Source organism: Macrosteles quadrilineatus, unplaced genomic scaffold (genome assembly GCF_028750875.1).
Source record: "Macrosteles quadrilineatus isolate MER2022 unplaced genomic scaffold, UCM_ALF_1.0 Scaffold_5__1_contigs__length_97177068, whole genome shotgun sequence".
Lineage (NCBI taxonomy): Eukaryota > Metazoa > Arthropoda > Insecta > Hemiptera > Cicadellidae > Macrosteles > Macrosteles quadrilineatus.
In genome coordinates, this window is record NW_026542598.1 from 80,097,260 (window position 1) to 80,612,506 (window position 515,247).

At 35.3% G+C, this 515,247-nt stretch overlaps 13 protein-coding genes and 1 long non-coding RNA gene across 40 annotated transcripts; 9 read left to right on the forward strand and 5 right to left on the reverse strand.

Annotated features, from left to right (window-relative positions):
- The first annotated feature begins 7,687 nt into the window (after positions 1-7,687).
- LOC128994355 (uncharacterized) lies at positions 7,688-68,537 on the forward strand. Of its 4 annotated transcripts, none has more exons than XM_054418876.1 (8): positions 7,688-7,824; positions 13,116-13,273; positions 14,850-14,925; positions 15,636-15,819; positions 17,232-17,402; positions 18,769-18,878; positions 25,160-25,659; positions 68,356-68,537. In XM_054418876.1, exons 1-8 carry the CDS (start codon positions 7,746-7,748, stop codon positions 68,389-68,391), a joined length of 1,314 nt encoding a protein of 437 aa, XP_054274851.1. In that variant the 5' UTR covers positions 7,688-7,745; the 3' UTR covers positions 68,392-68,537. The 4 variants fall into 4 exon arrangements, with proteins under 4 accessions (XP_054274851.1, XP_054274850.1, XP_054274853.1 ...); XM_054418875.1 differs by lacking the exon at positions 68,356-68,537 and adding an exon at positions 46,139-46,286; XM_054418878.1 differs by lacking the exon at positions 68,356-68,537 and adding an exon at positions 33,862-33,971.
- LOC128994352 (uncharacterized) lies at positions 25,691-28,453 on the reverse strand. Its single transcript, XM_054418872.1, has 2 exons — positions 28,353-28,453; positions 25,691-27,621 (listed from the first exon to the last, which is right to left on the reverse strand). The coding sequence occupies exons 1-2, from the start codon at positions 28,404-28,406 to the stop codon at positions 26,239-26,241; spliced, it is 1,437 nt and encodes a 478-aa protein (XP_054274847.1). The 5' UTR covers positions 28,407-28,453; the 3' UTR covers positions 25,691-26,238.
- Positions 45,789-75,036, reverse strand: LOC128994346 (peptide transporter family 1-like). The gene is made up of 16 exons (XM_054418852.1): positions 74,946-75,036; positions 73,472-73,524; positions 72,282-72,360; positions 70,111-70,252; positions 69,092-69,178; positions 68,438-68,709; positions 68,046-68,128; positions 67,333-67,497; positions 66,108-66,356; positions 65,014-65,271; positions 59,230-59,336; positions 48,217-48,342; positions 47,635-47,734; positions 46,715-46,840; positions 46,152-46,259; positions 45,789-45,918 (listed from the first exon to the last, which is right to left on the reverse strand). Exons 1-16 carry the CDS (start codon positions 74,980-74,982, stop codon positions 45,811-45,813), a joined length of 2,100 nt encoding a protein of 699 aa, XP_054274827.1. The 5' UTR covers positions 74,983-75,036; the 3' UTR covers positions 45,789-45,810.
- A 3,120-nt stretch (positions 75,037-78,156) lies between these two features.
- On the forward strand, positions 78,157-85,480 carry LOC128994361 (eukaryotic translation initiation factor 3 subunit G-like). Its single transcript, XM_054418887.1, has 4 exons — positions 78,157-78,271; positions 80,353-80,494; positions 83,882-84,095; positions 84,700-85,480. Exons 2-4 carry the CDS (start codon positions 80,354-80,356, stop codon positions 85,188-85,190), a joined length of 846 nt encoding a protein of 281 aa, XP_054274862.1. The 5' UTR covers positions 78,157-78,271; position 80,353; the 3' UTR covers positions 85,191-85,480.
- Positions 85,481-115,977: 30,497 nt separating this feature from the next.
- LOC128994350 (gamma-aminobutyric acid receptor subunit beta-like) lies at positions 115,978-227,344 on the forward strand. 11 transcript variants are annotated; one of them, XM_054418864.1, is made up of 9 exons: positions 115,978-116,132; positions 165,316-165,413; positions 178,592-178,659; positions 186,225-186,451; positions 191,591-191,673; positions 194,646-194,783; positions 219,364-219,648; positions 220,517-220,723; positions 221,459-227,344. In XM_054418864.1, the coding sequence occupies exons 1-9, from the start codon at positions 116,047-116,049 to the stop codon at positions 221,752-221,754; spliced, it is 1,488 nt and encodes a 495-aa protein (XP_054274839.1). In that variant the 5' UTR covers positions 115,978-116,046; the 3' UTR covers positions 221,755-227,344. The 11 variants fall into 11 exon arrangements, with proteins under 11 accessions (XP_054274839.1, XP_054274837.1, XP_054274840.1 ...); XM_054418862.1 differs by lacking the exon at positions 194,646-194,783 and adding an exon at positions 197,155-197,292; XM_054418865.1 differs by lacking the exon at positions 178,592-178,659 and adding an exon at positions 178,846-178,913.
- A 2,370-nt stretch (positions 227,345-229,714) lies between these two features.
- On the forward strand, positions 229,715-242,970 carry LOC128995720 (pickpocket protein 28-like). The gene is made up of 10 exons (XM_054420738.1): positions 229,715-229,875; positions 231,480-231,683; positions 232,271-232,403; positions 234,399-234,547; positions 237,685-237,883; positions 238,562-238,835; positions 240,181-240,240; positions 240,778-240,970; positions 241,898-241,989; positions 242,825-242,970. Exons 1-10 carry the CDS (start codon positions 229,715-229,717, stop codon positions 242,968-242,970), a joined length of 1,611 nt encoding a protein of 536 aa, XP_054276713.1.
- A 3,646-nt stretch (positions 242,971-246,616) lies between these two features.
- LOC128994341 (nuclear pore complex protein Nup205-like) lies at positions 246,617-318,744 on the forward strand. The gene is made up of 36 exons (XM_054418823.1): positions 246,617-246,737; positions 248,261-248,412; positions 248,578-248,746; positions 249,640-249,858; positions 250,374-250,554; positions 250,894-251,030; positions 251,934-252,116; positions 252,978-253,081; positions 264,614-264,736; positions 265,275-265,439; positions 266,776-266,966; positions 270,982-271,118; positions 271,892-272,121; positions 272,394-272,603; positions 275,838-276,020; positions 276,502-276,749; positions 277,181-277,367; positions 278,391-278,547; positions 279,634-279,879; positions 280,869-281,069; positions 281,527-281,663; positions 283,828-283,956; positions 285,236-285,418; positions 286,748-286,967; positions 293,787-293,959; positions 294,354-294,428; positions 295,420-295,611; positions 296,829-296,956; positions 298,896-299,037; positions 300,635-300,767; positions 303,395-303,603; positions 304,243-304,363; positions 304,768-304,910; positions 305,800-306,007; positions 308,377-308,504; positions 318,605-318,744. Exons 1-36 carry the CDS (start codon positions 246,731-246,733, stop codon positions 318,686-318,688), a joined length of 5,835 nt encoding a protein of 1,944 aa, XP_054274798.1. The 5' UTR covers positions 246,617-246,730; the 3' UTR covers positions 318,689-318,744.
- Positions 318,745-323,450: 4,706 nt separating this feature from the next.
- LOC128994367 (uncharacterized) lies at positions 323,451-363,969 on the reverse strand. The gene is made up of 3 exons (XR_008490889.1): positions 363,717-363,969; positions 326,526-326,826; positions 323,451-323,684 (listed from the first exon to the last, which is right to left on the reverse strand). It is a non-coding gene; the product is annotated as an uncharacterized LOC128994367 (long non-coding RNA).
- On the reverse strand, positions 339,736-341,544 carry LOC128994357 (zinc finger protein 93-like). The gene has a single exon (XM_054418881.1). It carries the CDS (start codon positions 341,368-341,370, stop codon positions 340,183-340,185), a length of 1,188 nt encoding a protein of 395 aa, XP_054274856.1. The 5' UTR covers positions 341,371-341,544; the 3' UTR covers positions 339,736-340,182.
- A 3,066-nt stretch (positions 363,970-367,035) lies between the features above and the next one.
- On the forward strand, positions 367,036-420,455 carry LOC128994364 (pyrimidodiazepine synthase-like). 4 transcript variants are annotated; one of them, XM_054418893.1, is made up of 7 exons: positions 367,038-367,213; positions 385,439-385,574; positions 405,132-405,237; positions 412,653-412,872; positions 414,567-414,696; positions 417,109-417,233; positions 419,768-420,455. In XM_054418893.1, the coding sequence occupies exons 3-7, from the start codon at positions 405,179-405,181 to the stop codon at positions 419,891-419,893; spliced, it is 660 nt and encodes a 219-aa protein (XP_054274868.1). In that variant the 5' UTR covers positions 367,038-367,213; positions 385,439-385,574; positions 405,132-405,178; the 3' UTR covers positions 419,894-420,455. The 4 variants fall into 4 exon arrangements, with proteins under 4 accessions (XP_054274867.1, XP_054274868.1, XP_054274866.1 ...); XM_054418891.1 differs by lacking the exons at positions 367,038-367,213; positions 385,439-385,574 and adding exons at positions 399,838-400,067; positions 418,290-418,426 and having other exon boundaries at positions 419,768-419,881; XM_054418892.1 differs by lacking the exon at positions 385,439-385,574 and having other exon boundaries at positions 367,036-367,213.
- Positions 385,586-388,652, forward strand: LOC128994347 (zinc finger protein 729-like). The gene has a single exon (XM_054418853.1). It carries the CDS (start codon positions 385,936-385,938, stop codon positions 387,913-387,915), a length of 1,980 nt encoding a protein of 659 aa, XP_054274828.1. The 5' UTR covers positions 385,586-385,935; the 3' UTR covers positions 387,916-388,652.
- Positions 420,456-422,894: 2,439 nt separating the features above from the next.
- Positions 422,895-436,202, reverse strand: LOC128994363 (E3 ubiquitin-protein ligase CCNB1IP1-like). The gene is made up of 5 exons (XM_054418889.1): positions 435,944-436,202; positions 431,675-431,906; positions 430,694-430,785; positions 429,684-429,819; positions 422,895-423,107 (listed from the first exon to the last, which is right to left on the reverse strand). The coding sequence occupies exons 1-5, from the start codon at positions 436,157-436,159 to the stop codon at positions 423,028-423,030; spliced, it is 756 nt and encodes a 251-aa protein (XP_054274864.1). The 5' UTR covers positions 436,160-436,202; the 3' UTR covers positions 422,895-423,027.
- A 474-nt stretch (positions 436,203-436,676) lies between these two features.
- LOC128994362 (pyrimidodiazepine synthase-like) lies at positions 436,677-445,921 on the forward strand. The gene is made up of 6 exons (XM_054418888.1): positions 436,677-436,960; positions 437,537-437,642; positions 440,933-441,152; positions 442,609-442,735; positions 443,737-443,852; positions 445,579-445,921. The coding sequence occupies exons 1-6, from the start codon at positions 436,849-436,851 to the stop codon at positions 445,705-445,707; spliced, it is 810 nt and encodes a 269-aa protein (XP_054274863.1). The 5' UTR covers positions 436,677-436,848; the 3' UTR covers positions 445,708-445,921.
- A 2,819-nt stretch (positions 445,922-448,740) lies between these two features.
- LOC128994342 (C-Jun-amino-terminal kinase-interacting protein 4-like) lies at positions 448,741-512,500 on the forward strand. 11 transcript variants are annotated; one of them, XM_054418824.1, is made up of 31 exons: positions 448,741-449,181; positions 455,507-455,627; positions 459,299-459,488; positions 460,113-460,269; positions 461,378-461,538; positions 463,580-463,671; positions 465,426-465,461; positions 466,964-466,999; positions 468,694-468,711; positions 469,398-469,455; positions 470,437-470,493; positions 472,055-472,202; positions 473,070-473,150; positions 473,737-473,843; positions 474,369-474,551; positions 482,882-483,005; positions 484,167-484,274; positions 485,041-485,205; positions 485,763-485,937; positions 486,493-486,732; positions 487,821-487,901; positions 488,299-488,391; positions 489,106-489,265; positions 489,935-490,025; positions 490,749-490,874; positions 491,546-491,717; positions 495,464-495,577; positions 496,943-497,134; positions 500,365-500,493; positions 501,629-501,685; positions 511,390-512,500. In XM_054418824.1, the coding sequence occupies exons 1-31, from the start codon at positions 448,879-448,881 to the stop codon at positions 511,503-511,505; spliced, it is 3,891 nt and encodes a 1,296-aa protein (XP_054274799.1). In that variant the 5' UTR covers positions 448,741-448,878; the 3' UTR covers positions 511,506-512,500. The 11 variants fall into 11 exon arrangements, with proteins under 11 accessions (XP_054274799.1, XP_054274800.1, XP_054274807.1 ...); XM_054418825.1 differs by having other exon boundaries at positions 466,967-466,999; XM_054418832.1 differs by lacking the exon at positions 501,629-501,685.
- The last annotated feature ends 2,747 nt before the right edge of the window (positions 512,501-515,247 follow it).

The window sequence follows — 515,247 nt, forward strand, 5'->3', positions numbered from 1 at the left end:
CGATAGATAATTTAAACGTAAGCTTAACTTAACGATATGGTCGAATATGGTCAAGTTTAGTATCATTTTTTTTTTAATTTCATGAACTTTTTGCTTGTGCAGAAAAAAAATTAAAATTCCGTCACACACAAAAAAGTTTATAATTGCAGTGGAGGTGCTACTAGGTGACTAATTATGGAAACAGCTGCTCAACAGTGGGCGAGAAAGGTTTCGGCCCCGGTCCGTCCGCAGGTAGACTAGGGTTCAGACGCCAAGTTAGTGTATACAGAGAATAATTTTGTTTGCGTGATTTATGTAGACCTATATAAATCTTTTAAATACTTCACTGCTATTTCAGTAACTTAATCTCTAAAATGACATTCTAACGGTCCTAATTGGTTGGCGTGTACGGTTGCCTTAAAAATGTTATATTGTAATGCAGGTATCTAAAAATCCCCCCCCCCCACACACACACAAAACGGATCGGCGCGCGGTCGGGCTGGCTTCAACAAAACTAGAGCTTTTTCTCTATCCTCCTAAAATTTAATCCTCCTACATTCTAGCTGTGTTAAATTTGCTACTATAGTTCGGCCGCTTAGAAAGCGACCTCCTCCAGCATTAGTTTAGCATTAGCGCGCAAGTCGTTTTCTAAGCGGCCGAACTATACAGTCAAAATCATAAGGGCATTTGTTATTATTATTCAGTTTGTTTACGTAAATATTTCCTCAAAATCTTCATAATAACGAATCTTGAACTTTTTACTTTATCACTGTAATTTGGTAACTTTCTATGTAGTTCTGTTTGTACATCAGATGTACTAGTATTAGGTATTGGTTTTTCTTGAATATTTTAGTCTCCTTTTGTGTTAGTCGTGTGTTCATCAGAGCCGGCCTTAGGTACAATGCCCACACATTGGGTATAAAATACAGAATAATTTAAAAAGTATTAAAATTTTACAATATTTATGTTAATTATAAAAAATTAAAAGGGGGAATTATTTTATCATCAATTTTTTGTTTGCACCATCCAAGGCCGGCTATGGTGTTTACAGTTGAAATCTATTTAAACTTCGATATCTATCTCCACTGATTTGACAGAATTTTTTAAAAAAAGAATCGGCTTTATTACCTTATATAACGTATCTATTAAATTTTGAAGTAATACAAATTTTATATAAAATTCTTTTCAACCCATTTTCAATGTCTTAAAAACAAATCATTTATTATGTTGAATAGTTGCTAAGGCTTAAAGTTAAAGAAAAACATTTATGAAAAACATGCAAAATTTAAATTTCCATGTTATTTATACATTACCTACATAGAATAATTAAACCGTTGCAGTTTGCTTGTTTATGAACACATTTGTATGAAATTTGGCAAATAAATTTATTTAGTAATAATCTATTAACATTTAACAAATAAAATTACCCTTCGTTGTAGCAACTCGCGTGATAACTCATTAAACTTAGGTTATTATTTAACTTCGGAATAAACATGACTATTTAAGGAGATATTTTGATGAAAATCCAATCGAGCAAATAGAAATTCACTTATTCCGCTGGTTTTCTGTGGCTGGGGTGATAAAACATTGATTAAGCAAATAAAATTATCCAACTATTGTAATACAGTGGAACAGTAAAGCGCTACTCATAAAACTCACACAGAAAAATAAAATAATACATTGTCGACTTAAGCGTACAGTGACACTAACGTCTTGAAACAAACATAAAAAATCGTTTTACAATAGGATGAAAAGTCTATAAGCTAATCGGCACAATAAATTCGGACACCTAGACTAAAATCTAAAACTACAAATAAAATTATTTGATCCAGAGGAATCATGGATCAGAGTTTCGGTAAAACATTACAGTATAATGGAACAAATTAGATATTATTCTAGTTAGTTGTTTTTAATCTTTATGTTTTCCAACATGTTTTGCTTACGTTTATAGTTTAAGGTTGTGTAAATAGATTATTTTCATACACGATATGTTTATAAAGTAAATAAAATAGCTTATTTAAATTTTTATCTTTTTGAAAAAGCAGTTTCATTTTGTTTCCCTTTCGTTAAGGTTACCTCTCCTCAGATTATACCTCAGATTTCTCCACAGATAATTGACTTGATTGCCTCAATCATATTCATAAATATTATACACTACGATGTATTTTACAATTGGAATAGCTCAAAGTTGTTGTGATGTGCATAGAAAAAATATAATGCATTCTTATTTGTTGCAAGTTCCTATCAACCATATACATTTTGCCATATAACTTGGTAATTTAGGGGGATGCCTCAATCACACTCATAATGATTATTCTACACATTGTATATTAACATTAGAATACCTCAAAGTTGATGTGATGGACTTAGGAAAAAGGTTGTGCACTTTTTCCTGATAAGAGTTCCTATCAACCATATACATTTTGCCATATAACTTGGTAATTTAGAGGACTGCCTCAATCATACTTATACAGATTATTCTACACATTGTATATTACCATTAGAATAGCTCAAAGTTGATGTGATGGGCTTAGGAAAAAGATTGTGCACTTTTCCTAACGCAAATTCTTATCAACCATATAGATTTTGCCTTATAGCTTCGTAATTCACTGGACTGCCTCAATCATATTTATACTGAGTATTCTACACATTGTATATTACCATTAGAATACCTCAAAGTTGATGTGATGGGCTTAGGAAAAAGATTGTGCACTTTTTCCTGATACGAGTTACTATCAACCATATAGATTTTGCCTTATAGCTTCGTAATTCACTGGACTGCCTCAATCATATTTATACTGAGCATTCTACACATTGTACATTACCATTAGAATACCTCAAAGTTGATGTGATGGGCTTAGGAAAAAGATTGTGCACTTTTTCCTGATACGAGTTACTATCAACCATATACATTTTGCCTTATAGCTTCGTAATTCACTGGACTGCCGCAATCATACTCATACTGATTATTCTAAACATTGTGTATTACCATTAGAATAGCTCAAAGTTGATGTGATGGGCTTGGGAAAAAGATTATGCACTTTTTATGTTCGGAGTTTTAATTGTTCGCGTTATGTTAAGCCTTAGCTACATATAATGTACAGTACGGTCTCAAATATGCCTTTTAAAATACGTCAAATAATTAGTTTTAACTTGTATACACGTTTTATCAATGTATTATTGACATTATATAAATATAAAAACATCATTTCGCATCGTATTGTCATTGATTTGTGTTTCCGACATCCCTGCAAAACACGTGTGTGGTGTCCGCAGGCGTTCCAACCCACATCTATTACAAACCGAAACTTTTCCTGACGCAAATTCCTATCAACCATATAGATTTTGCCTTATAGCTTCGTAATTCACTGGACTGCCGCAATCATATTTACCCTGAGTATTCTACACATTGTATATTACCATTAGATTACCTCAAAGTTGATGTGATGGGCTCAGGAAAAAGATTGTGCACTTTTCCTGATGCGAGTTCCTATCAACCATATACATTTTGCCATATAACTTCGTAATTTATTGGACTGCCGCAATCATACTCATACTGATTATTCTACACATTGTATATTAGCATTAGAATACCTCAAAGTTGATGTGATGGGCTTAGGAAAAAGATTGTGCACTTTTCCTGACGCAAATTCCTATCAACCATATAGATTTTGCCATATAACTTCGTAATTCACTGGACTGCCGCAATCATACTCATACTGATTATTCTATACATTGTATATTAGCATTAGAATACCTCAAAGTTGATGTGATGGGCTTAGGAAAAAGATTGTGCACTTTTCCTGATGCGAGTTCCTATCAACCATATAGATTTTGCCTTATAGCTTCGTAATTCACTGGACCGCCGCAATCATACTCATACTGATTATTCTATACATTGTATATTAGCATTAGAATACATCAAAGTTGATGTGATGGGCTTAGGAAAAAGATTGTGCACTTTTCCTGATGCGAGTTCCTATCAACCATATACATTTTGCCATATAACTTCGTAATTTACTGGACTGCCTCAATCATATTTATACTGAGTGTTCTACACATTGTAAATTACCATTATAATACCTCAAAGTTGATGTGATGGGCTTAGGAAAAAGATTGTGCACTTTTCCTGACGCAAATTCCTATCAACCATATAGATTTTGCCTTATAGCATCGTAATTCACTGGACTGCCTCAATCATATTTATACTGAGTATTCTACACATTGTACATTACCATTAGAATACCTCAAAGTTGATGTGATGGGCTTAGGAAAAAGATTGTGCACTTTTTCCTGATACGAGTTACTATCAACCATATACATTTTGCCTTATAGCTTCGTAATTCACTGGACTGCCTCAATCATATTTATACTGAGTATTCTACACATTGTATATTACCATTAGAATAGCTCAAAGTTGATGTGATGGCCTTGGGAAAAAAGATTATGCACTTTTTATGTTCGGAGTTTTAATTGATCGCGTTATGTTAAGCCATAGCTACGTATAATGTACAGTACGGTCTCAAATATGCCTTTTAAAATACGTCAATTAATTAGTTTTAACTTGTATACACGTTTTATCAATGTATAATTGATATTATATAAATATAAAAACATCATTTCGCACCGTATTGTCATTGAATTGTGTTTCCGACATCCCTGCAAAACACGTTTGTGGCGTCCGCAGGAGTACCAACCCACATCTATTACAAACCGAAAAAGCGCCGATGAAAAGAGCCGCTAACTTCACGACGGTAAGCGGCAGACGATGGTACTAACTAACTTGTCTGTCTAAATCAGAGGATCACACACTGCCTGTAAGGTCAAGTCTCCAGATCGTGGGGGATAATAATCCCCCGACGCGGGATAATTATCCCGAAAACAAGATTTTTAGACCATGAGCTGGATTAAAACTATATGTGGGATGAAACGGGATTTTCGGCTATGTCGATGTCTATTTTATTTTATTGTTTAGCTGGCTGCACTTTACTTTACGTCCTACACGTATTCGAATAAAAATAACGATTGTTCAATTGTTTCATTCGATATATCGTTTGGTTAGAGTTAGGTTAGGTTAACTTTACCTAACTAACCAAACGGTATATCGAATAAAACAATCGATTAATCTATCGATATTTTCATTCGAATGAGTGTAGGACCTTAAGTAAAGTGCAGCCCATTCGAACAATTAATTCACTAGTTAAACCATTCAAAAGCGGGATTAAACATGATTTCTCGACCCAGTAAAGGTCGATTCACACACATCAGTCCAGTCACAGTTCCGTTTCAGTCCAGTTGCAGTCCAGTTACAGTCCAGTCACAGTTGCATCCGCAATTTCTCAGTCAATTGTCCGTCAGTTGGTTTCAGTCAGTCTTCCGTCTCTAATATTTACAGTCAAAAAATTTAAATTTTAAACCTATATTCTATTAAATTATCATTGTCCATCTTGTTGATTGTTACAAACAGTACTCAAAATACAAACGCAACCATTTAAATAACAATAACACTATTTTCTAACCTCAAACAGTTCCGTCAGGCGTCCGAACAATCAAAAAGTATCGTTGGAAAGAAATCTGAAATTGACTGACGGATGCCGGTAGAGCGACTGACGGGACTGCAACGGATAAGTGTAGATAGCGCAATAGAAAATCCATTAAAGAATATTTTTGTTAACTGTGACGTGCCTGAAGTGACTTTACTGTGTCGTGCCGTAACTGATGTGTGTGAATCGACCTTAAGGTCGATTCACACACATCAGTCCAGTCACAGTTCCGTTACAGTCCAGTTGCAGTCCAGTTACAGTCCAGTCACAGTTGCATCCGCAATTTCTCAGTCAATTGTCCGTCAGTTGGTTTCAGTCAGTCTTCCGTCTCTAATATTTACAGTAATTTACAGTCAAAAAATTTAAATTTTAAACCTATATTCTATAAAATTATCATTGTCCATCTTGTTGATTGTTACAAACAGTACTCAAAAGACAAACGCAACCATTTAAATAACAATAACACTATTTTCTAACCTCAAACAGTTCCGTCAGGCGTCCGAACAATCAAAAAGTATCGTTGGAAAGAAATCTGAAATTGACTGACGGATGCCAGCAGAGTGACTGACGGGACTGCAACGGATGAGTGTAGATAGCGCAATAGAAAATCCATCAAAGAATATTTTTGATAACTGTGACGTGCCTGAAGTGACTTTACTGTGACGTGCCGTAACTGATGTGTGTGAATCGACCTTTAAGCGGGATTATTTTTTGGACGTGTGGCCTGTGGTTAGGTTACACTGGTTGGTTAGATGTCCCAGTCACTCAGTCAGTCAGTAGCATTGAGATATAGATTATAACTGGAGTCACTACTCTCTGGTTAAACGTTGGAGAAAAACGTGCCACTGTTTTGGCTGGTTTGTTTTTGGTGTTTCGTGTTGTTAGGTTGGCCGTGTGATCGGTTGGTAGGATGCTGTCAAATAATTCCAATTCATTCTAACCTAACCATACTATTTATTTGTTTTATGTTATCCGTTATTTCAAGGACTTGTATAAAAAACTTATTTAAGTTATTGCACGTTAAAACCTCTGTATTTAAAGTTATTTTGAAACATTATAAATTGTTTTTGTTTGATAGTAAATAAATACTAACTTATTTACCTCTTTTCAAGCTATGTGGTGAAAATAGGCTAGTCAAGTTTCCTGGTTTGGAGATTTAGGCCAATTAGCCCTATGGCATTTGATTAAATATCGACCATCGGTTTATGATCTTGTTAAAATGGGTTGCTCTTGCTCGTAAATTAAATAAATAAGTTAAACTTATATTGCAATCATAATGTTGAGTTGGCAGATTTTTGTTTACTAAGTTGGATGACGCCATCTTGATTTTATTTTATTTTATTTTATTTTATTTTATTTTATTTCCAACGGCAGCAGCCAATTTACAAAGATAAACATGATGGTTGAATACAACAAAATAGGTAAGCAAAATTTGATGATTTTGCCTCTAATTTGACAAGTCCCACCAACCCGATCACCTGGCCAACCTAACGAAACGAAACTCTGAAACAAAACCAGCAAAAACAGTGGTACGTTTTTAAAACAGAGTGGTTACTCCAGTTATTATTATAGCTCAGTGGTCAGTAGTCCCGTTGTCCGTTGTCCCCCCCCCCCCTGAGCGGGTACAGTTTCTTACCTGGGCTATGCTAATATTGATTGAAATTATCGAATTGAAAATATTGATTGATAATCAATATTTTTAAATATATCTATTATAAAATAAAACTATCATAACCTAACCTAACCAACCAAACTTTCTAATGGTTAAAAATAAAAAAAATCGCATGAAGGTTTACTAATTGAATCGATAGTTTCAATCGATATTAGCATAGCCCAGTTAAGAAACTGTACCCCACTGAGCTATATAGGAATAGTCCAATTATTATTATTATTATTAATCTATTTTATATAATATTGATAATAGCTTTTACAATCTATTTATCTCAATGGTTGTCCCTACAGTACGTCCAACATGGTCCAACCACTGGGTCCAACTATCATTGAAAATCTAAAACCAAAGACAATAGACCATTATTATTATAGACCATTATTGGTATTTCTTTTGTCTATGCTAAAACTAAAGAATGAAAAAAAACATAATAACAATAACATAAACAAACATGTGGGTGATTGACAATGACAATCTTAACTGTTTGAAGGTTATGTATGTTTAGAGTTTAGAGGTAAAATTTCAAGTTGGTAATCTTACCCTGATTTTCTAAAATGGATTCTCATTTTTGGAATCATTTGGATCTTACTACACCAGTTATTCTATCATGCCCTCTAAAATGCAGCAATGTGTGTAAGTTATTCGTAATAATCAGTAACTTAATAACTGGACAGCTTAAATAGGTTAGGCTATCTACTGCTACTCTTTAGAGTGTTTCCTTGGTTATTTTGGGAACGTGTCTGTGTTTATGTATTAACATCTTTTTAGCCATTAATAGTAATTCTTACCACAACGAATAAATCTATGAAATAAGTTAGACCTAGTTTGTGTTCTAGATTTAGTCTAGGCTTTAAGTTATCACTTTATCTCATTTAGGCCCCTATTGATGGGCTAAGTTAACAATCACAATTTGTTTCCTACCAACTTGAATCATTCTTAGCTTCTTCAACGAGAGTAAAACAAGCCACGGGGCTTCTTTCAAGGTTGAAGGTTTGATAAGTCTGATCTAAGGTGTTTTTAACTTAACTTGAACTTAAGTTAGGGCCTACATCTAGTTGGCAGATTCTAATAGGTCTAGGCCTACCATTTAAATCCCTAAAGAAGCAACGTTCACTGAAAGGTATACAGTTCCGCAGATCTCATTACAGGATTAAATATGAATATAGGATATATTTAAGTCATATCATAATTATTAGGATTTGGTACGGTATAATTGCATCGAATTGACTTTTAGCCTACCATTCATAGGCCCTAACTTGTGATAAAACAATAACAAAAACATCAATAAGTTGTTTCTTTTTGTCCTTGGGTTTAATTGGCCTAAGTTAAGTTATTTGTACGACTAAAAATTGAAGAAACTAAGCTATACATTTTTTAACCCCATTCGGCAGGGTTGCTACCCATCCTGATTCTGTCGAAACAGTCCCGATTTTGGTTATGTCCGTATTTAAGCCTACGTTAATCCGTGGGGAGGGAGGGTGATGTCCCGATTTTTCCCTAACCTAACTATGTGGCAAACCTGCTATGCGGTAACCATATCAATAAGTTTTGGTTATTGTTTGTTTTGTTCACTTTGATTAAATATATTTAGTTTTTTATTGAATAACTTATGATAAGTTAGTTCTTGTCAATCCACCTTCTTCTAAGTCTTCCTCTTGGTCTCCTTTCGTTCATGTGAAGTTCACTAATTTTTTTTAGGATTTTTTTTCGTTTTCAATTTTTTTAAAGAGAGCAAACCATCTCAATCTCAAATTCTCTACTCGCTCTCTCAAGTTGTCTTCAGATATTACTCTTCTCAACTCTTCATTCCTAATTATATTCAATCTTGTTTTCCCACTAATACCTCTTACAAACTTCCTTTCCGCCGCCTGAACCCTACTCCATTCCCCTCTGTTATATTCCAAGCATTATGTGAGTCGGTGGCTCAGTCGGTAGCGTCGCGGATTTCGGGCCCAAGGCAACAATGTCATGGGTTCGGATCCTGGTCACTGCCATTAAAACTTATCAGTACAGTTCACCTTTGTACTGTACCGGCTCACTCCTTGCTTTACTGTAAACGATCCACGCACGGGCGCTTAGTCTTTGTGGAAGGGAAATGCAAGGTTAAAAGAGTCCGCCAACCTCTTTATTTAAAAAAAGCTTCTGCACCCATAGGTAATTGTCGGTAGGCCAATATAAGTTTTATACATGGTAACTTTTGCATTCTTTGGTATATATTTAAATCCCAGACTAGATGTCTAACAGTTTGATAAAATCCCACACCTTTCTCCAGTCCAGCTAATTATCACTTAATACAATTATCACTAAATATTTTCCCTTCCTATGCAGTAACTCTACTGAATGCAAAATCTATCCTTAGTAAGCTTTTCTTAACACGTTCAGTGCGGCATACCTTCAAACAGGCGCTCGGAGCCCCGGCGCGCTAACTGATTCATCGATCGCTATTGGTATTGAAATATCTCAGTAAGACGAATCACAAAAGAGCAGTGGTGATTGTTCTGCGTTACCTCGAAAGTGGACTTAGTTCACTGAAACACCCAAAGGTAGCAGCACTGCCTGGATCAATAACCAGAGTCTTTGTAATTTGGCTCGAATAGAGAAAATCCCCAAAAACGGGACAAAAGCATTGCCAGACAGAATTTTACGGGAAATTTTAGTACCAACCTACACCAGAATAAAGCTCGCATTCTAAGCTACAGGCCAAACGATTACAACGTTCCCCGGCAATGGCTGAGCTCACATTGAAGCAAGGTTTGCATTGGTGAAGGACGACAATACCCGCCCCGCGCTAATGGCGCCGGTACCATGGGGCGGGAATTCCCGACCCTCGCAGTGAACGTGTTAAGAATTATGTGGCATTTTTCCCAATTCTTGAACTCTTCTGATCCAAATTTTGGAGGCCCCTTCTTGACCAACCTTTTTGTATAATCTTTTAAGGAGATCTCTTTACACTGACATATTAATTTTTCTTCAACAAACTTAACAACAGTTTCTTCCAGCCTACCTGGAAACTTGAGATGTTCACGGGGCAAATACTGACAAAATTTTAAGATGAATAGGCCCTTTGTTGGGAGTGTTGTCATGGTCCACTGCTGTGTAAAAATTCATTGGTAGTTGATTCAAAAGTTTTTGTATTCGCCAAGAAGAAACAGATTCCCAAGCACACAGATTGGAATCACTTCTACTTTAATTCAAACATATATAAAATCAAAGTGCACATTTGTCTGATTATTTACTCTCCGTCCAACTACCGAAATAGCTAGAAGGATGAAATTAGATAGGCCTAATTACTCACTATCCAGTATTCACTATTCAGGTTAAAGATATATAAGGATTTCATTAAAGGCCTATACCCAAGAAGCCCTTTGAGTTTTAACCAACTGCTCGTGCTTCACAACAGGAAGAGGAAGCAGAATAGAATAATACTGTTCTTTAAATATGCTGGATGAAATAGTTACATTCAAATCTAAAAACAAGAAAGAAAAAAAGAGAAAAATACCCCCGCCGCAGCAAACCTGCAGACTAAGCGAATTTCCATTTCCCTGAATGGATTTACACTAAAATGTCTCCTTAAAATTATCACATTTATTCCCTATTTAAATAGAATCAGTTTAAAACATACTTAGGTTTGCTGCAACAGGGAGGGTAAAAGTGTTTTTTATGTAAAATGTTAATAGTTAGTAAGAAATAAAAACATTTTCCAAATTTGGGCAAAATATGTTTATAAACAAGCAAACTACAACAGTTTACTTATTCTCCATAAGAATAACATGGGAATTTTAAATTTAAAATTTTTTGGAATTTTCTCCGTAACCATTAGGCGCATTATAACGCTTCAATATACTAAATTATTTGTTTTTTTAAGCTCTACAAAATAGTTTCGAAAGAAATTGCAAAATTTTATGTTTTTTGGGTCAAAAATGGGAAAAACCCTTTTTTACCCCATAACAGCCCCCATAAACCCCCGTTCCCATGGTCCGATCATGCTGGTTCGCGAACTCGTTCGAATAAACGTAGGTTTACACGTTTGTACCAAATTTCATCAAAATCGGATCATTTTTGCTCGAGTTATCGCGCTAACGGACACATATATATATATATATTATATATATATATATAAATATATATATATATATATAAATATATATATATATATATATATGAATTTGAACGGATGGTGTTTTTGACCTCTAGGGACCTCAAAACGAAAAAAAAAATCGGTCCCGGGTCCAGGTCTTACCGTGAGTACTACGGTAATAGCTTATTCCCTATATGGGAAATTCGCTAAAACATGATTTATTTTTCACAAAAAATTAACATTACTAAATAAAAGCATAAATCAACAATGGTTATAAAACCGTCTGTTGTGGTTTGCAGAACACAATATTCTTTTCGTAAAAATAATCTTTTACCATCCTTAAAAGTATAAAAATGCTACTTAAAAAAATCCAAATATTTTCAAGTAGGCCTACTCCGAGCATGAGAGGCAGACAATTGTTACTTAAGTTACATTCAACTAAATACAATTAATTTGAAATACATAAAACAAAGGAACAAACAAAAGGACAAAATCGTTACCAGTATCTAATTATATAACACTAGTCAAAGTTAAATTTGTTAATTAATACCCATCTATATTTCCAAGCGGCTTTTAAATATTTAGTAAGTATTCGCCAATTCCACCCATTTAAAAATAATTCATAATTTGTTGGACTTGTTGTTGGTTCCCCAAAAAAATATTTTCAGGCTATTCCTAGAGGATTGTGGCATTATCACATAGATAATAGGGGAGAGCGGGGCTATATCGTACACATAAGGGAAATTCGTAGTTACATCGCAAATTACGAAGTAAAAGTAATGTAAACACAATCAATATATAATTTAATTATTTGGCTACTGAATTTATATAAACATTTTGGAACTATTTCATTTTTTACATGTAAAAATTGGTAATAAAAAAAATTGACCTTGGACGAAATAGCCCCGGGGGGGGGGGGGGCTATTCCGTACAGTTCAAAAATTATTTGTTTAGGTTAGTAATATAATAGTACTGCAACAAATTATTGTACAAACACTTTTTATTAGCCTACTATATAAAGGTTGTAGTTAAGAAACAGTGTTTTACAATTCAAACATTTTAGAAGAAATTGCATTTAAAAAACCAACCTTCATGAACAACATGAAGTTTATGAAAAAATGTATAACATTTCATCCCAAAATTAAAAGAAAGAAGAAAAAGTCCACAAATGTAGTTCTCTGCAGCACTGCAAGCTGAATGGACCCACCCTGAACATGAGCAGCACCCTGTACCAGAGCTGTACGGTTTAGCCCCAATCTGTACCTCGTGGGAATTTATAAACATAAAAACTCAAATTCTATCACTTAACCAATCATCGCTAATAACCAAAAGAGAGCTTAAGGGATGTAGTTTATTATGACCTCACAGTTAATAGACTACGATAAATGCTACTTCACTAACTTTTTATTTAGTACTGGACGAAAATTAGAAGCAAGTGAGTAGAAACATGTTTTTTTACTGAAACATTGAAACTAGCACACATAGCAAAACCATGCAGATACTGTAAACCTGCGCATTCTGTTGCTAGATAGCAGCACTTGTCGGGATCACCTAGCTTGAATTCTAGGCCAAAAAAATGGGTGTACGGTTTAGGCCCGCTCTCCCCTATCCATTGGGGATTGGCGGGATTTGAACCCGTAACCTTGGGCACTGAAGACCCACCTCTACCACTAGACCAGTTGCTCCCTCTATTTGATACTTCAGATTATTATTGATAATTATATTTTCGTGACTGTTTTTTTACATCACACACTTTACAGTAAGGTGTTGGATAATAAGTAGCCAATAATTCACCTTACTAAGCTGTGTTTATACTAATAAATGCTCTATTCTATTGTTGTTGCAGATGGGACTGTCTCAAAATTCAAGTCATACATGATAAGTATTCAAAAAACTATGAACGACTTAAAGCAGCTAGATTCTGAAGCAGCTGCATTATCCAGGCTCATTTATCGAATGAAATATAAACTACGCCAGGAAAAGAGTTTCAAAACACTTCAAATGGTAAGAAAATAGGTTAAAGAATTACGTGTAGAGGTTTACAACTAAAATTTTAAATACAGTAAGTGGGTTCCAAGTATGTGCATATTAAAAATCCATAATCTTGCATGAAAACTATTTGCCAAGGCCGTTATCGATTTTGATCAAGTTATTGTGCTAACGTACACACACACACTCACACACACACATACACATATATATTATATATACAGTAGACTCCCTCTTATCCGGACACCTTTTAACCGGACATTGGTTTAACCGGACTACACTCGGTAGAAATGACATCTCTTTAACCGGACAATTTTTATCAGCACATCGGTTTAACCGGAATAGATCGACAGGAAGTGGGCGGTACTGAAACGACTGTTCTCGTGGAAAAGATTTGAGACCAGTGAATACGTGTCTAAATACAATGCTCTCCTAAATGTAAGTCAAATACTGTATACAGTATGCATTTAAACAGTCCGTTTTTACGAGTTTTTGGGGACGTCGGTTTAACCGGAAAAACCGCTATCCGAACTGGCCTCGGTCCCGTGGAGTCCGGATAAGAGGGAGTCTACTGTATATGAATTTGAACAAATGGTGTTTTTGGCCTCTGGAGACATCAAAACGAAAAAGTCAAATGGTTCCTGGTAGCCTACAGGTCTTACCATGAGACCTACGATAATATTCCCTATATGGGAAATTAGTTAAAAAGAGAAAGCAAAATCTGTAAATCTGTGTGTTTGATGAACTGTAATTGACTTTTCTTTCCCTACTAATCAAAGTATGTTTTAACTGTTAGTTTTATGTTCTTTTACAATTTTTCCCATTTACTATAAGCATGTATGTTTTATTATAACTTATAAGAAATGTGACACTATTCATGTATATATTTCTAATGTACTTGATGAATAAAGATAATTTGAATTGAATTGAATTGAATTGAATTGTCTTTACTAATGTAAAAAGAAGCAAAACAGGTGTTGTGTGTAATCCCTAACTCAATAATGCTGTCAACTTCCACCCAAGCCAAAACGGGTTTTTAGGGTAGGCCTCTCCTGCCAGCTAAGCCAAACATTGAGCTTAGTATGGATTGCACAAGTATGAAAATCAAATCCACGCACGTAGAAAGACCTCAATGCTACATTTGTAAGTGTAAAGCCTTAGCCAACTGAGCTACCATGCCACCGTTGCCCAAATGCGACAAGTGCTGCTAAAAGCACACTCGCGGGTGTAATTCAACGAACTAATGCACCGAGCTATACTCAGGCACAGATTATAAAGTGTTAAAAAATAAGTTTGAAAAAACTCTATGTAGCCTATTAAGAAAGATACACACACAGAGCATCTCAATCCATGCATACTTTCAACCTTAATTTAATATTAGCGTAAATTATGCACTTAAGCATGCTGCTCAAATTGAAATTAACTGCGCAATTAGTTGTAAGTCAAACAAAAATCACTATTTATGTATAAACTTTGTAAAAATCAGAATGAGGTGTTCACTTGAAACTTTTTAAAATTTGGGTCACAAGAATTTGAAATAGTGACCAGTAATTATTTTCAGTAACCTAATTATAAATGGTTTTGTTTTCAGATAAACCGATGCCTAACCAACTACTTGTCCATTCATTTACCATCCACGGTGAATTCAATAAAAGACACACTTCAAGGTATGTCTTTAGCTAAGATGACCGTTGAAGCAAATCTGAATACTTATAGTTATTAAATCTATTCTTGTTTTCATTAGTCTCTATACCTCCTCCATACAACTGTGTCTTTAAGTTAGTTGAGTGCTTTCTTTCCCTGAAATATGATAACAATTTTGGCTAGCTTTACTTCTACTAGTGTTTTTAACTCATACATCTTTCTTTGATTCCTCCTTATCCCAAAAATTGTGTTTGGGTATAGGGATGTACGTACAGAGTTACCAACAACTCCTGTGGTTCTGATTTTGATTAAATTTAGTTTTTCCTTACTATTATATCATGTGTTTTTACATTTTTTTTATGTTATTTAATTGACATTTTTCTACAAAACCCTATTTAAATTTTATTACATGGAAAAATCAGATTTACACAAAAATAGTTTAAATTATTTTGGTTAAAACTTATTATTTCATAAACGTTTTGTTGTTTTCAATCTGAATAAAATGGCAATGCTGTAAAAATTAGGATTCAATAGTTATTGCAGTTTTAGTGATTTTCCAAACAAAAACCCATAGTTAAGTTACGCCCTCTGTATACTTTTTTTGTTTGTTCATATAACAAGTATGATATTCCATCTTAATTTCAAGCTAATGGGAGAAAGTATGTGTGGTTTGCTGATACTGTTTATTAGGCCTCATAAAACTACGCCATTGAAGTTTGCTTTCCTCTGACAGATGACAAAGGTCCTTCCCGTCAGATGCTGGAGTGGATGTTGGTGAGATTGCTGAGTGTGGCTCATCTGTTTAACAGAGTTTACTCCCTCTGCACACAAGCTGCTGGTCATCTGTTTGTTCGTTTGAAGCTAGTTCACATGTACGAAATCACCTTCTTCACCGTTGCAGTGGTCAGTAGACTATGGTGAGTCCATTCAACTTGATATTGGACCGAAAGAAAACGTTCTCTTCCTTAGTTGAAAATACTGTCAGTGACAGTAAAATATTCGAATGTTTTGTGTATTTAGCGTAAAGTTTGGTGGCCCTTGTGCTTTATGCTACATCCTTATCCCCATCCAATACTAAATTTGTATTAAAAATTGTATCAGAAACGTTCAATTATTAATTATTAAAATGGGGATGCTACTATGTGCGTATTTTAACCCAAATAGGAGTGTAGGATGAGTGGCGCGATCTTGTAGTCTTGTTAGTGACTAAGGCTGGCAAATTCCTTAGAAACAGCTGTTAATTAGCCCAAACAGCTAATGGCAACTAAGGGACCTACAGTTTATAGTGGAATCCGAACCACATTCTTGCCTTGGTATTAAAGAATTGGTATGATTATCAGGATAGTACTGCAGATAGTCGCAGTACTCACGTTCATTACCACTTCATTTCAAGTCTATGTGATGAACTGAAGTGAGTGAAGTTCTGTTACGATTCAAGTCATTTAGGCAAGCCGGAATCGACAGCAGATGGACAGCCTCAAAAATTTAACCCAAAAGAGCAAACACTTACTATGTGTTTTATGAAATACGATAAGTTTTCTTTCAATACGTAATTTTGAAACGTATATGTCACTGGAGATGTAAATTACTGAAATTATTCATGCAGTCAAACCAGTTCTAATTAGCTGAGTGGTAAAAGTGTTCTCTTGGTAATCAGAAATCTGTTGGTTTGATGATGATAAAAGCTAGTTGCTTCTTGATGGGTCGAGACTAGAGCCAGTCGTACTTGATAATTTGACTTTTTTTAATTACTGTACATTCTTTTAGGCAAGGTATACAATTTTGAAATTTTTTCGGACTTCAATCATCTTTGATCTTTATTATTGTCTGGAGTTATTCTGGACTCGTGATACACAGTTGGACACATATACACTCATCACATGCAATCATTCTGGGGATCAAATATGACGTCCAGTCGTGGTTAGGCATTCGATCCATGTGCAGGACAAAATTCAAATGTTCCTACCCTGAAGAAGCAGACTTTTTTGAGTCCCGGGAAAAGTCAGACTTGATCACCAGGACGATTTGAGTGTAATGGGTGTATTTGTGTGTGTGTCTAGCTGTAAATAAGAATTTATCTAAAGAAACTTCAGTTATTAGTAACATAACGCAGACAATCCCACTCCATTCTACTTTCACCCTGCATTTATTTTCAGCTTAAAAATCACAGAAGTGTGTGCTACTGTCTTTAAGAATTGATTGATTGATTTTTATAGAATTGCTCAACTAAGCAGCCTAAATTTTTAATAGTAATTGAATTAACACAACACTTTTTTGTTTGACAAGTTCGGTTAAAGAAATAACTAAAACTACATGTTGGTTTCTGCAGGACTTTAGCCCAGTTTATAGTGCGCAAGTGCTGTGAGTGGTATAGCAGCCTGTATCAGTATCTAGACAAGCTACAGCTAAGTTCTCACCCTTGGCTGCCTGAGGGATCATTCCTACCTCTAGACTTGGCAGCAACTCTAGGCAATCCTGCGTACCTCAGTCTTAAGTCTGTGTAAGTACTGTGTGTCATATGAGAAAATATGTAACTGTAAATAAAATGAAAAATGTGGGGTAAGATTTTTGTTGTGTAGGACAAACAACATGCACAAATTGTGCGCCACAGTGGTTCAGTACCAAACCTTAACCATTTGCGCTCAGTTGAAAAATTCTACTGGTGACGTTGTTGGCGAAAACAGTACGCAGTCCCTGTCGCTACATGTTTCGCTTGTGTTGCTAGTAGCCTACACCTGGCCACCATTATCTGAGTGTGTTCTGGCGTTTCTATAAATGGTTTTGAAGCAATCTTTTTACTGTTTATATCTAAAGCGGCACCCATGATGATGGTTTCATCCTAACAGCTCTCAGTTATTTGAGTTAAAGTTGCTCACAAGCGCCTAGCAGACTTATCAAAGCCAAAACCTTTTGTTACAAACACATGTTTATATCCAATGCTGTTGGCTCTCCGTTGCATGGAGAATCGATGTGAAATTAATCCGAGCTGCAGTAGAAAATACCTGATAGTATTAGTTTCTATTAAATATCCAACTAGGCAGCAAGCTAGCCCCTATAGAGTGCAGGGTTTATGTCCCTTAGGTCCCGTTTTCGATCAATCACCCAAGGCGGCTTGAGCTATTGACAGTGCCGCATCCCTCTAGGCTAAGCCTAGCCTGAAATAATATGTAAAACAGTTCCAGCCATTTTTAGATAGGATGTCCTTGTAGCCCCTGTTAATGGTTGGTTTGTGAAATCATTAGAGAGGAGAGAATATAATTTAGCTTTAGGCTGGAATAGGAATGTTAAGAGATTTCGCCTTGAACTTATTCTCTGTAATCTTGATTTGTCTTGAGGTTATATTAATAGTGAAGAGAGAGGAAAAATACTTAGAACTTATTAGATACTTTGAGAAAAATCACAAAATAATGAAGAGTAAAAATGATTAATTACAAACAGTTGTATTTCTTTAACATCAACAGAACATTTTTTTAAAAACAATAATAACATACCACATGTTAATATTAAAAACCCCTCTCCTGAGTAACCCAAAACATGTCTTAGAGCCAGACCAAAGGCAAAACTATTTGAATATTAAAACGTTTATGTCTTTGAGGCAGACTAAAAGCAAAATAAATCACAGAATACTTAACAGTTTGTACTGAAGATGTTACTTCACCTTGCTACAAAAACTGTAGTCTGTTACAGTACAAGTTCTTTAATTTAGTGTTGTCAATTTTTTTTTTTTTTTTTCTAAGATTACTCAATAAAAGTTTTCCTTAACATACATTTATTTCAATTGCTATGTAAAAGTACATTAAGTCGCTTTTTGGAGAAAGGATAAGAGATTATCGGTGACAATTACATAATTGTGTTTCATGTTGCAGAAAAAGGCCAGATAAACTCCTGACAGAAATAGATCCTGCTGTTTCGGAAGCTGATAAGACTGAGATAAACGGAAACTTGACAGAAATACTTGATCTTGATGATATCGGAGGTAATTTAACATTTTGTTTTCATATTATGTCAAAAGTGACTTTGGTCGCTAAATATCCATCGCATTGTTAAAAGAAATAATAGTTGTGAATTGGGGATTTTGTCAGGATAGCAGGCTATCCCAATGAGTAACTAGTTTACATCAAAACCAGTACCAGTAACATCAAAAACTTTACACCATACACAAATTTAGAATGTTTCACTGTTATGGAGAAAAGTGTTGTCTTTGACAGTGGAGTATTCTAATTTTGGTGTATTGTGTAAAACTGGTTTCTCCCTGTGCCAGAGTGGATGAGAGTACCTCTTTCCTATTCTGATAGTCTGTCTTCCTAGCATAAATTCTTGAAAGCTTGTGAGGTGTTTATGTCGGGTAGGGCACCTATCGTAAACTTACCTCCGATTTGCTCGGACAGCTCGAGTAGTCCAGGGTCTCGCTGACAATCCTCGTCGCTCGCTTCCCACTTCTGGATCTTCGTAGATGTTAATGTCGCGCCGATCTGCTAGTACACAAGTACACACTGTGTACCTCGGCACGTCGACGCACCGTACACGAGTTGCTATTAAGGAATACACTAACTATAGTTACTCCTATAACTTGGTGTCAGCACAGCGACGCGCTGACAAGGCCAAGTCTAAGCTAACTACTAGGGCTGATAGATAAATAGGCGACGATTAGGAAATAAAATAAATAACCAGCTCCTAGGCTTAACGAAAGATCTCACTTCTCGAAATAAAACTAAAAATAATCTTCTCGGAATTAAAAGAAAACGACGCTAACTCGCGATAAGTAAATAAGGAAATAAAACAAAACGTAGAAGGCACCTAGGCCAATTCTTCTTGACTTTAAGGAAAATAAATAAAAACTCCTGATTACAATAAAACAAAACCACTTTGGATGACTAAAAGTCGGCGTATGTGACTGCGACACTACACTCGCAGCGTCGGTCGATAAACTACGTTATTCTATAATAAACTACGATAAACGTCCTAAAATAGCCTAATAAATAACGCAATTTCCCTCGCCAAAGTGGATACGGGGATGAATACAACGTATACGCTAGCTATATACAGTGTACTTACGTAACACGACACTTCCAGATTTACATCCGGGTTACTCTCGCCTTCGTCCGGATACCTTATTATTTGGTTCGCTCGCACGGCCTAAGGAGGGTTGGTTGGTGTGCGCGAACCTAACGCTCGACGCCGACTGTCTCAAGAACTATCCCCTGTCCGCTGGTCTCGGCTTCTCCCCACCACGTCTACGGCAGCGCTTCAAGGTGACAGCGGGCGAGTCTCGAACTAGGAGACATGACCAGCTGCAGTGGACATGTGTGACATTGTTGTCAAGCGCGCTCAAGCCTTCGCGGCCTTTAAATAATTAAAACGAACCCCCCAATAAAATGTGACCATTACACCCCCTTTTCACTTTGGCGACAAAAAAACAAACAAAAAAAGGTACCTGCCTACAGGTATCTTCGCTCGTACAAACGCTTCTTCTAGTGGGCGAGGCGACAAACCATCCCCGCACCCAACGCTCGGCCCTTCTTCTCTGGCGGGGAGAACGCTCTCCTCTCACGCCTACGTAAAAGAGAAGTGTTGGCCTGTTCGTCAAAGTTAGATTTCAATCTACGATTTGGCTGAGTTGTATCGCACGACCTCAGGAAACTGTTCCTACGCTTGACATGGATATCACTCGGCGACGTTCGATTATCCTTTCTACTTGCAACGAACATTTGGCGCTCGTTTTTAAGAACACCCATCCTCCTTCTCTGATCGCGACTATCACCGTCCGTATCCTTCCGACCGTTCAACCGAAATAGCTTGCCGCTACGAATAATGTATTTATCGAAACTCCCGGGATTAACATTCACCTTGGTCCAAAGTTTATCGTACCCTCTGTCTGTGCCACCAGATCGTTCATTCAACCTTTCTGGATCACTCCCGGGTGTTTTAGCGTTCGAGTTAACGCATACTTGAATGGGACACACCGCTGTCTCGATGGAGGTATACTCGGCGACACCTTCTGCCTGTTGCGATAACGCACCAGCCACATTGTTGGCGGTACCTGTCTGGTACTGAGCCTCAACACCGTGCCGTTCGTTCACTCCATCAGGCGCGTTCGGTCTCGTATTCTCTACCTCCACGTGGTATGTCACCAAGTTCAGTCGCTCTAAGCTATCGATCCCGAGAACTATGTCACTGGTAAGCGTGGGAAGATACAGAGCATGGAACTCTTCCATTCGTCCTTTCAATAGACCTTTGAAGTGATAGGACTTGTCCGACTTCGAATAACTACCGTTGGCGAGTCTCACTACCATAGGAGTCAAAACAGACATAATTCCAGACTGTTCCAAGTGACGTGCCACCGCCGTGCCGATCAACGTGACTACGGCACCTGTATCTATTAGCGCGGCGAACTCTCGCCCTGCTATCGTCACCGATACGTGCGGTCGTCTGTCGTTGGCCTGAACCTGAGCGTTGTCGGTTTCCGGGAATTGCTTAATTTTCTCTAACCAAGCGCACCAGTCCGGGGAGGTCTTCGTAGAAGGTACTACTGAGGATTCAGGCGACCTCATTTGGTATTTTCCTCGACACCGACAATCGTGGGTTCGGATACCCACCTTTTTACAATAGAAACACTTTAGAGTTCTGGGCATACGGCAGTCACGAAACATGTGACCTTTCTTGTCACAGTTCCAACATGTGATAGCAGATTTTTCTCTCATGTTATTCGGCCATCGCGGAACTGCAGTGTTTTCTCGGGGTGAACCTCCGCGCTCACGCTCCAAGTTACGTCGTGGTTTTGTAGATGACGAAGTCCTCGTAAAATTACCCGTCCGGGGGTTCGGAGAGTGTTCTCGTGACCTACGTGGTCTTGCCTCTGACCGGAAGCCTACGCGCTTCTCGGTTAATCGTCCCGTCACGCCAGTTGACGACTGACACTCGCCAATCGTCGAAACTCCGAAATTATCTCCCGATTTATTATCGCGTCCTCGTCTCGGGTGATAAGCCGTTTCAGGGACCAACGCTGCCGACGGAGGGGGAGGGGGGCGGAAAAGAGATTTTTCCCTAAAATAGCTCTCAACGTGTTCCGCTTGTCTGAGCATTTCGTCGACCGAGAAAAAATCGTGTCTCCTCATCGTCAACTTATATTCGGGTCTCATATTCGTATACAAAATATTCAATTGTTCGTGGAGACTGAGGGTTCCCTTGCGTCGCATGAGAGTAGTTAAAGCCACAACAAAGTTTCTAAACGCTTCGTTGTCACCTTGAGTCCGACGCCGAATTTCTTCGTCTAGATTTCGCTGGTATCCCGGTGGTAGGAATTGTAGTTCGAAACTCGATCTAAATGACTCATAATTATGCCAGGAGTCCTTATAGTTTCGATACCACAACAGTGCATTACTATGTAGTAGCTCGGGGAGTGCTCGTATAATATCGTTCTTATTAATTTCGTAGGCCTCCATAAGCTCTTCCAGGCGTTCCAAGAAAGAAACGGGGTCTTTAGTGCCGTCGAAACGAACGTTCCACTTTCGAACTAGATTGCACAACGCCGAGACGTCAACACCAACCTTACGAATTACGTTCAAATTTTCGTGACACGAAGGCAAACCACTACTGAATCCGTGATTCACGCTTGCCTGTGTAGCAATACCTAGTTGTTCGCTCGCGAACCCACCGTACGGTCGCTGACCGGTACCGGGCACCGTAGTTCGATTAATCGAATCTGTAGAGTGGGAGGTGTCGAAAGCATAGTTAACACTTGGTCTGGTTAGTGTACTATACACTAACCCCTCGGAATTTGTAAAACGATCTGATTGTAACATATTGACTGGATAATTACTAGCCTGATTGTTGGCCTGATTGTTATCAGCGCGCATTGTTAGGCTTGATAACGAACGACAAACGTCCTCAAAGTTGGTTCCTGGAGGCAAACCAACTATCTCCCGTACTCTGTCAAGTTCCGCACTTCGTATGTCACTGGCACCTGGTCGCGAGTCGACATATCCCGTGTCGTACCTGAGTGGAAGTGCAGTCGCACCGTCCACGCTATCATTCACGTCCTTACCGTACACTGCTCGGGGAATGCCATGTTTCCAAAATTTACAAAACGACTTGCGAAGTTCGTCGACTGTCCCCATATTAGGCAAACCGTATCGACTCATTTCGTAACGAAGTTCATCCTTGGTTAACGTGTGAATCCACCCAATTCGCGGGTCATCCTCTGAGGGACTCTTAGACGTCAACGTACGATCAGTCGTAGTAAGTAAATTTAAAGTCGTTGGTACCATTAACTGTGTCGTCGTTGTACCTACCTGAGGCTGAGTAGCCTCTGCGGTCGTAGCGGGAAAACTTAAAGTCGATGGCACAGTTGGTTGTGAAATAGTTTGCGCTACTTGAGCTTGTAAAGACCCGGCAGTTGTAGTCGTCGTAGTCGAGGTCGATTCAGTCACCGCTCTGACCGTTTTAGGCGTAGTTTTCGCGCTAACACTCGATCCTACCATTTTCGCTTTTTCTTATATTCCAAAGAAAAAACCACTACGATATCGATTTTACCGTTCGGGCGCCAATACGTGAAGCACGTATGAATATTACGATAATAACGAAACTTTCAATGTCCCTGTTCGGAGGCGCCACTTTGTGAGGTGTTTATGTCGGGTAGGGCACCTATCGTAAACTTACCTCCGATTTGCTCGGACAGCTCGAGTAGTCCAGGGTCTCGCTGACAATCCTCGTCGCTCGCTTCCCACTTCTGGATCTTCGTAGATGTTAATGTCGCGCCGATCTGCTAGTACACAAGTACACACTGTGTACCTCGGCACGTCGACGCACCGTACACGAGTTGCTATTAAGGAATACACTAACTATAGTTACTCCTATAACTTGGTGTCAGCACAGCGACGCGCTGACAAGGCCAAGTCTAAGCTAACTACTAGGGCTGATAGATAAATAGGCGACGATTAGGAAATAAAATAAATAACCAGCTCCTAGGCTTAACGAAAGATCTCACTTCTCGAAATAAAACTAAAAATAATCTTCTCGGAATTAAAAGAAAACGACGCTAACTCGCGATAAGTAAATAAGGAAATAAAACAAAACGTAGAAGGCACCTAGGCCAATTCTTCTTGACTTTAAGGAAAATAAATAAAAACTCCTGATTACAATAAAACAAAACCACTTTGGATGACTAAAAGTCGGCGTATGTGACTGCGACACTACACTCGCAGCGTCGGTCGATAAACTACGTTATTCTATAATAAACTACGATAAACGTCCTAGAATAGCCTAATAAATAACGCAATTTCCCTCGCCAAAGTGGATACGGGGATGAATACAACGTATACGCTAGCTATATACAGTGTACTTACGTAACACGACACTTCCAGATTTACATCCGGGTTACTCTCGCCTTCGTCCGGATACCTTATTATTTGGTTCGCTCGCACGGCCTAAGGAGGGTTGGTTGGTGTGCGCGAACCTAACGCTCGACGCCGACTGTCTCAAGAACTATCCCCTGTCCGCTGGTCTCGGCTTCTCCCCACCACGTCTACGGCAGCGCTTCAAGGTGACAGCGGGCGAGTCTCGAACTAGGAGACATGACCAGCTGCAGTGGACATGTGTGACATTGTTGTCAAGCGCGCTCAAGCCTTCGCGGCCTTTAAATAATTAAAACGAACCCCCCAATAAAATGTGACCATTACAAGCTAGGCTATTTTGCTCTAAGTTACATCCTAGTCCAGACCTTAAGACGGTAAACCCGAAACAGGAATGGTCTTCCATATCCTGTGCATAGAACAGCTCTGTATGAAGGATCGCCATGGTACATGGGTAGGAAAATTTACAATAACCTCCCAGATCAAATTAAAACTGAAGAAAATATGTCATCCTTTAAAAGAAAATTAAAATCTTATCTCATTCTCTTGTGTCCTTATTCCCTAGATGATTTTATAAAAACTTAGCTTTAGGTTTTATGGATTGATAAAAACAATGAATTTAGCATAAGGTATTATTAGATAGTAAAGTAGATTGACATGTCATATGTTTATATATGAAAATCACAATCTTGTAAACTTATGTGACGAATAAACATTTCATTTCATTTAGAGCTATTAAGTGGTATGATATTTTTTGTTATTTGTATATACATTTATCTGTACAATAAAGAAATAAATTAAAATATATAAAGTTGTCAATTTTCGTAGTGTAGTGGCTTGTACCCCAAAACTCTTTGATCTTTTTGCACACATATTTCAAGGTTAAATTGTTTTTGTTTTTTTTCAGAAACTGTGTCAAGAGAATCTAAAGATATCGACTGTACAATTGACGTAGAGATGCTTCCTTTACCGTTGCCCAAACCAAATAAGAGAAACAATACTAAAACAGCAAATGATACAATAGTGCCAAAGAAGCAACGGTTTGATACCAGTTCGACAATATCTCCGTTACCGGTTCAGAAAAATCATAAAGCCACAAAAACGAGAGACAGTAGCTGTATTCTAACCCCTAAAATAAGTGCATCGTATGAACATTCCATCAAGAACATTCAATCGTCCAAAGACTTGTTGAAATTTTTAGAAGTTGAATGTAATGTGAGACACTCTTCCACTAATGGAAAGATGGTTCAAAAAACGTATCTGAAGGATTGTGATAAGTTGCAATGGTCTATGATGGAGAAGTTTTTGAAGAAGCAAATTAAACTAATTTCTAAATGTGAAATTTCTGGGGATTTAGTTTTGCAAGAAAAACTTTTGAAAAGAGTCAGAAAACAAATTAAAAGTTTGGTAAGCTAAAATAGTTTATTTATAACCCATTCACCTCCCTTAGTCTTGACTGTAGCTTACAGTAATTATAGATAACCAGATGCCACATCAGCTATTTGAATACCATTTTTATTTTTTTAATGTCTTTGTAAATAGTAGTTCTAGGCTATATAAGCAAACAGTAATCATATTATGTAACTATTCAATCGTTTTTATATAGTAATTTTAAAACGCCGACTAAACTAGATTACATATTTAGTACATGTTTAATACAAATTTGTGTCAAATCTTACAATCTACAAAAGGCAGTAAAAACAATAAAAGACTAATCTAACAATGACTTTACCATGCAATTTATCATACGTTTGAATATAAGTTTTAACTGTTATTGTAAAACAAATATAAAGAAAACACACGATTTTAGTAAAGAACAGCACAATGAAGCAGTTCTAATCATTCAAAGATAGACAAGATAACCTACTAATAAACATACAACTCTATCAACCTCACTAAAATTGGCCGTTATATAACTTGCATTTGTAGTATGTTTGAGTTTGGGTTGTGTGAGGAGTCGATAGTTGTTTTTGTTTAGTGATGTGACTAAGCCAGTAACTGGTTGAAAGCGTGTGTAACCTCTGTGTTGGGAATGTGAAGAGTTACATTGGACCACAGATCTGTCACCACTACTACGTCCTGAATAAGGAAACCTTCCTCAAGCAAATAGTAGTAAAAGAATCCGTCTTGAGACCAATCTTCTACGCTGTCAGGACTCAAAAGCATGTTTTGCCAAAGTTTAATATCTGCAAAAGAGAAATAGTGTTTTCTTGTACGATCCTTGTTCGGAGGAGGAAAAAGGTTTCTATCATCATGTAGTGTTACAGGGCCTTGCAAAAGTTTCTTGACCAGCTCCTTGCAAGCGGGAACACTGCAAATTTCTCTCAACTTATCAACATCTTTGGAATCAATCCAGTAGTTTCCAATAGCTCCAGTGTTTAAGAAATTCAGTACAGAGTAAAAGTTGTAGATTCGTTTTCCGTCCACTCCGATGTAGCCATTGTAAGTACTTTGCACTTGGTTGAACATATTTGAATCAACATTGAGTGCTGGATTTCCCATGAGTTGTTCAACTTCGTTCTCGCTAAACCCGAAGAACTCAGTGTAAGTTTCATTTTGAAGAAATCTACGAATCTCATAACTGTGGAATGTCACGTAACCTATCAGTGGTATCGGGAAAACCCCAGTAACAAATGCGTACCCTAGATTGTGGTCGTTGCATGAAAGTAGGTTTTCCATCAGTTCGATATTGACATGAACTATTTTCTCCAGTTCAGCTTCATCCGCCACATTTCCTATCGCACTTCGGAAAATTGAGTCGTGGTTGTCTATCAACACAACGACTCTTCTGTCGTAGAAATGATTTTTCAAGTGCTCCGACAACACTAGCAAATCCATGTTTGTGTAGTACTCATCAATGTCGTCCTTGATGTAACTACTTCTGTCCAGAATGAAGTCTTTCGCTTCTTGATTCAACTTCTTGCTTTTCAAAAGGTAACTGTGCTGCTTGAAGCAATTCTGAACGACGCGCTTGCAAACCATTAAAGCGTCGTTGTAGCTCCTAATCGGGCGGTCACATTTGAAATCTAAACTCAGTACAGGATATTTGCCAAAGTGTTCGGTCATAAATTCAGTGTTTCTTGTGATCTTCAAGTTGTTTTTTATGAAGAGCTCGTAGTTGCTTGTGTCTGTGACTGCTCCGCCCTTTAGCCTCGTCATGTGAACCCCTTCCTGGTCTACTTGAACTTCAAAAAAGGTCTTGAGCATGTCCAAAATGGCAGACTTTCCATACAGCCGGGGAGCTGTTGCTACGGTAACACCATCAGCAACCACTCTTGGTATGAGGAGCGTCTTGTCTACAAAAGTATCGGACTCCAAAAGTCTTGCGAACTCGGAGGTTCCAAGGATCACTTCTGTAGATATCGGCAACTAAAACATTTAGGACTTAGCTAAACTATGGGGTTTTTTTTATTTCAATAATGTTTGCAATAAATCATATAGATAGTATATTATATGATATATTTAAAAGAACCTAAATGGTGTTAAATTATTTTTAAGCTAAAGTTGTCATATTAATGAAACAGAGCTTTATCTGTAAAAAAACTCGCTGATTTGTTACTCTTAGATATGAAATGTATTTAACCTTTGACTCTTCATAGAAGTACACATCCCACGTAAAAGTGGTTTTTAAAATGAGCTTAGTTAAATTAAAACCAACAGAGTGTGCTAATGTCAATTACTAATTTGTATTGAATACGTCAACGTAAAATTCACAACCCTTAAACATTTTGGCTTTTAAAATAAGGGTAGACTGACCTACCCTTCTTTGACTAAACAACCAAAATACACCTCAGTGTTGGTACAGAGAATTAAAATACAGAGGACACAAACTTTTGGTTCAACTGTGCTCTTTTAGCTCTGGTATGGTGAGGCGGAAATGTACTAGTTTTTAACAAGGAAGAGCCCAAAAAGTGATGGCCACATAGCATATTTGTACAGCAGTTGTAGCGCACAGGCTCTTCCTATACTAGTTGACTTGTTCTTCATATACAAGTGATTTAGCTGTGCTCCTGTTTTCAACATAATCACTACTTATCGTCAAATATCAATAAACATTACTGAATTCATTTTTAATTGAATAAAATAATGTGCTTGCTTACCAAATGTATTTGTACCAAGAAGAAAATAACACAAACAAATTCTTGCCGTTTCATTTCAACTGAAGGATTACAATTTGTAAATACTAGTCTAATGAAATGAAAATCAGCCCATCTTGAGATTAAAGAGCAATTGAGAGATTATTATCAAAATATTTTAGTTGTTAGTTTAAAACTTTCACGTTCTTCCATTAAAGAATATTAAATGGGGATCTTATCTTCATTTAAATAAGATATAGAGTATTTTGCAAATATAATTTATGTCAAAATAACAAAGTTTCCCATATCTTTGTATGGATGATAGCAACTTTATTCTACAGAAATATTCAACGGAAGCTAGATTTAGCTGATTTTCAAAATTTACCGTACTAAATGATTAATTGAGCGGTCTGATAATGTTTAATGGTTAACTTGTCAGCCCGTATATTAAAACACTTATCAATATTTTTTTCTTGCTGTTTTTAAGATAAGGTATTTTAGAGAGGATTCAAAATCTTTTGAGACAAGCGGTCCAAACCCATGTGTTTTTGCGGATTTGCCGGGAATCAAACTCGACCCTCCCACATTGACGTCCGAGTCTAACGACTTGGTTAGCAAAACACCCAGTATTAGTCTGATATTCTTACCACAAATACTTGAACAGACATGGTAAGGATCATAAACCTACACTAATGATGGTTACTGACCCAAAAATATACATTATTTAACATTGCTTAAATGGAACTAAAGAAACATATGTTAATGCTATTAGTGTAGGATTCGGGCCAGCAATGTCATTTGTTTATGTTTATGATCCATACCATGTCTGTTCAAGTAATCGTGATAAGAATACAAGACTAATACTAGAATGTGTTGCTAACCAAGTTCTGTTTAAGTATTCGTGATTCTTACTAATTCCTGTTATAACCAACTATGAGAATGTAACATTTTAAAGAAAAGCTCAATGTGGTGGAAAATATGGATTTGGTGTGATATTAGCTGTTATAATATATAAGTACTAGCTGTACCCGCGGGCTTTGCCCCGTTTAACTTCTTAATTTTCAAGATGAGCTCGTTCGCATGGCTCAATCACGTCCTGGTTGAAGTTCGTTCGCTACGCTCACTCACTTTTAGGTTGGAGCTCGTTCGCTGCGCTCACTTGCCTTCAGGTTAGCTCGTTCGCTGCGCTAACTCGCCTCCAGGTTGAAGTTCGTTCGCTACGCTCACTCACCTTTTGGTTGCAAATTAGCTGTTGTCATAAATTAAAAAAAAAACAATAGTGCTGCACCCTGTTGGTAATCCTTGTAACTTTAATTCTATTGCACATCATAGAACAGAACCAACTTGTTTAATTGAAACAGCTGTTAAGATTCATTAATTCCATTTAAATATTAGTACTCATAAGGTTAACGCGGGAAACTCCAGAGCCACTGGGGCGGAGCCCAAGAGTCCGATCAGAATAAAAACAACTTAGGTTTCCTATTTAATGCCTAAAGAATCAGTGTACAAAATTTCAGCCTCCTAGGTAAATGGGAAGTGGGAGAATTAGTGATGAGTGAGTGAGTGAGTCAGTCAGTCAGTCAGTCAGTCATTGAGGGCTTTGCCTTTTATATATATAGATTTATTTGCTTTTAGTATCACTAATGAATCAGTTTGGTTTGGAAAAGTGGGGGTTTGACCAGATTTATCTTAGAAGTTCATAGTTAAAATTCATGATACCGGTATGAGTGAAATCTCAAGTTAATTTTGCTAATATTGCATTAGAAAGCTTTAATTCGTCATCTAAAAGCATGGATCTTTTTCAAAGCCGCATTGAAGCCTTGTGAGAATTTCTAGTACAATCGGTTAATATACTGCTTGCTTGCCCATCAGAAAGTTGCCGGTTGATTGAGAGAAATGTTTGTAGCGTTTGATGGCTTAGAACTGGATCAGCTGTCCATGACCTTTTGCATGAATGGATTCTGGCCAAGAAAAAGCTGGTCTTATGGTTGGTACACTTCCTTTAAATTCATTATTAGCTGAAAGTATGTAAATCCACGTGTGACTTGCTGTCTTAAAGAAGTAGCTGATTAGAAATTAGTTGTTTAATCTGACTTTCTCACTTTTCTCTTGCTTGACTCTACCCATCTTCTCCAGTGCTCCTCCTGAACCCAAGGCATTGCCTGAGAGGTCTTTGGCATTTTCTAATAAGCCAGGAAAAAGCACAAATAGATTTGAATTCTGTCAATCTTAAGTCATGTTGGGCAGCCCTTAAGAAGTTCACTCGTTTATAATGAGTTGGTGGAAGAGTAAATTCCGGAGTTTATACTTGAAAATATTATATAATATATCAACTAAATGAACATTTTTCAGGGTAAAAACACAAATCACATTTCAGAGTTTACAAATACTTATTGTAAAAAGACAAATCAACACTGTAAAAACATTACATAATGCATTCTTCGTTGAACTTCCAGTCAAAAGATACAGCTTTCTGCTATTTAGGGGTTTTTGCCATCTGAAGTTAGTTTTACCTCCGGTTCTGGTTCTTATCTTGCAAAATCTCTGAAGCTGGAAAAAAAATTCTGTTTATAAAAATGAATCAGTCTGTATTTTGGCTAGTTTACCTGAGAGTGTTAAAAGTCCAGGAGGTAATAGAGACCCAATAAAGAATTAACAAAATATAAACCTCAACATTAAGCTGCCTCTACACGAAGCCAGTATGCAACCTGCCTCAGGTAACTTGAAACACACTATAGTCCGTGAGGCAGGCGAAGGACTCTAAGGGATTACAGCCCTCACACACACACAGACACACACACACACACACACACACACATGGGTCACTCGCCGTGGGGTAGGTAGGGCCCTGCTGGCGAGTGTGCGAGCGTTGGTGGAAGGGACGTTAATCCCTCAGAGTCCTTCGTCAACCTTACGGACTATAACTGGTAACTTGCCTGCATACTGGCCTCGTGTAAACACAGATTTATAGAGAAAATCTTCCTCTTGAATCTACTCTCTGTAGAAGTCCATCAGGACAAAATTATTCTCTGGACTCTCATTTTCTGTGATTTCTAGCTGAATTCTATCCCTTTTTAAACAAAGTCATTGGCCACTTGGCTTTCCTTAAAACAATACTATAGTGATCTGTAATCATGTATAATCCATTTTGTATATGTAAAGAAAAACTCATCTGCCTTAACCCTCAGAGTGTTATGTGTCATAAAAGCGACTCATAACATATCTGCTGTAGTGTTATGTGTCGCTTTTGCGACTCACAAACACTGTTTACGGCGACGGCTCTGGGACTGACTGAATTGGATTGAACTGGATCGAGTTAGGTATAGTTTTTTTAGTAGGTAGTGATATTGATGTAAATTATCAGCCAGATTCCTAGCTATGGTTAGGCTATGCATTCTTAGCTAAACACTATGTACCAAAATCTGTTTTTTGCCCATACTGTTTTACTGTTTACTGTTTACTGGAGTGGCCACTGGTACCCTAAGAGGTACTTGGCCTCGCCCACACACTGCCTCCAGATGTCTCTGTCTTTGGTGTCATTTTCACTCCTTCCCAGTCTTCTTACATCTTTATGCACTTGATCCTTCCACCTAAGTTTGGGACGGCCTCGTGGTCTCCTGCCTTCGGGGTTTCTATGAAGTACATTTCTCGTAGTGGAGTCTTCCTCTCTTCTCGAAATATGACCAAACCATCTCAATCTTCTGCTCTTGACTTCCGCTATGATGTCAGGGTCTTTATAGCGCTCTCTAATCTCGATGTTGTGTCTCATTCTCCATATTCCATCTTCGAGCGTCGGGCCATATATTTTCCTGAGAACCTTGTTTTCAAATGTTATAATTTTCTTTTCTATTTTTTTGCTCATTGCCCATGTTTCTGAGCCATACAGTAAAACCGGTCTTATTATTGTTTTATAAATACGTAATTTGGTGTTGTGGGATAATAATTTTGAGCTTAACAATCTATTGCATGCATGGAGGGACCTGTTAGCCGAATTTAACCTGTTTATTACTTCCAATTCTTCATTATTGTTGTCTGATAATAGGACTCCTAGATACTGAAAGCTATTTACTTTCTGAAAAGAGTGGCTCTCTATCTGTAAGATATCATCATCATCTTCATCATTTTCTTCTCTACCATCCCATCTTCCGCACTTCATGAATTTTGTTTTACTGTCATTAATTTGTAAGCCAAATTTTCCTGTTTCTTCTACTAATGTATTGTTTTTTGCCCATAACTTATTTATTTGCAAACCTACATCCTTATATTATTATATTTTTGGAATCCTCATAAAATTCTGAACCAAGTTAAAATATTTGTAGACCTATAAATTATAACAATTTATTGAGCGTAAATATAATTTTTTTCATTTATTTTTTAATTTTTGAGAAATAATAACCCCACAAAAATTGTTGAACATTTTTTGTAATGTTTTATATGTTACATTGAAGCCCATAATTTTCCAAACAAAATTATATATAAAACAGTATAGCCTACTTTACATTGTTAGCGAATTTCCCTATAGGGAAGTAGCTATTACCGTAGGTGGCACGATAAGACCTAGACCCTGGACCGATTTACTTTTTCATTTTGATGTCCCCAGAGGCCAAAAACACCATCTGTTCAAATTTTTATATATGTAATGTATATATATATACGTCCGTGAACGCGATAACTTGAGTAGTTTTTGTCCGATTTTGATGAAATTTTGTTAAAATGTGTAAAGCGGGATAAACTTGAATGAGTTCGCGAACCAGCATGATCGGACCATGGGAACGGGGCTTTACGGGGGGTTTTATGGGGTAAAAATTGGTTTTTCTCACTTTTGACCCTCAAAAATAAATTTTTTCCAATTTCTCTTTAGACCCTCTTAAAGAGCTTAAAAAAACAAATAATTTAGTATATAAAAGTATTTTTGTTCGGTTATTAGCAACGGAGAAAATTAAAAAAAATTGTAAATATAAAACTCCCATGTTATTCTTATGGAGAATATTGTCAAATGTTGTAGTTTGCTTGTTTATGGATATATTTTGATCAAACTTGGCAAATTTATTCATTTTGTACTAAGCTATCAATATTTTAATAAAAAACAGACTTTATTAGTTTCCTTGTAGCAGGAAACCTAGGTACTCGTTAAACATAATGTTATTAAAATATATTTAATTAAAAATCAATTCAGACAAATGGAAATTCGCTTAGTCGGCAGGTTTGCTGCGGCGGGGGTATTTTTAAGTTTCTAAGATACATTTTAATAAAACCCTGCGATTGCGCAATAAATGGGCGAACATTAAGACCAAAACTAGAGACACTTGGAGGGTTAATCGCTTGATCATCAATTATCTTAAACTCATTTGAAATCAAGAATTTCAAGTTTTAGTAATCAAACCTAATCTAATTTAGAATTAAATACAACTCAAACTCATAAAAGGTAAACAATTGAGTTTAAAAGTGCAAATGAGTTTAAAAACAAATTACCTGTGATTTAGATATATAAGAAGTCTGCTCCATGATCGTCCAGATGACTATTTCTGTGCAGGGTGGAGTAGTTATGGAACCGTGGTAGCGGAAAAACTTTTGATGCTCGTACGGAAGCAATCGCTCCAGGTTGATTGGCTCCGGGATGGTTGACATGTTTCCAAAACTTCTATATATAAGTTCATCTTCAAGTGCTGTTATTATTGGATTTAGGAATTTGTTTTCTCGCACAGAAGCCTGAAATTAGAATCAGGTTGGATCGGTGGTTAGTAAAAATAAATTAAGAGATGAAAGTATGTATGATTTTATCACTTGCCATCCCCACTGAAAGATTTAAATAATATGATTAGGTACCTATTTTATTAGTACAAATACAAAGTATAATACAGTAGAACCCCTCATATCCGGCCACCACGGGACCAAGCCCCTGGCCGGATAACGATTTGGCTGGATAAACCAACCTACTATGAAAATGACAATTCATACCTAATAATAATAGGTAATCAATATATGCAATCAAAAGTATCATTTAATTCTGTTCTGGGATCATCTATCTATCTATCTATATATTAATAGGCAAGCATGTTTCTTTAAAACCTTTTTTCTCAGCTCGTGTGCATCGTAGGGAAAATCTACGCATACTGTTAGAAAGCTATTTTCCTGTAGGTGTGCAGAATCCCTTTATAAATTAAAATAGGCTCAAAAATAAGCACAAAAAATGAATTTAAAATTTTGAAAAATTTAACATGGATATTATGAGTTGCCATGCTGGTGACGAAATAACAACGAAATATAAACAGAAAATCAAAACAAATGGAAGAAACTCCAATCACATGTTCTATTCAAAGTGTGGAATGAAAATAAAGAAGTCTGTACATTAAATATTTTTGGTCGAGTTTCGACCACTGGACGACCTTTTTTCTCAGCTCGTGTGTATCGTAGGGAAAATCTACGCATACCGTTAGAAAGCTATTTTCCTGTAGGTGTGCAGAATCCCTTTATAAATTAAAATAGGCTCAAAAATAAGCACAAAAAATGAATTTGAAATTTTAAAAAATTAACATGGGTCATATGGGTTGCTATGGTGATGACAAAATAACAACAAAATATAAACAGAAAATCAAAACAAATGGAAGACATTTCAATCACATGTTTTATTTACAGTGTGGGGTGAAAATAGAGAAGTTTGCACAAAACATACTTTTGGTCGATTTTTCGACCACGGGGCGTACTCTCGTCTATATATTAATAGGCAAGCATGTTTCATTAAAACCTTTTTTCTCAGCTCGTGTGTATCGTACGGAAAATCTACGCATACCGTTAGAAAGCTATTTTCCTGTAGGTGTGCAGAATCCCTTTATAAACTAAAATAGGCACAAAAATAAGCACAAAAAATGAATTTGAAATTAAAAAAAATTAACATGGGTTTTATGGGTTGCTATGGTGATGACGAAATAACAACAAAATATAAACAGAAAATCAAAACAAATGGAAGACATTCCAATCACATGTTTTATTTAACAGTGTGGGGTGAAAATAGAGAAGTTTGTACAAAACATACTTTTGGTCGATTTTTCGACCACGGTGCGTGCTCTCGTTTTTAGAAAAATTAACATGTCTGTAAAAAGGAAAAAAATATTTGTAGGTTAAAGTCATTACTGTAAGTAATGAATGTACAAATATTATGATTCCAGGTAACAACACATATTAAATGGAGGTAAAAATGACAATAAATTGTACTTAAAGATCATTAGGACTTAAATGGTACATGCATTTCTACTCATGTTGACAATTTTGTGAAATACAAAAATTAATGTACTCGTACTGTACTGTACTAAACCCACTTTGGAAATAATCAGCCAACTGATCAGAGGTTAGGCCTACTAGCTCAACTGAGTATATAGTGACTCAGCAAATAAATGTATAAACAAACAGATAAATAATGAGAACAATTTATTTTATGACTTGAGCAGTCACAAAGTGGACTAGTGCTTGTATCTAAACGTCTGTAAGGTGTGAGAAAAAAATTGTGATATTGGCTTCCTGGAAGGGGCCGGATAAACAGAGGACCGGTAAAACCAAGGCCGGATATGAGGGGTTCTACTGTATATACAATAGTAAAATTTAGAAAAATGTTTGCCAACAAACTTAATGATATTTCTCCGGTATTTCCCTTATATTTTGCTGTATATTTTTTTGAATGTGTTAAGAGGATCAAGAATATTGAATTTGAACAATAGTGTTTTGTTAATAATATCGTAGAAAAAAATAATTAAATATAGACTGTCAGTCGTGCTACGGTTACCATAGGTTCTGGCGCACAGCGTTGGGAGTGCCGTGTAGTTACGTAGCTCTAATGCCGTAACTACATGGCGCTCCCAGCGGTGTGCGCCAGAACCTATGGTAACCGCAACACAGCTGACGGTCTATATTTCATTCCATTTGTCTATGATAGTATACAGCTGTAAAAGAAAGCAGAAATGTAGACTAATAATCTAACATATAAACAAAATAGTGTTAAGACCTTCAACATAAAGGATAGGCTTAAATACCGGTAAGCAAAATAAAACATATAGCCTAGATTGTAAAGTGTAAAACTAAAACCAGAATGATTTATTTTAAACACTTAGAAATTTTGCAACATGCTCAGCGTTTAAATTTGCTTCCACTAAAAAGCATTGTTTTAACTCTGTTTTCTATATTCAAAGTCATAAACATGCATATTTTTAAGCTCAGAACTAAATTGATTTTTTAGCGATATAATGTCTATATTTTAATCAAGTTTTCTTCATCTTGTGAACCCAAAAGTTCAGATCCTCAGTATGGATGAACTAAACTAAACAAAATGGTTGATTTTAAGTGGAATTTACAAAGAATCTACTCATTCCGTCAACTTCCATCTGAGCTGTTCACCGTTTATGCATCGGCTTCTCTAATATAAAAATTAAAATGTATTTTCAAAGCAATACAGCCACTATGGTATAAGCAGTGCAAAGCATTGCCAGGCAAGATCAATAGTGCCAATTGAGTTTGCCATTTCACAAGTATCATTTTGCATACTTACACAAAACAAAATTGCTATAATTGCCAAACCATCGCTGTGGCAGAGTGCCGCGTTTTTATTTTCGTAGTTACTGTTGTAATGTATCAAATGCATTTCCAATGGATATCTGAAGAAATATGTCAAGTATCACTAAGGTACATCATGGACCAAGGACCCATCACTTAAATTTTGTTATTTGGCTTTTTAAAATTTGTTTGACTTCAGTGACTTTTATTGAATTAAATTTGTTACAAATGTTCTTAGATGTAGTAAAAAATGTTAAAACTCTTAAGGGTTTAACAACAAAACTTGTTTAGGTACCTTATCTCATATTAAATCTGGGAATAGTGAAACAAAAAGTCTAAGAAGGCACTTGTGCCTGGTGCAGGGGTTGAGATAAGCTGTATCATGGCAGAAAATAACAGTGTCTTACAAACATTTACATCTCCTCCGAATCCAAACTGGCTTAAACTGGTTAAACTGGCTCCAGACATGCACCATTCGCAAAGCACATATTAGCACAAATTTTTTGACGTTCGGCGATCTAGTTGTCTTGGAATTTGCTGATTAACGAGTAGACGTCTACACACATGTGGTGTTTTCCGAGCAACTGTTTGTTTCGGGAATAGCATAAAAATTCGTTCACTTTGATGTGTGCTAAAATACTGACAATGAACGGGAAAACACAAGCACGAGCATTTGCTGCTTGCCAAATAGACAAACACCTAACCACACTACTCGGGATTCGGTGCTTGGCGAATGGCGCATGTCTGGAGCCGGCTTTACCTGAGACTTGTGCTCATTCCATGTAATATTTACTTGAGAGAATTAGTAGAGCTTTTTCACTTGATCTGCCAAGCGCATTCTTAGAGTTGTTTGACTATAATAAACAACCTTCAAAACATTGTAATGTTAAATAAACAAGAAATTCTTTGTGATTACTGATAGTCATACATTAAAAGGATATCTTCTGTTTTAAGACATTAGATGTAAGGTAAAATTGCATCATATTAATAATAATAACCTCTGTGGTCATATCATTTTCATTTCAGCGATTAACATGATTTTAGGTAAAAGTTTTATCAAAACTATTTTTTAAAAAAAGGTAGTCTGTAAAGCCTTTTATTACTTTTTTAGTAAAAACAAAAACAGATTTACCGTTTATCCTTGATTGTGTGTTCGGAGCCCCAGTGGAAAGTCACTTCGTCCAATATAAATAAATCCCGCAGCCCTCCAGCCACAATGCTCGGCTCACACTCCTGGTTTACCTTCAACACAACTGATCATATTTTCTACATAAAGTCATCTGATATACTGGACAATTTCTAAAAAGCTGCTTATAATACTTTAAAAAAACTATTCCTCTAGGTTTTAACCTGGAATTTTTCTAGGTATCCGTTCAGGCTCGGTCTAGAGGAGGTCGTGGCATTATCACTTGGGTAAAAATTTATGGTTGGCGGGATTTGAACCCGGGATCATGGGGACCAAAGTCTCGCACTCTACAACTAGACCACCTTGCTCCTCACGAGTCTAGTATCAGTATCCCTCACCGATTCTAATACTAGACTCACTTAAGGTACGTTGTCACTGGTGCGGCTGGAACTGCAGTCGCTGGACGATCATCATTGGACGATTATTGTTCGGCAATAATCATTGCAGTAGGCATTGTCACTGGTGCGATTATTATACAATCGTTCGGTTGCTTCTTGACTGCTACAGAGTTGAAGTAGTGATAGTAATGGATGAGTTTAAATAAAGAAAGTACTATTCAGTTATTTTTTAGTTGAAGATCTAGAAGATGAAAAACTTTAGGAAATGATAAGTGTTCCACGACTTAGAATGCATAGTATAGTTTACAAAAGTAACAGAAGAGGGCTACTTCAGAATATTAAGAAACGAACAATTGCAAGCTGATGATAGAATGTTTTCAGACTTTCAAAATGTCAGTTTTAAGTTTTTGTCTAGTTTTATCAATGAGGATCTTTTCTAACTACATTACCTCTCCAATCACAGGAGATGAGAAGTTTGATCTTACGTTAAGGAAGGGTAGTTTATTTAAACTCGTTAAATTTGTCTACTAAGCTAATAAACAATTAAAATGCTACAGTATTTTTTCCAGAAGAAAACTTGTCCAGAATAAAAACAAAATAATACCCCAGTCAAAGCAAACCTGCGTACTCAGGGAGTTTCCAATGCATTTATGTGTGTCTTAATGCCACATAAATCCACTTACCAAGTACATACCATAATAATGCATCAACAGTTAACGTACGCTTAGGCCTACGCTAATTTTGATGCATTATTATGGTAAAGTGCAAAATCTATTGATATGTTCATACAAAAGACCATTAATTTTGTGATCCTTGTTGCAGCAAACCTGTGTACTAAGCTCCAATATTATTCTTACGGATAATAATTAAAATGTTATAAAATATATCGCTATAGGTATATACATTTTAATTATTCTCCATAAGAATTATATTGGGGGCTTAGTACACAGGTTTGCTGCAACAAGAATCACAAAATTAATGGTTTTTTGTATGAAAATATCAATAGATTTAGCACGTTTAATATCTCGGTAACAAATTTACCTAAAGTACTATAATTGAAAGCAGTAAATTGTTTTTTAATCTCAAATGCAATGGTGAAAACTAAAACTTGATTTAAACAAAGTTTATATATAGGTATAATATATAGGTATGTAGGTATACAATTAATTGTATTGTATTTTATTGTAAGGAGGTAACTTAACTCATAAGTGATTATGGCAATAATGTGTTATCACAATAAAAATCCGTGAATGCATCAAAAATCGTCCAACGACTGCGACTCTGACTGCTCCAGGAGCAGACCCGTACGATAGCCGTCTACGACTGCGGCTACAGTCGTGTCAGTGACAACGGTGCCATTGAAAACAATGCTAAGCAGTCACTCTACGATTATCGTTCAACAGCTGTCGTCCAAGGACTGCAGTTCCAGCCGCACCAGTGACAACGTACCTTTAAACCCCGCTTTAATCACCAGTGTAAGCAATTTACTTGAACATTTCGAACAGAATTATAATAATACCTGAATGACCGTTGTTACACACAGTCGTGTTTACGTTGTTGTAATTGATGAAACGTAACGGCTCGACCTTGGCTCGCCACAAGTTCTTGTAGACCAGGTTGATGGGTGATTGGTGGCGGCCAGTCATACACTGACCTCCCCATCCTGAACAAAACATACTACAAATTAATTATATCCTTTCATCACATCTTAGGGCACTAAAAGGTAACTTGCACTAACAGACTTATTTTATTTTATGGGGATCGTATAGTGAAAGCAAAAAAAGTGTTTATTCTTCAAAAAAGGGCGATTAGACATATAGCCAAGGTTCCTCCAGATACACATTGCCAAGAATATTTCAGTCGATTCAAAATTCTCACTTTATACAGCTCTTATATTTATTATATTTCTATGATGGTCAAGAGTAACTTGGATACGCTTATGGAGAGTCAGCCCCCTTACAAACATGATACAAGATACAAAAAAATAATAAAACCAATGCAACATAGACTAAAATTATTTCATTTATCCCCACAATATATGGGACCCAAAATTTATAATAAGCTGCCTTCAACAATAAAAGAAATTGATTGCATTTTGAAATTTAAAAAAAAAAACACTTAAGATATGGCTTCTGGAGAAGGCATTTTTTTCACTGGAAGATTTCCTAACAAATGTATAATTATTTTTAATATTATGATGAGGTTTGATGACAAATCACCTGTCAATCATTAATGTAATGTGATGATAATAAATAAATAAATAACCTTCAGCTATTCAAATTCAATTCATTCGTCACAGAAATTCACAAAATACAGTGACTAAGGTCCATGAATATGTGACATGTCAATACAAATCATGTATTACTAATGTACCTGTTGCTCGAAATTGAGCAATTTTCAAGTAGGCCCTACCGGTATTATACAGAAGTTATTTTAAAACTACAGTAATAACGGTCATAATTTTCGATGAGTTTAAAAGACCCGACTAAATACTTATGTAACTAATTGAAATACTCACGCTATTTAATAGCGCTTTGAAATATTAAACACTTCTTGTAAAAATATTTTTGAATTTTTATGACCCGATTATTACACTTATTTTTTAGTGTTTTCTACAAAAATGTTTCCCAACTTAAAGCTTTTACCAGTAAACATTTCTTGTGCATGTATTTATTTGATCTGACTTAAGGTAGGTTTACCACTGTGACAACATGAAGTGTCCATATTCTTCATGTGTTTTTTTTTTTTTTTTTTTTTTTTACTTCCAAAAAGGCATATAACTGGCAAAAATGATTCATCTCCCCAAGTGATTGTGTACCTGGATTCCTTACTGTGAGACCAGGCCTCCCACTACTCTTCCAATACGTGTAAGATTTCCAATTAATTGTCTCATCCTCCTGTTTTCAATATTTCTCCTTTAAACTCAAGAAATTGTCTGTTCTTCCAACAAAACTGATTGACTGTTTAGATTTGTCTATAACCTTTGAGAGCGTCTGGTGCCCTTAAGGGTAAGAGTTTTTGAACTCTAAGGCCTTTATGCAAAACTACGAATTGAGACGAATTATTTGACACCGCAAACGTTAAAATCGATCCAGAAATAACGGAGGAGTTTTGTTCACAAAAACAGCCCTCACGTATTAATATAAGAGATAAATAATTTACACAAAGAATGGATATTATAACAATTGTATGCTACACATTACTTCAGGAGAGATATGGAGTGTCGTGGCATTATCACATTCAACCCCAAAAAACTACTACCCAAAAATTAAATACTAAACATGTTTACCTAATACAAACTTTCAACTCGATATTTAACTTACTGCACTCAATTACCAAAGAGGAGGCTGAAACTTTGAACAGACATGACTACCTCACACACCCCATGACTCATTTGATTGCAAAACAGTGACTTTACCTTCTGTGTCTTTGGTTGCCAGTTGTCATTAAATTGAATTTTGAAGCATATTAAAATCAGTCAGCGTTGCTGTATATTTAATTTGTATTACTTTTAACTTACTCGTATGCAACTATATAGTCTTTCATTTTACAAATGCATTACATGCTTTAACAGTCAGCTCTGATTTCACTCTTACCCTCGTTTTTGGGATCTTCTGAATGCCTCCATTTCCTACAGGAAACTATTTGAATCTCGAGCTCTGGAAAAACGCTTAAATTAGTTACAAAAACAGAAACATTTTACTTATGTACCCATAATCCTGTACACAAGTATAATACAATCATTAACTCTGGAAGTTTATGATGCAAGTACACAGTATGATGCTTCAAAGTCATATAAAAAACAATAGAATCCACTGTATAGAATTGGTAATACTGTTAATACTGTTCTATGAAATGGCGACCATACAAAGTAGGTATTTTAAGGTAAGTATGAATGGAGATGAGTGCAGGATGAGTGGCGCGATCTTGTAGTCTTGTTATTGACTAAGGCCGACATTCCTTAGACACAGCTGTTAATTATTAGCCCATACAGTTAATGGCAACTAAGAGACCTACAGTTTATAGTGGAATCCGAACCACATTTTTGCCTTGGTATTTACGAATTGGTCTAATCATCAGGATAGTACTGTGGATAGTCGTAGTACTCACTCTTGTGGACGTTAATCCACACTGGGGAGTATTGGATCCACAGTGCATGTATTTATTTACTATATAAAGAAGTATACTATGACACACAGCACAAAATAAAAAATCTGTTTTAATTTACTATGGCTCTATCGCAAAAGTGGTCTTCTTAAAAGTTTCTTTGTACTGTATCTTGATTTAAATCTACCCTGTTGCTGGTCTGTTTCATCTTCAAGCTTCCTACTATATGGTCCCGTACAAACAAGGTTGGTTGTATTTGTCATGGTTCTTTGATTATTGATGGAAAGTGCAATATTTATTTCATGGTAAATATTTTTAGCTACAATTCTGACATATAGTAAGATCAAAATCCGAATCAACAGTTATTTAAACAGTCAGTTAATTACTGGATCCCAGTTTGGGTATAACCTGTGAATAACCATTTTGATCATTAACTAGATTTGGAAAAATTTTATTTTTTGGGATAGGTTTTGGAAATTATGTTTTCTGATGGAATTATTGAGTTTGTCTTAGAAATACATTTTGTACTGTTAGGTAAGGTAAACGCACCAGTAGCTGACAGTATAAGAAACTATACGCACTTAATAATCCGTGGTTTTGAATAAATAGGAACTAAAGAGATATTACGGATTTTATGTGATTCTAAATTTAGTGTAGTTTTCAAATTTGTCATACAAAAAGGGTTTTTTAAATATATTTTATAACATTTTTAAACTTAATTCAACCTTTGTACGTGTTCCAGTGGCTGACAGTGAAAAAAGTGCTTGTACCAGTAGCTGACAGTCAGTTGTCCCAGTAGCTGACACTGGAACTATACATGTACTAGCTGCTAAACCTAAGGGTTTTATAATTTATAAGACGAATAAAATCTAACTTAATAATTAAATTATAAAATCATGTAAAACGTTATTACTAAAATTTATTTTACATATTTAAAAATAAAAAATATTTACATTAAAAAATATATATATTAAAAAAAAGATAATTTGGCTTTTAAACTGATAAATACTTAACACAAAGTTAACAATTTATTATTGGTGGCAGGAATCTACATATCTTTGCAATTAGGGTAACGACCGGATGACTCTTTTTGGAGACGCCCAAAAGGAGTCAGAAGAAAATCTGAAATGTAAATAAAGGTTGATATGTGAATTAGTTCAAAGATTGTTAGAGTGAGTTTAATGCCACAAACCCGGACTCAAATGGGTGACCGAGTCAAAAATGGCAGCCAATCTATTTTTACCAAAATATATATAAATGAACGAACGGTGTTTTTGGCATCTAGGGACCTCAAAACGAAAAGTTATGATGGTTCCGGGCTTAGGTCTTACCATGAGACCTACGGTAATAGCTCTATTTCCAATAGGGAAATTCACTAAAAGTAGTTATGGGGTCTTATTTATTGATTATAATGACATTTTAAGGTGTGGTTGAGATCAGATAAATTATAAATAGCATGCAAATTTCGATGGGTAAAACCAATTTAATATTGTGCAAGTAGCAAATATCCCCTGTCAGCTATTGGAACTTGTATGGATTTTGTGTACCAATGCCTGACATTGATATAATTTTAAATCCAAAACCCCTAACGCCCCAATTTTTTCATGAAATTGTCAACAAAGGTATAATTGATCAAAATAATGAGCCTAATCATTAATACTATTTAAGAAATTTAGCGAAATGACAAAAAACCAAACTAACTTTCTTAACAATTTCATTAAGGGAATCGACTAAATGTGATGTGTACGGACAGGGTCGCTTTCAAACCACCACCATTCCGCAAGTATGGGCTAAATTTAACTGATTTTTTTGTAAACAAATCAAGAATAAACATATGTTCTTCTAACAATGCAATCATGTGTAAATATTTTTAAGAGACCACATTATAATGTAAAGAAACTCAAACTGTCAGCTACTGGAGCACTGTCAGCTACTGGTGCGTTTACCTTAGATGCTGTTGAATTTTCGTTACCTAAATCCCTTAGTTTTTTGTTCAGCTTTGTCCAAGACCCTCTTATCTCAATGCTGATGAAAATAAATCTTTTATATTACAAAGTTCAAAGTTTACCTGCTAGCAGTAGTGTCAACAGCCAGATGGTATTGTGCATGTTTTGTGTGCGATTGTAGCCACAACCGTGACTGACCGACTGCTCTCTCGGCTCTCTCCCAACTGGCTACCTGCCCTTCCAGGCTAATCTATTTTAGCTCTCCATTTAATATTTAGTTTAAATCTTGGCAAAGATGTGACACGCCTACGTTCATTCTTGCTTACTTTTACACCATTAATGAATTGAGTTTTTTATTTAAACAATTTTGATTTTATATTTGTCATATATTCGTCACAAAATACTTATATGTCCATATCCATCCTGATGTATTTACATATGGAAGGATATAAGAAATAGTGCCCTTTACCACTGAATAGAACAAAACAAATAGAACAAGATGGTGCTGACAACCGGATTTTGATAAAAATGTGACATAGTGCCCTTTACCTCCCATACACAGATATATGCCATTAATAAATTATTTTTTTTTTATCCAAACCATTTTTTTTTGTTATTTATTTGTCACAAAAACTCCTTTTGTTCTGATAATACATTTTCTTTATACACTATGAATATTTACAATGTGATAAACAAAGGTTTAGTGGGGAGAGGTAATTTTTTGTACTAGTAAATACATCTTTGTTCAAAGACGTTGTCTCTTTTACAACACAACCTCAGGAAAAAAAAATCTCACAAAAATAAAATATTTCATTCTTCCCCAAAATAATACTGTATTATGCTATGGAATTTATATTTGACTTCTGTGTAGAGTCAGTTAGCATGTCAGATGGGTAGATAGTACTGAAATAATTATGCATAAGGGAGGCTGTTGTTCCATTATGTATGAGGTTACTCATTAACAAACTTAAAACACCATGAAACAATGTCAACCCATTACAACTACAACATTATAACCAATGCAATAAACATAACAAATAAGTTTTCAAAAACTGTACTGTTCCGGTAGAACACAACAATTTCTGAAACTTTACATACATTAAGGTTGGTTTTGATCCTGACCATAATTTCTATGTTAATTTTGTGAAAGATGATTTTGTTTCTTACAAAAGGATTTTACAAATTTATTTTTACAGTATTTATTTTTTGCAAAGGAGTCTTTTTGTAGCTATTCTTGAAGAATATAAATTAAAAATACCCAAATTAAAGAATAATTAGAACCTATCCTGAGAAAAATGTGTTACGGTACAAGGAACTTTTAATGTAAAACATAACAAAAATATTATACACCTTAAACTGTTATCTCATTTATTCTCTATCTTTCTCATAATACATATATATCTTCTTGCTAGAAGAACGAACACCATCATAACAACGACCATCATAACTGCAAATGCTGCCAACATATACACCTGTAACATAAAATTCTAGATCATTCTATTGTAATTTTCCTTATGGTAAACCTCATTATTAAAACAAAAGGATTTCATTTTACTGTAATTATTGTAGTGAACTACAAAACTAAAATGAAGGAAACCAATCATCTAATGGAAATTTTTACTGGCTATCATTGCTAGTTCTTATCAGGAAAAAATTATCTTTCTTTAGTTTCTAATATTATTTGTGTTGCAGATTTTGCTCTTACCTGTGGTACACTCTTTGTTAGTTCTGAGACGACAATAATCAATAGATTTCCAAACGAGTCAGTCAAAAGCCACAAAGAGGAGATAACAGACTTCATACTTTGAGGAGCCTGAAAAATATACTTAAACTAGAAATAAGGTAATATTTTTATACATTGTTTGTACAGTAATAAGAATAGTGTATCATCAACACAATCCCCGAGACAATTCTTATTTATTTATTTGTTGTATTCACTGTCATAAAGCATAATAAAATGCCGGCACTCCAGTCCCATCTTCAAATTCTCTAAGAGCCCTCCACTTCTTTCTGGTTCTCCTTAGACAAATGCTGCTGGCCCTTGATGTTGCACAGATGTTTTTTACCCTTATTCAGTTCATCACCACACTTTATTGGTATAATAGCTCCAACACTTATAGTGCCAATCAAAAAATTATTTAATGTAAATAGAAGAATATATATAGTTGACAAAAAACTTTTGTCTTAAACCTGACTTCCCAAACAAGTTTAATTTAATACAGTACATCTACATTTATGTATGAAGTAATAAGCTTAAATGATTCTTACCTTAGAGTAAGAAAATTCAAGTCCCGTTATAGAGAACATGATTTCCGCAGCAGAAATGACGATAATCTGCGGAAGTTGCCAAAGAATGTGGACACTGTTGGGTGGAGTCAGGGTGAACAAGGCTGCCTAAAAGAGAAATAGTAACACCTTAAGTAATAAGTCCTTCTTGTGGCTATATGTAACTTACATTTTAAAATGTTGGAAAATGATTTTATGCGGGACCTTGTCCAGATACTAAGATTTAAATATTGGTTGTGGGTTGTTGGATCCCCTGTATTTAGTTTGGTTTGAGAGGATTTGTGGGTTTATTATATGAAATAAAGCTACCTCTGTCTTGCCTGGATTAGGGTTCCATTGCTTAAAATATGTTTTTGTGTGGTTTTATTTCAAATAACACCTACAGTCATGTCAATGGAAAATCGGATCAGCTGAAGGCATCCATCTAAATGTTCCGTAAGGGGGGCTGGAGGGTAGGGAATAACCGACAGTAAAAAGGGGGGTTCAGGGGACCACAACGTTTAAAATTGATGTACAAAATGGTTGATTTTACAAAATTTTACTTTATGTTTAGTAAATTTTTTTTGTATAACTTTTAAAATTTGTAAAAATGTTGTTAGGGTTTTATAGGGGGGGGGGGGGGCCCTTCCCATATTGAAGGACGCCCATGTGAATCAGTGAGTAAAGTTACCTTCCATCCATGCATCATAAGTGTTTAACCTTTGGATATTTTGATGAATTAGTAATAACCTTACAATCACATTTTTTGAGCTAGGGGGTTACAATATTTTAGGATGTAAGTTTTGATGCAAACAATACTTTCTGCATATTCTAGATGTATAGGGAAAGGAAAAATTAAAAAGACTCATGATAAATTAATATGTGTAAACACAAATCTCACACAAACCAATACAATATCTTACCTTGTCACCATTTTGTCCTATGAGTATCGTATAAACACCACCAACATCTAATGGTAGATTCGTTGCTACTTCTTTACCATTAACTTGTAAAGAATAGTCTCTGTTTACAGAAAAATCATGACAAGTGTATCAAAATCATACAAACTTCTTACACAGTTTTCATCCAGAAATTTAGCTTACTAGCATATCCTGTTAACATAAATTTAACATACTATAAACTTTAATATATAAATGTTCAAACGTTTTATTGTGAATAGTTGCCACTTGCCAGATCAGAGGAAGATTCCATTGCAAGAATTGTACGGCTCGTCGTTCGTCCCATCCAAAATCCTTATACGAATATTGATCAAGTGTTAAATAGAAATAACATTTTTAAATAATTCAATTAAAAAAGAATGTGTTTGTACAATTTCAATTGTTTACTGTCCTCACCAAAAACATATCAAACTGTAAATTAAAAGATCTTGACAAAAAATATCTAACTCACCCCAAGATTATATTCAATATGGTTAATATCTTTGTAACAGATGTGATTTTGGTTGGCAGTTTTTAAATTCCTTCTTAACTGACTGGCAAACTTACCCAGTAGGTTCGACTAAATATGTTTCTGTCGAATGAGTCTTTGTATACAAGGTTCCATCTACTTTAGAACTTTTTTGTTTGTTGAATAGTGAAAACGTTTCATCACTGAGGACATTGTAAACAACCCTGAAAATGGACACCACAATTAAAACCATTATTTATCATTTAATTAAACTTATAAGCTAGTACACAGTGATAAACCAAATAAGGTCTAAAAGTCTACTTTGATAATATTAACTACGTTAATTTACTTTATCTACGAACGTTTTTTAAAGTTGCCGTTTCAGTATTTCTTAGAATTGAAAAGTGTCTCATAAGAGCATTGTTTACTTTCTTAGCAGCATAGTTTTACTCATAACAACACTGGTAACGGACCAATGAGGTTCAAGGATCGAGAGAGAAGAGGTACAATTGTAATGATTCAAACTTCAACTAATCAGCTGTTCAGACCAATTTAATTGTTGAGTGGTGCATTAGTGTTTGGTACAATGTTTCGTTGCATCAATGTCATTGGTGAGAGAGGCTATAACCTCTCTTAGGAGTTATGAGTAGTGATTGTTAGTAATTAAAACACTATCGTAGGTTGTCAAATATATATACTGTTTTGTTCTAAGTATTCTTATATTAATTTTTAATTTTAATGCACTGATTTCACCACAATCTCCATTTAAATACCATTTCAGATAGTTAAATGTTTTCCTCATAGAGTGCATCAGTATCTTCAAATCCCAATGGTTTCAAGACTAGCTCTCTGATTGGTCACTGATATGTATCACATGACCAACTCCTTCCTTCAGTAGAGTAGTGGCACACTCTTGGGCAAGTCCTGTTGCTATGAGGACTTAACATGCCTTTTCTCCTACATTTTCAAATACCATAAACCTCTATACCAACATAAATATTTACCGCTGGCTTATAACTTATTATAAAGACAATTGAAGTGTTTTTTAACATCATATAGTGAGAAAAAGTGAACTTATCAACATTATAGCATTTCAGGATTCATCAAAGGGGGCCCCCAGTCTACGCATCAGTTTAATAACAAAAGGTTAGTGTATCCAATTCAAAATTACTAAAATACAGTCCACATTGCTTTCTAACTAACATAAACTCCCCACATTTTTGGTACTTCGAGCCGGACGGATAAACTCAGTGCGTTGGAAATATTTAAAGAATTGTTAAGATTTAATTTCATTGTGAAATACATTTTTTATTTTATCACAAACACATTTTTATAATTTGTGAACATTTATTAAATAAGCCAGTGTTGTTTTATTGATTTTTTTAAATCATAGGACATTGTATAGTGGGGAGGCAAATTTAGTAAAATATGTAAAATAACAAAGTTGGCTCACCCCGAAAGGTAACCGGTGAACACTATGCTAGATGATGTTGCATAGTAGTAGAGATGATATTTTGACCGGTGTTCACTCTGTATGAGTGGGACTCTCTTTTCTGGACGCCATTTTCCAAAATGGCGGATGTCACTGTTTGATCTTTGTATAACTCGAGCAAAAATGAACCGATTTTGATGAAATTTGCTATAAACGTTTAAACTTACATTCATTCGAACGGGTTCACGAACCAGCATGATCTGATCATGGGAGCGGGGGTTTATGGGGGTTTTATGGGGGGTTTTATGGGGTAAAGATGGGATTTTCTTATTCTTTGCCCCAAAGTACAAAATTTTCCTATTTTTCTCTAAACCATTTTAAAGAACTTAAAAAAACAAACAATTTAGTATATTAATGTATTTTTGTACCCTTATCGGTTACGGAGAAAATTCAAAAAAGTGTTAATTTAAAATTCCCATGTTATTCTTATGGAGGATATCGTCAACTCTTGTAGTTTGCTTGTTTATGGATATATTTTGATCATACTTGGTAAAATTATTTATTTATACTAAGATATTAATATTCTACTAACATTCACGCTTTATTAGCCTCCCTGTAACAGCAAACCTAGGTACTCGTTAAAAATTATGTTATTTAAATTGAATTAATTTAAAAACGAATCAGGCAATTGGAAATCCACTTAGTCTGCAGGTTCGCTGTGACGGGGGTATTTTATTCTTGACATTTCTTCCTATACCTAGTGGTTTAGGAGATATAAGCAGTTATAGTTGGGGTTTCCTCCATGTTAATTAGATTGATCCGTTTTAACTGTCAACCTAATCCTAATGTATTTCCTGTGCTATTTCGTTACACTTTTGACTTGACATATAATAACAAATCTAGATTATCAGGTACATCTCAGATTCGCCCGATGCGTTAAAATACTTGGTATGCGGCCTCATGTCTGCCAATTGAGCGGAGTGAGCATTGATATAAACAAATAACCTTATTTAAAAATACATTCTTTTATAAAAAAATATTATATATTACAAAATAAAAACATGAGTAAATGTTATTGATCAATAAACCTCATGAATTTAACCCATCGTTATAAGCAATTGCCATCTCTTTTTTCTTTACTTACCATTTGCTTCTCTTATTTATGCTTTTCACTCTGTCTATAGAAAATGGCTCAACATACAAGCCCTAAATTGTTCTTAATCTTGACAATTCTACGTAATAGCCTTGACAAGTCTACCTCAGCCTGATTTACAGTACATTCTTGACTGCAATGTACCGAAATCGATAGACAAGATTCATTGGATATTGCCTTTGAGAACGTTTTACACCATACTGGTGGATAGGCAACAAACAACCCGTTGTACAATGTTGGTCCAATTTATTTTTCAAAAAATAAATGTGTGGGTCAAATTGTACTAAAATGCATATTTGGAAATCTTTTAGTTAATTTTCTGTTTCGGTAAATTCGTACATGAAGCTACCGTACTTATGATAACATTACATATGCCTGTAGTAGTCCAAAGATTACTCTGAAGTATCACACGACAATCTTTTTAAATGAAGATGTGTTTGTTAAGGGCTTGGCATATAAACTACAACATGAATAAATCATATACATTAATAATAAACTACAAGAAAATTATTAAAACCGATATAAAATTAGTTTCTGTATTAGGCTACACCATTTAATTTGAGTTGTAGAGACTGCACTGTGTTAGTGTAAAACCTATAGAATTGGATTGTAGTAAATTAACCTGACATAAAAATGTCAACATGCGGCTCTGTTGGCTGTAACAATTCTTCTAATTACGTGAAAGTGGAAGGAATATCATATCAGAGGGGTATAAGCTTAGTTATTAGCATCGATGGATAAAACTATAACATTAGTTAGTTTTATATGTCGATGGTTATGACAGTACGAATACGATTCATTTTTAAATGAATTCAATTTAAATAACATTAGGTTTAACGAGTACCTAGGTTTGCTGTTACAGGGAGGCTAATAAAGCGTGAATGTTAGTAGAATATTAATATCTTAGTATAAATAAATAAGTTTACCAAGTATGATCAAAATATATCCATAAACAAGCAAACTACAAGAGTTGACGATATCCTCCATAAGAATAACATGGGAATTTTAAATTAACACTTTTCTGAATTTTCTCCGTAACCAGTAAGGGTACAAAAATACATTAATATACTAAATTGTTTGTTTTTTTAAGTTCTTTAAAATGGTTTAGAGAAAAATAGGAAAATTTTGTACTTTGGGGCAAAGAATAAGAAAATCCCATCTTTACCCCATAAAACCCCCCATAAAACCCCCATAAACCCCCGCTCCCATGATCAGATCATGCTGGTTCGTTAACCCGTTCGAATGAATGTAAGTTTAAACGTTTATACGAAATTTCATCAAAATCGGTTCATTTTTGCTCGAGTTATACAAAGATCAAACAGTGAAATCCGCCATTTTGGAAAATGGCGTCCAGAAAAGAGAGTCCCACTCATACAGAGTGAACACCGGTCAAAAAATCATCTCTACTACTATACAATATCATCTAGCATAGTGTTCACCGGTTACCTTTCGGGGTGAGCCAACTTTGGAATTTTGGCCATTCGCCTCCCCACTAGTACTATATATTTTCAAAATCAAACATATTTAAGTTTGATGATTTTTCATATTTCATTTCCAAACATGCACAAAAGTGAAAGTCTAGTTTCATGTCCAATTTAAATATTCATGATTATATCTCAGCCATTTCATGAGCCTTATCTCTAGCAGACATACCCCCCTTCCCCTCTCAGTATTCTGTTTGCATTCCAGGATATTCATTGTGTAGCCAGAAATAATTATCCTTCCTTTCCTTGTTCTGATTATCTACAAATGTTATTGATTCTCATCTATCACGAAAACAGCTGATTGCTTTGTACAGTAATATTGTCGATTGATCATTATTGTATTAAATGATACTTCTGGAACTTCTGGAAAGAAAATTAAAATGTAAATAATTTAGTGCTTATTAACATTGACATACTGAAGAAAGGACTGCTACATCTTAATGTGATTTTATATTGCAAATACTTTGCAAAATAAGTTATTGAAATTTCTAGTGAAGAAATAACTTTAATTTATAAATTCCAAGGTGGAGTTTATACAGACTTTTTGAGTTTTATTGTGTGTTTGACTATTCTATTCCAAAATGAGATTTTTATCTTTTGTCAAGCAAAGTCAACTTATTGAACAAAGACTTAGTAGTATTGACAAGCAAGTTACAACATTAAGTACTGTTCAAGCCCTTGAATCTTTAAATGATCAACAAATAAATAGAATAAAGTTACTTTCAACTGCAGCTTCTCAAAAACATGCTGAATTTGAAAAAATTGTTAATAAGTTGTTCTCTACAACTCCCCTACCTGAAGACATCGTAGATGAAAAGGTAACCGAACTTCAAGATAAAATATCTGACCTGTATATTAGTAGCTTATGTAGCACATTAATACCGTCTACACCTGCAGTATCTGAGCAATTGAATCAGTCCACCGCTAGTTCAACAGCACAGGCTGTGGCTGTACCTCCGACAATAAAATTGCCTTCATTGGATTTAGGTAAATTCTCTGGTCAACCAGACCAGTGGATGTCGTTTCATAGCATATTTGAAAATGCAGTTCATACTAATGAGTCACTCAGTAACATAGAAAAATTTACATATTTGCTATCCTGTCTCTCAGATGAGCCATTGAGTTTGGTGAAATCTTTGCCTCTTAACGCTGCGAACTATGCTATAGCATGGCAATCTCTGATAGATAGATACCACAATACAAGGTTGCTAATCACTCTTCATACTAACAATATCTTAGATTTGCCTCAACTTACTAGGCCTACTGTCAAACAATTGCGGAAATTTCTCTCAGTTTACAATGAAAACTACCAAGCCTTAAAAACTCTTGGTCATGATATTGCTAATGAAAGTTTGCTTTTGACAACGCATATTTTGCGTAAATTTGATTCTGCTCTCCGCACTAAGTTTGAACACTCACGTAATGACTCAAAAAAGGTCCCTACTATCAATGAATTAATTCATTTCTTGGAAAATAAATGTACACAAGAGGAGGCTGCGGAGTTAGCTTCTGTTTCGAACAAAACATTTTCACCAAATGAAAATAAGAGCAACCACCCAATCAAATCTAATTTTGCAAATAAGGCTAAAACTAATAGGGCTAATGTTGTATTGTTGTCGTCTAATGACAAAGATCGAATGCTTAAATGTATTTATTGCTCCGCTACTACTCACATAGTATTCAAATGTCCTAAATTTGGGGGCATTAATACTAAAGACAGGTTTGACTTCATTAAGAGTAAGGACTTATGTGTAAACTGTTTTGGTATGCACAAACCTAAAATGTGTAAATCTAAACAGACTTGTCTTACTTGCTCAAAACGACATCATACTCTCCTGCATTTTGACCAGGCTCAAACAACATTGAATGAAGCAAACACTGATCCCTGTACAAGTAATGTTAAGTCCCCTGATCATGTCAATCAATCGAATACTCTTATGGGTTTGGCTCGTACTCAGAATAATACTGTATTGCTTGCAACCGCTTTAGTGAAAGTTTCTACTCACAAAGGAAACGGTCTCGTTTTGCGTGCTGTTTTAGATAGCGCCTCACAAACCACACTTATTTCAGAAAGTTGTGCAAATATATTAAATGTAAAACGCTCTGCTGTTGGCGTCCCTGATATCAAAGGAATTTCTGTGGCTAACATAAAGCCTAAAGGTTTCACACATCTGAATATCTCTTCCCTCAGTGGGTCAAATTTGGCCTCTTCTCATCCTGTTCTTATTCTTGATCAGATTACAAGTAACCTGCCTCGAGTTCAACTCTCACCCTTCATCAAAGCTCAGCTGAAAAAATACATGCTAGCCGATCCAACCTTTGACTTGCCAGGTCCCATTGATTTATTGATAGGAGCGGATCTATTCCCTCAAACTTTACTTGAGCCGCCTGTAAGTATGGGAGAAAATTTACCCTTCATTATGAGAACAATTTTTGGCTTTGTTGTGCTTGGTGCCGCACCTATTGCTCCCTCCAATCAACCGCTTCAATTTAGTGGAATATCCACTCTTCTCTCAACTAACGACTTAGATCTTCATGCTACTCTTCAACGATTCTGGTCAATTGAAGAACCGCCTCAAACTTTGAAAATTTCGCCAACTGATGCAGAGTGTGAAAAACATTTCCTAAACTCACACTCACGTGACAATACCGGTAGATATATCTGTCGTTTACCGTTTAAGGAATCTCCTCAGAAATTGGGTCTTTCAGCACCTGTAGCTAAACGTATGTTTAACTCACTTGAAAATAAATTTGCTGCTCAACCAGACTTCAAGATGAAATATGTTGAATTCATGCAAGATTATGAGACTTCTGGTCATATGGAAATTTGTGAATCAATTCCGCCCTCAGACGAACCTCACTTCTTCCTGCCTCATCATGGTGTTTTTAAAGGAGACAAGCTAAGAGTGGTTTTTAACAGTTCGGTCCCAACTTCTACTGGAATCTCGCTTAACAGCTTACAACACCAAGGCCCAAAACTGCATAACGATCCCACTGATATAATTTTTCGCTTTCGACAACATAAATATGTCTTCACATGTGACATCAAACAAATGTTTAGGCAGATATTAATTCATGAAGATGATAGAAAATTTCAATTGATTTACTGGAGAGAAGAGCCCTCTCATCCGATCAAAGTGTATCAGTTAACCACGGTTACATACGGCATAAGTTCAAGTCCATATTTAGCCAATCGTGTTATCCAACAGCTAATGGCCGATGAAGGTGATAACCATCCGCTAGCAGCCAAAGCTCTGCAAGATCAAATCTATGTTGATGACGCTTTGTTAGGTTGTGACACTTTAAATGAAGCCCTTGACTTACAGCAAGATGTTATCGATTTACTACTCAAAGGAGGATTTCAGCTACGAAAATGGTCTTCTAATAATGAAAAACTTCTTGAAAATGTTCCGCTGGATCATCGTGAAACTCCCCTCATGCTTCGAAGCACTGATCAACCTTGTCACAGTGTCCTTGGCTTAAAATGGATACCACAAACAGACAAATTTTCTTATGCTATACCCAAACCCTTAGGAGTACATACAAAGAGAGCACTTCTTTCTTTTATTGCTCAGATTTATGACCCCATGGGGCTAATTTGTCCACTGGTTTTTTGGGCAAAGGCATTAATGCAGCACATTTGGTGTTTAGGGTTAGAATGGGATACTCAGCTTCCTGAGACACTTTCTGAGAAATGGTCTCAATTTATCAGTGAGCTCTCAGAAATTGACAATCTAAAAATACCTCGCTACCTTCCCATGGTAAACGCCAGTAACATACAATTACACGGCTTTTCAGACGCTAGTGAATCAGGCTATGCTTCATGTGTCTTTTTAAGGTTAGAAGATTCTGATCACAATGTTTCAACTCATTTGTTGATTGCAAAAACAAAGGTAGCTCCGCTTAAACGCACTACAATACCTAGGCTTGAACTATGCGGCGCTCATTTACTTGCCAAGTTGCTTCACTATTGCATCAATAAGTTTGATAAACAATACCATATTACAGCTATCAATGCGTGGTCAGATTCTATGATTGCTCTGTCATGGATCCACACCCCATCTTACAAGCTAAAACTATTTGTAGCAAATAGAGTAGCTCAGATACAAGAGCTTACTCCTTCATGCATATGGAGACACGTTTCCTCAGCAGAGAACCCTGCTGATTGCGCCTCTCGTGGCCTAACACCTTCCGCTTTAATGAATCATGAGCTCTGGTGGTCAGGACCTAAGTGGCTTAAATGGGACTCAATTACATGGCCACAAACTAAACTTTCCCCAGATCCTGAAGAATCTCTTAATGAACTGAAATGAGAGACATTCAACCTCATAACATCAACCGATGACTCTAAACTACATTTTTTAAGTAAATATTCCTCATGGTCTAAACTTGTAAACGTTATGGCTTATGTTCTTCGTTTTATTAAATGTCTAAAGCTAAAGGCAAAAATAACCACTCATTTAACCAAACAGGAATTTGAAAGTGCAACAAATCGCATATGTTGGTGTGTGCAAAAGGAATGCTTTGCAAATGAGATCAAATCGCTTCAAGCTAAGAAAACATGTTCTACCCAAATACAACGGCTTGCACCTTTCTTAGATGAAGAAGGAATCATACGAGTTGGTGGAAGACTGAAAAATTCACCACTTAAGTACAGTGCAAAACATCCCATTTTGCTTCCCAAGAACCATTTTGTAGTCCACCTGCTGATTGATTTCTTTCATAAAATATACCTACATGCAGGACCGCAACTACTTCAAGCAATGTTAATGCAAAACTACTGGATATTGTCTCAGAGAAGTGTTATACGCTCCAGAATATTTAAATGTATTCGATGTTTCAAAGCTAAGCCTAAAATGACAGCACCTTTAATGGGCGACTTACCTGCTGGACGTGTTACGGCTACTCGTTGTTTCAATGTTTCCGCTATGGATTATGCTGGACCTTTTACAGTAAAGGTTCACATCTTACGTCGACTGCAGCCAATTAAAGTCTATCTCTGTTTATTTATATGCTTTGCCACAAAGGCTGTACATTTGGAGATGGTCACAGATCTTTCAGCAGATGCATTCATTGCTTCCTTAACTAGGTTTACTGCCAGACGAGGCACTATATCAGATTTATATTCAGATTGTGCCACCAATTTCATTGGAACAGCCTCAACGCTTAAAAAATGCTTCCAAGACCTAATGATAAAACCTGAAACACAACGGTTTGCCCAGAACAACAAAATAACTTTCCATTTCATACCACCTCGAGCTCCACACCAAGGAGGCTTGTGGGAGCGGGCAATAAAAAGTGCCAAATACCACTTGAAGAGAGTCATAGGTACACAAATCCTTACCTATGAAGAGTTTCTAACACTGATTGCTCGTGTTGAATCAATGTTAAATTCAAGGCCTATTACACCACTCTCTGCAGACCCATCTGACCTTGAAGCATTAACTCCAGGACACTTCCTGACAGGAGGACCTCTGACGTCTCTAATAGAACCTCATCTCACGGATATCTCTGTAAATCGCCTGAAACGGTGGAAACTTGTGCACGCATTTGCTCAACACATATGGAATAGATGGCATAGAGAGTATCTGCAGACCCTCCAAGAACGATCTAAGTGGACTACTCCAGAAGAAAACCTCAAGATCGGAGACTTAGTAATCATTCATGAAGACAATACTCCACCTCTTGCTTGGATGCTTGGTCGAATCATCTCAACCTCTCCTGGTCAAGATGGCACTGTAAGAGTCGTTCAAATCAAGACGTCTACAAAAACCTTAACACGACCTGCAGTTAAGGTTTCCCGCCTTCCTATAAACTAACCTAACATAACTCTGGCTACCAACCCCCTTCCTTATTTTTATTCCTCATATTTCAATCATGCATGGTTCTTGTTTTTCTGTTGAACCGGATCGGTTCAAGGGGGCCGGTATGTCAAATATATATACTGTTTTGTTCTAAGTATTCTTATATTAATTTTTAATTTTAATGCACTGATTTCACCACAATCTCCATTTAAATACCATTTCAGATAGTTAAATGTTTTCCTCATAGAGTGCATCAGTATCTTCAAATCCCAATGGTTTCAAGACTAGCTCTCTGATTGGTCACTGATATGTATCACATGACCAACTCCTTCCTTCAGTAGAGTAGTGGCACACTCTTGGGCAAGTCCTGTTGCTATGAGGACTTAACATGCCTTTTCTCCTACATTTTCAAATACCATAAACCTCTATACCAACATAAATATTTACCGCTGGCTTATAACTTATTATAAAGACAATTGAAGTGTTTTTTAACATCATATAGTGAGAAAAAGTGAACTTATCAACATTATAGCATTTCAGGATTCATCAAAGGGGGCCCCCAGTCTACGCATCAGTTTAATAACAAAAGGTTAGTGTATCCAATTCAAAATTACTAAAATACAGTCCACATTGCTTTCTAACTAACATAAACTCCCCACATAGGTAAAGTAGTGTTAACGACATTCAAAAAAGTTTTTAAGGCACTCGCGTACGTTAAATTTTCTACTCGTGTCGTTAACTCTATCTTTACGCAACCGTTGCGTAAACTACTATTCCAGCATAGTTTGAGTTATAAGTTTCTCACATAAATACTCCAAATTTAGTTTTTCACACCAAGCAATGGCTGATTTCTCCGTCCTCTTGAGTAAGATATTATACAAAGTCAAAATTCTCTTTCTATCAAGCTTTGAAGGAAAATATTAATTTCCTTTAACTATTCTACATAGTTCATTCATTCTGAGATAATTTAATTATATTTTCTGCTTGCTTGTCGCTCATCTCAATTACATGCTGTTGCTATTTTAATTCTTGATGTGTGGTATGAAAACCAAAAAATAAAGCGCACACTCACACATACAGCTTGTAGTCAACATCTGCTCAATCACACATAAGCGGACAAGAAATTTAGATCAAAAGAGGCTTAATATTTGTTGTCAGATTTTATAATAGGACAACTAACAGGTCTACTTGCGGTATTTATTAGTTAAAAGCCAATGTCATATTGTTTATTGCATTACCTGATTTTGGATTCTGTATTGTCCGATTTTTCAAGATCATCAAATGTCTCATCCAGTCTGACTATTTGCAGACTATTTTGGGATTCAGTAACAATAAACGATACCGCCTGGAACATGAGAATAACAAGCAAGGTTCTATTACAGGATAAGATTGTTTAATAACATTGGAAGATTACATAACACCCATAACACTTAATAACATAAAAAATAGATATAAATCTCCTTTCGTAAGCATAAGTATAGTACAAATAGGTGACACTGCTTATTTGATGTTGTGATAGAAAATATTCCCAGCTGTTGTTGGACATTGTTATTTTATTTGTTTATGTTGAATGTTTGTAATCATTATTTCATTCTCTAGATTTAACTCTTACTTATGAATTCCATTACTTGAATTGTGTTAAATAAAGCCTACTCATTCAAGGCAAACAATCTTTATTCTTCAACAATTTATTTAACACAATATCTGCAATCATGGAAAAACATTTTGCTCCAGCAAAACTTTCAATAGATCCAAACTCTTCAACAGCAGCAATGGAATGGAATCACTGGCTCAGGACATTTACAAATTTTATTGAAGTGACAGAAGCAAATGAATCTGAGAAATTGAAACTTCTAATCAACTATGTGGTGCCTTCAGTATATACTTATATCAGTGAATGTTTGAATTTTAAAGATGCAATTGGTAATCTTCAAAATCTATATTGTAAGCCAGTGAACGAAGTATTTGCTCGCCATAAGTTATCTACTCGTCAGCAACAACCAGGAGAATCAGTTGACCAATATCTAGAAGCTTTAAAGATACTCAGCAAAGACTGCAATTTTAAAGCTACTTCTGCAGAAGAAAATAGAGATGACTGCATTAGAGATGCATTTGTAAATGGTCTGATTGCTCCACACATTCGCCAGAGACTGCTAGAGAACTTTAAGCTGCCTCTTCAAGATGCTTATGAACAGGCTTATGAAGATGCTTATAAATAGTTGTTTGGAAAGTGCACAACAACAAGCCCTCCTATATCAACCCAGCTCAAATCTCAATTCAGTTTTAAAACAAGAAAACTCAATCGTTCAAGACGATGATACAAATAATCCAACCATAGCCGCTACTTCTGGGAGTAATAATAGATGTTTCTTCTGTGGATTCAATAGACATCCAAGAAATGACTGTCCCGCAAGAAATTCTTACTGTAAAGGTTGTGGTAAAAAGGGTCACTTTGTTAAGGTATGTAAGTCTTCCTCTCAAATAGATAAATCAAGTTTTGGTCAAAACTCAAAAATTAAACATACAACTTCATCTGTCATAAGCCACATAAGTTGTTCTTCAAGTTATCCCCTAGGTCTTTCAAAAGCTATTGTCCCAGTTAATGTAAATGGTAAAGCAGCTCAACCCCTAATTGACACTGGTAGTACCACTAGTTTCCTGAGTAGTGACTTAGTAAATCAGCTGAAAATAAAAACCTATCCTTCTAAAATCAGTCAAGTATCAATGGCGGCTTCTGAGTTAACTTCTAAAACTAAAGGTGAATGCAAAGTTAATTTGAAGATTCTTGGTAACTCATACAAAAATGTGATTTTGTGCATTTTACCCAACCTCTGTTGTGATTTGATAATAGGTCATGATTTACTCAGTCGCCATTCTAAATTAGAACTCACATTAGGCGGACCCGAATCTCCTCTTGCTATAGTATCTGTAGCTGCTGCAAATGTACCACAAGCTTCACTATTTGAGCATATTTCACATGATTGTCACCCTATTTCTGTGAAATCTCGCCGTCATACAGTAACAGATTATCAGTTTATTTCAGAAGAAATTCGCTCACTATTGCATGAAGGGGTAATAGAACCAAGTATATCTCCATGGAGAGCTTAAGCTTTTGTTACCAGCTCCGAAAACCATAAGAAGCGTATGGTAATAGACTACTCTAACACTATAAACAGATTTACAAGTCTCGATGCTTATCCAATCCCAAATCTTGAAGAAATTGTCAATAAAGTTGCTAACTATGAAGTGTTTAGTGCCATTGATTTAAAAAGCGCTTACCATCAAATACCGATCAAGGCTGAAGATAAGCCTTTTACAGCTTTTGAAGCATGTGGTCAGCTGTATCAATTTACCAGAATTCCTTTTGGGGTGACAAATGGAGTTGCTGCATTCCAGAGAGTTATTGATGGCATAATCAGGGCAGAAAATCTCAATGACACATTTGCTTATTTAGATGACATAACAGTATGTGGTAAAACACAAGAGGAGCATGATAGGAACCTAAACAGGCTGATGAACGCTGCTAGCAAGTATAACTTGACTATTAATGAAAATAAATGTTCTTTTTCAATGAAATCTATTAGTCTCCTTGGATATACAATAAGCAACAAAACCATTAAGCCAGATTCTGATCGGCTTTTACCTCTAAAGAATTTCCCCTTGCCCACAAACACATCATCCCTAAGAAGGGCAGTAGGAATGTTTTCCCATTTCTCAAGATATGTCCCACGATTTTCTGAAAAGATTAAAGTTCTGACAACCAGCTCTTTCCCTTTATCCGCAACGGCTATAAAGGCATTTAATGAACTGAAACAAGAGATTGAAAATGCCTCAATGAGTCCCATAAATCCTGATCTACCCTTCACTGTTGAGACTGATGCATCTGACACTGTAATAGCAGCAACACTGACCCAGGAAGGAAAACCTGTAGCCTTTTTCTCAAGAGGTCTGTCTCATAGTGAACTAAAGCACAGTTCGGTTGAAAAGGAAGCATATGCAATCGTGGAGTCAGTACGAAAATGGAGACACTATTTGCTAGGCAGACATTTCAAACTAATAACAGACCAGAAGTCTGTCTCTTTCATGTTCAACTCTAAGATACCGGGGAAAATTAAGAATGACAAAATCATGAGGTGGAGACTAGAACTATCAAGCTATAGTTATGATATTGTTTATAGACCTGGTAAACTGAATGTAGCTGCTGACTCTCTATCACGAGTGTGCTCGATGAGCGACAAAATGAACAGACTTCATCAATATCATGAAAGAATGTGTCATCCTGGTGAAACTCGTATGTATCATTGGATAAGAAGCAAAAATTTACCATACTCCCTTGATGAGGTAAGAAGAATGACTGCTTCCTGTAAGGTATGTTCTGAAGTAAAACCAAGATTCTTCAAACATGATGGAAAATTAATAAAAGCAACATCACCGTTTGAACGTCTTAGCCTGGATTTTAAGGGTCCTCTTCCCTCTTCTACAAGAAATCGGTATATGCTAACAATCATTGATGAGTACTCACGATTTCCATTTGCGTACCCCTGTCCTGATATGTCCTCTTCGACTGTCATTTGCAAACTGAAACAGTTATTTTCATTGTTCGGTACTCCTAGCTACATTCACTCCGATCAGGGATCTTCTTTTCTTTCAAAAGAACTAAAGGAGTTTCTCGCTTTAAACGACATTGCTTCTAGTCGGACTACTGCTTACAACCCTCAGTGTAATGGCCAGGTTGAGAGATATAATGGTATAATCTGGAGAACAGTAGAACTTGCCCTTAACACGTTCACTGCTAATGACGCACTTGTGCGTCATAAGTATATTAGCAGATATATAATACATGATGTATATAATTACATAATATATTTTAATCCACAATTTATAGTATAAAATTTATTTAATTAAAGATATATTGTCACTCAATTAACATGATCATGTTAATGTTTATGTTTTTTAGCCATTTATAAAAGTATTACATATCATTAGCAGTGAATGTGTTAAGAACTATCAACTTGACGTGACAAAGTGGGAATTAATTCTGGATGAAGCTCTTCACTCTATCCGATCCTTGCTTTGTACTGCCACGAATTGTACGCCACATGAACGAATGTTTGGACATCCCAGAAGATCACAAAATGGTGTTTCCACACCAACCTGGTTGATGACTCCTGGAAAAGTGTTGATGAGACGTCCTATCAGAAACTCTAAGTATGAACCAATAGTGCAGGAGGTGACATTGCTGGAAGGAAACTCTGATTACGCTCATGTACGATTGCCAGATGGGCGTGAGACAACAGTGTCTACACGCAACTTAGCTCCTTGTGGAAAACAAGCTGAGAGAACAGATTTTGATGATGAATCAACACCGGAGAACCACACAATGGAACTTAATAGCGATGTAAACTTAGTAGACGAGACCCAGGATGTGTCTCATCCCGATGCAGAGGTGATAGAAGAATCTGCAACTCAAGAGCCTCTACAAACCTTAAGGACTGATGAAACACAATCACAGAGACGAAGCTCAAGACAGAAGAAACTACCTTCTCACCTTAAAGACTTTAAATTATATTAGCGGGGAAGAATGTGATAGAAAATATTCCCAGCTGTTGTTGGACATTGTTATTTTATTTGTTTATGTTGAATGTTTGTAATCATTATTTCATTCTCTAGATTTAACTCTTACTTATGAATTCCATTACTTGAATTGTGTTAAATAAAGCCTACTCATTCAAGGCAAACAATCTTTATTCTTCAACAGATGTGAAAATGTAAAAATATCTGCTAGTATAAGCACAAAGAGCACATTAAAATTAAATACCCCCGCCGCAGCAAACCTGCAGACTAAGCGAATTTCCATTTGCCTGATTGGATTTACACTAAAATGTCTCCTTAAAAATATCACATTTATCCCAATTTAAATAGAATCAGTTTAACACATACTTAGGTTTGCTGCAACAGGGAGGGTAAAAGTGTTTTTTATGTAAAATGTTAATAGTTAGTAAGAAATAAAAACATTTTCCAAATTTGGGCAAAATATTTTAATAAACAAGCAAACTACAACAGTTTACTTATTCTCCATAAGAATAACATGGGAATTTTAAATTTTCAATTTTTTGTAATTTTCTCCGGAACCATTAGGCGCATTATAACGCTTCACTATACTAAATTATTTGTTTTTTTAAGCTCTACAAAATAGTTTAGAAAGAAATTGCAAAATTTGATGTTTTTTTGGGTCAAAAATAAAAAAAACCCTTTTTTACCCCATAAAACCCCCCATAAACCCCCGTTCCCATGGTCCGATCATGCTGGTTCGCGAACTCGTTCGAATAAACGTAAGTTTACACATTTGTACCAAATTTCATCAAAATCGGATCATTTTTGCTCGAGTTATCGCGCTAACGGACACATATATATATATATATATAAATATATATACATATGAATTTGAATGGATGGTATTTTTGGCCTCTAGGGACATCAAAACTAAAATGTAAAAAAGTATTTCCAAGTTAGATTGTTGGTCAGAAGTTTTTATACAGCTGGATCCTACAATATGCTTCGAACTAAAAAAATTATTTACTAATTAAATATGTTGTAAAAATTCTAAACTTAATAAAATACACTTGAAATGAAATGAAAATGAGGCAAACTTAGGACCTCATGGTCCTATCTTACAGTTAACCTTTTACAAATATATATATATGTTTACACTTGCAACTATATAAGGAAATTGTCAACTGTATCAATCCTTTATTTTTTTCAACATATTATTTGCAGGTACTTAGAGTGAACAGCTTTCATGACTCTTTTGTTTAGTTATCACTGGGTTTTAGACAGTTATTTTTTTATAAATCTCTTTCTCCCATGTATAAAATTTTATAAAATAGATAATTTCATTGATAATTGATTCATTCTTTAAAGCAAATAAAAGTGTTGATTCCTAGCAGCAATAATTACTAAAAGTTCAACAATCCCAATCATCTGATTTCGAACCTTAAGTGCTTTCAAAGTAATCTTTGTACCTCAGCTTCAAATATATCCAGTATTCCGACCGTCGCAGGCAGTACTGTGGGACAGCCAGTGCCGACAAACGCAGCCGAGTACATTAGATTTTCCTTTCCAGTGACAGGGATGGACTTTTCCTCTAGGAGGCCCATGCTGCCTACTGACCAGGAGAATTTCTTGCCGCTGCCAGTGGCATCTATGTGCAACGGACAATTGTAACTGTTGTAAATACGCAGCTGAGCCTCGCCTGCTTGAGGTAGAACTGCGTAAGAATCCTGTAATTGTTTCAATAGACAGATACATTTTTTATTTGGCTGATAGAGTAATAGGGCTATTAATATTTTTTATTGTATTTTGATTATTAATTTTTACTTAAGAGGTTGCCGTGCTAAATTGGGAGTAGGCTTTAGTCTTGATAGAACTATAATACATCAGAATTGTGTAATAATATGTTTATGCATTTAAATACCAAGATAGCTGTAAAAAAGCTTTTAAAGAACTCCAAACACTCTCTGTAATATCCCTTTACGCCATAGAAATAACCATACATGGAGTTTCTGCCTCAATGGACTCAACACTTCAAACTTTATGTTTCCACCATGTCATCTCAGTATGTACAGTAAAACATCTTAAACGGAGCCCAGTTCTTCAATCATTTGCCAGACCATCAAGAGAGATGGTCAAGAGATGGCATTTGCATAAAGAATCCCATCAAAGACCCTCAAGAAATTAATTAGATGGCTGCTGGAGACATCATACTTCAAAGAAAGAGAATTTTTAACTGACCAAAGTTACTAATTAACTTCGACAACTTCCACACAAAACCTTGTACCATTTTTCTGTAGACTGCACTATTCTCAAGGAATAGGTATAGTAAAGGTCAATGTCTACTGTCTATTCTATTACCTACATTACTTTGGAATAGGTCTGAGTGACATAAAACCAACATGATATAAGTAATTTTCTTGACAAATAATTTTACACAAAAAAGTTACTTGTTTATAAATGTTAAAATATTATGTTGACTAAATATTTCACTAGCTAAAAAATTGAACTAGTCAAAACTAGTTATTTACATGTGCTTTATTCGCAAAAATACAACTTTAAATACCTGAACTTTGTACTCGACGTATGCTGACATAGCAAATGCAACTGCGGCGATTATTCCTCCCCAAAACAATCTCCTCAATGAGGTTTTCACCAGTCCCAACTTTCCCAAAACCGGATATAATATGAAGTCAAACAAAGGAATGAAGATCATGATCAGGATGGGGTTGACAGCTTGCATCTGATCCGGTTTGATCGTATAGTTCCAGATCTTGCCGTTCATGTGGACGGCTTGGAAAGTCCACCTGGAGCCCTGAACAAATATTGGTTTTCAAAATGGAATATTTTGAAGTACCTATTAATACATTGGTGAATCAAAGTTAATTTTAATAAATCAAAAGTTTGATTCATTAACACTTTGAATTCATGGTTTATCCGGTGTTTATTTAAGTTTATTTAAATAATTATATTTTTAAATTTTTTCTCTTATCATAAACACAGAAATACAATATATTTTTAATCATACTGTCTGGAAAACAGCAGGTTTTAATTCTCTAAATCGTCCAAAAAAACTTTGTTTTCGGCTAACTTAGGGAACAGAAAAAACATACTATAAAAAGGCTGTGCCTCACTTGTACAACACAATTGCATACCAAAAAGAGCCAATTTCGCTCCTAGTGGTGAAAACTACTATTTGCAAAGTTTAGAGTTGACAGAAACACAGTAAAAATAAAAGTATCGACCAAAAACCCAAGCGTAGTAGATATTAAATTTACTCTCCGGTTGCAGCACATGTCAAATGTTCAACCAATAGGTGTTTCAGATGTGTTTGTACAGTTATATTTAACATAAGAACATAGGAAGTTGTAAAGGAAAGCGTCCCTATATTAGTTTTGTGTCCGATATTTCTGCCATTTGAATATCAAATAGTTAAAAATACTATGATGTGATTCCTTAGATTGTCTAGACTGTGTAGCTAAATAGTTATAGTGCTTGTCTAATAATCAGAAGGTTGTTCGTCCTATTCTGAGAAAAGCCATTAGCTTTTTGATGGTTCAAAACAGGACCCAGCTGTTCACGATCATTGGGCTTTATTTATACATGATCCCAGCTAATGGAAACAGCTGATCTTATACTCCGTTTACAAGGTTTAGGCGGTTTTAGGGGAAGAAATCTATCCCCTCCACTTGATCATCCTACCATTTAAAAATACCTCAACAGCTGATGTTTGCATAAATGTCAATCAGCTGTTACATTCGAAATAAGCAAAACAGTAACAATTTTATTACCTGCTGGTCGTACAATGCCCAGAACAAGATCGTAGGTGAGAAGAGGTAGATGAGCTCTATGAGTATTTTGGTGTCTTCCACTAGCTGAGGATTGTACTTGTCTGCAGCATGGTCCAACCAATGTTCTTTCTTCTCGTTGCTTGAAATTTTACGCCTAATACCTCTCTAAATAAGAAAAATACAGTTTGACTCTTAAGTTAATATGTCAAATTTATTTGTTTACCTCTTACCACATGCTTACCACATACTTACATGCGACCATTGAATTGAATGTAGCATGTACTACCGATGTTTGTTGGGTAAAAATACAGAGCAATTATCATATTAAACTAATGGTGACACAGGTTTTGCTGAAATTCTTTATCACAATTGAAATAAAAGTAAATCTTGTTAAATATTAAAGAGGTTGTCAGCCACAAACACTTAATTTGCCCATGCACGTTAACTTCAGAATCTGTACCTTGAACGCATCAAGCAAAGTGGAGGGTGGGGGTGGAGTTAGCTGGGACAGTAGAAGAATGAAATATAGTAATATGATGAAGTAATATTATGATATAGTAATATAATGAAATATATTATTTAGTGGAAAAACCAAAACGTGACCCTATAATATCACTGCTTTGGTTTCACGATCCAACGAACCAACTGAACCAACGTCTCACTAAAATTACCAGTAATAAATTTAAATTGAGGAATGAATTCAGGGTACTTACTCCCACACATTTTGAGGCATCCACCATTATGTTTCCTTCAGGATTTTTCATGGTGTAAAGTGTTTTTCCGCAAACAAAAAACACTAAAATCAAATAATTAGAAATAATTATATTGGTTAAAATCTTTGATAAACAATAAAAAGTAACTTATATTTGTGTTATAAGATTATTTTAAATTTGTAATACTATTGTAAAGTAAATAGGCCTAAATTTGTTAAAAATTATAATAAAATCCATGTTTAATATTCAATACTGTAATTAAAATTAAATGTTCTGAAAAAATGTTTTTTTATTGCATGTGCCCTGTCAGCTGTTGACTGTCAAGCTACACGGAACGTCAAGTTAGACTATCGATTCACAAGAAGACAAGCCATATAGAGTAAAATACCCACCTAGTGCTGTAACCATCAAGGCAGCTGGAACTCCAAAAGCTAGCGGATAGCATGAGTCACTCCCTAAACACGGCATCACTCTCAACTCAGGGGTCAGGTATGTGGAGATTGTGCTTCCAGCGTTGATAGAGAAGTAGAACACACTGAAGAACGAAGCGAGCTGTCGTTCTTGTTGAGGAACGACAAACTGATCCCCTCCGAACGACGAGACGCAAGGCTTGATCCCACCGGTGCCGACTGCAATGAGGAAAAGACCGAGTAAGGAAAACGTCCTGTAACACGAAAAGATATTTTATAAGGTTAATGGCAGCCTTTTTTAGACTTTGCTTCTCTAAGTCTAAGTCTATCTTGCTGGTTCTGAATGTAGAATGATTCAAGCAAAGTAAGAGCGAGCTTCACTAGTACAAGAATGAACTGTAAGTGCCGATCAATTTTATTGGATGCACCGGAGTACAACCCACAACATCACTACCATAAATCTGTAGTACATAAACTATAGCACCGTTATAACTCCATCAATAAGCTAAAGATAAAATAGAAGAACTTCAAAAACTAAAAACGCCAAAGTGCAACACCTCTAGTTCACTGGGATTCTAAGAAATAGCTATCAATTCCAATTGATAATTGACTAATGAGTTTGATGGTTGTACTTACGTTGGATCAATCGATAACTCCATGCTGGATGCAGTTGCCAGAACAATGTTCCCAATTGCGTAGATTATTGACAGATATAGGATGGTCCTTGAAAATAACAAATATACAAGTAACTAAAAACTGTGATAACTTATTACCTCCTTACAAAACGTCATTACTCAAATAATTTAACAATATCAAATCAAATTTGAGATTTAAGTTGTATAGCTGAAACCCCTATAGGCCGTTCACCAAATTAAGGCGGTTTAAGGGGAAGGTTTCCTGGGTTCCCTCACCACTTTTTTTTGCTTAATGTATATATCATCTGATCAGCTGTTGACTGTTTCAAAATCTGGGTGAGGTGGAGGGGATTGAATCACTTCACCTCAAACCCCCTAAAATTTGTGAATGGAGCATAACAGAGTAGACAATTATGCCTCGTTCACACGGGGCGAGTTTACATGCTACTCGCCGGCATGTAAGAAACCGGCGAGTTGGCGAGGGCTTTTGTATTTGTTCACACGGAGCTTGTACACTAGCCAACTCGCCGGCAAGTCGGCGAGTGCGCTTGTAGTCGTTCACACAATGCTTTTTCCACTCGCTCAGTAGCTGGCTTGAACTAAATCCTCCGACATCTTTGAATAACATGTGCACAAGCACAAGCAACTGTGTTCACACTGGGCTACTTTACACGCCTACTCGCTCAAAAGCTGGCGAGTTGGCGTGTAAAGTAGTGGCACCGTCAACTTTTTCCAGAGCTTTTTACAAGCAGCTTTTGAGCAAGTACGTCGTTCACACTGAGCTATTTTACTAGCTGCGTGTAAAAATCCGGCTTGTAGCTTGTAAACTCGCCCCGTGTGAACGGGGCTTTAGAAGTCAAATTCAGAAATATTGCAAATTTTACTTTTGGTTTACTTTAAAGTTATAGCTTCTTAAAATGTGTTTAAAAGGAGTCTTTAAAGGTGAACCAAAATAAAATATAGTTTAAAGACAATCTAAAAACCAATTAACCTTCAAAAAGCTGCATTACTAAAGCTCACCTGAATTTCCCCCAGAAGCAATCGGCAATGATAGCTCCGAGGAATGGAAAGAAGTAGCAGAGCATAACAAAAGTGTGATAGACGACGGTGGCGTCATCCTCAGAGTAGTTGAGTTTGGACTGGAGATAAATCGCCAAAATTGCTGGAAAATATTCCAAAAATTGAATTATCATTATTGAGTTGATGACAATTACTTTGCAATATAAAATAATAAAATCACAATAAATGAATTTCATATGAGCCCTTTTAGTGAGTACTTAATAATTATATTTCATCACTAGGGCCTTAAAGTGACTCTTTTTGACCCTAGGTCAAGTTTTACGATCGAGGCAAAGCCGAGGTTGGCAAATAAGCGAGGGTTAAAAAGAAACTTTTTGCCCATGTGGTGAACTATATTTTTTGTCATATTGCAACATTAACTAACAAACTAAACCAGAAAACGAAATAACTTTTATGTAAAGATTATGTTTTAAATCGACTTTCAGCTTGTTTTCAATTCCGCTAATGCAAATAAGCAGCTGTTTAGTAAGTGATTCAATCATTTCATCTACTACGATTGCATTACAGTATATTATACCATCCATATGTCAAGCAATCGACAACAATAGGCTAAAACCTTACCGATAAATAATTGTGATCGATAAGATTGCCACAATTGAAATTTACAACAGCTGATTTTTACTCCCTAGGGACTAAAAATTATTTTTACTCTCTAATGCTACTTAAGACCCACAACTTATGCATTAAAAACAGCTGTTTTTGCTGCAGTATGACTAAAAACAATTTATTGTTGGTTTAATTAACAAGGCTAATTTTAACAATGAGTTAGAGAAATAAAGCTTGTTAAGAGAAATTGCTTGTTAAGTTTGACGATGTCTATTACAATATGTGTATACTAGCTGACCCAGCGAACTTCGTATCGCCTAAGTTATAGGTTTCCCCTAAGACAGACCGATGGAAAGAAAGTACCGTTACGTTTAATTTTCAAGATGATCTCGTTCGCATCGCTCAATCACGTCCTGGTTGAAGTTCGTTCGCTACGCTCACTCACCTTTGGGTTGGAGCTCGTTCGCTACGCTCACTCACCTTTAGGTTGGAGCTCGTTCGCTGCGCTCACTTGCCTTCAGGTTAGCTCGTTCGCTACGCTCACTCGCCTCCAGGTTGAAGTTCGTTCGCTACGCTCACTCACCTTTTGGTTGCAAATTAGCTGTTGTCATAAATGTAAAAGAAATAATAGTGCTGTACCCTGTTGGTAATCCTTGTAACTTTAATGCTATTTAATTGAAACAGCTGTTAAGATTCATTAATTCCATTTCTCATAAGGTTAACATGGGAAACTCCAGAGCCACTGGGGCGGAGCCCTTTTAAGAATTTCGAAACGGGAAATAGTTTACTTCCTATTCGCATACCTACAGAATTTACACACCAAATTTCATAACGATCGGTGAAGTCGTTCCGGAGGAGTTTGCAGACAAACACTGTGACACGAGAATTTTATATATTAGATTGTTGAAGGAATAAAGAATTTGTCTATTGTCTATTGTCTATTGTCTAAAGGCTGATGATTTCCTGTCACAAATTTAAATCCAACTTTGAAGAGTAAATCTAGCAAATCTTTAAATATGCTATAACACTGAGGTGACCAACGTATAAAAGTTGTAATCACGACTGATCATCCCAAAAACTCCTAATACAGCATGGCTTGTGTCAGTATAATAATTATTGAGCAATGATGGAATCTGAATTAGTCTGTACATTACATGAAACATGATGCAAAATAACTAGTTATAATTTGGTCATAATTTTAAATTCTGTTCTGTTCACCCATTTGGTGCTAAAACTGGTATTGAGACACAATGGAATAGACATAATGGAATACAATAGTGATGGGTAAAAGAGGTTAGATTGAGTTTTCTAACTATTCTTAATATTGTGACGAGGCATAGGTAAGACATAAATCTTATCTGAACCTTTACCGTTCTAAGACTACATTTTATATCCAAACCCAAGAAAATAGAGCTGTAACACCCTCTTTCATCAACAATCAATTGACACGTTATATTTTGTGTAGTGTGTGGCAGAGTCAACCCTTCTTTTATTCCTGCTTAGCTCTATGCACTATGTAAGTACGGTAATTGAAAACCTACCTTCAGGGGGTTAAGATCACTTACTTCTATTTCCATAAAAGCAGAATCGCTCACAAAATTCATTGCTGATAATGAAAAATACTTGTTTAGGATACTTCAGTGGCTAGAAAAACAAATTTCACAGGCTATTAGTACAATTTATTGGTTTTCATAAATTTTACAGATGTTAAATCACAGAAAAGTGTCAATAGAATACAAAATTTTACCGGACAAGAAAGCGAGCTAATAAAAACGTTTTAAAAAGGTTATACCTTTTGTATCGCCAATTATTGAGTGATGCAAATTTGTAGTTGAACTACTGTACTGTGGTTCGACCACAAACTATGGCCATGGTGGAAGCATGGAAGCAAATTCGACTACAAATTTGTATCACTTGGGGTAAAGAAGGAAACTTAACCTTATAATGTAAAGTGGTTCAGAGGCTAAGCACCAATGAAGAGGAGTGCCGTGTTGTGTTTTTAAAATATCATTTTGGTTGAGTTTAATTGTAAGAGGTAACTTTAAAGTAAATTACTCGCTGAGTATACGGTTTTTCTTGAAAAAATTTAATTTTAAATTTGAACAGTAAAATTATTTATGTAACTGAGCAGTTTGCTACATTCTGAAATGTTTACAGAACAGCTAGTTCCTTGAGTGCAGCAAAAATACTATGCACACAAAATTACACACTACAATGTTTAAATAATGTTGAAGAAGAGAAAAAACAAGTAATACAATTACAAATGTTATTTTAAAAATGAGATGAAGATGAAATTACATACCATCAGTAACTAGACAAGGGGACCTACACAACGACTTTAATCTTAAACAAAATAGATGAAAAATTGAAAATTTTTGTTTGAATGAAATTGTCAGGTAAGTATATCTTATCTCATGTGCTAGTAATGTGTGGAAATATATATTTGCTACTCTGAATTCAAAGGACTATTTTGTCATTTATAACACTAATATATATATAATTGATTGTTGTCTTGTTTAACACCTTATTAGGTAAAAATTGAAATGATCTATAAAACATTATTTAATGTAAAGCATGTAAGATGTAAAATTACTTCGTGCAATTCAGAAAAATTTTATTCTATGCATTTTATTGCTATAAGAACTTCTTTTTTGTTTAGCTTGAACATTGTGATCCAGTTATAATAATTCTTATAGTTTAGACTTTATATAGTATGATTCTCAATCAAAAAAGTATAGCTTAAATAGATTAATACCTTCTCATTCTTTTCTTCAACCTCCAAGTCATTGGCACCAGCTCCATTTAAAGCTAAAATAATAAAGGTTTATTAAGATAAACTCCTTTTAACCAGCTTATTTTAATGAGAAGAAAATGAATACTGGGTATAAGTAGGGAAGAGGAGTGAATAGTTATTGATGGCAAAGTAGGTTCAAGTAAGTTTGATATAAATAATATTTAACCACACTTGGGTTAGGAATACAAGAAGGAAAAAGGTATTGATAATTGAATACCACAATAACTTGCCCCAGAAAAGTGTTCCAGACAGAGCACAAAAAGTCCACAACACGATCAGTGTAATTTGAAATTCAACCTGTTTGTTGAAGAGGCTTCCTTAGAAGGAAATGGTAGAATAAACTATTCTTTTTCATTCAACCATTTCTACTACTTTGATTATACTAGTTCTTTTCTAAAGACTGGAGAAGTCTCTTCTAGGGGATACAATTTCAAATAATTTATTGTAAACTTTTTTTATTCTGTCAACTGCTTGGAACTCTTTTCTTGAGTAAATTAGTTACACTTTTTGATTACCATTTTACTTGTTGACTATCTTTATCAGGCCAAATGATTGAAAAGTCGGGTTCTCTCTTTTCCTGTTTCCAATAAATTCCTTCTTAAATCAAGCATAACAGTTTGCAACATGACAAATTTATCTAACTTTTTAAGGAATTAATAGATAGCTTTTAGGAAACGTAAATTTCTTTGAAACATTTGAAACTGACAAATCATATAACCATTGTACTCATCACTTCTTGACACTTGAGATAAAATTGTACATTTAGGGAAATCCTCAAGAACTATAATCAATCAGAGAGTCATTGCCCTACAAAGAGGTTACAAGCTATTAACTATTACATATGTAATCAAATAATTTTCAGTTGCTCAACGTTTCTCTAAATTACGTCTGAAATAAAGCCGACTTCTCCTTTTTAAAAATGTCTTCATATTTATATGAATAATCTCTTTTTGTTATGTTCTCTTTTAACATTGAAAATTAGGTGACAATCCATATACCTATTACATAGGTAATCAAATAATTTTCAGTTGCTCAACGTTTCTCTAAATTACGTCTTAAATAAAGCCGACTTCTCATTTTCAAGAATGTCTTCATATTTATATGAATAATCTCTTTTTGTTATTTTCTCTTTTAACATTGAAAATTATGTGACAATCCAAGGTACCAAGATTCGTAATATGTTATTCATATCATTTTTATTTGAGATGGGGACGCCACCTATGTGCATATTTTAACTCAAAGACTGAAGTGTAGAATGGAGTGTGATTCCTTGTGTAGCTTTGTAACACATTAATTACCATCTTAGTAGTTAACTTTGTAAGAAAATATGTTTACCCCAATTGTCACTTCATTTTACACATTGTTGTGCTTACAAGTTTCCTTATGTGAATAATTTGTGAATGAAACCCAGATGTGGGAGAAAACGTATACTTACATTTACCATCAGGGTTAGTACATACTTGCGATGACATGGTAAATAACTAACTTGAAGTTTACATGAGTAAAACTGATAGATAACATATCAGTGACAAGTCCTCTTCAGATACAACATTTAGATCTTTATTGTTATATTTATCTCTTCCTTAAGTTTACAGCCATTGATAATTCTTATTTTGATTTATTTCCTTTCGGTTTTACTGACGTAACACCAAATAACAGATCCTTTTGAAGTGTTGTCGTGTTGCAGGATTGCGGTGTAAAGTTATGCCAGTAAAAGATAACATCAGTTTTTAAAGTTCTTTTTCTATACAGTATTTTTGTTTTATATTTAATGTGCTGCTTTGTTTTGAATTTATAGTTTTCCCTGTTCAAATTGAAATGCCGTTATTGTTGGTGTATTTGTTTTTTGTTAAGAGTTTGATTGTACACACCACCAATTGCCTGAAATCTCCAATCCTTTTCACTACCTAGAAAATATATCTGCTTGTTTGTATGATACCTAAAAATCTCAATTTATTTTTGGTTATTCAAAAAAATACTTTGTTTCATACAAATTGGGTAGAAACACAAAATGAAAATGATTATGGCAATTAAGTACCTAATAGTTTACTCAACGGGGATGAAAATATTTGTAATTTTGACCAGCCCCATTCACTGAGCAGCCCTAATTGTTCTTCCAAAATTGCTATGCTATACACTACGGTACTTAGGTAGTATAAAGTGTTGTGTGAAAATAAAACTTTTAATTCTTAATTCAAGATGTTGATTTGAATATTCTTTGAGGACTGGCATCTTAATAAGATATACCGGTACAGTAAGCTCTAACTACCAAGCCATTAGAGTTTTTCTAGATATTAATTCAGAACGTGAGAGTGAAAAAACAATTTTTTTAATATCCTTGAACCTGATAATTCAAGTAATACTCTGGTAAGATTTCATGACATTTGGCATGAACATGTAAGGTTGTTATATACATTTTAATGATCATTTCTGCTAACCAGCATGATCGGATCATGGGACCTGGATGTAATGGGGTTTTGAAAAAAACCCTGTTATTTTCAAGATTTACCCTTAACAAATAATAATGCATGATTTTGATTTCAACAATGTGTAGAGCTTTAAAAACTAACTTTGTACACTGAAGAGTTATTTTAGATATTACGGAGATAATTACATAAAAAACAACAAATCTGAGGCACGAGCCTGGGATTTTTTTCACATTAGTTCAGGCTAGACCAACGGGTTGCGGCATTTACCACTGAAACAAAATCAGAGAACAAGAAATACCAATGGTATTCCCTTGCTCGCTAGATAAAGCCCATTGGTGATTTGGCAGGATTTGAACCAGGGACCTCAGAGACAGAAGTTCCACGCTCTAACCACTAGACCAGAGCTCGATCCTCGTTTACTATATACTATACTAACTTTTAAAAATACCCCAGCCTCAGCAAACCTACAGGCTGAGCGAGTTTCCATTTGCCTCATTGCATATATTTCACTTAAAAGTATTTAAATAACATGGGGTTTAACGAGTAAGTTACCTAGGTTTACTGCTACAGCGAGGGTAAAAGTGTATTTTTTTGGAAAATATGAATATAGCTTGATTAGTTTAAAGTTAAAAATACCACGTTTGTTCAAAATATATCCAAGCAAGCAAACTACAACAGTTGTTATTATATTCTCCAAAACATGTAAATTTTAAATTTAAAATGTTTGAATTTTTCCCAAAACCAACATACTAAAATCACCAACTTGGGAATTCGTATATCTAATTTGAGATTCAAAAATTAGAATAACCAATTTTTACCCTACAAAACTCTACTATCCTTACCCTACAATAATGTTCTACTGTAATTTATTAGTTTTTTTACATTTCTTTAAAGATCTAGAGAGAAATTGGGAAATTTTGTGTTTTGAGGGCCAAAAATGCAAAAAACCATTATTTACCCCATAAAACTCTGTTCCCATGGTCCGATCATGCTGTTTCGCAAACTTGTTTGAATAAACGTAGGTTTACACCTTTTACGGAATTTCTCACAAAATCGGATGATTAAATTATTGTTCGCGTGTTATCGTGCTAAGATACATACATATATAGCCTACAAGCCTACAGGGTGGAAAAAAGTCTCGAGACAGTTAAACATTTCAACAAATAATCAAGTTGGAGCTAAAAAGCTTGGCAAAGTAATTCAGTACGGTTTACAAAACTATTTTGTAACACATTATTCAGGGATGCTACCTCCTCATAGGGATGGCCCGATAGGTGTCAAAAGAACATTTTTTAAATAATTCTAAGTACATAAGACTGAAGGTTGATATGCATATAAAATTAAAGGTGCACAAAGATTTGTCCACCCTTTGGACTCCAAGAAATGAAATGGAGGGAGAAAGACCTGCCGTGACTCCGCCGTCCGCGTGTCCCTCCGTCGTGTGGTCCAATCAATTCTACCAAGATACGAGTGACCGGCGTGTGTAAATAATTTTTGTAAATACAGTAGTATTGAGTGGAAGATCCCTGAAGAAGCCACACAAAGGTGGAGAAAAAAGAGTAGGGCGAAAACGTCTCATAACAAGAACGTCAAGAACTCAGGCAACAAAAAAGGTAAATCTACTATAAAATTCAAATTTTTGAAACTATAGGTTATAACCCTCAAAGGATGTGTCATCCTTATGGTTCAGCCTACCATAACCATTAATAATCATTTTAATGTGATTGCTAGTTCCATTTGGTGCTGTGTAAGGATCGTGTTTTTCTTTACGATTTCAACCTTGTTATTTCAGTTCTTAAAAACCCATATTAGCCAAATAAAACTATAAACATAAGCAATAACTTATCCTCTAGTTATATAACCAAACAGTATAACAAAAAATCATTAAATTAATCCTAAAATAATAAAAATTTCAATCGAAACAAAATTTCATCGATACTATAGTGCCATGGGTCTCCAACATGAACTAGACACGAAAATAAACTCAAAATATTATCTAAGCTATTTTTTAAAAAAAATTTGTACAATAGGGTGAGGAGTCTATTGGTTTGACTATAATGATAATAAATCCATCAATGGACGTATTTAATCTATGAACATGGTTAATCAAACAATGACGCTTAAGCATTCCATCTGCACAAACGTACAGTATAAGCAAGGAAAAAAGTGTAATCTCTCATCTTTCTTCCTTTTTTTTTCTTCTTCTTTTCATTCTCACTCTTTCTGTCGCGTTCGCGTGTGATGATAATTGCTCATAACCTAAAACTTTAGATCTGTTTTTAGTTTTTCTTTCTGTCAAGCTTGACTTTTTTTACTTACACGCGTTAATCAGGTAAGTTTTAATCTTTTTATGCATCAATAGTGTGTATGTTTCAATAAATATATACTAGTAACCTTTTCTTTGTAAATTTGGGTCTACTCTACGGTCATATATATTTGACAGATGTCAGTCAAAACACGTAGGCTAGGCCTACAGTAGTTTTGCTTTCGCTTTGTTCGATATTGAATCCTATCCTTTCACAGTAGGAAAACATAGCCTATATTGCTCTATCTCAGTAGACTGTGATAGCCTATTTCATGTTTTGAAAAACTTTGGGTAACAGGCTAATTTTGGCTACCATACAAGCGATGTTACCTTAGGCCTACCAAACCTTAACTTAACACACTATAGACTAAGATTTAAATGTGATGAGGCTGCACTTTACTTTAGGTCCTACACTCATTCAAATGAAAATATCGACCGATATATCGATTAATCAATATTTTAATTCAAATGAGTGTAGGATCTAAAGTAAAGTGCAGCCTGTGATGACTAAAAGCCTAGGTAAGTTAAGGCTTATCAACAAATCTTCAGAACTAACCCTGGACAAGATAAAGGCGAAAATACATGAAAGATGATGTAGGAGAAAGGTTACCTTAATTCAAAAATGGCCTATCATATTAGTGCAGTAATAGAATTAAGTAAGCTTGATTAAGAAACTTTTCATTTACTCATTCAAACCTAACTTGGGTCTGCTCTGAAGGCCTAACTTATGTCTAACCTTATAAAAAAAAATTGCCTAGGCTATTAAATTGTAAAGCAAAGGTGTCATAGGCACATCCAATAATAGGCCTATGGCTGCGCAGTGCCGGATAGAGCCTACGATATATTATCAGATTGCAGCCAATCATGTACGGTAGCCTACCTTATTGGATAACATTAGGCTATTGAATACCAGTCGGTATTAAAATTATGCCTAGTCCTTATCTGATTCGACGCTTAGCTTAAGTATCTTAAATAGACCCTAGAACTTCAATACAAACTAGGTCCAATAGGGACCGAGCATTCTTATGATTCCAACTGGCTATTTTGAAACTCTAAATTAGGCTACTTAACCCTCAGAGTGTTAAGCGTCGCGTAATCGACGCACAACACACCCGCCGTGGAGTTATGCGTCGCTCTTGCGACACACAAACATCGTTTATGGCGAAGGCTCTGGGACTGACTGAATCAGATTGAACTGGATCGAGATTGGTATCGTTGTTTTCGGCAGATTCCAAGCTTTCTCCTGATGTCTGTTTCTAGACGCTTTTCATTTTAGTTCTGAAAATATTGTAGCAGACAGCTGACGTGCGTATTTGTAAACAACTTGGTTAACCTCACACCGATGACTGATGTGTTTTATTATGTTTATCATTGTTTTAGTGTTAAAAATAAAAAAGTAGTGATATACGTTTTTTTAACTAGTGCATTATAAGAAGATTTAAGTGATTTTGAAGGGCTGGTTGATGATCCTGAAGAAGTAGGTAGTGATATTGATGTACATTGTCGGCCAGATTCCTAGCTATGGATAGGCTATGCATTCTTTGCTAATGCTAAATGTACGGTACGAAATCTGTTTTTCACCCATAACTTATTTATTTGCAAATTTACTTACCTTATATTATTATATTTTTGTAATCCTTATAAAATTTAGAACAAAGTGGCTATTTTAAAATATTTGTAGACTTATAAATTATAAAAATTTATTGAGCGCAAACATAATTTTTTTTATTTATTTTATAATTTTTGAGAAATGTTATCCCCACAAAAATTGTTGAAAAATTTTTTTGTAATGTTTTTTGTATTGCATTGAAGCCCATAATTTCCCAAACAAAATGATATATAAAACTTTACACTGTTACTTTACATTGTTTTTAAGTTTCTAAGATACATTTTAATAAAACCCTGCAATTGCGCAATAAATGGGCAGACATTAATACCATTACTACAGTATGGACACTTGGAGGGTTAACTGAATCATTGCTTTTGGAAAGAAATTAACTTGAATGGCCTCTAAAATAATGTTATTCTAATGGTGGTTGTAGGCCTATCACTAGTAATATTCTAAAATTTTTAGGTACTTATTTGGCAAAAATTTTGATTATTTTCAGAATGCCAGTGGCAGAGGAGGTTAAGTCAAGTTGGGCCGATGAAGTGGAAGAAGAAGGAGGTGCTTTACCTCCACCTACTGAAACTATCCAGAATGGATATAAAATCATCACCGAGTACAAATACAATGATGATAACAAAAAGGTTTGCTCTTTTACACCAACTTTGTAGTAAACTTAGGTACGGTATTAATATTTTGTAATTAAGCCTATTTTAACTTACTGTACAGTCCAATATCATTAAAATTAATTGTTGTAGCCCTGGAACTGTAGGCTAATAGCCTATATAATATTTGGTTTTACATTACTTTTTATCGGTTCCAAAAGTAACCTTCGTCAACGTGTTACATGTTTCGGCAAGCTGCCATTGTCAATCACTTCATTACAGGAATATACAATAATTCCGCTTGAATAGTTTCGTTATCATTACACATTAGGCCTATACGACAAACAACATTTACACAAGACACGCATGACATATATAAATAATGGGTTTTATAGGCCTATTACGAGTATAGGTAACATTGCCGTTACCGACTGTCTGTTCCCGCTCTTGTACCGGCAATGTTGTAGGCCTATCAAACTAAAAGTATTTATTTATATAAAGTGTGTAAATATTGTTTGTCGTGTAATGTGTATTGAGAACGAAGCTATTCAAGCGGAATTATTGTATATTCCTGTAATGAAGTGTTTCACAACAGCAGCTCGCCGAAACATGTAACACGTTGACAAAGGTTACTTTTGGAACAAATAAAAGGTAATGCAAAACCAATTATTAGTCCAACATAACTTATTGGGTACCTACCCAATATTAGGCTATAGCATTTCAAATTTCTCAGAGATGTTGTACAGAATTTGTGTAGTTATAGAATGTATTGAACCCTTAGTCCCGTATATGACCCTTACTTAGTAACGAGCTATAGAACTTTTTTGTAGTTGAATTATATTTGAAGAGTTTTGTTTGTTTTTTTCATCCTAGGACACTAGGCACAATCCCGAAATTATTTTTTCACGTTACCCTACCTCAGGCCAGACCTAGAGGTTGCGGCATCTTATCTTCTTATCTAACAGGGATAGGCCGAGACCATAAAGAGTTTCATCCAAAAAGTCAAATTATAGCGCACCCCAGGCAGCTTGTTATTGATAGGCCCTACAGATTCAGACATCCGATGAAATTCTGTAGTCTTCCAATTAATTTCTCCTCAGGATGGTAACTGTCTCTTACCTAATTGCCAAGAGTTATCGGGGAGCTTTTCACAATCAAAAAGCAGGTGATCGGCTGTCTCCTCTGACCTACCACAATGCCTACAGATCGGTTCACCATCAAACAAGCCCATTTTGTTGTAAATGTTTCCTGAATCGCTCATGGCCAGTTATCAGTTCCGATGTTAATTTAATTCTCCGGCTGTTAGTCTCAAAAAGTCAGAGGCAAGCCGTTTGGTAGGCCTTAACACTGAGTAAGCTTGCTAACCCTAAGAAGGGGAGTTTCAACTCAACGTTTTCTGTGCCTTTCATTGGGCCATGAGACAAAAGAGGTGCACACGCTATTTCGTTCTATACTATACAGTTTAAAGGGTTGTGGGCCAATCATTGTTGCCGCTGAGGCAGCATTTGCCAATCTGTCTACGGCTTCATTTCCTTCAATGCCTGAGTGAGAGTGTCCAGGCACCCAGCAAAGCGTAAGATCATTCCTCCTACCCAATTCAGACACAGTTGCAAGACAATCCCACATGAGCCTTGAATTGAATTCACAAGAGTTTAGTGCTTTTTAAGGTTACTTGACTATCAGTGTAGAATGTAGATGTTAATTGTTTTTGGGTTGCGACATTATCACTTAGATAAAATCCATTGTTGATTTGGTGGGATTTGAACCCGGGACCTCACGGACCAAAGTCCCGCAATCTACCACTAAACCAGCTCGCTCCCGATATTTTCAGTTACAGAAATATTGTATATAAATATGCTTAACCCTTCCCGGACTCTAGGCGGATATATCCGCTAGCATTTTGTTCATAGCGAACAGTAGGCGGATATATTCGCCTATCTATTTTGGCTCCGCAGACAGTGGGCGGATATATCCGCCAATTATTACAACATCTATTGTTACCTATAGTTGATTATCTACAACATTAATTTTTGTAAAAAGATCCTTTTGTTCAATTAACTTAATTTATACTGTATTTTTAACTGATGTACCAGGAATGTTTTTCCTGAAGAAAAATAGTTTTGATAAACAAAACATTTTTTTAATGTAACAAAATAAGACAAAAAAATTGATAAATGGATAAAAAAATATTTTAGACAAACGTGCTGCATAGGTAAGCTAAATTATAGGCTAGATAGAAAAAAAGATAGGTTTTAGTTTCCATTCAAATAAAGTAATTTTGCTATCTGTTTACATACTATAGGCTGTCCGGAAAGGGTTAAGCCCCTTCTTGATGATTGCGAGAACAGGGTGACCCAACCTTCATGGCAATAAACTTGATGTTTCCACTTAGGATAATAAACTATTTACCCTTATATCCATACTACATGGTGAAGGTTAAATCGTGTATAGAATGAGAATGACCACACTTTTATGGAATAATTTTTGTACAGTAGTAAGATCTTTATTTATACATTCCAATACGGAAGTCAATACCTTTACTGGAGTATGGAATGAGATTCAGCAAATGAAGGATCAGCAATATTTCCACAGTAGTATTATTTATGACCAATTCATCCTGTGTACAATCATGTTGAAGGAAGTTGTCCCTTTGAGTTTGACCTCTTCATCTCCACAATAATAAACTTTTATCTTTATTTGTTTACAGAACACATTGATACTAGGGTACTTACTATCTCTCTGCTAATATTATACTGTTTACTTAGATGTAAATACAGATTCATAAGATCAAAGTTTTAAACATTCATTAAAGTTTAACTGAGTAGGCTGAATTTATCATCCATTGAAAGTCTCACCACAATTAATGATGTCCTGCGCACAATCTTAGAAGTAAGTTAGACATAACAGAGTATTTATTGTAGTGGATTATACAATGCAACACAATGATAAACATACCAGAAGATACATTTTTTATAATTTTAAAATAATTTATGTGTTAATCAAATAATTTCCTTCAACAAAGGTCTAAATTTGTGTGTGGCAGAAATGTAGGCTATTAGGCTACAGTTCATTTCTTTAAGTCCAGCTAATTGTTTTTCCACCCTAGGGATGGAATGAACGTATGTTAGTCCTGCATTTCATGTAGGCTACTAAATTTAAAAAGCAATTTTTGCTACATTACGACAAACTATACATATATGCTATACCAATTGAGTTTGACTATAATGGGTGACTTTTCAGATTCATTGCAGAAATCAGTCTTGGGGTAACTGAGTTGGGATGTAGCTTGCCAAAAATCACCTTATGTATCGCCAGTTCAACATTTAAAACATCCTAACAAAAAAATTCTAGTCAGGTGTAACCGTAGCCTACTTTGTTTTTGGCAATACAAGTCGCAGTAGTGTTTTAACTTTGGTCTGCCCGCAGGTGAAAATTGTCCGTCAGTACCGTATAGAGCGGCGAGTGGTGTCCAAGACGATCGCTCAACGCAAGGCTCTGAAGAAGTTTGGTGCTGCGGCCAACGACAAGCCAGGTCCTGACCCTGCGACTACGTTCTTCGGGGAAGACGTTTACATGCAGTTCATCACTAACAAGGAGGACCAGGACAAACCAGAGGAAGACCCAATGGATAAGTTGAAAAGTAAGTTCTTTCACACTAAAATTCAATGATGACACTCAAAAGTCTTTGTGTTTCAAGAACAAATTCTAGAATAAACTAAACTGCAAGACTAAAAATAAAATAATAGGCCAATACAGCTGCATGGTGAACATACATTGTATTTTATAAACAGAGTAAACAATGCTTTGGTTAATTAAATCTGCTGTTAACCTAAACTTATAAGTTAACTTTATCAAGGCTTATAACCTTATTTAGAACAAGCTAATCACGTTTTTTTAAACAGTAGGCCTAATTAGGTTATCCAAAATGGCCTTGCCCCCTTTATTTTCTATAACAGTTTCTACCAACTGTAGTTATTAATCAGTCGTTAAGTCTAAGAAAGGGTCACGTGTCATACCTGAAAAATCCATTATGTCTATGATTATGGGTAGTTAAGGTTGAATGAAGTAGGCCTTTAATACAGAATGATTCCGCTTCCTTTTTTTCTGACTTTTAAACTGTTAAAGAATGTTTCCATGGTTAGATGGTAAAATAATCAGCTTAATAAATCTTCCCTTGATATAAATGGAAATGATGAAATTCAAACGTAAAAACCTTAAAACTTCAATACAACTGTTGTTGACAGACATGGGAGAGAAGGGTGTGGTGAAATGCCGTAACTGCAACGGAGACCATTGGACCCTCAAGTGTCCGTTCAAGGACATGAACATCCAGGGAATGAAGGCAGACGACAAGAAGATGTCGACCCCTGCCGCACCTGCTGCGGCTGACGATAAGAAGCCAGTGACCAGCAAATACGTCATTCCTTCTATGAGAGACGGTGGGAACAAGAGCGGCCAGAGTATGAAGGGGAACAGAGACGACGCTTTGGCAATTAGAGTGTCGAACCTGTCGGACAGTACGCAGGACGCTGACTTGGAGGATCTCGTGAAGCCGTTCGGACCAATCAGCAAGCTGTACCTGGCTAAGGACAAGACTACCGGATTGTGCAAAGGCTTTGCGTACATCCACTTCAGGAACAGAGCCGACGCTGCGAAGGCCATCATGTCTCTCAACGGCCACGGATATGATCACCTCATCCTCAACGTTGACTGGTCCAAACAACAAGGGCAGTAGTGAGTGTTCCATCGAATTTGGCTGGTGAAATAAATATAATTGGGTTATATTTGGTTTCATTCTTCCTCTTTGTGAGCTATTGAGTTCAAATTAGCGATCTTTTTGTCAATACACCTTTATCTTTGTCTTCAATGTAGGCTATTCTTTCTCTTTGTGGCCCAGGTAGGTACTGGATTAAAATTAGCAAATTTGTGTCAATACAATCTTATCTTTTATTTCGGCTGGTCTAAGTTACAACAGTTTGAAAATTGAATAAACATCTGGAAAATAAATAAACATTATTGGTCTAATGATTTGTTTTTGTTCCTCCTCTTTATGAGCTACTGGGTTTAATAAGCAAACATAAAGTCATTAAAGAATTTCAAATTTTTCCTTGCGCTCGCCAAGTAAAAAAAAAGTTATGTTGAGAAGTACAGTTGGGAGTCAATTTTTGGAAGCAATTGGGGTTTGGGGATGCACATACTGTATAACAGATTTTTTCATATAATTTGTCATTGACAGTAAAAATAGAATACATTTTTTAACTTTGATTGATTCCTATTAAATTCGTTTCTTCAGATATTATTTACTGATTTTGATTCTCTCATGCCGTTGTAGTAAGACCTGTGAGCATAGCTTTCCTATCTCGTTTTGAATTTTGATGGTTGGACACAGGACCCAGGGTCTGACTTAGGGGAGGTACAAATGAGGCATTTAGTTCAAAATTCCTCCGTGAACAGCGCTGTAGTAGAGAGCACTTTGGCAATGAAGGTTTACTAATCGCAAAAATAGTTCTGTTCATAAAATAAAATTATAAATGCCTAAAATTCAATTTTATTAATTTTAAATTATAAAATTTAACTATCATAACCTAACCGAACTAACCAAACTTGCTGATAAAGAAATAATATAACAAAAGTTTATAGTAATCGGAAAAATAATTCTGTTTATAAAATAAAACTAGAAATTGCTCAATTAAAATTTTATAATGACTTAATAATAAAATTAAACTGTAATAACCAAACCAAACCAACCAAACTTGCTGAAAATAAAAAAAATCTTGAACTAAAAGTTAATGCTACCGGCGGGATTCGAACCTGGGACCTGCAGTATATCAGCCCGATACGCTATCCATTAGACCACCGAAGCCGATGGCTATCGACCGTTTTGTTACGGTAATGGCGTTCCCTCAGCTAATAAGAAGCCCACAGCTGTCTTCGTAGCCTCTTCTATACCTCCCCTGAGTAAATACCCAGGACCCAGCTGTTCCTAATCATTGGTAAATGATTCTGACTGATGAACCAGCTGATCTTAGTCAGTACACAGATCATCTCACAATATCTACACTCATCCTTCACTCATATTTGGGTTAAAATACACACTTAGGTGGCATCCCCATATATTAAATAATTAATTGATAATTGATCTTGCGGTCTGTGCTACACAGGTGGCGGTTGTGGCAAAATCAGTAATAGGCCTTTCGTTTAACGGATGTTTTGGATGGCTGGGCTTTGGATAATTGACGTTCTTCTATAGACCTCTGAATGTAATTTATATCACTGGCTAGAGATGATCATGAATGTTCCTGAAATCGCGGGAAATTATCACGGATGTTTTAACAGACCAACGTTTTAACATTATTAATCACTAGCTGTACCCGCGGGCTTCGCCCCGTTTAACTTCATAAGTATTCGCATGGCTCATTTATGCCCTGGTTGAAGTTCGTTCGCTACGCTCACTCACCTTTGGGTTGGAGCTCGTTCGCTGCGCTCACTTGCCTTCAGGTTAGCTCGTTCGCTACGCTAACTCGCCTCCAGGTTGAAGTTCGTTCGCTACGCTCACTCACCTTTTGGTTGAAAATTAGCTGTTGTCATAAATTAAAAAATTAAAATAATAGTGCTGCACCCTGTTGGTAATCCTTGTAACTTTTATGCTATTGAACATCATAGAACAGAACCAACTTGTTTAATTGAAACAGCTGTTAAGATTCATTAATTCCTTTTAAATATGAAAAATCATAAGATTAACATGGGGAACTACAGAACCAATGGGGCGGAGCCCGAAAGGGTTTTTGAGATAAGAATATGCTTTAATGTTAATCGGGAATGTGAGCTATCATCATGCCAAATTTCAGCCCAATCCGTCCAGTAGTTTATGCGTGATTGAGCAACACACACACAAACACACACACAAACATACACACAAACATACACACAAACTCACAAACTTTCAGATTTATAATATTAGTATAGTAAGATTAAAAAAATACTTGGATTAAGTCATATCCTCTCAAAACTATTATTTCATGCTAGGCCACTCTAGCTAGGCTTTTATTTTAAAGCATAACCAAGGCATGTAACAATAAAAAAACAACACCAAGGCTCTAAATAAAAATATAATTTTTTAATAATACAGGGAGCGGCAAAATGATATGACGGTTTTCTTTGCCGCCCTGTCGAGCGAATGAGTGGCGTAGGGTGGTGGGAATAGGGGCGTTACAAAGCCAACGTGTGGACATTTTTAGTAGCCATGGAGCCGTGGGATAGCTGAGAAACATGTATTTGTAGTAGAAGTGTTTTTAAAAGTGGAAATTCCTGTGTAGCTGTTCAGTACACGTTTCAATGTGAGTCAGAGAAGTTAAGTCCCAACTCGAAACACCATTTTGCTGTGGGTGGGTAACTTTAGATCTACTAGTTCAGCATTGAAACTAAAATCTGACTACGTGGTGTGAAACTAAAGAGAGTGAGGAAGACTGTATGTTGTGGTTGAAAGTGTGATTCGTCGCTCATAATGAAATTGTTGTTACATGTAAGAAAATCAATCACTACTTGTTCTGAAAAAGAGATGCACTTTGCATAACCACTGGGTTTCAACTGTTGCACAATTGCCATTTTGTATGAATGGAAATTCAGGTCGTACTGTAATACTCTTCTACCGAGCGGCCAGACAAGTACAGAGCTGCAGCTTAACGTTTAGGCCACTGAGGACTAACTTCCACAGCTTTTACTCTCTCAGCGTTCTCTGGCGTCCGGGCTGACCTTGGACTTGGACAGCCTGTTGGCTTCTTTTTAATGCTGAACTAGTAGTTCTGAAGTTACCTACTTACAGCAAAATGGTTTTTTGAGCTGGGACTTCTCCCCTTGGACCCACATTGAAACGTGTACTGAACAGCTACACAGGAATTTCCACTTTTAAAAACACTTCTACAACAAATACATGTTACTCAGCTATCCCACGGCTCCCTGGCTACTAAAAATTCTCACACGTTGGCTTTGTAACGCCCCTATTCCCACCACCCTACGCCACTCATTCGCTCGACAGGGCGGCAAAGAAAACCGTCAGATCATTTTGCCGCTCCCTGTATTATGTTATTTGATAGTTAATTTTTTTAGAAAGATATGCTATATGAGCAACTTATATATGGTAATTGGTTGAAGAGGGGCAGTATAAGAATATGGTACCAATTTATTTTTATATTTTTATTTTTATTAGTTGGTACAGTTGGAATCCTACTTTTTTTTAGTTGTAACAGGCCGTGCTCTGAATGTTTGCTCAGGGCCCCGCATCACCTTAAGTCCGCTCTGGCTACATCAAGTCTTCTCCTTCATTCCACACAAATTTTTTTTCCAGATTATTTTACGATTTTTTGTTGTAAAATGGGGTAGAATAAGGCAGAAGCTAGTCAGTTTTGCTCCATTTTACAACTAAAAATCGTAATATTTCAGCCATTTCTTATTTGATATTTTTGAACTTGATATTATGTGAAAGAGAATTAAAAATGCTAAATAAAAGTGTTCTTGGCATTTTTTCATAAAATTTGCCGTTTTTGAGTAATTTAAGTTTAAAAAATTAAAATGGCTGCCATTTTGTGGATCAATATGCTATTTTTTTCTAACATGGGTCTTTTCTACTTTAGCCTACATACCAAGTTTTATAAAGATGGGTTGAAATAATAAAAAAAATTAAATTGTTTATGTAAAAAATACAAAATGGCGAATATGGTTAACGAAGCAATTTAGGGAAAAATTTTATTTTCTTGATTTTCTCTATTTTGACCCATATAACCATTTCCGGGGTTTTGCTGTTTACTTACGGGACACCCTGTATATCTGAAAATTTAATAACCAGCTATTCTATTTTGTTCACACATTTTTCTAAACTTTTTTGCTCTTAAATATTTTGTAATACCGATGTCTGTGGAATCATAAAACACCCATTACTAATGATTGGAACTTAATTAAAATTTCTATCTTGACGGAAAAGTCGCTGCAGGCACTGAAGTTTTAACTGTTCCGCAGAACAGTTAGAATGTTTGTATGTTACTTGCGTGGCTAAACTTTTTAAAGTCCTAGAATACACATCCATCATTGGAATACCTGCAATACACCATTTATGTTGTTAAATAAGTCTTGCTTAGGAGATTCTTCTTAACACAAAAAATAACAGTGTTAAGTGTTGAAAATAAATTCAATCAGTGATGTGATGTGTGTACTGTCCACTTGATTGATGAAATTTGCTCAATTGGACTAGATTTCCAGCTTAGTAAAGGTTAACTACAATATTCAAAACTTGTCTGGAGTGATGAGATACACATCCTATACTATAATACGAGCTAAGTATGTTTGTTTGTCTGTAATATATATCTCAAAATCCAGCGGAAGGATTTTTACTAAATATTATAATCAGGTACTTATAGCCCTAAAACGTGATTGGTGACAGCCACTACCTCAGGAAAATTTGTATTTCACTACATTGTTCTAACAGTAATATATCACAAAGTGAACAAAATTTCCAAGTTTAAGATTTGGGAGTATATCTTTTTTGGGTCCCTCCGAACTCAAAAAAAGTGGATTTCGAAGTGATGTCTGTGTAGATGTGTACAGAGATAAAGATCACTTGTTAAATCCCATTTTTATGAATCTTGGTATGTGGATACCAATCCCTAGTACTTCCAGGATTTTTTTTAAGTTTTTTTGAAACTTTAATTTTGAAGGAAATCTTATATTAAAAAACTTGGTTTTTTCTTTCCAACGTTTGGCTCTTCTACCCGACCGATTTTCATGATTGAGGTCTCAAATTGAAGGTATGTACGCACAGATTTGCCATCAAACATTGGCATTTATTTATCTATAATCCAACTCGGCTTACACGTTAACGAAATTTGCTTCCAATGTATTTTTTATGGGAGTTTAATTTTTTTACGAGTTCGTTTGGCTCTTCTACCCGACCAATTTTTATGATTGAGGTCTCAAATTGAAGGTATGAAGGCCAAGTTTTCTCATAAAGCATCGGATAATATTTACCCACTGTATTACTCAACCAGAACATATAATTTGATTTATTTTCTAATTCTTACTTTAATTTTAGATGTACCTTCACCCGTTATAATATTATAATCCTATATATTTTAGTCTAAGAACCTTCAGTGAAATACTGGCTTTCATCTAAGCTATTATTTATTCAAATCGTTTCAAGCAAACGCAAGGTGATAAACCAACATAAATATTATTTTTCATAAGGTTTTTATATGATTAAAAATTAATAGCTCCAGTATTGGTAATGTTTTTCTATATATTTTTTTTATATAAATTTGATTATTTCTCGGATATTATATTTGTTTTAACGCTGAAGAGCAGCACGGGTCCTATAGACTCAAAATAATCTGTAAGTTATAGGCTTTAATTTTAGCTATCGCGTTTGAATCAGTTAAGCTCAAGATACTGTATTACTCAATCAAAAATCATAAATTTAATTATTTCTCGGATATTATATTTATTTCTGAGCTGCAGAGCAGCATGGGTCCTCTAGTCTTGTTTTAAAATAATCAGCTCAAACGATTTTGATTAAAATTTAGTATGTTATATTGTTACTGTATATTATATATTACAGTTAAAAAGTTATTACAACTTTTGGGATTTTTCCTATACCAAAGTTTTACTACCGCCGCTGACAAGCTAATAGGAGAAAGTATGTGTCAGATTGCGGATACCAATTACTTGTAACTGTTTTACTGTTGTGTTGGTAGGCCTGTTGTGTTTTATTTGTGTCAGCATTGCGGCTCTCATTGACTACGAGAAAACAACACTTTCACCCTGAGTTGCGTGGCCTACTACACGTTGCCAACCCTCAATTAATCGGTAGATTAGAATCGACGCTAACTCCTGACTTCCCAAAACATATAATATAAATTATAACATGCATATGCATAGCATATTTAAAATATAAAAAAATGGATTATTTACCATATTTCTTGAGCTCTTTGATGACTTTAACTTTCTTGACTTTAATTTAGCATTTGACACTTTTTTGGACGATACATAATCCAAACTTACTTTAATTTTTGATGGTAGTTGTATTAATACCCTCCTACTATAGTGGTCACAAATAAATTACCACACACTAAGTGGAAAAAATTGGACATATTATTGATAACACATTGTGAGTAAAATAAAATCTTAGGTAAAATATACCTTTTCGTTGGCCACTGTTGATTTTGGCTCAACGCACGCGACATAATAAATTAAATAAATACAATGTATACGTTTAACATTTTATCAATATTTAAATCCAGGATTTATTCATATTTCCACATTGTAAAGTGGCGAAATTACAAAATAAACATTTGTTATCCTCTCAAAGAAATCTACTTAGCAACCGCTTCTGCCCAAACGTAAACATTTAGTCCTTAAAATGTATTATTCAGCACTTGAATGTATCGAATCCATAATTTTTACGTCTACCGTCTATTTATCTAAATTTAATACACTGTACATGCTTATTATTTATATGGGAAATACGCCAAAAGTAGCATATTACTTTAAATCCTTATATTACGTACAGGCGATTTCTACGAAACACTACTCCTCCATTAATGATGGACGGATTTTTACAAATGTAATAAAAGTCTCGGGCTTCACCCCACAGACTATCAAAATCTCAATGTATTTGTTATGAAGAATAGATTTTGTTTACTTAAACATACATTAAGTATTAATTGCATGCCAAACAGCTGTTCATAGTAACACATGATACACACAAGAGCGTTCGTTTTCAGTTTCGATAACTGGAGAGGAGTGATTGATTACATTGTCTTTGAGTTGACTAATTTGAAGTCATCGGAAATTATGAATGTTTTTCGTTTTTAAATAACGCCTGTAATACTTCGCAACAGGTGCACTAGTTTAGTTTACAAAATTAGTCTTTTAAAATTACTCCTGTCCCGTTAAAACCCCTTACGCTCAAGCCAGCTGGTAAAGAAGAAGAACCTTGGCAATTGAGGTGAAACACTGCATCGGGAGCCCTGATTAAACCCACACTCGCGACCAGTGTTATTGCGAACTAAACCTCATTTATCACCACTTTATTCGATAATTTCCACTAGTTTTTCTAGATATAGACATAGATTAAACATTCGACCTTATAGATTTGTCGTAGATTTTGTTCAGTTGAACCATTAACTTAGATAGTGCGACTCAAACACAGGTAAACAAAAATAGGGAAAGTGGTAGATTACTCCCCAGTTTGCTAAAATCTGAAGGGTGTTGTTTATTCATGTTTCTTGTTAGTGTGTAGAGTGTGTGGATGTAAAAAAGGGTAATATCTTGTTTTATGGTAGATTTTAAGACTCTTTTACCTTTCTATTTTGTTTTAATGCCAAAAGACAAGTAATTATTAACGGATTTTGTGTAAAAGTACACATAGGCTTAAGTGTTTAATTATGTGTGTAATTATTGTGTTTTATGTTGTTTTATGTTTATGTATTTTATGTACACATTTTTGGTGTTTATCTGCACCAAAGGAAATTTCAAACATTTTTTTGTAAACGAACGGTACAACCACTGGTCTTGTTACTATCCATCGTGGGGGAGCGAGCTGGTCTTGTGGTTAGAGCACGTATCAATCCAAGAGGTCCCGGATTCAAATCCCGCCACATCACCGATGGATTTTATCTAAGTGATAATGCCGCAACCCCTAGATCTAGCCTGAAGTAATGTGAAAACAATCCCACGCTCGTGGCTAGCGCCCTAGGACAAAAACAAAACTATTCATCGTTAACATTCTGTTATACAGCATCATTAATTGATATCCCAATGAAAAATTTTATTTATAAGTCTGGCAACGATCTTGGAATCGAACCAGCGTTCTTCGGATTGAAAGGCCAGCTCTATAAAACCACTTGGATTACCAACCAGACAAGTTTAATTTCGTTAAAAATTGTCTTAAAATAATCAAGATAAACTAATCACCCTCTAGTCAAACTGGACATAACTTAGGCTACCTTCAGAATGTAAGTTAACATTAGTTTACTTCAGAAGGCTCTTAGGAATGGCAAATCTATGTACCTAATAATTTGTAATCTATAACCTATATAAAAGATTTAACGATAAAAATTAAGTAAAAGTAAATTATAATGAGTTTACGAAACCAACCCAAAAAATTGTCGTGTGAATACTACTACGTAATACTGCTACACACATCCTTTGAAAGCCGAAGACATTTTAACGTCAGTTCTAGTTCTAACCAATTTTAAAATCGTTCTAGTTTACTTTTTGTTGTTAACTCAGTTTAAAGCTATTTAACATACCTAGTAAAATTATTTAACCGTAAACAATAGATTGTCCATTCGCATACAATCAAACAGTAAACCATACACACAGAGTCATAACAGTGCCAAAGAGTAAAATCAATGCTAAAAGAAGTAATTGGTATTTTTATCTTTTGCAGAGTCAGATGTTTGTAAGAACACTCAAGTTATCCTTGCTATTATTGAGTTTTTTTACAGAAGATTTATCTAAACAATCTTGTAAACAAAATAACCAATCTAAAACAAAAAAATGTGTATTTGAATCAAAAAACTCTCTTGGAATGGCGAAAGTTAAGAGCTTCTTGTACTTTTTCTCACTCAGAACAGGTACTTTAGTGATAGCTTGTGGCATGGTGATCGTGGGTACTATGAACATGATGGCGCTCTTCGCAGATCTTCAATTGGACGACGAACCAGTTACCACTAAAACTCTTGACAACGTGTTCAACGCGTTGTACTTCATAGTTGGTTCGATTGTGCTCTACGGTGAGACGTCGAGAAAGAGAATTTTCATAAAAATCGGAGCGGTTTTTCTTTTGATTGTTTACGTTATGTCGTTGGCAGTTCATGTCAGCAATATGGTGTCCTTGGAGAACTATGGAGGCCTTCTCCTCACTCCGTTCATACTTGCCTTGCATGTTTATTTCGTTATTGTTTTGTGGAGTTATTCAAGTAAAGTTAACCGTGATGTTTCTGTAGACTAGATAGACTATTTCTTTGTTAGTTTTGTAACAACAATGAGTATAGGTAATATGACATTTAATAGGCTACATATTTTTTTAGACAGTGGGTGTACTATATAAGACATTAATACAATATAGGTACATTAATATTGTAAGTATTCCTGTATATATTATTTTTTAGGGAAGGAGGAACCGGTATCCTGTTCTAGGGACAAGGAAATTGCAAACAGTTTTAAATAGTTTAAATTATTTTTAAGCCCTTTAAACTTCGAAATTTCCTTCCAATAACTTTAAAGATTTACTTTTTGTCCCTGCACCCGTTATGGGGATTTTTCACTGAAGGAAAATAACGCACAACACTGGAACTACAGAAAAAGGTAAACACACTTTTAAAAATACGGTAAATTGTGTACCGTACTGTTGGCCTATTAATTTACTATGATATACGAGAGAATACTAAACATATTGTTTCAGATCTGTAAAGAAGTATTTTATTCCAAATATCATTATTTGAGAAACTACTCTGCGTCTATCACTTAAACAAATGTTTGATATTATGTCAAGCTGAGCTCGCATGTTTCCGGGACATATTTTTTAGACAGAAAATAAGTTTTCTGGAGATATATGCAGGGTGTCCTGTAAGTAAGTACAAACCATTTAGTAAGAGGGCTTTTAGGTCGAAATAAAACGTAAATCAAGAATAAAAGTTTTCGCAATGAAACCTTGCTTAGAGTAGGTACCTAGTTATATATCGATGGTTTGAGTTACGCAAAATTTTGTAAAGTTACATTAAGTTATCCTTAATGATTTTAAGAATATGATTATTAAAAACAAAAAGCAAAATGACAGGGATCTCACTAACTAGACATTTTTCGAGAAATATAATTTTTATTTTCGAATTTAATTTAGGCCTACCCATATAAAACCTATTTCTTACATGTTTTGTACTAAAAGACGGGACCTATTGATTTGAGAGCGATTCTATTGTACATCAAGAATTTAAATTAATTCAAAATTGATTAAAAAACCTAAGGGAAATCGCTGTTCATGGGATTTTTTTAAGAAAATTAATAAAATGTAGGTACCAATTTGCACCAACTACACTAATGTTATTCTATTATCATTCATGATTTATTTAGATAAATATATAATTTATAAATCAAAAGCAGAAACATGTAACATATAAAACAGTAAAAGACTGTACCAACAATCTATTTAACTCAGTTATTTTAAGACCATGGGAAGTTAATAAAGGTTTTATTTTTTTTCTCGCCCTATACAATTTCTCGTGAAATTACCTTAAACAATTAAATCGTATTTTGTTAACTTAAACTAGGATTTGAATATGCCTCTTTCTAAGTAGTGCCTGTCAATGGTAGTACCTACGAAATAAAAATGCAAAATAACATTCATAAACACAAACAGCACAAAACACGAAATCAACATTTTAATATATGAATATAATATTCAAAACACCTCCATTCAAATAAACCGTCTTATAAAGTAGACAATATTTCTCGCTCTATGCGTGTATTCCGCCGGTTAGCCACACCTCAGCTCTAATATTTTGCCGGTTTCATATATCTCGTTGATATTTCAGTATTAAAATAGCTCATGATATCATCTACTAGCTTGATACATTCAGTAACGCCAATTTAATTTATATGTTTTATATACGAGAAAGATATGAAAAGTGTAATATTTATACACTTTTCTACACATACAAAAGGTCACGAGAGGTTATAACATGTGTAAAGGGAGTTTAATTAATTAGATTTTAACATTATAAAAACATTATTAGTTTTTCAAAGTGTAGAACGATTAAATTTTAGTGTAAAAAGCTTTATTGTAATGCTTCGCTAGAGGAAAAATTTAGAAATCAAGTAGCCTAATTATTGTAAATTGCGAAAGAGTAAATAGGTCAAAAACCTGAACTTCCCATTGTCTTAAACTGTGTTAAAAGATTGTTGGTACAGTTTTCCACTTTACATTGTTAAATTTTTTTCGGCATTCGGTTTATATGAAAAAAAAAACAGCTGATGCAATTATAAAAATAAAAAATGGTAAAACACAAATTCCTGCACTGGGCAAATGTAGTACTGATTGAGAACAAGGGAAAGTAATTTTAGAGCAAGGTAAATCAGCTGATCGTTTTACCCTTGTTTTAAATTAGAACTTGGGAAACTATCACTTTCTTTGATATCAGCTGATATTAAAAATATTTACTTTCCATACGGAGTGGGTGATTCTTTTGCAGTACCAGCTCAACCTCAAGTTCTGCTGGATATGTTCCACGCAGAGGCTCAAGACATTGGCTTTTCGACACTGAAGTAGATGTTTCTTTAGTGTTTGTTACTGAGATTATTTTGAGATGGGACGCTACCTATGTGAGTATTTACCTAAATACGAGTGAAGGATTAATGTAGAATGGAGTGTTACGTCTTGTGTTGTGACATTACAAATAGCTTACATGTTAGTGTAGCTTAATTTAAATCGCCCTATTAGTTTGACTTGGTTGAAGATTTTACGCATTTGGAAGAAATCAGTAGTTTTCATTGGCGCACTCTATAGCTAGCTCAGTGCAACTACGTCAATTCTCTAAAAGTTGCGACAATTTTAACATGGGGATGGGTAAAATGTCTTGTGCTTAAAGACAAAGCTTGAAATAATCTGGAGGATAAAATTCAAGGTTAAAAGAGGCCACCAACCTAGAATCTCACATTTTGTTATTCAAACATTTTTCCGCATGCGTTTATAATATCCAACTCCCCACGCCACCTTCCCCTTGATCGGCACGCAAGTACAACATTTAACCTGTTATCGACGCTGTTATCAATTGATGTATGCCTTACAATGCTCGAGTTAATGAACTTACAAATTTGGACTGGTTGCCTAATAGCTTTATGTTCCCAACACTAATCGTGACGTGAGCTAATAGCTTATAATCGGTTTCCTAAAAATGTCTTGATTTGCATTTCCATTTTTGGACTCAACTAAATCAATTTGTATCTTTCCTTTGACACTTTTGGTAATGCAAATTAGGAGATTTCAACCCAAGCAATTGCAATTGCACCATAATACAGTAATTGTAATTTTCTTGACCTTTAAACAAATACTACTAGCTTGATGAGTTGTAACTAAAATGTATAGCGTTCCTTTATAAACTACTTTTGTTATGAAAATTTTTACTTATTATATATAACAATCTTTTGTGTAACTAGTGGGCGTAAAGGCACTTTGCTGGACACGAGAGAAGTGTAAAGTTTCACGAGTGCAGCAAAGGCAGTTTGCACTAATTAATCTTTCAAACACTGTACAACACGTTTTTAGGTTAGTTCAAATCCAAATATCGAACGAAATGGGAAACGCTTCGCCAGCTGATCGTAGTCGCAATATCTTTTTAAGTGTTGCCATAGACTAGTATGTTTGGTTTTATCTATGGTGTTGCCAACTTTTTTTCAAGCGTACACGTATTACGTGCCTAATAAAAGGAAGAGTCCGCACACTTGAAGGTATTAGAAGAAGCAGAGCAGAAAAATAATTACTCTTTACTCAGGAAAACTATATTTTCAGGATCGAATCCGAAACCTTCTACTGTAATCAGTCCGCATTTTATAAACTTTTAATTTTAATTTTCCTCAGTTTACCAAAGTCGTCTCAACTGAAACAAAAAAAAACATCAATTCAGTAAATTACGTAGAATCTCATAACCTCTCAAAAACATGTTACGTAATTAGTGAAAAACTGTTCCGTTGATCGGCAGCAGGCACCACCTTTCTATAGGTTCGTGTTCAGCTGACCTCATAAGCTATCATAAATCACTGTACTCTTTCCCCCCCACAACCCCCCCCCCCCCTACCCCCCAAACACTCACGGAAAACCCGCTGCATTTACATCCATTCATCAGATCGGGGCACACATGCACCAAAGTTACTTACGGATAATTTTAAATGCATTAAAATGTCGTTACAATCAGGCAACTCTGTAAGACCTGACTTGTTACGTGATTTTATTATTGGCCAAAACTTAAGTGTAGGGATCTCTACATCAAGTTTTATTCATTTGAGTAAACCTTCCTTTCCCCCTCTTTTTCTAGATGGGGTTTTCTAAACGCCGTTATTTTTACTTTTCTGAATGTTTAAAATAAGCCTGATGTTCTGATTTCAGTTTATAATTTCTATCTTGATCCTTGTCTATTTTGTGGTGTATATTTTGATCAACAATTACCTGATGTTATTAGTTCTGAAACGTAGCTAGCTCTCTCATTTATATCATTCTTCTGCAATGTTCTCTGTCGCATAACATTTTGTGTAGTTTGAAAATAATGGATTTGGATTAGTTTTTTTTTCTGATAGGTGGGGAATTAGAATTAACCAACGTTAAATTATCTTATAATTTGATAACATAGTTAATTGTGTCCATAACAATAGATTTGCCAATAGAACTCCTTTCTGCCCAAAACAACATTCATCAAGCTAACTCAATTTCTTTAATTTTTTTCCTTTCCCACCTTCACATACCAGGAAGCTGTTATAGCCCGGAATCGTTTACACTTACTTCAAGGTAGGCCTTATAAGGTCGCGGCATTGTGAAATAAAATCATTGGGGATTGGCGGGATATGAACCAGGGGACCTCGGCGACCGAAGCCCTGTGCTGTTATCCTGTTCGAGCTCACTCCCCATTAGGTAAACTCTATGTCCATCACGTCTCAGAAGGATTTGTACAGTTTCATTTACACCGAGAAGGAGGAAAAATCAGTAAAATGCGTTTAAACCCTCATTTCGCTCCCCAGCGATCAGTAAAGCCCGCGGCTTTTAAACGTTAAATGGTGACCTCAACCCTCAACGTGCGTTTGTTAAAAACCACTCAGGCCCTTCAACATTCACTTAGTTGGACTGTTTTGTTGCTAAGATCCAGATACAGGCGATTGTTTGAAAATATGAGTATGTTACTTTAACCATTGACTTGGATAGTAGTCAAAGCTTTAACTATAGATTTAGTACTGTTATACTGCATTTGATTGTGGATAGGACTAGACAATCCAATCCTATTTTAACGATGTAATCAGCTTTTGCATTAAAATTGACCTTGTTGAATTAAGCAACCTCCAGAGTGCAATGATATAAATTACAGATTTTTGTCGAATAAGTCAAGATTCAACCAAATGAAACTAAGTGACATTACAAACTATAACATCTTTTAACATTAACTACTTCAGTAACAAAATCCCAGGGCAAAAATATAATTGTAGAAAGTCGCTAACACACATCCTTATGGATTAACGGAAACAATTTTAATGTTAATTGCATACTTTGTTTCTAGGGCGTGTATTTATTCCTTTTATTCCTTTTACTTTCTGCCCTTATACATAGTATTTGGAGTTTGAGTTTTGAGTGGATATAATCCGTTTTGGGTCCCCTGAACCCAAAAAAGTGGTTATCGAAGTTATGTCTGAGTGTGTGTGTGTGCTACTTGGGTCATTCTCTCAAAATTGGACATTTCAGCATTTAGGTTTGAAGATATTTTAACTTGTTTGGACCCCAATGAATCTAACACCACTGGATTCAGAATTAAAATATTACCTAACATCGAAAATTCCCATTACTGCTCCTTTCACAAAATGATTTTAAAAGTTCCTGAAAATACTTATAGGGCTATAAAAGAGGTGTAAAGTAATGTTTCCAACACCCATGAATACCACTAGGAATTAACCAACACAAGTTTGTGTTTGTGTTTGCTCAAAAGAAACAGACAATGAAACGCTTGGGAAAAGATATAATGTTTCACACTAGCAACTAACTTATTTCACATATCCTATCCTGCACTACGATTATCCCACTAGTATAAAATGGTGTATCATGTATAGCACATGGTAACTTGCAACGCGAATAAGTGATTGTAGGATCGTGTGGACAACCAGCCATTTACGCCACGAGTAAATGAACTCGGGAGTTAGAACTGCACGACGAGGTCACTCACGCACTGCGGTCAAGGCTTTATGGGGGGAGTTATGGGGTTATGGGGGAAGTAATAGTCTATAGCAGTAGGTTTACCCAAGCTTTGTACAGGGTGGAGTGTTTGATAATATTTCTCCGCATTTTATTATTTTACTAACTAGTGTATCTTTTCTTTATGTCAGGTTCGATATAAATTCAAACACAAAAAATTAAAAATCTGATTAGACACTGTAGCCTTTATGTGTCACGGGTGATACAGCAAGGAAGCTAAGTATTGTTCTCGCCTAGTAGTTAGAAGATTGCCGGTTCAATCCTTTGTAAATCGACAGAAATCATTGCTGGACATCAGCACACTTTCTCAGATGCTTATAAACTACTTTTGTTTCAATTCTCAATCTGGCTAAATTTTTAAACTAGTGTGTTTGTACTTATATGGATAACCGAAGGTGAACGAAGAGTAACTGTAAATTTCTGTTTTGTATTATCTGTTTAGCCAACCAAGTCAGCTGTTAACAGAATAATATTAATAAATTTATAAATATGCAAACAAAGTACATACAATATATCAAGTCATTGATTCATGATATTAAGTTGTTGACAATTAAAATTTAATCTATTGTAGATTTTTTTGTTGCCATGGAGATCAATTATTGCCACAATTTTCAAATGAAACCTTGTTTATGAACATGTGGCATATACGGAGATGATGATATGTTTACGTATTTTTGACAGGCGTAGATCATTGGTTATAAAGTTGTTATATCGTTGTGTAGTATATCGTTGGTCCAGATATTTTCTAATACATCAAATAAAAATACACTTTCCCTTTTTATTTTACTTACAATCACGAACCCACAACATCGCTGCATCGGTTCTTAGCCACCAACTCCAACATTTCCAACATTTTGTGATGAACTTTTTGTTAATCTTAGTTAATGTAAGTTAAGTTGTTTTATGTGACACATAGATAAAAATTAAGGTTGATAAAAATAACTTCAATGGTATTTAAGGGGAGTCTGTACCTTTTTGGTAAAAAAAAAAGATTTTTTTATTTTTATCTTAAAAAATTCTTCAATTCTTTGTGTTTATTTATATATATAACACTTCATATTTTGCAAAAGTTTTTTTATAAAAAAAAAACAAATAAATAGTACTGCACGATATTTTTCAATGTTCTTAGGATGCGCGACCTAAGCCCTTTAGAACTTCAAGGGCGTTTTACCGAAAATAGTGTTTTGTAAAAGTTAGGTACGCATAACTTCAAAACTATAAGAGATAGCAATATGAAACTTCACACACATCTTCTTCACATCATGGTGAGTAGTGCTTGATACCTCTTTTAGTTTAAAATGATTTGGTTTAAGTCATTACCAAGGTAACATACAAAATAAATCAGGTAAAAAAATTGCATATTTTATTTATAAAAATAAAAAAATAAAAAACAAGAATATATTTAAGTTTTAACTAGCAAGCCGGGTACCCTATGGCATAGAGATCATGTAGTAAAAATTTCACTTTAAATGGTTTATAGGTTGCTGAGGAATGCGTACCTATATTGGTGCATATCTTCCCATTTAAATAGCATTAGGGCGTAAAAGGGACAGACTCCCCTTAAGAAACATTGCTTATCTTTATTCATACTGTATATTATATGTTTGCTTGCTTTATAGTGTGGTACAATTAGACATAAACCCAGACATCCAAAGTGAAAGCAGACTTTTGACTCCAAGTTGTGCAATACAGTCCAAATAATGTTCGGTAAAAAGTTACACCTATTAGAGCGTCGGGTTTGGGGGAGAGAGGGGAATAGTTGGGAAAATAGCACATTTTTGGTTTTTATTGAGTATGTCAGAAACTATGCATTTTAGCACAATGTACGTCTTATACAAAAATAATCTACGCACAATTCTAAACAGGAATGGTCCTTCCTCTTCATCTAATTCAATTGAGTTGGTGTCTGTGTCTGGACAGCTCTCACGACTAAAATACCAAACCGATACAGCCGAAATATTTTTGTTAACACAAAGATTGTCCACATACCTAGGAATGTCTCTTAGGCCTATTCACTTCCCTGAGTCCCCCCCCCCCTTGGATGCCCAAAGTTTTGAGGTGAAGTTTTCAAAAGTAAGTATTAATTGATCTCTATGGAAGCATAAGAAAATTCACAATGTATACCTTTGCATTGACATTTCAATGAACTTTATCTGGTGAAAAACTCCCACAATTTTTCAGATTTTCATACACTTTACATATACTTACCTAAATCAATGTTTAGGCCCAGAAAGTGCACAAATGCGTAACATTTATCTACGAATTACAATCTCCAATTCAAGAGTTATAAACTCACGCGACCACGAGACTTACGAGCTGCTTGCATCAAAACTCACATTCAACATACTCTTGACCTTACAACTTATCTGATGGTAGAGCTCGTTATATTGTTTATTTTAAGTAAATGCAACATGAATGTACAGCACTTTTATTTAGCCGTGGTTCTAACTACAGTAGTTGTTTTAGTTGTTTTATGTGACTTAGATTAAAATTATGGTTGAGAATAGTTATTTGTGCAACTAGTGAGAAAAGTGGGCAATTGACTCACTCGAGAGAAATCCTTACTCACGAGCCGTAGGCGAGTGAGGAATGATTTCTCGAGTGAGGCAATTGTACTTTGAACTCGAGTTGCACATTATACTTTTCCTACAGTTACCATAAAACAAATAAATTCGTGAAGAAACATAACCTTTTTTACACAGAAGTGAACTTTTAACATAACATTTAATGTGAAGTGACTGAAGTGACAAATACAACAGTACAACAGCTGACCAGCTGATTTACAGCCAGTGCCGCCAACGTATTTCGCGCGCATACGACGTTGCCTGCATGGTTCGCGCTCACTATTTCGTGCCTTCACGTTGCAAATCTGGAGTGAGACAAAGTAATTAGAGTGAGACAATGTTAACATTGTCTCACTGATGAGCGAATTGGCCACTTTGCTCTTTCAAATCAGTGAGAGAACATTTACATTGTTAGGTAACTGTAGGAAAAAATAACTTCAATGGTATTAAAGAAACAATGTTTATCTTTATTCATACTTTACAATGATATATTATATGTTAACTTGTCATAAACTTTTAATGGTACTTCCCAAACAGGTAAACAACTCTATTTGCAAGCTAGGTGGGAAATACCATTTGCAACTAGTTTCATTTTTATGTTTACACAGTTTTTATTGACCATATTGTATGAGAATGGAAGAAATGCATTTTCAGAGCTTATATATTTTTCTGATCAACGTATGTAAAGAATTACAGCACACAAGTACCCTTTCATTAATTTTAAGTACATGTATACAGGGTGTTTTTTTATCAAACAAACTCCAAATATATAGGGTATAGCAATTCACTTTTGAAGGATAAAATAAGTCAATAACTTGGCAAACCTGCTTCCTTTACTTCATTACCGATCAGCTGATATGTATTAATGCATTGTTGCATTATTGCCTACGTAGTTTTCGTACCTTAACTTTAATTTATGATCTTTAAACTTAAAAAGCCATTTTAATCGCAATTTGATCCACAGTACTCATACACACAAGAAATTTACAAAATGTGTTTGGAAAACGATAATCTTTTGGATTTGTATACATTAGTATAATACCAAATAGTATTAGCACATTAGTTAGTTATAAATTGATCTCTCGCAGTACTAAGCTACAACAGTACAATTTCTTGTTATCAAGTACATTCAAACCCCGCGAGTAGCGTTATCACACGCAGAATTGTTCTTAACACGATTTGCATAACAAAGTCACAAATTATCGTTTATCACTCGGCCCCAGACTAATTTTTCTCGAAAATTACATCTGCCCTACGACTGGGAGTTTTAAATTGTATTTTACTATAATTCTTATGCTCTGAATTAATTATTGATTTTTTTATGCTGAAAGAATTGTATTTCTTCAAAGCTTTGTTTGAAGATTCTGTATGTTATATTTTATATTTTAAAGAAGAGGTGGTTTCTTTTTTGTCTGATTGTTTTCGGCGAACGCAAATCTAGAAATCCAAATGGATTAAGATAAAAAAAGTAAATCATAAAGCCAACCAACATAATAAGTAGTTATATTATACAGACCACCTGACAATGACGTCACCGGATCAATAAGAAAACAAGCGTTTTTAAGGTTTGAAATTTTACCCAGCTTTATCCGGATGAAGAAATAGCTTGTCTTGGACAGTATAAAAGGATTACCTCCCGCTATCTCCGCGTCCCGCCACCTCCGTGTACCGCTACCTCCGAATTTCAGAGTGACCCCTATAATCCTCGGTTACTTCCTGCGTTAAGACTTTCCGTCCAAACCTAACCTAACCTAACTTAACTTAACCTAATCTGACGTAACCTAACCTAACCGACAGGTTAAATTTTCATTAAATCTTCCATCTACGGGGCTTCGCAGCCGTGGATGCAATGACAGCTAACAACGCAGGCAGTGACGGGATTATAAGGGTCACTCAAGAATTCGGAGGTGGCGGGACAGATTTGGGTTCGGAGATGGCGGAACGCGGAGATAGTGGGAGCACACGGTATAGAAGCTACTAAAAACACACACCATGAACACCATGACTACAAACAAAACACCATGAATATAAATCTTAATATTTTTGCGTACGAGTTTTAATTGGTGTATTTGTAAACATTCAATCCTAAATTTTCGCTCAGAAATATGATATATAAAAAATAAAGTGATTTATGAACAAATTTTTAAATTAATCAAATTCATTACAGTTTTAAAAGCTAGGAGTCTAACTTTTACAACCACGATGAAAACCCAAGTCGTACCAAATCATTCAAAACTCCACCCCTCGTGTTTGTGACAGAAATTTAAATAAAATTAATTAATCAGCTGATCAACAATCAACCAAATGTTACGTCATACACCAATCAAATAATCTGTTTGTAAACCCGAGTGCAGTGTTAATTCTGTACAAGTAGGAACTAGGAACAACGAAAGGTTTAAAAGTAAACGTAGTAAGTTTTTTTTATAAAAGTGGCCTATTTTAATTTTCCATTTCACGTAGGCCTTACACCATTTCATCTTCTCATAAGTGAAAAAAGGTTAAATTATCTTATTCATTCCATATTATAATGATGATTAACCGATAAACAGTTTACTTAATCCAAGTATGAGGTAAACAAATACACAAATTCTGTTAGTAAATCTAGAAAAGCTGTAAAATTGTTACAAAACCAGGAAAGAACACAGATTTCTAAAGGGGAAGGGTGATAAAAATGTTTACTCACAACGGGGTGTTAAGAGCCATAACTGTTCGGTCGATTAACGCCCTTAAGCAACACACGCTGGCTTTCAAAACTTACCCTTGCTGGGCCACACTTTAGGAGCGTACTGTTGTCGTCATACTACAGCGAAAACAGCTGTTTTTGGTACATACTTTGTTGGTCTAAAGTAGTTCTGCTACTTCCTAGAGGAAAATAATAAACTTAACTGTGCTAGCTAGTTTGTTGTTTGTGGCTCAACCACGCATTAATGGTTGTTTGGGCCTAACATTTCATGCTGATACAAGGCCACACTGGCTGATAACTCATATAGCCAGTTAATTGACCTAAGAGTGTTTATAGTTTTTATACAGTACTCCTAGCGATCTGCTATGGCGGCTTCCACAGTTTGAACATGATTTTGTTGTAACTTAATCAAAATTTTGTACATTTATTTGTTGATAACTATTTCATACAGCTGGTCTTTAGAACAAAAGTCTTCTCTGCGTTCCCTTCCCGTTGCAAAGCACGATTATGGCGGCTAGTAAAATACTTAAATACTTTTTGATGAAATGGCGACCATACAAAGTAGGTATTTTAAGCCATCTTTGTTTGAAACTAAACATATTCACAGCTAATCCACATGAAAGAAGCAATATTTAGTCAATCGATCGTGAAAGAAACAGAGATGAGAACATTGAAATAACTGAAATTATACTCGGTTCACAAAACCTAGGTGGTTTTAGCGGAAGAAATCTATCCCCTGTATGGCTTGATCCTACCATAAAAAAGTAAAGTAGGTGAGATGTGTCAAAACATCATTTAGTTGTATCGTACATTAAGCATAAAAAGTGGTGGAGGAACTTTCTCTCAAACCGCCTAAATTTTGTAAACAGACAGTATAGCTTTTCCAAGCTTGAAATATTACTATAGGTGAAAGAATAACCAAGCAAAGACTACCAAAATAACATATATTTTATACCTTGACTCTAGTGTACATCTGCAGTCTGCAGCCAATGAGGTGAACAGCGATTGGTTCATCAGACATCGCATATGTCACCCTTACTGCCTCCACTACACTTCTTATGGCGATTTGTTTCTTTTCACTCGGCATTGTACGTTGAAACTTCTGATTAACCGTGTAATCTAATCATAGAATATTGTTGTACAGTTACAAACAAGTTACATTAAGTCCCTTTTAAACATTTTATTGAATAGATTAAGATGGAGTAGATAAAATCATTTAAATTAAATATTCTTAAATTAACAAACAAATATTCAGTTTTTAGTATACATGTTCTACTTGTTCCTGTATGGAAATTTAACAACTCCTCTAACGTTCAAGGCGATCAAAATGATAATACTAGGATTGCTTTCATTGCAGTGAAAGCCAGTTGAGCGAAGCAATCATGTTTTATGGTTTTAAATAAAGCAATAAATAAAAAAAATATTCATATAATACAAAATACAAATGTACCCACACTCTGCACGCACAGCTAGCCTTTACTACTTCCTTCACCACTTGCTACGTCGTGGACCTGTTTCACTCCCTTCCCATAGCATTTTAGGATTGCCGATACATTAATTTAACTACCACAAAGGCACACTCTCACACTTCCCACACTCAGCACCTTTAGCCTTTACTACTTCCTTTACCACTTCCTCCTGGACCTGTTCCCCTTCCTTCTTAGAGTATTTTACGATTGCAGATACATTAATCTAACTGCCACTAACGGTTCCCAAACACTACACTGGTAGCCTTTACTACTTCCTTCATAGCTTCCTACGTCGTGGACCTGTTTTCCTCCCTACCCATAACATTTTAGTATTGCAGATACATTAATGTGGCCACAAACGGTCCCCACAATCCGCAATGCCTACCTTTACTACTTCCTTCACCACTTCCAACGTTGTGGACCTGTTTCCCTCCCTTCCCATAACATTTTAGTATTGCAGATAAATTAATGTAACTGCCACAAACGGTCCCCACACTCCGCACTGCCAGCCTTTACTACTTCCTTCACCACTTCCAACGTTGTGGACCTGTTTCCCTCCCTTCCCATAACATTTTGGTATTGCAGATACATTAATGTAACTGCCACAAACGTTTCCCACACTTCGCACTTCTCGCCTTAACTACTTCCTTCACCACTTCCAACGTTGTGGACCTGTTTCTCTCCCTTCCCATAACATTTTGGTATTGCAGATACATTAATGTAACTGCCACAAACGTTTCCCACACTTAGCACTTCTCGCCTTAACTACTTCCTTCACCACTCCCTACGTCGAGGACCTGTTTAAGTTTGCCATGTATGAGATGGATCCATGAATGTGATTCACCGACAAATTGTTTAAGATAAAATGTTATTTAACCTTAGCTACGTAAATCAAGTCTGTTAAATACTTTACCTAAGAAAGTATGTTTTATCTATGACTGTACCTTTTCGATCAGTGGTCGTTTCCAAATTGCGATTTAAATGTAAACCTAAGACTTTCTCTGTTTGATCAGTTGCCGATTTTTTTTTCCCTTTTGTACTGTGTTTAGGTTGTGGCTTGATTTAAAACATATGCTATGATTCTTTGTTTTGTTTACATTTATGTCGTTATTTTGTAACCATCATGGCAACCCAGTTGGCCAAATGTAGGTTACTTGATAGGTCAAATTGGCCAATGTTAAAATTTAATAAATTTGATTTACTTTATATAGGCATCATCAAAAATTGAAATTGGCTACGTCAAAACCATCCAAACATTTGAAAAAACAACCTCGGTAAGTTTGGCTAAAATATTAGTTAGCTCATAGACAGAGGGACTATCCACAGATTCTTTAATTAATACTTATTAAATTAACACAGTTTGTTCGGAAACTTGTTTTCTTTGACCGCTATTTATTTTCAATCCTAAACACTTTTCCGCCGTTAGATTTCCCGGTGACAACGCACGCTTCGCATGACTAGACGTAGTTTTGCCGTTGGCAGCAGCAAAAATAATCTGCGTTTATTTGTACTTCAAAGGCTTTGTTCGTAGCCTTATCGAAAGCCTTAACATCGACTTGTTAGTACAGTGTGTGAACATGCACACACTTCAACAACCTGGCCAAATAAAAACATAATGTTATTGCAAATGGTAGTTAATAGCGTTAAGTTTGTGGTATTTAGTTTAATTAAGGGCCTGCTAGAATTTTAAGGTAAGCCATTGATTTTTGAGTCTTAAATACTTTCTACGGTATGCGCAGATCCACAGTAGGTTCCATTTAAGTCTTTACTCACTTTAAGTCTTTTCTCTTTAGCTCTAAGGGTTTTATCTATACAGTATTTTAACCAAAAATTCCCTAGACTTTTAATTGCAGATCTGTTGATGTTTCAATGTTAGCCATAGTTAGAATGTTTGGTTGTTGTTATTTTCTTATTTTGCTGTTTGGAATTCTTATCTGCAGTTTATTGAATGTCATACAATCAAATTCCTGTTAAATTAAGTATTTCAAACCATATATTTTGTCTACCAGGTAGCTGAAAAGTAACTTGTACCCCCCCGTAATTTTTTAATTATTGGAGATATTTGAAATGGTTTGTGGCATTAATTAAACTTATGAAGTATTTCAGACGTAGCCATTTGGAAGTTGGCCTGTGGGGCAGAGCCCTTGCGACATTCGATCACACCAATATTTTTCGACAAATCTACACACTTAATTTTGTATGTATGCTTAATTTTGATGTGCCATATGCATAAATATTTAAAAATTAAAATACTTTAAATGACGACCACAAATTTACTACCACTTTACTAATTACTTTACTTATTTACTAATATTGACTGACCACTTTAGTACCTAACATAATAGAATGACGACAGCAGGTCCATATAGATGGGATATCGCAATATCCCATAATAAATGGTTAAACCAAAGAAACCAATTATACATTTTATTGGTTTTTAATCAGCAGTACTGTGATGTTGTATATCAAAAATAACTAAACTTATGCCTATTATCATTAAAACTTCAGTGAAAATTTAAGTACCTATACTGTCAGATTTTTACTACCGTATTAATTATTGAATTAGTTTTAAAAGGCAAAATTCCAGCTAATTCAGTTTAGTAGTTTACCCATGATGGTCAGAATAATTAATGAACGTGAACACGTTTGAATCAGTGAACCAGCTAAATAAATAGGGAAATAGATAACAAAAAGGTTATACGCCTTATGTTTGAATGCAGCTAGTATGATCACTAATTATGTATTATTTAGATTTGCAGGAGCCTTAGGGAAACCTACATATATCTTTAAATAAGTAATCATATAGACTCTAACATATTCCGTAACAGTACGGTAATCCTGATTTCTTTTTTGATTAATTCTTCTTCTTCAAATGCAAATTATAATGCAATTGGTACTATTTTTTCACCCAAAAGCAGAAATTAAAGCATCGAGGAATTCTTTTTGTTATCTTCAAATAATCTAGCTTTGTGATAAAAGGGATAGGTTATAATAGAAACATGCGGCAATTCTCCCTATAAAATCACATTTTTATCCATAATCCATATTTTTATTTGTGCTATAATATTGATTACCAGTTAAAGGTGATTAAACTATTTAGAACATGAATCAGTAGCTTAATCCATATACATTAACTTTACTTAAATAAATAATCCTAGTTTTTTAATAAGCCTCGACTAGTAAACGCCTTCATATTTCGTGCCGCAATGTAGATGCTGCATATACTTTGCCGACAACGCCGTGTCTCGGATATCATTGTATTAATTTAAAAAATACAAAATGCTCAAATTTACGGTTTTTGTTCTATTTATGGATACAGGGTGTCCCGGAATGGATTATTTGTGGTCCATTTTGTGAATTTTCCCAGCATCTAAATCAACGAATTTAAAATATAAAGATGGACCAAATATATGTTAGTCTACCCTTTTTATGTGGTTTTTACTTAACCCTCAATAACTTAGGATCCATATCGCATAATAACATGATATTTAGCTTGGCCGTTGAGTATATAAGACCACGTCAGTATTACATTTCCCATTTTAGCTATTACCATAAAAAAATGGGTGTTGGAAATTTCAACGACTTTTGAATATCTTCTTTTGGAAAGTTTCATCAAAACAAGTTTTATCAATTTTAAACTGAGAAAAACTCTAAATTAAATAACATTATGTTATCTAACTTAGTAGCATTGTCATCTAAATGGTTCTTAAGTTATTAAGGGTTTAGTAAAAATAACACACATGTAGACTGGTAAATAAAGACACACACAATAAACACACACACACTTTCTGCCCATGTCAACGTTGATAAATAAAACCAGTTTCTTCAGGTGCCATCCACAAATTAATCGACGAAAAGGGACCATTAATCTCCTATACACCCTAATATACAGTGTGTAAATTAAGTCTTGAAACAAATCTGTATTTTTTAAACCAAAATAGATAGAAATATTCTGTTTGTGGCGTTGATTGTTAACAAAGTTTCCGTAATATTTTACATCAAAACATGTTTTAACCCCCCTAACAGGGTAGGAGGTAAGGGGTGACTTACTTTTTTTCCAAATAGTGAAGGGGTTGTTAAAAGAAACACAATGACGCAAATCCGAGGTGAATATCTCACTCCTAGCCAAAATGGCGGGTATTCCAAAATGGGAGATTTTTCACATAAATTAAATTTTGGAATACCCACCATTTAGGCTAGGGATGAAATATCTACCTGGGGTTTGCGCCGTTGTATTTCTTTTAACAAACCCTTCAAAATGAGTTGTCACTAAATGCCCCCACCTTGTTATTAACAAAATAAGTCATCCCCACCCCCTCCCTGTTAAAGGGGTTAAAAAATATTGTTGATGTAACAAATTGCGGAGCCTATGTTAACAATAATTTCCACAAACAGAATATTTCTGTCTATTCCGGTTTTGAAAATACACATTTGTTTCAATATTTGTAAAATTGGTTCTTTTTCACATACAGTAGTCTAAATCAAATTATGGAAGGGATATCATTTTGGGGATATCATATAAATCATTTTGCCTAGGGGATATCTACATCGGCTTTGCTTCATTGTATTTCTTTTGACACATCCTTCAAAATGTCACTCAAAAGGGGCTGCTATTTGAAAAAATAAGTCGCCCCCACCCCTACCCTGTTAGGGGGGCTAAACAATATTTTTGATGCAAAACTACGGAAAATTTGTTAAGAATCAACGCCACAAACAGAATATTTCTATCTATTTTGGTTTAAAAAATACAGATTTGTTTCAAGACTTAATTTACACACTGTATATATAGCACAAACATAAATGTTTTAAATTAATCCCTTAATACATACATCTAATAGAATATTACCCGTTTTACAATAGTGTGTTCGTAACACATGTAAGACATGTCTTTCGAAACATATTTGAAGACATTTCAACACTTAGACGTAGGCTAGGTCCATTGTTACTTGTTTGCTAACATATAAAACCACCACATTACTTCACTTTTTTATCAGGTTATTTCAATGAGCTTATAGGCATTTTTAGAGCATAGTGGGCATGTTTGTACAACCTTTTAAAATTATTGTATTTAAATGAAGGTGAGGAATATTTCAGAGACAAAGTAACGCTTAGAGAAGTGTTCAAGCCGATCATTGAGAAATAACAATCACAGGCTGCGTTCTGAAGCGAATATTGCCCTTTGATTAAAAATATCTCCTTGTAGGCTTCAGGTTATATTTATCTTTCAACTTTAAAAAATGGTGAGAAATAAATGCTATTTATGTAATAGATTTGTCTTGTAATCTACAAAAGAAACATGATAAGGAAGTTTATTTGTTTTTGCTTTATTGTCCCTATAGGCCAAAAACCAAAATTGGGAACAAACGCGTAAACCTATGTTAATTCGAGTTCGCGAACCAGCATGATCGGACGATACGACGTTTTATTAGGAGGTAAAATAGGAGTAAATTGGGGTTTCCTCATTTTGATACCCAAAATATAAATTTTTCAATTTATTTCAAACTATTAAGTAGAGCTTAAAATAACTAATAATTTAGTACCGTATATGGAAGACTTGTTGCCTATGTTTAACGGTTTCAATGAAAATTCCAAAAAAGTGTACTGTATATTAAAAAATCCCTTTGTTAGTATTATGGACAATAAATAAACTGTTGTAGTTCGCTTTTAATCTAATTTGTCAAATTAGTTTAATTCATACTAAAATAACGACATTTGAATAAAACACATCTTATTACCATCCCTGTTGCAGCAAACCAAAATACTAATTATAATACATGTATTTTAAATAGGATATAAATCTGAAAATTTTTTGGGAACATAATTAGTTGTAGAAATCTAGCAAGGTAAATTCATTTTTTTTAGTCTGCAGATTTGCTGTGGAGGGGGTATTTAAGATCCTCCCCTTCGTTTTCAAAACTTTTGAGTAAAAATACAAAATAAAATGTTGATGAAGGTTACAATTAATTATTAAAAAATTCAACAAAACTGTTTTTTCTGTAAACACGTGATTATAACAATCGTTCCACTCCAGGAACATGTATTAATTATTTTGTAGACCTAATATTATTATAGTATTATTAATTACACCAGGATAAATTACGATGTTATATTATGGTTTTATAAACTGAGTGGGAGTAAGGCTGTTGATTGTGTAAATGTTTTGACTCTTCCATGCTCGAGGGCAACACAGGCAGTTCCCTGGAAGTTCATGTTAGCCTTAACAGATTTAGGGTTGTTCATTTATTTACCTACTAATTTCCAACCTTTAGTTATTGATCAATATTTTATTGAAATTTTGTTTTAACAGTTTCTTTACGATAAATCTACAGTCAAAACATTACTATGTTACCTGGGTATATAGGAATGTTACCCGCCTATGCCCACCTTAAAACCCGTTCCAATGTTCCGATCATGCTGATACACGATCTCTTTCGAATAAATGTTGGTTTACACGTTTATACCAAATTTCATCAAAATTAGGCTATTTATACAAAAACTACCTGAGAATAATAGATAGCCTCTTCAGCTATGATAAGAATAATAAATCATTCTTCAATATAATAAATAAATAAAAATAAAACCTCCTAATTTAAAAGCAAAAGCAAAATTAATGGAAACTAAATCGAGCTACATCAATTTTGATTTGTTTATGAATTTACAATACCCCGCCACACCAAACCTGCAGACTAAGCAAATTTCCATTTATCTGGTTGAATTTTCACTAATATTTGCGGTAAACATTGATTTTACCATGTTTGCCCGTAAAACATAACATTTTGCAATTTCTTCTTTTTAGAGCAAAATAATCTTTTGCAAAAAACGTAAATTTTAAAAAATCTTACCTATTTTTTTTTATAATAGATAATCTGTTATATTACACTTGCTTATGGGATATACTTTTCAAACAAAGCTAGTATCATTTTTATAAAACAAACTTTTTTAAATTCCCTGTAGCAGCAAGTAGCCTACTCATCTATCTATCTATCTATCTATATATTAATAGGCAAGCATGTTTCTTTAAAACCTTTTTTCTCAGCTTGTGTGCATCGTGGGGTAAATCTGCGCATACCGTTAGAAAGCAATTTTCCTGTAGGTGTGCAGAATCCCTTTATAAATTTAAATAGGCTCAAAGATAAGCACAAAAAATTAGTTTACAAATTTGAAAAAATTAACATGGATCTTATGCGTTGCTATGCTGGTGACGAAATAACAACGAAATATAAACAGAAAATCATAACAAATGGAAGAAACTCCAATCACATGTTTTATTTACAGTGTGGGGTGAAAATAGAGAAGTGAGTACATTACATATTTTTGGTCGAGTTTCGACCACTGGACGACCTCTCGTTAAAATTAATATTGAAATATAGAAAATATAGGAGACAATTTCAAGGAACTGATTTGTGTGAAATTAGTGAAACTTCAACCAGGTAAATGGAAATTTGTTTAGTCTGCAGGTTTGGTGTGGCGGGGTATTGTAAACTCATAAACAAATAAAAATTGATGTAGCTTAATTTAGTTTGAGTGAATGAATGAATGAAAATACTTATTTATTGAGGCGAACAATTAGGATCACATGGTCCTTTCTTACAGTTAACCTAGTTTCAGGGAATTAATTTTGCTTTTGACTTGAGTTTTTCTGAAAACCAATTTGCAATTGAGGATCAAATTAAATAAGGTCGTCAGAAGAAATGAGGATGTTTTCATTTTTATTTATTTGTTCCTAGCATTTATTTGTATTCAGTTCCAATACGTACATAATTTCCAAAAGTTATCAAAATATTAATAATCCTAATCTTACGATTACAATAGCTAGCCTACTTTTAAAAGGTAGGCTACTATTAGCACTGGCAAACTGTTATATTGCTATTCCAATACAAAACTTAAATGCAAGTTTTGCTTACTAGATATGTTATTATTGGCTGAAGGAGTTTCACTGTCTGTAGAGCTCTACAAACATTCACCATGACGTCATACGGTTCGTCCCCATTGTTTGTGAAGTGGTGTAGAATGTATACATCTAACCTGGTTATAGAAAATTGTGCTATGTTGTTTTTCTCTTTTTTGACAAATAACTTCAACATTATACTCACTAAGCAATTTTAAAGAACTAATCAATTTGAATATTTATTTAATTTAGATTTTATCAGCATTCTTTTATTTTGATTGTATACTTGTTATATCCTTATGATGTTGAAGTTTCAAAATTCTCAAAAACTTATATTTTTGTAATTATTAAAAACTTTGAATTTTAAAACTCTTGGATACGACTAAAAAAATACGAAAATGTCCAAAGCAAGATTTATAGTTTAAATATTTCGTCAACGGTTAAATAATTAAACATAAAATATCTCCAAATTGTTTTCCAAGGAAATCGACAAGTCATTAGCAACAGTTTTGCTTTTCTTTGGAGCTTTACAAACAGCCCAAGTATGACGTCAGAGATGTGACGCGTTGTTTAGAGCAATGGGTTACGATTTGTCCAATTAATGCTTAGTTTCTGGCTCTAGGTAGTGTTTTGGGGTAGTGTTTTTGTCGTTAATTTTATGTAAAAATTTTATAGATTATATTGTTTTATAATTTTTTACAAAAAAATTATTCAAGGTATAGGTACATTTTGAAAAAATAAAATTTGTTTTTGATTTTAATTTTTTCCAGGTTCAGCCACGACTCGACGCAACACGTGATGACCAAAAACAGGAACCAAAAGTAATAATTACACTAGATTATTAGTGTTTATGGATATTTTTGAGGGGGGTGGGTCCGGGCTGTCGATCAATAGAGCGGTAGGGCTGCGCAGTTTGCCGACAGCCGCTGCCGCCCAGTCGACTGCCGCCTCGGACCACCGTTGGATATGGAGGATCTCCCTTGTTGACGGCTTCATTATGGGCAGCGAGACATGCACCTGGGCCCTAGCCTGGCTGGCGGTCACCTCTTCGCTGCTCCACACCAACCACCACGCCAACGCCGCGTAAGTAGAACCCTGTGCGATAGTGCTACTAGGTCACCAATCCTGTGAGCTCAGCGACCCACCATCGGACGTCGGACGTGCTGCAGACGGCAATGTTCGTAGTGATAGAATACAGTGATAACCAATCTACCGAGTCTTCGTAGTTTAAAGTTTACCATAGCTACCAACCCGAAAAGTTTTCTCAGTGTATGTTATGTTCTAAGATATAATTTTACATACACATAAACCAACGTCAAAACAACACCCTACTGATTTAAGTACACACCACAAAATAAATGCAACAAATCGAGGTTTGTCTGCAAAACAAATAAATAGGTCAACCCTCCGCGGGGAAGTGTCAAAGGTCAAACCGCTCCTGGTGGCCTCACTCCCGGGCGACCTCACCTGGGACCTCGGTTCCTCAGGTGACTCGGCCTCGGTTCGTGAGGTGTGGTGGAGTACAGGCAGAGGTGTGGTGGGTGGGCACACCCAGTACCGCAGTGTCTTGCCTGACAACGCGCTCAACATTACGGATACATCGGGATGTTTTGTCTGGAATACAGGATAAATTGTGTTTTTGGAGATTTTACTAGATGACCCGATCACTTAGAACAAAATACAAATCCGAGGCGCATGCGCGACCGCCCTATAACTCAATATGTGTTACGGGCTTATTGTATTTTTGGAAAGCTATTTCGAAACGGGGTGGTTAATTATTTGGTGGAATTGAAAATGTTATTTTTATACTTTATCCTCGGACTGTACAATGTTTGGGGCTGCAGTTCTGTCTTGGTTCTACTGGGTTCAGCTGACGAGCCATCGCCCAGTTTGTCGATAGTTTATTTCACGGTAGACCCAGAAAACGGAATACCTTGTTTTCATCGTATCGCATTACTTTTCTCTTTTTGAAAGCCGTGACATCAACGTAACGTTTTTAGGCACTTAATAATTAAACGCTGTTTTCCAAAATATCTCTTGTACAAAATTAATTGTGCTGTCCATGATAAAAATGCACAAGTTATCAAGAATTGTACTTACACTAATACTCTTTTTCGTAAATTTGTTCCAACTAAAACACTGTCATAAACAACTTATTATGGTATTGACAACAATTTCCAAATAATGAATGTTTCCCAAAACACTCTAAGGCAATTAAATACAATTGTTATAAAATCTGCAAATTCGAACAATTTAAGGCATTTTAAATGTTTATTATATTATTTGTTGTTGAACACGTGGTAAATTCCTATTTCAAATATTTTTTTTTAGTATGACTCTCTCTTATACGCAACATACATGCCAAGATAAAATTAAATCTGACCAGGGTCGACTAAATTAAACATTCCATTTTTTATCATTTAAGGGCTAAAAACAACAATCTATATATTAATAGGCAAGCATGTTCCTTTAAAACCTTTTTTTCAGCTCGTGTGCAACGCAGGAAAAATCTACGGATATTGAAAGATATTTCCTGTAGATGTGCAGAATTCCCTTTACAAATCAAAATAAGCTAAAAAATATTCACAAAAAATTAATTTAAAATAAAAAATAAATAACATGGGCCTTATGCGTTGCCATACTGGTCATGAAATAACAATAAAATATAAACAGAAAATCAAAACAAATGGAAGAAGTTACAATCATTGTTTTATTTACAACGTAGGGCGAAAATAGACAAGCCTCTGTACATAACAATTTTTTGGTCAAGTTCTTGACCACTAGTTATTAATTTACAAAAACTAAACATTTTCACCGAAACTATGCAGTAGAGTACTAAACCAACTCTATCACTGTTTCCCCTAACATAGCAGAAACATTAAATTACTAAACAACAGACTAAAAGACAATCCTCCCCCCATTTCTGAACAAAAACACTTACAATATTATTTATTTTCATATCTGATTACTTATTCTTCCAAAGTGTAATTACGTTTCAAATACGATGGTTACCCTCACATAACAAATGATGTACACATACACATTGCTGTCTTTGTTGGAATTTGTTTTCAGATATTGTAACTAACATTGCAAAAGAAATGTTTGTGTCTTGGATTAAATATCCACGAAGACATTTCCCCAACACTTTTCTTACATATAATAATGAAAAGTTATTTCCACAAATTTATTTTAATAATTTTTCTAAACGTGTTATTTGATGAAATTATAGTAGAGGTCGTCCGTTGGTCGAAGACTCGATCAAAAATATCTAATGTACAGACTTCTCAATGTTCACCTCCACGCTCTAAATAAAACATGTGATTGGAATTTCTTTAACTTGTTTTGATTTTCTGTTTATATTACGTTGTTATTTCGTCCCCAGCATGGCAATAAGGCCAATGTTAATTTTTAAAATTTTAAATAATTTTTTTGTACTTTTTTAGTTTATTTTAATTTATGAAGGGATTCTGCACATACACAGGAAAATATCTTACCAACTGTATGCGTAGATTTTCCCTGTGATGCACTCGAGCTGAGAAAAAAGGTTTTAAATAAAACATTCTTGCCTATTATATAGATTAGCAAAACCGTGAGTATTCGAAATAAAATGTTGATTTATCCGAATAAAAAACTGTTACTAAAATAGATTAACTTGTTCGAAGAGTTGACATCGTGTGAGGCGTTAATTATATATCTCGATGTGTTATTTCGGTACCTTCCTCCTCTAATATTGAACAACCACATCCAGCAATAACTTAGGTTGTGTTCGAAAATAAATACTAAATTTAAGCCTTATCGCTTCGATTAAAACGTCAAATTCAACTGCTTTTTGTCTTCGAGCAATGTTTTGTAATAATTATAATACCTCGGGTATCTTAGTCTTATATCACACATTCAATCTTTTAAATTATCAAACAAAATTGATTTTTTTCAATGGATTCTTTACTCTTACCATTTAAAAAAACACACACACTTACCTACACTTACAGGATTACTTAGAACACCTAATACTTCTTAAACCTAATGTTATCTAAATAGGGAATAAATATGACATGTTTAAGGAAATATCAAAATAAAATTGAATCAGGCGAATGGAATTTCACTTAGTCTGCAGGTTTGCTGCACTGGGGGTATCTTTTTTGATTTTTGTTATTTTAGCAATGCTTTTGTGACCATGTAAATCGGTTAGACGTTTTGACAGAGGTTGTTAAAATGCGTGGAACGAACAATATTTAGTTGTGTGTGTTTTGATAGGGGGGGGGGGGGGGTAGAAATACTTCACATTTTAATTCTCTCAATAATAATGTTGTCATTCGTGGTTTTAAACATTGACAACAAAATATTAAAATCCTACATTTTGATTGAATAATATTTTACTGAAAACATAGATCCACAACTACTGTTAACACATAATACAAAACACAAAGGCTGTTAGGCGAGCTAAAACCGTTATTACGCTGCACTTGTAAGAAGACCAAGTAGTAAAAGATGGAGCAAGAAATTCCTTGAAAATAAACAGGAGATAAGAAACTTGATAAGAAGGAAGCTGAGGCGAGGGGTTGTTCAGTGACAGCTATTATCAAAGTCCTGAGAACAAAGAGACTTTGCCGTCGCGATTGTCTCAAAGCTAACCTCCTTTCCGGCATCCGGAGTGTTAAACATTCACTGTATGGGCTTCCTATTGTTGAGGTTATTTATATATCGTATTGATTACATTGTTTTACTGTATTTGTAAATCTTTATATTCAAACACATGTCAGTTCATATGTTTGAAACGTGTAAGATATGTTTTAGTGCTGCAGGTAAAGAGTATGTTGTGAAAAGTTACTATTGAATTATAAATTTAAATTAGTCTGTTTTGGTCCAGAACATACCTAACATGAAATTGGTTTTGTGTTGTAAAATTTTCCAAAAGTTCTTTATGCAATTTACGTTTGTAAATATTTTCAGAGGCTCGTTAAAAAACAATGTTAAAGTAAAGACTCTTGATTAAAAGTAAATAGTAGGCTTATTCGAGCCTTGAACCCAGAAACCATTCTTTGCGAGATTGTTTATATTTTATAAACAAGTATGCATGGCTCAAAAATATGACCAGGACTTGAACATCATAATGTTATATACATTCCATATTTATCTTGCTTTCGTTTTCACGTAGTATGGGGTTAAACGCATTGGGTAGCTTGTGTTACTGGCTAACACTAACTGTTTGCTTTGTCATGACCATGCATTAACCCCCATGATCAAGGACAGTTGGGTCCAGTTTTGATCCATTAAAAATCTAACGACTTTATCCAGGATCGAACCAGAATTTGTTTAATTATCAGGGAAACACTATAACCACTGTCACCCTTAAGTTATTTAGCTACGAGGACTTGGCCTTGAAGAACTACTCCCGATGTTCGTATACAGCTCACTATCTCCTTCATCTTTTTGTGTTCCTTAAGTGTCTTACAAGATCCAAGTTCATATGCAGCCACCATCTCCTTATCATCTTTTTGTGTTCTTCTAAGTATCTTACACTTACAAGATCAAAACCCATACGCAGCGTAAAAAACGCATTCTTCATTTTTTAAACTACTATTCCTTAAGATATGCAGCCTTCCAATTCCTTCGCTTTGCTCCTGAAAAAGTTCCATAAGGTTACATTTCATCGATAGGCTTTCGAAATACACTCTCTGAATCTAAAAAACAACAATTCTTCATGATAATCAACATAACTTTGAGTTAAAAATCCTTCCACCAGATCAAAACTAATCCATAGCTTTGAAAAAAGCCACACATGTGGGAAGCCAGGTATGCGGATATTCAAGACATAACAGTTTGTCTCGGTGGATTTACTACAGGAAACGAGCGTCGTAGAGCATCCATTACATTACGTTCGCTGGGAGGTAGCGAGAACACACGAACGTGTTGGGACATAAATCTAATCGGTAGTGAGCTGAGACGGAGCAAAACCTTCCCTCCTCAACCCTTAGACAATACATTGTGCCTCTGATACATGGGAAAATAGGCCAATACAGCTAGGTTACATACATAACGAATGATACAGGCATTGTGTGAATGAAAAACTATAGGGATTTTTTTATTCCTCAATGGTCTAGCCTGGAGTTTTTGTACAAATATTTTAGGTTCATGATAGAAGGGGTTGCTGAATTATAATTTGGATAAAATCCATTAGTGATTGGTGGGATTTGAACCTGGGACCTCAGGGACCGAAGTCTCACACTATACCACTAGCTCGTTCCCCGAAGTACAGAGATAATTATCGTATAGTGTATAGGCAACAATGTGTCAAATTTAGAATTGTCGTGTTAGACACACTGTTATGTTAAAAAAAAAAAAAAACTCACAATACTATTATCTCGGAACTTTTCAATCTTTATCTGAATCACTTAATCTTTTCTATATAGCAATGACGTACCTAGTGTTAGTATTGAGATTCAATGAATGTATAGTGAGTATAGAATTTAGTTAGATGACCTGTGTAGTGTAGCTTAGTGTATAAGATAAGCTGTTTTAGTCATTTGTCAAAAGCTCAATGATAGAGGATGGCTAACCATCAATAGGGTGTCATTTTCAAACGAATCAGTCTAGAACTCCATTAAATCAGCGTAGAATTAATTAGTTGACTATTTCAACACCAAATACGCAAAATTAGCACGTGATACGTTTGAAATACAACAACATAGTAATATTCTAGGCTTTTGTAGTTCAATGACGCTGAATTCAATTTTAACTCGAATAGTTATTTTCTTACAGTGTTATCTGACAAAGTGGTCTTCCTTGCACTGATTATAGTACAGAAATTTGCTAATCACTGCATCTACTTACTATTTCCGCACACCAGTATTCCAACCAAACAACACTAAACATAGTGCTTTTATTAGACACGAAATACGCGTATGCTTGAAAATAAGTTGGCAACACAAAGATATTAAGAGGCGGTTCACGAGTACGGGGTTTCGTGGCCCGCGGTTATCGTTGATCTCGACCAATTTTAACCGACGGTCAAAAAATGGGTTCACGACATAGAGCGTTAGCCGAGACCAAGCTTAGCCGAGAACAACGCTGGCCGTCGCTCAAGAGCAGGGATTAACTGGGAATTTTCGTTGGAAGGTTGGCAACAGCCACCTGCCGGGCCGCTGCTTGCGGTCGACGAGCCCTAAAACAATAGGATGACGTTGCGTGATAATGATTGGTTCATAAACTATTATTATTGTACAGGGTATTTACTGATATTGTATAAAAGGTTGTGGACTTGCACTTAAATTCATTTTATGCTAAAGTTTTAAGTTACTCAATTGATCATTGAATTTTGAATAATACACTATTACTGAATACATTGAATCGGGAAAATGCAATTATGTAAAAAAAAATGTTTCAACAAATCTTGGTCATGTTTGCAATAAAATTTGGTTACCAATTATGTTCAAAAATAAGACATACTTTATCAGGTTTGCAGTTTTATCCAAACGTTCAAATTATTTAATAAAATGGCTGCTCTTTTCAAAGATATATGATTATCTTTTATGTATCAGTAATTTGTATAAAAAATAAATTTGGAGGAACAACTGGCTATTATAGGAGCCGAGATGCCTTCATACGTAAACAGTAATAAACGTAAATATAAAATGGCAAACCTACAAAAACATTTTATGACACCAAGATCTTTTAAAGCTGTTCACAATTAATTGGGGCCACAAACAACAGGCCTAAGAACTAAACCCCTTGCATTTGCGCGCGTCAGACGGGTAGAACGCAGCCCTATAAGCATGAGAAAACAGGTGTGAGAAAACAGGTTATAATTTAAAAAAAATATTTTGTTATAATACAACGTTTTATATATTTAACTATAGAATTTATCTTTTACCTAAGAAAATTGAAGCAATTTATTGTAAATCCCGATATAACAAATATTAAGACATTATAGATGAAAAGGTATTTCTTTAACAAATGTTAAACCACAAACACAATAATATAAACATATAATTTAAAATATCCAAAATAAAATTTGGATACTTAAAATAAAATGACCTATGTTTATATTAATTTTATTGAGGGACAAAAATTGTACTAATTTTATACAATAAAAATTCTTAGACAAACCTAACAGTGTTTGATGGAACCATTTTTATTTTGATATTAATCAGCTGAAATAAAAGGGTTCAAAATTGCTAAAATGAATATAAAACATAAGATTCGATTGCAATTTAAATTTATATGAATATGTTAAGCTATTATAGGTCGGCCGCTTAGGCTGCGGCCACACGGGCGTTTTTTCACGCAAGAACGCAGCGTGAAAAAACGCGAGAAATATGAGCAGCATTAAATGTAATGAGGTATGCCACACGCAGTGTGTTTTCCCGCAGTAGCGGGCTCCCATTTGTTTCAATGCTACTCTAATTTTTCGCGTGTTTTCACGCTGCGTTTGTGCGTGAAAAAAACGCCCGTGTGGCCGCAGCCTTAAAAACGACCTGCGCGATAATGCTAAACCAATGCTGGAGGAGGTCGCTTTCTAACGGCCGAACTATAGTTATATTTTTACTTAGTAATAATTAATTAAAATGTCTCAACAGCTACTTTTGTACGATTTTTGCATGTTTTCAGCAATCAGTAGTAAAAAATTTAAAAAAATAAATATCATGTTGAGGGTAATGAAATTGTTCGGAATTTAATGGCGAATCCGAATATAACATTCTTTTTGCTAACAAAATAACAATAAACGAGCAAATGAGATAACCCCGACATGATGTCACCTTAACCCTGCCCCCTAGCAGGGTTAAGTTGAAGTCCAAAACCATTGTTATTTACGCCCGAGATTATCCAGTTTGCGCTAGACCATGACTCGTGAACCCGACATTTGGCCCGGGGTTTTCTCTAATTGAACCCGTGAAGCCGACTTTTTGCGCTCGGGTTTATCCCTGTCATAATTGGGTGAAGTTTATCTGTCTGCGCCCGAGCGTGGGTAACCTCGTACTCGTGAAGCCGATTTCTAAGCCGCGGCGCAAAAAACTGGCTATAACTGGATTTTGCGCTCGAACTAAGGATAACCCGTGACTCGTGAACCGCCTCTAAGACTACGATCAGCTGGTGCAGCGTTTCCCATTTTGTTCAATGTTTGGATTTAACCTAACCTAAAAACGTGTTGTACAGTGTTTGAAAGACTAATTATTGATATGCTTTATAGTAACTGTAGGAAAAATATAATGTGTAACGCGGGCTCAAACTGTCTTTGTTGCACTCGAGAAACTTCCACAAAGTGCGTTAACATTTCTCTAGTGTGCGGCAAAGTGCAACTAGTTACACAAATAACTATTTCGTGGGCTTTCTCTTCAAGTGGGCGAAGTGGCACTTATATATATATATAGTGTATAAAATATACATTAAGAAGGATATACTTCTTATATATAGTCATTTCAATTGTTTCAACCAATAAACTTATTTATTTAAAAGCACGTATATACAAAACATGATTTATTTCACGAACCACTTTAAGAGAAATTGTAAAGGTGACACTCCACCTACTCAAATCAGATATAGGTCGGGTATATCGTCTATACTCTGACACAGGAAATACTTCAAAGGAAATCATTTCCACGCGCTAGGACCTTTTACTTGAAGAGAAAATGGATTTGAAAGAATGAGGGGTTATTTTTGAGTTGGATTTTCTTCACACGAATGAAGATTTAGGTTAATGTCAAATTGTGACACAGGCGATTGACAAAGTACTCATCAAGTACCGAATGATTAGAGAAAATTTCTTTGCATAGGTCAACCGAACAACGTTTATTTTAGTGTCTTTTACTACATGATTACAATATCTAAATGCCTATATATATCGTATGCAAAGTTTATGGTAGTGTGCTCATTCATCTTCTTATGTTAACCAGTAAGTTTTGAGATGTCTATTCAATTAATAGTCCGTCTAATGATTTAACATTAACACACGTAGATTAATAAAAGTATCTGAGCCTATGGTATCAAACAACTTCTTGTTAAAAATATAATTAAGAAAATATCAAAGGCAGTGTTCGTATATTCTGCATCATGTTGTGAAATCAAACATCCGTTGCTAATTGAGCTAGATGACTTTGCTTTGCGTTAAGTTGAATAATTTACCCGTATAAGTAATGACGTTGGCCTACATACGTTTGCGTGTTGGGGATGGTCATACCCTTATATGTAGAGGAAGAGCCTGACCTATTCTCATTTGTACTAGCATTCTCGGGGTGCGAGTGATTAAATCTACTTTATTAATTGTCAAAAATAAAATGGCCAAGGAAACCCTGTGAAGTACCAATGTTCAAAGTTTTGCAAATACCAACATTTTTTCTTTTAAAATAATGCTTCTCCTTAACCAATGAGTAAAAATATTGATTTTTAGAATCCCTTTTTTATGATCCACTTGTAACCATTTTCTTTTCAAATAGTACTTGAGTAAAACCGTCTACATGATGTGATTCTGGCAAAATATATTTTCTCATTGATTTTCAAAACTTTATAACTGATGTGATTGAAAAGATTCCACGGTTACAGGACTGGCTGAAAAGTCGGTGACAAAAACAGGAATCAGTAGTGAAAACACTCTAACCGGGACTCAATTCACGTTGGTTTTCGGTAACTAAAAATTTAACATGAGAGTGGAGTGTACAGAATCCACAGGTAAAAAATACAAATCGTAAAATTCACCTTAAACATAACAAAATTAAGTTGACAGCGTACTCAAATTGTCACCAACTCTAAACACACATTATACACAAGTCACTTATTTTACAGAATAAGAACTTATTGGGAATCAAAAGTTACATATTGACGAAAATGTAAACACAAAGCATAACATTATTAAAGTTAATTCTTGTCCGAAGTCAATAAAGAGAGTTGACAGATCGTGTCTGAATCGAGCTAAAATGAAGCTTCTTCGCAGTTTGTACGGTTATTGGTCATCAGCTGGGATTGGCAAGTGGCGCAGTGCTGTGACAGATGACGTATTGGGCGCATATTGGCGCAATACGTTGATGCAATGACGGCTATCTCTGCTCTGATACGAGGGCTTCGGACAATACCTCGCAAGATGAATATACAGTATGTTTTCAAACTAGAATCGTGATGTAAGTTTAGCCTGTAGTTTAAGTACTTGTGTCGTTTGGTCGTTCTCATGGTAGAATAATTTAAGTGAATGATTGAATATACTCTCTTATACATGTATGCAGTAACAAACTAATATCATCAGGCCAAAAACGTAATTTGTTTATGTTTATGATCCATACCGGTATTTTTCTAGTATTCGTGACAGAAACCTTAGCCAAAACATATAATAACGTCACTCTCCCGAAGGTCCATACTAATTGCCGGAACAGCTGATTTGTACGGTTTTTCACAGTTTTAAATGTTAATAAAACATGTTTACTAATGGAAAAAACGTCATTTATTTTGTTAATGTGTATGATTTATACAGTTTCTGTTCTAATATTCGTTGAATTATGTATAGCCAGTTTTGTTGTTTACTACTGTATTGGTTTCGTATATAAAAAAAATTCAAATATGCTTTAGCCACAAATTCTATCAATCTGTTCCATCTATTTGTAAAAATACTGCTTGTATTCTAGCATGACAAGCACATATTGTAAAATTTATCTAAGGGAGAAAAACTGATTTGACATCAGATAAGTCAAAGATAGGATATATCACGTTTGAGCACTTTAAGGGTATTTCATAGAGCAATAGGATGTGTTTGTACTACTGGACAATTCAGTATTGTATATTACTAATTTTCTACTAAACAAAGCTTAATATTTTTAGTACCGAAAAGTTGCTAACTTTTCAAAAATGAAAAATTACATTGTTCTTACAAATACCCCCGCCGCAGCAATCCTGCAGACTAAGCGAATTTCCATTTACCTGATTGGATTTAAACTAAAATGTCTCCTTACAAATATCACATTTATTCCCTATTCAAAGAGAATTAGTTTAATGAGTACTTAGATTTGCTGCAACAGGGAGGGTAAAAAAGTGTTTTTTTTAATGTAAAATGTTTAAAGGTACTGTGGTTTAGTAAGAAATTTATGTATTTTTCAAATTTGATCAAAATATGTTCATAAACAAGCAAACTACAACAGTTGACTTATTCTCCATAAGAATAACATGAGAATTTTAAAATAACAATTTTTTTAAATTTTCTCCGTAACAATTAGGCGCAAAATAACGCTTCAATATACTAAATTATTTGTTTTTTAAGCTCTACAAAATGGTTTAAAAAGAAATTGTGAAATTTTGTGTTTTTAGGGTCAAAAATGGGAAAACCCTATTTTTACCCCATAAAACCCCCCATAAACCCCCGTTCCCATAGTCCGATCATGTTGGTTCGCGAACTCATTCAGGTTTATCCTGCCTTACACCTTCAAACCAAATTTTATCAAAATCGGACGAAAATTACTCAAGTTATCGTGCGGATGGACACACACACACACACACACACACATATATATATATATATATATATAGATAGATATATAAAAATTTGAACGAATGGTGTTTTTGGCCTCTGGGGACATCAAAATGAAAAAGTAAATCGGTCCCGGGCTTAGGTCTTACCATGAGACCTACGGTAATAGCTACTTCCCTATAGGGAAATTCGCTAAAAACCAACATGCACAGTAATAACATTTCCCATTATCATACAATGAATTTCAAGATTGGCCCTAAACATAAAAAGAAAATTAATAAACTAAAAAGAAAGGAACAAATTAACAATAACAGATGATTTTATATTTGCAAAAATTTTTACAAAACCACTTCGGTACCGTACTACTTATAACAAAAAAATCATTAAAGAATACTGAAGAGCCAAATATATTATGGTTGGGCTGCTTGTAATGCCTTTTGAAATATTTTTGATGTCGTTTTTATATCAAAAGAAGATCATCGATGCGTCAAAATTTAATTGGGTTGGCAAAACAAGAATAAATCAAGTTGAAAGTGAGGAGAAGAGATTGAGCAACAGAGTAAAAGAGCCTCTCTATAGGAGGGCCAGCAACAGCTGATCTGAACAGCTGATTTATCTCTTCTAAACAAGCCAAGCAGTTTTACAGTCTTCTTTGGATTATTACAAAGCGATATTTTCAATAAGTTTTGAGTATTGAAATCATCACTTTAAACGCACATTTTATATTTTATTCTGTAAAAATACTTGCTAATTGTTTTCATTAAATATAAAGGTTTGAGTTAAAATAGGTAGGTTGAGTCTAAAATTAAAAAATGTTGTATAATGTTTTTTTAGAAATCATAAAAAGCTTTAACACTATCAGTGCTTAAAAATACTGCACGAGTTAGTCAGAGCTACTAACCTTAAATATTCTTTAGCTGGCCTATAAGAATAAATCTATAAGGAATAAATACATAAAACTAAAAAATAAAATAAATAAATACAGCTAAGTAAAACTCCTACTGCCTCAAAAAAAATTAGTAACCTTGATGGACAGTTTTTCACTGTCTTTCATGTTACATGTTTTCTGCGTATACTTTACTGTAGCCTATGTGATATCTGTGTTCACATCTATACTTATTTAATACGCAAGCATGTTTTTTGTGACAATTACTCCTCCGAAACTACTGAACCGATTGACATGTTTTTGGTGTCTGGAAAGAGCGTAACGTGAAGCTGTGCAGGAAACTTTCTTTTTAGGGAAATAATCAGAGAGTGAGGCCCTGAGGCCCTTTAAAGTTTCGTATTTCTCCATAAGATTAACATGGGAAACAAAATTTGTAAAGCAACTCCAGCTGTTGTCAAAAATTAAAAGTGAGAAGAAAAACATATGTTAATTTTAAACAGTCAATAAGTTTGCTAATTTTACAGTTTGCTTCAAACATTATTACTGACTTGGTTGAAATGAAATATTTACTACTGTATTTGAATTCGGGTTGGCGTAAATATTACAATGGAAAAAAGCGAGATAGCCTGGATAAATTGATATATTCTTTTATGTACATCTTGAATATTTCCATAATCTTTGGATCGAATCCTTTAAAGTAATCAGAAATTATGAACGTTATTCCTTTTAAAATAACGCCTCTAATACTTAGAAATTGCTCGAATTCGAGCAACAGGGACACTAGTTAGATAAAATCCTTAAATAGCCAAAGTAAAACTTAAGTCTAGTACGTGGTAGGCACTATCATTGACTATTGGATACTGAAGAAGAAATCCCATCTATATGGACCAGCTGTCATCATTTTTTTATTAAAAAAAGAACGTAGTTCTGTGAGCCAGTCACAGAATGCGCAGTGTCTAAAATTCAAATTTATACCTTATTTTTTTGTTGCTGGTCAAGTTGATGGGTCATAACAGTTGATATAGCTCACAATAAGTCATTCCCTAAGTTTGACTAGGTAATAAAGTTTGCGTATTTACCTGAATTCAGTAATTTAGATCAGCACAATCTGTCGGTGGCTCACATCAACTACAACAATTTTGATAAAAAATCTGGCTACAAATGTACAAAAGGTATAACATACCATAACATGCCATAAAGGTGTGCAGAGTTTAGTTTTTCTAGTTTGGGCCGTTAACAAATTGACAGGGGGTCTCCAGACTTTTTATTCACGTGGGGATGGAATATCTAGCTGTATTGATAGTCAAAGGTACTAAACAAAAATCGAATCCCACCCTAATGATTTTCCCCGTTATAAAATGGTGGTGCTGTCCATACGGTTATTTTTGGATTGTTTTATTAAGTTTTTTGATAATTTAATCACTGGAAATAAATAGTAAAAAACAAACCCCCTCTAAGTCAAGTGGAAATAACCTTGAAATTGTAAGATTTTATAAACAATTATGTTTTGTACAAGGGAGAATTTTTTTTATCTTTTACTATCTCAACTTTTGTGGGCAAAATAGGGCAAATCGCTCATGTGTGTGCGAAAGAGGTCAGATAGAGGGGCGGGGTGGCATTTTCCTGTGGCGGGTTTGTTATAAAATGTCAGTCATACTTGTGGTAGCCCACTTCAATATCAGCTGATATAAATGTCACCACCACTTATTGCTTCGCACCAGTTCCTTCAGAAATATTCTATTGTTAAGATCTGATAATCGGACAAAGAACGTTCAATCTTCTCTCGAGCTCTCTGGTGTTGGTATACATGGGAAATGTATTTCAATACCGTGGGCTGGTGTTGGTATACATGGGAAATGCATTTCAATACCGTGGGCTGGTGTTGGTATACATGGGAAATGTATTTCAATACCGTGGGCTGGTGTTGGTATACATGGGAAATGTATTTCAATACCGTGGGCTGGTGTTGGTATACATGGGAAATGTATTTCAATACCGTGATATAGCGGAACTAATGTAACCGTTATAAATACCCCCGCCACAGCAAACCTGCAGACTGGGCGAATTTCCATTTACCCTGCTGGATTTCTACTTAAGTATTCCCTTAAAATTGTCAGATTTATTTCCTATTTAAATAACATTAATTTTAATGAGTACTTAGGTTTGCTGCAACAGGGAAAGTATTGAGGGGGTTTTATTATTGAAATGTTGATAGCTTAGAATGAAACAAACAAAATTGCCAAATTTGATTAAAATATATCCTTTTGAGCTTTTAAAAGAAATAACTAATTACTCACTTTCTACTCTTGTTATGTGATATACTATTATGCACACCTATACAATAGACAAACCAACACAAGTAGACCTCTAATTACATTGTAAATTTTGAAACTTGTGTTTCGTGTCTAGTTCATGTTGGTGACACTGATCACTAGAGTCAAAGAAATTTTGTTTCCATTATTTTAGGGTTAATTTGTTGAGTTGTGCTCTACTGTTTGGTTATATAACTATGGGACGAGTTATTGTTTATGATTAAATCGTTTTAATTGGTTAAACTAGGTTTTAAATGACTGCAATAACAAGAAACAAATTGTAAACAAAACACTACCTCTACAGTGCACCAGATGTAAATAAACATATAATTGTCTTCAGTTGATCCATGGCTGATAAATCTACTAGTGTGTTTTATCGATTCACATACTTTTTTATTTACTCACACCATTATTTTACCTACTCCAAGATTGTTTTTCGTCAAAGTTTCTCAGTTCACTTAGTCGTTTAGAAGTGATCGATATTCCGACTCGATATTACATGATCTTCGCTCGTTTCTCGCTCTTATAATCACAACCCAACAACCCCTTATTGGCCTTCAACCCCTCCAACCTTCTCATGTGCTCTCGGTAATCACTTAATTTCAAGGTACCAGATCTTGTCTGCACTTACAATTACAACCTTACATCTAGTTTACATGAAAGTTTTGCCCCAGCTGAAGCTTATCTCAATGAGTAATTTCATTTTGACATTCATGTTACGAGGACATTACATTAAAATCAATATCAACATTGTTAAAGTGACCCTTGGTCATGAACGTTGCTCTGGATTTTAGATTTGTTGATTGTACTCAGAATTAATTTTAATTGAGTTTGGCAATTTGGGGTTTCTAGCTTTGATGTGAAAATAGCCAAGCCTTTTAATAACGTTCTTGGCAAAAGAAACACAAAATTATCCTAAGCTTACTGTTTTAAAATAAACAATAAATAATCAACCGATCTCTATGACAATTTGTATGTATATTTAAGTACCATGTTAGAAAAAACTAATCTGATTCATCAGTTTCAACCTTAATTTCAAAAAAATGGCTGATTAAGAACACTTTTAACCATTTTACTTATCAAGCATTCTGTTAGTGATTTCTGAAAGGTGTGGGTGGCTCTTAGATGGTTCAACCATTGTAAAAATAAATAATTGAGAAGTCCAAGATAGAAGTTTTAAAATATTCAAGTTTTATTATAAAAGGTTGTTGGGTAATTTGATAATGACGAAAACCATCATTGTTAAAACATATGCTTATCATACATACATACATACATATCATACACATACATATCATATCATACATACATATCTAGAGATATTCAGTAAAATTGAAATATACTTCTTCAGCAGGGTAATCATACAATACATGTATCTTGTCACAATCACTTGAAATATAAGAATAATACCCCCGCCGCAGCAAACCTGCAGACTAAGCGAATTTCCATTTGACTGATTGGATTTACACTGAAATGTCTACTTAAAAATATAACATTTATTCCCGATTTAAATAGAATTAGTTTAACAAGTACTTAGGTTTGCTGCATCAGGGAGGGTAAATTTTTTTTTTTGTAAAATGTTAATAGTTAGTAAGAAATAAAAACATTTTCCAAATTTGATCAAAATATGTTCATAAACAAGCAAACTACAACAGTTTACTTATTCTCCATAAGAATAACATGGGAATTTTAAATTTACAATTCTTTGGAATTTTCTCTGTAACCGTTAGGCGCACAATATCGCTTCAATATACTAAATTATTTGTTTTTTTAAGCTCTACAAAATGGTTTGGAAATAAATTGCAAAATTTTAAGTTTTTTGGGTCAAAAATTGGAAAAACCTATTTTTACCTCATAAAACCCCCCGTAAACACCCGTTCCCATGGTCCGATCATGCTGGATTGCGAACTCGTTCGAACAAACGTAGGTTTACACGTTTGTACCAAATTTCATCAAAATCGGATCATTTTTGCTTGAGTTATCGTGCTGACGGACACATATATATATATATAAATATATATATATATATATATATATGAATTTGAACGGATGGTGTTTTTGGCCTCTAGGGACCTCAAAACGAAAAAAAAAATTGGTCCCGCGTCCAGGTCTTACCATGAGTACTACGGTAATAGCTTATTCCCTATATGGGAAATTCGCTAAAAGGAGGTTTTATCTGCAGCAGCTGGCTTTTAACACCAACTGCAGTAGTTAATCTTACCACTTTGCAGAATACAACAATTACACTACTCATGAATAAATTGTTAGATTGACGAAGAAGTGTGACTTAATATTAAATGTTTTATAATGAATATTTGAGGAAAATGTTGTAAACCTACCTATATTGTGTTGGTAAAAACACGTTTCAGTGACAAATAGTTTTCTTACCGACCTTATTGTACAATAACAGCTTTAAGAAAGAAAATATGTCCATCAATGCTGTAAAGTGTAAATAAATATGTAAAATCCATCTAGTGAGGGGAGATTCACCTAAAATGAATGTTTCTGAAGCCTACTAAAATGTGTTTGTTTACTTATTTTATTACACGTTTTAATGTTTCAAAACTGCATTATGCACAATGCTGTTCTCCAGTATAATCCGATGCAAAATAAATAAATTACAGTACATTAGGGTGAAATGTTTATCATCTATGGTGGTAGTCTTGCAATAACATCATCACGGAATAGAAAAAGAATTGAATATAAGCATGATTCCATGCATCCAATGATGAGCAAGAATTTTGTATTGGCTTTAATAATACAGATGGCTATAAACATAGATAAAATAGTCTATGACAAAACCATAGATAAAACCCCAACACAAGTAGACTTCTCATCCCATTGTAAATTTTGAAGCTCGTTTTTCATGTCTAGTTTATGTACGCCACACTGGGCGCTAGTGTCGACGAAATTTTGTTTTTATTATTTTAGGGTTAATTTCTTGGTTTGTGCTTTACTGTTTGGTTAAATAACTAGGGGACAATTTATGGTTTATGATTAGATTGTATTATTTGGTTAAACGAGGTTTTAAATGACTGTGTTAACGGGAAACAAATTGTAAACAAAACACGACCTCTACATAAACCGTACAGAACTAACAATAAAATTGTCTTCAGCTGTTCCATTAGGATGGATAAAACATACTCTGGTTAGTCTATGATAAAACCAAAACATACTCCCTTTTAGTATATTTCCCATCCTTATGGAACAGCTGAAGCCAATTTGACTTTTAGTTCTGTCCGGGGTACTGTAGAGTCCTGTTTTGTTTACAGTTCGTTTCTTGCTATTTCAGTAATTTAAAACCTCGTTTAACCAAATAAAACAATCTAATCATAAACGATAACTTGTCCACTAGCTATATAACCAAACTGTGAGGGACAAATCATGACAAACTAACCCTAAATTTAACAAATTGTAAACTAAACACGACATCTACATTATACCGGACAGAACTGACAATAAAATTGGCTTCAGCTTTTCCATAAGGATGGGAAATCTACAAAGGAGTGTGTTTAATGGTTTTATCTATGCTATGACTCAAGAAATCACAGAAGTAAAAAATATATATAGTATTCTTATATGTATACTGAAGATTTAAATAAAACAGGAGGTTTTAAAAACTGAGAATATCACATGTTAGCTGTGCAGATAAAAAGGCCTTTATGTGAAAAAACAGTCAAAATGAATAAACAAATTGAAAACTTTATTATTACCAAAATATTATAACAGTGAAAATATTGTTGAGGTTTAACTAACAAAGTGCATGACTCACTTGTGATTTACTAGCTACAGTAAGCACATTGCGGATTAACGGGATTAATGGAGTGATATATATTTTCCAAACCATTTAAGACGCATTCAAATCTCACCAGTGTCCAACCTGTTTTATGATTTACTTCGCGTTTTAAATGCTATATTTTTATGTTTTGAAACAATTATGTGTTTTCGACTTCAACAAGTTGATGCCCAATTATCACCTATACTCCGTTCACAACGTTTAGGGGGTTTTAGGAGAATTAAATCTATCCCCTCCCGCCTTTGACCTATATATTTAAGTGTCTCCGATGAGAACCTTCTCCATGTAAAAGAATGTTCTACACTAAAATCTATTAGACTTTTATTATTAGGTTATGAATTGGTACTTTAATACTTTATTATGAAATGGCAACCATACGAAAGTAGTATCAACTTCCTTTCCATTTTCCAATTCCATTCCATTTTGTTTTGTCATGAGAGCATGAAGCTCCCTGACTGCAAGCCCGGTACCTATAATTAAACATACCCGGGCCCCATGATGTAGGCCGAAGCTAATGCACCAACCTTTGGCACATCATGGGAGGATAACTTAAAGTCATCAGGCTCACCGGCTGCCGAAGCAAACCCTTCGGAGAGAGGGTTTCCCCTCAATCCTAACCAGGGATACCGGCTACTTGTTTAAGCGTCACTCCACTTGGGTTCCCCCAGGTACAAAACCCAGAAAAGAAAAAGAAAAGAAGTAGTATCAACTACCAGGCACAAGCAATGCAGTATACAGACCAAGGGGAGCGAGCTGGTCTAGTGGCTGGTTCCAGGGCCCCGGGTTCAAATCCCGCCAAATACCTAATGGATTTTATCCATGTGATAATGCTGCAACCCCTGTGTGAAAAACAATTTCGGGCTCGTGCTAAAAAAAACTATACAGACCAAATTGCGACACTTTAAAAACATAAACAAGCTTCACCAGCGTGAATGACACAAATAACCACAGTCTTAATATTATGAATGAAAAATTGGATAGGTCAATAGTGGAGTGGCGGATTGTTTTGACAGTCACTCGGTCAATATTGATCATTATCTCGGACCTGTAGGCCGTTTGAAGGACACAGATTGTTATCTTGTCAATCTTTTAGCGGCCAAGGTTCTGCCATTTCTTCCAGAAATTGACTCCAAAATTTATTTTTGCCATTACTTTGGTGCATTTAAATAAATTACGATCCAAAACGTTTTATTTGGAATATAGGGATGTGCTATTTATATTTAAAGTAAACCTCGAGTTTATTTTAAGCCTATCTATATACTATTTTGCATTGTTGTTATGGTCATGATGATACTAATGAAGTCGGGTTCGCTTTGGGGTTTAGTACAAAAAGGATTCGTATCCTTTTCAGTAAAATGGAGAAACATTTTGTTTTCCTTCCTGTATATTTTCATGCTCTAATGCTATACAGGTTGTCCTATTTACTGGGGATTTGTTCGTGAAGGTAGATTGAAAAATGTTCATTGTAGATATGTTCAAATCTACAAAAGTTTTCTTTCAAAACGTTAAAAGTAATTCCATAGCATTTATAGGCACTGGTTTTTATAAACCAAATAAAACTAGAAAATCTTTAATCTATTATCTAATATAATATATTAGTTAACAAAATTAAACATTGGTTTGGGAGGAAATACAGCGATTTTTTACAGATACATTAAATTTACTTGTCACAATATTTTGTCAATTTATTCTTCAACTAGCTGTACCCACGGGCTTTGCCCCGTTTAACTTCATAAGTATTCGCATGGCTCAATCACGTCCTGGTTGGAGTGAGTTCGCTACGCTTACTCACTTTTAGGTTGGAGCTCGTTCGCTGCGCTCACTTGCCTTCAGGTTAGCTCGTTCACTACGCTAACTCGCCTCCAGGTTGAAGTTCGTTCGCTACGCTCACTCACCTTTTGGTTGCAAATTAGCTGTTGTCATCAATTAAAAAAATGCCGGTAATAGTGCTGCACCCTGTTGGTAATCCTTGTAACTTTAATGCTATTGAACATCATAGAACAGAACCAACTTGTTTAATTGAAACAGCTGTTAAGATTCATTAATTCCTTTTAAATATGAAAAATCATAAGGTTAACATGGGAAACTCCAGAGCCACTGGGGCGGAGCCCGAAAGCCCGATCAGAATAAAAACTACTTAGTTGTCCTATTTAATGCCCAAAGAATCGGTGTACCGAATTTCAGCCTCCTAGGTAAATGGGAAGTGGGAGAATTAGTGATGAGTGAGTGAGTCAGTCAGTGAGTCAGTGAGGGCTTTGCCTTTTATATATATAGATAGATAAATTATCTAATTCATAGGGAGTTTGGACAACGGACCAAAACCAGTAGGATATTTGAGGTATTTTCATGGGCAGTTTCATGTTTTCAGTAAAAAATATAATTTACAGTACAGTTGATCGATTCTTGGATGTTTACTTTACTAAGTTGATGTAATAGTTCCTACACTTAAAACTCCTATCAAGTAGTTATTTAGCATATTCGACCCCGTGTGGTTTACAAATAAAAACACCTTAATTTAGAATGTTTCACTTTATAAAGGTGTCGTTACAGGAAAAGTTTCCAAGGATTCAAATAAACCACTTGGTCTCCGATAGGGCATCGATAACCGTTTTGTAAGACGCAGGACTATTAGGCCTTTCTCACGCGAGGGGTTGGTAGCGTGCAACCCCCTACTAGGCATTACTCTGTGCCTTGTGTCTGGCCCAGATTTGATACTCTGTGGAAATATCTCAACACATGCATTGTTATCCCCACCTAGACTTTTCCACAGACATGGGGAACGTCATTCCATGTCGTTTCCAAACTAATGTATTTGTCGTCAGAGGGAAATTTTTAATAATTGTTGAAAATCCATACTATTATATAAAAATCTAGTGGTGTCTGTCTGTATGTGTATTACTAATAGGCGCATAAACTACTGAACTGACTGGGCTTACATTTTACAAAAATATAGCTACCATATCAAGGACCATTATAGGGCTATTCACACTTCGATACTGACTGTGGGCTTTGCCCCTTTGGCTTTAAAAGTTCTGAGTTGAGGATTTTAAAAGTAAATATTGATTGGTCTCCATGGCTGCCATGAAAACACATACAATGTTTGCAGTTTGCTATGCCACCCAAATGTAAACAAGCTGAACTTTCAAACCACTTTAATTCACAATTCCACAGCTGGTTTATAAATAGGCATATAATATTCTCTACAATCATGTGACATGTTTATTTATTCTTATTTTTGATGGTTCATTGATTATTGATTTTATGAAATAAGTGAGATTGTATATCTGTTAATGTATCTAACCCTAATTAATTATTAAAAATTTTGCTAATGTGAATGATTGTATTGAAAGATTTTGGTGTAAAAAATAGTGAAATTATAAAGTTTACATTAACTTGAATCATTTTAACATTTTGAACACTTGTATTTGGAGTAGGGCTGCTGGTTTGAAAAGCTACTGGTATAACTTTTGACACTTTCTGTAGATTTCACATTCTATTCTAATAATGAATAACTTTTTACGAGCGTTACATGGTCATTACATGTATATATTCAACCAAGTTCCTCTTAACTTAACCGACCCTTGACATAAACATTGTTTGAATGACGTTACATTTCCTAATTCTAAGCTATATACAAATATTTAAATTTAAAAAGAACAATAAAAAACTTATATGCACTTGTCTTTAGTACATAAATAGTAGGAGTTATAAATAGTAGGGCTAATTATGTTTTTGTTTGTTCACATAGTATATAATGATATATTTTATAATCAATGCTTAGTGAGCAATGCTTTTTAGAAACAAGATCACATGTTTAATTTAATTCAACCCATAATATTAACCAGATGTTGTAAATTATTGTTTGTCTTTACTTTGTTTGATTTTATCATTTAAAAGTAAGTAAAAGCTTTTTTCATTTGTTTTATTATTTGAAAATGTTTTTTTATCTAATTAGTAAGTTAATAGTTTTTGATAGGTAAATTTATTGGAATATAATCTCATTTTACTCTTTTTTTCATGTCAGATTTCAAAAAGCACCATTTAAACATTCATCAACCCTGGACGAAGGACGGGTCCTCTGCTAGTAAATACTATATTTGGCTAAGATTACTCTGTGGAATTATCTCAATGCTACGTACAATGATATCTCCACGTAGAAATTTCACTATACACGTAGTGCACAGCCTAAAATACGATTTACTGTTTTAATGTTATGTTTGTCATTTAATCACTTTACAGAGACAACGACGTTATAGGAACATATGTGTAGCTAAATATTATGAATGTAAAGTGAGTAAAGAATAGAGTAGACCATGGTGGAAGGAAAAACATAGGTGTGCTATTCCTGCCATATGATGACGTCACCCAGATTGCAAACACCATTTCACCATTAAAAAAAAATTATAAAAACAATAACAATCAAATCAAAACAAGGATATACTTACATGGCAATACAATCAGGCAATTCTTTCTTTGCAATCTGGGTGACGTCAGCATATGACGGGAATAGCACACCTATATATTTTCCTTCCACTATGAGAGCGGACTATCTTTGTAGGTAGCTTTGTTATTGGCTAGATCAGCTGTTTCTGTAGCCATTACAATTGTGCGCTAAAATATCTGACTTTTTCCCAAGGTAAGCTTTTCTTGTTTTTAATACTGTGAGATAAGGACTGACTGGGTAGTTGGGTGGTTATAGTGCTCGACCAACAACCAAAGGTTACTGGATCGATCCTGAGAAAAGTCAATAGCTTTTTGATGGTTCAAAACTAGACCATGTCCCTGATCATTGGGCTTTAAATAAATTATCCTAGCTAATAAACGGCTGATGAGTCAAATCTACACTGATAATCTCACTTCATTCTACACTTATTATTTACTCAAGTTGGGTTAAAATACGTACATAGGTGGATAAAAAAATAGTAAAATAAACTTGTCTGATTCTAGGACACCACTTGTTTTAGACTAAAAGTTTTGATAAATTCTCTATCTTAGTATCTAAAAAAAATATTTCTTCCATCATAAAGGTATTCAAACTACAAACAAAATACAAATTCAGGAGATCTATATGTATGTAATTATACATCCAAAGTATTACTACGAGTATGTAGAGGTTTGAAGCCGAGGCTAGGGTAAATTTACTATTGCAAATAATTTTCCCCCAATGTTTATGTAATTCATTTGATTGGATAAACAATAAGTCAACATCAAGTATTGATATTCATTTCCCAACATCGATGGTTGGTTTAGCTAAAATGTTATGGTAGCATGAATTCAATCTTTTAAAAGTGTATTATTCAAATTTGTTTTTGTACACCGTCCTTGAAAATCACAGTCCGTATGAGGAAAACACGCCGCTTCCCCCGAACAAAGACGTCGTTCGTGTTATCCCCGTCTCTGGCTCGTCGCCACTGATTTGTTGATCTAATCATGGCCATCCAGAGCTGAGAGCACCGCTGGGAAGCTTGAAACTGAGACTGAATCAAAATCTCTCCGGGAGAATCGCCCAGTAATTGGCAAAGTTCGCAGTGGCAGGGAGCGGTCGATAGTGTACGATCCCCACCACACTACCATTACCAGCACTGCTACTTATTGCATTACCACCACCACTAATGCCACTGTTACCAATACTACCACACTACCATTACCAGCACTGCTACTAACACTAATACTATTACATTACCACTACTAGCAGACTACAATTACCAGCACTGCTTGCTACTGCCACTAATACCACTGTTACCAATACTACCACACTACCATTACCAGCACTGCTACTTATTGCATTGCCACTACCACTAATTCTGGTACCACTACTAACCACACTAGCTTACCAGCACTTCTACTACCACAAATACTACTACCACTAATACCACTGTTACCACTACTACCACACTATCATTACTAGCACTGCTACTGCCACCAATACTTCTACCACTAATGCCACTGTTACCACTACTAACCACACTACCATTACCAGCACTGCTACTGCCACAAATACTTCTACCACTAATACCACTGTTACCACTACTACCACACTATCATTACTAGCACTGCTACTACCACAAATACTATTGCATTACCACTACCACTAATGCCACTTTTACCACTACTAACGACACTAACATTACCAGCACTGCTACTGCCACAAATAGTACTACTACTAATATCACTGTTACCACTACTACCACACAATCATTACTAGCACTGCTACTACCACAAATACTATTGCATTACCACTACCACTAATGCCACTGTTACCACTACTACCACACTACCATTACCAGCACTGCTTGCTATTATCACTAATACCACTGTTACCACTACTACCACACTACCATTACTAGCACTGCTACTAACACTAATACTATTAAATCACTACCACCATTACCACTACTACTGGAATTACCACTATTAACCGACTACCAGCACTGCCACTACCACCACTATTGCTACACCACTACCACTACCATTTCCACTACCACACTACCACCATGTTTTTACATTACCACTACCAATAACACCACTGTTACCATCATTACCACTACTACCACACTACCATTACCAGCACTGCCACTACTACAACCACTACCACACCACAACTACCCATACCACTATTTGTACCAACACTATCATCACATTCACACAATACTATTATAATGACCACCACTCCTCTACTTTTTAGTTTAGTTTAACTACCACTAATTACCAAAGCCAAATCCAAAATCACCAATACTACCACTTTTACCACAACTAAAATTACCAAAACCACAAACAAAGTCACTTTTGATTAAACTGTAAACGTTAGGCCATTAAGCTCACTGCGGAAAAGAAAACGTTATCTGCAATTTCACTACTTCAGCCTCCAATACTACTATCTCTACAACCTGTTACTGCGACACTGAACCATCAGCGATTCTCACACTAACTGCTTGGTTGTTGGTTAGTGTTGTGCCATCAGTGAAATTATCAAGTTGGAATTAATGGCTTCACTTTTCATCCCGCCAACTTGTGGAACTGCCATGCAAAATGTATTGAGTTCGCCTTTGAGGAGCTTACCAAGAAGCAAATCATTAAATTGATTGCTTGTCAATTTACGAATACCTTTGAATTAGTCAATAGTGAAGTAACTTAATATTTCAGGTGGATTGTTTCAAAAATTAATTTGTAAAGTACTTAATAGTGAACTAGGGTAACTTCGTTGATTCTTTCATAATAATGCAATACATTTTTGTATTACAAGTTAAAAGAACACCTTTTGCCAAAGTATGATCTGATTCGCATGTATGGCGTGAGACTGGTATAGTGTTAAGAGCCCTGACCTTCTCTCATGGAGTCTTGAGTTCAATCCCCATCAATAACTACATTTAGCCATTCCATGATTATAGTGTTTCAATAAATATAAGCTGTACATAAGCTTTAGCCATGAACATAGTCGTAATAGTGCTTACCTTGATTTTTTTTTTACTGGTTCGATTCTAAACGAGGTTTTGGGGCCCAGATTCCTTTAATTGTTATTATGCTATTTAACAAAAGATCGACGTTTGGTATTAACAAGACCAGGGTTAGGACTGTTCCCTTATACAAATTTAAAAAAAATACCAAAGGCGTAGATGTATGCATATTACACAAAATACACCTACACTATATTTCCTTTAGTTGATGAGAGCTATTAAAACTTATAAACTTCCAACGAAAAGCTATAATTTCGTTGATGTCAATTATATGCATTATATGATGTGCTATGAATATTGTGTTACTTTTGCTAAACGACTGTTTGGTTATGTATCTAAATTAAGTCATATGTTTAAATTGTTTTTGTTGATAAAGAAATTTGGAATGTTGTTAGTTTTTTTAGGAAAGAATACTGTTCACATTGGCATATTTGTATGATGTGTGTGTTGTAAGATATTTGTAGGTCCTGTAAACCTACACCCCGAAACCGCAGCTACCCCGTGACCATTATTTTTTATACATAGGCTACATAACTTCTTTGTAAAAATGTTTTCTGTTTCTCGTGTGTATATTTTGACGACCTCCTTGGAGTGACAACCACACGTCTAGGGCTTGAAAATTACCCCTAAAGTGTTGCGGTAGCTATTCAGTATTCAGACTACCAAGGATTACGTTGGCAATCAGGTATTTAACCTCTAGAATAGTAACTGTTAAGTAATCTGGAAGGCAACACCTCAAAAATTGTATAGCCTAGTAATATTACATTATAATGAAATAAATTTTTCATGTACATCATACTATTGACAAAATACTTGTAACATACAACAAGTTAAATTAGATAGCCCGACAGCTTTTTACAGTTTTAAACATGAAACATAATTAATCAGTCGACAAACGAATGAAACAAAGAAAATTCCTTTCTTTCCAGACGTTTCTTTTGTGCAATAATACGTTAACAGGGGGAAAACGTAGACGAAAGACTGGGTTGCCTCAAGGGCCATTTTGCCATTTGAGTCAAATTGCACGCGAACCACAATCTTTCCGCGCGTTATAGCAATGATAACAGAGCTGCACTGGAAAAACTGTTCCACGGATTGTGCTGCTACTTTTATTGGATTACTGTTATTTTACATCCAGTTTGGATTCAAGATCTAACGATTATTTTGCTCAAAGCTATATCAAACTTAGATACCAGTACTTTACAGTAATATCTTTTTTCCTAGTCTATAGGTTGGTGGTTCAACCATTAGGCTTAAGTCAGTAGCTGCTTTGTGTTTGTATTGATACGCTAATGGTATTTTTAAATATTAAAAGACAACGATCCAATCCCTACTACTACTTGGATCTTTTGTTGATGGCATCATTAATTAATATCCTAACGGCGCGGCGTCTGGGTCCAGAAACAATCTCACATCGAATCGAAAAAGATATCTTTGATGGTTGTAAAATTTATCCAGCTGTCCTCGACATTGGAATTTTTATAAATGGTTTTGGTTTAAGTAGAAGCTGACTTAATTCAGTGTTTAAGCTATCTCATCTGTAAGTCATATTCACCTTTAGAAAACGTATCCGTAAAAAAATATCCGTAAAATCTAAAATAGGTAATCTACTCTTATGCCGCATTTTCATGTATTTAGCGAATTTTCCTATAGGGAAGAAGCTGAGAAGTAGCCTTGCACCATTCCAAGGCTATCAGAACCTTATGAATGAAATATTTGCTAACTTTTCTTACAAATTGTATGACATCCCAACAAACTCTTTAACGAAACCTAACCTAACCTGACCTAACCTAACCTAACCTGTAATGTTAAAACAATTCCAAACATTGAGAACTTGTTGAAATGGAGGATGAATGTAATTTTTGCAATGACATGGAGTGCGCATGTAGGAAAGTTTGAATTATCAAATGATCGAACGATTCCCGAAGGACTGCTCATTAGGAGAATCAGAATCAGTTCGCAGCGTCAGCACGAGTGATCGGCTCAGCACAATAGTTCGTTATGGCTGCATCCATTAATGATGTGGCTCTTCCTGTGCCTCTACCACAACTCAACATCCCGGGATACTAATCAAATTATTGAGCTGCTTTATGAAAAAATCCCCTTTAAAAGATATTGTTTGGAAAACAATTCAGCCATGTCGTTAGCGTTTAAGAGGGTTGCATACCTTGGAGTTAATGCATTGTTGTTATTATATTGCAATAATAATTAATTGGCATAATCAATTGAAAGCCGAATGACAAGATATATCTGAGCTCCGAAACAACATCACTTGGAATCGATCCACCAACCTTCAGATTTGCACAACTCATTAAATAAATCAATATTCTCACTTTAGATTTTTGATTCAATCAGTCACACGATGTCATAATAGACTAAATCTATACCCTTAAAAGTTTTCTTTTCTACAAAACTCTTAAAAATCCTTCATACACGAAACACATGATCAATCATATAATGCCACTAATGGGATTGTGTAATGCATCAACAGTCTACTATTACAACGTTAATTTGTGCCATAAAAATAAATTATGATGAATAAGGAGTCATTAAATCTAGCGTGAGCCACGACGCGCCTCAGTTGAGCGTTTTAATGTTGTACTACAAAACGCCACAAACGCTAACAGTACTCTTTCTGGTCACCATGTAAATGTGGATTTATGCAAGTAAATGTAAAAAAAACGATTTAATTGGTAGTTATAAAAAGCTATTGACAAGCCATTTAATATCCATGATTTCCTTAATAACAATATATATATTAACAGGCAAGCACGTTTCTTTAAAACCTTTTTTCTCTCAGCTCGTGTGCATCGTGGGGAAAATTTACGCATAGTGTTAGAAAGATATTTTCCTGTAGAAGTGCAGAATCCCGTTATAAATCAAAATAGGCTCAAAAATAAGCACAAAAAATGAATTTAACATTACAAAAAATTAACATGGGCCTTATCTTATGTTTTATTTACAGCGTGGGGTGAAAATAGAAAAGTCTGTACATAAGATATTTTTGGTCGAGTTTTCGACCACTGGACGATCTCTAGTTATTTTTATTGGTAACACACTTTGACATAAAAAACGTAATAGTTTCTCCACTATCTTTTCCACAAATCGCATTTTCATGAGTTTTTTCAACAATGCTCATTTTTAGTTTTCAATATAGTTTATTATTATACTCCGTTCACAAAATGTTGTGGTTTTAGGGGGATGAAATCTATCCCCTCCACGTCTTTATCCTACCATTTAAACATAGCTCAACAGCTGAGTTTTTAAAAACGTCAATCAGCTGCAAAATACATTAAGCAGGAAAAAAGTGGTGGGGGAATTTTCCCTCAAACCTCCAAAATATTGTAAGCGAACTATAGTTTAAAATGTCATTGAACCTTTGAGACCATGAATTAGTAAACCATAATACATTAGCTTCACTGTATAAAATCATCTTAATGAATAAGTTTTGTACTATGAAAGCGCCTTCACGTCTTGTGACGCAATACAGATGCTGTATCCATTTTGCCGGGCGCGCCGTGTCTCGGTTATTATTTTTAAGTCAAATGAATTCAAGTGCTAATTCTGATTACGGCATCGTGTTTAATCTATACTAAGTTTACAGGGTGTCCGGAATCCATTGGTTCCTTTTTTGGACGTGTTGCTTTAATCGAAAAATATATTTTTTATAGTAAAAATATAGATAATTGCGTAGGTTACTAGTATATAAATGTGTATATGTAATTTTAACTAAACTCATATAATCTTACTTAGCATTTATTCGAGCTCTTAAGTTGAAACTTGGTATGGAAGAATAACTTTAAGATCATTTCGTATTAGGGCAAGATTTCCTTATTTGTGTCCACGCAGTACAGTATAAATAATATCCATTTTGACGTTAAATAGTGTAAAATATACTTTTTCCTACAGTCACCCGACAAAGTTGGCTTCCTTGTACTGTTTATAGTACAGAAAGCTGCTAATTGCTGCATATTTATACTTTGCCGTACGGTTTATACTTTGCCGTACGGTTTATACTTTGCCGTACGGTTTATACTTTGCCGCACATCAGGATTCCAACGAAACAACACAAAACAGCGTGGTTCTATTATGCACGTAATCCGTGTACGCTTGGAAATAGGTTGGCAACACTTAAAATAATAATACTATGAGCAGCTGATTGACTATTATAACTACGATTTAACCTGTCATTTCGTGTTTATAGTTTCGGTATTTCTGAACTTTCTAGACTTTTCTTTTAAACGTTTTTAAAACATTCCTACGATCTTAATAAACAAGAAAATACCTTTAAAGCATTTTTTTTAGGTGCGGAAACAATTTCAAATTACAAAAACATACGGAACTATATTCTCAAAACGCGGAGCACATTTCTTGCCGAGGAAAAATAGCGGAGTGATACGGACCGCGGGTACTACTTTCTCTAGGGCACCATTTGTGTTGCCAGCTGAACCTAAAAACGTGTTGTATAGTGTTTGAAAGACTAATTATTTATATGCTTTATAGTGACTGTAGGAAACATATAATGTGTAACACGAGTGAAAAAGGCCTTTGCTGCACTCGAGATCATTCCGCACTCGCCTGCGGCTCGTGCGTAAACATTGCTCTCGTGTGCAGCAAAGTGCTACTTTCACCACTAGTTACACAAATAACTATTCGTTCTATTATGAAATCAAAAGTCGGTTTAACGTGTGTTTTATATTTGTTATTTTTTGGGATATGTATATATTTTACGGCACCCCAGGTTGCTTATTTTAATACAAAGATTAGTGAAGGATGAGTGTCGAATTACTGCAACGACAGCTTTTATATTGTTTTAGGTTTGTTTTTCAACATTTATTCTACTATTTGGTTGTAAAACCGTGCAAGTAAAGGCTGAATTGAAATAGCTTGTTAGTGGTTACGTTATAGTGATCGCCTAGTAACGAAAGGTTACCTCATGAGAAAAGTCTGTAGCTTTTTGATGGTTCGAAATTGGACCCAGCTGTTCTTGATCACTGGGCTTTTAATGATCTTGGATAATGAAACAGCTGATCTTGGTCAGTAAAAAGGCTACACAGGGCATCAAACCTTTCCTACACTCCTTCACTCATTTTTGTTAATATACGCAATTAGGTGACGTCAATTTTATATTTAGTCAAATATTATATCGGGATGGCTGTCAAATAAGAAATAGTAAACAACACAACTCTCTACATAGCCTAGACCAAAACGCCCCAAAAAACCATGTTCAGCTGATCCATAAGGGTGATAATTCTCTAGCTTGGTATGTTTCAATGATTAAATCTACAATTACAGTCGTGCATAGCAACAAGTGATTGATTATACTCTAGCAGGAGCAAAGTTGAAGGACATTCTCTTAGTAATGATGCGATTGGACAAGTGTCACCCCCGTTCTCGACACCCCCCCCCCCCAGACCTTACACCCCCTGTACTTGACTCTTGTTATGGTTTCCACCACACACAGTTTCAACTTCTCACACCCCTGTTCAGCTTTATATTCTCAACAGTTTTCCTTTGTTTGTACTTTGTGTTGCAGTATTATAATTGTTGGTTTTCTTTTGTGATCATTATTGGGGAAATAAAACTTACCCTGTTTGCCTAGGTTTTGAGGGAATAGTGCTTAACTATCGATGGTTTTTATCAGTTGAATTCAGTTTAAAAGGGTTATTTTATCAGAACGCTATAACTGGAAACTGTAAATTTAGTCAATTATGAATTTACTATTTTATGATTTACTTGGGGTTAGATTTGTCTAATTTAACTGAGTTGGGAAGTGGATGAATTGTATACGACTGATAATTTATGTATTATCCATCCGTAAGGCCCAGGTGAATGTTGTTTTTATATGGAAAAGAAGTTGAATATTTGTTAGTGAATCAGAGGTTTCGAGTAAGAATGCAACCACTTTTGCATTATCCTTACAACCATTTAATGGATAATTCGTCTTGAACAGTTGTAGCAGAATAATTGATTGATAAATGTCAAAATAAATTTTTAGGACTTTAAAGTGCAATTAAGCATGGTTGATAACTCCAGGCCTAACAGGCACCTCGATTGTTACTAAGGTACTAAGCCTCCAAACGTAATTTGTTAATAACACAAACAATTTAAAACCGTTTAATCTACTTGTTTAACAGTTTCTTGTCAAGGTTTGAGTATTATGAGTCTACAAATACCTCGTTAGTTCAAGTGAAAACACGCAGGGTGTTGCATGTTTCGGCGGAAAGCTCAGGAAATACATTAAATCTAGTTCGTTTCGTTGATTGTTTTGACAAACAACATTCACATACAGTTAATATGTGAAACATAGGATATAATTTTTAATACTAGCTGTAACCCGCGGGCTTTGCCCCGTTTAACTTCTTAATTTTCAAGATTATCTCGTTCGCATGGCTCAATCACGTCCTGGTTGAAGTTTGTTCGCTACGCTCACTCAACTTTAGGTTGGAGCTCGTTCGCTACGCTCACTCACCTTTAGGTTGGAGCTCGTTCGCTGCGCTCACTTGCCTTCAGGTTAGCTCGTTCGCTACGCTAACTCGCCTCCAGGTTGAAGTTCGTTCGCTACGCTCACTCACCTTTTGGTTGCAAATTAGCTGTTGTCATAAATGTAAAAGAAATAATAGTGCTGCACCCTGTTGGTAATCCTTGTAACTTTAATGCTATTGAACATCATAGAACAGAACCAACTTGTTTAATTGAAACAGCTGTTAAGATTCAATAATTCAATTTCTCATAAGGTTAACATGGGAAACTCCAGAGCCACTGGGGCGGAGCCCGAAAGGATTTTTGAAATAATAATATGCCTATATGTTAATCGGGAATGTGAGCTATCATCATGCCAAATTTCAGCCCAATCCGACCAGTATTTTTTGCGTTCACTTGTCACAAACATACATCCATACATCCATACATCCATCCATACATCCATACATCCAAACTTTCTCATTTATAATATTAGTAGGATTAATTATATGATAAGCATGTTATGTTAAATCGTTGGTTTTAATAATAATCATAGTGATATCCTAAATCACGGAAAAAGTCAGTAACCTTTTTGGTGGTTATAAGCTGAACGCAACACCTTTCGATATAAAGATCGTTGGGTAAATGAACAAATGCTCTTAAACAATTACTACACAGATTAACTTTAAATCGACTTAAATTACAACCAATGGTGCGTTACTCTCTTAAAGATTTAATAAACTTATTTATAGATTTCTTTTCTGTTCCAGCCCTTCGCAAACGATTACTGAACACAACTGTTCAGGAATATTTATTTATTTATTTAAACTGGCCCATATAAAAACGTTTTTGAACCGATAAAGCTATTCAGCACCGAACCTGATAATTTTAAAAGTCGATATAAGTGGTTTTATTGCAGTCTTTAAAACTTGAGGGAAAATGAAAAGCTACAAAGATGTTTACATATCATCACATGATAGTGTTGCAGGGTTGAGTAAAATACTCTTTACGTTGTTTGAAGTCACGTTTTCTATCAAACATTCTATAGTTAAATCGTTACAAAAGCAAACCCAATCACGTAAAGTCATTACTCAAAAATCCAAACACATCTGGATTCAAGAACAAGTGGTACTTAAAACAGTTGCAAAAAACGTTACTTTGAAAGTAGCAGTTTTTACCCCAGCTTCTCATTACCCGTGTTATCATAGTCTCGGCGCAGGCTTTGTTATCGCCCCCTTGGCGGAGGTTGAGATAAAACCGGCCGTAAACCTCTCAAGACGATAAATTGAATCCTTGAAGAGCTCCGCGTTGTTTTACAAGCACCAGAACTGCCAAGTCTTGAAATAACCGTTTGTAAACCCGCTGTTTAACACATTGTGTTGGAATCTGAGAGGTCCATTTTATCGTGACTTAACAGTTAGGTGTTTGAATAATTAAGTTGGATGGTAAAACAGCAACATTAAACATTACTTAGTTAGGCAACTACCACTTGTTAAATACCTAAATGATATTGTCACTTTTGATGATTAAATATATTCCTTCGTTGATCATCTTGAAAAATCAAATAGGCTACTGAGAGGTTAAAAAATCGTCATGAATAATCACATTATTATAACCTTACCATATTACTAGTGTTATATATGAGGCAAACATTTTATTGGTTCTTGCTCGGTATGATTTGTACTATAACGAAATAAACATAAAAATGTAAAAAGGATTAGGTTTCAACCTTAGTAAGCTATTTCACCTTGTTTGAACTCATTCAATAAGGGGAAATAAAAATTATCAATGCAGTGTTAAATCTCATTATTTTTGTGCAAACCCCTAATCAAATTCAAAGTATATTTGGTACAGTTTCTGTTTGGTAAAAATACAGGTAATAAAATTACCTACAGTCTAACAATCATTAAAAAATGAGTTTTCCTGCTAGAATACTAGCTAAATAAAATAAAACAAAATCACAAATTAATCAAACAACCCATAATGTAATGTCACAGAATAGATCATCAAACCGTGCATAAATAACTTAAATCAGTGTTCAATTACACTCAGCAACAATCACAACCGTTTGAGATATAGAGCTATTTTGTGGGTGGTTCTGTCAATTGTGGACGATCGGTGAAACCTGTAGAAACGTCTTAGATGTGTGTCCAGGTGCAGAAACTTAAAATCCATCGGCACACGTAATTCTAGTACTCCACTTGCCCAGCTCTTGCTTTTCTTTTCCTGAAACCTTCCAAGCTCATGCCTTTGAGGTTCGTTTATATTTATGACTAGCTGTGTACCCGTTCTACGCACGGGGATCTTATAATATTCAGTTGAAACCTTCTTATATAAAGAACAGCAGTTGGTTTGCATATTTTAAGATATGCTGGCCAAACTATTATACATAGCTTCATTTTATGTTGTTTTTTGTTGTTCCGGATCGGTATGACAATCAATAAAAGGTTAAATTACCTCTGTGTCTGCCGGTCGATCCTATAACGGTAGGCTTACTTTTATTTTTACTATCTGATCTCGTTTGCATGGCTCAATCACGTCCTGGTTGAAGTTCGTTCGCTACGCTCACTCACCTGTATGTTGGAGCTCGTTCGCTGCGCTCACTTTCCTTCAGGTTAGCTCGTTCGCTACGCTCACTTGCCTTCAGGTTAGCTCGTTCGCTACGCTCACTCGCCTCCAGGTTGCAAATTAGCTGTTGTCATAAATGTAAAAGAAATAATAGTGCTAGTGCTGCACCCTGTTGGTAATCCTTGTAACTTTAATGCTATTGAACATCACAGAACAGAACCAACTTGTTTAATTGAAACAGCTGTTAAGATTCAATAATTTCATTTCTCATAAGGTTAACATGGGCTTCCAGAAATTCCACGTCAAAAATCGACAAAAACTTGATTTTCAAGGGTTTACTGTTAAATATCTAACTGTCTCATATTCGATGAAATACGTCTAAAACCATCTCATATATTGTATAGTATTTGGAAAATAAGTTTCAGGCGGGACAGTGCTATAGTTATTGAGGAGTAGTTGTAATAAAGTGCGTATTTTAGCGTTACCAAGAGAATGACAGATAGACAGACAGACAGACAGACAGACAGACAGACAGAAATTGAGATAAGGTTTGATTCGGTTTCTCTGACCTATGAAATGTAAAAATAACCAAAAAGTTCATTATTCTAAGCAATGTACAGACAAAACTCTAATTTTATTTATATAGATAAACACAGTTTCTGTTCTAATATTCGTGAATAACCCTATACATTTTTACACAACCGTAGTCTATGATCCACCATGGAACCTTGGAACGTTCCTTGTCTTGCTGTGTATGACGTGTCCTGTGTCGTATAACTTATGTCGCCAGTGACGTCATTCGTTTATATTTATGATGAACACCGTTTCTGTTCTAATATTCGTGAATAACCCTATACATTTTTACACAACCGTAGTCTATGATCCACCATGGAACCTTGGAACGTTCCTTGTCTTGCTGTGTATGACGTGTCCTGTGCCGTATAACTTATGTCGCCAGTGACGTCATTCGTTTATATTTATTATAAACACCGTTTCTGTTCTAATATTCGTGAATAACCCTATACATTTTTACACAACCGTAGTCTATGACCCACCATGTTTTGCCTTGGAACGTTCCTTGTCTGCTGTGTATGACGTGTCCTGTGTCGTACAACTTATGTCGCCAGTGACGTCATTCGTTTATATTTATTATAAACACCGTTTCTGTTCTAATATTCGTGAATAACCCTATACATTTTTACACAACCGTGGTCTATGACCCACCATGTTTTGCCTTGGAACGTTCCTTGTCTTGCTGTGTATGACATGTCCTGTGTCGTACAACTTATGTCGCCAGTGACGTCATTCGTTTATATTTATTATAAACACCGTTTCTGTTCTAATATTCGTGAATAACCCTATACATTTTTACACAACCGTAGTCTATGACCCACCATGTTTTGCCTTAGAACGTTCCTTGTCTGCTGTGTATGACGTGTCCTGTGTCGTATAACTTATGTCGCCAGTGACGTCATTTGTTTGTATTTATGATAAACAACGTTTCTGTTATAATTTTCGTGAATAACCCTATACATTTTTACACAACCGTAGTCTATGACCCACCATGTTTTGCCTTAGAACGTTCCTTGTCTTGCTGTGTATGACGTGTCCTGTGTCGTATAACTTATGTCGCCAGTGACGTCATTTGTTTGTATTTATGATAAACACCGTTTCTGTTATAATTTTCGTGAATAACCCTATACATTTTTACACAACCGTAGTCTATGACCCACCATGTTTTGCCTTGGAACGTTCCTTGTCTTGCTGTGTATGACGTGTCCTGTGTCGTATAACTTATGTCACCAGTGACGTCATTCGTTTATTTTTATGATAAACGCCGTTTCTGTTCTAATATTCGTGAATAACCCTATACATTTTTACACAACCGTAGTCTATGACCCACCATGTTTTGCCTTGGAACGTTCCTTGTCTTGCTGTGTATGACGTGTCCTGTGTCGTATAACTTATGTCACTAGTGACATCATTCGTTTATATTTATGATAAACGCCGTTTCTGTTCTAATATTCGTGAATAACCCTATACATTTTTACCCAACCGTGGTCTATGACCCACCATGTTTTGCCTTGGAACGTTCCTTGTCTGCTGTGTATGACGTGTCCTGTGTCGTATAACTTATGTCGCCAGTGACGTCATTTGTGTGTGTTCATGATAAACGCCGTTTCTGTTCTAATATTCGTGAATAACCCTATACATTTTTACACAACCGTAGTCTATGACCCACCATGTTTTGCCTTGGAACGTTCCTTGTCTGCTGTGTATGACGTGTCCTGTGTCGTATAACTTATGTCGCCAGTGACGTCATCCGTTTATATTTATGATAAACACCGTTTCTGTTCTAATATTCGTGAATAACCCTATACATTTTTTACACAACCGTGGTCTATGACCCACCATGTTTTGCCTTGGAACGTTCCTTGTCTGCTGTGTATGACGTGTCCTGTGTCGTATAACTTATGTCGCCAGTGACGTCATTCGTTTGTGTTTATGATAAACACCGTTTCTGTTCTAATATTCGTGAATAACCCTATACATTTTTACACAACCGTGGTCTATGACCCACCATGTTTTGCCTTGGAACGTTCCTTGTCTTGCTGTGTATGACGTGTCCTGTGTCGTATAACTTATGTCTCTAGTGATGTCATCCGTTTATATTTATGATAAACACCGTTTCTGTTCTAATATTCGTGAATAACCCTATACATTTTTACACAACCGTAGTCTATGATCCATCACGTTTTTTGCCTTGGAACGTTCCTTGTCTTGCTGTGTATGACGTGTCCTGTGTCGTATAACTTATGTCACTAGTGACGTCATTCGTTTATATTTATGATAAACACCGTTTCTGTTCTAATATTCGTGAATAACCCTATACATTTTTACTCAACCGTAGTCTATGATCTACCATGTTTTGCCTTGGAACGTTCCTTGTCTTGCTGTGTATGACGTGTTCTGTGTCGTATAACTTATGTCACTAGTGACGTCATTTGTGTGTGTTCATGATAAACACCGTTTCTGTTCTAATATTCGTGAATAACCCTATACATTTTTACACAACCGTAGTCTATGATCCACCATGTTTTGCCTTGGAACGTTCCTTGTCTTGTGTATGACGTGTCCTGTGTCATATAACTTATGTCACTAGTGACATCATTTGTTTGTGTCATTATAAACGTAGTTTCTGTTCTAATATTCGTGAATAACCCTTTATATTTTTACACAACCGTAGTCTATGACCCACCATGTTTTGCCTTGGAACGTTCCTTGTCTTGCTGTGTATGACGTGTCCTGTGTCGTATAACTTATGTCGCCAGTGACGAATGAGAGTCGCAGTTTGTTTGGATTTATTGAGGGTTAACATGTCAATCTCGGGAGGGGTGGGGGGGGGGGGGTGCCCAGCCTAGTAGGGTGGGAAAGCTTATCGATTCTAGCTGCAGGCAAATAGCACACTGCCGGGCGCACCTCTCACCTCGCCCTATTTTGGGTTTCGTTCAGCAGCGTTTTTGAAAATGTTTTTTCTTTATAAGAATTATTTGCAAAATGCATGAAGTAAGACAGCTAGTTTAAATATTAGTTTGCAAAGTCAAAAATCGGACTGCAAATATTTATTTTTATGGGTTTCTTGAAAGTGTTGAAGTATACGTTAATGGGTTGGTTTAATTGTTAGGTTAACATTATTAGCCTATGTAATACTAAAAATGTAGTATTATAACTTATTATTCATCTGAACAAGTTAGGTATTCGTTAGTCAAGTAATAAAATAGTACTCCTTATAACAGCACCATGAATCCATTTGTAAAGATTATTTGGGCAAAGGTGGAGTTCTACAATAAGCATTATAACACAACTTACTCTAAGTAAAAACTCCAATCTGAAATGTATACAGCAATAGTGGAGCTGATATAGGAAATGGCACATCAAAGTGTATATTTTATTGGTTTTGTATTTAAATTTTCCCTTCTTAAAAAAGAAAAAAATAGTTGAAGCCTTTATGAGATTTTCCGCTACACAACAAATTACATTTTCCGATTTTCATTTATCTCTTCCTCATATCTTGAATTGTATTTGCATATCCAAAGAATGTTTATTTTATCAAAATGTTGTTCCTTCAGCTATCTGATTAAACAATACAGTATTTTGAAATGTGTTTATATATATTTTGTATTTATAATCAATAACTATTTTATACCATAACACATTCTGCAAATAATATGTATACTATTTTGAATTCCAAATTGAACGTATTCTACTATTCCCGGGTTTGAATACAAATATAATTTATTTGTAAATTCTAATTTTTAAAGGTTTACAAGGTGGAAAAGAACAGTGTCGCATCAGTTTTGCGTTTTCTGACCGTTACTTTGCTTAAGACAACAATCTGCAGCCTGCCTCAGGCTCGACACAATTACCCTCTGTTTAGCTACCCAGGGTGGCAATTACCGTGGAGATAAAAAACCTTCTTCTTCTCTTCTCAACTGAAATAACAATAACTGAAAATAACATTCAGATTTTACGTTCAACTATTTACAAGCTTCACCTGGATTGCAAACCTTTCCTCAGTTTAAAAACATAATTTACAATACATAAAAAGCAAAAATGTACACAGTTTGTAGTAAATTAGATTATGAGTAATTCCTTAGATATAGGTATTGTTCATTTAAACTTACTGGGATTTAAATAAAGAAAAAATAGGTCGTCCAAAAATAAACTCGACCAAAAATATGTAATGTGCAGACTTCTCTATTTTCACCGCACACTGTAAATAAAATATGTGATTGGAATTTCTTCCATTATTTGTTTAGGTTTTCCTGATTTTCCTTTCTGTTTATGTTTCGTTGTTATTTCGTCACCAGCATAGCAACCAGTAAGGCCAATGTTATTTTTAATTCATTTTTTGTTCTTATTTTTTGTCTATTTTAATTTATAAAGGAATTCTGCACATACAGGAAAATATCTTTCTAACAGTATGCATAGATTTTCCCTACGATGCACACGAACTGAGATAAAAGGTTATAAAGAAACATGCTTACATATTATATAGTCGTTTAAAACAAAACTTAACATTTTATCCACCAATCGGACTTTGGGGTTTTTATGTCCCACCTTCACATCCTAGAACGCTAGTTTCTAGCCCATAACTGTTTTACACATTACTTCAGGCTAGTATTAGAGGGTCACGGCATTATCACATGGTGAAATCCATTGGTGATACGCAGGTTTTGAACCCAGGATCTCGGACTCCGAAGTCCTGAGCTCTAGTACTAGACCAGCTTGCTCCCCTGGCTGGACTTTTGGGTTAGGAACATAGGACAGAACCTGAAAATAACTACAGAAATTTCAATTATTTTTCTTAGCAAATCCCAAAAGAATACTTGCAAATGTCATGATATGTTGATATACATCTTATATTCCTCGTAGCATAATTTTAAAACATTTCTACCAATACAAAAGTCGTATATCTATGTCAAATCGTTAGGCTTCAGTTGTATTTCAGTCTAGTGATCATTAAGGTTACGCGACCAGTTCCCACACTTCCACAACCTTAGGAGGTTCCCTACGGTTCCCCCGGGGACGACAGGTCCAAATTGAACCCCCCTTGCCCCCCTCCCACCCCCATACAGCATGTGACGTCACTCATACGTTATTCACCGCGACTTGAGTACCCTGCAACCTCCCTCTGCACGACATCCTGTAGGATTATAAAATTTTACATCATCAGACCAATCTTACAAGATTTAATTTACCGTAAAAAGCCACTTTTATCCAACATACTGTTATTTTATATGTTCAATAGCTTACAAATTTGCATAAATTTAATTGCATTACAATTCTGACCAAAATAGACAAAAGTAAACTAATTAAAGGTACCTTGATGTTCATACTTACCGTAACTGCCATTTCAATAACTTTTAGAAGAGGTAATTTTAATAGTATGATAATAATACGAGAATAACACTCGTAAGAAGACAGCCGAATAATTTCATTTCTGTGATCCACCAAATATTGTTAGAATATTTACACTGTGAACACAGGAATAGTTACGAAACACCTACCTAGGTTACATTTAAGATAAAAGGGCTTTAAGTTATTTTGACGTTTAAGATATTTGATTCGTTTCCATATAAGACATTTCTGGCTATCAGGTTTGCATAGGATGTGCGTTGTTTTCAACAATCGTAAAACTAAATTCAACAAAAATATCGTAAATATGCACTAGTGAATTCAATGATAATGCATAATCTTAGTAGGCAATGTAAAAGAACAAATCGTTAAACAACTTTTACAAACCATTTGTTTTTCCGTTAGTAATAATTTATTTTTGGTTGAAATACGAATTATTTAAGGTAGGTTCATTTTTTTTCAAAGATAGAAATTTCCCGGGGACCACTAGGTCAAGGGAATCCGGTACCTAAATATCGTTTGACTACAACAGCCTGCGATAGACGGTCTGTAGCCGATCATCAACACCTGCACTGCTGTAAAGTAGGTCACTAGTGTTACGTCGGAAAAGGAAAGTAATATTATAATACTGGTTTAAAAACAATATTTACCTAGCATGAAAATTGTGTAAACATTACTGTTGACTATTTGCTACATTCTAACTATTACATATCAACTGTACGATTTTCATATTTAAGTTATAATAGGTTACAAATATCGATGAGCAAACATATTTCTATGGTATACTCGCAATAATGTTGATCCTATTTATTTTGAAAGTAGCTTTTAGCAAATTTCGTTATAGGGTATAAATCATCATCGTATAAATCATGGTAAGACTAAAGCCCGGTACCTAATTACATATGTATATGTATATGTGTGTGTGTCCGTGAACGCAATAACTTGAGTAATTTTGTAAAAGTTTGTTGAAATTTGGTTTGAAGGTGTAAGGCGGGATAAACTCGAATGAGTTCGTGAACCAGCATGATCGGACTATGGAAACGGGGTTTCACGGGGAGTTTAATGGGATGAAAATGGATTTTTCTAATTTTTGACCATAAAAAACACAGAATTTCTCTCCAGACCAATTTAAAGAGCTTAAAAATACAAATAATTTAGTATAGTGAAGTGTTTTTGTACGGTTAAATTCAAAAAGTTGTAAATTAAAAATTCCCATGTTTTCTTATGGAGAATATTGACAAATGTTTCAGTTTGCTTGGTTATAGATGTATTTTGATCAAACTTGGTAAATGTATTTTGTCTTATACTAAGCTATTAATATTTTACCAAAAAACACACTTTATTAGTTTCCTTGTAGCAGCAAACCTAGGCACTCGTTTAACCTAATGTTATTTGAATAGATTTGATTGAAAATCAATTCAGACAAATGGAAATTCACTTAGTCGGCAGGTTTTCTGCGGCAGTATTTTTACATTCTATACTTATTTGCCAATGCTGTACTTAGCCATTACAAAATATACTACCCTCGTTAGTATTAATGACTTAAGCACCAATTAAACACATACTCCTGCACTACTAGTTTGAACAGAAGTAGTTTCAAACTCTTCGTGACATTTCCAACTAAGTAATTAACTTTCCCGTACAAGTACTCTCCACATGTGGATAATACTCGACCCGAGTTACAGAATCGCATAACCACTAATGAGTTGATGGAATCCGCATGAATAAAGGTCGTTCAATTATCAGCCAGTTAATGAGGCGGGCTCTCGGAATCACCGCTTTTAATTTTAATTTACACGAGGACGTATTAGTCTTATTACCAACTGAACACAAAAGCTTGTATACGCGATAAAATTTTTTTTATTATTCTATTACTAAAGAGATAACAAATGTTTTGTGTACCCAAGTAACCAAGTAAGTTTTCAGTTGAAATATATGCATAAAAGGGATTGGAACATATTCAATACACCAATAATAAATGCAATGCCTAAAGTCAAGATTTACGTAAAAAGTTCCAGATGGTATGGAAGGTGCGATTTGTGATAATTATCTTGTCGACGATGGGACTGGATAAGTTGATTAATATGTGTTACCCTATGTTTATTATCACGCATAATGGAAATTGGTATATTAAACAAGGTAAAGACCATATAATTATGTTAAACTAGTGGTCGTCCTGTGGTCGAAACTCGACCAAAAATAATTAATGTACAGACTTCTCTATTTTCTCCCCACACTGTAAAAAAAACATGTGATTGGAATTTCTTCCATTTGTTTTGATTTTCTGTTTACATTTTGTTGTTATTTCGTCACCATCATGGCAACCCATATGGTCCATGAAATTTTTTTGAAGTTTTCAAAATCATTTTTTGTTCTTATTTGTTAGCCTATTTTACTTTTTAAAAGCATTCTGCACATCTACAGGAAAATATATTTCCAACAGTATGCGTAGATTTTCCCTGCGATGCACACGAGCTGAGAAAAAAGGTTTTAAAGAAACATGCTTGCCTATTAATATATAGATAGTTCTATAGGCTGTTTTAATTCGAATAGAGTATAATAGTAATTATACGCTATTATATTTGTTACTTTGTCTCTGTTAGCAATGGAAGGGAACTCACACATTATAAAACTTTATTTTGTCTCTATTGTAAAATAAAATTGTAGCAAATATTTGGTAATTTCGGTAAAAGTGGAGCTTTATGGGTTGACTGGAAGCTTTGAAAATACAATAAAAATAAATGATTTTAAAAGTTATGTTTTAAAGCAGTTTGACCTCTGTTACTTTAAACGGTATATTGTTATGTTAACGTTTATCACGATTCAAATTTGGTAGGCAGCTGTGTAAAAGTACTAAAAAATAATCGTTTAAGGTACCTTCAGAGCATAATTTAAAATGGTTTGGTAAAAAGGTGATCTAAAAGTGATAAATATCATAAAACAATAAATATGTGTTGCTTTAAGAGGTTTATTCATTTTTTATGTGCAAATACAAACGAAAGTAATGTAAAAGGAAATCCCAACCCCAGAATGTTTTTAGTTCCTGTCGTCATCGTAAAACATTGAAGCAATGCCGGGCGTGTTAGGGAGTTGACAGAAGAGCGTGCGCTGCCATCATCGCCATTAGTGGACGGTTTTTATTTCGTTGTCAGTGGCTGGGGTGTTGTGCTAGGACACTCAGTTGAGTTTCATTCACGCGGTTATTGATTTTGTGGCCCTGGCACGCGGTTAGCGTGACACGCACACTTTGACCTACTGACCCGTGATGCAGACACGGGCACGCTTCAGTCACTGACTGGGTGTGTGCAGTATAGAAAATGCAATATATGTCCACAGACAACACATGAAATCCTGCCTTAAGAAGTACTGCAGTTGACCAGTCAATATCAATATTTGTTGTAGTTTTGTTTGGTTTACATAATGTGGTTGGATTTTCGCTGGAAATATTGTTCCAAATTGGAGATAGTACTAAAGTGATGATAATGACTTATTAAGAACACATATTTGCAATATTTTTAGGGAGATTATGGTAAAAATGTCAGCAAATGATAAATGTCTCTCGTTCGTTTTGTAATCTCTTAAATCAATAGATGTTGTATTTGTCATAAAATTACGTATTAGGACATAAAATTACATAAAAGATATTAGAATATTTCTTATTGCACTCATCAGTTGAAAAATATAATTTGACTCCCAAACGTGTTTTCTTAAAAGTGATGTATTTTTCACAGGCTTTGTTAGCATTTAGGAATTTGAAATTTCCATGATTATATTTTATAAAACGCATAAAGGAATAAATCTAGAGTCTAGAATAATTAAAAGAGCGTTGGATCCTGCAGACGATGTCAATAGAGGGCGTCATTAGTAGTAGCATGTTCCTTAGTCCTTTAAACGTCGCATCCTTTCACAGATCTTGTCGCGGTGTTTTCGCACATTAACTTATCTTTATACCGCTTGTTTGAGTAATATAGGCGGGTGATTTCAATTTATGGTACAATTTAAACTAAATAGGCGTCGGTTTTTCGAAACGAGGACATTGAGTAGTAGAACAATACTTCGTATACGTTTTTATAGGTCTGTAATAGAAACGTGTTCTACCAAAGTATATTCCGTGTCTGGCGATTAATTTTTTAGACTTCTTCCAGTATAAGCCTTTTTATCTAATACAAAACTGTCTGAAAATCTTACTGTAGGAAACCTAAATAAATGCAAAATATCAATATAAATCGTGATAGTTAGTTTATTGCAGACTTTCAATATAATAATTTTTTTTAGTAAATTAAATTGTTTGATAGGCCTCCTTAAAATAATTTTATCATTAAATTATAATTTAAATGATTGCTTAGTGAGGATACATGGACCTGTTGGACTTTTAATATTACGTATTTCATTGTAATTGGACAGAAGTCCCAAATGAAGCTCTGAAATAACAACACACACAAATACATGGCATATTGACAGCTACAATACATACGTCTTGGATGAAAATAACCTGTTATTTGAATTGCGTAAGCATTAATTACCAAATTTAGCACTGAAGAATAAGAAGTTCTCATTTTGATAATTAAATAAGTTACAAAACCATAAATAAGTTAATTTACATTAAATAATGTTCATTATTCGATATTGAGTGAACCTGTCACCTTAAATGGGACATTTTAAAAACCTGCAAGGTATTACTTTCGGGTTGCAGAAACATGTAAATCCTCCGGAACAAGACAGCTACATGGGTTTGAGGTGAGCTTTAGACGAGAACGCTGTTTAATAAGGGATCAACTCGGTCAGTCGCTGGCGCAGGCGAGGAGCTAGGGAAGCGTTACATTATGAATGTAGCCCAACAGGATACAAAGGTCCTTTAATTGTTTGCCTGCGGACAGTCCAGCAACACACGTCATTCGCCTACAACCTTTACGTCAACTTGGGAAAATAATCTATTCATTTCCTTTCGTTAACTAATACCTTAAAACCCTTTAATTTACAACAGACGGACAAATTGTAAAACGGCTGAATTGATACAAAATAACTGTATAAACTTTGGACCGCTAAAATATTACTTATTGATTAATTTTGTCTTAGTAAACAAAAATTACGTTTTACATCCCCATTTGACTTGAACAGATCGCTTAAAATTTTATGATTTAAGTTATTGTAACGTGTTTTAATTATCTTGGTTGTTGAACGTTTTGATTTCAGTTAGAATGGTGAAGTCACCTAAAAACAATCTTTGTTTAGCAGGTGTTAAAACTCAACCCTCTCAAAGTGCCTTAATATAGCCTACAATAAGACATTATTAACGCAATTTTTTTTCTATTAAAATTTTTAATCTGCAGTGGGGAATAACGTCTTAAAATACTTTCAAAATAAAAGAACTTTTGGGACCTATAGTTACTCAAAGTATGTACAAATACAGTACTGTATTTCAAATGATAAAATATTCTGCTTGGATTTGAAAATATATAGGTGCTCAACATTTTCAAAACTACATCATTTTATGTTAAATTATTTCTTATGGGAAATTATGTGAAATTTGTTCTAAACACCAAATAAATATTAATAGCTTGTCTTTCTAAATACACAATAAAGACAGTGGTATAGAGAAGGTCTATAGGTTGTGTATGGGATGTGTACAGTCAATGTGTATAGCAAAGAGTGTGTGGGGAGTTGATGTGGGGTAGAGTATAGTGGGGGGTGAAGAGAAATAAAGTTTTAGTGCCTAGGGACAGTGGTCGGCAGTAGCAGATAACCTATTGTGTATTGTTGTATTGTGTTGCTGATTTGCCGATGAACCAAGCATTGTTGAGCATGATTTGCAAGAAACTACATAGTAAACAATCATTAACCATAACGACATTAAAGGATTAAAATTGCGTTCTATGTTTGCCTGATGTGTAAAACTGAAAAATACAAGTATTTTAGAAATAGAATTGGGTACTTTTATCAGTTAGTTGTAAAAAAGGTTGAATTTACAACTTTAATTCGGCTAACCAACTGCTAAATGATGGTCAAGATTAATGTTGACTGGAAATCTTCTTGAATTGTGATTTAACACTTCACACTTTACAAAATTCTACTGAAGTGATATTATGGATGTATTTGTTAATAGAGTTTAGTGAATATGTCATATGTTTCCAGATGGATAACTGTTTAAAACTAAAAAGTTGTATCAATATGAAATTTTATGTATGCTCAATTTAGCACTTTTGAGCTCATAGATGGCTTTATAGCTATCAACAACTAGATTTTGGCTTAAGCTAGTTATACTGAATATTATTTTTGCTATGCCATTAGAAACATAAAAATTAAAAGCAATTTGTTGAGACTTTCTTATTATAATAAATATTGTAATTTTTAGATTTATATGCATTTTAATCATAGACATTGTATTGCGAGTGCAAAAAGAAGCATGCTGATAGCTTCTTTAGCTCAAGGATGAACGTTTGACGTGATTAACCTTTCTAAATACTCGCTTTTAGTCGGATTTGAACTTGAACCCATGGATCAAACATTCATTCTACCTTTAAAGAGGTCTTGTGTGCAACAGTTATATACTCTAAAATAAGCATCTTGAGTTCAGCTGCAGAAATAATATGCCTGTTATAGGAGAATGTTCACTTTTAAACTTTGCATTTCTTAGTAGAGTACATTACATATTTATTTTTTATGCACTATGAAGTTTCCTGAACTTGCTGCAGTTTATACATAATTCTTTAAAAACTAGTTTTAAATCACAGAATTAAATTTTAAATCGAATATAGAATATATTTTTAATAGCATTTAACCAAAGTTTAACGGATTAAATTGAAAGTGAACTCAAATTAATTGTATTAAAGGTTTTTTGCACGTACTAATACAAGACTAACAAATATCATAATGAAATTAGGTAATTAACACAGTAAATATATTTGAGAAAAAATAAGACTGTCGCTCAACTGTAACGTAATTTCTTAAAAATAAGTGTAATAATGCTTTACGTAATTTCCAATCTTTAAAAGCTTGGTTATGGTTTATCACAGAACATTATTTATACATTTATTACAAACTAAAGAATCAAATTATCAGAGTGCACGAAGTTGGTGCACTGCATTATACTACAAATAAAAAAATAGGTGTTTAAATACAGTACCTAAAATAATATTCTGATTGCAATACTTCCAATAACATGGATATGGTAAACTAAGCTATAAACTTAATCTCTTACTGTCTATCTAATAAACACATTAGTAATGGATATAAAAATGAACTACACATTTTAACCACGAGCTGTGAATCAACATTACGTTTTGAGCCTCTGTATCCACCTACATTAATAACAATGACCCCGCTAATGCAAACACACTTCTTAAATGTATGGAATATAATAAACAACCTAAACAACCTAGTTTTAACCAAGAGCAAATTCAACTTAAAAACAAAATTTCCAATTTCTTTATCTTCGTAACGTACATAATTAATTAGTTGGCTATTAATACTGAAGTAGACATTTCATATAGTTAAAGTAGAACAGGTGTGCTAAAATCATCATAGTTTTTCCCACTCTAGCAATAAAATAAGAGTAAACTTACCGAACTGCCAAATTAGTGTGCTTCTGTTAAAATTTAACTATTTTTCACACTTTTTCAATGTTGTAAATTGGAGTATAACTTTTTTATGTGACACCCCACAATTTTTTGCTCCCCCTTGAAAAATCTAAACCTCTGATGGAAGCACACAGTCGATTAAGCACACTATGACGTTATAGTGCTGCACAGCCTATGGTGAACCAAAGTTTGGGTCCGTGTCCTTAGCCGGACAATGTTCCGAAGACTTGGTCCTAGAAAAGCCTCAGTCCGGTTGGGTTTCAACTCCCCGGACTGAAACATCACGAAACTAACCAACCGGTGCAACGTCCAGTACTAAATAATAATTACTGCCTTACTACGATATTAAAGGTATCAGGGAGCTCAATAACGCCAAGTAATTTACTGTAGATAAATATAAATGCGATACTGTTGTTTATCTAATGGTTTATTCGGTACTTTGGTATTATACCAACCACACCTAATAATTATAACCTAACCTAACATAAGGGTTGAGTATGTTTTAGGTAAGGTTGGTTAGGTTAGGTTATGAAGATGTTGCTATAAAACTAATTATAATCTTGTTTGGAAGTCGATTTATCGGTGTGGTCGGTATAATACCAAAGTACCATTTATTCTGTTACAATATCCGGCCTAATTATAAGGACACGGACTCAACATTCACAATAGGCTGCCCAGAACTATACTCATGTGATTCTCTACAGATCACAAACTCCAAACTTCAGTATTCATAACCATCGCACAATTTTGCCTGCTTATTGCCTGGCTTTCAGTAGAGAGGCCGGCATGCTTGCCAACCTTTGTCCCCAATTTCCCGTATCTGTGGGAATGACTCGTCTCTATGTTGCAGGACTGGCGGGGGTAGTATGCTGGGGGACGTCAACATCTCCGCCATCTTGGACTCCTTCAGTGTCTCTTATGACAAACGAGTAAGGCCCAACTATGGCGGTAAGTACTCTGGCTTTCTAACGGAGCTTATAGCGTAGTGTAGGTGTGAGTGACCACTTTCCCAACGTACATTTCAAAAACATTTTACAAGTTGATGATATATAAATAATGCAAAGAAGTTGGTGAATGTTTTTCCAGATGAGATTTTTGAGTTTTCCATGTTAAGTCCGATTATTAAAGCTTTTTGTGAGCCATTACGAAATAGTTGCGAGATGGACTTAAATCGATGACAGTGATGTCATGGGTTCGAATCCTGGTGCCCGCAACTAAATCTTCTGTAAAGGATTACTTCTTCCTTTGTTGGATTAGTTCTCGGCCCGGGGCCTATGTAGAAGGACAACTGCAGGGGTAAGGAGGCGGTCAGCCTATTTTATTCAAAAACTTTTTTGATTCTGTCTACTTTTCATGGTATACGCGGGTAATTCCTGTGGCTAAAATAGTTTCTTGTGACATAAAAATGTTTTTTTAATTGAACTGAGCTGAATTGAGAAAAATTAAGTCATATGTACAACCCATCTTCACTGGGTGTACTATATGACCTGATTAGGGCCTCCTTTATAACAAATCGCCTCCAACCCAACTAGTTCAGTGCATGACAGGACTACTTGGAAGCACGTATGTAAATTCCGATTACTGTTAAGAGATTTGAGTGAAATATAGTTCGTCAGATAAAGCAAAACAAATTCAAACATTACAAAATTTAAAATAAAAAAAACCAAATGAATGTACAGTAATAGTCTTAATACAGGTTAGTAACAGTTACAACACATAAAAAACGTACCCAAATAACTCAAAACTACGGGAATTTATGCAACGACGAAAGGTTTTATAGTACATCATCGGTGATAAGCAGCTGTCAAAGATTTCTATCAGGCAATTTTCCTAAAATTGTTTGTGCTGGTAAATAAATATTTAAGTGGGAACAGCTGATCGTATGAACATAAACTATAGCCAGCTGTTTCACACAAGGTGATTTACAGTGTTGGGTATTGATTGCCGTAGCTCATCTAAGCATTAAAACGCTGACACCACTGAATCACGGAACACTATTAGGTAATAAGCCATGAATCTGCCTACTTATCCGCACGAAGAGTTATGATAGGCGTCGAGAAATTGTCTTTGAAATTGTCATTAGACTTGCTAGCTGATGTGTTCTGTGTAAATATAATTTCTAAATTATTGTTACAGTATGTTTTTATTCCGAAGGGTGTAAAAAACTGATAATACTGATCATTTAAACAATCAAAACAAAACACTACGACTAACAATAAACTATCAGTCATTTGATTTTCCTTCTTCTTTAGTCACTCACATACTTCTGATTTGACCCTTGTGTATTTTTAAATTAGATTTATCGCCTTAGATAAATTAAAACATCTAATGGCAAAAATAAGGTTGATATATTATCCTAGTGGAAACCGTATAGTCTTATATACTAGAAAATAACAAGTTATTTTTTCAGAAGAGGGCCACCACCTTTTAAACTGTGGAATAACCACATTTTAGGTTGGGTTGGGTTAGGTTAGGTTATTTTATAGCTTTACTCACACGTTTTTTTTTATTTATTGAACGGGAATAATCCCAAAAATCACCTAACCTAAACTGTGACTTTTCCACAGTATTGTGGCAGCCATCTTCTGAAAAAGACCCAAATGACGAATCGCCAGGACGAATCAAGAAGTAACTCGTCCAAACTGTTGAAAATGAATTGGCAATACGGATCAACTTTCATTATTAGACATCAGATACGAGAGTTAGCAGTTTAGAAGGCTCGGTATCTTGATGCTTAACATGAGATTTCCCATGGGCCTGGAGTAACAGTGATATGTTGAATTGGTTCATCTTGTACACTGAATCCCTCTGCGTTCCTACATGGAACACGCGCTTGATAAGCCCCTCTGATAAGCAAGTTCGAAAATTTAACGGACAAGATTGAGTTCAGTAAAATATTACATTTGATTGGTAGAATCGGTTCTAAAACTGATTTTGTAAATTTTACAATGTCATGCTATTTTTGTAAATTTGGTTCCAATCAAATTGAATACTAGTTGTACGGATTTTAGTGAAGGAAGTTCTTGAATGAGGAAGCTCTCCTAACCTGAAAGGACCATTATTTTTGTTTTCTAGGCCGTTTTTTGTCCAGCCTTCACATCCTAGAACACTAGGCTCACCGGAACCATTTTGCTCATTACTTCAGGCTATCCCTAGAGGGTTGTGGCATTATCACTTAGATAAAAAAAATGCGATTGGCAGGATTAGAACCCTGGTCCTCGGGCACCAAAGTCCAGCACTTAACGTGCTTAAAGAGCTTATGGCTGATTCCGAATCACAGGGTCACGGCATTATCATATTGTTAAAAGCCATTGGTGAATGATATAGCTTGAACCCCGCCCCTCAGGACAGGAGTTTTGCACTCTAACCACAGTCTTACGGATACCAAGGACTAAGGATGATTTTCCATAACGCTCCCTACTACTGTAAATTTCCAAACCCGTTTATTTGCTAGTCATTAAAACTAGATGAAATTCAGTTTTCTGCACATTCACACACACATTAATCCAGTCATGCAGTCACTGTTCCGTCACAGACCAGTCACAGATCAGTCTCAGTTGCATCCGCAATTCCTCAGTAAACTGTCCGTCAGCAGTCTTCCGTCACTTTATTTAAAGTGATCAATTTAAACAGTCGAGAATTGTTTTACTAAAACACATTATTCTATCAATTTTTACCTATATTCCATATTGATGATTATTACGATTGGTACTTAAAATATAAAAAACAATTATTTAAATAACGAAAACACTATTTTTATGTCAAACGCACACATCTCACGACCGTAAGAAGTCCGGACGATCACAAAATATTGGGAAGAAATCTTAAATTGACTGACAGACTGCACTGGATGAGTTACAGTAGTGCAAAAAACAATACATTAAAGAACACATTTTTTACTGAGACGTGACTTATGTGACTGAAGTGTGACGTGCCGGAACTGATATGTGTGAATAGATCATTAAGAATATAAAAAATCAAATCCACATTTTTTTCTGATGGCTTCGGTTTAGGACTGAGTTAAAAGTTTCCTTCTCATAATAATGTTAAACTTAAATCGTAAACTTATAATATCAATGAGTTCTGTATTAACTTTGGCACTAATTTCAATCCCTACCTGGTACAAAATTGTTTTAAAAGACTGACATAAATTATGTGACTCTTTAAAAATTTTAAAATATTGTGACAACATAAAAATAACCCTGGTGGTAGACGAGTTATTTGCGGCCAAAATCGGTCGCCTCTAAAATTCAGATTATGCAAACACACATTCCTTCGCGTACCAAACTGATTAATTTTACGTGTCAACATTTTAGTGCACAACGTAAACAATCGCTAGTAGTGGTAAAATGTTCGACAGTAAACATGCAAACTGTAAAAGCGTTGAGGGAAATATTGTGAGCGGCGAGCGGAGAGTTAAAGTTGCACAGTCGAGTTGCAGTGATGAGTTTCATCCGCTAATCGCCTCTCAGATTTCCTCTTCCGTTCTTCCCTCTTATTTTCCCTCCATTTTTATCTTTGCTCCACTCATTGGGCCAATCAGGTTTTCTGCATTGTTAAAAGTTTATTCTCCTTCACTTATTCCCCTTGTAAACTTATCTGTGTGCCGCTTTCCTTTTGCGTTTTCTTTGAGATGTAAAATTAGCGTTTAGTGAATTTGGATTTAATTTTTAATTTTGTCAAATGAAATCAACGTGGAATTAAATATGATTGCAGCAGATAGTATAATGAGTATTGCAAATATTTTGAAATATGGAACCGATATATTTTATATTGATTTTGTTATTAAATTGGAAATTTTAGCTTAGCTATGACTCACGAGCAATGAAAAATATTGCAAAGTTTGATTCAGCTCTTAACAGCCCACCAGTTGATACTTTTCTATAGGGAGAGCGAGTTGGTATAGTGGCAGAGCTCGGGGCTTCGGAACCCAAGGTCCCGGGTTCAAATCCCGCCAATCATCAATAGATTTTATCAATGTGATAATGCCGTGACCCTTTGAATAGCCTGGAGTAATGTGTAAAACAGTTCTTCACTAAAACCTAGCGTCCTAGGATGTAAAGGTGGGACATATAAAACCCTCGGGTTTGAACTTGGTTTCTCCTTCAAATCTGGATGCTGCGGGTTCGAAACCTGCACCTAGCTGCATTTTAGCGTTCGGACCATCAAATTCATGATACTCTTACAAAATATCAGCAAGAACTGTTAGGACCTTTCTCTTACAGAAAAAAATACCACCGGCGTTCTCACACGTAAAAAAACGTTCAAATATGTTGTACAACCAACTTCTCCATTCAACTCAGATTCAACACGTCCACGATTTCGACAACCCCTTCTTGTAGACACATTGAAGGGTGTGAGAATCAACAAGGCCTCTCGACTCTAGCACCAAGGTCTTGGACAGTCTCGTCGATAAAGACTTGACGAAAGACACTTACTGTCAACACGTTGAGCGTTGAGGCCGGTTGTATCGCTGTAGTTACCGCCGCACTCGATGTCACGTGAATAATAAATACAATAATGAGACTCAGCGCTGCCAACCGACCTTGCGTTGGGGACTCTAATGGTCTTTGTCGGTTTCCGTGCAAATGGTAATTCTGTCATTTGTAAAGGTAATCATTGCTCGATAAAAACTGTTTCCCAACATTCGCAGCGGATGTTTGTGTTTTGTGATTTCGTGACCGGCGACACGAGTACAATGATTTGATCGATTGGGAGTTCATAGTTCAGTACATGTTAGATTATAAAATGCATACACACTCATCGTAATCATTATTTAAAAATCTAATTTATGTTTGTATTATTTTTTAAAATAATTGAAGGAATGTATACAGATTTTATTTTAGCATAACAAATACATAATGATATATATGTGCATTACACCTTGGACTGTAACAAAATAATCGACAGAAAAACGACCCTTTTGAATTTGAGTCATAATCTAAGGCCAAATAAACTATTGAGCTGACTCGACTACGATCCAATGCACTGTGTCACTGAGTTGAGATTATGAACAGGTAAATCTCATTTCATCTAAATATAAATGTAAGATCAATGCAATAGAGGTGATATGCCTCATTTAGGTTTGTGTTACTACTGCAATCAGTAATTTCTTTAGTCACGACCACTATACTATTTAACCGACAGCAAAGACAGCTTGTTCAAATTTTGAACTGTTGACTTTGTGGTACTTATGTTACTCAGAATCTAAACAGCCCTTTGATTACTGGATCTCTATAAGCTACCCAACTCTTGAAGCTAAATGATAACCTATAATTTTCAACTTATATATTTTTATGTTTCTATATTTTATTTCCGAAATTTCGGGACCGAAAGCAATCACCTTCAGTATTTATATTGTGGATAAACCAATTGACCCACGGCGACGGTGCAAATTTACATTTAGATAGTGTCTACCACAAAACCAACTCTACCTGGGACGTTTCCAATGTACATCCGGGTAAAACGTGACGGGACAAAAAGTCCACTTCTACCCGAGTATTGAACTGTCCATGTTAACCTTACAAGTTTAAAATAAACTGAAAAATGGATTCATAAGTTTGGATGTTCTTTACTGGAGGGGTTTTTGGACTTACCGGTTTCCTGGTGTCAAAATCTGTTTAGTTTTGAAAATCGTTTTCATCAATCTTTCTACGAAAATTGTTCATATACGTACAGCTGAGCTTTACGAAAATCGTAGTTTTCTATTCTATAACATAACATTTTGCCTGTCCTAAATATTACTTTTGCCTGTTTCAAACAAATATTTGCCTGTACCAAACAAACTGTTACCTGTACTTAACATGTTTTTTGCCTGTGCCAAACAAACTGTTACCTGACCTAAATATCACCTTTGCCTATTGCAAAACAAACTGTTACCTGTCCTAAACATTACTTTTGCCTGTTCCAAAACAAACTTTTGCCTGTCCAAAACAAACTTTTTCCTTTCCTAAACAAATGAAGTTTTCCTTCAGCTCAACAGGAGGCAGTGTACATAATTTTACTACCAAAAATATGTGTCAGCTGACCATTAAATCAGTTGTGTAACTATAGTATGAAACTTGAAAGAGAATTACTAGACAATCAGGTATTGTTTTATTAATTAAAACCCAGAAGCTCTGTGTGATTATTTGCATTGTGATGAAAATTATCGTTCACTACCCGTCATAAAAGTTCAATCCCAAGGCAAAACATTTCCAGCTCAAGGGAAAGTGGTTACTCAATTTTACAGCATATCAGCTCAATTTTAATTAGATGCTGACAACTGAATTTGCAAAGCTAAATAATCCTGCCAAACGATTCTCAGGTATAGTCGTTTTGGCAATCGCTTTAAGAACTAGTTTAACATTTCCAGTTGTTTTGAAATTAAAGGTAAACAACTTTAAAAAGAATGTACAAAACTAATGCTATGCAATAGAGAATGTTGCTAGTATATTTTAGATTTACATATGTACAAATAAATTATAGTCATGATGGTATGTTTAATTGAAATGGTTTTATGGTATTTGGTGCTTGCGTTTCTGTTGATGCTGGATTTTTGTTAGGGCGTTTATTCGTTCGAGGTATGAATGGAGTCTTTGGTGCAGTGTGTTTGTGATTGTGGAAACATATTTTCCAGTTTTCAGAATGTTAGACATTTGCTTGGTTAAATTATTCAACAGTACAACACTTATCACATTTTTTACATCTTATTTAACCTACATAGATCCTTATGGTGTCAAATAAATTATTGAATAATGTATTCTGGACCTGCTTTTAAATCAAATTATGGTTCACCCAATGTTTTCAAACCTACACTATGACACACATAACAAACTACATAAAACACAAAATAATTAAAACACTGAGCTTAACTTGCACATACGTACCCCCAGGATTGGTTAAAATTCCAACTACTGTGTTCCAGTTTTAAATACTTTAACAATTAATGATAAAGTTAAATTAAGTGAAACTAATAATTTTTGTTCAATTGAATTCTACAAAGTGCCAATTAATAAATTAGTTAATGAGTCACTGAAATAAATTATAACACTTGATTTTTATATACAGTTTTCAAAACCATACGATTTTTGTAATACAAAAAGGACAAAAATATTTGAAATCATATTATTCTAAGATAGTTCGAAGGTTGTTTTAAAAAGTAAATTATTATATTTATATGCCTACGTTGGGAAAGGCTAAACTAATCTGTAAACGATCCTTAAATTTCTATTCACGAAAATAAATAGAAATATTTGATTTTTTTACAATTTTTGAAACCTAAAAAGTTATTTTATTGAGGGTGATTTTAAGTAACGAACTCCACATAATGATATCCACTTCATAACTCAATCCAACTGAAAATTGGAAACTGTTGACTATCAGAGGTAGTTTTAACTCTGCCTGGACAACGGTATCTTTATCATTCAAAACAAGGTTTAGGAAATTAGTTCGCTCAAACTCGGGGTTGACTGGCTTTTATTTGTGAAATAAACCCCTATATTTTCTATACGTGGATTGCAGAAATAATATAATAAGTTTGTTTGATATTTTAAAATAACTTTGTTTTAAAATATTTGTTGCTATCCTAAAACCACGTGGAAAGAGAAAGAGTTTGAAAAATATTGAAAGTTTGAAAAATCCCTTCTTAATAAAATAGGAAACCAAGGTTATTGTGGCTAGTAAATAAATGACACGTTGTAATTTATCTTGTTGATAAGGAAAATTATCTAATAAAAACTATTTTCTGATGTTATTGAAAGTTTTAAAAATGCCTTCTTAATAAAATAGGGAACCAATGTTATTGCGGATGGTAAAAAAATGACACGTTGTAGGTTATCTGGTTGGTAACGAAAATTATCTAATAAAAACTATTTTCTGCTGTTATTGAAAGTTTTAAAAATACCTTCTTAATAAAATAGAGAACCAATGTTATTGCGGCTAGTAAAAAAAAGACACGTTGTAGTTTATCTGGTTGGTAAGGAAAATTATCTAATAAAAACTATTTTATGTTGTTAAATTTTTTGGGTAGAGATATAGTCCATGTGTTATCTGGGCTCAATCGTACTAATTATTGTATTCGATTCAACTTTGTAACCATTTAATCTTGAACAGATTAGAAATGTTATTGATTACATGTTTGGAGTTGAAGATTTTTGTTTACTATCCTTTCTGGTATATAAAATAGGAACATTTTTTATCTTAATTGTATGCATAATTTACTAATTGAATACCCCTGTATTCTATAGACTTTTCCTAAAATAATCAACATTATTTTGAAAAAATTGATGAAAGCATTTTATTAACGATTGAAAATTTTGACAAAATATGAATGAACAAATGAACAAGTTGAAATATTGAAAACTTAACATATATCCAGAAAGCATTGCCTACTTGGTAACCAGTAGCTTGATTCCGTAAGTTGGACAACGTTTGAAGAATGCTAAGCAATCCGTGACTAGATTTTTGCTCAAAGGGAAACCAATACCACAGTTGAATAACACTTTGAACATACATATACAGTGCTTACATAGGTCCTCAGTTTGTGAGTCTATTATCAGTTTTAACTAGGAGTATGATAGCTGCCAAAATTGTTTCCAACTTACTTGGTCCTAAAGTGTCCCTTTTCGATACAAGTTCAAGCATTGGAAATTTGCGAGGGACAGTAAGAAATTTTGGTCAATGTGACGAACAAAACTTTTAGTTGCTGCACTATTATTTAAGCTCAAACTATTTAATTCACTTAAAGTACTCCCAGTATTAGATTTTTCTAGAATTTATTTAAAAATAGAGGCTGAATTTCTTTATAACATGTTTACATGTTAATTGTAATTTAATAACAGCTGATCCTTCTGTAGAATATTTTTAGCCACAGTCGTAGTAAACAAATCATTCTGAGGGATTAAATGTACAGTATACAGAATAAATGTTACAGAATATGTTACTGGACAAATATTACAAAAGAACGGTAAACAAATTATTCTCCCTTAAGATTCGTTCACAGATTTTTTCGATGTTGCATCTGCATCAAACATTTTTAGTGTTTATTACCGTTTCACTATAAAACACTGACATATACCCTTTATTGACATCTAGACAGATTTTACGTATTTGAATTTATTAATTCGTTGACGGAGTAATACGTTTAGCTTTCAACAGCTTTTACTTCATCACATAGGCCGAAAGTGACTTTGCGACACTCACTCATTTTCCAACCTCGGTTTTGCAACGGTTGTAAAACTTAAGCTCGTGTCGAAAAAAAAACCCTTTTAACTATCACATATGCTATAGGCCTACTTGGAACGAACAATTTTAATTGATTGTTTCTTGTCAGACAAAGCTATTTCAAATAAAACACCGAAACAAAAGTCAACAAATTTATCACCACGAACGATGTATTTAATATCGTGTTCAAAGTTGAAATTTTTCGATCCAGAACACTCTTTGTGTACCAAAGACTTACTGATTCAGTCTGATTTAGTATTCAGGCCTATGTGGGTTTACTTCCCGATTCAGACGTTTCCCTTGTCTTGGTAAACGTGTTACCACATTGTCATTCTAGTTCCTCTCGGTTGGGCTTCCATTTATTACACTCATTGTTCAGTCCTTTGTATTCTTCAGTCCAAAAACTGTGTACAATATCTTAAGTGTTTAACATGACAAGAATATATGGCCCAAGAGAATACATAATACTTGAACTAGTATTGAACTTAATTTAGAATAGCTTTTACCTAAAGAAGTATTCAAGTTTTATTTAGTATTACTATATTTATTACACATTTTGTCTTTCTTCGGGAAGCGGTTCTCTTACCTATTCAAAATTTAAGCTATTACCAGTATAACTTGTTGTTTACACTATGACCATTCGGGGGGTTCGGAATCTATTTTGATAGACTTAAAGCAGATACACAAGTTTCAGGACCAGATACACAAGTTTCAGCTGATATTTGGTCTCGTTGCCCACATTTTGTCCCCAGTTCACTCCGTGTATAAGTATCAGCTGATATTTGTTCTCGTTCCCCACATTTTGTCCCCAGTTCACCTCATGTATAAGTGTCAACTGATATTTGGTCTCGTCGTCCACATTTTGTTCCCAGTTCACTCTGTCTCTTAGTATCAGCTGATATTCGGTCTCGTTGCCCTCATTTTGGCCCCAGTTCACCCCATGTATTAGTATCAGCTGATTTTGTTCTCGTTGTCCACATTTAGTCCCCAGTTCACTCCGTGTTTTACTATCAGCTGATATTTGGTCTCGTTGCCCACATTTAGTTCCCACTTCACTCCGTGTATCAGCTGATATTTGTTCTCGTCGTCCACATTTTGTTCCCAATTCACTCCGTCTCTTAGTATCAGCTGATATTCGGTCTCGTTGCCCTCATTTTGGCCCCATTTCACTCCTTGTATAAGTATCAGCTGACATTTGGTCTCATCCCCTACATTTTGTCCCCAGTTCACTCCGTGTATTAGTATCAGCTGATATTCGGTCTCGTTGCCCACATTTTGTCCCCAGTTCACCCCCATGTATAAGATTCAGCTGATATTTGGTCTCGTTGCCCACATTTGGTCCCCAGTTCACTCCATGTATAAGTATCAGCTGATATTTGGTCTCGTTGTTCACGTTTTGTTCCCAGTTCACTCCGTCTCTTAGTATCAGCTGATATTTGGTCTCGTTGCCCACATTTTGTCCCCAGCCCGCCTCGTGTATGCCCGGTATGTTAGGGTGGGGCGATCGATCGGCCAGCGCGCAAGCTCCGCTAACCATTCACCATCCCAACCTTTGTTCTTGCCAAAGCACTATTCAAAATGCTCTCTATTTTTGTACCAAATTGAAAAGTACCCTGGTCGGATGGCGACGACTCGCCTGACTAACCTTTTATATAAAATAACATATCGACCTATACCGATTCCCAATTACTTTCAATAATTCTACTCGGGTTTCTTTCATACAGATAGAATTCGGTTAGCTGTAGGAATCCCATGTTTTTTCACCATGCGAAGTAATGTAACAAACTACAGTAAACAAAATGTTTTACATTGTTTAGAACAAACTAAGTTCAACGATTTAGTTTAGCATAATTCTCACCTTGAGGTATGTCTTGAAATTACCATATATGTAAAAATCGCATTGGAAGCTTTAAATACCTTATGACAAACACATTACATATGCTACTAGCATCTCAATTTTCAAACTACCATTATCACACACTTTACACTACAAAGATAAATTTAAATGAAACAAATGTGACAGTGTGGAGGTTCTATGAAAATTTGTGTTAATGATCATGTATATACTTCTGGTAGGTTGCAGGGTAAATAAAAGATTTCTGAGGTTGATTAAAGTAAATCTGATTTATAATGGCATGTATGGGAGATTTTGCCATGTTCTGGAGATAAAATTAAATGCTTCGCAGTTTATTGGATCTGATTTGTCTAAGATTTGTCTGATTTGTGTCTAGTAGACGGTGTGTGGTGAATGAATTTGAAGATTTTTGAAATGTTTGGAGATTTTTGTTCCCTAGGATTATTGTTTCCACAACTTTGGAAATCTTTTTTTACGGACATTTGTTTATTTTACCACTCTTTAAAACTAGATATACTCTCATTTCAGTATTAAATGATTGAGTAATGACTGATGTAAAACTAATGTGCTAAAGCTCTAGAGATTCTTAACCCCAATTCACTTTGAGATAATAACAGTAGTTTTTCTGTCCTTTCTCTATCATTGGGATTAGGTTTCATGAGATTAGTCGGTGTAATTGTCTTCTCTACACGATGAACAGTTTGTAGAGGTTCAAATGTTTAAGTAGTCCAAGATAACTATTGTTGACGACTACTATTTATTCACATTCTGTTTATTTTTTGAAGTTACGACTTTATTTAAAAGAACGTATTTGGATTAAACTACATTGTCCAGCGTGCAATACTGCTTCTTCAGACAGATTCAGTGGGTATCTTTGGAGCTCGTGTCCTTTCAAACAAAGAGTTACTTTGGTGGTGATTGGATTCAAAGAACTCACTAGTGGTACTGCTTTAACCATATTTATTTACTATAAAATTTTAATTAGGCCAATTTTGTTTCTTATAAATCTGCAACATAAGGGTTACTAATCTTATAGTTTCTTCTTTTACACGTACAAGGACACCGATTGTGTTTATCAACCAGCAAAATGTTCTGGAAGGTTGAAGGTTGTTTGAGCTATCAAGTCGTGACAATTCGTAACCAATTCTTCCAGACCTACTAAGGTTAGCATATCTTCCAGATAAAACAATGGTTTGTGTAGGGATGTCCATCTGGCTAATTCATTGGATGATGAGTGCTTTCACACGATTCTCACAGGGACTGATCATAATGTGCAAATAAGGCTAGGATTATACTACTGTAGGACGTATAATACTAGGACCAGCGTCCTAGTATAATCCTAGCCTTGTCATCGCTTTAACTTGGATTTTGAACAAAAATGGTGATGCGATGTGTTGGATGTGATTCTCGAAGTGATTAGTTATTGTGTAAAAATAGCGTTAGTAAAAGGTTGGATAGCATGTTTGGATATGATTCTCATAGGGATTGGTTATGGTGTGAAGTGGGGCAGCGATAATGTTGAATGCGAGATGTTTGGATATGATTTTCAAAGTGACTGTTTACAGTGTGTGAAGAGGGTAATCTGTTTATCATGGACTTCTATCAAAATCTCGAATGTAAGGTGGTTGGATGTATTTTCTCGTTGTGATTGACAAGTGTTTGTGAACTTTGTTATCCTTTTAATGTGGATCTCTATCAACACGTTGGTAAATGCGTTTACGTGTTTCTCTTAAGGGTATGTGAAGTTGTCGTTACATCGTGTGTTTTAGCAAAATGGATATTGGTATGAGACGACTTTTGTAGTATTTGCTAAATGTGTGTAGACTAACAGGAAAATGTATTACACTTAAAAAGTGATGTTTTGGTATTCTCAAGTGGTTGGTTGTGGTTCAAGTGTGTGAAGTGGGTGATGGATTAAATTAACGATGAATAGTGTTATTCTCATGATGATTGTGATCCCGGATGAGTCTCGTTGCGATTGGTTGAGTGATGTGCTGATTGCTGATTGCTGATTGCTGATACTGAGTAGCTATCTCAGCCAGACCCAGATGCAGAGTTTATGTTACAGGTACCCCAGTTGAGGTCGGTATCACTATGTACGTGCTATCGATCAGCTCCCTGTCAGAAGTCCAAATGGTACTTCCATCAACTTACTGTTTTTATTCGCATCTCTTGTTCAGAACTACTACTGTAATCGTATCCTCTAGCTGTTTTATTTGTTTACGAGTTTGTGTTCTCGATAAATGTACTCTCTATCTCTGGCCCGATGATTTGGCATGTATGTTGTTTGGGGTCCATTGCTGAAGGACCGATCTCTTGCAGGTCCGCCGGTCGAAGTGGGGGTCACCATGTACGTACTGAGCATCTCGTCCCTCTCAGAAGTCAAAATGGTACCTACATTCTCTCTATCTATCTTCTCTACAACATTTACTGTTATGTTCTGTTTTCTACTTTAAGTCCCACCGATTGGATTCCTTTCACGTGGGTTTTGGCCGAGATCTATCGAAATACACTTTGAACACACTTTGATGTTTTAACGCCACGTAATCCAGCAAGTATGTTAAATTATCACGTAACACACCTAAATTCCATCAGTAATTTAGGTAGACGAAACTGCAATAGCAGCACGAGCACTTCACCCCTAAGCCACAAGCACATCTCACTGGCAGTCTTTCCCGGCTTAAGGGTAGAAAGTGATACCCTCGATTGATGTTAACTTAGCAGATCGATTGTGTCGAAGCGATGAGCCAATGTAAAGACAAGCTGTAGGTGTTGAGAGGAATCCAGTTGGCCGAACCTCACCCCCGCATGCCTCTAGCTTCACACCTGTACAATGGAGTTCATAGACGTTGAACGTAAGCTTAACATCTAATCCGATATTCAACTTGTATTAAGGTTGCGTTCAGAAATGGACCCCAACTCGACAGCAAACCCCTCTTCATTTGCCGTCTAAAAACAAAATTACAGTTTGTTTCTAGTAGAATGGAGGTTAAGGTAGTTGGGACCACGAAGCATGGTTTCGCTGCTCGGCGACTTCATAGTGTTGTCTGTAGGCAATTTATTTATTTATTTTCCTTTTTTTGAATGAGCATTTTGTACAATTCGTATCGGTGTGTTAGCCGCCATTAGTGACGACTTTGCTTAGAACTTATTGTTTATATGCTAATGATGATGTATTTACAGGATGGAGCTACACAGATATTGATTTTTTGTATTTATTAAGTGTTTTACAGATTATTTTAGGTTCTAAGCTTTATAATGCGTGATATATATTAAATAAGTTATGTTAGTAACTAGAGTACAAACTATCATAATCTGTAATGTAAGCTATATAAAAAGATATAAATTTATTTAAAAAAAAACATTTAATAACTAATATCCTAATTTTTATAGGGCTGTAATTACAAAACTCTCAACTATAAAAGCTAAACCTATTTGAAAAGAAAAATGTTCATGTTCATCTTAGCCTACTTATAAAAAACTATTTATTTTACCAAAAACAGCAAAAATTGTTATTTTCTCACAGTATAACTAAGTAAAAAACCAAGCATGTAATCATTCCAAAAATAAACAGTAAAATGCCAAATAACATGCATCAAACTATCTTTAAATTGTATTTAACGTATTATAATCTAACTGGTGTAATTCCTAAACCTGACAAACCTTTGTAGCAAATCTGAACACTTGGAGTTTTAACATTTCTTAAACTAAAGCTGTGTAAATTGGTATACAATGTAAACATGTGTACATACGACTAACATGTAGTGCTCCTCGCTTACTCCTCGCTTCACCTTCCCGCAGATCTGGGTCGACCTCCGGCCAACCTCTCGAGGAGGTTGTCCGGAGGGTCCGAAGCAGTCGCTGACGCCCTCCCATGTTTCAGGGCCCCCAGTGGAAGTCGGAGTCACCATGTATGTCCTCAGCATCAGTTCGGTCTCCGAAGTGCTGATGGTACTAACTCACAACACTGGCGTCACTAGAACTTTGACTTTCAAGTGTTGTTTATTTGTTGGTCGTTGTCCGTGGTGTGCCCCACCTCCTTGTCCGAGCTTCGTCTCACGATTTTGTTGTTTGTTCGCTGCTTTCCTTCCATTCCTTCCTTCCTCTGGGGTGGAATGAGAGGCATTTTCAGGGAAATGCATGGGAGTATAGTTGTTGACAATTGGAACTTTAAACCTAAAAACTTTATATTTGACACATAAAACATGAAATATTGAAGTTTTATAGCATTGAAAAAAGTATAAATCGATAATACTTTATAACTATTGCAGTAAATATTAAACATAAATTTTAACACTAATGAAGCTTAATCCACAAGGCATTGATGTCGAAGTGAATATCAACTATACGAGTTCCTTTAGAGGTTAGATCCTTCCCTTGACTAATTTTGTTTTGGAATTTTGCAGCCCATTTCACATGTTGTTGTAAGGGAACCGTACGGCGTTCCACATCTGCATGGTCGAATAATTTTTGTGAAAATACCTCTTTGGAAAATCTCAGTGTGACAGAACAAAACTCTTCAGATTTTCTCGAAAGACGTATTTCCATTTCTACGTGTGTACTGATATTAATATTGTATATTTGTAGTTTTGTTGTCATTGTTGGGTGTATGTCTGTACATTCAGTTCCATAAGTCATGGAACCCACTAAGCCTCATGGTGAAGCACTCATTCTAAAGTTTAGTTCATGACTAGTACTGTATGTTCCACGTTCAGTGACAGTGGAACTGAATGTGGACAACATCACAGGTCGCTAACAACATCACCATGATCGTGATTCCAGCAGACGACACTGCGCCACTTCAGCTACCAACCTCTATTGTTGTGTATTGACTAATTCTGACGTAGTCAACTGTTAACCTGATTTGAACAAAACCTCATTTTGGAAATTTAACACTGTGTAACAAATTGTGTACACCATTCGTTCACGTGAGGTTTTGTTGATCGAATGAGTAGATTGCCACTAGGAGGCCGCTGGTGGTTCAGCATGCGGCATGGCAGGCATGAGCATGGGCATGGCATGATCTGTGACGTAGACGACAGCTTTGTAGTGTAGTTGTAGTTCTATTTAGATGTAACTAGTTTTAACACTATTATAGTTATTAAAATAGTTGCTTATAAGATTGCTTTAGTATTTAAGAGTGATAGGTAGGTAAGGTAAATATTTTTTAGGGGTTTGAATTGCTTTAGGGCATTTCAACTGCTATTTAGGATTGTTCTTTCAATAGATAATGTTTTGCTAAGGTGAAAATGTAGGGGAATAGGCATGAATTTAGTTGGATACGTTAAATTCAACAGTGAAATTCTAGCATCTTGTAGAATCGGTAGAGCTTAACATAAGCGCTTTGAATTAGTTTTATGAATTTTAAATATCAGTTAATGCCTATCTTTACATTTTATTACAAATTTGAATACATCTATGATAGGTATACAGTAACTTTCAGCTCAAAACATACGGTTGTACAACATTGAATTAGTTAACACTGCATATCTGATGGTGATAATAAAAATAAACTGTTTATAAACAAAAATATACTAATTTGATACTGGAAATCTCCTCAAAGTTGCATTGTTTGTACATCTAACAGTTTCAGTCGAAACTAAGTATAATCTATTTCTTTATCAAGTGGAACTATAATTAACGTGAAGTATGTCAATTTTATTATCACTCAAAATGTCCAATAGTTTTCACGGATTAAGTGGAGTGAATAAGTACTGGTAAAAAGAAAAAGTAAACTTACGTCGAAAAATAACAATGTGTCTCCAAAAACACTTACTCTATGCTGATAAAGAAATTAGGGAGAAAAGAATTAAAGTGACATTAAGAAATTGTGGGTTGAAACATGCAATGAAAGTAAGATGTTTATTGCGACACAGCCAACACATTATATTCCTTACTCGAAATATAATAAACCGAATCAAACCAGGATCAAGTGAGGAGAAAATTAGCTATTTCAGGTAACTGAGTCAATATACATGATTTATACTTACAACCAAACAAAGATGAAAAAAATTTCACCTAACAAATCTCACAGGGAATTAAATTATGATAAATATTTGAAAATAAAACATTAATTGAGATACAACCCTCACATTATTATCTTTGTTTACACTTTTACACCTTCAAAATTCTTGTAAAACCTTTCCAAATTACAGAATAAAGTCAGGTGAAGAAAATCAGCAGCTTCAGACAGACTAAAGATTAATAAGCAACCACTAAAAAAGTATTACAGGTTGCAACGCATATTTTACACTAACAACCAAAAAAGTAAGAAATTTCGACGTTACAAAACAATTCAGGGGTTTTAGTTTACGTAAATGTTCGAAAATAGTCTAAACCTCACATTTATTTTCCCACACAGTTTTCCTCTATAAATTCCAGTATAAAGTGAGGTGAAAAATCAGCCATTTTAGGCGACTGGCTCAAGATAATAATTAGTAAGCAGCCACCGGAGACTCTTCAGACGTCCATCGTTAGTCCACCCTTAGCGCCTTTACTTGAAATGTCGTCACAGAGCACCCCCCTCCACCCCTTCCTCCCTTCCACCCTAACCCCCTCTGGGTCTCTGGAGCATCAGTTAGGCGTCTCCGAGTGTGAGTGATTATTTAACATGAGGGATTGGTGTGATTCTTCAATATCATCTCCCTCTCTGAATCTTGTCAAAAATATTTATACACTTTTATTTTTTGCAAAGTAAAAAATCCTATTTTTAGATCCTGTAGGTGTTACAGCATATACTCATCAATGCGGACTTTGCTTAATCCGGAAAGCCGTTTGACAGTTTCTAAAGAATCATACAGCCAAGCTGTATCGCACAATTCATGGTTAAGTAGTTTAGTGTTTTTTATTTCCCTTTACTCTATTACAATGGTGGTTTATGTGATATATACTATGGTATATACAATAGCTTATCTTATTGTCTGGCAGTATCAAACGTTTGGGTAAACTACAGAAATCAGTAACTATGTCAGTAACTAGCGTAATATGTCAGGGACCCATTGGATTATGTTTATTTTTATTTTTTAAACGGTAGGCCTACACAATTAAAATACGAATGGAATGTCTACAAGTCAAGTTGAAGGTTTAAAACGCAACAACGAGAAAAACACTGAGGATCTTTCGTGATTGTGTTTGTTTAAAAGTTCGAGTATTCAACAGAAATTATTAGTAATTTACATCACCTCACATGTTCAGTTTCTCACTTCAAGTCCAATTGTATGATTGGCTTCAGCTCATGGTAATAGGGTATTTACTTCTATAAATGGTATCAGAATCAATATACAACAATAAGAACAATACTGAGGATGATTTACACTTTTCGGTCCCAAAACTTGGCGTATTTGACAGAAATCCAAAAATTAACAACAGCTTACTTTAACTACGTCAAAGTTATTCTAGAACTTACTCCAAATTCAACTTAGAGATGAGATGACTACTTCATTAATAGGTACTTTGGTATTATACCACACATGTCAAAACCTAACCTAACCTAACCTAAGGGGGCTATGTTTTAGGTTAGTTTAGGAAGATTTTGTGAATCTAATTAAAATCTTATTTGGAAGTCGGTGTGGTGTGGTTGGTATAGTACCAATGTAAACAATAATCAAAGGGTTAACACAACAATAAGAACGTTGAGGATGTATTACAGTACTTTGATTCTCAGGGGTAAAGGTATCGGTCGGGGAAGGCTGCTCCTGCCCACTGATGAGGGCCGCACTGCGTTCCTGGAGTTGAGCCAAACTCACCGAGGGTTCTTAATTTTCATTTTAAACTCTAAAATATATTTCACCCTTTATTTACCTTCTTTTATTCGAATACAACCTTTTCCCAAGAATATACAACACTTGTGTTTAAATAATCCCGAAGGGGAGAGAAGTTAAACGTTTGGTTTGGTGTATTCAATCCACAATTTGTATTTGTTACTAGTTAGTTGGTTAGGTTTGTGTACATAGAAGTATTGGACATAAAATTCCCATAGAAATTTATTAGCTGAGAATGAGAAACTTGAATCTAACCACCGATAGATTGTGGTGATGTACATTAGTGTATTTCTGTTGTATTCAAGAACTGGTTGGCCAAGTCAATCTTAAATTATGATTTACTTAATGTGTAAAAAAGATATATAAGAGTAGCACATGCTGTTCACAGCTTATTTAACTATGTTTTATTCTAATAGAAACGTGGCCACATGAGTTACATACTGTAGATGGGATGTCTATCATAGTATCCGAAAGTCAATGATATTTTTGAGTTTCTTGCTGAGTTGTTTTATGATTTAGTCGAAGGCTTGCCGGACTAAGGAATCAAAAAAGTGATGGCGCTGTTACGCTTCCTTGTGTCACCCCAAATAATTTATCAATAAAGTCCATTTTTGTAGTGAACCGGCTCAACCGTGACCCATGTAGACATGCTAACTCAACGTTTAGCAGAGAATGCTAACAAACAAAAAAACTGATTGGCAGTAAAAATGTACTTATATTTTACGTACCGATTTATTGTGTTATTGAATTGTTTACGTACAATCAATGCAACCTTGAGGAGAATTTTTGCAATCGAAACTAAGCTCAGAAGCTGTTAAGCTCTTATTTAACTATAGTTAAAACTATTTAATAGGAATTTGTAATCAAGAAATTGTTTATCAGCAAATTTGCATATATATATAAACTGTTTTGTCGACTCGACAAATAATTACTGATGGAAATTAGTGAATTAAATATTTAAAATAAAAGAAATACGCAGCTTTAGTAGGTCTTGAAAACATGGTAACAATCAATTAAAATAAAATGAGTTTATAGTATAGAAGTACTTATTTTCAAGTAAGCTTATAGTATTTTTTATTTCTGTACGATGAAGTACACATAGGAAAACCTATGCAGCTTTTGGAGTATAGGTAAGAGAAGTTTAGTTTTGTGAAAGGAAGGCCAAGCACATTTATTTTTAGCACATTTAATCCAAGCTAAACATATGTTTAAAGCTTATGTTAGAGCATGTGCATTTGACATTATAAAGGTAAACGTATTTTTAATAAGTTTCCAAATTTTGAATACTAGACTATTGGTGTAAAATTCGTTGAATAATATCAAAATACCTTAAAAAATTAGAGTTGATAATAATTAAACCAATGCTACAATATTAACTAACTACAAAAATGAGTTAAGTTTTCTTTTCAATTGATTTACACATTATCAGGAGAAAGTTTTGGAATATCCTTAATTCAGTACATTTCACTAAATTACCATAGCATTGATATGAGAATAAATTTAAACTAAACAAAATGACAACGAAAAGTACACAAGATTTTCATTCATAAAATAAATACATTTATTCTTATATTAAATTCTTGTCCATTCTTAAATATGTAAAATACTCATCACAAGACCTTATTTTGAATTCGTCCAGGTATGAGAAAGAACACTTTTTCAGTAGGTTATAATTCTGCTCAAGCTTAAAACAGAAATTCTACAAAAGATAAACAACAAGGACAACAAATACAACAAAATAATCAATAACAACTATACAACATGAAAATAAAAAAAAATTTGAATTTAAATGTTTCTGTGACTGTCAAAATAATAATGCCTTCTCTTGTATATTTACAAACTAATCATACTACTTAATTACATTTCCTATAATTATTTATACTTAACTAATGCTTAAGTAGCTCTTTACACTTTACCCCTCTAATTGTTTTCCTTCTTCAGGACTTCACGTTGGACTTCTACTTCCGACAGTTCTGGACGGATCCTCGACTGGCCTTCCGGAAGAGGCCGGGGGTGGAGACGTTGTCCGTAGGGTCGGAGTTCATCAAGAACATCTGGGTGCCGGACACGTTCTTCGTCAACGAGAAGCAGTCCTACTTCCACGTGGCGACCACGAGCAATGAGTTCATCAGAGTTCACCATTCGGGCAGCATCACCAGAAGCATACGGTGAGTTTGAATTCCTTGCAGTGAGAAAGACTTGACGCTAGGCTCTATCGGAATCGTTTTTCACTTCATGCTAGATATGGGGGTTGCAGCATTACCACTTGGGATAAAATAAATTAGAGGTTTGGTGGTATTTGAACCTCATGGACTGAATTCCTGCGCTTTACTACACCAGCTCACTAGTGTGAATGACTTAACAGCAAGTAGGCTTCTTCGGTTAATGTAGATTGCTAGGTCTTCGCCCTCTGGAGAGGTGAACTTTCTAAAGGACTGGTCGAATTATCGGATGCCTTTAGTCGATTCCGCACTCAATTCCAACTCAGTTGTTTTAGATTGCCTTGAAGATGGATAACTGTAACGCACTTGAAACATCGATCAGTATTTTCACCAGTTCAGCGACTTGGTCGTCTTGGAGAATTGGTTATATGACTTTCAAGATTTGATTTTGAATACTGATTACAGTATTCAAAATCATTAGTTCAAAACATTCGTTTTCACCAGAACTGTTATGTATCTTGCCATAACCATCTATCTATATATTAATAGGCAAGCATGTTTCTTTAAAACCTTTTTTCTCAGCTCGTGTGCATCGCAGGGGAAATCTACGCATACTGTTGGAAAGATATTTGCCTGTAGATGTGCAGAATCTCTTTATAAATTAAAATAGGCTAAAAAATAAGCACAAAAAACTAATTTGAAAACTTCAAAAAATTAACATGGACCAACTGGGTTGCCATGATGGTGACGAAATAACAACAAAATGTAAACAGAAAATCAAAACAAATGGAAGAAATCCCAATCACATGTTTTATTTACAGTGTGGGGAGAAAATAGAGAAGTCTGTACATTAATTATTTTTGGTCGAGTTTCGACCACAGGACGACCACTAGTTATAATTATTCATTGGGAAATGGGAGTTTGAAAATAAGATGCTCAGTCGTTGGAGGCTAACTTGAAAGAGGCGTTATTCCTGTTCTCTATGCTAGGACAAGTAGTGGGCTATTCATGGCATAGAGTAGACACAATACAAATGTGTATATATAACAAGAACAGTTTTTAAAAGAGTTTTATATTTTATTTGGTTTTCTTTGATTGTTGGATTCCTCATATGCATTACACGTGTAATGGACTAAATACCTTTGAGTGCTGATGCTTGAAATTTAGCAGGATTGTTGCTTATGGACCAATAAAATAAATACCCAAAGTTGTCGGGGAAAGTAATGCAGTATTTTACCATTATAACCCCCTCAAAAATGTAGTAACTCCCCTATACCAGCTCTAAAACTACTTTTATATTGCATAGGACTTTACATTTAGCAGGGTTTCTGCAACAACCAAAAATTAGTAGGTTTTATACTAAGAAATTATGCTAAAAGGCACCATATTCACCCCCCCCCCCCACCACAAATAGGGCCACTTCATGCGTAATGGACGAAGTCACTTTTAGACGATCAAGATCCGTCACATTTAGCATGATCGTTGGTCTATGGTCATAATAACTGAAATATTTTAGAAATGTGACATTTTGAAATTCCACCCCCCCCCCCCCCACCTTTAGGTATGGAAACCCCATAACCGTTTCTTAACCACTTCTTTAGTTCTTACCACCCATTTCCCTGCTTAGTATTCCTATAGGCATTTTACGAGCTTTTCTGTTTGAATCACCATAAAGCCATCACCTTTTCTTAGGATCCGTGACCTTTTCTATTGGTTAGAAATGTAAGTTAGAGCAATGTTAAGTTGTTCAGTGGATCATTTTATGTTCTTCAGTTGAATACATTTATTTTGGGATTGATAAACTATTATGTATATAAAAATCCTTTTGTTTTAAAGTGGGAGATAGGGGAGGAGTGAGAGGGATAGAGAGAGACCACATGACCTTTATACGGTCAGCCAACAGGGCCAATTGAATTATCCTTTAGACCAGCTTCCCCTACTTTGATCCAATGATAGATGCATTATGTACCAATGTGTCAGAACCGACCGAAGGAAATTTAGTTTGCCTTTATCGTATTAGCATATTTCTCGTGAAAGGAGGATGGTTTAGACTGCGGCAGAAGGAAAGGTTCGGTCTCTAAGAGCGTATCACAACTCAAATACCGCTAGTGTCTGCAGCTAATTTTAATTTTCTATTCAAGAGAAAGATCATTGGGCGAATTTAATCCTTAAATAAAAATATACTATCATTTGCAGCAAAATTGAAGATTTTTAAGCTTGTTCGATGAGCCAAGACATTAAAATCAGCGTAAGCTTTTAAGCCCCAAACAGTGTACTACGTTATATTAAAGCATATTTAAATACAACTAGGCTTAGGACTTTGAACTTGTTTGGAAAATGTTTAGTAAATTTATATTCTTACACGATTACGAATTCTTTCTTGATTTAAATTACTGTTTCGTGACACATTATCGTATTTTGTTCACCTGATTGGTATTTTAGTAAAAAAAATCCATACATCTAAAATCAAATGCATATAAGGTCATTTCATACAGTATGTAACGTGTTTCCTTATTATTATGCATCATCGTATGTATGTATGTGTCCTGTGATCACGTAAGCAATTTTTGATTTTTCTTATCCCGTTGTTTAAAGTTTACTTAAGTCTTTGTCAAACGGGCTTTCAACGATATATTAGCATCGAACAATCTAAATAGAATGATCTGTAAAACTTAGTAGTTTCCTTAAAGGCTATTTATTTAATCGAGAAATTTCAATCAAGTAAATAAGCAAAATTATTTGGAAATAGTAGGTGGCATATACAGTATATAATAGGTGGAGTGTTACTTTTTTGTAACAGATTTAAAAGACTTTCTGGTAGATTATTAGGGTAAAGCTGCAAAATTATGCGGTTTAAGGAAAATTTCCCTCACTAATTTTGCTTGAGATATATGTTGCAGCTCATTGACTTTTTTGCAAATCTCAGCTGTTGAGCTGTTGTATTAAAAGGTAGGATTAACTGGAGGGGATAGATTTCTTCCCCTTAAAGCTGAATTTTGTGAACTGAGTATAGTTTACTGTACAGTTTAACTAGACCATCGTTTTGAAAAAAAAGAGGGAGGAAGTGAGACAAGATGCTGAGCTGAGTGTGTTAGCTAGAGCGAGACAGGAAGCGGAAGGGGCTGAGGACAGGGAGACCATCTCCAACAGAGGCAATAGAATTATCTCAGAGAGGCCATGACTCAATAATGGACATTGGGCTTCAACATACGCACTATTGCATTTGACAGAGCATAAGACAACACTAGTGTATATAATGAAATGTCTACTTAAATTTACAAGTTCAACAAGGTCAATATATCATTATTTTATTTTATACTATTGTACATGCTTTAGACTTATCTTACCACTTTAACAGTCTCAAGAATGACTTGTATTGGAGCGATTTCTCAAGAACGGAGAAAATTATTACGAGTTAGGCTAAAGTCAATTGATTAGGGGGATTTGAACTTACAAATTCAGCAAATAAAAACATAACACTTAGTAGCGCCCTCTTCAGTCTGTACGAACAATGATCAAAACGTTTATGGACTTTAAACGATAATTGCATAAATATACCAAATAATCATCCACTATGATAGTGTCACAACATGATTTACTAGAAATTCAGCTCAACATTTAAAAGTACTTAATCGCCGTTTAAAATATTTGAACAAACTGAATTGTTTTTAAAAATAAACGAAGAACTCCTTAACATAGTCAATGGGAATGAAAATGACCTACCTAGACGCATGCCCTTAAGTTTCTAATTCGTTTCCAAAATGTGTTTTTTTATTTTTTTTATTTACCACACTAGAAATATTGTGTACTGTTTTCAATGCTGCCTTACCATACAAAAAATAGAGATTAGACATTATAACGCATCATCTAACAGTTAATCTATTTGGAAATCACTTGGTAATCACCACGACGACGCCAGAGCCTTCGGTTCTAATTTGCCGCAGACTGGAGAAGTGATATTCGCCTATAATTATCAATGACGGGTGGGTGATCACTCTATAACCGTGTTAAGTCACTTCACTGGGCCGCGATTAGCAATCGCGGCTAACTAACCATTACACCAGCCAAGCAAACTGTTCGTCTCGTTACCTACCAATTTCGTCTTCTTAATTTTGTGTTTTATTTATATTTGTTTTTTTAAGTATTTTTTTTATTAGTGGATACAGCAAAATAATAGTGGATGGAGAATCAAACAGAGTGGGGTAGGATATATTTCAAGCTACAGATGTGTTTGCTGAGGTAAAAACACGTGTCTCAGTTGGACTGGACATGAAATAAAGAGGGAAGATAAAGCTATGGTAAAACAAATATGAGAGGAACCCTAAGATGACATGAGACACCCAGGACGACGAAATAAGAGGTGGAAGGATGAAGTAATAAAGACTTGAGATTGATGAGAGCTAACAAAGAAGACGTAGATGATCGTAGTAGGTGGTGGATGAAGTTGTTGATGCAAAATATCTTCTTCAGCATCAATGGCTCTAGGAGTAAGAGTAAAAATAATACTAGTACTATTTTTTGACCATACAGCCTAGATAGTCCTAGACAGACAACTGTAACTGAAAAAAGTGTGAACATAAATTTTACGGCGCGGAACTATGTAGTTACCGCCATGTCTAGATAGATCGCAGCACTAATCTTCAAAACCTGATGCCATTCAGGGGGAAATATCCGAAATTTGAAACATGTATGCTTACAGGAAACGATAGTGAGACTTCAAACGTTGAAACCAAATAAAGTAACACTTACGGAGAATCAGGGTCGATAAAAATCAAATCTAAATCATTACCTGCCTGGCATTTATAGATAATTTTTGAGACTTCATGACCGTCAAAAATGCATAAAGGGTAAACATACATTTTGTTTTATAAACCGTTCATTTAGCTGCATGTTAAACAATTAGTCAAATAGGTTTTTGGCTGGATATAATAAGAATCATTATTTTGTATTTTTTCATAGAAATTGATATAGGGAAAACATCAGAGTATTTTAGACTTTAGAAATATAAGATGCATCAATGTATTTCTTATACCAACACGGATAACATGAAAGGCCCTAATCAAATATGACTATAATGGAATATGTATGGCACCATTTAAGTGCGGACAAATAAACTTTTATCCATGCAACTCTGTATTGCCACAGGTTGACGATCACGGCGTCATGTCCCATGAATCTGCAATACTTCCCAATGGACAGACAGCTCTGCCATATAGAAATAGAAAGCTGTGAGTATCTAATGTAGTTTAGATAATTTTAACTTATTTATTCAAACAACTTTGAGTATTTATTTAAAATGTTAAGTACAGAAAAAAACTCAAGTAAAGAATTACGAAATACAATTATCTTTTATGTGCAGCTATTAGTTTGGAAAATATAAGAAATAGTTTTAAATTCTAATTTTCATACCTAGAGAATCATGAACTTAAGTCATAATACTTTATTTTACTTCAATATTGGATTCGGACAACGTTCCGTATTTGATATATCATTATAGCTAACTATACATTTAGTTAGAAGATCTGTCTTCTTATAGGACTGTACCTTCCTAGCACTGCACCGCGCACTACCATATTCTCACTTCAAAACCTGATATAACATAGTTATAATAGGTTAATCGATTTGGCCCTAAAATAATCTTTTTGCAGTAGTCAGGATTTGCAGTAAATCCTGACTGTTAATTAGTAAATGTAGAAGTAAAATGTCGCTATAAACTTGATATGATCTTTCCAGAATGTTAAGACATATACAAACACAGTAAAGGTACTTTTTTACAAGCATTACTTTCGAATAACTTTGATTATTAAATTTAAATAACAAACAGCCAACAAGTATTTCACCAATTGTACACTGTAATATAACCAATGCTTACTTTAAGACTCATTCAGTAAAACACTATTGTTTGAATGAGTTTTGGACTTGATCAAAGCATTTCCATAGAGATTTTACCCATGTAAATGTCTTAACATTCTGATTGTACTGTTCAAATTTTCATTTAGAATTAAGAGAATAATTTCACCTATCATGTGTGTCATGCATCACTAATTGCGAGCGGTCTCTAATTCTCTGTAGAATTTTCTATCCATTCTATAACCAAAGAAAAAGAATATATGGATGCAGACAGTGTTATGCGTGGTTCCTTAAAATCATTGACGTCTATTGTATCATCTTCATTTATTTCTCTTTGGTATTTTTCAACCAAAGGATGAGTTTTTAAATATTGTTTACACATCAGCCATCTCTCTGTGCCTTTTGTATTTTCAATTTATTTATCTTTGGTATTTTCGAAATAATCATCCAGAGAATTCAAGAGACTGTTCGCCTCACTCATTTCCATGTGTTCCATTCATTCCTCACATCCTGTGGTACGTCTTAATTTCGGTCTCCTTCCGGAACAGCACCGAGGGTCGTGCCCGAGGAAGGCAGACAGGTTTGCACACGTCAGGACTTGACTGGACGTGCTCACACCACGTGGTCGTGGTGATAACGTGACCAACCGGCGCGCGACACGACTGTTTCCAAGTCCTCGCTCCCACCAATAGGCTTTTACCTTTTGTTTTGTTGCATTTTTCCCTCATGGCTTAAAAATATTAGCTCGAATTAGTGTGTTAAATTTGACTTTTATCTATTTTAGGTAAAAATAAAATCACAATACAATTTTTTCTTGCTTTGGTAGGTAATAAATGTTGGTTCAAAATTTTGAACTCAAATTAAATATTTACATTCAATAACGATTATTGCCTTTCTTGTTTCAAAAATTTTCAAATAAAAATCAGGCATATGCCAGTTAGTTTCCAAAATTTTTCAATGTGTTATGTGCACTTTTAAATGCAATAATAGCTTGTAAAGAAGATACATAAATAAACCAAACCATAAACAGGTTGCTATTGACTGAATATCTGTGTCTAAAACTATTTTTAACACAGAACAACATTTCCGTCAATTTGTTTTACTAATAACACCTAGGTTTAAATTATGACAAAAATAGATGTGTTAACTTAGGAAATCGTGTTTTCAAATGAAACAGGTTTTTAGATGTATTAGTGTATTAATTAATTGATATGCCTAATTAATTTTTTATAACCAAGAAATACCTTCAAAGCATTTTGGAATATCGTAGGTTTTTAGTATATATATTATACTCATTTAGCCTCAAATAACTAGATAATCTAAGCTAGCGTAGGGAATACAAACATTAAATTAAGTAATTTTACTGAAAAGCCATGAGCAGCATGATTGCGTAGCATGCTTTTTTGTTGCCACTTTTTGGTTTTGCACTTGAGTTTGCACGAGTTGTCTCTACTATTAAGTTGTTCCCAATAAAGGCCACTCCAATACCTGTTCGATTGTTTTGCTTTTTTGCTCTTTTGATGTTTTCTCATACTTGACTTCTTCGATGTTTGGCCGAACCAAGACATTTCAACCCCTGAAATGCGGGTGTGAATGGCCAAACCAATACACAATGTCCAGTTTTATTGATGGATAGAAAACCATGAAATCGTTTTTTCAAATACATTTCCTGAAAGAAGCTTTTTCTAAATTTGAAATATATATAGACTATATCCTAAGTACATTGTGACAAACTATATTTAAGAAATTGTGTGCCTTAGACATTTCGAAAACTTTGTAAAATTTGGACTAAACTAACTGACAGTTTGTAAGGACATTTTCCCCATTTGTTGAAATTTAAAAAAAATAATTTGAACGTTATAGTTCAATATAAAATTATTTTGATAAGATACAAAATTGTATACGTAAATACTCAATATGGCTTAACATAGCCATTATACTGTTTCAATTAAATTCATTGGTATCCCAATGAAGAGGGTAAACAATTTATAAGATGTATTTCCTAACAAAATCTAAAACAAACAACTTTCACCATGTATAAATAAATACACAGTATAGTCATGTCTCAATAATTTGAACAAATAAAAAAATGATTACGTTAAAAAAAAACTAAAAGATGTTAATTTACATTTTAAAACCAAATATACCTTGTCAAAAATCACATGACTAAGCTTTACCAAAAAATACACTTAAACTAATTACAAAACACAAAAAATATAAATTCCTGAGAACACAATTTTTCCTCTTTTCCTTTTATGTTCGCAATGTCTCCAGTCCCACGGAGTGGCCTACCCCTCCCGCAGGTCATAATGCCAGTTAAACTGTTGTCTGATTTGTCTGTCAAGTGCAGTTGGATACACTATGCGTGATATTCGATACAAGTGGAACTCCGGGTTCAAATCTGTGGGTATTAGCAACGAAGTGCAACTGCCCCAGTTCAGAGTCCTCGGGCACCGCCAGAGGCAGACCGAAATTAACCTTTCCACAGGTACTAGTCCACAGGTATAGGTATGTGCCTGTAAACCTGACACGGATACAGGTATAGGTATACCTGACACAGGCCACCCTCACGTCGCTGATGACGTCATCGATCAGGTGACTTCTGTGACAAAGGGGTGGAAACGTGGTGAATTGATTTGGATCACTTGGGGTTATTCTGTGGGGTAAGGTTTGTGTACATAATTTCTGAAAGTCTATGTATTTAAAATAATTAAGTTGGCGGGCATTCAAAAATCGATTCTAATACTTAACAAATTTTCTTTCATACCTAGAATTTATCTGTAAGTCACTTCAAAATGGGATGTTAAATGGGAGTAAGTTTTGGATTGTAAATTAATTGAAGCAATTGCATGGCTAGGTTTAACGTATGGTAATGATATGTGGTTGATATTTGAACATATTTTTTAAAGTATGGGCATCTAAAAAATGTTTTATTGATCAGGCATTATCAAATCGATACTATTTACTTTGAGTCCAATAGTTAGCGTGTTTAACTTTGGAAACGTACTCATTGAAGGAATTAAATCTTTCATGTGTATAGACCTATAATTTTTTTTTTTTTTTTTTTAGCTGCTCAGATTACATTACCATTACAATCCTTTTTTCTCTTTAAGTTTTTCCATTCTGCATGGTGGGGACTTTTTGGCTTACAATAAGCTGATATTCCAGTTTCTTATGATAGAAAATTTCCAATAGTCAATGGTATTACACATTTGGCTGCAATACACTTTGTCAGAAGCTAATCAATCTGAATCATTTCTTATTTATAGGACAATTATTTTAACATTAGAATAAAATATCTACTTTATGGTCTTGCGTTTATAGCTAAAGATGCCATGCAAGTAAATTACTCTAATTTTTTTGGATAATCATCGTGATATAAATTAACAAATAAATAAAACCAATTTTGGCTGTTTTCAAACCAAACGTAAACCCCAAGGGCTTTGATATCCAAGGTTTCAAACTATACAAGTTTAGTCATCCTAAAAGACATCCTGTTATCCCAACTGTCACGGGGGATTTTAATTCGCCCAATTCATGCCTACAAAATGACCTGTCAGTTATCAAACTCGACATGAATACAAATTTAGTTGTAAGTTATGGAAGTTGCCTGCATCGTATGACGTCATTTCCCGACTCAGTATCAGGAAATGCATGATGTTCATCACACCTCGCTCACACCCCCCGCCGAGGCGCCTCCTCGTGCCCCCCTCTAAATACCCCCCTCTAGATACCCCCCCCCCCTATTGTAGAGTCTTAGTTTGTACATCAGTACAATAATATTGTTTGGAATAATAAATTATACAAGAAAATATTACTGAGGTTTATACGTGAAAAAATCCATTGGTTCTCGCAATAATAAATACAACTCGTCAAATATAATTCGGACGGTATCTTAAAGTCATGCACAATTTTTACGTTGAAGCAGCGTTTCAAAAGGCTCGATAATCCAAAATGTCTAACTACATATAACATATATCCTATCTAGAAGTCCGGGAGTGAGTCAGAACTGAAGAACTGGAGTGGACTTAATAATATTTTATTAAAAAAACTGTGACTGAAAAGTAGTATTTTTACGATCAAGTCGGCTATCCTTTTTTTACAGCTCGAGATAAGGGTTAACGTAGTGTGATTCACGTTTTTCTCTTTCTCACAAACGCATGTAGTTCAATATCGCGATCTTCGAGGTAAAATCGTATAACTTGTAGTAGGCTGAGGTTCGGCTTCATAGCAGATTGCCATTTTTTGAGTAGTGATGGGACACTAGGTTATTACAATACTACTGGAAAGATGGTGATCTTCATCGAGGCTGGAACGTAAGCCAAAGTTACCTGTAATATGACTTGTAATAGGATTTTACCCAGAAGGCAACAGTATCGCGTTAAATGTGACCGTGGAAGCTTTACATGGGTAGACTACCGTATCTGTAGGCACAAACAACCGAATGAAAATATCAATTATTCTATTGTTTCATTCGATATATCGTATGGTGAGTTAGGTTAGGTTAACTTTACCGAATTAACCAAACGATATATTGAATAATCGATGTATCGATCGATATTTTCATTCGGCTATTTGTGCCAACAGAAACGGAAGTCTACCCCTTTACATTTAGCAGAAGATATTGTACTCTAGTTCAGGGTAGCTCTCGTGAAAAACACTATCATTGAAATTCACACTTATGTACTTTAAGTTCAAAATTATTCTATTTTCCTTAGAAAAAGTGTGCAAAAAACTTTAAAGCTCACCCCCCTCCCCCACAATTCACACGAGAAGGTGCCAGGCGGGCTCACCCTGTCACCATGCAGCCTCCACCTTTGCTATGTGCAGTTTGTGCAATGTATGTGTGTGTACCACAGTCGGGTACACTATGCGGGACATTCGCTATAAGTGGAACGAAGGCCCCAACTCTGTGGGGGTATCCAATGAGGTGTCACTACCCCAGTTTAAAGTCTTGGGCCATCGACAGAGAGCTATGGAGATTAGTCTGACCACAGGTACTGTATTTCCCATGATTTATGTACTATAATGTAGGATTAGTTCGTTTAGGATTGTCTGTCTTAAACAGTGAAGTGCCAATTTAGACATAAATCATGTGCTGCAATGTAGGGAGGTTTTTTAAGGTATATGTATAGTATTGTTGGTAGGATTGGGATGATCGTAGAGTAAGCTTTCTATGAACGTAGGTGTTATAGTTTTACCAAAGATGGTTCTAAACCTTAGTTTCTGTAGTGTCAGAGGTGTTGAAGGAAAGCTCCCTTGAATGTGCTAAGCTTAATTACGTTAGGTAGGACCTGTAGGTTAACTCTGCAGAGTACTAAAAAGTTAAAGGTTCACCAGAAGGTGTTTATCATATGGTCCAGCTCAATTTTATGAATTAACTTGTATATTATAGCTTCCCCGAAGGTATTTGGAGCTAAATTTGGAGGGTGATAGAATTTGATTTCCTTGAATGTCATAGTTGCTAAGCTCATGCATAGTTTTCTCGAATGTGATAGGTACTCGACTTATACATCTCCTAATTTTATGCTAAACTTATATTTTTACTGATGTGCCAAGTGTTAAATTAATATCTTCCCGAAGGTACTAAGCAAGTATTCCTGTAGGTGTAAGGGGTTGTTAATAGTTTTAAATTATACATTTTAGTAGGCTATTTTAGGTATAAAATGAGGTTTGAGATTTACTCCAAGTAAAGAAATCTATATGGCAAGTGAATAAAAATAAGATATGTGACCACACCTGCATTAACCTGCATATACCTGCATTTAATTGTTATTAAAAAATATGAATGATTGTTTACTCTATAGTAAGCTTTTAACAAACAAAACAATAACTATCTTGGTGTGAAAATAACTATCTAATAAGATGTGTTTACGGTATTTTATTTAATTTAAATTTTTAAAAATCACCATGAACCGGCAAATAAAATGATATCTGAAATAGTACGTCAGCTAACAATTATTGAGGAGTATTAGCGATTTCACCACTTCACTCAAATTAATACAATACAACATTGTATGTGCTAAGTGATAAAATAATAGACTATTCATTACTCACAGGTCAATGTTATGAAAAATGCATGATTAACAACAAATATGAAAAAGGTGGCGGAGATTTAGAAATTAATCTAGACGTACAAAAACCACTTATTTGTTTCCAAAAAGTTGTGAATTGTCAAAAAACTTTGCGAAATTCAATTGAACCACATTCATTCCGAATTCAGTTTTATTGTATCAGTTTTGTTGTCCCTGTACCTTTCCCACAGCATGTTGTGTGTTGTGGACATTACGAACCCCCAGTGTATTAGCGGCGGCATTTAACCCGGTGCTTTTTTACTGCCAAACCTTCCGAAAATGTCAAAGATAAATATTTTGTCCTAGATAGATTGTTAGTGTTAGAGCCAGACTTAATTTAATTTAATTTAATTTCTGAAATCCCAGAGACATTTTAATTTATCCTTTTTTCATTCCTGTTGCAACATCACCAACCATAACCACCTTCATTCAGGTTTCATTTAAACATTTAAATTTCCCGCCTATCCCTACTACAAGAAGAAGAAGTAGTGAAGGAAAAATCAGCAGCAAGATGGCCATCTACAGAGAAGTCAACCCAAACATGTGAGGTATCTTAATTTTACTCATTTTCCTATTTTTCCACCTTACAATTTCTATTTCCTAGTCTACATCCACTGCTTTCATTGGTCCTTCGAACCTGATCAATTAATTTTCAAAAATCCTATCATATTTTTCTAATAATAATCAATTTTCAACTTGCTCCTATTCTTTCAACATGTTCCTATCCTTTCATGTTAAGTCTGGCTAGTGTTCTAGGTTATTATTGCAAATAAAGCTTCTGAACATTTATTTAACATCAAGATCAAGTTCAATCAACTTTTTAAAGCATTTTATGGACTTTTATCAAGATTTAAAGAAGTGTTAATTTGTATTTATCAAATCAAACCGATTTTTCAAGCAAACATTTCCCTGCTACAGGCTGGAGGGATAAATCCCTCATTTATGGGATAGGAATCATCAACATTTCCCTACGGCGGGATAAATCCCTCGTTCCGGGATAAATCCCTCATTCTGGGATAAAAACTATCTTTTTATCCCTGCACCAGGTTTTTATGCTTTTTTCATTCCTCTTGTGAATAAAATAATTACAAATGAAGCTTTTCACTTAACAATAAGTTAACACCATTGATTTATTGCTATTTGTGACTTATTAGGCCTATCTATTCCAACAAGTGATCAAACAAAAATAAGGTCTAGGCCTGTTCACCTAATAGGCCTAAACTCAATAACTTAGCCTATTACAATCAATTTGCTCTTTGGCTAAACGATATATAGCCGAAACTGTCATTGTGGAAATATTATTGATTTTATTGGAATAATTATATATTTCATTGATATATTTTGTACCTACACACTTAGCCTAGGTTCACTATAACCATGGCTGATGCCAAAGTAAAGAAGGATATCGAAGTGCTTAAATATAAAAGGGACAATATTGTCCAAAAGATTGAATACCTTTATTCTAAAGCTAATGCTCTTACAATCAATGCAGAACCAGATGACGTGTCAGAATTTAAAGTTCGCTGTGAAAGGCTACAGGCTCATCATGACAGCTTCGAACGTTACCAAACTGACATAGCTAAATCTTATGTCCAACTGAAAGAAACTAGTGAGTTGCCAACCTTGATGGAACTTAATAAGGCCACAGATCATAAATATTTCTACATTTTATCGGTGAAAGAAAAATTGTTTTCCACCTCAGCAACCAATGAAAATCCAGCAAATGAAGCCAAACCTCTTGGTTCTGCAACAGCTAAGCTCCCAAAAATTAACCTGCCTAGCTTCGATGGCACTTTAAAAGAATGGCCACATTTTAAAGACATATATCTAGCTCTTGTCCATAACAACAGTAGCCTATCAGACATAGAAAAATTCCACTTTCTTCTAAATAGTACCAAAGGAGAGCCTAATACGTTGGTGAAAAGTTTGCCGTTGTGTTCAACCAACTATGCTCTAGTTTGGGGTCAGCTTAATGAAAGGTATGACAACAAAAGGTTACTAGCCTCACATTACATCGAGGAAATTCTAAGCATAAGCCCAATTCATGTTGAGTCTCTGAAACCTTTGCGCAACTTACTTGACACACTCAATGAAAATACTTTAGCCTTAAAAAACATGCAAATACCTGGGAATATGGGAGAGTTTATCATATTGCACATTGCTTTAAAAAGCCTCGACAAACATACTAGACAACTGTTTGAACGAAAACATTCCAATAAAGAGTACCCTTCATTCACTGATTTTATTGAGTTTCTGAAAGATCATTGCAAATCCTTGGAAGCCGCTGGGGATTCCCGCTCTAATTCCAAGTTTGGCCTACCCAAATCAACTTCAAAACCGTACACTGTCAAATCACCAGCTACTGTTGTTTCAAGCAAACGATCGTTTCATGTCAGTACGAACAATCAAGACAAGCTTCCACCAAGCTGCCTATATTGTAATAAAGAACACAAAGTATATTCTTGTCCATCTTATTTGCAGTTGTCTCCGACCAAACGATGGGAGTTTATTAAATCGAAAGAAGCTTGCTTTAACTGTCTTACTGATTCTCATATGTTAAGTAAATGCAGATCCAATCGTACATGCTTTAAGTGTAAACGGCATCACCACACTACACTTCATGTTAATCCAGGTGAAAACAATCCTTCAGCTGCAAAGCCTGACAACACTCCATCATCTGATCGTAATGAAGATATTAAGGAAATGTCATCTCTGCCACAGCCTACTTCCGCGCTAACATGTACTAGGCCTAATATCGCTTCTAATTCCAAAAAGGATTGCTTTGATTCTACAACAGTTCTTTTAGGCACTGCAGTTATTCGCCTTCAGGATTCCACAGGCAATTTTCAATCGGCCAGAGCTCTTGTTGACGCAGGAAGCCAAAGTTCATTCATCACTGAGGCATGTGCACAGCGACTTGGACTGCCACGGCGCCGGCACATTCAACCTATTTTAGGCCTATCTGAAACTTCAGTATTGAGTAACAAAGGCATAGTTTTATGTGTTCTGAAGCCTTCACACCAAGACACCCCCATTCTTGAAGCTAATGCTATAGTATTAAATCGTATTACTTCTCTACTTCCTTCAACCACACTTCATGAGAAAGTAAGATTGTTTTACCAGGGCTGGGACTTGGCTGATCCTGAATTTTATCTACCAAGCAAGATTGACTTCCTTATAGGTGCAGATCTATTCCCACAACTCTTTGATGGTGGGCGGCTTGATTCTCCTCACGGAATCCCAACAGCATTCCATACCATTTTCGGATGGTTACTTATTGGAGAAACTTCTGTCCCAGTTTCCCAGTTTCAAACTGTCTCTGCTAACTTAGCACTCTTAGATCATGAATCACTGGAATTCAATTTAAAAAGGTTCTGGGAAGTAGAAGAACCCCCAATGACTAAGTGTCTGGTTAGTCCTGAGGATGATCAATGTGAATCGATATTTACTTCAACAACTGAACGAGACTCATCTGGTCGTTTCATTGTCAATCTGCCATTCAAAAATGATTCACCAGACCTTGGCAACTCTTATAACCGAGCAAAAAACTGCTTGTTGTCCTTAGAAGGGAAATTCAAGCGAAACCCTGAATTTCAGTCAGCCTATTCTGCATTTATAACAGAGTATGAAACTCTAGGCCATATGACTAAAGTTACAAATCCTATGAAAGAGGCCTACTACATCCCGCACCATGGCATCTTCAAGAAAAATGCATCTGCCTCCAAGTTGCGTGTTGTATTTAACGCATCAGCTCCGACTACATCGGGCAAGTCACTAAATGATGAATTACTAATAGGCCCCAAGCTACAAACTGATATTTGTAAAATCTTGTCTTTATTCCGTCTTCATTCTTATGTCTTCACTACAGACATCGAAAAAATGTATCGTCAGATCCTTGTAAATCCAGAGCACAGAACTTATCAAGCAATCTTATGGCGAGATAATCCTGAAAACGAAATCTCAACCTATCTTCTCAACACTGTAAGTTATGGAGTCTGTAGTAGTCCTTTTTTAGCGCTACGCACGCTACGTCAGCTTGCCTCTGAACGTTCTGAACAATACCCATTGGCAAGTGATGTCGTCCTGAACTCCACGTTCGTAGATGATATTCTCACTGGAGGGGACTCCCTAGAGAAAACAAAAAAGGTTAAAACTGAACTTATTAGCCTTTTAGAATCAGGCGGGTTCCAATTGCGGAAATGGTCCAGTAACTCTCAGGAACTTTTGCAGGATGTTCCATCCCATCACCAGGAACTGATTTTTCGTGATGACAAGTTGGAAAACCCCTCTATAAAGGTGTTAGGCCTAAAATGGAATCCTATTTCTGATGTGTTTTCCTACGAGGTACATGTAGAACAGTTACCCACAACGAAGCGAAGTCTGCTATCTCAAGTATCAAAAGTTTATGATCCTCTTGGTCTAATCACTCCTGTGGTATTATGGGCTAAATGTTTAATTCAGAAGATTTGGACATTAGGCCTAGATTGGGACCAGACACTTCCAACTGATATTATTAATCAATCTGTCAAGTACTTTGAAAACCTCCCACAGCTCAGCCGACTCAATATTCCCCGACCAGTTCTGTCGCCAGGAAATAACGAAGCTCAACTCCACGGATTCTGTGATGCCTCAGAAGTAGGCTACGGCTGTGTCGTCTACCTTCGCATCGTTGACAGTAATGGCCAAGTTCATTCAAACTTGATAATGGCTAAATCTAAGGTTGCGCCTTTAAAGAAATTATCAATTCCCCGCTTAGAACTGTGCGGTGCAGCTTTATTAAGCAAAACTATGATCTACTGTCACGACATATTCAACTCTAAACTTGGAATAATTCCTTCATTTGCCTGGACTGATTCAGTTGTAGTTCTTCATTGGATTCGCTCTCCTCCACATCAGTTAAAGACATTTGTAGCTAACCGTGTAGCAGATATCCAGTCTCTCATTGTACCTGCGAAATGGCGACATACTCCAACATCTTCAAATCCTGCGGACTACGCTTCAAGAGGACTGCTTCCTAATGAGATTTTGGACACTTCCTTATGGTGGCAAGGACCGGACTGGCTACAAGAAGACCAATCTTCATGGCCTACTCAACCGTTACCTGCATTATCTTCAGAAGAGTCTTTACTCGAGTTTCGACCTAATACGTCATCTGTATGTGTCTCTGCTAAACAACCTACAAATCATATTATTGAATTGATTGAAAATAGCTCTGATTTTAGAAAGCTACAGTCATGCTTTGGATGGGTTTTACGATTTATAAATAATTGTCAGAAGAGTAAAGAAAAAACTTTCCTAACCTATCTTTCAGCAGCAGAACGCACAGCCTCTCTTAATTCACTAGTGAAAACCACTCAGTCTCATCACTTTCAAGATCAAATCAAGAAGATTTATTCACAACAAACTAGTCCTATGTTTCAGCGGCTAGATCCATTTCTTGATTCTAATGGAATTCTAAGAGTAGGTGGTCGTTTGAAGAATGCTCAGCTAGGCTATGATGCTAAACATCCCATGCTGCTTCCGAAAAACTCACCTTTGACGCATCTCCTCATTGATTACTTTCATGTAAAGTATCTGCATATTGGTCCAAGGACTCTCCAATCCCTTCTTTCCAGACAGTTTTGGATAATTTCTGCCCGACATGTAATCAGGCATCGCATATCTAAGTGCCTTGTTTGTACTAAGTTTAAGGCTAATTCACCTCATCCGTACATGGGCAATTTGCCGGAATCACGACTCAAACCAATACGGCCTTTTCTTGATGTAGGCGTGGACTTTGGTGGGCCATTCATGACAAAAACAGATAGGCTACGCAAACCTCAAATATTGAAGAGTTACGTCTGTTTGTTCGTCTGCTTCAGCACGAAAGCTATTCACCTTGAGCTGGTATCATCACTCTCCACTGAAGCCTTTTTGGCATGTCTAGATAGATTTGTGTCACGTAGAGGTCTCTGTGCAAACATCTACTCGGACCAAGGAACAAACTTCGTTGGAGCCGACAGGGAACTTCAAGATCTTTGTAACTTACTCTACAAGCCTCCCTCATCTGACGTGATTCAGTCAAAGGTTGCTAACCTTGGCATTAGTTGGCACTTTAATCCACCCGCAGCCCCTCACTTTGGTGGCTTATGGGAAAGCGGAATCAAATCCACCAAGTACCATCTTAAGAGGGTTATTGGAAATCAAATTTATACTTTCGAAGAGTTTTCAACACTTCTAACCAAAATCGAAGCGATTCTCAACTCAAGGCCACTATGCAGTCTCTCACCAGATCCAAATGAATTTCAAATCCTCACTCCAGGCCACTTTCTTATAGGCGAGCCGCTAGTTGCTCTACCACAGGCAGACTTCTCCACCACTCCTTCTAATCGGCTATCCAGATGGCAATTGATCCAACAAGCCCAAAAATCATTTTGGAATACCTGGAGTCGAGAATACTTGCACCAACTCCAGCAGAGGTACAAGTGGAATCTAAAACAACCTAACCTGAAGATTGACGATCTCGTCTTAATTAAAGACAAAAATTTGCCTCCTTTGAAATGGACCGCTGCTCGAGTCATTGCAACGCATCCTGGTAAAGACGGCATCGTCCGGGTCGTCTCCCTCAAAACTCCAACCGGACAGCTTCAGAGGCCAGTAGTTCAACTGTGTCCTCTACCGCTAGAATAACTTACGTTGTTCAAGAAGATTGAGAAGATATTTTATTTTGTGTTCTTAGAAGAAACAAACATCTTTAATTTTCAATTTTGAACTATTACTTAACTGCGTTTTTCTATTTTGAACAATTTTACGTTTTAATTTGTGAAAAAGGACTAAGGACTAGCCCTTTTTGGTGGGCGGAAATGTTAGAGCCAGACTTAATTTAATTTAATTTAATTTCTGAAATCCCAGAGACATTTTAATTTATCCTTTTTTCATTCCTGTTGCAACATCACCAACCATAACCACCTTCATTCAGGTTTCATTTAAACATTTAAATTTCCCGCCTATCCCTACTACAAGAAGAAGAAGTAGTGAAGGAAAAATCAGCAGCAAGATGGCCATCTACAGAGAAGTCAACCCAAACATGTGAGGTATCTTAATTTTACTCATTTTCCTATTTTTCCACCTTACAATTTCTATTTCCTAGTCTACATCCACTGCTTTCAGTTAGAGTAACCCTTTTTCAGAACTGAACAGTTATTACCGCCATAAACATTATGTTTGTATTACCTCTAAAGGTTAAATACTCGGGAATTGTTAGTTTGTAAAGCTGAAAAAATGCAATCTATTTAGCATAATAATGCACCTGGGTGATTAAATGCTTTTTAAAAATCATCTTTTGTTAGCGTGATACATTTAAACATACAATGGCTTAAGAATTACAATAACTGTAGTGACAAACACAAAAATGTAACTGTCTAAATCTTACCAGACGTATAAGTGACTCATTTGATTCTGAGTCTTGTCAAAACAATCTTTCATACAAGTGTTTTGATTACAATTTACATTTAGTACGTAACTACTCGTACAACTGGCTACGTTTCCATGCCATTTTGTGTTTTCTCGCACAAATACCTAATGTACGGTAAACCCTCATTAATCCGGAGCCAATTAATACGGACTTTGTCCAATCTGGACAAAATTCAGGACAACAGTCTGGACTTTGCTCTTTGGCAACAGTTTTTACTAATTACATAAACCTACAATATTGATACGTAGTTTACAGTGTTTTAGTATTTTTGCGATTTCCAAATTTTAGAATTGGATCTACACTGTTTATGGTTGTAAAATGTATATATACCATTGTACACAAGAGGTGTCGAAACGGTTCCGCAATCTTTCTTCGTATTACGTTTAGTTTATTTAATCCGGGCGGCAAAAAATATACTAATGGAAGTACTAATGGCACCATTGCATTGAGTGTTAAACCCAAATAACATGCATTAGATATGGGAAAAATAGGTGTTTTGTTATTTATACCAAAACTAAAAGAGATACGAAGTAAGTGTAAGGTACAAAGTTGTAAAAAATTACAAAACCTATTAAATGATGTGCCGCTTGACATATGTTGCCATTTAAAATCTTTGAACAATGGGCATTTAAAAATTTTCAAAATTCATTTTTTTTAATTTTCATTATTTAAAAAAAAACGTCACTTGTCGTATATCACAGTAAAGCTGATTACACAATAAGTAAGAAAATTCGAAAAGAGAAGGTCTAAGTGCATTGGTAGAAAGCACAGAGTATTAAAATATATAGATTTTTCCCAACAAAAAACTGCCGCCATTTTGAAACGAAAAAGATAATTAATCTCTGTTTTCGCCAAAATGTTTGTCTAATAATTACATTTAAAATTATGTATAATATGACACATGTTTACGTTTGAAAATTCCAAGATTCGAACTTGTGACCCTCTGTTTTTGGCACACCCTGTATTGAAAAAAATTTTAAAATATTTTTACGTTATTCCTTAGGGTCGACTTAACGGTAAATAATTTTATTTCATCCTATTACGTTAAGCCGTTTTCCCGTAATCAATTTGAGACACCTTACGTGGGACACCCTGTCTATATAACCATTATAGGTACATTACATACAACACAATATCTTAATTGAGCGAAGCGAGCGGAGCGAGCAAAGCTCACTTTCCCTCACTTTGTAACTTCTTTGTAAGAGCATCAGAATGTAATGGCTTGACCAATTGATATGAAATTTGGCCAACAGCTAAAGAATACTGAGCGCAATGTTTAGGTAAAGAATATTTGCAAATTTCCTTCTGGATTTTATTTTACGGGTCACGCAATTTCGCTTATTATTTTAATGTAAGTTGAAAGAAAAATTATATTGGGTTTATGACATATGGGTTTATCTCGTTTCATAAGATAAACATATGTTAATTGTTTTTAACTGTTTAACTGTTTTGTTTACATTTCAATGTTTACTTTCATCCTAGGTTAAAGTTGGAATGTTTATCAATGGAAGTAACAGTTTTGCTGTATTTGTTTTGATCATGCTTTAAAGGCCACGTCGTAATATTGGTCGTCGCACCAATAATTTAAATAATTTTGAAAGAGAGTGGCATCGTGAACAAGAAGAACCAGATGAAGCAGTGGCGGAAGAAGCTGATTATGATAGGCAGTTAGCTAATCAATTACAACATGAATTAGATGCACTAAAATTTTACACTTGCACTAACTGTCATCGCCAACAACTAACAGCTTCAAACCAATCACCGATTTGTTCGCGTTGTCGTTCAAATGCAACTAAATTCACGGCGTTAAATAATATGGATGTGTCAAGTGTCCCGAACGAATTAACTGACCTGACGATTGTAGAACAAATGTTGATTGCACGAGTACATCCCGCCATGCGCATTTACAAAGTACAAGCAAATGGTCAGGATGGCCAGTTTCATTACAATGTTAACATCATTAATGTTGAGCAAGATATTAATGAAATAGCATCTGTCTTACCTACACTGCCCGAAAACTTAAAAGTTATTATTGTCCAACGTCAAGGCGTCTTTGGCCATATCGATTTCCAAGTTCGACGTGAAAAACTACAGCAAGCACTTATTTGGCTGAAGGCAAATAACCCATTCTATTTTGACATAACCATTAGTGATGAAGCGCTACACCAACTACCAGTCAATGATTTTGTTCACATGAGAGTACCGTGTGAACGTGAAAACCAAGAAAGTCCTGATGAAATCGAAGAAGACCAGATCAAATTTGTTATTCTTTAGAACTTAAATAATATCGGGCAAACAAACGGTGAATCTGTTGAAAGGGGACATATTGTAGGTTGTTAGCTGCTTTGGCCATTGACAATCTTTAAATAATGCTTCGCTCATTTATGCGACTAAAGTGTAACGGCAGACCACCCTAGTCTATATTTCCTCAACCAAACATCTTTAAGGTGTTTTCTAATAATATTTGGTTATCAAAGTACCTGGTCAAATTCAGCCTATCCTATTAACACAGCAAGATATTCATTCCATTTCATACACATGGAGAAAATATTCCTTGTATAAATGTCAACAGTCTCCAGGGCATCAAGCGACTCGGCAATGTCAGCGAAGAGTTTCAAAGAAGTGATGAGTGATTTCCCACTGATTTCCCACTGATTGCTGATTGCTGATTGCACAAAGACTGAGTCAGCAGGTGCTTAGCGATTTACCAGACTCTGAACAAACTCATTCCCAGATGGCAAACTCGACTTTTCATTGTCAAGTCTTTGCAATTTTTATGTAGCAAAACTGTAATATTTCGAAACCATTTCTGCCACTACGATTTGTAGTTTGGAGTGTTTGAGTGTTCTGGTTGAAAATTAATGAATCGAAAATCTAGAACTTATTTAATGATAAATGTAAATTTTACTGACTACTCTATTAATTATAACACAAACAGAACTTTTTTATTGAGATCATAAACAGTCAAGAATGTATGTTATGTTAATCGTCGGGGAGAGCCGAATCATGAATTGGATTTTTTAAACTGGAAGGGTATAAAATAAATCAAAACATTAACCTATATCGAGTGCTCAGATATAATATAACAAACTCGTTTATGGAAAAGTGTACATATATTTTACCTTGTAATACATCGATTTATGAAATATAGCACACGTTTGGTATTTCAAGTTCTTAATTATTGTTGATGAATCTCATTTTTTGTAGTTGAATAAAAAATATGAATGTTTGTTTGCTCTCTAATAAGCTTTTAACGAAAACCTTCATTACAGTCAGAATAAAAAAGTAGATTCAAAAAGAATTTGGCAAATCTACTTCATACTAATCAATTAATTGTGTCTAACCACCACCGTGTTTATAATCATATATTACAAACATGTATTTATCAAAACTAAACTTTTTTTATTTGAAGGTCTTGTGCAGAAGGTCGTGACGTAGCCAGAATTTGATTTAGGCCTCAGAGCTCTGACCACCGGACTTCCAAGTTCCCATGTTATTCATATGGAGTAGATTTTTATTTTTATTTATGGTTTATCACTACCGTATACCATCTGTTAGAAATTTTCACTTAAAAATATGCCTCAAAATGTTTTTTGTTTATTATTTATTTAAGATCAAAATATTTCTAGATTAAGCTGTTTTTGGAAAACCATAAACTTTTAAAGGGTTGTGTGCTTGGCTAACTATGGTTTTTACTACTTATTTGACACTACACAGCTTATTTGTGTGTGTAATTTTCTTTTTTCTTTTAGAAATATGCATCTTGTATTTTTACTTTAAAAGTACCTACACCTTTTTTTGGCGTTTTGACGTCTCTTCATATAGAAAACGGCTCATGCCTTATTCATGTAATCGGATATTTAATCTATGGAAGGTATCTCAATGATTGTATCGAGTACGTCAACAGATTAATCAAAGTTTGGTACTTTCCTGTTAAATGGAACATTCATTATTATCGATGATTTTTTTCCTCGATATATCGATGTTTTTGTTTTCCGATCCATTACAAATTGACAACAACTAACTGATCTTGTTTAGGCTAAAATAGTCTATTATATGGATTAAGAAATTAAACTGTTCCTAAGCTAACCTAACATAACCAACCAAACTTGCTGTACCATTTAAAAATTCCGTTTGGGTTTGAATATAAAAGGTAAGTTATAAACACGGAATTTTTTAATGTTACAGCAAGTTTGGTTAGTTATGTTAGGTTATTTTTTTAGAACAGTTCCATTTCATTAATGTCTGTTGATACTGAACAATATTTTTCGTAGTTGTCAGCTGATATGTTTCAATTTGTTAATATCGATGTATGTATCGAGAAAAAACTCATCGATAATAATGAATGTTCCCTTTAACAGGAAAGTACCCAAAGTTTTTACAGCTGCATTTCTAATTTATTTAAAAAAATTGCGCGAGTGAAGAGCGGGCCAGACAGCTAGTAAAGATGAAAAAAACTGTCCACAACAAAATTTGTTCCTTATCTTAGATCTATGCAAACAAATCGAGTGTTCATCACAAACTGTCAAGATCTCACCTTTACATAATCCTGTAATCATGCGGAATGAGTAGGTAAGTTTAAATACGAGAAAAGTAAACAATACAATACTGAGACCGGTGAGAGGAGGGGGAAATGGAACCAGGTGACAAAGAACCACGGAGGGAAGGGGAGGTGGTTTTGAGGCTGCAAGCCTTTGATCACAGAAGTGAAACATAACAAAACAGAAGTCATAACCGAGATGGAGAAGTATTTGTTTTTCTTGCGTCTTGCGAAATTAAAAATCTAATAAATTATTACTGAGAAACTGCATCGTGCTGGTGACGTATTTACTGTGTCTGATTTTGGGGATTCAGTTACAAGTGGGGTTATAGGTCAATTTTCGTTGTTATTAAAATTCTTGAGTATTTCAGTTTATCTTTTATTGTGATGGTTAAATTAGCTGGACTATAAGGTTTGTGTCATGAAGCATTTTTTTTTTACAGTAGTTATGAGAATATGTGTTGCCGATGTTACAGTAGCCATCAAATTCAAATGGCTGTGATTAAAGTATTGCAACCTTCAATAAAGTAGCATGCAATAAATTATTGTAACATATTTCATTATTACCTTTGGAAATTAAAGTTTTAAATTCAAGTCCTATATTAGAAAAGCTGGAATAAATGCAAACATATTACATTACGCATTTTGAATTTCCAACCTTCTTAAAAGAGTTATTATAAAGAATTAATACTCGTAATTATTAAAAACACGTAAACTACTAATGTGCGTTTCTCATAGTAGTAAACCAACTATTCAGTACTCTTTTGCATAATATGAAATGAAATGAAATGAAATACGTTTATTTATCCCAATATATACAGAAAGATACAGATAAATAAAAACAGAGAGCAAGATAACTATAGTAGTACAATTATAATTAATTGTTAATGAATCTGCCATACTTATGGGATAGGCCTACATGGGCAGGTGCCTGTGCGTAGGCCTGGTTGTTATCAGTCTGCGAAATTAAGGGCAAAAACTGAATATGAGAGATTTTTTTCTTAATTGTTTAAAATAAAAACTGAAATGCGGTTGAGAATGTCGGCGACGACAACTAAAGCCAGTTCAATAAAAAAAGACATTTGGAGGGTGGGGGGGGGGGGTCAAAGGGTCAAGGATTTTTAGTCAGAGTCAAGTATGGTTTGGTCTAATCAAAGTCTCGGCCTCTTCTTTGGTAATGGAGTGCAGTAAAACAAGAATATGACTTGAATTTCTGTAATGAGGGTAAACTAAAAACGTGTTGAATATCATATTTTTGAATTAAATTTCGACAGAGGATCTGAGAAACATAAAAGCAGTTGGTAGTTAGAACTGATTTATGTAGCTGAGGAACAGATATTCTAACATTGTGGGAGTATCTTGTGAAGTGCTGATGTGTGACTGCTGTAAGAATCGTGTTTGAGTTTTTGAATGTGTGATTAAGAAGGAACTGGATGAAAAGATGTCTGACCGGTAGTATTCCCGTCTCACGGAATAGAGCATCAGTGGAGTACCTTTTATTTTTTCTAAAAGCAGCTTTCAAAATTGATCTTTGAATTACATTCAAGGGTTCCAAGGTGGTGTGATAGCATGCTCCCCAGCAAATAATTCCAAAAGAAATCAAAGATTGCACATAAGCGAAATAAGCTCGCTTTACGTCATCCTCATCTAAAATTTCACTCAATTGGTTAAAAGCATAGATACATTTACGAATCTTTTTCTTCAAGAAATCCACATGCTCTGTCCATTTCATTCGGTAGTCAAAATAAACACCCAAATATTTATAATAATCTACTCTTTCAATGTACTCACAATTACAAGATAAGCTGTTATGGTTGCCGCAACAATGAATCTTCAAATTGTCTAGATTATAATCAGTGCTGATACTGAGTGATATGGGAAGGAATTTAGTCTTGGTTACATTAAGTGAGAGCACATTTTGATCTAACCATTTCTTTAGAATTGTGAGATCACCAAGAGCTTTGGACCTAACATCCTCCCATGAACAACCTTTTATTAAAACTAAAGTGTCGTCAGCAAATAAAAACAGTTCACCATTTAGTTTGAGTTTAGAAATGTTGTTTATATAAATTAGAAAAAGTATAGGCCCCAGAGTACTTCCCTGAATAACCCCATACTCAATTGAATTTGCATCACTATTCACACCACAGATGGAAACCACTTGATGTCTGTCAGATAAATAGTTTTTGAACCATGTGAGAGCAGTGCCTCTGACACCGATCTGTTCCAATTTTGTTAGCAATAAATTTCTGTCAATTGAGTCGAATGCTTTTTTTAGATCTAAAAACATTAACATAGATCGATTGTTATTAATCATTGAATTATTTATAGATTTACAAACTTCAAATAGTGCATCAGAGATGTTTTTATCTTTTCTGAACCCAAATTGTGAATTAGATAGTATATTGTTACTTTGAAGGTACTCCACTAGCTGTTCCTTAACAATACGCTCCAAAACCTTGGAAAATACGCTTAACAATGAGATTGGCCTGAAGTTGTTTTTATCTTTTGGGTCACCTGATTTGAATAAAAGAATAACTTTTGCTGTCTTAAATTGAGCCGGGAATATACCAGTCAGTAGAGATAGATTGATTATGTGTAGCAGAGGAATGTAAATGAAGAGTGCGTTTTGTTTGAGTAAATCAGCCGAGACCTCGTCCAGACCAGGAGCTGAGCCACCATGCAGCCCAGAGATATGTCGTAGTACGTCTTGTGAAGAAACAGTTTTCAATGTAAAAGTAGAGTCCAGTCTGTAGTCAGAGTCAACAACCACCGGGGTCCCGCCCGCATCTATCTGATTTGCTAAATTTTCTCCAACAGAAGCAAAGAAGTTGTTAAAATCATTTGCAATCACATGTTTTGTAGCTTGCGTATGATCAGACGTGTTAGGAATGAACTTTTCAATTGGAAATGAGTTTTTCTTACTTGATCTGCCAGCAAGATCATTGATCAATCCCCAAAATAATTTGGGATTTTGACTGTGCTGGTTGAGTCTTTCCCTGTAAAAGTCTCTTTTGGCTCTCTTTAATAGACTGCCCAGGTTTTGTCTATAATTCCGGTAATAAGTTTGTAGATTATCATTAAATGGTTGACGGCGTGCAGATTTACTTAATTTATCTCTAGTACGTATTGATTTGACCAAACTGTCTGTAATCCATGGTTTAATTCTCTTACGTCTAGATGATCTTGTAGTTATTGTTTTTTTTGCATTTTTTATAGAAAATTCAAGGTTTTTGTAAAAGAGTTCGGAGCACAGATTGACATCTGGACAGATTAGGATAGGTCCCCAGTCGGTCTGAGAAAGATTTTGAGTGAGTAGGGTGTGATCAAGGTAAGTTTGAGGAGGTCCGGTTGCAGTGCGAATATTGAGTGTGTGTGCGTGAGTGTATACAGTGTCATGTATAGTGAGGGCGGTGGCATAGTGGTCGGTGAGGCTAGTGTGCAGTACAGCAGCGCGCACAGCAGTCATGTCACAGTACCGTACAAATATGTGATCAATGCAGGATGCAGTGTCCTGTGTAACTCTAGTCGGTCTGTCCACACACTGTACAAGGCCGGAGCCAAGTAGACTGTTTAAGTAGAGGTCAATTAGTATATCCTTGCTCAAAAGGTTTAAATTCATGTCACCCATAAAAATGCACATTTTGTTTCTATCTAAGTTCTGATAGTAAGTCTCAAGTTCACTAGTGAATTGTACTGGATTGCTGTCAAATGTTCTGTAAATTGCTAGTAAATTGAAGTTCTTGTTGCAGTACACAAAGTCCAGTGATAACCCATGAACGTCCCCCAGAGTGATTTGTCGTGCAGTCACTGATAGTGATTTGTTAGTAAACACAATGATACCATCATTGCGGTTACGTTGAGTCGTAGTCATGTGAGTGTCAAACCCGTCGATGTTCGCCCCCACCTCTCCTCTGCCAAGCCAGCATTCAGAAAAAATTATAACGTCTAGACTGGTATTAAAGGAATCTAAGTAAACTAAAAACTCATCAAAATTTTTGGAAAAGCTTCTAATGTTATTGTGAAATATTTTCAGGCTCTTTAAATGAGAATTAAAAAAATTAATGTATTGATCTGTGGAATGTAGCTCAAGACAATGGAAGTCGCCGTCGCCGTCATCATCACAGTTATTAAAAAATTGCATCGGCCAAGCCCCAGTCACCTGCCCAGTCAACCGTTGATACAACTATAACACTATACCACTAAAAACTAGCATGAGAATAAAATATTAAGTTGCTGTTTCAAAATAAAGAAGCCTTATCAAAAACAAAACAATACCTTCACTGTAATAAAATTTTACAAGTACAATGATAGATAACTTCAAAATTGAAAATATAGGAGAAAAATTGATTAAGGAGCAAAATTACTTTAGTATAACAACTTCCACAATAATTTCAAAGATTTCAAAAATTGTACTATGGACTAAATTTATCTTAGAACATTTATCATAATAATAATTAATTAATACTGCAAAATGGTTGGTATGATTACAGGATAAAAATTATTCAAAGGAGAAAAAATACTTTTAATGAAATTTTAATATTTTCAATCGGCCTAGTTAGATAGTTTATAAAATTCCAATCAAGAATACAATAGAAGATTATTACAAATAGGTACATACTTCGTAGGAAAAATATTTAACTTGGCTACAAATAACTGGAACTTTAGATGATAACTGCAATTAACATTAGAGGAAGAAAAATAATGAAATAAAATATTTCTCTTGTAATGTAAAAACAATTTTTTTTTTGCTATTAAAATATGAAATTATAAATTTCAAATGGATAAGTGTAACCATACCTGCAATGTTGGAACATAACTACGCTATACTACATTACTTAGCTATTAATGTGTATTTTGTATTATAAGCAATATTTGATTCGAGTAATTAGTTTATGCAGAAGCTCTTAAATAAACTTTTGGATAATTTCTATGCAAGAACATTAAATTATTACAATTTTAAGCTACAAAAGGTTTACGATTTAAATTTCACCGTTTTAAGTTTTAGTAAAAAAAAATTTAAAGAATTACATAATTCACTAAATTTAAATAATTGTGAATATACGTGTGTTGGCATGAGAGAACGGATCAATTAAAAGATAAAAATGTGTAACATAGAAAATTCATAATTATACTGATTTAATATATTTAGAACCTTTTATATTTTTGGATGCTGATAACAATGTCACAAGAATATAATGGTTATAGAAAAATGTAATTTAAAAAATTGTAAACTATCTATTGTAGAGGAGAAATAATGTTACAACATACATATTAGTTGATGGCGGAAACTGTAGAGGTGGAGAGTCACTGCTTGGTTTGCGTAGGCGAGGGCGTAGACTTGGTGTCATCATCGATCTCTAGATGGGTGTCATACACGTCCAGGTCAGTCATCTCAAACACCCTGGTGGCGGCGTCTTCAGGCGTCTTCTTCACCAGCACCTTGCCGTTGAAGTATCCGGCGGAGCTCAGCTTCTTCTCTCGCAGGAGACGTCTGGCGCGTCCCAGGAGTTTTTTATTGAAGCTCGTGAGATGATCGTTAACATACACTGGGCCTGGACGTAGTGCAGTAGATAACTCAGTGGTGTCAATTCCCTTCTTCTTCCTCGCTGCGATTAGCCACTTCTCCCTGACCGTGCGAGAAATGAACTGGACTATTATTGGTGGTTCACTAAGTTTGTCCGAATACAGTCTGAGTCTGTGGGCTACAGAGATGTCCTCAGGTGTGAAGGGAAGCTGGAGCACAGCAGCCAATCGCCCCAGTACCACCATGATGTCCTCTCGAGGTGTCACAGGTATCCCCTGTATCTCCAAATTAGCGTTGGTCATTGTCGCGTATTTGTTGCTGCAGGTCGCGGACCATGCCACACAGCTCAGAGTTAGACTTCTCTAAAGATTCGCACTTACTCTTCAATACTGCCTGTTCATCCTCCACGGTGTCGAGTCGTGCATTATTCTTCATGCACTCTTCCTTCAGTGCTCTGAGTTCAGTGCGAAACTCGCCAATAATTTCCGTCTTCATGGACTGAAGTAGTTGTGCGATATTTTTATTCGTGTCCGTAGCAACGTCGCTGTGCGTTGAGATGGATTCTCCGAGACACAGTTCACACTTCCATGTTCTATTGCGCACTTTACTAGAACTCCCGGCACCAGCACACGCGCCATGTCGCTGCACGTTGCATTCTGCACATTTAGCGATGATGGATTTGGAGTTTGACAAATCACCACCGCACTTATCACAATTTACAGGCATGTCCGATAACACGTCCGCCACAAAAATATAGTTAAATAAAAAAAGTAAAAAGTTTATACGAAGTATAGTAAAGTAATGAAGTTTAAATAAGTAGTCAGGCTAACTGGGCAGGCTAAAGCCGGCAATTAGATAAGGAAGCTCACTGAAGATAAGACAACCTTCCTCATCGGCGGACCGATAACAACTGCGAGTGTTAATTTACTTTTATTTCGAACCTCTTCAGTTACAGGATCAATGAAACAATCGGAATACTTACTTATTATTCAATTTGTTAGGGTATACTGTTTCAAGATTGCAGAACATTTGACGAACTGTAAGGAAAATTCTGATGCTGACAGTTTGATGACTTTGTATACAATTCTAAAAGATGTGTGTATTTACTTTACACAAGAGATTTAAATGAGCAAATTAATAAGGTTTAGTTGGTATCATGAGTACTTGAACTGGTAAAATAGCTTTCCATTTTTCTTTTTTTTTACACCAGGAAAACCATTTATATACAAAACATTCTATAAAGGAAAACTTTACCAAATTGTTCTCATAAATATCTGAATATGATTATAAAATTATTTTTCCAATTCACACACTTTACCTTTAAGGTAACATGGATGTATATACGAGTATTTTGTATTATTTTTCATAATAGATCAAAAGTTCCTGATAGATGCATTTCGTTTTAAACATTCGAAATCCTCACTACAAAGTGTATCCATTTTCTAACTTGGAGAGATAATGTATACATGTTTCATAAACCATATTTATTTCACATTACTGAGTAGTTGTTACAACTTAAATGGTTTAAATGTTTTTCCATGTTTTTACATCCTTTCACACATACAAGCGTAACTCATATCTTTCTTTGTAAATTAAAACTTACCAAAATAGTACCAACCTGTAAAAAGAGGAATTAATAAAATTTTTAAAAACACTTAATTTAAAAAAAAAATTTTAATCAGTTAAACAATTTTTTTTCTTAGTTATGTGTTATGACAGTCTGCGACTTGTACATTTAAGAAACAATAAGACATGTAAACAAATTAAAACTCCAAACTAATAATACAAACATTTAGCACTATAAATTAACTTCTACCAGGCAAGATGAACCACTTAAATTAAAGTTTTTTGTAAAGAAAAGTAGCCTAGTTTAATTGGCAACAAGTTATTATTTAGTTTACCTAAACATATATTAGAGGAAAGTAGTTTTGATGTAAAAAAACTGAAAGAATACCTACTTTCATTGCTTTATTCATTGTATGAATTTTGTAATTTAAGAAATGTAAAGTAAATTTAATGAAAAACGATTTCATTTTGTTTTACTTGTTCTACAAGCTTATGTTTTTTCCAAACATAATAATTTTGCTAAGGAAAAATACAACATTATATTTATTTTGACACTATTCTTTATGAACATTCTTTATTTTTTTACTATGGTATTTGCACTGTACATGAATAAAGAGAACTTGAATTAATTTTGTTTTATATTCTACTTGTGTGCAACTTACATGATTACACTCTGGGCTACAACTAGCTCGTATACAGTTGGATTTGAGTGGTACGATCGTATATGATACCGTAGCCACAATTACAGTAATTCACTTACACCGGACGAACACGAACAAATCAGGTTAACCCGACCTGGCCACAATTACCCAGTGTCATTTTGTTTTGGTAATCTATCAATTACGTGAGTTTGAATATTAATGAAGTAAAAGTGCTTGCCGACTGATTGCGAAGCTCCATAGTTATCAGTTGCGCTTGCCTACCAGAGTCTTTGCCTAGCTTTTAGTGGTGGGACCACTGAAACCACAGAAAAATTCTGAAATGCCCTATTGTTCAAATAAGTGGACTTATGGAAAGCGTTGATCCACCAGGTAACGTATTGTCATTAAACTAAATGTAATTGTTGGTTGGGAGACTTGAATGGTACAGTAGTTTCAACCACTAAACAAGCTGTATCCCCTTGTAGAAAGGGGTCTTCCTTAAAAATATTTTACTACGAATAAAGCTAGGAAATATTTGTTTTAACATATTTAGCAGTTTTATAGTCACTGCATTAGATAAGTATATTGTTGATAGCCATATTTACGTTGCATACTATAAATTGAACAGGCTTAGAGACACGTAGTTACCGGCACCAAGGAAGTATACTAAAATAAATAATTTTGTTAGGATTTAATCTGTTTAGCATGTATTTGTATTTTTTAAATATGTATTAAATAGTACACAGGTCATATTGTAAGTGAATCGTATAATAATTTTATTGAAATGGATATTCTATTGAGGCTACGTTCGATTATATTTTTTCTGAAACTGGCTATGAATCAAACAAAGGAACGAGACATTTATGGTATCTTTTATAGTGCATCCATGGTCAGAGTCCCACTTCAATTAGGTCACTCTTCAATCTAGCACTGGCTAAACTTATGAACTTAACTTTACAGAACTAGGTAGAACCCCCCACGTGCTTTATCTCAATACAATGCAATCCCTCCATCTTTTGGGGTTGTTCACAATAATGCTTACATTTTATTCAGGTATTGAATTTGGATAGTCTTTTTCGTATGTGTATCATAGTCGAAACATTAACCAGCCAATAGAAACTTTAACATATCTGTGAGATAGTCAAATCTGCAGAAAGCCTACAGAGCAGCCTCAATAGGCACTATATGTAATCCACAATGACGCCATGAGTTCCCTCTAAATTTCCAAGACCTATCCAACCCCCTAACCTCACTAACACTGCTCTAGGTAACTACTCCCGTCTGGCGTGCGAGATACAGTTCGTCAGGTCGATGGGCTACTACCTGATCCAGATCTACATCCCCTCTGGCCTGATCGTCATCATCTCCTGGGTCAGCTTCTGGCTGAACCGGAACGCCACCCCTGCCAGAGTGGCCCTTGGCGTCACCACTGTGTTGACCATGACCACCCTCATGTCATCCACCAACGCCGCGCTGCCTAAGATATCCTACGTCAAGTCCATCGACGTGTACCTGGGCACGTGTTTCGTCATGGTGTTCGCGTCACTGTTAGGTGAGTGGATTTTGCCAGGCAGTGGATACGGTTAGATGTGTAGCAGGGGAAGTTCTTTTCACCCCTGAAGCAAAAGAAAATTGCTGGGTCTAAGGAATTGGTGTGCTGTTTCATCATGTGTAAAAAACAGCTGGCATCTACGGAAATAATCGGTTACTTTCACTGAGCTAGAGATACAACTGAAAGTAGGAACCATCTCATTGCCTCATGGCTTTGTTACAACCCCACAATCATCTGCGATGTACTATATGGCCTGTTTACAATATTACTCATCCCTTTTCAAACATTATTTTTCTCGTCTTCTGTCCTCCCAAAAGTGGTGCAAAAGTGGTATCTTTTACTGCTTGTAAACGATTTTCCATGGAATTTTTAGCGACAGTGTAACTGACGTCAATCGTTTTGCAACAATAAAATGAGATTTCAGTCTATGAAATTGCAGTTTCATCAGAATCAAAAATGGAAAACATCAAGAAATATGAGTCAAAACTTGAATTTTAATAGCTTGAATTTAATAGTGAGGCTTGAATTTAAGTGAATTATTTAATAATTTATGTTTTCTGTGTTTGGCAAAATGCCTGTATTTCAGCGTCTTACTGGTTTATGATTGAGGTTGTTGCTATGGTCACCAATATCGTTCATATCAGGGTAAAATGTAAAATTGCCAAAAATGGCTCGCAAAAAGGGAATTTCTTGAAAAAAGCAAGCAATTCTGTAACAGTCCCTAAATATGGTGTAGAAACTAGATTTTAAAATTTTACAAAATTCATAGTTTCTTTTTAGATTTTAGTTATTGTTTAAGTTTATAAAACGGAATTTTGGAGCTTCCAACTAATCAACAGGTCTATCTTATACGAGAATGTTTTTGCAGAGTACGCAACAGTGGGGTACATGGCCAAGAGGATACAGATGCGGAAGAATAGGTTCCTGGCGATTCAGAAGATCGCAGAGAAAAATTCGAAACAAGGGTTGGAGGGGCCGCACCCCCCTGTGCCTGGAGACCCCTCAGATCACCCCACACTCCCCAAACAGACTGTGAGCGTCGCATCAACCCTGCGACACAACTCCAAAACATGCGCTGTAAGTTACACATATTTTGTTTTGGAAGTAAACAGATTCTTATATAACAGTAATGCAATCATTAACAACAGAAAAGTAAGGGGACTAGGGAAAAGTCCAACACCGCTCCTAGCCATCATGTACTACAACCTCAAGGTGGAGGAAGGCAATGTGCCCTGTGCTACAGGAATTACCGCACAATACTCGCCGTTCGGGCTCTTGTTTGCTCACCACAAGTATATTTCCCACAAAACATATTATGGACACTTGTCCCATAAGAGTGTTTCCTCTATACCTTACCTTCTCTGTGCATAAAACTCAGTTAAATTTATCTTGACTAGTGTAATAGAGACACCTAGTCTAAACTCAATCTCTAATCTTTCCTCTAATCTATCCCATGAAATACCTAAGGATTTATGTGGTATCACCTATATGTGGTATCCACTTTTATCATTGAATGTATCAGCTTTTGTTTCTTATTTTATACATCCGTTGTTCATATTTTTTAATCCTTGACGTGGGGAGCGAGCTGGTCAAGTGGTTGACGGGGCTTCGGAGTCTGAGGTCCCGGGTTCAACTGCCACCAATGACCAATGGATTTTATCTCCTTGATGACACGATCCTCTAGGACTAGCCTGAAGTAATGCGTAAAACAGTTCTAGGATGTAAAATGTAAAATGAAGGATGTAGGATGCAGGTGGGACATAAAAAACCCTCTTCTTGACGAAAGTTTTTCCATGATATTTGTCACTACTGTTCCAGGAGGTGCGGTTCAAAGTGCATGACCCCAAGGCCCACTTCAAGGGCGGGACGTTAGAGAACACCATCAACGGGAGAGCAGACGAGGAGGCCCCGGCACCGCAGCACCTCATACACCCGGGGAAAGACATCAACAAGCTGTACGGAGTCACTCCCAGCGATATAGACAAGTACTCGCGGATCGTGTTCCCCGTCTGTTTCGTGTGTTTTAACCTAATGTACTGGATCATCTATCTTCACATAAGTGACGTGGTCGCCGATGACCTGGTGCTTCTAGAAGAGGACAAATAAGCGACTGTCGTCGAACAAAGACTACGTTTTAAAGGTTTTACGGTCGAATTCAGCTCAACTTACACTCTCGACAAAGAGGATAATAATTTACGCACTTTGAGTTCAGTATTGTTTCTCGTTTGTGGATCGACTGTCGGTTTAAAAGGCTTTCTTATGATTTCACCACTTGTAAAATACCGATAGTTAGTCTATAGCTAGGTTTAGATCTAGATCTCAAACTAAACACTCGGGTTAGTAATTTGGTTTTGTATATTTTATATGACTTATATAACGTGTACATATTCCGATGGAAAGCGATACTGCAAAAGATACTGCATTCGATCTAGCAGTTGCTCAATATTTTTTTCTTTCGTGTAGAACTACGAGTTTCGGAGGTACGATGTACACTATAGAAACATGTCCATCCAGTAGAAAAGTAAAATTATTTTGTTACCGGAATCAAAGAGACGTTGTATATTTTCTGTCGAGTACAGACGGTTACTAAAATGCTGATGAGAGGTCTATTCGTGTTACAAAAGCTCAAATCAAATTATATAGTTTAAAAAGGTTTTATTCGGTAATCGTTAGACGATTGTGTAGTTACGTATCGTATTTTATCTGTGTTGAAGGTTATTTATAGCGTTACCACCTCATTTGAAACTCTCTGTGATTTAAAAAGTTTTATTGTAAAGATTACTATTCCGTTAGACGCGTTAGTAAATAGTTACCACAGATAGGGTTATTGAAATTATTATAGCCTACTTGATGGCGGTTTTATCTGTTCATAGTCTACGTATTAAATACAGTGTTGACCTGTTGTAAAATATTTTATCGTTCGAGATCGCTGTGTTGGAAGTTTTTATACTTTACTCTAATATTACATAATTATAACTTTAGTAATTAAAAAGTCTTAGTTTATACGTTAACAAATAAGATGTACAAAAGGTTAACTAACGTATAAATCGAAGCAGGATAGCGTCTAATCAAATATATAGATCACCCGATATCTTTTAACTTCGTCTTTATATACATATAAATAATAGCACAGAAAGAAGAATTACCGCAAAGGGTCACTGCACAGAATTCTTAACTCGCCTATATAAACAGTTCTCACAATATATATTATACAATATACATATATACATACTGTAATGTAATGTATTTATACGAACGTATTCTAAAGTAAAGACTAGTTTAAGTGTGCACGAACCGATGTCACCTTGTGCATACATGTATATACAGATGTACGTAGAGATATTTTTACATCAATGCAAATTAGGTTGGTAGCCGTGCACGGCTGCGCAGTGGCGGGGCTCAGTTACTGCGCAGCCCCCCTCCCCTCCTCCCTATGTTGTATTGGTAGGGACCACTGTTTTATACACTACTTTTTCAAACGTACCATCTTCTGGGGTTTATGGAGGCTTCAAATCGGGTCTTTTAATTTAATTGTACATTGCAAAACAGTTGCGCAAAGATCATTGTTGTAAAAAACACATTGTATTGGCTGAAGTAAAGTGTATGGTTAATTAAAACTATACTAAACTATGTCTATCTATGTTGATAACGCAGAAATAGCACTATCCACCGATAAATTCCATTTATTTTAAAACTTAACCATAAACCATTGTTTCTATTGATGTATCAATTTTATGACGATTGTAAGGGCTACCAATAAACTGTAAAAAGTGAAAACAATTAAGCTAGACCAATATTCTCAGGTATGTTAAAATTATGTGTTACTATGTAAGAATGTTATAAGTAATAATTACTTTAAATATGTTATCTATAGTGATCGAAAATATACTGCTATAGTTAAATCATTTATAAAACAACTTTAAAATTAAAGTACCTTGTGCCAGCTAGAAGGACAATACAAATGTTGACCTTAACAAAAATAGATACTAACTATTGTTTGATAGATTTGCCACACAACAAATGATTGAAGTTTACATAAGCCCCAACCTTATTTGAGTCACCATTTGTTTAGTAGTCATAGATTTGGTAAATACAAAATATTTTGTTCGCACTAAGTGCAATGTCAACAGATAGAAAAAACAGTCAATTTGTTGTTAATAAGCAAAGATAACATAGAAAACATGTTGTTACATTTAACCAAATCAAGGTTAAGCCACCTTTAACTTAATAACTTAAATTATAATGTATCATAATGTAACTGTTAGTACAGAAGAGAAACAACCATAGCATAGCCTCCTCTAATACAAGGCCGCGGCGTTGGTGTATGGCAACGTCGCAGCGGCCGGTGCCAAACATTGCGCAGAAACTTAGGCTTCAGCTGTTTCGGTAGGCCGGGGCTGCGGTGTTGCCACTTTTGTCACGCCACGGCCTTGTATTAAAAGAGACCATGGTAGACCATATTTATTTAAAATTTGCACAAACAACCATTCTATTAAATAGCAACCCGTCTGTGTCATTGCATTTCGTGCACTGTTTCATTATAAGTTTGTTGTAGTAATCAGCTGATCTAAGCTCAACAATAAGTTTGTAAGATATGTTGAAAAGCTGTGATTTTGTTAAGTACGGCTTACTAAGCTGTTTTCCTTACCCTCGTGGGATAGACTCACCTTCCGACCCCTAAAGTAAAATGTAACCTGATTTCAAATTCTCAAGTGTCCTAGTTGATTTTGAATGTTATTTACTAGTTAGCTAGATATAATTTACCCCAGCCCAGAGTCGGGTCAAATACTTAAATCGGTTGTGTTTAAATACTCTACAAACAAATTCTAAACGGATTGTATAATTATACAGTTCGATGTGTATAGGTTTATGTTCTAGCGTAAGTTAGGCGAGATTAGTTAAGTGGCGTACTTTCTTTATAATGTTGGACTTTTGTAGACGATTTGACGCCGGAGCAGCAAACCGATTCTGTAAATATGACATTGTTTTTAATAAATTATTCGAAAACAAAATGATATTTTTGTGCTTCCTCAACTTAGGGGAAAGTATAGATACGAACAGATAGGCTTAGGCCGTTAGATGAGGCATAGTTCGATCAACCGACTTATCTTTCTTTGGTTTAGTTAAGGCTCAAAGTATTTTAATCATCATGAAGTGTTACTGAGAGAGGGTGCTAGACGATAACGTTGTACTTGAGGGCAAACCTGGGTGTGTGTTGGTTAGATGAACTGACTCATTGTGTAAATTATTTTAGAAACTGCCTCCTTAATCTTGACTTATTGGTGTAGAATTAAATAAACAAAATAACTACAACATCTGTTACACAGTAAAATAGCTCAATTTGATTTCAGAAATCCAAGCTGTGCGAGAAAACGATTTTCATGGAAATTTTTTGTATAAAAATTAAAGATTTGCCATTTTCAAAAAAAGCTAAACGTTTGTCACGGATTTCTAATTACGTGTATTTTTATTTCAATGATTAAATTTAATTGTATGACTTTGATGCGCAAAGGAACCCCTGTGAAATATTAAGAGGGTTTTAATTGTTGTATCAAAAAGAACATTGCAACCCACATTTTAGGATATAAGTTGCCTAAATGAAGTAATATAAAACCAAAAACTTTGTGGCAATCGAACTTCTTTAGCTATAGAATTTTGTACACCATGATTCAAATTAACTATAAATAATTGATAAACAATTATTAATTTCTTATTTTTAAGCGTTCAACCTATAAAGCTATTAAACTACTATTGTTTTACTTACTACAGCTTAACAAGCCAATATTGTAATATTTAAATATTTTTTTATTCAAATAGATTGCCTTATTCTACTTCCATGTACATTAACCTAATCGCTGTAGGAACAGAGGAATTGTATATATACTTGAAGGGTTACAACTTTTTAAAATGTCAAATTAAAAGTGTTCCTCCATTACAACTGCTCATAATTATTACAATTAATTAAATAAATAAATGAAAACATATTAGTGAATTGACGAGTTAAAAATAATAATTTTTTCTTTATCTTGTCAATAAAAATAGTATTAATATTTTTTCTTCCATTTTAAGAAACTAAAATTTTTAAATAGTCAGACCTCATACTCTATGACTTTTACATAACCGATTTGTATGCATATGAAACATGATAAAATGTGGGCTACAGTCATACATTTTGTGCTGATATTCAAAGTCAATTACTATCAAGGTTACTTTGTTACAAAGTCAATATTATAACATTGACTATTGGATACTGAAGTATCCAATAGTTGTATTGATAATCAAAGATTATAAGATAAATTAATGAATTCAGAAAATATATAAATTGCAACCAACCAAACATAATTATTGTTTTGAAAGAGAGCTCACAGAAAGGTTAAATGACCAACAATCAAATAATACTGTAACAAATAAATTGTAAAACCAAATATTAAAATTGTCTTGTAATCATTAAAAGACTATGGCAAATTTCAGTGTTTATTTTAAACTAATAACAATTTTAACTACTTCTTTTCTTATGTGAACTTAAATCTAAAAACTCTAGCTGTTATAGTGTAAACAATTTATTTTTAGTTATTAAAAAGACACATATTTAATTTATTTATATAGTTTCTCGTGGCTCATCATGAAGCAGCTAAAAAAACTCATTTAGATCTGACTGGAAATTTAAAGTGTACAGTTTTTTTTTAATTAAAAACTTAAACCTGTTTTTTTCTGAGATATAGCCAACTTCCACTACATAAATCAGTAAATATGTTCATAATTTTGTTGATTAACTATTACACGAATTGAACAACACTTTACGACAGGTATAACAAAATCATTGGTGTTAGTTTTTATTTGTATACTTAAAAGATTACTTCAAATCAAATATATTTATGAGAAAAAAATTAATTAATTTTGAAAAATTAAAAGAAAAGAAAAATTAAACAACAAACAACAAAGAATAACAAGGAAAAATCAATTAAGTTTGTGTATTTTAGAATTTTACTAAGGAAATTATTTGGAATTAAATCACAGCTTAATAAACATTGAATAAAGATATACCGTAACCCAATCTAATTCGCACCACGGAAAAAAGATGTATGGAATTCGTTCATTTACAAAAGGCATAGTGTCAACATTAATAATTCATGAGCTTAAAACTAATAAACATTTTCTGAAACATGCATCACAAAGTTGAGTGAGCATTTGACTTCAGCTTTGAGGCTTGATTTCAATTTCAATCATAACCTAGTGATTCGAATCCAAACAACTAGGTACCAAAAATGTTACAACAGAAACTAAAGAGTACAAGAGATTTGAATTAACTGATATATACATAATAAGACATCTTTAAACAACTAAAATATGTAAAAAAAAACAAATTATGCAACCATACTGTAAATTACTTTTCCCTAAATTCTAAAAAAAAAAAATATGGAGGTGTCCATCGACGAACACACAGCTGGTTTTGTTTTCCAGCTGATCAGCCTGGAGTATTTGCTCAAGAGCGAACACGTCATCATTCCCATAATGCACTCGCCACACGCAATACTAACTATAGCTAGATTCTAAACAGAGCAGTAGCGTATCACGCTTTATAACATTAAGGTAATGTTACATTTTAGATTATGTAAACCTATTATAAGAAGTGCGTCATCAACAAAATGTGATTCTTTATGTATGTAAATATAGAATAAAACCTGTATTATTAAAATGTCCCGTGATTTTTACCTTAATGTTTTTGTAGATTTTTTGATTTTTTTATGTAGATATAGGGTTGTAGTTGTGAGGAAACCGATTATAAAAGGTGACGAAATTAAATCTATAAATAAAACTATTAAGGTTCACGAAATGTTTAAAAACCTGTAAGCCGTACACCTATCAACCACATGTGAATGAAAGGTCTTTATGCGAAACATTTCCGAAAATTATTAATTTTCCCAATAAATCTTCTCCTAAGAGCACGACCCCCCTTAATTAAAAAGTTGTATGTAATTAATTAAAAATATTGAATATGTGTCAGCTGTTACGTTTGTGCTTACTTAATAGTATACTTCATCACTAGGACGAAAGAGGCTCTTTTCTACCCGAGCTCATATTTCTCGGCCGAGGTCGGAAAATGAGCGAGGGTTTAAAAGACACATTTTGCTCGTGTGAAGATCTATATTTTTCGTCATGTTGCACCATTATTTAAGCAAACTAAGATACAAAACAAAAATACTTGTAAATATATATAGCCTCTCAAAACAATTTTTAACAGGTTTTCAATTTTGTTAATGCAAACAAGCAGTTGTTTAGTAAGCGATTCAATTATTTAGTCTGTTACGATTGTGTTAGTGTTAGTCTATTACGCTTTTTACTCCCTAGGGAAAATGAACACATACACTTTAGACCAACATTGTATTAAATACCCCCGCCGCAGCAAACCTGCCGACTAAGCGAATTTCCATTTGCCTGAATTTATTTTCAATTGAATGTAGCCTATTTAATTTACATTAGGTTTTATGAGTACCTAGGCATGGTGCTACAGGGAGGGTAAAAAAGTGTGTTTTTAGTAAAATATGAATAACTATGTATAAAATAAACAAATTTACCAAGTTTGATCGAAATATATTCAATAACTACAACATTTTACAATATTCTCCATAAAAATAACATGGGAATTTTAAAATAACATTTTTTTGAATTTTTTCCGTAACCAATAATTGTACAAAAACACTTTGATATACTAAATTATTTCTTTTTTTAAGCTCTTTAAAAACGCCCGGAGAGAAATTGGGAAATTTTGTGTTTAGAGGGTAAAAAATTAGAAAAACCAATTTTTACCCCATAAAACCCCCCGTAAAACCCTGTTCCCATGGTCCGATCATGCTGGTTCACGAACTCATTCAAGTTTATCCCGCCTTACACCTTCAAACCAAATTTCATCAAAATCGGACAAAAATTACTTAAGTTATCGTGTTTACGGACACACATATATATATATATGTGATATATATATATGTGATATATATATGATATATATACAATATATATAAATATATATATATATATACATATATAAAAATTTGAAGGAATGGTGTTTTTGGCCTCTAGGGACATCAAAATGAAAAAGTAAATCGGTCCCGGGCCTAGGTCTTACCATGCCACCTACGGTAATAGATACTTCCCTATAGGGAAATTCGCTAAAACTGCTGTTTTTTTTCCTGCAGTATGTCAAAAAATTTTTGTTCACTTACTTCTGAAGTTAAACTTTTGATTCTTGACTTAGATTTTCTATAATTAGATATCCTTATCATAATAAGCAATACGTACGATTGAGCTTTGTATCTATAAACTGCAACGGATGTGTAACTGCTTTCCAGTAGATTTAAAGAACCAAGCTATTCTCTTCTATTCTAACCCCTGTTTCGAAGCACAGGCGGAGGAACAACAGTAATAGTTGAATTATAGTTAAGATCGAAATAAAGTAATTTTTATGAGAATTGTAAAAGGTTGATATGATACTTTGCCACTAAAATATAATATTAGATCTGGCTACCAAAATGTTACAAGACAGGAAATTCTTCTCGTCCAGTTGAGGTATAGATTGTTTAGAAAAAATAGATTTCAGAATGAATGGTTTTCATGTGAACTTTGTACAAATCGTAAAATCGTCAATATACGTGATTCAATTAATTTGATACCACGGACGATTACTTCGTTACATTGGAAATGACAAGATAAATGTTAACAAAAACCATAATCTTTATTCCATTCATCAAACAACAACACATTAAACTATTATCTGTTTTAAAAAAAACAATTGAAAAAACATATGACTTTTTATTAATCAGGAAACAGTCTTTTGGCTAACTTATAGGGAAATATCTATTGAGGGGTTTTCTTTATAAATGATTAATCATCGTACGTCAATTATCCCCTAAAGTCGGTTAAACTCATCACACAGTAATTACCTTGGTGCATCGAACAAGAAGGTTGCAAATAAACGTAGTTGGCGAGACATCTCTGTGAATGCTGGATGGTAGGGAGCATTGTAATGACAAAAGGCAGGCTCAAGCGTTACATTTAGCCTCGCAGTGCCATGGCGACCAATGTCGGTGCGGCGCCGAAATGGCCACGTTCTTGGGAGACTCACGACTACAATTGTATATGTCTGAAACAAGCTTCGCATGACTTTACCCAGCAAGCTTCGCTACACGGCCTACGATATATCAGTGACACTAGCATATCCAGATTGGAAAGGTAATTTAGCTTTTTCTACTAGCTTGTATTTACACTACATGACGCTGATAGGATGTGTATTGTGAAGATGAGTGTTCAGTGAATTAGGCGATAGCTTTATTGAGATCAGCTGTTTTAATTTGGACCATCCACTTAAAGCTCAATAGCCGATAAAATCAAATACATTTTAAATACAAAAAATTATGTGTCCAAGCAAGCCTTTCAGTTATTTCTTAAAAATGCGAGGGTACAAAATTCTTCATTTATTTTAGCTTTAAGATTTCCCTAAAAAACGTCGTAATGAAAAAAACATTATTGTTTGATTGAAGTATCTTAACTTACCCTCTTATAACCCCGAAACAATTACAAGGTTTAATAGTCTCAGGTCCTTAAATAGCATTATTTACGTCCATCCCGACGGTGAAATATTAAAAGACTATTCATTGTACAGTATTTGGTCACTTAAAAACATGATTAAAAAACGAGTTAGAAATCGTTTCAGTGATAAGCTTTATATGAAAAGTATTTTCGTTTTCTAACCCTTTTTTTCAAATATTGTTGTGATGATGGTTCATTACACAGGCAAAAAGTGCATTTTCAACCCTTGCTCGATTTCCGACCTTGGCGATCGTAAAACTTAAATTCGTGTCGATAATAGTCATTTTACACCCTTGTGTAGTAATATACTATTTTCTGATTAGTCTTTGAGGTTTTGCGGGGTTTAAAATGGTCGTGGTAATTATGTAGTGCGTGTTAGTGCATTTGAACTAAAACACACACAGAATAAACTGAACGTTATAATAGCGGTTTAGTTAACCTTATTGTTATGCTAATTATGCAGTCGTCTTGATAACATTTAAGTAATTCTAAATGAGCGCATACAGATAAAGAACATACAGCTCTCTCTCTCTCTGTCTTAGTTATAGATCACCTTCGTATTATTTGAATAAAACATCTTATGTAAATTTTCTCAAAATTAAGACTATGAATCCAATACATAAACTTAAACACAAATAAAGGCGTGTGTCTATTGTCTATTGTTGTAGTATTATTAAAATATTTAACACCAAGTTTTTGAGTCCAAATTAAAAAAAACTCTAAACTATTTAATCTGCTCTTAACTCTTATTAAAATGTCTATACATCGAACTCGCTTTTTAATACATCAATCCGTTTAAAACAGGTCTTAAAATCAGTAAATAAAATAATCAATTCGGATTTAAATTTTTCAAATATCCAACCTAAGACAACAATCATTGAATTTGGAATACTAAAATATACATCAGTATCCCCATGGCCATTTTCCCACGTGTTATCTCATAAAACACCGTTTTTTATAAGAAATTTGATTTAAGTTCCACCATAGACTAAACAAACTCCCTAAAGGTTTTAGGGACAAGTTCTACTTGTCCCCTCTCAAAGTCGTGCCGAGGGTTGGGTTTTGGAAGGTGAATGCCACCCCTTGCTTTGCTGGATTCGTTTCACCTCAGAGTAATAATACATCTACTCTGAGGTTCCACTCACGGATCCGCAGTCTATGAGGACAGGACAATTCAAGGTTAAAAGAGGCCGCCAACCTTTTAAAAAATATTACTTTCTATCCATAGTCAAGGAACTCTTCTCCAGGTGGTTTTGGATGATCGCCTGTCTCGTAGCAGGCTCGTTCGCTGTACACTTCATCGTAAACATGTGCTACGATTGGGTGACCAGTCCTGTGATCCTCACCCTGTCTCCTCAAACCACTGATCTCAAGGACATCCCCTTCCCAGCCGTCACCATCTGCAACATCAACAAGGTCCGGAAAAGTGTGGCGCTAGACATACTTAACAGGTTTGTACGTTTTCTTATTGTTACGATTTGGATTAAAAAGCATAAATTACATTTTGACCATGTGGAAGAACAATGAAGTGTCGAAAAAGTTGTTTCTCATAATTAATTTAAAATGTCGGTCAACTGGCTTGTCAAGCAAGTGGCATGTCGGTAAAATGGCCCCTCAAATGCAAGGTTGAGTGAAACCTTTGAAATAAGATAGTTTATTTAACTAATTATTTAGATCTATCAGTAGTGGATGGCTTATTAAAATACTACATGCAAAATAGTTTGTACTATATTTCCGTTGGAGCTATTTAAATAAAGTTAGTTTCATTTGTCATTTTCTCAACTCTATGGGTTTGTGCGGTAAAAAGTAAAAACTTTCCGGTTTTTTGTAGTTCCTATCCTAGGTTAGCATTTAATAATACAGCAATGCATTCTTGACTTAGCCTTTAGAAGAGTTCGGATGAAAGATTCACAATACCATAAATACTATCACACATTTACAGCCATCTACTAACAAGTAATTTGGAGGATAAACTACTTATTGTAGACTCAATCCCGGATTATAACTAACAACTTTCCCGGGTTTGACCTGGTTGTAGGTCGACGATTTGGTCCGCATCTATTGAGCGAAAGCTGCTGAACGACTACTGCCATCGCCCCCAGGATCCACGGGACGTGTCCATCAACGAGAACGAGATACCCTGGGCAACAGTGCAGGAGTTCCTGTTTAAGGTGAAGATGGGTGCAAGGGGCTTTTAAGAGATTTTTAGTTTATGTATGACATTAGGATACAATATGGTAAAGCAATGATGAATGAAGGTGTTAGGTGGGGTGAATGAGATTAAAATTCTTTTTTATAGCCCCAGGATTGCGTTTTATGACAAATAACGGGAAAACACCTCGTCAGGCAACCCTTAACTAGTAGTGTCGTTTAAAACTTGCTATATATGCTTCGGCGGGTTTTAAAACTCCACCATTGGCAGGCCTACAAAAAGATCCACTTCTTGAGGTGTCGTTCGAATAATTCACATTATACAAAACAAGTTATACACATAACACAAAACACAAAAACGATTATAGATGCCTATCAATTGCAGGCGTGTACAATGCCGCTGGCGGGACTGGAAGGACTTTTAACAATATCTTCAAAAACGCAAAAGTTGAATAAGAACCTGGAGCCTTCCTTCCATAAAATCCCTGCCAAATCGTAAACAATTCTGTAGATATGTTTTTCACTCTCCAAAGACCGTGACTTAAGAAATTTATTTTCAAATTATATTTTCTGACCAACACTTTAAACTATTCACACGGCCAATCTTGTCAGCAAGAACCACTTACCGAAGTCACAGTACTCAAGTCTATGGATCTTAACGAGGCTATTCATTCGAAGAATCGATTTGACACGATATTATACGAAATTTTCCACGGCAGTTCAAACTGTTGCATCCGTTAATGAAGTTAACAACGGTACAATAACTACGACATTAGCGTAGTTAGTTACTCTCTGTAGTTCATAGAGTAAGCAGTTGTAAAATCAAATCTTTTTATGTCTTTTTACATCTTATGTAATCGACTAACATAAATGTATTACGATCAAATACTGTAATATGAATGCTTTGATTAAAAGTGAGTGTTCTTTCTAAAAATACAAATAATTTACGACTATATTTGTGGTTAAGAATTCGCAGGTTTAAGTGCTTTATTTTTAACCACTCATCGACGACTACTTTGACTTGTTTTGTTTGTGTATTGGCTGCTCTAGGTAATCTAAAACGTTGTACTTAAATATCTATAACTATTGTGGGTCAGTGTAAGTCGTGTTAAAGGTAAATCAATGGAGTGCACTTTTAAATGTACGTGCACTTTTATGTCTTCTTAGGACGTCTTCTTAGAGTCCAAAGTTGTAAGCCTGTTTTGATATTATTTTTAAGTCTGGTAACGTTTAATGTGCTGGTGTCGACAACATTTTCTCTCCTAGTAGAGGTTTTAAACTTGTACTTCACTATAACAAAATACTACTAGAGAATTAGCAATTGATTGTAAATAGATATTTATTTGTAGTTTAAATTTAAAAATTTGTATTTATTAGTTTTTTTTTAAACAGCAGGAAACGAACATAGTAGACAACAATACGTGCTCTACATAGACTTGCAATTTGTTTGTTGATATTACACATTTTTAACAAAATTTTAATTATTGATAAAATGTGTTTACTACTGCTTTTCCTCAAGTAGTACATGCAAAATGGTATCCTTGAATCGTTTATTACCCTATTTCTTAAGAGAGATAGAAACAATTAATAAGTCTACTCAGGGTCCTGGCACGTCAACCGAAGCTTATTGTGCATTAAATGGTCGCAATATTAGTCTACAGTAAGGTCCACGAGAGTCTGCAGTTGAGGGAGAAGCCTGTGTACCACGTGACTTCAAAGGAGCCAATGAGGATCGCGCGTTGATGCCATATCTTATATCAGCTGACTTGAAAATATTTTTTAGTATAATTTAATTAGTGTCGTCAGGCGATATGGCAACGTCACACTAGGCCTGTCTTGTGATAGGCTGACTCCAACTGCAGACTCTCGTGGACCCTAGTATAGATCAATTTACTCAAACGTCACATCAAAATAAGCTTTCACAATATTATAAGAAGTACACTTGTACTGGCACTACTTACTCAAAGTGAACTGACTAATCAGTAGTTTGTATGTGATAATGCATGTGTTCACAGGTTTCTCAAAACTGCAGCAAGATGATGGTGGCGTGTTTTTGGCGCGGAGAGAAGTTCAACTGCAACAAACTGTTTGCTCCTTCTCTGACTGACGATGGCTTCTGCTGTGCATTCAACGTCGTCAAGAAGGAATACTTGTTCAACAACGCGTAAGGCATATACATGAGTAAATTATTTAGTAACCAAACCATAGATCGTAAATAAAGTAGTATCCAATGGTGTAAAATCTGAGTCTGCTGTGTATGTTTGATATTCGGTGACGCAAGGGGATTTTATGTAGAATTTCTCAGAGCTGCAGCAAGAATATGGAGGCGTGTTTTTAGCACGGATAGATGTTTTACCACCTGTAATGGTTCTTAGGCCGGTATTACTCTATCATAGTTCTATGACATATATCTATTATCAAATGATGTCTTTGATAAGAGAATTTTACAATGTAATGGACCAAATATTATTATAGTTTTGAACTATGGTCGTTCTCCTTGAGAGAACATTTTATCATATATTTGATAATATAATATGTCATAGAAATATGATTGTGCAATACCGGCCTTACAGTTGAAGAAGAATCGTGTTTTGGTTTGGTCATTTTAATATTTCGTCTAGTTCATTACTGTAGCCATACGATCCTGACTAATGAAACAGCTGATCAAGTCAGTAACAAAGCTACTCACACTCCATTATAAACTCATCCTTAACTCTCTTTTTGGTTAAAACACGCACATAGGTGGCGTCCTCAATGGATGATAATTAACAATTATTGTACTCGTAAATTTTCCTCTTATACATCTTTGCTCACATGCCTTACTTGATAAGCTTATTACGCTTTCAAAATATTTGGCTCATGAAGATTCATCATACTATGTAGAAATGTAGGAAGTGTACCTTCAATGTGTGTACTAGTCTAATAGTGCAGTAAAAATAAGAGAAAAATTCCATAAACCTAAAAAAAATTAGCACAACCGGGGAATTTGGTACAGATGTTGGGTGTACCTTCCTTTTGAACATACTAAAAGTCCCCTAAAATTGAAGCTGTGCTACGGCCGCCATATTGGAAAATGGCGGCATATTTCTGTATTTTTCGCTATAGTGACTTTATTATTAGAGATACAGGAAAAAGCTAAATGTACAAAATGTAGGTCATCTAAAAATACACATTTTTTGTATTTACTATCTTTCTCTAAACCCAACGGTTTTTGAGTTATTTGTTATTAAGTATATTTAGTTTTTTATATTTATCAAAAATAGGTGAAACACATGGAAATTGACCGTTACTTTCAAGGATTATGATAATTTATCCCATTTAGTTAAATAGTGTGATAGGTACTATAAAATCTTAAAATTTAAGGTTATTTTATGAGTAAAACAACTCTGCCACAGCAAACCTGCAGACTCAGCAAATTTCCATTTGATTGGATGTTTTATTAATTGTATTGAAATAAAATTAGATTCAACAGGTACCTAGGTTTGCTGCTACAGGTAGATTATTATAGTGTGTTTTTTTTTTGTAAAATACCAATAACTTAGTATAAAATAATTAATCATCCAAGTTTGATCATAATAAATCTATAAACAAACAAACTGCAACGGTTAACTAATTCATAATAATAGCATGGAAGCTTAAGATTTACAATTTACAAATTTAAATATACAAATTTTGGTTGTGTTTACTAAAAATATGGCGATTATTCGTCACGATTCGAATACTAACCGAAGGAGTTTTCAAAAGGAGATGAAGCAAGTAATTTAAGTACTGTAAATATTAACTCGTACCAAGTAAATATTGTATGCAGTGAGGAAATCAACCATATTTTGTAAACTACGCAATAGTCATTTTAATATTTTATACTCATTTTTACCCATTTAATAAATTAACATTTTAATATTGTGATGGCACTACTACTATGATATCAACTAAGTGGGATGAATGATTGTCGTAAACCTTGAAAGTAACCGTCGATTGCGATGGGATTCACCGATTTTTGATAAATAAAACTAACTATACTATACCATACTTAATTAGTCACCAACATAAACTAGACACGAAAAACACCCTTCCAAATTTACAATGGGATGTCAAGTATAGTTAGTTAGTGTGGTGGTGCCATCAAAATACTAAAATGTTAACTATTAAATGGGTAAAAAATGAAGATAAAATATTAATATGACTATTGCGTACTTTACAAAATATGGTAGATTACCTTATTGCATACAATATTTTCGGTGCTTGGTACGAATTAATATAACTTAAATAACAGGCTCCATCTCCTTTTAAAAACCCATTTGGTTAATATTCTAATCTTTTTAGTAAACACAACCAAAATTTGTATATTCAAATTTGTTTATTGTAAATTTAAAACTCCCATGCTATTCACATGAATTAGTTAACTGTTGCAGTTTGCTTGTTTATAGATATATTTTGATCAAACCTGGAAAAATTAGTTATTTTATAGTAAGGTATTGCTATTTTACTAAAAAAAAAAAAACACAATAATAACCTACCTGTAGCAGCAAACCTAGGTACCTGTTGAACCTAATTTTATTTATATACATTTTTTAATAAAACATCCAATCAAATGGAAATTTGCTGAGTCTGCAGGTTTGCTGTGGCGGAGTTGTTTTACTTATAAAATAAGCTTAAATTTTTAGATTTTATAGTATCACACTATTTAAGTAAATAGGATAAATTATCATAATCCTTGAAAGTAACGGTCAATTTCCATGTGTTTCACCTATTTTTGATAAATATAAAAAACTAAATATACTTAATAACAAATAACTCAAAAACCGTTGGGTTTAGAGAAAGATGGTAAATACAAAAAATGTGTATTTTTAGATGACCTACATTTTGTACATTTAGCTTTTTCCTGTATCTCTAATAATAAAGTCACTATAGCGAAAAATACAGAAATATGCCGCCATTTTCCAATATGGCGGCCGTAGCACAGCTTCAATTTTAGGGGACTTTTAGTATGTTCAAAAGGAAGGTACACCCAACATCTGTACCAAATTCCCCGGTTGTGCTAATTTTTTTTGGGTCAAAACATATTTTTACTGTACTATAAACGGAACGGTGCCGTTTGACTCCGTTGATTGGACCATAAAGAGGGAAACCTTGAATACCAGAAAACATGTGGAGAATAATGAATTAGTTCCACAGCTGTTTCGGTAGACCGGGGCTGCGGTGTTGCCACTTTTGTCTCGCCGCGGTCTTGTATAGAGGAGGAAATGCCCTGCCTCATAAAATCAACAAATTGGTGCTGAATAAAGATGTTTCTCTGCATAGTGGCTGGACTGGACTCAACCACACAGTTCCGTTTGACTCTGTCGACTGGACCATGGAGAAAGGATATCCCGAAGGGACGCCGCCTTACACACTGCCTTGGAGACCATGGGGTCCTGGTAGTCATAAGGGACTTAAGGTCGTTCTGGATGCAGAACTAGACGAGTTCTTCTGCTCCACAGAGGTCAGCGTAGGGTTCAAGGTAATTTGGGTTGTACATTCCTTTCTATTATCCAGTCGACTATTGGATCCTGACGTAGGTATCACTATTTATTTATAGTCCAGTTATAGTTTTTTTCCTTCCAAACAAAATGTATCTGTATGGCTGATGAGCCGCTTACAGAGTGTGTTACATTTAAGTTATATTTTCCCTCCAACATTTTGTTACCATTACAGTTTATGTAAGATAAAGTAAGCTATAGTTGGCCAAATACATAGAGTCCATCCATTTTGCTTGTTGTATTCGACGAAAGTTAGAAATTTCCATTGGCAAACTCTGTCGGTGATAAATCAAATAAATTAAAATTCAACTAAGTTCACTTAGGCAAAAAAATCACTAACTTCGACATAAATTAAATGTATAGTTGTATCGAAAGTCAACAGTATCAAATCCAACAGCTTTGGATAAGAAACTCTCTCGATCTTGAAATTTATGATTATGAAGACGTTAGTTTCCACTTCAGTCTTTGCTGACCAAGTTATTAATTACCTAAGTGAAAGTTTTCGAAGTGTTTCAGTTTACGTATCACAATTTAGTAGACTTATCTTCAACTTGAAAGTAGCTTCCATGGTCAAAATAAAATTCCTGGCCAACAACTCACCACGAATACCTCCCGCATACCAAAATACGATTGACCACCCAATAATTCTTCCTTTTCAGTTGGCAGTGCACAACCCCAAGGAGACGCCCAAGATGAAGGCCTATGCCTCCACGGTGCAACCAGGACATGAGACGAGGGTGGTTGTGGAACCGGCCATCTGGACGTCCAGTAGAGAGCAGCTGCAGAACGTGCCTTTGGACAAGAGGAACTGCCTCTTCCACAACGAGAAAAGCCTCGCCTTCTACCGCACCTATTCCTTCCGCAACTGCATGCTGGAGTGTGAAACAAACAACACGCTGCAGTCATGTGGCTGTGTCTTCTTTTACATGTCCAGTAAGATTACTAGATAAAAGGGGTACTGGTGGTTTAGTCGGTTTAGATTTCTGTCCTCAGGCACGGGATAAAATCTCGCCAATAACAATGGTTTTCAGATGCATAATAGTTGTTTGGAAGGTCGGAGCACATTTTAAATTGTAGGTCCGACTGTCTAGGAAAAAGGAGATCTCTCAAAGTAGAAGTACTCTCTCTTTTAGTTAGGGTATATTCTATTTAAGATTTGTTTGCAACGTAAGTGCTGTTCACTTTTAAGGAAAGCTCCAAACCCTTAAATCATCTGTGGATTCAATTCAATCAATTATTTTGAGATGGCGACGCCATTATGTGCGTATTATTATAAGTGTGAAGGATGAGTTTGGGATGAGTGGCACGATTTTGTAGTCTTGTTAGTGACTAAGGCCGACATATTCTTTAGACACAGCTGTTAATTAATAGCCCAAACAGCTAAAGGCAAGGGACTATCAGTTTATAGTGGAATCCGAACCACATTTTTGCCTTGGTATTCTATGGGGGTTAAACTCTTGCTCATGGTCAAGAGTCACTTAAGTCTGGGACGTTAATCATTAGAATGCGTCCTTAAACTTTGATTGTCAATGAATAGAAGAACTTGCTCCACCAAAAGTTTTAATAAACAACAAATTAAAATGTCTGTTGAAAATCTGTAAACTGCCCCCCCCCCCCACCCGTTGGTTACCTTATTGCGTAAGGGGACAGTACAAACAATGGTCTGGAAATTATCCATGATAAACCAATCATTAATAATCATCGTTAGAATGTTGTTTGAAGAAAAATGGTGGGCAGATAAAAAATCTGCACTTCTTAAAGAAAGTTAGCATCTTTCGCTTTTTGAACGCGAGACATCTTCCACTGCTATTTTTATTTGACCAAAATGAGATTTCTTGGAAAATAAGGGTATTTTTTCCTCTTTATTCTGTGCCATGACACATTTTGTCAATACTATTATTTTTTGTTTGGTTTTAAAGTTGGTGTGGTTCTTGTGTCCTTGTTTTGTTCACAATTTGTTTGGATTTAAACGATGCGTATTTTTGGTGATCAAATAAATTATAAAACATAACGTTAAAACATTTAAAAGATTTTACGAGCAAGTTTTTAACATGGGCTGTTTCCTTTGTGTAAGTATGTAAGCTCTCCAGAAACTAGCACAGTATTTACATAACTTGGCATCCAAATCATGCAGCATTTACAAGATTGAATAGTGTTTCCATCTGTAAATCCAAGTAATCATATTTTTATTTTAGACTATCAAAGTTACAAAATAGCTCTGCAGCTTTTAATAATTATAAATAATTTATATCGAATACCTTTCATGTTTTTTTTTCAGGGGACGAGTCCGTAAAGGTGTGTGGCAGAAATGAATCGAAATGTGCTTTAAAAGCTCTAAGTAAGTACAAAGCACAATAAAATCACTTGAATTAAGGTTATAATGAACTATCAATTTACAAGGAAACCATTACTAGAAATAAATAAATAAAAGCAATGAACATGTTTTGATTTATGATTATCTAAATTATACTCTAATAACCAAATAATTATAGTGTCCCAGTTTTAGTGTCATTGGGATTATAAAGGTAGGTGTGTTTTGTTTTAGTTTAATTGTGTTTTTGTATATTGTTTTCTCGGTTATTGATCATATATAATTAATGTATGGGGAAATACTTTAGGTTGGTAAGTTTAGATTTAATTTTCAATTGAATTTCAGGCTTCCCGAATTGTCAGTAGAACTGAATTATCTTGTTTAAGTAGTACCACCCTCTATATACAGCTTGTTTAAGGTGTTAACCCACTATATACATCGATGGTTTCGTCTGTGGTTTCTGTCCACATGGGACTTTAATCCAGATTGTTATCAGATTTTACTATGATATTTTACTTTAAGTGTATCTCAAGTAAAGCTATTTTATACTTGAGTATATTTCAGACTCGATGGCTAGTGTGGACGACGGAGACCCGTACACTTCTTTAGAGGGAGAAAACTTTACCAAAGGCTGTGGCTGTATCCCAGGATGTTTCTCCTTGACCTACAGGAAGAGACTGTCTACCACCATACTAAATGATAAAGCATCATTCATCCCTAAGAATATAATGGGTGGCAAAAACTCCACTTACTTTAGGTGGGCTGTGAAAAGTCAGTAAGTTGATTATGGTGGACTGAACTCAACCATAAACAACTTTCATTTGATCCTTGGGTCTTTAATAAGACATAAAATAACCTCCACCAATACAAGGTCGCGGTGTTGGTGTTTGGTAACGTCGCACCGGCCAGCTTGTTTCCATGGTAATAACAAACGCGTGAACATTATAGCGCAGAAGTTCCATTATGAATTAGTGTAACAGCTGTTTGCCAGCTGTGCTCGGTAGGCCTGGGCTGCGGCGTTGCCACTTTTGTCTCACCGACAGCTGGAGCCGGATAGTGATTACAAAGCTACACGAGGCTTCTCACTCGATTTCACACCCATCCTTGACTAATTTGGGCTGAATTTTGTTCAGTTCCATATTGATTGGTATTTTTGTACTATGACAAAATAATTGGTAGATTTAGCATTTATGCTTGAGGATCAACTAAAGTCAATTATAAGACCAGGTCCGTCTGGGTTTCGTGAAGGAGTTTTTGTTGTTCACTGTGTTGTTCTTGTTTAACAATTCTTAAAACCAATTGAAAAAAACTATATGTCAATACACTAGCCTATATATCCTATATAATATAGCCTATATGAATAGCCTATATAATTTTGTCCTATGGTTCATTTTTTTAACCTATCAGTAAAATACATGTCATAAAATCCACACTAAAATACGAGAAATGATTTTAATTGACATTATAATTATTTTGGATGTTAATAAATTAATTCCATTTAAGTTTAAATTACATAAGTCTTAGTAATAGCTGAAATTAAATTGCTGTACTCACGATTGGTTCAATTTATAATGATTTTGAGTTACGCGGTTCTTTTTAACATTTTTTTCATTGAGAAGAGCAGCTTAACCATATTTAACTGATTTTTTTGTAAAGATTTTTGATCTTATCAAGTGTTTTCCAGCAAGAATATGGCCATCGTGAACGTATATTTTGCTGAAGCCCACTTCACGTCAATTCATCGAGCTCTCTTGTACACTGTAACAGATTTTTTAGGTGAGATTTGCAGTTTATCACCAATTTCATGTAGAATTTTAGAAATACTGTATATTTTTCAAAGATTTTATGTGGTGGCTACATATTAATGGATAAACGAGGGGGCCTGTGCAAATTGCACATTTTGATAGGGTTAAAACTTTACATCTGAGGCAAAACGAAGATAATTTTGTAGGAGAATATTTTAATTAGTTTCTATAATGTCGATACACTATAAGGTGTAATACAAAATGAGTTATGTCATTTAATTATTAGTTTAAAGTCAATTTAAACCCATTTAAGCAGGTGTGTTTGATAAAAGTCAATTCCCACTTCAATGACAATGTCTATTTAGTAGGCCTATTTAGTGATTTAGGAAATGTCGTTGACTAAAGATACTTATACCTTCATCGCTAGTACAAGTCGGACCTGCTGGTCTGAAACGTAACATCAACGTAGCGTAATTTTCATACAACCTTCTGTAGAGTGAGACAATAAAACTAATTGTTTTGTCCTTGGTGGATTGAATTTAAATTATAAAAATGTAAGCCTCATATTTGCTTTCGTTGGGGGAGGTATCTTCTTAATTGTGTGATTTAGTACAGACACTTACATAGTTATGTTATTTTGATTTAGTGTATAGTTCAATTTGTCTGGGATAAGTATATTGTTGATTTCTAAAAAACACGGATTCAATAAAATTCATTCCATTTGTTTATACTATCTTGATAAGATATAGATTGATATTCATGAAAAAAACCAACTCTACAAAGAAGTGGGGTATAGTATAACAACCCTAAGCTAATTTATAATCCTTAAATGCCTAACAATTTGATGGTCTGTTGGTCTGTAACAGCTAACACTGGAGGATTGCTCGGATTGTTCATGGGCTTCAGCTTCCTCACAGCCGTAGAAGCATTTTACTTCCTCACCCTAAGGATTTGGTGTTTCGTCGTCCGCAACCGCCAGATACCCGATGTGGAGCCTTCAATGCGTCCTTAGTCTCTTGTTATGTACATTTAAAAATAAAGAATTTGTTTTGTAAAAACTTGTCAATTGTAAACATGTACACATTATCAGTATTTCGAACATCCTGGTTGCTTTGGATATGGATACAACATAAGTGTCGAATCATTGACCATCTTGAGAAATGCATAGGCCCTACTCAGGTACGGTGTAGGAGAGCGAGCTGGTCTTGTGGCTGATCGCAAGACCCCCTCCCAGAGGTCCAGGTTCAAATCCCGCTAATTACCACCAGATCTTATCCTAATTTCTGAAACCTCTAGGCATAGCCTGAAGTAATGTAAAGTAACCCCGCTGCAGCAAACCTGCCAACTAAGCGAATATCCATTTGTCTGAATTTTTATTTTCAATTAAATCTATTTAAATGGCATTAGATTTAACGAGTACCTAGGTTTTCTGCAACAAGGAAACTAATAAAGTGTGTTTTTGGTAAAATATTAATAGCTTTGTATAAAAATAAAAAAAATTGCCAAGTTTGATAAAAATCTTACTATCATCGTCATCATCATCATACTTTTAATATTATGTGAAAGTTTGTGTGTTTGCTTGTGTGTTTGTTGAAAGTTTGTTTGTTTGAAGTTCAATCACGCATTAATTACTGGACGGATTGGGCTGAAATTTGGCATGATGATGGCTCACATTTCCGATTAACCCTATTCTTATCTCAAAAATCCTTTCGGGCTCCACCCCAGTGGCTCTGTTGTTCCCCATGTTAACCTTATGAGTATTCATATTTAAAAGGAATTTAAGTTGGTTCTATGATATGCAATAGCGTTAAAAAGTTATATTATTTACTAACAGGGTGCAGCACTGACTATTACTTTTTTTGCATTTATGACAACAGCTAATTTGAACTAAGCAGCAAAAAAAACTGTGATATGCAATGATAACTATCAAAGTAGGATTGTTTGCAGTGATTATAAATGCAATAAGCACTACTCATGGTTAACTAAAATTCGGTTTGGTATATACTTATAAATACCAACCCCGACCAAAGGACGGATACTCTGCTATAGCATCCCACGTATACTTGCTCAGGACATGCCACGGATATTGCGACAGGATATGCAAGATATCCCATATAGTAGTCCTATTGTCAACCTGGGATATCCCAGGATATCCGCAGGAATGCATAATGTCCCCGCATATCGGTGGGACATCCGAGGTAGTCCTCAGGACATTCTCAGGACATATGGGACTACTATGGGATGTCCCTGGGATAAAGTGTGCTGTCTGGGTAGTATATCCATAAACAAGCAAACTTAATACTTTAATAATTTTTAATGAAAATAGGCCTAGTAAAACTACAACATCTTACAGTTTTCTCAATATGAATAACATGGGAATTTGTAATTTAGATTTTTTGACTATAATCCAAAGTGGACTTTAATTTTTCATCATATATATAGCCTGCATATGCATAGCCAGTCTGAATGCATTTTATTTTCGTGGCATTTGACTACATCGACTCTTGGGTTGTGTTATCATAGACTAACACAGTTTAGTGTTTAATATGTGGCTATAATACCAGAGGACTAGTATTGTTTTTCATTTAATAGTTTCATTTGCAAAGGTAAAATAGTAAAAATGAGTATAATTGGCTAAATAGTATAGAAATTGTGTGACAAACGCGGAAGGATATCCAATCAAAGGAAGGACGAGTAGAAATTTAAATACTTTGGGCTTTGTTTGAAAAAATTCCGAGTAGGCCTACTTTCTAACAATTATTGCGTCGTTCTAAGAGACCAGTGGGTTTACCTTGGAGACTGCTATATTCCTCTTGTCTATGAGTTAGTTGTCTCCTTCACCGGTCACCACCTCCGGTGAAATTCATGCACCGGTATATATTAATCGTACGGTACGGTGCGTAATACCATTGATTGAGTCAATGTTAAAACCCTATAGCACCATAGCCTTCTCTAGTACACAGAATGTGCTTTGGAGGTGGCTATGATATGGCACCCTCTGATATACCGGTAGGTCATTTTCTTGGACACCAGTCTGCATCTACAGTATCTTTTACGTTTTAGCTTCGATGACTTCACCACAATCCGTACATAGGGAATAGTCATGGTTCATTTAAAGTATAAAAAAAATACTTTAATATACAGGATTTTTTTATCATTTAAAGTTCATCGAATACTAGATCGTCATAATTATTTGAATATAACAAGAATCGAAAATCCCTTGCATTACAATTTAGTGGAGCGGGAGCGGCTGCCCGAATGGAGCGAATTGAAATGAGTGTATGGACTCTCATGAAGTCAACTGGATTTGGGACTGAGACTCTAAGTTTGGCTCTGGACGACCTTCTAGTCGAAGGGGGAGGTGCAGCTGTCGCGCATGCGCACAAGCACTGCTCTGCTGTCACTGTTATTTGCACAGTTAACTTTTGGTTCCGTTCCACGGCCACCGTGTAACCGTTATAGCTGTTTGCAGGGTTAGGGGTTAAAAACCAAAAGTAGTAAAGTTCTCCAATCCAAACCATTGGCACTGGCACTAAATCCGTGAAGCATAGGTCTCTTTCTTTCTAGCTAGGGCTAGGCTAGAATTATATTGCTAACCATTTAATGGTGGATTTTATTATTATTTTCGTTTAGGCCTTTAATATTACTAATTTTAATTAGGACGTGTTGGTATACATTTTTACACCCTTTATTACTTTAAAGCTATCCGTTAATCTGCGTGAATGTTAAAAATGTAGGCCTAGGTCAAATAGAGGCCTAGCCAAAAACTAGGCTAGAAATTATGGCTAAGAGACATATCCGCATTCTTATCTAAAGTAAGAGTAGGTATAAATAGGCCTACCTACACAAATAAGATTTAAAATACCAACTAAAATACTAGGCTCGGTTATCGTTGGCTAAAAGGCGGCATTTAGCCTATTTAAAAGTTGTTGTGCTTTAGATGTATTACACGTACCACACTAGCTGTTATACCCATAGCCACTCTTCTACACATTGTTATTGTTAGTATTATGGAAAGCTTTGTCATTTATTATTCTAATCTCTCTAAAGAAGAAGGGGTGGTTGTAATTATGATAATTTCTAAATGGCTTTTAGTAAATATGATAATCTAAAATTATTTTAGTTCATCTAGAAAAGAGAGTGGTCACTGAGTCTATTATGGCGAAAATGTCCTAATTCTGGTCACCTTCGCAATATATTTTTAGTGAATACGCCGAAGAAAATAGTTTATTACAGGTTTTACATTCCATATTAAAAATTAATTGAAGTTAACATAACTCATCCACATCCTTGGTTTAAGTTACCGGTAGTGCAAACTTTAACTCGAAGTTCTAAGTTAGGTTGTGAAACGTGAAAGGAAACAAAAACAAAACTTACAACCCAAAATATCTGTCAAACTGAGTGAAATGAGTGAGGCGTGGCAACTCCGTTAACGGTTACAACGTTACAAGGTGTAGTGACCGGGAACGCGAAGTAACGCAATAGGTTCTCAAAACTGCTACTGCTACTTTGAAAATAACAACAGTGACAGCTTGTGCGCATGCGCGACATCTGCACCTCCCCCTCCGACTAGAAGGTCGTGGCTCTGGCTGAGCTGGACTGGACTGGAGTGGCTCAGCGGCTGTTGTTTACTTTTACTTTACGTGTGGAGCCGCGAAGAAGCCGGCGGATTATTGCCTTTTATAATTGTCTTACTTTGATTTTGACTTGTTATTTTGTGAGAGAACACTTGTTTTAATCCTTTTGTCAGTGAAACATCCCCTACTATCTCCATGGAAGGTAATTTTAGCCTTAGTTAGTTAGTCACCTGACAGACAATACCCTGTATTGGTGCTTGAGGTTAACCTGACTTATTTGAAATCAGGCGGTTTGACATGCACTGGTTACTTCTCAATGTTTATTACTTTTGAAACAGCTAACTAGCCTAACTACACTAATATGCTCATTAGTTTATTTATTCAGTTTAACAGAGTGGTAAATAAACAAAGATAACATCTTACTAGGCCTATGTCAATGTCTACTGGAGGTGTTTACACTAGCTCTTGATAGTATGATAGTAGACCTATGAAAGTTATTATACAATGACGAATCCAGACTTCTTTACCTAACCCTGTTATCGGGCTAACATAAAGCATCAACCTAGGTACAGATAAAAACAAAATAACTGGTAACTTACAGTACTTATGAAGTTACCCTAAGTTAGTTTTAACTTAGGTGTTCTTGCACAAAAACAGGGAAGCATTTCAGGGGGTTAACTTAGTCAGGAACCGATGAGAAGTGAGAACCTATTTGCGAAGGAGTGGGGGACGTGACGTCACTCTCTTCTCTTGAGGGAATATCAGTACCGCAACGATACGAAGAGAAGTCATCGGTGTTCGTTGCGTAGTGGTTAGTGTACTTACCCCTTACCCGACTGATATCCTTGAGGTATCCAGATCAAATCCCATCGGTGACATTAACTTTTGTCAAAGATTTTGCTTAGAATGTAATAAACTTACTTCTTAACTGTTCCCTACATAGAGTTTGAAGCATTTAGCCTATAATTTTATTTTATGAACAGAACTGTTTTTTTTTTTTTTTTTTTTTTTTTTTTTTTTTTTTTATTAGGCTAGTAGGGTAAACCTTTATTTATTTGAGTTTTATCTTGTATCTTTTTTATATCATCAAGTTTAGTTGGTTGGATTAGGTTATGACAGTTAAATTTTATAATTAAAATTTAAACAAATTTTGCAAATACCTACCATAAGTTAGGCCTATGTAGGATTAACTTAATTATTACTGTAACTTAAGTTAATGATAGGTAGGTAATAAATTCCTTTTTCCTTAGCTAACTTTGTTGTTGAATATGGTTCAGATTGATAGTAAAAAACAGGTTTCTTACCTTAGTTTGTTGTCAAGATTTAACCATAGATGAAACATACTCCCTTAGTAGATTTGTCATCCTTATGGAACAGCTGAAGCCAATTTTATTGTTAGTTTTGTACGTCCAACTGTAGAGGTTGTGTTTGGTTTACAATTTGTTTCAAGTCATTTCAGTTAAATTTAAAACCTCATTTAACCAAATTATACGATATAATCATAAACAATAACTGGTCTCCTAGTTATATAACCAAATAGTAAAGTACAACATGAAAATAACCCTAAAATAATAGAAACAAAATTTTGTCTACTCCAGCGATCAGTGTGGACGTACATGAACTAGACACAAAAAACAAGCTTTACAGTTTACTATGGGATGAGGAGTGAAACATGTTTAAAAAAACCTCTGTAGCCTATCTGATTACTTTTGTTATTTTGTTTAGCCACTCAAAATGAAGATTTATGGACTCTGTTTAAGTCGCTTCAGCATTTAGTGGAAAGAGCAGTTTGCAGTGAAGATGACTCCATTCTTGATCCACTGCAAAAAGCCTTGCAGAAACACAAGCAAAACTTCCTCACACTTTTAAAAAACCCAGTAAGTTATGCTATTGTTACTTAGTTTGATTTAACGAGGAATAAGCCTTAAAACTCTTCTTCATCCTTCTTTCAAAGCCAGACTTCTTCATCCTTTTCATTGACTAGGCCGATTCTTACCTAGAATTTTAGGTCAATGTTTTGTAACTTTTAATTATTTTCATAGCCCAAAGATGCCAAAGCGAGAGAAGAGCTGTCTCGGGCCACCACAGAAGGTATCCGTCTGGGTGGCTTGGCACAACAGTTGTTACCCCAGGAGCTGGTTGATGAGATCATCATCATCTCCGATATGTACAACCTGAACGAGTACATGGTCCTGTATCTCTTGACTACAGGTCAGTACAACGGAGGAATAGGCCTAAGTAACATATTTCCGTAGCCTTTAATTACAATAGTTCTCAAAGAGTGCATAGTATAACACATGATTAGGGGCCTACATAATTATTAGTAAAATCAAAATGTTTTATTTGGATTATTGCGAACATTTTCTGTCACAATTGGTAAAAAATCTGAAATCTGATCTTGTCCTCTAGGTGAGAAAATATGTCTACCCAAATCATAATACAGTAACTCCTCGATAACAAGACTGAGAATTATTAAATATGAGACTGGTTATCAAGGTTGACTTCTTATTGAGGTTTGCATTCAAAAAATGGGGAAATAAATTCAAAATGGATTTGAAAAAGACACGTGTCATCAAGGGTGACTTGATATTAAGGTTCTTTAAGTATTCCAATGTTAGATAAGTACCTAGGCCTACTCGAATAGGCCTACAGCCAAAGTTGGAAGATAATAAAAGAAAAACTATAAATAGAACTGTAGCCTATAGGCCTAGGCCAATAATCCAAATGAGAAACAAAAGTCCTGAATTAAATCCATGATTTGTAGACCTTAGATTTAATTTTTACGTTGCTGACACAGCTGGGAGCTGGCGTGTGAATTTTAGGGAATGATGAGTGAGGATGAATTGTGAGATGAGAGTCTTTTAATGACCGAGATCAGCTGGGTCAGTCTAAGGCAGGACCAATTGTTAAAAGCCCAACGATCAAGGATAAAATAGATGATAGGCAAATAAATTTCCACAATAATCCTTTTAACAAGGTAATCGAGAAAAAACTAACTTCAAATAAGTGCCAGTAGTGTAGAATTTATGAATACCATTAGGTTTTTTTATCCTATCTATGAATGTGTAGGCCTATAGTTTTTTAATGTGTCGTGTTGTTTGCAGCTCAATCACAGATGGTGTACCACCCTGGCCTAACCCGAGGGTTGGTCGCAGTGCTGTTGTACTACGATGGTCGCAAGGCATTGGTGTCGGCTCTGCGTATGCTGATGCAGGCGAGACACGGAGCATTGTGGACGGTCGATGCAGCTCCGGAAGTCACTCATTTCATCACTGCGTACACTCGGGACCTACTAGACAACGATCTGATAGTCAAGGTTCTTGGTGCGTGTTTAATTCTGCAACCAAACAGATATTATTTTTTTAGACGAGATAGACAAGTTAGTAGAATAGTGGACTATTATGTGAAAGAAGATGTACAGCAGAAACTGAAAAAAACATGATGGATAGGATGGATAGTGCTAGATATGAAGAAAAAATTTCTTTTGTGCTTCTCAAAATTTACTGTTTGGATATCGTTATGATTTTTAAGTTAAAATTCATTGTAGGGCCTATGTATCCTGTGCAAAGTTAATAAATAAATAAAATAATAAAATAAACAAGTACTAAATAAATAAATAAGTAATAAATAAGTAGAATAAGAATATTAGAGTAACTTTTACAGTTAGGGGTTACATTGTAGAATCGAGAGAATAGCAGCTAGCTTATCTTGAAAAAGTACAGGTAGGCCATATAAAATGCAGAAGACATGCAGAATTATTTTGCCCCCTGGGATACTTTGCAAAGTGTATAAAAAGTGAGTTTACCAAGTTTTAGGTTATAGCTGATGTATCTTCCAGGTGTTTTATCGTCGCTGGACCTGTCCAAGGAGATGGAGCTGCTGCAGAACAACCGAGCGCTGGGTGGTCCTCGTCATCATCATACCGTAGTCAACCTGTTCCAAGAGACCAGACAACTACTGGCAGACATTGTGTATCTGGTGTCGGCTCAGAGTGGCTTGCCCAAGGAGCCTACAGACTGGTCAGTCACAGTTTTACATTTAGAACTAGTAGTCATTCCCATATGCAAAAGGGTATGCTGGAGCTGTAAAGAGTGGGAGGGGTTAGTGGTTAAAGTGCTTGTCTGACAACCAAAAGGTTGGTAGTTCAGTCCTGAAAATGTTAATATTTTGGTTATTTCATCATCCTTGATCATTGGGTTTTTCATAAATGGTGCCTGGCTAAAGAAACAAGTCCGATCATTTAGACAGTGAAAAAGACACACACAGACCATTTCACCTGAGATTATTTGTACCTTTATTTTTCTCGACTTGTATCTAAATGTTTGATGATTTGTACTTGAATTTCTGTTGACTTGCAGCCTATTGGAGCATCTACGTGGATGGAAGCCGCAGACAGATGCCAGCGGAGGAGTGGATGGTGTTACGCTCTCACTACAGATGGCTCTACTGTATGTTCTGGATGTCGGAGTACTGCAGCGTAGGGAAGATGGTGAAGGTATTGTTCAATTTGTCTTTTAATAAACAAAAATTTTCCCGGAATGGGAGTTGAATGGATCTTTAAACTATCTAGATTTTTTAAAGATTTACTGCCTTCATCAAACACTTGAGCTGTGATAAAAAATGTCAGCCAATCAAACCTTGAATTGTAATATTTTATTGTGATTTAGTGGACAACAGATTAAGGCAAAATAGTGAACGTCTTCCAAAGGTCACAGAAAATCTGAGTTCACGGTAAAATCTTAAATACCTTCTGTGGTCTCGGCAAAATCGATAACGCCACCCACGGTCACGCAGTTACAACAAAATCAAGAACGTTTTTCCATGCTCACAGCCGAAAAATCACAGCGAAATTATCAACATCTTCCGTGTCATAGCAGAACATCTTCCGATCGCAAACATTTTCCGCAGTCATGGCAAAATCAAGAACATTTTCTGCAATCAAATCAAAATTGTTAACATCTCCTTCGGTCATGGTGATATCTCTAAGGAAAGGAACCTTATCCTGATGATAGGGCACTGTTTAACCCACCTTTATGAACAAAGTCTACTATATGCTGGGATGAGGCTGTACAATGTGCTGCCTGCAAGAGAGACTTTTATTCAATTGTAGATTATCGTAACACCCCATTAGTTTAGAATAGTTTTCATTCAATTTTGTTAATTTATATTATCTTCATGTTTACTTTTTTTATTGTTTACATTAAGATATTTTCATTCAGACAATGCTATTCTGTAGGTAGGTACCACCGTATGTAAAGAATCTTACGTGCAAATACAATCTAGGACTACTCGACCCAAACCGACCCAACCCAAAAATATCAGGGACCCAAAGACACTTAGTTGAAAATTCAGCTTGTCAAATCACTACAGTGATTAAAGTATTTTTTAATGTTTACAGAGCTGTTGGAGAAGATGCCCCTGATCAGCGACCCAAGGTTCATGCCTGCGTTGCTGAGAGAGTTGTCTCCGCGTGACAGTGAGCGTCCATGGCAGTGTGAGGGACTCAAGGCCTTGACACAACTTACACTAGCGGTCACGTTGACATCACTACGTGTCGCTCCTCCCAACATACAACCTCAGGGTATGAGTCATGCTAGTTTCAAAGATGGTTAACCCATTTCTATTCTAGAATTTTTTTGTAATTTTCTGAAAAATGCTAGACTTATTTCGTCCGAAAAGTGCTAGGCTTGCCACGGGGGCAAAGTCTAGTGTCCGAGGAAAAAATTGGTAAACATTTTTTATCACAAAATCCTAAGGACCGATATATTGGAGCTCGTTTGTATGAGGAATCGAAAGAAACCATCGGTGTTTCAAAACAACAACCGAGTCAACCGATATGCCCATTCAAACTCACACAACCGAAAGTAGCGCCGGCACGGTGACAAAATATCGTCGTTTAGCACTTTTCAGATGAAACACAAACTTTTAAATATACGATACAGAAAACATTAGGCCTACTATTTAAATAAAAAAAATTATATACTGTAGATATAAAGTGAACAAAAATGAAAAGAACAAAAAATACCTTCTATAACAAAGGAAAAAGGCAACATAGGCAGGGCCTGTCCGTAGACTGTTGCGGTAAAGTTAATTTTAATGGGAGGTAACAAAATTTATAGTATATATCTATCATCGCATAGCACTGAAAGGGTTAAGTAACAACCAAAGGTTATGTTAAGTGAATGGATATGTAGTTTACAACTGACTTATCCTTTTACCCACATGTAAATATTTGTGAATGGTTCGATGACGCCTACTAACTTACTACCTCAATTAACCTGTGTAGCAAAAGCAATATTTATAAAATATTGTTATTTCGTTTCATACAAGTATAATTTTTAAGACTGCAGACAGTTTGAGTAGGCTACATTAAGAATTGTAAAATAGATTGTTGTATACTGTTGCAGTTTTTCTTGGGTTTAACCATACTTTTATGTTGCAGGAGTATATGAAGAGGATGAAATTTTGATCGACAGTGCCATTAAGATGAAGGTGTTTCAATTTTTAAACAACTCATTCCTATTAAATGAAACTATTTACAAAGAGGTAAGTTGTATGTATTGTAAAATGAGTATTGAATATATAATAGGTTACACAGGGTTGCCACCAGCCATGAAAACCTTGAAAAGCGTGAATTATGCGTGAATTTTGGTGACCATGAAAAAGTGCGTGAATTATGCGTGAATTTCGTCATTGGACCATGAATTCTCAAAATCGTTATTAACAATTCAGCCAAAACCCCTAAATGTGCTGAATCAAATACTCCGTATTAAAACCATTCTCGAAATGAACACCGAGATAAAACGTCAAAGTGGGAGTGTCGAGATAAAAAGTTTTGTTGCCATGCCACGAACAGAAACGATTGCGTAGTTTATTCAAGGTCAAATCCGATCGTAACCGACATCAGCCGAGTAGTCTAGAGATGGGAATTATCGTTGTTTTCCGGCAACGGTTATAACGATAACGCAGCTGCCCAATAACGTGTTACGGCAACCTGTTATTTCAATAACGATTGCCAACTTGTTGCCGCTATAAACCGTTGTCCGCCGGTCGGTGTTGCGGCGTTCAGTTATCATTGTCGGTTGATCAGTTCAGTTTTCAGTTTTCGTTTTCAGTTGTAGTCGGGAGTCGGGCGTTGCCGCGTTGTCCAGACAGGATGCGTTATTCTAGTTCGTTTCAGAAGTTATCGTTGCTTGGTAGCGTTGCGGCAACGGCACTAGTGGCAATGCATGTTTTCGTTTTCGTTGTCCGCGCGGCTTTCCTGCAACATTGTGTAGATAGATATGCGTTATTATAATAACGAACTCGCGATAACGTTGCCGTGGCCGCAACACTGTTATTCATCCTGTTATGTTATAACGCCCATCTCTACCGAGTACCGATCTACCGATAAAATCGATGCTTTCGGAGCTAAAACATCGATCACATCGATGTTTGTTCCGAGTTTCTCGTCTGTTCTCTGCACTGTAACAGCCAATTAACCTAAAACCAATACAGTTCAGTTACGGAAAACATCAATATTTCATTACTTTTGTTGGCCTAAAAGACCGATGTAACAAACCAAATCATCGGTTCGGTAATCTACCATCGATGTAAACAAATAACTTCGAATATCGATAGAAAAGACATCGATGTTTCGAAAACATCGACAATCGGAATTGATGCTCGCTCTCATTCTCTACTCTACTCTAGTGTTTGTGTGGAAGGAAATTCAGAGTAACCATAACCTAAAAGTTTTAAACTGATCTGAATCTGAAACTTAGAAACGAGTCAAACGTTTGAAGTAGTGGTGGACACTGGACAGTAAGATTACTTGTAGCACTCGTGATTCCGTTTTGTGCTTCTTATAATTGATTACCCAACACTCAGTGGAACAAGTGTTCAGATTAAATATTTGTTATTACTGATATATTATACTTCCGATACTTTACAACGTTAAAATAAGAAGTACCTTGCCTTGCGTACTATTAATATTATAATATATTTAATTATATTAATTATAGTTGTAAAAAAAAATTAATTATATCTATATAATTATAATTATATTCTGGAAAGTAAACTCCAGTAAAAAACCAACAAGACAAAAATCTTTGAAGATATCAAAACATCATATGAAACTCTCCATAGTCAGTGACAGCCAGGGTAGAGGGGTGTCTCAAGTAATTCATTATATGAATAACAGCGATATATTAACTATGTGGTGGATGTAGCATTAAAGCAAAGAAGTGATGTCATAGCTATACTCGCAGGAACTAACAATACCCTTAACAACACAACAAAGGATATTTATAAAAACATAGAGAAAAAGTTGCAAGAATTTGACAAAGATAAACAAGTTTTACTTTGCACTATTCCGCAAAGACATGATGCTCCTAACAACAGTACAATTCATTTAGAAATCCAAAGGATTAATAATTACCTAAGTGAACTGGTTGCACGATTTAAAAATGTCCATCTGATCGATACTCAGGTACTGAGAAGGTCATTCTACACGTCTCACGGCCTACACTTAAATAATAAAGGGAAAAAAGAACTAGCCAGACTTATTATGAATCACATCAGAACTTCCAGTCAACCTCAGCATAGCAAGTCATCTGCAACTAATCTCCAAAGTAACCTGTTACAATTACAATCAATAAAACCTAGAGTACAGCTATTGGAAGCTGACATGAACACTGTGATCGAATTGTACTCAGGTGACAGCAAAAACGCTTTTGCTCATTGTATCTCCGCCGATTTTGATAGTGACAAACAGATGAGTCAAGGTGTCGCTACAGTCTTTAAAGAAAAGTTTGGCAAGCCAAGTCACTCAGATTACTGCGATTCAAACCTGACCTGTCAAAAATCCAAACAGGGAGCCACAATCTACAGCTTAGTAACAAAGCAAAAATACTACCAAAACTCGAAAAACTACCATAAATACAATGCTACGTACGATGCAGTTTTTGATCAGCTTGCCAAAGACTTTAAACGGAAAGAGCTAAAAAATCTTATATGCTCCCCTTTAGGATGTACACGGGACCGCATCTCACCACACCACTTCATCAACAATCTGTTGAAATTCAAACAGGAAACAGGGGCATCAATTACAATTGTTACCTACAATGAAAATGCTTCGGAGAAATTATATAATAAGTTATCGTATACAGACTTTGTGAAACACCTTAGGAAACTCATAGTGTCACTTCAATCAGCACGACAAAATGAAGATTCTGGAGGCAAAACAGGCATGCCTAGTGGCAACGGACGTCCCCTTTTGGCTGATAATGGACATTTACTGTCAATGGAAGAATATCCTCCTCTGCCGTCCTGTAACAACAATCCAAGTTCTGCGGTTGATAATTCACACACGATGACAACCAAGCAAGATGTAACTGTAGCTGTGACTTCACCCTGCAAATCCAACACCCTCTCCTCTCAACCTACAAAGGCAGCCGGTACTTCATCATCAACAGCCCCTCAACAACCTTCTGTGTCACTGTGTACCGAAAGTGTCAATGAAAGTGAAACCAGTGCTAGTGTTTTAGGAAATGTAAATTCTCATTTTTTAGGAGATACTCTAATAGGGGATCCTCCACTGCATTAGGCCCTGTCACAAATAATCCCAGATGTAGCTCCAATAAATTTAATTTAAATTTAATTCATGTAAATGTACAATCTTTAAGGAATAAGTTAAGTGAATTGGCTTTAGTATTAGAGGAATCCCATTGCAATATTGCATTATTGAATGAACATTGGCTTCTTAGAGATGAAATTAGGCTGTACATTCCCCAAGGTTATACTCTTGCAGATTCCTTTTGCAGAGAGGATGATCCCCATGGAGGCTCTTCAATAATTTTAAGTACAAATATTTCATATGATAGGATAGATATTTCACACCTTGTTCACACTGGCTCATTAGAAGCATCATGTACTTACATTAAGGATTTCAATTTAACTTTGATATCTCTGTACAGAACCCCCGATTCTGATTGTAATTTATTTTTTAATCAATTAGAGAGCCTTTTAACATTTGTTTTACAAAAAAAACCATCTTGTAAATTAATTTTAGGAGCAGATTTTAATGTTGATTTTTTAAAGAATGATAATCCGACAAAAATGCTTGTCAATGTCTTAAAATCGTTCAATTTATATTATATCTTTAAATACCCAACCAAAGGGAACAAATGTATTGACAATATTGCAACTAACATTGAGCCAAACTTATTTCAGTGTAAAGTTTTGAAAGAACAAATATCTGATCACCCTATTTTACATTTTGCATTTTCAAGTAGTTTATATGTGCCTGATATAGTCAAAGAAGTTTCTTTTAGATTGTTAACAAATGAAAGGATTAATATGTTTTTGTATAGTTTAAGTGTCATCAATTGGGAGTCGGTTTTTCAGATTGCTGATGTTAATGTTGCTTTTAAATGTTTCATTGACTGTATTCAGAATTGTTACAATTATCACTGTCCTAGACTATCTAAGAGAGTAAGAAAGGACTACAAAGTTAGTACAAAAAATAACCTGTGGTTTGATGAGTCACTTAAGAAAATGAAGGATACTCTGTTACTCCTCAAGGATTTGACTAAAATACCAGCTTATCAAAACAATGACATCCTAAAAAAATGTCTATCATCTTACAAAAACAAATATAAAACTAGAATTAAAACCGCTAAGATAGAATATAATGAGGAATTTATTAATAGTTCACAAAACAAATGTAAGGCTGCATGGAAAGTTGTTAAGTCAGAAAGTGGTTTATTTTTTAAAAGTGAAAAGTCGGATCCACCAATTACAGCTGACGAATTTAATGACTATTACTGATGTAGGAAAACAAATTTTAGACAAGTTCTCTAATGGAGGGGGAAGTGGGTTACATTTTTACGACTTTTTAGATAAGGAAAATGTTTCTAATACCAATTTTTCCTGGAATCCGGTAACATCAATTGAAATTTTAAAAGTTATAAGATCACTTAGTTCCTCTAACTCTGAAGATTTTTATGGCTTTTCTAACAAAATTGTCAAATATATAGCTCCATACATTCTAGAACCCTTAACTTATTTAGTTAATATTGCCTTATTAAATTCCACATTTCCAAGTTGTCTGAAAATATGCAAAACAGTGCCAATTTTCAAGAAAGGAGATATATCTTCTGTTTCCAATTATCGTCCCATTTCAATGGTTCCAGTTTTTTCAAAAATAATTGAAAATTGTGTTAAAATACAGCTTTTTGATTTTTTAACAAATAATAAAATTCTGAATAGCAATCAATTTGGCTTTCGACCCGGGTACTCCACAACTTTAGCTGTTGAATCCATAGTGTCAGATATTCTGGATACATTTGAATCTGGCAACTATCTGAGTCTGGCTCTTGTGGATCTCAGCAGGGCCTTTGACTCAGTTCTGCACACCATACTTTTGCAGAAATTGGATTTTTATGGTATAAAAAACCAGGAACTAAATTTTTTTAAAACCTACCTTTGTGGCAGACAACAATATGTAGCTTCCGGCAAACAAACATCAGCTTTTAAAGAGGTTCTTGCTGGGGTGCCGCAGGGGTCAGTACTTGGGCCAGTATTGTTTATATTATATATTAATGATTTGCCAAATGCTATGCCTTGTAAAACAGTTCTATATGCAGACGACACATCGTTTATTTGGCCTTCTGACAATCTTAACACAGCAATCCATGGAATTGATAACATGATCGATATTGGTAATAATTGGTTTAAGAGTAATTTTCTTGAAATTAATAGTGATAAGACAGAGAAAATATGTTTTACACTACGTAGAAACCAAATTGAAAATCCAGATTTTGTTAAATTGCTAGGTATTTTCTTAGATAAAAAATTAACTTGGGAAGAACATACCAACAATGTAATATCTAAGTTGTCACGAGTTTGCTTTTTATTGCGAAAACTAAAAAACTGTGTATCAAATCACACACTTCTTTCTGTTTACCATAGTCTATTTCATACGCACTTATTATATGGAAATATTCTCTGGGGAAATAGCTGTGGGGCCAGCAGGGTGTTTACTTGGCAAAGAAAAGCCCTGAGGATCATGTTTGATATACCAAATAAAGTCAACTGCAAACCTTTCTTTATAAATAATAATATAATGACACTTTCAAGTATTTATATTTTTAATAATTTAGTCTTTGTTAAACAAAACATTACAAATTTTACTAAATGCCACTCAATACATAACCACTCAACTAGACAATCAAACAACCTGTACATCCCACCAGTTAGACTTTCAAAATTCACAAAAAGCCATAAATATTTACAATTACAACTTTTTAATAAACTTCCCATTCCATTTAGAGAAATTGATAACATAAACCTTTTCAAATCAACATTATCAAGATGGCTAATTAGCAAAGCCTTTTTTTCTATAGACGATTTTTTAAACACAAATAATTACTCTGAACTCTTAACACTATTGGCCACTAGGAGGCAGCCTGCATGACCAAAAATCTTTTTATAAATTTCCTGAATATTTACAAATTGTTTAGTTTTGAAGCATTATTTACTTAAGTTTTGTATAAATTTGTGTAAAGCATTCAATCTTAGAATTTTAAATTTAAATATTTAGGCCTGTATGTACAGTTTATGCAACAAAATGTTCAATGTTTCATAGGATGATGTATAGATTTAAGCATGATGTCACATTTGTGTCCTGACTTCTGACGTTGTCTATTGTAATTTTATGTTGCTGAATGACAATAAAGATTATTATTATTATTATTATTATTATTATTGCCATAAAGGTCAAAATGGCTTGCGCCGGCTGGAACTTAATCGTCTTCTGTGTTTGTTTTGGTCAAATATGTCGTCATTTCAAACTACTGTCAGTGTTGAGTAAATGTGTTACAACGTGAGATTAAGTTTATTTATTTAGGCCTAAGTTGCAAGAAGTCAATGTTGTGCTGAAAAATTGTGATTTCGTTCTGAGGAAGGTAAATGTAAATGTTTTTTTGAAGCATATAACTAGGTGTTTTCAGTCAATACGAATCTAACTAATGAGATGTAAATTTGATTAAATAATTGTTTTAACTGTGATTTAAACCTGTGTAGGCAAATAATAATATATAAACTGATCCAATCTGTTACATCCTAAATGTCTATCTTTACTTATTTACTTAAATTTATTCTATAACTATTATCAGCTGGTTATAATGTTTACATGTTCACTTTGTTTTTAATATGTGTTGAATAAAGTTGGTTAAAATTGTACCTTGATAAATACATTTATTATTTGTTCTAAATACATACAGAACAATTTACATTTAACACTACTTCAAGAAATGTAAAACAAATAACAGACTCGTTCGAAGATCAAAATGAAATATTTCTACAACAAAATATGAACAATTCTGTTGGATCCCTCTATAAGGAAACTAATGTTATTGACATTTGTTCTATGAATACCTCAGAAGATAAATTTAGGAAAATTATGTTAAACATAAAAATAAATGGGAAACCTATTCCGTTTGAACTAGATACAGGAGCAGGAGTATCTTTGATGTCAAAAAGTAACTTTTCCAAGTTTTTTCCTAAACACAGACCTTTAATGAATCCAGACATAATCTTAAGAGATTTCAACAAAAATGAATTTGTTCCATTGGGTAAAACCATTGTTCAGGTTGGTTACGGTAACCAAACCAAATATCTTCCATTGTATATAGTCGATGGTAATAGAGATACGATATTTGGTAGGGAATGGCTGAGATCCATTAAAATAAATTGGTCAGACATACATAACGTTCACGGAGCTGACTTGGATAGAGTTAAACACTCAAATCCCAAAGTACACAATATTTTAATGGAATTTAAATCCATATTTGAACCAAGAGTTGGACGTTTCAAAGGGGGAGAAGCACTTCTTAACTTAAAGCCTGACACTACACCAGTTTTTAAAAAAGCTAGACCACTACCTTATGCTTTGTTACCAAAAGTTAGTGCAGAAATCGACAGACTAGAAAAAGAAGGTATAATTACAAAGGTGAATCAGAGTTCTTGGGCTACTCCAGTTGTACCGATTATGAAGGCAAATGGGAATATCAGACTGTGTGGAGACTACAAAGTAACCCTCAATCCCCATTTGGTAATACCAGAACACAACATGCCCCGCATTGATGATATTTTGGCCAGAATGGGTAATTCGACTAAATTTACAAAGATTGATATATCTGAAGCTTACCTACACATGCCAGTGAAAGAAGAATACAGAGAATTACTCACAATCAATACACATAAAGGTCTATATCGAGTAAATCGTCTACCATTCGGAATTGCAAGTGCACCTGCTATTTGGCAATCAGCAATGGAAAATATTCTACAAGGTATTGATGGTGTTGATGTTTTCTTTGACGATGTCAAAATAACAGCCCACAGTGATGAAGAACATTTGAAAAGACTCCGTGCTGTATTAAATCGGTTCAAAGACAACGATTTACACATTAATGTTTCTAAATCTCAATTCCTTGTACCAGAGATTGACTTTCTTGGTTACCATGTCTCGTCAAAGGGAATAAGTAAAAGTAAACATATTACTGAAGCAATAAGAAACCTGAAGAGACCAAGTAATGTGAAAGAAGTTAGACAAATCCTTGGTTTGATAAGTTACTATCGAAAGTTTATTCCAAACTTAAGTGAAAAGATGCAAGCCATTATTAATCTCACAAGAGCTAATGTACCTTTTAATTGGACTGAAGAATGTGAACATGATTTTCAATTGGTGAAGGAGGAAATGATGTCAGAGAATATACTATGCCATTTTGACCCACACTTACCACTCATTCTAGCAACAGATGCTAGTCAATCTGGAATTTCGGCAATTCTTTCTCATGTGTTTCCGGATGGAAACGAAAGACCTGTTGCATTTGCTTCCAAAACACTATCACAAACACAAAAACAGTACAGTGTCATACAAAAAGAAGCCCTGGCAATTTATTTTGGAGTTAAACACTTTTACCAATACCTTTATGGACGTCATTTCACCCTAGTTACAGACCACAAACCCCTGGTATCTATATTTGGACCGAAAAATGGAATACCACTTATGGCCGCAACAAGACTACAACATTATGCTATATTCCTTCAGGCATTTTCATTTGACATAAAGTATAAATCAACCAAAGACAATGTTAATGCTGATGCACTTTCAAGACTACCTAAAAATGTTGAAGAAGCTGCTGTTATTGACTCAGCCGATGTTCATGAAATAGAACAAATCTACACTTTACCTGTCACAGCTGAAGAAATAGCAAAAAAATACACAATCTGATCCAGATCTTAGAGATATTTATCAATCACTAATCAGAGGGGAGCCAATCCATCACCCGATGTCTTCTAACGAACAAGAATGGTCAATTCAGCTTGGATGCTTATTAAAAGGGAATCGTGTCGTGATTCCCAAACAACTTCGTGCAAGAATTTTGAAAGAACTTCATGAGGCTCATGTGGGTATAGTTCGCATGAAGGGACTAGCTCGTTCGTATGTTTGGTGGCCTAAAATTGATGCAGACATTGAGAATATGACCTTAAACTGTTTGGGATGTCAACGAGTACAGCATGAATCACCCAAAGCACCAGTTCACCATTGGGAATATCCTTCAAGGCCTATGCAAAGAATTCATGTTGATTTTGCTGGACCATTTTATGGCCATTATTTTCTCCTAATTGTGGATGCCTACAGTAAATGGCCAGAAATTGTAACACTTACAACCATAAATTCACATAAAACTATTGAGGCTTTGCGTAAATTCTTCGGCTCCTTTGGAATCCCTGACATATTAGTGTCAGACAACGGAAGGCAATTTGTTTCATTAGAGTTTGAAAAATTTCTTAAATCAAATGGAATTAGACACAAGAGATCAGCACCTTACCATCCTGCTACTAATGGTCAAGTAGAACGCTATGTGCAAGACTTGAAAGATACCATCAGAGCCATGCACTTTGAGGAAGGCTCTATCGAAATAAAACTGCAGAGATATTTAATGGCCTATCGAAGAGCTCCACATAGTACTACAGGACAATCTCCTTCACATCTCTTTATTGGACGTCAAATTCGATCAAGACTTGACTTATTGTATCCTGATTTGTCACAAAAAATGAACCAGAAGTTTGACACAGACTGTGACAGGCAAAAGTCCTTTAAAGCTCAAGACCGTGACAGGCAAAAGTCCTTTAAAGCTCAAGACCGTGACAGGCAAAAGTCCTTTAAAGCTCAAGACCCTGTCGCCTACCGCCTCTATGGAACCTGCAACAAATGGGGGTTTGGAAAGATCAACAAAAAAGAAGGACCAAGAAATTATGAAATAACCACAAGCAGTGGCCCAATCAGACGACATCAAGACCAAATTAGACGCTCAGGGAGGGACTTGTGTGAATTTTCATTAAGGAATGAGCAAAATCAAGTATTCATACCAACAAATTTTGGAGAAGTCAGAGAGGAACCAACCGAAAACCACGCAACAAATTATCACAACATTAATCCAGAGGCCAATGATCCCAACATACCAGATGATCCAGAGACCAGTAACAACATGTCAGATGTTCCAGTGGCACCAGAGACCAGTAACAACATGTCAGATGTTCCAGTGGCACCAGAGACCAGTAACAACATGTCAGATGTTCCAGTGGCACCAGCTTCCGCTATGACAGTGAGACGATCAAAACGGACACATAAACCCGTCGATAGACTTAACTTATGAAACTCACTAAGAAGGGGAGGTGTTACATCCTAAATGTCTATCTTTACTTATTTACTTAAATTTATTCTATAACTATTATCAGCTGGTTATAATGTTTACATGTTCACTTTGTTTTTAATATGTGTTGAATAAAGTTGGTTAAAATTGTACCTTGATAAATACATTTATTATTTGTTCTAAATACATACAGAACACAATCTGAAGAAACATCCTCCTAACTAAGTTTATTTTAACCTTTTCTGTAATGTAATTAATTATTTTTTTATTACTTAATGTAAGTTAGCCTATGTCTAAACTTACATACATTCCATAACTTTTGTTTCGTTCTTAGCTTTAACTAAATATTTATTTACATAATCTTACCTTTTTAGAGTGTTTTTATCAGTCAGTCGGTAACCTTTAATCTTCTCAATAAATAAAAGTTGGTTCAGGCCTAACTTAACCTAGATTCAGCTTTGGATTACAATGTAGGCTAGCCTACTGTGTTACAGTATAAAGTAATAAATTGCATGTGCGTTTTAGTAGGCCTAGATATGGCGCATTACTAAGTTAACCGTTTCTTGATCATGTTCTTAACATTTGTTTTTATAGTAGCGTATTATCTTAATTTGATGTTTAGACAGTAAAGTTCTAGGCCATTGCTGGATTAACTAAGTTAAACCTTTTATGTTTGGATGCAATGTTTTTTAGGTTAGGCCTAGACCTAACTACCAATCCGACTTATTTTTTTATTTATTATTTCTTCTAACGTTTGAATTTATCATTAGGCCTATGATGTTGTTAAATCAGATGTTTCAATTTTTTTAAATAATTACATCGTATTATCACACACAAGATTTTTATTAATATCCTTTTTCATCTGTGATTTTACTTTTTTTAGACTGGATAAATTATATTAAATTCTTATTTTTAACTCTAAAATAAACGCATGAAATGTGTTTTATTTGATAGTAGCACACAAAACTATATATTGTCGATAAATTAATGTACAATTCTGAACTAGGCAACACTCTTTTATGGTGAAATTGTGCGAGCATATACCCCATGAATTTTTCAAAACTACCAATGAAAACCTTGAATTATGCTTGAATTTTTTTATCTCACTTTGGTGGCAACCCTGTTACACACCTTAGTCCGTCTTCAGTCTTAAATTAGTCTAGGGATGACTAGTTTCGGATCAAAGACCCATTATCAAATCCTTGTCAACATCAAATTGGAGTTAGTCATAAATCTGACAGAAGTCTTCATCAACATGTAATTACAGTTCAGCACATAAAGATCACAATTTAAATACATTTAAAAGGCAATAGTCCGGCTACATTGATACACGGGACAAATTTAGGTAATTTATAATTGTTCCCCCTATTTTCAGGAGTTTTATCTGAGAAGGCTGCACAACCTACTGACAGACTTCATCATTCAGATGCCTCTCAAGCTGAAAGAACTCAGAAACAAAGCTGAAGACGCTGCTAAAACTTACAACGCTTATGTTCAAGTAAGTCAAATCACAAGGGATCACTGAATGGGGATTATTGGCCTTTTTTAGTACCTAAGCAAGTGGCATTTTGTGTGTAAAACATTCAAATGCTTCAGAAAAAAGCTTTCTGTCTAATTCCCTCAATCTTTTATGGACATCCAGGTATCAGACCCAACGCCTTCAAACCATGGTCCAAGACACAATTAATTACAGAGCGAAATTGTGCACAAACACACATATTGGAATCTTGAGCTTGTGCTTCGACTACATACTAACGTCTGTATAGATCAGCTAAGTATATCAGCTACAGAGCTGCAAATGGCGCCGTTCTGTTCACAAATGATGCCAGTAAGCTGCAAGGAGCCTCATTTGGTGTACATGCTAACTAAGAAGCAATAAGCACAAATGGCTCTTTCTTAAAAAGTGACTTGTATCAATATATGTTGGTGACAAAATGATACAGTAATACCAGAGTGTATTCGATTTAGTAATATTATAAATGCATAAATATTAAAACATTATCTATAAACTATTTTTGAAACTTTGATGTTTTCAGGAAGGACTAGACCCACCAACCAATCTGTCCCAGAGTTATGAGCAACTTCTTCTCTCCCTCTCCCGTCTCTACGGTACAGACCCTCTCAATCTACAACTGGAGCTGGACTTCTGGTGTACGGACGGAGCTCCACAGAACTACGCTTATCGCATGCCTCCCCGACAGGTGATAGTTTCACACCAGTTGAGGATGTTGTACAGAGAAGTTAGGTACAAAGGAAACTCGCTTATGGGACAACTGTGCGATTTCAGCTCTAGTATGTTGTGCCGGAAATATACTTGTGACAAGCCAGGAAGAGCCTTAGTGGCGAGCACTCTGAGGAAATTCCTATGGCACAGGGTCATCGTCCATTATGATTTTTTATCTTTGACAAACAGGGGGATGTTGGACTTTGTCCTAGACACCAGTGGCTAGTGCTAGACACCATCTAAGTGTACCTTTGTGTGTTTTCTCTGTACGTTACTTCTCTGTGGGTGCTGGAAAATAAAATATCCCTGCTGCAGCAAACCTGCGGACTTAGATTTCCATTTGGCTAGTTGGATTTTCACCAAAACATTTGCTGTAAAATATCACATTCATTCTTTATTTAAATTTTATTGGGTTTAACAAGTTCTTAGGTTTGCTGCTACAGGGAAAGTAATTAAGTGTGTTAAGAGTGAAATGTTATTAGTCTCATATGAAATAGGGATGGTTCGGTTGTTGGGTTTACCAGTCGAAACCAGAATTGACATCAAAAGTCCGTTTCAGTTTATCAGTTGTTGTGCAATAATTTTACCGCGATAGCAGTAGGTTAGGATCACATAAAAGGACTATTAGATTAATAATTTATTACTAGATTAATGCTGCAATTACATTACCATCAATGTGTTATCAAGATAATAATTCTGTCAAGTTTTTAGAGTACTCAAGGTTGGGTGGAGTAGCCCTAAGTACTCGTTAATATGAGTCAAGTAGTGGAGCTCAAGCGCTGTGCTGCTAACCAAGTCTTTATTTTGGGAAACGAGTGAAAGTCACTCAGAGCAAGGTTTAGACTGTGGGGAAAATTTCCTTTTTGAGAGAATGAAGGAGATCTTGTGTCTTTTTGTCATGTCTGGCATTGTCATGCAAAAACAAAATTTTGAGCTTTAACATTAGTTTTGGTTCATTTGAAACTGAATTCACCATTTCCGAATACTGTGCACTTCACTCAATTCATGATAAAAGTTAATGGCAATCAAAAACCAATTCCTCACACAATTGGCAGGATTTTCAATTCCAGCATACTTTTCAATCATTAATATTGCGATAACCTCAACACAATGACATTTACACTATGATTGCTGGATACTAATTAAGGAGGCAAACGAGTGTGTACCCAAAAGTGTGCGATCAGCGTTCACCTATGATCATCAGACGGAAACTTTCCTTACTCTCTGAAATAGCCCTTGTATTTTATTTGAAATATCATGAAGATTGTAATGCCCTTTTCCAATCATTTCATGTCATGTTTGTATTGCTTTAGGTGAGCTTGTACAAGTTTGTACGTCAGAGTGGAGAGTCTCTTCCGCCAACGTTGTTTGTTCCGTACATGAAAATGTTGGCATCCCTAGCATCATGTCCTGCAGCAGCTAAACAGGCTTACCAACTGCTGAAGACAAACCAGCCACCACAGTCCAATGTTGCCTGGGATCATTTCTTTAGCTCCCTAAACAGGTATGGAATCAACTTTAGGCAAATTTACATATACTAAAATCATTATTTTGTTGGGTTATAGGAATCTTATATGCTAAAAAACGTTTGCAAATCTTATGACAGCTAGCCTGACCATACTACTGGACCGAATTACACGTGGTTGGTACAAAATGAAAGATATTATCCTGTAGATTTGCAGAATCCCTTTATAAATTATAATAGGCTCAAAAATTAGCACAGAAAAATAATTTAAAATTTTAAAAATTAACATGGGTCTTATGGGTTGTAAATAAAATATAAAATATAGACAGAAAATCAAAACAAATGTAAGAAATTCCAATCACATGTTTTTTTTCAGCATGTGTTGAAAATAGAGAAGTTTGCACAATAAATACTTTTGGTTGAGTTTTCGACCACGGGGCGAGCTCTCGTACATTACAATTTCAATTAGCTTTTTTGTGAGTCTTAATGGGCTTCCTCAGATGATGAAAAGTGAATATTTTACATATTGTCTTTCAAATAGTGGTTTATATTAGATGGGGTTATGGTAACTTAACCAAAGTAAATTGCAGCGCTTACATTCTTTACCACCATGGCATCAATCTGATGTTAAAAGAGGGCTTAACTGTGGCTATTTTATGTTTATTATGCCAGTTTTAACTCTAACAGGTTGCGAAAAAGATCCTTTAGCTTGAAAATTTTCAACTCCCAGCCTAAATTAGTTTTGCCATTAATGTTTCGCTCAAATAGGTGCAAAGAGTTTTTAGCATAGAAAGAATTGTCAAACTAGGTAGGGCTGGTGGAACTAACTTTTTATACATAAAGCTTTGTTCAAGGAAAGGCTCTAGGCCAGGATTTTGAATTGTAGAATAAGGAGGATAGCAAAGCAGCAGCTAGCAAAAAAAAAAATTTCTGTATACTTGACAGTCCCTCGGGGGATGAAATATTGTGTGTACTCTTCTGTTTGTTATGGCCTACCTGTTTTTCTTCAAGGTAAGCTAGTACTGTCCTCCTTATTCTTCAATTTCTATACATAAAGTAGACTCCATCTTGGTATAAAACTACAAAAATACAGTATTGGTACTATACAAAATAATTGAGGGAGTTTAAACTAGTGATGTGTCAAAACCGAATCTCAAATCTCAAAACCATCAAAACTTAGGAAAAGTTTCGGTTTCGAGATTCGATCACCAAGTTTCGAGATTCAAAATTTTCGAAATTGAAGATTTTGACAGTTTTATTTTTGAAACTGCTGACATTTTTTTGTGCTATTGTAATTGTGTTTAACACTGTTTCCAAACAAGCTGGTAGCAACAGAGCAAACATCACCATTAACAGTAATTAAACAAGTTAATTTGATTCTGAACTTCAAAAGGTATCTTAAATACTATAACTGGTACAATTCAGTTTCACATCAATATTTACTGAACACAAAGAAATATTGACCCCTAATGTTCTAATTAATCTAATATTCATGTGTCTAATATTCATTGTTGGTGTTAGAAGTTTAATTAAATTTTTTGTTGGTTGTTTATGAACAATTATGTTGTACTAGTGGCTTGTAGGGACATAAGTCCCTAAAAAGCTCAAATGTAAAACAACTTTTTGCAATACCGGTATCTAAACAAACTCAGAATAACATTATCTATGTGTCAGAATAGGCATCCCTACACCATATCTTTTGTATAAAAACCAGTTTGTTGTTCTTCTTTGTTTGCTTTTGTTGATGTCATTTTCAATAAATAATTTGAATCACTCCAGTGGTTTAACATGAAAAGGCAGCAAACATATCATTGTTTGTGAATAAATACTGGTTTACTAAGGTAGCTTTGGTCTTGTGGTTAATGAGGATAAATAAAAGCTTCCCTGTTTGGAATTTTAAAAATTCATTGGAGGTTCGCCTTCAGATGAATTGAAAACGCCTGCAATTTCATCTGCAGTAGGCTTATTATACCTACGACGATCCATATTTATCCTGTCTACAAACCTAAGTTCTAATTCACTGTCACCTTGTACAACCATTTCTTCCGAAGCTCTTTTGTAAATTTGTGCAAATGGATTTTCTAATAGAATTTCAGCTAGTTTTGACAATATTTCAGGTTTTAAGTCACCATTTTCTCGACACCTTTGACGAATTTCTGTTGCTGTTGATGTGTCAATAATGTACAATTGGCCATACACGGGGTCTTCATCATGTTGAGGCAGCAAATCTGAGATTGAACGATAAATCTGTCCTTGAATTTTGAAATAGTATGGTCCTTTTCCTGGAATATCTTTCTTACTGGCTGAAAAATAAGCAAAAGCCATCGCACTGCTGCATTGTCGAATGAATTTATACAGTTGTGGGCTCTCTTTAAACAAACTTTTAAGTTCTACATTAGTTTTTGACTGAGGAAGGTTAATAAGTCCGTTTTGGCAACATGTCATAAAATGATTATTCGTTAGCTCTTCTCTAAAATGAAGAGCACTACATTGAATGCACTCTTGGTCCAATAATCCTGCATCATGGATCTTTACATTTCTCTCGTCTACCATGGGCCTCCTAAAAATGGGTTGTAACATATCTTGATTAAGTTCGTCATTATCTACTCTTGCTCTTCTACGCGCACTGTCATTCCTATGAACAGTTCCCCGCCTTTGTGGGCTTCCCCTGGCGTTCATATTAAAAATGAAAAGAATTTCCAGCAACCTACATACCAAAACATCTTGAATCCCTGTTGATTTTATAAAAGTATGATCGAATATGATTACTCTACGTTGTATATATTTACTGCACTAAAAAAATATTTACTTACGAAGGAATGCAAATACACCATTTTAGAACCAATAACATTTATAGGTTATTTTAACACAACCTTAACCTTAAAATGTGTAGAAATATAAAGAAAACAACATCATTTAAAATAAACTTGAACATATGATTTAGAAATAAAAACAAAACAGAAGTTAGATTTAATTTTGACTCTTTGATTATTTATACAGAATATATTCTATGTCGTTTATTCCTTTAACACGACAATAACGTAAAAGCAAGAAAAAATGAAACTTGAGTACCTATATGATTTAAAAATAAACAAAGAATGCAGACATTTTTCCGATTAATTTTCAAGATTTCAGTTTTATATAGTATACATTTCATAGCTAAAATACAAATCTATCTAATACAAATCTGTGGCACAGCTGTTTTAATTTCAAAAGATGTAAACAAATTAAACCCCATGTTGTTTTAATGGGAAAAGTTTTATTCTGTTGCGAATTTATGGTAAAAAAATAAGAAAAATGAATAGTTTTCCCTCAAAATTCACGTCAAGACCTTTAAAATAAGACCCCTCCCATCCTTCTACGGCCATCCAGTCACTCACAATTTCTTTACAAAAATTTGACTTACGAAATTATATATATAGATTGGGTTTTGTTTTAAGATTATCAGTCACATTCACATATTTATGTTATGTCACGGTCAGGAGTCCATCTCTTTCAGTTTTGATTGCATACTTAACATTTTAAGATTATGTGTATTTTTTGTAACCTTGACCTTTGTATCCAGCTAAGTAAAAAAGTTTCGCGTTTAGGTTTTGAGATTCGGGATTCGATTTTTTAAAGTTTCGGTTTCGGTTTTGAGATTCGAAATTTCTGGTTTTGACCATCACTAGTTTAAACGTCTATAATAGAACATAAACAGCACTTTGTAAAAAGGTTGTTACTTAACTGTTGACATTGCTATGGACAGGCTTGCAAATTCTGTATCCCTGATTCCTTAGGACAGATGTTGAATTCTACATTCCTGAATTTTATGTTCCTCATCATTACTGTCTGAACCAAAAATATCTGCACTTTAAGAATGCTAGCGTACTTATAGTTTATAGTTCTTCTTTGTGACCTTCCCCTTTCAAGAGTTTTATTTTGTATACTGTCACTAAAAAAACTGCAGATCACACAGCATACGTTCGGCAACGTTTTTAACAAATTAAGCATGTTCCACTGCTCTGCTGAATGATATTGTGTGTGTATTGTGTACATGTGTTCTTGTTGTCAGGTACTACACCAGTCTAAAGCAAGAGCTACCTCCCATGTCAGACACAGTGTATCGCCACCGTAACTACCCCAAGGTGATCACCCCCCTGGAGATTCATGGGCTGCAAGCAGTGTTGCTGGTCATCAGGACTGTTGCTGGTGGGTAGAGTCAAAGTGTTTATTGAGAAACACAAAAAGTTTGAGTTTTTACATGCAATTTATAATAAACATTGTTCTTGTCAAACAAGTCACAAACGAGTTTGCTTTAAGTTTACACGTAAAGAATTGTTTAAGAGTTTAGCCATTGTAATATTGTGCAATCCTGGATCTATTAAGTAAAATCCATTATAATTTATAAACTGCAAAAGCTTCACAAGACCTGTATTCAGCCAGTTTTGTGTATACTCCATTGCTATTCATAGTCTAAAATTTCCTCTTGGCAGTAGCTTTTCCCTTCACTTTCAACTGAACCTAATCTTATAAAATATACTATCGGTACTGGGTGAATTGTGTATGTGGCGAAAGTTACTGTTATTGTCTTCAAATTGGAAATTTATAGCTTTACAACCATATTTTAAAACATTCTCTTTTGTCAGTATTTCTTTTGAAACACTCCGTACAACCTTTTAGCCGTTCATCTAGTCAAGCAGACTACTTTACTTTAATAATACTTTTTTTACTGAAATGGCGACCATAAGAAGGTAGGTTTTTTGCCAAGTATGAATGGAGATGAGTGATAGATGGATAATAGGTACTGTGATATTTGGCTTATAAAAGTTAACAGTTTAGATTAGACGACAGTAGCTAGCTTACCTTGGAAATAGAACACATAGAAGACACATAGTAATATAGCTGTGTGTTAAAACAGCTGATGTCCTCTTTATTACGCAGTTGCTCCAGAAATACTATTAACATTTTCTGTGCAACTACAGAGCAAGACGAGATTTCAAGACAGGCCCTAGTGGACACCTCGGCTTGGACACCATTGCTAGGTCTGGTCACATGTTCGGTACACATCGGTCTCAAGGCAGAGTTGTTGTTGACCTTGGCTGCTTTGGGAAGGTCACCGGCCACTGCCGCAGTCTTGTGGCACAACCTGGAGGCCTCACAGATCCTGGCTACCATCCCGTCCACCAGCAGCTACCTGCCACGCGGTCTTCAGGTAATTCCAGTACAGTGAGGGAGTCAGTTCGTTTTGTAAACTAAGAATTTGCAGGCTCGCGGTTTGCATGTGATGCGCTATGGACTCAAGAGGCTAGCTACGAGTCCAAGACATCAGCATTTAGTTTTAGAACATAATAAAAAGTTTGCATTTGTAAAACAGTCACACATAGAATGCCTACTTGTAGTGTTAATAGCAATTCATATTATAGCCCTTTGACAGAAATAAATAAATATTGTCTTTGTTAGAGTATTTTTTGTTTTGCCACCCAGACCGAGCTTGAGGAGGTTGAGTCGCGCAATGAAGAGTTTCCTCTGACCCGAGCAATGCTAGTGCTTCTTGACGTGCTGACTGATGTCCCTATTCCCCGACTGCTCGGGTGCGGCACCCGGACACCTGGGTTCCATCCGTACCTCACCTTTGTGCTGCACAGTGTCTTTTTGCGGTTCCACACCCGCTCGTACAAGAGCGTGCAGGAGAAGGTAACTAAAATATGTTCAAGTTTTTGCAACATTTTGTGTAATATTGTTTTTATGCAAGCTATTTTAGAATTTTTTTAAAGATAAGTTTTTCTTGTTGATCTCTAATAGATTATCAAAATTTTAATGATTTTTGAGATAATTTTAATTCATTCATTCTACTATTATTGGGGACTATTTTTTTCTATATTGATCGCCCATTAAATGTTAATATGTACTTTAATAGCTGCTGTATTTTAACAAGAATCTGATATTTTGTAAAATATGTCTCTGGCAGTAACTTGGTTTCTGAACATTTACAAGCTTAAAGCCCCCCACACACTACCAGACCAGACCTCCAGACCAGACCGTCTGGTCTGGCGTCTGGCACTTGTCTTATCGTGTGTGGGGCTGTCTGCAGACCGATTTTCTCGGACCAGACTGTCTGCGTGTCTGATGGTTGAACCCTCAGACCACAGACGGTCTGAGGTTCCCCCACCACTATTTTTGTCTGGTCTGTGAGTGTGTAGCGCTGTCTGTCAGACGGCCGACCATCGTGACAGTCTTCATCCATTTGTTGGAGTTCTCACCACGGTCTCTCAATTACGAATGTTAGACCGTCTGGTCTGGGAGTGTGTAGAGCCGTCCAAGACGGTCTGGTTGCAGCCAGACGGTCTGGTCTGGAGGTCTGGTCTGGTAGTGTGTGGGGGGCTTGAACCATACACAGCTTATGACACAGAAACAATCCTTGGTTCGCCATGAGGCTGTCCAGACTATCTATAGTAGGAGTTAGGGATGGACGGGATTGAATTTTTAGGACGGGACGGGACGGGATTTTTATTTCCTTCCCGATTTTCGGGACGGGATTTTTTTCTGTGCATAAAAATAAAGTCTTGAGTATTGCAGTTACCAAAAAAGGCATATGAAATCAATCTTTACCGTTTGTGGCACTGATCTATAAAAACAAAAAAATGGGTAACAATTTTTCAGGTACCTATAGAAACTTGTGACTCGCGGTCACGGTGCGATCGTCGGTATGACTCACGGTCACGGCGCGATCGTCGGTATGACTCACGGTCACGGTGCGATCGTCGGTATGACTCCGCGGTCAAGTTGTCATCGTTGGTATGATTCCGCGGTCACGGGGTGATCGTCGGTATGACTCCGCGGTCACGGAGTGATTGTCGGTATGCCTCCGCGGTCACGGGGTGATCGTCGGTATGGCTCGCGGTCACGGCGGGATCGTCGGTATGACTCCGCGGTCACGGCACGATCGTCGGTATGACTCCCCGGTCACTGCGCGATCGTCGGTATGACTCCGCGGTCACGGCGCGATCGTCGGTATGACTCCCCGGTCACGGCGCGATCGTCGGTATGACTCCGCGGTCACGGCGCTATCGTCGGTATGACTCCGCGGTCACGGCGCGATCGTCGGTATGACTCCCCGGTCACGGCGGGATCGTCGGTATGACTCGCGGTCACGGCGCGATCGTCGGTATGACTCCCCGGTCACTGCGCGATCGTCGGTATGACTCCGCGGTCACGGCGCGATCGTCGGTATGACTCCCCGGTCACGGCGCGATCGTCGGTATGACTCCGCGGTCACGGCGCTATCGTCGGTATGACTCCGCGGTCACGGCGCGATCGTCGGTATGACTCCCCGGTCACGGCGGGATCGTCGGTATGACTCGCGGTTACGGCGCGATCGTCGGTATGACTCACGGTCACGGCGCGATCGTCGGTATGACTCACGGTCTCGGTGCGATCGTCGGTATGACTCCGCGGTCAAGTTGTCATCGTTGGTATGATTCCGCGGTCACGGGGTGATCGTCGGTATGACTCCGCGGTCACGGAGTGATTGTCGGTATGCCTCCGCGGTCACGGGGTGATCGTCGGTATGACTCCGCGGTCACGGCACGATCGTCGGTATGACTCCCCGGTCACTGCGCGATCGTCGGTATGACTCCGCGGTCACGGCGCGATCGTCGGTATGACTCCCCGGTCACGGCGCGATCGTCGGTATGACTCCGCGGTCACGGCGCTATCGTCGGTATGACTCCGCGGTCACGGCGCGATCGTCAATATGACTCCCCGGTCACTGCGCGATCGTCGGTATGACTCCGCGGTCACGGCGCGATCGTCGGTATGACTCCCCGGTCACGGCGCGATCGTCGGTATGACTCCGCGGTCACGGCGCTATCGTCGGTATGACTCCGCGGTCACGGCGCGATCGTCGGTATGACTCCCCGGTCACGGCGGGATCGTCGGTATGACTCGCGGTTACGGCGCGATCGTCGGTATGACTCCGCGGTCACGGCGCGATCGTCGGTATGACTCCCCGGTCACGGGGTGATCGTCGGTATGACTCGCGGTCACAGCGCGATCGTCGGTATGACTCCCCGGTCATTGCGCGATCGTCGGTATGACTCCGCGGTCACGGAGTGATTGTCGGTATGCCTCCTCGGTCACGGGGTGATCGTCGGTATGACTCGCGGTCACAGCGCGATCGTCGGTATGACTCCCCGGTCACTGCGCGATCGTCGGTATGACTCCGCGGTCACGGCGCAATCGTCGGTATGACTCCCCGGTCACGGCGGGATCGTCGGTATGACTCCGCGGTCACGGCGCGATCGTCGGTATGACTCCGCGGTCACGGCGCGCTCGTCGGTATGACTCCCCGGTCACGGCGGGATCGTCGGTATGACTCCGCGGTCACGGCACGATCGACGGTATGACTCCCCGGTCACGGCGCGATCGTCGGTATGACTCCGCGGTCACGGCGCGATCGTCGGTATGACTCCGCGGTCACGGCACGATCGTCGCTATGACTCCGCGGTCACGGCGCAATCGTCGAAACGACTTCGTCTCCTGCGTTCGCGGACCTATCGCTCGCAATAGCGGCGTCATCGGCACTCGCGAAGCGGCAAAATCGCCGGCGATCGGACTAAATCCCGTCCCGAAAAATTCCCGAATCAAATGTAATCCCGTCCCGATAATCGGGAATATTTTTTCCCCGAAAAATTCCCGAAATTTCGGGACCCGTCCATCCCTAGTAGGTGTGATTGTGAAAGCCTTATTATATACCATGGTTCAATTTAAGTTGATTAGGATTCACTCATAAAGCCTGTTAAGCCTCGTTCTACCCCTTCTACGCCTCAATCAGGTTAGGTTGCTTGCCTCAACTTAACCTAGAGAGTATAGTAGAGTAATACTATTTAACCAGTAAACTGTTGTCGCAACCTGATATCCCTCTGACAGTGGGAGGTGTGTCGCCTGTGTCTGCACCTGCTGGTCAAGCTGATATCCCAGTATGAGCCTGCACCTGAAGACTTCGTAGCCACCAAGGTGCAGTTGCAAGGCGGAGGAACCACGTCTGTCAGTCCACCACCTGGCTTTCACCTCATGTCTGAACTGTGCTCCAAGTCTCAACTGTTCCGACTTGTAAGTTGTTTTAACTTAACTACATTTTTGTAATTGTTTAACTTATGGCAATTAATTATAAATCAAGTAATTTTGTAAGTTGTACACATTTCCATGTTTGGAGTGGCAAGGTGCGTTGGATATAATGATGATTTATTTATTTAATAAATCATCATCATCCATGATCAGTTCAGATATTTTATTGAATAAATAAATAAATGGCTGTGGGGTATGTTCAGGATTTTGGCGTGATAGCGAAAAAGATGATGATGTCTACATGACTGCAGGAGATGTTCAGGGTTTTACCACAATCACAGCTTCTGCCTGCTTTAATAACAATTCCAATTACATTGTTTTTAGGGTTTTAAAACCTTTTTTAACCAATTCAGATAGTTTGAATTGGTAATTAGAGTTATACTATATATTGTGATTGGTTTGTACTGGTTTCAGTTTATAAATTGTAATATTTTCTTATAGTTGGTTTATTTTTGTTTGTCCCCAGGTAATGCAACTTATAGAGGAGGCGGCCCAGATGCTGGACACTTACACAGTGTTTGTAGGCAAGACGACATTAGAGGCTGCGGCACTACTGTGTCTGCAGCTGTTAGACTGCGGACTGCGACTGCAGCAACGCTACCTGCTGGCTCTCAGTCAGGCCTCTAGTTCACTGCTGTTGACACCTCTCAACAAACTGTTGTTGGGCATCAACTCCACCACTGGCAAGCCTGATCATCTGCTCAACATCGCCAAGTAAGTGTTGACAATCTGTGCAAAGTCACATGTGACTTGAGATGTAGCTGCATTAATTAATCTGTTGTTATCGACCTCTGACAAAAGTCTCCGTTCTTGGCCCTTTTCTTTTTGGACCTGTCTTTTAGTTCTTTCTTGACATTACTGACTAAGTTTTTCTCAACAATTATTTTCTTCACCACTTCCAGTTTCTATATATGTTATCTTCACTCTTCATTTCCTCACCCTTTACGTCAACCTTAGTTCCCATACTAGTTGATTTTTTTAATGTCCCTTGATATCTAAGTGGTATCTGGTAAAGTGTAAAAGGTCTTTCCCTTCCTCTTCCACCTGTTACATAGCGTTCAAAAAATCTTTGCTTTTAGGGATATCTAGTACCATTCTCAAATCAAATCATTCTCTGTATGTGTAGACATTATATGTGTGTACAGGTACGTGACCTACAACAGCTGGCTGCCGAGTCACGCTCTCTACACTGTGCGTATCTTCCTGGCTGTCACCATGTATCCGGTGCCTCAGTCACAGATAGTCTCTGTGCTCACGGCCACTCAAGCACTCACCACTCACGTAAGACACGGCTTTGTCGAGTGTTTGGAGGCTGATGACGAGGACCCTTCGGTGAGTAAAGTACTTATATCTGTAAATCAGTAGAGGGAACTGGTCTAGTGGTGAAGCATCTACTGCATTTTCCTATAATCCTCTACCATTTAAATGGGAAAATAACATCTGCAAATTAGTGGAACATGATTTCATCGTGCTCAAATCTTCTTCTGCCCCGACTATTGTTGACTCCAACAAGTTACTTAGCGTCTCTCACCTGGGACCTCGGGGTCCGAAGTCTTAAGTTCTGTTACAAGCGCAAGACTTCGGTCTCCGAGGTCCCGGGTTCAATTCCGCCAAATCACAATGGATTTTATCTAAGCGATAATGCCGCAACCCCTAGGTCTAGCCTGAAGCAATGTGAAAAAAATCCCGAGCTTGTTCCTAGCATCCTAGGACAAAAAAACTGTAAATCTGACATACAGGTTTCATGTAATGTACTACATGTTTAGCTACATCATTTTAAATAGAGTCCCGCTATTGATGACAAGACCTTGTTCGGATTACTGAATTGTGAGGATTGTGCATTGTGCAACAATGTATTTGAATTACAATGATAAAAAACTTTTTTCATTGCAATGTCCAAAATCGTCTCCCAAGATCATATTCTTACAACACGGCCTTAAAAGAGAACCATCAGGACGTTGTTAATGAATGGACACTCAGTCATAGGGGATTAGCATTTATTTCAAATTTCCTAGTTTCATAAAAAATTCAAGTACAATTCAAAGATTTTTTACTGGTCATGTTAACTCATTTAGAGAGTACCACTCCTTGTTTTCTCAGTTTTCTGGTCAGCTAAACATTAGTATTTCACAACACAGCTTGGTTTTTTTTTTTTATTTAATTACACACTTTTTCCCCCAACAGGTAGTTTGGATTAGCGAGACTCTAGAGTACCACTGGAGTAGAATGCATCGAAATAGACTAATGAATGCTATCATTTTCAACAAATATCTGTAGAATTGTACAGCGGTTAGTAAATCATTAGTTCTCGTAATCATTAATTTAATTAGTTCACCAGACAACTTGTTGTCACAGGATGATCAAGATAACTTGAGTGAAGCTACGAAAACTAAGGAGGCCATATTGAAACTGTTGCTGCAATGTCTGAACCACACACCACCCAACCTGGCTCACTACCTGCTGGGCTTTGATCTGGACAAGGATATCTCCCATACTAACTTCCAACAACCTGGTGAGTGTCTGAACACTAATCGTTATCACTAGAACGGATATATACGAACGTAAACACAACAGAGCGTGTATTTCAAAGTGAATATGAGTAAAGGTGAGTGAATGAGAAGATCGCTTTGCTATTGGCTAAGGTTGATTAAAATGCAAAATGAGTGAGATGCAAGATGGAGCACAATATTTAAATCTAGTGTCTAAGAAGTGCATGAATAATCCTCAGAAACTAGCAAGGCGTTAAATTTTTTTTTAATGTGTTTAAAAATAACACATAAAACATAACTTACTCTTACTCTTACTCCCATGGCCATCGATACCCAAGGTGGTATTTGTCCTCGCCAACTAAATGCCTCCATTTCTTCCGATCTTCAGCATCTTCCTCCGTGATTCTTATCTTCCTCATATCTTTGGACACTTCATCTTTCCACCTCTTTTTGGGACGCCCAGGAGGTCTTCTTCCAACAGGGGTTTCTTTCCAAACTTTCTTTATCAATGCATCATCTTCTCTCCTTAACACATGCCCGAGCCATCTTATTCGTCGACTTTTTGCTTCCGCAACAGCATCTGGTGCTTTATAAAGGTCTCTAATTTCTCTATTGTGTTTGATCCTCCATTCACCATTTTCTCTTGTTGGTCCAAAAACCTTTCTTAGCACTTTATTTTCAAAGGTGACGAGTTTTTTTTTTTTTCAGTACTTTTGTCCAGAGTCCATGTTTCAAAACCATAAAGCAGAATTGGACGAATCACAGTTTTGTAAATTTTTAGTTTTGTGTTGACAGAAAACAGCTTTGATGATAATAGTTAATAGTTTATTCAAGGCAAACATACTTCTATTGGCTGCATTTATTCGCCTTTGAATTTTGAATTGTCCAGTGTTATTTGCGCTTATTATTGTGCCAAGGTATTTAAAATTGTCTACTTTTCCAAAATTGTAACCTTCAATAGAGAGGCTTCTAGAATGGTCTTGATTTCGTCCAAAGTGCATGAATTTCGTCTTTTCTGCATTGATTTTAAGTCCTACTGTTTTAAAACATAAAACATTATAATGTGAAATTTCCTTGAACTGGCATTAATGAGTGTTTGGCTTGTTTAGGTATGCTGGGTTTCCCACTGACATGTCTTCACGCTGTCATGTCCCTACTCAACACTGGACTGAGAGCTCACTCCGATGTGACGGCTCCTTCAGTCAACCCTCGCCTCACAGAGCTCTGTTACCATCTTATCTACGCGCTGGCCGCTAACGTCAGGACGTCCGAGCCTACTCTGAGATTCCTACGGTCCTCGGGAGACTTTATACAACGTCACCTTGCCGCGTTGCCATTCAACTCATCGAACAAGGGTGAGTGAGGATATATTTCAATCTTTTTAGATACTTAAATAAACGGATTTAAACTCTTTTCCTTTTGAACTTCATTTTAAGGGCGGGTATCAGTATTGTGGCCCAGAATCAAAACTAAAGGAACATCTGTTTCTTAAAAAAAACTTTATTTTTTAAATTATAGAAATACAAAGCATAAAAAGTTAGACATGCCATTTGAGGATGTGAAAAAAACTAAAAGAAAGAATTAAAATATTTAATACACAATGACCAGAAAAGAAATCAATGCTAGTGAAAAGGGAGTGTGATTTAAAAAAAATTAAAGGTAACTCAATGAAAAAAGAAACGCCAGGCTGAAAAAATGTAGAAACATAAGACACTGACTAAAAAGGGTGTACTACAGCCCTAATATTTGTCCCTATTCTCCCAGAAAAGTCTGATATTCCAGTTAGGTTCCAGATGTTTCCAAACGCAGATTTTATGATTTATTACTAATTTTTATAACTCAAACTCAGTGAAAATGTTTTAATTTTTTCCTCTTTCCCAAGTATCATAGCTGTAAAGCTGTTGATTATATAAATAATAACTTGATTACGGTACTTTAAAGACATTGACATTCCAAAAATTAAATATGTTATATTGAGTGCAAAACCTATCCTATAATAATAAGTATCCCTTGGATGTAAAAATGTGTAGGCCCACATCTAGAATTTGTAAAACACGGTACACACTAAAGATTAGTCCCATTTGTTACAAAAAACCGCCAAAAGTCACACTAAAGGCTACACAAAATCTAGAATATTCTATTCACTGTCAGTATTTCAACCGAGGAAACTTTTATTTGCAAATAGTAATGTTTCTTTTTCAAGTTAGACTCTTTCTCATTTAGGTAAGCCTGGTATTCTAACCAAAGTCATTAAAAGTAAGGCCTTTGTGCTCTATATCCCTCCCTCAAGGTTAATTTAATGTATCTAAGCCCTGAATAGACCTCTAATCAGCTGTTTCCCCAGGTTGTGATCTGACCCAGACTGCGTGGCTGCTGAAGACTGTTGCTATAGAGCTGAAGGTGACAGCTGCCCATCAGCAGATGTCTCAGTTGACCAATCTAGTCAACGTACTGGTAGTGGACAAGGAAGTGCTTCGAGCTGACCGCCACCTTGGCAACGTCACCTCTGGAGTGCAACTTACTCACTCCTTCAAAAACGATTTAGGTGAGATTACACCTCTTGTAAAATCTAATAAGGCATTTCAGAATCGTCTGTGTGTCTAAATTCGCTCACATTTCTTCAAATACGACTTGTAAGTGAGAACATTCCTCAGGTGAGGAACTATTTAAAAAGTTAACACATATTACATCAATTGCATAACTATTCAAAAGTATCTTTATTTTAGTCAAGGTCATCACTGCTTTTAAATGTACATTTATCTTGGCTTGATATCACACCCTTGTCCACAAAAACACTACACATAACATCACAACAGCATCCTTTTGCAGATCCAACTTAAACTCTGTGGTTGAGAAGGGATTTGTGGTTAAGATTCTTTTTTGTGGTACTAAACTTTGATCAAAACACCACTACTCATCCATCCTAAGTTTCTTTATAACACTAAGTTAGCAGGAGTTTGTCTACTTATAGTTGAGCCTAATGTTGAATGGTCATGTTTCAGTGGATCTGTCAGCACCATACAAGCGTTTGATACTCCAGTTGCTGGGAGTTTTGTCTTTCAACATAGAACCTGTCCCCACCCCCACCTGGGAGTTCTTTGAACACAGCCAGATGGAGAGTCTGATGGCCAAGTGTGAGGTGAGGATAAAACATGCCTCAACTGTTAAAACAAACTTTAGTCACAAGTACCAGCAATATTGGGGAACAGTTGACAGATCGGTTTTGGGCAAGAAAAGAATTTTTGAGTTAAACTAAGGTAATACAGTACCCCCCCCCCCCACAGTATACCCTCTTATACCTTTTAACCGGACATCGGTTTAACTGGACTACACTCGGCGGAAATGACATCTCTTTAACCGGACTATTTCTATAAGCACATCGGTTTAACTGTACTAGATCGGCAGGTAGTGGGCGGTACTGAAACGACTGTTCTCCTGGGAAAGATTTGAGACCAGTGATCACGTGTCTAAATACAATGCTCTCCTAAATTTAAGTCAAATACTGTATACAGTATTCATTTAAACACAGTGGCGGTTCCAAGGGGGGGCTACAGGGGCTAAAGCCCCCCCCCCTTGGACCCTGGAAAAATAAATTTAAACGTACATTTCGTCCTTAACACGCAATGTCATAAAATAGACATCAATGTAGTTTTTATTAAACTTAATAAGCGATGGCAGGAATAGTATTAAGTTCCACATGGATAAACTTTGTGGACAATAGCACAACGAATAAAACGATATTAAGCTATGGAAAGTTGTACGCATCATCCAATTTTTACAGCAGTCAGCTGTTGACATGCTAGGGCAAAGGCGAGCGCGCGAGCGAGGACGGGGAAACAGCTGATTTCCTGATGTTCCATAGTTAGTTGTCAAATTGTCTGCTAGCCACTAACTTTACACAGGCATCAATCAGCAATCAGCGGTAGCATCAGTAGCCTATTACCATTGACTATATATAAACACTTAGTGTTAAAGTTTATATAGTCAATGCTTTTACTGAATTCGATACTATACATATTTTGCGACAGATCTATGAAACGGAGCAAAACGTAAAGTTAAAAACGTGCCTACATGCTAGCATGACATTCATTCAAAAGTATTAAAAGTATTAAAGTATATAACAGGTGAAATGGAAGGTTTTAGGACAATTGGGCCCAGTTCTAGCCGTTAGAAATGGCTTTTAAAGTCACCAAACGGCTTTTAGGAGATATGGTTTCGTAGTCTACAGTAAGCCTGTGTTTTGAAATTCATGAATGCAAGTTCGTTATAGTTTGATTTTTTAAATATATATTTTTAGGGAGGGTTTTGGACAGTTGGACTATAGACATTAATAATGGCTTTAGAATGTCAGTTAACAGATTTTAGGAGGATATGGCCGTAGCCTACAATATGTTTTGAGTTTTATGAATGCAATCGTCATAGTTAGTTTTAAAAATGTCTACTTATTCATGTAAAAAAAAAAAAATGGAAATCGGAGGTTTTGCACACAGTTCTAGATGTTAAAACTGGCTGTAGAAAGTCACCCAACGTCTTTTAGGAGGATACAGTGTGTTTTGAAATCCATTAATGCAATCGTCATAGTTTAATTTTTTAAATGTCTATTTGTTCATGACAAACAACAGGTGAAATGGGAGTTTACGGACAATTCGGCACGGTTTTAGGTGTTAAAATGGCTTTTAAAAGTCGCCAAACGGCTTTGAAAATTCCAAATTTTCCGGATCCCCCTGCTTTATTGGGGGGTGCTCCACGCCCCCCGGTAGCCCCCTTGACAAGGTCCTAGAACCGCCACTGTTTAAACAGTCCGTTTTAATGAGTTTTTGGGGACGTTGGTTTAACCTGAAAAACCATTATCCGGACTGTCCTTGAACCAGAGGAGATAAGAGGGAGTCTACTTACTGTATTAGAGGTTTGCAAGCAGCTTATTTTTTATAGCTGAAAGCATTTGTGGAAATTGAGCAGTAAACAATTCATGATTTTGCTGTGATTGTAACAGATATTCATGATTTTGCTGCAATCATGGGAGATGTTAATTTTCAGTAGGTACTATTTGGTATTACTATTTATTTGTGGGAGGGGGGGGGGGGGGGAGTTGGAGTATGTCTACTCTCAGGTACTTTGGCCTGTTGATCTTGTGTAGCACATCTCTAAGTTCAACAGCCCTCTGTGGGATACCTATTCCTCTTATCTCCTCTGGTTTAAGTAACACCTTTCCTAGAGATTTCAACCAACCACAGCTTTTCATATAGATGGGGTGTCTACTTTAGTATACAAGTATATCTGTACAATGTTGTCATCACTCACAGGTTGCCAGTCCAGGGGGTTTGAAGGTGATCAACATCAAGCGTCTTCATCGACTGCTGGTCAATGAACTGTCTGTAGTTCAGGGTAGCTCCACTGTGGCTCAGCGACAGCTCATTCTGCGAGAAATACAGGTAATAAACCATCTGAGCACATACTTGAGGTTTTTTACAACCACATTAGCATTCTATCAGATTTGTATTGGGTTCATAAATCATTAATCAATCAGTTAAAATATTTTAGGAAATTATTTGAGTCTTATATCAGTTCATATTGAGGAAGAAGGAAGATATATCAAAATATCGGATTGTAATGAAAGAAACGGAAAATTATTGATCGAAACATTTTTTTTTAACTTTTCTTGTTAGCTGTTATTTGTCACAAGCTTCCTGGAACTAATTGCTAGAAAGAGTAGCTGCGTATTCATTCCTTCTCCCTCGATGTATTCATAAGCCAAATGATTTTTTCTCCTAACAACTCATATTCAAACAAAAGGTTCCTGAAGTTCCTCTCACAGTTTTATTCTTTTTAAGTAGGGATGGACGAGATTGGACTTTTAGTTTGAGACGAGACGAGACGAGATTTTTTATTTCTCATAAAATTTCGAGACGAGATCGAGACGGGATTTCCCTTCTCATACACAACGGGAAATGCACGTTCAACATTTTTACCTGATTTTGTAACATTGTTAGATGACTGTTTAAATACAAGAATAATGATAATAGGCATGAATATTTACAATCTTTTATTAAAAAACATCAGCATAACATTTTTTTATTAATCACGCCTAACTTATTAAAAATGCCTACGATTAGGAAACATAGTGATATCAGTTAGGATAGAATTCAACTTATCCTAAAATAAAATAAATCATAAAATAAAAGCAATATTAATTTTTATAAAATAGTTACTTGTTTTGACTTTTTATAGTAATAAAACATTCCTCACACTGCTTACAATTAACAAAACTTCTCAAATGTTATTAAAGTAATACTGTATTATTAAAATAATTAAAGTAATATTTACATATTTTAAAGAATTAATTAAATAAGAACGCCTTCGCAAAGGAAACAAAACTACAACACGCTCCTGTATTGCGGGTATTGCATTGACTTTCTGCAGGCGTTTTTTTTTTTTTATTCTCGTCTCGATAAAAATCTCGGTTAAAAAGAAATCTTGTCTCATGTAACGAGATTTAAAATTTCCCGAAATTTCGAGACTTGACCATCCCTATTTTTAAGTAGAGTAGTCATGTCTACTGCTGCTGATAATAGAGTTATCTATTTTGGTGTTTTTTTCGTTCATGTTTTGCTTTGTGTTACAAGCTTTGACAATGAATCACTTGCAACACTTGTCAGCCAAATGACTGTGAATCTTAGAAATATTTTGAATAACACAAGTGTTTTGTTGCAGAACGTGTTGGCTCATGCAGTCAGACAGAACCAACAACACCACTTAGCGTCAGCCACCGTACAGTACCTGGATGCCTGGAGACAAGTCACCGAGGTGTTGTTCTCAGTGGCTCCTACTGAATCACTCCCCTTTCCTCTGCGCTTCAGCCTGTTACTGCAAACCATCTTTGAACTGCTCACCAAGGTATGGGAGATTGAACCACCTTATGTAGCTTGTGAATAAATACTTGCTTAACTTGTATATGTAACGTCTTGTACATCTGGCAGTAAAGTTGTTAAGTCAGTTGGTTTATATAAAACCACAGAAAGAACCGGTTATAGTAAATCTTTAATCATAAATTTAATTTGGATCATACCACATTTGGATGATTTAAAATTCATCTTACTGGATTTTTACCAAAAGTAGGGTTATTTTACAGAAAATATGCAGAGTCGAGCCTGATTTTACTATCGCGACCGCATAACGTGTCTGTGAAGTTTTTGTGTTTGAGAAATTCACACTTTTGTCATGATTGCGGAGGACCATGATGACTTTCCGTGACTTGGAGATGATAATAATGTCTACAAGACATGAAGATGTTGAAGATTTTGCCACGATCGCAAAAAATTTCAATGTCGGAGAATAAACATTCTGTTAGTGTCAGTAAAATATTACAATTATTTAGCATAGTATTTTATTTTGTGTTTACGTTAAGAGTTGACTCTATCAGGGTGTCCACATTCTGGAAAGTCAGGGATATTCATGGCAAGTCATGGAAAAACGTTCTGGTCATTGAAAGTCATGGAAATAGGCAACAAGTCATGGAAATCCCCAATGATAGATGGATTTGACATGACTTTTTAATACTCTAGCTGGTGGTAACCCCCCAACTATTAGTAGCATTTTTTAGGATCTTTCACAAATGTAAAAAAAATCAATGTATTACAGTTGTATTAGTTTATGAGTTTTGAGTTTGTATTAGTTCAATAGAATCTGTCCCTATTTTATTATCTTATAATTTAATTTAATATTTGTAGGATATTGTTAGAACAGTAGTATATACTAGAATTTAAAATGTTACAACTTTATTATTACAACTCAAATTGCAATACAAATATTGTTATAATGTTTTGAGTTGTCTTAAGTTAAGTCTTTTCTAAGTTGAGCTAAATTTCGTTAACACTGAAAACTCAGTAAAAAAAATAATAATAATAAAAAGTATATTGGAAGGAAAAAAGAAGGTGAAGAGAGAACTTGGCCAGCTATGGAGAGGGAGGAGGCTGGGTTTTCTTTTTTTCTTTCTTAATTTGAATACAATATTTTTGCAAAATTTATCACTCCATTGTTATCTGTTAATTCATATTTCAGTATTTACTGTGAAATAACAAATAACTTGTCTAGGCAGTACTATGTGTGTGTGTGTATGTTGTATTATAGTTTTTTAGTAAAGTTCGGGAGTCATGGAAATAAAATTTTATGTCTACAACCTGCTCTAGCCTGCTGTCTTAACAATTGTAATGTGTTGCATTGCAGGTACTGAACGCCACGGTGATGACTGAGCTAGCGATCCTGTCGTCCAACGCAGTGTTACTGCTGCTGGTCAACGTGCGTCACTGTCTCACACAACAGCTGGGCAAGCTACAGCTCAGTGGGGCAGAGGACGCAGGTGCCAAGCTGCGAGCCTTCCTACAGGCCAAGGAGAACATCCTGCGCGACATCAGCAGCTGCCTGCTCAAGTGGATATTGAGCTCAGGTACTATTTTTGTTTCTAATCAGTTTTTAACAATAGTAGAAATTTACGAGTTCAAAAATTTAAGGAAGTTTTTGAAAAATGTCCAATTTTTGAGCATCCCACCGATTAAATTTATTTTGGCATTTTCTTAGTACGGGATTTCCAATCAAACTTTCAGAAATTTTTCGTCGAACACAAGAGAGGATTGATAATAACGGCGATCCCATTGTCACAGATTACAGTCTAAAAAAGTACAACGAAGACTGTAAAATTTTTATATTTTTTTTGTTGAAAAAAAGACTTTGTTTGACACTATTGCCATTTACAAGAATTTTTACTCAATATTCTCTAAAAAAAAAGTAGGGATGGACGAGATTGAATTTTTAGTTCGAGACGAGACGAGACGAGATTTTTTATTTCTCATAAAATTTCGAGACGAGATCGAGACGGGATTTCCCTTCTCATACACAACGGGAAATGCACGTTCAAAATTTTTACCTGATTTTGTAACATTGTTAGATGACTGTTTAAATACAAAAATAATGATAATAGGCAAGAATATTTACAATCTTTTATTAAATACCCCCGCCGCAGCAAACCTGCCGACTAAGCGAATTTCCATTTGTCTGAATTGATTTTCAGTTAAACATATTTTAATAACATTAGGTTTAACGAGTACCTAGGTTTGCTGCTACATGGAAACTAATAAAGTGTGTTTTTGAGTAAAATATTGATAGCTTAGTACAAAATAAATAAATTTGCCAAGTTTGATCAAAATATATTCATAAACAAGCAAACTACAACATTTGACAATATTCTCCATAAGAATAACATGGGAATTTTAAATTTACAATTTTTTAAATTTTATCCGTTACTAATAATCGAACAAAAATACTTTTATATACTAAATTATTTGTTTTTTTAAGCTCTTTAAAAAGGTCTAAAGAGAAATTGGGAAATTTTGTGTTTTGAGGGTCAAAAGTGAGAAAAACCAATTTTTACCCCATAAAACCCCCCATAAAGCCCCGTTCCCATGGTCCGATCGTGCTGGTTCGCGAACTCATTCAAGTTCATCCCGCTTTACACCTTTAAACCAAATTTCATCAAAATCGGACAAAAATTACTCAAGTTATCGCGTTCACGGACGTATATATATATATATAAGTCTATATATATATACATATATAAAAATTTGAACGAATAGTGTTTTTGGCCTCTGGGGACATCAAAATGAAAAAGTAAATCGGTCCCGGGTCTAGGTCTTACCGTGCCACCTACGGTAATAGCTACTTCCCTATAGGGAAATTCGCTAAAAACATCAGCATAACATTTTTTTATTAATCACGCCTAACTTATTAAAAATGCCTACGATTAGGAAACATAGTGATATCAGTTAGTATAGAGTTGAACTTATCCTAAAATAAAATAAATCATAAAATAAAAGCAATATTAATTTTTATAAAATAGTTACTTGTTTTGACTTTTTATAGTAATAAAACATTCCTCACACTGCTTACACTTAAACTTCTCAAATTTAATTAAAGTAATATTATTAAAATAATTAAAGTAATATTTACATTTATAGAATTAATTAAATAAGAACGCCTTCGCAAAGGAAACGCAACTACAACACGCTACTGTGTTGCGGGTATTGCATTGACTTTCTGCAGGCGTTTTTAATTTTTTTTTTTTTTTTTTTTTTTTTTAATTCTCGTCTCGAAAAAAATCTCGGCCAAAAAGAAATCTCGTCTCGTGTAACGAGATTTAAAATTTCCCGAAAATTTCCCGAAATTTCGAGACTTGACCATCCCTAAAAAAGCTTACCTTGCTGTTTGCTGCCAAACCGAAAATCAGGAAGTAAATAAAAATCCTATCATGCTCTAAACGTAAAATGAAAAATATTGTCTATCCCAAATTAATATTTTAGTTCGTAATTATTGTGTTGTAATTGTGGTAATTGTAGTAGTCAGGACTTGTGGGTGTGATATGTTCACCCCTTAATTCCATGAAAATATAGGGGGTTCATAATACCTTTTAAAAGAAGTTTTGATTCCTTTGTCAAAATGCCAATTAAATCCCAATATCTCACTGAATGATAAATGCAGTTGCCTGTTTATATGAGGACATTTGTGTGAAATATTTAAGGTGTATTTTTACTGTAATTATTGACACTATTTATCAAACTATTTACTAATGTGTATGAAATAAATAAAGAACTTTTGATTTGATTATGATCCTACACTGGGACTGCAAGGGAGCCAGATTACCAAAAATGTCAGATTTCAAAAAGTTAATAATGATAAAATAATGTTTGAAGCACCATAATTTGCTGAAACAGGATATTTCCTATCAATTTAATAATACTTCTTTAAACCAGACTAGACCTTTATAATACTATATATATATATATGTTTAATAATTTAATATCACCAATCATCTTAAACATAAATCAAAAATTCACGTTCTATTGTCATAAAAAAGTTACTATGTTCAAGATGTATTATTTTTTGTGAAAATGTACTTTATTTTTATTGTGTTGGTTATCCATAATTGAAGTGAAACACATTAATGTTTCAATTATTACAATGTTTCAATTATTATAATGTTGTTAGTTTATAAGTCATGTTAATTTTGCAAAAGTAATTAAATTTTCCTCATCACGTTAATCAGTAAAATTATTTATCTTTCATTTATTATAACAAAGATGTATGAACCGTTACGTATAAGAGTAAAAAAATTTTTATGAACCTTTTTATTATAACACACCTTCTGGTACAAATGACAAGGTTTTCTCACAGGTTATCTAGTTTTAATTATTGTTCATTCTTATTAACTGTAGGCCTATGTAAAATTACAAGTGTTATTGATTTTTTATGATTCGCAATGAGGGAAATATTATTGTTTTAGTTCTCATTATGATTCATCTTTAGTACAGAATTTGTTATTGTAGCGGCTGCAGGATCCGCACAGTGGGTTGTTTTTGTTTGTTTTGTTTTTCTCGGAAAATAATAAATCTCATACTTTTTTTTACCTACAATTCGCATACAATTATTTTACTTTTACTTCATGGAGGATATTAATGTCTTTAGCGACAGCTACAGGCACATTGAGTGTACAACAATAGAATACTTAAATGACATAGGATTAGCTTTTAGCAAAGATAAAAGCTTTTTAAACATTTTCTACATGAATATTCGAAGTTACAATAAAAACTTTGAGTTACTTCTTATCTTGCTTCAATCGGTAGTTTTAAAGTTTGATATTATTGCGCTGGGGGAAACGTGGTATGGGGGTGTTGGGGAGGGGATGCATTTAGAGGGGTATAAAATGTTTCGCACTACTAAAGGGAAAAATCAAAATGATGGGGTTTTGATGTATGTGAGGGAGAGAGTGAATGTGTGTGAATGTAATGAACTGGAGCTGGGCGACGTGTACGGGTTGACCTTAGACTTTGTTTATCAAGATAAGCGGTGTAATCTGCTATCTGTGTACAGGACTCACGACAGTGACTTGGACAATTTTACTTACGCTCTCGAAAAATACTACGAAAACAAAAACAATCAAAAAACCTATTTTTTAATAGGTGACATCAATGCGAATCTGCTGGAAACTGACAACAAGACAGAGCGTTATTTGGATGTCTTGTATGAATATGGTTTTATGAATGGTATAAATGTACCGACTAGAGAGGTAGGCGATAGTAAGACATCCATTGACCACATTTTTATAAGTCACCACGACTTTACTGCACTAAGAAACTGCTGTTGCGAGGACTGAGATTACTGACCATTACAGTGTTTGTCTACAGATTAACTTCTCCAACAAAACAGAACATACATTACAGGAACTTCACACCTACATAGACAAAACGGAACTGAGTACACACATAAAAGAATGCGACTGGACAGACATTGTACAGGCAAATGACACAAATACATGTTCAAATATCATGATTTCAAAAATTCAAGATCTTGTTAGCATGTCAACAAAAACTATTAAAAAACCAAACTCTAAACTCAGGAAATTAAAGCCATGGATCACACATGACCTGGTTATTAAAATTAGAGAAAGAGATAAACTTAGTAAACAGATTAAAAAACAACCTTTTAATACAGTTTTGATTGATAATTTCAAAAGATTAAAAAATGAACTAAATAAAAATATTAGGGAAACCAAAAATAAATATTATAGGGAAAAAATTTTGGGGTACCGATAATCCGAAAAAGTTTTGGGGGGTTTTAAATGAATTGGAGGGTAGAAGCACTAAACATGACATTTTCCCACTTTCTCAATTCACATTAAACAAACCATACGCAAACACTGACGACGATATGAGACCACTGGTGGCCAACGAATTCAACGCCTATTTTACCCAAGTTGGTTCAAACATGGCAGCTAGAATTGATTCGAGTGGTCCACCCGTGGTACACGATTCTGACTATGCTGTTGACTCCGTCCTCACACTGCACACTGTTACTGAACATGAACTGTACGGCTACGTCACCAGACTGAGAGGAGGCTCAGCTCCAGGGTATGATTTTGTATCAGCTGATTTACTCAAGGAAAACTGGGAATCAATAAAACAACCACTTTTACACATCACTAACATGAGTATCCAGAGGGGAGTTTACCCCGACGCCTACAAAATCGCTAAGGTTGTTCCTCTATTCAAGTCAGGAGACTGCTCTAAGACTTCGAACTTTAGGCCGATCTCATTGCTGAGTGTATTTACCAAGGTTTTGGAAAAAATAATTAAAGACCAGTTAACTAATTACCTTAATCATTATAACATTTTAACTTCACGTCAATTTGGATTTAGGAAATCGAAGAATATCTCTGACGCCTTGTTTGAAGTTAACAAAGATATTAATTTAGCTGTCAATAAAGGAAACAAGGTCGTGCTGGTATTTTTTGATTTAGCTAAAGCCTTCGACTCTGTCGACAGATCAATACTATTAAAGAAAATGGAGTTAATTGGAATAAAAAACATTTCATTAGCATGGTTTAAATCATATTTTTTAGATAGAAAACAATTTGTAGTCATAAATGGAGTTCAGAGCAATTTAGCTGAAGTAGACTATGGTGTAGTTCAAGGAAGTACCCTTGGTCCTTTATTATTTCTAATATATATAAATAACCTAGTTAAAATCGACATTGAAGGGAAGTTTTATCTCTTCGCAGATGACACTCTAGTATTATTTGAAGGTAAAGACTGGGAAACAGTTTTCAACCTCGCAGAAAGAGGTATTTCAAAAATTAAAAAATGGTTTGATCAAAATGTTTTGACACTCAATGTAGATAAAACTAAATTCATGCCAATCGCTTTTAGTCATCGTGGTGATACACTCATCAATGAGTTGAAAATTCATTCTTGTGCTAATTTTGATTCGGATTGTGACTGTCCAGTGATAGATAGAGTGAAAAAATATAAATACCTTGGCATAATGATTGATTCTAAACTTTCATGGGCAGACCACGTGTCATATCTAAATAATAAACTAAGAAAATATATCTATGCTTTTAACCAGTTACAGCAGATTTTGGAGTTTGAAGAAATCAGAATTGCATATTTTGCTTACGTGCAGTCCCTACTTGACGGAGGAGCCTGGGGCTGTGCATATGGTTATATTTTAAAGCCATTAATTATCACCCAAAAAGCGATAATAAAAGCAGCCTTAGGCAGGAATCGGCGCTACCCTTCGGATGATCTCTTCAATGAAATGAACGTTCTTGACATCAGACAATTATTTATTCGAACCATGACTATTTACATATTCAAACACTCGAATGACATTTTTGAAAGAGTAACACACGAATACAGAACCAGACATGCACTAGGTGGAGGAATTTATTTACCGAGACTAAATAGAACTTACTCTACAACAAATTGCTACTATGTTGCTCACACTATCTACAACAATCTGCCCTACAACTTACGCGAAAACTATTTTGGAAAATACAAAAAACAAATTACCCTATGGCTACAAAGCATTGGGAGATCAACTGCTCAAAATTTACTGATCTCAACCTACAGACAATGAACAACCTACAGGCAACAAATTTACACTCACATCAGCTGATAGAGTGAAAGAACAATTGTATGCAAGCACGTATGTGAGCTGTTCCCGATTCTGCGCCACAGGGACAGAGCATTGACGGCCCTAGGGCTACCAGCCGCCTGTTGGTGTCGGAGTGAGTGCAGCAGTGTGAGTGTGCGTGTGCCTGTGTGTGTGTGTGTGGGTGTGAGTTTGTATGTGTGAGTTTGTATGGGTGCATGAACGAGGTCCTGATGCCAGCCATACAAGCACGAACGAGGTCTCACCACACAAACGAGGTCTCGCACTCGGGACCTCGGTTGTATCTGGCATGATTTTTGTTAAATATGGGCCTATGTGTGTGCGCGCGCGTGTTGGGTGTGCTTGGGAAATACAGTAGCAGGTTATCTTTTGGGGGTAGGGTAGGGGGGAGGTGGGGGGCACCATTCGCTCAGTCCTCCAGCGCAACTTTCAACTTTCAACTTTTAACTTGTTCAAATTTCCTTTTTTCATAATTTAAAAAAAATCTCTAATAATATAACGACTCTCTCCCACTCACAGGATTAAATTATCCTTTGTGGGGGATAATTTCGCTTGATTTTAAAAAGCTTTTATAGAAAATTAAATATAACCTAGAAAAATAAATAATATTGTAAATATTTTTGTACAGGGATCATAATATTATGTTATGTCTGTTTTTTGCGAAATAAATGATATTTTGATTTGATTTTGATTTGATTTGAATACTAAATTGAACGTAAAGCTATGAAAAGTCGCCATTGTGATTGTGCATTCACTGTTGCAGTGTCTTCACAGAAGCTGCGTGCCAACCTGTACGCAGCTCTGCTCAGCTTTCTGCAGTTGTCCCGTCAGCAGTGTGAGCCGATGCCTGCACGACCTGTGGAGATATCTGGTGGCAACTATGTCAGTCTACTCGACCAGCAAACTCTCTCCGTCAGCAAACATGCTTGTGTCCAGGTACTTAGAGTTATTTTATCAACCTCACTTAGTTTATAAAGACCATAAGGTTTCCTTTTTGTTAGGCGTATAAGTTATTGAAATCTAGTTTTGATACATTTTTGCCATCCCGTCTCAAAAACTTGAATTATATTAGATGTTTGTGTCCTTCAATGCATTTCTCCCCCGCGTGTCCGTTGCCACGTTGTCCGATTGACCTGACCACATACTAGTATACTACTAGTTGATACTAGTGACCACATGTGTGTAAATATTTTTTGTATACATAGACTGTAGTGTTAGTGATAAAAAGATCCCTAAAGATACAACACAAGGTGGAGAAATGTATAGGGTGACACAAAGATCTTACCTACAAGAACTCATTATTTTCAGTTAATATTAAATATCTTTCCAGGTTCTGTTGGGTTTCGGAGAGAGATTGTTGACTACCTTATGTCAAGACTTCTCGGGTGGTCATGACATCTGTAAGGTAAGTGAAGGCTTATGTTGTACAAGTGTTAGCACTTAGCAGCAAATGTAAAGATCTCAAAGACTCACATTTTGTCTGAAGTGATGTGTGGGATGTGATGGGACGCATAAGGTATCTAACATGAATCAGATGCTTGATTGAAATTACTGACCCTATTAGTTTGTTTTTGATTGCACGTTAGCTCCTGGAAAACTAACTTACAGGCTTTGCCTTAATTCATTATGGAATAGTCTTTGGTTATTATAATAGCAAATTTTAAGTATATTTTACCTTTGCTTCACAGAAATGATCCTGTGTTGTAGCAGGGTAAAAGAATGTTGTGTATTCATTAAAGTAGGCCTACACAACTTCAGAATAAAACATGTACAGCTGTTAAAATTACTTAGGGTTTTTTAGGTAATTTGTCTTCAGTCAGTGTCAAGTAAAAACTTATTGAATATATCCTGTATAAAACAGGATCATTGTCCTGCTAATTGTTACTGTTATAGTTCTTATAAATAATTTCTGTACCTATGTGAAAGAAGGTGAAGTAGGTACTGTAAGGCTAAGAGACTTCATGACGAATAACAAACTACTCATCTATAGGCCTAATAGTAGGGAAAATATTTCAATCCTATATAGGACACTACTGCACACCAAATATAATCGGCTATAGGAATGTATGTATGTACATTTATACTATTGAAATCGCCAACAAAAGGGGTCAGGCACTCACGCACGTACTCCTAAGTACTCAAAACTCATCACACCACATTCCCACTCATACAATCTAATCAGCTTAAGTTATTGGACGTAGTTAGAGGTGATTAAAGATTCCATCTCATTCTTATCTAATTAACCAGTCATTTACAGTTTTTTTAAGAGCCAACATTATCCTGAATCGTAAAACAAGTATCAAACAAAACGTCATATACTTAAAGCTTAGATAAAATTGTAAAAAAGACACTAACTTGTCATTATAATTTATCTGTGTGCTTATGTTTTGTGTCAGATGCTGGCCTTGTCCTGTCTTGACCTGATGATAGAGATGGATCCTAACGGCCACTGGGTGTCATTCTTGTCCTCCAGAGGCTACCTCAAGTTCCTCATCGATAGTCTGCTCGCCTCGGACCACGACCTCGTGGAGTTAGTCACCAACAACAGCGACACATTGCGACCGCTCTACGTCTATGAGAGCAAAATGGTGAGTGCTCTTGCCCACAAGCATAGACATCCCATCTGTATGCACCACTCGTAGTTAATTTCATATTCAAATAGATCATAGTTGAATGAACCACTGGACTGTGCTACATATGCATTTCTATTTCCTCAATATTTTTTGTTAATTTTACAGTTGATGTGACATAAAAGATGCATTGTTGTAAAATAGATTTTCTTGTCAATGTGGCTTGGCTTCCAGGACTATCTCTAAACCTCTTCCAACCTCATCACACCATGGGCCCTATTTTTTAAATGATCGAAAGTTGTGAGTCAATAGTCAACACTCAACTCAACCAACAACCGGATTTGGTATTTTTGAAATCCAACAGTTGGGAAGTGGTTTGGTAGTCCCTGATTGAGTGACTCGTTGGGAAATTAAAGCAGCGGCACCGCACAAAATACAGATGATGTAATTTAAAACCAATCACAGTGCAGTTACCTCTCGCTCTTCATTTATGATCCTTTTTTCAGCTTGCTCTAATCTGAATCTGTCATATTTCGAGAAACTGGGGTAAACTGCCGGCTCCGTGCGATGAGATTAAAGTTATGTCTAGTTATATCTTGGTGATTGCAAAAGTGCCTTGTTTGGATTCAAAAATTAATTTTAGGCGATACCTCATCTCAGGTACACCCGTATGGTAAATTATTTGCTTTCTTTGTCTCCATTTTAGGACAAATCACCTTTTTAGTTCCCTTCATCGGTTTGTTTCATGTTATTTTTAATTGTGTTTATGTTAAAGTTAAAGCTTCAATGGATGTTTGCCATTGCATCGAAAGCATACCGTAACTTAAATAAATGTTATCCCTTTATTAGGTGAATTATGGTATTAAAACTAACTAACTAAGATGTGTCTATTTACCAAAAGGTTTAATAAATCGTAATAACATTTATCTTATAGTAATTTTGATTAGTAGGCCAAGTCTGTTTCAAAATATTGCAAAAATCTTAAAAAGGATACAACCCTTGATTTGATAGTCTAGTATTGACATACCATAGTAAATATAAATACAATTTATTCTGCAGAAAAACAAATGGAATTGTTCGAAAATTCCATGAAAAAATTCCAGTTTAATGTGAACGCCTGAAGAGCTGTTGACGAAACTTGTCACGAATTAGCAGCAAATAGGAAAGTCAGAAGGTAAACATCAATATTTATTTATTATGTTTTTTATGCTAATTAATGGATTAAATGTCTACAGGCTCTGTTGTGTAGAGTAGCGTCAACTCACAGTGGTGCTGAGCTGCTACTAGAACAAAACTGTCTTTCTTGTCTGTCTTCTCTGCAAGTGTTGGATAGACACCCAGATATCACCCCTAGATTTGCACAGTAAGTCTTGTTAATACAATCAAAATAGGGCTGTTTGGAAGTTAATTTTTTTCAGGGAGAGGAGGTAAAAATGCTTTTACGCACATAGGTGGCCAGGCTGGTAGTGTGAGACTCTTAAGCCTGGTTTACACGGGTCGAGTATGTCAGACGAGTTATTCGGCCCAGTTACTAGGCCCAGTTGTTGATTTGTTCAACTCGCCCGGTACTTGACTGGACTGTCTACACGCATTCCTATTTCAAACAGGGACAGTGTAGGCACAGAGAAGTAATTTTTATTATTTATCTATGGTGAAGGGTGTGTCTTATACCGTAGCTTTCGTGTTAAATGTTGTTTGAGTTTAAAATGGCCCTTCAAGAGTTTAATACTGAATCCATACAGTAACTTAATGAAATCACTGAATTAGATTATTAGATATAAAACTGAACACCACTTAAATTCAGAAGTTGCTTAAAAGCTTTTTTGCAAATAACCTTAAAACGGTGAGGAAATAGAACAAAGTGAAAGGTAATATTCTAAACGATAATATATAAAGGCAGCCAAAAGTTGCCTCCAAATAAAAAACATGAAAACACCGTTTCCAATGTATATTTCTGATAGAACACATTTTTAGGAAGTGAGCTTTCTAACGACCCATTGATTAATAAAATCAGTCTAGTAGAACTGTAGATCTTAAGCTGTACACCAATTTTGAAAACTGAATTCTATAAGAGTAGATTTAGGAGACAATGCAACACAGTACTTTTCAACTTGTACTGTTCAAATAAACCATTGGGCATTGAGGGTGAGTAGGCCTACACTACTCACTGAACTAACCTCAATACTGATCGTTGTGTGTAATCGTCAATCGACTCACTCAGCGACCACAAAAAATAAAAATAAATAATTCTGTGGTCGCCGGACTCACTTGATAGCACTAAACAGATGTTTCGCGGGCAAATCGTGGTGGTGGGGGTAGCTACTGGGCCGAGCAACTCGGTTTTCAACTAAATCACTCGACTCGCTCTCAACTGACCTCTTTTTATCAACTCGCCCGTTGCTCGACTCGCCTGCATGTCTACACCATGCGAGTTAGAGAGCGAGTGGCAACTCGTACACTGACTCGCCCACCGTACTCGACCCGTGTAAACCAGGCTTTAAGCTTATCAGACTCACTAAAAACCCACTCTACTCTGTTGGACACAGACCTGGGATTGTCACATTACTTCAGGTCAGGTCAACGTGTGACCTAAGCCCTCAGGGTTCGCACCATTTCTGGCATTCAATTTCTTTATGGCCTAGACTGCGTCCTGGTCAAGCTCTAGCTTCTTGGCGCGGGGAGTACCCTGGACGAAATGTGACATACAGGTCCAATTGTCCTCACCCTCTGTCATCATCGGAATGACCGTGTCCACCGACATTAGTGTCGACCGTAGATCGCTGTTTAAGAGTTACAGTAAAACATACAGTATTAGGCATAGTTGACCTTTAAGATGATATATGTATTCCAGTTTATCCTCAAAACTAGTTATACCTACTTAAAAACTTGTATACTACAGCTAATAATATTTTTATTTTATTACGATTTTTAGTGAGGATAGCAGACTTACCTGAATGGGAAAGTCCCAAATTGATACAAGAAACACAAAGCATTAAAATATTTCACCAGCATTTTCAACTAAGGATAATGGAGTTGTTTGATGTCATAAAATCTTCCAAAAGTTCAGAGCTATTTAAGATGCGCTTAATTATAGAGGAACACAATTATTACATTTTCAGCTGGTTTAGCTCAATTAAGCCGCCGCGTTTACACGAAGCCAGTTGGCGGGTAGGTTACTTCCTCAGGTAACTTAGAGTCAAGTAACCTGCCCCGTAACCTGCTTGCTCTGGCCTCGTTTGAACGGGGCTTTACATTAAACAGTCTACTGAGAATTCGGACGATTGATAAGTTTCTGTTTCCAGAACAAGGTCAGCTAAGTCAATGGAGCTAGACTTTATCCCGTCACCAGCCACTCGCTACCTTCAGATATTCTCTCCTGCTCTGACATTGTGTCAGACGATTCTCTCTTCCCTCGGAGTTCACAACCAGTCAGCTGTAGCTCAGGTAATTTTTATCAGATGAGAAGAATATCAAACCTAACATATATGAAATGTGTAAGTAAGATGTAACTTGTTTTTCTGAATAAGGAATAAAATGTAATCAAGCAACCTTCATGTAATCAACAAACCTTTTTATAGTTAGTTGAAATTGTAAATTACTTTATCAACGAGGACCTGTGCACATATTGCACATTTAAACCAAGTTAAAACTTGTTTCCAAGACATAACAAATACAGTAATGCAATACCCTTCTACCTTTAGAGATTATGTTTGTTTAAGATAAATTATTAGGTAAAACACCTACTGGTACTAAATTTCAGTAAATTAATTTTTTTTCATTCTAGATCCATACCATAAATAGCGATATACCTACTGTAGGCCTACCTCTATCAGGTTACCATTATCACTAAAACATAACATGACTGTGGTGTGGTCCAAAATTCAACCGAAGCATCAGTACAAAATTCATATTTAAAACTACTATATAAAAGAAAGTTAGTTTGTGGAGGGAAAAAACAACTTGGCTTCAGAATTTGTTCAGGAGAAAGGAAGGATACACAACTCATCTGAATAGAGAGCCCCAGGAGGTTAATAGAACACAAAATCAAATCAATTTACTGACACAAATAAACGTTAAATTAGGTTGCTATGCTTATAGCAGTAACTGGTGTCTCGTCGATTACATAAATCTCTATGACAATGGGAAAAACATTTATACATAAAACAATACAATAACATCAACACATAAAAAAGTAACTCAATTTACTGAGATTTTGCCCCTTTCAGAGGCTTCATCAGAGGTACATTGCAGTTACGGTTCTAAATATCAGTTAAATTGTAACAGTAGAACCTCAATAGTTGGACACTTAGTGGGTGGAGTTATCGAAGTGTCAAACTATAGGGACTATATGGAATTTTTTATTAATTAGACTAATAAAAATGAAAGTTATATGAAGAAATTTCCGACAATTATATAAAGCCATAAAGCTAAACAGTATATTGAATTATCAGGAGCGTCTAAGTATCGAGTGTCGAACAATTTAAGGTTTACTCTACTTGAGTTAGTTGTGTCCTTCCTTCCTCCTTAACAAAGAAGAAAGTTAAAGGAGGATAGGCCATAGAACATGTAGAAAATACACTGTGTACACAATATTTCTTCCCCTGAGGGACTTTGTCATGTGTAGAGAAAGAGTTTACAAATTACAAAAAATCTTTTTTCTACAATTCAAAATCCTGGCCTAGAGCCTTTCCTTGAACAAAAAATAGGAAGTTACCCTTTTAGTTGCAGTTTGTCTCTCCGCTACGTCATAAGCATTAAAATGACATCTCAATAAGGTATCATTTATTGATGTCGGTGATCCCATCTTTTGAGCTGTTTTATATGTATATGTACGTAATAGAACATCCCAAACAGGTCTTTGACCTAGGGATTAATTGTTTCATCGTTAAATAATTCACAAGTGTGTAAGCTTTGTAAATCAATATATGAAATAATAAAGATTTTCTGAATTGATTATGTAGAAGGACTGGAAAAGGAATGTAAACAGTTATTTTGCTAACTGTCAAGCATATAGATTAATTGTACATTTTGACTGTCACAGGTGATACATTTTCTCATGAGTCACAGTGACACGGTGAACCAAGTGTTGCGTTGTGGCAGTCCCTTCCTGCAGCCCAACTTTCTGCATGAGTTGCAACAGCTGACTGCAGTCATTGCCAGAGCTACCAACCAGGGTGAGTGCAAAGTGCTGTAATGTTGTGTTGTTTTTACTCCTTACATAGGTACATACCGGGGTTTAACCTAAAGGTGTCAGGATAGGCTGGATAAAAGCACATTACTTTGCAGGACTACAGGTTTACCTGAAAGGGAAAAGTCCACTCTAGTACAAGAAAAACAAACTTTACACTACACAAGAAAGTTAAAATATTTCAATCTTACCACCCAATAATTAAGGAATTTTAATCCAAAGAGTGTTAAATATCTCTTTCGAGTCTAAGCTTTTCTTAATGAGCTCAAATTACAGAATCTTATTTTAAATAGTCACCCTCAGGTCTCAGAATCTCTTTAAAAAAATTGGTTGACCATTCTGTCGAGTGGCTGTGTTTTACTGCTGTATATTTTACTTTTGATTTTCAAATATTGCGTGAATGTTGATACAAATTTTTTTACTCACTAAGGTCACTCATACTTCAGACAGTACTTGTTAAATAAAATAAATAAATAACATCTTTACTAGCCTGCGTACATCAGATCAAAGATCTGTTTTACATTAAAACTTTTGTCAACTATAACTAATAAAAGTAAAGTAAAATACAAGTTCCTTAGAAAATAAAACTACATATCTTCAACATTCTTTTTTTAAGGCTTTGTAACTTTTTTGTTTCACTCCTGCTGGCAAGGCATTGTAAACAAGGGGTCCAAAGTAGGTAGGCATTTTTCCCATCTCGGTTCTGACCCGTGGTAACTGCAGCTGGCCTTCCTGACGAGTACTGTGCTCACAAACTTTAGATCGCTGTAGCAATTTATTTTTCAGATATCGAGGCTGGTTTGTCAACGGCGTCTTATGAACTATGATTGAAGTTTGAAGGTCAGAGATTTGCTTAATGGACAGCGTATTTGACTATGATCTAAATTCACTGATATGGTTGAATTTCTTCAAATTATAAACACACCATAGAGCATTATTCTGAAGTCTTGTCAGAATTCTGACAATGTCCTTTGTTAAACAATCAGAAAAAAAGGGAGGCAATAATGAATGGATGGATAAATCACTGCGTGTACAGGGTGGCACAAAGAAACCGGACGTTTTTTAAACAGCTGTTCCATTGTTGTCGCACGTGGTAGGAAGATTGAGGTTATGTCATTACCTTCAGTGAGGCTCGCCATTTTTGTTGAAATGGCTCAGTGGACCCTAGACCATCGCGTTTTCGCATATGATACTTTTGTCCAAAATGGTGAATCTGTCGTCAAAACCCAGCGGGAATTTCGTCAACATTTTAATATTGAACTCCATGGAACGGTTCCAAGCCGAAATACGCTATTAAGATGGGTTTCAGGGTTCCGAACAACTGGGAATATAACAAGGAAAAAACCCACCAGGCCTTGTTAGAACTTTGTGTACACCCGAAAACATCACCAGAGTGAGAGCAGCATTGGAGCATAAGGAGTGCAAGGGCCGTATTTTTTCGAGGAAAATGGTGTAACAGTGACAGTGAGCTCTCAACGCTATGTTCACATGTTGAACACATTTCTTTGTCAAGAACTTTGCAGACATCAAATAAACCGAAAAAGGGTTTATTTTTTACCGGACGGTGCTACAGCCCACACTTCAGACCAATCAATGAGAGTCTTGAGGCAAATGCTTCCTAACAAGGTGATTTCTCGCTTTGGTGACATATCGTGGCCGTCAACAAGGACAGCTGTGATTACTTCCTTTGGGGATTTCTTAAGGAGCGTGTTTATGCTCACAAACCACGCACTCTAGAGGTTTTGAAGTTGGCAATCACAGAAGAAATCAATGGCATTGAACAAGACCTCCTGACCCGAGTTTCAGATGATTTTCAGACCAGAATGAACATTCTAGAGAAGTACATGGTCGCCATATGCGTGATGTCATTTAAAAAAAAATGACTGGCAAAAAATGGCAAATGTTTACCTTACTATGTACAGTATTAAAACCATTTTATTCCTTTTAACTGCTGTGTACTACTTATTTAAAAAACGTCCGGTTCCTTTGTGTCACCCTGTACTATTTGAAGTTCAGCTGAAGATGGCAGTAAAGACCTGTGCAACGGTCTCAGCTAGCCAACAGCAACCTGACAGATACGACTCACCTGCTTAGAAAATTTAAGAGAATCGTTTAAAAAAATTGTTCTCACCAACACAGCTTATCCAGTTTGCAGCATCCTTCTCATGCCCCAAATTTCTAATATCCCTTCTAGCCTGGTCTCGCCATCTAGCTTTGAGCCTCCAGTTTGTAAGCCTTCAGGAACATAACTTGTGTGTCCTCTTCTTTTCTGCTGTGTAGCGTCTGGTTTTTAATCCCTCCAACTATACCTGCATTTATAGGTTTTGTATTTCATAATTACATTAGTAATAGTGTTGATATAGTTTATAAATATTAAGATATTGTTATTTAGTCTATTGTGCTGTTTTCATTGTTTGTTGCTTCTCCTCACACAGAGAATTGTGTTAATTTTTGACAAATCTTTAGTTTAATGTTATTTTATTTTGTTTAAATGTCAATATGCTGGTGCAGAAAAGTCAGGGGTTTTTCACCTAATACCATGCATGTATCGATTTTTGTTTAGTAACTCAAATTGATTTATTGATTGTTAGAGAAAGAAATACTCTTTTACAGAGGTAGTGCGCCAGATGACTGACGAGAGCATACAGAAAGGCCACCTGTTGGAGGGCAACCTCTACTTTGGAAAGACACAGAATCTGATGTTGGGACTGCTCAGTAGGTTCGTCCTATCAGAAGCCACTCTAAAGGACCTCACCAGCTCTGTAGACCCTGACCGCAACAACCCTCAAGCCAGGGCAGAGGTGGTGCTTACGTTCTTGCAGGTAACACATCTTTAATTCTACGCAAATTACATTTTATGAATTATTTGTTAGGTCCAGACCCTGGTATCAATACTATTTAATATAGTCTTTTGTCAGTCTAGTTGGTTGCCCTACGACAAATGGTATCTGGATCCAGTAATTAAGTAGCATTATGACTCGTTAGTTTGGAACTTGAGTAATAACCTTACAATGATGTTTTTTCAACACAATCTCAGAATCCTGGGAGATTGGTAGTAAGTAGACTCCGTCAAAAATCTGTGATTTACCAGAATCTTTGACTTGTACAATATTAATACACATCCAACAATATTATTAGATAAGATAAATGTAAAAGGTTTCAAGTCTAGGTGGACAGCAACAAGTAGTTCTCCACTGGACTTTTTTGAACTAGTCATGTCTGATCTATCTTTGCTGTTCACCACATAACGGAGATATATTGTGTATTATACATGCTTTTAAAGCTCTATATAGTTTAAACTAGTATTAGTATTGAAAGCTTAAGTTGAATTGTTGAAGGTGTAATGGTGTAATGTAATGTATATAACATTAAATTATTTAAAGAGGTTTTCCAACTATAATATGCTCAATAGCCTTGTATAACAAAACGCCTCTCCTGACTCAAACATTTTTTGTGTTCAGATTGCAGGGAACTTGGCCATGTACGCTCGTAACCTTGTGTCTAGCAGTGGCCTGGATAAGCCTCCCACATCAGCCATCTTAAAACCCTCTCTTCTGGAACCCAACGTTCTGGACAAGAAAGGTGGGATTAGAATTGAGAACATAAGCTAGAACTATGTATTCTATAACTTAAGCTATAGTGTCTACATCTAACTCGCTAACCAAGAATGAGTTTGATGATTGGAGATCAGCTAAACCAAATTTAAGGTAGTATTATATGACCCTTTTAATATAACCTTTTCCACTAGTATATCTTGGTCACGACGTCCCTCTCTGAATGTTCCACTATTATATCGCAGCCACCGCAACATCAGTGTTACTTTTTCCAAAACCAAGTTTTTGTATGTAGAACATGCATGTAATTGTCATAAACAATGCCTCAAACATTATCAATAGCATTAGAATTTAATCTTGATGTTTTTGGTTCTAATAAAAAAACAAAATAATGATTTAGTCAGCTGTGAACTATTATTTTTGGTGTTTCAGAAGTGTCCCAGAGCAGTCTAGGAGTTGTTGTACAACAGATGGTACAATGTGTCAGTCACTTCCACAGGGAGAAGGTATCGCTAGACCTGTTGGTGCGCAAGTACCAGTCCATCCCTGATCTTAACTCTACCACTGTCAAAGAGGTTAGTTGTGTCTTTCACAAATTTAACTTGTTAGTTTCTTGTAGACTAGGGATGGAGGAAGTGATAGAACTAGGTGACAATGCTTACAACTTTCTGTCTACTTACCAGTTGTTTTCTCTGTTAATGCATAAAATTATCTCATACCCTGGAAAGTAGTGGGTTGAATAGTTTTTGGCCACTTGGACGCATATAACTAGATCCAATTGAATCTCCATTTTAGCCTGATTATGTCTGCAGTGACTGGTTGAAATAATTACAATGGTGATCAATTATTGATCACCATTGTAACAGCTTTAAATATGGATTCACCATGTTGTAAAAGTTAACAGTATGGGTGTACAACTATGTGGTGAAAAAATGTTACTGAGAATTAGATTTGGAGAATAGCAATAGGTCAGGGCAAATAAATGAGAAATTGTTGTGAACCTTTACTAAGTATATGTGCTTAAATGAATAGCTTATTAAGACACTATTCACAATATTCAATTATTTACAGCACACTTTAAAGGTATTCAGGGTAAAATGTGTCACTTATAGGGTGAGTTTTTGGCCATCTGCATCATGGATATGACTCAGCATACAAAAATATTTTTAACCTGTGTGTCCAGCCAGATTTGGATTTTAATTTAATTTCATATTTGAAAATTCTTACATTTTATCATAAAATTATTAATGTTTGGTGTAATGACGATATGTGATGATTGATGATACAAAAATGTTAAAAATATATAGGCTAAAGGATACTGTATCGTGATTTTCATAAAAAAATACTGCAGTCACAAAATGCTCTATTTTACACAAAAATATTTGCATGTGGAGCAGTATTTGCTCTAACATGCAATTGTTACATTTAATGTACGAATTTCCAATTGTGTAATTGTGTTGATAGTTTCTACCAGAAGGGTACAACCGTTTGAGTTCACTGGATGAGTCCAAACAAGTTGTGAACCAGCTGATGCTCAAGGAGGTACAAGACAAGAAGTCAGAGTTGGAGATGTGCGAGTTCGTCATAGAGAACAGTCTCTACTTGTTGTGGGCTCATCTGGACGTCTACATGCTGCAGTCAATACCCACCAAGACACTGATGGGCATTAAAGGTAACAGATCTACTAGAAAAGTATTTACCTAGGGTGACAATTAAGTCCTAGGACGACTTTATAACTTTAAATTGAAAAGAGTTATCGCAACCAAATTTGGCATATCATTACTGGTAATAGCAAGCTAGTTTTTTTGTGTACATGGTGATCCGATGTCACGTATGGGGGACGGCCTACAGGGCGTAAGATGAAAATCTTTAAGGTAAGCATAGGGATATATGTACATTAAATAAAAGTTTCGTTTAAGCTAAAAATAATGCCGGAAGCCAGACCTCAAATGGAGAATCTAATAAAAAAAAGACAAAAAGCCCTGGTTAATCCCAGTTATTATGGATTTTGTGTTTTCTGTTGGCAATATGATGATAATCTGTTGTTCATAGATTCATTTAATTTGCAAGGCTATTATACGCAACCTCCTCAGGTGGGCCCACTAGAAGACGGAAGAAAACCATACATGTAAGCATAGGTCAATATGCACATCAAATTAAAGGTCTTGATTAGTAGAATACAATGCTGTAAATTTGAACTCAAAAGAACAACTGAGTAAAAATAGCAGCCTTTTAAAGATTCAAAATGGCAGATTCGAGAAATATTTGAAGGGTTGCCATTTTTGACTCGGTTGTCCATTTGTGGTCCGGTTTACGGCATTGTTTTTAGTTAAAGACATTTAATTTTATGTACATATCAACCTACGATCAAACTCAGAAGATCCAAACCCATCTACATCTTTCCATGAAGAAAATATTAAGGACGGTGACCAAGGGAAATACAAAGACAATTTTCAAACACAACCATTACTATATAGCAAACCTAATCATCATGTAAATAAACGGGCCATAATGCTCCTTTGGCATGACTTCATCATAGGCGACAGCAATGACGTAATGTTATTTTTAGCGAATTTCCCATATAGGGAATAAGCTACTGTATTACCGTAGTACTCATGGCAAGACCTGGACCCGGGATTTACATTTTCGTTTTGAGGTCCCTAGAGGCCAAAAACACCATCCGTTCAAATTCATATATATAGTCCTATAAAGAAGATGTCCAGCCAACCTGGAATTGCACATGAATTTTTCTGAGCGGGAAAACCTTGAATTGTATGTACCTTGTATGTAAGGGACAGGGAAATCTTTTGATTGCCAAAAAATCCCCCAATAATTGCAGTTTGTTCTCATTTTGCCTCGTCACGTCAAGAAAGAAATGGCGATCACTGGAAATAATCAAATAATAACTCCCACCTCTGTTCAGTGCTTTTATACACTCTCATAATTAATTAACTTAGTAGTCAACTAACTGTATCTGTTTATAACAAAGAACCATAACATATAACATATTACTGAAAATGCAATGATTTCTTAACCCATTGGCCTTGTATCACGGAACTGTTCCGTGATGAGTACAATGCCACTTAATTAATTATTATTATTATTATTTTTTGTTTATAATAATAATAAATAAGATTGATTGTTAAAAAAATACAATTAACTACATCTCATTGGCTTCGGATAGAAAAATTAAATTCATATTTTTCTAATTTTTTGTATTTTACAAAAACATAATGTTAAATATTTATATATTATATTAATCTATTTTTTATTTTTATGCAGGGAATTGTATTTTAAACATGTAAGGTGCAAAAATATATATATTATTGGCTTTTTAGGTTAATAAAATTGTCATGCTTTCAGAAAATATAAATGTTTTTGTATTTTTTTTAAATTTTTTAGGCAAAATTTTTTTTACTTTTTGTTATATTTAAATATAATAATTATTGAAGGAAAATTTATTTGAAGTAAATAAACATAACTTGCTATTTTGTAACTTCAAAAAGAAATGTTTTATAAATTTATAAATAAAGCCCTGCATTTTGGCTGGTTTTAAAAAATAAGGGTTTTCTAATTTGTAGTACTTTACAAAAACATATTTAGCCTAACATTTTAATTTATTTATCTATTTTTATTTTTTTAGTATTTTTACAAAGGGAATTGTATTCTAAATACATGTTAGGTGCAAAAAATAAATATATTGGCTTTTTAGGTAAATAAAATAGCCATGCTTTTAAAAAATATCGATTTTTTTATTTTTTTAGGCAAAAAATATTTTATTTATAGTTTTTATTATATTTCAAAGTTGTTATTATTGAAGGCAATTTTATTTTGAGTAAATAAACATAACTTGCTATCTTGTAACTTCAAAAATAAATGTTTTATGAATTTATAAAGACAACCCTGCATTTTGGCTAATGTTAATAGGCTAACTCAGTGACAGCAGGGCACCTAAATATTCATAGGCCAATTGGTTAAGGGTTTTTAGAATGTGGGTGTAGTTTTTTTGGCTCCTGAGCCTCAGTCTTTGGTTGGTTGCAGCACAAAAGCCTATGAATCCCAGAGAGAATAGTTGGGGAGTCTCTATGGAGGACCTTAACAAACTGAAGCAAGGACTTGTGTCAGTCTTCAATGATACCTTCTGCAAAAACCTCATCACTGTGTCACAGGTAACACTGATGAATCGCTACTATGTTGAAGCATGACCCTTTTAGTACATAGCTTATGTTAATTGTTTGGTTTTCTATTATTGATATTGTTTGGCTCACTAGAAACAAGGTTATGCTCTGAATAACTTAAATTTAACCCTCTAAGTCTCAATGATAAACACATCAACAATCTTGAGTAACATAAGGAACCTTGATAAGAAGTGTCATTTTCAAATACATTTAATTTTACTCTACTCCTAATCATACATTACAGTTGCAAACCTCTCAAGAAGCCAGCCTTCATTACAAGTGTTGCTTGATAGTCCCCATAAGAGACTTGTTATCGAGGTCCTACTGTAAGTGACCATAGCGAAACAAATAGTCTGCTCTGTTCTATGGGGAAAATACTGTCATTACTTCTGTAGGTCTTGGTGCAAGGTGGTCCTTCCAATCTGTATCTTCTTTCCTTCTTCACAGCCTACTCAGATATTTTCTGTTCCGCTCTTGCCACTCTACACACAATCATTCAACAATATTGTTTTGATTAAAGAACAGTCTGCTTTACTTAGTAGTAGTGCTTGTAGTAGTACTAGTGGTATGGACTACTTAGTAGTAGTTGTTTAACTATTAGGTCTAGTAGTAAGTTACAGGTTACAACTATAGCTTACCAAGGTTACATGTAAAGTGACTCGGACCATAGTGAGTAGCGTTCCAAGTGATAAGTGCATAGAGTAAGTACTTGTTCTATTGCTGTGGCTTTATAGGCCTACACTATATGTACAACATCCTTCCCTCCAAGGATTTTTTCAAAAAACTCAAATTTCTTCTCTTTATGTCAATAAAAATATCTTCTAAAATTCAAATAAAAATATCTTCTAAAACTTCAAAAAACTGCTTCCGAAATTTCAATAAAAATATTTTCCACTCTTCAATAAAAATAATTCTTGCAAAACATAACTAAAAATAAACATCTTCTTCTACCTCATTTCTGTTTTAATGTTTGTAACGTTCGGGCGTTTTTATGAGACGTCCTGAACGAGTAGTCTTCATTTGGGCTCTTTCCGGTGTAACATGGTCTCTGATAGGTTCATTTACTTCAACATGTTCTGTCGACTGGGAAAATGGAGTATCGTACATGAACAATGACTTTTTTGCTGTGTGGCTGCATTTAGGACTCGGACTTGGTTTTAGCATTTCTCGGTTTCTACGGTACAAACCTTCAGGTGTTTTAATAATGTAAGATCTTGAGGAAGGTTTTGACACAACTGTGCCCATCGCCCACTTGCTATTGGTTTGCTGTGGTTTAGTTTTTACCGCTACTCCTTGTCCAATTTCTAGATCAGGCAAATGTCTTGAACTCCTGTCATACTGGTACTTATACATCTGTTTTTTCTTGATCAACCTATCTCTCACTTGAGTCTGAACATATGGTTTGAAGAGCTCGCTTTTCATGGGAACTAAAGACCTTGTTCGACGTGACATTATCCGTTGAACGGGACTGCTGGCCACACCTTTACTTTCAGTGTTTCTCCACTCAAGAATGGCTAACCATATATCGATATCTTCTTCTTCTGCTTTGTCAAAAAGTCTCTTCAGTGTATTTTTTGCAATCTTGACAGTTGCTTCGGCTTTAGCATTACCTCTCGCATGATAGGGCGAAGATGTTACATGGGAAAATTCCCATTCTTTGGCAAACTTAGTCCAATCTTCACTTATAAAATTTTTTGCATTATCTGTAACCAGTGTTTTGGGGATTCCCCATCGGCTGAAGTTTTTCTTGGATATCTCAATCAATGTTGACGATGTTGTATCCTCTAGTTCGTCAAGTTCCCAAAAATCTGAATAGTAGTCAATTGTTACTAGGTAGTTTTTCCTTCTTAGCGTGAAAATGTCCATCGCTACACGCTGCCAGGGTAGATCAGGTACTTCATGTGTTTGCATTGGCATATGTGGTTGATTTGGAGAATTTAGTAGACAGGCTGAGCATTGTTCAATGTTTTGTTTAATATCTTCTGACATGCGGGGCCAGTATAGTGCTTCACGAGCTTTCCTTAGTGACGCATCCAGACCTGGATGACTTGAATGTATTCTCTTTAGCATCTCTTTTCTCATAGTGATAGGTACTACTAGCCTATTCCCTCTGAAGACAAGGCCGTCATGTGCCACAAGTTCATCACGGAAATTCCAATATTCCCTTAGCTGTGCGCTCACCTCTTCTTTACTCCTAGGCCACCCAGCAGTAATTACGGTTGTCAGGGCACGCAGAGTTACATCCTGTGCTGTAAGATCTTTCATCTGTTTAAGACGTTCTGGTGTGACATTCAAATGTTGTGTTGAATCTATGTTTTCTAGTGCTGTGAAACACCTGTCTTCTTTTGTGATTTGATATACCTGATAAGTCTCAATGTCTTCTTGGTTCTTGATTGAGTCATGAGATACTGCTGCTCTTGATAAAGTGTCAGCAATTGTCATCTCTGAACCTTTCTTATACTCTAGTGTGAAATTGAATTTTTGTAGTTTCAAAAGCATACATTGTAGTCGTCGCGGTGCAGTCAGCAGAGATTTTTTAAAAATTGAAACCAAAGGCTGATGGTCAGTTTGTATGGTTACATCTTTTTTCCCATTGATGTAGTATTGAAATCGTTTACAAGCAAAGAGAATAGCTAAGCATTCCTTCTCAATCTGAGCATATCTTCTTTCTACAGTTGACAATGTCCGGGACGCAAATGCAATGGGCTGACCTGACTGCAAGATCGCTGCACCAAGACCGGTACTACTGGCATCACATTGAATAGTTACTGGCTCCTTCACATCAAAATATTTAAGAACTGGAGTTGACGTGATGCATTTCTTAACATTTTCAAACAACAGATCATGTGTTTTATCCCAAATCCATGGAACATCTTTCCGAGTAAGTTGCCTTAACGGTTCACATATTTCCGAAAGAGATGGCACAAATTTAGCCATATAATTTACAAATCCAAGGAATCGTTGAATATCTTTAATATTCTCAGGTTTCTTCATGTCTAATATCGCCTTCACTTTGGTCATGTCAGTTTTAAGTCCATCTTGAGACAACACATGCCCCATAAAAGTTACTTCTTTTTCTCTCAGTCTCATCTTCTTCTTGTTGAGTTTTAAATTTGTTTCTCTAGCCCTAGCTAATAGTCTTTTTAACTTCTGGTCATGGTCCATTACAGCTTCCGTCTCAGAATCTCCACATCCGTAAACAAGGATGTCATCAGCGATAACCGCAATTCCTTCGAGATCACAAACAACCTCGTGTAGTCTTCTTTGAAATTCTTCAGGAGCTGGGGCAAGCCCAAATGGAAGTCTTTTCCAACGATATCTTCCTTGGGGAGTCCAAAAAGTAGTAAGCCTACTCGATTCGTCATCCAGCCTAACCTGCCAAAACCCATTTTTGGCATCCAAAACTGTAAAGACCTTTGCCCTTGCCAGTTCAGGCAATATATCATCTATGGTAGGCAATTGGTAATGTGGGCGCTGTAATGCACAATTTAAATTTCTAGGATCAAGGCAAATTCTCATTTTGTCATTTTTCATTACAACCACAATATTACTGATCCAATCTGTAGGATTTGTTTCTTTCACAATAATTCCCTGACTTTCTAGTTCATTAATTTTGTCCTTAAGTTTTTTTCTAAGTGGAATGGAGATCCTTCGTGGCGGATTCTTGACTGGCACTACACTCGGATCTACTTCTAGGTGATACACACCTGGAAGACAACCTAGACCGTTGAAGACATCTTCATATTCGGCAATGATATCTTCGGAATTACTAACTTGTTCAACTTTACATAGCTTAGCGTTAACTTGAATTATTCCGAGTTGTTCACATGCTTCTGCAGACAAGAGAGGTTTCTGGTAGGCCGATTCATTGACTATTTTAAAAGTTAATTTATGAAACTTATCATCATGAACAAGCTTAAGCTTTGCTTCACCAACGGGCTTAATGATTTTACCACTATAGCACTTCAACAAAGTGTCAGTTTCTCTGAGAACCATCCCATCAATCTTATTTAGGCCTACAGTAAGCTTCTCCAAATCATTCTTATGCATTATATTACAAGAGGCTCCAGTGTCGAGCTGACACTTCAAATAACAAACGTTATTACTACTATCTGTGCAAAAGGCAAGTTTAGTAAACCACTGTCCCTTACGACTAGTTGGATCATCCGATCTCGCTAAGTTAATACAATCTATTTTATATAGAGACTCTGAGCTACTCTCAACATCACTTTCAATCTGTTCTACAAGGTGAACATTACGGTTAGAGTATTTATCATATTTATTCTTATATTTTGAATTAGGCCTATTAGTAGAAAAGGTGTTCCTACAACATTTAGCAAAATGATTTGGTTTTTTGCAATTGTCACAGACTTTCCCAAAAGCAGGACAAACATCCCTTTTAAATTCATGAGGTTTGTCACAAAACAAACATTTTCTTCTGGATTGACTGGATTTATTAAAAGAATTTGGAAGGGTCCTACCTTGTGAGCGATGTCTTCCACTAGTACCTTGCATCTTATGAACCTCTTCTTTAAAATCAACCTTCTCCTTGAAGTTGAGATGCTTCAGTTGTTCATCCGTAGCTTCATGTGCTCTGCAGTGGTCAATAGCTGTAGCTAAGGTCAATTTTGGGTCGGACAACAATTTTTTCCTTAGTCCCAAGTCCTGTACTCCTAAAACTAGACGGTCTCGAATTAATTCCTGTTCCAAAGATTGGTACTGACAAGTTGAGCTGAGTTGTCTAAGTCTACAAATATATTGTTCAATTTTCTCATTCGGTTCCTGATTGGCAGAGCCAAAAACAAATCTTTCATAAATCACATTTTTTTCAGGTTCAAAATATTTATCAAAACCTGCAAGGATATCACTGACTTTAGCTTTTTGAGTTTTGTTTAAGTCAAGTGTTGTGAAAATTTTCAAACAGTCTTTACCAATAACTGACAATAGAGTAGCAACTTTAATACTCTCATCTTTTTCCTCTAGTCCTGTTGCAACACTATAATTTCCAAACTGAAGTTTAAAAAACTTCCAATTCTCTACAACATCTCCTTTGATCTCTACCGGCAAAGGCGGCGGTAGATGCATACTGACAGACGAGACAACTCGCTCTCCATCTGTAGACTTGCTATCAGAACCAGTCATCTTCAAATGACATAAAATAATTTAGACATGTACACATAAAATCAATGAAATTGCATAAAATATGGATAGTATCGAAAATAAAAGACATAGGCTATTATACAATAATTTTCTTCTCAGCTTGACCAAGTTAGGCCTAGGCCAAAGTAACTCAACCAATAGGCCTACAGTACGTAGACGCAACAGTGTCCAGCACTTGACTTATTGCCTGTCTAGGCCTACAAAATACTTCTCAGACAGTGTTAGTAGACTAACAGGTCATTGGCCTACGTTGGAACGCAGTTAGGTTTGGCTCATCCATAGACTAAGTTACCTAACTTTTTCTTTTTTCAAGTAGGCCTATGTAGAATACAGACTATTAAGTGAAAAATTGATGAAAATTTGCAACTTCAGTAGTTTCTAAATGATAGGCCTAGTCAGATACAATTTGAAATTCATGTAGGCTATAAAATATTGTTCACTCAAGATGGGTAGGCCTAGCCTAGAACATTGATAAAATAGGCTAATTTTAAAATATTATTTCCAACAATTACTTCAATAAAATCTTCACTCTTCAATTCAGCAGATTTATATAGTAGCCAAGCCATGTATTGTTATTAAATACTTACAGTAAATATGAGTTTTATAGATGTAATGAACAAATTGCACAATTGAACTTTCAGGTTTGTGCATGAACTTGCAACTTTCCTTCTCAAACCTGCAGCTTACAGCTTTGCAATTTACCACATTGCAACATCTTGGAAAATAAAATAAAATGCAAAACTTGTACTTGAATATGATTAATTGAAACGAAATATCTCCACTCTTGATAATGTGGGTTTTCTTCCGACTGTAATTCAAATTCTCAAAACTTGAAAATATATTGCAACTGCTCAAAACCTAGAGTTATATCGTCAATCAAACGTAGAGCTCTCATTTGACTCTAATGCTCATCAATAGTATTGATACATTTGATATTACATATTAAAAATGAAATACTTCACTCACGCACAATGAAAATAAAACTTCAAACTTCTTGATCTTGATCTAAAATCATCAACTCAATTTGTAAAAAAGGCATGGTAATCCGGTACCATAGCTGCCACCATGTTTAACTATTAGGTCTAGTAGTAAGTTACAGGTTACAACTATAGCTTACCAAGGTTACATGTAAAGTGACTCGGACCATAGTGAGTAGCGTTCCAAGTGATAAGTGCATAGAGTAAGTACTTGTTCTATTGCTGTGGCTTTATAGGCCTACACTATATGTACAACAGTAGTCCATACCATACTCCTGCTATCATAGATTGTTTTGTGAATGAAATTGAAAAACATTTTAATAGAATCAATAAAAATGTAAACTGCATTTTTATGGGAGACATTTATTTTGACTTGATTAGAAGAGATTGTATAACTGAAAAATATTTGGATTGTCTATTAGGAGGTGGGTTTGTACAATTTATTGATAAACCTACAAGAGTGTCTGGGGTATCGGAGAGCTGCTTGGATCACATTTTTGTGAAATATAATGACAAATGCAATATCAAATCAGCTGTAATTCAAACGACCATCACCGATCACTACAGTACTGGCCTTACTATCACTAAACCCACTACAACACAACCTGCTTACTCACAAGACACTATACCACACACGTACATAGACCATGCGTTACTATCATACCTACTGACACATTCTAACTGGGCCCCTGTTTTAAACTCAAACGACATTAATTTTTGCTCTAGCCATTTTAGTAATATAATTGTTAATTGTATAAATTCTTCAAAGAAATTAGTTGGTAACAAATCAACAAGGCTCAATAAACTCAAACCATGGATAACCGTTGACTTAATCAGACAGATCAGATTTAGAGATAAAATCAGCAAAAGAGTAAAAAGACAACCCTTTAATTTAGAATTGAAACATTTTTACCATAATTTAAAGAAAAATGTTAATACTAACTTAAAGCAAACAAAACGGAATTATTACCGATCAAAACTTAATGAAGCATCTAAGAATCCCAAGAAGCTATGGGGATTAATCAATGAACTGGCTGGCAGGGTGAATAAAAAAGAACCGTTTCCTATTGAAAAATTTGTTTCTAGCTCACAATCTCCGATTTCTTCATCATACAAACGAGTAGCAGATGAGTTCAATGAATTCTTTTCTGGAGTAGGTAAATCACTCGCTGACGCAATTGATTATAGTGGGGACCCAGTTTTGAATGACTCTGACTACCGCCTTGATTGCGACTTTACGATTCAACCAATCACTGAACTAGATCTCCGACGCTATGTCTTCAGTTTAAGGGGAGGGTCTGCTCCGGGCTATGATGGTGTATCGGCCGACGTCATAAAAAATAATTTTAATATTTTGGGGGAGCCACTTTTACATATAGTCAACTTGAGTATCACCACAGGATCATTCCCAGAATGTCTTAAATTAGCCAAAGTATTTCCTCTATACAAATCAAATGACATCACAAATAAAACTAATTACCGACCAATCTCCTTGCTTAGTGTTTTTACTAAGGTGATTGAAAGAGTGGTGAAAGATCAAATAGTTACTTACTTACAAATCAATAACATACTCAGTGAGCGTCAGTTCGGGTTTCGTCAGGACAAAAATATTTCAGATGCGTTGTTCGATATTAATAAAGAATTAAATTCTGCGATTTCAGAAAAAAATCATCCATTATTAATTTTTCTTGATTTAAAAAAAGCATTTGATTCTGTTGACCGTTCAAAATTATTGAGAAAAATGGAAGACATTGGTATTCACGGCAACTCACTTGCATGGTTCCAAAGCTACCTTTGTAACAGATCACAACTTGTTTCCATTAATGACATTACTAGTAATGTATTGCCAGTAGACTATGGTGTGGTCCAAGGCAGCAACCTTGGTCCAGTTTTATTCTTAATTTATATAAATAATATTTCCAGACTAAACATTTTTGGTCAAATCTTTTTATTTGCCGATGACAGCCTAATTTTCCTGCAAGGAAAAACCTGGCCCGAGGTGTACGACAAAGCCACACACGATCTCATGATAATTAAGAAGTGGTTAAATCAAAATGTTCTTTCATTAAATGTTTCTAAGACAAAATTCATGCCTATTTCTATTAGCAAGAGTACATACTTCAATTTAGCCAATTTAACAATCCACGAATGTGACAATTATCAAAGTAATTCTTGCAGATGTGAAAGTACCGGTATAGAAAAGGTCAACTCTTATAAATACCTAGGTGTATTGTTTGATGAACGATTAAAATGGATAGATCATGTTAATTATGTTAGAAATAAAATTAGGAAATTAATTTTTGCTTTCAAACACATGAGAGAAGTTTTGACGGTTAAGGAATTGAAAATGGCTTACTTTGCTTTTGTTCAATCATTACTTTCGTTTGGTATTATAGCTTGGGGTGGCTGTTATAGGAGTACCTTGGAGCCATTAAATATTGCTCAAAAATCAATTTTAAAAATAGGATTTGGGAAATGCAAACGTTACCCGACTGACGCTTTATTTAAAGAAATAGGAGTCCTCTCTATTCGCCAGTTGTATGTAAAATCAATATTAATAAACATCTATAAAAATTACAATAACATTTTTCAAAATATTTCACATTTATATAATACAAGATATTCTTCTAGAGTTGGAATCACCACAATTCAAGTGAATTATACTTTTTCTACGACTAATTCATACTATGTTTCACACTTAGTCTATCGTAACATATGTAACATTTTTAAGGATTTCAAATTTTTTGAATGTGACTCTTTAAAGGTATTTAAATTCCGCGTCAATGATTTCCTATTCAGTTTAAATATTGACGAGGCCGATTCTATTATCACGGCGGACTACCGGCGCACCTGATCCGACCTTTGCACTGACTGACCTTGGCACTTTGTTAGGACTGTCCGCAGTCGAATTACTACTCTATACACCACTCATACTCAACAATCCACTCATCACTCTCCACTCTCCTCACTACCACCATTACTCACGGAACTCACACAAACACACACACACACACAGTCTGTCTCTCTCCCTCTCTCCTGGCCACCACGAAATCTAATGCGCAGACTCACCAGCGCTGTGTTCATGAAAATACGTTTACATACATCACTAATAATAACAACCCTTTTATTTTTAATTGCCATTCCACAAATTCAATAATTTACTTTTTTCTATTTGACAGCAACTTAGCAGACGCACAGGTAGCACTGCCTATGTCTGCTAGTTCCATTTGTTTATTGTTGAATATTTTGGCTCATTAAAACTTTTATGTATTTTACTATTTTTAGTGTCATAAGTCTCTATTAAGTATATTTGATTTTATAATCACTGTTTGTAGCCAATGTTTTTTGGAATAAACTATATATTCATTCATTCATTCATTCTTGTATCAGTCACAATGTTCTCCAATACCCTCAATTCTCCATCTTCAAAGGAAGGTCCTTAGTGTTTTATTTTTCATTACATGTTTTACTGCTTGTAAAGTTAATCAAAATCAAATCTAAATAAAGTGTAATTCCAAAAAAAAAAAGTGAACAATAGAAAACATGAACATCTACTTCCAGTGTACCGAAAATACAAAAAAACTAAATATTGCACAAAAGTAAGTGTTTGACTAAACTGACTCCTACAACCGAGGAAATACGCCGCTCATATCGTACCCGAGGCCTAAGAATGTGATATGGTTAAAAGTAGAATCGAAGTTCTTGAAAATATGAATTTCAAGAACTAATATAATGCAAGTTAAGCATTTAAAATCTTTTTTTACCAAGTATATTGCAATACCATATTGTTGAAATGTTTACTAAATTACAGATGAGTAGATGACTTAATTGACCAAAGCGAGTTGGATGGACAATATTACCTGGATTGTGATAGTTCAAGTAATTATGTGGATGAATAAGTGTATTATTTTATTTTGTGTTTTTACTAACTGGTAATTTATCTTGTTGTTCCAGGAATTGAGTACAGGAGACCGAGGTTATGTCGAGGCTCTTGTCAGAAGAATAAAGAAACTCATCCAGTTTGTCCCCAGCAAATGAATGTCTCATTAATGTGTATTTTGTAGGTATAATAAATTTCCATTTTTGTTAATTTATATTTTTGGATCTTGTTTAACATATTTCCCTAAAGGGGTTTAACCATTACCTCAGTCCCCATGATAAGGCCTAAATTAGGGATCCTAGACGTCCTCATTTCTCTGGACACGTCCTCTTTTTAGGGAAATAAATGTCCAATGGAAATCATTATAATATCCGGGATTTTTACTTTTTCAGGAAAATTAAAAACTATTTCTGCACATATAGTATTGTTATTAATTGGCTTTAACTATTAAACTCCCAGAATGAGAATGAGGATGAAACTAAAATAATAATATCTTATATGAGTTTTAGAAGTTTTGTTTCCTCTTTGGATCAAATTTTGTGTTTAACGCTGGAGACAGTTAATCGCTGGCAACATTAATCCAGCATGTCCATCTCTCTCGGCTCATAGCTCACACCCAGAACAGAGACTAGCTTGCTCAGACCTCGTCTGCTTTCTGATTACTTTTACGGTTCACGATTACTTTGAAATACTTCTCTTACTTCTTGTTTTGTCCATCTTGAACCTCCCTAAGCCCTCACCACTCAGACCAGAGACTAGCTTGCTCCTCGTTTGCTTTCTGATTAATTTTAAGCTACACGATTTTATTGAAATACTTCTCTTACTTCTTGTTTTGTCCATCTTGAACCTCCCTAAGCCCTCACCACTCAGACCAGAGACTAGCTTGCTCCTCGTTTGCTTTCTGATTAACTTTAAGCTATATGATTTTATTGAAATACTTCTCTTACTTCTTGTGTTGTCCATCTTGAACATCCCTAAGCCCTCACCACTCAGACCAGAGACTAGCTTGCTCCTCGTTTGCTTTCTGATTACTTTTACAGTACACGATTACTTTGAATTACTTCTCTTACTTCTTGTGTTGTCCATCTTGAACATCCCTAAGCCCTCACCACTCAGACCAGAGACTAGCTTGCTTCTCGTTTGCTTTCTGATTAACTTTAAGCTATATGATTTTATTGAAATACTTCTCTTACTTCTTGTTTTGTCCATCTTGAACCTCCCTAAGCCCTCACCACTCAGACCAGAGACTAGCTTGCTCCTCGTTTGCTTTCTGATTAATTTTAAGCTACACGATTTTATTGAAATACTTCTCTTGAACGTCCCTAGGTCTAGAAAAGAAAAAGTGTATTTTCACTTTTCCGACAAGTTGAAAGAAGGGTTAACTTGTTCTAAAGAAAATCAACAAAACACAACTCAAACAGTTGCATGTCCTCTGAAATTTATAGTTTTTATAACTCTAAAGTTAATTATCTTGTTCATGCTGCTAAGAAATTATGCATTTCACACTGTAAAACATCACCAGAGTTTAGCTAAGTCTGTGGCTCAGTCTGTATTTGTCAATGACTTAGGATTTAAGGAAGCCATGTCGTGGGTTCAGATCCTGGTCACTACTGCAAACATTTTATCAGTACAGTTCAACTTTGTTTTGTACTGGCTCAACCCTTGCTATGCTGGATACGATCCACGCACAGGCAGTCTATGTGGACGGGCCAATGCAAGGTTAAAAGAGGCAGCCAACTGCTATTTAAAAATACCCCCGCCGCAGCAAACCTGCCGACTAAGCGAATTTCCATTTTTCTGAATTGATTTTCAGTTAAATATATTTTAATAACATTAGGTTTAACGAGTACCTAGGTTTTCTGCTACAAGGAAACTAATAAAGTGTGTTTTTGAGTAAAATATTGAGCTTAGTACAAAATAAATAAATTTGCCAAGTTTAATCAAAATATAAACAAGCAAACTATAACATTTGACAATATTCTCCGTAAGAATAACATGGGAATTTTAAATTTACAATTTTTTTAAATTTTCTCCGTTACTAATAATCAAACAAAAATACTTTTATATACTAAATTATTTGTTTTTTTAAGCTCTTTAAAAAGGTCTAAAGAGAAATCGGGAAATTTTGTGTTTTGAGGGTCAAAAGTGAGAAAAACCAATTTTTACCCCATAAAACCCCCCGTAAAGCCCCGTTCCCATGGTCCGAACGTGCTGGTTCGCGAACTCATTCAAGTTTATCTCGCTTTTCACCTTTAAACCAAATTTCATCAAAATCTGACAAAAATTACTCAAGTTATCGCGTTCATGGACGTATATATATATATATACTAGCTGACCCGGCGAACTTCGTATCGCCTAAGTTATAGGTTTCCCCTAAGACAGACCGATGGAAAGAAAGTACCGTTACGTTTAATTTTCAAGATGATCTCGTTCGCAAGGCTCAATCACGTCCTGGTTGAAGTTCGTTCGCTACGCTCACTCACCTTTGGGTTGGAGCTCGTTCGCTACGCTCACTCACCTTTAGGTTGGAGCTCGTTCGCTGCGCTCACTTGCCTTCAGGTTAGCTCGTTCGCTACGCTAACTCGCCTCCAGGTTGAAGTTCGTTCGCTACGCTCACTCACCTTTTGGTTGCAAATTAGCTGTTGTCATAAATGTAAAAGAAATAATAGTGCTGCACCCTGTTGGTAATCCTTGTAACTTTAATGCTATTGAACATCATAGAACAGAACCAACTTGTTTAATTGAAACAGCTGTTAAGATTCATTAATTCTATTTCTCATAAGGTTAACATGGGAAACTCCAGAGCCACTGGGGCGGAGCCCTTTTAAGAATTTGGAAACGGGAAATAGTTTACGTCCGATTCGCATACCTACAGAATTTACACACCAAATTTCATAACGATCGGTGAAGTCGTTCCGGAGGAGTTTGCAGACAAACACTGTGACACGAGAATTTTATATATTAGATATATAAGTCTATATATATTATATATATATATATAGGGTGTCCCACGAAGGGGTTTAAACGTTTGATTTTATATTACGTGCCCATTCATGCATAGATTTTTTTTAAACTTTACACAGTTTAAGAAGTAGGAAATAAAAATATTCTGGAAAAATTTCAACGCCCTAACCTTAGTAGAAACAAAATGGTGGCATATTGAAAAACGATGGTTTAAAAACATTAAAGAAGGTATTTTTGGTTTTATAAAATATTTTTATTGTTACTTTTTAGGGCAATATGACAATTAGGGCAATAAAAAAACTAGAACATAGCCTAATGGAAAACCTTAATGTCCAAAATTATTCAAACTGTAACCCATCCACAGCAACACACTGATAACAGCGCGTAACAAATTATTCGTAAGCTCTTACAAAGAAACCCTGCGGTATCCGGAGAAGTTCCTCTTCTATTGATCGTTTTAGTTCCTATGGGTATAAAATTGTTCCTTCAAGAAACCCCATAAAAATATGTCATAACCAGTTAAATCAGGTGATCGGTGTGGCCAATCTAAAAAATCATTTCCACGACCCATCCAACGTCCATGAAGGTTGCCATTTAGTAATTGCTTGACAGGATTTGTGAAAAGAGGTGGTGCACCATCTTGTTGAAAGATTGCTTGATTCATTTCTATTACCGTCAAATGGGGCGAGATCTGTTCATTTAAAACTCATTTTACAATCAAACAGCTGTTCTTCAACAATGAGCCTTAGAACCGCAACGTAGTAAACAAATCAGACAATAAATCATGAAAGTAGTTTTTATAGGAGGCAAATTGGTAAATTTTTCAATATGCTGCCATTTTGTTTCTACCAAGGTTAGGGAGTTGAAATTTTTCCAGAATATTTTTAGAACCTACTTTGTAAACTGTGTAAAGTTTAAAAAAGTTTGGTGCATGAATGGGCACGTTATATAAAATCAAACGTTTAAACCCCTTCGTGGGACACCCGGTACATATATAAAAATTTGAACGAATAGTGTTTTTGGCCTTTAGGGACACCAAAATGAAAAAGTATATCGGTCCCGGGTTTAGGTCTTACCATGCCACCTACGGTAATAGCTACTTCCCTATAGGGAAATTCGCTAAAAAGTTTGAAGTCTATGAATTGTACCCCTAAACTCAAAATGTTTGTTTAAAGACTACAGTAGTGTTGCAAAGCTTATTTCTTGTGCTCAAACTAAAACCATTTGGTTTGAAATCAATAATAATAAATATAAATCTAGAAAGGGAAGGAAACCGAGCCATCAAGTTACTGGCCTTCATCGATATTGCCAACAATATCCAAATTTCTGAGCATGCAAAGCACTCCCGATTGGGAACTTTTTGGAAAAATAATCAATTAACGGTATTTGACAATGAACAGCATTGGCTTTAAGTCCGGAAAACCTGTAATGATTTTTGTTATTGATCTAGTTGAGGCTGTTTTTGATTTGTTATTGGAATTTTCATGGATCTCGTCATTTGATAGTGTTTTGGATCTGACACTTATTTCAATATTACATTTCTGCATTACTAATAATTCACTAATTAGGTTAGTCATATTTCGAAAACAGGCAACAATATGTTGAACATTAAGTAATAGTCTTTGGTTGAACTGACTACAATTACAAAATTACATAAATTACATAAAATCAAATCATATCTAAAACAGGTCAAATAAATATGGATTACCTCAGGGTTCTACTCTTGGTTCTTTTTTATTCCTCTGTTATAGAAAAGGCCTGCCTTCAGCTCTAACTCACTTAAACAGTAAATTATGCCTCTATGCTGAAGATGGAAAATTTTGCAGAAAACCCCTATAACATAAATTTTTTGATGCCCAATAAGAGACTTTAAAACCTCAATATAAAATTAAAATTGATAACAATTACCCAATAAGTCACTCACACAATATTCTTAGGACTAATAACTTATCAAAATTTATCTTTGTTATATCATTTTAATAAATTAAAAAGTAAAAAATCATTATGGTGTTTTTATGCAGCACAACTTGTCTCTGCTTATTGGATGTTTTGCTGAAACTGGGTGATTGTTGAGTGAAAGTAAAATGTAGTCAATCCTGCATTTCCTCACTGGTCTAAACAACACTCTTTTCTTTTCCGATTAATCAGGAACTTGATTGTTTCCATCACTTCTGGTGAGCCAAAGAATTCCTGAAACATAAAAATTGTGTCAAACTACTGTATTGACTATTATATTAGATACTGAAGTAGACATCCAAGGCCACACTCAAGCATGACGTCACGATAGAAGACGGCAATGACGTAATGTTTGCCGTTTGTGATCAGCTGCTTGTTTTAATCTTTCCTCGGAAAATAAATAAATACCCTCTGTCACAAAAATATCAAACATTACGTCATTGGCGTCTTCTATCATGACGTCATGCTTGACAAGCATTACGGCCTGTTTTTTTAATGTGGCCTTGAGACATCCCATTTCTATAGACCAGCTGTCAACAATTTTTTATCAAAAGAACATAGTTCTGTGAGCCAGTTAGTTACAGATTGTGCTAGTGTCTAAAATTCTATTATCTACCTGGGGATGAAATGTCTAGTTCAATCAATACCATTGATCTATATTATAATAACTAACCCCTTCCTAGTACATAAGTATGGATGGAAAAAAGTTAAAAGTCATTAAAACCGTGACTTAATTTTTATTTTATACAGTAGTTTCTAAAATTGGTCATAATACGATGCTAGTCTAATATCTTCATAGTTTTAAACTTAGTAAATTAGCACTTTGTACACTGAAATTTCGGTACTTGGGTATTATCCGGAGGCCACCTTTATACAGAGTGCTGTGGCGGTTATGTTACGTTGGGTCATCATAAATGGAAAGAACATACTTTAATTGACTTACTGTCCATATTTGACATGATTACAATTAGCGGCCTTTGAGTTCTGTATCCCAGAAGGCAGCGATGTCGGCGAGGATTGAGTTGAATGCGTCGCCGCCGATCAGATACAGGTGGTGACAGGTGATGCACGCGCTCCGGTCAACGACCTCACATTGGCATACGGAGGGAATTTGGGGAGCAAAAGTATGACTCATATGGTATTGTTTGATCCATAATGGAACTAGGGAAATCCTACAAACATATTTATAACAACACTACCTAACATAACCGCTGTATAAGGGTGGCCTCGCCGGATAATACCAAAGTACTGAAATTTCTAACAGGATAGTTAGTAGTTACGATAAGGTAAAGTGGAAATTTTATCAATGCAAATAATCATTTTAGACCTTTTCATGGGCGCCACCAATATGAGGATTGGCTATATATAGCCTTCCCTGGAGCAGAGGTCATGGAAAAAACTGCTGTCATGTAGGAATATTTCTGGGAAATATATGAGTGACCAAACTAGATTTTGTATACAAATTAAAATTTCAAAAAAATGTTTAAAAAATTGCTGAAGATACCGGGGATTAGCCTAGTAGTGAAATCACCAAATTTGACCTGCATACCAAATTTTATCAAAATCAGACCAAAATCAAAATATCCTTCTAGTTACGGAACAAGAACTTTCAGAACAAAGTTTTCCCAACATTTACGGGGCACTGAATCAACCATCATCAATTACTACTATGATGACCCAAATGACAGAAGTTTCTCTTGTCCATTCACAGTTAAACTTATCAATGGAAAAACTGTCTGGTTGTTGTAAAAATAAACAATATAGAATGTTCCTATTACAGGCGGTGACCCTCTGCTCAATGTGCATCTGTTAATTCATCACAGTTTACCCTCAAATTATGGCTTTTATATAGGCAAGATTGTTGATGACTTGCCAAAAGAATGTCACTTGAATCACCTTGCGTACTCCTTCAGATAATTATGTTGATTTTTGTAAGGAATATAAGCATGCAGTTTTTTCCTAGTTTTCAAATAGGGTCCTAAAAGTATAGGTTTAGATTGCTTGGATTTAGCTACATTCTGAGTGGTATTATTAAGTGTACCTTAAAAAATTTTTTATACCTTAAAAAAGCCCAAACCCCCCTCTGACTGGGCCCCCTGGAATGATCCTCCCCTAACTTCTTCTCCGAATCCGTGCTTATGAACTACACAATGTTATGTACTCTATACACAGGGGATGTCAACCTAGGAGTGCCATATCCCTGGATTTCCCCAGAGATTACAAGATTTTGACCTTCAAAATTTAGTTCCGGAGGATTTCTGCAAAAAGTGAGAAATCTCCAATTTTTTTACTCTCTATTAAAATACATTGTATAACAGCACTTGAAATAAAATTAATGTTTGTGTTCACAAATATTGTTATGAAATGACTGAAAAATGCATCTCTGTACTCTCTACGAACGTTATTTTATTCCTTAGTTTCCCTTTGGCCAGCAACGTACTTAGTTTATCGTATGTTTCATTGCTCCCAGTCCTTCAAATCGCGTCTGCCGGCCCATCCGAAGTCCAAAGTTATCCATGTGTACTACCAAAACTGAACCATGTCTAACAGGCAGAGAGCGTTTTGTTTATGTTATTCGTTATTTTAAATGGGATGTGACAAGAAATATACAAATTTTATACTTTTGTGTACCATATTTGAATATTGACAGTGTAGCGCGAATATTTAACAGAAACGGTATGGATTAATAAACATGAACAAATTACGTCACTGGCCTCAATGCCAATAGGCCTACTGTAACCTACTGTAGGCCTACTGTAGCTGTAACAACTGGTTTGGATGGTTTTTGACAGTTCCATTTAAATATTAATACAAACGTGTTTAATTTCGGGCCAGTGACATAATTTTTGTATGTGTATGACCCATACCATTTCTGTTATAATATTTGTGCTATGAAGTCTAGGTATACAATTTTGCTAGTCTGTAAACTTTTATTTACTGTAGTGGGGGCCGCCAGCTGAAATCTCCTGTTTTTTATAAATTACCATATTGCAACCCTATGTCATCCTCATGTTTAACTTTGGCCAAAACCGATTCTATTACTACTAGGCCTACTAATACAAAATTCTGCCATACCTTTTGTTTCTTTAAAAGGATTTTTTCCAAAATCAGATTTTCAGGGGGAGTCACGGAGTCATCACCTGCTTCCATAGTTGTGGAATCACTTTTATTCTGTTCAAATTTGATCTTTTTAGTTGATTTTTCAGTTTGACTATTTGCTCTTTTTTTAGGAATAGCTTTTGGGCAGTTTTTTACCTCGAGTTCTAATTCCTCCTGATTATTGCTTCCCTCCATGAACAGTTTTCAATAGAAATGCTACATTCCAGGTTTAAAAATTATTGAATCATTATCCGTAATCTTCTTATGACATCAAATGCTGAAACAGAAATAAAGTTCATTTGTTATTTTGTTCCATAAATGCACATTTAAACTGTATCAACCTAGTTCCAGTAACAAAATGCCTTACCTCAAAATTATGACTATTTTTTGACACTATGGATTAAATATGTAAAAGGCTCTAACTATATTTGTTTAAACCAGTCATGAGCCGAAGGGCACAGGAAAAAACTCTTGGAAATCTGAGAACATGTGGGAAAAATGGTTTAAGAAGATCAATCAGACTCTTGACTGTATAGCTAAAATCAAACGGAATATCATTTCGTTAATGATTGTCCTTATCAAGCCTTAGACCTACCAGGCAGTACTATTCTGATAATGAGACCAATTCATTAATACCTAGGCAAAAATGTGGTTCGGAGTCCACTATAAACTGTAAGTCCCTTAGTTGCCATTAGCTGTATGGGCTATTAATTAACAGCTGTGTCTAAGGAATATGTCGGCCTTAGTCACTAACAAGACTATGTATTGTATTGGCTTAGCCGTTGGCATGTATAAATAAAATAAAATAAGACTACAAGATCGCGCCACTCATCCTACACTCATCTTCATTCATACTTAGGTTAAAATACCTACTTTGTATGGTCGCCACTTCAATAAACAGTATTAAAGTATTAAGTATTACAATGGTTAGTATTACAAAATTCAGACTACCCTCCCCCCCCCCCCCCACCAAAAGGTTCCTAAGTCATATTGACGTCAGAGATCGGGGGGGGGGGGGGGGCAGCTTCCCAGTCACCATAGATCTCTATATAATCCAACTGGATCAGTGGATCGCGTGCTGAGCGTTGGGATTTCGAGTCCATCAATAGACCCTGATCCACGGCTGCTATGCATTCATTCATAGCAACACAAAATCAACTGAGTGGCAAAGCCATATTACTTTCTGTTGAATATTGCAACCCAACTCATCTAGTCTGGATTAGTGATGGACCATCATATGTTTTTATATTTTACATATGCAGTTGTTTACTAAATATAATTCAGTGTTGTGTTGGAATGGGCACACGGGAGGGACCAAGGCTAAAGGTGTAGTGACGTCATATCTCTAGTGGCTAATGTCGTCTACTCTTGAGGCAACACGATTACCGTAACGAAACGATGTGTTTTCAGCGGCGTTCGTGGCATAAATAGTAGCGTTTCGATTTGGTGTCCAGGAGGTCCTGGGTTCGAATCCCGCTGGTAGCACAACATTTTTTGTCAACAAAATTTTCATATCAGCAAGTTTGGTTGGTTAGGTTAGGTTATGACAGTTAAATTTTATAATACTAAATTTTAAAATTAATTTTATAATTAATTAAAAACTAGGGGAAACCCGTCGAAATCGACGGTTACTCTTTTATGTAACTTCAGCTAACTGCGATGATAGAGTGAAAATCGTAGTTAAACTAAGGGAGGATAATAATGAATACCGGTATGAGATTGTGTAACTACCTTCAACGTGGTTGGCTTTAGGTTGCCCAAAAGGTTTTTTAGGAGTCTTATAATTTGTTTCGTGTTCATAAGTTTTTTTCATGTTAAAGCCACTTTCACTATATGGGAAAAGAAATTCATATAAGTGAGCTGTCATCCTACGGGAAGAATCTATATTACTAATAACTGGTTACATCTGCTTTAGGAAAATCATTCAGACCGTATTTCGATTGCATAAGTGAATCACCATCTTTGGTCATAGAAATACAGAATTTCATCAGCATATTAAATCAGTTTTTTTGTATTTGATAAAAATATCTGATTCTCCAGATGGCAGAAATATTCTTACTTCGATCCAAGCAATTTTGATTCCTTCTCTTGCCACGTCAACCAATGTATTTAATCATCCTGTACTTATTTACTAATTGATCAACTTCTGGTAGTTTTGCCTTGGCCGTATCAATCACATAATGTTGTGCATGTATTTTGTGTATGGGATGTACATGTACCATAATGTACCAAATCTTGAACATTTGCTGAACCACATCCATAACCTAGTCTGGCTTGGTTGGCAACAAATTATGCAAATTAGATGAGATGTGAGAGAGAGAAAAGAATTTATTTATAAAAATAAATACCTCTGCCTTAAAAAAATAAGGTTGCCAATGACACAGAAAAATAGTACACATAAAATATCGAAGGATTATACAGCTATAAGACTGATTAATTTTGATGTTTGCCATATAGATGATTTCTCATTATGGTCAACTTAATGTTTTATGAATAATAATTTTCAAAAAGGATCTGTCCAAATCATATTGTTTCCAAAAGTTCACAAAAATTTTGATAATGTTCCTCTAGAACCAATAAACAATCCAATCACCTCAATTTTTGAAATTTGGAAATTTTGCTTGAAATACTCAAAGGTAGAATCATAAATTATTTTCTTTTCTGTTTAAATTTTTTGTACTGTTGTATTTCCGAATGTTTTGTATGTAGTGAGGTTTAGATGCATTGTTCGATCTAGCTAGATGTACATCAAAGTAAAAACCCTTCCCCCTTTTAGCGAATTTCCCTTTAGGGAAGTAGCTATTACCGTAGGTGGCACGGTAAGACCTAGACCCGGGACCGATTTACTTTTTCATTTTGATGTCCCCAGAGGCCAAAAACACCATTCGTTCAAATTTTATATATGTATATATATATATATATATATAGATTTATATATATATACGTCCGTGAACGCGATAACTTGAGTAATTTTTGTCCGATTTTGATGAAATTTGGTTAAAAGGTGTAAAGCGGGATAAACTTGAATGAGTTCGCGAACCAGCATGATCGGACCATGGGAACGGGGGCTTTACGGGGGGTTTTATGGGGTAAAAATTGGTTTTTCTCACTTTTGACCCTCAAAACACAAAATTTCCCAATTTCTCTTTAGACCTTTTTTAAGAGCTTAAAAAAACAAATAATTTAGTATATAAAAGTATTTTTGTTCGGTTATTAGTAACGGAGAAAATTAAAAAAGTTGTAAATTTAAAATTCCCATGTTATTCTTATGGACAATATTGTCAAATGTTGTAGTTTGCTTGTTTATGGATATATTTTTTATCAAACTTGGCAAATTTATTTATTTTGTACTAAGCTATCAATATTTTACTCAAAAACACACTTTATTAGTTTCCTTGTAGCAGCAAACCTAGGTACTCATTAAACCTAATGTTATTAAAATATATTTAACTGAAAATCAATTCAGACAAATGGAAATTCGCGTAGTCGGCAGGTTTGCTGCGGCGGGGGTATTTTTAATACCTGAACTGCCATTAATACTGCACCAAACCATAGATTAAACCTACTCCGTGCTTAGTCTATTTCTAAACTTGGAACACAGCTCACATCCTCAACGTACTCATCTACAAATGATTATTGAAAGTAGGCCAAAATAGGCAAGTGAAAACCCCTAAAATAAATATAAGCCAACCCGATAAGGAATATTTATCTGCTCTGTTGAAATTGATAAGTCCAACTAATTTTATAATATAAAATTTTTGTAAGGGCATTTTAAAGCATAGATTTTTAACAAAAAATTTAAAACATATCATAAATTCATCATTTTGTTCAAACTATAAAAAGCTTGCCATGCAGTGAAGAATCAATTTTAAATCATAAATAATAATGTAAACATTTAATTTTGACAGTTTCAGTAAATGCCCATAACACTTGACCTTTGAAATACAATTTGTAAATAAACAGCTGGTTCATTAAAAGTAGTGTAAAATTATACATATGGTCATAATGTAAACAAATCTGCTAAGGGGACTTTAAAGGCCTCTGGGGCAGAGCTCCAAGGGAATTTACCATGTTTATCTTTTTGTGGCTTATCTACAGACCAATACCTTTCTTTAGAGACCCCTACCAAGTTTCTACGCCCAGCCGATCTCTGAAATTAGCTTTGACAAAAACCCGTTTTTCCTCCATAAGAATAACATGGGATGGGACTTTAAAGGCCTCTGGGGCAGATCCCGAAGGGAATTTACCTAGTTTCTCTTTTGATGGCTCATCTACAGACCAAGACCTTTCTTTAGACACCTCTACCGAGTTTCTACGCCCAGCCGTTCTCTCAAATTAGCTGTCACAAAGAAAAACAGTTTCAAATTAATATATAGATTATAAGTAATCATTAATTAGATTTTTATCTTATACAGTTATATATTATCAGCAAGTCTGGTTGGTTAGGTTATGTTATGACACTTTTATTTTAAAAATTAAAAATATATTTTATAATTTTAAAACAATATTTTATAATTAAAAAGTTAATTTTATAACTAAAAATAAAAAAAAAATTAAATTTATTCAACTCAGCGGTTCTAGCGGCGAACGCTGACACTACAAGATATGTTAGCCTTAGTCCCTCCCGTGTGTCCCACCCGTGTTGTGTTGTGTTTGTAAGAAAATAAAAGAGTTTACAACAAACTTTCTTTCATTAACTTTAATTTCACCAACAAAAGTTATGGGCCATTTGGAATAATAAAATAATCATTTTACAGTATTCTGTGCTTAAAAATAAGTAAAATGAGTTTTGGCTATAGAATTGAACCTTTGAAACGAAATAATTATGACACTTGGAAAATTCAAGCTGAAGCTATATTAATCCAACAAAACCTAATGGAATAGGTATGTATCTGGGGAGAACAAATGTCCTGAGGATGAAGTTGCTAAGAATGCCTGGATAGTTAAAGATCTTAAAGCAAAATCAGAACTAATATTGATAATTTCCCCTAGTGAATTGAAATTAGTAAAAAATTGCAAAACTTCTAAAGAAGTATGGGATTGCCTGCAGAACAATTACCAAAGTTCTGGTCCTGCAAGGAAAGCCACATTATTAAAGCAGTTAATAGTTCATAAAATGAAAGATGGAGAAGATGCTAGGGATCATGTCAACAAATTTATGGAGATTGTTGACAAACTTCAAGAAATGGACATCATTATCAATTCAGACTTACTTAGCATTATGCTACTTTACAGCTTATCATCATCATTTGAAAATTTCCGGGTAGCAATTGAGTCTAGAGACACTTTATCTTCTCCTAATGATTTAAAAATAAAAGTAATTGAGGAGAGTGAAGCTAGGTCAAAATACACTTGTACGAATAATGAAGATACATTGTATTGCAAAACAAAGCAGTTCAACTCCAAGAAAGGTATTCACAACACTTATAGTCATAAGAAACAAGATGAGAACAACACTACAAAAGTAGGTTTCAAAGTTAAATGTTTTGGATGTGGAAAAATAGGACACAAAGCCAATAACTGTAGAGTGTAGATCCAAACAAATGGGAGATAGTTTTAAAGCAGAGGTTGAATGTTTCTCTTCAAATTTGAACATTTTAGGTTCTACTTCATCTGATTGGTGTATAGATAATGGATGTACATCGCACATGTGTGGAGAGAAATCACAGTTCAGAGAAATCAAAAATTCAAACGGAAATTTGAAACTTGCTTCTAAAGGAAAGACATCTGACGTTTCTGGAACAGGAACGGTTTTGCTGGAATTTAAAAATTCTGAAATCATACATTTGAATAACACTCTGTTTGTACCAGACTTGGCAACAAATCTAATGAGTGTCAGTAAAATAACAGATAAAGCATTTAAAGTGATATTTGAAAAAGAGAAAGCTGTCGTCCAAAACCAAAGAGGAAATGTAATTGTGGCAGCAGAACGTCAAGGTGGTCTTTATTATGTCAAAAGTACAAAATCTATAATGGTAAATGAAAAATCAAACTATACAAAAGAACCTGAGATCATAGATTGGCATAAAAAGTTAGGTCATCTAAACGAGGTTGACTTAAAAACAGCTTTAAAAAATGAATCTTTGAATGGATTAACCTTCAACATGAAAGACAAAATTGGAGAATGTGAAACGTGTATTAAAGGAAAATTGACACAAACACCATTTCAATCAAGAAAGATTGCAAATGATGTAGGCTTGTTAGAAGTCATACATTCTGACATTGTAGGTCCTATGAAAGTAACTACACCTGGAGGAAAAGTATTTTGGAACATTCATTGATGAACATTCAAGATACTGCTATGTATATTTTTTGAAAAGTAAAGACAAAATTTTTGAACGTTTCAAAGATATATAAATATGAGGTGGAAAATCAAACAGGAAATAAAATCAAGTTTCTGCAAACAGATAACGGCAAAGAATATTGTAATGGTGAATTTGACAAGTTCTTGAAAGAAAGTGGTATAAGGCGAAGATTAACAGTTCCATACACACGGCAACAAAATGGTTTGGCTGAAAGAAAAAATAGAACATTATTGGATATGGCAAGAAGAAGATGTTTACTGATAGAATCAAATCTACCAGGATATATGTGGGCTGAAGCTATTAAAACATCTCACTATATAAGAAATCGATGCCCTTCAAAAGCTACTGAACACTTAACGCCATATGAAAAATGGACTGGAAGAAAGCCTTCAGTAAGACACTTGAAAGTATTTGGATCAAAAGTATTTGTATTAAACAAAGCTTCAAGAAAAGGAAAATTTTATCCGAAAGCGGAGCAAGGAATATTTGTGGGGTATGCAAGCAATTCAAAAGCATACAGAATTTGGATGCCACAACAAAAGCAGGTTAAAATTGCAAGAGATGTAAAAGTTCTTTCAAAAATGTACTATGAAAGAAATGAAGATGTAAATGATTACAATCTTCTTGAGCAAAATAAAATAAAAGAAAGTGATAAAAAAGATCAAGATTTTTGCATTATTCCGATCAAACAGAGCGAAAATAATGATGACCAGACAATAGACAATTTCTTTATTACAATTTCATCAAGAAATGTTACAGCGTCAAATTTTACAGATACAAAGTGAAATGGAAAAGCCTCTTCAGTGTTGTGTGTGGTCTTGCCATGCAAAGAACTCATTTAGGGTGTAGAAAGCTTTGTCTACCAGCCATCTCTTTAAACTCAAGAAATTTTCTGTTCTTCCAACACAACTGATTAAAACTGTTTGGATTGGGGATTTAGGGGGAAACTTAAAATTAGAAATGTTAAGCCCCATCGAGTGACCCCTCATTTTGAAGGTCGTGATAAAAGAAAACTAACAACGCAAACTAGAGGTCTCTATCGTAACACAGTAAAATATAGCAGCCAATTGAATATAAAATTGCAAGTTAATTCTGATTTCTAAAGATTTCTATCAGCTGCCATTTTTTACTGGATGCATGCCAAGGCCCCACTAGAAAAAACAGGCCATGCTGCAGCACGGGCAGCGCAACACTACGTCACAGTGGTGGATAGTTGTACTAAACTCTCACCATTAAAATCTTACAAACAGCAAGCTTGTTTATTTACCTAAAACATATGGGAATGGTGATGGCAATGAATTTATCAATGAAATCTATCCACTAGTGTGACGTCATGGATCCTGCAGCATGGCCTGTTTTTTTCTAGTGGTGCCTTGTACATGCCATGACAATGGAAAATAACAATTGTCTATATTTATGACACCAGTTGCTAATTTTTTTACCAAGCAGCTGCGATACAAATATTAGAACTTTCAAAAGGAGTGAAATTTACAATCCATCCAACCGTTATTTTGTAATGTGTTTTAAAAAATTCCAAATGAAATGGCCTTTACATTAGCTCACTCACTCCAACCTGGAGGCGAGTGAGCGTAGCAAAAGAGCTAAACCTGAAGGTGAGTGAGCGAAGTGAACGAGCTCCAACGAAAAGGTGAGTGAGTGTAGCGAACGAACTTCATCCAGGACGTGATTAAGTGATGCGAACGAGCTCATCTTGAAAATGAACGAGCATTTGACATAAATTCACATCAGGACAGGTCTGTCGGGCCAGCTAGTTTAATTATAAAATGGCAATACAATATACTCTTATTTTATCTTAGGCTTTTTTGAATTTGATAAAATTTATTATTTGTGTTTTGCTACACCACTGACTGAATTAAACCAAATTAGTCCACATCGGGCATACAATACTTTGTGCCATAATGTAAATTACGTTTTTGACTGGCCTCTAACACAAGTTGTTGTGAGCTTTCAGAAAGTTTTTTTTTAAGAATTTAACTACTATCGAGCAATTTTAAGTTTGTCAAACCTAGGTAACCCAAAAGGAACAGTGACTTATAGAAACAATCATAGGTACTCAATAAATAAATAGGATTACAGTACTAATTTTTAATTTTATTTAAAGAAGTCTCAAGTTTAAGTCTTTTTGCTCTTGCTCTTATTCATTAATTAAATCAAATTGCTGTTCTAAGCCTAATTAGTAGAAAAGGGGAAACTTTGACATAAGTAATAAATCCTATGCCTAAAAATCCCTAATCTATAAATAATTTTCAATTTGCCTGTCAATTTTGCAAAATTTGCCAAAAATCTACATGGAGCCCTATGAGGTGCTTTTAAGTGCAAAATCGCAGGACAGTGCAATGACATTAATAATTTTAACAATCCATTGCATACAAAGTACAAGAGCGTACTGAGTGTGGGAACGCTCTGATACTTAGATGGCAGTTGTTACTTTATGGACCGCTTTCCCCTCCTAAATAATTATTTATTTGTATTTCTCTACAGAATATGAGAGTCTTGAAAAGTTTGCCATTAAATAATAGTAAAACATTACTCATGTTTTATTTGTACCATTTCCTGCTTTTGTGGAGCTAAGCATACATTTCCTATGAAATAAAAATTAGGTGAATGGTGTGTGGTTAAGAAGAGGGATTATCACTAGGTAGGTAGATTACAGTTCAAGCAGGAAACCTAAATGAAATCACACACTGAAGCAGTTAACACCTTTTAATTTTCACTAGTTGTATACAAATTTACAAACATACTTAAATTAATAAATCAGTTTGATTATGTGAGATATGTAATTAATATTGTAGATTTATCCTAGCCTAATTCAATATTTTACTTTGACTCAATACATTAATCTTTCTTCAATCTTATTTTCAATAAAAAATATATTAAAATACATTTGATAAATCTACACTAGATAACATTTTTTTTGTTGAGATGAAATATTTTTAAGAACTGCTGAAGTAACCAGTCTAGGTACTACAAGAGTGGACAATTTAAGTAGGCCTACCCTTTTTTTGAAACTCATTTTCTTTTAAACTATGAACTAATAATAACATAACATAATAATAGTAACATTTTATTACGCAAAAAGAAAAAACTTCATTGAAAGTACCAATTCCAAAGTTACCTACATTACGAATACAACTGAAAACACACAAACAAGATATTCCGATTAGACCAATTGTAAATTTCCGTCAAGCACCTACATACAATCTATGAAAGTGTTTACATAACAAAATAAAACAGAATATAAATATGAATAATGATATAAATGTAGCCAATACACACGAATTTGACAAAATCAAAGATATATACTATAGTTTGGCCGTTTAGAAAACAACCTGTGCGCTAATGCTAACCAATGCTACAGGAGGTCGCTTTCTAAGCGGCCGAACTATACTAAGCAATCAAGAATGTGGTCTCATGCAAATAAAAAAAAAATTCTCTCAGTGGGATCTACCCATAGTGTGTACGAATGTATGTCTCTTCATATTGCTACTGGTTTGGAAGGATTTTCCACATATAGTACACTTATGAGGTCGCTCTCCGGTGTGTAGTAATGTATGAATCTTCATACTGCTCCTGGTTTGGAAGAATTTTCCACATATAGTACACTTATAAGGTCGCTCTCCAGTGTGTACTAGTGTGTGTTTCTTTAGATTGCCACTGGTTTGGAATAACATTCCGCATGTAGTACACTTATGAGGTCGCTCTCCGGTGTGTAGTACTGTATGAATCTTCATACTGCTCCTGGTTTGGAAGGATTTTCCACATATAGTACACTTATAAGGTCGCTCTCCAGTGTGTACTAGTGTGTGTTTCTTTAGATTGCCACTGGTTTGGAATAACATTCCGCATGTAGTACACTTATGAGGTCGCTCTCCAGTGTGTAGTACTGTATGAATCTTCATACTGCTCCTGGTTTGGAAGGATTTTCCACATATAGTACACTTATAAGGTCGCTCTCCAGTGTGTACTAGTGTGTGTTTCTTTAGATTGCCACTGGTTTGGAATAACATTCCGCATGTAGTACACTTATGAGGTCGCTCTCCGGTGTGTAGTACTGTATGAATCTTCATACTGTTCCCGGTTTGGAAGGATTTCCCACATGTAGTACACTTATAAAGTTTCTCCCCGGAGTGTACTAATGTGTGTCTCTTCATAATGCCACTGGTTTGGAAGGATTTTCCATATATAGTACCGTAGAATGGGGTGAATAGAAACAAAACTTCAATGAATGATTCAAATTTTTATAACTTTGTTATACATTGACTTTATATAAGGGAATTATTTCCCCCCATTATAACCATATGTAACGAGCCTTTTTCCTAGGGGGGGTATATTTTCGCTATTTGGCCGCGTACCGATTGTTGAGGTAAGCAAGCGGCGGCGGGGAACCTGGCTAGCGCCCTTTGACCCGGCTTATCAGTTCGGATAAGCTTGGGTATCCTAGGACTACCGGATAGCCGAGAAGGACATTCGAGTCGTGGATCCCGGACAGTGAGGATAGTGTGGTGTCTTGTGGAGACGACTGGGATACGTCAGGGGTGTACGTAGAGAGGAGTGTGCGTGACAGTGGTGTCGGAGTATGTTGGTGGTGTGATCGCGCCGAGTGTTGGTTTAAGTTGGGTACCGACCCACTATTGGTGAGTGGACGACGTTCCTTACATTTTGGTTTAAGAGTTGATAATATTATTATCTGATTTTATTGCAAGAGTTAGAGTTGTAACCGTGCTGGTCAAAGCCTGACGGTAGTTAGGATTTATGTTAGTCAGGAATAATATTAAAGTGTATTCCTGACGGTTCTGGGCAGGTGCTAGAGCGCAAATAATATAATTTATTGACTGTAGTAGTTATTATTTTGTGCTGTACCAAGAGTTAGTTATATTACTAATAACTCTGAGGCCCGACAAACCTAAGCTGCACGATTTAGCGTGCGTAGTTGGAAGCACGAGGCTAGTAGGCTAGTAGCTAATTTTATTAGCCTATTAACAGAAGCCCAGCTAAGCAATATAACGTTGATATAGTAGCAGTAGTGGTAGTAGCAGTAGGGTTGGTATTGATTAATCATTTAAGTATTTTAATTTATCCGGAACAGCTTGTTTGGTAGTCCAACACGTTATCTTGGTAGCTTGGATAGCGGAGTACCGGCTATCAGATAATATATTTATCTAGTGTTTGGAACGTATTTAATATTTATTATCTGCTACTAAGTAGCTCAATAATTTGATAGTAGTGCAATTGCCATTTAGTTTTGCTTGTTTGGCTTGGTATTTATTGAGACCAGCTACTAGTGGTGTAGTCACCCTACCTATAGTGTACTTGTATATTATTATATGGTATTATTATTGAGTGAACTGTTTTGGTGGTTAGCTTGGGCATGAGCATTTTGTATTGGATTATAGTGGCCTAGTAGACCCCGCCTGGTGATAACTCGCGTTGTGGTTTTTATTAGCCAGTCGTCGTGTAACTTACTGTGTTTTAGGCACTCTGGGCTTAACTATTGGATAGTTAGGACGAAGCCCGAGTTGCGTAGTCAGCAACGACCCCCTAGGAGTGTGGAGAATCGGCGTAGGCCTGGTGGTGATTATTGCACGTTTGTTGTGGTGACTTGCTTTTGACTTGTTCACAGTGCCCGTGTATGAGCCAGTCCTATACCGGTTAGACCCGGCTATTGGCCTAGTGGTTTCCCTGACCTTTTATCGCAGACCCTGGAACTTTACCCAGCCATTGTAGGCTGAGCTATCCCCGGCAAACGGTTGCGACTGCACGCACTTTTAATAATTATTTTTCCAGTGCGGAAAGTAGCGTCGCACATATCCTATCTACCTGGGAAAAATTATTTCAGCATATTGGTATCACTGCTTTGGATGTTGGATCATGCGAAACATCATTTGAAAATTTTGGCGAAAAACATTCTTTTCAAAACTATCTCTCTAAGTATGAACCTATTACATGTATTTATGTTAATAGCCATTTTTTATATTGTCTTAGGGATCTTAAAACCAATTGTGACAATAGATTAGCCTTAGAATAAACTATATTTTTTTACTTTATTTTTAATTTAGGTTATGTCATGATTTTGCAAAACCAGGGTAAATAGAAACACTTTTTTTTGGAACCAGTGGTGCAAATAATTAATAAAGGTTGACCAAAAAACCCCCCAAAAAAGAAAAAAAATACCAGAGATGAAGATGATTCCACATCAGTCACACTTCTCACTGGAAGAAAGTGACAAAGACGAACAATTTGATGAAGAAGAACCAGCATACCTAGCTCAAGACATCAGCAAGTCTTCAAAGTTGTCCCTTCATGATCAATTGTCAAAGTAATGGGGAAAAACAAAACTTGCTATCGTTTATATGTTGCTAAAGTTATTGAATTTAACAAGGAAGGAGAAATAGGAAGATTCATCAAGAAAATTGCGCAAACCAACAAGTTCTGAGAGACAGATTAAGAGGCCCTCTTCAAAGTCGATGACGTAGTACGTCGGCTTCCAACTCCCAAGCCGTGTACAACTTGTAGATTTAAGGGAGTGTTGTATTTTGAGGAAGATTTGTCTGATTTTACTCTTCATTTAGTTGGTTTCTATGTAAGATTTTGTTACTCTGATTTCACCCATTGTCATTTATGTTCTCTGATTTGTTTGGATAAGGGTTTATGAAAACAATGTTTTTATACTTCGTACTTATAAATAAATGTGTTAATTAACTTTAAATATTTTTATTTACAACAACATAAGCTAACAAGCATAAATTTCATGTTTCTATTGCCCCTGGTAAGTGGCGAAAAGCAACAATCATCAATTTAACACAGTGTTTCTATTCACCCCAAAGTGCGGGGTGAATAGAAACAGCCTTATTTTATTTTTTTTCTGCTTAATGATTAAAAAGAAAAAAAATTGATTAGTGATTTGAGTAGAGGAGTCCAAGACCGAAAATATGAGCTAGTGTTGAAAATTTAAAAATTAAAAATATCGTTTTTACAGAAGCTTAAAAGTCAAAAAGTGTTTCTATTCACCCCATTCTACGGTACACTTATGAGGTCGCTCTCCGGTGTGTAGTAATGTATGAATCTTCATACTGCTCCTGGTTTGGAAGGATTTTCCACATATAGTACACTTATAAGGTCGCTCTCCAGTGTGTACTAGTGTAGGCTATGCTTCTTTAGATTGCCACTGGTTTGGAATAACATTCCGCATGTAGTACACTTATGAGGTCGCTCTCCGGTGTGTAGTAATGTATGAATCTTCATACTGCTCCTGGTTTGGAAGGATTTTCCACATATAGTACACTTATAAGGTCGCTCTCCAGTGTGTACTAGTGTAGGCTATGCTTCTTTAGATTGCCACTGGTTTGGAATAACATTCCGCATGTAGTACACTTATGAGGTCGCTCTCCAGTGTGTAGTACTGTATGAATCTTCATACTGTTCCTGGTTTGGAAGGATTTCCCACATGTAGTACACTTATAAAGTTTCTCCCCGGAGTGTACGAATGTATGTCTCTTCATATTGCTCCTGCTTTGGAAGGATTTTCCACATATAGTACACTTATGAGGTCGCTCTCCGGTGTGTACTAGTGTATGTTCCTTCATACTGCCCTTGGTTATAAAGGATTTTCCACATATAGTACACTTATAAGGTCGCTCTCCAGTGTGTACTAGTGTATGTTCCTTCATACTGCCCTTGGTTATGAAGGATTTTCCACATATAGTACACTTATGAGGTCGCTCTCCAGTGTGTACTAGTGTATGTTCCTTCATACTGCCCTTGGTTATGAAGGATTTTCCACATATAGTACACTTATGAGGTCGCTCTCCGGTGTGTACTAATGTATGACTCTTCATATTGCTCCTGCTTTGGAAGGATTTCCCACATATAGTACACTTATAAGGTCGCTCTCCAGTGTGTACTAGTGTATGTTCCTTCATACTGCCCTTGGTTATAAAGAATTTTCCACATATATTACACTTATAAGGTCGCTCTCCAGTGTGTACTAATTTATGTCTCTTCATACTGCCGTTGGTTGTGAAGGATTTCCAACATGTAGTACACTTATGAGGTCGCTCTCCAATGTGTACTAATGAATGTCTCTTCATACTGCTACTGGTTTGGAAAGATTTTCCACATGTAGTACAATTATGAGGTCGCTCTCCAGTGTGTACTAATGTATGTTCCTTCACACTGCTACTGTTTTGGAATGATTTTCCACATATAGTACACTTATGAGGTCGCTCTCCGGTGTGTACTAATGTATGTCTCTTTATAAGGCTTCTGGTTCGGAATGATTTTCCACATGTAGTGCATTTATAAGGATACTTATTAGAATGAGTCAACAAATGATTCATTACTTGAAATTGATAATTAAATGTTTTCCCACATGTCAAACATCTAAAGGGATGCTCACCGGTGTGTAAATATATATGACACTTCATTGTCGATAGAGTTGAAAACAATGTTCCACATATTATACACTTAAGGAGAGGCTTTTTAGTGATCTTAAACATTTTGTTGTTTTCTGATTTCTACTTATTTGATGAGCTAGAACGTAATTAGAATTAGTCAAATTGCTTAGTTTGTCTATTAAAAATATGTCTGTTTTTGTATTTGGTTTATGTTAAACAGTATCAATCAAACTTGGTCAACGTTTGCTCAAATCAACGTTATGTGTATTAAATATCATACAACATAGCTTACTTAACGTATCTTTAATATTTGACAGATTAGTGAATTATCTTTCTTGAGACATGAATTGAAGTTCCTTTTTCTCTTCAAATCTATTGCCCCTTCTGAAAAAGACCAAATTGTATCAATTTTATACATTTGTTGCAATCATTTAGATAGTGTTTTTTTTTTCATTAAGTTAAACAATGATTTTAAGACATTACTAAAATTTATTCATTAACAAAAATGCTCCTAATTATAAGTGAGCAAGTTTGGATGTATGGATGGAGGGATGTTTGTGACAAGTAAATGCGAAAAATATTGGTCAAATTGGGCTGAAATTTGATGTGATGATAGCTCACATTCCCGATTAACATATTAGTACAGGTAAAATAATACAAAAACGCTCCATATAAACAACAAAATTTGTACATTCATGATATTTTACCCGTGAGTTACTAATATTATGAGAAATGAACATCCGATGAGTCCCCATAATTTTGTGCGTCCTAAGGCCCTTTTTGGGGCCCTTTTTTGTTCCAAAGGGCCATTGTTCTTGAATAATTTTGTTTTTACGTTTAAGGTCGAGTGAGGTGTGGTTTTCAATGGTTTTAGTAATTTTAAATCGATTGGGACTAGTTTTAAGTGTATTAAACCCCTCCATACAGGTTGTTTTGAAATATTATTACTTTTTACGATATTTAAACATTTATTCATAAAGTAATAAAATTAGTTACCTCCATGCTCTATATAAAAGGGGATTATTGAAAGTAATTGTAATTCTTTACTATATTAGAGGAAATGATCACAAGGAGTAAGAGAAGATATTAAATACCCCCGTCACAGCAAACCTGCATACTAAGCGAATGTTCATTTGCCGATTTTTAATTAAATCTAAAATAGCATTTAGTTTAATGACTACTTAGGTTTGCTGCTACAAGGAGGCTAATAAAGTGTGTTTATAGTAAAATATTAATAGAGTAGTATAATACCCCCGTCGCAGCAAACCTGCATACTAAGCGAATTTCCATTTACCCGGCTTGATTTCTACTAAAATATTCCTATAAATTTTCAGATTTATTTCCTATTTAAATAACATTAATGTTAGTGAGTAGTTAGGTTTGCTGCTACGGGGAAGATGTTGAGGTGTGTTTTTTTAGTTGAAATTTTCATAGCTTAGTATGAAATAAGCCAAATTGCCAAATTTGATTAAAATATATCCATAAACAAGCAAACTAGAACAGTTTATTTATTCTCCATAAGAATAACTTGGGAATTTTAAATTTACAATTTTTTTAATTTTCTCCGTAGTCAATGAACATTCAAAAAAAAAACTTCACTATACTAAATTATTTGTTTTTTAAAGCTCTTCAAAATGGTCTAGAGAGAAATTTAGAAATTTAAAGTTTTTAGGGTCAATAATGAGAAAAACCCATTTTTACCCCATAAAACCCCCCATAAATCCCTGATCCCATGGTCCGATTATGCTGGTTCGCAAACTCGTTCGAATAAATGTAGGTTTACACGTTTGTACCAAATTTCATCAAAATCGGATCAATTTTGCTCGAGTTATCGCACTAACGGACACATATATAAATAAATATATATATATATGACGGACACATATATAAATATATATATATATGAATTTGAACAGATGGTGTTTTTGGCCTCTGGGGACCTCAAAACGAAAAAGTAAATCGGTCCCGGGTCTAGGTCTTACCATGAGACCATTTGACAAGTTTTATCAAGACATATCTATAAACAAACAAACAAAATCATTTTACACTATTCTCCTTAAGAATAACATGGGAATTTAAAATTTCAAATGTTAGTATTTTTATGCGTAACCAATAACAATACAAAAACATGTTAATATACTAAATTATTTGTTTTTTAAGCTAGGCTATTTAAAATGTTCTGAAGGAAAATTTTGAAACTTTGTGTTTTGAGGGTAAATTAAATGAGAAACCCCAATTTTTACCCCATAAACCTCGTTCCCATTGTTCAGGACAAAAATGCTTGTACCGACAATGATGCTCTGTATGGGTTTATTGATTGATAATGGTATTGATTACTAGCTGCAAACGTCAGTATGTATGAAAGGTGTTTTTACACCACATCACATTGTTTGTGCTTCAAAATTGGTGTTGCCTGTTCTGCAATATGCAAGGTTTCTAAAGGGGAATCCTGCTTGAACACCAACTTGGACAAAATCAGTAAAGATGGACAAGTTGCTAAGAATAATAAAATTGTTAATGAGTCGTCGGAGAATAATTATTGTGATGATAAAATTTTAAAGAGAGATACTATGGATGGTACTATGGAGATACTTTTGTAGAAAAATAGCTTTAGTTTAAGTACTTCATTGTAATATGTAATGTAAGGTTTCATGCAGATACAATTGTTTTAATTTTTAGTAAATGTAAAAAAAATAACTTAAATAACTACCTAAGAAAAGTACATATCAATAATTTGAAATTGGTCCTAATAGATTTGCATAAAAAGTACACTGAAAGATTATTCACACCACCTTAAAAGTTGAAATTTTTGTGTAGTAACCTATGTTGTTATGTTATAGTGTACAATTTAATCAATACAATTTTAGCGAACTTCCCATATAGGAAATAAGCTATTACCGAAGGTCTTATGGTAAAACATAGACCCAAAACCGATTTACGTTTTCATTTCGATGCCCCCAGAAGCCTAAAGTACCATCCACTCAAAATATTGTGTTTATATTCATATATATAATATAATATATCCATGTTATATACGTGTCCGTAAACATGATAACTCGAGTACTGTTGGTTAAATTTTAATGAAACCGGCATAATCGGTCCATGGAACAGGGTTTTATGTGGTAAAAATTTGTAATCTTTGACCCTCAAAACACAAAGTTTCCCAATTTTTCTCTAGAGCATTTTAAAGAGCTTAAATAAAACAAATAATTAAGTATATTAACGTGTTTTGTAAGTGTATTAGTTACGAATAAAATTCAAAAATTGTGAATTTAGAATTCCATGTTATTCTTAAGGAAAATAGTGTAAAATCATTTTGTTTGTTTGTTTATAGACATTGTTAATGACTAATTTCATATATATGTATGACCATTGATTAATCTTTATATTTCTGTTGTATGATTTATTTGTGAAGATTAATTATCACATGTTTTTAATATTGTTAAAATGAGTAAATAAATAGTGATTGAAAATGTTGTACTGAAATTGACTATTCTTTTATCTGACTTTGATCATTGACAATTTAATATTGGTGCCGAAACTAAAAAAAAAAACCATGTCTTACAGAAAAAGTAATAGGGAAGTTAAACCTCCAAAAAGGTATACCCCTGATCAGAATGAAAATCATGATACTGACAAATTATCAAAGAATGTTTCTGAGAATACAACAATGACACTCAAGGAATAGCATTGAGACAAACCAGCATCACTTCTATTAGTTCAAGGAAAACAAAAAGTAAGTCTACAACATCAAGCAACAGGAGACAAATGGAAATAGAACTTGAAAAGTTGGTAGAAATACAAAAACTGGAACGAGAAATTGAAGAAAAGGAGCTGGAAAGACAAAAACTGATGGAGGAGAAGGATATGGAGCGACAACGGCTGGAGAACGAAATGGAGCAACAACGGCTGGAAATGGAGCGACAACGGTTGGAGAAGGAAATGGAACGACAATGGCTGGAGAAGGAAATGGAGCGACAACGGCTGAGAGACAAGAGGGAGCTAGAGCGATGTAAACAAATGCTGGAAATAAGGGCTTCTATGAAATCACTATCGGCAAATGGTAGTCAAGTCTGCGGATCTGAGGTAAGCATAAGTCAAAGCTTAATATCTCAGAGAGAGGAGAGAGAATCTGAGAGTAAAGTCGTAAAGTGGCTGAATGATAATGAACCGACAGTTCATCAGTGTTCATCAACCGCTATGACCACAGCTGCACAATTACTAGCAGATTCAGTCAAAAAAGCTATTCAACCAACCTCTCTTTGCCGCCAACAACTACCAAACTTTAGTGGTAGACCAGATGAGTGGCCTAGGCTATGTTCTTTTCTGCATTTGAAAATACCGTAAAATTGTATTCTGATGATGACAATCTAGCTAGACTTAGAAACTGTCTTGAAGGCAAAGCCTTTAAAATAGTGAAACCTCTTTTTGTTTCCAGTAAAAACTTGCATGCCATAATTATAATTAAAACGTTACAGATGCGTTTCGGTAAGCCTGAGTTTATCATTGAGTCTATGATGAACCAAACTAGAATGCTAGCCCCTGTTTTCGAGTCGAGTTTTCTACAACCATTCTTAACTTTACCTCGACAGCTGAGTCTCTTCATATGGAGTACTACATGACAAACCCCCAACTACTCAGTGAACTGTTAGGAAAATTGCCTTATCAAATGAAGTACCATTGGGCTCAACATGTGAGCAGTATGTGTTTAACTAGACCTAGCCTAAGTGATTTTTCAGATTGGTTAGAGAGACAATGTTCTATCATGAGTATCTATTTTCATCCAAACAAGGAAGTCCCGACTAGAAAGAAAAATTACTTCAAACCTGTGTTGACCAACTCTTCAAAAGCAGCAGTTCCCACAGTTGGCCCACTTACCTGCGTGTTCTGTGGTGGTAAGCACGATAATGACAAATGCTCTATACTTCGGAAAGCTGATATTTCCGAAAGGTGGAAAATGGTAGGTGAGAAAAAGCTATGCTTTTCTTGTTTCAAACGACATCAACTTAAATTTTGTAAATCTAAAAGAGCTTGTAGTGTAAACGGTTGTAAGCTGTGATCACTGACTCTTACATAACCCCAATCTTGAACGACCTCCAATGAAAAGAAATGAGGGACATTTAAAATCTAGAGATGAAGTAATCGGTAATCATTTTGAAGATAACATATCAAACCGTGTTTTGCTTCGTGTTTGTCCTGTCACGTTGTACGGTCCCAAGTCCCAGGTAGATACTTGTGCCCTTTTAGACGACGGCTCGACTGAAAGGGTAAGATTGTTCCTTTGACAACATGTTGGTCTAACAACACAAGACACGTTAAATCTCAATCAAAGAGAATAGATTTAAAAATAAAAGGATTTTACGAGGATGAAATATTTACATTGAAAGGGGTTAGAACTCAGTCCACTTTAGAGTTACCACACCAACAAATAGATAGTGTCAAAATGAGGAAGAACTGGCCACACTTAGACTCGATCAACCAACCTCTTCCATTAGCGAGTGTCAGGCCCACTCTCTTGATAGGCCAAGACAACTGTCACAACCTAATTCTAACCTGTAAGATTATTGAAGGTCCTACTAACACCCCAGTACTGTCATGGTGCCTTCTTGGTTGGACTCTACATGGGAAGTGTGTACAATTCAGAGATCGTGTGGATGAGAATTTTACCCTACTCTCATATGAAGAATCTTCGCTTCATGACATGGTAAAGAAATCCTTTGAATTAGAGAAATATGGAGAAACTAGATCAAATAACCTGAAATTGTCCATAGAAGAAGAACATGGAGTATCAATTCTTGAGGATACTATAAAGAAAACCGGAGATCATTACAAAGTTGGTCTTTTATGGAAAGATGAGGAATTTAATTTTTCTTCAAGCTATGACAATGCTCTGAGAAGATTAAATACTCTTAAAAAGAAAGTGGAAAAAGATCTGGAATTTAAAGAGGCTTACACAACCAAGATTGACGAATACATGGAAAAAGGATATATTAGAAAACTCAGCCCTGAAAAAGCTGCTATCATAACAGGTCGAACATTCTATCTACCCCACTTTGGAGTACCGAACCCGAACAAACCTAACAAAATAAGATTGGTTTTCGATGCTGCTGCTAAATCTCACGGAGTCTCGTTCAATGATGCACTACTCAGCGGCCCTGACTATTTGAATCCATTGCCATCTGTGCTGTTGAAATTCTGGTTGGGAAAATTTGCTATTGCAGGAGATATAAAGGAGATGTTTCACCAGGTGAATATAAGAACTGAAGATGTTGACTCACAAAAATTTCTGTGGCGAAAAGACAAAACCAAACCCCCAGATACCTACATAATGAAAGCGATGACCTTCGGAGCAACATGTTCACCAAGCTCTGCACTGTTTGTTGTAAACTACAATGCAAGACAGTTCCAATCTTCGTATCCTGAAGCTAGTAATTCCATACTGACTAAAGAATATACGGACGACCTGCTAGATTGGACCGACACAGAAGAGGAAGCTTAACGACGTGTTCAAGAAATAATCGGGATACATAGAGCTGGAGGGTTCCAAATTTGTAACTGGATGTCTAATTCAAAACAAGTACTTTAGAAAATTCCTGAAAACCTGAAAGCCAACCAAGCCAAACATTTGATGCCCGATACTCGACTTCCTACAGAACGAGTACTTGGATTATGGTGGGACGCTGAATCCGACTGCTTTGTGTTCCATCGCAATGTGGAAAAACTTGAATTTCTCGAATCTGAGTATCCGACGAAACGAGAGATTCTTAAAGCAGCTACATCAATTTTCGATCCTCTAGGTCTGATTGCCCCTACCACAGTAAAAGGAGACTACTGGTTCAGGATATATGGAGAACGAAACTAGGTTGGGATGATGTTGTGACACCTGAACTTAGTCTGAAGTGGAAAGCCTGGATGGATGAAGACAAAAGAACTATTCCACCTGAAGTTGACGACTTGGCAATAATCGTAGACGAAGACAATGTACCTAACACCTGGCCCCTTGGAAGAATATCTGCCCTATACCCCAGTGATCCGCTACCTCCTCAGGGGGACGGCCCGCCAGGAGTCAGGAGAAAATCTTAAATGTAAGCATAGGTTGATATGCACATCAAATTAAAGGTCTATTTTTGTAGAATACAACGCCGCAAACCGCACTCAAAAAGGTTGACCCAGTACAAAATGGCACCTGTTCAAAGATTCAAATAAATACCAATTTCTTAGACTGCAAACAATCTATATACAAGGTGGAGCGCGGGAAATTGCTATTTTGAGTTGCAGGTGGTTGGCAGCACTGTTAGTCAAAAAGAGGCGGAAGTGGGCGATGATTGTTGTGACTGACCGGAAGTTTGTCTTCAGCTCATTTTGAGTTGCCATCATGGAGTGGACACGTGAGGAGCGTTCATTTTGTGTTGAAGCATATTTTTCAAATAACTACTCGATAATTGCAGTGCAACGTGCTTTCCGTTTGCGTTTCGCTGTTTCCCCACGCGGACGTGTTCCTGGACGGCAATCAGTTGTGAATTGGGTGAATGCATTCAGGACAGCAGGGAATGTGTCATCTGTACGAAGAGGACCTGCGAGGAGTGTTACAACACCACAAAATATCGAACGAGTTAGAGCAGCAGTATTGCAATCTCCGAAACGCTCTGCTCGGAAGCAAGCACTTGCTCTTGGCATTTCAAGGCATTCTCTCCACCGGATTCTCCATAGTGAACTGCATTTTCACCCATATAAAATGTGTGTGGTCCAACAATTGTCAGCACGGGATTATTTGACACGACGAACATCTTGTGAAGACATGCTTGCAACCATACCTCGTGACGCAATTGTGTTCTTTTCTGATGAGGCACATTTTCATCTCAGTGGGTGTGTAAACAAGCAAAACATGCGGTACTGGAGTGACACAAACCCCAGAGAAGTTCATCAGAGACCTCTGCATTCGGACCGCGTCACTGTGTGGTGCGCCTTATCACGAGTAGGCATCATTGGCCCTTACTTTTTTCCGGCAACTGTGAATGCCGAACGTTACCTAACTATGCTGCAGGATTTTTTCCATCCAGCACTTGAGGTAATGCAATTAGAGGATACATGGTTTCAACAAGATGGTGCCACTGCACATACAGCGAGAGTTACCATTGATCTTTGAGGCAAATGTTTCCTGAACGGCTCATCTCTCGCAATGGTGATCTGAACTGGCCGTCGCTCACCAGACTTAGCTCCATGCGATTTTTTCCTTTGGGGTTACCTGAAGTCCAAGGTGTATTGCAACCGTCCCAAAACCCTGGAAGACCTAAGGAACAATATTGCTGCTGAGATTGCCAGAATACCAGTCGACATGCTTGAAAAAGTGCATGAGAACTTCAGAAAACGTATGCAGCAGTGTGTGGATCGGGAAGGTCAACATTTGCCAGATATAATATTTAAAACAAAATAATTTGTAAATTCCATTACTGTTCAATGTAAGTGAAATATAAAATTAAATTTCTACATGTTCATAATTTTTTTATTCCACTCCCAAATAAGCAAATTACTGCGCTCCACCCTGTATATAATACGCTAAGCCGATTTTTGTGAACAGAACTCCTCCCTCATTTTTGGAACGATTTTGATGATTAAAGTGTCAAAAAAATTGCCCTGATCTGTAGTTTTGCAAAGTGTTTTTCGTTTTTTGATATCTTTATTAGTTTGGTCAGGATCTTCCATCAAAGTTGGGTTTTTTCCCATAAGATTAACATGGGGGATCTAAATATTTAATTGGAAACTTTGTCTCCACTAATTTGAGAGAACGGTTGGGCGTAGAAACTTGGTAGAGGTGTCCAAAGAAAGGTCTTGGTCTGTAGATGAGTTATCAAGAGAAAAACTAAGTAAATTCGCTTAGGGCTCTGCCCCAGAAGCCTTTAAATATCCCTCCTCGGATTTGTTTACATTTTGGTCATGTGGATAATACCTTTTAATAAAACAGCTGTTAATTTTAAAATTATTGTGTTTTAAACAACACACATTTATTGGGAGTTACTGAATTGTCCCCTTCCACCACTTCTGGCAGATCATTTATAAATAGGCTGATTTATAAAGCACAAGTATAACTACAATAAGCATTTTATACTGATACGCTAACCCCGTACGAAGGACGGGTACTCTTAAAACATATGTAAAGATCAAAAGGTGTCTACTTCACGTCCTCTTCCCATTGCAAAGTACAGGTACAACAGCTAGTATGTATATATATATAAATAAATATATATATGAAACGGGTACAACAGCTAGTATATGTATATAGTACCTGGAGACCGAGCTTTGCTCGGGGAAAATAATTCCCCCACTCTGCGATGCCAGCCTTTACTACTTCCTTCACCATTTCCTACGTCATTGTTTCCCTCCCTTCTCATAGCATTTAAGTATTAGAGATGCATTAATCTAACTGACACAAACGGTTCCTACAGTCTGCGATGCTAAACTTTACTACTTCCTACGTCGTGGACATGTTGTCATCTATATCCATTGCATTTTAGTATTTTAAATACATTAATCTAATTGCCAACAACATTTCCCACACTCCGCACTGCTAGCATTTACTAATTCCTATGTCTTGGACATCTTTCCATCCCATCTCATAGCATTTCAGTATTTTACTTTCAGATACAGAAATCAAACTGTTACAATTGGTTTCCAGTTCCCAGACTCCACAGTGCTTGCCTTTACTACTTCATTCACCTCTTCCTACGTCGCGGACCTGTTTCCCTCCCTTCCCAATGCATTTTAAGATTGTAGATACCTTAATCTAATCGTCGTTAACAGTTCCCACACTCCGGACTAACTCACCTTTACTACTTCCTTCGCCACTTCCTACGCCGCGGACCTATTTCCTTCCCTTACCATAGCATTTTAAGATTGTGGATACCTTAATCTAATCGTCATAAACAGTTCCCACACTCCGGACCGCTCACCTTTACTGCTTCCATCACGACTTCCTACGTCACGGACCTGTTTCCCTCCCTTCCCATAGCATTTTAGGATAACAGATACCTTAATCTAATCGTCATAAACAGTTCCCACACTCCGGACTACTCACCTTTACTACTTCCTTCACCGCTTCCTTCGTCACGGACCATGTTTCCCTCCAGTCCATAGCATTTTAGGATAACAGATACCTTAATCTAATCGTCATTAACAGTTCCCACACTCCGGACTACTCACCTTTACTAATTCCCATTGCAAGGCCATCTGTTTGGGTATAAAATTTATCTTCAAAACAAAAATAGTTCTGGTTTAGTACTTCTTTTAGTAATATCATAACTTCTGTTACGGCTTCTGGTAACAAATTACTATCGTTCAAATGATTTTTTACAATAGATAAAGTTTCCTCAATTGGGACGTTCGTGTAAAGGTTTACTACATCGAACGATGCTAATGTGTTGTGCATATAAAATACCAGATGGCATACTACCCAAACAGATGGCCTTGCAATGGGTTCCCCGTTATCAGACATACTAGCCGACCTTTATTTAAATCACATCGAAAAAGAATACATATATTCAGATCAAAATAAATATAAAGGAAAAATAGTATCATATTTCAGATACGTTGATGACACTCTAGTAGTGTTCAACGGCAATGCCAGGCAACTAGAACTACTCCAAAACTACTTGAACGGCATCGCACCTAAATTGAAATTCACACTTGAGGTAGAAAAATCAAACAAGATCAACTTTTTAGATTTAACATTAGAAAAAACTGAAGACAAAAAATTATCATACAACATCTATCGCAAACCTACTACTTCAACACAAACGATTCATGCAACTTCCTACCACCCTTACTCACAAAAAATAGCTGCTTACAATAGTATGATTCACAGATTGTTAAATGTCCCTCTAAATACTGAGAATTACAAGATGGAATTAGAAACTATCAAATTTATTGCCGCTTCAAATGGATACCAAGATAGTTTAATTGATAAACTCATCAGCAATCAGCTCAAACGGAAAAACGAAGCAAAACCCCGTCAACCTGATAAAAGATACGTCTGTGTTGAATTCAATGAAAACATCCAGTATAACCTCAAGAGACATCTAAAACACAACAACATCGCCTTATCTTTTAGAACAAGTAACAAAGTAAATAATATCTTAAAGGACAATAGCCCTAACAACAAAACCGATAGATCCAGTTCAACAGGAATTTACAAAATAAATTGTGCCGAATGCCCGAGCTTTTACATTGGACAAACGGGTCGAGCATTTAAAACCCGCTATAAAGAACACCGCCCAGACCCGAGAACAGACACACAAAAATCAACATTTGCCCAACACCTTATTGACTGTAATCACGATATGAATGACATTAACACCGGTCTGCAAATACTACATTACTGTCAAAAGGGAAATAAAATGGACGTCTTGGAGGAGTTTGAAATATACAAATCAATAAAAAATCTGAATTCCAACAACCATATCCTGAATGATAAACTCCAGTTTAAGTCAAATATAATTTTTAACACGCTACTGCAACAAGGAAACAAATCTGATCAGCTGACCACAACAGATAACGAAGATAATTCAACCAGATAGCGCTGACTTGAACCCTCCACCGACAGTCTGTTCCCGCTCGTGTACCGGCAATGTTACGTATTCATGGTAGGCCTATCAAACTACAAGTATTTATTTTTATGTTTATGTCGTACGTGTCGTGTAAAAATGTTGTATGTCGTGTGATGTGTTGTAACGAAGCTATTCAAGCGGATCTACATCTTCCTGTATTGAAGTGTTTGACAATGGCAGCTCGCCGAAACATGTAACACACGTTGACGAAAGTTACTTTTGGAACTGATAAAGGTAATGTAAAACCAGATATTTTATCTACAATCCTAAAATGCTATGGGAAGGGAGGGAAACAGGTCCGCGACGTAGGAAATGGTTAAGGAAGTAGTAAAGGTAAGTAGTCCGGAGTGTGGGAAATGTTTATGACGATTAGATTAAGGTATCTACAATCCTAAAATGCTATGGGAAGGGAGGGAAACAGGTCCGCGGCGTAGGAAGTGGTGAAGGAAGTAGTAAAGGCGAGTAGTCCGGAGTGTGGGAACTATTAATGACGATTAGATTAAGGTATCTGTTATCCTAAAATGCTATGGGAAGGGAGGGAAACATGGTCCGCGACGAAGGAAGCGGCGCAGGTCCGCGGTGTAGAAAGTGGTGAAGGAAGTAGTAAAGGCGAGTAGTCCGGAGTGTGGGAACTATTAATGACGATTAGATTAAGGTATCTGTTATCCTAAAGTGCTATGGGAAGAGAGGGAAACTTGGTCCGCGACGAAGGAAGTGGTGAAGGAATTAGTAAAGGTGAGTAGTCCGGAGTGTGGGAACTGTTAATGACGATTCAAATTTCAAATTCAAATTCAAATTCAAATTCACTTTATTGTCACATAAAAACATTTGTACATAGCAAAGCTATTAAACTGGTGACATTGTCAATTCAATATAAACCTAAAAATACAATTAAGTTACAGAACATTTTTGTCTGACTCCAAAACAACAATTACATATAACAATGCTGCTTAATTTTTTAAAAAGTCACTTACAGAGTAAAATACTTGGTTTAAAAGATAACTTTTTAGAGTATTCTTAAAACTCTTTAAACGGATTTGGCTTTTAATGTTTGTCGGTAGATTATTAAAGAACTTCATACCCATGTAACTAGGGCCCTTTTCATAGATTGTTAAGTTATGTATTCGGTATTGAAAATTGTCTTTGCACCTTGTGTTGTATGCATGTGAATGCTGCTGTCCACAAAGAAGATCAAAATTCTTCTGAATGAACAGTAAGCATGAATATATATAGAGAGAGGGAAGGCTCAATAATCCTAACTGTTTAAAGATTGGCTTGCATGAGACTCGTGGCCGCGAAAATGTCATAATGCGAACAATTCTTTTTTGAAACTTGAATATTTTTTTCCAATCAGCCGATGAACCCCATAGCTCAATTCCATATTTCATAATGGAATAAAAATAGGCAAAATAAACCATTAATCTAGTTTCCAAATCAGTTCTATCTCTTAACACAAGCATTTGGAAACAAGCAGAATTCAGCTTATTACTGAGTATTGTTATGTATTTTTTCCAGTTTAAATTTTCGTCAATTGTTAATCCCAAAAAATTATTCTGTATTTTAGATGTAATTTCAGTATTTAAAAACTCAACTGCAAATTCTGTAGAGTCATTACTTTGTGCTGTTTGAAATTTCATCAGATTTGTTTTTTCACAATTTAGTTTTAGTCCATTAGTACGAAACCATACTTCAAGTTCCTCCATAGCATTGATAGTAAGTATTTTAAGCTCATGTACACTTTGAGCCTTAAGCAGGGCAGTGGTGTCATCTGCATATAAAATGAGGTTTGTATTAATGTTGCCATCAAGATCATTTATATAAATTAAGAACAATATTGGGCCAAGGATTGAACCCTGGGGAACACCAACTGAAATCTTTTGCCAATCTGATTGAAATTTTAATGAATCTCTTTCAATTAAAACTCGTTGCTTACGGTTACTTAAGTATGAACAAAGCCAAGAAATTGCAGTTTTTGAGAAATTATATTTTTTTAACTTTTCTAATAGAATCTCATGCAATACACAATCAAAAGCCTTGGATAGATCACAGAAAATACCAGATACCCTCTGCGATCCATCCAAGGCCTCCAATATGTGCTCTACCAATTCAGTAATTGCCATTGAAGTATTCCTGCCAGATCTAAACCCATATTGACTGCTGGAAAAAATATGATTTGATTCAAAAAATGCTACTATTTGTTTACAAACTATTTTTTCAAAAACCTTAGATAAAACTGGTAGTATTGACACTGGTCGATAATTATCTGGGTTATTGACTCCACCTTTTTTAAAAATTGGTTTTATTATTGCATATTTCATCTGGTCAGGGAAGATTCCCTCAGTTAGAGATTGGTTGACTAATTTACATAGAGGTTTGGCAATTATGTCTACATTGTCCTTTATGAGGTCTACTGAGATTTCATCCCATCCCACTGACTTCTTATTTTTAATTGAATGTATAACATCTTTTACTTCTTTCATTGTTACACAACTGAAACAAAAAACTGGCAAAGAAGGTGGCAAAACCCTGTCAAGGAAACCAATGGCATCTTCAACACAAGGCACAATATTTAATGAATTGGATGATTGTAAAAATTTAATATCTAAAACGTTAGCAATTTCAGACCCTGATGTCACTTCCTTGTCGTTAACTATCAAGTTTGGAAAATTCTGACATTTTTCAATGTTGCCAAGCTCCGTTTTTACAATATTCCATGCTGCTTTGGATTTGTCTGTAGCACTGCTTATTTTAAGCCGGTTACTTAATAGTTTAGCTGCCTTACATACAGATTTAAATATTTTCTTATATTTTTTTACATAATCCAAAAATAACGGATCCACAGATGTTTTTGCTAACTGATGTAGTTGTCTCTTATGTATACTAGATGTTTTAATACCCACAGTTATCCAATCATTTTTATTTTTACTACCCCTCCTTAATTTTTGTTGTATATTTTTTTTTTTTTTTTTAGATTTTTTAGAAACGATTAGATTAAGGTATCTGTTATCCTAAAATGCTATGGACTGGGAGGGAAACATGGTCCGTGACGAAGGAAGCGGTGAAGGAAGTAGTAAAGGTGAGTAGTCCGGAGTGTGGGAACTGTTTATGACGATTAGATTAAGGTATCTGTTATCCTAAAATGCTATGGGAAGGGAGGGAAACAGGTCCGTGACGTAGGAAGTCGTGATGGAAGCAGTAAAGGTGAGCGGTCCGGAGTGTGGGAACTGTTTATGACGATTAGATTAAGGTATCCACAATCTTAAAATGCTATGGTAAGGGAAGGAAATAGGTCCGCGGCGTAGGAAGTGGCGAAGGAAGTAGTAAAGGTGAGTTAGTCCGGAGTGTGGGAACTGTTAACGACGATTAGATTAAGGTATCTACAATCTTAAAATGCATTGGGAAGGGAGGGAAACAGGTCCGCGACGTAGGAAGAGGTGAATGAAGTAGTAAAGGCAAGCACTGTGGAGTCTGGGAACTGGAAACCAATTGTAACAGTTTGATTTCTGTATCTGAAAGTAAAATACTGAAATGCTATGAGATGGGATGGAAAGATGTCCAAGACATAGGAATTAGTAAATGCTAGCAGTGCGGAGTGTGGGAAATGTTGTTGGCAATTAGATTAATGTATTTAAAATACTAAAATGCAATGGATATAGATGACAACATGTCCACGACGTAGGAAGTAGTAAAGTTTAGCATCGCAGACTGTAGGAACCGTTTGTGTCAGTTAGATTAATGCATCTCTAATACTTAAATGCTATGAGAAGGGAGGGAAACAATGACGTAGGAAATGGTGAAGGAAGTAGTAAAGGCTGGCATCGCAGAGTGGGGGAATTATTTTCCCCGAGCAAAGCTCGGTCTCCAGGTACTATATACATATACTAGCTGTTGTACCCGTTTCATATATATATTTATTTATATATATATACATACTAGCTGTTGTACCTGTACTTTGCAATGGGAAGAGGACGTGAAGTAGACACCTTTTGATCTTTACATATGTTTTAAGAGTACCCGTCCTTCGTACGGGGTTAGCGTATCAGTATAAAATGCTTATTGTAGTTATACTTGTGCTTTATAAATCAGCCTATTTATAAATGATCTGCCAGAAGTGGTGGAAGGGGGGCGTAACGTCAATGGGGTTAAAATAAATGTGCTACTTTATGCAGACGATATTATTCTCCTTTCCTCAATGAGCACTGGGCTGCAGCATATGATTAAAAAATTAGAAAACTATTGTGACACTTGGAATCTGTCAATCTAAATAAATCTAAGATAATGGTGTTCAGAAAGGGTGGAAGACTAAAGGCACGTGATAAGTGGAGGTATAAGGGAAACATTATCGAGGTGGTAAATCAGTTTAAGTATTTAGGGGTTACATTTACAAGCAACCTATCATGGAACAGCCATTTTAAGGAAAAAGCCAGAGTAGGAAAATTTGTTATCAATACTGTATGGAATTTTTTATTTAAAACAATAAAGTGCCAATGATTTCCAAAATATCGTGTTTCGAGGATGTTGTGCGATCTACAATCTGTTATGGAGCACAGACCTGGGGTTTCATAGAAAGTGAAATAATAGAATCAGTACAAACGTTTTTTTCTAAAAAAATATTTGCACTGCCTTATAATACGCCAAAATATGTATTATACCTTGAAACATACTTCGATAAACTTTATTTTTACACTATAAATTTAAATAACTATATTTTGAGATGTTTAACTTTGCCACCCAAACGATTGCCGAACTTTTTAGCAAAACAAATAATCGAGAAAAAAACATCTTGGTGTAAGAATGGGAGTATTTGGGACAAAAATGCAATATTGAGTTTAATTTTCAAGATCTCGATCCAGAGGGGTTGGGCCTTCAGCTGAGGACGGTGGCGGAAGTGTTGCATGGCAGGTGGAGGGAGGAGTGTGTTGGCCGAGTGCGGACCTCTGTCCACCACAGGCAATTACTGACGCTCGACCTTGAACTTGGCGATAGGAGCCCAATAATGCTCAACAATACGCATATTGCTTCTTGGGCTATTAAAGCTAGAGCAGAATTGATAAATCTAACTACAAGCCGTGGTCTGAACAAAATTATCTTTGCACTCTCTGTAATCTTCAACAAAATGAAACTGCATATCAATATTACTGCATATCATTTTATTGCAATTTGCCCTATTTTAAAACATATCAGACGTCTTTGGCTTGGAAAAAATACGTTTAACGAAACAGAATATGAGTGTTTTTTTTAATGGGTGGAATTGGCGAGCTTTAGCCCAGGATTTAAGTAGGGCATGGAAATATAGGAGGGACATAATTAATGAATTCAATTTATAGCTAAATTTTATTTCTTTCTCTATTTTTATTCAATTACAATTAAAAATCATGAAACTTACTTGAACCCACTTTTTTACACGAATTAATGTTGCAAAGTCAAAGTCATCTTTATTGTCACAAAACGTTTTTTTTATGTTCTGGCACAGCCAGACAAAACAGGTGACGTTGTCAAACTATACTAAAATAAACTAGCTTATATTGGTAAAAATAAATACATAGTAGGTAACAAAACAAACAATTCACATTGATTTGTCTTCGAGAAACTGATCAATACTATAATAATTCTTTTCCAACAAAAATTCAAAAATTTTTTCTTTAAAAGATACTAATCCTATTATAGATTTGTAGTACCCAGGCAAATTGTTAAAAAATCTTTTACCCATGTAAGAAGGCGTCCTTTCTACAAGATTTAATCTGTGTATAGGATATTGAAAATCTGTATGAAATCTAGTGTTATAATTGTGTCGATTATTTTCACTGTGGAGTTTTTCAAAATGTGATTTCACATACAATAAACATTTAAGAATATACAAATTAGGGACGGTTAGAATCTTTAGTTCTTTAAAAAGTTGTTTGCAAGAATGTTTTACGGGTTTAAAAGTCATAATTCTAAGTATTCTTTTTTGAAGTTTAAAAAGTTGATACGAATCAGATGTGACGCCCCAAAGCTCTATTCCATACTGTAAAATTGAGGAAAATAAAGCGTGATAAATCATTAGTCTAGTTTTTAAATCAACAACATTTCTTAAGACCAACATTTGAAAACATACTGAGTTTAACTTTTTAGAGGTGTTATGAATGTGATTTTTCCAATTCAATAAGCTATCTACATCAATTCCTACAAATTTTGCTGTGTTGCTAAGATTTATTTTATCATTATCAAAATAAACAAAGCCTTCAAGATCGTCCCTACACTGTGCAGTTTGAAATTTTACTATTTGTGTTTTAATGTGGTTCATTTTTAAACCGTTTACTTTAAACCATTTTGACAGATCTTGAAGAGCTTGATTCAAGGCTAAACTTAGTTCATGACTGTCTTTTGATTTAATGATGGCTGTCGTATCGTCAGCATATAACAACAAACTAGGTTTAACATTCTTAGGTAGATCATTTATGTACATCAAAAACAATAACGGTCCTAATATAGAGCCCTGAGGCACCCCCATAACAATCTTTTCCCATTCAGAAGCATACTTAATTTTTTCTTTAATAATAACTGTTCTTTGAAAGCGATCGTTTAAATATGATTTCAACGACAAAATAACTGATTCTGAGAATCTATAGGAGGATAATTTATCAAGAAGAATTTGATGGTGTACACTATCAAAGGCTTTGGATAGATCACAGAACACACCAATAGTGCTCTGTGACCCATCCAAGCTCTGTGTTATTGAATTTACAAAATGAGCCACAGTGGAAGTGGTACTTCAATTTTTCCTAAAACCAAACTGTTCATCAGCTAATAAGTTATTGGATTCCAGAAAATAGGACATTTGATTGAATGCATTTTTTTTCAAATATCTTTGAAAAAGAAGGCAGGACAGAAACAGGTCGGTAGCTATCTGAATTACTCTTAGAACCTTTTTTAAATAATGGCTTCACCTCTGCATACTTCAAATGATTAGGGAAAGTGCTATTGGTTAAAGTCTGATTGATGATTATGGACAATGGCTCAGCAACAAACTTAATTACTTTTTTTATCATAGAAGTTGAAATCCCATCCCAACCAGCCGTTTTTTTATCGCTTAGTGACTTGACTATTTTGATAACTTGCTGAGGTGTAACTAAACTAAAAGTTAAAATATCAGGCCTATGTGTGATTGATTTTTTTACTAGTTCCATTGCCTTACTCTTGGAAAAATTTACCCCTAAATCCTTCCCTACCTCAATAAATTTAGAATTAAAGTGACTTGCAATAACTGTGCCATCTGAGACTAACTTGCTTTCAATAACTAAATCAGGAAAAGAATTATTGATTGGCTTGTAACCAAGTTCGGCTTTAACCACAACCCATGCTGCTTTAGTCTTATTACTAGCCTTATTTATATAACTACAATTATACATTTTCTTTGCTAGGTTACAAACAGATTTAAAAACTTTTTTGTAAATTTTTACATAGCCAATAAAGTTAACATCAGTAGAACTCTTTGCTAAGTTGCTTAACATTCTTTTCTTTTGACTAGAAATTTGAATACCTTGTGTTACCCATTTTTTATTTACTGTTTTCTGGTTTGAAAGGGAAAGATTCCTCAAAAATTCTTTGAAAAGAACCAAAAAAATTATTACTGTTTATAAAAAGGTTGTTATTTTTTGTAGTATTCCACTTCATTTTGCTGATAAAGTTTATAAAGTTATTAATATTTCTTTCAGAAAAAATTCTTTGCTTAAAAGAAGTGTGTAATTTTTGTCTATCCTCATCATTTTCCTGTAAAGAAATAAAAAGAGACCTGTGGTCAGAAAGACCAGTTTCAATATTCATACAGATTTTTGTATCAATTGGTTTAGTTTTGAATGTTATGATATTATCCATGCATGAAATTTTATTCAGCGTAATTCTTGTTGGTGATTCTATATTTATACCTAGACCAAAAATATCTAACAAATTCAAAAAATCCAATCTCTGTTGTGGAAAAGTACATGTATCTAAAATGTCAACATTAAAGTCACCTACAATATAAACATCCTTAGAACCTAGCTCTTTCTGCAGTAAAGTAAACACATTTTCTAATTTATTTAAAAAAATTCTAAAATTTGAAATACATGGAATTCTATAAATGGAAATAATAATTGCATTGAAACAAACTATCTCAATACAGCACATTTCAAAAACTAACTCATCACTGAATATACAAAGATCCTTTCTTTCAAAGAAATTCAAATTATTTTTTATTAATATACATGAGCCTCCATGAGCTGTATTTTCTCTACAAAAATGAGCAGCAACTGTGTAATTTTCTATACCATTTAAAATATTGATTTGATCTTTTTTAAGCCAATGTTCATTTAAGCTAAGCACAGATATATTAGACTCAAGCAAAAGTAGGTCCAATTCATTTTTTTTATTTGTAATTCCTCCTTGTATATTCAAGAGCATTAACCATGCATATTTTTTACTTAACCTAGCCTCCTCCCTCACAGATAGGCCATACAAAAGATTTCTTTTTAGGTTTCTGCTATTATTATTTAAAAAAGAACCATGATTTGAATTACACATTACTTTTATAGCACATTGCTTTTATTTTATGCTTTTTTACGAGCTGTAATACATAAATTTAAAAATAATTATAAATGTAGTTTTTTTTTATATACGTATACCTAGTTAAATAGTTACATGTTACAGTTTTAAAATATGTTATTTTACTGCAGGGTGCCAACCAAACAGAAGGTTTAAATAAACCATTGTTTTGTGTGATTTGTTTTTATTGTATCAGTTGTAAATAAGCTGTGAAGAATAAAGCACTTTTTCCTTTCTTTCTTTCTTTCTATAGCCTACTTGTGCTTTGCGTTTGCGATAAGAGAGGACGAGGAAAATTTGGTTCTTTTAAATTAGATGTTGTCATAAATGAAAAAAAAAATAATAGTGCTGCACCCTGTTGGTAAACCTTATAACTTTTTAAGGCGGGTTACACACCGGTATATCCGACATGATGTCTCAGATATTTTTCTTGCCTGCGACATGATGTGAGACCTTCCAACCGTTGGACTTAGATCAGCCTAGTTCCCTACTGTTGAGACCCTGGTTAGTAGAACTGCCTCTCCCTATTTATAGAATCCACAGATTAACTTGGGCAGGATTCTTATGTTCCAGCAGGCTTCCTGTGTTTTTGAACTGCCAATAACATCACAAAATGCTCTGGTGAGTTGAAACAGATCTTATTAATTGTCTGAAGACTTCATATGTTATTAGGAGTCAGCAGGACCACCGGCCATCTTTGATTTTCTCCCCATAACGGCAATCTTAATTGTAGTGTTGGGCATGGACAGTCGATATATCAGAAATGTCGATGTTTGTAAGCCATAATTATTAGTAATATTTGACTCCGATATTTATTTATTTTTCACTTTCACCGTCACTTCGCATCGGAAGTAATTATTTCTCTATTTTAAGTAAAAACTACAGCTAAGAGGTGGCATGACAATACTGACTACACCAAAGTGCAAGTGTCAGTCAGTTTTTTTTTTGTTCACTATGTTCATGTTCGTTCGTACAGTCCAGTCACACCTCTCCATTCCATTCACGATCGTGAAGACAGTTAACAGTGGGTGGAGGGTTCTGTACCCTCACTAGGCCTACTCATCCTCTGTGCAGTCTAATAAAACGGAAATAAACCTAAAAAAATTTAAAACCATAATATAGATGATATAACACATTTTGTATCGATTTCCCACCATATTTTATCATTTTAAATGGTAGTATGTATTTCTTAACAGGTAAGTTACTTTGAGCCTGGGGTCCACCTAACGTCTCCACTCTCAAAATAAATGTGAATGTTTGAACATTACATAAAACGAATGTTGTAAATGATTTCCTGCCACATTTTATTGTTAAAAAGGGTAGTATGTAATTACCTGTAAAAAAAAAGGTTATGAAAATATAAACCTATACAGTGGTGTAACTAAAACATGGCTTTGAGGGGGGGGGGTGAAGGAGCCCCAACACCGGGGGGCCTGGTAGCAAACAGGGTGGTCAGGGGGTCCCCCCAAAAAATTTTGAAAAATTATAACTCCAAAAATCAACCAATCAACCCAGTTGAGGCTGTCTCTGGCTGGTCAGAACCAGGAAATAGCAAGTAACTAAATCATAATCACAAGACAACAAACAAATTTTATTAAGTTGTTATTGTACTGTAGCCTTCTGAGCTGCGCGTGAAGAGCTGTAAGTATCTACTAAGTTTTTATTAGCCTATAGGCTAAATTATCTTAACAGGCTGAAAACTTAATGTACCGGTATTATTGATCAGTAGACCTACAGTGTGGACATTTGTTGAGACACTTACTTAAGACACAATCAACAATGAGGATTGACATTCAAAACCAATAATGTGAGAAACCCTTATGGATTTCTTATGGGTAGACTTTGTATCTCTTGTCAAAAGCATCCCAATGAAAATTTTGATCGATAGCCTATATCGTTTGGTTAGGTTAACTTAACTAGGGTACAGTTTCTTAACTGGGCTATGCTAATATCGGTTGAAACCATCGATTTGATTAGTAAACCTTCATGCGATTTTTTCACCATCAGCAAGTTTGGTTGGTTAGGTTAGGTTAAGATAGTTTAATTTGATAATAAATAGGCTATATTTAAAAATATCGATTATTAATCAATATTTTCAATTTGATAGTTTCAATCGATATTAGCATAGCCCAGTTAAGAAACTGTACCCCTTAACGAACCAAACTATATCGAATGAAACAATCGAACTTAATCGATATTTTCATTCGGTTGTTTTTTACAACAGATACGGAAGGGAAGTCTAGGCCTGTTACCCTTTCAAAAATATTCCAGAAATGCAGGACCTACCTTTAACTAAACTGGATGTGAAACAAATTTAATATAGTATACAGTTAGTATTTTACTTAGATAAATACACGCACGAACAGTACTCCTAGATCCTACATCACAATTCAATAATAACACCAAACGAGTATAAACGACCAGACCAAAATAACATTTTGAGGTTAGCTGTCCTGCCCAGTGCCCCTGGTTAAGCCCCTGGCTTCATCCGAGAGCTTCGTCCCGTCCCATCGTCCGTCGTCGTAAGTTCGTGATCTAGTTCCTGGTTCCAGTACCCAGGGCCCAGTACAGTACAGTAGTTTTGTTACTTGTTGAGTTGTTGTTTGTTACGACGGCGCTGAAGGGCCAAAGAGAAAGAAATATTTTTACACTACTTCGACTTTTAAACACGAACTTTCGACTTTCAAACACGAAATTTGAACTTTTAAACTCGAAATCTCGAGTTTTAAACACGAAATTTCGACTTTTAAAACACGAAATTTCGACTTTTAAACTCGAAACTTCGATTTTTAAACTCAAAATTACGACTTTTATACACGAAATTTATGTATTTGGTGGAGGGGATTGATGACGGCTGTATTATTCTTATCACGAGGTGTTAGGTGTTGGAGTTGGCTACATTCTGTTATATAATGGATGAAGGTCACAAAGAACGCCTTATCCAAGATTATTTTAGATTAGGCCTTCATAATGCAGAGATTTTAGCTATTTTACTCTCAAAACATAATATTTTAAAAAGTGAGAGACAGTTGAAACGGAAACTGTCAGCGTTGGGACTATACAGAAGACGAAACTATTCAGATCTTCAAGCAGTTTCTTCCTTTATGACGGCTCCATGGCTATAAATGGATGCATTTAAAATGCATTCAAGCTGGATACGTGGTATCGTGGTATCTCAAAAGCAAGTGAGGCCGGTGGGGCACACGGAAGTTTTTCTTAGGTGCCGTTTGACGTCACTAACTGCTGACGCCACTAACTGCTGCGTCTGAAGAAACAGAAAATTTTATAATTTTTCTATTATTAAATTAAACTGTCATAACCAAACCAAACTAACCAAACGTGCTGATAATGGAAAAATCTAATTAAGGTTTACTAATCTAAAAAATAGTTTTGTTCATAAAATAAAATTATAAATGCCTAAAATTCAATTGTATAATTTTTTAATTATAAAATTAAACTGTCATAACCTAACCAAACCAACCAAACTTGCTGATATGGAAAAATTTGTTAACAAAAAGTTAGTGCTACCGACGGGATTCGAACCCGGTACTACTGGAATATCAGCCCGCCACGCTATCCACTACACCACCGAGGCCGATGGCATCGACCGTATCGTTGCGGTATTGGTGTTCCCTCAAAGTGACGTCAGCAGTTAGTGACGTCAAACGGCACCTGAGAAATCTTCCGTGTGCCATTTCGCTCCGTGTCCCGCAGGGGGCTCACGCTTGCGTGGGTACGTGGCCTAGCGACCACGCGGACCCTAGCTCTTGCCCTCCAGAGGGGAGGTAATTGCCCGGTGTTTGAACCGGCACTTCAGGTAGGCCACAGTTATGGACGACTGGACAAGCCAGCCTCTTTGGGTGGTACCCAAAGTGAGAGTACCCAGTGACATTTCCTCCATTCAGGGTGGTGGGGTGTTCAGCTCTGCGAGACTTCGGTCTCCCATCTGCCTGTAGCTGTGGTTGTGACTGGAGTTCTTCGGGCTCGTCCTGCCTGTTGTGTACGACTGACATTTTGTGAGGCATATCCTCGGCTCTGGAAGTAACCTCGTCCTGGGAGGTGAAAAATTGGGTAAGTTAGCCCCCAAAGGGGAGGTAACTGCTCGGTGTCAGAATCGGCATTTTCAAGTAGGTCATAGTTATGGACGACTGGACAAGCCAGCCTCTTTGGGTTTACCCAAAGTGAGAGTACCCAGTGACATTTCCCCATCCAGGTTGTGGGGGGTGTTCAGCTCTGCAAGAGGTGGAAGTGCGCCACCAATCTATCATCTGCCTGTAGCTATGATCCTTTGGACTCCGGCCCGCTTGTTGATGTGCGACTGGCATTTAGTGTGGCAAATCCTCGACTTTGGAAGTAGCCTTCCTGGAGGTGAAATCGGGCGAGTACCCGTCAGCTCACGGGGACACTCTAGGGGAACGTAACTTTCCGCAGTGTGAGGGCAACGGCTGGGCGCACTCCATCAGCCAATCCCTGTCTCTGAGACCGGAAGGTATGGTTATCTAGAGTGTGGGGGGTTCTCCCTGGAACCTCAATTGAGCAAAGGGTGTCGCCACCTTTGGTGGATAGGTTCATCCGGGTGGGACCCACTTCTATTCCTGCCTCCTTTTGGGAAACCCTGATGGCCTGGCAGTGATGTTGGGCTTGATGGGCAAACGAAGTAGATCGGGTGCTGGGTTCAAGCCCGCTGGGGGTGTTCAGGGATCTATCGCCTTGGTCACCTCTGGTTTCCCAGCAACTGGGTAAGGCCTCGATCGGGTAGTGGTGTAAATAGGTGGTTGGGGTTTCCCCCATCAGCTTGCTGGTGGTCCCCTTCTTCCTGGCTTTGATGGCGGGTTTTGCCTGTCAGGGATTGGATAGGTCCCGAGTGTTGCTTGCACTAAATGCGTCAGGGCATTCCACTATGGTCCTTCTGGGTTTCGTACCTGGGGGAACCCAGGTGAAGTGACGCTTAAACAAGTAGCCGGTATCCCTGGTTAGGATTGAGGGGCAACCCTCTCTCCGAAGGGTTGCTTCGGCAGCCGGTGAGCCTGATGACCTTAAGTCATCCTCCCATGGTGTACCATGGGTCGGTGCGTATGCTTCGGCCTACATCATGGGGCCCGGGTATGTTTAATTATAGGTACCGGGTTTGCAGTCAGGGAGCTTCTGGCTCTTATGACAAAACGAAATGGAAATGGAAATGTGCCATTTCGCAAGTGAGGCTTATTTTAAAAGAATTGGATCCTATTGGTGTAGAAACAAGAAGACGGCAACGGCTACGTCGCAGACAGTACCAGAATAAGGGTCCCAATTTTTTCCCTTTCCCAGAAGATTTCGTGTTAATTGTAATATCGAAATTTCGTGTTTAAAAGTAGAAATTTCGTGTTTTAAAACTCGACATTTCGTGTTTAAAAGACGAAATATCGAGTTTAAAAGACGAAATTTCGAGTTTAAAAGTCGAAGTAGTGTAAAAATATTTCTTTCTCTATGGCCCTTCAGCGCCGTCGTAGTTTGTTGTTGTGAATTTACTAGTTGAGAGCATTGAGATGAGATATGAATGAATGAATTCGAATTGACAGTTTGGAGTTTGGACTTTGGAGTTGACACCTAAACCATAGATTAAACATAATCCAGGGAGTAATCTATGCCTAAACCATCCTAAACTAATTAATTATGGAACGAAGTGACCAAAAATATAATATTGTTATGTGACATAAATGGATATTAAACATGAAATATTCTGTTTTAAATGCCCAGATATTGAAATAAGGATGATACGCTTCAATTTAAAATATGAAAAATGAGTAAGTAAGTAGGCTAAATTAACAATTATTATAACCTATTGCCTGATGTTACTCACTGTGATTTTAGGTTAAGAGTGGTACCAGATTTAGTTCAATATCACTCAGTTGTAACATTTAAACACGAGATGACTGAAGGACTATTAAAAACTTAACTTATCACAAGTCCTTCATCTTGACAGCAAATAAAGTACGCAGAGGATACGCGTCCGGTAACAGGAAGTGGATTAGGCGCCCGGCAGTTACTGTCATAACCTAACCTAACCAACCAAACTTGCTGATAGTGAAAAAAATCAAATGAAGGTTAAATTCTCTTTATAACATAAAATTATAAATGCCAAAAATTCTAACAAAAGATGTACAGTTAAGAAGAAATTACATTCAAAGCAAAATCTGTGATGGAAAGTTAAAGAAACCGATGGGTTTCGAACCAGGGACCTCTTGGATATCAGCCGAGCACTCTATCCACTACACCACGAACAACGCTGGCCGAACATCGTATCGTTGTGGTTATGGCGTTCCGGCACCCCACAACCCGGTGACGTCACTACCGGACGCCTAATCTACGTCTGGTTACCGGACGCGTATCCTCTGTGATAAAAGTTAATAATCACCAATATAGGCTAACATTTATTACAAATCAAGGCTTTCCACTTGGTTGCTTTATTGGCAAAGGATGTACACGTCTGGTGGTAACCGAACGTGGATTAGGCGTCCGGCAGTGACGTCTCTGGGTTATGGGGGGCCCGGAACACCATTGACACAACGATACGGTGGAATGCCGTCGGTGTTTATTTTAAAGCTGCCCATACACGGGCAAACATGTTCGCGAGTCTGTGGGTGTACTGTACACGCTTGCGAACATGCTCGGTGTTTCCAACAGACAGTCAAGCATGCTCAGTGATTCTGACAGACGATGGAGCATGCTCGTGAACATGCTCGCCACCACCGCCCAGTACTATTGCTTATCTCGAGCTGTGACAGTCAAGTTGTGTTTAAAATTGATGCTAACGCTGTTGGCTATTTGCGGTGGTCTTGTTTTTTTGGAAAATGAGAAAAAAACGCAAGCCACAAAAAATATTGTGTAAGATTTGGCTTGAAAACAGGAACCGGGTCACTCACATGTCTTTGAGTAGAACCAGCATTATATGATAATAAAAATGAACTGAGGATAACAGAAGACTGTCTCGAAGACATTTTCTGATGTAGGTATTTTCCAAACGTACCTATTTTAACTTAGGCCTACGTGTACGCTCGCGAACATGTTGGTCGTCCCCACGGACGGGCGAGCATGTTTTTGTTGGGGCTTGGGCTCACCAGGGCCAACAAGTCGAGCGCCGAGCCCAAAATGCTCTCCCCTACGAAGGCTCGCAGACCCCATAAACTTACACGGGCGAGCATGTTCGCGTTGACGGTGAACATGCTCGCCTGTTTATGGGTGGCTTAAGACATTGGGGATATACTTTTGCAACTCTAACAGAGTGTATAGCGTCACTCTTCTCTTGAGGGAACACCATTACCGCAACGAGACGGTTCGAAACCTTCAGTGAATGTGGCGTAGTGGGTAGCGTAGCCGGGTCCGCGGAATTGGCTAACTCTGGAACTCGCTAACCCCATGTTAAATGCCCTATCTTAAAATTTGGTCGATGAGAGGAACTCACTAACTTGTTCGGTTTCGGAATTGGCTAACTCCGGAACCCGCTCTAGAGCCGGGTTAGCGAATTCCGTCCTCGTACGGAAGTCGCTAACTCGGTCCCTCGGCGGAACTCGCTAACTCCCAATCAGAAGCCTTGCGCGCCGTCCAATGGGAGCCAAGCACGAAGATTGTAGGCCAGTTTTGTCGAAAGTGTCGTACCTGCAATCGTATCGGTACCATAATGTCGTATACTACGGAAAATTAGGAGTAAGAGTAAGAGCAATGTAGTCGATAAAATAAATATATATTCAGAATTACGTTTCATATTATTCTTATGATTATTATTAGGGTGTAAAATGCATCATAGTCTTACCAAAGACTAACCAACACAAGTAAACTTTACATCCCATTTTAAATTTTGAAGCTCGTTTTTCGTGTCTAGTTCATGTCCGGTGACACTGATCGCTAGTGTAGACGAAATTGTGTTTATATTTTTATTGTAAACTTCATGATTTGCTCCCTTCTGTTTGGTTGTATGACTAGGGGACGTGTTATTAGTTATAATTAACGTGACCATATATATTGGAGTACGAAGCTGGACACCCCATTCCGGGGGGTCTGGGGGTATGGAATACCCCTCAGCTGAGAGGGGGGTGGAAAAATGTTGAAAAATAATATCTGTAAACTAGCGTTTTTATGCAATCTAGACATAATAATTTGTAAAACATAAATTGGTTTTTAATTGAGTTTTTATTATATTTAACCTATTTGTAAGTTCATTGAACGGAACATATCTTTACTTAGAAATCTCCTCAAAAGTGGATAGCTTCACCAAGTGCACGTAAACAGTGGGAACTGAGCGAAGGACGTGAATTTACAAATGGCGGGTCACATCACTTTTGTTTGTCTCAAACTTAAGTTTAAATAAACGGATATTTCGCTTGTAACTCACTCTTAAATGTGAATTTCCGTTTGGTCATTATCTAATGCACAATTGAACAGTACAATAATCAAATCTCAAACAAACTTTCTTTGCACCGAATGGTACCTAAAAGCAGTAGTATGTTTTCTGTGCTAAAAAAGAGAGGTTAAGGTACTGTAAACAACTTGACAGTTTAGTTTAGTTTAGGCCTGGCGCACAAGGTTGATTTTTCGATTGGCCGATTAAAAAATCGTCCAAAAATAAATCGCCCTTGATTTATGTCTAGGCGCACACGTGGCGACTTTTTAGTCGAGAAATGGATTTTTTTAGTGCGTTCAAGCTATCCTAAAATGGACTTTGTTGAATTAACCTGTGTTTGTGATCTTCTAATTATCAAAGAAAAAAAAGAAGAAAACCTAAATATTGGGTCCATCCGATAGTAAGTCAGGGACTTTTAAATCGACAGTTTTATAAACTATACACTTTACGTGATGACAGTAAAAAGTCCTTTAATTGCTTTGAATGTCTGATGAAAGTTTCAGTTTTTATTATAAAAGCTGTGGCCTTTTTTAGCAAAGAAAACAACACAACTCACACTGAAGTTCACTGACTCCTGTGGAGAACAACAAGCGACTGGCCGATTTTTAGTCGACCATGTGCGCGGACTGATAACAATCTGTACGTTACAGATTTTCGGGCGACAATCGCCTCGCCTACAAATCTGTGGCAAAACCCAGATTTTAAAATCGGCGCAATTCTCGATCGCCTGTGTGCGCGCTTTCATTCAAATACATGATGCACAGATTGGCCGATGAAATAATCGCTCGTGTGCGCCTAGCCTTACTGACAACAGTGACAACCTGCGTCTTTTGAGGCCGTAGTAGCCTATAGTGCTTTAACACTCGCGCAGAAATAAATTGTACTAGTGCCGATCTTTGACGAGTATAGTAGGCCTATAGATAGTTGAGTTCATGCGATCGAGGATCGATGAACGATGACATGCTTATTGTACAGTAATGTAATTGTTGTATTAACCAAATAGGTTAATAGGTTGGTTTCCTTTAGTTTTCCTTATAGTTACTAACAAGTATTCTTACACGAACTAAACATTAGTGTGGAAAGGCAAAATTTCATATTCGATATATTATATTTCAAACGCCTGACCTCCAAGGCGGGACATTTAGGCGTCCCCCGGCCGATTGTGGGGACAGCGGGACAACTTGTTGTAAAGCGAGACTGTCCCGCCGAAAGCGGGACGTATGGCCACGTTAGTTATGATTAGCACGTTTTATTTGTTTAAACGACGTTTTTAATTACTGAAAACAAGAAACAAATTGTAAACAAAACACGACCTCTAGGGAGAGTGCACCGGACAGAACTAACAATAAAATTGTCTTCAGCCGATCCATAAGGACGAGAAATGTACTAATATATTAAGGCAGGGGTGCCCACAAGGGGGGGCCGTGACGCAGACTGCGTCATTGAAATTCTTGGGGGGGGCTCAAAAAATTCAAATGGGGGGGGGGCTAAAGTTAATTGCAACAGTGTTCAACGTGACGACAATCCAAAATACATGACGAAATCAAGTAGAAAGTGGATAATTAATGACAATAGTTATATTATTGAATTAAATTAGTTAAAATAGGATTTTAGGATAGTTTAGGATTCGTGTAGAAAGTTATTATTTAAGATTAGCAAGATGTGAGATCTAAGAGAGGGAGCGCACGGGATGGCTCAACTGCTGTGATACAGACACATCCAGCTACTACGCGACTTAAGCACAGCAGAACGCTTTGTTGACATAAAGCTCGTTAAAATACAATCAAGTAGCAAGTAGCATAGGCATAGGCTACAATACTTTACACTATTGTGTATACTCGATTACCTGAGTTAATAGGGAGAGGGGGGGAATGAAAAATACGGTTAATCCAATATAGTATAAAAACAAATGACAAACTCATTAAAACGCTGTAAACAGCCATTAAGTCACGATTTACATTTTTATAAACGAAATTCAATATTGCACAATCATTATTATTGTAAATTTCAAATTATTTATCTTGGTTCAGTTGTACAAACGGCAACGTTTAAAATTGTAGCTAACTCAAACTCAACTAATCACTGGCCAAACATTACATTGCTATAAATAACGTAAATATTAAAGGAACCTTTAGAAAGTGTTATAAGGTACTGCTCATGATAAACAGATAAGGCAGATAGGTGCTGTATCACAGCATAGGAATTGATAGATAAGTAATAAAAAAGTGTAATCTATATATATAAAAGGCAAAGCCCTCACTGACTGACTGACTGACTGACTGACTCACTCACTCATCACTAATTCTCCCACTTCCCATTTACCTAGGAGGCTGAAATTTGGTACACCGATTCTTTGGGCATTAAATAGGACAACTAAGTAGTTTTTATTCTGATCGGGCTTTCGGGCTCCGCCCCAGTGGCTCTGGAGTTTCCCATGTTAACCTTATGAGTACTCATATTTAAATGGAATTAATGAATCTTAACAGCTGTTTCAATTAAACAAGTTGGTTCTGTTCTATGATTTTCAACAGCATTAAAGTTACAAGGATTACCAACAGGGTGCAGCACTATTATTTTTTTAAATTTATAACACAGCTAATTTGCAACCAAAGGTGAGTGAGCGTAGCGAACGAACTTCAACCTGGAGGCGAGTTAGCGTAGCGAACGAGCTAACCTGAAGGCAAGTGAGGGCAGCGAACGAGCTCCAACCTAAAGGTGAGTGAGCGTAGCGAACGAACTTCAACCAGGACGTGATTGAGCCATGCGAACGAGCTCATCTTGAAAATTAAGAAGTTAAACGGGGCAAAGCCCGCGGGTACAGCTAGTAAATTATATTTAGAGATAATTAAAACACTCTTAAAAAAGAATGTAACGAGAACAATCTTGTTATTCTCTTTCTTTGTTCTTCTGTTCATTAATAGGTTATCTTCAATTCATACACAAATTCAACAAGTCGCCATATTTAGGCCTACTCATTGGCCAATCACAGCCTTACTAAGTTACCATGGTTATCACTCAATCACAGTGTACTAAGCATTATATCGTCATCATTCCCCAGCTGTTGTATCTTAAATCTGTTGTAACATAGCGCACAGCAGACAGAAGTGTATAACGGAGCAAACGATTGTTGGCGCAAGCCTTTTTTCCATTTCATTTTCATCAAAGGAGCTGTAATGTTTCTAAAGGGAGGGAGAGGGGATCGTTATATCGAGAAAGACGCTGACAATTCGTTATGGATATTCTGGCAATAAAAGATTCCTTAAAATGAGGTGACTTATAAAACTCTAATTTTATTTATATAGAAAGATAAGTTTTCCAGTCCTGTACAACACTGATTCACGGTCTTTTCCCGGTAATCAAAATTCAAGTACAACTTGATACACACAGAATCTCCGGTTCCCGACCTGGATGATGGCTAGTTATTTAATTTAATTTACAGTTACATATTAGTACTCGTGATAAATCAAACCCGTTATGTAGGCCAACGCCACACGGTTATTAATCTCAGTTGTTTTTGGATTTGCTTACAAACGTGATCGGAAATGGTTAGGGCCTACACAGTATTCTTAAAGAACATTTATGTAAACACTAGCTGTACCCGCGGGCTTTGCCCCGTTTAACTTCATAAGTGAGCTCGTTCGCATGGCTCAATCACGTCCTGGTTGAAGTTCGTTCGCTACGCTCACAAACTTTTAGGTTGGAGCTCGTTTGCTACGTAACTCGCCTCCAGGTTGAAGTTCGTTCGCTACGCTCACTCACCTCTTGGTTGCAAATTAGCTGTTGTCATAAATTTAAAAGAAATAATAATGCTGCACCCTGTTGGTAATCCTTGTAACTTTAATGCTATTGAACATCATAAAACAGAACCAACTTGTTTAATTGAAACAGCTGTTAAGATTCATTCATTCCATTTCAATATGAGTACTCATAAGTTTAACATGGGAAACTCCAGAGCCACTGGGGCGGAGACCGAGAGTCCAATCAGAATAAAAACAGCTTAGTTTTCCTATTTAATGCCTAAAGAATCAGTAAGAGAATTAGTGATGAGTGAGTGAGTCAGTCAGTGAGTCAGTGAGGGCTTTGCCTTTTATATATATAGATATCAGTGACAGCTAGGAAAAGGAATCTTTATCAAAACAGCTGTTCGTAATTTCATGTATGACGTGTTCTCTTAACAGATTATTAGTATTTCATAAATTAATGACGTATGTAGTAAACATGGAGAAAATAAACTAGAAAAATCACACAAAATTGTATTTTTGATCGTCCGTTATTTTATTTCCAAAATAGTGAGGCCATATTTTAATAGTCCACTGTCAAATGTACACCCGTGTGCTCCTTGATGAGGCAGGTGTGGGAGTAGTCTTAATCTCTTCGTTTGACCTTGGAGAAATACAATTTCGTTGGTGGCACTCTTGAAAATGGTGCGTTTGAACGCTGTGAGTAAAAAACAAAATGGCCGCCATTTAAATTTTTAAGGCCAAATTCCATGAAAACCAGCTATTAAAACGAAATTTTGCAACACATTACTTAAAGTCCTTTTTATTACAAATAGAATGACACTTTATTTGCGAAAATCGGATAATAAATAAAAAAGTTATGTTACTTTTATTATTAATAGTAATTATCAAAATAGCAGTCATTTTGAAATCACAAAGTTAAATTCTATAGAAACTAGTGACAAAAACATAATAAAAGTTACATAACTTTTTTATTTATTATCCGATTTTCGCAAATAAAGTGTTGTTTGATTTGTAATAAAAAGGACTTTAGAATACTGTGTTTCAAAATTTTGTTTTAATTGCTGGTTTTCATGAAATTTGACTTTAAAACATTTTAATGGCCGCCATTTTGAAATTCGATGAGCCCGATCAAAGATTTTTTCGGAGAATGTTTATAGTTGTAGACTTAAAGTTTATACCAAGTTTCATAAAAATATCTCCAAGAGCTTTTGAGTTATCAATTATTTTCAAAAAATACAAAATGGCGGATTAAGGTTAAACTAAGCCGAAATCGAAAAAAAATGTTGTACAACATTTTCGACTTATTTTTGCACATAGAATCTGAATCTGCATAGCCCGTTACGCTTTACTGAAACACCCTTTATTACTTTTTGAAATATTTAACTGTCCTGGGACATTACTTCCACCCTGATTAATTTATTTATGAAAAATATAAAATTATGTTTTATAAAAGAATGGTGTATCCTACCTAAAAACTTTAATAGTCTTTTTTGTGCAGATTTGAAATTGCTACATTTTGGTATCAACAATTCTTTCATAACTCTAACGGTTACTGATATAAGTAAGAAAGGAAGTTTGCGACGGTGGCCATTTTGTTTTTTTCCCACAGCGTTCAAACGCACCATTTTCAAGAGTGCCACCAACGAAATTGTATTTCTCCAAGGTCAAACGAAGAGATTAAGACTACTCCCACACCTGCCTCATTAAGGAGCACACGGGAGCCTGTATATGTACATTTGACAGGGGACTATAATGGCTATAAGGACTCTCTCGCCAATCCTGTGGATACAATTAAACCATTAGAATCATAATCGGTGCTCTAGTCCTCTAGTTTCTCTAGTTTTCTTCAGAGTAGGCCATGAGTAGGCTGCATAAAATGCCTTCTGGGCCATGACAGACGGACATAAATGGAGATAAGACATGTTTCAACTTCTTCAATGTATAAAACATAAATAGCCCAAAATATGTATAATTCTGAGCAATGTACAGACAAAACTATAACTTTATTGATATAGATTAACTGGGTTTGAATTTTAAATTAAAAAAAAAATATAAAACTTCTTTTATAGTTTTACAAATAGTGCTGGGCGGGGGAATAATGTTTCTCATTTGTTGTGTACATCATTTATGGGGGGGGGCTGTTGCTCAATTGGGGGGGGGGGGGGTGTCATGAGTCTAGGGAGGGATGGGCACCCCTGATTAAGGGAGTATGCTTTATTTATGGTCTTCTTACTTAAATAGTAGTTTATTGGGATGCAAAAAGATAGTACTGTAAGCCAACATTTAATTTGAATCTTTTACAGTTTATGAAATATCTATTTTCGTAGTCGGTCATTTGTTTCTTTTATTCGAATTAATACAATTTTGTTAACTTCTGCAAATAAAATTATTTAGTTCGTATTTTGTCTATGGTACTGGGCTTGTAATCTTGAATGCTTTTGGGAGATAAATTTGGTTTTTCTTTTCCGAGTCCGTTCGGCTCTTCTACCTGACCGATTTTCATAATTTTGGTCTTAAATTAAAGGTATGCACACGTAGATTTGCCATCAAGCATCAGCATTTATTTATCTACAGTATTACTTGACCTAATAACATAAATTAGATTTTTTTTTAATTGTTCCTTCAATTGAAGAATATATTTCCTCAGTTATAATTACGTAATCCTATATGTTTTGGTCTAAGAACCTTCAGTGAAATACCAGCTTTCATTTGAGCCCTTGATTATTAAGATTGGACGTACCTGAAGCGCGCTGCTGAATTCCAAACAATAAAAAATGTAATTATTTTGGGATTTACCGACGACCAGTGATCAATAACCCCATTTTTATTTTAGTCCGATTTTTATGATTGAGGTCTCGAATTGAAGGTATGCAAGTACAGATTTGCCATCAAGCATCGACATAAATGTATCTATAATCCCACTTGGTTTATACGTAAACGAAATTGGCTCCCCCATGTATTTCTTATGGAACTTAAATTTGGTTTCTCTTTGCCGAGTTCGTTTGGCTCTTCTACCCGACCGATTTTCATGATTGAGGTCTCAAATTGAAGGTATGCACACAAAGATTTGCCATCAAGCATGGGCATATATTTATCTTTAACCCCACTCGGCTTATACGTCAACAAAATTTTCTCCCGATGTAGCCTATTTCTTATGGGAGTTAAATTTGGTTTCTCTTTTCCGAGTGCGTTTGGCTCTTCTATCCGACTGATTTTCATGATTCAGGTCTTAAATTGAAGTCATACACGCAATGATTTCACATCAAGCATCGGCCATCGAAGTAAATGCATCGGCATATATTTACCTACTGTATTATTTGACCGACAAAAATAATTTGATTCATTTTCAAATTCTTACTTCAATTTAAGATGTGTTTCACCAGTTATTTTGGTCTAAGGAACTTCAGTGAAATACCTGCATTCATTTAAGCTACTGTATTAGTTATTCAAGTTATCGGACGAGTTTCAAGCAAACGCAAGGAGAAAAACTAACATAAACATTTTTTGTAAGGGTTTTCTATGACTAAAAATCAATGGCTTCAGTATTGTTCATGTATGTTTTAGACTCAAAATAATCAGTACTGTATTTATAGGCTTTAAATTGAGCTATTGATCGTTTGAATCAGTATCAAGATACTGTATTACTCATCAAAACTCATAAATTTGATTAGTTCTTGGATATTATATTTTTAGTTTAACGCTGCGGAGCAGCATGGGTCCTCTAGTTTTTTGTTATTAGTAAACCTTTATTCGATTTTTATCTTATATCTTTTTTAAATTATCAGCAAGTTTGGTTGGTTATGTTAGCTTATGACAGTTTAATTTTATAATAAAAACATTCATTTTATAATTAAACAAATTATAGAAACATGTTTTTATTTATTAGTAAGTTAAACCTTCATTCAATTTTTTTCTTATATCATTCCAATGAAAAGTATTAAAGTATTATATTATCAGCAAGTTTAGTTGGTTAGGTTAGATTATGACGGTTTCATTTTATAATTAAAAATTATAAAATTATAATTACAGTTTCTGACCAGGACCCTGAGACACTAGTTAACCGAGTGCGCGTTGGACAGCGGTGGAAAAGTATAGATCCCTAACGTCTTGTGTGTTCGTTGGGTAGTGGTAAAAATAAAATAATGTAGTAAAAAACATGTGTCTTCAATTCTCTATTAGGCCTATTGTTTTGTTGTGTTTGTAAACAAATCCAATATAATTCAATGTAGTATTGTTCAAGTTATTAAAAACCTTTCTAAAGGTGATAAAAGTTCTTTTTCATTCATGCTTACTCTTATTACAATTTTAATAACTTGATATTGTGAAATGAATACGATCCTAAAGCCAGACAAGTTTAGTGTAGATCCAAACTCGTCATCTGCAAGTAAGGAATGGACACATTGGCACAAAACGTTTTAGAATTTTGTTACCAGTATCACACCACAACAATCCGACTCCGATAAACTCAAAATACTTATAAACTTTATTACTCCGGAAATCGACAAGTACATAAATGAAATCGGTACGTATAACTATGGTATATCTGTGCTAAGAAGTATCTATGTAAAACCTGTAAATGAAATATATTCCAGACATAAACTATCTGCACGTCAGCAGCAGCCTGAGGAGACTATTGACCAATATCTCCAGGCTTTAAAACTACTAAGTAAAGACTGTCAGCTTAAAGCTGTCACAGCTGAAAAGAATATTGGTGATTATATGCGTGACACATTTACTGCTAGAATAAAATCTTCTGCGATTCGCCAGCGCTTACTAGAAAATTTTTCGTTGACACTAGATCAGGCATATAGTCAAGCCAGATCCCTAGAACTTGCACATGAGCAATCATTAGCTTTTCAATCTTTCCAATCTATAGTAAATGCAACTTCGTCCCAAGAAACTCAAGCGAGCAATCAGAATGTTGATGTAACTTCAAGCAGTTTGGAAAAGTGTTCTTTAGCTGCTGTGACTGAAAAATGTTTCTTTTGCGGTAATCTGAGACATCCTAGGGTCAAATGTCCAGCTAAAAATACAATTTGTCATAACTGTGGTAAACAGGGACATTTTGCTAAGGTCTGCAGGGCAGGTAAATTACAAACCAAGCAATTGGATAAATCTTAAGAAGTAATGAACTCTATTGACCTAGCAGCTTCCCCCGGTGGGTTAACAAAGAGTACAGTACAAGCCCTAGTTAATGGTAAATCTGTCTCTGCTTTGATAGATACGGGAAGCTCTCTAAGTTTTATAAACAAATCTACTGCTCTTAATTTAGGTATTCCTATAAAACCAGGTAGGGATACTGTCTCAATAGCTACTACATCAATCACATCCGACATAACAGGTCAATGCAAAGTAAATCTTGTCATTCTTGATCACTTTTACAAGCAAGTTAATCTTTCATTGTTACCAGATCTTTGTGCATATATAATTGTTGGACATGATATTTTGAAAAACCATGCAAGTATTAAAGTAGTCTTTGGTGGCAACAAGTCACAAATAACCGTATGTAGCGTGGCAGCCTCAACTGTAGAACCGGTATCTTTGTTTTCTAATTTAAAACCGGAATGTAAGCCAATCGCAATCAAGTATCATCGCCATAGCACTGATGATTTAAAGTTTATGGAAAACGAAGTAAGTAAATTGCTTAAAGACGATGTTATAGAGCCTAGTATGTCTCCATGGAGGGCTCAAGCATTAGTAGTTACTACTGAAAATCATAGAAAAATAATGGTCATTGACTACTCCAGGACTATAAATCGTTTTACATTACTGGACGCTTACCCACTACCTAGAATCGATGATATCGTTAACAAAGTTGCAAATTATGAGTTTTTCAGTACTATTGACTTGAAAAGTGCGTACCACCAAGTAAAGATAAGAAATGAAGAAAAGCACTACACAGCTTTTGAGGCCTGTGGTCAACTCTACCAGTTTAAGCGTATCCCGTTTGGGGTCACTAATGGGGTGGCAGCATTCCAACGTGTAACTGACCAAGTCATCCGAACAGAACAGTTACAAGACACTTACGCCTATCTTGATGATGTCACAATCTGTAGAAAAACACAAGAACGATACTATATAAACTTTAAAAAGTTTATTGAAGCTGCATACAAATACAACCTAACTATCAATAATGAGAAGTCTTCATTTTCACTGCGATCTATCAACTTGTTGGGCTATCATATATCACACAAAACTATCAAGCCTGACCCCAATAGACTAGATCCTTTGAAAAATTTACCTCCGCCCAGAAACACCGCATCACTGAGGAGGACCCTTGGTATGTTTTCACATTATACCATCACTTATACCAGATTATGCTGCCAAAGTGATTCCACTTGCGCGTACTACATTCCCTTTGTCCAAAGCAGGGCTCCAGTCTTTCGAAACTATAAAAAGTGAAATCATCGAATCTGTAGTAAGCTGCATTGACCCTGAAGCGCAGTTCATCATAGAAACTGATGCATCTGAGAGTACCATTGCTGCTACTTTGACTCAATCGAACCGTCCAGTCGCATTCTTCTCAAGGATACTTTCTCCAGCAGAACAAAGACATTCAAGTGTCGAAAAAGAAGCACAAGCCATTGTGGAAGCACTGCGGAAATGGCGTCACTATTTGGTTGGTAAACATTTCAAGCTGATTACTGACCAGAGGTCGGTTGCTTTTATGTTCGATAACAACCGTCATGGCAAAGTGAAAAATGAAAAGATAATGAGGTGGAAACTGGAATTGTCATGCTTTCATTATGGTATTGTATATAGACCCGGAAAAGATAATATGGCTGCAGATGCCCTAACTAGAATATGTTCTTCAATCCAAAATCAAGAAAAACTGTTGATTGATTTACATGCGAATCTATGTCACCCAGGTGTGAAACATTTCTACCACTGGGTTCGAAGTAAAAACTTGCCCTACTCGATTGATGAAATCAGACGAATAACAAACTCCTGCAATGTGTGTGCTGCTGTGAAGCCTAGATTCTTCAAACACAAAGGGATTTTGATTAAAGCCACTTCTGCATTTGAACGGCTGAATATCGATTTCAAAGGCCCGCTGCCTTCATCAAGTCGAAACCGTTACTTATTAGTAATAGTAGACGAGTTTTCACGGTTCCCTTTCGCTTTCCCGTGTTCAGACATGTCATCGTCAACAGTTAAGTCGAAACTAAAATAACTACTATTAATAACTAAAATTTCTACTTTTGGGGTTCCTAGTTACAGTACATATGTTCGGACAGAGGAACATCATTTCTGAGCCAAGACTTAAAATGCTACTTGAACTCACTTGGAATCTCAACTAGTAGAACCACTGCGTACAATCCAGCAGGTAATGGGCAAGTTGAAAGATTTACCGGCATTCTATGGAAAACAATTGAACTGGTATTGACATCACTTAACTTAGAAATAAACCAATGGGAGACAGTTTTAGAGGATGCCCTCAGCTCAGTGAGATCATTACTTTGCACTTTGCACAGCCACAAATCAAACTCCTCACGAGCGTATGTTCTTACATCCACGTAGATCTGGGAACAATGGTCTTTCAGCTTCTTCATGGGTTCTCAAATCCGGCCCTGTCTACTTGAAGAAATTCAATCGTACGTCCAAGTATGAGCCACTTGTTGAAGAGGTCCAACTTCTTCACGGGAATGCCGAGTATGCTCATGTTAAGTTGACTGATGGAAGAGAAACTACCTTGTCTACGCGTCATCTTGCTCCGGTTGGTGAGTACCAAACCGACATGGAGCAAACTGATTTTGAGAGTGATGAAAATACTCTATTACCCACTTTTCAACCTGAACCTGAATACTTTCCTAGTCCATCTTCAACACAGGATCAAGAAGATGAAATGAATACTACTGCCGAGAATTTACAACCTAGACAAGAAGCTTCTAGAGGAGAGAACCATTAACACATATACGAGAAGAAGTTTCAGAAGCAGAAGACCTCCTAATTATTTACATGACTACGTTTATTATCATTAGGGAGGAAGAATGTAGTAAAAAACATGTGTCTTCAATTCCTTATTATTGTTTTGTTGTGTTTGTAAACAAATCCATTATAGTTCAATATAGTATTGTTCAAGTTATTAAAAACCTTTCTAAAGGTGATAAAAGTTCTTTTTCATTCATTCTTACTCTCATTACAATAGAGTACTCGGCTGATGTTCAAGAGGTACTTAGATCTAATCCCATCGGTGTCACTAACTTTTTGTCAAAGATTTGGCTTAGAATGCCATTTCTTCTTAACTGTACATCTTTTGTTAGAATTTGAGGCATTTATAATTTTATTTTATGAACAGAATTTAAACTTTAACTTCATTCGATTTATTCATTATCAGCAAGTTTGGTTAGTTAGGTTAGTAACTGCGGATGCCTAATCCACGTCGGGATACCGGACGCGTATCCTCTGCCTTCCTTATTCTACTTATTTATCTACACGCTCTTGTAGTAACAGGTGCTTGGTGATGTACAATGGGTGATTGTTGTGGAGAACGGCACATGGACTAGGTGAGGAGGGAAAGGAAGTGTGACGTGTAACAGTACTATGATCAGTCAAAAACATCCGCAAAAGAGCAGTTTAAAGAAATAGGAATTATGACTGTTTTTAGCTTATAAATTTATCAAATAGCCCTTTATATTAAATCAAACCATGAAAGATTGCCAAAATTGAACTCTTTTCATACCGGTATATATTCAACCAGAAAAGGTAATGAATTGGCGTTCAACAGACATAATTTATCGGTTTATGAAAAAATCCCATCTTATAGTGGTGTTAAATATTTTTGTTAAATAGCTTACCTGACAATATAAAAAATATAAGTAATTTTAATTCATTTAAAAAACGTTTGAAATTATTTCTCACCAACAGACCCTTGTATAAATTAGAAGATTTTTTCCAACTTCCTGAAATTTGATTTTACGATAATAACAATATTCTTTGTAAGTAGTCTTAAGTTTAATATTGTGTTTTTATAACTGACTCCATTCTGTACAAAATGTGCATTATGAATAAAGTTTTTTTGATTGATTGATTGAAACTATTAATAATTTGTGCTGTGTATATATATCGAGTATGTATATTTGTACTGTAAAAACACTTTACCTCATTTGCATAAAAAAATTGCCAACATCCATACAACACTCTACATAGAAAAACTCTTCAGTTCCCTATCAATAGGACTGTTATTTATGTGAAAGCTCCTTTGTATATGGGTAGGAAACTATTCAACCAACTCCCTAATCAAATCAAATCGGCAGAAAATATGGATATTTAAAAAAAACTGCTAAGGGAACATTTGTAAATACTTTGTCCTTATTCAGTTGATTCTTTTTGCAGCTGTCACTCCTTTTTGTTGTATTTTAAACCACTGACCTCACTTTTAATATATTACTTATTGTAAATTCTATGTGTCAAATAAACATTTCATTTAATTTCAAACCCCTTATTATTTGGCCGTGTAAGAACTTCCCTACTCAAAGGAGTGTTAGTATCTTAAGCTGTAATCAAATTATCGTCTAAAAACACTGCCCCACCTTCCAAGCCTTGGAGTGTCTGTTCAATGGAATTTTGAAAAATGCCAGGAGCTGAGGAGATGCCATATGGCATTCTCTGATAGGAGAAAACCCCTTTATGAATACTGATTGTGCATAATTGTTTTGGCTCGTCATTTAATTAAAGTTGCATGTAAGCTTGGCTGCGATCAATTTTACTAAAGGTTTATCCACCTTGTAAATTAGCAGATAGTTCCTCGATTTTAGTTAGAGGATATTTGTTAACTTCTTGGAATGGAGTAACTCTAAAATCCCTACAGATTCTAATTTCCCGACTTTTCTTTAAAACTGGGACTATAGGTGTTGCCCAGAATGCGCTACTTACAGGTACTAAAACTCCACCCTTCCTTAGTCTGTTGTAGAACAGCTCCTGTTCCTTATAAGCTAAACAATTATAAGGTGGATTGGATTAGGCGGATCTGCTGAAGTACGGTACTCCACCATAAAGCCAATTATGAAAAACAAAGATAAAAGTTTGGAGAAAGAATAGTTTCAAACAGACCACCTTATCTTGAAAAACATCAAATAAATAACAAAGAACAGTTTGGATTCAGGCAAAATCTTTTAACCATAGATGCAGTTTCAACATTTATCGATTTCATCATTAAGAATATGGATAATGGATAGTAAAACCTCTTCTGCAGCAATCTTTTGTGACTTGTCAAAAGCGTTTGCCACTATTGACAGAAACATAAATTAAACCTAATTAACATAAACATAAACATTAAAAATAATTGTTCGTTTTCTTGTTTGTTATTATTTAAATCTGTGTGATAGTAAGCAATATTCAGTACAAACAATTAACATAATTTAGAACGCCATTATCTTATCACAAGGTATAAATTTATAAATGCACAATATCATTTTGAAAAGAAGTGGAAGAGAACACATACACACAGAAGCAATAATAATTCTGTTTGAACACTCTTTCTAGTTTCAACTGTGTCCACACTCAGTATATAGACTGGTGAAATTTGATATTTTTTGTCGCAGACACAATGACAGACAAACAGACACAAATTGACTCTGATTCAGTTTTCATAGTGTATAAAATCATTCATAGTGTTTAAAAATAACAAAAAACTTTATGATTTTACGCAATGTACAGACAAAACTGTAATTTTATTATGTATTATCCTAAAAACATAAGTTTTTGACATTTCGTTCTACAAATATTTGTATTTTAAACCACCTGATAATTTTGTATTTTGAATCGTTGTTTTGCGCTAAATGGTTTTAGAACAGATTCAAAAAACTGAAAATGTTCTCCAAATAAGTGTTTATCTCTTCGAAGGCCTCTTTCATGTAACCAGGATCATATGACAAGTGCAGCAAGGCCAGGACAAACTTTCGTGGGGGGGGGTCAGGTCAGTGGCGGTTCTAGGACCTTGTTAAGGGGGGCTCCTGGGGGGCTTGGGGGATGTTTTACACCCCCCAATATAAGAGGGGGGTCTGGGGATTTTTTTATATTTTTAAAGTGGTTTAGTGATTTTCTAAAGCAATTTTTAACGCCTAAAACTGTCACAAATTGTAAAAAAAACTCCCATTTAACCGGTTGTTTGTCATAAGCAAGTAGACATTTACAAATTCAAACTATGACGATTGCATTCATAAATTTGTAACCATACTTTAGGCTATGGCCATATCCTCCTAAAAACCGTTTAAGACTTTCTTTAGCCCCTGTAGACCCCCCCCCCTTAGAATCACTACTGGGTCAGGTCATGACTGTGGATAAAAGATTCAAGCACTTTCATTCAAACACCAATTCCCATGCTTATTTCCAAAATGTTGATATAGTTACAATTATGTAATATATTACAGGATGATAAATCTGTTTTGTTTGAGTAAAGTATTTTTGTTGAACCTTCATAGTTTTATTACCTCTTTAATATAGATCAGATTTATTAATAGTTTTTTTTTTTTTTATGAAATATGAATAGTTACTGCAAAACGTAATAAAACATAAAATATAATCATCTTTTGTGGTTTCCATTTTATAAACTTGCACTTTTTAAACCTAGTGTCAATTTTTACTACTAAATTTCGGGATTTGGGGGGGGGGGGGTTTGACCCCCTAACCCCCCTGGCTACGGCCTTGAAGTGCAGGAATCATCTGCATGCATAGTGTACAGTACAATGTTTTCGTCAGCTGGGAAAGTCAGCTGAGTCAAGCGTGTAAAGTATATCAGACTTGTATTTTTGGTGTTGCATATGTTTATTGTAATAGCTATTGTGCGCAATATTTTAATGTTTGGAAACCTACTGTAAATCAACAAACGAATAAGGCTAAATGTGAACAAGAAATGTATTTATTTTATAATGTATGGTCTTTTTCAGAAGAGGAAATGGATTTGAAGAGGAAAAGAAACTTCAATTTGTTGCAAGAAAGATAATTTAGATAATCTTTTATAGTACTTTAAACCACAGCTAAAATGATTTTAAGTTTCTATTATACTATAAACTACTATTGAAAGTAAGTAATTCACTATGTAAAACTTGACTTAAATCTGTACAACCGTTATGTGTATAATGTGATATTATTTGATAAACAATATTTTAAAAAAGCATGGGCTTACCAATATATAATACGATGGAACATAAAAGACAAGCAAATTAAGAAAAATAGTTAAGGTTGGCTATTGGTATTAAATACACATACAGTAACAAAACTTAATTAAAGACATTTTAAAGTTAAATAATACAATACATAACTTTTTTAAACATTCAAAAAATTTTCCAACAAGACACTTATTTAAATAGACATAAGAGCCAACTGACTAATTCTAATTAGTTACTAGATTGTCTGATGAGTTATAAGAAAATTTAAAAAAATAATGTCTAAGATCACAGAAAAGTTTCCCCTTAAGTGTCCAATATGTAAAAAAACTATTTTAACTAATTGGGAAATGAAGAATCATATATATGTGCATACAGGTGAACGTCCATTTCAATGCTTGACGTGTGAGGAAACATTTATTGAACTACATAAGGTAAAGTGTCATTTGTTGACACATTCTGTCAAGTTTCCTTTTAAGTGCACTACATGTGGAAAATGCTTCACAACCATTAGCAAAATGAAGAGACATACATTAATTCACACCGGGGGAAAACCTCATATTTGTCATATATGTGGAAAATCGTTCACACGCAAATATCATATGAAACATCATATATTGGTTCACACTGAAGAACGACCTCATAAGTGCACTATATGTGGAAAATCGTTCACAAGAAAATGTCAAATGAAACGTCATATATTGGTTCACACCGAAGAGCGACCTCATAAGTGCAAAATTTGTGGAAAATCCTTCACGACCATTGGCAATTTGAAGATACATACATTAACTCACACTGGAGAGCGACCTCATAAGTGTACTATTTGTGGAAAATCCTTCACAACCATTGGCAATTTGAAGATACATAGATTAACTCACACTGGAGAACGACCTCATAAGTGCACTATATGTGGAAAATCCTTTAACCAACTCAGCCATATGAAGAAACATACAACGCTTCATACGGAAGAGCGACCTTATGAGTGCACTACATGTGGAAAATCCTTCAACCAACTCAGCTATTTAAAGAAACATAACCGAATTCATACTAAAGAGCATACTGAAGAGCGACCTCACTTGTGTCCTATATGTGGAAAATCCTTCAAATCCAATAACGGAATGACACTACATGCATTGGTCCATACTGAAGAGAGACCTAATTTGTGTCCTATTTGTGGAAAATCCTTCACAACCATTGGCAATTTGAAGATACATACATTAACTCACACTGGAGAGCGACCTCATAAGTGTACTACATGTGGAAAATCCTTCAAAACCATTAGCCAATTGAAGTTACATACATTAACTCACACTGGAGAGCGACCTCATGAGTGCACTATATGTGGAAAATCCTTCACAACCATTGGCAAAATGAAGATACATACATTAATTCACACTGGAGAGCGACCTCATAAGTGCACAACATGTGGAAAATCCTTTAACCAACTCAGCAATATGAAAAAACATACAACGATTCATACTGAAGAGCGACCTCATAAGTGCACAACATGTGGAAAATCCTTTAACCAACTCAGCAATATGAAAAAACATACAACGCTTCATACTGGAGAGCGACCTCATAAGTGCACTATATGTGGAAAATCCTTCTTAACCAACCACAAAATGAAGACACATACATTAATTCATACTGGAGAGCGACCTCATAAGTGCACTACATGTGGGAAATCCTTCAACCAACTCAGGTATTTAAAGAAACATAACCGAATTCATACTAAAGAGCATACTGAAGAGCGACCTCACTTGTGTCCTATATGTGGAAAATCCTTCAAATCCAATGGCGGAATGAAACAACATGCATTGGTCCATACTGAAGAGAGACCTAATTTGTGTCCTATATGTGGAAAATCCTTTAAAACCAATACTGCTTTGAAGATTCATACATTGGTTCACACTCGAGAGCGACCTCATAAGTGCACTACATGTGAAAAATCATTCAACCAACTCAGCGCTATGAAGAGACATACAATGGTTCATACTGAAGAACGACCTCATTTGTGTCCTATATGTGGAAAATCCTTTAAAACCAATAGTGTTTTGAAGATTCATACATTTGTTCACACCGGAGAGCGACCTCATAAGTGCACTACATGTGGAAAATCCTTTAATCAACTCTGCTGTATGAAAGAGCATACAGTGGTTCATACTGAGGAACGACCTCATTTGTGTCCTTTATGCGGAAAATCCTTCAAATCCAACAGCCATTTAAAAAAACATACATTGGTCCACACGGGAAAGTGACCTCATAAGTGCACTACAAGTGGAAAATCCTTTAAGAAACTCAGCCATATGAAGAAACACACAACGGTTTATACCTCATAAGTGCTCTATATGTGCAAAATCCTTTAGGACCAAAAACAGTATGAAGAAACATACAACGCTTCATACTGAAGAGCGACCTTACGAGTGCACTACGTGTGGAAAATACTTGAAATACAAAGACACATTGAAGATTTATATATTGGTACACACCAGAGAGCGATCTCATAAGTGCACATGTGGAAATTGAACTACAGGTTCATGAAGATTGTTGTGAAAGCCTGATGTACATTTTGCCCATGTTTAGCATCATTAGGAGCAGAGGTTGTTTTTATATCTTTTTAAACACTATTACTTTTCATATATTATTAGTTGGTTAATGATTTATGTAGCCAGCGCAGGAATCCGAGCTTGCGTGTTGGGACCGAAAACGTTACATATCTTCTTTTAATGTTTAACCCTCCATTGGTGATACCAGAGTTTTCCTCCGGGCGCATTTGTTTTAATAGAAAAATATGTAATATCGCCAGCCGGCAGCTTTAGAACTAACAGTACCTCACATACATCCTTCTACAATTATATTGATTGTACATGGTTTATGGTCGTTTTTGTATTATAATATGTGACAAAAATACTTTTTCTAATATTTCAACACTCTGGAAAAAAACTCTGTGTGTCACCGATTGAGTTGTTTTTGTTTACTCTATATTTTATAAATATGTAAAGTAAGAGATTTTATTGAGTTCATGTACAGATTTATTGATTATACAAGTTGTAATACGTTTTTATATTAATACCTATAAAAAACTTTGTTTGTCTCATGTTTCAACACCCGGTAAAAACTCTGTGTACCACCGATAGTGATTTAAAATCAAAGACACCGTTAAAGGGTTAAGAATACCCTTCAACCCTCCTGAATTTCCTGTCCTGAAATACGTAGCTTTCACGGCTGACCTAAAGAACTATAACATCAACTGATGATCCACTGTTAAACAATCTCAAAAATAGCTCAGATTCAGATTATTTGTGTCATTTTCTAAATTCAACAGAAAAAAAGCAAATTTCTCCTCTCTAAACATCACCCGAAAATTCTTAATTAGATTGTCACACATTTCGTTTTAGGCAAAATGGCTAAAATGGACACAACATTTTTACAATTTTGATCTGATCGCAATTGCACTCCAGCGCATATTAAGATTTTAAATAATTATATAATGTAATACATTTAAAGATACAAATCTTCATTGTTTGTTAGTTAATGTCATGTTGTTTTACACTTTACACCTATTAGTTGTATCTTTCACTGATTATTTATTTAGATGTATTCTATAGGTTTTTATGCATATGGCAACTGAAAACTTTAATGTAATGTCAGAGTACTTTCCAGGGCTATTATCTGAGTGTGTATTGCCTTGATCCTTAAAAGACAGTAATCATAAGCTTTTGTAACTTAATTTTATCTTACTAATATTATAAATGTGAAAGTTTGTGTGTCTGTTTGTTTGTTCGTTTGTTTATCTGTTTGTTTGTTTATTTGAAGTTCAATCTCGCATTAACTACTGGTTGGATTGGGCTGAAATTTGATATGGTGATAACTCACATCCCCAATTAACATATAGACATATTCTTATTTCAAAAATCCTTTTGGGCTCCACCCCCAGTGGCTCTGGAGTTTCCCATGTTAACCTTATGAGTATTCATATTTAAAAGAAATTAAAGAATTTTGTCAGCTGTTTCAACTACACAAGTTGGTTCTATGATATTAAATAGCATTAAAAAGTTATAAGGTTTACCAACAGGGTGCAGCACTATTAATATTTTTTGCATTTATGACAACAGCTAATTTGAACTAACTAGCAACAAAAAGCTGTGATTACAATGAGAACTTTACTTTTTTCTATTTTTAGGTGCAATGGTAGAACATTATGGCTATGGTAGATATGCTATACTAAAGCATAGGCCTACCGTAAATTAAAAGAATCAAATTTTCTTAAACTGTGTCCTCTCCCATTGCCAACGCAAAGCCAAATATAACTGCAATATGCATTTTATACTTTTTACGCCAAACCCGTACGAAGGACGGGTACACTGCTACTTATGTAAATACTAGCTGTTGTACCCATGCTTTGCAACGGGAAGAGGACACAAAATAGAAACATTTTAATCTTTACATTTGTTGCATATAATAGTTACACATCCGCCAACGCTTTTAGAAACAAAATTCAACTTTTATGGCCTTAATAGGAACGTTTAAGTTATGGCTTTTAAATCTGGTAAGTAGTGGATACCACCATTTTGATTTTGATTAATTTTAAATCTTGTGTAGGCTGATATGAGAAAAACTGACCAAATGTTTGAATAAAACTTTGACATACATGATTTACCTTCTCTCCCTTTCACATATCACATATCTTTTAATTTATTATTGACATTTTAAATTTCAATTTTGAAGTTGCAAAAATACTAATTATCAAATTTAAATGAACATTTTTTTAAATTTCATTCTTCTTTATATTAAATCACAAATCCTTCCGTCTTCAGTTTCTTCACTCACAATAAATCATTAGCTAAACTAAGTCAGCTGTTATAAAGTTTAGAAATATTGCTGTGCCTTATCAATACAGTCTTTTGAACTATTAAAGATAAAGAAACTATATCTATAGGTACTATAAACAATTTTAAACAAATAATTTAGCATTAAAGACAGCAGACAATACTAATATGATTATCAAAGCATCAAGGACTAAGAAATGTAATAGCAAATACAGTATATGTTTCATTGCATCTCTGATTATACTCTACAAAAATATCAACAAACAACTTAATATACAAACAAGTTCTTTTAATCAGTTCCATCGTCCATTGCCTTACAATAACTTAATTTACCTACATATACATATAAAAAACAATGTGATGTGCAAGTTATGTTAAGTTACCGGTAATCTAAACACATGTTAAGCAGTTACAATTTATTTAAAGTAGCCTTCAAATTCATACAAAACATCTATACATTGTAATTTTCATACTGTTTCCATAAAAACATATCAATAACATTATTTTCATAACTTAGACCCTTTAAAAAATCCAAAGCAGAGCCGGAGTTGATACAGCAACGGTTATAGAATCTGTTTTTTTCTATAATCATTGACATAGTTTTAGAATAAATAATCCATGATAAAAGGTTAAATTAAAATAAACCTACCTCATAGTTATAGCAAATATTATATTTAATTTCTTTGTATCAGCTGTCTGAAATTGTGAAATATGCAGTTTAGCAGTTCTTCTTGTTTACATTTGTCAAAGCAAATGTAAACAAACATTGTTAGTGTTCTCATTGCAGCCATGGAGACCAATCAATATTTACTTTTAAAATGTTCACTTCAGAACTTTTAAAGCCAAAGGGGGCAAAGCCTACGGTCAGTATCGAAATGTGAGTAGTCCTATAATGGTCCTTGGTATGGTAGCTATATTTTTGTAAATTTTAAGCCCATTAGGTTCAGTAGTTTTTGCACCTATTAGTAACACACATACAGACAGACACCATTAGATTTTTATATAATAGTATAGAAAGATATATGTTTAAATATATTTTATTATTTTTGTGTATTAAATTGTTCACACTCAGTATTGAGACTGGCAATTACAGCATTGTGGTAAAACTCATAACTCTAAAGCCCCCACAGCAGATGAGCATGTTGGGTTGGAAGTCAGGTTTACACTGGAGTTGGCAGTTTACACACACAGTGGAGCCTACGGATAAGCATTTTTGTACTTTGTCATTTATGAAATGGATTTTGACTCAGCTGTTGTGTTGATTAGTATTGTAAAAAAGTTAACTCAAAATAATAAGAACAAACAATGACATGTATGGACCAAAAGGTGGCTTTTGAATAGAAATCGTTATTCACTATATTTGAGGTGAGCGCCCAAAAAAAATCCACTTAGCGTATTAACTGACGTGCTTTATTAAGTGGCACCAGGGCCGGTTCTAGGAATTTTTCAGAGTTAAGCGAACACCCGAATCAGCGTCACACTTAGAATCCCCCCACCACCCCACCAGCAACCCATGAACATTACTTAACTCTATTTGTGAATTTTTTCCCAAAGATTTTGGGAAGAACTTTTTTATTAGTTTAGGTTAGAAGAATACTTGCAATAAAAGACTGTTTATTATTCCCAGGAATTTAACATTTTTACACTTGTACTCATCGTATAAACTTTAGCAAAACCAAGGCTACACTAAAAAAAACAGGCCGTAATGCTCGTCAAGCATAGTGAGAAGAAAAAGATATGTTGTAAACAGTCAATGTGTAAATTATCGAAGTTGTATTAAAAATGTGTATAGTTTTGGATGTTGGTTTGTGTTTAATGATATAAGTTAGTTATTAAATTTTTATTTTAAGTTTTAAGGATTTGGCATATGACTAAGATTTCTGCCAGTTATTGCCTAACTCTGTCCTGTAGAGTTTAAAGTAGCCTACACCTTATTGTCTACAAATTGGCTAGATAACTTAGGTAAAAATTCACCCTTTAAAATGGAAAAGGACTGTTATGTAAATTGTAAGTATTTCCATTGGTTGATAATCTTTTAGTTGGCTCTTTTGCTCTTTTAAAATCATTGGAAATTATGACTGTTATAAGTTTTCAACCAAGTAATTTGTTTGTAAATAACTCCTGTACTTCTTTGCAATTGCTCGATTTCGAGCAACATGTACACTAGTAAATAAATAAATACCTACGTCATTGCCGTAAGTTAACAATTTATTTCTAAATGTGAAAACAATTTTTACGCCACACTACACTATTTTGACGAACTTCCCACACAAGGATTTAGCCCAGAAAACAGCTGTTTGCCGCCAGCTTAATCGGGGTTTCATTGCGTACCGGTACTACTGTAGCCTACTGTAATGAGTTTTACCGGACACCAATCAGCTGATTACACTGTATTTTTTTTTTACTTTATTTAATTTACAAAGTTGAACAATAAGCAAATGATATAAATAGTAATACAAAAATAACTTGAAGAACATGAGCTAGTGATTGACCACCGTCAACACTAGCAAACAAAGAGAATTTTGATAACACTTAGCCGAATCTGAATGGTAGGTCCAATATCGTATGTCGCTTCAGTCTGTAAATGGTGTTGTGATTGTCCAATAAATTAAGTGCAAGATAATTTGAATGATTTTCCAATTTTATAATGTATTTTTAACTAGATTTTGTAATTTCTTCTTTTACTGTTCGAATTTGAAGATCATTGTGAAGTGTTCTGTTGGTAACAAACCAAGGAGCGTTGACAATTTTACGTAATAATTTTGATTGGTAACGTTGAATAATTTCAATAATTTGTTTAAACTGAACTCAATTTCATGATCCGTTTTTCAATTTCATATTTTATTTTAAAATATTGACATTTTTAACAAAAAAATTGCAATATTTCATAAATAAAACTAGATAACAAAAAATGGATTGCTGAATTGAGTTTGGCTTAAAAAAGGAACTCGAAATGATGGGTCACAAAACCCCCTTCATATTTAAAATAGTTGATCACATTTCAAAATGGCGGAACCAAGATGGCGGCCAAAAAAAATACATCCGTCATAACCAAGTTAAAATAGGTAGACAATGACTGGTAGTGTATACTTATCTTTATCTAGCACTATTTTGAGATTATGGTCTTAGTTTCTAAAAGCACAATGTTAAAATGGGCTAAAAATAAAGTTGTAAAAAGCCCTCATTACTTTGGAATGGATCAAGATTTTTAAAAACTGTTTGTGGCATTGTAATCAGGGTAAAAATCTAGTTCGAAATAATGGGTCACAACCCCACCTTTACATTTGGAAAAAATATTTTACATCCAATATGGCGGATCCAAGATGGCGGCCGGAAATGACCACCTTGTCAAAATGAAGTACTTACTACCCAACAATGTTTGGAAGTGGTCTGGGATTGATGTTTGAAAAAATGTAGAAAAAAGTTGGGAGGGGACAATTAAAACTCACCCTGTATAATTAAGATTCATTGAGAGAGAATAAATGTGTAATTTATCCAAAGTCCTTATCGATCTGAAAGACGAGCTGGCTAACAGGCCTATACGGAAGAAGGATATGTTTGTCGTAGTAGGTGGTACGAATGATGTTTCTGTCCAATCAATTGAAGCAGTTGTAAACAATTTGAAAGAACTAGAACAAAAAGTATTGACCCAAAACAGATTTTGATTTTTGAAACACCTCTTCGGATGGATGATAAGACAAAAAATGAACTAATAAAGAAACAGAACAAAAAAATCTTTGATTTCTGCTTAGAAAAAAACTTTCCGTTCATAGGGTTAAATAGTTTGCTTGATAGGAGCTGCTATACGGAGCAGGGGCTGCACCTAAACGATAAAGGGAAGGATCTTTTGTGCAATTTAGTTTTACTGTACATTGAAACAGTAGGCTGTGACAAGTCCTCAAAAAACTTGGAAACCAGCCTAAACCAAGAAAAAACATAAATATTAACTCAACTAGGCCAAAGGATTGTGACAACATTAAGATTACACATCTTAATGTCAGAAGTATCTATACTTATAAAAGGCAAAGCCCTCACTGACTCACTCACTCACTCATCACTAATTCTCCCACTTCCCATTTACCTAGGAGGCTGAAATTCGGTACACCGATTCTTTGGGCATTAAATAGGAAAACTAAGTAGTTTTTATTCTGATCGGGATTTCGGGCTCCGCCCCAGTGGCCCTGGAGTTTTCCATGTTAACCTTATGATTTTTCATATTTAAAAGGAATTAATGAATCTTAACAGCTGTTTCAATTAAACAAGTTGGTTCTGTTCTATGATGTTCAATAGCATTAAAGTTACAAGGATAACCAACAGGGTGCAGCACTATTATTTCTTTTACATTTATGACAACAGCTAATTTGCAACCAAAAGGTGAGAGAGCGTAGCGAACGAACTTCAACCTGGAGGCGAGTTAGCGTAGCGAACGAGCTAACCTGAAGGCATGTGAGCGAAGAGAACGAGCTCTAACCTAAAGGTGAGTGAGCGTAGCGATCGAACTTCAACCAGGACGTGATTGAGCCATGCGAACGAGCTCATCTTGAAAATTAAGAAGTTAAACGGGGCAAAGCCCGCGGGTACAGCTAGTAATTAATAAAATTGAAATCATTGAACAGTTTTTGCTCTCAGAAAAGCCAGATTTATTTTTAATCAACGAGCATGGATTAGACCAGGTGAGCCTAAGCGCACTAAACATATCAAATTATGAATTTCTAGCTGGATATGGTAGAACAGATAGGGGCCTAGGTGGAGTAGCTATTTTTTAAAACATACACTGTGATATTATAGAAAATATTAAACCAACAACAATTGGCAATAACCTTATCAAAGAAACAGTTTTTGAATGTTCCGAAATAAATTTTACCATAAATAAAGAACTTTTTACTGTTGCATCAATTTATAGATCTCCATACCAGAATAACCTAGATGAATATTTCAACAAACTAAATGAATATTTAATGCATTTGGATACAAAAGACAGGCATATAATTGTAGGATCAGACTTCAATATAGATTTATTAAAGAAAGACAATAGTTATCATAGATTCATTAATGAAATAGAAAGTTTTAACTTGAGACCAAATATAACAGAGCCTACCAGGATTACAGAGACCTCTAGCACTTGTATTGACAATTTCCTCAAATTTTAGACCATCACATGCTTCAACAATTGAACCTCATATTTCCGATCACCATGCCATTTCTATTCAAATAAATGTAAATACAGATAATTCTAATAGACACTATACAAATCAAACCTCGATAGAAAAGAGAAACATAATCACAGAAAATCTTAGAGAATTAAAATTTAGACTTAATAATATGAAAACTGGAATTCTGTGTACGTGGCAAATGATGTCAACGAGATGTATAATAGCTTTATTGACACGTTAAAGTATCACTTTGATATTAGCTGTCCATTAGTTAAAAATAAAATAAAAACAGGAAATATGAAAAGGTCCAAATGGATGACAGCGGACATTCAAAGGTCAAAGGAGGATATGTTCCAGCAATACTCAATATGGAAGCTCACAAAATCAGCCCATGATAAGAAAAAATACATTGAACTTAAAGACAATTATAGGAGAAAAATCCAAATAGGAAAGTTAAATTGGGCTCAAGAGAGTATAACCACATCAAGAAATAAATCAAAGGCCTCTTGGAATGTTATTAATAGCTTAAGAACACAAAAGAAAGATAATAGCACCAATATAAGCTTGAAAATAAATGACAGAACCATAGAGGATCCTTGCCAAGTCGCAGAAACATTTAACACTTATTTTGCAAACGTATCAAGCCTTGTAAATGGCAACCACCTAAGCTTCCAATTATCAGGTTTTCCTAGTAAAGATAATACAGACTGCAAAATGACCGATTTTTCTCAGATCACACCTCAAAAACTGGATGATATCATCTCCAAAATGGAATCTAAAAAATCTAGCGGAATCGATGAAATCAGCATGCACACACTGAAATTTTGCAAATCTGAGATTTTACTGCCGTTGACTCACATAATAAATTTTTCCTTAAAAACTGGGTTTTTCCCCGAAAACTGCAAAGTAGCTAAAGTCAAACCTCTTTTCAAAAAGGCGGACAGAACCGATCCGGGCAACTATCGTCCAGTCTCGCTTCTTCCGTCAGTCTCAAAATTAATCGAAAAAGTTGTTTCGGAGCAACTTACTGAATTCATTGAAGTGAACAATATTGTCTGTAATAGACAGTATGGTTTCAGAAAAAACAGATCCACAAAATTGGCTCTCATTGATTTTGTTAATGATTGTATCGATGCGGTTGAGGCTGGGGAGACAGTGGTGACTTGTCAAAAGCATTCGACTGTGTCGATCATATCATTCTTTTTGGAAAAATTGGCTTCAATTGGCATCTCCGGAATTGTTTTCAAATGGATTGAGTCGTACATGACAAACCGACACCAAATTACTGAAATTAGAGGAAAATCAAATCACAAAATTAAAAATGTCATGTCGACTCCTCAAAAAATCACAAGCGGAGTTCCGCAAGGATCCGTCTTAGGACCTCTCCTATTCTTGGTTTACATTAATGACATCACCAACGCGATTCCAGAGTCTGATGTCTACCTCTTTGCCGATGATACAACATTGGTCATGAAGGGTAAGGATGTTAAGACTCTGGAGGGCGAAGCAAATGAAAAAATTTCAGATCATTCTAAATTTTTTGAAGCAAACAAACTCAGTTTAAATTCCCAGAAAACGAACTATTTGTGTTTTCAAACAGCACAAAAGCAAAATTCCAAAAATAATAGGACACCGAACCTATTTATAGGAGAGAACCAAATTGAACAATCAAAAACGGCTGACTTCTTAGGGGTGAGGCTGGATGATAGACTCGGATGGGGCGAGCACATTTATGGATTAGAGAGATCACTTGCTCGAGGACTATTCATTTTACGTAGGACGTAGGATGAGGTCATACGGCAGCGATGATCTGTCCAGGCTCGTCTATCACGGACTGTTCGAGCAGTACATTTCATATTCCATCATTTTGTGGGGTTCTTCCACCAAAAAGAATTTGGAAACAGTTTTTGTCTGGCAAAAAAAAGCAATAAGAACCATCCTAGGCATGCCACCAGATGCCAGCTGCAGAGATTCATTCATCCAGCTTGGACTCTTGACTGTCCCATGCATATTCATCTACGAAGCAGTAGTATACATAAAATCACAACACATTCAACCTCATTTCATAGATCACAAATACAACACTAGAAACAAAGGAACTCATGCTCAACAACACAGACTAAAATTGTTTGAACAAAAACCTCACTATTCCGGTTTAAAAATTTTCCAAGCACTGCCAAAACAACTTCAAAACATTCAAAACCTCTCAAAATTCAAAACAGAAACCAAGTCTTTCCTGACAAAAAATATGGTTTTTATGATGTAGAAGATTTTCTAAATTTAAAAAAAAACAGAGCCCTTTGGCCTAGGAAGTGATTTTATTATAAGTTATTTTTTATTATTAGCCTATTACTGTATACCTATTGACCTGTCCAATTCCTGCCCTGGACTACGGACGGAAACTACAAGTATTCAAGTAAGTAAGTATCTAGACCCGTTTCCAAGTACAGTGAGTAATTTGGCATGTTATTAGGCAACTGAAACAGTTTCCTAATAAATAACTTTTGTACAGATTCTATCTTTTCGCTCTCTAAATATCCCCATACCTGGCCTCCATAACATAATATTGATCTTGTTGTACCAAAACGATGTTGACGTGGTGGCTCCTTGGGGTGGCTGGGTGGTTCTAGCCCATCTAGCCGCTGAAATTTTATAATTTGTAATTGTAAAATGGGGCAAACATGACTAACTTCTGCCTTATTCTATAATACAACTTAAAATCGTAATATTCCAGCTACTGTATTTCTTATTTCATCTTTTCGAACTTGGTATCGTTTGATAGATAATTAAAAGTGCTAAATAAAAGTGTTCTAGACATTTTTTAATAGAACCAGCCATTTCTGAGTAATTTAAGTTTAAAAGTTTTAAATGGGTGCCATTTTAGCGAATTTCCCATATAGGGAATAAACTATTACCGTAGTACTCATGGTAAGACCTGGACCCGGGACCGATTTTTTTCGTTTTGAGGTCCCTAGAGGCCAAAAACACCATCCGTTCAAATTCATATATATATATTTATATATATATATGTGTGTGTCCGTTAGCGCGATAACTCGAGCAAAAATGATCCGATTTTGATGAAATTTGGTACAAACGTGTAAACCTACGTTTACTCAAACGAGTTTGCGAACCAGCATGATCGGACCATGTGAACGTGGGTTTATGGGGGCTTTTATGGGGTAAAAATGGGTTTTTCCTATTTTTGACCCAAAAAGCATAAAATTTTGCAATTTCTTTCTAAACTATTTTGTAGAGCTTAAAAAAACAAATAATTTAGTATACTGAAGCGTTATAATGCGCCTAATAGTTACGGAGAAAATTCAAAAAAATTGTAAATTTAAAATTTCCATGTTATTCTTATGGAGAATAAGTAAACTGTTGTAGTTTGCTTGTTTATTAACATATTTTGCCCAAATTTGGAAAATGTTTTTATTTATTACCAACTATTAACATTTTACATAAAAAAACACTTTTACCCTCCCTGTTGCAGCAAACCTAAGTATGTTTTAAACTGATTCTTTTTATATAGGGAATAAATGTGATATTTTTAAGGAGACATTTTAGTGTAAATCCATTCAGGGAAATGGAAATTCGCTTAGTTTGCAGGTTTGCTGCGGCGGGGGTATTTAAATTTTAGGTCGAATCAAGATGAAATATTACAACACGAGTCTCTTCTACCTTAACCTACATACCAAGTTTCATAAAGATCGGTTGAAACTATTAGAAGATAAAAATGTTTATGTAAAAAATACAAAATGGCGGATATCTGGTTAACAAAGCGATTTTGGAAAAAATGTTATTCATGATTTTCTCTTTATTTTGACACAAGGAATCACTAGGTAAAATAATTATGTCCCCACCTTTTTTGAACACCCTGTATAATTTAATCTCATTAAATAAATAATACCTTACATTATATAAATAAATAAAACCCTTAACCTTTTTTCGCTAACTTTTTCACTTGCAATAAATTAATTTTTGAAATTATTCAAAACATAATTATTATAGACTCTTATAATCAGTGCTTTGAGGTGGTCGTGTATACACGTGTAATATACCTGCAGGTTTATATAGTCAATGCTATTAGCTATTTAGCTTTATTCATTGCATTGACAGTTTGCAAGTACTGCCAGAGCCTGTCTTTAGGCTGTCTTGCAAACTGGCCTAGTGGCATCTCTGGGTGCCTGCCTTCTTTCTTCGCCAATAGTGTCTCTTCTCAAACATTCTTCTCTTCCTCTTGTCATTTTATTTATTTTCATTTTGTCAAATAATAAAATCTGAAATCTGTAGATTGTTAAGTTAACTGTTAATATCTTTTGAATGTAATTATATATTTTACTTTACACTTGAAATTTCGTAATACCTTCTATTAAGTTAAGTTAGTTGTTGAACAACACATCTGTAAAATGCCAGAACATTTGACCATAGGTAAGTAGCACAAGTAGGTAATTGATACTGTTCTCGTTAACTCGATGGTTAACCCTTCCCGGACGGTCGAAATCGTTACATAGAACGGTAAAAAATTATAGGAAAAAAATTGATTTTCCTTAGCCTATTTGTGTTTTGTTATAACTTACAAGTTTACATAAAATAAACACAATAATGGAACACTTCATAGGCCTACTGTCAACATTTTTTGTTACTCGTTATTAACTAAGTTATACGGATATATCCGCTACCTGTCCGCGGATGAGTAGAAAAGCAGCAGATAAACTTATATCCGCCACCCGTCTATGACGATATGACCATCACAACATTAGGCAATAAATAAAGAACAATTGGCTATGTAAACAATAAATTGTTATGTAAAAAGACAATGTAGTGTTGAGCGAAACGTTGAGGGGAGAGCGTAGGAGAGGTGGGTGGTGCGGAGAGTGTAGGCACGGGAAAGAGGGGGGAGTGTGAGAGAGAGCGCAGCCATGGAGAGAGCAGGCAAGTGGTGCCTTGGTACCGCGAAACATCTGGGTACTGCTCAAGCACCTGCCAGTCTGTGTGAAGAGAAGGCGGATATATCTGCTTCCCCCCCGGAACATCAAAAACCATAAGCGGATTTATCCGCCACATGTTGTCCATTATCGCTGAAGACTTAGGCGGATATATCCGTCACCCGTCCGTGAAGGGTTTAAATAGGGGTTCTTAGCTGCCTAAATCGGTTAATAAACGACCACATTTTTTGCCTTTCGGCAACAGCTCAACACACACATGGCAAGGGTCAGGTACAATGGAACCCCTTTAACAATACTATCGATTAGACGTCAACCATCTATGTAGGTACCGAGAACATTTTTTTTTTTTGGGACTAAAACATCTTAGGCCTAATTATATTGGTCGTAATTATATTGATCATGGACATCACGCTAAAATTAAATTTTGTCCACTTCTTATGCTAGGCCTATATAATGTCCTAAATTAAAAAATGATTGTCATTTTCCCCGGAAAAGCACCGTTTCCCCAGAAAATTGGAAAACAACATTTTTGTGGAAATGGGTCATGAGGGTACTCAAATTAACCGGTAGAGTGAGCTGAATAAGAATACCTTATGCAAGAATTTTCAAGATCCGGATATTAACGGAGATACGGACGGAAAAGCGCCGTTTCCACCCTAAAAAAAAAAAAAAACATTTTTGCGTAAATGTGTTAATGAGGGTACCCAAATTAACCGGTACAGTGAGGTAGGTTAGGTTGGGTTAGGTTTTGTTAGCTTAGTGTGGGTTAGGTTAGGTTAGCCTATGTTATGTTATATTATATTATGTTCAGTTAGGTTGGGTTAGGTTATGTTAGGTTGGGTTGGGTTAGGCAATAACTTAAAATAGGTATTGTTAATAACCCAACTCGGGGAAGCGAGCTGGTCTAGTGGGTAGAGCACACGACTTCCCCGGTGTCTGAGGTCCCGGGTTTAAATCCTGCCAAATAGTTTTATTTTATATGTGCGTGTAGTCTTTGTTTTTGTGTCTTTTTTTTCGTATTAAACAACGACGCAGTCTATTCCCTCATCAGAGGGTCAACGACGAAGGCTAATGAATAATGAATGAATAATAACCAATGGATTTTATTAAAGTGATAATGCCGCAACCTCTAGGTCTAGTCTGAAGTAATGTGAAAAACAATTTTGGGCTCGTGCCTAGCGTCCTAGGACAAAAAAAATAAATAAAAAAATCCAACCCAACCTAACCTAATAGAACTTAATCTAACCTAACCTAATCTAACCTAGCCCAACCTAACCTACCCTAACCTATTTTTGGTCATTTTGGCGCTAACTTGATTAACCGACGCTTTTCCGGCCGTATCTCCATTAATATCAATATGATCTGAAAATCTGAAAATTCTTGCATATTTTTGTTCAGCTCACTCTACTGGTTAATTTGAGTACCCTAATCACCCATTTCAACAAAAATGTTGTTTTTCTGTTTTTCGTCTGCTCTCTGTACTCTCCAGTAATGGAAAACATCATCCCCTCAATACTTGGCCAAAAACATTGATGTAACAAGCAACAAAAACATCGGTTACCTACCATTGATGTAAAAAACATCGAACATCGATAGAAAAACATCGAACATTGATAGAAAAACATCGAACATTGATAGAAAACATCGAACATTGATGGAAAAACATTGATGTTTTGAAAACATCGACTATCGATGCTCATCCGTACTCTCGATAAAAGTCACCCTTGATAACGCCATGTAATAAAAAATCCCCTTGAATTTATTTGACCCCTAATCGCAAATCTTGTTAAGAAGTCAACCTTAATAACAAGGGTTATTTAACAATCCCATGGGGTGCAATTCGGCAGAGAACCTGTGATAACTTATATTATCGGTTTAAATAGGCCCATCAATAGCCTATATGCCTAGCAATTATAATTTGATCTGATTTAGCCTATTGCTTCTACAATTTTTTTTCCGATGCAAACATTGAAATTAGTTATTTAACTTAGGTTTTTATTGATGTTTAGTACAATATTAACACGTTCGCTGCTGAGCACTAGATGCCGGGACGGCGCCAGTTGCTGAACTAACGCTCGGCCGCTGCGTGACATTGCCACCGATACACTGAATTACAATAAAAACAACAGTAGTTATACTGGATGGCAATGTTCTGCAATACAACTGGCTTTGGATATAGTACTAAGTGATTCTGATAGATAGCAGCACTACCCAGGTTACAGTCGTTAAAGTAGTATCGCTATCTAGCAGGAAAGAGGTAAAACAAAGCCCTGTTCCAAACGACCCTGGTGGTGATTTGGAAAAACTATATTTTTTATTGTCAGAAAAGTACGTCCCCACGAGCTGCAAAGAAATATAGAACGCTTGTGACGTGCTGGCTTATCCATAGCAACGTTAAACAACAATGAACGGTGACGTTCTGGAACGTTCTTAGCTCCTGGCGCCGTGGCCCGGCTGACGTTCCGGAACGTCCGTAGCAGCGAACGTGTTAAACATTGAATTCTTTGAGTGCAGTACCTTAACCCTTCACGGACAAGTGACGGATACCTATATCCGCCTTTGGCGAAAAAGGACGGGTGGCGGATATATCCGCTTATGGTTTTTGATATTCCGGACGGGAAGCGGATATATCTGCCTTCTCTTCAGACAGACTGGCAGGTGCTTGAGCAGTAACCAGCTGTTTCTCGGTACCAAGGCACCACTTTCCTGCTCTCTTCATGACTACACTCTATCACGCACTCCCCCCTCTTTCCCAGGACATCCCTCTCCCGCGCCTCCCCCTCTCCCGCGCACCTCCCACCTATCCTACGCTCCCCCTCAAGGTTTCGTGCTCAACACTACGTTGTCTTTATTTATTGTTTACATATTGTTCTTTATTGCCTAACGTTGTCATGGTCATGGTCCCGTCCGGGAAGCGTTAAGTTAATGTTGAATTAATATGAAACTAAGTTAACTTATCGATATGATATTCAATAATATACAAAATGAAAATAGGTATATTTTATATACGTTAACAAAACGAACAATACTGTAACCAAAACATATTGATATGAATGGTTACCCGCATATAGAGTGAATAAAATAATAGTTTCTTCCATTTTTAGTCGTAGGAATTTAGAGTAGGCTAAAACCAAGGATTGAAATTTAAACAACTTGATTTAATTTATGTTTTAACTTACCGTAGCGAATTGCACTATATAGGGAAGTGGCTATTACTGTAGGTGGCACAGGCATTGTAAGATCTAGGCCCGGTACGGATTTACTTTTTCATTTTGATGTCTCCAGAGTCCATGAACAATAGGTATTAGTTCAATTCGTTCAAATTTGTCTATATAGGCTATGTACCTATACATGTTTTGGAGAGTAAGTGAATTGTTGAAGTTGGCTTCTTTATAACTTATATTTTGATCAAAAATTTAATGGCAAATCATTTTATTTTTATAGCCTTCTAAGCTATTAATATTTTACACACACTACAACCCTCCTTGTAGCAGCAAACCTAAGTAAGTTAAGTTACTCATTAAACTTAAACTGTTTTTAAAATAGATTTAAGTGAAAATCGAATCAGGCTACTGGAATTTAACTTAGTCATTTGGTATACAAAATTAGGCGGTTTTATTACATAGGTTAAGAATTTTATCCCCTCCACTTGATCATCCTGCCATTAAAAAATGTCTAGCTCAACAGCTGAGGTTTGTCAAAATGACAATCAGCTACATAGGGCCTATATACTAACAAAAAAGAAGTGGGGGAATTTCCCCCTTAAACCACCTAAATTTTGTGAGTATAAAACTTAATTTAATGCAATTATAATATCAAACCAAATTTTAAACTATATTATATTGATATTTAATCCAATAATATATCGTAAGTTCTCTGCGGAACTGTAACCATCGATCACAGCCATGACAGTCTTGTTATCGAGGCTCGCTACAGTAATTACAGGCATTTTCAAAGCTGTTGAATGCGGAAGAAACTGTACCCAGAGTCGGGCTGTGTCAGGTCAGGTAAAACCGTTCTCCTAACTTGGCTGCCGAATTTGGTAGAGACTATCCAGCACAGCAGTGACCCTGACCACTCCTCCTGGACTATTTTCATAGCATTTAGTTGTACAGTGTATTAAAATTGTGTCAGTTTTCAGTTGTAACAGTGACTATTTGTTAGATGGTAAATGTTAAATATACTTTCACAGGGGAGCGAGCTGGTGTAGTGGTTAGAGCGCGGGACTTCGGTCCATGGAGTCCCGGGTTCAAATCCCACTAAATCACCAATGGATTTTATCTAAGTGATAATGCCGCAACCCCTGGGTCTATCCTGAAGTAATGTGAAAAACGATCCCGGGCTCTTGCCTAGCGTCCTAGGACAAAAAAAAATAATCACAAATTGAGTGGTTTGGACGAGTCCGTATATATGTGGACTGTGGAGAGCAAACAGCTGTTTATATAGGACTCCAACACTCCATGCATATTTGAATCAATTTATTTTCAACGGTTCTTTCTGAGAATAGTCCTATGAAATTTGTTTAACTCTTCCCGTGTTTTTACAGGTTCGGCTGAACCGCCCTTGAGTCCAGGAAAACTTAGGCTTTATGGAATGAGGTTTTGTCCATATGATCACCGAGTGCATCTAGTACTATTGGCAAAGAACATACTGTAAGTACTGTCATCGCATGCACTTTGAATAATATTAGGTCTAATTAATAAATGTTAGCTAGGCCTACCTAAGCCTGTCAAGAGAGTGATTACATTGAAACTTACACACAGTTTTTGATACCATTTGCTTGTTTGACACCTTGATTTTTTATCTCTATCCTAAAAACAAAAACAGTTGCATTGCACCTTAAAAACAAATATTGATTTTAGAAACAAAACTCAACTGTGAACAACTTAGCTATCATACTATAATCCCCTTTGTTTAATTTAAGCAACCTTTAAAGCAAAATATTAAAATAAAACAAACTGATAACAATATCTTAATATATAAAAGAAAGTTGTGTTAGTTACAGCGTTTATAACTAGAAAACTACTGAACCAATTGGCATGAAAATTTACAGGGATATTCCTTAGGTACTAGAATAACATAATAGCCTGTTTCCGTTTCAAAAACCCTTAAGGGAAGTGTCCTACGGCCCTTTGCAGTTTACATGTTAATCTTATGGAAGAATGTTTTATTTTGTTTACCATGCCATGATTGTCATTTCTTGATTAAATTAAACTAGTGGTCGTCCTGTGGTCGAAACTCGACCAAAAATAATTGTACAGACTACTATATTTTCTCCCCACTGAGCCGTGACTTGTCCACCAAGCGTCCCACCAATGTCACGCCTCAGTGTTTTTTGTATGGTGCGAGGGGTCGGCTCAGATGGTAGCAGAGCGTGGTTTTTTGTGCTCTATCCACGAAGGGCCGTGGTTGGATTTGATTTTTGGGTGATGCTGGTCTGGCAGTCTTAGGAATTTTTTGAAGAAATGTTGTCGTGGTGGGGTAAGCACACTGTTGAAGTTTTTTATTAGGAGCTCGCCCTTGGCCGAGTCACCGGGTGGAATCTGGTTAATGACTTGCATCCTTTGGGAGCAAGAGTGTCTAAAGCATGGCCAAACCCAAAATTGAAACTGTGTGTGTGTGTGTGTTTACCTCATCACACAAATGTTAGGTGTTGTCGTTTAGTGTATGTATGTATGTGTGTATGTGGTGAGTGTAAGCCCGTGTTTTTGTTTTGGTGGCTTAGGCGGTGTGTATGGGCAGGTTCTTCTGTTTGGGACCTCATCTGACTGTAGGCATTTCAGTCCAGAGCCTTTAGTTAGTTAAGTTTGTGAATTGTTTGTTGTAAAATTTGTTTGTGTGTGTTTTGAAAGTAGGCCGACTGACTGAGAACAAAATGGGTTTGTTTGCTCCACTGCCCAATCCCATTGCTGGGGTTTTGAGCGACATTCGCCCAGTTGATGGTTTAGAGGTGGAACCTTTGTTAGAGTTTTTGGGAAAGGTGTTGCACCTGAAGGAGTTCCCAGGCATGGAGGACTCAGTAGTGTTGGAACTGCTGGTTCCACTCTGCCTGAGACCTCTTGGTGACAAATTGTTAGATTGTTTGAAACGGGGAGTAAATTTTGACAATTTTCACAGTGAAGTGCTTGAGCTCTTTGTCCCCTTCAGGGTCATGGAGAGATTGAAGGTTGAGAGAGTGTTTCGACCTCAAAAATTGGATGAAACTCTCAGTCAGTATGTGGGTGACATTCGTGGCGTGTGGCGTGTCCTACGGCTGGGTATCCCTGAAAACCAACTGGTGGACATTGTCTTGCAGGGGTTGAAGCCTGAGGAGCGGTCCAGACTGATTTTTGCTCCAAAGCCTTCTTCTTTTGCAGACCTGGATAGGTTGGTCATCCTTTCCAGTTTGCCTAAACCGCCCTGTGAGAAAGCTGTTTTGGAGAAAGTCAGCAGGAATTTGGTTTCTCTGAGTACTGCCCCTTCTGGGAGTGCTGGTTTTGGGGAGCCTCTGTCGCGGGGAATGAAGGAGCTTGCATGCATGGGAGTGAAAGCGGCGCGCTCAACTTGCCCACGACTCAACATCTTCTTAGGTAAAACGGTGCAGAAGGCCCTTGTGGATTCTGGGTCAGCCCGTTGTCTCATTTCCCTTTCCCTGTTTGAAAATCTAAAATCTTCTGGGCTAATCAAGCAAGTTGAGCGAAGTACCCACATCTGCTGGACTGCATCAAAATCCCCACTTCCTATCATCTATGAAGCCCGTTTGAAATTCAAGATTGAACATTTTTCTTGGGTTTGGAGTTTTTGGGTAGCCAAGGACCTTTGCATTCCTGTCATTTTGGGAGCGGATTTCATCAAGCATTGTGGCCTGATTTTGGATTTAGGCAGAGGCCAGTGCTTCTTTCGTTTCGCAAGACGGGTGCTCATTCCTTTCGCGGATGAAATTGTGGATGGTGCAGCTGTGGTAGAGCCTGAGACACCCAGCAAACCAAAAGTTGATCCATTAGGGCATCTGACTCCTGGTGAGGCTGAAGCTATCAGAACATTGTGTTCTCGTTTTCCTGAGGTGCTGACGCCAAAGCTTGGAGTCACAAATCTTTTGGAGTACGAAATCCGTTTGACTGACACCCGTCCTGTTCGTTCTCATCCTTACAAACTTGCTCCACCCAAGATGGATACACTCCGTGGAATCATCAATGAGCTTCTTGAAAATGGGGTAATTGAGCCTTCTCGCTCAAGTTACGCTAGTCCAGCTTTTCTAGTTCCAAAGCCAAATGGCAAGTCTCGAATGGTTCTAGATTATCGCAAGTTGAATGCTCAGATTGAAATTGACTCTGTCCCTCTCCCTGATTTGCACTCTGCGTTCGATTGGTTCGGTAAGGCCAAGTATTTTTCCATCTTTGATTTGAACCAGGCTTACCATCAGATTCCTTTGAAACCTGAATCTCGGCCTCTCACTGCTTTCTGCGTTCCGTGGAACTTGTACCAGTTCACACGTGTACCCATGGGCCTAGCTGTGGGGGCCCAGACCCTCACCAGACTTCTGGACTCCATCTTCCATGACGTCAAGTTCAAATTTGTGTTCAACTATCTTGACGATCTTTTGGTGTACAGTGAGAGCTTTGAAGACCATCTGGTTCATCTTGAGGAAGTCATGAATAGGTTGCTTAGGGCTGGCCTTACCGTAAATCCCGAGAAAGTTAGTTTTGCTCAGGCTGAGATTTCTTTCCTAGGTCATCTAGTATCATCTCGAGGTGTCTGTATCGATCCGGCTAGAACCCAGGCTATCAGGGATTTTCCTCCTCCCAGAGATGTCAAAGGCATTGCCCGTTTCATCGGCATGGTGGGTTTCTACCGGCGCTTCATCCCCAATGTGGCTGAGTTGGCGGCTCCTCTCAATGAGATTCGGAAGAAGGGCGCCAAGTTTGTTTGGGGTGAAGCACAACAGATGTCTTTTGATCTTCTGAAAGAAGCTATCATGCAACCTCCAGTTTTGGCGATGCCAGATTTCAGTCAAAAGTTTGTTTTGCAAACCGATGCTTCCTCCGTCGCCATTGCGGCTGTGTTGTCTCAAGAGGTAGATGGTGTTAGGCAGCCAATTGCGTATGCCTCACGCACTTTGAACCCATGCGAAAAGAAAAGCTCTTCTGTGTATGAGTTAGAGTGTTTGGCTGTCGTGTTTGGAGTGAATAAGTTCAGACGTTTTTTGGAACACAAAGAGTTTTTGCTGGAAACCGACAACCAAGCACTCTCGTGGCTCCTTGCACATCCTCGCCAGCTTGGGAAAATTGGTCGTTGGGTGGTCCAATTATCTTCCCTCAAATTCCAAGTGCAACATGTTCGAGGCACGCAGAATGTGATTGCTGACACTTTATCAAGGATGTATCACTCACCTGACGACCAACCTTCTGATCAGGAGGAGCACACTGGGTGTGCCGTGCTCCTGGAGTTTCCCCTTGCCTTTTCTGAGTTCATCCCACATCAGTTAAAAGATCCCGAGCTGGCTAAGATCATTGGTGAGCTTCAAAATGGGGGAGCCCACCCCCCATATTTTCTGTCCCAGGGTGCTCTTTGTTGTCGAGACCGACAGCGAGGTAAACCCAAGGTTGTGCTGCCTAGTCTTCTTGTACCCATGGTCTTTGCGTACTTTCACTCTTCCCCTGTGGGTGGGCACTTAGGGATTCACAAGACCATTGCGAAGGTTAGGGACATGTTCATCTGGAAGGGTATGGACAGGGACATTGCGGCACGAGTGCGTTCTTGTCAAACATGCTCGCTAAGCAAGCCTGCTCAGAATACCAAGTATGGGTTGTTGTCATCTGAGGTGGCGGAGAGACCTTTGGAGAAGGTTTTCATAGACTATGTAGGGCCACTCCCACGTAGCAAGTCAGGAAACAAATTCTTGCTTGTTTGTGTGGATGCCTTCTCCAAGTTTTGTTGGCTTTTTCCTTTGAGGAACGCCACTGCACAGCTCACCGTGCAGGCACTTCGTACCCATTTGTTCCAACACTTTGGAATACCCGCCACCATTGTTTCCGACAACGGAACTCAGTTCGTGTCTCACCTTTTCAAAAGAATGTGCTTTGGGCACGGTATCCGCCATGTGACCACTTCTCCTTACTATCCACAGCCTTCCCATGCTGAGAGGTTCAACAGAAATCTTCGATCCGCTCTCATAGCTTTTCATGCTGACAAGCAGACCACCTGGGATCAGGAACTTCCTTGGATTCAATTTGCTTTCAATACTGCACACCATGAGAGTCACAAGGCGGTCCCTTTCGAGCTGTTGTTGGGCTATCCACCCAATAATCCTTTGGCAAATGTGTGGAAAATTGGCGACCTTCTGCCACCCCCTGGTGCTGCCAATGTCAAGGCAACTTGGCAGGCGGCTAGGAGGAACTTGATCCGAGCTAGGGAATTGGTACGGAGGAAGCACAATCGAGGTCGGTTGGACAATCCTTTCCAGGTGGGGGATTTGGTTTTCTGCAAGGCTCATCCGGTCAGTTCGGCCGTGGACAAGAGAGCCGCAAAGTTGTCTCATCGGTGGTCAGGTCCCCACCGAATCTTGAAGTTCTTGACTCCTGTCTCCGTGCGGCTGGGAAATCCGCAGACTGGAGAAGTTTTCCGGAGGGCTCACATTTCTCATCTGAAGCCTTTCCGGGGAACAATTCCGTAGGTCATCTTTCTTTACTCTTGTGTCTGAGTGGGAAGTGCACTGGGCCAGAGAGCTTGATCACCTCTTCTGTCCCTTGTGCGCTGCTGAAGATTTTTCCCTAGTAAATTTTCCAGCACTGGCCAGTGCAAACCCTGGGGGTGAGTAGTCCCTCCAGTTGAAAGTTTTTGGCGTTCCCCACTTCAGACACTTGAGTTGATCTGTGGTGTTGAGATCTTCTGGAATTGGGAGAGGTTGTTTTCTTTTTTTTTGGAGAGGAAGTCCTCCTTTGGGGGGGGAGGTTGAGCCGTGACTTGTCCACCAAGCGTCCCACCAATGTCACGCCTCAGTGTTTTTTGTATGGTGCGAGGGGTCGGCTCACCACACTGTAAATGAAAACATGTGATTGGGATTTCCTCCAATTGTTTTGATTTTCTGTTTACATTTTGTTGTTATTTCGTCACCATCATGGCAACCCAGTTGGTCCATGTTAATTTTTTGAAGTTTTCAAATTCGTTTTTTGTGCTTATTTTTTAGCCTATTTTAATTTATAAAGGAATTCTGCACATCTACAGGCAAATATCTTTCTAACAGTATGCGTAGATTTTCCCTGCGATGCACACGAGCTGAGAAAAAAGGTTTTAAAGAAACATGCTTGCCTATTAATATATAGATTAAGGAAACAGCTGTTGTAATGATAACCTAATTTTTAAAAACAAATCTATGCATAACAAATGAGAGCTATCAAATAGGTTTCTATTCCATTTGTTTTTTACAAATATTTGTTGTCAAATGTAACCGAAGGCAAGTGAGCGCAGCGAACGAGCTCCAACCTAAAGGTGAGTGAGCGTAGGGAACGAACTTCAACCAGGACGTGATTGAGCCATGCGAACGAGCTCATCTTGAAAATGAACGAGCATTTGACATAAAACCACATTAGGACAGGACGACGTCTGTCGGGCCAGCTAGTAATAATATATAATAACATTAACCATTGTTATAAACAAATTAGGCAGGCAAGATGAATATGAAAGTTAGACATTACAACATATTCCCAACTTGCATATTCCTTGCCCCTTGTTACATTTCATGAGCTTGTCTTTATTGAGAGCCTTAGTCAGAGAATCAGCCACCATACTAGTTGTGGGTGTGTTAACAAACTTAACTTTCTTCATTTAAACTTTTTTACGTATAAAATGATGACGAACATCAATGTGTTTTGTTCTTGACTGATAAGCACTCTTCATAGCTGCTGAGGTTCTTTGCTGCTTGATTGTCCCCATATATTGTGATAGAATTCGATAATGAGATTATTTCATTAGACAATCCCTTATTCTTAAGCCATAGCTTCTTGAGTGGCTGCTGACCATGTACTCAGCCTCAGTTGTTGACAAAGCTATTGTAGGCTGCCTTATTGTACACTAGGCAATAGCACCTTTACATTTAACAAAAACATAGAAACATAGTTGATCTTCTATCGTCAGAGTCACTAGCCCAGTCCTAATCACTATAACCAATTATATCTTAATTTTTGTTGCCATCAAACGTTATACCTTTGTACAACGTTCCTTTCAAGTATCAAAGAATTCTTTTTATTGCTTCCCAGTGAGGCACTAGGATTCTTGTTGAACCTACTCACACAGCTGACGGCATATGAAAGATCTGGTTGTGAAACTTGAGCAGCAAATAATAAACTTCCAACTGCTTCTTGATAGGGTACATTCCTTATTTTTTCCGCTTCTTCCACCCTTTTGGGTGATTGCTCTTTAGAAAGTCTTTCTCCAACATTTATTGGAATAGAAACAGGGTTGCATTGATTTAATCGTTTCAGTACACTTTCAAGATAGGCTCATTGATTGATGAACATCTTGTTTTTCCTATCCAGGGTTATTCTAAATCCCAGAATAAACTTTGCTGTCCCCATATCTTTTATTTTGAATTCTTTCATTAGTCGTGACTTAAGGATTTTCTTTGAGATGTTTATCATTGTGAAAAATTAGCAAATAGTCCACCCAGGCTGCTACGATTAACATCCTCCCATTTTTAACCATATGGTAAACGCAGGAATCAAAGTTTGCTGAGCCCCTCCATAGTTTATGGTAAAGAAATGTTAGATATTTTGTTCATTTCTCAATTATTTTTGGCTTGATTTGATGTTTTACCGTTTAAAAACAACTATTACTGTGCTGATCATCTCCCAACATTGCCGCTAAAGAAATTTTAATCTTTTGTTCTAAAAAAAAGTTTACTTAATCTTCCCTTAGTTAAAAGGTATATACAAATCTTATTTTAATTACTCGATAAACCTCTCAATGGTTTGAGTAAAAGCCTTATACTTTTTCTAAATATTGTCATTTGGATTGTTTGCCTACTTGGGAGGATAACTTAGAGTTATCATTGTGTGTTATGATTGGTACCTGATATAATCATCTTTTCCAGACATGATGTTGTGTGGATCAATTTAAAGAACAAGCCGGAATGGTACGTGAAAAAAATCCCAACAGCTAAAGTACCTGCGTTGGCCATCGGAGAGAAATGTCTGTGGGAGAGTCTGATCATCGCTGACTATCTAGACGAACAATACACGGAGAGACCTCTGCATAGCAGCAACACACTTCAGAAAGCCAAGGATAGAATTCTGATTGAGTCTTTTGGACCGGTAAATCTTACCATTCATAACCTACAAGACAATACACTGTATTTATGTTTATGTGTTAAACATTTTATGTAGTTGGTCTTTTATAGCTGGGTTGTTGAGTGAATGGTCGCCTGGTAATCAACAGGTCGCCAATTTGATCCTGTGAAAACTTAGTAGCCTTTAACACGTTCCCTACCGACCGTCACACTCCTCTGTAACTGAGGGATGAGTATAGTTGGTAGCTAATGTGTTAATGGTTCAAAACTAGACCAGCTGTCCTTGATAATTGGGCTTTTAGAAATCATCCTGATTAAAAACCAGCTGATCTTAGTTAGTAACAAAGCTTCAAAAGGCATTTCACCAAGGCCACACTAAAAAACAGGCCGTAATGCTCGTCAAGCATGACGTCACGATAGAAGACGGCAATGTCGTAATGTTTACCGTTTGTGATCTGCTGCTTGTTTTAATCATTCCTTGGGAAATAAATACCTACGTCATTGCCGTCTTCTATCGTGACGTCATGCTTTACGAGCATTACGGCCTGTTTTTTTTAAATTTGGCCTTGCATTTCACTTTATTTTACAATCTACACTTATCTTTAATTCATATTTGGGTTAAAATCTATGCACCTAGGTGGTGTCCCATGTCTATTGGTAATATAATAATACTAATACACCTGTTGCTCGAATTTGAGCAATTGCAAAGTATTACAGGCGTTATTTCAAAACGAACAAAAGTCATAATTTCCTATCACTTAAAAGAGTCGACTAAAAGATAATGTCATCAATCACTCCACTCCAGTTATCAAAACTGAAAACAAACTCACTCTGAAAACAAACACTCTTGTGTTTATCATGTGTTTACTATGAACAGATGTAATTAATACAAACTATTCTTCCCTTTGAGTAAACAAAATCCTTTCTTCATAAAAAATACATTGTGATTTTGATGGCCTGTGGGGCAAAGCCCGAGGAATTTTATTACAGGAATTGGTGAAAGGGGGCGTCTATACAAAAAATACTTAATTTTGACACATCGTTTGTAAAAATCCATCCATTATTAACAGAGGAGTAGTTTTTTATAGAAATCACCTTCACGTTTATAAGGATTATAGCTGGTCCATTTCTAGCCCAAACCAAAAAGGGCCTTACCAAATCAGAGGTTACAACATTGTGTTGGTAGCCTGATGGTTAGCGTCACAGACTTCAGTGCGGGGGGAGGGATGGTTTGGGTTTGGTTCCCAGGAAATCCATAAAACTTAAAGGGGATTGGACCACTTTCCCTTGAAAGTGTTTGAAATTTACTTAATTGGAAAATGCCGTACCGGTGTAGACACAAGAAAAAAAAAAGATAAAAGAGTAAATATTTTAAAAAAACCACACATGTGATGTGAAAAATATCAATCACCGTTGTTCTATCTACACACGACCACAACCCCTCAATAGGGGTACTCAAGCTAGTGTTAGACCCGACACATTGTGAACTTTGGTTTTAATAATCAGGGATAAGAAATATCCAGAATAATCATTTGAACAACATTAACACACTGCCATCAAAAGTAAAACTCAAAAATCGTTCAATAAATACAAACTTTTAGGAAAAAGAGTTTTATTCAAATGTATATGATATGCAAGGTCGTAATAATGTATGCCTTATTTTATTTGTGTTTGTTAGATTCATGATTTAGATGTCAAGTTTTATGTTATGTTATACAGATATCGGGGGCATTCTACAAATTTATCATGACAAAGCCAACTCCAACCACTGAAGAGTTTGAGGTTGTTGTTCGTGAAGTAAAAGTATTTGATCTGGAGCTGGCTAACCGGGGGACACCTTTCTTTGGAGGTACTGTTTTATTTTTCATAAAATTAAACATGGCAATACCTGTATCACAATTAAATTTTAAACCGTTATAAAGAAAGCTGTTCAGTGTTCAGCGTCACTGGAGTTTTTAAAGCAAATTCTTGAAAAAATTATACTCCACGCGGTGAAGCCCTAAAGGAAATTACCTTTTTCGTCATACAGTAGACTCCCTCTAGTTCGGCCACCTCGGGACCGGACCACTGGCCGAACTACAAAACGTCCGGACTAACCGGTTGTAGTGCATTTTACATAATCAAAATACAAATAATAGTATTGCGCAATCAAGATATGTTAAGTCAATAACCTTGGTACAGTAATAAAAACTGTAACGTTAAAATCACGCTTACTCAAGCAAAACAAAAACTACACAACACTGAACGTACAGCAATAAATCACGTAAAGAACAGAAAAATTGAAAGTCTAGTACTGCAAGCTACTGCTACCGTAGTCAGCATAGGCTACTACTACATGTTGTTTCAGAACATAAGAAAGTCGATGAAAACATTAGACAACTAGTCTTAAAGATAATAACGACAGTCGTCAAATGAGATAAAGATAACAATAGATGACGTAAAACACTGCTTATTCTTTCTTCTTTGTTCTTCTATTCTTTCTTTGGTTTCTCTTCATCCACACATTCAACAAGTTGCCATGGTTACTAATCACCCAATCTTAAACTGTTTTGTGAGATAGCAAACAAGTGCACAGCAGACATCAGTTGTGTAAAGAACAGATGATTGTCAGTGCAAGCGGATAGCTTGACCTTTTGAAGCTAACGATGGCTATTTCTTTGTTTTGCTTTAATTTATTTTTGTCAAATAAACTGTGGTGTTTCAAAAATAATAATGGGGGAACCTACCGCATAAAAAAATGGTCCGAAATATTTAGTTATACACTGCATTTCAACTTATTAGACCGAAGAAAAACTATTTATAAAATGTTCTCGGTATTTTTGAGGTTATGTAACATAGTTTTAGTTTTACATAGGTAATATGCAACAATTCACCCATAGAAGCACCCGTCAACTAAACTGACATGAATTGTTTACTTCTATGGCCGGAAACTAAAAATTCAAGTTAAATCCTGTCGAAGGCAATTCACCCGTGACGATGTGACTTGTCCCCCTGAGACCAGGCCGGACCATCCGGCGGCCGATCCAACCGAAGCCGAACTAGAGGGAGTCTACTGTACTGAAGCAAAAACAGATATGTTCATTATATGCATTACGGGTATAAAGTAGCTCTTTTTCTCGCTAAGGGGTAAAAATCTCTTTTACTCCATAGGGAGTAAGAATCTGATGGAAACTATGAAGTCAGTGGTATAATTCACTTCAATTGTAAATCACCATTGCATCGAAAGTATCGATTGTTTTCACTTGATTGTAGTTCATTGTTCCCTTGTTCTCAACTAGATTTAAATTTGTTTACGTTAAATCTAAGAAGATGGAATACACGGGAAGATAGTTTATAGCACTGAAAGCCCAAGAAATTTGAGTTAACTATTGATGTATCAATAGTTAAAAATAGATATCTATCGATAGACACGCCTAATCGTAATAGACAAAATTGTTTATTACCTTACCGAACAACTGATTGTTGTTCACAATTGTAAAATTAAGAACAAGACGGAAGCCATTTTGGAGCTTTCCATGAAAAGTATTTTTTTTTTTAAATAACTTCTTGATCAGCGTTGTACATGTTATTAAATTTACGGAAAGTAAATCAAAGAAACGTCTTATAACACTTAAATAAAACATAAATTTACGCTTATACTGTTACTCACAAGACGGTAAATATACAAAAAATATGGTAAGTGGTGATCGACTTTGATTGGACACTCCAATCATCATCAGACCCAATAGGCGAATGACAAGAATCTTGAATGGGGTCCCTACTAGGGTATAAGTAGGACTTATGGTCAAAAAACACTTTTTACCTTCCCCGTAGCAGCAAACCTAAGCACTCGTTAAATCTAATGTTATTTAAATAGGGAATAAATATGTCTTATTTATGGAAATATTTTAGTAAAAATGTAATCAGACAAGTTGAAATTCGCTTACTCTGCAGGTTTGCTGTGGCGGGGGTATTTGTATTTAGTACATAGAAGAAGATAATGGCAATATTACCGTATGGTAAGCAATATTTTTCTTACAAGAAATTTAAAACCTTTTCACAATCCAGCTAATGATTGGCAAGTTACAGTGTCCATTACAATCTAGTGGCATTTGGTATGCTGTAAAACAAGTTCTGTAATGCTTTATGCAAGAACAAGACTAGCATATCAGGAAACATTTCAAGATTTAAAGTCAAATGTCCACTGAATCATATCTGATCTAATATTATAAAATCTTTTTAAGTTGTAAGTTTAACTGACATTTGCAACATTTCAATACAGGTTCTCAGCCAGGAATGGTGGACTACATGATCTGGCCGTGGTTTGAGCGATTTGGAGCAGCGAAAATTGTATTCGGCGAACAATTTGATATGACTTCAAAATACCAAGCTGAAATTCCTCACATTGTAAGTTGAAGAAACAATTTTATTCAGTAGAACTTTACTGAAATAAAAAAAAAGTAGTATAGTATAAATAAACATTTAAGAAACTTGCGGTAACGAAGAATAAATTTAAATAACATGATCATCGTCATTGTCAATAAATAAAAATAGCCTAAGACATTTATTTGTACTTCATGTTGTTAGCCTCCGGATCACTGGTAATAATAAATAATAGTTTAAATACCTTATACTGTCAAGTGATTGGGGAGCGAGCTGGCGTAGTGGTTAGAGCGCGGGACTTCAGTCCCTGAGGTCCCGGGTTCGATCCCCGCCAAGTCACCAATGGATTTTATCTAAGTGATAATGCCGCAACCCCTAGGTCTAGCCTGAAGTAATGTGAAAAACAATCCCAGGCTCGTGCCTAGCGTCCTTAGGACAAAAAAAAAAAAAAAAAAAAAAAAAACTGTCAAGTGATCCTTTGTAGTCCAAATTCGGACGACAAAGGATGATTTACATAGATAAATTTACAACATTAAATTGGCCTATACACTGTTGAAAAATCATGATTTTTTTTATTTAAAAGCTAAAATTAGGCTAAGCTTGATGACTTAATTTCAAAATTTTAAAAATTATCCAATGTATTTAAGGAATTATATCCATTATGTAAGGAATTATAAAGGATTCAATTCTAATTATACTTTTTGCCTACTGAGAATTTTTTGTACGTCTGACATCAGTATCTTTTTTTTATGTTGATGTTTCCATATTCATCCCCAAATCCTTTTAAATACATCTTTCTGCAACTTAACCCTGACTTCATGAAAAACATACCACCATGCTAAGTTTGAGTTAGTATGGTTCTAATTCCACATTTTAGTTCCTGGGCAATATGTCACATAAAAATGTACACTTTTATGTCATATAAAGGTGTGCAGAGTTTATTTTTCCTGGTGTAACCCATTTAAAGGTTAAGAGGGTGTATCCATACTTTTTGTCTAACCCTGTATAAAATAACATTTAAATGTTAATTTATACATTATGAATTCTCCCTCTGAATGCTATTTACTGTACTGTTATCAGGTTCCTTGGGTTGACAAAATGCTTAAGGATCAAGTTGTACAGAAACATTTATTGGATTTTTCAAAACATTCAATGTTTATCAAGAGCTTTGTTTCTGGGGAGCCTGATTATACCATCCCAACTTAGGAAAGAATAATGTAAGATATCTCATTTCATTACCAAACATTTTCATTGTGTTTAAATTTGTGTTTTATGTAACTTTGATTAAACCCTAAATATTCACACTGCAATAATAATCTATTTACCAATCTTATGCTTATTTGAAAACAAAAGTATTTACTCAAAATAAGTCCTATCTGCATACTTCTATCTTACGTTTTACTGCATATTTAATACATTTTTCCGAATACTCTTGAGTCTAGTTAATACAAACTTATTGAAAGGTAATTTAAATATTGCGATAATCAGGGGTGTTTGGGGGGAGGAAGACCACTAGGGGTGTGCGATGCAGCAATTTTTTTTCGATTCAATGCAGCAATTCTTCAAAGAACTTCAATTCGAATCAATGCGATTCGGTGCAGTGTGCCATGACTTTCTTTCAATATTATTTACAGCGTGCGTTTCTGTAACGGATCATTTACCTTGAAATATACTAAATAAAATGTTTTATGAACAAGAGGATAGTTGCTGACCTAACCTCCTGCTGATGGACAAAGCTAATTTTATTTTTAGCCTAAGAAAATTCAGACTTCACTAACAATTAGAATAAACATATACCAAAGCAATTTTTATTATTATTGACCTGTATTAAATGTTCAAAATGTTCATTTAAATTCCAGATGCTATCTAGTTTTACTCTGACGTAACCTTAAGATTTGCAGATTTTTTAAAGTTAACTCTTTTAAGAGTGCTAGTCATAGTCTATCGGAACATGTTGTTTTAAAACAGAGGCATGTGGGTGATAATAACCTACTAGTTTTAAACAAATCAAATTGAAACCAATAAAACATTAGATGACAGTTAGGACTAGATAAAAATAAAAACCTGTTTTTGGGCTGGGGGGACTCAAATGTACAAGATCCTCAAAATTCAAGCATAATTTAAATAGGTGACAGCACTGAATTTACTATATAATGTTTACCTATTGGTAATGTTGGGAAAATTTATTTCTATCATTACATACATACATATCCTCTCCCGTTCCGGTTATTTCTTGAGTCTGGGTGATGACTAGGCCTCTCCATCTTCTTCTGTCCCTCCACAAAATTCCTCTTCCTCCACATACTCCATGATTTCCATAATTATGTGAATGAATTAGAGAACTTGAGTCAAACACACAAACCATGTGTTTGGTCAATACGCTGGTCTCTTGATATGCATTGGCTATCTACTTTTGGAGTTTCACTTAAACTAAACAAGCATTTAAATAAATTCTAAAAATAGTCTAAATTTCAGCTTCCAAGTGATCTATTTAAAAATATTTAAAAACTCTCTTCTTTTTATACTAGGTTTAAAAGTCCGATGTTTACTTTTTTTAGGTCTCTTGGATGAATTCTATGAAGGAAGACAGAGCTGTAAAAGAATACGCTTTATCACCAGAAACACATGCAAGATACATGAAGGGTTATATGGCTGGAAATAGTGACTACAACATGGAGATTTAAACACTTAAGGTTCTCTAGCATTTCTGATTTGATCATGACAAATGCGACAGACAGTATTAACAGGTTATGGGGGTTTTTTGTCCACAAGAAGTGATCGCATAGTCCATTTTCATTTATGTTCGGATAAAGATTTAAGTTTTTGCAGTAGTTTTCAATTGTGCCAAGAGATCATTGGTAATTTTGAATTCTATTCATAAAGTGCCACATGAATAGAAAGATAGTTGCAGCCAAGTTTCAACTGAAAGATCATCCAACCAAGCTGCTAAAAATATTCAAATAGAACTATGAGTAAACACTAAATACTCAAACCAAAGAAAAACTCAAACTGTTGAAACTCCAGGAATATACTTTGATTTATTGGTTTTGTATATAAGGATATTCAAAAATTAAAAACAATTTTTGTTGAACTAATTTTAGGGCAAGTGCACCAGTGAATGACCATTTTGTATGGACCTCAAAATAAACTTTTTGTTTTGCTTAGTCGTAAAAGTAACATTGGAGCCTTATTGGGTCCACCCAGTTACCAGTTCAAGGAAAGTGTCAATCATCCTTTGTAAAATAATAGCTATTTACCTTACAAGTGTAGTAAGAGCGTTTTTACATCACGCAGGTGAAGGTTGCGGAAGCGAGTTGCATAATTTACCTAAGTGATGTAAACACGCTCTTGCGTAACGTGTAACGTACAAGATTTTACCTGACCCGACAATATACAGGAGGTTACGAACAATATTAATCATTATCCATTTCACTCATCTTCTAACAGTAACGTTAATTTACAAACAAAAGCTAGGTTAGGAAAATTTTTCAAAACATAACAATAAAATTCAAGAGCACAGCTGATTTCTAGCGTTGAACGTCGTTGGCTCCATAGAGGTATATTTTTTAAGTTTTTTTTTTTTTTTTTTTTTTTTTTGTTGTGGAAGTTGTATACATCCCGCTTGGGATAGCGAAGCTTAACATGGCGGGTTAGGTAAACAAAATTAAATGTTCCTATCACTTTCTCTTCAAGCTTCTCACTATAGTGTCTCGCACAAGCAAGATTGGTTGTATTTGATCTGGCTCTTTGATTATTGATGAAAGCATTGGACACTGCAATATATTATATGTAATTTCATAGTTAAAATGTTAATGTACAATTCAATACTCATTTTATAATAAAAATCCTTACCAATAATTATTTAAACAGCCGGTCATTTACTGGAGCACATCTTTGGAATTAATGAATTACTGTTTTGGTAATTAACTAGATTTGGATAAATTTGTATTCAATGTTTTGGAAAAGATTTTTTCATGTTGGTTTGGTTACCAATAAATTTATGCTTGTATATTTTTATACTCTATTTATGTTTAATGAAATAAATATTTTTATAGAAGGTGTTAACTAATGTGAAATAACTTTCCTCAACCCTGCATTACTATACTAACTCAACCCTTAAAGAATTCTTTATTGAATCTGTAGTACTAGTAAAACATAATAATTAATTGTAGATTGGTGCTTAATTTTGAAAAAAATTGTTACCAGACATTTGTTTTTTACAAGTTGTCAAATACAGCTAAATCCCACAGATAAAACTAGATAAGTCACAACTCACACGTCTCTTCTTGCATAAAAACATCCTTCATTGCCGCTTTGGTCAATAGATAAATTAAAAATAACTAAAACTAATAAGTTATAACAACAAAATAATAACAGGGACAGTAAAATTGAGAGAAAATTACAAATTTATCTAATTGGTCTGCCTGTGCCTCCCCACAGGGAAAGAACACAAGAGAAGATTACGGTGATTCTTCACTGCCTCGTCCAATGCAAACTGCTGGATGATGGTTCTTAGTATAATTTTTTTTCCATTTTCATATCGCAAGAAAAAGACCCCCCCCCCCTGTATATATGTATACAGGCACTCTATTTTCAGCCCAACACTCACAGTTCCTTCATAGTGTTCCAAACCATGGAGACCACCACCCTTTTGGCCTTTTGGCACCATGGTGGACAATGGAGTGCCAAAATATTTTAACTAACTGTTGTACATTTACGTTGTTTTGTTGTGAATTTAAAAAAATATATTGACGTAAGTTGTGTTTTAAGTGCTTATTAACAAAACATCTGCAAAGACCATGAAGAGGAAAATAAATATATATGTAAGGTGATGTTCAATGATATGGATGGGGGGGTTAAAGCAATTTCTGCTTTAGTGCGCTCCAATCCTGGCTACGCCACTGGTAGCAGTTCTGCTATGCTGTCAATAAAGGCTTAATTTTGACTTATGTTTTGTATCTATCTATGCCAATCTACTGTAGCTCTGCCAAAGTCCCAGCTTAGTAAGTCTCCATGAACACTAAGGAATTAAAAATTAAAAATTTGTTATTAATTTTATTTAAAATTATCTCTAATAATCATTATTCATAAAAAAAAAGAAAAGGGGTTTCAGGTTTCTTAAGACATTTATAACTTTTTACAACCCAACAGTTTACTACATACCGTCAAACACCAAAAACATTTGTAGCTCATTGTGAGAGTAATCATTATACTTAAACTTAACAAATGTGTAACTAAACTAAAATCAAGTTTACTACATACTGTTAAATAAATAAAAAACCATTAGTATCTCATTGTGAGAGTAATCATTTTACTTAAACTTCATGAGTGTGCAACTAATATAAAATTAAGTTCACTACATAACGTCAAACACCAAAAACATTTGTAGCTCATTGTGAGAGTAATCATTTTACTTAAACTTAACAAATGTGTAACTAAACTAAAATCAAGTTTACTACATACTGTTAAATAAAAAAACTGTTAGTATCTCATTGTGAGAGTAATCATTTTACTTAAACTTCACGAGTGTGCAACTAATATAAAATTAAGTTTACTACATATCCTCAAACACCAAAAACATTTGTAGCTCATTGTGAGAGTAATAATTTTACTTAAACTTAACAAATGTGTAACTAAACTAAAATCGAGTTTGCTACATACTGTTAAATAAAAAAACTATTAGTATCTCATTGTGAGAGTAATAATTATACTTAAACCTAACAAATGTGGAAAATTAAAAGTTACTTCTACTCTTGGCAATGATAACAAAATATTTCTTACTTATTAATTAACAAATCATTACATTATCTAACAACTTTCAAAATTGTTGGGAGAGACTCATTCTATCGCTGAAACTTCTGTTTGAAGTTGACGAATGATTATAATGCTCGTTCACTCCTAAAAGAAACCAAAATAAAACTTAAAACAGTAAATTGTTTGATCATTATCTGAATCTGTGCATTATCAATATTTAATAGCAATTAGATTGATAAGTTCCAACATCTCAATTATGATAATAATTCCTGATCAGTCAACCATCAATCTTCTGGATCAAGAATATAACTTTTATTCTTAGTGAATTTCTTTATAGGGAAGATGTTATTATTGTAGGCAACACGGAAAACCCTAGACTCAGGACTGATTATACTTTTTCATTCTGATGTCCAATGTATTCATAGTTATTTTGATAGGGGTTATTTTATAGCAGAACTCCTAGAGCTTTTAATCGATCTTGACGTTTTTGTGTCATTTTAAAGAGCTCACCCGAAGATGTGTGTGGTACCATGAAATTAGCTCAATATACAGTAATATGATAAGCTTCGCTTCAGGGCCCCTCAATGTTATGTTAATTTAATTTTCATCCTGTGCTTATTTGTATGTTTTTAGTTAAATATATTTTAATTTGCACATGTTTTTAAGTTTGAATTACTTTTTAAGTTACTATACTGATTTGGTACGGATAAAAAAGGAAACATTTACTATCTGGTAGATATTTATTTACTAGCGAACCTGGGTATGGATACAGATCATAATGCAAGAAAATGACTGGAACATTTTATAAATCTTGTCAAATAAAAAAAAACTGAATTGATACATTGCTGTATGCTTAAGAAATTAAAAGAACTGATTTGCAAATTATGGAAACTTTTACAATTCTTCTAGTTATAATAAAATTAGAATTGTTCTCAATTGTTTTTATTCTAGAAAACTTACAAAAAGTCAACATAAATCAACTGCCAAAATTATACAATTAAAATACAGCTGATTTTCAAATTTATAAAATATTAAGTATAAGTCCAGTCAAACATGAGCGTCGATCATAACTTCATCAGTCATTTTCACATACTCCCACCTTGAGGAACGTAAGGTAACTTGTTCCTCAACACAAGGTTTTTATTGGAGAAACCGTTTTGGTTGTTTAACCATCCGTCCACTTCTAGTCACAGTTTTCTTATCTATCACTTTATTATCCTTCTTCGTTTTGTTCTTAATTTTTTCATTTAGCAGGAACTCTTCTTTCTCACAATTTTGTATTTCAAGAGGGTAAATTTTTTGGATAGTTCGCAAAATTATTCCTGAATTCGTCTTGAGTTTTGCTAGACGAATTTTACCATCTCTACCCGGTATGAGTTCTTTTACAACTGCCAAAGGCCAATTTAGACGTCTTTTGTCGTCCGTCTCCACAATGACAACTTCTCCAACTTGTATGTCCCTTGTTGACTTTTTCGACTTCATCATTAGTGCTCCCAAATACTCGCTCCGAAATCTCTTTCTCAGATCTTCTTTTAACTTTTGGCAGTACCGGACCCTGCGGTTCAACTCTCCGTGATTAATTTTGTCCACATCAGGTGTTCCAGTTTCTTTAATGTCAGTCAAGAACATTGCTGGAGTCAAAGGTATTAAGTCATTTACTTCGTTAGAGATGTATGTGAGGGGACGTGCATTTAAAACTGATTCACAGTCACAAAGGATAGTCTGGAATTCTTCATAAGTTAAACTTGAGTTGCCCAAACATTTTCGAAGAAGTTGCTTCATCATTCCTATCAATCTCTCCCACCAGCCACCCCACCAAGGTGATGAAGGGGGGTTGAATTTCCATTTAATTCGCTGGACCGAACTGTATTCCTGGATTTTATCCCAGTCAACTTGTGTAAAGGCATTGTTTGCGCCAACAAAGTTTGTCGCATTGTCGCTGTATACAATTGAGGGTCTGCCTCTTCTAGCTATGAATCTTCTCAAAGCCTGTAGAAATGCATTAGTTGACAAACTTGAAACTAGTTCTAAATGAACTGCGCGATAAACAGCACAGGTAAACAGACATATCCAAGCCTTCTGACCATTTCGCAAATATATTGGTCCTGCAAAATCGACACCACTAATTTGAAATACTGCAGCATCTTTTACTCTGTCTTCTGGAAGACCAATGGGCCCAGTTTGTAGACTTTTCCCTTTGTATCTTAGACACTTCACACAAGACGATACTACAGATTTTACTGTTTTTCGCCCACTTAATATCCAATAGTCTTCACGCAAAATGCTTAATAAATACTGAACTCCTGCATGACAAGCCTTGATATGCTTAGAGCGTATTAAAATTTGCACAACAGGATGTTTCGATGGTATTACTATTGGTGTCCTGAAGTTTTCTTGGTCTTTTCTGTCAGTAAGCTTCGACTTTACACGGATCAAACCATTCTTATCTTCAAAAGGACATAATGTTGCAAGTTTAGCATCTTTCAGTCCACAAAAACTCTCTTTCTGGACTAGTTTCCAAACATTGACTTCAGCTTTTTCTATTTCTTTCAGGGTTAAGGAACCATTTACTTTTTCACTTCTACGGCAATTATTATAAAATCTATTTATCCATGCTACCATACGCACGATCTTTTCAAAATTGCTGAAGTATTTATAATACCAGCCTGACTTAGTTTCTTCAGAATTCGTACAAACTGATACGATTCCTTTCTTCTTTTCACTGTGGATTTCTTCGTCGTTGTAAATCATGTGAACTTTTGGCCATTCTTCTGGAGGCTGTCTTAGCCACTGAGGGCCCTCCCACCATTTACAATCAACTAGATCCTTAGCTGAGCATCCTCTACTAGCTACATCAGCGGGGTTTAGGTTTCCAGGTACATACCTCCAAGAGTCTTTACAAGATAATGACCTTATTTCTTGACATCTATTCCAAACAAAAGTAGCCCAATTGTCTTCTCGTTGAATCCAAGATATGACTGTGGTTGAATCGCTCCAAAAATGTGTTTCTAAATCAGAGATATTAAGACTATCGAAGATTGACCTTCCAATTCTGGCTCCAATTGTGGCTGCTAGTAGTTCCAGTCGAGGGATTGACAGGTCTTTCACTGGTGCTACTCGTGACTTTGCTGCTACAAAATGAAGATTGACTGATCCATTGGCCTCAGTCCTTAGAAATGCGACAGTAGCATAGGCGAATTTACTAGCGTCACAAAATATATGCAAACTAAAAGTACCATCCTCCCCAGCGAAAAAACGAGGGATGTTAATCTCACTTAAATATCCCAGATCTTTGAACCATTTTAGAAAGTCACATCTTATGTCATCTGAAACCTCTTGATCCCATTTGAATTTCATGGACCAAGTCCTTTGCAATAGAATCTTAGGGAGCAGTGTTACTGGGGAAGATATCCCTACAATATCATAAACTTTTTGAGTAATAGAAAGCATTTTACGCTTTGTAACTACTTGTAAGTCAACTGATTTGAGAAAATCAACATTAAGTTTAAGCACGTCAGTTCTCTTGTCCCACAGCATACCTAATACACCAACAGGTTGAGTAGTAGGTGAGAGAGTTTTGTCAGTAAACTCCCACCCTCTAAGTTCAAATTTCCCATCTAAAAATAAACTAGTTGCTTGGGAAATGAAATCATTCAGTTCACTTTCAGAGCTCACACTTGTTACACAATTGTCGACATAGAAACTATGCACGAGCTGTTCGACATAAGGCTTGGAATATCCATTTCCCCTTATAGCAAAACTTAAATGATAGTTAATAGTAGCTGCCAGTAAAAATGGACTGCAGGTCACACCAAAAACTACTCTTTTGTGTCTATAAATTTTGAGGTTTCCATCATCATCATACCACAAAAATCTTAGGAAATCTCTATCGGACTTAGACAAACTGATTTGCAAAAAAGCTTTCTTAATGTCAGAAATGACACCTATTTCTTTTAATCTGAAGCGAAACAGAATGGAAGGAATTAATTCAATCAAATTAGATCCCTTACTGAGACAGTCATTCAATGAAGGTTGATTATACTCCTTAGCGGATGCATCAAAGACAGGTCTTACCTTTGTTGTACTGTTTTCCTTGTAGACGGGCCGATGAGGCAAATAATGTCCCAACTTACCAAAGTCAGCGGTGTATGGGACTTCTTCAATTATACCTTCTTGTTCCCATTCTTTGAACGTGGCATCATAAACATCATATGTTTTCTTTTCCTGGAGTTTTTTCACTGTTGATTCAAGTCTCTTGACCGCTATGTTGACATTGGTCGGCAAGGGTGGATGGCCTTCTCTCCAAAGTAAAGGCACCTCATAACGTCCGTCATCATTGATCTGAACAGATTTGTTGAAAAACTCTGTAGCTTCAACTTCTTCTTCAATCTTGTTCTTCCTTGAATTCGGATCTTCAATTCCGATGACATCTAATTCCCATAGCTGTGAGATTGTTTTGTCCTTCAGCAACATTGTATGAGTAGTCATGACGTTAGGGGATTCTGTAGATACCACTGCTGTAGATGGAGTCTTTCCTAACAAGGTCCATCCTAACAAGGTTCTTACTGCAACGAGACCTGAACTCAAAATTATTCGCTCATCCATTAAAAGTTTTCCAGCGACATCTGCACCAATCAAAATATCAATTGGCCCTGAATGAGTATCAGAAATTGTTACCCCTAACTCCTGTAACTCCTTCATCCAATTCCCCAGTCCCGCAACGGGTAAAGCATTGCATATTTTTATTTTATCTAGAACTTCAAAATTGCAAGCGTAGTTGGTCTCTGGGTTACTAAGTCTGACTCTATAACAAGTGTGTTCTTCAACTTCACTACTAACTCCACCGAACAGTGAATGTTGTAGCCTCTCTTTTCGAATGGCTTTATACTTCATTTCTTTTGCAAGATTCTGAGATATATAGGATCGTTGCGATCCTGTGTCAATTAGCGCTCGCACGAACTTAACCTTATCATCGCTTTTGATGCATACACTTAGCGTTTGCAATAAGACCTCTGATCTGGTATTAGCAGATAATGAATTTTCAACTTGGGCTTCAGAGACTTTATTGCCACTGTCATCTTGCTTAACTCCCTGCCTACACATTAAAGGGACATGTCTTCCACCGCAAATGTTGCATTTCAATTTGGCTTTGCAATATTTGGCTAGATGTTTTGGTTTCAAACATAAATAGCAAAATCCCCTTTTCTTCAAAATATTTGACTTTTCATCATAGGAGAGTTTTCTAGCACTAAAGCAATTCTCACTACCATGCGAACCTTCACAAAATACACATTTCAGAGTTGATTTAGATGGTACATCAACTAAGTCTGAAGCGGATGGAATTCTAGAGTCATTAGTTGTACTAGGTGAATTTAAGTTTGGTCTTCCTACTGATTTACCCGTACTTTGTGTCAAATTTGATTTATTCCTAATAGAACCGCTCCTATGCTGACTTACCGACTGACAAGATTCAAAGCCATCCATAGCTAGTCTTATTCTTTCTTCTGATTCAACTTCACCTTTTAGAAAGAGAACAAGGGACTCTAACTTTGTTTTAAGATCTATAGGTTTATCCCCTGAACTACAAAGTGATCTTTGCCATGCCCTAAGACGTTCCTCAGAGAGACATGACTCAACTAAGGGGTACAGTAAGGCTGCACACTTTTCAGTAGTTACCCCCAAAGTATCTAAAGCTCTAAATTGAGTTTCAATCCTATCATACAAAGTTGAAATGGGAATCTTTTCAATAGAGTTTTGAAAAGTTATTTTCAAAAGTTCCCTAACATAGATTTCCGTTTGTAAGTCTTCTCTCCCAAACCTAGACTTCAGACATTCAATTACTTTGGGGTAATTTTCAGCTATAGGTGGAAAACTAATGACTATTTCCCTAGCCCTAGATTTGGGTTCAGTAGCTTGAATAAGATATTGAAATTTATCTTCATCTTTAAGTTCAGAGTCTAAATGAATCTTTTGGAATTGGCTCCAAAAGTGTAGCCAATTTTTCAAATTTCCATCAAATTTAACAAACTCGATTTTAGGAAGTTTTATTCTAGCTTTTGAGGTATTCGGTTTACTTGAACATGATTTACTACAACTTGAAGCTACATCCTCATTAGATTTCAAAGTCAAACTGTCAAATTTAGCTTTTATAAGAAAGAACTTATTTAAATACTCATCCGATCCGCTGAGTTCTTCGGTGAGTTGCTCCTCCGGACAGTCTGATTCGAGAAGTTTTTCCAGTAGCTTATCATTGAGTTCATTAAGTTGGTCGTTCTTTTTCTCTAATAGTTTCATACTTGCTTCGATTTCAGGGTAATCATGGTCGTTAGAATTCAATTTGTCCAAGATACTTTGCAAAAGAGTTGTAAACAATCTCCGGATTACCGTTCTCTGTTTCTTAAGTCGATTTATTTCGATAATTTCTGGTCCTGTCACGGTCGCCATGTTTTACAATTCTAATTTTATTATAACTAGAAGAATTGTAAAAGAAACGTAGAAAAATATGCCCCAGAGTACATAATACATAACAGAGTAATAAATACACTGTATCAGGAATCTGACACATACTTTCTCCCATTAGCTTGTAATGTTTAAAAATTGGGTACCAATTTATGCCCACTCTTTGCAACATTAAATTTTCTTATTATTCTATTATTGTAAATAAATGGTTAAAAAAACATCCCTGCAAAGCACCATTTTTTTACATTTTAACCAACTTACTAGAGCTAGGCACACAAGCTTGCTGGGAGGAAAACATTCTACCGATGCCATCGTCTCGTCTGTACATCATGTTCCTTGGCTGGTCTACTGGATCACCGTGAAGAAAATGTTGCCTTCGTCCAGTTGCATATTTTACCTGAAATATTGTTCGTTAATAAACAATAATTTTGATTGTAAATTATTTGTCAGATTAGGTTATTATTCATTATTATTTACTAACTTATCCACCTGCCTCCTCTGAACACCAAAATAAAAAGATTTACTAAAGTTAAAACAAAACAGCCAAGATGCTGTCAATAAGACGGATTTATTTGGAACATTTGTTTTCTAATACCATTCTAAAAGCTATGGGGACAATGATATCGTTACGATATTCGGGCAATAAAAATGACTCTCATTTAAGAGCATTAGTCTCTGCACCCAAACCAGAAATATTAATTCAGCTACAAACGATAGCAGTGGTGGTTCAAGGACCTAGTCAATGGGGGGCTAACAGGGGTGTCCCATAGGGGAGTTCGGGGTCCTCCCCCAGAAATTTTGCTTTTGTTAAAATTGCTTGTTGTTATTGTTGGTGACTTTTCAATGTCTATAACTGTGCCGACTGAGCCACCGACTCACCATTACCCATTGGTTGAGAAGACGTCATCAACACCTCCTGTGATAGCGGTGAAATTAAGAGCATCTCATTGTGATTGTGAAGTCCATCACATTGTTGGACAATTATGAATCGGAAAAATTTTCTAAGGAATTTGTTCAGCGTTTATTATTATTAATAAGTTCAATGGGAATACCGGTATGTAAAATAAATCCCCCCCCAAAAAAAAAATCTCTGTGCCGCAAGTGTGCCGCTGTCCCTCCCTCTGGGCACCACTGACTGACATGCGTTGATAGCCATTTTATAATAAATACAGTAACTATTTAGTTTTGACGTTTTATAATTATTTGTTAGAACAACGAGACCATAATAGTTTGTGGCTAACCGCAAAAGAAATTAATTTAACTATTCATACCCGAATCTCATGGAGCATCCTGTTTGAAAGTTGTAGTTTTTCCTCCAGATAATGTGTCTTCTTCAAATAGTTATCAAGATCTCTCTGAAGGGCTGAATAAAAAATAAAATGGTAAATATTTGTGAATTATTAATTGTGATCATTAAAATATCTGATGTTTCAAGTCTGATTACTACCCATTCAGATTTATCATTTTGTCTCATTAACTTTAGTAATTATTTTTTGTTTTGTTTTGGTTTAATCAAATTGGTAGGCTATTGTTATTTTTTTCTATTTCCATATCAAAAGTTTGAAAAAAGGTATAGGATAGGCCTACTCAAGAACAACATATAAATACTATTTTCTTTCTATAGAAAATGTTTAGCAAAGAACTGAAAATGGTCCAATTGGTCATCTATCTATCTGTATATTAATAGGGAAGCATGTTTCTTTAAAACTCTTATTCTCAGCTCGTGTGCATCGTAGAGAAAATCTATGCATACTGTTAGAAAGATATTTTTCTGTAGGTGTGCAGAATCCAAATTAAAATAGGCTCAAAAATAAGAACAACAAATGAATTCAAATTTTTTTAAATTAACGGGCCTTATGGATTGTCATAACACAGCAGTTACAAAACAAAACGGAACCAATTTATAAATATATCATATCGCTAATGACATATCATCATCAATAATAATTTTGCCAGTAAAAGAAAGAAAGTGATATAGCCAGAAAATTGTGAATACAAATGTTTTACCAAATTCCTCTTAGATGTGACACTGCACTTCTAAAATAAACAGTATATATTATACTGTTTTATGTCAAGGTATAGCACACCTAAAACTTAAAACCAAATGAGATACTTTATTTTTGAAATGAAAATAAGTAAGTTTACGCTAAAAAATTATTACACTATCAGCTTTAAAAGTACTAGTACAAGATATACAATATCAACTTATCAAATCATGGGGTTAAGGTTAATGTTTTAATGAGTCAACTCACTTTCACATTTTTGTGTTTGTTGCTGTATAAGTTTTTTTAATTCATTAATCTTTGCTTGGTAATATGCTTCCTTTTCGGTCTGTTGAACTTCTGACTTGGCCAACTTAACATTTTGGCGTTTTATGTAGCTTTGCAAGAACATTTTCTCATGAAAAGATTGAAAATTCAAAAATTTCAACGCGTTAAATCCAATTTCCAGAATAGTAGAAGGGCTAAATCCTGCTAAAGCAACCTGAAAACATTAACTTTGACAATGAATAAAGCAATTTACTACTACCGTTACATTAATATGTTACATATAGGCTACATAATGTAGCTTACATATACAACATGTTACCTAAACAATTTGTTTAAATCCTTTTTCCCACAATATCCTTGAGTATAGTAAAATAATAAAACCTTATGAAGTACAGTCAATACTGAAAACTTGGTTTACTCATCTAAATAGCCAAAACAGTGCCTGACATGACGTAGACTACTACGATCTGGAGGACAAGGTTTTACAATTCTAGAGCCTAAGTTTGCTGATGTTGGTCCCGATCTTATAAATACTTAAATCTAGTTTTGTATGGAACAAAATGTATACTTGGCATACATACACAGGAAGGATTTAAGTACCAAGTGGTGAAATTCCTGATCAGGCAGGCTAACTCACAAAAAATCATTCATCCTGTGAATCATTGCTATTATTAGGTACATTATTGCTATCTTCATGGTCATTGACTCCTCCTGTGACAGGAATAGCCTGTCAGATTGAAAACAAACTAGAGGTTGAATTCAACGATATAAACAACTCATGGATCGCTGGCTCAGTGTTGGCCGCGCGGTCGAGCTTCCCCCACCATCTACTGGCAGCCCATACATTCACCATTATAAAACACACTTTTTATTTACTGTTCTGTTGAAATTTATAGGGATAAAATATTGCTAAATGCTTGTCAAACTCTTTTTACTAGTTAAACCTTTTAATAAAAGGTTTAATAATATGTCTGTTTTGTTTCTTGCAGAAAATAGCCCATCTGAGTTCTTTAAAACTACAAATTCACTAAACCCGTTTTGTAGATGTTTTTAGACAACTGATATTGCTAGTTCCAAATTGTACATGGTAAAATAATAAGTGATTACAGGCTTGGTGACTACAAGGCAGGGGTGCCCACAAGGGGGGGGGCTGTGACGCAGACTGCGTCATTGAAATTCTTGGAGGGGGGTTGCAAAAACTCAAATGGGGGGGCTAAAGTTAATTGCAACAGTGTTTAACGTGACGACAATCAAAAATATTACGAAGTCACTTAATAGAAAGTCGATTAATTAATGACAATAGTTATACTATTGAATTCAATTAGTTAAAATAGGATTTTAGGATTCGTGTATGAAGTTATTATTCAAGATTAGCAAGACGTGAGATCTAAGAGGGAGGGATTGGAATGGCTCAACTGCTGAGATAGATAAAGATAACGCGTGGTACAGACACGTCCAGCTACACCGCGACCAGAACGCTTTGTTGACATAAAGCTCGTTAAAATACAATCAAGTAGCCTATACTCGATTACCTGAGATAATGGGGGGGGGGGGAATTAAAAATACGGTTAATCCAATATAGTATAAAAACAATTGCATTTTTATCAACAAAATTCAATATTGCACAATCATTATTGTTGTGCAATTAATAACATTTCAAATAATTTATTTTGGTTCAGTTGTACAAATGGCAACGTTTAAAATTACAGCTCACTCAAACTCAACTAATAACTAGCCAAACACTGTATTGCTATAAATGACGTAAATATTAAACCTTAGAAAGTTTTGTAAGCTACTGCTCATGATAGACAGATAGGCTACCGGTAGGTGCTGTATCACAACATAGGAATTAATAGATAAGTAATACAAAAGTGTAAAATTATATTTTGAGATGATAAAAACACTCTTAAAAAGAATGTAACGAGAACAATTGAAATTGAATTAACGAGTGACTTATAAAACTCTAATTTTATTTATATAGAAAGATAAGTTTTCCAGTCTTGTATAACACTGATTCACGGTCTTTTCCCGGTACCTATTCAAAGTTCAAGTACAACTTGATACACACAGAATCTCCGGTTCCCGACCTGGATGATGGCTAATTATTTAATTTAATTTACAGTTACATATTAGTATCATTGATAAATCCAAACCGTTATGTAAGCCACACAATTAATCTCACTTGGTTTTGGATTTGCTTACAAACATGATCGGAAATGGTTAGGATCTACACAGTATTCGTAAACAACATTATTTATGTAAACATATTAAGTGACAGCTAGAAAAAGGAATCTTTAACAAAACAGCTGTTCGTAATTTCATGTATGACGTTATTTCTTAACAGATTATTAGTATTTCATAAATGACCTATGTAGTAAACATGGAGAAAAAACTTGAAAAAACCTCACAAAATTGGGTTTTAGATCGTCCGTTATTTTATTTCCAAAATAGTGAGGCCATATTTTAATGGCTAAGGACACTCTCGCCAATCCTGTGAATACAAACCATTAGAATCATAATCGGTCCTACTCTAGTTTTCTTTGAGAGTAGGCTGCGTAAAATGCCTTCTGGGCCGGACATAAATTGAGATAAGACATGTTTCAACTTCTTTAATGTATAAAACGTAAAAATAACCCAAAATATGTATAATTCTGAGCAATGTGTACAGACAAAACTATAACTTTATTTATATATAAAACGTGGGTTTGAATTTTCAATATCTAAAAAATGTATAAAACATTTTTTAGTTTTACGGGGGAATGCTGTTTCACATTTTTTGTGTACCTCAGATTTTGACCCATTTAAACTGTAACCATAGAAAAATACCCCCGCCGCAGCAAACCTGCAGACTTAGCGAATTTCCATCTGCCTGATTGGATTTACATTAAAATGTCTCCTTTAAAATATCACATTTTATTCCCTATTTCCCCTAAATATAACTAGTTTAACGAGTACTTAGGTTTGCTGCAACAGGGGGGGGGTAAAAAGTTTTTTTGTTGTAAAATCTTAATAGTTTAGTAAAAAATGAATGTATTTTCCAAATTCAAATAAAATTTGTTCATAAACAAGCAAACTACAACAGTTGACTTATTCTCCATAAGAATAACATGGGAATTTTAAATTTACAATTTTTTCTCCGCAACCATTAGGCGCATAATAACGATTCAATATACTAAACTATTTGTTCTTTTGAGCTTTATAAAATGGTTTGGAAAGAAATTGAGAAATTTTGTGTTTTTAGGGTCAAAAACAAAAAAAACCTATTTTTACCCCATAAAACCCTGTTCCCATAGTCCGATCATGCTGATTCGCGAACTCGTTCGAATAAATGTAGGTTTAAGTTTACACGTTTGTACCAAATTTCATCAAAATCGGATAATTTTTGCTCGAGTTATCGTGCTGACGGACACATATATATACATATGAATTTGAACGGATGGTGTTTTTTGCCTCTGGGGACCTCAAAACAAAAAAGTAAATCGGTCCCGGGTCTAGGTCTTACCATGAGAGCCTACGGTAATAGATTATTCCCTATATGGGAAATTCGCTAAAAAGAATTGAAAATAGACTGTCAGCCATGCTGCGGTTACCATAGGTTCTGGCGCACACTGCTGGGAGCCCGTGTAGTTACATAGCGCATGTACGCCGTAACTACATGGCGCTCCCAATGGTGTGCTACAGAACCTAACTTATGGGGCTGCACTTTACTTTAGGTCCTACACTCATTCGAATGAAAATATCGATCGATATATTGATTGTTTGATATATCGTTTGGTTAGTTATGTAAGATTAACCTAACCTAACTAACCAAACGATATATCGAATGAAACAATCGAACAATCGATATTTTCATTCGGTTGTTTATGTAGAACCTAAAGTGAAGTGCAGCCACCTATGGTAACCGCAGCACGGCTGACGGTCTACATTTAGTTCTTTTTATCCTTGCTGTAACTTAGTATGTAGCTTTTTAAGCATCTATAGACATAACTGAGGAACTAACTTAGATAGATACTGATAAATAAAATATATTTTATACTAGGCCTACCTTCTTAAAAATATAGATAGGTGGATTAAAGACACGAATAATGATGTCACTAAGCTGCTTAAAAGTTCATTTCCAAATCTTAAAACTCATAATAGCCTCTAAGATGTTAAATAAGTTATATCATGCTAATTAAAAAAAAATGAAGGGCAAAACTCTACATAAATGCTATAGCCGATTCTTTAATTATTTTAAACTAAACAACCTACCGATTGATACGCGTCTGACGGGTTTAGGTTTTTTTCATAAACATCATGTTTTGCTGACAAATCCTTTGAACAACAAGGGCACTTCCTTACAGAAGCTGGTCCAGATGGAAAATGCTCTCTGCAAAATATATGGCTACAACTAGTTATCCATGCTTTGTCTGAACCTGTGAGAGATCTGTGACATTTTTTGTCATTACAGTAAAGAGTTCCGTCCATGGTAAACGCCTTTCTTACAACAAACAAATCTTTACACAACTAAAATTATTTCAAATTTTACAGTTTCAAAACAAACAGGATATTGCATGCATGAGCACTCTAGATCATCTGTCTGTACCGTACCGTACCGATTTTTCTAATAGTGTATCAGTGTGGCCAACCTAATTTTAGAATTACAGTTACCTATGCGACTATTTAATTTATTGTATTGTATACGTATACCTATGAAATATATAGCGTGAAAATGACGGTGTACCAAACGCTTAAAAGTAGTAAAATTTACTTTCCTACTACAATGTTAAATTATTGTTTCATTTTTAGCATTGACTATAAAAATAAGGTGTGAATATGTTGGTTGATTATTTTGTTTAATTACAGTGACTCGTGCTGTGCAAACCGGTTTGGTTTTATTGAAAAGAAAACCAGAATAAGGAAATATGTTGCTTGTCTTGAGAGTAAGGTCAAACGACTTAGTGGAATAATACTAATCTAAAAATATAAAAGAGCAGTTTGACCTTGGAACCTCACCTTTGTCCTCAATTTCGCTGCAAGCTCTTTCTTTATACAGTAATACAGTCCTGTGAATCGTGAATGCAGCTATTTGCTCTTGCAATTTTCAAATACAATATTTTATAGTGGTCATATGATTTTATAGACCAAGCATATTTTCATTTTATAACCTTTCGGCCATGGGTTTCATAAAGGCATTTCAGCTGTTTTTTACGTTCATTCATCTGTCAAGCATTCGTTCTGTAGCTTCCGCGGCCGCTATGTCAGAGAAATATCAACATCTCTCAATTGGTATGTAATAAGGGAAATTGATTATATTTTAACTGATACAAATCAACAAAATGAGCCTAAATATATCTTAGGAATCTTTAATTCAGGATTTGTACTGGACTATTCCGAAATATAACCTACAAATCTGTTGGTCTCAAATAAACATTTTTTTAAACCTTGTAATCTGAAGTGTTTTGTTCACAATTTAACTGAACTTAAGTTAACTTATACAGTCAATGGTTATACGTTTTAGTACCGGAGTAGTGGTGTTTACTGGGCTATTAAATAGTAGAGAACTTCAAATAAATGTTCTGTTTATGTCCTAACCTAAATTTTAGTTACCGGTACATTTTATTTTTTTTTATTTTTTATCAAGTGTAGCCTATGCTAATTTGAGTTATGTAACTTACATATTTTCTAAATCAACCTTGAATGCTCTCTAGAATCATGTTAAATGATGAATTGAATCTAATTGTTAGGCTACTGTATTAAAAATTCACTTTTTTGGCGTGAAACATGATCGTAGGGCCTAGTCTGAACATAACTTATTTCATATCCACATAACAAGAGTGTTAATAACATTTACAATCTTTGCAGGTTCTATAGATCCACCCCTTCAACAGGGGAAACTGAGATTGTACAGCATGAGATTCTGTCCTTATTCTCATCGAGCTCATTTGACGTTGTTGGCAAAGAATATTTCGTAAGTTAGTAAGGTAGTTATTGCCGTAGGTCTATAAGTTATTGTAATACCTAGGCCGTCACCAATTTATTGTTTTGTTTTAATGTCCACAGAGGCCAAGCACCATCCGTTCAGATTGATATAACTTATTTATATTTAACTTATTTTGTACAGGGTGGAACAAAGTTAGGTAGTGTTAAAAAAAATATGTGTTAAACTACTTAACCCTAGTTGGGTAACTTATCGCAAGTAAATTTGACATAAGGGGAGTTATTTTTAGCGTCCCACCCCACACCCCATCAACCGACGCTACCCTCCTTCCAGCAGTGCTCTCAGCAGTCATTTGCCTTGTGATGGCTGCCTTGGTTGGGTCGTAGTGTATTTCTTTATTTCCTTGCTAGTCGGTTTCCTGGAAAGCATACGTCAAACTTACGTGTCAATACCCTTTGTGTATAGAAAAATGGCCAGCAGTATACCAAATTTACATATTGATACCCTTATGAAATGAAATGATTTATTTGCCGTTGATCATGTACATGAAATGGGCATTGTCATATGATTAATGAAATTAATTAAAACAGATTGTCATATATCTATAAAGACTAACTAAAATCTAATTTCTATACATGTATTAAGATATTCATATGTATTGTAAAAGGGATTGTCTAAAAGCCAAGCAGTTACCTTTTTTTTGAAGATTTTGGGTGTGCAGGTCCTTGATGATTCATGCAGTTTGTTAAAAAATTTGATGCAATTTGCCTTGTGTGATATGCCGAATTTTGTCAATCTGTGCTGTGGAATATCTAATTTTGTCCTGTTGCGTGTTTCATGTTCATGTATTTCTTGCCTGGTGGGAAAAAGGTGAAGATTAGCTTTAGTGTAAATTAGAATATGTAGTATGTATAAGTTAATTACTGTTAAAATTTGCATTTGTTTAAGTAAAGGTCTACAGTGGTCCAATCTGTTAGCTCTGCACATAGTTCTAAGAACCTTTTTCTGTATCAGGAGAACATCTGATACAGCAGTTGCATGTCCCCAGAGAACCAACCCATAGGATATGTGAGATTGAAATAAACCAAAGTAGGTCATTCTGAGATATTCATCTGACACAGATTCCCTGAGTTTCCAAAATAGATAGCTGACCCGTGAAATTTTTTTACAAAGGTTGTTGATGTGGACATGCCAAGACAATTTAGAATCGATATGAATACCCAATAGTTTGACTGATTGTAAATCCAGATTTAGAGAGGTGCTGAGGATGATATTTTGAGTTTTACCTTGGTTACAAAGTAGTTTATTCGTGGAAAACCAATTCAATGCATCTCCCTGGGCCACACCCACCTGTCTGAAGAGCTCTATTTTGTCCGAATTTTTAGCAAAAATTGATGTGTCATCAGCATATATTACTGACTCAGATCTTAGATTCTTTGGAAGATCATTTATGGCTATTATAAAGAAGAAAGGCCCAAGCACAGAACCTTGGGGCACTCCCATTTTGATATCAACAACATTGGAATTAGCACCCTGAATGGAAACATACTGTTTCCTACCATTCAGGTATGACCGGAATATGCTAAGTGATTGATCCTGAACTCCATAAAATTTAAGTTTGTCAAGTAAGATGTTGAAAGGAACACAATCAAATGCTTTGCTCAGATCTAACAATGACACAGCAACTGATTCTTTGCTCTCAAATGCATTTAAAGAGTAATCAACAATCTCCATGACAGCCGATGTAGTTGATCTTCCTTTACGGAAGCCGTGCTGAGAATCAGATAACAGATTAAACTTATCAAAATGAGCAGCAAGTTGTTTGTGCATCAGAGATTCAAAAACTTTTGAGAAAATCGGAACAATTGATATTGGTCTATAATTTTCAGGAGAAGATTTGTCTCCCTTTTTAAAAATAGGGATGACTTTGGAAATTTTTAGAAGATCTGAGAAGTATCCATGCTGCAAACAAATGTTGAAAATGAAGGCTAGGGGATCTTTGATGATATGAATAGTGTTTTTGATGATATAATTAGACAACCAATAATAATCCATGCTTCGAGAATTTGAGAATTTTGAAACTATGCTGGTAATTTCCTCTGGAGTGATATGTTGCCAATAAAAAGGCTCAACTGCTTTCAAACCATTGCCCAGAAACTCAGAGACACTAGCATTTGTGGCTGGAATGTTATTTGAGAGTGTTGTGACAGAGTCAATGAAAAATTGGTTGAGCTGTTCAGGTTCTAGTGTAGTTTGATGTGTGCCAACTGCAAATTGCTCCTGCTTAACTATATCCCAGGCTGCTCTGCATTTGTTTGGAGCAGACTCTATATAATGCTCACAGGCTTGTCTTTTAGCCAATCTTAAATTGTTCCTATAACTCTTTTTACATGATATGTAAATCACCTCTAAGATTGGATATATCTCTTTTTACCATCGTCACACTGTATGACAATGCTTTACTGTATGCAATTCCTATGTACGTCAAATTTACGTATTGATACCCTTAGCTTCATGCTGTATGACGATAGCTTTCTAGGGTTAAGTATTAGTGATGAAATGGTACCAATCCAGATTCCCATACCCTAACAGTTAAAAATAACAGATAGGCCTAAACTACAATTTTCAAAATATTTGTCCTTGCTTGGATAACTTAGCTTAGTACAGTTTCATTTTATAATCAGCTGGATGTTGATGTATATAAACATCCAACCCATGCTGGTATTCTTACTGTATGGGGTATAAACTAAAGTGTACCCGATAAGAGCCCTAAAAATACAGTTGGTATTTTTCTGCAAATTATTGTAATTTTCAGAATGTTCATTACTTTTCTTATATCAATAAGACCCTTTTTTTGCAATGAAAGTTAACATTACCGGTAGTAAATTTTTGAGAAAAATTTAATAGGTTTTACACAGTTTTTTCTATAAACACTGGACTGCAGAGAGTGTCACATATTATTGAAGACTTCTTCTATTAATAGGCCTAACTCTTAAAATAACGAGCATGGGTTTTAACTAAGGGCTGTTTTTGCGTATAAATCCCTAATTATTTGCTTACACGGTGCAATAAGGCTTTTTGCCACTTACTAGCATTTTTTGTGAATAGAATGACACAATTAGCAGCATTGTATCTTGTATGCTTTGATGTGTGTTTTTACATTTTTTTTTACTATCAAATCCTCTGCCACGTGCAAGATAAGGTCAGAGTTAGAACCCGGCAGTTTCAAAGAATTTAAAATTAGTTCTCACGACATCAGTGTCACAAAATCTTAAACATAAATTTAATTAGTAATTTTACTAATTAATAAATACTTTCAGGTTCGATCCAGTTTTTATCAATTTGAAAGCAAAACCAGAATGGTACACATCAACAGTACCATCAGGGAAGGTTCCAGCACTGTTGATTGATGGTCAAAGTGTTTACGAGAGTTTAATCATTGCTGACTTCTTGGATGAAAAGTTCCCTGAGCGTCCTCTGCATAGTCGTGATCCCCTGCAGAAAGCAAAAGACAGAATCCTCATTGAGTCGTTTGGAAAGGTAAATAAACCGTTTGTGCTCCTCCCTAAAAACATGTTAGCCAATTATAAAAGTTAATGGTTTAAAAAAATTAATATTTAGGCCTAATTTAAAACTTTGGAATCCAAAGTCCAATAGCCTATATAAAAAATTGGACATAAAGAGTAACCAAACTAACTCTCTCTAAGAGTAACTAAGAGTAACTCTCTCTAGTTCCTGTGCAATTAGATAACAAGTTTAATAGTAGCAAGTTAAAAAATTGGTAATCTTGGTACCTAAAAACTACTACGATACATGTTTTATTATCTATGATGCTTGTAAAATAGCTTGTAAATTGCAAAAAATATTACATCCTTCCAATCACAAAGTCTTATTTCTATCATCAAGCAAACAATGCTTTCAAAGTTAAATTATAACTAAATGCTCCTTCACTGTATTTAAAGTTGGTTCTTAAAAGCTTATTAGTTTTCTGATACAGTTTTTGAAAAATATCCCAAACGTATATTGATTGTTTTATGTTCTAGCTGAGCCTATTTAATTGTTGACCGATAAGACAATGCTTCTTTTAGCGAATTTCCCTATAGGGAAGTAGCTATTACCGTAGGTGGCACGGTAAGACCTAGACCCGGGACCGATTTACTTTTTCATTTTGATGTCCCCAGAGGCCAAAAACACCATTCGTTCAAATTTTTATATATGTATATATATATATATATATATATATATATAGACTTATATATATATATATACGTCCGTGAACGCGATAACTTGAGTCATTTTTGTCCGATTTTGATGAAATTTGGTTTAAAGGTGTAAAGCGGGATAAACTTGAATGAGTTCGCGAACCAGCATGATCGGACCATGAGAACGGGGCTTTACGGGGGGTTTTATGGGGTAAAAATTGGTTTTTCTCACTTTTGACCCTCAAAACACAAAATTTCCCGATTTCTCTTTAGACCCTTTTAAAGAGCTTAAAAAAAACAAATAATTTAGTATATAAAAGTATTTTTGTTCGATTATTAGTAACGGAGAAAATTAAAAAAATTGTAAATTTAAAATTCCCATGTTATTCTTATGGAGAATATTGTCAAATGTTGTAGTTTGCTTGTTTATGGATATATTTTGATCAAACTTGGTAAATTTATTTATTTTGTACTAAGCTATCAACATTTTACTCAAAAACACACTTTATTAGTTTCCTTGTAGCAGCAAACCTAGGTACTCGTTAAACCTAATGTTATTAAAATATATTTAACTGAAAATCAATTCAGACAAATGGAAATTCGCTTAGTCGGCAGGTTTGCTGCGGCGGGGGTATTTATAGGTACCTTTCAGAAAATATTTATTAGAATAATATTTAAATAACTTGTTTCATCTTAGGGTACAGTTTTTCTGTGCTGTCCATTTAAAAGTTATTCCTCAATACACTGTTGTTTACAGATGTTATTCGTTTAATTCGTTTCAAATTTATTTTCAGGTTACCAGTCCTTGCTATAAAGTAATGACTTCCCCTAATGCTACATTGGAGGATTTTGAGGCCATTGTTAAGGAACTAACTGCTTTCGACAAAGAGTTAACTAGCAGAGGCAAAACTTACTTTGGAGGTAACTTAACTGTATTTGTTGGTTGCTGTGTTGACAAAGTGCCACACAAAGCATACACACATAAAGTGAGGACAGTATTTTTATAGACTGCTGCCGGTTTGGTTCATAGGGAGAGAAAAATTCCCCCTCAAGGAAGGGTGAAAAGGGGCGTAAATATATCTTAAAGCATGTCACTTGCAAACTGCGGACCTGTTTATATTCAAAATCATGTTAACCAGGACAATGTTTATGTAGACAATCTGTATGTGACAGTTGAAAGTATCACTATCAAAACTATTCAGTACCAAATACTCAATGTAACTTACTGTAATGCATTTCATAACTAACTTACAAGTAAACAAAATGGTAATGCATGTATCTTCTTTATTTTGAATATTAAAAAGAAAACTTCTGTTTTACACAATAATTAGTAATTATGTAGGCTAATAAGTGTCTGATAGGTTTGCAAAAGTGTAAGTAGTTATTTAAATAATTTAGCTCCCAAACTCAATCAAAGTAAAACAATTCATCAAATATTACTTGCGGTTTTTACGCTTTTCTTCTTAATCTCACCAAGTTCCTACAATATCTTTTATGAACTCATTTTAAAGAGGATGTCTAAGCCAAGATTTTTAAAAGTGAAGTTGCACAACTTGCCGAGCACTGTAACTGAAATCAGGTGGTGTGATGTAGCAGACCTCTTTATTTAATAACATCTCGAGCCAGCTGTTCTTTTTGATTTTAGTTGTTCCAGTTTGAACTTTGGGATCTTACTATTTATTTGTTTTTTGTGATTTCAATTTGTTTCCTAAACCACATAAATATTTTACTGTTATAAGCTGTAATACATTTTCCTGATAAAACCTTATTTACCAGGAACCTTAATCATAGACTAAGCAACATATGTTTTATCTATGCCTTAATTGTCTTATTGGTCATTGATTCTGTTTCCGAACCATCTCAATGATTCATTTTACTTGTTTAAGATGTATAGTATTTGATAAACTATCATTATTTGTCAGGAGCTCAACCAGGAATGGTGGACTATATGATCTGGCCGTGGTTCGAGCGGATGGAAATGTTCAAGTTCCTTCACGGAGATAAATTTGTCCTCCCTGAGGATAAGCTGCCGAAACTGGTGAGAATTATTACGTAAAATACAAACTATTATAGTAGTTATAGTATGCAAAATTCATATTCTTTATTCCATAGAGTTTTACTCAATTGTGTCAATACGTTAAGAGATCAGTAGATACCTAAAGTAATGAACTACATTACTATTTTTAACCTAGCGTAGGTGCAGTGCCCAATTTGTAAAAATTGGGGTGCCAGGACTGGAACCTATTTAATATGATTAGTACCTATTTATGCTAATATTTTTATCTTTCTGAAAGAAAGGTAGCGGAACTCCGTTCCGCCGCGTTCCCCCTCAAATCGAGCACTGTGTAGTTGTATAATTTATTCCTTATTAAATTAATGTGCATAGCCAATAAAAATATATTTTATGTGGCGGAATTTTTGGAATAGGCGTTACTTCATAACAATCTAAGATTACTCTGTCAAGCTTAAATAAAACCCAAACAGTAGGTCTATCCATGTACTCTTAGCAATACGGTACGTGAGTGCCCATGAACCCCATTTAAAACACAATATTATTTTGCATAAATGTTTTGTTTGTATATTTATTTTGTATTTTAATTATTTTGTAAAATCCAATCACGTAGCACTTGAGCCTCATTCACACAAAGCCATTTGGTGGGCAGACCACCTTCCTCAGGCAACTTGAAATACACTGTATTTCAACCTGTATTACCATAACCTGTCTGCCTTCTAGCTGGCCTTGTGTACACGGCTTTATTTTCAATAATTTTAGTTTAATAGTTTTTAATATATTTTATGTAAGACTCTAAATAACTCCTTTCTCTGATTTCAAGAACTATTATTTACGCGTTACCTCTAACTCAATTGAGACAGCATTGACAAACAACATTTTTTTAATAAACCAACCAAGCTTTAAGTTAGACATATCTATTGACTATAGTCAAAGACATAACACATAATGAAAGAATTTTACTAAATCCTCAGATAATCTTACAGAACTTCGAAATTTTGTTTGACATAATTAACTAATCTTCATGATAAATATAATCTCCCTCTTACTACCATGTCTTATCTACCGGCCACCTGACACTATAGGTAAACCATTTTAAACCTCTGCTTTTTTAGTTAGGTTGGGATTAACATTTTGAAATCGGGTTAGCAGCACTGTATTCTCTAATAGAGTCCTTTAATTTAATTTAATACTCCACTTCTGTTCTCACTTCAGATTTCCTTCCAACTCCTTGTGGGCTGTTCGTATTATGATGGGAAAAACTTATATTTGTTTAAAAAAGAAAATTTGTTAATATAAGTTTTTATATAAAAAGCTCTGTTGCATCGTCTTCGACTTGTTTGTAAAATAAAATGATGTTCTGGACTTTTTGTGGACCTAGTATAAGGAAAATAAAAAATCACGCCTCTTAAATTATTTGTAGCAGTTAAAAGATTATTGCACAAGATTCGTTACAAGATGTACATAGACATTTTAAAACGTGATGGTTGCCTAATCATCGTACACGACTATTCATACACAGCAGGAATTTCATAGGGTATTAAAATTTGGAAAAAACCAACAATTATATGTCACGTACCTCAGTGTTAAAGTGACAAGTACCTAAAATGTTTAAAATAATTTCTTTTTTCCTTCTTGTTTATGACTGATCCTTTTTACTGTATACATCTCCTAGAAGCCATCGATTTTCCAAAGTCATTCGGTGTTAAGTGCCGTATTAGCCAGATTTAACCTTAAAAATGTTACTTTTCAGACCAATTGGGTGGCATCCATGAAGATGGACGAGGCAGTTAAGAAGTACCTTGTGAAACCAGAAGTCCACGCAGCCTTCATGAGAACTCATCACTCCGGAACTCCTGATTTTGATATTCTATGGCACTGAACGACCCTTAATATATTTGCAAATAAACATAAACTTATTCAAAATACAGAGACTTGTCTCTCTTGAGTTTATGTGTTTGAAAAAATACTCTACTTACAACTGGTTGCAAAAGCCTACTCTTTAAGTTAATTAATTGTCGTATTTTATTATTACATTCGTATTGTGTGTACTTAATAGTTGATCATTAAAGATGTATACTATACTGTTTTTTAAATTGTGTATTTTCTGATTTCCCTTTAGGGATTTTTTATTCATGTCGTCACTGTGAGGTTTTACAGCTGTCAAGATGGTTGATTGTGATTAAGAAGAATGCTTGTGTTTGCTCTGTTAAGAGTGGATCCAGTTTGTTGTAAAAGCAATCAGTTTTAAGTCATAATGAAATTTACAAGCATAACACCGACTTATCTCAAAAATGGAATCCTTGTGTGCATAAATTGGATTACATTTTAGCATAGTGTAAGAGAATTTATCATTTAATTCAGAAGTGTATTCATAATTCATTTAATTCATGTATATATATATATATATATGATTAAAGTTATGAGTCCCCTGAACCCAAAAAAGTGGTTTTCGAAGCGATGTCTGTGTGTGTGTTTGTGTACAGAGCTACAAACCACACCTGTTGCCCAACTTTGATGAAATTTGGTATGTAGGTCCATGGAATTTCCATGTAATTTCTGCATTTTTTCATAATTTTGATGTTTAATGGGAATTTTTTCATAAAGACCCGTAAAATAACGGAAAAATAGGATTTCCTCAAAAATGGCCTAAACGATTTTGATAAAAATTTAGCATGTTATAGTCCTTTAAATTCTGCAATAATTGTACAAATCCCATCTCCGTAAAAATTAATTTATGGAAGCTTGGTTATTGGGCTACGAAAATATTAACTCATCGAAGAACTGAAATAGCTTTTTAATTTTTTTTGTATGGTTTTCAATTCTATATCTATGTTTTATTTTCAATATTTTAATAAATTTATTCATACATTTAAATTCGTATTACGTGAATTAATGAGCTGTTACCTGTCTGCCATGATATCTTATGGTATGTATAGTGCTAAACAACACTACTCGCTGCCAATTCTTACCAGGCCGCGGCCTGTAGTTAAAGGTAGCCATCAATCTAAGTGCTAAAATCGTATCCTCATATAATTATATCTAAGCAGTAGCATTGACTATACACCTCTACTCTCTATACAGTAGAGGTGTATAGTCAATGGCAGTAGGCTACTGCCAGAGACTCCCAGAGTCAGAGTTACATGCATACATTATTTTTCATATGTGATGGAGCTTTTTCGTATTTTTTTCCACGGAACTCCTAAAGGGGCAGTGGCAGCTGATGGTGAGCTAGAGCAAGGCCTCACTAAAAAAGTGTTTCTAGTGGGGCCTTGGCTGGAGCTGGAGAATACACAGTCTGCCCACGGTGAGCTTCAACTTAAGGCCGCGGCATTCGAAGTGGCAACGTAGCCAAGAAGTGTTGTAACAGCTGTTTTGTTTGGATGCAGCTAATGGTAATTTGTGTATTTTTTTATGTACAGCAAGATCAAGGTGTATCTTTCATATGCCTTGCAGCAAGATAACATGTTAATTTATACTGTTTTGTTTTTCAATTCTATATGTTTTATTTTCAATCTTCTAATAAATTTATGTTAGTAAATTTTAATTGAAATGTTGGATAGTACGGAATGATTTGGTGTCACCTGTCTGCCATGTTATTATCATGGGACATCTCGTGCTAAACAACGCACTAGTTGCGACATTGCCAATTCTACCAGGCCGCGGTCTGCCACCCTACTCTTTTTCATTTTTTTTCGGTTTTTTTTTTACTCAAAGTTTGTTGTTGCTATTTTTTTATATTTGTTGTTAGATATATTTAATGTATACAAAATGTATTTAAATCTTATGTAACAGTTATTTAGAGAAATGTGATTTATACGTTTAGGGGGGAGTTAAAGGCGGCCGTGTTAGGGGCCGTCCACATACAACACTCTCAAGGCGGGGGAGAGGTTCTGATTAGCATTACGGGATTGTGGAGGGGGGTTTTCATAATAATCGTTATAAAAACCCATTTCCCCGAAAGTACCTAAATGATATAATTATTTAAGAAATTGTCCTTTTGGTGAACATACGTTTAATATCCGTTAAATTTTGTTATTTTTAATTTTTGGGCTTGAACTGATAGTCTAGTTCCAAGACGTTCCGACGTAGGACATGAAAGAATGACTTCACTTCAGTCATCCTGGTGGTTAAATACGATGGCAAATAAATAAGATAAATGTGAATTAGTTCTAGTTGTACTGCTAAATTTATTACAGTAATGTAAATATTGCTAAAAAAAGTGACACTACAGTAAAGAGAGACTGTAACTCATGAGGAGTGTTTAGTATACAATTTGCAGATTTTTTAAATAACGTTTTTTTTGTTAACTTTAATCTGATTGGATATTGTGTTCAAACTAACTGCAAATATTGTTCTTAAAATGTGTGTTGTTATTAATAACATTACTTCAAAACCAATTAAAGACTTTTTTACTTCGGAAGAAAATTTTACCGAGATTTCATACTACTAGTACTGTTCCCGTACCCCACAAAACGCAGCCTTAGCTTGTGTTGATTCGATTCAGCTTCACAGGCGAGGGGGAGAGAGGTGTTAAGAAAATGACGAAAAACACGTTATGTAATATCATAGATAAAACATAGGAGTATGTTTTATCTATGGTAATATATGGACGGCTCCTTGGTATGATTTTCAGATACATTAATTAAGTACTCTTCCAGTCAGTTGTGACTAATACTTTTGATTTAGTTGGGAGTATGTTTTATCTACGGTTATATCCTTGAGGAGTATGTTTTATCTATGGTTATATAAATAATCGAACATCTGGAGCTTTTATATTTACATGAACGCATAAATGAGTATATATCTCACAGGACCTTCGCTGAACATTTTTTATGTTGGTGCACTTGGCTGTCGGAAGAGAACATATGTTTTGTTACGCACAATTGGTTATTGAATGGAAAGAAAAATCAGCAATCTGAATCTGGAGAAATGTCACTATGGTGTTTGTGAGTCATTGTACGCGTTATATAAATGAATAATGTTTATATTATTTGTAACCTGGTCTTTACTACTAGCGTATAGGTAAATATATTAAACAATACTATTAAAAATGATTGAAATGGAGCCAGAAACCGTCTATGGGACACATGAAGATTCTCATGTTGTTATGTCAGAGAAGGTCCAGTCCTTGGCTGGCAGTATTTACCAAGAGTTTGAGAAAATGATTGGTAAATACGACGAAGATGTAGTGAAAGATTTAATGCCTCTTGTGGTGAACGTTTTAGAATGTTTAGATCTATCCTATACGGAAAACCAAGAACACGAAGTTGAACTCGAGTTACTGAGGGAGGATAATGAACAGCTTGTTACCCAGTATGAAAGGGAGAAGCAATTGAGGAAAACAGCAGAACAGGTAGCCTACATTATTTACTTTGGTTTACCTTAAGCATATTTTATACTTTATGTTAGCCTACTTGATAAAACAGTTCATTAAAACATTGGATTGTGGGTTCACATTATCCTACTCAATTAGGCTAATAGCCTAAAGCAGGGTTGCCACTGTCAGATTCTGTCGGGGCAGTCCTGATTTCTGTCCCTTTTTCCTGTACTTATGTCTGTGTTAATCCTGGGGGAGGGGGTTGTCCCAATTTTCAACTAAACAAAGGCGGCAAATCTTGCATTTACACACTACTCTTACTTCTGCTTGTAGCCTAAGTACTTGACACTTACTTACAAATCACTCGGATCAGATCACTACTTACCTAATGTCTTCTTACCATATATGCTTGCAGTTCATAATTTAATACTTTTAAATGAAATGGCGACCATACGAAGGTACCTAGGTATTTTAAGCCAAGTAACTTATGAATGGTGATGAGTTTAGGATGAGTGGCGTGATCTTGTAGTCTTGTTACTGAATAAGGCGGCAAAGCAGAGCGTTTTTAACTTTCTGCAAAAGACTCTTGCAAAAACCAAAAAATGTTATGCAGGCTCACTTGGTCCAAGCTGCGTATTAATGAACCGTGTGTGTGATAGTTTTAATTAATATCTAGCCTTCTTGGAAATAGGTTAAAAATAAGTTTTCAAACGCTTGTATCGGTCCAAAAACGCCTACTGTTATTACATTAAATGGCTTTGGCAATTTGGTTATTCCATGTGTTCTTCCTTACGATTGATGCGCGGAGTATTGACATCGCAGCTTTTGTTTTGCATGACATTTTGTAGCGTTACTGTTGCAGAACGGAGAATTTTTCTGCAAATAATAAAGTTGTTGACTTTTCTACAGAAATATTTTCTGCAAAAAAACAATTTTACTAACTTGTTATGTAGCATTTTCTGCAGAAACTTATATAGATTAATTGTAAGAAAGGCTAATGTGGCCCTAACTTTGCCCGGTAAAATAAATAATTAAAAAAAAACACCCTCCGTTCAGATTTATATATATATATGTGTGTGTGTGTGTGTGTATGTGTCCGTTAACGCGATAAATCGAGCAAAAATGATCCGATTTGGATTAAATTTGGTACAAACGTGTAAACCTATGTTTATTCGAACGAGTTGGCAAACCAGCATGATCAGATACCTAATGGGAACCGTTCATGGGACAAAAAATAGTTGTTCCCATTTTGACCCTAAAACTAACGAAATTTCACAATTTCTTTCCAAACCATTTTGTAGAGCTTAAAAAAATAAATAATTTTTGTTTATTGAAGCATTGTTGTATGCCTAACCATTAAAAATGGAGATAGGGCCTAGGCTAATTTAAAAATTGTAGCCTAAATTTAAAATTCCCATGTGTTATTGTTATGGAGAATTCACTTTTTAACTATTGTAGTTTGCTTGTTTATGGATATTTTTTTATCAAATTTGGCATTTTTTTTATTCCATACCAAGCTTTTAACATTTCAATAAACAAAACACCTCAATATCTTTCCTGTTGTAGTAAACCTAAGTAGGTACTAATTAAAATTAATGTTATTTAAATAGGAAATAAATCTGACACTTTTAAGTGAATATTTTAGTAGAAATCCAGCCAGATATAAAAATTTGCTCAGTCTACAGGATTGCTGCGGCAGGGGTATTTCTTGTTGTGACACTTTTAAAGGGTTTAATATAGCAGTTAGTAAGTTATAGTAGGCCTAGGAGGTCAATTTCATAACTTTTTGACATTAGCTAATATCAAGATCCATTAGATTAAATCCGGAGTGTGGAATAGGGTATTTTCTCAGACGTAAAAAATTCTATCGGGGTGGACAGAAACAAATATATAAGATAAACATTCAGTCTTAATAAATCCCAACTCAGAGCATAATGCAGCTTTTTCCAGTGTTTGTTCTAAATAGGCTAAGATGGCCTACACATTTGAAAAATACCAGTTCTATGTTACTGACTGTTTATGTTTACAAACTACTAGATTTATAGCTTTGGATATTGCTAAAAACCCTTGTTTTTTTGCTGGATCAATGACATTTTTTCATCCATCCTGGTGAAAAAAATGTTATTAAATTACAAACTATTACCTTTGAGAACCGATAGTAAAAACTAAAAACACTTTAGACCCTTTCAACCCTTTCACAAGTCAAAATTATAGAAAAGCTAATTTAGCTTAAATAGCTTAAACAGAAATGACTCACATCCTGTAAAATGTTCAGCCTGTATATTTCAAGTTTTACAACCACAAGTTTTATTGATCATTGATGGCTCTCCCTGTTCAGATTTATTAGTCTTCATTAGGCTATTTGCTAAGCTGAACTTAAGCGGTTCAGCATTTCAAATTAACACTTTTACCAAAACCCCGGTCTGACAGGCCTACGGGAATTTTCACAAACGCATGTTGGCAACACTGTTTACTTGGGGGATTCTATTCCCCCAATACCTTCCCCACTTTTCCTCCCTAGCTGTTGATATAGTTTGTTCATTTTGCCTGGGTACCGTGACCTTGACAGGTTGTCTGTTCATAACATGCCCAGCGTTAGTGTATTTTAAGGGGTGGTCTCACAGGCCCATGGTTTCGGTTTGTGTGTTTCTAAGCTGGGTCCATTATTTTCAAATGGGGTCTTACAGACCGGGGGTTTTGGTTAGCGTCAGCCTGGGTAGGGTTTCGGTATTATTGTTAAGGGTTTTATGGAGGGATATTGACAAAAAATTGTAGTAGGTAGCCTAAATTAAAACATTTTGCACTAAAAACAGTTTTTATGCTAATTAATGAAATCTGGTGACTGTAACACCCATCGTCAGTGGCGGTTCTATGACCTTGTCGAGGGGGGGGGCTATTGAGGGTTTGGGGGTTCATTCTCGGGGGAAATTATCTGTTTTAAAATCAGTTTGGTGACTTTTTTCAACGTCTAGAACTGTGTCCAAAAACCTCTCAAACTATTGTTTTTATGACAAAATCTATGTTTAAATTTATATATCAAAGGTCCAATGGAAGGGGAGGGCTTTTGCCCCCCTTGGAACCGTCACTGTCCATCGTAAATAATAATGAGCGTATGCAGTACCCTATAAATATTTCTATTTAGGCCTAGTGTAGAAAATTTAAATTTTTCTAATAATATAAAGATTTACAAACTACTTGTTTGGTAGACAACTCATGAGTTTAGATTCGGGCCATGGTAGGACCACCTTATTATCTAAGTGATATGTTGTCTATTGATAACATCTTTATGATTCCTTATATCTGTTTACCCTAGTAGCTCCCAGATAAAATAATATAATTTAAACTACATTGAAGCATAGTTTATTTCATAGCAGTCTTATTTACTACTCTTATTTTAACAAAGCATATAACAATAGCTCATCCCAATCGTACTCTGAACAATTAGTGGGGGTTGTGAGAATTAGTTGTTTCTCATATCACACAAAAAGTGGACCGTGGGCTTATTTTATCCTTTACTTACATGTAGGCTAATGTTTTATAATAGGGATACAATATCAATGTTCCAAACACTAATTAAACATAAAAAATATAAAGAATTAAGAGCTTTATTGTGAAGTTCAATAATTAATTGTTCAACAGGGTCAGTAACTAGAGAATTAAATGTAACATTGTATGTTATTATTGTATTGTTAAATAAATAATTCACAAGTTAGGTACCTAAATATATACAATAATAATATATATAATAATATAAACAATAATATAATACAAGTTATGGTACATAAATTACTAAAAATAAATAGCACAGTAAAATATAAAAAAAATGATTAAAACTTCTTAAACAAATATATACCTTGTTTTATTTACGTTTATTACAAGGAGAACTTATAAAAAAATTCTGATTATTATTTGATTCACCCAAAATATTACACTTGTATTTTTATTTGTGTACGTTATGTTAGACAACTCATGATACATAGAATCGTAGGGCTGATTCTTTTAGTCACACATTTTTAGTACGTATATAAATACTTCTTTGGTTACAAGAGTAAATGCCTCAATATTTCTCAGCGTTACTGAGCCTAACAAGATAAGTATTTTTATGATACTGGTAGCCTGGATGGATTTGAAATTGATTTGATTACACACATGAGGGTAAGCCGAGGCGACTGCTTGTGACCTTCAAGACCCGAGCTATCTCCCATGTGGGCTACTTGTGATTACTGGCAATACTTAATGGGGCAGGAAGGTGGCTCAAATTGGGCATTAGTCGTTGTGGGAGCCTAGTTATTGATTTTGTTGATAAAAACTCATTAGCTGATAAATACACAATTATTGAGCATCAAAACAATATAGCCAATATATAGCAATATGTATAGGAATTATGAACTCAAAATTATATTTTAAAATATAATTCTATATATTTATATTGAGAGGTACACATTTTTTCGTCATTTTTGATCCCAAAACATAAAATTTTGCAATTTCTTTCTATAGGCCTACTATTTCGTAGAGCTCAAAAAAAGCAAATAAAGCTTTATTGAGGCGTTGCTTAATGGTTACGGAGAGAATTCCAAAAAGCTGTAAAAAAATTCCTATTTTATTCTTATCGAGAATAAGTAAACTTGTTAGCTGGGTTCGGTTTTGAGTCATCAAAAAGCTACTGGCTTTTCACAGGACTACCCCTTCTAGTATGTTAGACAAAGTACTATAACCACACAGCTATCTAGCAAAATTCAAGTTTTGAGCTGTTCGAGGTATCTCCTAATTCAGGCTTGGTTTGTTTGTGTAAACACTAAAATTGTTTTACATCTTTTTATTAGACTTTAAATGGAAAGCAAAAACAAAAAAGATGTTTTACAATTTGTATTTGTACAACATGACTTTAATCTCAGTACCTATTTTTTTAACTGTTGATATTTAAAATAAACTTAATGTAGCTTAAAATAATTTTTACATTTAAATTGTGAAAATATTAACTAAACTGCAAAGCTATTTGAATAAAATTAGAAGGAAAATAATTATATCAATAATATAAAGGTATTGTCTGAAAACCTACTGTTGGCTTGGGGTTTGGCAAGTCCAAATATGGTGCTACATAAGTCTTAGGTATAGACAACAAGTGTCAATTCAACTAATGTTGTGTGAAACGGACCTTGTAATTTGATTTAATCCATTTACTTACATTAGTGTTCCAATTCTGCTCTGTATTGACCTACTTGCTTCATATATATCTTGGGGTTTTCCTATATAATACCTATCACATTAATACAATGAGTTGTATTGTTGTGTTTACATACAACAATGTAACGTTTGCTTCTGGTATATACAAATTTTATCTGTGTCTTCTGTTTTAATTTGAGTCACTTATAAGTACACATTGAGTCATAATTATAGACAAATTTAACTCTCGAGTCATTTATAAGTAAACATTGAGTCATAATTATAGACAAATTTAACTCTCGACAAGTCATGCAGTTGTATGCTCACTGACTTTGACATAGTTTACACCCCTCGTATTAAAATACTACTCCGATTTGTTTACTTTCAAGAAAATCCTTTCCTGAACTTGTACAATTGTTCTGTTAAAGAACATTTAGTGATGATGTAATTTTGAAATTGTTATTATGTTTGTTATTTTGAATTAGTGTAGCAGTTTGCCAGTAAAAAAAAGAATTTGGGTTCTCATCTGTTGTGATTGAAACTCCACAATTTTCAAAATAAAATCTTTTATAATAATTAAGTTTGTGAAATGTTCTAATAATTTCATTTCTACGTTATACTAAAAAAATCTCCCTATTAAACCCCTATATACCCTAAAATGTTTTCTACAGCCAAGTAGAATAAATAAAAGTTTTTAACATCAGAATCAAAGAAAGTATTACTGAAAATAGGTTTAATGTACCTAGCTAGTTTATATAGTCTCCTAGATTTTCATTAGGTATTTTTTGAACATTTTAGGCTATGATTTTAATCATTTGATTTTAATAACTCAAATAGAAGTACTGTACTACAATCTTAACATTGTATTGGACCATAGAAAAATAAAATAAATATAGACTGTCAAAGGAAGGTCCTGCGATGTGCCACTCGGTGTTCGATTCGCTGTCGTTGTCGGCTCCTATGCTATCAGCAGACCCTGCAGCAGTGTGCGCCGTAACTACACTGCAATCCTAGATGTGGGCGCCAGAATAACCGCAGAAAAGCTGACGGTCATTATTCTATTTGTCTATGATTAGACTCTTTATTCTTAAGTTTTCCTTTTATGTTAAATAGTATCCTGAACATTTAAAAATAGGTTAAATTATTGTATGCTGTAAGTATTATAAGTAGGCTACAGTAAATTACTTTTCTTTTTCAGAAACTACTGGAAGTGGAAGATGCGACGGAGGATGAAAGAAAAGACTTGACGGGGAAAATCGAGAGTCTCGAGTCCATCGTTAGGATGCTGGAGCTGAAAGCTAAGAACTCTTCTGATCATGGTGAGAGGTTTATAGAATCAATAATATAATATTGATTGGATTTTTGATTAAGGATACTGTATCTCAAATACTCAGAACGTTCTCTTTACGTGAGACCAACAGACTTATCATTTCAAGTTTTATCTAAGTGGAATTACGCCTCCAAACCTCTTGGGGGTGGTTCCAGGACTGCTTTTATAAATGGGCCCGGGCCCAAGGACGTAAGAGGTTTTAGGTTTGTTGGGGATGCATGGAGGAGAAAAATTTATCATCAAGGTAGGTTGAGCTGCACAATCATCTCTCGGTGCACATCACATGCAAACCGTGGGGCCTGGGTGGTCCCAAACCATCAGATGTATGATAATTGCTTAATCAAGTCAAGTCAAGTCAAGTCAATCATTTATTTTCACATAACGTTTTACAGGTCCAGCATAGCTGGGAAACAGGTGAAATGGTCATGGATAATTAAAATACATAAAACTATAATAACTACGGTATACAATATGCTAAGAAATCAAATATATACATCATTTAAAAAATCATCAACTTTGTAATACCCTTTATTAAGCAGCAATTTGGTAACTTCTTTTTTGTATTTTTCAAAAGATTCTAATGATTTAATATTATCAGGCAGTTTATTATACAGTTTTTCCCTAGGTATTGTGGAAGGGTTTCTAGTGAGGTAAGTCTATGAATGGGCAGTTGTAAATCATTTCGATGTCGTGTTAAGTAATTATGGTTATGGTTTTCAGAATTTAATATTTCAATTCTCAAACTAATGAAGTTCATTCATAAAATATTCGTTAGTAGTAGTTAAATTAAGTTTTTACGGTATCAACGGAACTCCACTTTCTTTTTTCAAGTCATACTTAAACAATAGAACACAAAAAGTCAATATTGATGGAGACTGGTCCCAAGAATTAAAAATAAAATATGGCGTGCCTCAGGGGTCTGTTCTAGGTCCTCTGTTATTTTTAATTTGTATTAACGACCTCCCAGCATGTATAACTAGTAAAACTTATTTGTATGCAGATGACACAACATTTTTAAATATTAATCCTGATCTTAAACAACTTCAAGAGTTAGCTCAAAACTCAATTAATGAAGCTTCTATCTGGTTTGAATCTAATGGCTTCCTCTTAAATAAAGATAAAACTCAAAAAATTGTTTTTCGCCTTAGACCGTGTGAATTAAATATGTTGGATGGCTATGTAGACAACGTGAAATTTCTTGGTATTTATCTGGATAAGACTCTTTCCTGGGGACCTCATATTGATTACATAAGTTCTAAGCTTTCAAGGGTAATTTGTCTTATGACTAAACTAATACATTGTATAGATCAAAATTATATTAAAACAGCCTACTTTGCTTATTTTCAATCCATTTTTAGATACAATATTATATTTTACGGCAATTGCAGTAGGATAGAGGAAATTCTAGTCTTACAAAAGAAGTTGGTTAGAATTATATCCTATGAACCCCAACAGGAACACTGTAAACCCCTGTTCATTCAGCTACAAATTCCAACAGTGATTAACATTTATTTATTTGACTCTGTATCATACGTTCAAAAAAATTCCAACTTAATCAAACAAATTTCTCATGTTCATTATACTAGGAATAAAAGCGTTGCTGCCATAGATCTTTTCAGACTGTCTAAAACTCTTAAAAGCCATATTGTAATCTCACTAAAAATATACAACAAACTAATACATTTAATACAAAAATATCCTGAAAACACTTTTAAAACAAAATTCTACAGATGGCTTTTGAACAACCCATTCTATTCTCTAAATGATTTTTTTGAAATGTCTGGTATTAATTTTTAAGTAGAGTTAAGAGTTTGCGAATTGACCAAATTATTTACTGTTGGATTTTGTTGGTTATGCGGTTTAATCACTTCCATTATTTTCAATGCCACAAATTTTTCTTAAGATTAAGATTACCTATTCAATTGTAATATTTAAAATGTGTATTGTAAAGTGTCTCATTTTATGTAGTTAGCTATATTGTATCTTACTGTATTTATTAACTGACTATGCTATAAACCTTAGCAGTTGTATGACTTTGTCAATAATTTGTGAAAATTCTAAGGACAATAAACACATTTCATTTCATTTCATTTCAGTAGCCTATATGAAAAAAAATTCTTATGACATCACTTGATGATAAGTCGCTTAATTTACCAGGCAGTAATGTAGGAATATGGATTACCCAAGGAAAAACTGGGTAACAATCAGATTTTTCAGAAATCTTTCAATTGACTTCAAACCATCCTTTTTTACTAACGATTTGTAACTAATGTCAGTAATGTACACGACCTAATGTATGTAACAGTAGAAATCATGTAAAAAATACATTAAGTTAAGTTCTTGAATTTTTTACCCCAGCAGCAGTCGACCACAAGCAGTAGTCTTTAATAGTTGCGTTTTTAAATTAACAAAAATAATCTGATAACACTATCTTATAAAATTAAAACAAACTAATGTTTTTGTATAGGCATATGTAAAACTAAAACATTTCAAATTGTATATAATTAATAAACTGAAATACAAGATCCATTCACATCAGCGGTTTTGAAAAACACAAAGTGACTGTCAATTGCGTACATAGCTTGCAGAACCTGTTGAATAAGTAGACTATAATGTATTCTTAGGCAGGTCAATCAAAGCTTGTTAATTAGCATGAGCAATCCAGGAGCTACTTACAAGCCATTATGTAACCGATGAGTTGGTATGTACAGTGGAACTTTGGATGAGTAAAAAACCAAGGGACCAATAAAAATGCCAAACTATCAAGACATTTTAATTGGATAAGTTTAATAATGAAATGGTGGAAAATTTAGTAACATTAGCAAAAAACATATTGAAAATCCAAGTATTAAGTCAATTTGAGAGTTACTTACAGGCTACCATTGCTATTTTTAAGCAGGAGTCAAAGTTTTTCAGGATTGTTTTGACTGTAATTATTAAATAGTTGCTTGATTTTTACAAGCGTAAACAATGTCTAAACTTTCAAGAAAAACTCTTAACTGAAAAAAATTGGTGATAAACAATGATTTTTTAATGTGTAAGAGGTTCACTGTAACTATTTAACTGATCAATCGACATGATGTACGAAACAAGGGTCGCCAGCTATAGTTTGGGAAGGGAGGCGACTAGACAATGAGCGGCAGTAGTAATAATAAGGGTTGAGCCGGTCTAGTGGTAGATTTCTTCATAGCCCAAGGTCCCGTGTCAAATCCCGCCCATCACCAATGGATTTTATCTTTGTGATAATGCTGCGACCATCTAGGACTAGCCTGAAGTAATGTGTAAAACAGTTCGAGACCAGAACCAAGCGTCCTAGGATGTGAAGGTGGGGCATGAAAAAATTAAAATAAAAAAGCGTAAATTCTTAGCCTATATAATCTTTAGGTAATGTATAATAGTTGTCTGAAACATCTAGTCTACTCTTATTACTTACTTACTTAGGTACTGCCATTCTCTTGGTACCCAAGGAGGTACTTCGCCTCGCCAACACACTGCTTCCAGATTTCTCGATCCATTGCTTCCTTCTCTCTTCTTCCCATTCTTCTCAGGTTTCTTCTTACTTCATCTTGTCATCACAACCTGGGCCTTCCAGGATGTGATTTAGGGCGTTTTTGCTTACCAATTTCAAAAATTTGTCATTAACAAAATTATTTTTTACAGTATACAGGTTAGAAGAGAAAGAACAGGAAATGAAGAAGGAATATTCAAAACTGCATGAACGATATACAGAACTGTTCAAGACCCATATGGACTACATGGAGAGAACAAAAATTATCATGGGCAACTCGGAAAGAATAGAAGTCTCTGGTCGGAGTCGACTTGGGAACCTTGGAATATCCCAGCTTAACAGGTATTGTAAACTGCTTGATTGTCTTGGGTCAACTAGTCATATCAGTCCATTCTTCCTCGACGTAACACCAGTATAGCATGTTATGGTTATACACCTCTAGGTATGTGTACAAGCTATTGAACAATACTGTGTGGACAAAATGTCCCTCAAAGAAGTGTAAATATGATATAATACCTATCCTTTACTGTGTCTTTTAATTATACATTATAAAATGATATTATATAAGATGCAGGGGAAGAATTGTTAGGTGCCTCAAGGTTAAATGCTGCAGGAGTCGATGTTCGCCGCCTTCCTGTTCAATGACTGTATTGCCCATTCTCCACTTGCTATGTAGAGTTTTGTATGTGCTAATAATATCGCCTTGGCTTACTAGCACAGATAAATACTTCAGATAGATGTGGCACTATTGATAAAAAATACTTAAAGAATTTTTTTCAAACTTGGAAGCTTAATTATATCTTGAAAAATGGTTGATTATGTTTCCACTTCAGTACTCGACTGACCAATCCTCAAATCAAAACCGTATTTGTTAGCGTAGAATTTAAGCAAATTTTCAAGCTACTATAACAAGGTCTATTCCTGTTTTAATACCTAGATTTGTATTGAACATTTTCTTGTCCACAGGTCAACGGGTCCAGTTTCGTTCGGTTTCCAGTCCCTGGAGCAGAGCGCTGTGTCACTACGACCTGCTGGTAGTCCAGGAGAGTTTTCTGGTGTTCCTGCCTCTCCTCCTGAGAGTAACCACTCTCTCACTAGTCTGCGTAATGAACTACAGCCGCAGGTATGTACAATGCTACATGCTACGGGTGGACATTACATTTCAATGTTAGGTTGTTGCCAGTTTAGACTACAAATGAAAGCAGGATGGCCACAGACGAAAAATTCTGGAAATTATGTGTGAATTTGGAAATTTGGCTGGGAAAATAGATTTTTATTGTAATTTTGTTGTAGGCTAGTATGGATTCAAAACAAATTTAAAAGGGTTAACACCCAGCGACATAATTTATTTGCTTGTGTAAAAGCTCATGAAACTTAGATAGCTCAAGTATAACCTGATTTTAAAACATCTTGAACATCTTCTGTGGTCAGTGATAAATCGTGAACATCTTCTGCAGTCATGGCGAAATCAAGAAGGTCTTCCACAATCAAGGCAATATATATTGAAAAAATCTTCCACAGTCATGATGAAATTGAAAACATCTTTTGTGGTAATGGGATGATTCCTAATATCGTATCCCATGATTGGGGCAAACCTGTAAACATTACCCACGATCGCAACTAACTTGTTAACTTTTGAGCATACAACTTGACCCAAAAATGTTGGGGAACTTCAGACTTCTTGTGATTGGGTACTGGAAATTTAGACCAATAATTTAACCAGGAGAAATGTGTGAATTTTTCCCAGGGAGCTGGTGGCCACCCTGGAGCTAATTTGAATGAAGCCACCGACTAAGATATAAATTATCAATTTCTGTTAAACACACTAACTTTCTAACCAAATTAAAAGGACAACTTGTGTACCATAGTTTAGTGTCACACTACAATAGCAAAGCTAAGGAAAAAATCAAATTTGAGACTATGTGCTATTGTGTGTGCTATAATGCATAAATACTTAAATACATAATATCCATAAGTATGTGCTATGTGCACTTGTGTGTTACACTGTGGACAGTATAATATAGATCAGTTTTGATATTTTCTATTGGAACAAATATTTGGCTACAGCAGGATCAAACTTATGGATCGAGATTCTTGACTATCACTAATACACTATTTACAGTTTTCAAGTAGCCTACTTGTCTAACACTATTCATCTATAATATTCAGAGTGTATACTTATGAGTAGTAAAACTTGACCATGAGCTCTCATATGGCCTATTTGTTCACAGGAGATGGATGAGGAGCCGTCCATGCATGTGTCGGAGAAGGGATGGTCCGAGACACTCAGTCCTGTGTCTAAGGATGGCAGTCCAATACAGGACTTGTCCGAAGACGCACCAGCCCCTCCTCCTGCTGTTACCACCCCCGTTGGCCGCTCTCATACCAAACGGTAAGAAACAATTTAGTTTTCAATTTGTTTGTGTCATTTTACATACAAGGGCTAGGCTCCAACCAAGAATAGTTTTTCAACATTACTTAAAGCCAAAGGGTAGTTACGTCACGTAGTTAAATCCATTGTTGAATGGAGAGATTTGATCCTGTAACCTCAGACACCGAATAGTGCTTTACCACTAGACCATCACCAGCCCACTCCCCTTACGTTTTGGATTGACTGATTTGGTGCTTAGGACTAGGCCTGAATAGTCATGTCATGACCACGTAGGTAAAGCCAGTCATTGGTGACTGACAGGACTTGAACCCAGGACCTCGGGTGACAGAAGCCCTTAAAAGTAGATTGATTTATAAATAGTAAGTATTGTTTGAATAGACTGTGAAAACTGGATTTTAAAACTCGTCAGATTCAAATCAACCTTTATTCAATTTGTAAATACAACAAAATCCCCTTTTAACCACAACAAATATTTATATGTAGTATCTGTAGCCTACATGTTAGTCATCAAACTATAGCTTTCAAGATATTCAACGTTTTTATATTGTAGTGATTCATAGATATCATTTCTAATTCGAAGCCTTACCTAATTGATAAGATAAATTCACCAACGTCTAAGTAATAATAATGGAAGCGGTTACTATTTTAGATCTGACGTCACAGAATTGCAAGTAAAGTTACTAGGACAAAATTTTGCAATATTACAGTAGGTATAAATTTTTTTTTTTTTTTTTTTTTTTTTTTTTTTTTTTTTAAAGAGGTTGGCGGCCTCTTTTAACCTTGCATTTGCCCGTCCACATAGACTAAGCGCCCGTGCGTGGATCGTTAACAGCAAAGCAAGGAGTGAGCCGGTACAGTACAAAGGTGAACTGTACTGATAAAATGTTATCGGCAGTGACCAGGATCCGAACCCACGACATCGCTGCCTTGGGCCCGAAGTCCGCGACGCTACCGACTGAGCCACCGACTCACTAAAATGCTAAAATGCTAAATGCTATATTGTTAGCTAGACATTTTTTCCCCCCAATATTTAGAATCTTCTATTAAAAAAATTTATGTAGGCCTACAACTTTTCATTCATTCACCAAGCATATTATTGAGGGTTACAGATCAAATATGATTTGTTTTAAATGTTTATGAATTTTTTTCATTGTTTTGTCTTATTCATTGAACACAGGAACTCGGTCGTTGTGTCTTGGAGTTTATTAGCTAGTTTTGATCACATTGCTTCAGACACCATTGGTTTGTCAATGTAACTTATACAGTAATAGTTGTTTATTCCTTTCGCTTGAGCCACTGTCTTGTGCAGACATGTCCATTCCTCTACCGTCAATTTTTACTAACTGTTGTTTTCTTGTTTTTAGGTACTTTCTCTGATTTAAAATCCCAAAAATCGTTGAAACTAGTTTTTGGAAAATATCTGCAATAATGCATTGAAACAATAGTTTTTTACCGTGTGAAGATGTGATGTACAGACTTGTATATTGGAACAAGCGGCTGATATTTTAAAAATTGAATGTTTTTAATTAAAGTTTTCCGTCCAATTTTTTTTGCCTTGTCACACTAGCTTTTTCCCCTCCCACGTTTAACCTTGCATTTGCTTGTCCACACAGGCCTCCTGAGGCTTGTACATGGAACATGTCAAGCATAATAAGGGGTAAGTCCTATACAGTACAGACTAGGGTAGTTGAAATGAACTGACAACATGGAGTGACTGGTACCAGGATCAAACCCAGAATTGCTGCCACGGGTCTGTCCCACAACCAACTGAGCCTCAGACTCACCACGGTTAAAACGTTTCTTGGCTAGGTTTGTCCAGTGACAAGTATACAATTTTTGTCTCAAAATCTATGTGAATGTCTTTTACGACTAATCAATGCTGCGGCTACAATACCGACTAAGCCAAGATACAATTGTTGAACCCCAGATGGTAGCCTGAATGTCAAAACACGTTCTCCGCAAAAATAGATTTGAAAACGCCATATGAAAAATGTTAAACTGCACTCAATCTGTGCTACAAATTACGTCATAAATGTTACAGAGAAACGCGGAGTGGCAACACCCTCTACCAGGAGCTCAGCTTCCAAGACGCAGAGGCCCTGGGTGAGATGGACGAGGGAGCGGACATCACAGGTATGTCAGGGGCGAGGGTGGGAACTTAGATTACCATGAGGGACAACGTCAGTAGTCATTGCAATGGGTACAGATGATTATATCTGAGTTCCAAGTAGTAGGCTAATAATAGTGTTTGCTATGGAAGGAACTTGAGATTTAAATTCCATGATCAAAAATTCCAGTTGGGGTATCAAAGAACCTAGTTTAATTTTAGCCTCTGGTAGAGGGTTCTGCTGTAAAATTTCATGTTCTTTTACACCAATATTTAGGGAAAAAAGAACTCAAATAAGTTGAGCTTAATCCATCCAGATAATGATGTTAAGAAATAGGCATTGCCTGAAACATTAGGACACAAATTGTAGTGTAAAATATTTAATTCAATTCATAGTTTAAGATTAGTTAATAGTTCATTGCCAGTTTCAAGAACTAATTTCATCCCTTACAGCGCTGTTATCATAAACTGCCTTTAGAGGTAAACTGTCTGACAGTTTACCATTTGTTACGTAATTTCAATAATTGTTTGCCTTAGTTCACAAGTAACTACATTTCCTTGAATGAAACAACAGTGAGGATGAAAAATTTTGAACACTTGTCAATGTGAAATGTTAACAGCTGATTTTACTCAGTAACAAAGCTATGAATTACCAGCTGATCACTCATATTAAATTAAATAAACAATCCACTTCTTACAGTGTCCAGGAATGTTGTGATATGATGATATATTATGTCTAAGTTGTTATTGTTCAATCTCATTGGGTACAGTTTCACTGAGAACCTACGATGTATTATCGGATGAAATATTAGATTGATACGTATTGTATTGTACATTGTTCATGCTATGTAATATCGATATATGTAGTGATGTGTCAATACCAAAATTTATCAATTCTTAATACCAATACCGATACAAAGCCGACAGGCCTACCTAAAAAATCAATGTTTGATTCTCGATACCAATCCTATTTATTTTATAAATCTTACCAAATGTTCTAATCGATTGGTTATACAACACCAACCCCTGTCTTTGTCCTTCCATAAAGTATTTTGAGAAAATGGGGCATTTTTCAAGTAAAGAAATAATTAATGGAGCAATGATAAATTGTAACTAGGAAACGTCATCGTTGTCTTCCGCGATGGCAGCAAATCTCTGTTCATCTCTCGCGGCCGTGTAGAATCATCATCGACTCACGTTGTCACGGAAGTTGGAAACGTCACTGTTGTCTAACGCGATCGCTTCAAAATCCTGATGATCCCCCGTGGCGGTGGAGACATTATCATCAGTTCAGTTTGGATCATGTATTGGTTAAATTTATGCTTGTGTAATTCAGTTGATATGTTATATAATTTGTTTAAGATATAAATCTACAAATATGTCAATTTGTATTTGTGTTATATTTTTCACAAGTTTGTAACAAAATCAATTTGTGTAAATAATAGTTGTTTGAAATTATCTTTATCATTACCTAAACTGATCCAAACTATCTAATCTAAACTGATATAATCTGACTTGTCTAAATCTAACCTATACGCTTAAGCATAAAAGAGTGACCCGAGGTCCATTCCTTGAAAAATCCATAACAATAACAAAGAATCAAACATTGAGCGAAAGATTTTAATCGATAGTTAAATCAAATGAAAAATAATACATCATAGGTTCTCTGTGGAACTGTACCCGTAAAACTTTTACAATGTACACCATTGACTTGAACCGACACAGCCTGATTTTATATTAATGAGATACGCAATAGTAAAATGCACATTTTCTTACGCAGGCAGTTGGGTGCACCCCGGGGAATATGCATCTTCTGGTTGGTATATCAAAGTGTACATACTCCCGTACTGCACGTGATTTGATTTCACTTAGTCTGCTGCACGCAACCCAACTAGTTGACCTATAGTGTTCTGCAGATTGATTTTAGTTTTGTTTAACGATTTGATTTAGCACAACGCAATGATGCCCTCAATTAATTGTAATTATTATATTTTCTGTATTTAAAAAAAAATTATTTTATAATTTTTACGTACGAAAACGAACAGATTGTAACTTAACTTACTGGCTGATAATATTGAATTGTAGAAGGAAGATTCAGCTACCTTGAAAAAGTACAGGTGGCCGTAGAACATTTAGAAGAGACACACGATAATTCGTTCCCTGGAGGACTTTGTTAAGTGAAGAGAGTTTACAGAACATTGTCTGTTCAGTGTCTCTACTGTATGTTCTACAGCCTACTTGTACTTCTTCAAGGTAAGTTACCTTATTCTACAACTCAAAATCCTGGCCTAGAGAAAGGCCCTATTAGAAAAAAAGGCCATGCTGCAGCGGACAGCGCAACACTACGCCACAGTGGTGGATAGTTGTACTATAGTTCAAAGTCAAAGTTAAAACATTCAACATTCTTTATTCGTTGTTTTGTAGCGTTAGTATATTGAACATGCATCATTTCTTAAAACAAATCCTTATAACTACCTAATATAATTTCTGTCAATAAGTACAATAATGTTAAAAACACCGTAATTTCTGTTGGCAAATGTTCAATTTAAGGCCGTTAGTTATTTTAAAACTCATCTAGTGAGTATAATGCTCTCAACTAGGTGTTCTTTTAATTTTCTTTTAAATTTTGAAAACTCTTGATTTGTGTCTATTATGAGAGATATTTTGGATGTTTAAAATTTAGATTGTATATAATTTGGCTTTTTAATTATGTTTATACTACATAGCATGGTATTAGATATCAAGAATATTAGTTAATCTACTGGAACAAAAAAATTACTTCAAATTAATTTAAAATTATAGAGTTATAATCCTTTTGAGCTTATCCCTTTATCAGCTAGCTCTTCATATTAAATCAAATTTGAAGCCTATTTAAAACTAAATTTTTCTCCAGTATTCACACTTGAATCGCCAAAATTATATGTATTGGACGCGAGAGCAACATCACTTAACTCCCAACACTAATAGTGCAACAATTGCTCCATAAACAGCTGAAGCTATAGGTACTTGACTTTTGCTTCATTCGGGAAGAAAATTTAAGGACCACACTTGTACTTTTGGTTTACTTTTGGTATTAGTGTGGTTGACCACGTTCAAGTTTTATTAATAGCTGACCAATCTTTAATGAAAATTACGTTCTTTGTTGCAGATGATGTGCTATATTATAATTGATGATTGTAAATAAATGATGAACATACTTGAAGCAGCAATCATTTTTCTAGCTAGTGTAGTGGCTTTCTTTTCTATTTACGTTACATTTTGTATTATTTCCGCACCTATGTTAGATCCTGTAGTATTTTTCTTTTTCGCATGTTTCAGCAGATAGTGACGATGAGCCGGAACAAAGACCCACGGGTATGATGCTTTTCTTTGTTTACAGAAAATCATCATTCATGTTATTCGGAACATTGCCATTGTCATAACAATCATTGCATTTATGTTTCTTCAACGTCTTTTTTGCATATTTTGTCTGTTTTCTTTAGCAAAATTGCTCTTTTTGTGACCTGTTAAAATCTGATTTGTCAAAAAGGATTTTGCTTTTGTATAATTAATTTGCAAGTATTCTATCTCTTTTAACAAATTATTGAGTTACTGAATGAATAATTCTAAAATCAAATATTTATACATTGTAATATGTTAAAAAAAATTATTTATTTAATTTTAGAGTTTCATTTTTGTTTTTATTTGCTCAGATCCAAGATTTATCAATCTAATATTTTCATAATTTAAATCAGATACGGTACATAAAACAACAGGGTACTACGCAACTCAGATCAGATACGGTACTACGCAATACAACAAACTTTCTAATTTTCTCGACTTTCCTTTTGTACCATAGATTCCAAAAACTCACACTGCATGTTTTACTTTTCCCCTACCCTTTTAACACAAAATTCATCTCATCAACATATATTTTTATATTACAAAATAAACTTTGCTTTCATAGTTTTCTCTTCTTTTCAAACACTGTTGCTTTTTAAGTAGCTTAAACTCCACCACTCTTCACAATAACCATTCTGAGTCAAACATTTTTACTCATAATGTATGGTTGGTAGATTTTACTGAGAAACATTTCACCGTTATTCTCCATTGCCATTTTAGTTTTTTTATCTAACCATTCACTTTAAATATGTTGTGTTGCATTTTAATTTAGATTTTAAAAAAATTTCCACTTTGTTAGTGTGACTATGCAACTATTTGTTTTTGCTGATGTTACATTTTAATTTTTTTAAAATTGTGTTTAATATTTTATTTTATTCAAAATTTAAATGACTATGACAAAATAGATAACACACTTTGTTGTCAAGATCCACTGTTCTTGATAGATGACTGGTTAAGAAATTCATTGTTCCATTTTTATATTTGATTGTCAACATTTTTGATTGTAAAGTCACTTTTGTTATAAATAAGTTTCTTTGTTAGTAGGCCAACTTACAGGGGGGACATTAAAAGCCAAGGGACATTTAAAAACATTTTTTAATTAACTGTCATATAAAAATGTTTATGTAGCCTGCCAAAAAAAGAACAAGTACAAAAAAGGATTTTGTTGTAAAATTCAGCACATCTGGTTCAGCTTCCAGATTTGTTTTATTTTGTTGGTCTGGCCAGGTATAAATATCTCAATAATAATCATAATTCAATGTTTAAAACCTTATTCAATTCCCAGTATTTTAAATGTGGTATTTCTAACGAGATTTTTTTATTTAGATAAAAAACAAACATTGAAGCTCTGAATCTAGTCATATCTGTTTATCAGAGGATTGAAGATATCAATGTATGTTACCTTTTTAAGGTACTACAGTCAATAATTTGTAAATTATATTGAGAACCAGCCTTGTAATTTTTTCCTAAACTCTGGCATGTCGGTGGTTGGATAACCTCGGCATGTTTCAAGGCATGCTGCCCGAGTAAAGTGGCACTGTATCCCTTTTGTTTATTGCATGGTATTTTTGTGATTCTTGATGTTATTGACAAAAAGATTTGCAGCTTTTTATAACACTTGATTAACATGTGTTTTCTTTGTTTCTGCCTTTGCCACGCCTCTCCAGTTAACGACAATTTCTTTGGTAAGATTTTTTGCTAACACAATTCATTGCATTTACTTTTAATTGTTTCGTTAGCTTTAAGTTTGTTTAAGTTTTTGGAATGTGGGCTTATTGTGAGCTGTAGTATTAATCAAAAGACTTACTGGTAGCCTTTGTTTAATCTAATATGAATTACATTAGCCCAATATAAACTTGGTTGTTTCTAAATTAAAACATAATGCTGGTATTTTGAAGAAATTATTTTTTTGTTTAAATTTTGTACCAGCATTTACAATTTGTTGTGTAGTTGCATTAGTTGAAATGTGTCACATTTTATTCGTCTATTGTTAATAAGTTTATATTTTCTCAATTGATGCATAACACTGTCTCAATGTGTTAAATTTTTTTTTTATTATATTAAATTGTTTTACAAATAAATAGTGTACATTGATGATACCTAATTGTGCTTTTGTTTTTAATAGATATTTTAGGTAAAATGAAAATGATGCGTTCAAAGTCAAAGAGTGCATTTTCATTCTCATGTATTTATCCCTGCACATTGTTAAAACTCATTTCTTCTATAACACATTTTTTTGAAGTATGTAAATGTGTGAGTAAAATAAAATCCAAACGGTTATTTCTTACAAAATTGAATGAGTACTTTTTTTACTATTTTATATTTTTTATCACTATAATAGATTTCTAAGAAAAATAATAATATTTTCTAGGAATGGGAAAAGAGGTTGAAAATCTCATCATGGAAAACAACGAGCTTCTTGCTACCAAGTAAGTCATTTAAGTATTTATTTCATTTTCTAAATATTGACTTTATTGTGATATGTTTTTCATTTTTGTATTTATAACTAAATGAAGCTATTCAATTCAGTAAAATATAAGCAAAAAATATATACAATTTTATGGAACTCCCAAAAGTCTTAAACGATTCTTAGTTTAAGTAAGCATTTTACCCCCAAAATGTCCCTGCCCTTTTGATTTTGTTTCCAAAGCCAGGTTTAGTAAAATTGCATAGACATTTTCTAGAGGCAATGTAGAATTTAGGTTTTCAGTGAAACCCAACGCCAAAAATTGAATCATCAACTTTCTTAAACTGGGATCTGAAAATACCCATTTACATATATTTCCTAATTAGGGTTTTAAAACTAAGATATTCAACAATTAAATTTAAATTTCCATACATTAAGGGTAGGTACTTAAATGTTTGCTTTATTATAGTTCTCACAATTTTCTTAGACATATATTCATACTGTAGAATAACAGTACTGACAGTACTAGTGATTCTGAGCAAATGTTAAAATTGTGTATTATTTTATATCATAGCTTTGAATTTGAAATAAAGCAATTTCCTGTTCCACTTACTGGTACAGTAGATTCCCTCTTATCCGGACACCTTTTAACCGGAGATTGGTTTAACCGGATTACAATCGGCAGAAATGATATCTCTTTAACCGAACAATTTTTATCAGCGCATTGGTTTAACCGGACTAGATCGGCAGGAAGTGGGCGGTACTGAAACGACTGTTCTCGTGGGAAAGATTTGAGACCAGTGATTACGTGTCTAAATACAATGCTCTCCTAAATTTATTTTAAATATCACAGTAAACGGTCTGTTTTAACGAGTTTTTGGGGACGTCTGTTTAACCGCAAAAACCGTTATCCGAATTGGCCTCAGTTCCGAGGAGTCCGGATAAGTGGGAGTCCACTGTATGTATTTTTGTATGTAGTAATATTTCTCTTACTTTTTTCCAGAAATGCCTTAAACATTGTTAAGGACGACCTGATAATCCAGTTAGATGAATTAACAAGGTTAGTGTCTGGTTTTTGTGCTTTTATTATTAAGCTGCTATCTTATATTTCTAAAATACCATTATTATGATAGATTCAAAATTTTCTAGCATGTTTAACGTTTCATGTAGCTTTTTGATCAAAGTGAGTTTTTATATATGTTGATAAATTTGTAAAAAACCACTTTTTAAGACTTCAATGCACTCTCTATATATTAAGTTTTTGCAAATGCAAAAAGAGTGTGGAATGGAGTGATCTGTGTAGCTTTGTAAGTGACAAGGCCAGGTGAACCATTTTAGGACAAAAGGAAATATATAAAATGCAGGGGTGTTCAAGACTGTCATAACCAATCCTATACCTATATTAAAACGAAACAGGGTTTTTTTATTTCACGATTCTGAATCAACCACTTGACGGATTTTAATGATTTTTGTGTTGAAAGAAAGATCATTTTGAGAACTAGGGAATGTCGAAGCCATAATTTTAGTTTAGGGTTTCAGTTTTTTAGAAATTAAGTTTTAATTTTCAAAAAGTCTAGCAGCCGACGGACGAGTTAAAGTCGTTTAATTTAGTGGTGGTTTAACTAACAGCTGGTTTCTAACTGTCATTGAAATGTTTATGTTACAAGTTGTTTGTATACAAAAATATTGATCGTCAGAGTTTGCCTACACACTATTTTACTTTAAAATGCAGTTTATTTTCTACCGTAAAAGATCTATGTTATCAGGAGATTGTGTAATTTCGAACTAAACATTTTAAACGTATAATCAAGTTTTGTCATAAATGCAATCCGTCTAAGTATAAGTGCTTAATCCTTTAAGATATAAGTGGTTTACGTGTTGATACATCTTTTTCTAGATGTTTGAATATAAGTATGACTGCATACAGTACACATTTTATTCGTAATGAAAATATCAACCGGTGTAGTAGGTCTCCAGAAAACTGACCAGTAAGCTGCAGGGTGTCAGTAGAAACCAAAATCGATTCATACCATATCATAACTATCCCAGTAGTACTGTATGATTCAGAAACTTGATAAAGGGGTACATTCCAAAAGTAGACCAAAAGGCTCGGTCTCAGATGGGCTGGGCAGGCTTTGCGTGGCGGAGAGAAGATACTTCAACTTTTAAAAGTGTATTCCAAGGAGTACTACAAGGTAGACGACCACTTGGAAGACCAAGTAATGAAAGATATCTTCAGACTGGTATCTTCCTGTCATCCAGAAATGGCAGGGGATTGAAGAGAACGGGAGGCCAGGATCATTTTAGAGGTTTCAGTGGCCAAGGTGGTAAAATAAGGTACGGTAAGTGATAGTAGGCCTATGCAGTGGAAGGTGGTATGTACACTCAAAGCCAGTGTGTGTGAATCGGCCACCAAGTTGTAATCTAGCTGTTCTGAATCATATCATATTCAGTTTTAATTGACTACTCAATTCCCGTACGTAGGACGGGCCAACAGCTTGTTTATTTTAAATATATTTTAATCTCATTGAGGTGAAGTATAAGCCAGAAAGGTCTATTTTACTATTGCAAAACAATTGACTTCTAAAACTGTTAAGTAATTGTTTGATTTTGTTTCGCAGTGAACAAGAAATTCTTAGAGAAGAACTGAAATCATTACAAACCTTAAAGACCAGACTGAAACAAAGGATTACAGAGTTGGAAGAAGAATTGAAGAAGACAAAAGAAGAGGCTGAGAAATTAGCAAAATCAAACAAATCCGATGATGAGGTATAAATAAAATTATCTTATGGAATTACACACAATGTTCACCACATAACTTAACGACAGTAATATTAAAAACTGTAAACATCCCTGGAATATTGTAATACTACACAGGCTTCCCTTATTTTTTTACCTCCACCAATTTACCCCCTTAGGGGTCTGTAACATTAAAACTGTAGTTTCAACTAAAATGTGTGTGAAATCAGTCTATAGATATTCCAAAGAGTTATTAATAACCACCTTTTTAACCCGGGAGGACTCTAATGCTGATTGGAACAACCACGATACCTCACGTGTATCTTTCTAGGAACAGTCTATTTTTAATATGTCTTGTTGTGTTTTTATTTCTTGATGAAATCAGCTGCAACCACAAAAAGAAAATTCAACCAATAATCGTATGTAGTTTTTGTTATTTTATTGTTTATTTTAATTTAATTTTAGTTAACATTTCAAAGATATTCTTTTATGTCTAAACAAAAATAATTATATACAGTACAGTAATAATATTACATTTTATGTATATAACAAATGCCGAGGGTATTTCTCATTTTATAGCTTTAAAAATCAAAGAAATAACCATAAAATTATATTTAAAAATTGTTAAATATAGTTTAGTAAAAAAAAATCAATTTAATAGCAAAATAAACCTGTTTTAATCAATCCCGATAAAAAAACACCTTGAGTGAGTCCTTATAGTAAGTTCTGCTGGATTAAATAGCCTTTATACAACTTTTTTTTAACAAGTTGATAGAATAAAACAACTGATTGTATATACTTGTTATAGAAAAAATAATACCGCACCCATTCCTTTTTTTCATTTACACAATTTAAATATCTTTCTTCAAGCCCGACTGATTAATCATGATTCCACAGGAGGACGTGCCAATGGCTCAGCGAAAGAGGTTTACAAGGGTAGAAATGGCTCGGGTGTTGATGGAACGGAACCAATACAAGGTAAGTTGAAGCTACACAAGCAGCTGTTTAGTATACTTTAACAGGTGTACTCTTGATTTACCAACCTAATTTAATTATTGTCTATTAAGTAGTGTTTTAATTATAATCTCGTATAGTTTGTTTATTGAATAATCTTGTTGATAAAATTTGTTTGTGGGGGATTTGGGGTCCTAGCCTTAGCTACTTCAACCTGTTGATTTTTGTAGCACCCCAGCTCAGTCTGAGAGCACTAGGCTATTATAGCTGTGAAACGCTCATTTCTCTCATCACTTCAGGTTTGAGGTGCAGCCTTCTAAGGGATTTCAACATTCCTAGGGACAGTCCAGCACAAGTGTTTTGGAGATTTCCACCTCGTTTTTGCAGAATCTACATTGGTCTGTATGTGGCCTTCCAATGGTTCTAAGGTGTTTGGACCGTGCCCAATTAGCATCTCCACGAATTAACAAACTCAGAAACATGTTCATAAAATATCTTGAGCTTTAAGAAATTCGCTGATCATAGAAAATGTTGTGTACACCCAAGGAAGAGTTTTCAACATTTCCAATTTTTATCGACACTTGAAAATTCAACCAATCTTTCTGTTTAGGAGAGGTTTATGGAGCTGCAGGAGGCGGTACGGTGGACAGAGATGATCCGAGCATCTCGCAGTGAACCAGGAACGGACAAGCCTAGCAAACAGAGTGTCTGGAAATAGTAAGTACTTTTGGAAGGAGTTTGGGGGATGAGCTATTATCAGTATTATCATATATCACAGTGAAGCTTAATTCAAATTGATATTAACAATACTTTGTCCAGATTATTCCAGTACTAAGTTACTTTTTTTACGTTGGATATTTCGAATTGGGTTTAGTCTGTTTCCTTTCAAAAAATGGCAAAGGTGTGGGCACAAATTAATTATAAATAAGGAAAAAAACACAGACTAAATGAGAAAGAGAACTCTGTAGGTTGCTGGTAAATTGCATAAATTTTGCATAACGGGGTGTCGGGTTTATTTAACATATAGAGTTCAGGTAGCTTACCTCAGAAAATTTTGGTTTTGGGACTTAAAATCCGAGGTTTAAGTCACATAACACTGCCATTTCATCCAAGTGACTTCTTCCCAGCTTATATTTATATGGAATGCACTGGATAAACTCAAACAACTGGTTATTTTCACTAATATCTTATCACTAAATGAAAATTCTCTTTGTTCGCTTGGCTTACTCTTGCGTTGTACAGTTTCAGCAATCTGTTCAGCTCTAACGAGCGAGGAGGCATTGCAGGTCCGAGGAAGCCTCTTCCATATGGCAACATTCATTACAATGCACCGACCCACCACATCAGTCCAGCGTTGGACACTATGCGCAAACGCTCGATGAACGACCGCAAACGAGGACTTGATCTCATAGACTCGGGAGACATGTGAGTAGTTGTCAAGTCTTTGTTTCTTCTGGGTCGGTAGAATACTTCTCATCTAACTGTTGTAAATATGTAGTGTTGGTACAATTTAGTGAATTTTGTTGAACAATTTAGCCTTAGGATCACGTTCAATTAAAAAGTCAAATAGCTGCAGTAGTGTCAAGTGGTTTTGTTTTATCTTAAGGACAACCATTGGTTTCTAGCGAATCAAAAAAAAAAAAAACTTAAAAAAAGTAATTTCTTTCTTTTTTCAGCAAAAACACTTGTTTTATACACAAAGGTTCATTTTTCAGCTGAACAACGAGTTAATTAAAATAAGCTTCTATATCACTGGGGTAAAAATAACTTGGAAGTTAACCTGTAGGTTGGAAAATAGTAGTGGGAGAAAACTGGATCACCTGACAATACAATATTTTTTTCGTCATACTGCAGCAAAAACAACCGTTTTTTGTACATGTGTTGCAGGCCTAAAGTAGCAATTTTACTCCCTAGGGAGTAAAAATCCTTTTTAGTCCCTAGGAAGTAAAAATCAGCTGTTGTAAATTTCAATTGTAACAATCGCATGGATCGGAAATATTTATAGGTTGATTTATTAGGTTTTAGCTTATTGTTGCATTCTTGTCAATAGTTCGAAATATCGATGGTATAATGTACAGTAACACAATCGTAATAGACTAAATGATCGGATCACCTACTAAACAGCTGCTTATTTACAGAATTGAACATAAGCTGGAAGTAGTTTTGGTTATCTTTACATTAAATGTATTTTTGTTTTCTATCGTATTTTGTTAATTAATGATGTAATATGACAAAAAATATAGTTCATCACACGGGCAAAAAGTGTCTTTTTTTCAACCCTCACTCATTTTCTGACCTCGGCTTCCCCTAGATCGTAAAACTTGAGCTCGGGTTGAAAAGAGTCACTTTATGCCCTAGTGATGAAATATACTATTATTAACCTTTATTCGTATTTTATGGGGTTTGACTCTGTTTTAATGTTGTAATTTTCTTTAGTAAGCTGTGGAGGTGTGGTTTGAAGCTAAGCCTTAATTCATTCCTGTACAGTATCTTGTTAACATACTACCTGTCAACCACCTGTCTCCAGTCCTAAGTACCAGACAAAACTACTTGTATTACTATGGTTTTAAAGTTGACGGTTTGCCAAGTCAATCCCACAGTCAGAAATGTACGAACGTACTCTAAACTGCTGTGTATGTACTTGACATTCTATTGCTATTTATGGTGATGTTTCTGACTTATGAATAATAATAATAAAACACCAAAGTATGCTACAGCACCTACGTTGAAAAACTGTGTAGCGATCTTATTTTTATGCATACAATCTGGTGATGAAGGTGGGGGGGGGGGGGTTATTATAAGGGGCTTACGACATGTTCCAAATGGGTCAAACGACTTTTTTCTATAGTCTATTTAGTACAAACCTTATACCTTCTAGAAAATGTAGTCCACAGATTTTCTTTAATGTGTTTTTTCTTATCTTGAGATTACATTTTTATATAGTTCTTTAATTTTATGGCCTGCCAGATTTGATTTCCTCTACACTTATTATTCTTAAATACACAAACAATTTCAATAACCCTTTTGTAACATTATATAAACAAGTAAAATAATTAGTTAAATACACTTCACTTGGCAGTTTCATACTTTTATACCACTAAAATAAAAATTAAACCTTTTTTAAAATCCTGACCTAGTTCTAACTAGCCTAATTTTCTCTCTAAACTATATAATGTAGCAAAAATTACATCTTCCTTTCAATGTCAATGCCTCTTTTATTAGGCCTACTTATTTTTTTCCTTCATTATAGTCCATTTTTTTGTAGTACTTAATATTCCATGGTCGATTCATATTTACGAATAAGACTACATATTTCAATACTTGTGCAATTTGTTGATGTATAGAAACATTATATTATTTATTGATTACATCTTATTCAGTAAAATATCTGTTTATTGTCTTAGAATATACAGTATGATGGATCAATTGTCTTTATTTACTGTAGTTATTGAATTTCACAAACAATTTTATAGAACAGGTACCTTAATATCAAACGGCATTGGATATAAAAGAATCAATGCTGTGGAAATCAAAATAAAATTATTCTTGTCGAGTTGGAGGACCTGAATATTGAAGGCTACATTAATTATCTATATTCCTAGGTTTGCGATAAATTGTTGGTGCAAGTGCAAAAAAAATAGAAATACTGCAATAAAGTTTTACTTTGTAGTTTTATATTATTTTATTTTATTTCTTCTAGTTCTTGGTTATGTGTGCTAAATAACTAGCCCCGGATCTGTAGTATTGACTTATTGGTTTCACATTACCTGTAATCAGTTCCAAATTGCAACTTAACGTCAAAGTGCTACATACATGTTTTGGTGAACTGCCTTTTACAAGTACACAGTCCATGAACAATTTTTAAATCCACTTGTATAGTTTCGTTGTTAGTTTACACACACGGCACATACACCTAACATAAGACACATAAATAAATACTTTTAGTTTGATAGGCCCATCACGTTTATAGTAATGTTTGGAATGTAATATTAGAGTTTAATTTAACATCAACACTATTACATTGAATTTGCTGTACAATTTTATAAAATTGTTAGTTTTGATTCTCTATGATCCCCGGAGGAATAACATGAAAAAACGCCGGGTGTTGCCAAACCAGACAAATCGTTTTAGATTTTTGCACAAAAATAATTTTTACTAGATGATATTGCCTTCAGTAATCTATTTGTAAAAGCGAATAACATTTGAAACTTTCTTGATATACTTTATATTTGTTTATCAAATTTATTTAGTTTGTTATTTAAAAATTTGTTTAACCGAACTGAATTTTTAGCAGTAAAACAGGTAGACAATAACAAAAGAAAACATGAGTTTTGTTAGAATGAGTTGTTCGTTCTTAGGCCGAGCGAAGACAAAGAAGACGTCATAACTGAAGAGTCTACAGTGGGATCGTCCGATGTTGAAACCGGTTCATCAGATGTTGAAACCGGTTCATCAGATGTTGAAACCGGTTTGGAGTGCGATCCATGTGACGAGGTCACAAGTGCTTAAATGACTCAGTTTCAGGTTATGTCAATTTTTTTGCCAAAGAACCTACCATTTCTAACTTAAAATAGTTTTAACATTTGATACGCTCATCGATACTAGTTTAGCTGTAAGCGGAAGACACCGGTTTCCATTAAATGTGATTTGATATCAAATAGTTTATAGGGTAAGCCAAGAATAGTTATGGCGGTACCTTTAAAGTAATTAGTAACAATTTTAGGTTTTTATCATCTAAGTCGATTGTTGATTTTATCGCACTTGTTTTTTGTTACAAAACACAGAGGATGTTTAACTCAAATGTTAGGATATTCTAAATATCCTGGACCAGTGCTAATTTGTTATTATTGTGGTGCCAAGTTGATTCTAGTCACCATTATTTTCAAGAAACAAAGTGGTTTTTTGTGTAGAAAATAAGACAAGTTGTTAAAAAGAAAATTTCAATATGAAAGATAATAGAGTGTTTTTACAATCCTAACCATTTAGTTTAGTGTGACCAATATTACAGTTTTTTCCATGATTAACAAATTTCACCCTACTGGTTGCTAGAAGTAACTAAATTATGGTTGATTAAAAGATGCAAGGCATCTCTTTCTATGGCATAATTTTGTGCCAGTTGTTGAAATAGAGTTTTTTACAACCCCAACCATTTGGTTTAGTGTGACCAAGATTATAATTTTACCATTTAAAAATTGTTTAACCTACTGGTTGTAAGTGCAAAAAAATTTTGGTGGTTTCAAAGATGCAAGACATCACTTTCTATGCCTAATTCTGTGCCACCTATCAGTTAGTGCCACTAGATAGTGTTTTAATTTTTAGTCTTTTCAGATCATTGTGAATTGATTGTTGTGTGGCTGTATTTGTAATGTTAATTTGTCTTGTACAATTTCGGTTATTGGAATTCACCAGTAAACAATATAGGGCCTATCAGAAAAAATTAAAATTGTTTTTGTTATATAATAAATTGATAACATTCTTATTATTCAGTCATAATTTGGTGACTGTAGTTATGGATTTTTGAAATCCGATGTCACCAAAATATAGAAGACTATTTCTATTTTTCAATTGAAAAGTGTATGACTTTTTAAAATTCAAGTCTGAATATCCATTGTTGTCATTCTCTAAAATATTAAAAGTCTAAAATATTCAATATTATAAGTATATTGAAATCAGCATAGGTTGAATGAATCATTCTTTACAGACCTATATCTTTAAAATAACATGTTTTTATGAATATTTTATTTTGAGAATGAGACTGTATATTTTGTTAAACGTTCATCCAGCAAGTAAAATTGTACAAGCTATGTTACGATTTCAATGTATTAGATATGTTTTAAAGAAGTTTTTGTTGATGCTGAGTTCATTATGTTGTTTGAAGTATTATTGCAGACGTTTTCAATCAATAATTGGTTAAACAGAATGAAATAATCAGATATTGAAGACGTCTGAACATAATCCTCTTAAAGAAGCACAGAATTTTTTAGTTTATTGTTTAAGTATATTATAATAGTACAAGTTTGTTTTAGTACAAGTAATATATTAAGAAGATTTATATGATGTAGTAAATTTAAGAATGTTGGGGTAGGTAAATTGTAATGGATTACTAAAGTCAACCAAGTTACAATTGTCTGCTAAGAGTTAACACGTTCGCTACCGATTGCCACATATATGCGACGCTACGGTCATTGCCACGGACCGAGATATACATTTTAACATTACATATCTAGACCGGCTGTCCCTTGGTTTACAGTACACATAGACCATGGGGCAGTAAGGCAGCAAAGTAAAAATCAGTTTTGCCAACTATCATATGAGGTCCCTAATCACCATATCCATAGACCAAGTGACGCAGTTGTGCGGAAGACATCCATGTAGACCAGTGCAGAGAATTCAGGGCCTTCAAATAGACCGTTACAAAGATATAAGCTTTCTATTGTTGGGACAATGACGCAAATATGCCACGTCAGTCTATTTTAATGTGTCTATTTTAATGAGTTTAATGTCTATGGGTAGTAGAAATCAGCCATCGCATATGTGTGTTGCTGGTCCATATGAATTAAGAATTTAGTACAATTGCGGTAGCGAATGTGTTAATGAAATGTTTTTGGATTTGTGTGGAAATTATTTGGAACTGAAAAAAGCAGATTTTCACCAAACAATTTTTGTGTAGGTCTTTACCTTAACTGAATCATTGATTATTGGATACTAAAGTAGACATTCCATCTATATAAACCAACTGTTGCCAATATTAATTATTAAAAAAAAGAGCCAGTCACAAATTGTGCTAGTGTCTAAAATTATATTTTCTGCCTTTTTTTGTTGCTGACATAGTTAGTGGATAATAACAGTTGCTATAGATCATAATAAATCGTTACATCAGTTTGACTTGGTAAAAGAGTTTGTGTATTTGACAGAAATCAGTCATTTAGATCAGCACATCCTGTCAGTTGCTCACGTCAACTACAACAATTTCGATAAAAAAAATATTTAAAAACAAACTGGTGACAACTTTAGCATGGGGATGGAATGTCTAGTTGTATCAATAGTCAAGGACTATCTAATCAACTAGTCTAATTTTTGGTGCCTTGGTTATACAATTAATTAATGAACCATTAACTCTGAGTTTGAGTCTAACTTAACACTGAATTTAACACCAATAAAAATAACAGCGTGCCAGTGTTTAACATATTTTAAAATCTTTTTTTATTTTCATTACTTTTAAGGTTTTGTTATGTTTGAAAAGGAACCCCAAGTATGTACATAACCAAAATCGGTTTTTTTATCTACGCACAATACCTGTGCAATAAATAATCCTAGAATCTTATTTTAGGTCAGCCTGGATTGTTAATGTGTGATTTTTTTTAACTAAATGAACATTTTTATAACTTTATATTTATTATGGTGCAGTTATTAAAGACAGTTGTGCTATAGTTTCTAATACTCAAAAAGTGCAAATATCTTGTGTTGAGAACTATTTCATAAGTTAAGCGTAATTTCTCATATTCAATTAGTAAAAAAATTGAGAGTTCTATGAACAATTTAGAATTGTTTGTAATGAGGTTTTTAATTTGGGAAACCTGTAACTAATTGGTTCATAGTTTTGCCAAGTAAGAATTTCAATGAGAATTTTCTCAAATCATTTAGATTTTCCTAATGAAACATTTTTAGTCAAATGTACAATGTAATTATCCTAGTTAATTTAGTCACTGCCTAGTTATTTCAGTTAGCGAATCATTTATTTACCCAAAGAAGTGTATTGTATGATATAAAATGTAATACATTTTAAGTGCTTTACTAGAATAAGTAAACTGATCTATGTTGATTTTTACTCAGCTATGTTACTATCTGTGATAAAAGATGTAGCATGTTTTGTAAATATAACTGTAACATAAATTTGTTAATAAAGTTTATTTTCTTAATACAATTTTGCTGTCTGCGTTCTTGCTTTGCCCTAAGTATCCTTGTCTATGGTCGCTAATGATTGAGCTAAGATTTTATTTTAATAGACATGACAGACAGACAGCCCATCCTATACAAAATCTCTGCATAGCAAGAAGAGTGTTAAAAGAGCTATTATTCTCTATCAAAGGCCTGTACAAAATAGCTCTTATTACTTACAAAATACATTTTAAATTTTTTAATCAAAATGCTCATGGTTCTAGTGTATACTTATTTTGTTATTGCATGGTGAAATTATTCCTGGATCATCAAAATAAGTAAATTTAAGGTTTATTTTACCTGTGATCAGGTCTAAAAAGCATTAGGTTTTGGTTTTGACTCACTTAAGCCCCTTTCACACGGGGCGAGTTTACAAGCTACAAGCCGGATTTTTTACACGCAGCTAGTAAAACAGCTCAGTGTGAACGACGTACTCGCTCAAAAGCTGCTTTTAAAAAAGCGCTGAAGAAAGTTGACGCTGCCGCTACTTTACACGCCAACTCGCCAGCTTTTGAGCGAGTAGGCGTGTAAAGTAGCCCAGTGTGAACGAACACAGTTGCTTGTGCTTGTGCGCTTGTTACTCAAAGATGTTGGAGGATTTGGTTCAAGCCAGCTACTGAGCGAGTGGAAAAAGCATCGTGTGAATGACTACAAGCCCACTCGCCGTCGTCTTTCTACACGTCTGCAAGTTGGCGAGTGGACAAGCTCCGTGTGAACAAATACAAGCACACTCGCCAACTCGCCAGCTTCTTACACGCTGGCGTGTAGCTTGTAAACTCGCCCCGTGTGAACGGGCCTTTACCGATGCCACTACATTGCACATCATTTGCCCTCTGTTATGTTTGTTTCTTAATGTGAGTAAAACTTTTAGTCTCTGCGTGTATTTGTAATTGTACGTATACAAACCTGTTAAATGACCAAGGAATTTACATTTTTTGTATGAGACAATATCTCATGTGTAAACAACAGCTGATTTGTTTTGCTACAGCACAGGTAAAATTTTCAATACTTAGCCTATTTATTAAAATTAAAACTTATTTTTTATCTTAACCATAACCACAGTAATTTGCTAATCCTTGTTCCGATGAATAATTATTTGTGACACTCGTAAACGATAGCTCCTTCAGTGCCTCTTTGTACCAAGTTGGCCAACTGCAATTCTGACTATTGGCATTGACTTTATTGGTTTGTGTTGTTTTGCTGTGTGGTATCCACAGATGTTATCATTAACAAGCTTTCAACTAGGATTTTATAGTATGAAATTCTGAGGATATTTTAAAAGACTTTGAATTGCAAAATCTATCAATCAATAAATCTACTTTCTCATTATCTACGCTGTTTAATATTTCTGGCTAAATCTAAAACTATCACGTTTTCCTGTCAATGCAAACCTATCTAAGTGGTGTATTTGCAATTGTACCCAAGTGAAAGAAAGGACGAGAAAGAGTGCAAAGCAGACTCAGAATTATGCAGTGTTGAAACATTCTGATGCTTAGAAAACGGTGCTGGCCAATTCGATGATACTGAGCACAAAAAATTGTATTAGCTCTTTCAAAACAAACATATTAGTTGAATTCCAATACATTAACCATGTCTATGAAGTTGTCTTAATTCTGTGCGTAAAACTTAAGTGTTTTAACAATGAGGTGATGTTCAGTGCAATGAAAAGATTGTAGTGTGCAGAGCCCCTGAGGGAGTCGTATGAGTAGGGGCCTATCTTCAAAACTATAATCATTGATATAAATTTGGATTAATACTTTGCACACATCGCCTGTTAGTGTTTAAGCGATGTGGTGTTTACTGTTGGTGGTGTGCAGATGCAGTGAGAAGGTGGCGGCGCGCAGAGCTACTGAGCGCAAGGAGCAGTACAGACAAGTGCGCGCTCATGTGCGCAAAGATGACGGCCGTCTACAGGCTTACGGCTGGTCTTTACCTGCCAAGGTATTTAAATTTATTTTGAATAATTTTATGCCTTAAACCTTACATACCTGAAAACACACTTGCTATCACAAATTGCTAAGTCAAAAGGTAAAATAAGTAACTGTAAATATATTGAAAGCAAAGCTAATGTAGAGATTCTTCTATTGCTTTACGGTTTCATTTTCCTGTGTAGCTTATTTAATAACCGTAACTTTCAACCAGCACTATCTGGTTCAATTATATTCGTTATTAGTTGTGGTCAACTAGTCAGATATGTTTTATTGTTGTAGTATAGTGTTAAAAATAATATTCAATTTAAACTGGAGGTTGTCATTAAGGATATGGCGGTTGTAATCTGGGTTTTTATTGATATATACATTTTGAGCCTCTCCAAGACGTCTATTTAATTTCCCTTATGAAAGCAATGTAGAACTTGCAGACCAGTGTTAACGTCATTGATATTGTGATTACTGTCAATAATGTGTTAGGTAAAAGTTGGAACTGTGAATTTCAAAAAGAAGATATCGCTACAAAATAAACAAAATTATTCGTAAGCTTTCTGTTTGGTATTTTAATGATTCAATCAGTTCCAATAACTTCGATGTCACAATTAGAATTGTTACATAACGTAGCGAAAATAGCTTATTACTCTGTCAATTACTAAAACTTAATTGATTTAAGCGTAACTCAAATCAACCGCTTTATTTTGACATCAATTTTAAGCGTAACTCAAATCAACCGCTTTATTTTGACATCAATTATTCTCAAAACAGAAAATTCAAAACAAAGCCCCTCCCTTGTTATCAAATTAATGCAGTAGACTCTTGGAGCATCAAGCCTATATTGTCCCTTTCTACCTAGCTCTGATGGTCTCATTTCTCTTTTATTTATTTATTTATTATTTATACACAGCTATATACTATTTTACTGAGAGCTTCTTGATGTTTGATACAAATATATCTCTTGATACCTTTCATATTGCCTTTTATCTTTACCTCTTCCATCAGCGTCCCTCTCCATGGTCTCTAGGTCTTTCCGCTCTTTACCAGCAGTGTTCCATTCCAGGTCTTCTTTGACAACATCTCCCTGGTCCTTTATGCACCTTTCTGTGTGTCCTACCCATCTATATTTCCTTCTTAGCACCTCTTTGTTATTGTCTATTAATCTGTTGATGTGTGATAGGCCCCGCAGAGGTCTATAATGCCCCCGCCAGGCTCATCAGCCCCGCAGGTACCAGTGCCTGTTCCTGTCTATTGTCGACCACTCACTGAGAAAGAACCTGGCATGAAGGTAAGCTTCATGAATTAAATTTAGATAATTTAGTTTGCTACAATCATTGAAGATTAGATACTAAGGTAGACATCCATTTATCAAACAGCTGTAGCTATTTTTTAAAATTTAAAATAGCTTAGTTGGATGAGTCATTGAGAGAAAAATTGTGTATCGTCATACAGAAAAATAGCTTTTGACCCCAAAGTTCTCAGAAATTAGGTTATAGAATATTGTTGTTGTAGCGACCAAACTTGCTATGTTTGCTTTTGGCTGTTGATCAGCCTCAAACTTCTAGAATTTTGTGCATGATGTCACTGGTTGGCTACGTCACAGACAGCCCCATGACTATAAGTTACATGACTATACTGGCTGATACAGAGGTATTTTTTAATTAAGAGGGCTTCTGCACCTAGACACAATTTCTTATTGGGCTATAATTGATGCTATCTAACAAAAGGTCTATGTTAAATAGAAAGAAAACTATGGTTCAGACGACTCCCTCACAAAAAAATAAATTCCATTGGTGTAGAAAAACAACAAAAATGAAGAACAAATATGTAAAATTATCAAACAGAAAACATTAGTGGACAAGTCGTAAATTTTCCAGTGTGGCCATGTTTATCATAGTCTCGGAAAAAACTCAGGCTGTCTATCAATATATAGGATTTTTTCGCTTCACTACACCACTGAAATACATGCCGTTATGAAATTAGATTACTTCAATAATAATTCAATAATCTTCAGCCTGTAAGAGATGTGTAAGATTTTTGGTTATTCTTGCTAGATCTGGTGTGCGACTGGAGTGAACTTAGCCGGAGGTAGGACTAGAGACGGAGGCAACATTGTTGGGGCCAGTGTCTTCTACTCCAACAGTCACGGGGAGGAGAAGGAGGGGGAAGATGTCCAGAAGGATGACAACCCAGTAGACCAACTCGACAGAGAGCTCAAGGTAATCCAAAACAAAAACTTACACCCTTATGTTATAATAAGACTATTTTAATTTGAATAGGGGTCTGCACACTGCGGGTCAGTGATATTCTCAAGTTGGGTCATACCAACAGTTGGCCCAAGGTATCCTTTCTTGGCTGAAATTATTTTTAGGCCAAGCTCGGAATGAGTCAAGTGTTTGTGGAGATGCTTGGTCTAAAATTAACAATTTTGCCACAAATGCAGGTTGTGGTTTTGCCGCCATTGTCAAAGACGATGAAGTCACCATGATCACAGTAGATATTCATGATTTTGCTGCAACTGCAGAATATCATGATTTCTCTGTGACTGTGAGAGATGATCACAATATCACTGCGTCTATGAAATTTTTATGTTTTTACACATTAGTTATTACTGTTATTACACAGATAGCCTACTGTTATTACTGTATGATGGTAATAGTTCGTCTGGTCCGACCTTGCCACAACCAACGCCTTAGAGGAGGTTTTTGATAGGGGCTTACTTGTGTGTCGACTCCTATTCTGATCTAAAGCCCTAAATCATGATGTCTGTTGTCAGGAGGGTGAGAGAGAGCGTCAAGACAATGAGCAGGTGTTGTCCTCCCTGGTGTGGATCTGTACAAGCACTCACTCAGTCAGTAGGGTAACTGTGATAGATGCCAACAACCCAGCTGATATACTAGAGTCATTCAATGTCTGCCAGTCCTACCTGCTGTGTATAGCCAGTGTCCCAGGTATTTCCCATCACTATCTACCTTAGATTTGACCTAAAATAAATATATTCAAAGGATATATATTTGTTAGAAGATTTTTATGGGTTCATGATAATAGAGAACAGTATTTGAAAGCCTCTAAATGCCATTTGGATAGTGTGTAGTTTGAGATGGTCAAACAACATGACGATTATCTCTGGAAAATGCTGTAATATTGGAAGATTACTTACCTAACTCTGTTAAATTATAAAAATCCTGCCGGTAAACAGAGAAATCCTAGACTGATCAAAGAGAAAAAAAAAACTTTTGGTTACATCCTTATTAAAAAGCTTATTTCTTTGAACACAGGTTGCAGTTGTGTGGTAAAATAAAAAGTGTAACCAAATATGAAATTTGAGAATCTGTTGTCACACTCATCCGAATAGGTCTTGATTTTGAACCTATACATCACATTAATAGGGTTCAAAATGGATAATTTTGCAGTCTTAAATACTTTTAATTACTGATACTTAGTTTTGTCATTGTAAGGCTTAAGCAAGATACTATTCCTATTGGTTAATGATTATGTCTTTGCAGGTGCCTTGCCAAGTGACTACCTCAGCTCAGACGAGCCCGAGGTGCCAGAGACCAGCGTGGAGGTGCCTGCGACCACTGAGACAACCGACACTGAGGAGCCCAAGGATGGGGATGGGGAGACGGAGCCCTCGGAGCCCAAGATCGGACAGATCACGTTTGTCAGTTGCGCCACAGGCAGTGACGATGTTACCACTCTACCTCCCGTCTCTGAACATACTTCACAGGACAACATCAACAATGGTGGGATTTAAATAAACAATATGGTAGACAGTGTCGATATGGCACCTACTAGTTTTATTCCAAATCTATATATATAAAATCCAATGTATGTATGTTTGTTTGTTTGTCCTTTATGGACTCCGAAACCGCTCAACAGATTGTAATGAAACTTTCAGGCATTATTAAGCATAATTCAAGGATGGTTTGTGTGAAGTTTGTGCAGATCCGTCAAAAGGGCTCCGCCCCAGTGGCTCTGGAGTTTCCCATGTTAACCTTATGAGAAGTCATAATTTAAATGGAATTAAAGAATCTTAACAGCTGGTTCAACTTAACAATTTGATTCTGTGATGTTCAATAGCATTAAAAAGTCAATAGGTTTGCCAACAGGGTGTAGCACTATTATTTTTTTTAATTATGACAAAAGCTAATTTGTAACCAAAAGGTGAGTGAGCGTAGCGAACAAACTTCAACCAGGAAGTGATTGAGCCATGCGAAGGAGCTCATCTTGAAAATGAACGAGCATTGACATAAAACCACATTAGGACAGGACGACGTCTGTTGGGCCAGCTAGTACTATTATAAAATCCAAACAGTATTATAAAATGTTACCCTATAGAACAAGGTTTTTGAACTATTCTAAATTAAAATAGTACTTAAAACTACCTGTTTTTGGATTTCATAAATTATTTTTAACTAAACCTTAGTTCTGGGGAGCTAGATGTTCTAGTGGTAGAGCGCGGGGCTTCGATGTCTGAGGTCCCTGGTTCAAATACTTCCAATCACCAATGGATTTTATCTATAATGATAATGTAGATCATTATTCAAATCATTTGATTGAAAAGTATTAAAGTATTAATGCTGCAATCCTCTAGAACTAGCTTAAAGTTATGTGTAAAAAAAGTTCCGGTCTAGAACTTAGCGTCCTAAGAGGTGAAGGTGGGACATTAAAATAAAATGAAAAAATAAAAAAACCTTAGTTCTAAGATATTTTCTGTCAGTGCCATGCAAGTAAAGCAGTGTAAGGGCAATGAAACATTCTTCTTATTCTTATCAACTAATTTAGTTCATTCCCTGTAATGGAGACTTATGTCATGTTTTATATGTTATAGATTCCGTGACACCCCAACATCAGCTGGTGAATAATTTGAAAGATGAACTGATAAAAGACAGTTTAACAGCTGGAAGTGCAGGTAATTTTGCCTAATTAAATGTGGAATATTTCTTACTCTAACGATACTGAGGCCTTAAAGATACAGATATAGGTGAGAGCTAGTAAGCTAAAACAGTTTTTTTTTTGTAAATAAACATTGTTGTATTTAAAAATAATGCCTAACCTGATTAATTTGAACACCCAATTTTTGAGGAGTACACAGCAAGGCTTTATGTAAGAAAGCTTTTCTTAGCTTATAGGCTAAACTTAGTATTAGTTAATATTTGTCATTTGCTATCAATTATAGATGCTTGTGAATAACATGTCGACGTTAGATAGTAACAAGACCATGGTTTGGACCGTTCCTTTACAATAAACGGTAATAAAAGCTTGGATAGACAGTAAAAATATTTTATCCTGTTTTGTGTTTTTTGCAGAAGAATGTGAAGTATCTCCGACACCCTCGCGAAGACTCCTGAAGGACCTCAAAGAAGGACTGTTGAAGGACGGGATTGCCAACACCCCTAATGGTAGGGTCTCTGGTATTCATCCTATCTAGCCTGTGTGATGAGCTATATTTTTGGCCAAACTGCACCTTTATTTCACCCGTTGGCCTAATTGAATAGTTGCTAACCACTCCACCGTAGTGAGTAGTAACAACAGCACACTAAATAGTGCCAACTTATCTTGTCACGCAACAGCACTAATCGGAGAAATCTAATTTCCTATCCCTATTCAAATATATTTACTATAGAAATTGCAACAGCTTGGCCTCACCAAGTTAAAAAACTTGTCGGTGAGGTCCAATTGATGCATAAAGATAACAAACAAAAAGTTTAAATTTTTTTTCTCTTTTTCTAGAACAAAGATTTCTAAATAATACTATTTCTACGGCGGTTTGTGGTAGGCACTTTAACTTGAAACAAAGTAATTGGCAGCACATTAAAAAATCTAAATGTAATTGATTGACAGTGTGTCATATTTGGCTTTACAAGAACTGAAGGTAGACCTAAAATTGGTGAAAAATATTCATTTTCCAAAGGCTTGTTAGTGGTGATTGTTTTGTGAATGTTAAGATTTGCAATCATTTTGTATAAAAAATGAGATTGTTGTTATAGTGAAACTGATAGAATTGAAAATGGTGGTTTTTTGATGAGGGTCGACAACAGAATAAATAGTTTTCAATAGCTATACAAATTCAAAGTGGACAAAAACACTTTGTAAGTCTTAATCTGGATTTTCAGAGAACGGGTTGGCCAATGAGCAGTTAGAGAAGATGAGCTCAGTTCTGCCAACCGTGTGGCTCGGCTCACAAAACGGCTCAGTGTTCGTCCATTCAGCTGTGTCTCAATGGAGAAGATGTCTGCATTCTATCAAGCTAAAAGACTCTGTGCTCAGTATAGTGTAAGTGCAAGTTACTTAAAAAACATAACATGTTTACTGTGGTAGAGCATGGGGCTTCGGTTCCCGAGGTCATAGGTCCGAATCTCGCCAATCACCAATGGATTTCGTCTATGTGATAATGCCACGATCCTTTAGGCCTAGCCTGAAGTAATGTGTAAAATGTTTCCAGTGTAGAGCTGAATGTCCTAGGACGTACTGTTGTGACTAAAATAAATGGAGGTTTAATTAATTGGTTACACTCTAAATAGAAAATAATTTTTTTTTGTGAAGGTATGTATTTGTTTCTAAAAAATATTTTGCAAAAATGTTCCATACTTATTAGTACACAAACCAGTTTTGACAACGTTAAGATATTATTTTTATATTTAAGGTACTTTATAACTGAATGAAGGGATGTAAATTCACATTGTGAAAACTTATTTATTACCAATTCAGATGGAAAATGACCGCAATAATCCATAAAATATCCTGAATGTGGTTTCTTTGTTTTAGCCAAGGAAAACAAGAAAAACCTGCAGTGACTGTGAAATTTTAACATTTTTTCCATAGTGTTTTTCTAACCTTTGTGTGATTTGAGTTAATTTTGGTAGTTTGAAGCATACGGACAATAAACTGTGCAGTCAAAGAAGTTTTAATTCAAGTTTTGTACATTTAACCTTGTGGTTGCAGGCATGTCAGTGGTCGAGTGTTGTGTGCTCTTGCTGATGGCACTGTGGCAGTGTTCAGGAGAGGGCTGGATGGTCAATGGGACCTCAGCAAGGTATGGACTACTGAATTTGTTAGGAATTGATATAAAACTAAAATTATAACTATTCAAACGTTTTTAAAAAGGCAAAACGTCCTCTTGACTGCCAATGATGTGTTAATTTTAAAGTTTCCCCAAAAATGAGATCCTTAGACGTTGTTTGGAGTGAAAAAATCAAGAATGTGGAACATTATCTAATTGTTACTGTGACCGCAGGAGATGGCCACGGTGTCACGTAAACCGCAAGAGGTGCTCAATAGTGTTGCCACAATCAAAGTAGGCGTAGATGTTACTATAATTATAGTGTAAATGTTCAGTAAATGTTCACAATAAATAAATAATACATTTTCTTTTATTCATTCTATGATTTAAATTTATTAAAAAAAATTCACTTAGATTTGAATTATGAGAATTTGATAAAAATCATAAAGTATTCAATGTACAAAAATGTTTCTAAAAATATGTTTTCTCCTTGATTGCACTGTAAAATGTTCAAGTAGGCACAAGTTATTTTTTTAACCTGGATTTTTTATATTTTATAGTTTAGAATCTATAAAACCAAGTATTGAGTTTGGATTTTATTTTAATGTTTTGCAGACACTTAACATACAAACCACGTTAACAGATCAAGTTAACGTACTGTTGTGTTTCAGTACAGTTAGATAAAGTAATTCAAGAATTTACGGTAGTATTAATAGAATTTAACATTCACTTTATCACAATCGTATAATGTTACAGTACCATCTGGTAAACCTAGGACCTCCTCAACATTCTATCCGTTGTCTAGTCTCTGTCCACAACAAGGTTTGGTGTGGCTACAAGAACATGATACATGTCCTCGACCCCAAGACATTGGCTGTGCAGGTAACATACTACTTTACCTCCTTCCGGATGGGTTCGATACAGTTGATTCATGACAATGTGACATTTGAGGTACCTGACGAGTGTAAAATTACCTAAATTGTTTGATTGCCAGAAATTAATTCTAAATTTAAACGAGACAAGAAAATTCAATTGATGAAATCTCATGCTTCTTAAGCACTAAGCTTAATTAGATAAGGCATATTTTACACAATGCCTATTGAATATTGGACAGTGCAGCTGTAAAGATTTCTGTTACAAAACAAATAAAAATTCAGTATTGTACAGACTTTAGCTTATGACTCATTTCATTCATTCATCATATCATTAAATTACTGAGAGTAAACTGTAGAATAAAGATAATCAGTCATAACTAGAAGGCGACCAAGACTCGGGACCGATTTGCAGTCACAATCAACGTGGTTGTCAAAGTAAATCTATGCTGGTGTTTCTGCTCAAAACTGTGGAATTATTTTTTTTTACAAACAATGAGTATGTTAATCACTTTTGAACTAGTAACAATATTTAAAAATCAATCCTCGGAACCAGGACAAACATTACCACCATTGATTTTTCTGTACGTAGTAAGTCTAAGCATCGTGTTAATTGAAGATGAGAAATGTTAAGGTTTACTATTAATTTTATTGTCTGAACAGCTCAATTGTGTGTTGTAGACATCTATTTACGCACATCCTCGCAAGGAGAGCCAAGTTAGACAGATGTCCTGGGTAGGTGATGGAGTGTGGGTGTCTATACGTCTAGACTCTACGTTGCGGCTGTACCATGCTCACACCTACAAGCACCTGCAGGACGTCGACATTGAACCATATGTCAGCAAGATGCTCGGTGAGTCTGGAGGAAAAAAATTCATTTTAAACCACTATTGCAAATAATATAGCTTATTATTTTAAGGTGTTTTAATTTATTTTGTTTTTTGTACAGTTTAAGAAATTTCTCTTTTACGTTTAAGTTATGCAAAATTAAGGAAAACAATACAGTTTTGCCTAATTTGGAATTAAAGTCGAAGATTGTGTTTGTTCATTATGATACCATGAAGGAGTAGCTATTACTTAGGGCCGAGTTCATGGTCATTTCAAATAAATCCAAGCCAGAAATAATTTGGGCCAAACTCAGGGCTAGCTGAGCCGAGCCTTTATTTTCACGATCATATAAAGCCTCTGGGAAGATGCACAATCGAAAATGAACGATTTTGATGTGCACGATATTGTTGTGACAGTTGTGAAAGTTAACAATATTGCCATGACCCATGACCGCAGAAGACTTTCAGAAAATCGCTGCTCGGTTTTACTGTGAAAATTTCCTAATTTTGCAGTGTGTTTTGCTGAGTCTGCATGGTCTAGATTTAACAGTGACCTCAGAAGATGTTCACAATTTGCCTTGAAGTGGAAAACATTGAGGATTTAGCTGTGACTGCTGAAACTATTCACAATTTATCTGTGACTGCGAAAGATGTTCACCATTTTACGAAAACTGTGGTAGACGTTCACGACTTTGCGGTGACCGCAGAAGACGTTCTTAGTTTTGCTATGACTACAGTAGATATTCACAATTTTGTCATGGCTGTGGAAAACATTTGTTTGTTCTAAAGTTTCAATTGAATATCTAATTTTACTGGATGTTTTTATAAATATGATGTGAATCTATAACCTTCTCATCCATAGTCTTTTGTGTGGTCTTTGAATAGTAGGATTCCCAACCATACTCCTAACCACTCTGTTTATGATTTCTTTCACAAGAAATAATTATGACCACGAGAAATCATTTTTACTGTTAAATGTTGATAAGTATATTTAGTACACTATACTTACTTATACATTTTATTGTGTAAATAAAACAGCACTCACACAATTCATAGACATTTGAAACACATAACCATACAGTGAGTGTAGCTTCTAATAGTGTGTAGAAGATTGAATGGCAGATGCATGTTTGTCCATTCATACTCATCTTTGGGCGCAAAATGTGGCTGACAAATAAATATTGACAAAAGTTATTCTCTAGAGTATCTCTATAACTATACAATCTATCACGAACAAATGTCCTACTCAAGTATGAGACAATTACAAATGTTCGTATTATGTTTAAACTGCTTAAAATTAGATATTCATGTAGATTATTGGAAAAAAATACGCAAATTTAAAACTTATTGTTATGAAAATATTTATCTGTATGTGAGTGACGTGAACCACATTTTGCACCCGACCTGTGTACATTGCTCATTGCTTCACTAGAGTATGCTTGTGTTTGTTACGCTGTCGTCTGGACGCTGGCTTGTTGTTCCCACCAATCACGCGCGTAGCAGTGTTCCCTACAGGTATATTCACCCACACTCCTTTTATTACCATTTGTCATGCATTGGTTTTTCTTCCTATTCTTTTTGTAGTGGTTTTTATTTTGTGTTTAGGGCTTTTCTATAATGTGAATATTTTTTATGTATTTTTTGTGAAGGAATGTTCAAAATCCTGGACTTGTTATTATCTAACATACCCCTTTTCTTGGATACATTTAATTGATTACCTAATGACAAATGTAATATGTCATATTATTTAACGAATGAATTATGTGTTGATGCTATCCTGCAGATGAAATAAAAGACATATATACCAATACTATTTTGATCCTTTGTACAGAACTGATGAAGACCAGTGAGAGTGTATAAAATAGTTCCCAATGTAATGTCTTTTGAATATACAGCATACTTAACACTTGAAAATAAATATATTAATCACCTGATTAGTGTTAGAAGAAGTCTTTTATTTTGTTGTTATTGTATATAACCTTTGACTATTAATACAACGTATAGTAGACTCCCTCTTATCCTGACTCCTCGGGACCGAGGCCAGTACTTTCCGGTTAAATCAACGTCCCCAAAAACTCATTAAAACAGACCGTTTGCTGTGATATTCGACTTAAATTCAGGAGAGCATTGTATTTAGACACATGATCACTGGTCTCAAATCTTTCCCACGAGAACAGTCGTTTCAGCACCACCCACTTCCTGCCGATCTAGTCCGGTTAAACCAATGTGCTGATAAAAATTGTCCGGTTAAAGAGATGCCATTTCCGCCGAGTGTAGTCCGGTTAAAAGGTGTCCGGATAAGAGGGAGTATACTGTAACTCAACAGTTGTATGCTTTGGATGTAAGTTTAGTGAAATGTTTCCCCATTTTAATTGTGTGTCAGTTAATGTGATAATGCCTTTATTTTATTTTCTGTCACGAATTCCTTATGCACATCAGTTTTGCTCTATGACACAAAAATACTCTCTAACTTACTCTTGCTAAGGTTTTGATAGTGTAAATCAATAAATTGACTTAATTTGGAAAATATATTTTAAGTTCAAATTGTAGGAAGTGGTGTGACTAAGAGAATTACAGATGGATGGGCAACATTTTTTACACTTTATAATGTTGTCTATTCATTCTCCTTTTTAATAACTTAAGAACTAGATAGACAAGAAGAGACATGAAATATTCCTCTTCCATGCCACGTTGATTATTTGTTGCATTAGAAAACTACTATAAAAAAAATCATGTTCCACAGTTTCTACACTACCTAGGCAAGGTTTGTTTTTAAAGATTTTTGTCAGGATGAATGTTACATAACATTAATAAAGGTTTCAGATCATAAAATAAGATACATCGTTGACAATAGTGAAAACATAAATATTTTTTACTCAATTGTGGTGTTTGTTGACTTATCTTTCCAGTTTATAGTACAAAAAACTTTAAATTATTTCTCATTAAGAGTTTTATTTCAGAAGTTAAAAACCATGTAGTATTTTCCCTTTACTCTTAGTAGCTAAAACCTTTGATTAGATTGATCTAGACATTTCCCATGTTGTTGGTATGTTAAATTTGTTTGCTATTTTAAAAATGTACATAGTTTAATTCAACCACCCACAGAATGTGCTGATGTAACATTATTGATGACTGTCGAATACGCCAACTTGTTAATCAAACCAAACTAAAAGCACTTATATTATTAAAAGGTTCAAATACCTGCTATACTGCTTTTAGGCAATCCAATGTTATTGTAAACTGAAACTCGTCTAGTTTCGGCACCTGTGGGGCACCTTCATCAGGCTGTACAAGGACGGTTTTCTTTTTCATACAAAGAGCGTCATATTGTTTAACACAAAAAAAAACATTTAAACACGACATGAACACGAATACAAAACATATATGGGAACTAATTAGTTAAAAAAACAGACGACACTAACCCGGCGGAGTTTGAGTCCAGACTCATAGCAGGTTTAAACCTTTTTAATATTATTTGGCAATCTGGAGGCTAACATCTATAATGCACTTATTTTAAACTATAGCATCTTTTTTCCACACCACTATCTCGGCAACAAAAATATGAGTGAGTACAATTAATTGTAGACTGACACTGTGTGAGTTGTTGAATCCACTATGTTCTATTTTACTATAAAATGGGTTACTGCTGGTCTTTATAAATGGAATGTTTACCTCAGTATCTATAAGTCAATGCTAACAACACAAGAGCTTAAGAAGCTTTCAAACACCAACACTTGATATTATGTGTTTGATGTCAGAACTGTTGTTTCAGGCACTGGTAAGCTGGGTTTCTCGTTTGTCCGAATCACTGCTCTCCTCATCTCCTCCAATAGATTGTGGATCGGAACTGGCAATGGTGTTATCATCTCTGTGCCACTCTCAGAGAGTGAGTTCAATGCCATCAGAGAGAAGTAAGGTACAGAGGAAGCTTATGGGACAACCGTGCGCTTTCAGCTCTGGTATGTTGTGCCGGAAATGTACTTTTGACGAACAACGAAGAGCCCGAACGGCGAGGACTGTGCAGGAGTTCCTATTACACAAGGCACAGGGTCTTCCTCCACCGTGAGCGTTGTAGTACATGAGGGCGAGGGGGGTGGTGCGGACTTTGCCCTAGACACCACTTCAGTGTACCGTGGAGTGTATCCTCTGTTCCTTACTTCTCTGTGATGCAATATAGTTCTGTTATTAAATATTAGGTAAATTCCTTCCTTGGAATCGAACTCATTATATTGGTTAATTTTAAATGTTGATATTAGGGTCAAAACAAACAACTGGTTCCACTAGGAGATTTTTTTACCTGGTTTAAATATTTTATGTCTAGATGAAATTGCAATTCTTGTTTTTAATAAACGGCTTTTTAACATTGAACCTATATTACCTGTTGCTTTAATTTAAACATAATAGAGTAGTTCTTACAGTAGTAGATTACATTGTACAGTATATGAGATAGTTATAGATGAACTTGAAACTGAAAACATTATGTTTTGTCAGGGGGGTTGAGTCAACAGTCCTTACTCGCATGAAGATGCTGAAGTAAATTTTACTTATTTGCATAACTGTGCATATGGGTTGGTATTTTCTCTTAATGGTTTAGATTTTTTGAATTTGTCAAAGATATTATAGTAGTAAACAAGTGTATGAATGATAATAGCATAGATAAAACATAGTCCCTTAGTAGATTTCCCATCCTTATGGAACAGCTGAAGCCAATTTTGTTAGTTCTGACCGGTTTTCTGTAGGGTCAGTTTTTCATTATTTGTGTCTTACTGCTTGGTTATATAGCTAGTGGACGAGTTATTGTTTATGATTAGATAGTTTTATTTGGTTAAAAAAGGTTTAAAATTACTGAAATACCAAGATACAAATTGTAAAGAAAACACGACAACTACAGAAAACCTGACAGAACTAATAATAAAATTTGCTTCAGCTGCTCCATAAGGATGGGAAATCTTCTAAGAGACTATGTTATATCTATGATAATAGCAGAGGAGGATTACGTTGTCATGATGTGTTTTGGACGGCTAGAATTGGTAAAATGGTTTGCTGCTGGAGCCTAGTGCTCGTGCAAGATGGACGTAAAACTAACTCCTGTTACCCTTTGAAATATATGACTTATACTCCGTATTGCATAGTGAACAGAGAATAGAGTATAACTAAAACCTTTTACACGTTTCCTACTGTCAGAATCTGTACGTCTCGTGTCACCTGGTGGTGAATGTGTCAATCAACGGCTAATCATGTACACTTGCAGGCGCTGGTGGGGCAGGAGCCGTGGTAGGCAGTGGAGGGGGTAGGATGCCGGGAGGGGTTGTACGAGTGTTTGCTGACTCCACCACAGACAAGATCACCCCCGGCAGCTTCATACCTTATTGCTCCATGGCACAGGCACAACTGTCGTTCCACGGACACAGAGACGCAGTCAAGTTCTTTGTAGCCGTGCCAGGTGAGTTGGAAATTCGTAATTTCACAAGTCAAAAGAGTTATTTTTTCACAAGTTGTTTTGAAAGCAATAAAAAAAAATTGTTTTAACAAGTTTATGTTCATGTAAAATTTTTGTTGATTGTTTTGTTTCACTGCTAGGCCCTAAAGTGACTCATTTCGGGCTCAGTTGTTTGCCAGCGAGACCAGGCCCGTTTTTGACCCTGTCAGCGCCCTAGGCACATCTAATAGTTAGCGCCCCTTTGCAATATATATATATATAACAGGGTGTCCACCGACCGGGAAATCCGGGAATCATGCGGGGGATTTTTGAACCGTGAATGTTGTATTTATACCTGGAGTTTTCAATTTACCGTGATCGCGCATGACAAAAGTGACGTTTCCGTGATCGCGGGAGACGATAATATGTCTACACACGGCCGCAAAGGATGATCAGAATTTTCCGCGATTGCAGAAGACGATGATGGTATCTACAGAGCCGCAACGGATAATTAGAGTATTGCCGCGATCACAGAAGACGATGATAATGTCCACACGACTGGAGGACATTATTAACATTTTCCCGCAATCGCAGGAGACGATTACGGTGTCTTCACAACTGCGGGAAACGATTACGATGTCTACAGAACCGCGGAATACAATAATGATTTCTACGCGGCCACTAGGGATGATCACAATAATGCCGCGATCGCTCAAGACGATGTTAATGTCCACATGACCGCGGGAAAAGATCAGAATTTTGCCTCATTCGCCGAAGACGGATATCTTCACATGTCCGCGGGAGATGATTACCATTTTGCCAATCGCGGGAGGCAATCACTATGTCCAAACGACCAACAGGGACGATATAATGATGTCTTCACGGCCGCGAGGGGTGATCAGAATTTTATCGCAATCGCGCAAGACGATGATTTTGGCCACACGATCGCGGGAAAAGGTCAAAATGCTGCCTAATTTGCGTAAGAGGATGATGACCTCCACAAGACTGAGGGAGATGATTACCGTTTTTCTACAATCGCGGGAAGTGATTACTATGTCCACACAACCGTGGGGCACGATATGATGTCTTCACGACCGCGAGGGGTGGTCAGAATTTGACCGCGATCACGCAAGACGATGATAATCTCCTCACGACCGCTGGATATGTTCATATATTGCCTCGATCATGGAAGACGATAATTTTATGTCCAAACGACCTGACTGCAGAAAATAGTAAGAATATTGCCGCAAACGCGGGAGACGATTACGATGCCTACACGGCCGCGAGGGGTTATCAGAAGTTTACCGCAATAGCATGCAAATACTACCACGATATTTTTTTAATTTCCAAATTTTTGGCGCCCCCAAAAGAAGCCAATCGCCTCGCGCCCTAGGCACGTGCCTACCGTGCCTATTCGGTAAATCGGCCCTGAGCGAGACAAATCCGAGTGCAGAAACAGCTATCAAGCCCTGAAATGGGTTTTTGTGACAAGTTGTGAACCATATTTCTCACAATCACACAAGGCTTTTGTTTTAAATATACTAGTAATTTTCTTGGAAGTTTTCAGAGCATGATTTTTCAATTTATGTACAAGTCAGCTCTTTTAACAGTAAATTTCAAAATAAAATAGAAATCATATCTTAAACTGTCCAATCACTCGTAACACTTTTCTATTTTTTCTTATAAACTAATTTATTGGTGCTTTTGTTGTTTAAGGCAGGAAAAGGTTTGTTTGGGACAAACAAAATGTTATGTTTTGAAGGATCGAAAATCAACAATTTTTGTAATGCTCTCTATAAAACTAGCTGTTTTCGAATTCAGAATGAAGAAATCATTGTTAATCAGGCGTTGATAATAATATGAAGTTGCCGTTTCATTCTGACAGTTATTTATAATTTACTTTTTCAACATTATTATAGTTTTTGTTAAGTACATTTTTTTGGTGTTCTATGTTTGGTAGAGCTATTCAGTAATCACAATGCTTAACTTATTGTGTGGTACACAACTTTGGGCACTGCTCTTTTGTTTGTTTGTGTGTGTGTGTTTTTTCCCAAAATATTTTTCATATTTGTAGCACCAAAATAAACATGACATGTTATTAGGAGTAGGGATGGGCTGATTTTAATTCTCAATTTATTTCAAAAAAAGTGTCAATACTGATTTTGAAATCATGATCGTATTTCCTGTTGCTGGCAAAATTGTAAATTAATTATATTCAAATTCCAAGATAAAAATGGAAATACAAATTTTCTTATTTATTTTCAGGTTTGAAAATTCTTACTTTAAAGATTCAGTTACATTTTGAGTATATAGCCATTTATTATCATATATATTTTTTTATAAATCTTGCTCTTCAATTTCCCTAAATGTTAATCAATTTGATCTAGAATCGTAATCACATTTTCTTCGGAATTCTAAATAAAGTCAACATTTTAGTTTTGGAATCAGCCCACTTAAAAACAAATCCGTTAACAATAACATAAAATTAAATATTTTACCTATGTTTGCTTGGTTTTGTTTATAATCAAGAGCCAAGTAGTACTTATATTGAAATATCCTCAATTGATGGGATTTAGTTAAAATTGCATCCAACCCGTTTCAAGATTTGATTAAAACATTTGGATAAAAAGAGTCAGCAAACATGTTTTTAGATAAGTAATGATGGATTTCCAACATTTCTAGAAGTATAGGGGTTTTAATTTTAAAGTGTTTGTTACTTGCGTCTTTGCACTTAACTTGTTAACTAATTCTGTTTTATCTTTGCATGCACTTATTTACAGCTAAAGGTAAGCAAATTCACTTACAATCTTGTTTTTATTAGCTTTTAGTTAGAATATAAGTAGCTCTGCTTCTTTTATTTTTTTAGTTTTTATTTCTGCATGTTGGGGTGTTAGAAATATGATAAAATTTTTATTGTTTTCATAAAATGTAGGCCTAATAATTATTTTGAATACAAAATTTTACTCAAATATAAATTACCATGCTCTGCAACTTGTATATAAATCATCAGACTTGCTATTTGAAATCAATTTAATGTTCAAAGTTTTATCTTTAAATACATAATATTTTATAGGTAAGCCAGTTACTGTTCCTTTATTTAAAAAATCAAAATCCTGGCCTAGAACCTAACCTTACTCAAACTATAAGGTATTATGTTTAATCTATGGCATTTTCTCTTCTGTGCTTGTTTTTATATACATTTTCTGTACACCATTGATGAAGTAGACTATCTTCAAACTGTTTTCTGTCATTAGGCTGCGGAGGTCTGTCAGCTGCCTCAACGCAGGTTCCAGACTCTCCCACAGTCGACCACGCAGATCCTGACAAGCCTACCTCCATGCTGGTCATGTCCGGAGGCGAAGGATACATCGACTTCCGCATCGGTAACCACTCACACATACCTGTAGGCTTCATCGTCTGCCAAAGCCTCCAGATTATTGAAACTTGTGTAAATTCCTGCTTTGGTGGTCCTTTGAATTGCATTCAGCAACGGGTTTTGGCTCTAAATCGGATCCAAGGCTGTATATGGAGATCCTGTTTTAGTCATATTTATCAGATGAGTCATTCAATGAAAGAGGTGTTTTGTCTATTGATAACAAATTTTACTTATTTATAGCGAGAAATATCTATATTTTAATGACGCCATTGTATTTCTATGAGAAATCACAAATAAAGAGGTCTATTGTCTAAGATATAATGATATAATAGATATAATGATTTCCATCTACATCCTGACGCAAACTAGCTGCTGATCATTTTCATGGCCAATTTAAGGGACGGAAAGTAAATAAAATATTTGTCTAATAACACTTAAAAGTGTCTAATCAATTTTACGTGTTTTATAAAACGTATCTTTTATTTACCTTCCGTAAATTTAAAAACACATACAATGCTGATCAAGAAGTTGTTTAATTTAAGGGATTACCATTTTTAGCAGGTATTTACGCCGTTTGTTGTAGACTCTTCATAATCTTTTAAACTCCTTCTTTATTCCCTAAACCTCTTTTTTTCATTTATAATAGTTCTTAATGGTTTTGCTTTCATATCGTAAGTATTTTTTTCTAGTTAAACATTGCTAAAGTAGGCTTAATTTAGTTTGAAAGGTGTGTATGCATTTTTATTTTTTATTTATTCCCTTTTCAGATTTGTTTTATTTAACTTAACAACTTTTACTAGTTCCTTATTTAATGTTTTAAGATCAAATTTAACCAAAATTTTACCTGTAATGTCTTTAATTACTGATTATTTTATTTTCATTTATTTTTTTACCTAAATTACTTTTTTTACCGTAATAATATTAAATTTGGTTGCATTTTGGTCAGGCATTTTATGATTAGCATTGAAATTAGTTTAATTTAAAAAAATTTACTTTGGTACCAAGTCAAACTAAAACTCTATATCGAGGTATTTCAAGAATAGTTTTGCTCTTTCTATCTGAAATCATTTTTATCATTGTTTAAAAACATTCAATATTAGTTATAAATTTACCAAAAGTATTAAAAACCTCTTATATTTTAGGCAATCCGGATCATCAAAACTCAAATATTTCAAATGAAGTAGATCTCTTCCCCAAGCGTATGTATATTTATGAAATGTGTGTTTCTTCACAATTTGTTCAGAATAAACTGAGTTGTAAATGTTCAAATACATGATTAGGGTGTTTAAATAATTACTTGCTCAGCACAGTTTTAATTTGTTTAGAAGAGTATTTGTGGAGAGAGGTGATTTGAATGTTTTAAATTTGAGTTTATACAAATGCTTTTTAACCCAGCTACTAATAAAGCATCACAGTTTATATAAACAGTTGCACCATCAATATAACAAGGTGCTGGTTTCATCATTTTATCGTTAAATTTGGTTGTGGTTTTCAATAATATTTAGGTGGAATTATAAAAAGTATAGGCTAACCCTTTTTAACAGTTTTAGATTTTTACCTTATAAATAAGAAAATTTAATTTTGTTAATCGCACTAAAGTGAGTGTCTCATTCAACTACGGTCTTTCAATGACTAATTAACTCTAGAAATTGAAAAGTCAATTGTTTTATCTAGCTTTGATCCTATAATGCTATTGTTTATTTGGCAAATTAAAGTATTTAAAAATATTGAAATAAAATTATAATCTGCATTTACCTTAACCACATATATTTAAGATCAAAATACTAAAAATTATTTTTTATATTATTAATTCAGTATTTTAAAATTTAGAAAACTATAACTATTTTTAAAGTCTAACTTTTACCTGTTCAACATTCAAATCACTAATCCTGTTGGATATCTCTCATGTTTTCAAATACAGTAAGAGTTAAAACTAGCGATAGTATAAATAAATATACAAGCTTAATTTTTACATTTTTTGAAATTTTGTGGTGGGGCTTTAATATTTTACATAGTACTAATCTATGGGATCATACTAATGCTTCTATATTTGAAATTCAAACATTTTTGCTCCTAAAAAATTGTAGTTACAATTTTAAATTATTATAAAACATGATGGTAAACAGAAAACACTCAGATCAATAGTTTCATTTCCGAAGCTTACTTTTCTGGGATTTCGTTGATTTATGCGCTTTATTTACTACTACCTCTACTTTCCAAATCCCAATATTTAGTTTTTACTTGATTATTTAATCGTTTTATTTTTCCCAGCTTGGTTATTGTTTGTTGTGTTGAGTTGTGTGGAGTGAGGCGTGAGAGTGGTTGTGTTTACAGTGGATGACGCTGAGGAAGCAGAAGACACGGCCTCACATCTCATTGTTTGGCAGTTGATGCCGCGGTACGAACATTCACTCATCGCTTACAGTCCGTCTATAATGCAACCACACTTTCCACTAATCACAAAACTTTGCAGGGTTAATTTATGTTCTGAATTGTTGAAAATATTCTTTTTGTTGTTTGTAATTTTCTACGCCATCGGTGATTTTTTACTTTTTTTAAGCTGTCTAAACCCTTTATTACAAAAATATAAGGCAAAGGCAGATTTTATTTTACCACCGTCAAATAGTCTCTCGATTATTCAGTTGAATCAGCTTGCCTGATTAGTTGTGAAGGCAACATTTTAAAAGCTTGCAACTTTGTCAAAACATTACCGTTTTGAAAATGTGACTTTTGCAATGAAACGTGTTAATTGATTCAATTGAATAATCATGGAACTATTTGTCAGAGACAAAGTCAAACAAGTTCTTGCCTTTACAAAAAGGTCCAGGGGCCAGAAATACGAATTTTGACAAGATTTTAAGTTGATGGCACATTTTTTTGGAGTGAAGTTTATATTTACGGCTTGTCAAGTCTGTATTTGATGAACATAAGTAGGGCTTTACAAAGGCACTAATTTTGATCTTCATACCTAGGCTTTTGCAGACGGTGTCAGTTTCCATATCAATTTATTTTTATTATTTTTATAGATTAGTTTTTTACTTGATTCTAATCAGATTACCATAGGTACTCAATATCTTTCATTTTTAGGTTAGTGCTTACTTCGTAATTATTGCATTTATGTTGCGTAACAACCATAAAAATTAGGGGTCTGCGGTGCACCAAAAAAGTCGGTACGGTACGGTACAAGCTTAATTACCGTCATCGGTTCGGTACAGCATTTTACACGGTACAAATTCGGTTGGTTCGGTACAGCCTATTATAATAATAAATTACTTTCAGCTTACTATCGTAATAAATTACTTTCAGCTTACTATCGTAGTCACCGACAGTTGGTTCCGAGCACATAAAAGTCTTATCAGATGTTTGTTTACAATCTTCATAATTTATTACTGGGGTGATGATGCAATAAAAAACCCATTAGCAGTCCCAAATCCATTAACATTTTATCACGACAATAACATTTTATCTCGACAATAATTGTTGTATTCAAGTACTTCCAAGAACTGTTGAGTTTTATCACTTTTATATCTTTACGACTTTCACCAATTCTATTTTATCATAAAAATAATAGTTTTATGATGACTGTTAAATGTTATCTCTAACTCAATCAGTATTTTCTACTGCCATAAAACTGTTAGGTGCTACATATTAAACTTGTAACCAATCTAATCTACAATCTTATTTATAAGTTAAAATATTTGTTATAAATATTTTATCTTTCTATTGAGAAACCACAAGCATATTTGTTGTTTGCATAATTTTTTTTCTTGTTGTTAAGCAAGCCTACTCGGTCTCAAATTATGTCATTGCATGTTCTGTGTCTTACATTGTTAGATGTGGCTGTTTAAGGCTTAAAAATGTTTTTTAGTTTCCTAACTACGCGCTACCCATATAAAATAATGTTAATTTTTTTTTACTTTTTGATTTTTTAATGTTGTAATATTGTTTACTAGAGAACCCGTGCGGCTCAATGAGCCGCATGGTATGAAACACAACGCCGAGGAAAACCTTATGCTTAAATTCAAGTAACTTTAGTAACATCTTAGAGTGGTTTGAAAACTTGTTAGAAACTAATTTTAAATATCTCTATTGGCGTCGTCAAGGTTTACCTACATTAGTTTTAACCGATAACTTCTAATGAATGCAAAACGATCTGCCTCAATTCGAGTTTACATGTTGCAACAAAGTTTTTCCAGCATTGAGAATTGGAGAACACTGGTACCTTACTGATAACCTGTCTTAAGTAATTAAAGTTGGGTCATTTTATTTCTTTGATTTGAGACATCCCCCTGATCAAACAAATTTTCTCCGTAGAGAATCCTGAAAAGTGAGATGATATCAACCATATTATGTGCTCCATTTTTTACCCACAAACTCTGCGTTACCAAATGCACAGCCATAATCTGCTTTGAATAGACTAAAGCAGCAACACCATTGAAAGTTGGATAACGTAATTTTACGTGTTTGTCAGTCACGGTATATGCCCCGCATCAGAACGTTCTCACGTTGTTCAGTGCAGTTTCTTTTATATACCTGTCTCGAAGTTTTGAAAGTATGTATACATTTGTCGAAATAGGTTGGATAAATCTTGTAGTTATAATATTTGGATAGCAATTTTAATTTTCTCTTTTTTGAACAGCGTATAGGCCCTTTTATTTGCCTCTCCTGAATCATAAAAATAAACTTGACTGTAACTACTCGATCGTTTAATACATAAACACTAATTCCATCACTTATGTATGGTCCAATATTGCCACTAAAACTTTCAATAGCAAATGAGTTTTTTAAACTTCCTATTTTTTACTTGACATTTCTTGATTGTGTTGATGAATTCAGTCAAAAAACGTTGTATAAGTTTGTCCGAGGAACTGGCAACATAACATAGTAGTAAACAATCCATTTAAGTTTTTTTTTCCATTGAAGTAGAGCGAGTAATACAAAAGTTTACGAAAAAACATAAGGTCCACCAAGATTTGGTATAGTCTTACTACTTGAACTTAATATAGACAATGCATTATTATAGTTTCTACCAAATGTTATGAAATATCTCAATCTGTCAGTGTCTGAAGTAAACATTTCTTGCATGCACTCATTTGATCTGACATTAGGCAAGTTAACTTTCCCACCGTGACAACACTATGAGCTTCGTATATTTTTTCACTTCCAAAGTAAGTTGTATAGCTGAACTGGCAATTGTTATTCATCTTACCAAGTGAATGTGTTTCTGGATGGGTATCAGTTAGACCAGGCCTCTCTTTTTCTACTCTCCTCATACGCACAAGATATCTTATTATTAATTGTGTCCTCCTCCCGTGTTCAATATTTCTTCTTTGAACTTGAGGCATTTTCTGTTCCTCCAACAAAACGTCTTAACCAACTGAATATACAAACATCAATATTTACTCCCAAAAAGCTAATGAGTTTCTTTTTATAAACAGCTGTTATTTGTTTTTAAAATTTGTTCTATGTATTTCTTATGGGGAAAACCTGACCTTTGAGAGGGTCTCACGCCCTTAAGAGCAGGAATTTTAAAATTCTAAAACCTTATTGCAAAACTACATATTGAGACGAATCTTTTGACACCTCAAACGTTGAAATTGGTCCACAAATAAGGGAGGAGTTGCGTTAACAAAAAACGGCTTCACGCATTATATATACAGATAATCAAAAGTTGACACCCACTATGTGTGCCAGAATTTCAACCGTTTTGCCGTATCTCAAGCCGTTTTCGAGATATAAGCGTTTTTAAACAGTTTTACGGACACTGCCCCAAGAGCCAAGTTCGCGGTCACGGGACTGGGGAATCCCCAGGTGGTGACGTCACCGGGGACGAGTCTATATATAGAAGTGGCATAGTAATGTCAATGTATTATAGTTAAAAATAATGGTTTTAATACAGTTCTGAGAAGAAAACGCAAAAATATGGGTAGCCGCGTACCGTACCGATTATGTACCGAGAACCGAGGTACAAAATATTGTACCGTACCGAACCGTACCGACCTTAAATTTTCTGTACCGCAGACCCCTAATAAAAATTCATTTCTAAACATTGTTTGCCGAGATCCTTTTTCTACTGGTTTTAGTATGAGCATAGTTTTTATCCTAAAATTTCAGAACATAAATCAACTTTCTTTCTGTTTTAACTATTAAAAAAGTATGTGTAACTCTGTTAGGTTGGACAGGTTTTCAGACCTTGTATTTGTTTATGTCTGATGGAAGTACATCCTTGATATTTTTTACTATTTTACCATTTGGATCTTATTTTATTTCAAAATAACTCTAAGATTTAAAATGTTACTAACAGCTGTGATGGTTTAATGCAAGTCAGTTATGTGGTGTGTCAACTGCATTGGTCACTAATCAACTAAGAAGATAATTTGAGTCATGAGTATTAGTTTAACCCATTGGGTGCCAGAAATTTATTTTGGTACTTTTCCAAAAAGTGCCAGAGTTTTTTTTACTAGGTGTGTCTGAAAGTGGCAGGCTTTCTGTGGGGGCGAAGCATAGTGCGCAAGAATAAAAATTGGTAAAACTATAAATTTTTATCCCAGAAGTGCCATGGAACGATATATCGTGCCTCGAAAATATGAGAAATCGATTGAAATCATCGTTGTTTTATAATAACAACCGAGTCACCCGATATGCCCATTAAAACTCACATGATCAAAAGTCGCGCCGGCCTGATATATCGTTGCAATGTATTTTTCGGTAAGACTACCGACAATGATATATCGTTGTGAAGTATCTTTCAGATGTGTTGTGCAAAACGATATATCATTGCATGGCACTCAACGGGTTAACTAAACATGGTGGTTGGTTGGTCATTGTTTTAGAATCAACTTTTATACATTTAATTTTAACCATTTTTGCGAATTTCCCTTATAGGAATAATGTTTCTTCATAATATTGCCAAACGGCTTAATCATTTTCAAAATAAACTTATCACACACTTTTATAGAAATTTCTATATTTCGGCATTAGCCTTCTTCAGGAACAAACACAATAACAAATAGAAGTGTTTACCACTCTGAATCATATGGTTTTAGCAAAAATCCAAAATACATATAATTTATGAAGAAGTAAAAAAGAAAATGTTTTGATAGAAAGAAAGAAAAAAATTTTATATATATATGTATATATATACTATCTCAAATTTAGACCGGAAGGTGTTTTAGATTTAAGTATTAATTGATGAGCTTGCTCAAGCTGTCTTAATTTCAAGTCTGGTGCGTCTTTTGCCAATTTTCTTATTCCTTTTAATGAATAACATTGTTCAAAATTTTGAGAATGCTCTCTCGCATGAATAGCCACAGGTTTTTGTTTATCAGGATGGTTTACATCATATCTGTGGCCATTCATACGAACTCTTAGAGCATTGGTGGTTTTGCCAATGTAGTCTTTAGGACAATTTTTGCATGAAATTTGGTAAATTACATTAGTAGACTCACAGGTGATGTTACTATTTATGTTATAACATCTTTTTGTTTGCCTGCTTGTGAAAGTTTTTGATGGGATGATTAATTTGCAAGTGGCACATCGTGGTTTGTTGCATTGATTACAGCCCTTTAATTTAATAAAAATTTAATAGACAGTCAAATAAAAAGCTCAAAAAATCCTAACACAGATAATTTCAAAAAAGATCCAAAATTCATCACCCAATACTTTCCTGGCCTTTACAAAGTTAATAATGTTTTAAGAGTGGCACATAATATTCTTTCAAATTCACCTCTGACCCATAATTTGTTTTCCAAACCCCCAAGACTAATATACAAAAAAGCTCCTAACTTAAAAGACATTCTTTCAAAACCCAAACTACCTCCCACTTCCCAACCCTCAGCAAAACCTTCGGGCTGTAATCAATGCAACAAACCACGATGTGCCACTTGCAAATTAATCATCCCATCAAAAACTTTCACAAGCAGGCAAACAAAAAGATGTTATAACATAAACTAGCTGTGTACCCGTTCTACGCACGGGGATCTTATAATATTCGGTTGAAACCTTCTTATATAACGAACAGCAGTTGGTTTGCATATTTTAAGATATGCTGGCCAAACTATTATACATAGCTTCATTTTATGTTGTTTTTTGTTGTTCCGGATCGGTATGACAATCAATAAAAGGTTAAATTACCTCTGTGTCTGCCGGTCGATCCTATAACGGTAGGCTTACTTTTATTTTTACTATCTGATCTCGTTTGCATGGCTCAATCACGTCCTGGTTGAAGTTCGTTCGCTACGCTCACTCACCTGTATGTTGGAGCTCGTTCGCTGCGCTCACTTTCCTTCAGGTTAGCTCGTTCGCTACGCTCACTTGCCTTCAGGTTAGCTCGTTCGCTACGCTCACTCGCCTCCAGGTTGCAAATTAGCTGTTGTCATAAATGTAAAAGAAATAATAGTGCTAGTGCTGCACCCTGTTGGTAATCCTTGTAACTTTAATGCTATTGAACATCACAGAACAGAACCAACTTGTTTAATTGAAACAGCTGTTAAGATTCAATAATTTCATTTCTCATAAGGTTAACATGGGCTTCCAGAAATTCCACGTCAAAAATCGACAAAAACTTGATTTTCAAGGGTTTACTGTTAAATATCTAACTGTCTCATATTCGATGAAATACGTCTAAAACCATCTCATATATGTATAGTATTTGGAAAATAAGTTTCAGGCGGGACAGTGCTATAGTTATTGAGGAGTAGTTGTAATAAAGTGCGTATTTTAGCGTTACCAAGAGAATGACAGATAGACAGACAGACAGACAGACAGACAGACAGACAGAAATTGAGATAAGGTTTGATTCGGTTTCTCTGACCTATGAAATGTAAAAATAACCAAAAAGTTCATTATTCTAAGCAATGTACAGACAAAACTCTAATTTTATTTATATAGATAGTAACATCACCTGTGAGTCTACTAATGTAATTTACCAAATTTCATGCAAAAATTGTCCTAAAGACTACATTGGCAAAACCACCAATGCTCTAAGAGTTCGTATGAATGGCCACAGATATGATGTAAACCATCCTGATAAACAAAAACCTGTGGCTATTCATGCGAGAGAGCATTCTCAAAATTTTGAACAATGTTATTCATTAAAAGGAATAAGAAAATTGGCAAAAGACGCACCAGACTTGAAATTAAGACAGCTTGAGCAAGCTCATCAATTAATACTTAAATCTAAAACACCTTCCGGTCTAAATTTGAGATAGTATATATATACATATATATATAAATTTTTTTCTTTCTTTCTATCAAAACATTTTCTTTTTTACTTCTTCATAAATTATATGTATTTTGGATTTTTGCTAAAACCATATGATTCAGAGTGGTAAACACTTCTATTTGTTATTGTGTTTGTTCCTGAAGAAGGCTAATGCCGAAATATAGAAATTTCTATAAAAGTGTGTGATAACCTTATAGGAATAAGCTATTGCCGTTGGTCTCAAGGCGAGACCCGGAAACAGGACTGATTTACTTTTTCGTTTTGATGTCCCTAGAAGGGGGAAGCACCTCAGAATTTTTAAAGGGGTAAAGCCCTCGGTCAGTATCTAAGTGCGAATAGTCTTAAACGGATCCTTGGTATAGTAGTTATTTTTTGGTAAACTTTAAGCCCACTCAGTTCAGTGGCTTTTGCGCCAGTTAGTAACACACATACAGACATGGACCATTAGATATATATATATATGTCCGTTAGCCAAAAACTCAAGTAAAAATTATCCTATTTTAATTAAATTTTTCACAGACATGTAAATCTACTATATTCACTACTATAACTATAAGGCACTATCGGAATATGAGATCAGGGTTTCATGGGGGGTTTTATGGGGTAAATATTGGTTTGAAGTGGATGATACAACACACAATCAATTAATTGTTGCCTGTCCACTGTCCACAAATACTTATTGTATTCTTGAAGTAAGATTTAACACTTTTGTTCTAACATAAGGTTGCATTATTGACCCAACTCCTAAGGTGTAGGCTGATAACTTGATCAACTACTGTAGCTAGCGCTTGGTGATGGGTTTGGTGGTGGAGGTTAGACAATTAACAATACAATACAATACAATAACAATACAATTAACTAGAGTTAATCTTATATCCAAGGAAATGCAAGGCTACTATACCAGGTTAATTTACCAAGGTGGATTTTGTCTAACAGGTGTAGGAAAGTTAAAAGTTCATTATTTGAGGATTTCAATTTTTATGTCTACCTAATAATAATTTACTAAGTTATTACCATGTCACACAGTTAATAATTATAGAAGTTGATGATTTGTCTTAATCACAAATCCCGCCATCTAAGTTTGCAATGCATATAACTAACATAATTGTAAATCTTAACTATTATTATTTATTATTTTTAGTTCAGTTTGTTTTCTTAAAGTTACGTTGCTTTTTGTATACAAACTTTTTAATTAGGATAATAGCTTCTCACAATGTAAAATATTAAATCCACATAAACCCCCAACAAATATGGTATCTGTCGTGAAACACATGACATAGTTCCACTATTAAAGTTGCTGTCAAGAATTTCTTCTAAGCACTCGGTGACAAAAAGGTAATTTCTCCTAAGCATTATTGTTAAATATTGCAGGGTTTGTTATGAAATTCTAAGTTTCAGGAACTTTGTAATATTCATTTACCATTAGTTTGCCTTAGCTCCTGACAATACAGTTTGATGTACATCCGATGTCACACTACGTGGTGAAATGTACATTTTATATACAGTGTCTTCAGGAACTAAGGCCAACTGAATGTAAATAAATAATAAATTTGGCAGGGAGTAGTGCAATTAATCATTAACCCATACATAACCCATACATTGTTTTAATCACAAACTACAAAATATTTGACTGGCTCATATATTTTGATCGGTACTATCACAGCCCTGTGTTTGTGGTAGGTGACGGAGAAGAAGGGGAAGAAGAGGTAGCAGAAGATCCTCAAAATCAGCTGATGCAACTCAACAAAGTGGAGAAAAGTCACCTGATCGTGTGGCAAGTAACTCTTCCTCACTGAGAACGCGACTAAATCAAAGGAAAAACACACCGATCAATCTAGAGTCCTACGGAGGGAATCAGTTTGATCATTTACTGAAATCATGTCTAGCTTTACATTCATCAATCAATTTTAATTTGTCAATAATTGTAAATAACAGAAACATCGGGTGATATGCAAGATGCTCCGTAGTAAAACTAAACGTGTTATTATTTATTATGTTGGTTTATTTTGTTATAGAAAATATATTGTGGATATTATTAATTTTAATTGTAATTGTTCTTATTTATTAATGCAATATATTGTATATATGTTTTTAGAGTGACTTTTAAAGTTGGTATTTTTTATTTATACTGAAAATATTTGTGGATCAATTAGTCAACAAAGTGTTAGTATGTTTGATTTTTGATTGAACAATGATGTTTTCAATGAATTTTTGTTCGTGGAGATTGTCATAGTTAAGATGCCTAGTTTGTTATTAAATAAAAAAATTGTATGTTACGAAATTAACGATACTCAAATACAAATACATACATTTTGTATACAGTCAGCCATTAGACAACAGCTGTGTTAATTGGTGTCGTGCAATGTAAAATATAAACATTGCATATTTGTATGTAAAAGCTTGAGCACAGTGTACATTACAAATGTATAAACATTTAGTAGTTTTGTAACTTGAGGTTTGATTAGTTATAGATTAAGTTTGTCCAATTGTTTTTATAGTAGTTTTTTTCTGTACTAAATTATAAATAATTCACCTTTTTAAAAACAGTAACAATAGTAATCCTTAGTAACAAATTTTACGTATACCAAGTTAATGTTATGCTTGCAGTATGCTCAAGGTAGAGGCTCTTTAAACAGTTTTATAACATTTACCAAGATTTAACCTTTTAATTGTGATAATGATGTACCTTGCTTGGTATGATTTTAAGGATTCGCCAAAGACATAATGTTTACTTTTACTTATGTAAGCAGTCCTTATATAGATTGTACAAATAAATGAATTTTTAACAAAATATGTTCATTTTACCCTGCGTTAAAATAGCTTAAGCGGTTGTGTCAATTAGAAAGGTGAGCAGGAAAACTCCTGGGCAAAAACTCTCCCCTACCACCATCGCTATTGTTATTTTATTGATTAAGTTATTTCAATGATTAATTGCCATTGGATTAATTTAATACCATTAGCGTCTAGTGGTGTGACTACCAGACCAGTGTTGATGGGAGTCTCTCCCTCATTCCTCCCACACGTCATCCTAAGGGCCGGCACGCACTATCCCGACCACGACTCCCTCTGATCAGATACGACCAGTTTTATAATAGGAATAAATGGGCCAAAAATCTGTAGTTTTAAAATTCCCATGTTATTCTTATGGAGAATAATTCAACTGTTGTAGTTTGCTTATTTATGAACATATTTTAATCAAATTTGGAAAATACATTAATTTCTTACTAAACTACAGTATTAACATTTTACAACAAATAAACACTTTATTATCCTCCCTGTTGCAGCAAACCTAAGTACTCGTTAAACTAATTCTATTGAAAAAGGGGATAAATGTGATATTTTTAAGGAGACATTTTAGTGTGAATCCAATCAGGTAAATGGAAATTTGCCAAGTCTGCAGGTTTGCTGTGGCGGGGGTATTTAAATTGTATCATGGTTCAAGTCATTATAAATAAAATATTGCTATTATTAAAATAGGCACTGTACAAACTAGAATTTTTTTAGTATATGCACATGTGCTTCATAATTAATGGTTGGAATTAACCACTCTTTATAGCTCAGTGACTCTAATAGCATTGACTTTATAAAGTCAATGCTAATAGGGTAGAAGAGGAAGAAGAACAATGATGAGCTGAATAATCCTTTTTTTATAACAATTTACTAACCGATCAGCATTACATTGCTATATAGGTTAGGTATAATATAAGAAAAATATAGCATTATTAATTACATTAACATAGGTAGAGGTCAGCAGCTAGCCGCTCAGGCACTTATTTTCACTGTTTTAGTGGGTCGGACTGTAAAGGCGCTGTCCACCTATGAAACACGAATAAGAAAAAATGGTTATAATAAAACATCTTGAGGCAATCTGGGTTTTAGTCGGAGTCTATGGATTTCAGAAGGTTGGCCTGTGTTATAAAATCCAATGCTGCTGGTTAATGGAAGTTTTTCAAATAATTTTGATGTAATTTTCTTAATGAAATCTTCTATAAGTTTGATTCCCAGTTCAAAATGTATTTGACGGGTTCGAAAATACCAGGGACATTTTAGAATTATCCTTAAAACTTTATTTTGAAACGTTTGCAGATTACGAATCGAGCTTGATGAAGCAATTAATTCCCTATACCGGGCGGGCGTACAACAATAGTGGACGTAGAAGTGTTTTGTATAGAAGGATTCAATTTTTAATAGACATACATGATTTTTTGTTGATTAAAGGAAACAATTTTGATAATCTGCCATAAGCCAAATTTAATTTTTTATTAATATGAAATTTCCAATTTAACTTTCAGTCGAAGTACACCAATATATTATTGCTATTATTGGTATTTTATTGCTTGGTCAGGAGGGTTCCATGCAATCTGTTCTTCTAGAATTTCTAAATTTGGAGGCTGACGGTTTTCGGAGGGTAAAAATCTTAGCTTCATAATCCTGGAAAGACAGACATATGTCATGCTATGCCTATGCCTGTCAGCTGTATGTATGTATACAGAAAACAGCTGTTACAGTATTGAATATTCATCAACAAACTGAAGGTAACCTAACCATCAAACCAAACCTTACTAAACTTAAACTAACGATAGTAAAATAAATACCCCCGCCGCAGCAAACCTGCAGACTAAGCGAATTTCAGCTTGTCTGATTACATATTTACTAAAATATTTCCATAAATAAGATAAATAATACTTAACGAGTGCTTAGGTTTGCTGCTACGGGGAAGGTAAACAGTGTTTTCAGACCAAACGTCAATAGTATGAAATAAATAAATTTGCCAATTTTTATCAACATATATCCATAAACAAGTAAACTACAACAGATTTCATTTTTTTATAAGAATATCATGGGAATTTTAAATTTACACTTTTATGAATTTTCTCCGTAACCATAAGGCATACAACAATGCTTTAATATATTAAATTATTTTTTTTAAGCTCTATAAGATGGTTGGGAAAGAAATTCCAAAATTTTATGTTTTTAGGGTTAACCCCATAAACCCCCGTTCCCATGGTCCGATCATGCTAGTTCGCCAACTCGTTCAAATAAATTTAGGTTTACACTTTTATTCCAATTTTCATCAAAACCGGATAATTTTTGTTCGAGTTACCGTGCTAACAGACACACACACACACACGCACACACACATATATATACAGGGTGTTTTTTTTTTAACTTGCATCTTTATTTATGTAAAAACCGCAATAGATAGAAATATGCAGTTGGCGGGAATCATCTGTTGACGTAGGGGGCACAATTTTTTTTAATTCAACGTTACATTCACATTCCCCCCTTCCCACAACTTAATTTTTTTTAAATAGCAAGGTACCCCTTGTGACATATCAAATGAAAGAGCATAAAAAAAGAAAATGTTGGATGAACAAAAATGAAAATCGGTTCATAAATTTGTGAGATATTCCCCCCCCTCCACCCCCCCGAACTTAATTTTTTTAATAGCAAGGTACCCCTTTTGACATATCAAATGAAAGAGCATGAAAAAAGAAAATTTTTGGTGAAAAAAAAATTAAAATCGGCTCATGAATT

Bases quoted from the DNA above. Each gene is read 5' to 3' on its own strand.
- LOC128994361 (XM_054418887.1), top strand. From the start codon at position 80,354: ATGCCAGTGGCAGAGGAGGTTAAGTCAAGTTGGGCCGATGAAGTGGAA. The intron at 80,495-83,881 runs GTTTGCTCTTTT...GTCTGCCCGCAG, and splicing joins ACAATGATGATAACAAAAAG to GTGAAAATTGTCCGTCAGTA. The intron at 84,096-84,699 runs GTAAGTTCTTTC...TGTTGTTGACAG, and splicing joins CCCAATGGATAAGTTGAAAA to ACATGGGAGAGAAGGGTGTG.
- LOC128994342 (XM_054418824.1), top strand. From the start codon at position 448,879: ATGATTGAAATGGAGCCAGAAACCGTCTATGGGACACATGAAGATTCT. The intron at 484,275-485,040 runs GTAAGCTTCATG...TATTCTTGCTAG, and splicing joins AGAAAGAACCTGGCATGAAG to ATCTGGTGTGCGACTGGAGT. The intron at 488,392-489,105 runs GTAGGGTCTCTG...CTGGATTTTCAG, and splicing joins GATTGCCAACACCCCTAATG to AGAACGGGTTGGCCAATGAG.
- LOC128994347 (XM_054418853.1), top strand. From the start codon at position 385,936: ATGTCTAAGATCACAGAAAAGTTTCCCCTTAAGTGTCCAATATGTAAA.
- LOC128994364 (XM_054418891.1), top strand. From the start codon at position 400,046: ATGCCAGAACATTTGACCATAG. The intron at 412,873-414,566 runs GTAAATCTTACC...TATGTTATACAG, and splicing joins TGATTGAGTCTTTTGGACCG to ATATCGGGGGCATTCTACAA. The intron at 417,234-418,289 runs GTAAGTTGAAGA...TACTGTTATCAG, and splicing joins AAGCTGAAATTCCTCACATT to GTTCCTTGGGTTGACAAAAT.
- LOC128994355 (XM_054418875.1), top strand. From the start codon at position 7,746: ATGGATTCTCATTTTTGGAATCATTTGGATCTTACTACACCAGTTATT. The intron at 7,825-13,115 runs GTAAGTTATTCG...TTGTTGTTGCAG, and splicing joins TCTAAAATGCAGCAATGTGT to ATGGGACTGTCTCAAAATTC. The intron at 13,274-14,849 runs GTAAGAAAATAG...TTTTGTTTTCAG, and splicing joins GTTTCAAAACACTTCAAATG to ATAAACCGATGCCTAACCAA.
- LOC128994362 (XM_054418888.1), top strand. From the start codon at position 436,849: ATGGGTTTCATAAAGGCATTTCAGCTGTTTTTTACGTTCATTCATCTG. The intron at 436,961-437,536 runs GTATGTAATAAG...CAATCTTTGCAG, and splicing joins ATATCAACATCTCTCAATTG to GTTCTATAGATCCACCCCTT. The intron at 437,643-440,932 runs GTAAGTTAGTAA...AAATACTTTCAG, and splicing joins TTGTTGGCAAAGAATATTTC to GTTCGATCCAGTTTTTATCA.
- LOC128994352 (XM_054418872.1), bottom strand. From the start codon at position 28,406: ATGAAACGGCAAGAATTTGTTTGTGTTATTTTCTTCTTGGTACAAATA. The intron at 27,622-28,352 runs GTAAGCAAGCAC...TAAATGTTTTAG, and splicing joins TCTTGGTACAAATACATTTG to TTGCCGATATCTACAGAAGT.
- LOC128995720 (XM_054420738.1), top strand. From the start codon at position 229,715: ATGGCGACCAATGTCGGTGCGGCGCCGAAATGGCCACGTTCTTGGGAG. The intron at 231,684-232,270 runs GTTTGTACGTTT...ACCTGGTTGTAG, and splicing joins GCGCTAGACATACTTAACAG to GTCGACGATTTGGTCCGCAT. The intron at 238,836-240,180 runs GTAAGATTACTA...TTTTTTTTTCAG, and splicing joins TGTCTTCTTTTACATGTCCA to GGGACGAGTCCGTAAAGGTG.
- LOC128994363 (XM_054418889.1), bottom strand. From the start codon at position 436,159: ATGGACGGAACTCTTTACTGTAATGACAAAAAATGTCACAGATCTCTC. The intron at 430,786-431,674 runs GTGAGTTGACTC...TTTTTTATTCAG, and splicing joins ACAAACACAAAAATGTGAAA to CCCTTCAGAGAGATCTTGAT. The intron at 429,820-430,693 runs GTATGAATAGTT...ACAATATTTCAG, and splicing joins GGATGCTCCATGAGATTCGG to GTAAAATATGCAACTGGACG.
- LOC128994357 (XM_054418881.1), bottom strand. From the start codon at position 341,370: ATGTTTAAGATCACTAAAAAGCCTCTCCTTAAGTGTATAATATGTGGA.
- LOC128994346 (XM_054418852.1), bottom strand. From the start codon at position 74,982: ATGTCATCGCAAGTATGTACTAACCCTGATGGTAAAT. The intron at 47,735-48,216 runs GTAAGTTTGCCA...TTCTGTAAACAG, and splicing joins TATTTAGTCGAACCTACTGG to AGACTATTCTTTACAAGTTA. The intron at 45,919-46,151 runs GTAAGAGCAAAA...TTTATGTTACAG, and splicing joins TAACAAAGAGTGTACCACAG to GTGTATATGTTGGCAGCATT.
- LOC128994350 (XM_054418864.1), top strand. From the start codon at position 116,047: ATGGGCAGCGAGACATGCACCTGGGCCCTAGCCTGGCTGGCGGTCACC. The intron at 186,452-191,590 runs GTGAGTTTGAAT...GTATTGCCACAG, and splicing joins AGCATCACCAGAAGCATACG to GTTGACGATCACGGCGTCAT. The intron at 220,724-221,458 runs CTGTAAGTTACA...ATTTGTCACTAC, and splicing joins ACACAACTCCAAAACATGCG to TGTTCCAGGAGGTGCGGTTC.
- LOC128994341 (XM_054418823.1), top strand. The intron at 276,021-276,501 runs GTAAGTTGTTTT...GTTTGTCCCCAG, and splicing joins AGTCTCAACTGTTCCGACTT to GTAATGCAACTTATAGAGGA. The intron at 300,768-303,394 runs GTGAGTGCAAAG...ACTCTTTTACAG, and splicing joins TGCCAGAGCTACCAACCAGG to AGGTAGTGCGCCAGATGACT.